The 564,115-nt window shown below is 37.4% G+C and overlaps 6 protein-coding genes, 1 long non-coding RNA gene and 3 pseudogenes across 14 annotated transcripts; 6 read left to right on the top strand and 4 right to left on the bottom strand.

Moving 5' to 3' along the window:
- Positions 1-2,371: 2,371 nt before the first annotated feature.
- DSE (dermatan sulfate epimerase) lies at positions 2,372-73,235 on the bottom strand. 4 transcript variants are annotated; one of them, XM_016956197.4, is made up of 7 exons: positions 73,027-73,235; positions 70,316-70,418; positions 40,500-40,968; positions 13,498-13,751; positions 9,456-9,695; positions 7,105-7,312; positions 2,372-5,069 (listed from the first exon to the last, which is right to left on the bottom strand). In XM_016956197.4, the coding sequence occupies exons 2-7, from the start codon at positions 70,317-70,319 to the stop codon at positions 3,311-3,313; spliced, it is 2,934 nt and encodes a 977-aa protein (XP_016811686.1). In that variant the 5' UTR covers positions 70,320-70,418; positions 73,027-73,235; the 3' UTR covers positions 2,372-3,310. The 4 variants fall into 4 exon arrangements, with proteins under 4 accessions (XP_016811686.1, XP_009450150.1, XP_016811687.1 ...); XM_009451875.4 differs by lacking the exons at positions 70,316-70,418; positions 73,027-73,235 and adding an exon at positions 69,103-69,234; XM_016956198.4 differs by lacking the exons at positions 70,316-70,418; positions 73,027-73,235 and adding an exon at positions 69,103-69,234 and having other exon boundaries at positions 40,504-40,968.
- An 83,949-nt stretch (positions 73,236-157,184) lies between these two features.
- Positions 157,185-163,552, top strand: TSPYL1 (TSPY like 1). The gene has a single exon (XM_527482.9). The coding sequence runs from the start codon at positions 160,447-160,449 to the stop codon at positions 161,761-161,763; it is 1,317 nt and encodes a 438-aa protein (XP_527482.4). The 5' UTR covers positions 157,185-160,446; the 3' UTR covers positions 161,764-163,552.
- A 14,499-nt stretch (positions 163,553-178,051) lies between these two features.
- LOC742733 (small ribosomal subunit protein uS7-like) lies at positions 178,052-178,908 on the top strand (annotated as a pseudogene).
- A 1,153-nt stretch (positions 178,909-180,061) lies between these two features.
- LOC134810360 (uncharacterized) lies at positions 180,062-183,101 on the bottom strand. The gene is made up of 3 exons (XR_010158153.1): positions 183,014-183,101; positions 182,394-182,556; positions 180,062-180,183 (listed from the first exon to the last, which is right to left on the bottom strand). It is a non-coding gene; the product is annotated as an uncharacterized LOC134810360 (long non-coding RNA).
- On the top strand, positions 181,268-187,443 carry TSPYL4 (TSPY like 4). The gene is made up of 2 exons (XM_009451874.5): positions 181,268-185,348; positions 186,990-187,443. Exon 1 carries the CDS (start codon positions 183,239-183,241, stop codon positions 184,631-184,633), a length of 1,395 nt encoding a protein of 464 aa, XP_009450149.3. The 5' UTR covers positions 181,268-183,238; the 3' UTR covers positions 184,634-185,348; positions 186,990-187,443.
- A 5,744-nt stretch (positions 187,444-193,187) lies between these two features.
- NT5DC1 (5'-nucleotidase domain containing 1) lies at positions 193,188-336,591 on the bottom strand. Of its 2 annotated transcripts, XM_016956196.3 has the most exons (13): positions 336,222-336,484; positions 330,881-330,972; positions 328,782-328,853; positions 326,261-326,367; positions 321,452-321,531; positions 319,278-319,362; positions 216,087-216,261; positions 214,184-214,281; positions 200,289-200,407; positions 199,025-199,186; positions 198,250-198,418; positions 196,076-196,141; positions 193,188-193,500 (listed from the first exon to the last, which is right to left on the bottom strand). In XM_016956196.3, coding segments are annotated over exons 1-13 (1,320 nt in total). In that variant the 5' UTR covers positions 336,315-336,484; the 3' UTR covers positions 193,188-193,498. The 2 variants fall into 2 exon arrangements, with proteins under 2 accessions (XP_016811685.1, XP_518703.2); XM_518703.7 differs by lacking the exon at positions 196,076-196,141 and having other exon boundaries at positions 336,222-336,591.
- Positions 299,592-300,193, top strand: LOC104006959 (60S ribosome subunit biogenesis protein NIP7 homolog; annotated as a pseudogene).
- Positions 311,079-318,193, top strand: COL10A1 (collagen type X alpha 1 chain). Its single transcript, XM_001161595.7, has 3 exons — positions 311,079-311,163; positions 311,708-311,876; positions 315,257-318,193. Exons 2-3 carry the CDS (start codon positions 311,723-311,725, stop codon positions 317,143-317,145), a joined length of 2,043 nt encoding a protein of 680 aa, XP_001161595.1. The 5' UTR covers positions 311,079-311,163; positions 311,708-311,722; the 3' UTR covers positions 317,146-318,193.
- On the top strand, positions 336,489-499,684 carry FRK (fyn related Src family tyrosine kinase). 4 transcript variants are annotated; one of them, XM_063813368.1, is made up of 9 exons: positions 336,489-336,753; positions 376,562-377,188; positions 435,408-435,529; positions 470,609-470,772; positions 471,630-471,798; positions 476,542-476,700; positions 488,407-488,588; positions 489,642-489,807; positions 490,203-491,303. In XM_063813368.1, exons 2-9 carry the CDS (start codon positions 376,845-376,847, stop codon positions 490,412-490,414), a joined length of 1,518 nt encoding a protein of 505 aa, XP_063669438.1. In that variant the 5' UTR covers positions 336,489-336,753; positions 376,562-376,844; the 3' UTR covers positions 490,415-491,303. The 4 variants fall into 4 exon arrangements, with proteins under 4 accessions (XP_063669438.1, XP_063669439.1, XP_063669440.1 ...); XM_063813369.1 differs by having other exon boundaries at positions 336,509-336,753; positions 376,559-377,188; XM_063813370.1 differs by lacking the exon at positions 336,489-336,753 and adding an exon at positions 338,686-338,905 and having other exon boundaries at positions 376,559-377,188.
- Positions 397,662-398,520, bottom strand: LOC101058186 (triosephosphate isomerase-like; annotated as a pseudogene).
- Positions 499,685-564,115: the final 64,431 nt, after the last annotated feature.

The raw sequence follows: 564,115 nt of genomic DNA, 5'->3' as shown, positions 1-564,115 counted from the left end.
GATAAATTAAATGCCCCTCATAGCTATGACTATATTCATTTTAATCTTGTTTTATATTTTTAAGAAAACACACTAATTTACTTTTAAGCTTACAAATATAGCATTTCATAGCTTGCTTTCTCTTAACACTTGGAGAAATTTCAGATTCTTTTGTGAGTGGTTTGTGAACTATCAAAAATTTTTTTAACTTGGCCGGGCATGATGGCCTATGCCTCTAATCTCAGTACTTTGGAAGACTGAGGCAGAAGAATCACTTAAGATGGGAAGTTTGCGGCTGCAGTGAGCTATGATCACGCCACTACACTTCAGCCTGGGTGATGCAGAAAGGACCGTGTCTCTAGAAATAAAAATAATTTTTTAAAAACTGAGTAAGTCAAATGTAAATTTTCCTTTTCAAAAACAAATGATTCAGTATGCAAAACATTCTGTTAAGACATATTTTCTGATAACCTTAGAATACGTGGTACTTAAAAACTATGACTAAAATATTTGTGGAAGAATTCATTATCTTAGGTGATACATTTTAACAATTAAAATAGTTCCAGAACATGGTCTTCCACCTGACTTTGACAATTAAAACAATGTTGTCAAAAGAATGTTCTCTCTGAAGATTCTGGGTCTCATCCACCACCATAGGTCTCATCTACCATCAACTGAAATAAGCTAATCAGTTATAAACAAGGGAATATACTTAAAAAAAAAAAAAAGAGAAACACGGTCTCACTCTGTCTCCAAGGCTGGAGTGCAGCGGCACAGTCATAGCTCACTGCAGCACAGAACTCCTAAGCTCAGGCAATACTCCCACCTCAGCTTCCCAGGAATATACCACTTTTACTGCACTGACAAGCTCTGTATGCTAGTGATTCTCAAATTCTCTTTAAGGCTAGGACCAAGAGTCCTGCCAATCCCCTGAACAACAGCTCACATATTATCAAATGAACTTGAAACATTCCTGTCATAGTGAGCAGCATTGAAACAGATTCCATAATTGATTACTCAGTTTCAAGGGAGATTTAACATTGCTTTGTTTTCAAGTTACAAAAAGTTCCCTAGTTTTACTCAAATATGCACTATCCCTGATAAAAAAAACATGTTTCATTATGAAGAGGGGTGATTTGTTTCAGCATTTTTTTTTTTCACTTAACCACTTAAGTCACTGCCTGAGGAAGTTTCTTTTTAAGGAAATAAATACCAGGTTCATTAGAAGAAAAAAAAAACCACATAATTTTAATTCTTTTTGTTTTAAAGATGCATATTTTAAAAAGACTACTTTAAAATGAACTAATATGTTACACCGGATCATGCTGTGGTGACTAACGTATTGTCAAGCCTTAACCTAATGAAAACAAAAGAAAAGCGAGTTTGGCACTCACTTGCACTTTTCATCTCTGTTAGAAAGTATGTCTCAGTTTGGATCTGAGATCAGGTTTGCTTGGTAACCTCAAAGAATAATTTTCCTTTTTTTTTTCTTTCAAAATTTCCTTTTGATCATTTCAGACAGTTCATCCTTTTGAGTGAGAAAGAGTAAAAGAGAGGAATGTTGAGTGAGGTTAAGTAAACAGAGAATCTGTCACATAAAGCAAGTTTAAATCCTAGTAAGAGCATCCATGCAGGACAAACGGAAGCATTATTCTTTTGAAAACATTATTCTTTTAAACAGTGTGTAATGACATCCTCCCTAGAGACTTTCCATGAGAGGGGAAAAAAATTACTTCCTCAGAAGTCGTTTTCTAGATTCCAAGCATAATAAGTGAAGCACAGTTAAAAGTCAAACTTGTGTTTTCTTTATGCAAGAAGGTTCAAATTAGAACTGCAGAAAGGTACTTAAAAGTTTCTCCAACTTGTCTTTTGGTTACATACTGGTATTGCTGTGAACTAAAAGAGCAAGTAAGAGGAAAGGTTACTGTTGTTACTTTACACCTATAAATCAGTGAGTGTGTCCTTACTGTAAAATTTGAGCTGAACATATTTTCTGTTTCAAAGGAGAAATATATGACTCAAATATGCTGAATGTATGATAATTTATTAAGTTCCTTTTAAGTATATCATTTTCTTATGCTCAAGTAGAAACTATGGATTATTTTTGTAGTATTCTATGCTGCTGTTACCTTCTGAGGAGTTGATTGAAAATTTTATGCTTTTAAAAGTTGGGTGCTACTTAAATATCAGAATTGGCTATTGTTTTAAATATTTAAAATATGCTTAAACAACAATTAAGGTTAATAAGTAGAGAAAATACTTCTTTTGATTCAAACACTACTTTATATATTTAATGAATACACGTCCAAATAAAGATCTCTCTTCAAAAATTTTGGAAAATGTTAATGCATTTTGAATATAATGGAACAAAGAAGAAGAATACTAGAGAAAATTCACAATTATGATGTTTATTTAGGAAAATAAACTTGAAGGAGGTTTTCTATTAAAAAAACATAAGAATCATATCCAAATTTTAGACTCTCCATCTTCTTTGGTATGAAAATCAACATTCATAATAGAAAATATTTTCTTTTGAAAGGTTTAGTTGTTATTGGGTCTATAACGGTTTTCCATATAAGGAAAATACAGTATTAAGTTATCTGTAATCATCTCACTTATTGAACAACCAATGAATGCATGCAAGTAACCAAGCATATGTGTGCAGAGACCAGCATCAAAGGAAATATTCATTCATAGATATATGTTTTCTAATAAAATATATTTTAAGTTTTTAATGATCTTCTGCTATCATTTTTTGCCATGTTATCTGAATAGCCATCCAGATCTGCAGTAAAAGATCCTGTTAGTTACATAACTCAAGAAGTACTTCCCCAAGGAAGCTGACACCATCATACCAGGACTTAGCAACATTTATCTTTCAACATGACTATACCATTAAAATTTTTTTATATTTCTCAGAATTGTATTCTTCAGTCTTTTCCACAATATAGTATATGGAAATTGCTAATAGCATTAAATTAATATTAATAAAACCCAATTCTATCTAAACCTTTTTCTCATAAGAAAAAACATTACTTTAAAAAACAGACTTTTTGTTTCTTCTAAAAGTAGTACTATATGGACTGCTCAATTAGCAATGCCAAATACTTCCAAAAACACCATAGGACCACCAAGCTATTTCTACTGCTTTGATAAATTCTTTTCCTGCTCCAATTTCTCCACGTTCCTGCTTTCTTGTGTCAAAATATCTTCCCTTAATTTGTTAAAATGAATCTGAGGGAAAAAAATCTGATAATCTGGGGTAAAGAAATGTTTTTTTTGCATAGACTCTTGTGATCACAAAATGACCAGGTAATTTATAGCTTCAGTGCTAACACTGTGATTGGGAACAAGAAGAGTACAACCATAATAAAATACAGCTATCTATGAGAAGAACTGCATAAAGACATCTTTGGCCGTGTAGGCTCTGGGACCTCTGGAAATAAGTCAGTTGCATTGCCAACATGACAAAGAAAATAGCAATGTTCAGAATCAGGAACAACCTGGTATAGGAAGCAGACAGTGATGGGGCCCTGCTGTGTGTAGCTGTCACCATCCGTGCCTGTCCAAACCGGCCTTTAATCAAGCCCCCATTTTTATGTTTCTCGTATGTTACATCTGCAAAATCTAAAAGGTCTTTCATTTCTTCATCTTCATCTATGGGTAGTTCTTTCTGTGCCAAAATCTGAGCTTTCTGTCTAATCTTTTTCTCATTGACTTCAATCTGTGCAAAAATATCAGGGACAGCATCCACAAATTTATAGCGTTTGCCTGCCCTTCGGTTTTTCTTTGACTTGCTTTGCTGCTGCTGTTGCTGTGATATGGCAAAAATCCTGTCAATGGCCTCCTCAGTCTGTCTCTTATCTGAAAATCTCAGCAGGCGTTCAGCAGTCTTCCTAAAGCTAGCTGTGTTCCGGACTCGGGACAGTATCTGCTTCTCCAGCAGCTGAAACACTGGTTTAAAATGCTGCAAGTTCTGTTCCACAATAGCAGCATAGTCCTTCACCTCAGGGACAATGCTGCTCTTGATGACTGAATTCCGGTCAAACAGAATTTTGTGATGATCAGCAATGACCTGTGCAAAGGCGGACTGTCCTGTGGCCTCACCTGTCCACAGGTATGTGGCGTAGGCATGTTTGCTGGTGGCTATGAACACATCCAGTTGCTGAGAGTCTCCGTGGACAGTGAAGCTCTGAACATCTATAGATGGCCCTATGAAGAGGTAAGCTGCCCTGGTGATGGGACTTCGGAGGTGCATGGTGACATTCACATAGTTTGTCCCGTTGTAGGGATAGCCCCGAGGATATGTCACTGAGGCAAAGGTTGCTTTCTTGCTGTAGCCAGTATCGTCCATCCAGTACATTTTATAGAGACCATCTCTCTGCCTGATGAAAGCCCCATGGACACCATCTACCACAGTCTCCTCAAAAGGAACATCCACATTATGGAAGAAGCTCGCTGCTGTCTCCAAGGGACTCTCCTCTCCCAGGTGTATTTGGTCTACAAGGAGAAGCAGCTGTGGATGTAGGAGGATGAGATTCCTCTGAACATTCTTCAGGTTGAGCTGGGGGTTATAAGCTCCCACACCTTCTCCTCGGATGAAAACCACCCCATTTTTCTCCTCTGCTGCAACCACCCTCCCCTGACAACTAGCTGCCAGGTCATGCTTGTATTTAGACCATTTTGATGAGCAGTCTTCTGTGACCTGACCCACCCAGGGAGAAAAGCAGCTCTTTGAAACAGCTGGGGAAAACATCAAAACATTGTTGAAGAAGGTGTACTTCGGCCCATACAGAGCCTCAGTAATGAAAGGCACACCATTGGGAGCAAAAGTAAATGAGTTTTGATCAGGATGTTCATGCCCTGCATTAAAATTTCTCCATCCTTTGATCCAATCTTTGTATTTGTTTCTGTGGACAATGTCATATATTGCACGTCCCCCCAGTTTTCCAGACTTGAAGGAAAGGAAAGATCTATTGATTTCTGCAGGTAGTGCACTTCCATAAGTCACGACACCCCAGTCTTCAAAATAATGCAGTGTAGGGGTGCCAAAGTCTGGAGGAGGAACCGATTTCAAGCTGGCATCATACCTGAAATTAATTTTGAAAAATTAAATGGTTTTCTGATGGCAGTGAAAATAACACATAACATGGTAATGTGGAAGATGCGACACACAAATGCTACCCAGAGCACTGGCAGTGCAGAGTGTATTAGGGACAATTCTAAAAATATCCAAGGACAACCAGTATGCACAAAGGGAAACCCTTGGTGACTGGAAGAGGAATATTTCTTTATCATTTGTGATCCTTGGGTTTGGGCCCGAAATGATTTCTGCTCTAATCTCTACATGGACCATCTTCACTTGATGATGTCAGAGTGACCATTCAAACTACTGGGCCTCATGGATTTAAGCACTTCATCCAAATTTCTGGTTGAGGGGCTCCTCTTCTAGAAATGCCATGTTAGAATCTGGACTCTAACAAGCCTTGAGTTGTAATAAAGTATAGTTCTGCAGTAACTGATATTATTGAATGTTTGGTATTGAAAAGAGTTCTCCCTCAAGATTTTTTTCCTTGAAAAAATAAACTGAAATAGAGGAGAACTTCACATATTAGATAAAATGTATGACCAACACCACATCTCAGAATATAAATGGATGAAGTTTCAGCAAACTGTCTTATATTGAGGGATTTATAATTGTGCCTACTACTGACCAGCCAGGTCCAAAGGTTTGGTTTTGTTTTAATCTGCAGATGATGCCATGCTTCTTGGACAATAAATGACTTCTTATTTTCATTTATGATAAATGTTTATTATTAGCACTATGTACTTTTCCCTAAAGTAAATCAATCACCTAGAGTTAATCTTATTGGTGTTTGATATTGACTGTTTCATCTGTTGTTCTAGAGTCTCAGTTTCAAGACATCAGAAATTATATCTCTACTTAGGTCTAGTATAATGTTGGCTTAATTAATGTGATTTAACAAGTGTAGATGTAAGCTGAATTGGCCATCTTACTCTCAGTTTTTGGTCAGTTTGCATATTGCCATAAAGGCAGATTTTTAAGTTAGACTTAGCATTAATCTGACCTATTAATCCTGTAGTTAGCTTTATAGAACTCTCTTCATTGAATATTTATGAGTAACTTATTTATGGGTTACACTATTAAGTAATTATGTCATACTCCTGAGAGAACTCAAGGATGGTTGCATCTTAATATGTTTAGTTTATCTATGAAAATAATCTTAAATTGTTGGTTAAACTATAGACACCATTTTACTAATATTTTTTCCTCCTTAATTTTTTTGTATTTTGAAAAAAAAGAATAAAGAGAAGCAAACCACAAGAAAGCTTGTTTTGGAGTTGAATGCAAATTTCAACAGCTTGAAAAGACATCAGGGATTAATGATTAATCAGTTCCCTGTAATTTTGATTTTAACTTATTGGATGCCAACAACATATTTGGCAATACTTTAAAAAGGAGACCCAAGCTTCTCTTTCTGGGCTTAAAAGATTAAGGCAAAAAAATTTACACGGTCCTTTTATTATCAAAGTGAAGCTGTCAAATACTGTCAAACACTTTTAAACACTTTTGAAAATTTAGTAACAGCTTTGCTATTAGAAGATTATAATGCTCCATTTACCAAAACAAAATATTTTACTACCTTTTTTTGGTGTGATTATCAGAATAACCTAGTCTAAATTTTGTGTTTTGTTTTATATGCTTTCAAAAAATGATGTAAAATCAAAACATGCTTATTTATGAAATAGTGCAAGTGTAGGACAGCTCTAATATGAGAACCAAAAACTGAAGACAGTAATTAGATGTTAAACATAAAGAAATGTTTCTAACACTACCTATTAGGTACTATGCTCACTACCTGGGTATACTGCACATGTACCCCTGTATCTAAAAGTTGAAATTTTTTTTTAAAAAAGAAAAGTTTCTAAGAGTTTCAAAAACAGTGATATGAGTTGAATTGAAACTTCATATACTCAGGTGGCATGGAGAAAAGATTTAAAAAGTGTTTTAGTTTTTCTTTTTAAATGCAAAAAAACAAGTGCATAGCATGAATAGTACCCTTGGGTACCATTTCTCTTTAAAGCTAGCCCAATGTGTCATACCAGAGAAATTCCGTGTGCAGAGTGCACCAGCGCTGCCCTTTGGATGGTGTTCCTGGACCTTCCACCACACGGTTCCTTCTGATTTGGTCAGCTAGCCAGTTAGCACTGCCATTACGCATGACAAATTTATCAAGGAACACTAATTGGCTTTCTGGACCATAAAACCAGTTGTAATTTGAGTCCGCAATAGCCACAGTCCTTTGAAACCCTAGGGAAATAAGTTGGAAAGAATTAAGATACTTTGAAAACTTCATACTCCTATATAGGTCTAAACAATGACTTTTCAAATCTAGTTGCAAATTAGAATTGTGTAATGGAAGGGATAAAATAAAAGAAAAATCACAATCCTCACATTTTATTCCAGACGAGTTAGTCAGAATCCCTCAAAAGGTCTTCCACATATGTTGTGTGCAAGCTTGTATTTATTATGTGGTAACCTGTCCTTGGTAACATTAGTGCTACACCTATTCCCTGCCTTCCTCATTTTCCAATGTTCATGCTATACGTGATTATATGTGCATATATACATGGGACATCCTCTTGTGCAGTTTGGGTTTCTGAACCTGGAATGAACACTAGCTCTCCCACAACTCAACATGCATTCTAGGCCAAGATAATAAAATAACATGCTTCAATTTGGCTTCAATAAAGTGTAAGTTATACTATATATAAAGTTCAGGGGAGAGACTGAGTTTCTACAGGAAGAAAATTTAATTCCCGGAGTAGCTCCTGCCAGTATGTACTGCTGGAAGTTAGACGACAGAAAATGCAAGGATCATAAAGCCATATATCATTTTTGGAATAGGGAAGAAAAATAAAAGCAGGTAAGACTGGATATGCTCCACGTGTTCATGAAAAAAGAAGCATCATGGTAGAAAACTCAGCCAGACAAAAAAATTGCTACTAGAGTATCAACTGTAGAAAAAAAAAAAAGAGAAATGAAGTTGAAAACAGATTGCTTTAACATAGAACCTCTTCTAAAATGTTACCACAATTATATTTATGTAATTTACAGCTCATGTTTTTGTTCCTAATAATTTAGTAAATGATCTTGTAAGTATACCTTATTTTAAAATGATATTTTCTGAATCTTCTACTAGTCTGTGAATTCCTTGAAAGCAGGAGATGTGTTTTATTCCTCTTTGAATCCTCTGCCTACTACAGTGCCTGGCACACAGATGTTCAATAAAAGTTTAATTAACACAAACATATAAATGCTGCTCTTAGACATGTTCATACTGTCTTTTCCACTTTAGGAAGTAGCCACAGACACAGCTCACAGCAAACACAATTCCTGATGTAGTTAGCCTTTAGATCTCAGTTTAAATTACAAAGCACTGAAACCTCTTAAAGGTCCCTTGCTTCAGGTAGCCTTTGTTTACTAGGATGAATCGCAAAACAGGCCTCTCCTGCATGTCTAAGAAAAAGCAACAAAGCAGTATTTTTTTGAATGTAAGTCTAAACTAAATCTTAAAATGGTTCTTATGCTCTGCAATATTTTTGAATTAGTCCAATAATGGAGATTCTATTAATCTGTATGTATACTACCAGAGCCAAAAGATTTAAATACTGAATTATTTGTCGTAGGTCTAGAATCACCATCTAAAAATTGCATTTCCTTGGGGAAGGGGGGGAATCTATCCTGATAAAATTTTCCTTTATAACTTGTTCTAACATCTTAGTCCTGTTTTAGAAATAAAAAAAAGGTTACAAAGTTCTCTGGAAATGAATACATTATTAAATCATGTATATATTTTTTTTAGAGCTAGTTCTCTTAGAAGGCTAAATGACACAGCAATAAAGAAATTACAAGTTTTACAGCACTTTTTTGTTTACTTTTCTACACTATACTATTTACTTCAATAAAATATTAAAATACTAAAGCTCCAACTTAAATGTGTAGGTGTAATCTTTCATTTTGAATCATGTCTGTATAGTTTGAAAGAAAAAACTGAAAACCAAAAATTAAAATAGGATTGATCAGGGATCACATATAAAGGAAAACTGACAGGTAATCACAAATGTTTATATTTTGCTTGCAATGATGAAGATGAGTTCGTATATTACTCAAGTTTGGATATATAAAAAAAAAGTATTGAGGGGCCTAGAAATTGTATTTAATGCATAACCCTCCAAACTTTATAATACCTAAATCATAAATACATTAGCCTCCAAAATGTTCTGGCTATATGCAACTCTTGAATTCAATTTTTCTTTGATTAAAAAAATCTATTTAATTTCAATATGACAAACTCTAAGGACCTAATTTCTCTGCCTAGTCTAGCTCATTTTCATAATCAGAAAAAATTACAATAGTTTAATGTTTTCACACTTCTGACTCCTCACTATACCTGGCAGGATGGTTCTATACATAAATGCAAAGTGTTGTTTAAGCCACGGATGGCCAAAGTGGTTGATGTTGAAGTGCCTCTGGACGAGAAACATGTACTGGAAGAGTGATCTAGTGGTGTAGCTGCCATACGCAACTCCTTCATAGAGGGAGCCATCCGTCACCTCCCTGAGCAAGACCAGAGATTTCTCCATGATGGTCAGAACTTGTTTGGTCCATAAGTACGCTTCTTGAAGATATCCTGAAGGATGAAAACACATGGAAGCAATGACTAAAGCCTGTGACAAAGCATAAACAAAAATATGGCCAATAAAACCCTCTGAGTTATCTAACTAGTTTATATTACAAATCGCGTTTTGTAAAACTCCAACTTGTCAGTGTATAAATAACATCTTGTAATCCAGGTTTGTGACAGTCCATGATGTAAGTTAGGAAGTTCTTCCTGGCTAATATGGTGAAACACTGTCTCCACTAAAATTACAAAAAATTAGCCGGGTGTGGTGGCAGATGCCTGTAGTCCCAGCTACTTGGGGGCTGAGGAAGGAGAATGGTGTGAACCCGGGAGGTGGAGCTTGCAGTGAGCGGAGATCGCGCCACTGCACTCCAGCCAGGGCGACAAAGCGAGACTCCGTCTCAAAAAAAAAAAAAGTTATTGACTCTATAAATGAAGAGAAACCCTTAAATGAGTATCAGTCACTTTCCAGTCTTTAATAAACTGTATCACATGTAAGATCACAAATGCATATAACTTTATGTTGGCAAGAGAGGATTTGTATATTAAGATTTTTATTCAGTGTTCCTAAAAATATAATACTTGAAAATATTTTTAAAAGTTTATCTCTTCGTGAAACTTGCATCATTATTTTATAGAATTTGTAATAGGCTGCACATATTATAAATGTTAAACGGACAGTCTTCAATTTGTATTGTCATTAGAAGGTAACCTCTTATCCTTTATGTGCTTTTCCACAGGATCTGAAAAGGCAGCACAGTGGGGCTGAGAAACCACTGGAAAGGCAAACTAATAATGAAAAATCAACTAGGAATCCTGAATCTGCCAAAAAATGAGCTACATGATTTTGTCCAAGCAATTCTTCCATCTGTCACATTTTAATCTCCCCACTGAAAATTAAGTCTATAACAAGTTATAAAACCTTTTAACTCAGAAATGCTAGCTTTCTAGAACTGTTGCATTTAGTTGACAATAACAACTCCTCATATTTCTATAACATTTATAACTTACACAGCACTGAACAGAATCTTAATTAATCCCTTTAACAACCCAATTATGTATTATTGCCCCAAAACAGAAAGGCTGACTTGTTCAAGACCTCTGGCACATGACTAAAAATGAACACAACTTTAATCTCAACCTAGGTCTTTAGATTTAAGGTTTCGCTTTAAAACACGCGACCCTTAAGAATAAAATTAACCCCAATGCCTCCTGGTGTGGGTGTAGCCACATTGCTTTACTTCCACAAACATGTTGACCACGCTACCATGGCCTACTATGTGGCAGGTGTGGGGCTTCCAGAGGCCCAGGTCCAACCAGCTCTGGGCCTAAATATAGGTCCCAGGCTAAGACTTGGCTCCTGACTAATGGGGGCAACTCAGCTGTCAGGCTTGGGTATGCAGAGGTGATTGTTCATCATACCCTGGCCTCTTCTGCCACCCAGCATCATACCTGATATGTCAATATTCTGGATAGTTTTCAATTTCCATTCTCTACCATTCTGGTTTAAAATTCTAATTATCTTCATCCTTTTCCTTTGTGTCTTCCATCTCCCACCAGATACCAATGTGACTGATGCCTAAAATCAGATCACTGTTCCCAAGGTACCACATTACCTAAATTTCCTTATTTGTTCCTTACAACAACCCTCTTCAGAAGATATGAGGCAATGTCTACCAAAATACTTTGTAAACTGCAACTCTCTGTGAATACAAGGTACTGATACTGTTAATTGAAGCTATACCCTGTATTTTTTTTCTGCCACCCGGAATACCTTGCCTGGAATGTTCTTTAATTTCCCCTTAAGTTCTCCTATCCGTCTTCAAAGTTACATGAAGAAAATTACTGAAAGAACACTGCTCTCTTGAATTCCAAGTCAATATACTCATTTTATATTTAACCATAACGCTTTTCATGGTATCTTTTATTTCACTCTCTGGGGTTCCTGTAACTACGCTGTAATCATTTAAACATTTCACACCTGTCTTCTTTCCAACTGATTTCTACCTTCTTCTGTCCAGTCTTGTCATAATTGTGTGTACTTATGTGGGGGCTCTGGAAGAGTGTCTGCCAGGGCCACCATAACTTTAATCAGAAAATAAATGCATAGGAAAATTCCTGCCAGGGCAAAATGACATATTTTGATTCAATCCAAACCAGTATTTTGGGTCACTGCTTATTATTTGGAATAATGTTATTTACAAAGACTGAAGAAATAAACTCTACTCCTTCCCTTAAATAAATAAAAATTTATTTAAGGAAATAAAACTATAGTAGCTTAAATTTAAGACCTGAAGCAGAAATTTGGCTCACCTAAGGGATCCTTTCACCATTTCATGATGGTGTCTTTTCACAGGCCTGGGGCTTTATAAATGGTTAGTGGATTCTCACATTGTTTGCATTTTGATGTTTTAATTTTCTTTTCCTTTCTATTTTATTTATTTATTTATTTAAGACTGAGTCTCACTCTGTTGCCAAGGCTAGAGTGCAGTGGTGGGATCTCGGCTCACTGCAACCTCTGCCTCCCAGGTTCAAGTGATTCTCCTGCCTCAGCCTCCTGAGTAGCTGGGATTACAGGCACACGCCACAACGCCCAGCTAATTTTTGTATTTTTAATAGAGACGGGATTTCCCCATGTTGGCCAGGCTGGCCTCAAACTCCTGTCCTCAAGTGATCCGCCCGCTTTGGCCTTCCAAAGTGCTGGGATTACAGGTGTGAGCCACCACGCCTGACCTGATGTTTTAATTTTCTTTAGGTTTTAGTGAGAGTAGGGGACAAGGGGAGCTAGCATGAAAATTCACTCTCATAATTAAATTTTGCTTAAGTTATTATAAATGGAATTCCCCTTCTGACAGAGATAACAAAATACAGCAGAAAGAGATTGAACTTTATGGATGGCCAGAAGTGGGTCCAAATCCCAGCTGCCTTATATGGTTGATGTGAGAATTGAATAAAATATGGAGAAAGACTAGCACATGTCATATGCTCAGTTAATGTTAGTTTCTTTTCCTCTAAGACCTAATTAAAATGACGGTTGGTTGATGTGACAAGGGAGAAAGCTAGGTTTGGGTAAAATCTGATGTTGGATAATCAACAAAATGCTTAATAATTCTTATGGGGAATATAATCGAGTTAAATTCTGTTAGATTTCCAATCTCCAATTATATATTTAATATTCTGATAATTCCCTGTGATCTCAGAGCTGCTTTTCTTAAACACAATCTTAATCAGTCATTTATAGATTTCTACAGAAGTTGTAATTTAGAGTTAAAAGAACAAAGAAAATGTATTATTGGCAATTATGCAATATGTTAAAGCAAAGTAGCTACACAATCCACAAAAATTGCTTCCAATTTGGATGTAAATAATCCAGTTTGGTTGTTTTAAATATTAAGAGGAAAAAATAGTAGTGGTGTTATGATTCACATCTGTGTGCTGGAAATCTTCATTTCAAATAACCAACCATCTGTTTAGCTTTTTAAAATTTCACTTATTCCAGGATGGCTGTCTTCACTGTCAAAATTCTCTGGAAAAATGAATATTTATCACCGACCCCGAGCTGTGAGGATTTGTTCTGGGATCATCATAAGCCATAATTAGATAACATGCCGGATAATATACTAGCAGAAAATAAGGAGGAGATGTCCCTCAATTAACTAAGTGATACTGTAGGGACTACTTCATTTCATGGGTTTAGTTAGGATCCAAGTATGAACATGTACTAAGAATGGTTATAAAAATGCTTTGCTCACAACATGGCAACTATGACTTCTGTCAGCTCAGGCATCACCTTGGCTGTGTCCACACCCACCTTGATTCATCAGGACTAGGCTTCCTGTGAGCAAAGCCATACAGTTGGTGGGCTGATGATTGTGCAGGTATTGAAATCCCCATCCTCTCCTGTATGAAGTTTCATACATATACCCTGAGGCATTGGCAATCACTTCAAGAAACTTCTCCTGTTGTGTCTTGCTCAGGTAGTTGTACAAGAAGTCATAAGCAGTGGCAAAACCAACCAGGGAGTGAGCAAGCGGGACCTCATCCCAAGGAGCATCTTTCACCAACCTGTAAAGGAAAATAAATCATGGAAATGAGTTCATCAGACTCACAGCTTTCATCACACTTCTAAAGTGTCTATTTCTCAGAACTAAAGGGCACAATTGAAGATGTAATCCAAGGGCTTAATGACACACAACTGACTTCCCTCCACATTAGAAACAAGCGTAAAGTTTGTCTAAAATGTGAAAATTATACAGTAAACAGTTTTATCTCTCAGGATTCTGGCAACATCAAGATGTCGAGAATTTTTACTTTTTTTTATTCATGACAAGTAGTAGTAGAATATATTCAAAGAGATCTAAAGCACAGAACATGTGTTGGCAGGGCAAAATTCTCTGGAATACCCATTTAACCAGTGCTCACCCTACTCCTCCTTTTCACTTGAATAAGATGCTCTCAGTTCTATTCTTATGGCCACCTTGCTAAGACAGTTGAACATATGTATTGCCTCTTATTTCCCATAGCTGGTCAATGCGAAGGTATTGTGGTCCATAATCCATGACCTCTCAATCTGCACAGACCCACTTGGTCATCACCATGGCGGGAAGCGTGGCAAACGTGAGTGGGAGCTGATTCTAACTCAGAATTTTTACATCCCTCTTTCCCATAAACTGAACTGCACTGCCTTAAAGGTCCTTCAAATATCTTTCTAAGAAGTCTAAAACTTGATCTTCTGTTAAGAATTACATTGTCATTTTCCAGGAAGCCAAGTTTCTGTTTGACTAGCTATATTATTCTGCAAATTAGTGTGTGGCTTGCATTAAGCAGGAAGCAAACAAAGGATCTTTCACAATCAGAATTCTAAGGAATTATCCAGAAAACCCTTCCCATCTGTTCAGGATGTATTTGAGTAATCTCCAAGTGAGGGAAACAAATCAAAAGTGTGCTGTACCTGTGGGAGGTAGAAGAAAGCAATTAGGGATGAAGCTAAAGCTTAACATTTCTATGCCATGAACCTCTTTTGGCAATCTAGTGAAGCCTTGACCTCTTTCTCAAAATGTTTTAAAATTCGTAAGACATAATACGTAAGGATACATGGAAATCTATTATTTTGAAATATAATTATCAATACACATATTTAAAAAATAATAATACAGGCTTTTTAAAATTAAGGCATGAAATACCAACATTTAATAGCAGGGATAATAACTACTATAATTTGTAAGTGGTAATAAGCATAATTTTTGAGATGTCTATAACAACTGTAATGTGGTAATGAAAATATCTGTGATACCTACCTGTAACTTTGTTACAGATCCTCCCAATACCATCAAGATTGGTTATCTCTACTCATGATTGGAAGAAATGTTGGATTTCAGTTAAAGTTAGTAAAAGTTAAGATGTATTAGTTCTCTCAAACAAACCTTATAGACCTCAGTTTACAAATACTTTAAAATGTTCTGAGGGACTACCTCTTCCAGATTATGTTTTTCCTCTAGAAGTTTATGCTAAAGAAATGGCCTAGGTGAGGCCTTCCCTGGTCACCCTATCAGAATTTCATCATCCTCCCAAAATAATATTTAATTCCCCTTTTCTTTTTTCCCTTTAGTAAATATATGTATGAATATGTCTATGTATATGTTTCCCCTCCTAGAATTTAAGTTCTACAAGGGCAGGACTTTTTTCTTCACTATTGTATTCGCAATTGGATCCCCAATCATAGAACAGTGTGGCACACAGCAGATGCTCAATAAATATTTTCAGAAAGAAGGAAAAAGTGAAGGAACAAACCTGTAACTCACTGTCAGCCACACTGCTGGCAGTGATTATGTGATCATTATGGAATCAGGAATTTGGAGAGATCCCTTTATATTTAGTAATAATTTCAGCGTTTGGTTACCATTCGGTGTTTGGTGCTAAAAAGACTGGTGCTAAAAAGATTGATGAGTTTCTTAGCAATTTAGTAACAGACAAAGCTCCCTTGCTCTAGCCAGTCAGCTTGCCAGTGTGTGCACTGTTTGTAAACAGACTATGAGAGTGTGAATGAATTCTCTACTTCTAGGAGAAAAACAATTCATACTGCACACTCATTGCCAGGGAGTTGGGACTATCATCTTCACTGACTCATGGTGACTGGTGGGCCAGGCAGGGAAGCCAGGTCATTTGTTTCCCAACTTGTGTCATTGTACCATGTCATGATGCATCTATAAATGGCACTATATACACCGACCCATGATAAAGCTGATGTCAGTGAATTGCTACCAGCCAGTAAACCCTCACATGTGTGATTAACCAATAAGCTTATTTTTATAGATAACCAGAACATTTGATATAATTCTCATCCTTCATGAAATGTTATGCAAATTTCTGTGAAAATGTCCAAGCCCCGACCTGCAGTTTGTTTATTTCAAACAGTTTCCAATTCAATGTAACACTGGCGCCCCAAAAGAAAAAAGTTTATGGCACCTTCAGGTCTGTCCCTATATCATTAGAAAAGCTGACCTGTAATAGCTGTATTTCTAAAAAGTTATCTAAATCTTTCACCAACACGATCTTACCCAGCCTTAGATACAAAGTGAAATAATGGAAGAGACTATATTTTACAGTCATAAAAACCAATGGAAATTTGCTCTTAGTTCATGGATGGCAGCTGAGAAACTATCGTATTCAATGTGATCCTGACCAGTAATAAATCAGTTCACTGGGAATGGTGGTTAAGTGGGAAATTATTTTTTAAAAAACCAGACAGACATTAATTTATGAATTGTGCTTCAACTTAAAATATATCCATGTGTACACAGATTCACCAATCTTTTGAAGGTGAGCCAAAACCTATTCTCTGAATATGGGTCTACAGATGGAGTTTCATTGTTCTTTCCTGCAAAGAACACACGTAACACATCACTACAATTTCCAGCTTTGTTGTCTTTATTATATAGGAAGAAATTAAAGACACCTGTGAGGGAACGCAGAAGCCTTCTAGATTTTTATGAGTTTTTCCCTAATCTTCTACAAATCTCAATCACACTATATCATGACAGCAATTTTTTACAGTAAGTTATTCCAAAGCTTTTAGGTTGGTTCTAGAAATATTAGCTTTTTCTTTTTGAACTCACACTTTATCTATTTATATTATTAAAACTGTCTCATTACAGGTATTAGGGAAACTGTATTACCTGGTTTGAGAACAAATACAGCTGACACTTGCTCAGCTGGTAGCTCTACTGGGGGGAAAAGAAATAAATGTAAAGTAAAGGGCAACCTACAAGTCCTGACATTCAGCTACTGTGTTACACAAGGAATGGAAGCTGGGTTCACTGGCAAGTTAGTTAAGAGGAGGTTAACTGAGGAAATATTTACACTATTCCTCTTTTGTAAACTACAGTTTCACCCCTTAGAGCAGCTGTTCTCAAAGTAAGGCCCAGGGAGGGGCTTCCGAGACGATTACATTTTAGAGAATTCACAAATAAGAATCATTTTCATAATAACGTAAAGATGTTATATGTTGATATTTGCACTGATGGTACAAAAGCAGTATTAAGTAAAACTGCTGTAACCTTAGCAAGAATCCAAGCAGGGGCACTAAACTGCCCTAGTAGTCCTTGTATGATTTTGCACTGCCATGCACTCAGGTTTTTGTTGTTGTTGTTGTTGTTGTTGTTTAATTTTTAAAGCCAATTTTATTTAAAAATGTCCTTGATGAAGTGGTAAAAGTGATTAATCTTTATAAAATCTCAACTCTTTGAGTATACATCTTTCTAATATCCTATGTGATTAAACGGAGTACCAAAGTACAAGAACGTTACAAACAAAAGAAGTCATGCACTGAGTTGAGAGCTGAGCTAGCTCGGTTTTTTCATGAAACATTTTTACATGACAGAATGATCAACTGACAAATTATAGTTATCTCGATTTGGGTGTTAGCATAGAAATATTCTTGAAAATAAACAAGGAAGGCCTGCCAGTTCAAGGAAAGCTGAAAGCCTTTGTTGCCAAGGACAAACTTGGAGCTTTCAACTGGAAATAAGAATTTTGGAAAATTTGCATCCACTACCAAGAGCTTAAGAGCTTACCAATACTTAAAGATTTTTCTGATGAAATCAGTAAGAACATCAACAAACATGATTTTTATATTGTATAATTAAATGTGTCAACATTCGGTAGACTGAAATAACTCAGTGAACAAACATGCAAAATAACAAAGGCATGATGTTATAAAACCATGCACCGATAAGACAGCCACTCCTAAGTGTAAAATATGCCAATGGATTTTAATGTAAAAGAGTATGAAGAGTTCATTAACATGGCTTCAGATTCTATACTGAAATTAATTTTTATGGAACCACTACCAGTCAAGTTTTAGTGTAGCGTCAAAGAAGAATATTCACAATTATTTGAAAAGATTATTAAAATACTCCTCCCTTGTCAGTCACATATTCCTGTGAGGCTGGATTTTCTTCATATACTTCAACCAAAAAAACACATAGAAACAAATCAAGTGCAGAAGCAGACACATAAGATTTGCAAAGATGTAAAACAACATCTTCCTTCTATTTTTTGTTTTAAAAAAATATAGTTTGGCTGGGTACAGTGGCTTATGCCTGTAACCCTAGTGCTTTAGGAGGCCAAGGTAGGAGGATTGCCTGAGCCCAGGAGTTCCACATAGCAAAACTGTCTCTACACAAAATAATTTTTTAAAAATTAGCTGGGCCTGGTGGCATGCACCTGAAGTCCCAGCTTAGGAGGCTGAGGCAGCAAGATTGCTGGAGCCCGGGAGTTCAAAGCTGCGGTGAGCTATGACTGCACCACTGCACTCTAGGCTGGGTGACACAGTGAGACCCTGTACCTAAAAAAAAAAAAAAATATATATATATATATAGTTATTTTTTCCTAAAAATATGTTTATGTTAATATGAAATGAGCTTTGACAATATATAAATATGAGTAAATGAACAAATAAATGTTTCAAACTTCTCAGTTTTAATTTCTAATATGGTAAACTTTGATAGATACAGCCCAAATAAACAAAGCTGTTTGATGTCCTCATTAATTTTTAAGAGTACAAAGTGCTTCCAAGTCCAAAAAGTTTAAAAACTGATGCTTTGAATATTTTCAAAGGTGAATTTATATGAAATAAATTAATCTGAACACAGGAAAGAGCTATTGATTTTCTGAGTGTAAGGGTGGAATGTTGGTGGGGAAAGGCATAGAGTTTGGTCATGATGTGCTGTGTCTATGAATTAAGTTGTGATTCTGAAAGGAGGAATGAGCCATAACTATTTTTCCAAAGTTGAGCAGTCTCATTAATCCAAATTTTTGTACCAATTTTAAATGGATAGACTGCTTCTATTATCATAAATGCTTTTTAAAATATTATGTATGGAGTATAATAGTTGGCAATCGAAGAAGTCTGTATCACTAAAAAGGTGACAGTTTATTTGATTAAATAACCATTAAAAGGAACCCTAAAAACAATGTTGCTATCTATTTTTATTGGTATAGATTTGAACTACAAGTGATTAAATGCTTCTATTTTTTAAATTTTCATATAGTTTTGATATAGACAGTCTATAGAAAATAACTGCCTGTGAAAAGATTAAAATTTAACATTGCAAGGTTCACAGAATATTATTTAAATTTGTATACTGTTGTCTTAGCCCAGGCTGCCATAACAAAATGCCATAGACTGGGTAGCTTAAACAACAGAAATTTATTTTTTACAAGTTCTGGAAGCTGAAGGTCTGACATCAGGGTGCCCGCATGGTCAGGTTTTGGTGAGAGCTCTGTTCCTGGCTTTTAGAAGGCCGCCGCCATCTTACTGTGTGCTCACCTGGCCTGTCCTAGATGTATGGTGTGGGGATAAGGCAAGCGTGAGAGAGAGTGCACAAGAGTACAAGCTCTCTGGCACCGCTTCTTATCAGGGCACTTATCCTATCATGAGAGCCCCACCTTTAGGACCTCCATCTAAATCTAATTCTCTCCTATAGGCCCTTTTCTCTAAATACTTCCACATAAGGGGTTAGGGCTTCAATATGAATTTTGAGGAGGGTCCCATTCAGTTCATAGCAACTGTCTATTTAATTTACACAAATACTGCTAAAATAAACACTTAGAATAAAAAGAAATTAGGTCTTTGAAAACAAAGATGTGCCAAGAGATCACTCATACTTATTTAAATTAATCAACAGTATACAAGAAATACTAGAAACAATAGAACTCATAATTCCCTTTATAATTAATCCTATTTCCTAGTACTTTTCAGAACCTAACAACTTTATAGCAGGCTTTTCCATATGTAGCTATGCTCCACAGATCACAATTTGATCCACAGTATAGGCAAATCTACATATTTTTTTAAGTGTATTTAAATGAGACTTTATGATTTGTCAGACCTTTCCAACAAAGGAGGATAACTCCAATAAAATGATCCATCTTCTTTTTCTCATTTTCAGAATAACTATAGTTTTACCAACCTATAAAATATTTACTTCGTAAATTCATAAAGTAGAAGATTTGCGTTTAAAATCTGATTTTATACAGTAGATAGTTATGGAACTACAAATTTAAGTTAAAATGAAACAAGCTTTACAAAAATTATAAATTTACATTCAGAACACAACAGTGAACTCCTTAGAAATTGCAAACTCTAAAAGTACCAGGGTAGTGCACCACCAGCTTCCCATTTGCCAGCTTTGCTGCAGCTGTGTCTACTGTACATATGCCACACCTCTGTCCACGTGCACTTGGGCACACCATTAAAATAGGCCAGAATTAGGTCAACTCTATTTTAAAAATGTAAATTATTCTATTCATTCTAAAAGTCTCCTGAACACAGTAACTTGATAGAAAACCATTTAACTTTCAACCAAACACCTTTGTGTGTTTGGAAACAAACTCCAATAAGTTAAGACAGTCATGTATTACCACTCCTTTTAAAAACATGACTAATGCAGTAGTGATTCATCTTTTTTCCCTCCATTTTAAATGTGAAAACTAACCATGAATGTTAAATGTTAGTAATATGTTAAATTTGGTATGGAATTCCTATAAATGTAGCTAAAGGGAAATGGATTTCTCACCTCTGAGGCCTCATCTGTAAAGCACATTGGGTCTTGGCAGACATTTGCCAAGAGGACCAGATTAAGTCTGAAAGATAGAGACTTGATCTAGGAGGTTCTGAGTGGGTAGTCAGCAATCCAAGGGGAATGTTCAGCTAATCTCTGGCCTGGCTTGGCGTCCATATTCCAAGTGTTTGATCAGGTGGCTAAAGGTTAGCACTGGCATTGTGAAGCAAAATGCACAGGGAGGGAAAGGAGAGGGGAGTGTACTTCATATTAATTAAGCACATGTTATGTGCCCAAGCCTCTACGTACATTGTGTCATTTCATCTTCTCAACTCAACATTAGGTATTCCATCCCCATTTTATAGGTTGTGAAAAAGCAATTTGGATAGGAGATTACTTGTTCAGGGCCACACAGTTAAACAGTGAAGCTGAGAATGGAATCCAGAATTATCTGAATTATCTGAATCTAGAATGGTTTTTACTTCTTAGTGAGGGGAAGAACGGTGCTTTCAAAGAAAGTCACCAAGTTTGCAATAAGAACTGAGCCAGAACATGCCAGAGTCAGTAGCTCTACCAAAAGCTAGGCAGAAGGGTCCAAGGGTTCTAAGCCTTGCCATTTTCATGACATCAAGACAGAGCAAGGCATGAGATCTGAGAAAAGGGGCACACATTAGAAGAAGAGATACTGCCATTCTGTGCTCACGTGGTTTCTCAGGGCCCACCCAAAGAACATGAGACACCAATCATGTAGATTTCCTGAACAACTCTTTCCCTCCCTGATGAGCCTGCACACCTAATGTACTACTCTAAGGTAGAGTTGGTCGAGGGGATGGTGGTTCTGGTTTGCATCTTCAGAACCTTGGGCCCCTTAAGGTAGTAACAAACACTCTCTTCGTGATCAAACCCTAGCCAGGCTCCTCTGTGCCTTCTTGGCTAGGCCTCAACCTCATTCCATGAAGAGTAAACACTAACAAGTTTCCAATACCTCAAGGTCATATCCCTGAGATGACCCTCTCCCCGTTGAAAGTGTCTGCCTAAGAAACTCAAGGCTTCCAAAAAAATTTGTCTGTTCCTGTCAACATTTGAGGATAGGGTCTCTGTCTTTCAGTCTCTGTGGGAGGATAGAATTCTACCCTTGATAATTGCCACTTAGCAGATGTGTGATTAGCTGGCCTAATCACATGTACATTGACTACCCTTTGTAATTTTTCTCTTTCCTGGCTCTACTAAGCCCCTGCTTGCCCTCCTCCCTTTAAAATGCCTATTCACCTCTGTACAAATTGACGTTCAGTTCAGTTTATGCTGAACTCTTTTCCTACTGAAATACTACTGATTAAAACTTATCCTTGCCACTTTAGTGTCCGGTATTGTTTACCTTTGACACTGGCCAGGGCTAGAGTACACAGAAATGGACAATGAGCTTTCCTTTTTCAATATCTACTTTGGGAACAAAACTACTTTCCCTTTCTGGAAACAATTGCTAGAAGGATGAACGGTATGACAGAATGGGAACTCATTGTATATTAAGACTTTTTCAGGGAAAATAACTTATTAGCTCTGAAATGTAAAAAACCATTTCCTCTTACAATCTATATTTCTATATTAATTAAATCACTGGATTTAATATAGCAGTATATTACCACTTAATTTCATTTTAATGCTGTGAATTCAATATCCCAAATATTAAATTCTAAAATATATAAAATTTAAGTCAACTTGGCCCCACTCAAGCAGAATACTGAGGAGTCAATTATGCCAAAGCAGACATTAAAAGAAACACATTTTACTCAAATGAAAAGTATTCTAGATGATTTGTAAATAAAAAGAATCGAAGTGTCGGAATATACCAAGTTAATTAAAATAAAATGTAGAGTAGTACTGTTAAATGGGAAAAGGCATTTCCATGTCATTATCTCAATGTTTACTTCCATGACATGAAGTATTATTACCCAAATATCCAAGCGTGCCACCCAAACATAATCTATTTAAATGGAATCAAACAACATTTATAATTGTAATCCCTTTTAACTGAGTAAGTATACTTTGCCCTAATATTCAACCTACAAAAGGTGAGAGGAAGAAACATGATAAGTAAAAATTATTCAAATTTAGGAACAAGACCTCTATTTTGGTAGAACGGCATAGCTTAGAGACTACGGTTAAAAATACACTTACATATCAAATTCTAATGACAAATTCTTAAAGAATCTATTATAATGGAGAAATTTTAAAACCTGGAAAGGCAATAGGAGGGAATAACCAGGTCTGCCTATATTGTTCATGAAAATTATAATTTAATGATATTTACCCATTTTAAAAAGGAGCTTGATATTTTAAATGCCTAACATGTTTTACAACTGTATGTGTAAAATATGTTTCAAAAAGTTCAGCTGGACAACTTTTTGATGTTATCACTCAGTCAACGTCTATGAAAGCATCCAGTGATCATGTGAGAAGCCATACAGACAACTGCCAGTTAGCAATTGTCAGTAGTCAGTATGATTTTAAGAAAAAAAGAATAAACATGCAAGAACAGCCAGGATGATGGACAGTGGCCAGTCCTGTCAGAGAAGAAAATATAATATATAAATGTTGGCTTGGGCGAGAACTGAGCAGTTATAATAACTGTATGTAGTTGACACATTTATTTATCTTATAAAAATTTAATATAAATTTTATAACACACAACATCAAAAATATACCATCTATTTTAAATATAACATGACTCCGGAGGACAAGAAGTCTATAATGAAGAAAAAAAATCTAAAGATTCTGAACACCAAGTATTTCCCAATGAAAAAGATTTAATCAAACTATCAACCTTATAGTGCAGTCAAAAAGCTACACACACACACACACACACACACAGTGGCAATTAGCTGTTTAGAACCTGTGACAGGCAAAATAACAGTCCCCCAAGAATCTGTGCATACATTACCTTCCACTGGGGCAAAGGGACTTTGTAGATATGATTTAAAACCTTGTGATGGGAGATTATTCTAGATTACTCAGGCGGTCCCAATCTAGTCACACGGGTCCTTAAAAGCAAAGAACCTTTCTTGGCTGTAGTCGGAGAGAGATGTGACCATGGAGGAAGAATCAAAGAGATGCAAGGTTGCTAGCTTTGAAGGTGGAGGCAGGGAGCCACAAGCAAAGGAATATATGTGAACTCCAAAAGCTAGAAAAAGGCAAAGAAAAGTATTCTGCCCTAGAGCTTCCAGAATAAAATGTAGCCCTGCTAACACCTTGATTTTAGCCCTGTGTTACACTTCTACAAAACTGTAAGATCACTCTGTGCTGTTTTAGGCCACTGAGTATGTGGTAATTTGTTACAGCATTTGTATGCATTTTTAGGCAGTCAAGGACTACCAGAGATTTGTGGAAATCCCATAATAGGACAAAAGAGACCCAAATGAACAAAGTCATTAATGCAGCTTGGGAGAAATTGAACCATGCAGGCAGAAAGAAATTTCAAGACAAAAGAAGCTCTTGAAATGGAAAACAAAATAGCAGGAAGGTAAGTGCAATAAAAGGGCTGGGGGGAAAAGTTGAAGAAACCTTGAAAATGCAAAAAAAGTAAGAAAATAAAATAGAAAACAGCAGAGGAAAAAAAAAAAGAGGACTGGCCCAAGAGGTTAAACATGTGAAAAAGAAGAGAGGAAAAAAAAAAGAAAGAAAAAAGAAAAAAGGGGAAAGAAAAGGAGATCCAAATATATCAAGGAAAATTGCTAGAACTAAAGGGATAAGTTTCCATATTGAAAGAATCCATGAAGTGCACAGTACACAGACTCATCTCAAAACAAGATACATCATCCCGTAATTTCAAAACACTAGTAACATAAAAAAGATCCTAAATGCTTCAGAGTGGAATATCAGGTTTCATTCAAAGCATCAGGAAGAGTGGGGTCAGACATCTCAACAGCAACACTAGACACTAGTATACAATAAAACAATGACTCCAAAACTCAGAGAGACAATTTCCAGACTATAATTTCATATCCAGCCAAGCTACCCTTTAAACTTGAGGGAAGAAAAAACATATACAGACATCCAAGGTCTCAAAATTTACCTCTCATAAATGCTTTCTCTGGAAGCCAGTGGAAAATATCTCCACCTAAATTAGGATGTATATCAAAAAGAAGACATGGCACAAGGAATCCAATTCAAGAGAAAAAGGAACAAAGATGGTTGTACAGCAGACCTGGCTGCAAGCAATCCACATCCTAGCATGTCAAAAAGATGCAGCATTACTTCTTCAAAAAGATGAATTATTTTTAAAAAATGTCTTATTAAGAATGTCTTGTTTGAATAGATAGAAAACTTACACAACTGAGTGAGAGTCTGGCTGGTCACTAGAGATAACCATATAAAAAACTTACCAAATAAAACAAAAAGCTATTATGAATCCAAGAGAAAACAAAGAGTTGTACACACATTGAAAGGTCATTACAGTATACAATATAGTTCAGTTGTCAATAACTTTTGCCTTGTTAAAATATGCAAACAGGCTGGGCGTGGTGGCTCACACCTGTAATCCCAGCACTTTGGGAGGCCGAGGCAGGCGGATCACCTGAGGTCGGGAGGTCGACACCAGCCTGACCAACATGCAGAAACCCCATCTCTACTAAAAATACAACATTAGCTGGGCGTGGTGGCACATGCCTGTAATCCCAGCTACTAGGGAGGCTGAGGCAGGAGAATCGCTTGAACCCAGGAGGTGGAGGTTGCGGTGAGCTGAGATCGGGCCATTGCACTCCATCCTGGGCAACAAGAGCGAAACTCCGCCTAAAAAAAAAAATGAGCAAACACTTGATATTCCTCTCATTAAAATTATGGCATATTTATAAAATAAAACAGATCTATATTGTAATGAAATAACTTATCTGTGTCAGAGTGAGAGACAGATGATGCATTTGCAAGCCAAGAACACCAAAGATTGCCTACAACCACCAGAAGCTAGGAGAGCAGCTTAGGATGGTCTCTCCTTCAGAGAGCCTCCAGAAGGAATGAAGCCTATTGATATCTTGATTTCAGACTTCTAGCTTCCAGAACTGAGAGAGAATAAATTTCTGTTGGTTTAAGCCACCTAGTCTATGGTATTTTGTTACAGCAGCCCTAGCAACAAATACACCGACACTAAAAAACCTGATCGGCCATTGCTGCCACCTCGTACACTCCCCATCATCTTCCTGTCGCTGCCTGAACACTCAGTTACTCCCATTTACTTGAAAGAGCACTTGCCTAATATTCTGAGAACACGGCAGGCAAAAGGGCAAAGAATTACTTGAGGAATGAAGTTTCAAAATAATGAGGGACACTTTTTCACAATGGCAAAAACCGTAGTCAAATCGCCAATTTTTGCTGCCCTCATGGTGGGAAAACATCAAATCCAAAGTGAGGTAGGCCTGGAGGAGCTAGCATACGTGAAATGATATTTTGCTGTCTCTTAGAGTAAGGTTAATATATTTACCCACTATGTCTGCTTTTAATGTTTTATGAATAATTTTCTTTGATAATTTGCTTTTTAAAGGTTTTGCTGAAATTATGCAGAGCATCATAAAATCCAGAGGCCTTTTTAAAACAGTGAATGAACTGTGGCTGATTTTACTCTGGGTGCAGTAGGAAATAATGCTCTGCACAGTTTATTCCATTCAGCCCCGGAAACCTGACATATAATCATTAATCACAGGCCTGTACTGTTTCTTAATGAAATAAAGATGCTTCCCAATACATTTTGAGAATACGCATTCTAAACACTAGAATTATAGAATAAAGAGGGCATCTTAAAGAGTGGAATGGTCTCCACAGTGGAGATGTCCAAGAAAGGATATTGGGTAGGGGTTCTCTGGAAAAAATTTTGTATTTATCAGAATGCTAGGCAGGGCTTTCAAACTATAAATATACTGTGAAATGAATATAATGGGTTGCAATCAGCATATTTTTAACAGAATGAAATAGAAAATGAGGACAAGGCATAATTTAAATGCAGGGGCTATCTTATGAAACATTTATTTATATATTTATATATGTAAAGTTGAAGTTATGTGTGCATCAGCTTGTGCGTCCACTGCACTACTATTTACAACAGCAAAAACACAGAATCAACCTAGGTGCCCATCAATGGTGGATAAAGAAAATGTGGTACATATACATTATGGAATACTAGGCAGGCATAGAAAAGAATGAAATCACATCCGTCGCAGCAACATGGAGCTAGAGGCCATTATCCTAAGCAAAGTAATGCAGACACAGAAAACCAAATACCACAATACCGCATGTTCTCACTAGTAAGTGGGAGCTAAACATTGGGTACACATGGACATACAGGAACAAAAGACAGTGGGGACTACTAGATGGGGGAGGGAGGGAGGGAAACAAGGGTTGAGAAACTTCCTATTGAGTATTATGCTTACTACCTGGGTGTCAGGATAAATTGAATCCCAAATTCCACAATACCGCATGTTCTCACTAGTAAGTGGGAGCTAAACATTGGGTACACATGGACATACAGGAACAAAAGACAGTGGGGACTACTAGATGGGGGAGGGAGGGAGGGAAACAAGGGTTGAGAAACTTCCTATTGAGTATTATGCTTACTACCTGGGTGTCAGGATAAATTGAATCCCAAATTGCAGCATCACACAATATACATACTATGAAACTGCACATGTACCCCCTAAATCTAAAAGTTGAAATAAAAATAAAGAGTGTAATAAAATTAGAAACAAAAATAAAATTAAAAACTAGAAACAAATAAAAAAAGTTATGTCCGTACTGGGTTGTTTGTTACTGTAGGTCATAGTGAAAAAGTTTCAAAGCCACTGTCTTAGAGGGTAAATGTGATCCAAAATAAGCCACCCATCAGAGGCATGCTGCTGGCATGGAGGGCTGCTTCAGTGGGAGGAGCTGTGTTGAAATCCAGGCTGCCCAGGCACTTCCCAGCAGAGGGTCTGGAGCCAGGACTAAGACAAAATTCTCACTGTGAGATCATCAGGAGGAACCCAGGAGACCAGAGAAGTTCAGAATGTTCAAAGTAGAGGGCAGATGGTGTTGTATGAAGGGGGCAGGCATGAAGACACTAAATGGGCTCAGTCAATTCAGGAAGGAAAGCATAATTTGTCATGGTGTGGAAAAAAAAAAAACAAGAAAAACATCCCTTGACCTCCAAAACAATTTTGTTTGGCTTTGAAGCCACTTACATTCAAGAGAAATAATGAAATAATGCCTGTGACAACACCCTGAACCCATAATATTTATTTTTTGTCCTGGGAATACAGTTGCAAAGAATATGTCTTTAAAAAGTAATTTGGCAGTACAGTGGATAAAAGTTAATTTAGAACTTTTCTTTGTGAATCATAAAAAATGTTGTGGGGTATAGTTATCTCCTATGTTGCCAAAAAAACAGAATAAATAAATTAAAATTATGAGCCAAACTTGTGAGCTAACTTCAATATGCCCCAGGCATTAAACACATTCCCCAGTTTTAGATCTAGAGTTACTGCTATGCTGAAAACAAAAGTTGACCCCAAATGCTGAATGTAATCATATTGTCCCAACTTCTCTGACCAAGTTACAGGTTATAGTAGAAAAGCAGAAGGCAAAAGATTCAAACTGGTTTCAGTAATACTTTAAAATATTTCTCATATCAACAGGCTCTTGGAAGAAGGTAAAATAGTAAACTTCATGTGGTTTCTAGAAATTATGATTTAGAATGGGAAGATGCTGAAGTTAATATAAAATGTTAGCAATACATACAGATTTTATTTATTCTTATCTCTTCATTTCCCAATTTTTTTCTTGTAATAGTGAACTCACTGTAAATGAATCACAGATATGAACTAAAAATTGCTCACTAAGTTGTTACAAGCCCTAATAGCTATCTACACTTCATCAGGAACCTTTTTTCTTTTTCAACTTGAGAAGCAGCAGCACGACTCACTCAAGCTGATGCCCTCCTCCCAGAGCGCAGCCTGCACAATGTTTCTTTGGCTTCAGCTCCAGAAAGTGATTTGAGGACACCCACGTGGCTGCAGTGCTGTATCAGCACCTCGACTTCTCATTCTTCCAGCTATTCTTCATTTATTTATTGTAGCAGGATAATTTGAACTAAATACGATCTCCTTTGGACTTTCTGCATTTTTCTATCATCAACAGAAAGGATATATATTGTACCTGAAAGCATATTTCATATTGGATATTTTTTTTATGACTGAGACACACACACACACAACACACACACACATACACACACCCATTCTTAAGTTACAGTGTACCACTGGCAAACAGGAAGCAGCTAAAAATAAAGCTTGAGAGATAGAAATTGGATATCTCCTCTTGGGCCCACAGGCACTTCAATTCTGTATATCCAAATCCAAACCTTTATTATTTATAGCATTCCTCAATAGCTCCAAGTGTTAGAAGCCCATTGAGAGATCCCACCATCCCATAAAGAAAATTCTTTGTCTCCTTTGGCCCTCAAATACAATTGTCAAGTCTTATGAATGCTAATTATTTATTACTGGAACTTATCAATTATTTCCTATTCTAGGTTTTCATTTAGATAAACACCAAAGGCCTACTTGACTTCCTGGTTTGACATCGGCAATCTACTCCCACAACGAGATTCTTCTTCTTCTTTTTTTTTTTTTTTTTTTGAGACAGAGTCTCGCTCTGTCGCCCAGGCTGGAGTGCAGTGGAGCGATCTCGGCTCACTGCAAGCTCTGCCTCCTGGGTTCACGCCATTCTCCTGCCTCAGCCTCCCCAGTAGCTGAGACTACAGGCGTGTGTCACCACACCCAGCTAATTTTTTTGTATTTTTAGTAGAGACAGGGTTTCACCGTGTTAGCCATGATGGTCTCGATCTCCTGACCTTGTGATCCGCCTGCCTCTGCCTACCAAAGTGCTGAGATTACAGGCGTGAGCCACCACGCTCGGCCTGTAGATTTTTTTTAAAGCCTTAAAAGACATTTAAAAAATGAGCAAGATTAAATGATAATGCCTAGAGATGCACATTTGGATGAACTATAAGGGAACGCAAGGACATGACGACTGTAGGCATTGGGGCATCAGGGTAGTCTTTGTGGGAAGGGAGGGAACTGGGACTGGGATGTGGCCCATGAAGGGGCTTCAGGGAGTGACTGGCAAAGTTCTATTTCTTGACCTGTGTTGTACTTACCAGGGTGTTTGCGTCAAAATACTTTATCAGCTACACATTTATTCATATAATATTCTACTTTTATTTTTCAATGAAAAGGTTAACGTACATACATAAATCTGATCATGTCACTGCCCTGTTACACCTTTCAGTGGCTTCACAGTACTTGTAAAAAAAAGTCCAAGCTCCTTTATATAGTAGACAAGGCCTGGCAGCATCTGGCTCTCTACCCAAAGCCTCAACACTTGCTAGTTTCCTCCCTACACTAAATTTTCAGTTCCTCAAAAGCACTCTGCTTTCTTTTATCTCCAGGCCTTTGTACAGCAGCTACTTGTGCTTGAACAGTCAAGCACGGCTCCTTTTTCCCCTTCACGTGGCTGGTTCCTATCTGTCCTTCAGGCCTCAGCAGGAAAGCCTTCCCTGACACTCCAATGTTGGGCAAAGTATTCCTAGATCTTCCCATTACACACTGTAGTTTCCTAGTCACAGCACTTATCCCACTACTAGTATTAATATGCTAATAGTATTAGTATTTATATCTTCCATAGACCAACAACTCCAGGCAAAAGAGATACATAACATGTCTTGAAATTTTTGTATCTCCAATGCCTAATAAAATACCTAGAACAGAGCAAGTATACAATAAACTTATATTGGCCGGGCGTGTTGGCTCACGCCTGTAATCCCAGCACTTTGGGAAGCCAAGGTGGGCAGATCATGAGGTCAGGAGATCGAGACCATCCTGGCTAACATGGTGAAACCCCGTCTCTACTAAAAAAATACAAAAAATTAGCCAGGCGTGGTGGTGGGCACCTGTAGTCCCAGCCTACTCGGGAGGCTGAGGCAGGAGAATGGCATGAACCCAGGAGGCGGAGCTTGCAGTGAGCCAAGATCGCACCACTGCACTCCAGCCTGGGCGACAGAGCGAGACTCTGTCTCCAAAAAACAAAAAAACAAAAAAACAAATACAATAAACTTATATAAAGTGAATATGTGCATACATTTATCGATAAATGAAAATTGCCTTTGGCATCAATTTATAAGAACACAAAATATAAGCGAAGTAATAAAGATAACAATAATAGTTAACACATTATGCTATGTACTGTTTCATTAACTAATCCTCCATAGTATGAAGTATATATCATATATATCCCCAAATTACAAATGAGGAAACTCATGTGTAATGAGCCACAGAGAAGTCAAGTAACATTCTCAAGGTCACACAGCTCATAAATGTAATTGGAACACTGGCAGACTGGCTCCACAGTCCTTGCTCTTAATTCCAACAAACTATCGCCTCCCCTTGCTTAACAGCACCGCCATTCATTTCAAAGACTGAAGCAGGTGGCTTTAAAGTGAATAAAAACAAAACTCTGTTGTAGTTACCTGATAAGGAGCACACATGGACATTACATGCATGTAAGAAGACGAACACCAAAATTCAAGGGATCAGGGAGGAGAGAAGGCCAGGTGCAGGAGGAATACTTCAAAGACCAGGTAATCTGAGATTCTCTGCTGAGCTATGCACCAAGATGTCAAATCCTGACATTCTTCCTACTGGCCTCCAAGTAGGTCAAAGGTACAGTGTCTCTGTGATTATAGGCTGACAGACAAACGGCTGATGACAGGCACGTCTTCAGAGTGAAAGTGAGACCAGATAAGTAGGAGCAGCCACAGTACGCAGGGCACCAAATCAGTTTCAAAGTTGTATACAGATCCAGGACTTCTGCTCTCAGTAAGCTTAGACTCTCAATAAAAATAAGACAGATTATTCATTCATTCATCCATCCATTCATTCAATATAATTAATTAGTGTCTTTGTGGCAGGTATACCATATGTGGCTCTTAGAACCCCAAAAAATGCTGGGGCTACCCTCAATAAGCTTATGTGCCAGTAGAGGAGACAAATAAACCAAGAATTGCAGTGCAGGCAAAACAACCTATAACAGTTTTGCATGGGTTCCTTGGAACATATGAATCACACTGGAGGGTGGGTATAGAAGATGGAATCTGGAAATTTTCTAGAAAGAAGTTTCTTTGGAGCCGAATCTAGAAGATGTACACTCCTGGTCAGAAAACCAGGCAACCCAGTTATGACTGCAAACCAATGAATTAAATAAAAAGTAACTATAGGAATTGGGTTGGATGAGGGGCTAGAGAACATGTAATGGTGGAAGAAGTTAAGGTGGATCATACAGTCTGGATAGGGTTGGAGAGAAAGGTGGAAGACAAGGTATAAATCAGTCTGTAGGCAGAAAGGCCAGCTCAGGGCTGATCTGCAAACTCATTACTGCCCAAACTGAAGGCAGAGTTGAAAATACCAGTGCCACATGGTCCAACTGGACCACTGGGAAGACCACACATAAATACCTATCAGTGAAAAGCTTTAAAACAATAAAAATCACAAAATTCTAGAAAAAATGTAAAAAATCTCTAAGCTCTGGATGGGTGAAAATAGATTGATCTTTTTTATTTATCAAGGGTACTTTTTCCTGAAGAGCTCACTTACATTCAAAAATGACAGAATCACCAATAGCAAAATGCATTCGTAGAGTGGCAAGAGTGAAGAACAGAGCAAGTGGAGGGAAGAGAAAAATGACTATGGGTAAATAATGAGCATAGTAGCAGCAGTGAAGCCACAGAACAAGAAGAAGTGGAAGACAGTGAATTTGTAAGAATGAGCAGATATGGCCAAGAGGTCCTAAAAGTTACAGTAATAACTATACACCAAGATACCTGCTAAGGGTATCTATGAGCCCTTCCAATGTAATAGGGACAGAGAACTTTGAAAGTCATCTGTCCATACAGTTGGCAGTATCAACAAAGTGAGACAAATAAAGTAGATAGAAGAAATAGAGTGACACAAAAAGACATGTAAAAAAGTGAACCATCTTTTCTCTCCCACAAACCACTCTCTCCTCCCCATATTCTCCATCTCATTTGAGTATCAATATGCAACCAGTCCGCCAGGGCCATCATTTATGCCTCCCTCTCCCTTACAATTTAAGTTTTAGTACATCTAAGAATCATATAGAGGACTTGTTAAAAATGCAGGTTCTGTGGCCTACTCCAAGAAGATATGATTCAGTGAGTCTGGGCGAAACCCAGGAATCTGTCTTTTTAAGGATACCCAATATGGTGAAAGACTCACACTTTAAGAAAGAGTGTCCTATATCTGATCAATCTCTGTGTAGATTTTCAGTCTTACATGTCTCTTAAATTTATATTTTCTTCTCCCCACCCTCACTGTTTTAACTGTGGTCTTCATTTCCCTCCTACACTAATATTATAAGCTTCTAACTATTTCTTTTTTCCTGAGTCATCCCTTCCAAGCCATCCTAAACACAAAGCTTTCTAAACCACAGGCTTATGTGGGATAAGCAATGATCTGGCCCCCGACTATGGTATCTCCTCCTGTGCTGTCCAGAACTCGCATGTTGACACTGGAAAGGAAAAGGAAAGATGGATGAGAGAGACTGTGGTAAGCGTGGCTGAAATGTGTTCCCTTAATGGACATGGCAGAAGGAGACGAAGAAGTAAAAAAGCCATTCTTAAGATACCTAAGGTAAAAGGAACTACCCAGCTTTATAAAGGACTCCATGAGCATACTCATGTCATTATTACTCTCAAGTTATCATTAGCATGAACTTAATGTCAGCAAGACCCTACATCTTAAGTGGTGTTAGGCGTGAATATTTCATCCAAAAAATAAAGCCAACTTTTAAAAAGTGATTATGAAGTATCAATGAAAGAGAATACAGACATACATGCGGCACTTGCCAACTAACATTTTCCCTTATGATAATGAGGCAAGACATCCACAAAATTCAAACATCATGCTTGCCAGATTTTTATGTTAGAAAAATTTAAGACCCAGATTGTAAAGACTACATGAAACTTAATATATTCATGTTGCCTTTGTTCATATGGGGTGAGGGGCACTGATTTATACCCCAATTAAAGAGGGATGAGAACTCCTCTGGCCTTGAGCACAGTTCCCTCTGACAACTCTGAAAGCCCGCCCATGTTGCATTTAAAAAGGTATCAAATGACACTGAAAGGGCGGGAGGTAGGCGAGCAAGTGAGTCACTCATCGCAGAGATGACTTGAGGGTCATACCAATACTGAATCTTAGAGTCAATAAACATATCTTACAAAGAAAATTAACTTCGGATTTCCTTTCAATCATGTATGATTTATAACTGTCATAACATTTTTAAAGTTATTGTTAGAAAGAAGCATTATTAGAATAACTTTATCTTCACCTGCATTTGAAATAGATGGGGAAGAGTTTAAATTAGTTGAGTCCTAACAATTTAGGTGAGCAGAACATCCTATTTAGGGTGTGACTGTGCACCACACAACTGTCCAATGGCACTGTAACTGGGCTGCTCAACTAATCTGTACACCTGCCTATGCCTCTCCCTCGGGTCCTCTTCATCTGCTTCCTCCCACCACAGGGCACCTGACCTTGATTCCTGCCCAAGAATCCATTTGTAACACTGATGGCAACAACCTGCTTAATAAATGGCATTCAAGAAGTGAATTCCCAATGGCTGTGTGTTTCTGTAAATTTTAAAGAATTTGATCGTTGTAAAAAGCCTCATAAGTTATTTTACCCTTCTATAATATTTTTAAGTCTCTGCAGCAGCATAAAAGGGAATAGCTTCCCTTAGGTCACAGAATGAAAAGAACAGAGAAAAAGAGAGGCAGAAAGAGTGAGGGGGACGGGTAAGAGAAAGGAAAAAACATGAATGAGAAAAAGCCAGGGGAATTAGAGGCTGGGTTTTCTGACAGCCCAGCATTTGTCTCCACGAGTCCACTTTAATGGATTCCAGGTGCATTCTGGGCTAAGCCGCCCAGCCTTCCTCACTGTAAGGTCATGAGAAGAAAACCTGATCTTTTTACTCACAGGGCTGTGGCTCCACATGTTTGAGGCCCAGCTACATCCTCCCGGCTTTTGATTCTCAGTCTTAACTTGCAATTTTGAGAAGTAAAAAACCCGAGAAACAGCTGCAGAGAACTGCATTTGAAGCCCAGCAGGCAATGCTGAGCAAGGCAGGCACACTCCTCATTTTCATACGTACAGCAATGAAACTGGTTCATTTCAATATGCTAGAGACCTTTTTTCTCTCTTTATATTTTATAATTATATTTTATTTTTGCAAATACACCCTCGGATGACACCATCCAGAAGTTTGCAATCACAGGCAAGAATTTAATACTCAGTCTGTTGTAAAAAAAAAAAAAAAAAACACAATTACTTCTCTGTCCAAAAGTTCAACTTTCTTTGTTTCCCTCACCAGTTCTCCTGATTTCCTGTAGCTAACTGGCTCCAATGCAAGATGAAGTAATTTCTTTCCTCTGTGATTTATTTTCTGTCTGATGATAAGTAAGGAAAAATACTATAAAGAGAGAACTAATGAGTCACAACAAATACTTTTCAAAAACACAACTCCAGAGTGACAACATAGCTAAAATGGAGTACTGTGTACCAAGAAACCTAGCGAGAATAAAGTTATATATTCGTACCTATTTCTGTGTAATAATAACAAACTTTTTAGTAAAACTATGTGCCAGGCACATAATGCTAAGAGCTTTATATGCATTACTTCATTCAATCCTTGGGATGACCTTGTGTGGGAGGAATAATCCATATTTTACAGATGAAGAACCAAGTTTACAGAGTGTAAGGAACCTGTCAAAGGACATGTGGCTAACACAATGGCAGAGCCAAGATGCAAGGACAGATCCAAAGACCACTGGGCCAGACCTATTCCTCAGGGTTTACAAATTAAGACAAGGAGCCACGAAAAGCCTGCTGCTTGGAAATGGATGCTGTATAATTCTATGTTATCAACCAGGGCTTGAACAATAAGTGATCTCAGTTACAATCCTATCCTAAATCTCTTTTAAATGCATTCATCTTCCCATATTATTAAGTGAAATATGGTAAACTTAACTGCACCTTTCTTAAGTGATTCAGGATCTGTAATGTTTTCCAATAATTATTTGAGTACATTTTGTTTGTTTGTTTTTAGCTCCGGAAAATCACTAAGAATTTGCTGAGGAGTGTAATGTTAAGCTCATGGCAACCCATCTACCAAGGGTTTGGCTAAGATTCATAATGTATAGGGAGGCTGCCTGGTGGACAGGCAGTCATTTCATTTTTCTACACATGCAAAATTCTACCAAAGGATTAAGCTAGATTAGGAAAAAAGTAGCCTGGGCTACCCCATATATCCATCCTTTTCACCACCCCCACTCCCTCCCTGATCAAGGTTTTAGTAAACTTTGCTTTGGAGATCCTCCATCGAGGGATACACATATGAGCAAAAGAGGCATGGTCCCGCTCTCAGGTCAGTCTGGTGTAAAGAAATAACACTGTGCAATTCATCATACGTACACTGCAAGGATGAGAAGGCTGCGAGGGTTCTTCATAAAAGCCCTATGGGAAACTTCCTTCTGATCCTTGGGCCAAGAGAGTAGTCAGTTCTACAGAGTAACTGATCCCATAGTCACTGTAAACTTCAATATTGACTAAGCCTACTTTCTTTGCTACGAAAACCAACCAACCAACCAACCAACCAACCAACCAAACCCCTCAGTGTCCACCTGTGGCCCACTCATGGTGCGTTTTAGATGCCTTTTAGCAACTGTCACATTCCTTGTCCAGTCAATGTCTCCAGTCTTTCCCCCCTCTTTTCTTTCTCAGCTACTTCTAATTTGAAGCACAATATTTTATGCTTCCTTAATCTTCTAGGGGAAAAGTTACAGTAGAACTTTATTGCTGATATTTTTTATTAAATTAAAATTATTAAATTTTATTAATTTAATAAAATTTATTAAATTAAAATTATTATTGCTGATATCTTTGCCATTGTAATTTTTAATAAAGAATATTTTGCCATTATATATTGGATTAAAATAATACCTTTTTAATTTTACTTTTAAAACGAAGTTCAGCACAAGCTTAAATTACTCTGTTACTTTTACTGTAATGAAGAATGTGTGTTCCTTAGCAAAAGGGAGAGAAACGGGGGAGAGCTTCTGAGATAGGATGCGAGCACCTCTGAAAAAGTAGATAAAGCACATAGATTAGTCTCATCATTCTGCGGTGCCCAATCGTCTGGATACTCAGAGACACACACAATAAAAATGCATGCTGTTATTTTTCAATCACCATTATAATTATAAATCTATGAGATTCCCGTTCTACTTTGTAGGCTATTAGATGGACAAAGTACAATTGAATATTTTCCCTTTAACGTTTCTGCTTCAGAATTCTTAAGTGAATCTATAGAGGTGAACTTTAACCTCTTTATTTACTATTCAAATGAAATGAACCCCATTAATAAATTTGTATGCATGTATATCTCATAGGCACTTCTTTTTAATACCAGACAAATGACACATCATTGTTACTTTCCACTAAACCTTCTTCATTGGTGTTAACATTAGATTCTTGTATACATTTTAAAAAGGGCCCAGGGGAGCATCAATGAACGTTTTAATGGAAAAAGCCAAGGGGAAAATTTTATGAGTTAAACAGATGTTCTAGTTTTGAGAGCAATTAAGATTAGTAAAATCCTAAATGGATACTATTTCCTTGGAGCCTACATATACCAAATTATAAACCAAACAGGGTCTAATTACTAGGTAGGTAAAAGAACAGCATCAATAATTACCATTATTGTCATTATTCTCATTTACTGAGGGCTTACTATAAGACAAGAACTGTGCTAAGTACTTTACATTGATTATTGCACTTAATCTTCCTAGCAACCCTATAAGGTAGATAGGGTTGTTACTGCCACATTATACATCAGGACACTAATGCTCACGCAAATTAAGAAAATTAATCTGGAAAGTTAATTAAGAAAATTAACATAGCTGAAGAGTGAGGGAGCTGGGATTCAAAGGCAGTGTGACTCCAGAGTTGGTGCTTTTCTACCACACTAGGGTGCAGCATGATACAGATGTTTAAGTCATGAATGAAAACTAAGGAAACTCCTTATGAAATGATCCACACACTCAATTCTGAGCAGAGAAAATATCCTTAGCTTAGGCTTTAAGAACCCAATGTTTGCACCCTTTGCCATAGGTAAAAATTATAAAATTACTGGGCTATTTCTTCAACTTTGAATCCCCAGCACCCTAGCACAGTGCATGATACACAATAGATGCTCAATAAACGTTTGTTGATCAAATGAATCAGTGAATGAACATAAGTTAGTAACTGGCTTTCAAAAGAGTAAAAATGCTCTTCAAAGAAAATGGCAAATGCATTCAGCCTGATGAAGCTATTGTAGAAAGTTTTTTTTTTTTTACTTTCATAATATCAATTATTGATCTCTTTTGTAAGTAACAGCTAGTTTTTTGTTTTTGTTTTTTCTGAAATCAAATATAGGTGAATTATATCCTAAGTCAATGACAACACTCATTGTGTACTTCTTGGTACATAGTGAGAATATGATTTAATGGAGCAATTGAAACAGAGGTAGTTGAACTGTAAAATCACTGAACATTGTTTTAAATTATTACAGCACATAATTGTGTTGTAATTGTGTTCAACCACAAATCTAAATGAAAGTTTAAAAGTCTAAGGGTTGGGTGTGGTAGTTTTTAAGAAGTTAAAATTTCTGTGAAGTTATTAAACAACACAACTTAATAATAGTACCTGCCAAAACAAAATGTTCGAGTAGCTCAACTTTCTAAGCCAAGTTCACTTTTGCAACTAGAAACCAGATGTAAAGGTAAATTCTCAAGATTTTACCTTGAAGGTCAAGAGAAAGAAGTCAACTGTTCAGCTCTATTAAGTCAAAAATTGGCTTTTAGTTTACTAGATAATGGCCTAGAGTTATACCTATTTCTATCAATATTGCCATGAATAAAGTACTAGACCCCTAGTAAGTTTCTATACACCTCCAGTGATCAATAAATCTGGACTTGTGGAAACTATGTAAAAATTATAATATTTCTTTCAAGTTATTTATTTCTCTTTTCATAGAAGGAGTCTCATCCTAATGGCAGCATTCATTCATTCATTGGTATTTATATACCCAAATATTTTACATTATAATGAGAAAACTGTACTAGTCTTGTACAATTCTCATGTTACTGTATTGTGCTAAACAATCTCCATCAAAAATGGTATTTCACAGTCCATTACTTTCTTGTGAGATTAAATACACGGTTCTCTACAGGCACCATCTCTGGAACATTTACATCAATTTCTTAATTTGCCAAAATCCACTTATCTAAAACAAAAAGGACTTTAAAGTACCCTTCTAGATGACAAAGGTTTCTTTCTAAATAATGTAAATATGGTTGCTATTTTAAACTAACTAATTGAACAAATCAATCAGTGAGTTACTGTAGCATTTGATAATGTAATCTGGTAATTCAAATATCAGATAAGTTTTCATACATTTTTTCTTTCTTGGTGTCAAGAATAGAATAAGATCAGTTAATGTCAGTCAAAGTCAGAAACAACTACATACATGGCTAAGCTTTGAAATAAATCAAATAAAAATTCTTTTCAACCTACAATATTATAAACTTCAAAATGACTACATGTACTTAGCAACAGGCCTAAAATATCAGCTCTGATATGGATTTAATGCCAACTCTTGCATAATACTTTTCATTACAAAATTCCAGAAATTTATCGGAAAGCTTGCAAACCACCATCCTTCACCCCTGTGATATGTTAAGATGTAATTCATCATAGCATTAGGTGCATTCACTGTTTTTTTTCTAAGCATTTAAAATGAGCTCTCTCTAGCCCTATGACAAGAGGCAGCTTATGTAATTTTTAAAAAAAATTTCATCAATCTGTAAATTCTTTTATTGCAATTGAACCATAAATGTGTATTTAAAAATTGCATGAGTAAAAACATCTGTAGAATCCCTTGTTTAATCAACTCATCCCATATCTGTTTGGAAGCATATGAAGCATTAATTATAAATTAATCAAATAAATTTAAGCTAATCAAAAAGACAGGAATTTGTTCTCAAATCTTAAACTTCGAAACTAAATTATTATGTAATTAGAATTCCTCACACAATTACACAATAATGTTGGTTTTCCTACAGGTCTCAGAAATCTGCTGGTTATTGGAGGGGATGTGTTTATAAATTGCCAGTCAGTCCCATCCCATTCACATTTAGTTCCTTACAATCATAAAATGCAAGTAAGTCTTAATTACTTGAAATGTCTTGCTGCAAAATGTTTTAACCACTTGGGATCAATCAAACCTAACACCAGATGATAGTAATATATGCATGTTGAATATGGAAGAAAGAATTCTCAGCAATCACGATGATACTCTTTACTCAATTCAGCAAATTATTTTTTCTTTAGATTAGGCTGCATCTAAATATTTTCCTTCTAACTTTAAACATGGAAGTTACTACATCTCTTGAAACTAAGGGCCATTCATAAGACTGGCAACACAAATAACAAATAACACCTCCCCCCACACACATACACAAAGAGGTACATGAAGATCTGGCCACTGAGATATCATATGGATTTGTTTCTTTCTAATGCAGAGTTACCACAGTAAGAAGAACAAGACAAAAATCTACCAACTAGGCTGCGCTGCCATCCTCTCCATGTAGTCTTTGGCCATGTCTCGGGCTTCAATGTTCTCAGGATACAGCACACAGAACATTGCCAAGGCACCCAAGTTGTTTCCAAAAATTTCATTCCAGCGGGCACTGTAGTCCTTGGGATCCCAGGGAGGGAGGTATTCCAAGGGGCTGGACAGCATCGTGTGCACAGCCTCCGTGAGGCGGGCTGCAATGTGCTCGTGCGAGCTGGCAGCCCTGCGCTGCAGCTCCGCCACTTCTGCCCTGGAGAAGTACAGCATGGGATGGCTGTCGTAGTTGGCATTGGTGAAGGGAATCATAACTTCTGGGTTCTCGTCGGTGATGTAGGCTGACACAAAGCAAAGCAAATATATGAAAAACACACTGGGAGCCCCCCGTGTGTGAGTCCTCATCGTGGCATCAGATCTCCAAATCTCCAAGGCAGCCAAACCATCTTCGAAAGATCCTACGTGAGATAAAAAGGAAAAAAAGCGTCTGTCAGCCAAGGAAACATGGCACAGGTGTGGAAACATATGAGAGGTAGAAACCATATGTGAAAATAAAGCTTCTAAATTTAGATTTTTAAAAATACAACAAAAAAATTTAATTAGGAAGAAAATTACTAAAGTTCTGATTTTATAGAGTTAAACATACTACATCAGAATTGTATTCATTATGGAAAACAGAATTTTGGACTTAGGGAAAATGTATAATATTTGTTCAAGTAAGGAAAAAAATATTCTTGGTATTCTTCTCACATAGTATCATGCAAAAAACATCACATGGTATTTTTTTTAGACATTAATACATAAACCACAATAACCAAAAGCTGGTAATGAACAATCATCTGGGAATCTGAGTAGACATTACAAAAAACCAGAAAATCCTGTATTTCTTACTACAGCCTCTTTCACTGTAACTTATCTCCTTTTCCTAACATTTCTGAACCAGGGATTAGGATCAATACATCTGTAAGCAGACAAAATATTATGAATAAGGTTAAATATCCTCTTTATGTGAGCAGAAGGTGGAAAGAGAGAAGACAAAGGCCATGTAAACATCTGCCAAGCCCGTGTATTTCCTGGGCTGACATCAGCAAGCATGTAGTGAAGACCAAACACAGTGCCACTGGGACCAGAAACTGACATGCCTTCATTCAGAGAATAAAATCCCAGAATTAAAAGGCTGAAATAACACGGGTGCATTTTCCCCTTATTATCTGAAACTACTGTCTACTTTTTCATTTGGCATATGGGATTTTGGTGCCATTCAGTAAGTGAGAAATGTAAACAAAGTTCACATATTTTCTTAACTACTTGATTTTTCTTCAAAGCCCCTTTTTTCAGTGGCAGATTTGTGCACTGGTTAAAAGAACGTCTTTCAAATGTAGAAACACTAAAAAAAAAAAAAAAAAAATCCCCAAAACCTCAGCCTAGTCAATGTCCCACATCTGGGATAAAGCAGGCAGAAAATCCCTCAGAGGAAAGTCAGGGAATTCTTAAAATTCTTAAGAGGGGAAAGGTTATAGAAAGCAGACCAGAAAAAGACAGTTTTATGTAAATAACGAACAGTGGTTTTCAATTATTAAAGGGAGAAACTGATGGTGGAAAATCAACCTCCCAAGCTGAACACAAACTGTTTTTCTAAGGAAAAACTGCCTCATCATATTTAGAAGAAGAAAAACTAATAATTTAACAGATATGGCAGATCAATCCACATTTTCAACTTGCTGTGTGTGTTTCCAAGAAAAAGGCAATGAGACATCATTTGAGGGTGCTACCTTATTCTGGAGTTTTTTATATTTCTACCTATATATGAAACTCGATGGCAGTGGTTTTGGTTTTGTAAAACATTTTACATTTATTTCAAGAGCAGAACTTCTGATGAATAAAAAATTAATATAGCCATACTAAATAAAACATATGAAATAGAAATAACTCTTGGACTCTGCCAGTATTATGTCTAGCACCCAAAGTCTCAAGGCAGCTGGCAGGCTGGATCCTTCAAGGTCAGAGACCCAGCCAAAAGAAATAGTCTTCTGTGGTTATGCCTGAGGAGGGGTGTGGTCTCTGGCAGCACACAGAAATGGCTGGGTCTGAGGTAATGCTCAGTCGCCCCAGGGGCTTATTCCTTGCTCCATTTAGAGAACAATATACCGGCCAGGCACGGTGGCTCATGCCTGTAATCCCAGGACTTTGGGAGGCGGAGGCGGGCAGGCCACTTGAGGTCAGGAGTTGAAGACCATCCTGGCCAAAATGGCGAAACCCCATCTCTACTAAAAATACAAAAATTAGCCAGGTGTGGTGGGGGGTGCCTGTATTCCCATCTACTCGGGAGGTTGAGGCAGGAATCGCTTGAACCCGGGAGGCGGAGGTTGCAGTGAGCCAAGATCCACCACTGCACTCCAGGCTGGGTGACAGAGAGAAACTCTATCTCAAAAAAAAAAAAAAAAAAAAAAAAAAAAAAAAAAAAAAGAAAGAGAATAATATACCGCTAACGATTAAAAAAAAAATCCTGTATATATTGAGTCCCTAAAAGTCTAAGTCTGAATGCTCTCATCAATGCAATCAGCATTGTGGGGGTTTTAGACACTTTCTCCTTTAACTGAACCCCCATACACACACCCAACGTACATGCAGTGAAAGATCCCTCAACTACCAGCTTTTGAATGTGTGGGAGCTCAGGTGGATAGGGGAGTGGCTCCAGCTATGAGCATATGGGTAAGAAGGCATTAATACATGGAAACTAGAATTTTTCCATCTCACATTCTGTACAAACTTCCCCAAACGTGGGTAAGGTTAATTCATCATGTTCTTTGTCCTCCCCTACGCAACCACACTCCCACCCAGGCACAGAATCACTGTATATTCAGGACTGCTCCGAAGAGTCCCTCACACTGTGGGGCCTACATGCCTAACTCAGCAAAACTCACAATATGACCCCTGCCACTTCTGCCACATTGCTTCCAGTTACGTAGGATATGTCTGAATATATTTAAACCAGAAAAGCTGATCCTGAAGCATAGAACCTCATTAAGATGTTGTTTTGGGAAGGATGCCATCTCAACATGCCAACTGTTATTGAAGGTTCTCTAGCTATTACTTTGAATTCGTGCAAGGGAGTCAGAGCAGCAAGGTTGTGCATTACTGTACATTTAAAATATTAATTTCCATCAGAACACCACGTTAGCCAATGCAGAACCCATAGAGATTCTGCAGAACAATCATCTATGAAGACTAAGGAGAAAGAACCGTGGCATTCTCAATACCACAAATGGTGTACTACCTTCCCCATGCCCCACTCAGTGTGCTCAGCCCCCAGTGCTCTCCCAGCTATTAAGGCTTTTGTTGATTCACCCAAAGAGTTGATCTCTCTTGTATCTGGCACATACCTATATCACACCAGACTGTTTCGGTTGTTTACATGCAATGCCTCACAGAAGGTGAGAACCTTCTTCCTCTATGTATCATGGAGCTTAGCACTGAATCTGGCTTTTAAAAGGCAGCATGCTGGCTGCGCTGAACTAAATCCCTGGGCTTAGCTGTTGGTAGAGCAGACCTCATCAATAAAATAAGCATGGAGAAACTTTGTTCCCCCTTATTTGAAGCCAAGGAAAGTGTGGAACTTTCCAGAAAAAAAGTCCCTCTAGGAAACTAATGGGAGAAAACACGTATGAAGCCTAGAAACTTATGTAGCCTAAAAACTATCCACTAGTTTAAAAAGAAAAGAAATTAAATCTAACTAAAGTCTAAACCAAACTTGTTTTAGGCTGATAACCTAAAAGAGGAAGTAATACCCATCCATCATTTTAAATCTGTCTAGAAAATTTCACTGAAAAATCTCTATTTCCAGTCATTGAGTTTTCTCTTTGACCTTCCACTCTAGACATTGTGTGTGCTCACTGTACAAAGAGAAGAGCCAAAATTAAATGAAAAGAGTGTTTCAAGATAATTTTAGGTGGACCAAAAATGGACAGGCTTTACGTTAATTTTACGTACTTATTTTAATGTGCATTATGAAAAACTATACCACATCAAACCTGAGATTTCTACAGATATGCAAAACTCCTGTTTAAAATATATTTAAATTTAAAAGTAAAAAAAAGTAAATGGATATGGCAAAAATTGTTGAAGGTGGTACCTGAATAACTATAGTTTGAGAGATGCCAAAAATGCTTACCGAAACAAAGGGCATTAAAAGCTAATGAGTTTATGGGAATGGTCAGCCCCAACCCTCCCACTTTCTTTTTTTTTTTTTTTTTTTAGACGGAGTCTCGCTCTGTCGCCCAGGCTGGAGTGCAGTGGCCCGATCTCGGCTCACTGCAAGCTCTGCCTCCTGGGTTCACGCCATTCTCCTGCCTCAGCCTCCTGAGTAGCTGGGACTACAGGCACCCACCACCATGCCCAGCTAATATTTTGTATTTTTAGTAGAGATGGGGTTTCACCCTGTTAGCCAGGATGGTCTCGCTCTCTTGACCTCGTGATCCACCCGCCTCGGCCTCCCAAAGTGCTGGGATTACAGGCGTGAGCCACCGCGCCCAGCCAACCCTCCCACTTTCAACACTATGAAACAAACACAAACACACACACTATCTCAAAATGTGCCTTCTGTCCTGGAGAAATAAGTCTGAACTTCAAGATGTTTGTGCATGATCTCTCAAGCTATTCACCCCCTACTTCATTGTGTTTCAGAAACAGCAGAGCACTCCCAGGCCCTTTAAATCTTTAAGTTGCACTTGGCCCAGTTCAAGAGCATAGCATTTTCAACATGGCAAAATTACCAGCGACTCTCAGCAGCTGATGCTACTAATAAGTAGTTTATCTACAACTCAATTCTCAGGCTGTTTGTGAATGATTCCATTGAGCATCATGTCCCCTGAAATTCTCTTTTTCCTCTTCTAACTCTACAACTTTCATGATCCACTTTTTCTTCCCATTCATTTGTCTTATGTCACACAACTTGGATAGTAAAACATTCTTAAATCTATGAGGTAGGAGGATCAGTTGAGGTCAGGAGTTTGAGACCAGCCTGGTCAACATAGTGAGACTCCATATCCACAAAAATAAAATAAAATAAAATAATAAAAAAATTAGCCAGATGTGGTGGCATGTGCCTGTAGTTCCAGCTACTCGGGAGGCTGAGGCAGGAGGATTGCTTGAGCTCAGGAGTTCGAGGCTGCAGTGAGCTATAATTGTGCCACTGCACTCTAGCCTGGGTGACACAGTGAGACCTTGTCTTTAAAAAAAAAAAAAAATCACGCTGTTACTGCTATAATTCAGATAGCAATTTGATCATCTCTCTGCCTGTATATATTCAGCAGTCCAAGTTTAGCATTACGTGTAGGCCAAGCCACGTGAATTATGAATTACAATTACCTTAAGCAGATCTTTATAAAGCAAAGATAGGCCCCAAATTATTTTGCTGTAATTCTGGTTCCAACAATCCACTGCAGCTATTATGATTCAGCAGTCACACAGAAAAACTTCGTTTCTGTGATCCTAAATGCTTTTCACATATTTGATCTTTTACTCTTCAATAACTTAATATAGCAAAATAGTATTATTTGTTCCACAATAAATTTCAGAGAAAGAACTAGAACTTGCACCTCCTAAATCCTAAGCCAAGATTCTTTCCTTTAACCAAACTAATTTGTGAGAATGTTCAATAACATTAAAAGTTCCATTTTTTTGCCATCCTTACACAAAGAAAGCACAGAAGAATATGCTGAGAAGAAAAAACTGAACAGTAAACTAGTACATCAAGTTTCAAAAAAGATTTGGGTTTCAAATGATCTGGGACTGTTTATAGAATGAAACAAATGGTAGTACAAAAGTTCTTTCAATTCCACAGGCTTCAGAAAACAGAGAAAGTATAAGTATGGAAGAAAGAAATCACCCTGTAGAGAGTAAAACATGCCCCAAATTAAGATGGATTAAAAAACCCTCTTATAATATGTGCCAAATTTGAGGAACACAACATAATGATTAACAGTATGGGGCATGGAGTTGGGCAGACAAGAGCATAAATCTCAGCTCTGCTGCCTCCTAGCTTTGATCAACTGACGTCCACTCTCAAAACCTCCCTTCTGTCATCCACAAAATGAAATATGCTTCATGGGGTGATTAGACATGTGTGATGCACTTAGCATAGAACATGACATGAAGAGCTCAATAATATTTATAAAAAGGAAGATGTTTCAGACCTGCAAGATTATACTAACCTATTGATAAAATATTTTATTTGAAAGAAACTAAATCTTCATACTTTACAGGTAAAAATATAAGAACTACAGATGTTAACTGACTAGGGCCAGATCATACTGCTTATTAGAGACTTAGTTGAAATTGGAACACAATGCTTCTCACTCTTCAACACATCACTCATAGTAAGCTCATCACTCACTGGAAAGGAAAGTATACGACCCTTTAAATTTTTCAAGTGTTTGTTAGAGGTTTTGCCCCAAAGAAAAGAATAATAGATTAAATGAGCTATTAACTAAATTTTCTTCCTAGGGTCAGTAATTTAATTCTTCATATACAAAAGGCGACCACTTCTTACTTTATTCTGTCAGGAGAAAGGCCTGCCGATCTAACAGCGACTGGGAAACAGTCTCTGGCTGGAAAGCTGTTTCTTAGTAACACATTTATATTACGGAAGGAGTACATTAAAATTTAGGGGACACCTGCTGCCACTGCAAGGCGGATAGGTTAACCTCAGTCCAGGATCTGGTCCTGGCTCCATCACTGCCATCAGTATCTCAGCTGATCATCCTGGAGATGAGATGCTACTTAATGTTAGGCTTCCCTACCTCTCACATATGAAAAACCAGAATGTCAGCATATTCGTTTACCGTCAAGCAGATTGGGAAATATTTTCTGACTTCACAGGAAACCAACACAGGAAGTGAATTATTAGATAATTGTCTGGTGAACAAGTAAAGAATCAGAACAAAGGCAATGGGAAAGGCCCTGAACTTGGGGCAACTTGACCAGTTAAGATCGCTACCATAACTTCATTTGAAGGAGGCTGCTGAAATTGCCAGCAGCTGTCACAGATGTCCTTGGGGGTATCATTAAAGACAAAATTTTAAAAACTGAGTTGTAATCATATTTAGAAAACAAGAGTGAAATGTACATCCCCTATAGCTCCTGCCACCACACCCGCCAAGCTCAGCCTAAGAGCAGCTGCTCCAGTTTGCTCAACTTAATGGATGGGCCCCATAGTTAGTTACATGATTAGGAATAATCCCCCACACTAGAACCAGTGTGCCCATATCCATGGCAAGATTGAACAGGCAGACCCGACAAATGAATGTTCCTGACGTTGCACCCTCTCCCGTGGAAAACAGACAGATGTTGCCGAGGTTAGGCACTGTGACTCGCTTGCTCATGCTTCCATTTAAGTCCAAGTTCCCTCCTCCTTCAGGCCTCCAGTGAAGTTTTAGGAAAACCCTGATTGCCTGAGAGCATTAGGATATACTAGACAGGGCTGCATTGCCTTCTCTGATCCATTTTAGCATTTAACTCTCAGAGAAACCTTCCAAGTGCCTTGGGGAATACCTTGCTGTGGTCTCACGTACTATTTCACTGTTGCTACATATTTTAACTATAGTAATAAAATGCATATATTTTAAAAGGTCTCCTCACCATTCTATTTCAGTTTTATTAAATGCATAATTAAAATAATTTTTTGAAGAATGTTTCCTCAATACCAAAGTAAAACCTTACATGTCCTTGGTAAATTTTTGTAGTGAAATAAATCTAACCTTATTCTTAAATATGTCAAATCCTAAGAAAACCTATGGCTTTGGTACTGCAGAATCATTCCCTAAAATTATACTCCCTGATGTGTAAAGCCTGTGGACTCAGACAAAAAGGAAAATCTTAAAACTGAGAGCTCCTTTTTTTTTTTTTTTTTTTTTTTGAGACGGAGTCTCTCTCTGTTGCCCAGGCTGGAGTGCAGTGGAGCAATCTCGGCTCACTGCAAGCTCCACCTCCTAGGTTCATGCCATTCTCCTGCCTCAGCCTCCCAAGCAGCTGGGACTACAGGCACCCGCCACCACGCCCAGCTAATTTTTTGTATTTTTCGTAGAGACGGGGTTTCACCATGTTAGCCAGGATGGTCTCGATCTCCTGACCTCGTGATCCGCCCGCCTCAGCCTCCCTAAGTGCTGGGATTACAGGCGTGAGCCACCGCGCCTGGCCAAAACCGAGAGCTCTTAATAAAAATCAAGAATACTTTTGCTCCCTAAAAGGTAATTTCCAAACAAAAATCCACAATATGAAATGATGGTATATGGAACCTCCAAGAATTTGCACACGCTGCTGAAGGAGTAATTAGAAACCTGAGGCCACACAGCAAAACCACACCACGTATAATAACGGTGTTCACCACCTTAAAATACAACATTAAAAAAAAACTTTAGGTCAGGCTTTTATTAACTGCAGCTCTGTACAGTCAAAGAACATTTCTATCATTGTCCCCTGAAAGGTTTTCATGAAGATAGTACATTTTTTCATTATATAATGTGAAGCCCACTTTCTTTGTTATACCAGTGATGATAATTGTATAACTTCCTTATATTAGAATAATTCATGTAAAATATGTTTAAAGTGCTCACAAACATTTTCTGATGTCAAGTCTGAAGGCTTCCTCCCCCATCCACCAGAGACCACCTGAGTGAGAAATGTAGTGGCTATCTAACTAAATTCATAATTTAGTGGTAGAGGTTAGCCTGGTGCATGTTACTACTAAACTACAAACCATTAGTATCCAGCTTTTCAGAGATTGGTTATCATTTCATATGTAGAAAAAAAGTAAAATCTGTATTATTTTCATGGAGGCAAAGGGAAACGAGGGTAGAGATACGAGTGTACAAAAGTCACTTATGAGAGTACTGGGGCATCTAATTTTGCTTACAGAAGGCCAAAAGAGAAAATGAAATGGTTACACTTTCTAAGATAAGCTATAAATAAATTCTAGCTTATCTAGCAGTCTAACAATTGAAGATCTTCTGATTAGTATTTCTTTATTACAATTTTAGTTGATTTTCTTAATGATGGTTTTAGAACACACTATTCTAAATTATTTTCAGAATTTTTTATTTTAATATTATTTTCAGAAGTTAATATTGAGCATAATTAAGTGTATTTTTTATGCTGAATCACTTAAAAAGTAGTAATTTTTGCCTGTTATGCTTTGCAGTGCATTGTGATCCAGTATTGGAATATCAATTCCTTACCCAAGTTGGGGATAAGAATTTCTTATAAATACCAATAAATTCTACTATGTATTGAAAAAGTATTAAATCCAGGAATTATGGGCCAGGCACAGTGGCTCATGCCTGTTATCCCAGCAGTTGGGAGGCTGAGGCAGTTGCAGCACTTGAGCCCAGGAGTTGGAGACCAGACTGGGCAACATGGTGAAACCCTGTCTCTACAAAAAAATACAAAAATTATTTGGGTGTTGTGGCATGTACCTGGGGTCCCAGCTACTTGGGAGGCTGAGGTGGGAGGATCGCTTGAAGCTGGGTGGCAGAAGTTGCAGTGAGCCAAGATCGCCCCACTGCACTCCAGTCTGGGTGACAGTCTCAAAAAAAATAATAATAAAATAAAATAAAATCCCGGAACTATGTTAGGCATTGAAAATACAAAGTGGGCAAGAAAATCTATACCTTCCCTAAATAACTATAAACAAAAATATAAGAAAATGATGTCTCTGAGGTTTTTTTTTTTAAAAAAACTGTAGTACTGTATTACTCTGCCTGAAAATAAAGATGAATAGTCAGTCTCCCTTAGTCCAAAGCAATTTATTTAACCTATTGAACTTGGCCACTAAAGAAAATTTGCAATATATTTTTAAAAACTTTCTCTAAAGAGTAAAAGATTTTCTGTAATGGTCTGAAGGACAAGCTATGGCTCTCTCAGCAATAGCTTTAACCATGAAAACACTTTTGTGGCATTACTGACTAAAAAATAAAGTATAGAAAAGAGGATGAATAAAAATAATGAAGCCAACAGCTAAATCTCAACCCTATACAGTTTCAAATAACAGTTAAACTAAACCACAAAATGCTCCTGAAAACCAAAGTAAAATTTTTCTTCCTGCAATACATTCCTGAAGGCAGACTGGTGAGATGGTTAAGAGGGCTGGCATGGGGTCACAGTTGTTTGTCACTGTATGACTTTGGACAAGCTATCTAAACCTATTTCTTCATTTAAAATAAAATGCTATTTGTCTCACTGACTGGTTGGGAGATTAAATGAGGTAGCACCTTTAAAACCCTCACTTCATAGTAAGTGTTTAAAAAAAAAAAAAAGCTAGTTATCATTCACCTCAAAACACTATCAGTGTTTGAGGGTGCAAGCTGGAGCCACACTTCCTGGGTTTGAATCCTAGCATCATCACATCCTTACCTACGTTCCTGTTTCCTCCTCTGTAAAATGGATAAAATAATAGTACCTCCCTCATAGGGTTTCTGTGAAGCTTAAATTAGCTGATACACTTAAAGCATTAAAATGGTGCCTAGGATTTAGAAAGTGCTCAATAAATACTAGCAGCCATCATCATCTTCTCAATGAGAACATCGAGGTCAGTCCAACTGAGGGGAAGTGCACCATGACCCCAGGAGGAAACGCTCACAAAACTATCACTCAGAGAATGCTATTTTTAAAATATGTACAATGCATTGTTTATTTTCAACCTTGCAGTCTCTTCAGGAGACTAAAAATATCAAGTATTTTGAGAAATATAGAATATTTGATGCCAAAAGTTTTCTTCTTCTTCCTGCTCAACTGCACATTTATAACTTTCAGCTAAATATTCCAAGTAACCAAACAGATCTGAGGAAAAAAGCAATTACCAATCTACTTCTTCATCAACCAAAGTCTATATACAGATAAAGCTAACTGATTCACCATACTAATAAAAACATGCTTACACAGTCACAAAAAATCCTAAATGCAGAAATATAAGTCCTGATGAAATGCAACAGATGAAAAAAATTACTTATAAACTTAAATATAATTTTTTAAAATTTTGATGTTTAATCAAAATACATTTTCCACTTTCCACAAATGCCAATGTATATTATCTTTCAACTGGCAATGTAACTCCTTGAATCTGTAAATTAAATATATTTAATTCTGTATCACCAATTCTCCCCCTTTGATGTTTACATATGTGACTTCTTTTCTTACCAGTTGTGATAGTTTTGTGTCAACTTGACAGAATCACAGGGTACACAAGTATTTGGTCAAACATCATTTCTGGATGTGTCTATGAGGGTGTTTCCAGAAGAGACTAAACTGAGTAAAGCAGACTGTCCTCCCAATGTGGGTGGGCCCAAACAGAACAAAAAGAGAGGGAAGATTTTCTCTCGGCCTAACTGCTTGGGCTGGAACATTGGTCTTCTCCTGTCCTTTGCCTGGGATTTACACCAACAGTGGTCCTAGTTCTCAGGCCTTTATATTCAGGCTGGACCTATTCCACCTGTTTTCCTGGGTCTCCAGAGTGCAAATGGCAGATTGTGGGACCTCTCAGCCTCCAAATTGCAAAAGCCCATTCCCATAATGGCCAATTCCCATAATCTAGCCAATTCTAGATATAGATAGATAAACAAATGTAGGTGTAGACATGGATCTACTGGTTCTGTTTCTCTGGAGAACCCTAATATACTAATTAAAGCTGCTCAGGCCAAGCCCTTTTTCAAATTCCCATTAGAAAAACCCAGTATCGCTTTCCTAGTACTCACTCTCCAGAATCTCACCACCTAGGATAATACATCACACTCTTCCTCTTCCCTGACACTTTGGGAAATTAGTTTCTGGGATACCGTATTCTCCTGCTTCTCTTAATACCTCTGTGGAAAATCCTTCTTATGCTTTTTTCCCAGAAAATTTTTACTGCTTTTACTGTGCAAAGAATGTGTATTTCACTATCATATTTAATCCCCAAAATTATTTTATGGGTAATTTTGTTGGAAATAGATGAGGAAAGTGAGATTTAGAATGGTGAAATAACCTACCCAGCGTTGTTCAGTGAGTGGTCAGGTTTATTTTTGACTTCAGGTGTGTCTGAGTCACAGTCAAGATTTTAGCCATTATGCCTCACTTCCTTTCTCCCTGCGAGCTGCCTGCAGTGTCTCAATCCTGGGACTTCCCACAAGAATATGGCTGCATGGCTGCACGTGGTCATTTGCTCGCTCCCACCTCCTTCCTCATAACCTGCCGTCTAAGGTGCTCATTTATACATCTAAAACTAAATTCTTCCAATCAGAACTTTCTTAACTTCTTCACTACATTTTCTCAAACCAATTATTTGGAAATCATCTTCATTTCTTCCCTATCCTTTTTCTTTCATTCCAATTTTCTCACCAAAGTCATGCTTTTTTTTCCTAAGTACTGTTTCATTACTCTGCAGTTTTTCAACAGATTCCCGAGACTATTCCAGAATTCAACATCAACCTCCAGGGTAACTTTCCTCCTTTTGACCTTTTTCCTGAACCCAATAAATATCACATATACTTGTGGGTTAGTTTCTCTGTTCCTCTAGCCCTTTGTCTGCAAACTCCTATGGGTGAGTCATGACACTGATTACAGATTTTCAGGGGAAGTGCCCCACAAAAAAAGTACTACTAACCTCACTTATGCAATCTAATCTGGTTCACTCATTTATGAATTTAGCTAAACCGTTCTTGACATTATGTGTATTTTTGGTATGTCCTTATATCATATCTTCTAGGATAAGATACTATAAGTTTACTCTCTAATAGTAATAATGCCTCTAAGAAGCACTAATACAATGTTCAAGGATCTACTATGTTAAATGGGAAAGGGTTATATTAGCAGACCTGAGTTGCTCAAACCATACACATTCCCAAGAGAAGTCTTCAGGACTGGCCCTTTACCAGCTCATGAGAGACGAGCCCTTGGAATATTCTGCCTGATAAAGAGGTTTTTATACACTCGAGGCCTTGGGTTACATGGCAGTAACAGTTTAGTTAACTAGGTGATTCATGATAAACTCCTATCTTTGCTCTGGAGAGGCTGGAGTCTGAGTAGCTGAAGTCAGTCACATCTAACTACAGTAAAAGCCCAGGACACCAAGGCTCAGGTGAGCCTCCCTGGCTAGCAACGCTTTACATGTGTTGGCACACATTGTTGTTTTGAGTACAACTTCAGTAGGAGTGGACACCTAGAAGCTTATGCCTGTTTTCTCCTGGGCTTTGCCCCATGTGCCTTTGCCCTTTGCTAAGTTTAATCTGTATCCTTTGGCTGTGTTAAATAAAGCATAACTAGATGATAACAAATGTTGTAAGTCCTTCTAGTGAATTGCCAAGGCTGATGGTGGTCTTGGGGACTGCTTCCCCATCCATATGCCCTTTATCTTCTTTTTAGTTAAATCATCTAAGTTCCTGTTAGAATTATGAGTAGCTTGCCATAATACTTTGTCCCATTATAAAAGAAAATGTGATACTTTCACCACATCTTTCTCTTTAGTCAACTTTTGCTATTTTTCTCTGACTTACACCCAGAAAAATGACTAAGAATGTTGCTGTTGAAGCAAAGGACAAAGCAGAATACACTGGACTGACACATTTTTAAAAAGGCTTTGGGAATATTCCAAAAATGAAATATACAGATGGTAAGCAAAGGGCTAAAAGGAAGTTCATTGGAAAGTAATTTATGGGCATTAAACCTGTAACTGCAGTACATCTGATTGAAATAAAAATTGTATATATTGGATGAGTATATATGGAGTGGTGCTTTTATTACTGCACATGAAGTTCTTTTACATTCTTTACTTATATACAAGCATTCCTCATTTTTCCAGACTTCAAGTACTCATCAGTGATAAAATTTACTTTTTTTTTTTTGCTGTCTTTAACATTTCCAAACATTTTTATATGTACTTATTTTGATTCTCACTTTTGTCTCACAGATGAAAACCTTTGAGTTCTTTCGCATTAAAATCCCAGCATACTTTTCAAATGTCCTCCTGTGAATCATAATCAACTCAGAATACCACAGACTTGGTTTGTAAAACAATGATACATAGATGTAGTTAACCCAAAGACGTAGGCACTGCCTTCTTAGACTTCCCCATCTCAGTTACTGGCAACTAATCCTGCCAGTAATTGGACTCAACCCCACCCCCTCCTTTTCTCCCTTCCCTATTTCACTCTCCATATCCAAACTATCAGCATATTCTGTTGGCTCTACTCCAAATCCGTCCAGAATCCAGCCACTTTTACCACCACCATACAGCCATACCATGTCTTGCCTGCGACAGCCTCCAAATTTGTCTACCTGCCTTCACTCTTACCTCCCTAAGATCATTCTCCACATAGGAGCCAGAGTGATCCTGTTCAATCCTAATTCAGAGTATGTCACCACTCTATTTAAAACACTCTAATGGCTTCCCACCTCATTCAGATGAGCATCAAACTCCTAAGCATTGCTCTCAAGGGGCTAAGCAGCCTGGCCATACTGCCTCTCTGCCTTCATGTCCGACTGTCCAGTCTCTCTCTGCTCCAGCCATGTTGGCCTCTTTATTATTCCTGTACACATGAGGTGAGCTCCCTCCTCAGCGCCTGCACATTTGTTCCCTCTGCCTCAAATGCTTACCCTAGGATATCCATGTGGCTTGCTCCCTCATCCCCTTTAAGTTTTTGCTCAAATGTCACTCTCTCAGTGAGGTCTGCAATGACTACCTTATTTAAATGACATCATTACCAAGTCCAACCATCACCACTCTCTAATTCCCTCCTGGGTTTTATTTGTCTTCATGGCACTTATGACCTTCTAATCTACTATATAATTTACTTATTTATTTTGTGTGCTTGGCTCTCCCATCTAGAATGTAAGCTTCAGGAGGGCACTTTGCTTTCTGCTATATCTCCAGCACATAAAAGTGTACCTAGCACTTAGTAAACACTTAAAAAATATATATTAGTTGGATAAATTTAACTGTGTCAAGAGGTAAACTTTTAAATCCTCAGAGATAACTAAACATATAGTTATACAGCTACATAAATATAATTACATTAAAAGAAACAATAAAAATTTGTGTAGGAAGACAAATCATATGGAGATAAAATGTACTACAATGTTTGAACTCTGAAGGTTACTCTGAGTGATTATCACAGAGTTTACTGAGAGCCGTGATCACGGCCAGTGCCTTCCCAGCCTCCCCCAAGGCACAAAGCTCCCACTAAGTCCACCTCAGGCTGCTAGGTCTAGGTGACTTGCTTTACCCCCAACTTTCGCCATCCCATTATTAGCATGCCTAACTAACATGCCTCTAATCGCAGACCACTGCCTGAATGTCTCTCATTATTTCCTGACATTCCAAGGATAGATTTCATGAGTCCTCTATGGGTCTTTTTCTAAATGCCACCTCAAAATTTTCGGCCCATCTTGCATGGGATTAGGCACCTCACACTCTCCCTAGTCTATCCATGTCCAGACCAGCCAAGCCTTCCTTTCTGCTGAATGACTGTTTCTGTGCTGACTTTTATTTAGGTTGCTCTGTTTTGAAATTTAAAGTGATTCCCTCATGTCCCCATGTCTAATCACATGCCCAAGGATTGTAATTATTATTTAATGATTTGGTATAAGGACTTGATTAGTGTTACTATTTGTAAATTTAAACAATCTTTCTGTACTATTAACTTTTATCTAGAGAATTCAAAAGAATACTCTGTAATTATTATTTCTTCTACATCTATACAATTGCTAGTATTTTCTGCTAAAAAAAACTTAATATGGTGTATATTTAAGTCTATGAAATGTTACCAGTCAGGAAATAATTTTTGAGGAAAAGTAAAGCTCTAGTAGACTGCTGGAGACTACATATATTATGTAGAACAAGAGAATAATTTCTGAATTGCTGGCCATGGATACACAGGACAAATAACATGCTCCTGCAGAAATATTCCAACTCAGTTCCACATCTGTAAATTGGGGATAGAAATATCTATCTCCCAGGACTGTAAGGAAGATGAATGATAATATGAGCAAGGTGCCCAGAGCAATGACTGGCATATGAAAGGTGCTTAATAGGTATGATTATTTAAAAAAATTAAAAACTCCGAGGGCCTGAAATATGGCCAGATATTTAATGCCCATGTCTGTGTGCATGCACAAGTTCATGAATGTTTAATGCGGAGTCTATATCCTTATCTAGGTGAATAAGTTGTCCTTATTTCATTCTGTCTTAGCAAACTGCTCTCATAGTGTTAGCCCCATTCTTGGCATCTCCCAATCTAGGCATATACTTCTCTCTTGCTTGTATACTTCTCCACCCAAACTTTCATACCCACCCTACCCATTTTTACCCCATGTCTATTCACAGCCAGATTCCCCCTAGCTACTTCTCTTTTGATCAAACCTAATGGAATTCCTCTTTGTCTATGCTGGAAAAAAAACTCCCTTTTGTACTAAACTTATTTTTCAAACTCTCTTCTTATGTCTAGCCCTAAATGAATGCAGAAACTAGATGATCACCTGTCAGGTGATTCAGAATTTAAATAAGGTGGGGTTGGGGAACACTTAAGATCCTTCCAAATTACAGATTTTATGAAACAACTGAGTCTTTCAATAACAACTTGTCTCCAGTTGTGCTCTCCCATGCAGGCCAAATCTCACATCCTACCAATTCACAAGCAACATGGAGGCAGCCTCTTCAATTCCTGAGACAGCCTAGTTCTCTAAATGACTCTAGGTGTGACTCTCCTGGCACTTTTATCATTTGAAATCACCATTTGTCCATATACTCTTTTAAACCTTCACTGGTAATTTCTATCACTCTAGGGATATTTCTAACTTTCTCAGTGACTTAAGGAAACTTGATCCTATTTGTTCACTTACCTCAATTCCCACCATAAGCCTGGGGGTAGGGCGGGGAAAAATTTCTCTCTTGCCACACAGCTGCATACCTACTCACTTATCATCTCCAACTGACTCCTCAGTAAAATCCTTACCATTGACACTTCAAGAGTTTTTGCCCCTTTCCACAAGCATTCATTTCTTCCTTTGTCACCTATACATTTGGACAGTGACATATCATCCAAATTTAGAGAAGACAGAAACTATGTGGTATAAGTATAATGTCTCATTTATCTTAATATCCTTATCTCTAATCCTAGACAGAAATAAGTCACAGGGAATGTCATGCTGGAAAGAAGGAAGAAAACAAAGTATCTTTCCAGGAAACAGGGGGCACAGCAAAATCCCAAAGCCCTTTATGGCAATGTCCATTAATGTGGCTACGTAGGGGAATGGTGTAGGCCCAGGCAGAAAGGAGACAGAAGAGACAACAAGCTCATTAACTGATTATCATATAAACCTATAGATTCCTCCTCTTTTCTACAATCCTTTTGGCATATCATGGCCATGTTATGGTAGGCTCGAAATATCTGACTTACAGTCTGTTAAAGGTTAAATTTTGTTCCACAAAAATTCATATGTTGAAGTCCTAACCCCCAAACCTCTAAATGGGACCTTATTTGGAAAGAGGGTCATGCAGATTTAATTAGTTGAGATGAGGTCATATTGGAATAGGGCAGACCCCTACTCCAATACGACCAGTGTCTTTATAAAGAGTGGAAATTTGGAGACACACACACACACACACACACACACACATACACACACACACAGAATGCCATGTGAAGATGAAAATAGAGATTGGAGTGAAGCATCTACAAGATGAGCATGCCAAAGATTGGTAGAAGCCACCAGAAACTTGGTAAAAGGCTTGGTACAGGTTCTCCTTCATAGCCTCAAAAGGAAACAGTCTGCTGACAGATTTTTAGATTTTAGACTTCTAGCCTCCACCACTGTAAGACAATAAACTCCTATTGTTTAAGCCACCTTGTCTGCAGTACTTTGTTACAGCAGATAACTAATAGAGTCCTAGCTCTAGAATTTTCTCATTTCTAAAGTAAGCATTCTAATTCTTACAGTATCTACACCAATGAACAATAAAGTGCCTTTATTGTGCTTGCCAAGTGCCAAGAACTATGCTACATATTTCACGTAGATTGACTTATTTAATCCTTACCACAGCCCCATAATGCAGTTACTTGTATAATTTGTATCTTCACCTTTTGAGGTGATAGAACCTGAGGCACAGAACAATTAAGCTACCCAAGGTCCCATAGAATGTGAAGAAGCCAAGACATAAATGCAGGCAGTCTGATCAAATTACCCAGGAAATAACTATCTTTACAAATCATAAAGTCACCATTTTCATATCATTTCCCTACTCAAGAGCCTGTATTTCCCTCAGCAAAATGAGCAACAGTCTTGTCCAAGAGCTTTCATAATCTAGCTCTGGCCTATCTTCTCAATCTCATCCCTCATTTCCTCTCTACATAAACTCCCCCTTCAGACTTACCTGCCCATCATTGCTTGAGCATGACTCACATTTCATTCCTTTATTCCCTATGTTACTCTCTCTTATCTGCTCCACATCCAACGTGGTACTTTCCTCATTCAAAGAACACAACACTCTTTAATGAAGCCTTCTTGGCAACTCCATCCATAAGCAATCTCCCCTGGGAACCCATGTATGCATTGCTCAATATTCTTTGAGAATTCAGGGACGGTGCCAGCCATGAAGGTGCTTATATCATCTTATAAAATGATAGAATAAATATTTATACAAACACTAAAATAAAATGAAGTTTGCATAAGAATGACAAAGTACAACTGAAATTTACAGAAGAGCTGACACTTCTGGCTAAGGTGAAGAAGGATGCACTGAGGAGGTAGTATCTGAATTGGGCATTAAAAAAGGGTCGGTAAGAATGTGTACAGATTTCACTGTCTCTGCTACACACTTAGTACTAACTATGTGCATACTGAGTTATGTGAATATACATGTTATCTTCCTGTCTCACATTTATTATTTCAGTCCTCTCTGGATCCAAAAGGGATTTGATCACCAACTCAGGTATAAACTGCTGGGAGGCAGGGTCTGAGACTTCTTTGTCTTTCTTGTAGTGTCAAACACCCTTGTGGAAAATAATAAAGAATATACAAAGAAAGGAAGGAGAAAAAGAGAATGTCATCAATGGAGATAAGTGAATTCCCATGACTTTTCCCTGAAGTTCTCCTTGACCTGGCAGCTGCTCCATATCTGCTTGCTCCTCTTCTTGTGCCTTTGCTCTGCTGGCTGATCTGCTTGTAGTGCTTTCTCCTTTCCTCTTTTTTGTATAAAATCCTCTGAGACCCAATTCATTCCCCCTCTTCTGCCCTTGGAACCTCTTCCTTCCTGCAATCCTACTGCATTTATGTCCATTCGGCACCTAATTGTTCTCACAAAGTTTCCTATTCAGTTATTCTTCTCCAACCAGATTTTATAGCTCCTCAAGGCTGGAAACTATGTTATATTTATTTTGCATGCCTTCCCCTCTTCCCTCCACCTAGACATCCCCTCAAACACAGAAGTACCTGGCAAATACTTACTCAATGACTAAATCCTTTCAGTATGTCTATCACTAAAGTAAAATATCCTTTCATCTGACTCTCCAAGTTCAAAAGTACATTGGGAAAAGTTATATATTAAAACATTCATTCCCAAGTAACACAGATTTATCTTTTCTAAAACTTGCAATCACTGAACCAAACATCAGTAGCTTCACCAACAAGAAAAAAAGGTGTAAGCACATAAAGAAGGATCTGTAATATAACCACCCTAGGATCTGTAATATAACCACCCTAACACCACTGACTCCACTTCCTTATGTGCAGGGTTTATGATTTTATGGCAATTTGTAGTCTAAATACTGCCATACATAACCTTTCTTAAGAAAGAGATATTGGAAGTGGTCCAACAATCTGAAATTTGCAAGATGAAATTTAACAAGTTGAGATGAAATTCAACTTTTAAAGTTACCACAGCAGACATTCAAATGCCATTTCTTAATTTAAATTTTACACAGAATAATTCTATGCAAGCCACATGAAGTCTAAAAATTTTAATGGTGAATATCTTGGGACTGTAACAAAGCATATAGATAATGGGATGAATCCACCCTGAACAATACTTGTTTCCTTAGAAAAAAAGGTGGATCTTAAATTTTCACAAAATAGTTTAAGAAGGAATAAACTGAACTTGCATAACAGCAACAGATCAATTCCTATTTTGCTCCCTATTTCTCTTGGGTTCTCATTAAAACCAAAAGCTCTAACTTACGGAAGAATTAAAGTAAAGATAGAGGAGGAAGAGAACTAGGAGTAATCTGGAAACTAAAGGGGCCAGCAAAAGACATTCTTACCTAAGATAACTTTGGAGGTTTTCAATGTTCCCAAGAATCAGTTTCTTTTGAGAAAGGTAATTTTGAAAAGTATTTTGAAATTGCTTTAAAACTATAGTCTATAAGACTAACCTGAAACAGAACTCGAAATGCCTAAGACATTAACTTTGCTGAGCTCCATTTCTTGGCATCCTTCAAGCCCACTGACCCATTATCAGCTCAGAGTGCATTTTCCAACACCTTATGCTGCATCAAAATGATCTTGCTTTTAAGATACTTCTATCTCAATTTCAATAAGCCTAATCTTGATATTGAGAAAAAAACCGAACCACAGGCCTAAAACCATGGGATCAATTCTGCTGGAGATTGCATCTTCTTAACAAAATAACATAAAGTTAGCATTCTATTTATAAAAACACCATTATTGTTTTTAACCATAAACACTGCAATAAGAAGCATGGTATGACAGAAGTTTCCAGGTTCTTTCCGACATGGGCAACACCCATATTTTAATCACATGACTGATGAATGCCCCCTACATTCATGCAACCACTGAGATCCTTTCCCTCTCACTACCAGTCTGGTTCTACCATAGAAAATGATGTAGAGAATGGTAAAAGACAAGACTTAAAAAAAACAAGGTTATCTAGAATAAAAAAGAAATGTGGGTGGGGACTTAAGGTACAGTAAGGTGGTGATGGATGTGCTAATTAATTTGATTGTGACAATCACTACATGATGCATATGAATATCAAATAATTAGGTTGTATACCTGGAATATAGATAATATTTATTGTTAATTAAATGTTTCTTCAAAATTTTTAAAAATAAAAAAGAGAAATATGGAGGAAAAATGACCTGTTTGGGAGAAAACAGATGAAGCAGGGGATGGAGGAGTTTTGCAATGTTTACCTCAATGAAAGATTGATCTTATATATGATCAATATTTAACCAGTCAATAAATACTTTGTTCTTATAAAAATACCAAGTAGAAAATGTAAAGGCATCTTTTATGTAAAACATTAAAATATTTTCTTCTATATTCACATATTTAAATCATTTCTAATTTCTAAGATTTTCAACTTCAAATAAGCAGAAGTCATAAATTAGAGCCCCAGAGGATAAATTTAACATCCCTTCAAGGCAACCCCATTTAAACCTTTCTAAACAGAAAAGAATTCAAAGGCCTTTTTCAGAAATCCATCCTAAAGGATAAAAGCATTCAGAAAAACTTCCCTGTATTTACCATAAATCCTTCTTGATGCTTGCTTTAAGTTAATTTCCCCCTTCTTTTCTTCAGGGAAGATGGAAAACAGCTGTTCAACGTTCCCTTTCAGGCTACTTTTTTCCTTCCTGACAGGTCCCTACCCTCCTTGGGAGAAATGTAAACACTGCAGGTGATTCCAAAATCCAGTTGGCCCAAGTCTGATTACCCATGGGGTTGGTGAGCCTGCCCCCATTCATACCACCTGGAATGATATCATCAAACTGCAAAGGTCCCAGGAAAAGATTTTTCCCCAGAATTTGTGAAATTCTAGAAATTCATCGGATATAGTCTGTCCTCACACATATTAAAATGACAAAAATAGCACAGCTTCAAGAATAAAAGTTTAGTCAGAACTGTCTAGAAGGTAAACAAGGTTGTATTACAGCCGGGTACCTTGGTCTTCACTACTGCTCTACACCGTGTTGGATATTGAGTGCACCTTGGCGTAAAGTATTTTTAAATGACTTACTGATTTTTATCATGAAATTCCTGAGTATTTGTCACTGAGGCAATTTTCTCAGTGACAGAAACCGTCATTTCTCATTTCTAAAACTGAAAAATTCTAGAAATCCCTTTCAGTACCCCAGTCTAAAGGACTACTCTATAAACAAGTGTCCATTTCTAGTCAGTTATTTCTTTAAATGAGCAATGTATACGGATTCATGACATCATCTGCAGTTTACTGCATTTTACAAAAAAAAACTTAACACAACACTAATGTTGCTACCTACTTCAGGAACTGCTAACAAACATCATTTTTCTTGCAACAGCCATTTGACAGCAACAATAAGGCTGATATATTGCCTTCGTACTTCATCAATAAAAACATTACAGACCCACAAGCTTGGTGAGCCTATTTCCTTTACAAATTCCTTTTTAAGAGTTAGGAAATGCTGATTCAACTTTGTTGCGGTATAATGTTTGTATGCATTAAATGCCTATTATTTAATAGCTAAGTTTGTTATTGTTATACATGATAAAAAATGCAAAAGCCCTGACTTAAGCAACAAACACAACTTTAAAACTCTACGAATATTTCAAATGGACAGATTTAAAGGACAGCTTCTTAAACTGACTGTATACCTATTCAATTTCTACTAAAAGAGCATGAATGCTAATTTATACACACACTGGGGATTTCTATATGATTATTCTGCTATCGTTCGCACTGAGAGGAGAGAAACTATTAAGTCTAGAAATAAAAGTCAAAAGGTGGGGGTTGGCATGCAGACACATACATTCAGTTGCAAACTCTTTCTGACTCTGTCTTGGACAAAGCAGATGAACATAAATAATCTACAATGGATATGTCACATATATGTAATTGAAAGCCAACTGCCTATATGTCTTTTGTTATATTTTCTCTAACAAGACTACACTTACCTAATAGGTATAACTATTCCCAAATATAAAATGCCAAAGCAAATAATGCTTATTTGTCAGTATTGTTCATAGCTTCTACATATTACTGAAAGGCAAATTCTGTTCTTTCAGGACTTATTTACTAACATTTAATGATAACACTACCAAAATCATGTTTACGAAATATTCCAAGGGAGCTGAAGCAAACAGAAGGAAATCCAGTGGTAATCAGTACACATTAAATTTCATATGTTATTCTGAATTAAAGACTGAACAAACTACTCCATTCAAGAAATAAACAGATTGCCTCAATAATCTTTTCTTCTCTTTCCAAATTAAAATCATTCCCTTCTTCTTTGTGATCTCTAACAGGCTCTCTGAACACTTTTCCTCCAGCAGGTTTATACTCTTCTAGGCATCTGAAAGAGGATCTGGAATCCACACCCTCAACAGGCTGGAACTTGCCTACACATGGCAGAAGTAAGGAACACAATCAGTAAAGGTAAAAATCCTGAAGCCAGCTAATGAGAACTGAGCAATCGGCCCAGGGCTTTGCAGGAATTAGAAGTGGCCCCACAATGGAATCCTCAGAAGGCATGAGAAGAGATAGAGAGAAGTGGAAGAGGAGGGGGCTGCGGAAAGGGGGTCTGTAAATAGCCAGTTACATTAGTCTAGGAAGCACATAAGCATTTTAGGGAGCTGACGGTTCACGGGGAGTAGTGAGTAGTAAAAGGGATAATAAAGTAGACAACAGGAAAATAAAATGTTAGAGTCTTTAATAATATGAATTTGGAGTCACAAGGGATAAAAGTAGGATTAAATGTGTAATTTAAGTTAATCTTCTATTTAAGGTATACCACTAATGACTTGAAAATGAAAGACAAGTCTTTTACCTTTAGTATTTCCATTTCCATACCCCTAAAATGAGGGTAAGACACTAGCTCTATATCACTGTCCATTTCTACTACACTAAAATATTAAAATATTTGAATTCTTTGAAAAAAAAGTTAAAAGTACTGGGCAATTTCAAAATGCAAGTATTTATGTAGATGTATGTTCAGGGATTTTCCTTTACAGCAATTCTCTAAATGCATATGAATTTATAAGTGAGAGTTTATTAATAGTAATGGTCCCTCTATCCTATGCACAATACCTTGTATTTCTCTTTCTAGTTTGATTCTTTTCTGCAAGACTTCAGCATCAACTAATCAAGCCACTCTTCTATACATAACTAGAAGTTGTGAAACACTGAAGTGAGATGATAGAAATTTGGGATACATTTATTTACCATACACATAAAAAAGACTTTGAGGCAGGATCTTGCTCTGTCGCCCAGGCTGGAGTGCAGTGGTGTGACCATAGCTCACTGCAGCCTCGAACTCCTGGGCTCAAGTGATCCTCCCATCTCAGCCTCCCAAGTAGCTAGGAAGAAAGATTTTTCTTTAAAGAAAAATTATTTCAATTAAACATACTATCCAATTAATGAACAGTTTAATTTTTAAAAGCATATTTCCTATTAGAATGGGGCATTAGAGTTGAGAAGACTTTGTGAAACATACATTCTTCATTATTGTTATCATCAAATGGTACATCGATCAGTACACCTCAAGAGTTTGGGATTTTAATCTCTACTTCCCATTCTAATTCACCATATGAATTTCATAGGAAAATAATTTTCCTTTTCAGTACTCTGGGCTTATATATAACTTGCCTCATTGCCATGTTGGGCACCAACTTGAGGTATAAAGAATTTTGCTGTGTCACCCAAACATTTGCTGGTAATTTGGTGCTCCCAGAGAGTTTTATTCTAGCAATCACTATAGGGGAAGATAACATAATCCCATGAGAAAACCTTAACATATTTGCTATGGTTTGAATAATTGCCACCTCTAAAACTCATGTTGAAACTTTACCTCCAATGTGGATGTGGCAGTATTGAAAGGTAGGACCTAGAGGCGATTGGGTCATGAGCCTCTACCCTCATGAATGATTAATCCATTCATGGATTAATAGGTTAATGGATTCATGGGTAATCACGGGAATGAGACTGATAGTTTCACAGGAAGAGAAACCTGAGCTAGCATGAACAACTCCCTCACCATGTGAGGTCCTGGATCACCTCGGAGCTCTGTAGAGTCCCCACCGGCAAGAAAGCCCTCCCCAGATGCAGCCCCTCAACCTCGGACTTGGGCTCCATAACTGTAAAAAATAAATTCCTTTTCTTCTTAAGCTATCCAGATTCAAGTATTCTGTTATAAACAATAGGAAATAGAGTAAGCATTTAAGAACTGTCCTATCCTCTTCTCAGGCACATTCTTTTAGTAGGGTTATGTCACTGAATCTCTTCAGGTGCCCTACCCACTCCTTCAAAATAGTAAAGATCCAGCCCCCTCAGAAAACAGAATAATAGTATCCACTATAATGAAGTTCCCTCTACCACAGATTCTGGCTCTCCTCAAAGGCCTGCCACAAACACATCCTAAGTCAATAACAGTATTTCTCTTTTTTTATTTGGGGAAGGGGCAGTGGGGTGGTGAAAAAGGATAATATTTACTATATTTATGATTCAAGTATGCTAATGGTTATGTAATATTTAATATATGCTACAACCACAAAATGCTAGTCTTTTGGGAGTTTCTTCTGAAAGAGGATCTGGAATCCACACCCTCAACAGGTTGGAGCTTGCCTACACATGGCAGAAGTAAGCAACACAATCGGTAAAGGTAAAAATCCTTTGACAGTTTCAGGTTATGTAATATTTAATATATGCTACAACCACAAAATGCTAGTCTTTTGGGAATTCCTTTTTGAAAACAAAGATTACCAATATACTAAAACTCAAATTTAAATATTTTTTCTTTTTTTCTCTACAATTATTTATTGAAATCATACTATTGAGTGAAAATCATGCAATTTCTTTCATGCAACACAGTGTGATCCAAGGCAAGTATAAATAAATACCAAAATATTGTATCACAAATAACATTAAGAAATGTATAAATATTTTATTGTTTAATCGCAAAATGCACTTTCATCAGTGATCTTAAAGCACTTTTTCAGAAATTAAAAAGAGACTATAACGAGGCACTGGGAAGCATCTGCGAAGTTAAGAGCTTCATCTCATGGATGACCACCAGGTCCTCTCAGGGCAGCACTGCGAGATATTGAACCGGACAGCCCATAAAATCTCATTGAAAGGAACTGTATTAGCTTGTTTCTGAACTAATTTCGTAAATACTAAAGCAGATGTACACACAAACATTGGTCACTAAGATGGTCCTGATCTCACATAGCAAACCTAGTTGATGTCTCACCCAGTGCTTTTTCAACAGGTCCTCAAGATCAGGAAGGACAGCCTCTATCTAGCAGGATCGAGAATGGAACCTAATAACCCCATCATGGCAACTGCCTGTACTGTTATCAAAGTATCTCTTGGTCAAAGTTTCTTTTCAGATGGAGTCTTCTTCTGTCGCTCAGGCTGGAATGCAGTGGCACGATCTCGGCTCACTGCAACCTCCGCTTCCTGGGTTCAAAAGATTCTTCTGCCGCAGCCTCCCAAGTAGCTGGGACTACAGGCGCGCGACACCACGCCCAGCTAATTTATTTTTTGTTTTGTATTTTTACTAGAGACAGGGTTTCACCATATTGGCCAGGCTGGTCTCGAACTCCTGACCTGGTGATCCACCTGCCTCGGCCTACCAAAGTGCTGGGATTACAGGCGTGAGCCACCGCACCTGGCCCTTTTTTTTTTTTTTTTTAATTCCCCTTCACTTGGTGACTGTACTTTCAGTATTTTTTAAACTGTCAAAATGTACTTTTTACGCCAGTGTTTTTAACTAAAACTTCATAAAAACTGATACTGATGTCATATACTAGTCAATGAAAAATAACTCTTCCCAAGCTCAAACTTGGGAAGTGCTGCTTATTGATGTTTCTCAGGTTCTACATTAGCAGCTCCAAGAGAGCTAAGGCTGATCTCATATACCTGTGTATGTAACCTAGGTAACCAGCACTATATTGCACTTTCTGCTGAACCCACACAGACGGGTCACTAGGTGATGGAGATATCAAATTCAATCTGTTATCTTCTCCATTTTTACTAGAACAGACCTTACCTACATACTTCAGAAAAGAACTTATATCTGTATCGTGACCGTCAAAGGAAGAGGTCACAATACAGAAATCTAACTATTTGCATGAAACAAATACTCAGATAATCCTATATTTTATTTTCTTCCATGCACATTAGGTTTTTTGTGATCCCATTTAGTAATATAGTTAGAATACTCTATACAATATTGTTTATCACTATTTCACATAGAGATTATCATTGAGAATTTTATTTTGTTTTGTTTTGAGATGGAGTCTCGCTCTGTCGCCCAGGCTGGAGAGCAGTGGCGCAATCTCGGCTCACTGCAAGCTCCGCCTCCTGGGTTCACGCCATTCTCCTGCCTCAGCCTCCCGAGTAGCTGGGACTACAGGCGCCCGCCACCACGCCCGGCTAATTTTTTGTATTTTTAGTAGAGACGGGGTTTCACCGTGTTAGCCAGGATGGTCTCGATCTCCTGACCTCGTGATCCGCCTGCCTCGGCCTCCCAAAGTGCTGGGATTACAGGCGTGAGCCACTGCGTCCGGCCGAGAAATTTTTTAAAAACTTGAGGGAATTACTGAAAGTTTAAATTCTATAATGTGAAAAATACTAAAAATATGTATAAGTGAGAAGATCTTTCATGCATTTAATTAACAGTGCTAAACCATGACTTTCTAAACCATGACCAACGAAAAAATTTTTAAAAAGAACTTTATTACACGAAGATTCCTAGAACTAAAAGCGTCATTGCCTGACCTAAAGAATTTCAGGTAAGTGAGGTTCACCTCCTGATTTTAACCAAAGGCTTCGGTTTCCATCTGAATGCCAGCCGGCTTAAGAGGAGGCTGCTGCTTTAAAGGAGCGATATAAACGAAAAAGTTCTCAGGTCACAAACCTAGCTCAGATTCCAGCCCCGACAGATCTTGAGCCCATGTGGCATCGCTTTCAGAGCTTCCCAGTCTGTGAGTCAAGCCCCCGCCCCCTCCCCTCCCCGGGACTGCCTCGGGGATGAGGTTTACTAACAATTTCTCCGAGTGCCGGCGGAGCCCAGGAGCGCTGGAATCCAGCGTCTGGGAGAGGCTTGGGGAGCTCTTCCTCGGCTTCCGCAGCCGCAAAGTAGGGTTGCCAGCGCCAGGATCTGCACACAAGCCGCCGCCACCTCCCCTGCCCCCAAATGGCTGGGGTACGGAGGGAAAGGAGGACGCGAGGGTGTGCCACCCAACCCCGCAGAGTGAAGCCGAGGCCCCAAGGACCGTCGAGGAAATCGCGGCTGGGCCGGCCAGATCCGATGCACGGAATGCGATCTCCAGGTTCTCATCATGTTCCCGGCTCGGTGCTCGGCGTTCAAGGGGGTGGGGAGGGGCGAAAAGCTGCCCCTCGAGGCTGCTCCGCCGCCGGGGAAGCCCGTGGCTCAGGCTTTACGCGTCAGGCGCTCTCTCGGAGTCCAGCCGAGCCGGGCCCGGGCGCGCAGCCCGCGGCGCTCCGCTCTCAGCCGGAGACGTGGCTCTCCGTCTCCCGCCCGCGCCAGGACAGCCCCGAAGGCTACCCGCCCGAAACTCCCGAAGAAAGTTGCGCCACGCGCCCCAGCTCGTCCCTTGCGCGCCCCTCCACTTACCGCTCCCAGCCGAGGCTTCGTTCTCTCCGGCGTCGCCTCCGCAGCCTCCAGAGCCAGCTCCCGGTCCTCCTCACTCCAGGGCGCCCGGGCTCCCGGCCCCCTCCGAACCGAGCCCTCCGCGCCCCCGCCGCGCCATGGGTGCTGGTGGGCGCCGCGCCGCGCCCCGGGATGCGCTGCTGCAGCCTCGGGCGGCGCTACTAAGAGCCGGGCCGGCGCGGGCGGGTAGGTGTGGGCGAAAGGGGCGGAGGGAGGGACGCGGCGGGCGCTGAGGCTCCGCTGGAGGCGGGAGGAAACCGCAACGTCACCAGAGCCAGAGGAGGCGAGGATGAGGAGAGGGAAACGGGGACCCCCTCCCCCGGCCGAACCCCGACCGCAGGCCCTCCCCGCTTTCTCCCGCTCCCCCTTTCCCGGGACTCGCCGCTCGCAGCTGTGCTCGGCCTTCCACGCCACCCGGCCCGGACTCCACCCGCACCCCCGCCCGCCAGGCCTCTTTGGCTCTAACTTGTTCTAGTTTCTTAGGACTCAAACGCTTCGGGTTCGAGAATCACACCCAAAGGAAAGGTAACTTTTGGAGGCCCAGGGGGAGGAGCTGATGCTTCCATACTACTCTGCGAGAGGAAAGCGAGGAAGACGTTAAGACTCTTACTACCGGGGCTGGTGCCCACTCCAGTCTGCCTCCTCCCGAATAGTTACTGCCTCTTTTCTCTCGAATTCGGTTTTACTCTCTTCTCAAAGAGTAGTGGGAGGGGGGACTTTGGGGCGGGGGTCACCTATAGAGAAGCAGTTCTCTTTTTTACTGTACCAACAAAATACACTAAATCCAAGCGCACCGAACCCTGCAAACGGAACAGATTTTAATCATAGAAGGTCAGGAGCAAAGCATTTAACGTAGGCAGCTCACAAACAGAAATTTATATTACGCGGTGGGGGGTGTGTGTGTGTGAGAGAGAGAGATCCCTCATGCACCCAAGTTCAGGTGGAGCATTTGCAACCTTGGTAGTCACAGCCTCCTGGAGAAGAGTTCTCCTGTTTTCCAAAAATCAGCCACTGCTCAAACACGCTCAGCCAGGTCCAACCAGGCCCCAAGGAGATGTGAGGTAGGATCAGGGCCATCACCTCAGGAATACTTTGCCCCTTCCACCTCCACCCAGTGTGTGCAAGTAACCTACCAGACCTAGATTGTACAGAAGTGAAAGATTTGTAGGATACTTACCCATTCATTAGAATGAGAGATATTTTACTGGGAGCAGTGCTTTTCTCCATGAGTTCTGAAGGGCACCTCCATCCAATTCCTCTATCCTCAGAGGTTCTCACTTCTATTTGGCCAAATAAGGAAAAAATGTGGATGTCTCAGTTTAGGCTTCTCTTTTTCAGAAATTGCATTTAAGAGGAACTCCTTACAAACAGGTCAAGAGGAAGTGGTACTATTAAATTTTTTAAATGTTCACTCAGGTAAACCACTAATTTGCATAAACTTCTTGATGCTTTAGGGAAGGCCTGTCGAGGAGAGAAGAGGGCTCTGGAAACTGGAACTAATTTTTGGTTCAAATCCAAACTTTGCTTTTACTACTGTGGGCCTTGGAAAACTAACATCAGAACCTCAGTTTCCTCATCTATAGTGTAACAATATAATACCTTGTTTGAACAGTTATGGAGAGGATATAATAAAAATAGCTAATGTTTATTGAGAGTTTACTACACCATATCAGACGGTCACTGTGCTAAGAGATTTACATATACTAATTCAATTATTAGAATAAATTGTGAAAGTGTCTAGCTGTATTATATAATCCGTAAGTGTTAATTTCCATTTATCTTCTCAAATTTGAAAGAGACTTTAGAAAAAACATCTGGTTTAATTTACGTAACCTCTCAGCAAGTAGTAGTCTAGTTCAGTGATTCTCCAACCTAGAACTTTAGAATCAGCAGGGGAGCTATAATAAATTCTTTCCAATGGGGACCCCCACACAAGAACAACAAATCAGAATCTCTGAGGTTAGGGTCTAAGCATCAGCATCTGCATTTTAAAATCTCTTCCTAGATGATCACAATGTACAACCAGGATTGAGAATTCTTCAAAGGAGGTAGTACTGACTGTCATTTGCTCCCCTTTACCCTCACACCCCCTACAATTTTGCTTTTGAGTGACCTGCGAATTGGCCTCTGGATGACATTCACTTTGTGCAAAGCACCCCCGTCCCCCCGGCCCCGCCCACCCCATTACAGTAAGTCTCAACAGATCTGCTATTCTGCTCTCTGGAATCTACAGGATACACCTAGCCTTGATTCCACAGGAGAATACTTCAATTTACCTGGGTACATATTAACTCCATCAGCTTTTCTTCATCCATTAGGAAAGCTCTCAGGAGGAGATTTACTTTGCCAACATCTCTCTCAAACCCTGATGCCAAGAATTGAATTCAAGGTTTCACCCAAGTGACAAACTAGAAAGATGTTTAATGGCTTTGTTGTAATTACTGTATTTCCCTAAGTATATCCTTGGAGCTTCCATGGCAGCAATATTACCCAGCTGACTCCATATTACAATCTACCAAATAAAACCTTAAAGTGTTAAAAGTTTAGTTGGAGAATCACTGAACTAGACAACTACACTCAATGCAGTGTTCAGCACTTTACCTGTGATTCTACTGAATTTTATTGTGTTAAATTAGGCGTCTTAGCTTGTTGACATATTGGGTATCATTGATATAACTGAGTAATTCTACCTCTCAATTTCATGACCTCTGTAAATCCGGTCTGTATGCCATGCCATCATTTAAGTTCTCATTCTCAGGTACCTTCCTCTGCCAACCGACACTGGATTTGAATGCTACTGATGAACATTCGTATCAGTTGAGGACCCACATGTTACCTTGTCCTATTTTTGTCTGTTGTCCCAGGGTAGCAGCCTGTGTACATGGGTACGTGGCACTTTTGTAAGAATTAGAAAAAGGTATCCCCACTCTCACCTTAGCTGAAGGATTAGGAAAAAGTGACCCCTTACTCCTAGATGCAGCTCCAAACAGACAGCAGATGAGCTTTGTCTATTGGATGTCTTTGCTCTACTGTAATATTGTCAAAAAACAAAGGAAATGACTACTTAGTGAATTGTGGTTCATGTCTACAAAATTGTGTCTTCCTTTTCTAAGTATCCAGATGTCATTTTAATAATAGGTTTATTCATTTTGTTCAGTATCTGTGAAAAGTTTCTTGCCTTGGTTTCAGACTAAGGCAAAAACTGGAACTCCATCTGTCCACCTCCAGTTTTTTAGTGTTCATCTCCCTCTATGCTTATTCTAGCTGAGAGTCCTTATTGGTAAACTCTCCTTGCTGAGATGGAAATTTACTAGGCAAGGAGAAGTTAAGCTTTAGACAGCTACGACATATTTTCTTACAAGCTTCTTCACCTATCTTTTCAGTTAACTCTTTGAAAGCTTATTTTATCCCTTACATTTAATGGTTTATTTTTACATAATAGAGAAGACAAAAAAAAGGGAATTAGTTTTGTTTAGTCATCCATTTTATCTCAAGCAGAGGCATCCCTTCCATGTTCTTCTTGTCTGAACAAAACAAAATGTTATTTTTTGTTGTTGTCGTCCTTAGTTTATTCTTGGCTTTAGCCTAAAATAACAGAGTAACAATATTACAGGGCTGTTACAGGTATGCGGCTTCTGTTCTCCTCTTGAGTTTAATTCATTAAACTAAATTTTAATCTGCCTTTTATGTTTTACTAATCAGTCTGGTCCATGACTATACATCTGCTTCCATTCTTGAAATGCTTTTTGTTTTTCTTCCTCAGGCCAAAATTATTCTATTTGTAAAACTGCCTTACCCTGCACCTATAGATTCTCTCATCTTCAGATCACAGAAGAAGTAAGATCATTTTGGTTTGCTCAAGCCATACTGCCCTGTACTTGTACTTACTGATTCAGTGATAATCTCCTGAGCTTTCCCTTCCATTTCTGAGCATTCAGCCCTGGCCAGGCATCCTCCAGAGGCTTCTCCAAGCTTCCTTGCTCAGGCCTCCCTCCCTGCCTTTCTCAGCGGTGACATGATCTTCTCCATTACCAAGACTGCTCTGCTGCGACTGCTTCATCTCCAGATGACTCAAGCTTCGTGGGCTTAGTTTTCATCTTTAAAAAAAATGAAACATTGACCTACATTCTTAATAATAATTGAATTCCACCTCCACTGCAAGTCACAATTTGAGATTTCTGCAGGTACATACTTCCTGGCCTCACAATCTTCTAATAGGTCATGAAATGTACCAGGCACGTCCATACATGTCTCCTTTTATCCTCACAGGCACTGACTGATGAGGAAACAGAGGCTCTGAAAGTTAAAGTGAATTTCCCAAACCATAAATGGTTCAGACCACATAACGATTATGTTTTCTGATATACAATCTAGGATCCTTCCACTAAACCACTTGGCCTAGACTAACTTTTTGTGTCTAAAGCCTCATTTACAGTTTGCGTATCCTGGCCTCAGTTGAAAGCTATTCTCCATTCATTGACAATTGACTTTTGAAATGGATGATTTTATATCACCTCTTATTATAAACTACCTAAGGTGTCCTAAACACCTTCCAAATTATAATATTGTTCTCTGAAATTACAAAAATTACTGATATTTGTTACATGAATGAATGAAATTAGATGTTTATTCTTTTCCTCAGACTTAATAGACCAAAAGGAGTGTAACATTTAGTATTATAAGCTCCTTCATGGTAGAGACTCTTCTTCATTTCTATAGCCATTCCTCATATTTCCTGGCAGAGGGCACGTTTATTAAATTAGAATTCAATTTTCAGATTGTGGCTGTGTCCCAGTCTAGATACCATGGTGGATAATTTAATGTGTCCATCAAATAAGAGCAAGGACTTTGAAGTTGAACAAAACTAGGCTGAAATCTAGACTCTGTCACTAACTGTGTGACCTTAGGCAGGCAAGTCATTTAACATTGTTGAGTTCCACTTTCTCATCAGTAGGATTTTGATATGCAAACTTTTCTCATACAGTTTCTGGAAGGAGCAAACCAAACGTTGTATATAAAATACCTGCCAAGGAATGAGAACTCAGTAGGTGTTTATTGTCATAACTTAGAATGGTTCTAGGGGCTGTCAATGAGAGATACACCCTTTGGAATCAGTCTTGTGTGGACTGGAACATGCCTGGGCATTTTTCAGGCAGGATCTGAACCAATTAAGGTGAGTGATACCCTACCTCTCAGAACCCTGCTAAAAGTAGTTGAGGTCATGCCAGTTTTTGCAATAGTTTGGAAATCAAGCCTTCTGTGCTCTTCAGGAGGAGATAAGGATTGTCGTGGCAGTATTCTATAATAGTAATTCTAACCCCTGGGTGCATATTAGCATCACTTGGGAGAACCCAAAACACACCAATGCCTAGTTGTACTCTTAGAAATTCTGATTTAATTCCTTCTAGGATGAAGTCCAGATACCCTATATGCTTTTAAAGGTATGAGATAGTTCCAATGTGCAGCCAGAGTTAGAACCAATGCTACATAGTGGTGCTTCCCAAACTTTGCTGCACATTAGAACCATTTGGAGAGCTTTAAGAACTTCCGGCCACGCGCGGTGGCTCACGGCTGTGATCCCAGCACTTTGGGAGGCCGAGATGGGCAGATCACGAGGTCAGGAAATCGAGACCATCCTGGCTAACACGGTGAAACCCCGTCTCTACTAAATATACAAAAAATTAGCCAGGCGTGGTGGTGGGTGCTTGTAGTCCCAGCTACTCGGGAGGCTGAGGCAGGAGAATGGCGTGAACCCAGGAGGCGGAGCTTGCAGTGAGCCAATTGCACCACTGCACTCCAGCCTGGGCAATAGAGCAAGACTCCATCCCCCTCACAAAAAAAGAACTTCTGATGCCCCAGTTATAGTCTGTGCCAACCAAATTAGAAAGTTTGAGGTGTTTAAAACTCTGTGATTCCAATGTACCAAAAGTTTGGAACCACTGTTTTATAGAGTGTTACTAAATAGGCTGGGTGAGGTGGCTCACACCTGTAATCCCAGCACTTTGGGAGGCCAATGCAGGCAAATTGCTTGAGCCCAGGAGTTCGAGATCAGCCTGGGCAACATGGCAAAACCCCATCTCTACTAAAAACACACACACAAAATTAGCCGGGCATGGTGGCGCACACTGTAATCCCAGTTACTCAGGAGGCTGAGGCACGAGAATTGCTTGAACCCAAGAGGCAGAGGTTGCAGTGAGCCGAGATCACACCACTGCACTCCAGCCTGGGCAACAAGAGTGAAACTCGGTGTCAAAAAAAAAAAAAAAAAAAAAAGTGTTACTAAACAGGTACTTGAACCAAATGAAGTATTAATTAGAGAATATGTTTATTTGCCACATTTCTTCTGGTTTATTATATAAAATATTGTGAAGATTAGTTTTTATTAACTCAAGCTCACTAATGTATTTCTTTCTAAATACTTTTGTTGGATATGCAGTTTGGGAAAAATAATATTTGATGTCAATACTGGCGGAACTAGTGAAGTTGACTTCATATTGCAGTTAATGTTTCACTTCAAGTTTCTGCTGCCTGAGTATTACACATAGTGAATTCCAGTAAAACATTTAACAGCCAGGCCATTCAGACTTCTCCTTCTGCTCAGGCCTTTTCTTCTGCTGATGAGATTACCTGTGTCAGGCAAAGAAAATCTTGGCTATTTTGCATTTATAGTATCTTTTAGATGGGAAATAGTCGACAGTTTGCTGATGTTAAACTTAAGTATGTAGTCTAGTGACATGTTTCTATGTCCTTTCTCACCAAACTCCAAAGAATACACACTGGTTCTTTTTCCATGTTTTCTTTCATTTTTGATTTTTTAATAGTGACATTTTGATTTTGCCATTTTTACTCATCTTGGCCAAATGGAAACACTGCCATTTTTAAAAAATGTTAAAATAACAAAATAAAAACCCAACAACAGTTTAACAAACAAACAAACAAACAAAAAACACAGCATTCCTTAGAAGTATTTGTCATCTAAGTGAGAAAAGTATAAGGAAACTTGGAATAATTATATTCTAACCATTTTGTTTTACAAAGAAACCAAGGTTAACATAGATGGGGACTGTTACCAGTTTTTGCTGCTAATTAGTTAGAAGTGGAAGGAGAAGTCAAGCCTCCTGATTCCTAGCCAGATTTTCTTTTTCTCACTTCTTGCTGAATCATTGGCCAAAAATGTACAACTAACTTCTCCTTTTGGGAAGTGCATATTTCATATTAACTCTGGCAATTTATGAAAAAATGTAGATTCATTTGCTCCATTAACAAAATATCAGTGCCTAAGAAGAAATAAGGTTGATTTTTGAAAGAAATCAAGTGCCTACTCAGAATGTGCAGGGGATGGCACCTTTCATTTAGCAGCGTTAAGCTTAATGTGTTGTATTACTTATGATGTAATCTCTCCCCGATATATGAACAATGTAAGTTCACATCACTACATATGTAAAATCACTATCTAACTAAATGCCTGTCCTTGAGGTGAAATCTTTAATAAACTTTCACCCATCTTGAGTTATTTTTCCTCTGATTATACCTGGGAATTAAGGTATTTAAAAGTTCTAATAAATTTCCATCTTTTTATTGCATGAATCAATTTTCTGAATTTCCTGTTATACAAGAAGGCTGATACTTGAAGCAGAAGCAGTGCTTCTGTTCATGGTGGGCAGATTAATGTTGTGGTGTGAAGATCAGCTAAGTATCTATCATATATATATACACACACACACACAAAGTGCACACATATGTGTGTATATATATGTATATTTTAAAATCTCACTTTCTGATCAGTCATTAAACATGTGGCAAGTATCTATCATATAGACACACACACACAAGCACACACATATATGCATATATGTGTGTGTGTATATATATATTTAAATATCTCACTTTCTGATCAGTCATTAAACATGTGGCAAAAAAAAGCAACTGTTACAAAGTAGAAATAGATATAGGATACAACAATCTTGGATTGTAGTATAATGGAAAAGTTACTTTAAATGAATCTGCCTGAAATTGACAAATTTTAATGTTGTCTAGGGGGAAATTAATGGGTTAATTCTGGAAACTGAAAGTTCTAGGTTCTAGGACTAAATTGACCCTAGAAGAAATTCTGTTTTTACTTCCCCTGTACCTTTGGAAACATCAGCAGTAGCATAAACCATGATAACTTGGGAAAATCACTTAACTTCTTTTGAGTCTTAGTGTCCTTAGCTATAAATAGAAGAAACCATTCTACTTCATTTGTTCTCAAGTATGGTTATACTTTAGGACCACCCAGGAAACTTTGGGAAAATAAATGATGCCCTGTACTACCTCCAGACAAATTAAAGCGAAATTTCTGGGGGATGTGGCCTAGGCTAGAGGTGCTCAAAAATATGGTCCATGGACCACTGCTATTAGCATCACTGATTCATTAGTCAGCCTGGGATGCCATGACAAAATACCATAGACTGGATGGCTAAAACAATAGAAATTTATTTCTCACAGTGCTGGAGGCTAGGAAGTTCAAGATCAAGGTGCTAACCAATTCTGTTTCTGATGAGGGTTCTCTTCCTTGCTTGCAGACAGTAGCGTATGTTCTCACGTGGCCTGCACATGGAGACAGAGTGATCTCTCTTTCTCCCTCTTATAAGGCACCACCCTTATGACCTCATTTTGCCTTTCTTTAATCCTAAAAGCTCTATTTCCAAATATGGTCACATTGGAGGTTGGGGCTTACATATGAATTTTGGGGAACAAAATTCAGTCCATAGCACTTGAGATCTTGAAAATTTTCAGACCAATCCCAGATCTACTTAATTAGATTCTCTAGGGGTGAGGGCCAGGAATCCATGTTTTAAAAAACTCTGCAGGTGATTCTTATGTACCTTTGAGTTTGAAGACCACTGGCCTAAGCCAATAGTTCTTAACACTTAGACTGTATATTGGAATCACTTAGGGAATTTATAAACCTTTGATACCTGGGGCCCTATCACAGAGATTCCAGTTTACCTGTTGCAGGATGCATAGTCTAAACAAGTTTTACAGCTTCTGAAAGTGAATCCCGTCTGAGAACCACTGGTGCAGAATATCTCTGAGGGTCTTTACAGTCTAAAACGGTATATATTTTAATATAATGACATACACAAAATATGTATATAATACAATACATAGTCTAGATAATTTTCATCAGAAGGAGGATGATAGAATAGCTCTATTTTGTAGCTTCAGATACGACTCACGTTTGTTGTCAGTCCCTTTTCATTAATCAGTTGATGACATAATGCATTAAACAGGAACTTTTTGAGAAGTACTATTGTGATAGTACATTTGCTAAATATAAGCTTATTTATTTTTCAGTAAAAATCAAGGATTTATTTGATGGTTAATGTGTTTCTACTGGATAAGACTAAATAAGAGTTTGGAGAGCAGCCAGAGGCTTATGAGATACACACACACACAAATTTTTTTTTCCAGAGATGGGGTCTTGCTCTGTTGCCCAGGCTGGAGTACAGTGGCAGGATCATAGCTCACTACAACCTCAAACTCCTGGGCTCAAGTGATACTCTCACCTTAGCCTCCTGAGCAGCTGGGACGGTAGATGTGCACCATCACACCCAGCTCTCTTGAGATATTTTAAAAGAATCTTACAAATTGTGAGTCCAGGAATAATTCTGGAAAACAATCTGATTATTTTGTAAATCTCAAAAAAGCTCATTAAGCCATATAAACTAAGAAGCTATGGGTATTTCTTGATGTTAAAACTTATATTCGGCCGGGTGCAGTGGCTCACACCTGTAATCCCAGCACTTTGGGAGGCTGAGGCAGGCAGATCACAAGGTCAGGAGTTTGACACCAGCCTGCCCAACATGGTGAAACCCCACCCCTACTAAAAGTAGAAAAAGTTACCCAGGCGTGGTGGCGTACACCTGTAATCACAGCTACTGGGGAGGCTAAGGCAGAAGAATCGCCTGAACCCAGGAAGCGGAGGTTGTGGTCAGCCGAGATCACGCCACTCCAGCCTGGGCAACAGAGCGAGACTCCATCTCAAAAAAAACAAAAACAAAACAAAAAAACTTCAGTTATATAATTTTAAAATCTCTTTCAATATTAGAATATAAATGGCTCTATGATAAAAATTATAGATGTCATTTTCCTCAAATTTTACAATAATAGCTGTAAAAAATGGCATCTTAAAAAATGTATCCCAAATCATCAGAACTCTGACCAGTGAATTTAATTGTCATGCAGTCAGCACAAATATTAGCACATAAAAGCAGAAAACTCAACTCATAGTTTTTCTTTTCTCCCCAAGGCACGCAAGGCATTAAAAAAAATTAAAAATGTCAAATTCATCACAGAGGAATAAGTAACTGAAGAATCAAAATTAACTATCATCTTTAAAGTGCTGGGGCTTAATAGGAAAGTTATTAAAAGTGGTATTTGAGCATTTGACTTTATTAGAATTATCTTATGATGCGGCCAACGTGGCGACCTTTTCCAAATTTATGTACATATTAAGTATCCACACTAATGTTACAAAGGGACTGAGAGAGTTAACACTAAATTGGTAAATTCATTGAAATATTCATGCTCTATTTAAAGAGGGATAATGTTGTCACCTTTATTTTCAAGTCTTTTAAAAACTAGCTTTTGAATATTTTCCCCATGTTTCAATAAGTAAAATTACCAGGAAATTACAAATGAAATATTAAAATACATGTCAAGATATGACTATTTTTCCAGATGCAGATGCAGATAAATATTCCTTACCTTTTTCAAAATTTTTAAAAATTTTAAGTTCCAGGGTACATGTGCAGGATGTGTTTTGTGACATAGGTAAATGTGTGCCATGGTGGTTTGCTGCACCTATCAACCCATCACCTAAGTATTAAGCCCAGCATCCATTAGCTGTGTTTCCTGATGCTCTCCCTCCCCTGTCACCCACAGGCCCCAGTGTGTGTTGTTCTCCTCCCTGTGTTCTTATCATTCAGCTCCTACTTATAAGTGAGAACATGCGGTGTTTGGTTTTCTGTTCCTGCGTTAGTTTGCTGAGGATAATGACTCCATCCATGACTCTGCAAAGGACATGATCTTGTTCCTTTTTATAGCTGCATAGTATTCCATGGTGTAATATACCTTCTCTTTAAGCAAGTTTTTAAGTAAAACATAATTTTGTGGGGAATCATTTGAAAATAATGTTGCCATATGAACTGTGCTTTCTTTGGATGCCACTAAGAATGACTATGGCTTAACAAACTAACCTAAGAGATCTTGCCTCACAAGTCAATAGATGCCATTTGGTGAGTAAAATGAGCTACATCAACACTCAGAACGATAGATGAGCTAGCATATGCTTGAAAAGTAATGGAAGTATTATAGATTCCTAATTTGTAATAATATTGCAAAGCCTATCTGTTTCCACTTAACCATATCACCTGTCCTATACTCTGTACTGAAATTAATGATCTGTATTACAGTTTTTATTCTGAGTGTGAAAGACTAATACTAACTTTTATTTATCCCTGATCTATCAGCTGTCGTTCTCTGAAATTTAAACCTAGACAAGAAGCTTCTGAATTTTACTAATATTAAAACAGTATTTGCTATATATAGGAAACAAAAGCTATATAACTACAGTAGCTGAACTAAAATTATAAATAGGAAGAAAAGTATATTTAAATTTGATCATAGATGGTTGACAACAATTACTAAAATCCTTAAGACTTATGATTACCCCCTTTTCTAATCTCTCTACCGTTAAAAAAATAATAATATGGAGGTTTAGAAGGAGGAAGTTGTGAAAGATATCATAGATGCAAACCTACAAATGCTTGTATAGTAAATGTTCCCTATTTAGTCTAGCATGAAATCATAAGAATTGTTATGTACTCTAATAATCTATTTCTGAGAGTTCCCTTAAGGCAGGTTTTCTTCAAACCTTTTCTTTAAACTAAAACTAATATGGATAGGCAGATGATAAATAGAAGATAGACAATAAAGATATAGAAATATATATATATTAAAGTTTCAGAAGTCAATGTTTCTATTTTTTATTTTAGTCTTTCATTAAAAAAGAAAGAGAATTTGATCAACCAAATAGATTTCAAGATCCACTAATAGATTGCAACTTGAAGCTTAAAAACATTGCACTGAGGTTACTGTGTATGTGTAGAGAGATACTGTTCATGTTTACTTTCAAAGTTTAAGGGTATAGACCTCTAAGAACTATGAAACTGAAATAATGACTTCTGAATGCTTTCTAACCTACATAAATCTGACTGATAAACACAATAAAGCATCAAGAAGATGGCTTGATGCTTTAGCCAAACAAAAGGCAAAAGTAGAGCCAACTTTGATTAAATTCAAACACCTTGTGGCATTTAGAGGCATGCTCATATTGGCAGGAGAAGGAAACTGTAGCAAATAGATAAGGTTTAAAGCAATACACTATCTTTGTTTGTCCAAGGACCACGTAGCTCTTCCAATAGGAAGATCATTTGTTTATGAGGCACAACAAGAAATTCTGCAGTAGTTGGAGTTGTAAGGCACCAGAGGTTCCCCACAGCCTAGAAGCTATCAGCTCATCAATGAAAAGGTCCACCTGGTTGATCTGGAGTCTTCAGTTCCTGCCACTGGGAAGGATACTTCCAAGAACTGCATTTTCTACCCTACACCTGGCATATTCCATCACCACCTTGTCTTAGATTTTTATTAATTAAAGAATAACTCTTCCCCTCAACAAAGCTCCATTTATAAATAATTGTATGGCACTAGTATTTATGCCAATGTAGGCTGCAGTCTGCTATTACAGATGGTAGTGATATTATATCTCCAAACATGACATTTTCATTTATTACTATTCACAAAGTGAATGTCATTGCCCTAGATCTCTATGATCAGAAACAGTCAGTAGCAGAAAAAACAAACAAACAAAAAAATCACCTACAAGTCATGTAGGAAAGAGACTCATGATCAGGAATTTTTGCTGCATTGGATACCAGGCTTTGAAGAAAGGCAAAGAAGACTTGCCTGCCTTCTTCCAGCAGCAAGGATTCAACTAGACAGTAAAGGACTGAAATTGAAAGTATTTTTGTGACCTGTTCTAAGAAATCATTAAAAAATCAGATTTATTCACATACTCTTATTTGCCTAGGGACATTTTAATTTATCAGTGACTTGGGTTAATTACTCCCTATAAATTCTATACTTGACAGATCAGCTTAAACTTGAGGCATTCAGAAGGAAATACATCAAAATGAAACAGACATGGGCTGGGCATTTCTATGCATCTGCACTGACTGAAAAATACGCACACACGTGCGCACGCGGATTTTAATACATTTTGGGACATATATGCATGAATCTCAACTGGCTTGGAATCATTGGGGAAAGTAGATCCTTTGCACCCTTCAGAGCAGCAAATATTTCTGTGGCAGGGGAAGTAGTTTCTAAATATTTTGGATGCTTACCAATAACACTATTAAAGTTCTTACATATTTTATTAAAAGATGAGAAAGAAGAAAAACAATTTTTTGGCTTAAAATAACTGTTATATAAGCAAGGCTCTGCTGATGCCATGCAAAAAGATAACTTTTTTTTTTTTTTTGAGATGGAGTCTCGCTCTGTCACCCAGGCTGGAGTGCAGTGGCGCGGTGTCGGCTCACTGCAAGCTCTGCCTCCTCGGTTCGTGCCTTTCTCCTGCCTCAGCCTCCTGTGTAGCTGGGACCACAGGCGCCCACTACCATGCCCGGCTAATTTTTTGTATTTTTAGTAGAGACGGGGTTTCACCGTGTTAGCCAGGATGGTCTCGATCTCCTGACCTCGTCATCCACCCGCCTTGGCCTCCCAAAGTGCTGGGATTACAGGCTTGAGCCACCGCGCCCGGCTGATAACTTGTTTTTGTGGCTAAAGGGCAGGAGCCAGGGAGGGGCTCACCACCCATCAGCACTTGATCCTTCTAACTAGTACTGGAGAAGAAGAAACATTGTTCTCTGGATGCCAGAGAAAACCAGAATGTTAGTAAACATGCGGGTGGGAGAAATATTATTAGTGAATGTCACACTACTCAAATAAGTAGAATTTGTTTTTTGGAACCATATTTTGCAAAGATACTAAGGCCTCACTTAAACCATAGCTCCGTGTGGAGGCAAAACTAATAATGTGAGATGGTGAAAAGAGGAGGCATCTGCTTAAGGGCATGACTATGGTTCTGTAGTAATGAATTTGAACGCATTAGTTATGCAAACAGAATCTGGTGAGCAGAGACTACAGCAGGGGCTATGAGTGGTGAGGGTTTCTATGCCTCAGAATTCTAGGAATCCTAAAACACTCAGTGTGGCTACTGTCGCCAAAGACAAGCAGCACGGGAGGGAGAAGCTAGCATTGGATGGAAATCCAGAGTTGTGGGATTCGGGAATACCCTGGCTCTACCAACAACTCAGGTTACCAGAATAAGTCACTTTACCAATGGGGTACCTGTTTCCTCATTCGCAAAGTGAGATAATTGTTTCATCTACAAGATTCCTATAACTTTAAAATTTTATGACTCAAAGTTCCTGAGCTATGGAACCTATGCCTTCTAGATCAAAATTGTCCAGTAGAAATATAATGTAAGCCACTTATGTAACTTTAAATGCTTTATTGCCACATTAAAATATGTTTTTAAAAAGATGAAATTAGGTCTTATAATACTTTTATGTAACCCCCTATGTCCAAAACATTATGATTTTAGTGTAAGTCTTTGAAATCTTGACTAGCTATGCATACTTCAAGTGGCCAATAGCCACATGTGCCTAGTGGCTACTGTCTACCATATTAGATATCATAGCTTTAGGCAGTTGTGTAAAGTTCACAGGATGGGAGCAGGAGCTACATTTCTCTTTGATGCTCTGAGCCATAGTTCCAAAAACTAGAACTATTTACCAAAATTACTGGAGGAACTTAAAAATGTCTGAGCCCACCCCATTACCTTGGCCATGGATCATGTCTTATATCTCTCTAGATAAATCGGAAGTGCAGCCTGTCCATACCAGTCTACAGGACAGCGTTTAAAAGCCTCTTCACTCTGAGCTAACAGCCTTGATGCCATTCAGGGGTGGGTTGAATAAGGGAAGCAATAGTCATGTGGTTAGCATCCTCTTCAGGGATCCTCCAGATAGTTATTGGGCGAACTATGTTTTGTCTAGTATGTGAGCTGGAAGATTTCAACACTAATTCTATGACAGTGTAATTGTCTTGTTATTGAAGGCTATTTAACTTTTTCAAGTTAAAATGTGTTAAAGAACAATGAGCAAATGTAAAACAAAGGAGGTCAGATTGTACTTTGCCAGGATGTGTCCACTTGTTGCCTTGATGGAGCTGCAGCTGTAGTTATAGATCTACTTTTGAGCCTGCTTAGTATTTGCATTGTAGACTGGTTGCTCACAATCTTCCTAGGACTGATTCTCACCTTTGAGTGTCTGCAATTTAGTATTAACAGATTAGTTGAGATAACATATCAAATTGAGCAGTCCCATAATGCTTTTATTTTACTGACATGAAAGAAGCGGGTATATGTATTGGAAAATTCGCTTTTAGACTTCTGAAATCATTTAAGCATGGACAAAGGAAGCTACTCTACTAGGGCACAAAACAGAAATTAGGCTAAATGAGCCCTAGCCAGCATTATCCTAAAAGGAAAGGAAATAGGAGTCTGTGGCCTAATTGGAGTAGAAGGCTTAAAAGTATCAGCTGAAAAACAATTGGTAAATAAGCAGTAACCTGAGGCTCTACAGTCTGGTCATACCTGAAGTGCTCAAATTAGAAGAATGTGAAGGTTTGAGGAAGGTACACAGAAATTGTAAGTCTCATACAATGCTGGGGGAAGTATAAATTGGTACAATACTTTGAGAGAGGATTTGGAGGACAAATATGTAACAAGTCTTTAAAAGGTATGTAAATTTGCATCCAGCAATTCCACTCCTTAGAATATATGCACGTATGTGTGAAACTGTATGTATGCAAAGTTGTTCAACATGGTGTTGTTTAAATTAGCAAAACACTGAAAACAACTCAAGTGTCCAATAATAAAAATGCTTAAATGAATTATGCATATAGGTATGTGTGCCTTTATATATGTATGTGTCTATGTAAAAATGTGTAGTGTGTATTATATATGTGAATGAGTACAATGAAGTTGACACCAGTGTCAAATTTGGCGTATTTCCATGGAAAGCACATTTCATTAAAAAGCCAATTACAGATTGGCTTTTTATAAAACCTGTCACTATTTTATTATAAAACCTGTCACTATTTTATTATAAAAAGTAATGTAAAACCTGTCACTATTTTATTATAAAAAGTAATGTAACCAAAAAATATAATTACAGGAAAAACTGTGGGAAAATAAACAGAAAATTATAATTTTTATATAGATGTTATAAGAATGCAAGTAATTTTCATTTCATTTACATAATTATGAACATGGATTTCATGTTTCTGCCCAGTGGGGTCTGTTTTCAGATTAGACCCATTCTGAAGATAAATCACCTCACCAAAAGCCAGAAAATACCATCCTTTCCTTAGATGGGAAAAGCAAGTTTCTTGAGCCCCTTCCCATTTTGACAGAGTTGTAACTGAAGTGTTTGTAAGGCCAGATTGTATGACAATTCCATGAGCTTCCTGGTTCCCTTACTGTACAAACCCTCCACCCACTCTCCCTTAAAATAACTCATGCCTTTTGAGACAGCATGAGGGGGTGACTCTGTTTCTTATACCAGAAAAAAAAGCCCGACTCAAGAACAATGACTGACCTCCAGAGCAGTTGTAAGGTCCACATGAGGTTATGTTGTCTAAGCTCCTAGTAGCACATAACACACAACAGGCTTTCAATAAATATTACTTACTGTTATCCCATCTCCTTAAAAATTTTTAAAGGGATTTTGCTCATTAGAGTTATATAGTCTGGGTCAACATTTACTTAACAAATCTCTAATCCTTGCCTCATATCTCAAGGACCTGAACTAATATTATTCTTCTTTTCTTTAAGAGAAAGACTATATTTCAGGAAATACTATATCCAAGTATTGCTGTAGATATAGGTGTACATTTGGAAGCCATCTGAAGTCTAGATTTTTGAAAGTGGTGTCATATCACTCTTTAAAAGTAGATAGGCATTATAATTCACTATCTGAAGACTGCTTGCCTCTACTCTAAAATATTTTCTAAGAGTCTCAGTATATGACATAGGAGTATGTTTAGATTGATTATAAGATTTTTTTAATTTAAAATAATTACCAAATTGTTTTACATCAGCCATTAAAGCTCACAAAAACCAAACATCTTTATAGACAATCTCTCACCAAATGAGAACAGTTATAAAATAAGCTAGATATCTGTCTGAATCCCCTTATGTGACAACAGTAAGTGTCCAATGGTTGGAGACAGTCAGATCTATGATCAAGTAACAGCTGTGCAATGTATTTGTTCCATAACCTTAGGCAAATTTACTTAGCCTCCCCAAATCTCAGTTTTCTGGGAATATCAATGCCTCATCTTTTGAGAGTATAAGGATGAGAGATAAAGAATGTAAAGTGTTGGACACAATGCTAGGAAGTGTAAATGCTCAATGGTAGCTAGTATTATTATGATTGAAACAAAGTTTATTTAAAGAACCTTACTGAGAAACCTTTATAAGATTTTTCTGGAAATTAAGAAGGCACTCATGAAGAAAGATATTTATTCCAAGTAACTATCTATGACATAAACAGATTTATTTGGAATACTACAAAGGAAAATATCCCTTAATTTTCCACCCAATATTACCTAACACACACATGCACAATTCCATCATGACTACTCCCCCTTAGCAGTCTTTTCATTTTTCCAGAGCAAAAGTAGGACATAAAGTTCCTTCTCCTGAACCAGAAGTTAGAGGTCATCATCAGTTCATTTGGAAAAATATCCATCAGTGTTTATACACACACAGACCCACACACACAAACACACATTTACTCCTATGTATATTTTAACTATAAATTAGTAAAGACCTAGATTTTAATAGTTAGCTAACATAAATGAATGAGGTAGTGGGGAAGCCCAACCACTTATGACCACAAGACTCATATCTCTCTCTTACCCTATTAAGGGACTGTTATAAGTCCCTGATGGACTTGTCTGACAAACACATTCCACAGTCATACAAATCATTCATTCTGGAAGAGAGAAAGAGAGAGAGGAAGGAGGAGGGGGGAAGGAGAAAGAAAGGAGGAAAGAAAGGAAGACTTCACGTGTGGGGCATGTATGTGGGGTGGGCTGGAAAGCTAGGTGAGTTTTGGAAAGCCTATTTTTTGCCCACCCAGAGCTTGCCCAGACTTGCCCTAAGGCTGTGTTGCAAAATGGGTAATGATTTCTCTGCCAGGTCTGTTATTGGAATGAGTAAACTCTCAGACCTAACATTTTTTTTTCTTGGCCATCTTACTCCTTCAACACAAACATCTGAGGCTGTGGTGGTTTTAAGTATGCTCCTCAAAGCATCCCAAAGTTCCTGTTTCTTATTTCTCAATTTCTTGATGTTTACTATCCAGTTCAAGAGCTACTGACCTCTGCCTCACCCAGCACTAACCCTGTGGATTTTAAGTCCTTATGCATTTCAGAACCACTGCTCCAAGCACAACTAGCCTCCATTCAGAGTCTAGAAATTAGGATCAATAACCTATGCAAATTCAGCACCATATTGAGAGATTCTTCTGGAGCAGGTATTTTATCATTTGAGGAATCCTTGTGTTTGGAGAACCCTTGTGATCAAGAGAAAAAATGGTTCTGACCAGCCATTTCAGTTGAATTGATTCTTGGATGCAGGAACAGGATAAGTTAAGGTCTGAAAGGATTGGTTGTACCAAGGAGGCTATGAATAGATAGATAATAGTTGACTAGCTCACACAAATATATGGAGAGTGGTGATTCTAAAAAAGTATAAACACTTAAAATCAAGAAATGTTATAGCTAGACATCTAATTGGTTCCTTTCATTTTACATATTTACAGGCAGAATTGAGGTTCAGAGATATTAACTAACTTTTCCAAGGGTTTGAGCAGAGACTGAAATGAGCTTTGTTTACAGGCCAGTGTAACCAAGGAGGTTACACAAATTAATAAAGATTTAATATCGGGATTTAAATTTCCCATAAACTAAAGAGTACCACTGTGGGATAGAAGAACTGCAGTTACTAGAAAGGTGCATGATAAAATGTAAAAGACAACTCTCCAGGTTCTACCAAAGTTGGGATAAATATTCCTTAAGGCCTTTGTCACTATTCATAGTTCACCAGGGAGCTTTCTGATTATAAACTGAAATTCCTAAATTCTCTGAGTTTAGAATTGGAATACTCTGATGACAGAAAAGACCATTTTAATCAGCAAAGACTGCTTATTTGAACTAAGTTGATAAAGTTGAGTTTCTAAAATCACTTACTGAGGACTTTGAATTCATGAAAAACTATCCAAGATGGTCAATATCCCTTATTCTATTTTTTCCTCTTTGCAGAACATTACTAAACATTTCCTATTATGTAGCTATTTTATAATGAGGTAAAAATAATAGTTATTAATAAATAACAAACATCACTATAATAGAGTGGAATAGAATGTAGTTGTGATATATTTAGCCAATAAAAATATATTATAATCAACTATAAAGATGGTTCCTAGGGATTTAAATGTTAATGTTACAACTTATTAGCATACTTCTTAAATAAAAAAATAAAAGTTTTAAGATGTGAAGAAGTATCAAGTTCATTTTTTACCTTCTACTATACTCAAAACAGACCCTTTGTTTTCTCTCACAGGTACCAGCAAGGGTTACTCTGTTGCTGCCAAGAGATCTTGGTATGAGACAGCCAAACCGAGTCAGATGACTGTTCTGTTAAAATAAGGGTTTCAAGACTGTAGATTCATGAGATGGGGATTCAGTGAAGGAAAACATTCCCATCTCTGTTACAGGAAAGTTATAATGGCGTTGAACTATTTGGAAGAAAAGAGAAAAGAAGACAAAGAAGCAATCTTGCTTAATCACAACAAATGTTCTATTAAACACTATGTAAAAACAAACTATAATAGCAATAATATTAGTCAATTTGGGAGCTTTTTAACAAATGAACATTCTTTTTTAAGACTGTAAGTTCTATGTAAAATAATATAATGCAGAACAGAGACTAGAATATTTCATAAAACAGAAGGACTTTCAGGACTTTTTTTTTTTCCAAAAGGAAGATATGCCAGGAAAATCTTTATACAATTAAATAGTCTATGTTCGTCATGTCTAAAGGCATGGAAAAGACCCAAAAGCTATTTTTTTTTTATTACTTGGAGTCAGAGTATTTGGTACCATACACGTTTAGTGAATATACTTGCATGGAACATAACTCATCTTTGAGAATATCATCATAGTGGTACGGACTTGCCTGACCTTTAGAGAGTCATATACTTTTCTGTCCAAGGAATAGTCTTAAATATCAAAATTACCAAATGAGTACAAAACAATGTCTGCCTGACTGGGTTTTTTGCTCCCTCAAAGAATAGACAATTGTGTCAGTTGGACTTTTTTATGATTAATGGGGTAATGATGGTCCTGTTTAATACCTTTTCCTGAGATAATCTGGGTAAAGGCTCATGACCCTGCAAATTCTAAATTTAATTTTCAGTTTGGGTTACCCAGAATTCACTAGAGTAAGCTTTTGTGATATGAAAAGAAGAGATAGAAGTTCTTTTCTCTGAAGAGTTCTCATATAATCGTGCTTTTAAAAAAAGAATTTATTGCCACAGAAGTTAGAAGTAGAAGATTTCCACTCTATAGGGAAATAAGTCAGTCCTAGAATAATGTAGGCCCATACCCATTGATCTTCATACTCTTCCTCAACCATACCATCTTGGGAAGTTTTTATTAAGGCATACGAAATGGCCTGATCACTTTTCAGTTTTCTTACTATCCTGTTCTCTTATGAGATAAATCATTTTGACATAGAAAAAAAGCAAGATATAAAATTTAAAAATGAAACTGGATTTGAGCTAATTAGCCTCTTAAAATTATAAGTTCATATTCCTAAACACTATAAAAGGGAGTAGTACATTTAGGTATTTTTTTAAAAAGACTATGCATGTAAACATGAAATAATTAATATGTAAGTGATTCTTTTAAAGGTAATAAGTGGTGAGCTTTTGGTTATGGCCAAGTGAGGAGACAAATTCTCTCTGTAAAAAGTAACTATAAAGCTGGATAAAATTGACAAAAACAATCATTTTAGCACTCTGAAAATCAACCAAAGGCATACAACCTGAGAAGTGTTTAGGCTTGAAAAACTGCTGAATATAAGAATAATGAGAACCTGTGGCATTCTAGCCTGAAGCTACTCACATATCTGCCCTCCCTTCCTCCTCACTTCAGTAAGGACAGAGGTTTTATAGAAGGAGGCCAGGCCATGAGGACAGGCAGCTTCTCTGTCACGATCCATGAGAGCTCACTCAATCTGGAGTGATGAGAAATGACCACTCCCAGCAGCATATTTGGTAAAAGTGCTGATCTCTGAGGTGGGTAAACAGGGAAAGCCAACTGCTCTACTAGTCTGAGGCTGTAGTCACAGTTGGAGAATACTTCTTTGGCTGTGTATATTTCCTGGAGAAGGCCCGAGCTAGTCACTCAATCCTGGCTACCCCTGAATTTGTTTGCATAAAAGAGATAAGAAAAGGTCCAGTGGTCAGTAAAAGCTGGAGCTTGAGTCAGCTTGAAAGCACCTGAACTCTGAGTGAGCTCCCCTACCACACAGAGATCCTTTGGCAAAAGACAGAAACTTCATTGGCTCAAGTGTTTCAGCACAACCTCTATCCAATCACTAAGCCATACTGGCATGGGAAAACCTTTAGGAATCCAGGTTTAGAGGTGTGTATGTATGTATATGGGTGTGTGTGTGTAGATATACATATATATGTATACATATCCATTTTATATTAGTGTATATAAATATTGATATATATGTATATTTATGTGTATATATATATTTTTGTTATACTTTATGTTCTAGGGTACATGAGAACAACGTGCAGGTTTGTTACATATGTATACATGTGCCATGTTGGTGTGCTGCACCTGTTAACTCATCATTTACATTAGGTATATCTCCTAATGCTATCCCTCCCCCCTCCACCCACCCCACCCTGGTGTGTGATGTTCCCCACCCTGTGTCCAAGTGTTCTCATTGTTCAATTCCCACCTATGAGTGAGAACATGTGGTGTTTGTTTTCTGTCCTTGAGACAGTTTGCTCAGAATGATGGTTTCCAGCTTCATCCATGTCCCTACAAAGGACATGAACTCATCCTTTTTTATGGCTGCATAGTATTCCATGGTGTATATGTGCCACATGTTCTTAATCCAGTCTATCATTGATGGACATTTGGGTTGGTTCCAAGTCTTTGCTATCGTGAAGAATGCCACAATAAACATACGTGTGCATGTGTCTTTATAGCAGCATGATTTATAATCCTTTGGGTATATACCCAGTAATGGGATGGCTGGGTCAAATGGTATTTCTAGTTCTAGATCCTTGAGGAATCGCCACACTGTCTTCCACAATGGTTGAACTACTTTACAGTCCCACTAACAGTGTAAAAGTATTCCTATTTCTCCACATCCTCTCCAGCACCTGTTGTTTCCTGACTTTTGGTTTGTTTTTTGTTTTTGTTTTTGTTTTTGAGACGGAGTCTCACTCTGTCGCCCAGGCTAGAGTGCAGTGGCACGATCTTGGCTCACTTCAAGCTCCGTCTCCCAGGTTCACGCCATTCTCTTTCCTCAGCCTCCCGAGTAGCTGGGACTACAGGCGCCAGCCACCATGCCTGGCTAATTTTTTTAATTTTTAGTAGACACGGGGTTTCACCATGTTAGCCAGGATGGTCTTGATCTCCTGAACTCACAATCCACCCGCTTTGGCCTCCCAAAGTGCTGGGATTACAGGCGTGAGCCACCGTGCCCAGCCTGTTTCCTGACTTTTTAATGATTGCCATTCTAACTGGTGTGAGATGGTATCTCATTGTGGTTTTGATTTGCATTTCTCTGATGGCCAGTGATGATGACCATTTTTTAATGTGTCCGTTGGCTGCAAAAATGTCTTCTTTTGAGAAGTGTCTGTTCACATCCTTCACCCACTTTTTGATGGGGTTGTTTGATTTATTTCTCATAAATTTGTTTAAGTTCTTTGTAGATTCTGGATATTAGCCCTTTGTCACATGGGTAGATTGTAAAAATTTTCTCCCATTGTGTAGGTTGCCTGTTCACTCTGATGGTAGTTTCTTTTGCTGTGCAGAAGCTCTTTAGTTTAATTAGATTCCATTTGTCAATTTTGGCTTTTGTTGCCATTGCTTTTGGTGTTTTAGTCATGAAGTCCTTGCCCATGCCTATGTCCTGAATGGTATTGCCTAGGTTTTCTTCTAGGGTTTTTATGGTTTTAGGTCTAACATTTAAGTCTTTAATCCATCTTGAATTAATTTTTGTATAAGGTGTAAGGAAGGGATCCAGTTTCAGCTTTCTACATTTGGCTAGCCAGTTTTCCCAGAACCATTTATGAAACAGGGAATCTTTTCTCCATTTCTTGTTTTTGTCAGGTTTGTCAAAGATCAGATGGTTGTAGATGTGTGGTATTATTTCTGAGGGCTCTGTTCTGTTCCATTGGTCTAGATCTCTGTTTTGGTACCAGTACCATGCTGTTTTGGTTACTGTAGCCTTGTAGTATAGTTTGAAGTCAGGTAGCATGATGCCTCCAGCTTTGTTCTTTTTGCTTAGGATTGTCTTGGCAATGCAGGCTCTTTTTTTGGTTCCATATGAACTTTAGAGGAGTTTTCTCCAATTCTGTGAAGAAAGTCATTGGTAGCTTGATGGGGATGGCACTGAATCTATAAATTACCTTGGACAGTATGGCCATTTTCAGGATATTGGTTCCTCCTATCCATGAGCATGGAATGTTCTTCCATTTGTTTGTGTCCTCTTTTATTTAATTGAGCAGTGGTTTGTAGTTCTCCATAAGAAGTCCTTCACATCCCTTGTAAGTTGGATTCCTAGGTATTTTATTCTCTTTGAAGCAATTGTGAATGGGAGTTCACTCATGATTTGGCTCTCTGTTTGTCTGTTATTGGTGTATATGAATGCTTGTGATTTTTGCATATTGATTTTGTATCCTGAGACTCTGCTGAAGTTGCTTATCAGCTTAGGGAGATTTTGGGCTGAGATGATGGGGTTTTCTAGATATACAACCATGTCATCTGCAAACAGGGACAATTTGACTTCCTCTTTTCCTAATCCAATACCCTTTATTTCTTTCTCCTGCCTGATTGCCCTGGCCAGAACTTCCAACACTATTTTGAATAGGAGTGGTAAAAGAGAGGGCGTCTCTCTCTTGTGCTAGTTTTCAAATGGAATGCTTCCAGTTTTTGCCCATTCAGTATGATATTGGCTGTGGGTTTGTCATAAATAGCTCTTATTATTTTGACATACGTCCCATCAATACCTAGTTTATTGAAAGTTTTTAGCATGAAGCGCTGTTGAATTTTGTCAAAGGCCTTTTCTGCATCTATTGAGATAATCATGTGGTTTTTGTCTTTGGTTCTGTTTATATGCTGGATTACGTTTATTGATTTGTGTATGTTGAACCAGCCTTGTATCCCAGGGATGAAGCCCACTTGATCATGGTGGATAAGCTTTTTGATGTGCTGCTGGATTCGGTTTGCCAGTATTTTATTGAGGATTTTTGCATCGATGTTCATCAGGGATATTGGTCTAAAATTCTCTTTTTTTGTTGTGCCTCTGCCAGGCTTTGGTATCAGGATGATGCTGGCCTCATAAAATGATTTAGGGAGGACTCCCACTTTTTCTATTGATTGGAATAGTTTCAGAAGGAATGGTACCAGCTCCTCCTTGTACCTCTGGTAGAATTCGGCTGTGAATCTGTCTGGTCCTGGACTTTTTTTGGTTGGTAGGCTATTAATTATTCCCTCAATTTCAGAGCCTGTTATTGATCTATTCAGGGATTCAACTTCTTCCTAGTTTAGTCTTGGGAGGGTGTATGTGTCCAGGAATTTATCCATTTCTTCTAGATTTTCTAGTTTATTTGCGTAGAGGTGTTTATAGTATTCTCTGATGGTAGTTTGTATTTCTGTGGGATCGATGGTGATATCCCCTTTATCATTTTTTATTCCATCTATTTGATTCTTCTCTATTTTCTTCTTTATTAGTCTTGCTAGCGGTCTATCAATTTTGTTGATCTTTTCGAAAAACCTGCTCCTGGATTAATTGATTTTTTGAAGGGTTTTCTGTGTCTCTATCTCCTTCAGTTCTGCTCTGATCTTAGTTATTTCCTGCCTTGTACTAGCTTTTGAATGTGTTTGCTCTTGCTTCTCTAGTTCTTTTAATTGTGATCTTAGGGTGTCAATTTTAGATCTTTCCTGCTTTCTCTTGTGGGCATTTAGTGCTATAAATTTCCCTCTACACACTGCTTTAAATGTGTCCCAGAGATTCTGGTATGTTGTGTCTTTGTTCTCATTGGTTTCAAAGAACATCTTTATTTCTGCCTTCATTTTGTTATGTACCCAGTATTCATTCAGGAGCAGGTTATTCAGTTTCCATGTAGTTGAGCAGTTTTAAGTGAGTTTCTTAATCCTGAGTTCTAGTTTGATTGCACTGTGGTCTGAGAGACAGTTTGTTATAATTTCCATTCTTTTACATTTGCTGAGGAGTGCTTTACTTCCAACTATGTGGTCAATTTTGGAATAAGTGTGATATGGTGCTGAGAAGAATGTATATTCTGTTGATTTGGGGTGAAGAGCTCTGTAGATGTCTATTAGGTCTGCTTGGTGCAGAGCTGAGTTCAATTCCTGGATATCCTTGTTAACTTTCTATCTCATTGATCTGTCGAATGTTGACAGTGGGGTGTTAAAGTCTCCCATTATTATTGTGTGGGAGTCTAAGTCTCTTTGTAGGTCTCTAAGGGCTTGCTTTATGAATCTGGGTGCTCCTGTATTGGGTGCATATATATTTAGGTTAGCTCTTCTTGTTGAATTGATCCATTTACCATTATGTAATGGTCTTGTCTCTTTTGATTTTGTTGGTTTAAAGTCTGTTTTATCAGAGACTAGGATTGCAAACCCTGCTTTTCTGTCTTCCTTTTGCTTGGTAGATCTTCCTCCATCCCTTTATTTTGAGCCTATGTGTGTCTCTGCACGTGAGATGGGTCTCCTGAATACAGCACACTGATGGGTCTTGACTCTTTATCCAATTTGCCAGTCTATGTCTTTTTATTGGAGCATTTAGCCCATTTACATTTAAGGTCAATATTGTTATGTGTGAATTTGATCCTGTCATTATGATGTTAGCTGGTTATTTTGCTCATTAGTTGATGCAGTTTCTTCCTAGCATTGATGATCTTTACAATTTGGCATGTGGCTGATATTGGTTGTTCCTTTCCATGTTTAGTGCCTCCTTCAGGAGCTCTTGTAAGGCAGGCCTGATGGTGACAAAATCTCTCAGCATTTGCTTGTCTGAAAAGGATTTTATTTATCCTTCACTTATGAAGCTTAGTTTGGCTGGATATGAAATTCTGGGTTGAAAATTCTTTTCTTTAAGAATGTTGAATATTGGCCCCCACTGTCTTCTGGCTTGTAGAGTTTCTGCCGAGAGATCAGCTGTTAGTCTGATGGGCTTCTCTTCGTAGGTAACCCAACCTTTCTCTCTGGCTGCCCTTAACATTTTTTCCTTCATTTCAACTTTGGTGAATTTGACAATTATGTGTCTTGGAGTTGCTCTTCACGAGGAGTATCTTTGTGGCATTCTCCGTATTGCCTGAATTTGAATGTTGGTCTGCCTTGCTAGGTTGGGGAAGTTCTCCTGGATAATATCCTGAAGAGTGTTTTCTAACTTGGTTCCATTCTCCCTGTCACTTTCAGGTATGCCAATCAGATGTAGATTTGGTCTTTCCACATAGTCCCATATTTCTTGGAGGCTTTGTTCGTTTCTTTTTACTCTTTTTTCTCTAAACTTTTCTCACTTCATTTAATTCATTTGATCTTCAATCACTGATACCCTTTCTTCCACTTGATCAAATCGCCTACTGAAGCTTGTGCATGCATCACGTAGTTCTCATGCCATGGCTTTCAGCTCCATCAGGTCATTTAAGGTCTTCTCTACACTGTTTATTCTAGTTAGCCATTCATCTAATCTTTTTTCAAGGTTTTTAGCTTCTTTGTGATGGGTTCAAACACCCTCCTTTAGCTTGGAGAAGTTTGTTATTACCAATCGTCTGAAGCCTTCTTTTCTCAACTCATCAAAGTCACTCTCCATCCAGCTTTGTTCTGTTGCTGGCGAGGAGCTGCATTCCTTTGGAGGAGAAGAGGCACTCTGATTTTTAGAATTTTCAGCTTTTCTGCTCTGGTTTCTCCCCATCTTTGTGGTTTTATCTACCCTTGGTCTTTGATGATGGTGATAGTGTGGATGTCCTTTCTGTTTGTTAGTTTTCCTTCTAACAGTCAGGACCCTCAGCTGCAGGTCTGTTGGAGTTTGCTAGAGGTCCACTCCAGACCCTGTTTGCCTGGGTATCACCAGTGGATGCTGCAGAACAGCAAATATTGCAGAATGGCCAATGTTGCTGCCTGATGCTTCCTCTGGAAGCTTTGTCGCAGAGGGGGACCTGGCTGTATGAGGTGTCAGTCAGCCACTACTGTGAGGTGTCTCCCATTTAGGCTACTCGGGGGTCAGGGACCCACTTGAGGAGGCAGTCTGTTCATTCTCAGATCACAAACTCCATGCTGGGAGAACCACTACTGTCTTCAGAGCTTTTGGACAGGGATGTTTAAGTCTGCAGAAGTTTCTGCTGCCTTTTGTTCAGCTATGCCCTGCCCACAGAGGTGGAGTCTACAGAGGCAGGTAGGCCTCCTTGACCTGCAGTGGGCTCTGCCCAGTTTGAGCTTCCTGGTGGCTTTGTTTACCTACTCAAGACTCAGCAATGGCAGATGCCCCTCCCGCAGCCTCACTGCCACCTTGCAGTTCAATCTCAGACTGCTGTGCTAGCAGTGGGTGAGGCTCCGTGGGCGTGGGACCCTCGGAGCCAGGCACAGGATATAATCTCCAGGAGTGCCATTTGCTAAGACCATTGGAAAAGCGCAGTATTAGGGTGGAAGTGTCCCGATTTTCCAGGTACCATCTGTCATGGCTTTCCTTGGCTAGGAAAGGGAATTCCCTGACCCCTTGCGCTTCCCAGGTAAGGCAATGCCCCGCCCTGCTCCGTGGGCTGCATCCACTGTCCGACAAGCCCCAGTGAGATGAACCTGGTACCTCAGTTGGAAATGCAGGAATCACCCGTCTTCTGCGTCACTCATGCTGGGAGCTGTAGACTGGAGCTGTTCCTATTTGGCCATCTTGGAACCTCTCCCGTATGTATATATTTTAACTGAGCAGAAATATCAGCATGTGCAAATGGCAGAGAAAAAGGTTTTTACAAATTTTGCCCAGGCAAGTTACTTAAAGAAACAAAAAATAGGCCAGGTGCGGTGGCTCATGCCTGTAATCCCAGCACTTTGGGAGGCTGAGGCGGGTACATTACGAGGTCAGGAGTTTAAGACCAGCCTGGCCAACATGGTGAAACTCCATCTCTACTAAACATACAAAAATTAGCCAGGCGTGGTGGCATGTGCCTGTAATCTCAGCTACTCAGGAGACTGAGGCAGGAGAATTACCTGAACCTGGGAGGCAGAGGCTTGCAGTGAGCCAAGACCGCGCCATTGCACTCCGGCTCTGGGCAACAGAGCAAGACTCCATCTCGAAAAAAAAAAAAAACAGCAACAATAATAGCCTTCATAAAGTTAAAAAAAATTAGAATCCAAACTTACTACAATATATTATCTAATATATCCACTTTCCAACAAAATAATTATAATATGTGCAAAAACCAAGATTATGTGACCCATATTCAGGAAAAAAAAAATAATTGAACAAAAATAGTCTCTGGTTGTCCCCAAATGCTAAACTTGTAGACAAAAAAATATTAAGCAGCTATTTTTAAAAGCAGCTATTTCATTCTATTTCATTCAAATAACTAAAATAAACCATGTTTTAAAAATTAACATATTGGAACCAAAAAAGAGCCCGCATTGCCAAGACAATCCTAAGCAAAAAGAACAAAGCTGGAGGCATCACACTATCTGACTTCAAACTATACTACAAGGCTACAGTAACCAAAACAGCATGGTACTGATACCAAAACAGATATATAGACCAATGGTACAGGCAGAAGCCTCAGAAATAATAGCACACATCTACAACCATCTGATCTTTGACAAACCTGACAAAAATAAGAAATGGGGAAAAGATTCCCTGTTTCATAAATGGTTCTGGGAAAACTGGCTAGCCAAATGTAGAAAGCTGAAACTGGATCCCTTCCTTACACCTTATACAAAAATTAATTCAAGATGGATTAAAGACTTAAATGTTAGACCTGAAACCATAAATACCCTAGAAGAAAACCTAGGCAATACCATTCAGGACACAGGCATGGACAAGGACTTTATGACTAAAACACCAAAATGCAATGGCAATGGCATTTTGCAACAAAATTTTGTTGCAAATGGCAACAAAAGCCAAAATTGACAAATGGAATCTAATTAAACTATAGAGCTTCTGCGCAGCAAAAGAAACTACCATCAGAGTGAACAGGCAACCTACAGAATGGGAGAAAATTTTTGCAATCTACCCATCTGACAAGGGCTAATATCCAGAATCTACAAGAACTCAAACAAATTTACACGAAAAAAATTATCCCATCGAAAAGTGGGTGAAGGATATGAACAGACACTTCTCAAAAGAAGACATTTATGCAGCTGACACATTAAAAAATGGTCATCATCACTGGCCATCAGAGAAATGCAAATCAAATTCACAATGAGATACCATCTCATGTCAGTTAGAATGGCAATCATTAAAAAGTCAGGAAACAACAGATGCTGGAGAGGATGTGGAGAAACACGAACACTTTTACACTGTTGGGAGTGTAAATTAGTTCAACCATTGTGGAAGACAGTGTGGTGATTCCTCAAGGATCTAGAACTAGAAATACCATTTGACCAAGCAATCCCATTACTGGGTATATATGCAGAGGATTATAAATCATGCTACTATAAAGACACGTGCACACATATGTTTACTGCAGCACTATTCACGGTAGCAAAGCCTTGGAACCAACCCAAATGTGCATCAATGATAGACTGGATTAAGAAAATATGGCACATATACACCACGGAATACTATGCAGCCATAAAAAAGGATGAGTTCATGTCCTTTGTAGTGACATGGATGATGCTGGAAACCATCATTCTGAGCAAACTATCGCAAGGACAGAAAACCAAACACCACATGTTCTCACTCATAGGTGGGAATTGAACAATGAGAACCCTTGGACACAGGGCGGGGAACATCACACACCAGGGCCTGTCAGGGGGTGGGGGCTAGGGGAGGGATAGCATTAGGAGAAATGCCTAATGTAAATGACAAGTTGATGGGTGCAGCAAACCAACATGACACATGTATACCTATGTATCAAACCTACACGTTGTGCTCATATACCCTAGAACTTAAAGTAGAATAATAATAATAAAAAAAATGACAGCAATGAATCAATAAACAGAAACTCTCAGGTGATAGAAATTAGAAAAAGGAACCAAATGCATATTCTGGATTTGAAAACTGAAGTGAAGAATTCACTAGACGCCCTCAATAGCATATTCAAAATGGCAGAAGAAAGAATCAATGAACTTGACAGATGAGCAGAAATTATCCCAGCTGAAGAAAAGAGACCTGTGGGACATCAAGTATACCAATATACATATAATGAGAGCTCCAGAAGGAAACAAGAGAGAGAAGGAGACAGAAAAATATTTTTAAAAAGAATGACTGAAAACATACTAAATTTGACGAAAAACATTAATCTGCAGGTTCAAGAAGCTCAACAAACCACAAGCAGATAAACCTTCTGCCTGAAACTCTTCTCTCTGGCTCTCTGTGATTCTGTACTCTCATGAGTCCCCTCACACTACTTAACTGTTTCTTTACTTTGTTCCTTCCTTGATCCTTTTTCTCAGTGACTTTTAAAATCCCATGCAATTCATATCTTTGTATACTCCACACTCTCATATAGAAATTCCATCTATTTTCATAGTCCATCAGTAAAGAGACATTCAAAACTTATAATAGGGTTTCTATATTTCTATTGCCTGGTTAATAACCTCTTTGTGGATGTTTCACTAACATCCTAAATGCAGAATGGAGATTCTTCTTCTGTTCCATATTTCTATAATTTTATTAGCACCAAGAATGGGCAATAGACATCTCAAAACCTGTTACCTTTGACATTTCCTTCTTCCTCAACTATAAACTCAATTGCCAAGTCATACGAATTCCACTGACCATTGTCTCCCTCCTCTTCATTCCCACTGCTGCTTCACTAGTTCAGGCTTCCATTACTTGCTCACCCAGATTGATCCTACAGCAGTAACTGGATTTCATGACTCTGTTTTCTCCTCTTTTTAATTCATTCAAAACATAGTAGTCAGATTAATATTCCTAAAGCACAGCTCTGATCATTTCACATTAAAACAACAAAAAGATATGATGGTTTTCCTTGGCGCATAAAATCTGAATTTCTTAGCAGAACATTGCTTTCCAAACTGTATTTACCAGTTCCCTTCATCAACCCCAAATTCCAATTGTGAAAAAAATTGGCTACTTTTTTCAATTCCACTGAAATAAACCATGAGATTTAAAAAAAAAAGAAAGGAAGAAAAGTAGGGGGAATGTTATTACTTTTGGGTGGGTACATGTTCCCTGACAACTTGTAAATGTTCTAAGATTTAACATTATGTAAGTTTTTGGAAGCATAGAGTAGCCACATCAGCTATGGGAGATGAAAAGATCAGGACACATGGTCATGGAATATGATGAACAGATGGACAGGACTGGGGTGGAGGAGATCTCACCCTGCACTTTTTCAGCCAGTTACAGACAAGAAGACCAACTCATTTATCTGCTGAACAGGAGCATGTTACCAGTAAATGGATACAGATGAACAGAGCTTCTAGCACAGGGCGCATGAGACAAATAAGAGAAAGATTGGAGCAAACATTTCTGGGACACTGTTTGGCTATTTGGAGGCATAGAGGAACTTGTAGTTCCATATGGACCTGGGCAAAAATGTCTGGGCAAGCCCTCAGAGGTCCAGAGATTCTTGACAATGGAAAGCTGGAGAATTTTGATTAACTGTCATGAAGTTGCTTTGTTTTAATAAACATGCTGCTGACACCCTGTACAACACTTGGCTGGAAAATGGAAAAAGCTTTCTATCACTTTACAACTTTGTAAATAGAATAAGCTGTGTAGATTTTGCACATTAGGTAACAAAAACTGCAGTTGCTGGTTGGGTGTGAGTCAAATTGCTTAGCTGAGCCTGCCACTCTCTCTGCGCCTAAGCCAAAGGTAATCTTTGGTTCTGTCTGTGAATTATAATGAATTCTAAATTCATGAGATCCACATTTAAAAAATTTCACTGTGAAAGGATGCATAGTAGGCTGGGCACAGTGGCTCACACCTGTAATCCCAGCACTTTGGGAGGCTGAGGCGGGTGGATCGCCTGATGTCAGGAGTTTGAGACCAGCCTAGGCAACATAGTGAAACCCCGTCTCTACTAAAAATACAAAAAATTATCTTGGCTTGGTGGCAGGCACCTGTATTCCCAGCTACTAGGGAGGCTGAGGCAGGATAATTGCTTGAACCCAGGAGGCAGAGGTTGCAGTGAGCCGAGATTGCACCACTGCACTCCAGCCTGGGCAACAAGAGCAAACCTCCGTCAAAAAAAAAAAAAAAAAGAAAGAAGAAAGAAGGAAAGAAAAAAGAAAGAAAGAAAGAAAGAAAGAGAAAGAGACAGAAAGGAAGGCACAAAGAAAGGATGCAAAATGAAGGTTATTCGGAATATCAAACATAGACATGAAGAATAACAAAGCTCCTGTTAGAGCAAAGAACTGATGAAGTTTATTCTCTGTGGTTGTTGTTCTTTCTCTTACCTGACAAAATCAAGGTAACTGCAAATTTCTTCTAGTTTCTGAAGTTATAGTCTTCATAATCATACCAAATTTCATAATGCCCCTCAAAACTGCTAAGGGTGTTACTGAATGCAGGAATAAAAAGTCTAAATAAATTAGAATAGAATGAACTTATAGTCAATGTCATCAGTGCCATTTTTTAAAAACAAAATTACACATTTTTGCTTACTAATAATGGTCATAAGAAGTATGTAAACCCATTTTACTGTAACATATCTGAACTCTGTCTTCATCAAAACATAATTTTTCTAAATCTTTTATTTGACCTCAAGACTCTTTGTAATCATCAGTAATATCAATGCTTTTCAATTTATCTGGATTAATGCCACAATTAGAGTGTTTCTAGTTTTATTTATTCATTTATTTATTTTTTGAGATGGAGTCTTGCTCTGTCACCCAGGCTGGAGTGCAATGGCGTGATCTCGGCTCACTGCAAACTCTGCCTCCTGGATTAAAAAGCAACTCTCCTGCCACAGCCTCCTGAGTAGCTGGGATTACAGGCATCCACCACCACACCCGGCTAATTTTTGTAGTTTTAGTAGAGACGGTGTTTCACCATGTTGGTCAGGCTGGTCTCGAAATCCTGACCTCATGATCCACCCGCCTCGGCCTCCCAAAGTGCTGGGATTATAGGCATGAGCCACCAGGCCCAGCTATTTCTAATTTTAAATGACAAATAATGATACTGTAGTAAAAGTTAGCTAAAGCAAATCTCACACAAAGCAACTTTTCTTATATATATTTTCCTCATATATATGAGGTACTGTAGTATGGCAGTGAGGAGCCAGGGTTCTGGAGTCAGCTCTATATACGAGCTCTACCACTTATCAGCTATGTGATATTCAGCTAATATTCAATACTCTCTGTGCTTTGGGTTTCTTATGTGTAAAATAGGGATAATGATAGTAAAATGTACTTACAGCTCATGGGATTATTGCATTAAAAGAGATAAAATGTAAACACTGGCATTATTAATAAATCACTATGATTAACTATTCTCATTATAGTCATGCTGTTTTGTTGCTTTGAATCTATAGTCATGAAATGTAGCCTTACATATAGTGCTGACAATAAAATTATTATTTAATGATTCTTGAAAGCTGAATTTAGTAAGATTAATATTTTTTGCTACAAAGACTATGAACCTAGCCTAAAATACATAGTCAGATATTTTGAGCACAATATAATTGTACTAATAGAATTTGATGTTACCTTTTTTTTTTGAGATGGAGTTTTGCTCTTGTTGCCCAGGCTGGAGTGCAATGGCATGATCTCGGCTCATTGCAACCTCCGCCTCCCAGGTTCAAGCAATTCTCCTGCCTCAGCCTCCCGAGTAGCTGGGACTACAAGCATGCGCTACCATGCCTGGCTAATTTTGTATTTTCAGTAGAGACGGGTTTTCTGCATGTTGGTCAGGCTGGTCTTGAACTCCCAACCTTGGCTGATCCGCCTGCCTCGGCCTCCCAAAGTGCTGGGATTACAGGCGTGAGCCACTGCGCCCGGCCTACTTTTTTCTTTAAAACATGCAAGCAAATACATTAGACCATGTATCACTCAGGTAGGTGGCATTATAGTACTAATTTTTAAATAATACTGCTTTATCTTTAACACGACTCTTAGAAATTATAACTGTTACATTCAGATGAGCAAGACTTTGGCTAAAATTAACTATATCACATTATCTAGCATTCTGTAGGCTTGCAGACTAAATGCTAGATAACTATTTAGATTCTGTCTATGTCATCAAGAACTTATTCAATAGGAGTGTATTTTCTGTTCATATACTGCAAGATATATATTTTAAATTCTTCTGTAAAACAGATTTACATTAAATATAGTCAAAATAAAATTCTTCCTGGATTCCAAAGGAGTTGATATCTGACTACAAATGGACATCAGGGACATTCACATGCTGAACATAATTCTGAAAGAGATGTTTATGACTAAGTGCTGTTACAGTTTATGGGAATCCATTGTTTTGGACCAGCCTTCTGCACCAGACTCCCACAGACCAGACCAGACCAAAATAGTGTCACTCATGCAAAGCGCCTCATAATCAAACTGAACTTTAAGGAAGCTGACAGAGCCCCAAACAGAGCAGTTTTTCCTGAAAACAGGAGATTCACAGCAACTAGTCAAAGAGCTCAATCTTCCTAAGTCAGCATAATAAAGAGGTCTTCTCTGTTTTAACTCTTACAAGAAAAGTGACTTGTAGTAACTTATGCTATCAATGCACTTTTATTTATCGTTCTGTTGTCTTATTCCCACCTTACAAAAACCAACCATTCTATCATATCCAGTGGATCACTACTTCTGTTTCATAGAATGAAGTGTTGCCTGATTCTAGAATCACAAATAAAAGCCAATTAGATCTTCAAACTAAATTTGTTGTATTTTGTCTTTAACAGTACAATCAAACAAAGGAGAAGAAAATATCTTTTTTTAAAATTTAACTTTTAAGTTTAGGGGTACAAGTACAGTTTTGTTACATAGGTAAACATGTCATGGGGGTTTGTTGTACAGATTTTTTTGTCACCCAGGTATTAAGCCTAGTACTCATGAGTTATTTTTCCTAACACTCTCTCTCTTCCCACCCTCCACCCTTGCATAGACTCCAGTGTGTGTTGTTCCCCTCTTTGTGTCTATATGGTTTCATCATTTAGCTCTCACTTACAAGTGAGAACATGTGGTATTTAGCTTTCTCTTTCTGTGTTAGTTTGATAAGGATAATGGCCTCTAGCTCCATCCATGTCCCTGCAAAGGACATGATCTTGTCCCTTTTTATGGCTGCATAGTATTCCATGTTGTATATATACCACATTTTCTTTATCAAATCTATCACTGATGGGCATTTAGGTTGATTCCATGTCGTTGCTATTGTGAATAGTGCTGCAATGAACATACATGTGCATGTGTCTTTGTAACAGAGTGATTTACATTCCTTTGAGTATATATACAGTAATGAGGTCAATGGTATTTCTGTCTTTAGGTCTTTGAGGAATTGCCACACTGTCTTCCACAATGGTTGAACTAATTTACACTTCCACCAACAGTGGGAGGTTCCTTCTTTGCAACTTTGTCAGCATCTGTTATATTTTGACTTTTTTATAGCCATTCTGACTGGTGTGAGATGGTATTTCCTGTGGTTTTGATTTGCATTTCTGTAATGATCATTGATGTTGAGCTTTTTTTCATCATTGTTGGCTGCACTCATGTCTCTTGAAAAGTCTGTTCATATCCTTTGCCAACTTTTTAATGGTTTCTTTTTTCTTGTAAATTTGTTTAAGTTCCTTAAGATGGAGTAAAGACTTAAATGGAAAACTCAAAGCTATAAAAACTCTGGAAGATAACCTAGGCAATACCATTCTGGACGTAGGAATGGGCAAAGATTTCATGATGAAGATGCCAAAAGCAATTGCAACGAAGGCAAAAAAAATAAATAAATAACAAATGGGATCTAGCAAGGAAACTATTAAGAGTGAGCAGACAACCTACAGAATGGGCGAAAATTTTCGAATACAGTATTTTTGGCAAAGAGAGCCTAATTCTCTGGATATAGTTTGTGAAATGTGGGCTTTGCGTGAATTAAGAGACCAACAGGGAGTAGAATTATTTGGGAATCACTTCAAATGGAAAAGTAAGGTAGAATCCTTTATCTTTCAGAATATGATTTGACCTTAACTCTGCTAGAAGGTAGCAGAGTGATTTCAAGCTTTCTTTAAAAGGGTTGAAATGGGGACTTGCCTACTCTGAGTCAAAGCCTTGAGAATAAAATCTCATCTAGTCATTCAACAGACAATTGTGTGATATGCTGAAGATACAGAGACACAAAGATAAGAACTTGTCCTCAAGAATATTATAATCTAATGGTGGGAAACAAATGTGTAAATAGATTAGTACGACAATGTTCACTAAGTACAATACATTAAAATAAAGCAGCTAGGAGAGAGATCAGTATAGCAAAGAGTCAAACTTCTTTCACATATTGCAATATTTTGGAGGGTTGTTTTTGAGAGGGGTTCTTGCTCTGTCACCCAGGCTGGAGTGGAGTGGTGCATTCATGGCTCACTGCAGCCTCGATCTCCTGGACTCAAGAATTGCAATATTTTGTAAACTGCATTGTCTTACCTCTGAGTAGGGAGCAAAAGGCATCAAGTAATGTAATTAAAGTGATATTTTTAAATTTAAAGAGAAATTTATAAATGTATAAGGAAAAACAGGATATATTTTTAAAGGATGCTTTTATAAACATGGTGAAAGAATATGTGGTTGAGAATGAGAAAGAGCTTGTTTAGATGGTGACTCTTCCACTTAGTAGATTCATGGATTTATTAAAAATCTCTCTCTTTCTGAAGCCTCACTTTTCTCATCTGTAAAGTAGATATGTACATGCCATAAAGATCAGTTGAGACATGCTATGGTTTGAAAATCCCCTCTAAAACTCATGTTGAAAATTAATTGCCAATGTAACGGTATTGGGAGATGGGGAGTTTACAAAGTGATTAAGTCATGGGGGCACTTTCCTCATGGATTGTCATTATCACAGAAGTGAGTTATCTCAGGAGTTTGGCCCTCTTTTTCTCTGTCTCATGCTCTCACTCTCTCTCACATTGTCTCACCATGTGATGCCTTCCATCATGTTATGATACAACAAGAATGCCCTCACCAAATATGGTCCCTCAACCTTGGACTTCCCAGCCTCCAGAACCATGAGCCAAATAAATCTCTTTTCTTTATAAATCACCAAGTCTATGGTACTCTGTTATGCAGCAGAAAATGGACTAAGACAAGACACAAAATAGGTCAGTGCTTTCCACTGGGATGCATGAATTTATGTGAATATATGTAAATTCTATTCCCTTTTCATTGAAAATTTTATCCTGAGGAAGTACATTTACCAATTTTCACATTAGCAGTGAATAAGAATTCCTAGTGCTCTATATTTTCTCCCACAGTTGAGATTATCAGGATTCTTAAGTTTAGCTATTCTAAAGGAAGTCTGATGGTATATAACTGTGGTTTTAATTTGCATTTCCCTGATTACTAAAGAAATCAAAGACCTTTTCTTATACTTGTTGGCAATTGGGGTATCTATTTTTGTGAAATGCCTGAAGTCTTTTTGTCCATTTTTCATTGGATTTTCTCATATATTGATTTACTTTGTAGATGTACTTTATACCAGGCACAAGACTTGCATATGTAATATATTCTACCATGTAGCTTGACTTTTTACCAATTAAAGGTGTCTTTTCATAAACTGAGGCTCTTAATTTTAACTCTAAGTATCAGTCTTTTCCTTTACTGTAAGTACTTTTTTGTGTGTGTCCTGCTTAATATATAAACACTTAATTTATTTCAAATATGTCTTTTTTCTAAACTCCAATTTATTCCACTGATTTTTGTCTATTCTTACCCCAATACTGTACTATTCTAATTATCACAGACATAAGTATTAATATCCAGTAGAGCAACTCCTCTTACCTTTTCCCTCCTATTCAAGAGTGTCTTGTCTACACCTGTTTCTCTTAATTTTTTTTTCATATTTTAAAGAATTAAGTTTCAAACTCCTTTTCTCCCTGTGTCTCTCTCTTACACACACAGACACACACACACAAACCAACTGGGATTTTGATTTGAATTTCTTTGGATCTAAAGCTCAGTTTCAGGAAAATTAACATTTTAAAAATGCTGAGTCTTCCAATATATAAATGTAGTACAAGTATTCATTGATTTGTCTTTTTAAATGTCTCTTAGGAATGTTTTATGTTTCTTTTACAACTGCTAAAATATTTATTTTTAGGTTTTAAATATTTTTGATCCTATTATGATTATTTTCAGTTTTATTTTCTGTTGTTGCTCATCATAGAAATGAAATTTTTAAAATCTACAAGTCAAGATTAGAATTGGGTTTAACAAGGTTGCTGGGATACAATTTTATTAAACTCAATTCTAAGAACTATCTGTAGAGTCTTTGAGTTTTTTTATATATATAGTCTTAGCAAATAATGGCAGTTTTACTTGTTCTTTTTCTTTTAGATGGAGTCTCACTCTGTTGCCAGGCTGGAGTGCAGTGATACCATCTTGGCCCACTGCAACCTCCGCCTCCCGGGTTCAAACAATTCTACTGCCTCAGCCTCCCAAGTAGGTGGGACTACAGGTGCGTGCCACCATGCCCAGCTAATTTTTGTATTTTTAGTAGAGACAGGGTTTCACCATGTTGGCCATGATGGTCTCGATTCCCTGACTTCGTGATCTGCTTGCCTCTGCCTCCCAAAGTGCTGGGACTACAGGCGTGAGCCACTGTGCCCGGCCTACTTGTTCTTTTCAATTCTTCTTCCTTACCACACTAATTAGGACTTTCAGTGGCAGGTAGCCTAGAAATGTTGATAACTATTGATATGGTTTGGCTGTGTCCCCGCCCAGAACCTCATCTTGAATTGTAATCCGAATTGTAATCCCCATATATTGGGGGGTTACCTCATGGGAGGTGATTAGATCATAGGGGCATTTCCCCCATGCTGTTCTCATGATAGTGAGTGACTTCTCATGAGATCTGATGGTTTTATAAGGGGCTTTTCCCCACTTCGCAGTGCACTTCTCCTTGCTGTCACCATGTGAAGAAGGATGTGTTTGCTTTCTCTTCCACCATGATTGTAAGTTTCATGAGGTCTCCCCAGCCCTGCAGAACTGTGAGTCAATTAAATCTCTTTCCTTTATAAATTACCCAGTCTTGGGTATTTCATCATAGCAGCAAGAGAATGAACTAATACAACTATTATCTTATTCCTGATCACAGAAAGAAAGTTTTCAGTATTTCTATGGTGTTTATTATTGGTGTTTTGTAGATACCCTGTATTTGATTAAAGAAGCTCTCTTCTATTCTTTGTTTGCCCAAAGATGTATTTTAATCATAAATAGATGCTTACTTTAACCAACTGCTTTTCTGCATCTAGTACAATTATCATATAATTTTTTCCTTTATTCTGTTAATGTCATAAATTCTCAGTTTTCTAATATTAAACTAACATTGCATAATTGCAACAAACTCAACTTGTGACATTTCATATATACATGTTGTATGGTTATCTAATATTAAGAATTTAAGCATATCTGTTCATGATTGAGGTTGCCTGCAATTTTTCCTCATCATTTAATGTTCATGTTCTTATATCAAAGTTGTGTTGACTTTATAAGCTAGGTTGGAGAACATCTTTGTTTTTCTGTTTTCTGAAAAGGCATAAAATCAGGGTATTTGCTAGACTGGAAGGTTTAAAATGGGTGATTCAGCTTTTTTGAGTCATAAGGAGATAGTCATAATTTCTATTTCATCATGTTGAGATTTATGCAGTTGTATTTTTTGTATTTTTCTTATCCTACTAAGCTTATAATAAAATAATCAAAACATCAAATATATTGACTAGAAATAGTTATTACCAAAATCGGTGGTAGTTGAGAGTTGTATTTAAGGGTAGCTCTTTCTATTTCTTGATTATTAAGAGTTTCCCTTATTAAAATAAATTGCTTTTTGGCATAATTGTCAAAAACATATGTAATACCAAAAAGATTAAAAATGCATTTTGTTTTGAGTTAAAATGAATAGACGCATGCAGTGGCATAGCTAGTGTACTTGATGCCTGAAAGGGACCATTTTTAATACCCCTTCCTCTGTATGATAAAAGTATTTTCAGTAATAATTTTGAAATGAAACAAATAATAATTATGTCCAGAAAAGAAATGCAGGCAGTGAAAGTTTTCATTTATTCAATTTTGACTATGTAATCATGCTAATAATAAATTAATAAAGTATATATTTTAGCTGAAAATGCAAAAAGTTAAGGTTTAATACTTTTTAAGTACATTAGTATGGGCCAGGCGCAGTGGCTCACACCTGTAATCCCAGCACTTTGGGAGGCCGAGGCAGGTGGATCACCTGAGGTTGGGAGTTCGAGGCCAGCCTGGCCAATATGATGAAACCCCATCTCTACTAAAAATACAAAAAATCAGCTGGGCGTGATGGTAGGCGCCTGTAATCCCAGCTACCCGGGAGGCTGAGGCAGGACAATCACTTGAATCCGGAAGGTGGAGGTTGCAGTGAGCTGAGATCGCGTCATTGCACTCCAGCCTGGGGACAGAGCAAGACTCCATCTCAAAGAAAAGAAAAGAAAAATATTTATACCTATATACTGGTTTGCCTCAGTGAAGAATAATCACTTTATGTTTTCTGACTTTGAGCATTAACTTTTGCAAATTTGTCAATGCTTTGTCAAATTAATCTTTATATAGTCATGGTCAGTAAAATCAGTGCGGTCAGATGTGTTGACATCACTCATAGTTGATTGAAGAACATTTTTTATTTTAATTTCAAAAAGTTTCACGTGAAATAACAGATATGGAAATAGTGATGAAATCTTTAAAATAAGAATACATTCATCAGATTCATACAAATCCCATTTCACAATAAATTCCAGAAATTATAGTACTACCCATATCCTTTTTTCTTTGGGATCAGTTCCAGCAGTTTTCAAATATTTCTGCTGTTGAAAAATTTCCACTAAAATAACTTCACCAGAAAATTCATCATAAATTTCTATCATATTTGGTAAAATTCTCCAAAGCTTGTAATGATTGTGAATTATTTGAGCTTGCTTCAGGCTCAGGTCACATTTCCAGTCCCTGTGGTACTATGTAAGCCTGTATTTAAACATAGACTAAAAATAAACAATTACAGCAGAGTGATTATAAAAATGAAACAGAACTTGACTGCTTATTCTTGAAATAAACAAGTATAGCTGAGTCCATGTGCATTTGAGAGTTAGAATTACTTCCACATAGAATGCAATGTTTATTAAATAATAAGTAATAATAAAAATGTAATATTCAGCTTACATTTGTTTTGTTAAATTTCAGCAACTGCAGCAGTTGTTTAGAACTTAGACCAACAAAAGTTTTTTTATTTTTCAAAGAGGAGTAGTATTGTTGATATTGCTTGGAACTGCCAGGCATAGTAAGCGGAACTGCCAGGCATAGTAAGCAGAACTGGCTTTTATTATTATTTTATTTTTATTTCTTTTCAATTTTCTACACACAAAGCAGCCCTTATTGCCTGTACTAGGGGTGAACTACTCTCCTTATCCCATCCTTGGTATCCCATACCACTGACTGGATGAGAAAAATAGTGAAGCAAGCTGAAAGGGAACACTCACTTCCTTTTAAACAGCAGGCCAAATAGTCTTCCGGAATTAAGAGATTCCAAGTAATTATAAGAAGAATAAAGTGGTTTGTTGATTTATTTCTGGAAACTTTCACAAAAATAGATATTACATTCCTTCTTGCTCCTTTAATGGGCTTGCTTGAATCATTACAATGTGCGTCATTTTTTATTATCTGCTGATACTGGCAGTGGAGTACTAGAACTTACTTCGATGTAATGGAATGGATATACCAAGATTTTAAATTTTGGTCAGTCTTACAGACCTCTGCAGTGCCATTTGAGGTATTTCCTGGCTGTATCTGAAACTCTTTGCACCCCATCACAAACTGAAGGGAGGCAAAATTGTTCTGCTCAGTATGTGCACAGTCTCCTCGGTCCAGAAAGGAAACGTATGAGAAATTTGATTAAAATCTAAGTGACTCATAATGTGAATCTCAAAAGAGTGTAACAAATGTTAATTAGTTTTAAATTCCAACACCCTGAGAACTTATTGTATAAATTGTAGTAAGTGAAATAACTGGAAAAAACAGCATTGAATCCTTTCACAATCAGACTTTCCCCTAACCAAAATGACTGTACCTTGTATGTTTTCTATGTTTCATTGACAAATTTGGTTGAAGGAACTAAACTACGTCTTTCTTAATAATCACAAAATAAACAGAAGAAATGCCCATTTGGTGCTTCCTGTTTGGTTCTGTTGATGGACTAATGTTCCCTCCTGCTGTAGCAATTGAAGATGTTTATATTCTTGACCCCTCTGCAGGGAAGCAGAAAAGAATCTGAACTCCGATGACTTGCTGTGCTTTTGGCTTTGATGTGCTCCTCTGGCCTCTGTGGCGGAAGCTCCATGTTAAGTAACAGACCTGAATTTACACTAAAAGTAGTGAAAATACCACAACAGCTAAAAGAAACACTTTTAGCTGTTGTGTCTCTAAATTTACTTGTGTAAGAACACAGTTTTTGTAGTAACACACATAATGGTTTCAACTGCCCTCAAAATTAGGCAGGTAAAATATATCATAGAACATTTTCTAGAAAATATGTAGAATGGCCAATGAGGCAGAAAGCATAAACAAATAATGGGCTCACCGAAAACAAACAGAAATATTTACCAAGAGCAGTTTGGATTCAAGTATTATGGATAATACTTTAAAGTTTTGACCTCCAAATATCCTGTAATACCAGTGACTTCTACGTAATCCCTGGACTCCAGCTGTGGTTCTTTCAGCATATCATTTGCCCAAGATCTTGACAAGAAAATCCATCCTCCTCCAATTCTACCTTTTCTGAAACCCCAACATCATAGGTGGTGGAAAGGCAGTTGAGGGTTAAAGTTATGATTATCCGGGTCACATGTAGGAGCTCAGAAGTTTTTCCTAACGCTGTCCCTTAAACTCTCCGCTTCCTTTACTTACTGTTCACCTTATGATGGAAGAGATGGAGAAAACAGTGAGATTTTATTTTAATTTTCTGCTAGGAAATAATCTCGTAAAGTCTTTGGCTCACTTCTTTTCTGTACCTCAAGGGTCAATAGTTTAGTCTCTCTGATGTGCTGTGTAACTAAGTAACTGAATAAAACAGAGTTTGTTCTGGAGCAGAATGGAGCTCTATAAGCTGGAGATTCCAATCCTCGACTTTTTCCTGTTTTTTCTCTCTTTACTGTATGCACTGTTAAGTATCTTTAGACCCCTTAATTTCCCTCTAGGAGAAAGCCATCCATTTCCCCTTGAGTTAGAAGGCTTCTACAGAAGGCCTGAATATTTGAAGATCATACAAATGACCCCAACAACAGCCTAATGGGTGAAGGTTAATAAATGTGAAGCAACATGAAAATCTAACTGCCTGCCTAATCATTTTGAAGAGTCTACTTACAGTTATATTTTTAACTTAGGCATTCCCTCTTTATAGATTGTTCTACTAGAATGAAGTAAGAAAAATATTTTACATTCTCATCTCTCTAGTAATTTTTCTGCTTCATTTTGCCCTTACATACTATTTCACCTATTTAGAGATTTTGATATATTTTGCTGTTCTTTCCATTAAGTCTTCACCTAAATTCATGCTTTGTACCTCAGCAGTTAAGTTTCAGGGAGTGCCTAATATCCTTACATTTGACAGATGAAGAGAGAACCTAACAGTTTTCTCGGCCAAGCAAGAGACACACAGTGTAGGACTGTAGTGAGTCAGGATTTGGCTGCCTCAGTATCCATTCAGAAGACGCCGGTGGTGCCGCAGCATGGGATAAATGCACAAAACAGTGAAAAGAGACAGATGGTCCAACAGCATTATGTTGGCATCATTTAAATCTTATCAGCAAGATACCCTAAGGAGGTGAACTGGCACAAAGATCACACTAACTGCCAAAAAATTTCATCACTCTTGGCATAAGCAGCTCCTAAGATATTTGAAAGTTTTTTGGTGGGGGGTGGGGGAGTTAAAGAAAAAGCTGAAAAGAACCCTTGCCTCAGATTTTCCTTTCGTCTCTAGAGGCTATGACTCCTTAGGACTCCCGCCCTCCTCCCCTCTGAGCTCCTCTAGGATGAGGCCTGTCTTCTGGTTACTATAATTAAGGGAGGAGACCACCCCTCATATTGTCTTACACCCAATTTCTGCCTCCAAAGAAAGAAAAAGATAAAACTAAAAGGCAGAAATGAAATCCACAAGCAGACAGCCCGGCGCCACACCCTGGGCCTGGTAGTTAAAGATCGACCCCTGACCTAATCAGTTATGTTATCTATAGATTACAGACATTGTATAGAAAAGCACTGTGAAAATCCCTGTCCTGTTTTGTTCCAATCTAATTACTGGTGCGTGCAGCCCCAGTCACATACCCCCTGCTTGCTCACTCCATCACGATCCTCTCATGTGCACCCCCTTAGAGTTGTGAGCCCTTAAAAGGGAGGAGAATTGCTCACTCAGGGAGCTCGGCTCTTGAGACAGGAGTCTTGCCGATGCCCCCGGCTGAACAAACCCCTTCCTTCTTTAACTCGGTGTCTGAGGAGTTTTGTCTGTGGCTCGTCCTGCTACATAGTGATAGGCCAGGAAAATATCTGAATGCTTGCTATAAGTCAGATAGCAAACTATACATGGGTTATGTATTTGAGAAGGTAGAAGTGGTCCTTACATGGAGGGCAGAAGACAATTCCACAGCATGCATTAGTATGGCAAACAGACGTTGTATAAACATCTTAATTTGGCAGGAGAACACCTACCTACTACTCCAGTTGCAACACATGACATTAGGTTTTATTTTAAAAATGATGAAAGTTGCAAGAAATCTGGGGATGAAGGCAAGATAGAAGATAAAAACAAATCATTTTGTACAATTTCTCTAATCCAAAAGGGAAGGAGCTCATATGTTTCTGATGATACCTACCTCAAGAACTAAAGAGCTGATGGAACTTTGGAGATTATGTATCATGCAGTACTCATCCTGGAGTGCACATCACAACTTGTGGTGGACATTTTTCAAAAATCATGCATGGTTTCACCCCAGACATGGGGAAGAAACATCTGAAAGTGAGGTCTTGGGACTTAGAAAATTTAGGCAACCATAAGTCTCACTCGCCAGGGTTTTTCTCTTGCAGAAAATCCACCTTTTCCCAGTGACTTGTGGGTTTGGAGGCTTTGGTGTCTGAAGGACTCCTATGATGCCACCAGACATGATTCGGGGTTAGCAGCCACCTGGTTCCAGCCTTTCCAAGGAGGATTGTTTCCACCCTGGGTGAACCAGTTAAACTCTGCTGCTTCCCAAAACACACCTAACCCCAGAGTGGGTGGTATGTGTCCCTAGCTAATCTCCAACTGTTATGCAAAGGAGTCATTAGCACTCCTTATCAGTGCCTCATAGTACAAATATAAAATGGGATAAATTGAGAGAAAACTTAAAAGCACAGACATAGGAGAGTGCACACAGGCAGAAATGGACTGCATGCATCCCCAAAAGGGTGAAACTCTCCCCCTATAATATTCTACTCATTATAAGGAACAGAGAAGTGCAGTGAACATCAATGCAATGGAAAGAAGTAGTTGAAATGGAAGCCTGTTCTTTCCTTAAGCTAACTCAGGCTCCTCGAGCTACCAATGAGAGGGGATAATGAACTTCCGGGTCACCTGGGTTGTTCTACCATTGCTGTTTAACAAAGCCAGCTCTCTTTGTATTTTACATATACCCCTGCACACAACCCTCAGAATCTCATGTAGGTTCCAAAGCTACGTATGCTGCAACTATCCTATTCTAAAGCAATTGTGCTTTCCCTGTCCTTTGTGTTGATGAAGATCTAAAACTCATGGAGTCAATTCAAACAGCTACAAGGGGGTGGAGTTGGGATTTCACCTGTGACTATTTGACTTCCAAACTCATATTCTTGTCAATAATCTAAACTGCTGCCTTCCAGCAGGTTACTTGTCCTAAGCTATTAAAGCAAACTGGGAAAAATAGTCAAAATACCTTTGCTTCCCTGGATCTTGCCTGCTGTTGTATATATCTTGGAGTTAGGCCAAAAACTGAGGAAAATCTGCCCACCTGCCAATGGCAAGCTGATGAAGTAAGATATAAGTGAAGTCTAATAAAATGATGGTGAAATTAGCAGGAAAGCCTACTAGCAGACATAGCTTTGGGACTTGTGTTTCCCACATGTTAATATGAAGAAAGCCCCTTTGGAGCCTGGGGTGAGGGGTAAGAGGGGGACCTATTAACTGCTGAATTCAGATCTCACAGGTGGGCACTTCCTTTTCTCTTTTGTCCTCTTGCCTTGCCTCTGAGGGTTGTTAATGAGTTGTGGTTTGACTATGTGGGGCAGGTTTGACTAGGGGGCCCAGAAAAAAAGAGAAGAGTTGGATAAATCAGCCATTAAAAATATATCCTGGCTGAAGAAGGATGGTAGAGGTGGAGGGAAGATAAAGGAAGAGGGAATGAGAAGAAAGGTATCAGGAAAGATGCACACGATCAGACTAATGACCTGTTTTCCCCTTATAGAAACCATATACAAAATTAACTATAACTTATTGCCAACTTAATTTTTTCTCTTGGTGTATATTTTATACCTGAAATGCTATTAAACATATTTCTTACTTTTCTGTTAGATTTAAATTTTCAAAACTTTCTTCAGAATATTTAAAAATCTTTGTGTTCTTCATTACAAATCAAATGACATGAAATTCCATTACCCTTAGAACTAAAATGAGTAAAATAGATCATAATAATATAAAGGTTTTTCCTGGACACACTTTTCGATAAGAACATTTAAAAGCACATTTGTAGACAAAGCACACTATAGCACCTGGCTGCTAAACGAATGTCCAAGAAGTAATTATTATCTGCATTGCTGCCATTGAAAAGTTTTTTATTTTTCTGGCAAGTCAAATGTGAATCTCACTACTCAATAAAAAATAGAAATCCAAATTAATTATTAGCTTAACAGTAGAAGAATCTAATAAGATTGAGTACAGTCGTGAAGAAACACAGTGAAAGATGTTCAGCTCTTATATTTCTCAGTATAGGATTTCTTACAAGGTAAATGACATGACATTGCTACAACTGAAAAAAAATACATATTTTAAAGAAATCTGTTTAAAAGCTGGCTTACGACTGATGTGTAATTTTCACTTTACAAGGGAACTGGGAGAGAAATGTTTCCACTGACAACTTAAAGAATAACATTAACAAAACCAGACTTCAATTGTTGCAAATCTGGGATTCCATAATCACAGACCAGTAAAGTGCAAAATACTGTGAACCACTATCAGCTCTCTTTTCTGGAAGACCCTTATGCTCCCTGCATAGATAATTTTCTGCAGGTGGTTAGGGGAGGACTTCCCACAGCCAGGAAGCAAAAAAAATGCTCTCTACACTAACACTCCAACTTGCTCTACATGGAGTGCAGTGTCAAATCTGGGAAGTTACCCTTCTGAAACATTATTCTGCAGTCTCTTCTCCCCTGCCACTTCTCTCTCTTCTCTCCATATTTAAACAGGAAATCTTGGTTGAGAGTCATTTACACATGCACACGGGCTGATTACATTTCAACAAATTGAAATCTCAGCTTCAATCACAGGTTTGCATTTAAATCTTATCACTGGTTGAGGAATGAAATACTTTTTCTTTATTTACTTCAAGCATCAACGAAATGATATATTTTAGGAAGAAGGCAATCAGAAACCTAAAAAATCACTCCAGGTTTATTCAACAGGTCCCAAAGGTAAATCTTATTTAATTGGGGTGGGGGGCAGAAGTAATTTTGGGGATGGTGGGGAAGGAAAGGTTTGTCTAAAGACCCAGTGGCAGAGGCTCTGCTCCCTCTGGGAGGCTGGCTGAGGCCTATAGACCTTTGGGAACATCCAGGTCTTCATCTCTTTTATTTAACATCATATTCCACTTATTCTATTAAGGGAGGAGACCACCCCTCATATTGTCTTATGCCCAATTTCTGCCTCCAAAGAAAGAAAAAGTAAAAACTAAAAGGCAGAAATGAAATCCACAAGCAGACAGCCCGGCGCCACACCCTGGGCCTGGTAGTTAAAGATCGACCCCTGACCTAATCAGTTATGTTATCTATAGATTACAGACATTGTATAGAAATGCACTGTGAAAATCCCTATCCTGTTTTGTTCTGATCTAATTACCAGTACATGTAGCTCCCAGTCACGTACCCCCTGCTTGCTCAATCAATCACGTCCCTCTCACACGCACCCCCTTAGAGTTGTGAGCCTTTAAAAGGGACAGGAATTGCTCACTTGGGGAGCTCGGCTCTTGAGACAGGAGTCTTGCTGATGCCCCTGGCCGAATAAACCCCTTCCTTCTTTAACTCGGTGTCTGAGGAGTTTTGTCTGTGGCTCATCCTGCTACACTATCATGTGAAAAAATTGTGGCATGTTGATTGTCAGGTACTAGACTTACAGTAGTGAACAAAAAAGACAAAGTTCCTGCCCTTATGACACAGTATAGGGGAGAAGGCAGACACTACTTAAAGAACTGTAAATATTTGTTTGTTTATTTATTTTGAGATGGAGTCTCACACTGTCCACCCGGGCTGGAGTGCGGTGGCGCGATCTTGGCTCACTGCAACTTCCACCTCCCGGGTTCAATCGATTCTCCTGCCTCAGCCTCCCGAGTAGCTGGGATTACAGGCGCCGGCTAATTTTTTCTATTTTTAGTAGAGACGGGGTTTCACTATGTTTGCTGGGCTGGTCTCCAACGCCTGAACTTGTGATTCACCTGCTCGGCCTCCCAAAGTGCTGGGATTACAGGCATGAGCCACTGTGCCTGGCCAGGAACTGTAAATATAAGAAGAGTTTTTGTGGGCTGGGTGCAGTAGCTCATGCTTGTCAAATCTCGGTGCTTTGGGAGGCTGAGGCAAGAGGACTGCATGAGGCCAGGAGTTTTAGAACAGCCTGGCCAAGACAGCAAGACCCCCATCCCTACCAAAAAAAAAAAAAATGAAAAATTAGCTACACATGGTGGCACATACCTTTAGTCCCAGCTACTCACAAGGAGGATCACACCCAGGTAGCACACACCTTTAGTCCCAGCTACTCAAGAGGGGGATCACTTGAGCACAGGTGTTCAAGACTGCAGTGAGCTATGCTTACACGACTGCACTCCAGCCTGGGCAACAGGGTGAGACCTTGTCTCTAAAATAAATAAATAAACAAATAAGTAAATAAATAAGTAGGTTTTTTTAAAATGAGTATTTGAAAGTGTGACCTGGGAAGCAATACCAGGAAGATGGAGCAGAGACAGAAGAGTTGCAGAACTGCTTTTCTAAGGAAGTCATGTTTCAGTGACCCATTCAACAATCTCACATAGCACAAGCAAGCCTGCTGACATGTGCAGCATGTCAGCTCTATCTCAATCTCTCCATCGCCTTAGTACACTCCTTCTTTGCCTTCTGTTAGGAGCTCAGTTGTGTATTCCTTAAAATACATATATTGAAATGCTAAGCCCTAGTACCTTAGAATGTTTAAGTGTAGTTGGATATAGGGCCTCTAAAGAGGTAATTAAGTTAAAATTAGGTCGTTAGGGTGGACCCTAATCCAATATCACTGGTGTCCTTATAAGAACAGAAAATTGGAACACAGGAAAGAGACATCAGGGATGTGCATGCACAGAGAAAAGGCCATGTGAAGAGGCAGCAATAGAGTGGCCATCTCAAGCAAAGGAGAGGAAACCAATGCTGCTGGTACCTTGATCTTGACTTCCAGCCTCCAGATGTGAGAAAATAAATTTTTGTTGTTTAATTCACTCAGTCTATGGTATTTTGTTATGGCAGCGCAAGCAAACTAATACACCTCCTTCCCCAAAGGAGGACTCCTTCACCTGCCCCAACCTGCACTGTTCTCTCCTTTGTTTTGTTCTCTCCAAAGCATAGTTTATATTTTCTGACGTATCTAGTATCTAATAAGTTCTTTATCTAGAAATACATCCTAGACTCTTGAAGGAGGATAAAAAAAAATTGACATATTCTTGCTAGAAAATCTCATTTTTACCAAAGGGGAAAACAAGATTCAGAAAGTCCCACAAGTGGAACTAAGCAGGAACACATTCTGATGTTGAGAGTAACCTTTGCAATAAAATATATACCTAGGAGGCATCTGGCTACGCATCCTCTTATATAAGCAATCCTGGTATCGGTCCCTTTCCTAACAGCTCTGCTGGTAAAGCTGTCTATTCTTTCTGTGAAATCTGGTAATGTAATCTTTGGGCACTAATCTAAAACCCATATTTGGCCAACAAACATTTCAGTGTTTGATTATGTGCTGGGTATTGTGCTGTGGTTGGTGAGTTAAACAGACACAGCTTATATCCTGAGAAAATGCATCAGGTGCTATGAGAACACATAAAAGGGGATCTTTTCCTAGAAAGTCAGGGACAGTTACCAAGAGTTAGTCCTGTTTAAACTGAGTTGTGAAGGTGGGGTTAGGATTCAGCTTATAGAATAGTGGGTAGACTGAACAGAAGTGCAAAGATGTGTAAACAGGAGGGAGAAGAACATATTTATGAAAACAACATGTTGGATGAGTTGACCAACATGACTGCAGTGAAGAAAGCGAAAAGGGAAGAATCAAAAGATGAAGTTTTGAAGGTGAGTGTCAGATCAACAGAGCCTCAAGGGCCATGTCAAAGATACATATTTACCCCAAAGGCCATAATAAGGCACTATAGTGTAGGATTTTAAGTAAGACCAGGATATGACCAGATTCTCATTTCACATTGTATTAGTTTTATGACATCCATTAGGGTTTTTCAACAAATACGTTCACTTCAGACCTCTTCTAAGTTGTACTTCCCTGCCTCTTCTTTCCATGTGAGATGTGACCATGTGATTTGCTTTGGTCAATGGAATGTAAACAGAGGCTTCAAGGGCCAGTGTTAGATTCACCATATTTCCTCATTCCCTATAGCACAATAATTGGTAAACTTGAATAGCTTGGCTATATACACTTGTTAGCATGTGTCCCTGAATAACTACAAAAAGAGTTCCCGTGCTTACAGTAAATATGTATAATTAGCTAAAAATAAGCTTTGGTTGTCTTATATCACTGAGCATTAAAGGTTGGTTTGTTACTACAGCATAACCTATCTACTCTGACAAATACAAGGGTGTATGTTAACTAATCTGTGAGAAATCCTCTAAGTAATTAGCCATGTTTATTCATCTATTCCCTATAATATTTATTTTTCAATGAACATCTTGAGAATAAATGGATAGTACTATGTCAAAGTGCTTAGAAAAAGTAAAGAAAGAATAAAGAATCTTAGAACTGAAGAGAGTTTAGAGATGACCTAGCCTATTCCCCTCAATTTCTAGAAGAGACTACTGAAGCATTTTTTTCAATGGTTTCATCCTAAACAGAAAAAGAGCATTTTGGGCATTCTGTCCTCTATTTTAGTCATCTTTAAATCATATGTAAACATGTTAATACATATTTACTAGGTACACAGTTTTCTTAGACATTTCTGCTATGTGCTTTGTAGGATACGTTAGCATTATTATTGTTATTAATAAGCAAGTAGAAAAGAAGCTGATTTAATTCACTTTACTCTTTGGGTATTTCCTTCCAAAAAATATTTTTAAATTTCTCATTTTCTATTTACTTTTAACCCTTCATTTCTAAATTAGCCAGGTAATTTGATGCTGAAATTTAATTTCCTTCATTTTTAAAAAGACACATATAGCTGAGAAACACAAACTGGAGCTTTGATATCAGTCAGATAGTTGTAAAGTTGCTAGTTTTGCCACTTACTAGTTGAGAGCCATGGGGCAAGTTAGTTTTAGTTTTGCTTTTTCAGTCTCCTTCTCTACCTTTCTTTTTTTTTTTTTCTTTTGAGATGGAATCTCACTCTGTTGCCCAGCCTGGAGTGCAGTGGCGCAATCTCGGCTCACCGCAAGCTTGGCCCGGGTTCATGCCATTCTCCTGCCTCAGCCTCCCAAGTAGCTGGGACTACAGGCACCCACCACTATGCCCGGTTAATTTTTTGTATTTTTAGTAGAGACGGGGTTTCACTGTGTTAGCCAGGATGGTCTCGATCTCTTGACCTTGTGATCTGCCCGCCTTGGCCTCCCAAAGTGTTGGGATTACAGGGGTGAGCCACCACGACTGGCCCCTACTTTTCAAATGTGCATAATGACACCTAGCCCACTGGCTTGTTGTGAAGCATAATAATTATAATGCTACAAGAAATGAAATCATGAATGTCGAATGCCTCAGCATGTCATACAGCAAGTGCTCAATATATATTTGTCTACTCCTTGTTCGATCATAGAAAAACACTGAATAAAACTTGCTTTGATTAGGATAAAATGCTATTTTTATACTATTTGAGGTTTAAAAAACCCTCAAGTAGTTGTTCTGATTGTGTATAATTTCCAAGGAAATAATAAAGAACCAAACTGACCAATAATAGTAAATGACAATTATTCTTGTTTTCCTGATATCTGCTACCAGTTTCTACCACCTCTAAGCTTTGAGTGAACAACTATTATTTCAAGAGGTAGAAATAAAAAAGGACTTGTTCTGAGGTGAAAGCCCAAGTGACAAATTCACAACACTCATAAGCACAGAGTACATAAACCCAAACAATTGCACACTTTGTTTAGATACGGCAATACAATTCCTTTCATGGTCTATAATAACCGGTTGAATAAATTTATGTTTCTCAATACTATGTGTGTGTGTGTATTTGTATGTACATATACATGATACAAACAACACACACACCCCTTTTGTTTAGCATTAAACTTTTCGTAGAAGATTTAGAGACTAGCAGCATGGATTTTATGTTTTTAAATTACTAAGCATCCTTACTAAAAATTATCCACATGGGTTAGAGAGTTCAGCACAAGACTGATAATAACCAGGTTAAAGAATGTGTAAAGAGAAATTATTCTGGAAAGGACACATCTTGGACACATATCCAAGAGTAACTTCCCGGAATCTCTAGAACATCATGTCTAAATATGAGAATATTGGCCATAACAATATGCCTCCTAGATTTTGACTGCAGGGGGCAGAATTGGCTGAAAGCCCCAGCTGCTCTGCTCTGAAATCCACTGAGGTCCACATTCTCCCACAGGCTGCTCCCGGTCAATGACTGTACAACAGAAATACAAAGGCAGGCCCAATCCCATGAGACGAGCGACTCCTCTAATAGTTGGCTTTGGCTTGAGGATTCCCCAACAGCCTTGCTAAGTTTTCATGGAACTGAACAGCAGTCTGAAATGCTTACACCATTCTTCCCTTTCTCTTTCTATCTTTTCCTCAGGGTCAGACTTGCATTAAGGGCTCTTCCAGCCTCTCTGGGATCCCTTCACATTTTTTTTCTCACAGGAATTTACCCTAATAAATTTCTTGCACATTTAATGCTGAATCAGCATCTGCTTCTTGGATAATCCAGGCTAACATAAGCTCACAAAATTTCTAGTAGTAAATGAGTTAAGGTACCTGCACAGCACATTAAAAGTAGTAGTAGTAGCAGTAGTAGTAGTAGCAGTAATAATAATAATAATAGTAGTAGTAGTAGTAGAAGAAGAAATAAGCAAAAAGAAGAAGAAGCTTAATCAATTTCCAAGGCATTTGTTAAATATCTTCCTTTCTGTAATTAGTTTCAGGATAAGGAAGTCATCTACAGCACAACCAAATACCAATCTTTCTGGACTAGCTGTCATTTCAGGTCATTCCGCACCAAGTCCCATTATTGTCCTAGTAAAGATTATTTCATGACTTGAGGGGATAACGCTTTGACAAAATTATTTAAATCTTATTCATCTAGTATAATGTGGTTCATTAATTGAAAACTGGAACTAGCTCCCAAGGTCCAGCCCCAGGGTAGGTTTAGACTATCCACTTGTTAAATACCAATGTCTGAAAGGGAAGTATAGTCTTGAAATTATACTGTGGTTAAACAACTGATTTTAAATCATATAGATTATTATGAGTTTACTGCCAGTCTATAGTAAGGTCTGTAGATATCAGTCACAGGCCAGTCCTACTTAACATTTAGAATCAGCTGGAAAATCATTATAGAAAGATCCATGAACTCAACCACAAACCCAACCATGAATCAATGTCAGAAGGAAGCTCTGCTCCTACTATCTTCCATCTGCCCCTTTAAACAAAAGGTTCAATCTGAACTCCTTTTAGAATACATTTTAAAGATTTATAAAATTAAGGGTGTTATTGAGATAAACTTAAGCTATGTTTTTGAAGTTTATCTCAGTTTAGATGCAAACTAAGTTCACTTGGGAATTTTAGGACAAAATATTGTGACTCCAAACTCACTAAATTCCTTCAGAGTATGTAATGGGGAAGAGTAAGAAGCAGCAGGCATCTGTAGTTTTTTTTTAGACAGAATCTTGTTCTGTCACCCAGGCTGGAGTGCAGTGGTGCGATCTTTGCTGACTGCAACCTCTGCCTCCCGGGTACAAGCAATTCTACTGCCTCAGCTTCCTGAGTAGCTGGGATTACAGGCATGCATCACTAATTTTTGTATTTTTAGTATAGATGGGGTTTCACCATGTTGGTCAGGCTGGTCTCGAACTCCTGACCTCGTCATCTGCCTGCCTTGTCCTCCCAAAGTGCTGGGATTACAGGCGTGAGCCACCGTGCCCAGCCCGCATTTGTAGCTTTTAAAACATCACATACGATTTTGATGTGAAACAAGCATGATGAACCATGGCTTGGAAGCCATTGGTTGCCTAATTTTAGTCAGTATAACACGGTGCTTTAGAGTATGGGATCTGGAGATAAACAACCTGGGACCAATTCCCAACTCTGCCCCACTACTATCTTGGTGAACATTAATAAATTACTTAATCTATGTACTTCATTCATTCAACATCGATTTTGTAATTATCGCTTGCCAGGCTCTGTTTTAGAGGTATACCCTAGTAAATGAAACAAATGGAAATTCCTGCCCTTATGACATTTACATTCTAAAGCAAGGAGACTGACAAAATAACAAAAATATAAAGCATACAAAAGAATATATATATAAAATATATATATATAATATATATTATATATATATAAAAAAATATATATAATATATATATTATATATATCTCAGAAGGTGATGAGACAATAGGAGGGAAAAGCAGGACAGAGAGAATTGAGAGAGTATGTGTGTATTGATTTTTCACCCTCACAGAGTTCTGAAGATTTAACAAATTTTACATGCAAAGTACTTGGAGCAGTGCCTGGCACATAATGTTCAGTAAGTGTTAGTGGCTATTCCTTCATTGTACTGATGAAGAAACTGATTTCTAGAGAGATGGAGGAAGCTGCCCAAGCAACCCTAAGAGTTAGGAGGTGAATCAGGCCCAGGACTTCCCCCATTTCTCCCCACTCAACTTCCTCCTACAAGAATTTCACTCTGGGGCTGGAAGACAGATGGTAAAACAATGGGTTCAGAGCCTACCTCTGGACACAGATTCCTGTACCTGAATGTAGCTCTTGCTGGTGCCACACATCAGAAGCAAATATTGCTAAATGGAGCTTTTATTTAGCATCCCTGAGAGCGTGGATAAGTTAAAAGGCTAAAGAAACTCACTTTGCTTGTAGCTCCAGCCAACTCCTTAAACACCTTTCTAGAATGTTCACATAATGGGTTATCTACTGGTCTCCACTTATATCATGAATAAGTAAGCAATGGCTAAGGAAAAATGTAAAAGAAACTATAAAATAAATCTTTGACATAATTTAATATGTAATAATTTCCCTCAAAATAACACTATCTGATGAATAAAGCAAATCTGACCATTTCCCCAAATATATTTAGTCCAGAGCATTATTTTAAAGCATTTTAGAGCCAGATGAAACTTAGAAAACTTACAGGAGACCAGAAGTCAGGAAAGCAAAAATGAAGACATTTTCTTGAGAAAATATATTAATGGAATAACTTATCTGAGCCAAAGTCCTATGAGATGTCCAAACTATTCTTCTAACCCTTTATCAGAATGACTAATGTTTGTTTGGGTTATAAAATAACTATAAAGGTTAAAACCCATATGATGTGACTAACCTCAAACTTGTTCCCATGACCCTCAAGTAGAAGAAAAAAGAAAAACAGTTAATTAAGTCTGAGGCTGAGTAAAGGAAGGGGAAGCAATCAATTTAAACATGTTGCAAACCATACTAGAAATGATTTTGAAAAATATGATTTTCTCTATTTATAGTCCTGCCATATGATAACAAAGCAAAATCTCTTATCCTTATTGTGAAAGCACATGGACCAGAAAAGAAAAAGACAAAATATTAGATATTGGTTTAATATAAGAGACAGCACTGACAGAAAAAAAAAATAGGGGAAAGGAAGCCATCAAGGCAGTGGCTGAGAGGCTTGAAAACAAAGATAAGTAAAATGTAAACCTGATGTAAGTTGGTTTTCTCTCTGAAAACAACAGAAAACAGCTATCTGCCTAGGTGGTTTAAGTTTACATATAATTCATTTCTCTATGAATTTTCTTTCTGATTCAGGACATAAGTTAGCAAGATTATTGGCATAGTGAGTCCTAAATCTCTTGTTACATTTAAATAGGCATAATAAATGACAATATGATAGGCATGTTCATGAACTTAAAACCAAAAAAGTTAAAATCTGTTCTTTATTCTTATATGAACCGATTCACCCAATGATTGTTAATCATGTGATTAAATATACATAGGAATTAATGCTGTAACTAAAATAAGAGAAAAAGAATGCCTATTGAAGACTGAGCTTTTAAGATACAAAAATGAAAACAAAAGATCTATGTGTGACTCTACTGGTGATTCACTTAGTTTGTGGCTGGAGTTACTCCAGCTATGCTTGCAATTAATTTATAAAGGACTTATGCACAAAGAATTTAATGATGCTTGCATTTATAGGTATTATGTAACCAATCATTATTACTAAATCAACAAAAACAAAGTTCTAATCAAATTTACCAAATGTTCCATAAACCCAGTTACAAAGCAAGTGATGGTTTTTTTCTGTTTGGCTTCATTTCAAAATTGTGTTGTAAAAGCTGAGTTTCTGTATTAGTTTCCTAAGGCTGCCATAATAAAATATCATAAACTGCATGGCTTAAAATAACAGGAATTTATTGTCTCACAGTTCTGGAAGCTAAAAGTTAGAATTCAAGGTATTGGCAGGGCCATGCTCCTTCTGAAGCCTACAGGGGATGTTCCTTCCTTGCCTCTTTCAGCTTCTGATAGACCCAGGCATTCCTTGGCTTAAGGAGCATAACTCCAATAGCAGCCTGAATCTTTACATGGCGTTCTTCCTGTTTAGCTCTGTCTTTACATGGGATCTTCTTATAAGGATACCAGTCATATTGGATTAGAGGCCCATCTCTCCAGTGTGACTTCATCTTAAGTAATTATATCTGCAGTGACTGTATCACCAACTAAGATCACATTCTGAGGTACTAGAGAAGACTTCTATATACATATATATTTGTATCCCTCACTCATTAATCTCTTGCCTTGCTCTATTTTTCTGCATGGTAGTTATCACCATCCCAAATTACATTTACTGATATGTAAATGTAAGGCAGGGACTTGGCAGTCTTATCTCCTACTGCATTCCCAGGGTCTACATATTTATATATAGAAATAAAAATAAAAATATATATATTTTACACAACTCAATCCATAACAGTGTGTAACTACTGTTTCACTTATATTATCTGTCTATAGAGAAAATAATAATATCTTTAAAACAATATTTTTTAAGAAAATAAGTCTTTCCATTACAGGCCCTAAGGATTTACAGACTGATGTTCCAGTTCCTGTTTCCAGAGCTAAGTATATTATGGGTAACCATTAATTTCTTCTTAAGCCCTTATAGGTTTCTCTTTCAAGGTCTCCCTCCTATACCTGGACCTCTTCCACCAACTGCTCACTGCTGCAATGCTTTCCTGAAATGCTCCTTATGCTTCCTCACCATTAAATCCCTTCTGTTCTTCAAGGGCCAGCTGATGTCCTCCTTCAGGAAGCCTGCTCTGATCAATGACTGTGTCCACAGTGACTTAAAAGTAACTTATCTTCCTCTAAACCCTTGAATGCTTGTGTCTGAATTATTTAACTGGCCACCATCTCACTGATATTTTTCAAAATATATTTATGGAGGTTATTTTTAAATTAAGTAGCACATTACATAACTCAAAGCTCAAAAAGCATAAAAAGTCATCCTGTCACCGCTGACTTCCATATTCACTGGACCTCCACACATCACCTAACACCCTTCTCAATCCACTCTTTTGCAAAATCATAGCTTGGACTAGATGACCTCTAAGGTCCCTATCTGCCTAAAAACACAAAGGTCCTAACACTGAGTTTTTAAAGATGAGGGGTAGCATATGGTGGTACTTCTACTCTCTTATACAAAAGAACCTAATTGGAAAACCAGATATATCTCTCTCTTTATTTCTCATTGTTTTTTTCAATCTTACTCCAGGCACTGTTGGAGGCCCTGGGAATGCAGCGGCAAATAAGACTGTCAAGTCCCTGCCTTACATTTACATATAAGTAAATGTAATTTTGGATGGTGATAACTATCATGCAGAAGAACAGAGCAAGCCAAGAGATTAGTGAATGAAAAGGGTAAAAGATACTTTAAACATTTGGAACATTCTCTGGGAGGTGCTATTTGAGAGAGACCTGAAAGATCTGGAGAAGAGCATTCCATACACAAGGAATCGCAAGTGCAAAGGCCCAGAGCAGGAAAGCAGAGGTTGGAGCACAATGTTCTGCAACAGGCCTTTTCACTTTATTTCAGAGCTAGTACATCTTGACCCTCTTCATTCTTTTTTATTGGTGCATTTTATTCTATTATATGTAGGCTTCATGATTTATTAATAGTCCTCTATTGAAGACATGTAGGTTGCTGCCAATTTTTTGTTGTTACAAGCAAAACGTTACACACAATGAAGAGTCAGCATAGCCTGGTGGAATCAAACAGAATCAGAACTGGAAACAACTCATTTTCTTTCTTTCCTTGTGTTATTCTTTATTTCTACTATATTTCACTGATTGTTTTGGGCATTAGAGATACAGAAGTGAAATAGGTGGTTCATCTTCCTGCCCTCAGGATGCTTATATTCTGGTGGGAGAGAAAGGCGATATGAAAACAAACATGTATATAAAGAGGATATAGCTTTGGATTGTGACAAATGCTTTAAAAAAAACTAAAGAAGGACAAGGTGTTCCTAGGACCTTGGGCAAAGCTGTGGGTGCTGTTTTAGATATGTTGGTCAAAGACAGCCTTTGAAGAGTTGGCATTTGAGCAAAATATGAATGATGTGAGAGCAAGCCATACAAAAGTCTGAGGAAGTGCATTTCAGACAGAAGTGCAGCATGTTTGAAGAGCTGAGATGAGGAGCATGGCACACTGGAAGCGCAGCAAGAAGGCAGAATGGTCAGAGCACATCTAGCCAGATATTAGGAAACAAGTTGAGGCTGGACACACAGGCAAGGCAGGGCCCAGAGACCCTGTGGCCACACAAGACATTCTGATTCATTTTAAGTGTAATGGGAAACCATTAGGAAGGGCCTTTGAAAAAGAAAATTACATGTTCTCATTTTATGTTTAGAAAGCTTGCTCTGTCTGTATGCAGAGAGGAGACTATGAGGAGGATCAGTGGAACCAGGGATATGAGTCTTGCTGTAGCCCAGGTGAGATTTGATGGTGGCATATACTAGGGTGGACATGATAAATATGCTGAAAAGTGTGTAGATTTGGGATATATTTTGAAGACAGAGCCAAAAGGAGTTGTTGGTAGACTGAACATAGAAAAAAAGGAAAAAGAGGGAAATGAAGGATGACTCCTTGGTTTTTTTCCTGAACTGAATGAATTGTGGAGCCGTGGACCAAGATGAGGAAAACTGGAGTAGGAGTACAGTGAGTGGTTACAGGGGAAGATGTCAAGAAGGACATAGTAAGAGTTGAAAACCTGTTAGGCATCTGGATGGAGATTATCGTGAATGGCTGGATAAGCAGAAGATATCACCAGCAATTGAAAAAAAAAAGAATTATTTTGCCTACCCATGATTTATCAGTATATTTAAAAATCAATTGATTAGGTTCAACAACCTAAGGAGGGAGCATACACAGAGAAAAGGAGAGGACCATGGCCACACCCTTCCACATGTAGAGACTGAGAAAAAAAGGACTAAGTAAAAGAGATGAGAAATAGGGGGAACAAATAAAGAATGTAGGGTTCCAAAGTTACCTACAAGTCATAGGATCCAGACTTTGACCTCTGGCTTCCTCAACTGTAAAACAGTAATTTCCTGTAAGAATTTGTAGGGATTAAATAAGATTATATATGTGAGGTGCCTAGCAGAAAACCTGGCCACAATAAATATTCAGTAAACTCTAATAGTTGGCAAAATTTTGAATGTTCCTTATGTGCATGACTGCTATGGTTTAAATGCTTCTTTTTTTTTTCTTTCCAAAATTTATATGGAAACTTAATCCTCAATACAACAGTACTGGAAGATGAGGGCTTTGAGAAGTGATTGAGTCATGAGGACTTTGCCCTCATGAATTGGATTAGGTGCCCTTATAAAAGGGCTTGATAGAGGGATTTTGCTCCCTTTTTGTCCTTCTGCCTTCTGCCATATGAAGACACAGCATTCCTCCCTTCAGGAGAACATGGTGTTCAAGGCACCATCTTGAACCATCTTGCGGTTCAAGGCCACATCTTCACTGGACAATCAACCTGCTAGTGCCTTGATCTTGGACTTCCCAGCCTTCAGAACTGTGAGAAATAAGTATCTGCTCTTTATAAATTACCTAGTCTCAGATATTTTGTTGTAGCAGCACAAACAGACAATAACTATTGTGTTATTTTTATATTTGGGTTAATATAAGCAAAGATGAATAATTCATGTATAACTAAAAACAGATATATCTACTAATACATAAATACTATCCTCATCCATATATGAACAAAAGTTAATACCATCAAAGTTAAACATGTAAAGGAGCAATAATAGAACCCATGCTAGACAATAGATAATAGGCAATTGACCTTCTTCATTTTAGAGTGGTGTGTATGTATGTATGTATGTATGTATGTGTATTCCAAATATATAATGACTAAGTTTTAAAAAATTATTTTCTAGACCATCTTGGAAGAAATCCACCTAAAAAGTAGAGTTGTGTGTATACAGGATGAGGGGGGAATAAAATGAGCACATTGAGTGCTATGTGTCATCTAGCACAACAGATGATTCTAATTTTATTTAATTTGCTCCTCATAAAAACATCATGAGATAATATTAATAAGTTCAATTTACTAATGGCTGTTCTAAACAAAATAAAAACTTTTAGTAAAAGTAATAATCAATTAGAAATTTTAATTGATCTTATTTGTCCTCTTGATTTAAAAAACATTAACCATAAGAGCCACTATTTATTAGAATATCTATTATGAGTATCTATTATGCTCAAGGCACTGTAACTCATAATTTATATACCGTTTTTATTCATTTTCAAAAGAATGCAACAAGGCCGGGCACTGTGGCTCACGCCTGTAATCCCAGCACAAAAAATTAGCTGGGCATGGTGGTGGGCGCCTGTAGTCCCAGCTACTTGGGAGGCTGAGGCAGGAGAATGGCATGAACCCGGGAGGCGGAGCTTGCAGTGAGCCGAGATCATGCCACTGCACTCCAGCCTGGGTGACAGAGTGAGACTCCATCTCAAAAAAAACCCAAAAAAACAAAAAAATGCAAAAAAAGATGGGTGTTATTATCACCATTTTATAGAAGGTATACTTGAGGCTCGAGAGTTTATGTAAATTGCTTTAAAAATATAGCTAGTAAGTCACAAAACAAGAATGTGGGCACTGATCTTTCTCATTAAAAAGCCCTCATTCCACCTACTATGCCAGGCCATTGTCATAATACTTTGACATTTAGCCTCCTGTTCAATATTCCTTATGTTTTCATTCATATTTATCAACAAATATTTTCTGTCTAAACAGCTCATATCAAAATATCTAAGAGTAAACAAGGTCACATCAAGTTCTATGTTACCTTATACATTTACGAGATTTACAAATCTCTTGCAAGATTGAAGCCGAGCTTAAAAACAAAACAAAAACACTCCCAGAATTTCTGAGTCTAATGCTTACCAGGAAACAACTTGCCTCCAACTCTTACAACATACAATATAACAGGCAGTATTAGTTGAATAAATAGTAAGTGGAAGCAACCAGGTTGTCTAATAGTCAACAGGAGAAATAAATCCACTCCGTGACATAGTTAACACAGAGCTATAGTAATATGTGGTTCAGGACATTCAAAATTAGGCCAGCTGGTTATCCAAAGAACACAGGATGGTGATGGTATACTCTGCAGTTACCATAAATTGTCACTGAATGTTCAAGGCCCTGTACAGAATGAAATAAAAAACAAAAGAAAACAAGCAAAAGCAATCTCTGAGTTGATAGAGATGGCTATTGAAAGAATTAGAACTAAGGAATATATTCACTGTTCACGCTTTTCCAGTAATTCCTCCTAATTTTACCTGAACTTGACTAAACAGTTCATATTTACATAACCCTCCAATTTTTAACTAGAAACATGTATTGCCCTTTGGAATTATCTTGTACACACTTCTTTCCTTGTGCAGCATGGGCTGCACAGTGTTTTGTTTTGTTTTCAATAAAATATCTGCTGAAATGCCTCTGTGTAAGAGGGTAGAGAAGGGACTGTATAAAAAAATTATTTGTAATGAAAGATGAGTTGGAGTAAGGATAATAAACAGAGACCAAGATTCCTACCATTGTTTAACTTCGTACTACCTCTAGAGAAAGAATTAATCATAATTTATTAGTAACAGCATCTCATTTTTAAAAACTTCTCAATTATTATAAGCATACATTATTGTCTAGTTCATATCCATATAAAATGTATGAAGAAAAGGTTCTTTTCAGAATGTTTTCAACCAAATGCATTCAAAATTCTTTATTAAGATACTCTCTTCAGGTCACTGAATCCATCACTGAAGACATAGGAACAGGCAAGTAGGATACAATGCATCTGCTTGACTAGAAACTAGCTGTCTGTCAACTGCTGAAATTATCTTGTCACAAATTCAAGAAAAGTAATGATCAATCCACACCCAAACAGTAAGGTTAATGAATGATTGGAGTGGTCAGGTTCAGATTATGCCATATTCATTCAGCAAGCCTGGACTTAAGGTCTCCATGGGTCAGGCAGTGTGTTAGGGACAGAAAGATGAAACACATAGCTGCTGTCCTCAGGACTCACATGCCTGTGTGAAAGATTCATCAACAACCCAATATAAGATAGAGTTCTAACTGCTATATTTTACCTCTGTGTAAAGTTGTATGAATACACAGAGGAGGTATATTAGTCTGCTCGTGCTGCCCTAACAAAATAACATAGACTGAATAGATTAAAAAACAGAAATGTTTTTTGTATTTTCTCACAGTTCTGGATGCTGGGAAGTCCAAGATCAAGGTGCTAGTCAATTTGGCTCCTGGGGAGGGCTCCCTTTCTGGCTTGTAGATGGCAGCCTTCTTGTTGTATCTTCCCAAGGCAAAGAGAGCTCTTAGGGCACAAATCCCATCATTAGGGTCCTGCCCCCATAACTTCATCTAACCCTAATTCCTCCCAAAGGCCCCATCTCTAAAGAGTATCACATTGAGAGTTATGGCTTCAACATATAAATTTTGGGGGAACACAACATTCAGTTCACAAAAAGAGGGAAGAGTTGTATCTGCCTAGTGCTGTAGAGAAGGGTATTATAGAAGCAACATTTGAACTTGGTCTCAAAGCAGGCATAGGAGGTAACCAGTGGAAGAGCTGGGAGGGCTTACCTTATAGAGCAAACAGCAGGAACAAAAACACAGAAGGAGAAACAAACATAATCATTTCAGCATATATAGAGTAAGGAGTGCCTTAGAGAAAGCAAAAAGTGAGGCAGGAAAATTAGGATGAGACCTGATTGTAGAAACTCCCTGAGCATAATGTTTATGAGCTTAAAATTTCTTTATATGGGCAGTGGGAAGTTTATGAAATTGTATGTGTATGTACCTGTGTGTGTATGTATGTTATAATAAAGTCTGTTGTTTGGATAACAGTTACATAAGTTCAATATCTAAAAATTGAATTTTTAAAAGTTTCTATGTTGAAATAATTTTAAACTTATAGAAAGGTTGCAAGAATAGTACAAAGAACTTCTGTGTAGTTTTTATCCAGATTTACCAATCATTACTCTCTTGCCATATTTATTGTTCTCTTTTTACATATATATGCATATATCATTTATATATAGATATGGATGTGTATGTGTATCTATACACACATACACATACTCACATGTACATACATACATTTTTTTCTAAACTAGTTGAGAATGGGTTCACACATTAATCCCTTTATCTCTTAATAATTCAGTGTATATGTTACAGAAATAAAGATACTCTATGCCAGGCACGGTGGCTCACACTTGTAATCCCAGCACTTTGGGAGGCTGAAGTGGGTGGATCACCTGAGGTCAGGAGTTCAAGACCAGCCTGACCAACATAGTGAAACGCTGTCTCTACTAAAAATACAAAAATTAGCTGGCTGTGGTGGCACATGCTACACTGTAATCCCAGCTACTCAGGGGGCTAAAGCAGAAGAATCGCTTGAACCTGGGAGGCAGAGATTTCAGTGAGCCAAGATTATGCCATTGCACTCCAGCCTGGGCAACAAGAGCGAAACTCCATCTCAAAAAAACAAAAACAAAAAAAAGGATACTCTATAGCTACGGTATAATTATCAAACTCAGGACATTAACACTGATGTAATAATTTTATCTATTCCAATTTTGTCAATTGCCTTAATAGTGATCTGTATACTATGTCAATTGTTTTTCTTGTATAGGACCTAATCCAGGACCATGTATTGCATTTCACTTTCTTGCTTCTTTTGTCTCCTTCAATCTGGAACAGTTCCTGAGTCTTTATTTTATTTTTTGTTTCAGGAAACTAACCTTTTTTTAAATAGTGAGAACTTTTAAAGCAACAATATGTTTTAAAATCTTTATTACTGAAAAATAACTAAGGTCTTCAAGAAAGAAATGGATAGATGACAGAGAGTATTAAATAAGCGGCAGGGAGGAGCCTTGGGAGATCAAACCAGCTAAGATGCTACTGGGATGGGAGAGGATGGGAGAGGAGGGAGGACACTTATGTGGGAGACCCAACAGGATTTAGTGCAGGTTATGTGCAAAAAGAAAAAAAAAAAAGGAAAGTTTGATTCTAATTTGGACCATTTAGTGGAGTGACAAGGATTACAGGATAAACAGCAGATTTTGTTTTTGTTTGATTCTAGGTTGAAGGAGATGACCAGTTTTGATTTTGAATGTTAAGTGGATCTGTGTACTAGGCAGCTGGAAAAAAGACATGGAGCTCAAGTGAGATATCTAGGATAGAGATGGATTACCTAAAGGAGGATAAACCTGAACAGCTCAGCTTCTGCTTATCTTTGTATTTCCCAACTGAACACAGCAAATATTTAATAAAGATAGTAGAATGACAACCATCTCACAGTAGCCTAAGGAAAAGGCAAGGGGTGGCAGAGTTTCATTCTAGGCAGATGAGGGCTGGGGGGACTCTGGGGATTTCCCTGAAGAACTGAGGAACCCCTGAGTCAGTCAACCAGGGCAGCTCCTCCTCTGTGCTGGGAATCAGTCAAACAAGAATTAACAGGGCACCAGAAGCACACAGTGCTTTGTACCAGTGCCACAATCCCCCAACCAGAATTTCCAAACCCCAAAAGCTCTTCTAAGCAAAAAGCATTTTGGTATCTCATTTGGCAGCAAAACCTGACCTGAAATGCTGTGAGGCTATTGATAGTTTACGCATCCCACATACTGTAAATATTCAATGTTTCACTACATGGCTACTAATGTGTTTGATAATAAATGCTGCCTCAGAACCCACTGGGGATGGTAGTTTATTCACGGTAAATGCATTCTGGGATGGCACTCTATCTCCTGTCTAAAATCCAAAAAAATCTGAATTTCAAACTCACGTGACTAAAAATTTCAGATATGGAAAGGTATTTGAAAAGTGGGCTAAATACTTTGCAACCTAGACTGATTCCTTTAAATGAATATTTTGCTCATGAAAATGTGAGTGGCGCTCAAAAAAGCTTCCCCAGTCTTTGACACTTTGTATCTGGAACTACTAAGGAGACCTTCGTTTCCCCTCCTCTGACCCACTGTTTCTGTTTTTTTCTTTCTTTTTTTTTTTTTTTTGAGACGGAGTCTTGCTCTGTCGCCCAGGCTGGAGTGCAGTGGTGCAACCTCGGTTCACTGCAGGCTCCACCTCATTCTCCTGCCTCAGCCTCCTGAGTAGCTGGGACTACAGGCGCCTGCCACCATGCCCAGCTAGTTTTTTTGTATTTTTAGTACAGACGGGGTTTCACCATATTAGCCAGGATGGTCTCGATCTCCTGACCTCGTGATCCGCCCACCTTGGCCTCCCAAAGTGCTGGGATTACAGGCATGAGCCACCGCACCGGGCCCCCACTGTTTCTTATTGCAGGATATTTGGCTCTTTGTTTCTGTCCCTAGGCAATCATTACAGGACTGGCTCACCATTCTGATCCAAAGTCTTCATTCTTCAGGATATGGTTTTTGCTATTTTATCTATGGCCCTTCTGAATTGTAACTGCTTTTAAGAATAGGGCCTACCAGCATCCTTCCCCAACCAGCCCTCCCCTACCCCTATTGTCACCTGTCTCTTGCTTTCCTGCCCTGAGTTGTTGGGGGAAGGGGAAGTGGAAAAAGAAATCATGTTAGCCATTCAGACATCCAGTTGGTCATTTGCTTGCTTCATTTATTCATTGAAGAAATATATATACCGATCATCTACAACATGCCAGATGTTGTAGATGCCTTTTCCTCAACTACACTAGGTACTTGACATACAGTAATTAACAGACATATTTAGTGTCATCATTGAGCTTACAATCTAACCAGGGGAAAGGGTATTAAATATCTACAATTGTATTAAGTGCTGCAAATGGGGATTGCAGAGTGCAAGAAGAGTGTGTAAGGGGGCAGAAGGGGCCTAACTTTGTGTAAAAATTCAAGAAGTCTTCCTGAAGGAAGTGACTTTTGAGTTGAAAAAGAGAATGACGAGAAGGAGGTAGCGAGATAAAGAGGGTAAAGTTGAGGGGAGGGGTGGAGGTAAAGAGAAATTCAAGCAAAGCAAATAGCATAAAAAGAAGCCAAGGCAGGAAGGAACTTGTACTAAAGGCAGAAAAGAAAGATGTAACTGTGGCCAGAGAAGAGAAAGAGAGAGCACATTGGATGAATTGGATGAGATAAAAGAATGCTGATTTTGCATGGTACAGGTACCAAAACAGATATATATAGACCAGTGGAACAGAACAGAGGCCTCAGAAATAATACCACACATCTACAATCATCTGATCTTTGACAAACCTGACAAAAACAAGAAATGGAGAAAGGATTCCCTATTTAATAAATGGTCTTGGGTAAACTGGCTAGCCATATGCAGAAAACTGCAACTGGACCCCTTCCTTACACCTTATACAAAAATTAATTCAAGATGGATTAAAGACTTAAACATAAGACCTAAAACCATAAAAACCCTAGAAGAAAACCTAGGCAATACCATTCAGGACATAGGCATGGGCAAAGACTTCATGACTAAAACACCAAAAGCAATTGCAACAAAAGCTAAAATAGACAAATAGGATCTAATTAAACTAAAGAACTATGCACAGCCAAAGAAACTATCATCAGAGTGAACAGGCAACCTACAAAATGAGAGAAAATGTTTGCAATCTATCCATCTGACAAAGGGCTAATATCCAGCATCTACAAGGAACTTAAACAAATTCACAAGAAAAAAACAAACAACCCCATCAAAAAGGATATGAACAGACACTTCTCAAAAGAAGACATTTATGCAGCCAACAAACATATGAAAAAAAGCTCATCATCACTGGTCATTAGAGAAATGCAAATCAAAACCACAATGAGATACCACCTCACGCCAGCTAGAATGGCGATCATTAAAAAGTCAGGAAACAACAGATGCTGGAGAGGATGTGGAGAAATAGGAATACTTTTATACTGTTGGTGGAAGTGTAAATTAGTTCTACCATTGTGGAAGACAGTGTGGCGATTCCTCAAGGATCAAGAACCAGAAATACCATTTGACCCAGCAATCCCATTATTGGGTATATACCCAAAGGATTATAAATCATTCTACTATAAAGACACATGGACTCGTATGTTTATTGCAGCACTATTCTCAATAGCAAAGACTTGGAACCAACTCAAATGCACATCAATGATAGACTGGATTAAGAAAATGTGGCACATATACATCATGGAATAATATGCAGCCATAAAAAAGGATGGCTTCATGTCCTTTGCAGGGACACGGATGAAGCTGGAAACCACCATTCTCCGCAAACTAACACAGGAATAGAAAACCAAACACCGCATGTTCTCACTCATAAGTGGGAGTTGAACAGTGATAACACATGGACACAGGGAGGGGAACATCACACACTGGGGCCTGCCAGAAGGTGGGGAGCTAGCGGAGGGAGAGCATTAGGAGAAATACCTAAAGCAGATGACGGGTTGATGGGTGTAGCAAACCACCATGGCATGTGTATACCTATGTAACAAACCTGCACGTTCTGTACACGTACCCCAGAACTTAAAGTATTAAAAAAAATGCTGATTTTTATCCTAAGAGTACTACTCAGCCATTGAGGCGGTTTAAGTAAGGATGTGACATAATCAGATACTACTCAGCAGATCACTCTGGCTGTAGTGTGGAGAAGGCATTGGAAGATGAAGAGTTAGTGTAGGAAGAATCAATAAAATATAAAATGGTTCTTCCCTCTTAAGACACATACACATCTAATAGAAGAGATAATACAGAAGCATACCCAAGGAGCATGACTCTGAGCAGACGGAACCTCCCTGCTGTAGGGAGGATCATACAGCCTAGTTGCACATGGGTAAGGCCAAGGCTTCCAGGAAGTCCCCATCATCTCCGAGGAAGAGAAACAAAACTCTCTCCAGATGGGTCCTCAGCACTGCCCTTCACCTCTGAGGGAGAAGCCCCGAGGGAGGTTGTACAGTTGCATGTGCATGAATGCCTATGTTTGTGTGCTCTCTGGATCTCTCTCTCTCTCCCTCCCTCCCTCCCTCCCTCCCTCACTGCTCTGTCCATATAACCACTCTAAAATCTTTCACCCTGACCACCTCAGAAGTCCAACCACTGTGCTACAACCAAAGAACTCTCTATCTCTTAGGACCTTCTTCCATGTTTTGTATATGAATAATATCTTATTGGGATAAAAAACACAGTAAGATGATTTCACCCCTAAGTTTGCTGTCTATAAATACTGATCATTTAAGCTCTTAAGATGGCCATGAAGTTTGCATTAAGAATCATAATCATATGTTATCATATATAAATGACTTCACTCAAATTGAGAAGAATTTATTCTGGCTTACTTCCACACTCCGAAACCTTTATGCTGCCTGCTGGCATTAGGAACACTGCTGGAATTCATTCTTGAACAGAACTTTCCCTGAACTGAAACTTTACACTAAAAAGCAGTGAAGAGAACTTGTTACCATTCATTTATTTTGGACTCAGATTCAAAGGGTGAAAGAAAGGGGGGAGGGACAATAGTTCTTTGACACTAGCACTGGTAACTTAGCAAAAGGCCAAAAATGTCCCCATTAGACTTGATTGCCTGAGGCAGAAGTCAGGAAAATAATTACGCCAAGTAGATCTTGAGCAGAAGGAGAAATATAATATATGTCATGAAGCACATCAAGCCATTACCAAATATTATGCATAGTCCCTGTGAATTCTAAAAATTCCCAGCTCTTCAATACTGTGGAATTTTATCAACAAGCAGGATAAAATGATATATTCAGAAATTTAAGGAACTTGTGCATTTGAAGCGAGGCTTTTCTTCTTTCATTTTTGCATTTGTATGAAAATAATACTCAAATATGGAAGGAAATGAGTATTGTACTCATCAGAACTATTTAGTATTCCAAGAAATAGTAACAATCACCTAAAATGTACTATTTGAAACTTACTATTCGGATATGACTCTGTTAGTTCCTATTATTCCTCTAATTATAACTTTGGGTTCTAAAGTACTATGGCAAACTCTGGAAATACAAATTCAGTAGGTTGAGGCAAAAATAAAATCTCTTTCTGGAATATGTGAAGGTCTGTCTTTTCTTTATTCTGTTACTACTATATACATCTTCCTAAGAAAAGTTGACAGTTTTTCTGGACTGAGATTTATGAATAACTACCAAATTTAAAAATGGTTTGAATAAAAGCAAATAATTGGCAGACCAACAGTTTATTAAAATTCCACAACTATATTTCCATCTAATGTTGCATGTTATCCTTGCCCACAGCCAGTCACTGCCAAAACATCAGCAATCTCAGAAAATAGTTAGGTAACATTCTTTTGGACCATATTGATTTTACTTTCTCAGTTTCAATTCACAGTACACTGTAGAATTAACCATTTCAACATTAATAACTGTTAAAGATGTGCCCTAAAAAGTTATCTTGGCCTCTTAGGTGACAAAATAAAAAGTTGTGAATAGTATTGTTCAAACTTTAGAGATGCTATGTGGTACAAGTTGAGTGCAGAGGAATGTCCATCATCTATCTCTATCTCTTTATCTATACCTATACCTACCTACATACATACATATACACACACATATACATACATATATATGTATGTGTGTGTGTGTGTATATATATATATAAATAATTCAAGAAGCCTTTCAGGATGAGAATTTATTTACATTTCTAGTTCACCATACCTTTGGGGCACTTTCTTCCCTTATAGCTTTCTAAACTCATAATTAATTATAGATAACTTCTAATTGGCTCAAATTATTCTTAAAACCATTAAACAGAGAAAGTGCTCATTGTTCTTCAACATTCAGTCCTCTCTTTTTTCCCAAAATTTTAGGTAAGCACAAAACTACATTAACTAGAGACAAATTTCCCTCTGTTTCTCTTGCAAACCAAGTTTTGCCAGTGGCATGAGAGTGGACACAACTGTGCAATTTCTAGGTCACATCAGAAAACTGCTTGCTTTCACTTCCTCTTTTCCCATACTTATTACTTAATAATATTTAATGTACATTGGCTACTTTATGCAAATTGATAACATCCTGAGAATAGAAAAGTTAGTAAAAATTGTTTTCATGTTCAACTTGTTTCTAAACTAAGAGAGTTAAGTAAAATCACAAATAGCTAGAAACAAGGTAAAACAAGTATCATCATAGATATGCACACAATGCCTACGGGTTCAAAAGAACAACATAATGTATCTAGCCTGAGGTATCCAAAACAATTTTTTATTTAGGAGTTAATTATTAAGAAGTGTGTTCATGAATGGCTAGTGTAGAAGAGGATGGCTCCGTTTTCCATGTCCCACCTATCAGAATGCAGAAAAGTCAAAGGCTTTGTGTGAGTTTCAACACTGGAGCTGAGTTAGCTAACAGTATTACATGAACACTATATGTCAGATAATGTGTTTAATGCTTTATATGTTGAGTTTTCTATAGCTGCTGTAAAACATTATCACACACGTAGTGACTTTAAAGGGCACAAATTTATTATCTTACAGTTCTGGAAATGAGAAGTCTAAAATGCGTTTCATGGGGTTAAACTGAAGGTATCAGAAGGGCTACATTTCTTTCTGGAACCTCTAGAGGGTAATCTATTTCCTTGACCTTTCTAGCTTCTAGATGCTGCCCACATGCCTTGGCTAGTGGCCCCGTCCTCTGTCTTCAAAACTAACAATGGCTGGTTGAGTTCTTCACACACTGTGTCACTCTGATCTCTTCTGCCTCCCTTTTTTACTTTAAAGAACACTTGTGATTACATTGGGCTCACTTGACTAATCTAGGACAATATCCCTATCTCAAGGTCAGCTGATGAGAAACCGTAATTCCACCTGCAACCTTAATTCCCCCTTGCTATGTAACAGCATATTCACAGGTTATGAAGACTAGAACATGGACATCTTTCCTAGGGGGAGGGCATTATTCTGCCTACCACATGTGGATAGCCTCATTTAATCTTCACAACAGATTTATAGATTTGGTACTGGCATTAACTCTACAGATAAGCAATGAGGACACAGAAATGTTAATCAATTCGACTATAATCACCAAGTCAATAAATGACAATTCAGGAATTAAAATTCAAATATTTCTTACCCCAGGGCCTAAACTCTGACAGGGTGACCAACAATCCTGGTTTGCTTGAGACTAGCCAGTTTTAACAATGAATTTCCAAGCCAGGAAAACACTAGTCCCAGGCAAACCATGATGGTTAGTCATTATGTCTGAACCTTTAACCCAAATCCTGGTAACAATAGTTTAACAAGATTTTATTAAGAGCCTAGTGATCATAGATCACAACTAAACTCCAGAGAGCTCTACTGCCATGGCAGACATCCCCTAACATGGCAAAGAGATGCTAGAGAAATGCCACCTCTTTCTAGAAATCACTTTTTCCTGGTTTGACAAAAGTGAATTTGCTGAAAATGGTCAAGATAATTTATCCTAAGAAGATTCGTAAGCAGAACCTTGGAAGTAGATAAAAGAATGAATTTGAAGTGGAAATGCAGTTTTGTCTTCTTGTAGTATGTCTAACAAATCAAATAATCCCAAACCACTAACTATTATAGGTCCTCATTTTAGCCCCTGCTAATTAATTACTTAGAATTCACTAAAATTAGTGTCTCAGATTGCATTTCCCTAGAAGCTGATGTTGGGTCAGGAATTAGAGTGTAAGTTTCTTCTTTAGTAGGTGATCCTAGGAGGCACTCGTGTGGAGGTAAGAAAAGGAGAAAGGAAGGAAGGAAACCAAGTATAAAGTGTGAGGATGAGCAGGTTACTGATGGGGGCCCGCTGGGACCTTTGAGAGATGGTGTAGAACATGAATTGGAGTTGTTCTCCACCCAAGAGGAGAGGAAGCTGGAATGTTCCTCCTCCAACTCCCATCTGACTTTAGCTAAGGACGGCTCCTAGGGTTGACTTTGGCTAAGGATGGCTCCTAGGGTATCAATTCCCTAGCATTCTGGCCTGGCAGTAGGAAGCCGTCAGCACACACTGAAATAGTGCATGCAAAGGGATATGGACAGAGCACCAACATCTCCACTATACTTTGCCTACCCAAATCATATTCTGAGTCTTACCACTTCTCACAGTGTCTACAGCTACACCCCTAGTTTAAGCCACTTTCCCTGGACCACTGCAGCAACTACTTCAGCAGCTTTCCTGCCTCAACTCTTCCTCCCTACCCAATCCCCACAAAACAGCGCAAATGATTTTTCCAAAGCATGAATTCAATGACGTCGAATCCACCCTACCAAAAATTCAAACAGATTCTCACTCTACCAAAAATTCACCCTACCCTCACCCTACCAAAAATCCAAACAGATTCTCATTGTAACTAGAATAAAATCCAGCTTCCTTATAGCCTTTAAAGCCTCACATGATCTGACCATCTTCATCTTTCTGACCTCATTTCCAAAATAAGGATGTTCACTACTCAGCCACACTACTCTTCTTTTTTGTTAACTAAACCTGTCTCAGGGTCTTTGCTCCTTTGTTCATTCCACTTATAATGCAATTCCTAGTGGATCTTTACATCTGACACCTTCTCACCACTCAGGTCTAACTTAAATATCACCTCCACACAAAACCTTAGCCCCAGTCACACTTTTAAATTACTTTATTTAGAGCATTTCTTGGGTCCTTCAAATTATCTTTTTATGTTTTCATATTTATTATCTTTCTCCTCGCATCAAAATATAAACTCCTAATAGGCAGGGATTTAGCATGTCTTGTTCAACCCCACAGTCCACCCTTCATATCCAAGGGTTCTACATCTGCAGATTTAACCAACCATGAATTGAAAATATTTCAAGAAAATACGTAACAGTAAACAATAATACAAATTAAAAAATAATACAGTATAACATTGTTTACATATCATTTACATTGTATTAGATATGATGAATAATGTAGAGATGATTTGAAGTATAGGGTAGGATGTGTGTAGGTTATACACAAATACTACATCATTTTCTATCAAGGACTTCAGCATCCATGGATTTTGGTATCTGAGGGGGTACTGGAACCAATTCCCCTGGATACCAAGGGACAGCTATATATCCCCAGTATGTAGAATGTCGCCAGGCACATTTTAGGGATTTCAGAAATATTTATTTAATGAAAAAATAGGTTTCCAAGATTGATGAGGTTGAATGAAAAGTGCTGTCTTTCATATTGTAAATATAATTCCAATATGCCTAGTTTATTATTGGTTTATGATAATCATAAAATGATGGTTTGCTAAGCAAAGGCAAAACTGATGAGATTATGGAAAAATTTTCCTCAGTGGAGTCCCAATTAATGAAGTTCTACTTTCAAAGAGGCTTCTATGATAATGTTATGCTTATTTTTGGAATGGAAATAAAATGACATCTTGCAATTTTCTTTTTCCCCTTAAATAAACCTACTTAAACTATAAATTAAGACTGTTCTCTTCCAGGGTTTAGTGATGCCTTGAAAAATAACTGAAAATAACAGTGTCAAAAAACATATCAGTCAATTTCCAGGAGACACATTATTGCTTTCTGAAAATCTAGACAGCTCTACTTTAAATATTTAAATTAAGGCTGTTTTATTTTATTTTCTGTATTGTGGTTTCTGCCTTGTCATTTCACATGTGGGCTACTATAGTTGTTGGATCACATCTCATCTTACATAAAGACCTTGAAATTAAAAAATGTTTGGAAGGAAATATTTTAAATAGGAAATTTTAAATAGGAAAAAAAATCAATGGATGTAGTCAGGGTTTAATAGGATGATCACAGCAGAACATAATACTCCACAGCGAGTCTCAAAGTCCTTCAAATATAAGCCAAGCCACATTCAAGCCTTCCTTCCTCATCCACTCTCCCGCTCTCTCCCCACAACCCTCCACACCTTTGCCTAGGCTGTTCCCCAAACCTATCTCCTCCCATCTTCTCCTCTCCCACCTTTCTTCTGCCTTCAAGTCCTAGCACAAGTGTCCCTTCTTCTTCTAGGAAGCTCCTCCAACCGCCACAGCAATCAGTAGGTCTTTTTTTCTGTGTTCAGCTTGTACTTGGTAGAATATACCTAATATTCCTGTTTTCACACTGCAGTATGATTTATTTCCAAATCACCCTCCACCCCACCGTGGGCAGTCTCTCGAGGGCATGAACAGTGTCTTTTATCGTTAAATCCTCATCACTTATCATACTTACTATAGGAAGTGCTCAGTAAGGAGTTGGTGAGTAGTCTACTCATTTAACCACCTTTAGGGCTTTGAGATGGGGTGTTCTGCATATATCATTTTGCTTTCCACTGGTAATTGGTAATAAAGATGGGGTGAGAGGAAATTGGAGGAGAGACTTGTTATTCACATCTCCTCTTTTTCCTTATGTTCTTTCTGGCTTCGGGATGGGACCAGAGACTAGATGGTGAAACTCTGGGCTGAGGTTCTGATATGCTAAACCACTGGTAATGCCATGATTCAGGTACCCACTTGCAGGACTTTCCTGACATCTTCTCACTTCCCTTTACAAATACTTCCCCTATCTACCTTCATTCCAAGAGTTCTTGTGCCCACAAGCTTTAAGAACCCTATTTATGGCTTTCCTATCTTCCCTGACCCTTCTATTAACCTGGCTTGACCTCAGAATTCAATCTAAGAAAGTTGGTTTACAGATTATTTAACTTACTTAAACTAATGTATGAATATAGGAGCATTTCTATTTTACAATGAATCTGTTACTGTCAATACAATTCTGATTACTAAACTACGTTTAACTTGAAAACTGTTTTTTGCTAATTCCAGCACCCTGCTTCTAAGTGTTCCATATAAAATCATTTTGGCCAGGCACAGTGGCTCACTCCTATAATCCCAACACTTTGGGAGGCTGAACCAAAAGGATCCCTTGAGCCCAGGAGTTCAAGACCAGCCTGGGCAGCATAGCAAGACCTCATCTCTACAAAAAATTAAAAAATTAACTGGCATGGTGGCACATGCCTGTAGTCCTAGCTACTTGGGAAGCTGAGGTGGGAGGATTGCTTGAGCCCAGGAGGTCGAGGCTGCAGAGAACTGTGATCATGCCACTGCACTCCAGCCTGGGTGACAGAGTGAGACCTTGTCTCAAAAATAGAAAATAAAATAATAAATTTTTCTAAAAATAGACATATTTATTAACTATTAGCTAGTTACTAATTGTATATATATGTTAAAAACATACTTTAGACAAAAGAAATATTACCAAATAGATCACCAAGGTCACTTCTAGCTCTTTTTATTTCTTTTTGAGGCAACGTCTCATTCTGTCACCCAGGCTGGAGTGCAGTGGCGTGACCATAGCTCACTGCAGCCTTGATCTCCCTGGCTCAGGTGATCCTCCCAGTTCAGCCTCCAGACACCACCATGCCTGACTAATTTTTCTACTGTTAGTACAGCCAAAGTCTCACTATGTTTCCTAGGCTGATCTTGAACTCCTGAGCTCAAGCAATCTTGTTGCCTTCGTCTCCGAAAGTGTTAAGATTATAGATGTGAGCTACCATGTCTGGCCTCTAGCTCATTTTAAAAGCAACCAATACTTCATAATAAAGAGGTACAACCCAGTAAATTAAGTTTTTGACTGAATTTCAGCTATTTTAAATCACTCTTCAAACAAATATTGGCCTCATCTTCCAGAATTAAGAAAAACAAACCTTCATGGTGAAACCCTGTCTCTCCCAAAAGTACAAAAATTAGCTGGGCATGGTGGAGCACACCTGTAGTCCCAATTACTTGGGAGTCTGAGGCAGGAGAATAGCTTGAACCTGGGAGGCAGAGGTTGTAGTGAGCTGAGATCACGCCACTGCACTCGAGTCTGGTGACAGAGCAAGACTCCGTCTCAAAAAAAAAGAAAAAAAGAAAAGGAAAAACCTTTAATTCACCTTGAACTCAATATCACATCTGAGCAAATGTTTTTGCTTCAGCTTTAAATACAAGCCCAATAACTTATTAAAGCAAATGTGTTCATTTATGTTATTTTCTTCTTTGAACTCTGTAGTTAATTATATAAAGTTAAATTATCTCATCATTGTATGAGAGGGTTTTCTTTAATGTTTGTCTGAAAAATATTTTAAATCCAATGTGTAAAAGTCATTCCTAATGTCACCACCTCTCTTTAAAATTCTAAGAAGCAATAAGCTAAAGTCCCCTTCCCATCCTCATCCCCCAGAGATCACCACTGTTGGCAACTGGGTACACATCCTTTCTTAATATTTCTTGCATTTATATAGATACATGGGTGTCAGCTAATATTTATTAAAATATAATTAGCCTATACTTATTGGTCTGCAATGTTCTTTTACATCTTTCTAATTAACATGGATGCTTTTCCAGGTCACTACTTTGGATCCAATTTATTCCTTTTAAAGGTTACGTAATATTCAGTTGTATAAACATGCCATAATTTATCCAACCTTTCTTCTACTTACTTACATTCAGTTTGTTTTCTTTTTTTTTGTTTGTTTGCTTCCTCAACACTTCAGTGTAATAATCAGATCCTTACTCTGCTCCCAACAATGCTGCTCCCTACAAACATTCTTCCCTCAACCCTGCATCTCCTTGAACTTGTCATCCAGTCTTTCCCCTTTTCTATACTGACAATTATGAAAGAACTGGCCTCACACACTATCTATATGTTCATTTATCATTCATTTTTTCAACTCTGCAATTTTTCTGTCTTGCTACTCTTCTGAAATTGCTCTCACTAAAGACACCCATGCTGTATAGCTGCCGCCCAATTCGGAAACTTTTCTTCCCAGTCTTCATCTCACTCAATATGGCTGCATCCCTTGAACCTTAGCTTCCTGAAGTCCATTCTTCCCTTGCATACTGAAACAACAGTCTTCTGGTTCTTTCCCTACCTCTAATGGCTATTTCTCAGTTTCCTCTACTTGTGCCACCTCACCTGTTTCTTTCATGTCAGTGTTCCTCAGAGCTCTACTTTTGGCCTTCCTTTCTTCTTCCTCTACTTGTCTTCCTGGTGTTCTCGTCCACTCTGATGATGTCAACTATCACCTAAACACTCAAGATTTCCAAGTCTAACTGTAAACCCCACTCTTCTCCTGCTCTACAAATACCCAAATCTATCTGATCTACAAATACCCAACATCTCCCTAGAGTCACATGAAACTCTCCTTGTCTGTAGCTGAACTGTTGATCTCTCCTCCCACTACAACCCGATCTTCTTCCTGTATTCCATAACTCAATCACATTTCCACCCATCCTTGTTACCCAAACTAAACAAATCAGTCTTCCTTAACTTCTTGTCTACTTTCATATCTAGTTTTTCAATTGGTTCTACAATTTATCTGACATATTCTGTTGTCACTTACTACATTCCTAAAGATATCCTCATCTACCCTTGCCTGCATTTTTATAATACTTCACAACTGATATCCCAGCCTTTAATCATATAACCTTCACATCATTTTTCATATGGCAATTAATATTATTTTCTGACACTGTCCATGTCAATCCCCTGTTTAAAAGCCTCCAATATCCTCTAATACCCATAGGATTAACAAATATGTATATATATAATTATATTTAATATATCATAAACATATAATAATGTATAATAAAAAGCCTTTAACTATCAGATTCCATTTTACCTAACCATCACCCCCAACTAATCTCCCTATCTTTCAGTCATTTCCTCAAGCTGGCTGGACTTCTACTTGTATTTGAGTCTTTGTTCAGGGTATTTTAGTCAACCTGGAATTTTCACCCCCTCTCTCTTATTATAATTTTATTTTTCTTATTAGGACTCATCTCAAAATTATCACCTCTGAATTCTTACCCAGCTCTCTTATCAATATAGGAATACAAATTTCCTATTCTGTGCATCCAAAGCCCTTTGTCCACATCTCTCTTGCTGGAACAACACTCTCCTAGTATTATAATTATTGGTATCATCTGGTATTATAATTGTTTGTTTCATCTGGTATTATAATTATGTGTTTCTGTGTCTATCTTCTCCACAACACTGTGGTCCCTAATGAACAAAGTCCATGACTTTCAGATTTTTGTATGCCATCCCACAACTCTTGTGTCCTGCATAAACCTCAACAAATGTTTTGAATTTAGAGAGTTTGGAAAGAACAGACGAAGTGGTCTGGTCTCAAGTCTACGCCTCCAATCTTCTGTGCTACAGATGACGTTGCAGAGCACAGTGGTGGCCAGAAAATTGAGCAAACTTAGAATGGATGCTTTGTTTACTTTTTTGCATTCATAATGCAGTTCTAGGATCAGCATTCAATCAACAATTTCACTGAGGTTGGCTGGAAAAAGTTTCTCCCTTTGGGAGAGAAGTTAGCAGTTAAGAGGATTCCTTTCTGCTTTTGGAATTAGGGAAATATTTCCAATTATGAGGGACCACAAATGGGTAGATGATATACTAAGTGGGAAGGACGCAGATTGTCTCTCCTCAGGATGAGTTTTAAGGAATTATTTCCAAATAAGACTTCATGTATTTCCTGATAACAAACCTTGATTTTCAATAATTGCTCCTGAGTGTAGAACAGTACAAATTAATATAATATTATTTGCTAGAGCTCTTATATCCTTGAATTAATTAATCAGCAAGTGAAATCTCTGAACCCCAAGTCTGAGAATCTAGAAATACTGTTAATTTAGAAATATCAGCAGTAGCAGGAGATATTACTTTTAAAATGTGCCCATTTAGTAAATGCTTCCCCTGAGGGCACTTAACTCCTAAAAACCATATGTCCTGTTTAGATTAATATATTATAATTAAAGTTTCCATGGCTGTTTAAGCTAGCCATCAGTGTGGAATCATTCAATCAATGCAGCCAACACTGCCTAAGAATCTTCTAGGTGCTAGGCACTAATGATACAGATCCAAGAAAACGAAGTTATTAGAAAATAGGTGGCAGTAACCCTTGAGTTCCCCGGTTACTGTCAAAGATTTCAAGAAATCAGAAAAGCAACATGGCATAGTACAAAGAGCTTTGAAGCCAATAAACTGGGTTTATATCCATACTCCATTACTTATTAGTCATGTAACTTTAGGCAAGTCACCTGATATCTCTGGGATTTCTTAATCTTCACAACAGGGTGAATACTACCTATGTAATGGAGGGGTGAGGCAATTAAATAATATATGAAAAGCATTTAACACAGTATCTATTATGTAGTAAATATTCAATAAATATAAATATTTCTATTTATGATGATGAATGAAATATGGTATTTTTCAAATCAACCTGTCACATTTTTAAAACAGATGTGCATAGAATGGCTTGCTTACAAACCCAGTGAAGTTATAATATAGTCTCAGAGCCAAAGAACTCACAAGGCAGAGTTCTCAGCTAATGGATGAAGTGTTATGACAACCAAAGTATTAAGCTGGATACCATAATATGAACTTTTCATATTGAATCAATTTGTATGTGGAAAGTAGTAAATGACCTTGATGAATTTTGTTTTAAAACAAAAGGGCTGGTTTTCTTTATTTTTTATTATTTTTATTTTTTTTATCATGAAGGTCTAGTTGTTCTGAAAAGGTTCTTTGACCCTAGGACTATATTTCCATTTAAAAAAGAAATTTCTGATATTTTTGTATGATACATGAGCTCTGGAATTTTAAATGAATGGCAACTAACAAAATGTTTAAAGGGTTTTAGCTGCAGATCTAAATACTACCTAAAAAATACACAGAAATATTTCCTTTGCATGAAATTGCTTAATCTTAGGATATTGAGATGCTTTCACATATAACAGTCATGTTTATTAAATGGCTTGACTGTGAATTTTTGGTATAGTAACAAATCACTATGATTCATAGTGACTTTAAAAAATCTTTGCAAGTATTTTCATTGTTTCATGTACATTATTTTTAAATTTTCTTTTAAATTATTATACCTTACCATTTTACCTTACTAAAAATACAGTAGGGGTTTGTCCCACCAAGTACACATTTTATTGGTTATTTAAATAACTAATTTAATTACACATATTTTTCAACTAACACTTCCTGAATTTGACCCATTTAGCTTCATTCCTCTCTCTGAAGGGTAATGGCTCAGATTTTTGTAACTTATTTTAAATATGTAAGTTTTATAGTGAAGGAACATAATATTTGGATTATCCTTTTTATGTTATGTGAGCCAGTGGATAAGTACTTCTACTTATATACTCCCAATTATAAACACACAAAATTTTTGCTCAAAAAATGCTGCTAGTATGAATTTCAAAAGGTGTTTTTTTCCCTTAAGACTCTTATAAAGTGTGTGCCTGCTACCTCTGTGGTATGGCATTTTAGTTCCAGCAACTACACCTTTTTCCACCACTTGAAGATGCTGTATGTCTAGAATAATGTTGTCCAACAAACTTCTTGCCATGATGAAATGTTGCATGAGATCCAATATAGCAGCCACTAGTCAGATGTTGCTAATAAGTACTTGAAATGTAATTAGTGTGACTGATGAACCGAATTTTTTACTTTACTTCATTTTAATTAATTTAAATCAAAATAGACACATATGGCTAGTGCTATAGTATTGGACAGTGCAGGTCTTGAATGCATGTTGAAATAGCTGGAGCAGTGGACAAGTATGGTGACTATGTCCTCACGCCCCACTTCTTTCTCAAGCTATTCAATGCTCACCCATAGCAGAATATAAGTCAAGGCTCATTTCTTCCACTGACCACTCTAATCCACAGGGATTATATTCTTCTCTGAAATTCTATATAGTTAGCTGTGTACAGGAAATTGAAAATTTAGTGCCAGATTATACCTTGCACAATAGTCTAACTTTAATATGCCTAAGTTTTAGCATAATACAAATAATATTACCATCTTCTATTCATTGAAAGCTTATAGTACACTTTATATATATCTTATTTCATTTTCATAATAGGCTTGTGAAATATGTATTATAATCTCCACTTTACCTATGAGGAAATTGTGGCTCAGAAAGATGACTAGCTCCAGTCAAACAGCTAGTGAGTAGGAGAGCTGTAACTTGAAATCAGATTCATGACTGGGTAGGGACTTTGTAGGCAGGCTCCTATGAGATACGTAAACAATTTGAGTATTGGAGTCATCATAATAAACCTAAACCTGTCTGAGAAAAATACATTGTAACAATTACAGCTTAGTGGGAATAAAAGTTTGTGATTCAATTTAAATAAAAAAGTATTTATAGTGAAAGACCATCCCATAGTTCTTCCATCATAGACTAGATACATCACTTTCTTAAAGACCAGTTGCTCCCTCTAGTGAGCATCAATAGGAATGACATGCCTAGCTGTATTTAAAAGTGACAATCTCAGCAGGAGCTGCACCTTCCTTAAGGATGTCTTGGAAGTTTGTAGATGTGAATTTTATGTGAATTTTAGTAATTACAAAAAATGAGAGTTGCTACTTTTATTAGGTGGTGTCATGGATGCTAGATATCATACTATCCAAGGGAAGTCTCCCTCAACAAAAAATGCTCTCCTTCCCAGAGGGAAAACCTATTTATATTTATCTGAGCCTCGAATTTAACATTTTACATATAAACACTAAACATGTTTACACTGATTTAATGTGCAATAAACTTTCCAGGAAGGAAATTATGGTATTTCATCTAATTTGAGACATCAATTGTAAAACAAAGTATTATTTAAGTATCACCAAGAAAGGAAGACAAGGAGAAAAAACACTGCCAATTAAACTATGACATGATGCATTCTTATACATAATTCTTTTATGTTTTTAAAAAGAACTCTTTTAGGCTTTAGACAGAAATAAAATATCATACTTGGAAATAAATGAAAGGAAAGGGAAAAGCAAAATAAATTGTTAAGGTATTCATAAAACTTCATATTCACAAAATTTACTGAAAGTTTGGCTCAGAGGTGTCAATATCCATATTTTTTCCCAAACAATACTATCCTCTCTGCTATCAAGTGTTTTGATGATGCAATATTTCCTAGAACAGTGCTCAACTCTTCTGTCTAGAAGAGTTTTAATTCAAGCCAGGCATAAATTATGTAAGTTTTGATGTCAGTACTTTTTTGAGTCTTTCAAAGAGATTAACGGAAAGTTTTAAGGCAACAAACAGCACATATTCTTTCTTCAGATGATCTTTAGTTGGTCCAGAAATTGGTAACAATAACCGGGTACACACATGCTCAGGCAGTGATGATGGCAATGATGCAATGACTGACACATGGCTGACAGTGCTTGTAAGACACATCCTGATTTAAGAAATGTGAAATGTATTTCCTATAATGGAAGAAATACAGTAACATGTACCAAGGGGAGCTTTTCCTTTTTCTTTTATAGAACTTAACAAAGATTGGGTCACCATTTCAGAAAACCTCATCACCATGGTATTTGAATCACAGGTAAAACATACCCATATCAGTCTCCATCCATGGTGATTATATCAACAAGTATAACTTTCTAATGACTTTGCTATTTCTTACAGTGTAGGCAATGTTAATGTCCTTACATATCAAAATAGACACTATTATAAATTACTTTTATTTCTCTTTTATGATGTGATTATATTGATGTTTTTCTATTTACATGTGTAGGCAGGTTATATTATCTATAAATTTCATTTAAGGAAAGTAAAGACTCTTTTAGAAGATATCTGTTATAAAAAGATGGCATTCAGTCTGATAGAGTTGAGAAAATACTGAATTTGGGGATCATCAATAACTGCTTCTCCTCTGAAAAGAAAGAAAATAATTGGGTACTTTCCTTACAAATATTATATTAATATGCTTGTGGATAGGGGAAAGAGGGAAGAGAGAAGAAAATTGTGTATCAAGTTAACATCAATGATGGTTACTCATTTTAAGAAAGTGAGTTCACCTCCCATTCACAATTGCTTCAAAGAGAATAAAATACCTAGGAATCCAGCTTACAAGGGATGTGAAGGACCTCTTCAAGGAGAACTACAAACCACTGCTCAATGAAATAAAAGAGGACACAAACAAATGGAAGAACATTCCATGCTCATAGATAGAAAGAATCAATATCCTGAAAATGGCCATACTGCCCAAGGTAATTTATAGATTCAATGCCATCCCCATCAAGCTACCAATGACTTTCTTCACAGAATTGGAGAAAACTCCTCTAAAGTTCATATGGAACCAAAAAAGAGCCCGCATTTCCAAGACAATCCTAAGCAAAAAGAACAAAGCTGGAGGCATCACACTTCCTGATTTCAAACTATACTACAAGGCTACAGTAACCAAAACAGCATGGTACTGGTACCAAAACAGAGATATAGACCAATGGAACAGAACAGAGCCCTCAGAAATAATACCACACATCTACAACCATCTGATCTTTGACAAAGCTGAGAAAAACAAGAAATGGGAAAAGGATTCCCTATTGAATAACTGGTGTTGGGAAAACTGGCTAGCCATGTGTAGAAAGCTGAAATTGGATCCCTTCCTTACACCGCATACAAAAATTAATTCAAGATGGATTAAAGACTTAAATGTTAGACCTAAACCCATAAAAACCCTAGAAGAAAACCTAGGCAATACCATTCAGGACATAGGCATGGGCAAGGATTTCATGACTAAAACACCAAAAGCAATGGCAACAGAAGCCAAAACTGACAAATGGGATCTAATTAAACTAAAGAGCTTCTACACAGCAAAAGAAACTACCATCAGAGTGAACAGGCAACCTACAGAATGGGAGAAAATTTTTACAATCTACCCATGTGACAAAGGGCTAGTATCCAGAATCTACAAAGAACTTAAACAAATTTACAAGAAAAAATCAAACAACCCCATCAAAAAGTGGGTGAGGGATATGAACAGACACTTCTCAAAAGAAGACATTTATGCAGCCTACAGATACATGAAGAAATGGTCATCACCACTGGCCATCAGAGAAATGCAAATCAAAACCACAATGAGATACCATCTCATACCAGTTAGAATGGTGATCATTAAAAAGTCAGGAAACAACAGGTGCTGGAGACGATGTGGAGAAATAGGAACACTTTTACACTGTTGGTGGGACTCTAAAGTAGTTCAACCATTGTGGAAGACAGTGTGGCGATTCCTCAAGGATCGAGAACTAGAAATATCATTTGACCCAGCCATCCCATTACTGGGTATATACCCAAAGGATTATAAATCATGCTGCTATAAAGACACATGCACATGTATGTTTATTGCGGCATTATTCACAATAGCAAAGACTAGGAACCAACCCAAATGTCCATCAATGATAGACTGGATTAAGAAAATGTGGCACATATACACCATGGAATACTGTGCAGCCATAAAAAAGGATGAGGTCATGTCCTTTGTAGTGACATGGATGAAGCTGGAAATCATCATTCTGAGCAAACTATTGCAAGGACAGAAAACCAAACACTGCATATTATCACTCATAGGTGGGAATTGAACAATGAGAACACTTGGACACAGGGTGGGGAACATCACACACCGGGGCCTATCATGAGGTTGGGGGAGGGGGGAGGGGGGAGGGATAGCATTAGGAGATATACCTAATGTAAATGACGAGTTAATGGGTGCAGCACACCAACATGGCACAAGTATACATATATAACTAACCTGCACATTGTGCACATGTACCCTAGAACTTAAAGTATAATAATAATAATAATAATAAAGAAAGTGAGTTCACACTTGTTCAGAGAGTACAGGCTTTTGAGACAAACTTTCTGGGTTCGAATCATGGGTCTATTACTTTCTGTATCATTTTGGCCAAGTGACAGTCTCTCTTTGCCTCAGTTTCCTATTGAGTAAAATGAAGGTCATAAATGCATTACCTCATGGGGTTCTTATGACAACTAAAAGATGTGACACACTGGATGTTGTTTATAAAAGTGGCTGGTACATCAGGAGCAGTAAATAAGTGAAAGCTATCATTAATTATAATGATAAAACCTACCTTTCTGCAAAACAAAAATGTCTGAACTTCTGCTAAACTCCTTGCTACCTGAGAAATCATTCCCAAAGAATCTATGATTCCTTGATATTATGGAGAAAAACCTCAGGGTTTTTTGCAGATGTTTTCCCATAGAACTGTATTAGAAAAGATTCAACTATCTTTGGGGGTAGTGAAGTTTATTGTCAATTACAGAAATGCTCTGTCATGGACCAATTTATCCTATATTTTAAAGTGCAAAAAAGGTGATATATGAAGCATAGCCAAAATGTATTTCCTCTGCAAATAAAATATGCCAGTACAGATACACTGTTGTTTTTGTAAGATAATTTGAGGTTTATTTTATTCAAATGAACAAATATTGTTAAGAACCTACCCAAATCTAGCCGGGCGCAGTGGCTCATGCCTGTAATCCCAGCACTTTGGGAGGCTGAGGCGGGCGGATCACCTGAGGTCGGGAATTCGAGACCAGCCTGACCAACGTGGGGAAACCCCTTCTCTACTAAAAATACAAAAATTAGCCGTGCGTGGTGGCCAGTGTCTGTAGTCCCAGCTACACGGGAGGCTGAGGCAGGAGAATTGCTTGAACCTGGGAGGCAGAGGTTGCAGCGAGCCAAGATCACGCCACTGCACTCCAGCCTGGGCGACAGAGTGAGACTCCATAACAACAACAACAACAACAACAACAACAAAGAATCTACCCAAACCTGAGCCCCATGCTATGATGAATAAATGCAAAAGAAGCTGCAACTATGCTCCCATCCCATGAGATGATGCTGGAATGCTGGGATGATGAGACTGACACATATAAATCAACTAGTCACTAAGAGGAAAAGCACAATTAAGTGCTAAACTGCATGGTGCAGCTCATAAAAGAGTTGCAGGAATTCAGGTGAGGAAGATTAAGGAGCCATAGGCTACTTAGGAAAGATGCACTCAGGAGAAGGGAGAAAGAATTTACCAGTTACTTTATGTATGACTTTGGTAAAGTTAGTTAGCCTCTCAGTGTTACTGTTTCCTCTTTTATGAAATTTGACACTTTAATGCATGTAAAATGCCTAGCACATTTTAAAGCAAGACAGGTTTTTGGTAAGTCTTAGAGAATGTGTAACATCTACCCAGAAAGAGAATTCTCAGATAGCAGGATAACCTGTGTCATGTAAAAGAAACAGGTATCCTTTTTAAGCCTTTTTAGATACAAAAAGGTGAACAAAAAATCCACAAGTAATAGTCCTACTATAATAAGTACAATATTCTGTGTTGAATAGCAACCACAGCTTTGCCTGTATGGCAAAATAACTCCCTGAGCACGTGAGCCTTGGTGCATGTTGACATTCCTAGAGAGTTCCTCCTTCCAAGCAAAGATTCTTTCTTTAAAAAAAATAGGACATAAAGTATGCATATTTGCTTTTCCCCTCTAAAATCCTTGCCCGTTACTGACCCTTCTCCTGAGCACTTGTCCGAAAGCAATCATAACCTGAGCTTTCTATCACCTACAAGGAATAGTTATAATCACAATCACTTCTCTAATGTAATTTTCTTCTAATACACAGAGAACATGAGATACATTACTTCTAATTTTAAATCACGTTCTCTATATATTCAAATATTCCTTATCACAGCTTTATACATGTTCGACAAGAAGAGAAGGAAGAGTTCCTTTAAAGAGTCTCAACGTTATTTGGGGGAAATTACATTCAGCAGAGTCCTGATTATACTTACATGATCCTAATTAGAGTTTTCCTAGCATTACTGGTAAGAGTGTTAATTACATTAATTACATAATGGCTTCTTTGACAAATAAAGCCATATATTCTAAGATTGGTCCAAGCCTGACACTCCTTTCTGCTTAAAAAAAAATAGGAGACATATTGGAATAATAGAAGTTTCCACTTTAGGCCGAATGAAATTATACCAGTTCAAGATAGAAGATGATTTCATGGCAATTAGAAACAGTCTTTGTGGAAAGTTCCAATATTCCTTTTTATTTACACCAAAAGTAATTCCAGCCATGCATCACAGGCTCCATCACTTGTAGAGAGAAATGCATTATATATTTCTGTAGACAGAAACGAAGTAAAGCCTGAAATGATTACCTTGACTTTTTCAGAAAGGAGAGAATTGGAAATACAGTGCTGGTAGTCCGAGGCTTTGATATGTAAACTCACCTAAATATGCTGGTCTTTTCAGAGTTCGTTTGTCATACAGTGTGACCACACAAACTTAAATTATTTGTAAAATAAAATTGTTTTCTCTGTGTTTTTCCTATCCTTTTAGAGCCTTTGAAACATATGTAGAAATTCATTCTCCTGAGTAGGAATCTGTTACTATATAGAATAGAGCAGCCCTCTGGTTTGCCAGTGGCAGATAGGAAGGAGAGCAGAGTGACAACCCATATGCCCCTTACTTCTCTTCCGCAAGGAGCAAGTTGCAAGCAAGAGAAACTGTTTTCTGCTCATTTGCTCCTTTATTTAACATTTAATAATCTATGGGATACTGTGTAAGGTAGTGTGCTAGGCACTCGATAAACAGAGGGAAACGAAACCATGATCATGTCCTCTTGCAGTTTACAGTCTCCTCAGATATCGTTTGTGGTATGTTTAGGCTTTAATTTTGTCTTTCTGTGCATTTGCCTAAGTATATTTTTGGTCTTGATATTGAAAGACAGATTCAAGCTGTAATACATCACAGCTGTTGGGCAGGAACTCACGGGAAGCAATGAGCAAGGTAGAAGGGGCTGCTATTAGAAACAACTTGAGGCACCCATAGATGCAACCAAACCTTAATCCAAGGTGTATTCATTTCATATTGCTTCTGTAACAAATTACCACAAATTTAATAGCTTAAAATGCACAAATTTATTTTCTTATAGTGCTGGAGTTTAGAGGTAATAACCTCAAAACTGTAGGATTCCTTTGGAGGCTCTAGGATTGAATCTATTTCCTTACCTTTCAAGCTTCTAGAGGCTGCCTTTATTCCTACGATCCTGGCTCCTTCCTCCATCTTCAAAGCCAGAAACATAGCGATTTCCCTTTCCTCCCTCCCACACCTATTCTCCACCATTCCTTCCCTCTCTCTGTGCTTTCGTCCTCTTCTCTGACTGACCCTCCTGCCTCCTTCTTATAAGAAATGTTGTAATTCCATAGGGCCCACCTGTATAATCCAGAATCATCTTCTCATCTCCAAATCTTTAACTTAATCATATCTGCGAAGTCCCTTTGGCCGCATAACTAAGACAGGTACATCTTTGAGGGCCATCAGCCTACTACCACACAAAGCAAATTAAGTAGAAAATAACGTTTGCCTCTTTTACACCTTGAGTCCACCAGCTGCATGTTGCCCTTTGCAAGTTTGTTTTCTACTTCAAGGCCATCTTAGTTGTCCATTTTAACTAGCCTTTCCTCACAAAATGGTGGTATGTGGCTCCCCCCACTGATATTTCTCTGAGGCCTTGTAGCTCTCTAAGACAGCACCAGTTTAACTCACAAGTCAACAAACTGGAACACTTCAACCAGAGACATTGACATCCCCCTCTAATGAACTCAGCTGATTGCTAAAGACAGATGCTTCGTTAGAGCCAAACATTCCTATCTTACATAACTAAATATGATAATAAATTAAGTTCTTGGGGCTGGAAATAGTTATAATTTCCTCTTTCTTGCAGTGAAAAGGCATGGAACATTTAGCAAACTGATCCTGGCTTAATTTCTACCGATACTATGCAGCACAAACTCTTATTTGATGCAGATTATAAATCGAAAATTAGCAATGAATACTATGCATCGCTTTGGTGGTAAGAGGCTGCTGAGTAGCTTTTTTTCCCCAGTAACCGTAGAGGCAAGACTTGATATTTTTATGTCACTTTTACTAAGAAGGGGGGAAACATTTTGCTATTAATCTTAAAGAGAAGTCTTTTGCTGCTAGTTACGTGGAGTAACAGGGAATAGATTTACCTTCCTGCCTCAAAAAAGTGAAGACCAGAAAAACATTTGTTTTCAGACACTGGAGAGCAGGCACTGTTACGGCTGTGATTTTACAACTGCTCCTACATGCTGGGAGCAGTCGCTAGATGCATCTCAAGGTGGGTCGTCAGCGCTTCCAGACTCAGCACAAACGACATTTATTTACGTAGGTAAAATTACTGTTGCTATGGGTAAATTCACAGAAATAAAGCCCAGAGAATCCGGTTGGCTGGCAGGGAGCGGCGGATCCAATCCCGGGCTCAGCAAGTTCTCGCGATACCGTGAGATCTGCAGTCCTGACGACACCGCCGCTGAAATGTTAGTGAGACTGTAGGGTGGGCGGTGCGAGCGGCGGTTAGCTCCCAGCTCGGCCTCTCTGAGGAAAACGGGCGTTCGCCTGCGGTTGGTCCGACTGTTAGCAACATGAGCGGCCTGGATGGGGTCAAGAGGACCCCTCCCCTCCAAACCCACAGCATCATTATTTCTGACCAAGTCCCGAGCGACCAGGACGCACACCAGTACCTGAGGCTCCGCGACCAAAGCGAGGCGACACAGGTGATGGCGGAGCCGGGTGAGGGAGGCTCGGAGACCGTCGCGCTCCCACCTCCACCGCCTTCAGAGGAGGGGGGCGTACCCCAGGATCCCGCGGGCCGTGGCGGTACTCCCCAGATCCGAGTTGTTGGGGGTCGCGGTCATGTGGCGATCAAAGCCGGGCAGGAAGAGGGCCAGCCTCCCGCCGAGGGCCTGGCAGCCGCTTCTGTGGTGATGGCAGCCGACCGCAGCCTGAAAAAGGGCGTTCAGGGTGGAGAGAAGGCCCTAGAAATCTGTGGCGCCGAGAGATCCGCGTCTGAGCTGAGGGCGGGGGCGGAGGCCGAGGCGGAGGAGGTGAAGACAGGAAAGTGCGCCACCGTCTCAGCAGCCGTGGCTGAGAGGGAGAGCGCTGAGGTGGTGGTGAAGGAAGGCCTGGCGGAGAAGGAGGTAATGGAGGAGCAGATGGAGGTAGAGGAGCAGCCGCCAGAAGGTGAAGAAATAGAAGTGGCGGAGGAGGATAGATTGGAGGAGGAGGCGAGGGAGGAAGAAGGGCCCTGGCCTTTGCATGAGGCTCTCCGCATGGACCCTCTGGAGGCCATCCAGCTGGAACTGGACACTGTGAATGCTCAGGCCGACAGGGCCTTCCAACAGCTGGAGCACAAGTTTGGGCGGATGCGTCGACACTACCTGGAGCGGAGGAACTACATCATTCAGAATATCCCGGGCTTCTGGATGACTGCTTTTCGAAACCACCCCCAGTTGTCCGCCATGATTAGGGGCCAAGATGCAGAGATGTTAAGGTACATAACCAATTTAGAGGTGAAGGAACTCAGACACCCTAGAACCGGCTGCAAGTTCAAGTTCTTCTTTAGAAGAAACCCCTACTTCAGAAACAAGCTGATTGTCAAGGAATATGAGGTAAGATCCTCCGGCCGAGTGGTGTCTCTTTCTACTCCAATTATATGGCGCAGGGGGCATGAACCCCAGTCCTTCATTCGCAGAAACCAAGACCTCATCTGCAGCTTCTTCACTTGGTTTTCAGACCACAGCCTTCCAGAGTCCGACAAAATTGCTGAGATTATTAAAGAGGATCTGTGGCCAAATCCACTGCAATACTACCTGTTGCGTGAAGGAGTCCGTAGAGCCCGACGTCGCCCGCTAAGGGAGCCTGTAGAGATCCCCAGGCCCTTTGGGTTCCAGTCTGGTTAACATTTGCCCTTGGGAATACTCCTGCACAGGGTCTCCTACCACCTTCTGCTGGACCTGTGCTTGGGCATCAGCAATGGGTATGCCTTCTATTGTGCTTTGTTTTTGCTGACTTTTCTGCACCCTGTTTCCTTTGGATATTCAGTTCTCTCAACCTCAAGATTGAGACGGTGGTGGGTATGCTTCTCCACTTCCATATGACCTTCATGCTGTTCTGGAATATCACATGCTACGAGGCCATCCTTCACACTACTTGTAAGCCAAGCAAATGACACTGTAGATTGTACTGCCTTTATCTGCACTGCTTGGACCCTGTTTATTCCCAGGGCCTCTGAACTGGTTGCTGTCACTTGGATTTCTAGCTTTGGGAGCCTGTTCCATCTACTCAGCTCTGCATTGAGCAGTATGGGCACATGCCCTGTGGACAGTTACTGGACGTTAATGAACTCAGAGGAGAAAAGCAGTGAGCCACTTGTTCTGTGTGATTTATGCTACTTCATTGCTCTTCCTTCACCTCTAGTCATTTTCTATTGCTACCTGCCCTACATTGGCTCCTGCCAAGGTCCCTCTCTCTCCCTGTTTTCCTTTTTTTTTTTTGAGACGGAGGACGGAGTCTTGCTCTGTCGCCCAGGTTGGAGTGCAGTGGCGCGATCTCGGCTCACTGCAACCTCCACCTCCCGGGTTCAAGCGATTCTCCTGCCTCAGACTCCCGAGTAGCTGGGACTACAGGCGCGCGTCGCCACGCCCGGCTAATTTTTATATTTTTAGTAGAGACGGGGTTTCACCATGCTGGCCAGGCTGGTCTCGAACCCCGACCTCGTGATCCGCCCTCCTTAGCTTCCCAGTCCTCTTAAAAAAGTGATAGCTCAGAAACATTTGTAAAAGCAAGGTTTTTATTTCATTTTGGCTCTGTCATTTTCAGAGGCAAAGAAGTTGGCCTGTAAAATAGAGTGGTAGAGCTCTTACGCCCCTCCCCTTCTTCCCAACTTCCTACTTCCTAGCCCTTTTATCAACTCCTAGAATAGTTAAAGAGAGACACATCTAGATGGGATGAAAGGTGCCCTAAGCAGGAGAAACTGAACAAAAGGCTAGAGGCATGGGCCAGGTAAAAATTGGGCCTAGAGTGAAGACTGTGCTGACGTTAAGAGCTTTCGAGGAAGGAGTACTTACTCCCCAATGATGATGAATGGAGAAATACTTTTCAGGATTGCTAAAGGAGAATTGAAGGGGTTAAAGTGTTAAATATGTTGCCTAGACAAGGGTTCTTTAAAGAAAGACAGCGCAACTTTGAATGCTTTCTTACTTGTTTTGTGACCTAATTTATGTGGAAGATTGTTATTTCATTAGGATTTAGTAAAATCTTTTTTTTTTTTCTGGTTCTAAACTTATTGTGAAAATTGAGCTGTACAGATATTCTTTTGATTTCAATTGGGAACATTTGGAAGAACAACAGTCTTACTTGCCTGTACAATATAGAGACATATGAATAGTCATACAGTTTTCAACTTGTTCTTGTTTCTGTTAAACTATATTCCTAGAAACATAGTTTGAACAACTTGGTCTTTGTTAGGCTTGTCAAATTGCCTTCATGGAAAAATAATCTACAAAAGTGTGGTTTAATTGATTGTCTTACATGATAATTTTCCCTGGTAACAACTTAGTAAGTGATGTATCTTTTTTCCTAAATTGCTTAAATATTGTGAAATTGCTCTGACAAATTGGAAGTGTACCATTGGCATATTTGTCTTCCTTTTTATGCATGATGGAAAAATAAAAGCATGTTGTTCTGCTAGATTTCTTGTTTTTCACCTTACCCATAAATGTAATGCTTGAATGAAGTTGTTCATATTAATTAAAAATTATGGAATCATTAAAGTCCTTTAATCCATTAAAGTTCTTAATGGATTAAAATCATTAAAGTTCTTAATGGATTAAAATAATTAAAGTCCTTAAACTCATGTTAACTAAAAATTACAGAATCATTAAAGTCCTTAAATGGACACAATAGACATTATCCCAAAGAGAATAAAGCAGGGCACGGTATGTTTGGTACCTTCCAAGGTAGTTTGCCTTAAAACGTTAGCAGTTGCAACTGCTTACTCAATCACTTTTTTCCATGTAGTTTGTGCAGCACAACCTCCCCTTCAGTTGCTCAAATCCTCCATTTCTGTCTCCATAAATTATATTCTCAGGTTATTCAGGCTCTTCTTTTTATTAACTTGTATGCAGGGAGTACCTATCATATGTGATGTACTCCTCTATTTTCATACTTTCTCATCTGTAAAAACTTCCTTCTTTTCTTTAAACTTCCTCACTGTTCTCTTCTGTCAAATCCTTCAAGGCCTGCCCTTGGTAATTCCTCTGCCAAAGTCTTTCTGTTCCCCATAGAGGAGATAAATGTTTCTTTATGCACTTAGTGTACTTTGGAGGGACCTCTGTTCTAGAAAATTAACATAATTATTCATTACAGTGAATTCCACAAATAGAGAAAAAGAGTAAGAAGATAAAGTCCATTCCCTTCTTTGGGGAACTGGGGAAATAAACTACTCTGAATCTTGGTTTCCTTATCCATAATGTAGGGATGATAAAACTTGCAGTATAAGCTAATGTTTTAGGATGCATTTGGAGACTGCATTATAAGGTTACAGAGAAGATAACAACAGAAACATTTGAGAGCTTACTTTGCGCCTGACACTGTGCTAAGAGATTTCAAGTATTAATATAGTTATAATATAGAGCTTAGACAGCAAGCATCATGTCTAGCATATAATATGCAATCAATTAAAATTTCCATTTGTCTTCCTCTCAATTTTAATTTCTCATTTAATTTACATTCAGACAAATAGTCATCTAGCTTCATGGTTCTCAAACCTGGCTGATCATTATATATAGCTTTGAGCTTTCAAAAAATACTGATGCCAAGACTCTACCCCGAACCAATTAAATTACAGCCTAAGGTGCAGCTGAGTTTGAGAATCATGGCTTACCTTTTCTTGAACTCCTTAAGTTAGGGAATACATACTCCCTTCCCAGTTTTGTCAAATTGATTCAAATTTGCCACCTTATAAACATCCAGCTATTGCAAAGAGCCTGGTATATCGTAGAGTTTCAGTATATCTATTTCATAGTTTCCCCCCTGTGGTCTTGCAGAATGGAATTAACCTGAATTCAACAAAAGAGCTCTTTAAAATTCATAACAGCAGGTGTCGTCTGTCTTTGAAATTCCCTTGCCAAAAAAGGAAATGATTTCTTAGTGATATGCTTTACTTCTGTTGATCACTATTTGCTCTTTTAAAGTGTCCAAAGATGTTTTAATAGATACTTGGTATTTGTTGTTTTCTTTAATAAAGTATAATTTACATGTAGCACAGGAATGGTCATAGCAGTTTTATTTATAACAGCCCCAAACTAGAAACAGCCCAAATGTTCACCAACAAGTGAGTGAATGAAAAAATTATGGTATATTCATACAATGGAACACCACTCAACAATAAAGAGGGACAACCTATTGATCATCAACATGGATGAATCTCAGAGACATGTTAAGTGAAAGATGTCAAAGGAGTATATATTATATGATTCCATGTATATGAAATTCACTAGCATAGAAAACTTTTTTATGGTGATAGAAATCCCAGGAATGGTAGCCTCAAGGTTGAGGGGAGTAACGGTAAAGTTTGAGGACATTTGCAGGGGTAATAGTGCTCCATATCTTGAGTTGGGTGATAACACAGGTGTATCCACTTTTCAAAACTTGTCCAAGTATATATTTAAGATTTATGCATTTTAGTGTAAGTAAATTATACCTCAATAAATAGATTTTAAAATATTATTGATAATTTAAAAAACAGAACTTCATTTGCCCATCTCCAGTCTTTTGGCTTCTCTTCCTTGGTGGTAAAAATTGCTGACTCTACTTACAAGATCTTATTTATGAGTTCTTACTGTTGCATGATTTTATTTATAATTCTAATAATGAAATTCCTTTTTAAAAACTTATTTCTCTTTCAATGCCAGGCCAAAATTGACCTTTCTCAAGATTCTCTTAGTTTACAAACTGAGGTCTGTCATCCTCTGGTCATTGAAGTGAAGTCTGCTTAGGACATATTGTCCTGTAAATAGGATTGACATTCCCTGGGGCCCTCTCAAGAATCTCTCTGAGCTTCCTTTTCCATTTCTGACCATTTAGATGCTTACAAGATGCTTTTCTCTGACTTCTTCAGCTCCAACTGCTCCTTTCCATTACCCTAAAGCTGTGGATCATAAAGAGTGTTCTCCAGACCAGCAGTATCTGCACCACCTGGATCTTGTTAGAAATGCAGATTTTCGAACTCCACCCATGAGCTACTGAAACAGAACTCTGAAGGTGAGGCCTAGAAACCGGTTTTAACCAATGTGCCAAGTGATTCTAATGCCTGCTATCAATCATTTGGGAACCATTGTCCTAAACTCAGCTGCTGCTTCTGCTTCATCTCCAGTTGATTCAGTTTCCTTAATTGTTACCATTATAAAAACAAAATAAAGCAAAACAAGACATTTACCTATATTATTAATCACAAATAAGTTCCCTACCCTGTGGGGTCACAATTTGGGCTTTGGATATCTAATTCTGCATCAAGTACATATCTCTGTCTTCATAATCTCAACAAATTATTAGATATATCAGTAACTTCCATATATGCTCTCATTTTGTAGTTGCAGTGTCACTATCTCCATTTAATGGATAGGGAAATAGGGGCTCAGGAAAGAGAAGTGTATTATCCAAGACGAAAGTAACATGGGCTGCATTCAATTAGGGTTTCTCATTTCCAGCTAAGACACTTTGCACCATATTGAAGCAGCTTGTAACTAAATTTGCCATAAAAATATATCTAAAATCCTAATTAAGTTTGAATAGCTTAGTCTTAGTTGAAAGTTATTCCTAATTCATTCACAAGTAGCTTTTAAAAGGGATATGTTTATGTTAAACAATAGAAGGTCTCCAAATCCTATCAGATAACTGTATCCTGTCTTTAAAAATGTAATTTTTTATATCTACTGCCTGAATTAAATTGCTTAGTTGTACTTTCCAGAGAAATAGAATGGACCAAAGCAGTTCAAATATTTTAATATTCTTCTGGAGTTTGGCTGCTGAGATGTAAAGAACTATTGATATCACTAATAAATAAATAATGTATATTTATTGAGGTTTAGTCAATAGAGCGATTACTTATAAGAGGCATGTAGTACTTAATTATCATCCTCTTCACCAAACTCCAACTTAACCTTGGACAATACAATTAAGAGTTGTGTTCAGATGGCTTTAAAAACAGGTGCATGGTACAACATGCTCTTGTTGTTAACCATTTTGCTTAATGGCCAAACTTCTCTTGGGTCAGTTTTGATAACTCCTCTGCAATTTCATCAACAATGAGGGAAATGTAATTTCAAGGTGAGCATTGAGCACTGAGTATATTAGGCAAGAGTAGGGCTTGCTTATTTTTGGCCTTGCAGCTCCCAGAAATAGAATGTTTACAAGGTGTAATCATCTTATATTTCAGTACCTTGTTTTTCCAGAATTGTTTTCTTTTCCCAGAAATTTTTTACTCTCTATTTATTTGTATTTAGCTCTTCTTTACTAAAGTATAACTCTATCAGAGCAGAAGATTGTGTCTTCTTCATCTTTATATCTTACATTCTTAGCATGGTAGATGTTTAATTGGAATGTGATTTCAGAGAGTGGCTGTGTTCCAGTCTTGATCCAATATTGATGAACTGAATGTGTTAGTCTATTATAAGCAAAGATTTTCAGGTCAAACTTGGTTTGAAATACAGACTGTATGTTCCTCACAGAAAATGTGACTTTGAGCAACCAAGTCTGCTTAAAGTCAGCTATTAAAAGTATGTATTTCATGCATCTAGTTTTTTCTTAATATATTTTATAAAGTCTTTAAAGTGGTATGTGGAAGAATGTGGTAAAGCACTTTAGTTAGAGCAAAAAGGGTTGTTTTCCCTATCAGCCCAAAATACCATATGTCTAGAATCATTAGGAATTAACTGTAACATAGTGGACAAGCATTATTACTATGTGCTAGTGTTTCATGACTTCCTCAGATTATTCAAATGGTATCCAATCTACTTGGTCCAATTCAACTCTTCTTTTCTTCCACAAACCTTTCACTTATTTTACATGGATGACTTTTGTTTCTCAACTTTTATACAATTACAGTTTCATAATAGAATTTGACATTGATTTTATACTGCCTACAATATTGTTTATTTAATGTAATTCTTAGCATAAAAATAATAAAAATGAGCAAGTCAGCTTCTATTTATTGAAAGCATATTGTGAAAAACACTTCACAGATATCTCATTTCACCTTCATGATAATTCTGTAAGTTGTTTTATTATATTCATTTTGTATATGAGTAAATTGTGGCTTAGAGAGCTGAAGTGACTTGCCTAAATTAAACAGCTAGTAAGTAACAGAACTGGGACTTGACGTCAGATCTGTTTGATTTCAAAGGGTGCATCTTTAACCAGCATACAAAGGTGTGGGGTCATTCAGGTCAGAGCCTTTGTCTCTGGTTTCTCTTAAGACTGGTGAAAGCAGGAGCATATGAGGTTTTTTTTTTTTAAAGTATTATCACAGGCAGTGATCATAACTAGATAATTAGCCTGAGAAAATATTACTTTTGTAACAGTGATAGCCTAAATAAAATAGAAATGTGATTCCATTGTAATAATAGACAGAGTACCAAACATATGTGAGAAACTATGCCACAGTTATTTTACTGAAATATGATCTATTTTTGCCAAGCTGATCTATATCAGCTTAAACTTGAACTTTGAGGGCAGACAAAACAGAATCGTACTATCATCCTAAAGACTACTTCCTCCCTCTAGTGACCAGGAATGGGAATATCACAGCTACAGGCATTTAGAAAACTTGATTCTCAATGTATATGCATACCTCCCTCTAGGGGATATTTGGGAAATTTTCAGTAGTAATTTTGGTTATTACGATGAACAGGGCTGCAGCTGGTATTCATTAAGGGCATTAGGGATGCTAGACATCGTGAATGTGAGGGATAGTGCCCTAAATAATTTTCCAGCTCAAAACATTCATGTAGATGAAAAATTCATTATTTTTTAAGTCTAGAACATAGCAGTTCAGTCATGTTTCACTTAACAATGAGACATTCTGAGAAATGTGTCGTTAGGCAATTTCATCATTGTGCAAACATCATACAATATACTTACACAAACCTAAATGCTATAGCCTACTACACTTGCAGGCTCTATGGTATAGTCTATTGCTCCTAGGCTACAAGCCTGTGCAGCATATTACTGTACTGAATTCTATAAGCAATAGGAACACAATGGCAAGTATTTGTGTAACTAAACATATCTAACTAACATATGTTGTGTAACTAACATATCTACATAGAAAAACTACTGTAAAAAGATGGCATAAAATATTTTAAAATGGTATACCTGTATAGGACACTTACCATTAATGGAGCCTGCAGGACTGGAAGTTGATCTGGGTGAGTCAGTGAGTGAGTGGTAAGCGCATGTGAAGGTCTAGGACATTACTGTACACTACTTGATACGGTTTGGCTCTGTGTCCCCACCCAAATCTCATCTCAAATTGTAATCCTTACATGTCAGAGGGGCCTGGTGGGAGGTGACTGAATCATGGGGGCAGACTTCCTCCTTACTGTTCTTTTTATAGTGAGCTCTCATGAGATCTGGGGGTTTAAAAGTATGTGGCTTGCTCTCTCTCTCTCTCTCTCTCAAGCTTTGTCATGGTTAGATGTGCCTTGCTTCCCCTTCACCTTCTGTCATGATTGTAAGTTTCCTGAGGGCTCCTCAGGCATACGGAACTGTCAGTCAATTAAACCTCTTTTCTTTATAAATTACTCAGTCTCAGGTAGTTCTTTATAGCAGTGAGAAAATGGACTAATATGCTATTGTACATTTTATAAACATTGTACACTTTGGGACACTAAGTTTATAAAAAAATTTTTCTTTCTCCAATAATAAATTAACCTTAGCTTACTGTAACTTTTTTACTTTATGTTTTAACTTTTTAAAACTTTTTGAGTCTTTTATAATGACACTTAGCTTAGAACACAAATATTGTACAGCTGTACAAAAATATTTATATCTTTATAAGCTTTTTTCTAATATTTTTTCTTTTTTTTTAAACTTTTTAAACTTTTTTGTTAAAAATGAAGACACAAACACACACATTAGCCTAGGCATAGCCATGCTCCCAATTATCAATATCACTGTCTTCTACCTCAACATCTTGTCCCAATAGAAGGTCTTCAGAGGCAGTAACACATACTGAGTTGTCATCTTCTGTGATAAAAATGCCTTCTTCTGGAATACCACCTGAAGGATCTGCCTGAGGCTATTTTACAGTTAAGTTTTCTTTTTAATAAGTAGAAAGGGTATACTCTACAATCACATATAGTATAGTAAATACATAAGCCAGTAACATAGTCATTTATGTTTTATCAAGTATTATGTACTGTACCTAATTGTATGTGCTATACTTTTATATGATTAGCAGTGTAGTAGGTTTGTTTATACCAGCATTACCACCAATACATGAGTAATGAGTTATACTATGACCTTATGAGGGCTACAGCATTACTCAGGCTGTGATGACACTAAGCCATAGGAAATTTTCAGCTCCATCATAAGTTTACTGTTGGATATGTGATCCATCATTTGCTGAAACATCATTATGTGGCACATGAGTATTTCACATATGAAAACAAAAAATTTGCACTTTTTAGATATGTGCTGTATTTTTACAAGGATTTATTTCATCTGCTCTAAAAGTATTGATTGTAAAATAAGCCATTAGTTAACACTAAGAAAGAAAGTAAGAAAAAGAAAGAAAATAACTTTCAATTAAACTCTGACACAAAGCTTTCTAATTCTTAGGATTTTTATTGTATACATATTGAAAGACCTTTTGATTTTAAAAATGTAGTTTTATCATATATCACTCATAGGTATATATACAAAGTAAACTATGAGTGAAATAAACTAGTTTCACTATTCTAATTATTTTCCCATTTATAATAGTAATCTTAATTACTATTCAAAATTCTTGAATAATTTTGATGATGACAACATATCTTAGTAGAATGTTCTACTACTAATAACAGTATGCTTCTGAGATTTTTTCCCCTAAGCCTCCAGTACTCATTCTGCAAGTTTTGGTGCTGGCACTTTCTTGACTTTACCAGAAGATACCAACAGAATATTTTCAGGGAACAAATAAGGCTTATTTTCCTTCCTCAAATGGCTCTTAAAGAGTTTACTGATTGAAACGTCAAGAGGTTGCAGTTGTCCAATAATGTCGGCAAGACTAACAGCCAAATTCACACCTCCTGGATGACTAGTATACCATGACTGCTGTTCTGCTGGTAGCAGTTGTAAGATGCCATTGATTATATCATGGATAGTCATTTCAGAGATGTTAAAGTGTGGAAAAAGAAACTGGGTTAAAAGGGAAGAAAGCTGGGAACCTGCATGGGGCTACTGCACACCAGGACTCATTCCTGGCTTCCACTGGCTCCAAGGGAATGGGTGAGTTGAACTGGCAAGGAGCAACCTACTCTCACGCGGCCTCTGGAACCCTGGCAGAAGGGAACCCCTTGACCACCATGGACACTCAAGGTGGCAGAGAGAGCTATTTAGAGAAGGGGTAGGGGCAGCAAGCCAGCTGATGCAGAACCCAGAGGGTTTGATGTGGGAGCATCTGTAGCAGAGCACAACTAGGGATGGCTGTCCCCTCTAGGCTTGACTTGCTCACATAGGAGATGTTAACCCTTGGGGAACTGTCAGATCTGAACTCTGCAGAGTGGTCTTGCCCATCAGACTGGGCAGGTCTGACTTGAGCACCCCTTGATTTGCTGGCCTCTCCTGGGGCCCCAGCCTGGCCACTCCTGCTTGCAGGGTGGTCTCGGGTTCCCTGGGGGCCCACACCATACCTTCTGTGCTGGTGGACCATGCTTAACCAGCAGGGAGCTCCAGTGGGGTGGCCACTACAGCCATGTGCCAGCCTGCATGCTCTCTCCTCATAATGCAGCTTCCCCTGGGCTCACACCAACTCCCCACATCACTTTGCTAGCACGTCTGTATGGGCAGATTCTGCTTTCATTGCCCCACCAGCATGTGGGAGTGCTGTCTACTCCACTCCCCCTGCTGACTGCCATTGTAGACAGAGCCTTGGTGGGCACAGAGCCAGCCAGCCCAGTCCCTGCCAGCACCCCACCCTTGCACTAACACTACACAGAGAACAGCAGATCCTTCCCTGCCCTGAGCAATCACTCCTGCTTGCAGGGCACAGAAAAGGCACCCAGACCTGTGCCCATCAGTGACCCACCCCTGAGTCAACACCACCTCCAGCATGACTGTGCACACAGTCACCATCTGGGGCCACTCCTTCCACTCCCCACCCCTGCAGCTGCATTTCCTCTGCCACTGTGGTGAATGCCTGCTAGCATGGCGCCTGCTAGCATGGCACCTGCTAGCACTCTGCTGCAGCTGTTACTACCACTGCTGCTGGCACATGTGAACGAAGACAGATCCCCCTGTTGCTGCAATATGAAACACTTTGGCTGATACCACCCATCAAAGTGTAGTGAACAGTGGTCCGGGAGCACCTCAGTTCCCCCAACACAGTGAATTCCTAACCTTGAGGAGCCAGAAAACAAAGTCAGGGCCTAATATAAGTTCCCCCAGAATTACAGCTTGAAGTGTAGGACTTGGGAGCTGAGTGCTGGCCCCATAAAAATCTTCCAGAAACACAGCCAGTTGGCTGAGTCCACCTTACACCACAAATGCTCAAGTTCATCAAATATAATAGGATAAAAGAAAAACCATCCAAAGGTCAGCAACCTCAAAGATTGAAGGAACACAAGACCACAAAGATGAGAAAAAAATCAGCACAAGAACCCTGACAACTCAAAAAGCCAAAGTGCCTTATTTCCTCTAAAGGATGGGCTCACATCTCCAGTAAGGGTTCTGGACTGGGCTGAGATGGCTTAAATGACATTCAGAATATGGATAGGAATGAAGACCATTCAGCTACCAGAGTACATTGAAACCCAATCCAAGGAAGCTGAAAATAATGATAAAACAATGCAAGAGCTGACAGACAAAATAGCCAGTATAGAAAAGACTGTAGCCGACCTGATAGAGCTGAAAAACACACTACAAGAATTTCATAATGCAATCATGGGTATTAATAGTAGAATAGACCAAGCAGAGGAAACACTCTCAGAGATTGAAGACTGGCTAGTCAGACAAGAATAGAGAAAAAAGAATGAAAAGGAATGAGCAAAACCTCTGAGAAATATGGGATTATGTAAAGAGACCAAATCTACAACTCATTGGTGTCCCTTAAAGAGATGAGGAGAATGGAACCAACTGGGAAAACATATTTCAGGATATTATCCATGAGAACTTCCACAACCTAGTGAGAGAGGCCAACATTCAAATACAGGAAATAAAGGGAACCCCAGTAAGATACTTCACAAGATCATCCCCAAGACACATAATCATCATATTCTCCAAGGCTGAAATGAAAGAAAAATGTCAAAGGTGGCTAGAGAGAAAGGGCAGATTGCCTACAAAGGGAAGCCCCTCAGACTTACGGTGGACTTCTTAGTGGAAATCCTACAAGCCAGAAGACATTGAGGGCCAATGTTCAACATTCTTAAAAGAATTTCCCACCCAGAATTTCATATCCAGCCAAACTAAGCATCATAAGCAAAGGATAAATAAGATCCTTTTCAGACAAGCAAATGCCAAATTTGTTACCACCTGATCTGCTTTACAAGAGCCCCTGAAGGAAGCACTAAATGTGGAAAGGAAAGATCATTACTGACCACTACAAAAACACACTGAAGTACACAGATTAGGGACATTATAAAGCAACCACATAAACAAGTCTGCAAAATGACCAGCCAGCTTCATGATGACAGGATCAAATCCACACATGTCATTACTAACCTTGAATGTAAATGGCCTAAATGCCCCAATTAAAAGACACAGAATGGCAAGCTGGATAAAGAATCAAGACTTATTGGTATGCTATCTTCAAGAGACCCATCTCACATGCAATGACATATATAGGCTCAAAATAAAGGGATGGAGAAAATTCACCAAGCAAATGGAAAACAGAAAAAAGCAGGGGTTGCAATCCTAGCTTCTGACAAAATAGGCTTTAAACCAACAAAGATTAAAAAAAAAAAAAAAGACACAGAAGGGCATTACATAATGGCAAAACAGTATTCAGTTCAATAAGAAGACCTAACTATGCACCCAACACAGGAGCACCCAGATTCATAAAGCAAGTTCTTAGATCCCTTCAAAGAGACATAGACTCCTACACATTAATAGCGGGAGACTTTAACACACCACTGACAATATTAGATTGTTGAGGCAGAAAATTAACAAAGATATTTAGGACCTGAACTCAGCACTGAATCAAATGAACCTGATAGACATCTACAGAACTCTCCACCCCAAAATAGCAGAATATACATTCTTCGCATTCCCACATGGCATATACTCTAAAATTGATCACATAATTGGAAGTAAAACACTCATCAGCAAATGCCAAAGAACTGAAATTATAACAAAAAATCTCTTGAACCACAGCAAAATCAAATTAGAAATCAAGACAAAGAAATTCACTCAAAACCATACAATTACATGGAAATTGAATAACCTGCTCCTGAATGACTTTTGAGTAAATAATGAAATTAAGGCAAAAATCAAGACGTTCTTTGAAACTAATCAGAATAAAGAGACAACATACCAGAATCTCTGGGACACAGCTAAGGCAGTGTTAAGAAGGAAATTTATAGCACTAAATTCCCACATCAAAAAGTTAGAAAGATCTTAAGTTAAAAACCTAATATCACAACTAGAAAAAATAGAGAACCAGGAGCAAACAAATCCTAAAGCATGCAAAAGACATGAAATAACCAAATCAGGGCTGAACTGAAGGAGATTTAGACACAAAAAAAATTTCAAAGATCAATGAATCCAGGAGCTGGTTTTCTGAAAACATTAATAAAACAGACCATTAGCTAGACTAATAAAGATAAAAAGAGAGAAGATTCAAATAAACACAATCAGAAGTGACAAGGAGGATATTACCACTGATCCTACAGAAATACAAACAACCATCAGAGAATATTATGAACACCTCTATGCTCATAAAGTAGAAAATCTGGAAGAAATGGATAAATTCCTGGATACATACAACCTCCTAAGACTTAACTAGGAAGAAACTGAATCCAGGAACAGACCAATATTGAGTTCTGAAATGTAATCAGTAATAAAAAGCCTACCAACCAAAACAACAACAACAACAACAGAAACCCCAGGACCAGACAGATTTACAGCTGAATTCTACCAGATGTACAAAGAAGAACTAGTATCATTCCTACTGAAATTATTCCAAAAAAAATGAAAAGGAGGGAATCCTCCCTAACTTATTCTATGAGGCCAACATCATCCTGATGCCAAAACCTGGCAGAGATACAACAGAAAGAGAAAATTTCAGGCCAATATCTTTGCTGAACATCAATGCAAAAGTCCTCCACAAACTACTAGCAAACCAAATCCAGCCGCACATCAAAAAGCTTATCCACCATGATCAAGCAGGCTTTATCCTTGGGATGTAAGGTTGGTTCAACAAACACAAATTAATGATGTGATTCATCACATAAACAGAACTAAGGACAAAAACCATATGATTATATCAATAGATGCAGAAAAGGCCTTCAATAAAATTCAACACTCCTTCATGTTAAAAACTCTCAAAGTAGGTATTGAAAGAACATACCTCAAAATAACAAGAGCCATCTATGACAAACCCACAGCCAACATCATAATGAATAGGCAAAAGCTGGACACATTCTTCTGGAAAAGCAGCACAACACAAGGATGCCTGCTCTTTCCACTCCTATTCAACACAGTATTGGAAGTCCTGGCCAGGGCAATCAGGCAAGAGAAAGAAAGAAAGTGCATCCAAAGAGAGGAAGTCAAACTATCCCGCTTTGCAGACTACATGATCCTGTATCTAGAAAACCCCATAGTCTCAGCCCTTAAGCTGATAACATCAGCAAAGTCTCAGGATACAAAATCAATGTGCAAATATCACTAGCATTCCTACACACCAAAAACAGTCAAGCTGAGGGCCAAATCAGGAAGGCAATCCCATTCACAATAGCCACGCAAAAAAATAAAGTACCTCGGGAGGCTGAGGCAGGAAAGTGGCGTGAACCTGGGAGGCAGAGCTTGCGGTGAACTGATATCGCACCACTGCACTCCAGCCTAGGTGACAGAGTGAGACTCTGTCCCAACAAATAAATAAATAAATAAATAAAGTACCTAGGAATACATCTAACCACAGAGATTAAAGTTCTCTACAAGGATAACGACAAAACACTGCTCAAAGAAATCGGAGATGCATAAAGGAAAAACATTACACACTCATGAACAGGAAGAATCAATATTGTTATAATGGTCCTACTGCCCAAAGCAATTTATAGATTCAGTGCTATTCCTATTAAACTACCATTGACATTCTTCACAGAACTAGAAAAACTATTTTAAAACTCAAATGGAAGCCAAAAAGAGCCCAAATACCCAAGGCAATCCTAAACAAAAAGAACAAATCTTGAGGCATCACACTACCCAACTTCAAACAATAATACAGGGCTACAATAACCAAAACAGTATGGTACTGATACAAATACAGACACGTAGACCAATGGAACAGAATACAGAACCCAGAAATAAGACTGCACACCTACAGGTATCTGATCTTCAACAAACCTGACAAAAACAAACAATGAGGAAAGGATTCCCTATTCAATAGATGGTACTGGGATAATTGGCTAATCATATGCAAAAGAGTGAAACTGGACCCCTTCCTTATACCATACACAAAAATTAAATCAAGATGAATTAAAGACTTAAATGTAAAACCCAAAACTATAAAAACCCTGGAAGACAACCTAGGAAATACCATTCTGGACATAGGAATGGACAAAGATTTCATGACAGAGACACCAAAAACAATTGCAACAAAAGCAAAAATTGACAAATGGTATCTAATTAAACTAAAGAGCTTCTGCACAGCAAAGAAAACCATCAGCAGAGTGAAAGGACAATCTACAGAATGGGAGAAAATTTTTTCAAACTATGCATGTGACAAAAGTCTAATATCCAGCATCTATAAGGAACTTAAATTCACAAGAAAAAACAAAGAACTCTATTAAAAAGTGGGCAAAGGACATGGACAGATATTTTTCTAAGAAAGACATACATGCAGCCAATATTCATGTGAAAAAAAAGCTCAACATCACTGATTATTAGAGAAATGCAAACAAAACCACAATGAGATACTATCTCATACCAGTCAGAATGGCTATTATTAAAAAGTAAAAAACAGATGCTGGCGAGGTTGTGGAGAAAAAGGAATGCTTATACACTGTTGGTGGGAGTAGAAATTAGTGCATCCATTGTGGAAGATAGTGTGGTGATTCTTCAGAGACCTCAAAACAGACAGATTGTTTGGCCAAGCAATCCCATTAATAGGTATTTACCCAAAGGAATATAAGTCATTCTATCATAAAGACACATGCATGTCTATATTCACTGCAGTGTTATTCACATAGCAAAGCCATGGAATCAACCTAAATGCCCATCAATGATAGGCTAGATAAAGAAAATGTGGTACATATACACCACAGAATACTATGCAGCCATAAAAAAGAATGAGATCATGTCCTTTGCAGGAACATGGATGGAGCTGTAGGCCATTATCTTTAGCAAACTAAAGCAGGAACAGGAAACCAAATACCACGTATTCTCTTATAGGTGGGAGCTAAATGATGAGAACACATGGACGAACAACACACACTGGGTTTTATCTAAGGATGGAGGGTTGGGAGAGGGAGAAGATAATGAAAAATAACTCATAGGTACTAAGTTTAATATCTGGGTGATGAAATAATCTATACAACAAACCCCAGTGACACGTTTACCTATATATCCTGCACATATACCCCTGAACTTAAATAAAATGTGGGGAAAAAAGGTGTGTCTTATAATCAAAGAGATATAAATGTGAATTGAAGAAATTTTGTCCTTTTCCTCCAGAACTTTATCATAAAGCTGCTCAAAATTTCAGAAAATCTATCTCAGAAGAGCATTGCTGCTTATGTCTCTAGTACCATACACCTATATCGAGTTGCATCAGTAGTTTCATACACTGGTAAGTCTACAGGTATAACCATTTAACTAATTTATCATGCTGTAAAGTGTTGGCATGTCAAAGCATTTATATTTTAAAATAGATATTTTAAAAATTACTTTCCTTTTATTTTTCCTTTAAATTACAAGTAAGTTTGCTCTTCCTGTCTGTGCCAGGGTGGCGCATGGTCTACGTCGAGCAACAGGGACACTCAGGCTGTGTTCTCATGATGACTGAGTGGGAGACAGCAGCACCAGCAGTGGCAGAGACCCCAGACATCAAGCTCTTTGGGAAGTGGAGCACTGATGATGTGCACATCAGTGACATTTCCCTGCAGGATTACATTGCAGTGAAGGAGAAAGTACCTACCTCACAGTGCAGGGTGGTATGCCGCCAAATGCTTCCACAAAGCTCAGTGTCCCATTGTGGAGCGCCTTACTAACTCCATGATGATGCACGGCTGCAACAACGGCAAGAAGCTCATGACTGTGTGCATCGTCAAGCATGCCTTCGAGGTCATACACCTGCTCACAGGCGAGAACCCTCTGCAGGTCCTGGTGAACGCCATCATCAACAGTGGTCCTCGGGAGGACTCCACACGCATTGGGTGCGCCGGGACTGTGAGACGACAGGCTGTGGACGTGTCCCCACTTCGCCGTGTGAATCAGGCCATCTGGCTGCTGTGCACAGGTGCTCGTGAGGCTGCCTTCCGGAACATTAAGACCATTGCTGAGTGCCTGGCAGAGGAGCTCATCAATGCTGCCAAGGGCTCCTCCAACTCCTATGCCATTAAGAAGAAGGACGTGTGGCCTTCTTGGAGCATGTGGCCAAGTCCAACCGCTGATTTTCCCAGCTGTTGCCCAATAAACCTGTCTGCCCTTCAGGGCAGCCCTACCAAAAAAACAAAAAAATTACAACTAAGTTATTATAATGACTTTAAAAAATGTGCACGTTGATATACAATATGAATTTCAAGAAAGGAAAAGGGAGTTATAAAACATGTTATAAAAAGAAATATCTGGCCAGGTCCGGTGGCTCACACCTGTAATCCCAGCTCTTTGAGAGGCCAAGGCGGGCAGATCACCTGAGGTTGGGAGTTTGAGGCCAGCCTGGCCAATATGGTGAAACCCTGTATCTACTTAAAAAACAAACAAACAAAAAAAATTAGCCGGGCATGGTGGCAGGCGCCTGTAATCCCAGCTACTTGGGAGACTGAGGTAGGAGAACTGCTTGAACCCAGGAGGTGGAGGTTGCAGTGAGCCAAGATCTTGCCACTGCACTCCAGCCTGGCTGTGACAGAGCGAGACTCCATCTAAAAATAAAATAAAAGTAAAAAATAAATGTTATATCTGATGAGTTGAGAACTGTTAAGGCATTGAAACAGAGAATCATGAATTCTTGTTTCTCTTTAGTAATTGGGCACTTCCTCAACAATTGTCACTAATTTTATGGATGGGAGCAGGCTATAGACTGAGTGTTTTTGTCCCCTCTAATATATTGAAACCTAATCCCCAATGTGAGTGTATTTGGAGCTGGGGTCCTCTGGGGAGCAATCGGTGCCCTATAAAAGAGACCTCTGGTTAGAGCCCTAATGAGATTAGTGCCACTATAAAAGAAACCCCAGAGAGATCCCTCACTCCTTTTTGCATGTGAGGACACAGCAAAACAAAACAAAACAAAACACAAAAAAACAACAAACTACAGTCTAAGAACCAGGATGCAGGCCCTCACCAGACACCAAATCTGTTGGTGCCTTGATCTTGGAATTCCCAGCCTTCAGAACTGTGAGAAGTAAGTTACTGTTTACAAGCCACCCACTCTATGGTATTTTGTTACAACAGCCTGAATGGACTAAGACAGGTAAAGGAAAAGAAGATAAAGAAGAAAGTTCAACATTAAATTGGGATGGTCATGTAGTCTTATTTCTAAGAAGGTGGCTTTTCATTTTATGGGTTGTGTAAGGTTGCAGAATACTATGGTGAATGAGTGCACAGGCTCTCCAGTCAGATTACCTCGTTCAGATTGTGGCTCTACCACTTGCTGTGTGATCTTGGATAAACCACTTTATTTCTCATTGCCTCAATTTCTTCTGAGGCATAGGGAAGGAGAGGTCATAATATCACCTCACAGGGTCCTTGTAAAAATTAAATGAGATACACATTTAAGCACATAAAAGTATATGGTATATAGAAAACACTAAATAATGAACCAGAAACTATATCATTCTGAAAAAGAAACTGCTGGTCAAAGATGTAACAATAGGGGATATTTCACAAATTTTCCAATCTTTATACTTTAGTAAAGTCATTCCTGTTTGACTGTATTAATTTATGTTTGAACTTCCATTAAATATCTTTTCTCCTTGCAAATAAAAATTACCTCATAGATTTTCATGGCATTTTCTATCGATATTTTCCCATAGAATCATAAGTCACTGATGTAGTTTTTTCTGCGTAGTAAGGTTTATTGCCAGTTTCCAGTAGAATAGACTTTACTGTGTACAAAATATATATTATTCTAATGTGCAAAAAATGTAAAATATAACTCATAGCTACTATTATATATCCACCCACCTCAAAATGAAACACAAGAATAGTCATACTATTCATTTTGGTAAAATTTTTTAAAATTTTTATTTAAATTTAAATTTTCACTTAAATAATCAAGATTCATTAAAACATTCTATGAGTTAGTAACTGGCCTATACTGTCGTAGATGCTACAGAAGCTGCTATGCAGTCATTATCTAGCTGGGATAAAACTGACCTTAATGAAACAACCAATAAAGTTAAAAAGTAGAGGATAAATAAGTACGGTCATTTGCTGCATAACATTTTGGTCAAAGATGAACTGCATATACAAGTGTGGGACCATACAATTATAATACTCTATTTTTACTGTATCATTCTTATGTTTAGATACAAAAATGCTTACCATTATGTTACAAGTGCCTACAGTATTCAGTACAGCAACATGCTGTTCAGGTTTGTAGCCTAGGAGCAATATGATATACTATTTAGCTTAGGTGTATAGTAGGCTATTGCAGCTAGGTTTGATAGATGTACTATATGATGTTTCCATAATGACAAAATCCCTGTCATTCAGTGAAATGTAACTGTACTAAGTTGGATAGTAAAAGTCATAAGGGCTATACAGAAATCAGAAGACTGTCAAAATGGCAAGTAATTAAGGAAGGAGGTAAAGTAATTAAGGTGGGAGGAGGCAATTTGCCAATTAATACATATGTGACCATGGGCATGTTAACTGCTCTGTGCTCACTGGGTCTTTGTTTATAAAATCTAATGTATTTATACTGCTTAGTACAATCTACATGAACTGAGTGTTAAAGAATGGCCAGGTGGTTATGAGTGAAAAATGATTCAGGTGACAGAACTAATACAAGCTAGAGATGGGAATGCTTTCAGTAGTAGAGATATAAATCTTTAAAAAACTTTGGCACACACAAAAAGAAAAAGAAGTTCACATGTAATTTTATACTTTTCTATAAATTTGTATAGTAGCAAACTTGTTTTTTCCTGCTGCATGGAAAAGTAACTTTCATTCAGTATTCCCTGCTTCTCTTCATCTTGGCTCAGGTTATAATGGAAAAGTTACTCTTTCAACAGTGCAAAGGTTCTTTGGAAAAGAAACAGAGCAGTGTCAATAATTCAAAGTCACAAAGTCAATTATAGCACGCTGTTTATTTGTTTACAAAGACGATACCTCAATAGATTGATTTCACCCCACAAAAAAAGAGCGTTTATTAAGACAAAGAGGAAAGAGGGAGAGAAAAATAATTGCTCTCTGCTGTGTGAATCTTGTTTGCATATTTCTTATGGGATAACTGATTAGCTGGCAGGCAGTAAAGAGGTCATTCTGGACACATTGTCCTTGGGTAGGCTGACTAGGCATACAAAAAATCCTGCAAGGCAGGCTGTTTCTCCGTATTGTCTGCCAGTGACCTTTCATCAGTACTTTATCTTAGTTGAACCAGAACTACACTCCTTCCCTCGCTAGAAGTCTCAGTACATATGATGTATTCCTCTAAGAGGAATCCTTTTTCTCTAAATCTGTACTTCTGAGCCTGTATTTGAAAGTGATCATAATCTGGGGGGCTTAAAATGGAGTTTCTTTTACAAAGAGTTATAATCATAACCGTTTATTTGAATATAAATTTGACATTAAACATAAATATGCAAAATTTAAATTTCCCTTTGGTCTTGCATTTTTCTAAGGATTAACACCATTATTCTCACACTCCAACAAACTAATATATTGTACTGATAATCACTATCAAATGAATTGTAAGAGCTAACTGACTCGAATAGACAATAACTAACCTTACTTTTAAAGTATTTTAAGAGACAGTAGCATAGATGCCTGCACATAGCTGATTATTGCTCCTGTGCTGCAGTGAATTACCATATGAACACATTTTGAAAAGATTTGTTAGCTTCATGTCCACAGGCATTACGAAGCAGGAACCACTTTTAGATTAAGATTGTAACCTGAGGAAAAGAACATATGCGTCAGTTTAGAAATTAAAATCCCCTGAGATATTTCTTTCAGTAATGCTTAAAAGCCTAAATTTGTGCTCGTGTGCCAGTCACCTCTACGTAAGGAAAAACATTTTGCTACTCTTTGTTAAAAGTGAAGAGGAAATATTGTCCACTTGTTTTGTAGATGTTGGCCAAATTATATAAACTTTAAAATCTGTAAGACAAATTGAAATATTCCTTTATTATGTCTTGTTAGGATGAGAGAAGTTTGCCTTTCAGCTGCTCCTTAATTTTAAAAATAACAACACAGCAACACTTCTCTTTAAAAATCAAACTCTGCTCATTTAAATTCTTTGGTAATAGCCATGAATCCACACCTTAAAAGAAGTAAGGCCGGTGAGTTCGTGAATCCACTTTCCTACTCATGAGAAGCCCTATGAACTGACTTGAATAGACAGTAACTCACCTTAAAGTAAATATTTTCAGAAACAATAGGTTAGGTGCCTTAGAAATTCATTCAGAGGCTTAGAAATCCACATTAACACAGTTCTTACATGCTTGAGTCTGGTCTACATCCATTTACGTAAGTAAAACTCCCCTTCCAGACTGACGAAATTCTTTTTGTGACAAGAAGACAAAGGAATACGATGGATTGATAAGCGTAGTCACCCGCGCAGAGAGTTCTCGCGCGATGTTACGACGCTACCGCCCTGACATCACCAGTTGCCATGGTAGCACCGCCGAGAGTAAAGGAGGGGTGGTGCTAGACGTTTCGGGCAGAGCTCGGCCGCTGCGGAGGACAAGGAACTCTCCCTCTCCCACTAGTCTGACTTCTTCCAAAATGAGCGGCCTGGATGGGGGCAACAAGCTCCCTCTCGCCCAAACCGGCGGCCTGGCTGCTCCCGACCGTGCCTCAGGAGATCCGGACCTAGACCAGTGCCAAGGGCTCCGTGAAGAAACCGAGGCGACACAGGTGATGGCGAACACAGGTGGGGGCAGCCTGGAGACCGTTGCGGAGGGGGGTGCATCCCAGGATCCTGTCGACTGTGGCCCCGCGCTCCGCGTCCCAGTTGCCGGGAGTCGCGGCGGTGCAGCGACCAAAGCCGGGCAGGAGGATGCTCCACCTTCTACGAAAGGTCTGGAAGCAGCCTCTGCCGCCGAGGCTGCTGACAGCAGCCAGAAAAATGGCTGTCAGCTTGGAGAGCCCCGTGGCCCTGCTGGGCAGAAGGCTCTAGAAGCCTGTGGCGCAGGGGGCTTGGGGTCTCAGATGATACCCGGGAAGAAGGCCAAGGAAGTGACGACTAAAAAATGCGCCATCTCGGCAGCAGTGGAAAAGGAGGGAGAAGCAGGGGCGGCGATGGAGGAAAAGAAGGTAGTGCAGAAGGAAAAAAAGGTGGCAGGAGGGGTGAAAGAGGAGACACGGCCCAGGGCCCCGAAGATCAATAACTGCATGGACTCACTGGAGGCCATCGATCAAGAGTTGTCAAACGTAAATGCCCAGGCTGACAGGGCCTTCCTTCAGCTTGAGCGCAAGTTTGGCCGCATGCGAAGGCTCCACATGCAGCGCAGAAGTTTCATTATCCAGAATATCCCAGGTTTCTGGGTTACTGCCTTTCGAAACCACCCCCAGCTGTCACCTATGATCAGTGGCCAAGATGAAGACATGCTGAGGTACATGATCAATTTGGAGGTGGAGGAGCTTAAACACCCCAGAGCAGGCTGCAAATTCAAGTTCATCTTTCAGGGCAACCCCTACTTCCGAAATGAGGGGCTCGTCAAGGAATATGAACGCAGATCCTCTGGCCGAGTGGTGTCTCTTTCCACTCCAATCCGCTGGCACCGAGGCCAAGACCCCCAGGCTCATATCCACAGAAACCGGGAAGGGAACACTATCCCTAGTTTCTTCAACTGGTTTTCAGACCACAGCCTTCTAGAATTCGACAGAATTGCAGAGATTATCAAAGGAGAACTGTGGCCCAATCCCCTACAATACTACCTGATGGGTGAAGGGCCCCGTAGAGGAATTCGAGGCCCACCAAGGCAGCCAGTGGAGAGCGCCAGATCCTTCAGGTTCCAGTCTGGCTAATCTCTGTCCTGTGAGAAGCTTCTGCACAAGTTTCCTTACCACCTCCCCTTGGACCTATGCTTGGCCAACAGCATGCAGTCTTCCATCTGCTTTCTCTTCATACTGTGGATTATCTTTTCCTTTGGTTCTTCTAAATCTTCAGTAATCGGTTGCAAGATTGTTGGCTTACCTGCCTGTGCCATTCTTCCTCTGGGCCTTCATGCTTTTCTGCATTGTGTTAACATGTTTCAAGTGCATGGCCTTCTACGGCTTCTATGCCAAGCGTATGATACTATAGATATAGTGTACCATACTGCCTTTCTTTGCATGGCTTGGACCCTGTCTGTGACCATGCTCTTCTCCCAATTTAAGTGGTTCTGTACCACAAAGAATCTTGATACATCTTCACAAATAACTGATTGGGCTTCATACTTTATGCTGGCTGTGTCCTGATACCCATGTACTTATGGTAAGCTATTTGGGTATTACCACTGCAAGACAAAACTGATATCTTAACCCGGCCATCAACCCAAATTGGACATTCCAGACTACCACCAACTGGATCCCAGCTGCCTTCCTGGGCTTGTGCCATCCACCCTACTGGTTATCTGATAGAACAAGCTGGTGGCTGATGGGTGACTGCTAGGCGTGACTGAGGTAATAGACGAAAAGTGTTCTATGTTATCACATTGGTTTTCCTGTACCTTTGGTTACTCTACATCATGACCAGCTACTGGTGAGTATGAAGCCTGTGCTATAGCCCACCCCTACTTGCTCTCACCTTCTGGTTGAACTTTGCTTAGGCCACCATTGTCTGCCTCATCAGGAACTATCTGTAGACGTAGCTCCCAGGGAGCTCACAGCAACACCCCCTACCACCAGGATGGGCAGTCATATGTGACAGTGCCCAAAGCAGGGCTGGAACGCAGTCCCTTCCAGCTTAGTCTTTCTGACTCCTAGCCAACAAACCATCCTTAATCTGAGCAACTTCTTTAGGCATTTCCTCTTTTCCCCGCCTGCACCCACTCTGAACATGACAAAAGTTGCCAGAGTTGGGGCATTGAGGAAGAGATATTTCTGGAATGTGAGACTTGTTATGCCTCTCTCTGTCTCTTTCTCTCCCTCCCCCTCCCCTCTCCCTCCCCCTCTCCCTCCCATCCCTTTTCTTCCCTTTCACTCTGAAGCAGTTTTAGCTTACTAACAGAAAACAAAACTGGCAAAGCAGGCTTTTTGTTTAATTTGCTCTTTCCCTGATTGTGTTCAGAAAGGTTATGATTAAATGGGCTCCAGATCTCTTATTGCCCTTATTCCTCCACCCCACTTCTTTTAGCAAGGTCTGAAAGTTTCAAAGGGAGACCTATAGGTTAATTGTTTAGTTATAGGCAGTGTTAAATTAGGCAGATTTTGACATCTTTATCTTTTTACCCCATCCATTCTACCAAAACCTGTGTATTTCTTGAGTTTTTAGTTTGAGAAGCTGGAAAGAGAGAGAAGGGCCTCACAGTGATGGGTTCAGGACGGGTTAAAGGCAAAGGCCTTCGTGATGTGAGCAAAGGCAACCAAAACTTAGCTTCACTCCACTTTTCTAAAGATGGAAATTCTTTTTTGGGCCTTGGACTGCTTGGAAATGACCCTAGGGTAGCATTTTGTAGGTCACTCTTCTCCTTTGTACTATTTTGTTTCTGCCCTGATGTCCCTTGGGTCTCCATCCTACTGCCTGGCTTTCTTGGCCCTCATTTCTCAGCTTCTTCATTTCCTTCCCTGCTCCTAACAAACGAAGAAGCAGGCTGCAGCCTGCATTGTGGATCTCCAGCCTCCTTGTTAGGGGATAAGGGGATGTGTAGCATCTGTGTGGATTTTCACGGACAAGTTCCAGTAGGTGGGACAGTGATGCCGTCAAGGCTTAGTTATGATCATGTGTGGTGATAAAGACCATCCACCATCACCCTTTTCCCCTTTGGTTTTGAAGGCCTTGCCCTAAGCTACCTGAGGGTTTAGGAGGTCTGAACACACACAGTGGAGAGGTTAATCTAGGTTGGGAAACTGAGTAAAAGTCCAGAGCAGGAATGAGCCTGCTGTGGAGTGGGTTTGGAAAGGCTCACAGGAAAGACCCTGCAGGATCAGGGGTGGGAGGGGAGGCCCCTGAGGTGCTCTCCAGGGAAGAGGGGCTGGGGTTTAAATAGCATGCTTGGAGGAAGATTTTCCTTCAATTTTTCCTAAGTCCTTGAATTCACCAGTAGATTTTTGTAAACAAAATGTAAGTCGATGTTTTCTCTCAATTATCCTAGGAGTGACCTTTATATATGTGGAAGATTAATGGTATATGCTCCTTATGTCACTGTTTTTGAGTAAAATCCATTTCCTTTCTCTGTTTCAGCCTATGACAAAATTGATGTTTACAGGCCTGCTTTTTGCTTATAATTGACAACATGTGCAAAAATACCAAATTTGTGTCCTGTGCAGTATGAAGAATTCAGTGAACATTAATGTATTAGCTTGTTTTGCTCTCTGTTCATATATGGCTCTATTCTTAGAAATATAATTTGAATGTGATCTTTCAATAGTCTGAATATTTTACAAATTATAGCTATGTCTTGTGAAAATAACCTCAAAAAGAAAAATATGACTCTGTTGTCTTACTTGATATTTCTTGCCCTAGTAATGTACTTGACATTTATGTTCCTAAGCAGTGTAAGTACTAGTAGAATTTCTCTGTCAAACTCAATGATCATTTAGTACTTTTGTCTTCTCCCATGTGCTTGAAGGAAAAATAAAGTGTCACTACCGTATTTCTTGTTTTCATCAAAAAATAAAAATAATTTTAAAAATTCTGTGTTGTCTAGGTTAATTTAAGGTTGGGAAATCATTAAAGTTATCAAATGATACCAGTAACTATCATCCTGAAAGTTAAAAAAAAAAAAAAAGGCAACAGCCACCAAACCTTCCAAGATTTTTCACCTGAAAAATGGTAAATGGGAGCCCAACTGCAACTGCATACTCATGAGCATTATTTTTTCTACATAACCAGTGCAGTTTTTGGTGGTAATTGAAGCACCATATAGTATCACTTAAAATACTGTTTTCAGTGGAAAACTTGTCTATGCAGCATCCTTGTTCATTACATTTATTATTAACTGTGCCTTCCGAGATCTAATAAGCTTAAGATAGACTTTTGGAAGAATTAATTATTGTGTATTCTGTCAGTGCTACTTAACATTCTTTTCTTACACCAATGTGTGGCTTTAAAAAGAATACCAAGAAAATATGAAATAAAATGTCTAGAGACAAATGATATCAGGTATCACAACTTTAATTACCGGTAATGATAGTTTTGCTGTATAGCAGCAATTACATGAAGGTTTATTGGATAAATACCTCTGCATTCTCTGCAGTAAGGAGGGCTTTGTGGATGCTGCAAAATCTATGAAAATGAATTGCCAAGTATTTGTAGCCATCTAAGCAAAAATTTGACAAAAATGGCCCAAAATTTCTCATTTGAGTTAGAAACTTAATTAAACATACAGTTAAAATAGATGCTGACTCTTGGTGCAATTATTACTTGCAATTTCTTGCTGAGGTATTTTTTTCTAGGGCTGGAGAACTTGAAGTATTAGAGAGCTAGGTTTTCTTTTGCAAGCTCTACATCCATCTTAATCCTAAATTCCTCTAACAATGTTCATTTTACCTTTTCAGTTCAGTGATTGATTTCTGCATTGTCAGCCACCTGTTTCAAGCTTTATTATACCTTTTCTATGCCTGTTCTGGATGTAATCACAAAATGTCATTTTTCCTACACTTGGTTTATTATCTGCTTTAGTCTAACCAATAGCATTCACTGTAATAGGCTGGCGCCACTTATTTGTTACAGATTAGCATGGTTTCTGTTCTGTTTAGCCTAATAAAATTAGTCATTAAATTACTCAATTAGGCATCTTACAGGTTTCACTTACCAACCAATTGGTTCACTGCTATAGCCCTGCTCCATTTCTTTGTATTGCTTTTCCTTCCTTAATTCTAGACCCCAATTATTCTTTATGTGGACCTCCAAACCAGTTAAGAAGTTCTCCCATCCTCTGGTCACCTAAGAAGTATCATTTTAGTTTCTCAGGCCATAATCCCTGTGAGTAGTGGTGACACTGCATAATTACCCTGGTCCTCACACAACACTTTCCTTGCGCTTCCATTTCTGGGCATTCAGTGCAAGCCAGACACTTATAAAAGGCTTCTCTGACCTTCTCAGGCCCTTCTCCCCATTACTCCTCGTGCTGCTGCTTTATCTCCAGTTAACTCAACGTCCTTAAATGTTTTCATCATTAACAAACAAACAAAAACCAAAACAAACCCTTGCCTATATTTTTAATTACTGAGTCCCTGTCCTAGAGAATCACAATTTAAGACATGGATATTTGATCTTGTTTCAGTTACTTATTCCCTGGCTTCACAATCTCCTCAAAAGATCTGAGATATGTCAGGCACTTCGAAGTGCACATATTACTTTGATAATCCTTGTAACACAAGTTTTATTATTTCCATTTAAATAGTTGAGAAAACAGAGGTCCAGAAAGTAGAAGTAAACTGCCTAAGATGCAAGTCTCACTGTTGAGTTTTCTGATTTCAAGCTAGCATAACTTCTACTCTATCACAGCTATCGTAATAAATTTGGCATACAAATGTTAACAAAAACCCTACTGACACATGACTATTCAGGCCTCAGTTGAAGGTTATGCTTATTCATGAATAGCCTTTGAGAAGGGTACATTTTATCACTTGATTTAATACAGGACTCCATACAGTTACAGATTGACACATTTGAATTTACTTATGTAACCTTGATGTTTGCTGCACATGAATGAAATTATCAGTTTGTTCCCTTCATCAAAGGCACTGAATATTTAATGTACCAAAAAGACATTAAACGTTATACTCATGGAATTTAGCTGCTAAGCATTGTAAGTAACCGCTGACATTTCTGTTAAGAGAATATTTATTTTTTAAGTGATTAAACTTGGTGATTGCTTTTAACACATTTAGATAGTAATGTATTCCTTTTCTTTATTAAACTTTGTTAAGCTTTATTCAACTTTGATCTTTACCAAGGAAACAACATGACCAAAGTACCAAAAAAAGTAAAATAAACTTGTTTTTTGAAAAGAGTCTGTGAACAGGTACATGGTACAACAAACTGATTGGCAAGCAGTCTATGTACTTTTCTAGTTGTCATTCTAAGTAATGACCCAACTTCTCTATAGGCCCAGATATACTATTTCCCACTAAGCTTACTCAAAGATGAGTTTTCATCACTCCTTCCCCATTTTGGTTACTTCAGCACCAGTGAGGGAAATTTACCAAGCAGTCAAGGTGAACATTAACCCAGAATATGAAGAAAGAGTAGGCCTGCTTACTGATGACCTTGACATGTGTGGCTTCCAAGAGGAACAGACTCATTTTATGCTTTAGGACTCCTGATTCTTGGATCTCTATTTTACTTTCCTAGGTAAGTTTTATATTACAGATATTTAATATATTTGGCTAAATTATGAATTACTTAAAGATAGAGGCTGTGTCTTCAATTTTAATCCCTCTCATGTCCTAGCACGACATTATTGCTAAATTGAAGTGTGGTTTTGGGCTGAGAATTTGCCCTAGTCTAGATTCAATATTGGAAGACATTATGTATCAAGTAATTAAAAGTGTGATTTTGAGGATCAAACTTGGGTTCACGTATTGCTCTCTTAGTAACAGTGTAACACAGAGCAAGCATTGTATTTAATCTCTCTGAATTTCAATTTTCCCATCTGTACAATTTAATAATTATATACATCTCATATGGTTGCTATAGAGAGTAAACAAGATAATGTACATGAAGTAGCCTAGTGAGGCTACTCATGACCACTGTTTTACTATTATTTCTGAGGATAGTTCTAGAGACCAACAAGAGACACCTTTCTGAATTCATTCTATGTGGACTGGACCATGCCCAGGGATTTTCAAGGGTGGCAATAAGACCATACTGGGTGAATTACTTGGTATGCCCTCATGGCTTTAATAAAAGCAGTCAAGTGTATTGCAGTCTTGCACCAATCTGGAACTAACTCTTATGATAGTCTTCTTGTACTCAAGAGGCTGAAAAGATGTAAGGGAGTGTTACTCCAACACTGAAGATTTTAAAAAGCTATCCATGTATTTCCAACAGTCAGTGAAGGTTATTATATCTAGAGAGGCAGTTTGATTTTCCATTTTATGCTGATTTGTTATATAAAATAATTATATAAATTTATTTTCATTCAAACCAGTTCACTAAAAGTGTGTGTGTGTGTGTGTGTGTGTGTGTGTGTGTATTTAAAGTTATTTTTGGATATGAATATTGGTGGGGAAATAATACTTGATTTCAGTTTAGAGTTTAACAAACTCAGAAGTTGATTTTAGATTGTAATTCATGGTTCAGATAAAGTTTTTACTACCTCAGTATTCCAAATACCAGATTCTGACAAAACATTTGGTCACTGAGTCATTCAGATCTTTCCTCTGCTGATGCGATAAACAGTGGCCAGCAAGGAAAACCTCCGCTCGCTTACATCTATTTTTAGGTGTCCTTTAGATTATGAATGTTTGCCTGTATGCGAATATTACATGTCTTCTGTCCATTTATACAATTTTTTTGCTTCATATAACTTAATATTTTCTTTTTAATTTTTATGGATTTGGATTATTTTTAATCTTCATATCCATTGGCACTCTTTACAAAGAATGAAAATACAAATTTAAAAAGCCTAATTATAGTCTTTCTAATTACAGAAAAAAATCATTCATTAGAAGAAATACTGACTGCTAGAAAGGAAGGAAATTTAGAAATAAACTAAGCTTTTCCTTTCGTAAGATGGAAAAAACTGAAGCCAAATTTGGTGGTAACTTGTTCAGGGTCTTTAGGTGGAATGATAAAGGGAATACTAGAACTTCTGACAACTGAATTCTGCCTCCTGAACCCCCGCCACTACTCAGTGGCCCAAAAAGTGCAATTATTTCTTATTTTGGAGTTCTCATTTTTCATATTAACAGTAGTTCATAAGCATTTAAAGATGTATTATTTGCCATTTACAGAGTAAACATGGATAAGGAAAAATAGCTTTATTTTTAAAAGAAATAAATTCTCTATTTAAAGCATACATGAGATAGTATCTTTCATTTAGTCCTAAGCTTGATTATTTATGCTCATTGTAATATTCCAGTGACATTCTGGACATAAATTTCAAGTATATCACCATATACTTATTGTTAAATATCAAACAAAGCTACTGACTGTGAGGGAAAAATTTCAGTGATTTTTTTTGTTTGTTTTTTTTTACTTACCCTGAGATCCCACAGTATATCTGAGATTTAGCTGAACATTTACAAATTTTAACAAATTTTTTTTCTTTCCATTGCATGCATCGATATGCCAAATTCTGCACTTCAATCCAGGTAAAATAATGATAGTGTTTGTAAACCAGATAGTGAAAACCAGTGTGTTTTCTAATACTGCCCATGATAGACAGAGTGAAATCACAGCATAAACAGTAGCCAGGAACCTATACTGCAAACATTTGGCTTCAAGTATCTTGCAACAAATAGCTACGAATATGACCATACACGGCACATAGAACACCACAGTCCTGGATTGTAGCATGCCTGTAAAACCCATTAAAGCATTTTTTTCTCAAACTTTTTGTTCATTATTACCCTCCTTCCCAATTACAGAAATTAAATTCAAATTACATTAAATAGTTTTAACTACAAATTTCTTCCCAATGAGATAAGTTAATACTAAGGAATAAGATTTTGTTGGATAGGATGATATTGGAAGTCCACAAGCCATATCTAATATTTTTTCACCCCAAGAACCAATTTTTGTCCCCAATTGAGAATGTAATGCTTAAAGTTGATTAAATAAATTAAATAGCCTTTAACATTATTAGAAAAAAACCTAGTGGGTAACAATGGAGGTTGAGATAGTTGACTTCTAGATCATCTTTGTTCCATACTTGCTGTATGAACAGAGAATAAATCATGTCTTTTTATTTTCTTGTTTTGGAGAACACAGGAATAGCATAAAACCTCATAGCCTGCAAAAATCACTTAATCTCACTGGACTCAATGTTCTTGACTATTAATTGAAAGAACTGGTATAGATCAGTTGGTTTTCAATTCTGGCTGCACTTTCCTAGGGCATATAAAAGATAACAAAAGATAACAACGCTCAGCCATATTTACCCAGACCAATTAAGCCAAGTCTCTGGAGGATATGTTCTAGCCAGTGGGTCTCAAACTGTACTGTAAATCAGAATCACCTGATGGGCTTGTTAAACCACAGATTGGTAGGCCTTACTCTCAGAGCTTCTGATTCAGCAGGTTTTGCGTGGGGCCTGCAAATATGCATTATCAAGTTCTCAGGTAATGCTATGCTATTAGTCTATGGATCACACTTTGAGAACCACTGGACTAGGCATATGTGTAAGAGTGACTGTGCGTGTGAGTGTGTGTCCCCAGGTGAATTCTAATCACAAAACTACTGTATAGAAAATATCAATAAGGTTCTAAGTTTTAGGATACTGAGATTTTAATATAATAAGAGTTGTTAAACATCAAGATGATTTATAGAAAGGAGACCTATGGACAAATATCAACTTATTGGTCAATAAAACTCGTTCCTTAAAGTCTTTTACAGTATTTTTTGAAAATTAACTTTTTTTTAAACTGCATATATGGGTCTTCACTTCATTTTTCAGTAAAGACAACTTATTTGGATATCAGTGTCTCATCACTTGATAAGACCAGTGGAGGATTTGGATAGTAGCCAGCTGTTTTTGAATTGCTTGAAGAGAATCTTGTAAATTTGTAGTCCAGAGGTAATTCTGGGGAGGAAAAAAAAATTTAATTATTGCACAGGTCTCTGAATGCCTTTCATAAACAAATCAAAACTTGATATTCACTAATAAAACTTATTTTTTAGACTTGTAAAATTTTAATATTTCTTTTGCTCCTTCAGTAGGTCTGTGTGTAGCTATTATTATAAGGTTAAAAATGTGTATAAACCAACCACCATTGTAATACATATGGCTAATAAACACAAACTTTTACAACAGCTATAAAAAAAGCTTCTAGGCATTTAAATGTGAATGAGATAACCATGTCTAACAGAATATCCACAAGTATAGAAACATTACTTGAATATAAAAAGGTTTTAAGAGGCAAAAGGGATGTACCAGGTTATTTTTCACTTCCTATCTCATTTAAAACAATTTAATTTTATTCTTTCTCCCATATTACAGAAAAGGTCTATCAAAGGTCACTTAGGATGAAGAGTTAGATATCTTTCCCTATGCAATTTATAATAATGTTTAAGTCAAATCACATTTAGAGATATCTCAAATCATCCCGAGCTCTATGTGAGTTTAATTTTAATACTCTGCACAGAAGTTAATACAAAAATATGAAAGCTTATCTGAATAAAAATTAAAAAAAAAAACTCCCAGGCCCTCCTCAGAGGATCATGTAACTGGTGAATGAGACCTAATAATCTTCTTCATAGTCACAGGAAGAGGGTTACTAAGAATAATCTTCAAATGCTTAGCTAAATAAGAATTTTAATACACACAACATGGCAACTTTCTTCAATTTAAGGAAGAAGAATCGGAAGTTCAAAAAAATTAACTAGAATTCTAACTTCAACTGGAAAATCTGGATAAAATATAAACACGAGACTGAAGGGTCACCAGAGAGCTAAAGAGGCAACCAAGACTTGAGGCACAATTCTTGGGAAGGAGGAACCAGCGGCGAGAGGAGCTAACGCTAAGCCTCAGCTTTTCTCCTCTGGTGCTGGAATTCTGGCTGGTGGTAAGGGCTACTACAAGCAGCAGAAAAACCAGTAGAGATTTTGACAGTCTTGCAGGGCCGCAGAGACAAAAATTGAGGGGCTAGGACCACTGTAAAGGAAGGGTCAGAGAACTGGACTCTGCTGGTTGTCTCCTCAAACCCTTTGCCAAATGCTGAAGGAAATTTGGAAACTAAGAATCCAAGCGGAAAGCATATGCCTCTATAAAGGAGAGTGGATGTTTTCTTTTTTAGGCATTTTCTTGGTATTGTGAAAATGGAAAGATTAAGTTCTGACCTGAGAGAGGAGAGGGGACTTTGTGAGTATCTTAGACTGGCAGTTATATATTTCTGAGAACTAGGAGTTTATAATTATGAAGTGATCTCTCTCATGCTAATCACTTTTCCCCTTAATATCTACTTTGTTTCATATTAATGCAGCCACTCTCTCTCTCTCTTTTTTTTTTGGTTACTGTTAGCATGGTATTATTTCGTCCATCTTTTGATATTTAAACTTTCAAACTTTCTGAATCCTTATGTCTCAGATATATCTCTTATAAACAACCTATAATTGGGTATTGTTATTTTTATTTTTTTTATTTTTATTTTGAGACAAGAGTCTTGCTCTGTTGCCCAGGCTGGAGTGCAGTGGCGCAATCTCCGCCTCCCGGGTTCACGCCATTCTCCTACCTCAGCCTCCCACAGGCGCCCGCCACCATACCCGGCTAATTTTTTGTATTTTTTAGTAGAGATGGGGTTTCACCGTGTTAGCCAAGATGGTCTCGATCTCCTGACCTCGTGATCCGCCCGCCTCGGCCTCCCAAAGTGCAAGGATTACAAGGCGTGAGCCACCGTGCCCTGCCGGGTATTGTTATTTTTTTAAAATTGGCTATTAATTGGAGTATTTGGTCACATACATTTAATGTAATTACTTCAGGTTTAAATTAAACATTTTCCTAAATGCTTTCCATTTGTCTTGCTGATTCTTTGTTTTTTTTTTTTTTTGAGACGGAGTCTTGCTCTGTCACCCAGGCTGGAGTGCAGTGGCGCGATCTCGGCTCACTGCAAGCTCCGCCCCCCGGGTTCATGCCATTCTCCTGCCTCAGCCTCCTGAGTAGCTGGGACTACAGGCGCCCGCCATCACGCCTGGCTAATTTTTTGTATTTTTGGTAGAGACGGGGTTTCACCGTGTTAGCCAGGATGGTCTTGATCTCCTGACCTGGTGATCCTCCCGCCTCGGCCTCCCAAAGTGCTGGGATTACAGGCGTGAGCCACCGCACCCGGCCGTCTTGCTGATTCTTAATATTCTCTCATCTCCTTTGTTTTCTTTTAGATTCTTAAATTATTTTACATATTAGCTTGGTATATGTATATCATCACAATTCTCTTGACAGTTATTTTTGAGATTACAACATGCATTTCTGACATCAATACTGAACATAGTCTTATCCTTAATTGTTTAATTCTAGCATGTTAGAACATGTTAATTTTTGCTGCCCCACTCTGGCATATATATGCCATTACTGTCAAGCATTTTAATTCTCTATGTAAATCCCATGGGACTTTAATTTTTATTGTTTCAAACAGTAAGCATTCATTTTTTATTCATATACTTACACCATATACTTATATACATTCTTCTTGCATCTCCAGTCTTCCGACATGAATTATTTTTAATTGTACCTGGAGAATAATAATCTTTATTTCCTTTACTGCAGGTTTCTGGACATACATTTTCTCTATTATTCTCTGTCTAAAAATTTTTTTTTTTTTTTTTTGAGACAGTCTTGCTCTGTTACCCAGGCTGGAGTGCAGTGGTGTGATCTCAGCTCACTGCAACCTCTGCCTCCCAGGTTCAAGCAATTCTCCTGCCTCAACCCCCAGAGTAGCTGGGATTACAGGCACCTGCCACCACACCCGGCTAATTTTTGTACTTTTAGTAGAGACGGGGTTTCACCACGTTGGCCAGACTGGTCTCAAACTCCTGACTTCAGGTGACCCGCCCACCTCGGCCTCCCAAAGTGCTGGGATTACAGGCGTGAGCCACCACATCCGGCCAATATTTTACTTTTATTCTTTACAATGTTTAACTGGGTATATAATTCCATCAAGATTCACATCATTTTCTTTCAGCAATTTAAAGCTATCATTCTATTGTCTTTGGCTCTCCTCTGTTTCTGATAAGTCAGATGTCAATCTGTTATTTAATCTACATTTATGCTCTTGATTGCTTTTAATATTTATCTTTGGCATTTAGCAGTTAACTCTGAATTTATTTTTTATTCATTTTGTTTCATTTCTTTGGGCTTCTTAAACCTTTGGCTTATTTTTTTCCCCATCATTTTCTCTCATCTCACTTATTCTCTCATCTCCTGGGACTCCAATCACAGATGCCCCTCAGTAACTGCAGGGGACCCCTGTGGATACCAAAGCCTGTGCATGCTCAAGTCAAAAAATGGCATAATATTTGCATTAAACCTACATACATCTTCCTGTATACTTTAATTCATCACTAGATTACTTAATATCCAATACAATGTAAATGCTATGTAAATAGTTATTATATTTTTAAAAATTTGTAACATTTTAAATTGTTGTATTGTTTTATTGTTTTTTTCCTCTGAATAATTTTTATCCACAATTGGTTGAATCCAAAAATGTGAAACCCAAGAATACAGAAGGAAGATAGCATCATTCTAGGACTCAAATTATTTCTAAAAACAATTCACATAAAATTCAGTGCATATCTTACCTGAAATCTTACTCCTTCTCACTGTATCTTTTATGTCTCAGCCTCTCTTCTGTATCTTTTATGATTTTTCTCTTACTGCTTCATTCCAAATATGTTCTTTTGACCTAATTTCCAGTGCACTAAGTGACTTTTCATCTGTGTCTAATTCGCTGTTAAATCCATCTGTTAAGTTCTTAATTTCATTTTTTAAATATTTAAATTCTACAATCTCCATTCTTTTTATACCACAGTTTATACAATAGTTTTTGTCTCTACCAAATTTCTCATTCCTTCCTTTTCTGTATTTGACTATAATTAACATGGTTATTTCTGTTAGTGTGGTCTCATATCTTTATGTGCCCGGCTATTTTTCATTATGCACTGAATTTTATATGAATTGTTTTTAGAAATAATTTGAGTCCTAGAATGATGTTATCTTCCTCAAAAGAGAATCTATATTTGTTTCTACCAGGTGTGCAGGGGCACTAATAATCTGAAATCTCCTCAATCCAATTTTAGGTATTTAGCTGATTTCAAGCTGAGTTTTAGTCCCTGTGAAAATGGAGATTTCTTCTCAATTCATCCTTATTCTAAAGTAAAGCCCTTCAAGGCCTCAACATAGATTGAGGGAGTTCACCAGACCCACCCCTCCTTAGGCAGGCCCTCTCCTCCAGTTCCTATTCCTGTAGATTCATGAAGTTACTGAAAGGCCCACTCACCCTCTGTGGTGCCCCCTCCGGAATCAGCAAATACCCAGGGGAAAAGCAGCCTCAAATGCCAGGTTCACCTTACTGGGCCTCCTCAGCAGCTTGTCCTGGTAACTCTTTCCCTAATTTTATAATATGCCTCCAAGCTGACTTAAAAAAAAAATTGTTGAGCTTTTGTAGTTACCTCCCACAGAAGTGCTGGTCCTAATTACCTAGGTTCCATATCTAGAAGATTTTTCCCCAAAGATAAATCAATGTTGTGGCAACATTTCTTTTTCTTAAAGACAAGAATTCTAGTACTGGTCATTATTGTCTAGTAACAGGTGAAGCTTTATAGGTATTTTCCCCCTTACCTGCGATTGCTTCAATACTTGGAATTGCAATAGTGCTGTAAGTACTGATTCTCTTACAAGACCATGTATAAACCAAGGAGTCTTCTGTATTTTCCAGTCCCAAAACTGAATCAATAAAAAAAGAGCCCCATTTTTTAGATGAAGTATTTAAAGGTTTTGCTTTTGGTCCCTGAAACAAGAGAACAGAATAATTAAAATGGTGATTAACTAATGTTCAATCTCATAATTTTTTTGTCTATTAAGTAAATAAAAACTTTGAAACCCTGTAGGAATCTACAAATAGGCTTTGGGCCCACATTAAATTTTTGGAACAGGAATACTATTTCCTCCTTATTATGAAGTATCCTTTATTTTAAACACAAACTAGCTTTTTATATGGTCAATTGGTTATTATCTGAAAACTAGCCCAAACAAAGCAACCTAGAAAACATAATTTTTTCCCTATAATAAAAATAACTCTCTATTCTATTATGATGATGATGATGTCTAAAGGGTAGTTAAAAAACAACTTGGTCTAATTTTCTTATTTAGTATTTATTTTTTAGAAAGGAATGAGGATGGAATTATTATTTATTGCTTTCAATACAAATGGAACATGAAGTCAATAAAATTAATACAAAGTTTCAAATTATTAGTCTCTTTTTTTTTTTTTTTTTTTTAACATGATGGTATTCAGCCTGACCAGGACAATTTTGGAGTCAAGTAGTATAAAGATACTTTAGCTTTCAAACATAAATATTTGTCTTTCAAGGAAAGAGCTGCAGGGAACCCTTACCTCATATTTTCCTTTCTTCTCTAGAGGCTCTGACTCCTCAGGCCTCTGACTCCTCGTGCCTTCATCCCCTCTGAGTTCTTCCAGGATGAGGACTGTCTCCCAATTACTATAGTGACGAGCTGGGAAAATATCTGAATGCATGCTGTCACCAAAATAAACAACCTGTAAGACAGATAGCAGATGCTGTTTGAGGCACAGAATTGTGAAAGTGGCATTTATTTCATATAAGGAAGAAGAAAATTTCTCAACAGGCATCAGAGTATGACAATCAAAAATTGCATAAACATCTTCACTTATTTGAATAATCTCACAGGTGACCATCAACTTGTCTCATTTGATTCACAGGGTGCCAGATTTGTCTTAAGAAGTTATACAACACATTCACAGGTGGAAGACAGCATAAGGTGAAATAAGTGATTTTATTCAATTTTCCTAAAGAAGTGAACCTATATGTTTACATAGATGTTTACAATTATTAATAAAATGGCCCCTGCAGTTGAAGAGCTGGTGAGGTATTAGAGACAACTTGTTATAGTGGATTAGAGATTATTAAAAGTGCAAATCACAACCACTTTTCAAGTTTCTGGGCCCAACCCCAGACTGGTTGAAACAGAATCTGTGAGAGTGGGGCTGGGCATGTTGAATCTGGAAAGTTCCCTAGGTAGTCTGAGGCAATGGAGTCTGAGGACTCCATTGATTGAGTCCATACCTCTCAATTTTCAGATGTGAAAACAGAGTTAAGGGATATGAGAATCAGCATCTGCAAGTCAGACTGCTCCAACCATTAACCCTCAGGAGTCCCCAGGAGACTGTGGCATGGTGACAGCCAATGGAGCAGGGCTCTGTTACCCCACGATCTCTCAGCTCACAGAAATTCTGGTAAATATTTTCTTAGAAGAAAGGGTTCTGCTGTTAGAAATGCACCAATGTCCAACATCAACAATGTGATCATTCTGTCAAAAACAAGTGTATCTTTAAGCTAGTCTGTAGCATAATTTCAGTTGTTTGTTTTATATATGGAAACTTTTTGGATAGATTGTTATCAGGATAACATTCCACAGGCATCCTACACACTCATACACCCCCTAAATCTGTGGTGCCCTGCTTGGAATCCTTGCTCCTCTCTATCACAGATAGACAGCCTGTCTACATTGACAAAGGAAAGGCTTATTTAAGCAGAAGAATTAAGAGGAGAGATTTGGCAGTTCACAACTGCTTATGTCTGCAAGTGGGCACTGAGGACTTCTCCTCAACTGGGAAATACCTTGGGTTCAGGTTTGCCAGTCATTTTCTTCAGAAGTTCATAGAGGTGGACAGCATTCCCTTGGGAGTACCAGCCAGGTTTATCCAGAGATGGCAGCGCCTCCTGCTCCTCATCATTCTCTGAAAATACAGTTTGACAATCATATACTTTTTAATCAAGTGAGAGTAGCCAGTTGGGCAGACCATACTTAGGGCATGGCTACAGGACATGTACAAACAAGAACCTTGTGGGGAAAGGAGCTGACATTCAGTGGTACCTACATATTATAAGGCCCTTATAGGTATATATTTTTTAATCCCGTGGCCTTCTTAATTGGGGAAAATAAGGTTCAAGGAAGTTATTTTGCCCAGGATCTCAATGCTGGTAAGTGATTTATTCAGTGATTAGACAGACATCTGCTTGACATCATGCCTCTGCTTGACATCATGCCCCTACTGCTACAAAACGGTTTACCAAATAAATAACACAATGAAAGTCATTAGGTGTTAATTTTTTAGAATTGAGGGTGAGGAAAGTAAGTTTTTAATTAGTAGTCTATCAGATTCAGATGTAAATTTTGCACCCTTGGTGCCTCAAATGCTTTACTCTAGTACCGGCTTGGGGTGGGTGGGGAATGAAAGGACTATCTGATGCCAAAGCACAAGTTTGTGGACCATTCCAAGTTGTCCTCTCCCAGCACATTACCTTCCTACTCCTGTTAAAGCAGGGCTAGTGAAAGAGGTAAATGTCTTTGCCTCTCTGAATTTTGCCGGCTATTCTATTACTTGTACATGAGCTGAAAAGCTGAAGAGAATCTGCCTACCAGCATGATGATTAAGGAAGATTGAGTAAGATTTTATGAAATACATGATATATCTATCAGCAGAGACTTTGGTAGCTGTTGATACAGCTTTGCAAATTGTATGGAGAAAAATAACCTCTTTTTTCTCACATCAACTGTATGATTTCTGATTTTAAAAAGGTTTATTCCCCCCACTTTTTTGGTCCTCTTTGCTGTGCCACTAAGAAGAATCTTATGAGATACAATCCTATGCTGGATACAGAGGTTGTGTATACAGAAGCTTATATAATTAGAAGGGTCCTCTTTAAGAGAACAAATACAGAATTAATACAAAATTACCATAGTCCCTGCTAGGATTTGGAAGAGATAAATGAGGGGGTGTTAAAGCTTAAGCTTCATTGGCTTTATTGTAAATCAACCCTGGAGTAGGACAGGCAGAAAACAAAGGGTTTAGAAAGGAGGCAAAGATGGTTATGTCAGTCATTAAAAATACATCTCTGGCAATGTTAGTACCTTTAACTAAGATCTAATTTTCCCTAAAGAAACTATATGTAAAAGTCACAGACAACAACATTAAATCTCTGCTTAGTTTATAACAAAAAACATCTTGAATCTGGTACTAGAGAATTTAAGATTTACAAATTAAAGTTTGATCATTATAACTGAAATGAAATATAATTTATTCATTCTACTACAAAAATGAGTCAAATAATGTCACAATAATAAGGTGCATTTCTGCATAACCTCAGATATTTTAAACAAAATTCTAAAACTACATTTATAGATAATTACAGCCAAATCACAGCAGCTAGCAGCTTATATTCAATAAATATTTATGCCTATCTAGCTGCCATTTCAGCGTCATTTAAAAATTCTTCTGCAAAATCAAATGAAAATCCCACTGTTCTTTAAAGAAAGAATAGATAGGAAGCCAAAATCATGTACTAGCCTAATATTAAAAGCGTCTAAGAAGATTCAGCATATTCCTGGAGAAACACAGTAAAAAGTGATCACTTCTCATGTCTGTTATTTACTGAAATGTCTTACTACGCAAATAATGTGGATTTGATGGCAATTGGAAATGAATAATTTACAGAAATACTTCTGAAAAGACTCACAGTTGATATGTAGATATCTACTTTGCAAGGATAACGGGAAGAGAATCTTTCTACTACTTATGAAAAATTTAAAAAAATCCATAGTATTATAATTTCTTAAATGTTGAGACTCAGTAATCTAATAGGAAGCAAAAAAAAAAAAAAAAAAAAAAAAAACACCCAAATCAAGTCAAAACAAAAAATTCACTTTATACAAACATTACCTCCCCTCCCTGTTTCCAGCCCCTATACTGGAGGCTGCCTTAAGGAATAATTAATTTACAAGGGCAGCTGAGGCTGCGGGTTTTGGCAGAGCCTCCACAGCTAGGAAGCTGCAAGACTCAGAGAATTATTAATTCCTGCAGTAGAGAGCCTGTTCGGACTGTGAAAGCCGCAGAACTGAGGTGGAAGTTGTACAGTACAGAGGAACAAACTCAGGAAAGTTTCAAGCACAGTGTTTATAAACCCAAATAAACACTTTTTACATTATTTAGATAGTGCACTGTACTTCTTTGTAAGGTCAATCAAAAATAGTTACATAAATCTCTATTTTTACATAATATTTAAAAATGTAGGCTGGGTGTGGTGGCTCACACCTGTAATCCCAACACTTTGGGAGTCTGAGGCAGGCAGACTGCTTGAGTCCAGGAGTTCAAGACCAGCCTGGTCAGCATGGTGAAACCACAGTCTCTTCAAAAACTACACAAATTCACTGGGTATGGGGTTGCACACCTGTAGTCCCAGCTACTTGAGAGGCTGAGGTGGGAGGATAGCTTCAGCCGGGAGAAAGAGGTTTCAGTGAGCCGAGATCATGTCACCACGCTCCCCACTGGGTGACAGAAGTAGACCCTGTCTAAAAACAAACAACCCCCACCCCAACCCAAAAAACAGTGTCCTGCAAAGAGTACAATGAGGATATTCATTTTAAAAAGTATAATTAAAAATATGTTAGAAGGGCCAGGCATGGTGGCTCACACCTGTAATCTCAGCACTTTGGGAGGCTGAGGCAGGTGGATCACGAGGTCAGGAGTTCAAGACCAGCCTGGCCAGAATGGTGAAACCCTGTGCCTACCAAAAATACAAAAAATTAGCCGGGCATGGTGGTGCGTGCCTCTAGTCCCAGCTACTCGGGAGGCTGAAGCAGGAGAATTGCTTGAACCCAGGAGGTGGCGATTGCAGACTGGACTTCAGCCTGGATGACAGAATGAGATTCCATCTCAAAAAAAAAAAAAAAAAAAACAGTTATTAAGATATAGAAAGATAAAGAAAACGTTAGAAGATATAGAAAAAAATAAAGAAGACAAAGGGGATAGATGGTGATGATAATTTGCTTCCACAGTTTTAAAATGGGGATAATAACAATGCTTACCTCACAGAGTGGTTGTGTAAATAAATTAATACAGATAAAAATGTAGCACATGGAAAAGTGTCTGCCACAAAGTAAGTGTTTAAGAAGTCTTAGCTATAATCCCTTCAATTTACAGGTGAATAAACTGATACCTGAAAAAGTTAAGGAATCTGCCCAAAGTCACTGAAATGTTATAATAAGAGCCAGGACAAGAATGCACTTTGCCTCCTTATTCCAAAGGATTTCAAATTGGGGCTAGAAGACAAAGTAAGATGATACTCCCAGAGAGCATTTCCGAATTTGGATTCCTGGACCTGAATGTGTCCCACGGTATTGCCACAAACAGGAAACAACTAAAGCACAGAATAAACCTTTATCTGGCATCCCTGAGGACACCCGCAAACTAACAGTTCTCACTTAGGATGGAGCCTCAGCCAACCTCCTATGGCATCTTTATATAAGGCTCAAATTTAGTGCTGTTACAATCTTCCATATGTATTGAAAACAGGTCAGCAAAGAATGAAGAAAAGAAGGAGGGCTTTAGAATGCCCTTTGAACTGAATTTTATAGTTTATTATTTTCACAATGTCCCTCAAATTCACTGATAAAAAGCTTTATTTGATAAAACAGCAAACCTGTATTACTTTCCTAAAATTCCACTGTCCCAGCTTTAATTAAAGCAATCTTAACAGTTAGGTAAAATGTATTAATTGAAAACATTTTTCTATACAAATATATTATTAGGACAATTTTCTATACCAAAGTTCTACAAGATATACAAATTATTCCTCAAACCCTTTAACTTAATCACTAATAGATGTTTGGGTTAGAAAATAACTATAAAGGAGAAAACTCATAGGAGAACAAAGCTCAAATCTTTTCTTTTAGCCTACAAACTACCAAAAAACTGACCTAATGAAGTTAAGAAACAAATGAAGGTTGGATAAAGAGATGGAGGAGCCATCAATTTAGGCAAATAAATAAAACTAAAGCTGTCTTGGAAACTGTAATTTATTCCTAAATATAGCTATGTCTTACTACAATGAAGTAAATCTTTTTATTTTCTTATTGTAAGAACATATGGACAAGACGAGTTTAAAAAACAGTAAAGTTTTTGACAGTATAATAGTTACAAAGTAGATATGGGACAATGATACAGTCAAGGCTAGACTGACAGCCTTGAATAAAGCTAAGCAAAACTTACCACAGAGAGCAGAACCTGTGAGAAGTTTTGTAGGCCAGAAGCACTAACCTCAACTCACAGAGACTGCTGCCTCCCCTAAACTCCCCAAGTGCTTGGTGTCACTACTTTATTAATGTTTAAAAATATGCATTTATGAGATTTTTTCTGAATCAGTAATATATTTACATGTTTTTTAAGTCTTATTTTTGAACTCTATCTGGTATGCACTCACCTCTTCTCCTCTTTTATGCATATAAAAGCAAATACGAATATGAGTATATTCTTTTCCTCCATGTTTTTACACATTTGTTGAGACATAATCAACATACAATAAATGGAATATATTTAAAGCATACAATTTGATGAGTTTCAGCATATGTATATACTTGTTATGGCCTGAATTATGTTTCTCCCCAAATCATAAGTTAAAATAATAACCCCTAGTATATCAGAATGTGACTGTTTAGAGATGGAGCCTTTAAAGGCTGGATTAAATTAAAATGAGACTCTCAGGGTGGACCTAATCCAATACAGTCTCCTTTTAAGAAGATGAGATTAGGACACAGATAGACACAGAGGAAAGACTATGTGAAGACACAGGCAGAAAACAACCATCTACAAACCAAGAAGAGAGAGGCCTTAGAAGAAACCAATCCTGCTACAACCTGGTTTCAGACTTCACAGCCTGCAGAACTGCAAAGAAATAAAATACATCGTTCAAGCTATCTAGTTTGTGGTATTTTGTTATGGCAGCCCTAGCAAACTAATATAATACTAATAATTTTAAAACGCTTTTAAATGCTATTATTAGAATAATCTGCATGAGGCTCTGCAACTTGCTATTTTAAAACTATTTTGTAGCTAGCACAGTGTAATCTACCTCCTTTTAAAATATGTGCCTTTCATTCTATTTTACACATGTTCTATTATTTATTTATTAATAATAGTCCTCTATAGATAGACATGTGGGTTGTTGCCAATGTTTTTCTGTTACAAGTAAAAAGTTACAAACATGAGAGGATCTGCACAGCCTGGTGGAGTCAAACAGAATCTGAGCTAGAAATACAATTCATTTTCTTTCTCGTCTCATTCTTCATTTTTACTATATTTCACAGACTGTTTTAGTCAGTAGGGATATAGCAGTGAATGAGATGGCTCAAGTCTCTGCCCTAAACATCTCTTCCCTAAGGATGCTTATATTCTGGTGGTAATCTCTGACTTGTTAGAGGTTACTAAATAATGAATTATGATTAAAAATATATTTACAATTTTTATTTCTAGGATTCCTTTCTGTATATATGTAAATTTGACCAAACAGTTCATATTTACTTTTATAAATCCCTTCCTCAATTCTGGGCTAGACTTTTTTTTCTCCAGTTGTTCATTTTCATACATACTTTCTCTGTTTCTTGGCATGGGCAGGTAAGACATTTTTCAAGTAAAATGTCTAGTAAAATGCTTGTGTTGAGGGCTATAACAGGACAATTATACTATTAAAGAAAAAGTGTGATTCTTACTCTTATCTACTTTGGTTTGGGGGGGGGGGATTTACCATTCATTCATAGTTCTTTTTTTTTTTTTTTTTTGAGACGGAGTTTCGCTCTTATTGCCCAGGCTGGAGTGCAATGGCGCTATCTAGGCTCACTGCAACCTCTGCCTCCTGGGTTCAAGCGATTTTCCTGCCTCAGCCTCTGAGTAGCTGGAATTACAGGCACCTGCCACCACGCCCAGCTAATTTTTTGTACTTTTAGTAGAGATGGGGTTGACTAGTTCGCTGATGGATTCAGCCTCCTTCATTCGGGGAGCTGTTAATGTTGTTGGAATTGTGCTAAAGACAGAAAGATTCCTGCACACAGCTGCACCCCTCAGCACTAACATCCGCTGACAAAGTTCAGCAGACAATTTCCCAACTGTAGCCAAGTGAAAGCACTAAACAATACAGAGAAGGAAACAGCTCTGACTGGAGCTGCAGAAGGAAGGTATCGCTAAGGAGGTGTGATTTGTATGTCTGACCTTAAATAAGAGGTAGGAAGTCACCAGAGAGGAAAGGGAGAAGGCATTTTACATATATCTATGCCACTCAAAGTGTGATCTTCCAACCAGTAGCATCTGCTTCACCAGACAAGTTATTTAGAAATGCAGAATCTAAGGTTTCACCAGGGCCTCTGAATGAGAATCTCCATTTTAACAAGATCTCTAGGTGATTCACGTGTACATTAAAGTCTGAGAAACACTGATGTTGACAGAATAGCGAGAACAAAAACTTGATATAAGAATAAAAGGCAATCATTTCAGTAGGAGTAAAGGGTACTTTTATGGAGATAGAGTTAAGGAAGATGGAAAGGTAATTTAGGAACCAGACTGTACAATTAGCCTTAGGATGCTATATGGAATGGAAGCCAATGAGATATTGTGTGCATGTGATTAAATATATTTGTGCCTAAGTAAATAATAAAAAAAGATGTGGGAAATTTTAAAGAACTCAAAAATAGAAGTCTGTGCTAATGAAAAGTGAAGAGAGGTTGGGGAGGGGTTAGATGGCCTAGTGGAAAGGGAGAGGAGGACAAAGATGAGAGATTTCCCAGGTATATTAAGCAGGATTTAATGCATAGCATACTGGAGGTAAAAGGGTGAAGACAACGGAGGTTATTAGCTGGAGAATTCTAATGGATGGTTAAGTAAAGAATACACACAAGGTGACCAGCATGTTTGGTTGTTTTTGGTTTCTAGGCGGAACTGCGTATGAGACTCAGGAAAACAGGTCTCAGGGAAAGATTTGGGAGTCAGAGTCAGTGTACTGGTGACAGCTAAGGCCAAGGGACGAGACAGAGAGAGAGAGAGGAGAGACAGAGAGAGTTGGCTCATGATTCTCCCAATGGCGGGCAGGGGCAGGAACTGAGCTAGCAGCATTGGCGACACTGCGGTGAACAAGGCTGACACGTTCCCTCTCCAATGATAATTTAATCTTGCAAGTCAGAGATTCCCCCGTGTCCCCACCCTCAGCACTGGCGAGGATCTGGTGACGCAGTGCATGTGATAGAGAACAGAGGATGAAGATTTTGCTTGGAAGACGCTTCTCCCCTCCATACATCCTTAAGCACTGGCAGGAATCAGACTGGAGGGAGGAGCTCAGTCCTGACTGACACTGGCATCAGCATCTTTGCCCCTGTTACCATGACAACCGCTGACGTCAAACCTGTGCGACTCGCTAAGGCCATGCTGTGTTTCGTGATTGGCTCGCTGTGCCTTCCATCCCAGCAAGCTCAGTTGCATTAACTTTACTTTAACCATTTGGAGCAATGACTTAAATATTGTGCCATTTCACACAAGGGATGATGCGGGCAGTGGTGGGAATGTAGTGAGGACAAACCTGAGAAAACAGAAGGACAACTTAAAAGGGAGGGAAGAAATGAGGATGACTGATTTTTTAGGTTAGTGCAAAAGTAATTGTGGTTTTTGCTTACTAGCTTGGTTAAAGTCTGTGCTTGGAAAAGTAACTAAAATGTAATTATGGAATATGGGAAGAGGGGCATGCTAAAATGGAATGGGGATTTAATGAGCTGTTGCAAGCACATCAACTTTCCTGCCACCCTGGGGCTGTGGGATGTGAAGATTTTAGAAGACAGATAGAAATAGGCTTCTGAAGGTCAGAGAAATGTGAAGCCCAGAGACAAGGAAATGTCAACCATCAGTATATAGATGATAGTTAAAAGCTTCCCAGTGGTAGAGAGCTGAAGGACAACAGGAGAAGAAAGGAGAGCCAAATACAGAATGTTAGGGAATATCAACATTAAAAGAGAAAGGTAGCAGAAATGGAGGTAAAGCAGTTAGAGGTAGCTGAAGAATCAGAATCAGAATCAGCAGCAGAATAGACACATAATAGAGAATGTAATGAAGTAGGGATTTTAAAGTATGTGCAGTATAATCCTGTAATTAGTAATAGTTCTCGCAATCTTTTTTGCATTCTAAATAGAATAAAGTATTTTGGTTTAATTCTAAAAAATATTTCTTCCACTGAAATATTTTAAATCAGAGGCCTAGAAAACAAAGGCTGGAAAGAACCTTAGACATCTAGCCCTCCTGGATGTGATAAAAATGAGCTAAACTTTTCTTCTTTTTTTTTTGAGTCGGAGTTTCACTCTTGTTGCCCAGGCTGGAGTGCAATGGTGCGATCTTGGCTCACCGCAACCTCTGCCTCCCAGGTTCAAGCGATTCTCCTGCCTCAGCCTCTCTAGTAGCTGGGATTACAGGCATGTGCCACCATGCCCGGCTGATTTTATATTTTTAGTAGAGACGAGGTTTCTCCATGTTGGTCAGGCTGGTCTTGAACTCCTGACCTCAGGTGATTCGTCCACCTCAGCCTCCCAAAGTGGTGGGATTACAGGCGTGAGCCACCGCTCCCGGCCAAAATGAGGTAAATTTTTCTAAATATCTGTACAAAAAGCATGAAATCCTATATACGCTGAGATTGCTAAGCACTTTACAGTCTTCATTACAGAGACTGGTAGGACTTTGGGTCCTGCTTCATCAATCCAGATTTTTCATCTCTAAAACCACAGAAGAGAATGAAACACAGTAGACTGCTAGTTAAAATGAAATTTTTATCAGACTTTCTGGCTATATCCCGAAATGCACAGACAACAAAAGCAAAAATAGATAAATGAGATTACATAATACTAAAAAGCTACGCAACCACAGAGAAAACAGTCAACAAAGTGAAAACAATCTGTAGAATGGTAGAAAATATTTGCAAACCATACATCTGATAAGGGGTTAATATCCAAACTATAAAAGGAACTCATCTCAGTAGTAAGGAAACAAATAACCCAATTAAAAAAATGAGCAAAGGACATTTCTCAAAAAGATATACAAATGTCTAGCAGTTATACGAAAAAGTGCTCAACTTCACTAAGCATTGGGGAAATACAAATTAAAACCATAATGAGATATCACCTCATACCTATTAGAATGGCTGTTATCAAAAAGACAAAAGATAAGTGTTAAAGAGCATGTGGAGAAAAGGGAATCCTTATACATTCTTGGTGGGATTGTAAATTAGTTTAGCCATTACGGAAAAAAGTGTGGAGGTTCTTCAAAATAATTAAAAATAGAACTACCATATGATCCAGCAACTCCAATACTGAGTATATATGCAAAATGTATGAAATTGGTATGTTGAGCTATCTGCACTCCCATGTTCATTACCGCATTATTCAGAAAAGATATGAAATCAACCGAAATGTCCATTAGCAGATTAAAGGATAAAGAAAATATGGTATATATACATAATGGAATACTATTTGACCTTAACAAGAAAGAAATCCTGTCATTTGTGACAACATGGATGAACCTGGAGGACACAATGTTAAGCAAAATAAGCCAGGCACAGAAAGACAAATACCATATGATCTCACTTACATTTGGAATGTAAAAAAGCCAAACTCATAGAATCAGAAAGTAAAATGGTGGTTATGTGAGGCTAGGGGTAGGGGTATTAGGAGATGTTGGTCAAAGGACACAAAATTTCAGGTAGGAGGAATAAATCCATAAATCCAAGAAATATATTGTACAAAATGCAGAGTTAAATATATTGTATATTTGAAATTTACTAAGAGAATAGATTTTAAGTGTTCTTACCACACACACAAAAAATGATAATGTGAGGTAATACCTATTTAAATAGTATCATTTAGCCATTCTACAATGTATATATATATCAAAATACCATGTTGTACAACATAAATATATAATTTTTACTTGTCAATTAAAAAATAAATGAAATACAAATTAGAGAAAGTAGAAATTAAAAAACTAAGTGTTTATACAACCCAAAATGTAAAACAATTTTTTAAAATGGTATATTTATTATCAGGATGTGCTTATTTTTAAAGTTTAGATTCCTAATATTTCCATATCATAAATTCAATCAAAAAGACTTTCAAGTCTTTTGATGAGTATAATATTTAAAAATATATAGTTTGGATAAACATCATTATTATGTCAGCCCTCAAATCCAATTGTACTATACAACTAACAGAAAATACTGCACAGAAGTCTTAAGATAGGTACTTCTAAAATAATCGTTTTTTAAAAACTCCACCCTTTTTCTCAGGATACTCTCAATTAAATACAGAAAAACTACATAAAATGCTGTAAATTGTCAGCATAGTTAATGCATTTATAATTTCCAATATGTTAAAAAAACTTGGTATATTTTTAACGTGCAGTTTTCCATTAATTGTATCTTTGTGTGAAATTTTAATAAAAATATTATGGAATGGCATAAATACTACTATGGGTATAAAAGGGGTATAGATTTTCTTGGAACAAAATATGCAAACCCCACAAAAATAAAAATAAAAACAAATATTTATTGGGTACTTACTTATATATTTAAATGTAAGTTTGTAAAGTAGGGAAAAACATTTAAATTTTTTTCTGGTTTAATTATAAGAATATTATTAGAATCCTTGATAACAGATTATTTCTTAATATCAAGGATTTTATTATATAAGACTTTAAACCAATATATAAAAGCAACATCAACCTATTTCTTTATACTAGACTAGGGTTTCTTAGCCTTGGCACTACTGAGATTTGGGGCTAGATAATTCTTTGTCGTTGGGGGGGTGCTGTCCTGTGTGTTGTAGGCTGCTTAGCAGCACACCCAGCCTCCACCCCCCTCCAAAGTTGCGACAACCAAAAACGTCTCCAGACAATGCCAAATTTGCACTGAAGGGCAAAACTGCCACCGTTGAAAACCACTGCAGCAGATCATTCTCATCAGCACATATACATATTCCAGTATCTTCGATCTTAAAAAAATAAAATATGCCCTTAATCCTACACTGTCTTCCAGCTAAAACCTCAATTCTTTGGCTGCCTTTAGAGCTAAAATTCTAGAAAGAGCTGCACATATACCCTGGTTCCATACCTCCAATGAACTACTCAAGATACTGCAATTTAGTTTCTATCCCACCACTCTATGGCAACTGTTCACTGAGGCACTAGTGATCTCCATCTTGTCCACCCCAGTGAAGATTTCTCTTTCCTCATTTCAGTGGACTTTTTCTGTAGCATTTGGACTAGCTGGCTACCCTTTCCTCTTTCCTCTGGCTTCTGAACACGTATTCTACTGTTTTCCCTACTATAATCTATCTGCTGCCACACTGCACTCTTTCTTCTCTATCTTTAATATTAGAGAATGTCAGGGCTTGGTCCAGGCCTTTTGCCTATCTACATTCTCTCAATATTTGGTTTCATATAATCCCCTGGCTTCAAATACCTATCTATGAGCTGATTACTCCCAATACATATCTTGAGCCTAGACTTGTTCCCTTGGACTCCAGGCATATTTATACAATTTCCTAATTGATAGTGACAGTTACATAACTCATAGGCATCTCAAAATTAACATGTTGAAAAATGAGTTCTTAACAGATGTAACCCCTACTCCACACAACTTTATCCTCTGTATTTTTCCCCAAGTCTGTAAATGGTACCACCATCTACTCACTTGCTCATTTGAGGAAAAAGAAAAATCAACCACCTGGAAGTTATTTTTTATTACTCCTTTCTTTTTGTCTGCTGTTTCTTTAAGTATCACCGAGCCCTCTGTGTTTTCCAACTCCATAATGTATTTAAATATATCTACCTCTCTCCATTTCCAGTACTGTTGCTCTGGACCAAACCACGACAGTTATCTTACTAGGGACACTGCAGTTGCCAGGTCTTCTTCTTTCCATCCTTCCCCACACTCAAACCATTCCCCACCCAGCAGCCAAAGTAGTCTCTTATATCACTCTTCTGCCTCAAACAATGGAACAGCTTCAGGTTACTTGTGGAATAAAATTTAAACCCCTTTCCGCTGTTTATGCGGGTGCCTGCCTCCCTAACTTCACCCCCTTCCACCCCATGACCATGTGCCAGAATGGCAGGTCTCTTCTCTGTTACTAGAATGTGACAAAACTACTCTCCTACTGGGCCTTGGCATTCATTTGATCCACTGCCAGGAACACTCTTCCTCTGCTCTTCTGATCACTTGTCCCTTAGGGCTCGCCTTGCAAGTCACCTTACCTAACCTTTTTGGACAGAGCTTCCCTGGCCAGCCACTCTAAGGAGGCCTGCCCCATATACTGTACCTCATAAGGTGGTTATTAGCTTCATGACATGTGCTACAATCCATAAGCATCCCTTGCACTTGCTGATGTGCTCACATGTTCACACATCTGTCTGGTGCACAGAAAATGCCTTGGTGCTTGACACGTGCTACCATGAACCTCACTTAGATTTCACTGTTCATAAGCCCACCACTGAGTACTGAGCTACTATCAAATGCCTAGAACTGAATCAGGCTTTTGAATAGCAAAGTTCAAAGTAAATAATACTGTATTACCATATTAAATAAATGTATTAAATCCATCTGACTCACATGAACACTTTTTTGGGAAATTTTAAATTTTATTCCAAAGCAGGGTAGTGTGTGGCCATGGGAAAGTAGAGAAATGTATATTAAATATCAGTCCAACCTGGCCCAGGTTGTTATATAATGCCAAGCATATGAATCAAAAGTAAAATTATAAATCATATATTATGGTGGACACTTATATATATTTTGCATATAATATGCATGTATGTTAATTTTATCATTCTGTTTAAAATACAGCTAGATTTCTAGGTAGATCTATAAATTTTATTTGTTAATAATCTTTTATACATTTATGTGCATTTGCAACCATTAAGTGTGTTTCAATTTCCAACCATCCTGGATTTATTTTAGATGTTCATCTCCTAAGAGAACTTCTGAATGGTCCTCAAATGTTAATATATCATTGAGCTTATTTGAAACTACTTAAATAGAAATAAAAGACACAACAGATATCAAAACACTGTCTTTCACTCCCCAAAAACTATAACTTCTCTATTCCGGATCAGGTTCTTCTTTTTATTCATTTATGTATTTATTCAAGAAGCTTTCAAGAACACCTACTATGAGTACCTCACTCTATTATCATTCTTTTTCATCTGCAAATCCCTTTCATTCCACCTCTCTCCCTATCAGTCTCTTCTACATGAATGACAATTCTAAATAACCTTTCAGGAAGGCCTTGCCTGTTCCCCAGAGAGAGGAATGTTTCATTTGTTATGATCCTCATGTGTTCCGCAGGCGCTTTTGTTCTAGAAGATAACTTGACTGATTTATCACAAGTAATCCATCCTTCAAATATTTATCGAGGCATTTATTTAGGCCCTAAAAACTAAGGTGAAGTTCATGCCCTTCATTTTTAAAGTTGGGGAGAGACTGACATGCAAAGAAATAATTGTGATACAAAGTGGTAGCATAAAATTTAATACAAACATAGGTTTATTATCTTTTTTCTTCCCCATGAGAGGAAAGAAGACATGGCATTGCATGCAACACAGTGTTCTGCACAAGGTTGTTAGCCAACTGTATACAGGAAAAGAAAGAAACCAAATGTAACTTACCGAGTGTCCGGAAAGGTCTCTGACTTGGTAAGTGGGAGAAGAAACCAGGCTTCAATGCATTTGTAATCACAATGTCAAAAAGGTCTGTAAAATCATTCCTAAAAGCAACACAATTTTTCATAAGTTTATTTTAAGAATTAGAAAAGGTCCATATAAAACAGAACTTGATCTTTGCTTATCTATTTTACCACAGCATCATTTATCTTTTGACTAACTTTTACATGCTTTATATTTTTCTCACACACTTTAAGGTGAACATTCCACTGGAAATAGAAGGTGGGTGAGTACTAGTCTTCCTGACAACTCTTTGAAGTATAAACATAATCAGGAAAAAAAAGAGAGTAGCACATAGACTCTAGGTACCAAGCTGGCTTTGGTAGTGAACTCAATAGTTTCTAACAGCTGGAAATATTTGGAAAATCTATCTTCAAATTTGGGGGCCTGAAATTGGCTGGCTTTGTTAGCTTGAAGAGTTAACAATTTTGTGTGTTACATGGGTCCCACAGAAAGCAGCATTATAGCAAGTCATGGTTATCTTTCAGAGAGTGCTTCAAATGTGAAGAAGACACTTTATTTGACAATCAGTGTAGTCTTATAATGTGGTAACTTTTGTATGACAATAATTAATGATTTTAAATCTGTAGTTAGCATTATATTAAGGATTACTTTTGATGGCAAAGGCAAGGTAGCCCTTCTCCTGAAGGACTCACTATTACAATGGGGGAAACAGTATTTACCCAACATTCTAGAATACTTTTACAAATCCAAACAGCAATACATAGAAATTAAGATGAAGAAAGACTATGGTTATCTATGCTAATAAAAAAGGAATTAAAATCCAGATTGTTCATTTTAAAGCATGGGCCCACTACTAGGATAGCAAATGTCTCTATGAGAGGCACCTTCTAAGACATCCAGGACTTTAGTCTTAATTCACCCAAAGGATGCATTATTATGTATCAGCCTGTATATTATTCAGAAAGCAGGAATTCTACTCACAGATTCTAAGCATATCATAGAAGAAACTAAAGCCACACATGCTAAGGAACATGGAAATCATGATGCTAAAAGGGCTGGTGAAGGTAGATTTTAAGGCTCAAACTTGCTCCATACTCATGGCAATTCGGTATTTGATGGAATTTGAGGAAACATTAGGGGAGACCTAATGACTCATGTAGAATCTTGCTTTGACCATAGACATTTCCTGGTATTTCCCACAAGAATAAGTATTTACACACTGAAGTCTATCAACTATTCCTGTCTAATTCTCTACCTGTATTATGCTATTTAAATATCCCCTCATACCCACAAGGAATTACTGTACCATTTTTATGATGACAAAATTGAAGCTTAAAGAGGTTATAAAACCTGCCCCAGGTAATACAGTAAACTGCAGAGCGGGGCTTGAAATCAAGTCTGTCTTACTTTAAAGTCTATGCAATTATACTGCCTTCATTCTCATGAATTCAATCCCATCATGGCTGTGTTAAACAGTAAAATACATGGCTCCGCACGGAAATGACTAAAGAGTGGCTGTACTCCAGGTATCTGTGGAGGAGTATAACCTACAACTCAGAGTCCCTCAATCATCGTCCAAAGATGAGAAACCAAATTCATGGAAAACTGAAGGATATACAGTTTACCACCTTCCAGAAAACCTAAAACCTGGACATTCGGTGAGCTATGAGCATACTGGTCCCCAATAACATTGCTTTGCTAAAATGTACTTGGTTGGGCTGCTGTCAGCAGAGATTGAGGTATGTCATGAGAAAAAAAATCAACTTGTCACTCAGCATTGTTTAAAATAATGATATGGTCATGGCTGACACTTTTAAAAAAGCCCTGGTCTAATTTGCTATCTGTATTTCATAAGACAATGAAAACTGAATGACTCATCACTCACCCAAGGATATATTCGCAGAGAAGTCTACAGTAATCACTGTGAGAACTGGTAATTAACAGAAGAATTTTCCCAGCATTCTTTAGCTGTCGAAGCCATTTTTTCACAGATTCAGGACAACTGTGTAAATATCTGCCTGGATCTCTTTTTATTTCTGGAAAATATATTCCACAGTTTTCTGAAAAATAAAAATATCAATGAGGTTTCTCTTTTTAAACATTTTTTGACTAAATATATTCTCTAACAAGTTAATCTCTTTCAAATCTATAGATAAAACTAAAAGGATAAGAACAAGGTTTGACCGACCTAGCAATTATGCCAATACTACTTGCTTTTTAAGAATAGTTCTTTACTTGAAAACACAATATTGTTTGAAAATGTTAGTTGATAATATTCGCTGGCTATTTGACAAGAACTGATAAACTGTTAAAACAGGTAACACAAGAAACACAATATGATCAGCATTTTCAAATGCTGTAAGAGAAAACCTTACATTTGAAATATCAATTGTTACAAATACTCTTTTAATTATTCAATGAATATTTGCTGAATACAGACAAGAAACAAATCAACACTCAGATATTGCACCAGGATCACATCTTTTGCATAAATAGCCAAGAAGGGCGATGAGTTCCTCAGAGTCACAGTTTGCTATTTCAGATGGAATCTATACTAGGGGAGCCATTCTATAGCCTCTGAGAAGTGCTGAGATATCAAAATGGAAAAATCGGTGCAAAATAGGCCAGAACAGGCCAAAAGGCACTGTATTTGACAGGGAACAATGAATGACTCGCATCACTGAAGCGGGGTTGCTTGCTCTGCCCCTTTAGAGTGGCCACGGGGTCTGGCTGAGCTCCAGGGCAGATGGTGGCAGTGTTTCCAGATGTCCTGGCCAGACTTACCCATAGTGCTTGACCCAATGCCTTTAAAGTTGTGGGTACTTAGCAGGCAATTGCAGATTTAGTTGAAATGTTACTAGATTCATAACACATACTGTTCTCAGAGCATGATAGAACTAATAAGCAGATAAAAAGGATCCAAGATTTTACTTTCTCTAATTGTTAGGAAAAGGACACATGCATAGACAAAAAAAAAAAAAAAAAAGGTTAAACAGCTTGTACTGAATGATAGAGTCTGCAATAGCTAGATATGGGATACATCCGTGACTCTCTCCGGTGTGAAACACTTGAAATACTTGGCAGTTATATTTCAAGAATATCAGGACATCAGGAAGAAGAGTTTTTTGTTTTTTTTTTTTTGAGACAGAGTCTCACTCTGTCACCAAGCTGGAGTGCAGTGGCATGATCTCTGGCTAACTGCAACCTCCGCCTCCCGGGTTCAAGTGATTCTCCTGCCTTAGCCCTCCTAGTAGCTGGGACTACAGGCGCGTGCCACCACGCCCAGCTAACTTCTGTATTTTTAGTAGAGATGGGGTTTCACCATGTTTGCCAGAATGGTCTAATGGTCTTGATCTCTTGACCTCACAATCCGCCCGCTCTGCCTCCCAAAGTGCTGGGATTACAGGCATGAGCCACCATGCCCGGCCAGGAAGAAGAGTCTTTAAGTGAAACAAAAACGAACAAATAAAAACAAAAAATGGTAGCAAATATTGTGGTCTGCCTCCCCACATCCATCTCCCTCTTTGCTGGGGAGTGCTCTGATATTGTTTCGGGTTTCATCTTCCTCTGAGGGGGTCTGTGATGCTAGGAAGGGCAAGGGTCTCTATCAGTCTACACCTATCACAGTTATTCCCTCCTCCTGTCATTGAATTGTTTAGGAAGTGCTGGGGACCCAGGCATGGCAAATGAGACCTGAGGAGAACTTTGCTGCAGGATCCTGAAGTAATGTATACCACTGATAAAAATAAACCTATAAAGGGGGGAATATCCCCTCTTCTACTACTGGACTTTCCCATGATTATAAATTCTATGTAGAACTGCAGCGGTTATCATCAACACAAAGCACAAGTCTGATATACCAGAGATGGCAGAGTGGACATATGAAAGGAAACAAACCTGGGTCCCTGATGACATCACTGGGTTTCTGCTTTTGTTTCTGTTTTTGAGACAGGGTCTCGCTCTGTTGGCCAGACTGGAGTGCAGTGTGGCACGATCATGACTTACTGCAGCCTTAAACTCCTGGGCCCAAGTGATCCTCCCACCTCGGGCCTCTGAAAGTGCTGTGATTACAGGCATGAGCCACTGTGCCTGGCCACCACTGGATTTCTGATTAAGTCACTGACTAACTCTAACCACCACTGGAAGTACCATTCAACTTCTGGACAACCTCTGGTTGTGTAAAATAACTCAATTTAGTAATAGCTTAAACATGAAGGTTATTTATTATTTGCAACTTAAAGCATCATGATTCAGAAAATATATTGCATGAATATCATAACCAGACCAAAACTAACAAAAGAAATAATATTTTGCAATATGAGAATAATATTTAGAAGACCAAAAACAAAAACAAAGTTTTTGCTCTTTTTATATTTTGCCCTACAGGAACTTCTGTGTGTGAATCTCTAGGATCTATTTTTAACATGCCAGAGGCTATATAATAGCCCTTTAAAAAAATTAAAATATATTCTCTGTTTCCCAGGGAAGAGGAAGTACTAGTAAGAAAAGGTCAGTTTAAGAAACAGATGATAATAATAAATCTAAATGGCTAAGAATAGAGAAGTCTGATGAGTGGATGACTGCTAATTTCAGAGGCTGTGTCTCTCTCGTAACTTACTATACCTAAGGGAGTCAGATGTGAGATTATTTCACTTAGAAAAACAAAGCTTTTGTAGCAAGAAGAATTTTATGGGCTACATAAGAAAAAAATTTATAGTGTGTAATGCTGAAAACATAGACTTGCTTTCAGAAAACTTGAGAAAAAAGTTATTTTTTCTTAGCTATATGTGCTTAGTGCCATCTAGTGATCAAAATATAAATTACCATTAAAAAGCTACTGTTAACATTTCCAAAGGAATAAAAATACAAGGCATACGCATTTAAATACAATATTTTAAATTTCTTACCTAGGTTAATTGCATTAGTATCTCTTAATTAATAATGTCTGATTCAAAAGAGTACCAATATAATAATTTAATCAGATAAAATTATTCTCTGAAGTCATAACAGAGATGTCCTTGTTTTGTTCATAAGCCAGACTGAAATGAACAAACTAAAAAAGACAAGCCCTGTACAAACACATACCCAATGGTAGATTATGAGTTGCTCTTACTACAAAAGATCACTGTCATGGAGAAAATATTTTTGCCCCCTTGTAACCTCCAATTATTAAAGGAATAGGAGACATAATTATACAAATAGAAACATCTTTTTATTGAAATAAGTCAAGGTATTAAATCAAATGAAGAGTTATGTTAAACATACTACAATGGATTATAATTGTCTATTAAATTATATCCCCAAAGAAACTATAAACTTCTAAAGGCAAGAAATATATCTTTCTGCTTGGCATGGAGCAAGTATTCAACATATGAATACCTAAATTAGTGCAGGAGCAGACACAGGAACATTTATGTTTCCTTACATTCAAGGCAAGAGTATGATTAGTACCATATAGCCAAACTGAAGTGATAAAAATAATATTATTCATGTATGATTAAGGCAGCCTATGAAAAAAGTCATGTTTAATTATGATACTAATTAACACTGATTGAACAGAAATGGAATTTAGACCTAAGATGGAAAGGAGTGGTATTGTTTGTTCTTAACTCACAAAGAAGCCTGTGTTTTCACTTAACCTCCAAAGGAATTCTATTTCACTGCCACTTTATGTAACTTATTTTCCTGGTTTTTCCACCACTCTTATATCCTTTGATGCTGGTATTTTCTAAGTCCAGATGAGATTTAAAGGAAATTCTTTTAATAAGCTGATTCTAAGGAATAAAAGTTTAGCTCTCCTATGTTAAAAAAACTGGTTAATGTAGAGTGACAGAAATAATACCAAAGTGTTGCAACAGTCTGATATGCACATCAAATGGCCTGAATACACCAAACAGGATATAGGGACCTCTCGTGGTAAAAAAATATAGTACAACCTGAATATTAAAAACAGTTTTTTTCAGTTTAACAGACAATTGTGCCACATCACTATTTCTATCATCACTGAATAAGCATTTTCTTGTTAACTGTATCACTACTGTTTGCATGATTTTTGGCCAGAATTTTCAAAGCTGCTGTCCGAGGGGACTAGAGATGCCAGGATGCTAACACTTCCATGGTCAGCCTCCAAATAAGGTCTGTTGTTTCCATTGCAGAATATAATTTAGAAGAGATTTAAATATTTACAACCTTTACAAGTTATATAAGAGCACGCTAGTGAACAGCTAAAATGCCTAGCAATGAACTGTTTAAATGTACTTGCTGTAGAGATGATATAATTAATTTCCTTAAAAGAAGAAACTTCTTTGCTAAGAGACACTGAAATATTTGTTGGAGGATAAAAGAGATAAATTTATTTTGTTTATTTATAGGTGGCAAAAAATAAAATTAAAATGTATTAAAACAGATTTCCTGTTTATATAACAAAATATATGGTTTATATCTAATATTTTATAATTAAATAAATAAATCTAGAATATCTAGATTGTGTAAAGTGAAAATCTATATGCTAAACATAATACTTGGAAAGTCTCTCAAATAAAAGCTGGGAAATGAAGTACAGAATATGAGAGAAAAACATAATATACAAAATTTACATTTTAACAGTATCTGATTTCCAGATCTGTAATTTAATTTGCATATCCCGGCCCTACTCCAAAAATTCTGATTTAATTGGTTTGGGGTAGGGCCACAACATTGGTTTTTTTTTTTTTTTTAAGCTTCCCAGGTAGTCCTAATGTGCTACCAGGATTAAGACTTGTTGACCTAAAATATAAAATATAAAATATAAAAACTAGAATTCTTACTATTATTTTCTGTGTATTTTGCCTGCTTCATTGGAAATCACAGGCTCTCAGAGGGCAGGGACTTTTGAATTTTATAGTATCTTTATTACCTAACATATAGCCTTGTACATGTTAGGTAATCAACAAATAATAACTGTTGCCAATTATCTTAAATGTCATTGTGGTTGATGATCTTTAAAGTGTTTACTCTTACACTATACCAATTAAGCATGGTACTCTAGATTTAGTTAAGTATTGTGAATACAGAATGATGGATTTCATTCCTCCTTTGAAAGGAGGATTCCTGGAAAAAGTGTATATTATGGAATTCTTTGAAAGAAAAATTATTCGAACAGTTTAAATGAGTATAGACAAGCCAAACAGACTCCTTTATCTCTCCAAAGCCATCAAACTGCCTGACTCTGTGCTGAATACAGTCTATAAATATGATTTTGGGTCGGCAGTATTTTAAAATTTTTGGATGTTAATGTCCTTGGACAGTATTACATATGTATTGTAATAGTTTACCCACAATCCCACCACGCCATATTGTCTGCACTTGGCCTAGTCAACTCCCCTGTTGCCATCAGTTTACAACCTATTTTTTCTCCTATGATATCAGAATGAATCATTCTAAAAGAACCTAGTTTCCTCTTTCCGACATGGTTACTGGACAGACAACGTAAATGTGGAGAGAGGTTTTTGAAGGTCTGCCTGGTTTTATTCAAAATATAACAAATCCTTTAATGAGGACGCTGACAGCTGGGAGGGTCAGCAGATGGATCTGATGACAGAATCACATACAATAATATCTGGACAGGCTGTAAAATCGACAAGGTGACTCAGTGAGGTACAATTTCATAGGGAGAGATGTAATCTTACCAGGTTGAAAGCTCAGCCATACAGGCATAACATTGGAGGAGCTGTTGTTTGTCAGCAACTTCAAAATACAGAGCTTACAGTCAGCTTAGGCTCCACAGTATAGACAAAGTAAAATAAAAAGTTTGGAGACAATGTTTTGCAATTTATTTAGTTACTACTATGTACTTTTGATATCATGTTTCTGGAAAAATATTTCTGCTCCAGAAAGCTGGGTAAGAAGCATGTGTCCTCCTTTATAACCCTAGGCATCTTACCTTCATGTGCTCCGTATTATCCAATTAGGTGATTAGATTGTAGAGCTACATTAATATCAGTACAATGTTCAGAACCAGGAAAGCAATAATTTCCACTCTTTTAATCATTTTCAGACTAAACCTTGATAACTGGGTTCTATTCTGGATGACACTTTTCACAAGAAAGTGTGTCCAGAGAATGATGATGTTAACAATTCCTATGCCCCCCACCCTAGAGACCTCTGGTGGAGCCCCAGAGATACACACTTGGCCAATCAGACATTTGCAAACCTGTGAAAAAGACAGCTTCAAAGGACCGTTTAATCTTAGAGTTGCTTGAGTCTATGCCTCCATGGTGATGTCCAGCCAGATAACTCTTTTTTTTTTTTATTATACTTTAAGTTTTAGGGTACATGTGCACAACGCAGATAACTCTTTAGCCACAATGAACACCCATTTCCACAGTGTTTCTCCTCCTCTAAAATGTCTTTGCATTTTGAATATGATATTTCAAAAACAGACTTTCGGTAGAGTAGTGGGTCTCAAAATGAAGGTAAATTAGAATTATCCAGAATGCTTTCAAAAATACTCCTAGAGTTTCTGATTCAGTAGGTTTGGGGTGGGGCCTGAAGATGTGCATTTCTAACAATTTCTCAGGTCAACTGACAGTCCAAGAACCACACTTTGAGAATTACTTCAGTAGAATACCCCTATAAAACCAGACAGCTTTTTGAAAGCCTTTTTTCTCCTAGCAGAACATGGTCCTCACTATTTCGGCTAGAAGTGCAAAACCACATTATGCATATTTAACGTTATCTGATAAAAATGCTCAAATCTGTGTCTGTGTTTAAAAACATTTTAAGTAAAAATCTTTTTAAGTAAAATAGAATTTATTTTTATTTCCTTTATAAGAAGGATATATATGAGAATAAAGACCTGATGAACTGTTTTATGTTTTTTCAGTGTACTATTTCACATTCACTTTCATTTCTCAGCCTTGAGAGCAATACTCTTGCATGTAAATTAGAAAAAGCACACACTTTGGAGTCAAATGGCCTAAGTTTGAATCCTAAGTTTGTAAGTGGTTTGCCACTTACAGTATCAGGATTTTTGAGAAATTTACTTAAAAATTTTAATTTTAATTCTTAATTTCTTCACCTATAAAATCTCATTAAATTATGGAGAAGAAAGCCAGGCACAGTGATGTGTGCCTATAGTCCCAGCTACTTGGGAAGGTGAGGCGGGAGGATCACTTGAGCCTAGCCTAGGCAACACAGAGATATCCCATCTCTTAAAAAACAAAAAAAAGTAGTGTGGGTAAAGTATCCATCTCATAGTGCTTGGCACAAAATCCCCAATAAGAATTCCCTTCCACCCCTTCTACTTACCTAGACACAACTCTTTCTGATCCTTTTGCAGGGAGCCTATCACTAGAGGTGAAATAGCCAGGATCCTGTGCCTGTTACTGCACTTCTCAAAGTAGCATTAGTTTTTAGTAGCTCATTATAATTGAAGGGGCATTTTCATGTTCTCCTACATGTGATCTACACATAGAACAGATGTTAAATTTATTGAATATAAAACATTATAGAAGATGTGAAGTGGATTGAATTTCCAAGATGGACACAACAATATCTCCCACCTCATATGTCTAGAGTTGGAGTTAATTGTTCCATTCTTTTATATCTGGAGAGGTTATTTTACTGCTTTGACCAATAGAATGCAGTGCGAATGACCCTGTGTTAGTTCCAGGTGTAGCCCTTAAATGGCCTGGCAGCTTCGACTCCTTACCTGTTGGAAGTCATGTGCCATGTTAGATGTGCAACCAATCTGAGGCTACCTGAGATGCTGTGAGGAATAGGTTAGATGAAGAATTTGTGTTGTAGGTGCTCCAACTGCCAGCCCCAGCTGAGTGTTGAGCTAAAAGCTTCAACTGCAAGACATAGTGAGCCCCTTGGACATCCAGCCCAGTCATGCCTTCAGAAGACTACTGTCCCCACTGACATCTGACTGCAACCACAGGAGAGACCCCACGTTTAGAAGCACCCAACTAAGCCCAGAATCCATAAGTGACATAATACTGAGTTTTGCGTGTTGGTATCCTATGGAGCAATAGATAATCTAAACAAGATGCTTTGGAATAAAGTCCCAATTTTAATTATTATCTCTATGCAATTCAAGATAAAATATTCACAAATCCTTTTAGAAACAGATGAAATAAAAGTAAACAGGCTCTAAATTGTTTTTCTTCACCTCCAAAAAATAACTCAAAGGTTTCTACTGCATATAAATTTACAAAATGTAAATACATGAAAAGCTTTTGTCAGCATAAATGTTTTAAACAGTTTAAAGAAATCCAAAATTAACAAGTATTTAAAGCAAATTCTACATACTTATCACTTCTCATCTAGTTCAAATATGAAATGCTTAGAAACTGAAAATAATAATCAATTGCTGAAATACAGAGTGATTATAGCAGTAAAAAATGAATATCCTGGGATGTTTGTTCCCCTGCCTCCCTGCCACCCATTAAATCTCAACTCAAAAACTTTGGATTTTTCTTAAAAAACTAGATTGTTATTCAAAGGAATATGCATTTTAAAGATCAAATTTTATCACAAGAGTGCACTGTTTCCTTAATTAATTTAGTTCAGATATCCTCAGTTTCTTCAGAAATATCTTTTCTTACTAATAAAGCCAAAAGTATGCAGAGTTGTATTTCACTTAGAAGCAATCCATTTCAGAACACACATAAAGATTATAATCACAAAGGATTACTTGTTCAATGTCCAGACAGTGTATTATATAAACAGGAAAGCCCTCTCTAGCCTCCTAGGTCTGTGCCACATCTATACCTTGCATAGACAGAGTAGTTAAGCAGCTATTTTAATGAGGCACTACTCTGTTTTTCACTATACTTTTCCACCTGTATTTGTATCAGTCATATCTTCTATATGCTTTCATAAAATATCACCTGGCTAGTTACTCCATGGTAACAAAAGAAAAAGGAAAAAAAGAACATACTAAAGTTTCAAATCAGTGAGATTTTAACTCTGATAATTGTTTTGACAGAGTTATTAACTTTTTAATAAAAAATTTGAAAAAGAATTGATAAAATAGTATTAGAATAATGAAATAATTTCTTTGATATAACAAATATAAATATATAGGATAGTCTATGTGTAATACTCTGCAACATTGCTTGAGGAGTAATAATGCCCTAAGCCTGGGTTCTTATCCTAAAATCCATACACAGGCCTCAGTGCGTGAATGAAATCCCAATACTCTTTGCAACATTTTGTTCATCAGTGTGTTGTGTGTGTTGGGGGATCAGAGCAGGTGTAGGCTCTCTAGCTTTAATTAGATTCCTGAGGCTAGGGACATGAAGAACCACAGACTTAGATTCTCTTAGATTTGCACAGTACAACAAAGCAAACATTCCAATATCCCTCCTTTTGTTATAGTCGAGAAAAATCTTATAAAAATGTCTTATAAAAAGGAAATTCTCTGTAATAGGTAGTACAGAATTTGTACACAGTTTGTCCAGGAATAAATATACTTCGTGGACTCTATATTTTTTACATGTAAATTATTCTAAGTCCAATACATTTATACTTATTTAGCATGGCTAATGAATGGCTGTTCTAGTTAAATTAATTTGTAGGTTAATTAAGAATAACCAAATATACAATATAAAAACATACATAAAATACAGTCAACTCTTACTGTTGAACCTATATGGAAAAAAGAACTATTTAAAGAGATTAAATTATTGCTTTTCTTATATATGATACACTTTTGCTAGAGAAAATCCATTGTATTGGGTTTTTTATTGCTGCACAACAAACCACCTCAAACATGATGGCTTAAAATAACAATGTATTATCATCTCCTGATTCTGAGGGTTGACTGAACTCAGCCAGGCATTTCTCACTTGGAGTTGTGCCCGGGGGTATGGAATCATCTAAGGGTTTCTTCACTCACTGTCTGGCACCTGGGCTGCGCTGGCTGGAACGGTGAGAGCTGGTGAAACAAACATCTCTCCACTTAGCTAGCTTGAGCTTTCTCTCTGCATTTGGGTCTCACGGTAGTTGGACTTCTTAAGTGGCGGTGGGTTTCCCCCAGAGCAAGTGTTTTAAGACAAGCAAAAGCTGCAAGGCTCCTTATGACCTAGTTTTAGGAATTTTACAGTAGCACTTCTGCTGAATTTTACTGATGATAGAGGTCCAGCTCATTTTCAAGGAGAAGAAAACAGAAAGGTGTGACTTCTGGGGGGCATGATTCATTAGAGAGCTATCTTTGTAGACTAGCTGCCAAACATACTAATACTTCTATGTGATTCCTGCCAGTATATTTTCTGTTCATATCTAACTCTGTGGGAATTTTAAGCATACCATATATAGTTTTTTTTACCTGTGTTTCTGTTCAGCATTGTATCTGAGGAATTTCCTATGGCATTAACATTTATTTTAAAACATTTCCATGGTTTTAACTTAATATCACTTTTAAAATAGATTATTTTTAATAATTATCCTCAAAATAACTGACATAATCTGAGTGCTTATTTTTGCCAAACAGAGTTCCAAGACCTTTATAACTATTAATGGATTTAATCCTCATAATGACCCCAGGAACAGGTCCTATATGATTCCCGTTTTGCAACTGAAAATCCGAGATACAGAGAGGCTAAGGAACTTGCCCAAAGTCACACAGCTACCATGTGGCAGAATCGGAATTTGAATGCAGGCGGTCTGCTTTCGGAGCTTGTGCAATACTGCCCCTCCAGTTACAAGGCATTTGGGGACTCTATGGTAACTACAGGGTCACCACAAATCTTTACTCTTTTTTTTTTTTCACATGGTACATTATTACATTTCAGGGGTTTGAGGTTGTTCAGAATTTTAATAAGTGAGAGTTCAGAATTTGGATAAATTTTGACAAATCAAATTAGCTTCTTTTTGAACCTTACATATAAATTTATTTAAAATCTTGCAATGTGGAAAGTCTTTTAAGCATGGCACTGAACTCAAAAGCCATAAAGGAAAATTGAAACACCAAATTAGATTTCTGCAGAAGAAAAAAGTATCCATCAATATGCATTCTAATTATATCTAGAATTAAAAGGAGCCTTAGAAATCACACCCTTCAACCTTGTCATATTAAAGATGATTAAGTAGCCACCACATATTTTGCTCAAAATTACGGTTAGTAACAAACTTGGGTATGGAATAGAGTCCTCAAGAATCCTAATCCACTAAACCTCATCATTTATGTGTCTAAATCTATATGTTTGAGATCTAACTTATTTGATGACCATTATCTGTTAAAGAAAAATAACTTGCGTTCAGAAGCAGAAATCAAATGCTTTAAATGGTATGCCTGTTTAGCTATATAATTATTGGATAATAATTATAAAATTCAATTCTGCTTTTCCTCAGGATTTCTGCAGAAGTTCTTTGTCACTGAACTGATATTGTCTCTGCTATTATCTGGAAACTCAGACCTTCCACTGAGATAGGAAAAAAAAACCCAAATAAACGTCTAAAATTAAGGCATAAATATTATCTCCCTTCCTGGAATACTCTGCCTCCCCTCTGCCGCCTGGTGAACCTTGGAGGCTTGTCACAAGGTTACCTTCTATGAGGAGCCCTCCCCAATACCCACTCTGCACATCAATGATGGCATTCATCATGTTACACTATAATCAACAATTGTAATATGCATATTTATGTATTTTTCTTTCTTCTGAGACTCTGAGATCTTTTAAGAAAAGAACCATCTTAACATTCATGTTTATACTCCTAATATCAGGCAAGTACCAGAGGATTCCTAACTACAGAAGTAAGTGTGTGTGGGAAAAAGCTACCAGGCAAGACTTACCAGGTGACCATAAAGACCAGTGGTTGGCAAACCACAGCCCACAAGCTAAGAAAGGTGCTTACATCTTAAAATGGTAATGTAAGTATCAATATAATAGCCTTGATTTTGTCTCTTGGTGCCCAAAGCCTATAATATTTACTATCTGGCCCTTTAAGAAAAGGTTTGCTGAATCCTGATATGTAGTATTTAATAACTACAGGACAGTAACGTAATAAAAATACAATTAGTTATATATAATGCACTATTATTAGAAAGTACCAAAAGAATAATAAAATCATCAATTTAAGAGACTTTGTTTAAAGGCTATGCAGTCTCTGAGCAGAGTGAATATTACAAAATGATTTGTGATCAAACTAATGAAAGACAACATAAATACCTTTATGTATCTTTTAATCACAGTGGATCCCCAGCCATGATGTAACTGCCCTTCAATTACTCTCTGGCCTGGGTTCTCTATTAGTATATTCTATGAGCCAGATGATGGGTCTCTTTACTCTGCCATTTCTTTAAAACCTATCTATATGTGCCTTTGCTATTGCTTTTATGATTTTAGCACACTTTATTTTTAGTCTCTGAATAAGATGTTTTCAGGCTCACTTGGTCTGCTTGTTAAAAGAGCAATCGCAGGGTCACAGAAAGACACTACAAGCCTAGGGCTGAAAGCCACCACTGGTAATATTTTTCCTCATGAATGTCAAAGGAAGTTGAAAGATCCCAAAAATGCACATGATGACATGATGACATGATCAGAAAGAACTAAAGAGCTTGTAGCTTGAGATGAATGAATAAAGGCACTACTGCCTAAGTACAGCCTTACAAATTAACTGTGCAAGAAATAGGAATGTTTTCCTTGGTACAGCAAAACAAAGATGCCTCCAGGTAAAACCTGGGACAGGTTTTAGGGGCTAGCTTCAAAGAGATACACTGTAGCTTTCATTTCAAACGGTTTTAAAATGTATTTGTGAAGCATAAAACCATTTTGGGAGGGTTTTGTTTTCAACAGAAGTCAGCCCACTGACATTATCCTTACTTGAAATCTTCCACCTCCTTCAGAAGAGAAGCTGGAAAAAATTAGGAGAACTAAAATGGGATGCCTCAGGGCAAAGCAGACTCAGAAATGTGGCAATGCTTATTCCTTTGAAAAAAGTTACAGTTGACTTCTCTAGCTTTGAGGCACAAAGAGATCAGAAAAAATAACAGGAACATAGAAATCATAAGCTAGATATTAGGGGTCATTAACTATCAATGTCTTAAGGAAATCTGCCCCACACTGAGGACTGAAGTGCTCAATTATTTAACAAACGAAAGACCTGGAATAGAACTTTCACTGTGTTTCTTCTAACCTGGTTTTTCTTCTGTAGTAGGTAGCCTAACAGAATGCCAAGACAGCATTTCAGTATGTATACACTATGCTAAACTCAGCTCCCAAATCAATATAAATAACAAAAATAATCTGTGATGGGAACCCAGTCCTCATTCCATAATGATCAGTAATGAGGCACAGAGTAAAGAAAGCCTGGGGCAGCTCTTTATAGCCTCTGCAAGGAGTGGGCAGAGACTCAGGTAGAAATACAGTGGGAACCTGGGCACGAGGGGTTCACAGTTGAGTAATGGCTGGGTTCCCAGAATATTCTACTCTAAGCAGGGCTTTTAACCATCTAAATTCCTCTTTTTTCTTCTTTGGTCTTATTTTTGCCTTTTTCACACTGCCTGCTTCCAATCTAATGCAACAAGTTTATATATTTTGGGTATTTTTTAGAATTAACATATAATCATAATAAAATACAATCATATATACTTTTCAAACATAAAGATGAAAGACTTTTTAAACCAAAAATTAAGTAACTCTTTACCCGGTTAGCATGAAAAAAAATCTGAAAAATAAGGTTATAAACTTAGTCTTTACCTATATAATATGGACATATGTATCTATCATCTATCTAATTAAAGATTGTAAAGGATTTTTTTTTGCTTTCTCTCTTTAGAACACATTAAGTCCACAATAAAAAAGAAAACATTTACTTCTATAGCTATAGACTCTATTGATCTTAAAAGGAAATGCAGGTACAGAAATATTTTTTCCCATGATTTCTTAAGACATATGATCCATTTATTGAGTGCATACCTTCAATCTTTCAGAATAAAGTGGAAGAAATCTGCTGTAGGCAGGGAATAGGTATAGTTATTAATGCAGAGATATCAGCTCCCAGAGGATCTGAATAAAACAATATTGTAATAATGAAACTATTTTCTAATAAAAAATTACATTCTTTTGACCTAGGAAAAAGTTTGTTAAGAAAGCATATGACATAAGTGATCAGACTATTTATTTTTAAAAGGAAAGATGTCAATATAAATCCAGAGAACTTTAAATTCTAGAATTACTCAATAAACAAGAAGAAAACATTCAAAATCCAATTTAAATGAGACAAATATTTTGCACACAATTATTTGGCAAATGTTAGCAATAAACACTAAATGCCCTATGTGTATTCAATGAAGAAAAATGTGAGTAAAGAGGAAACTGCACTAGACTTCGACCAATTAACAGTTTATCTAAAAACTGTGGCAAAGAAAAGGTTTTGCCCTCCAGATATAAAATCCATTTAAAACATCAAAAGGAACTTTATCTAAATGTCTCATGCCAGCAAATTAAATCATTATGGAGCAGGGTAGGAGGGATGGCAGAAAGAAATTCATAATTTGCAGGTGACTTCATTAAGAAACAGCTGTTGCTGTTGATGTAAGGAGAGTTGCTATTCCATTTCTACTGAAAAGCTTCAGAGGACAAAGTTCTGTACCAGAGTAGACACACAGATAAAAGTATATTACAGGATATGGTCTCCAGTGTTCCTGGGTGGTATGGACCCAAATCAGACAGTCTTGAGTCAAGTCTTAGTTGTGCAATTTCCTTGGGTAAGTGCTTTAGTCATTCAGAGACTGTTGGCTTATCTATAAAATGATCACAGTTATAACACTCACCCCATTAGGTAATTGTGTGAATTATATGCAATGATATATGTGAAACATTTAGCACAATGCTTTACACATAGTAAAAATTTTGTGTTAGAGCTATTTTTACTGTAACAAGTTCCTCTGGCTTAAGTACAGGCAGTTGATTAACCACGAAATGCTATGGGCCACACTGCATCATGGAATTGCCCTGCATGGGCCCAAAATGCAAGATTTCCCTTATCAAAATGCTACTTACCTTCAAAACATATTTTGAAACATACGCTATGAAAAAACCCTAAAAGTCCTACTGAGCAGGAGGCAGGGTGGTTCTACTTTTTGTTATTTCCAGGAAAAAACACTGGGCTAGATGGTCCAATGGTCTATTAGATCATTCTCAAAGGACTGAGCAGAGAAACTTGGGATAGCTACTAGAACCTTGGGGACCACAAAACCTAATCTCATTGTGCAGATATGAAAATGAGGCCTAGAGAGGCTGACTTGCCTATCATCATGACATAATGAGGAAAATAGCAGGATGGAATGAAAATCTTGGTCTCTTTGATTTTTTCATTACACATTCCTTACTGTCATATCTACTAATCTTATTGTTTTATCCCCTTTATTAAGACATTTTACAGCCTTGTTGTAAAGATGTAAATACAATTAGTGAAAAATTTAAAATGTACCCTTTTAATACAAAATCAGAATAAAGACGGAAACTACACAAACAGCTGGTTTATTCTTAAAGAAATGTATAAAATATCTGAACAGCCTTTTTTCCCCCCCCCAATTTATTCCACACATTTAAGGAATTTCCTTTGGGAAGACTAGGTCTAGCAAGATCAGATGCTCTGTATATCTGTGTAGAGACTGTGGGGCTCCAGAGGGAGAAGCTCCTGACTCAGTGAGTTCCAACCTACCAGATAACACGGAAATTATCTTTCTAAGGTTAAATGTTATTTTAAAATTATCTCGTAATTACTCAAGTAAGATATGTGAACACTTCCAAATTTCCAAATATATGTTCTAAATTTTGAAACATAAAAAAAAAAGTCTGAAGTCTTCTCTAAATAGTACTCTCAATTTCTGGTCCCTAGTATCATTCTTGTCATTTTAGTGTCACACCAAGCTTGTCCAACCCGGCTTATTTTGTTGTTGTTCTATTTTGTTTTGTTTTAGGCTTTTAGCAGCCTGAAGACATGGTTTTTAGTTTCTGTCTGTAATGATAAGCAGAAAAGTGGGATGAGGAAGGGGTTTTACCGGCCTAACCAGAAACAGAAACTAAGAACCCATGAATGTATTATTTGCTTGGACACTTCTGCACTGTATACTTTTCAGATAAATTTCTACAGACTTGCATACACACATATGTAGTTCACATTTTGGTGTGTATCTTTCCAATAAGGTGTTATGGACTTACACACACATATACATGTATTTTCTAATACACATTTTGTGCAATTTGCTTTCCTCACCCAACAAAATGACTTCAAAATCTAGCCATGTACTTAAATCTAGCCATGTAATTATAACAAATAATTACTGAGCACTTACTACACACTATTCATTGTTCTACTTGTTGAAAACATGGACAAAGTTTTTTCTCTCATAGACCTTACATTCTAGAAACCCTTCATTCTTTTTAACCACAACATTGCAATCCAGCATATGAATACAACAGTACTTTGGTGATTTTTTTCATTATAAATTCTGGAGTAAACAACATTGTATCTGAGTCCGTGTACACATATGAGTACTTCTTTAGGGCTTATAAATGTTAAACGGCTGGCTCATTGCATATCTGCGTTTCTAATCTTAATATTTACACTGAGTTTGCTTTCAGAATTGTTGGGGACAATAGTTTTTAACATTGTTAGCAGCATATATGTGTGTACACTTACCCCACACTCTCATCAGGTCATACTGTCAGATCTTAATTTTTGCTAATATACTAAGTGAAAGTGGACATCTCATTGTTTTACCTTGCATTCCCCTGATTACTAATTAGGTAGTGCATCTTTTTGAATCTTTCTCAGTCACTACCTCTCATCCCTTTTACATTTCTACATTCAAGGCTGAGAATGAAGTAATTACCAAAAAGCAATTTGTTGTATTCAACTGAGTAAATTGAGGGCTATTTATGAAGTTACTTTATTATAAAAATTCAACAAACACACTCTGAGAGCACTTGACAAACTCGGTGGTATTAACTCCTGAAGTGTTTCTTACCCCACCAAAAGCCTTCAGGCTCACAGCAGTGCATCACCCTCTCCCTTACCCAAGTGTTTCACTGCAGGACCAAATTCCAAATTATACTGCCCAAAGTGAGCTGGGTCAGAGGCCACAGCCTTCGAGGGTTTTTTTTCAGCGGGTCTATGGAGAGCTGGGAATAGGTATATTTGATGATCACCGTGTGTGTGTCAGGGCATCTGTGGTCTAAAACTACTGGTGTTCTCTAAAAGGTAAATTATGATAATAATTATAGATATCAAGTGGCAAAAAATATTTCTGACAACATCAAGTACTGGTGAGGATATTGAGAGTATAAAGTATCTGGAACTCACACTGTGCAAGTACTTTGAAAAATTATTTGGCAGTTCCTACTAAAACTGAACTCACAAATACACCCTATAATGTGGCAATTCTAATTCTAGGTGTAGATCTAAGGGTAACATGTAAATAGGCATGAAAATCACATGTAAATGATGTTCATGAGGCATTATTTATAACAGTCCCCAATTAAATTAACCCACGTCTACCAAGGGTAGGATGAATAAATAAAATGTGGTGTAGTTATATTAATATAATGGCATATTGTACAGCAATGAAAACTAATGAATTACTGTGACATTCAGTAACAGGGAGACATTATAGGAGCATAATGTTGAGGAAGAGCCACTAGATGCAGGAAAATACATACTGCATAATTACATATTTAAAATAAAAAATGAGACAAAATTAATCTGTGGTGTTAGGTGTCTCTCCAGGAAAGGGATGTTGGCTAGAAGGGAGCATGAAGAGAGCTTCTGGGGGACTGCAGGGCTCTATTAGCTGAAAATATGTTCACATTTAATAACAATGTATAGTAAATAATAAAGAACTGACATAATAGTTTCATGACCATGAAAATGAATCCAAGAAATAGAATAAAAACAAGTGTTAAATCAGAAATGAAAGACTCACATTAAATGACAATCTAATACAATACTGTAAAACTGTTTAGTATAGAAAAGCAACCACTTGGTAATTTGGTTTGTTCAAATTTGCATTAAGTGACATTTTACATTAACTTCACTATCTCCTGTATCCTACCATAAAAATGTTTTTTTAATATAATCTGTGGGAAAAAATTTGTGTATTAAATTAAATTTAAAAAACCACTTGTATTAAGTGAAAAACCATGTTTGGAAAAGAAAAGCTTATTATGAGACAGCCCCTCCCTCCCTTTTTGCATTACTACACTACCCCTAGTAATATTTGTTGCCTTTGTACTTTCCTCACTCCTTAAGATTTTCTAGTTAAGGAAATGTGAGGTAATTAAGAACTGTCACTTTTTCTGATTCCTTCCATAGAGCTTCTGAATTTACTCGCTCAAGTTAACAATAATAAAAATAGCTGTCATTGTCTTAATATTTTAATGTTTATCTGCAATGCATTTATGAAACTGTACACTGCAGTTCCCCCTTTCCTAGACTATAATCTCAGAATGCCATTCTTAACCTAACAAACATCATGTGACTGGATTTTCATATGACTCTGTAAATATCACTCAATCTAAACTTAAAGTGTCACTGAACTTTGCAGGCATCAAATTAACAGATTTGCATCTGTAAAAGAAAATAGCCTTTGTTTTTAGAATTAAAGAAATAAACCTATTGCCAATAATAATTTTCTAAAGGTTCAAACTCTTAAAGGTGGAATCAAGAACATATGGGATCATTGTTTCCTCATTTCCCCTAAAAAAGAGTACGGTGAACAAAACAGTGAATTTTACTTTTTAGTGATGAGCTTAAGAACTTACAGCTTTAGATTTAAGTGGGCCAAAATTGAGAAGGAACTTTGTTCTGCTACTGATCTATGTATTCCAACCATGCTAAGCATAAGAAAAAAAGGTACTACAGAAATGTTTTCTCGAAAAGAATAGCCAAGTGTGTGCAAGGAAGGCCCAGAGCTAAGGTAGCAGGGGAGCCTGCATCACATGGAGGATTCCTACACTGTCTAGACTGGTGCTCTAGCAGGTATGGGCCACACGTGGCTACTTCAAGTTAAATTAAGTAAAATTTAAGTCAGTTCCTGCAACTCCCTGCCACATTTCAAGTGCTCAGTAGCCACATGTGGTTAGTGGCTACCACATTGGACAGCCTGGATATAGACTATTTCTTCACTCCAGGAAGTTCTATTGGTCAGCACTCCTCCAGGTGTAAATTAACTTTAGTTCACGGTTCCTAAAATTATCAGCTGTAGGTGCATAAATCTACCAGTGTGGCATTTGGATCCAAATAATAAGCAAACATGATTTGGTCCAGAAATAGAGCATTTAAAAAAGTAGAGGCAATAATTATAATCATGAAACCATGCCAAGGCTTCAGTGCAGGCTAGAAGGGGAAATACTCTGCCCAGAATCAAGTGGCTTAGGCTGTACACCTGTGTTTCTTTCGGCTGCATGTCCTTGCCCATGACCTCACGTCAGAAGTGGCCATATATTACCTTCCCGACTTCATGGGTGGGAAGGGATGTCAAACAAGCCTAAATAATAGTAAGCACATGTTGTTTGCCCTATTATCTTTATATTAACCAATACTTTTAATATCATCAGTAAACCCGACTCTGGCAAATGCTCACCTCACTGAAGTTCTCAGAACTGAAAAGCATTACCGAGGCAGTCCCATAAGTCACTGGTCTCATTAGGGAAATTTGATTGGTCAATTCTTCTTCACCAACGGATTACAGAACACTACTCTATATACTGGAGTGATTCTAAATTCAATTTCTATAACAAACTATGTTCAAATACATACCTTTATACAGTGCAATACGCCCAGAATGAATAAACAATACTCTTCACTGAAATAAAGGTGGTGGGAATGACTTCCAATTACACAGTTAGTTATAATGGCTACAGCCAAAAAGGCAAGAGTATCATAGAGGTAACTAATTGTAGTTACCTATATTAAACTTTTTTATCTGCTCATGTATCGTCCCTCCAAGATTTTACATGTGGTGACTCATTCTGAAGGATCCCCTTATCTCACCTTCTTATTCTGTACACATCTAGGTGCAGTACCTCTCGGGCAAGTTGGTACTTCACTCCTATTGGGCAAGTTAGTACTTCACTCCTACTGGGCAAGTTGGTGCTGTGGGGTGCTACCATAGTACCTTCCCGCTTTTTTCCATTCCTCTTGAGAACAAAGAAACTAAACAGAGAACCTTTCAGACCTTAGTTAGAAAAAAGCACTGGTAAGTTGTAAGGCAGCTGTATTTCTGAGTGGGTGGGGGAAGAAGAAGGGAGCATATGTGGATTTCCTCATAAGAAAAAGTAAACATGGTCTGCCACAGGATTTATGCCAAGAAGGTGAAGAACTGTTATGTGATATCCTTCAGCTTCTTTAGCTGGGAACCTGAAACTGCTCCAAGCTAGTGGGAGAAGAGATGAAGTACGATCCATAAGGACATTAAACATCACCCAGAGAGAGAAGTTGAGGAATGACTTCATGAACAGACTTTTAAAACTAAGGGAATTATATACCAGAGCTCGATAATATCCTTCTGGATAAAATAACCATTACTTATAATAGTGTCTTACCTTTATTTAGCTATGCTTTTTAAAATAAAATTTTAATTTTAGTACAGTTTTAGATGGACAGAAAAATTACAAAGATAGTCCAGAGTTCCCATACACCTCACACTCAATTTCCCTATCAATATCTTTCAATATTATGGTACATTTGTCACAATTAGTGAAGCAATACCAATACATTATTATTAACTAAAGTCCTCACTTCATTTAGATTTCCTTAATTTTTACCTAATGTCTCTTTTCTGTGCCAGGATCCCATCCAGGATACCATATTACGTTTACTGGTTATGTCTCCTTAGGTTACTCTTGACTGTGACATAGTTTCAGACCTCCCCTGTTTTTGGTAACTTTGACAGTTTTATGGAGTACTAGTTAGATATTTTGTAGAATGTCCTTCAATTGGGATTTGTCTGACTTTTTCATTAGACGGGGTTATGTGTTATTGGGTGGAAGACCATGGAGATAAAGTGCCACTCTCATGTTATATTAAGGGTATATACTATTAAGGGTCACTGTTGATGTTGACCTGGATGATTTGGCCAGGACAGTATTTGTCAGGTTGCCCCACTGCAAAGTTACTCTTCCCCCCCCTTTCCATACTGTACTCTTTGTAAGGAAGTACAATGCACAGGCTACCCTTAAGGAGTAAAAATTCATGCTCTACCTTCTTGAAGGTAAAATGTGTGCATAAACTATTTTGGAAATATTTTGCGTGGTAGATTAGTCTCTTCTCCCCATTTATTTACTTGTTAATCACTTATTTATATCAGACTCATTGATGGTTATTTTATACTCTGGGTTATAATTCCATACTACTTTATTAATTTTGTTCTCAAATTGTTCCAGCATTAGCCATTGGGAGCTCTATCCTTTAATTCCTGTGTCCCTTTTACACACCTCCATCATTGTAATTTTTAAAAAGCATTTATTTACTTCTGGCACTACAAGATGCTCTAGGTCATCTTGTATATTTCCTGCCCCAGGCCTAAAGTCAGAGATTTCTCCAAGGAGCCCTGGCTTCTAATACTGGAGAATGGCGTTAGAAACTAAGATCTGAGTGCTAGGTGACTTCTTTGTTTTTTAAAGATGCTTTTGTACATACACATTTCTCTTTCCACAACCTTGATGACAGATAGGTAAACTAAGGCTTAGAGTAGTTAAAGGATTTGCTCAGTGCCAAGGCTAATAATAGCAGTGTTGGAATAAAACTCAGTCTTCTAATGGTAGTTCCCTGTCCTTTGACTATCTAATGTCTTCTGGATGAGAACACAGCATCAAAGACCAGATTAACAACCTATAAGAAAAGGAAAAAGGCACTTCCAGAAGATAGTCCTTTCAGGAGGTAAAATTTAATAGGCGTAACTGACAAACTCTCTTGTCTATCTAGAAGAAACAACTGGAGATTTTGTCTTTCATGGAAAGATATTTTTATACATTACGGCTTTTGACTGAGGGTGATTTAGCTCCCCTCACCCCCAGGGACATTTGGCAATTTCTGGTGGGTGGAGGGTGCTGCTACTAGCATCTAGTGGATGGAGGCCAGTGATCTTGCTAAACATTATATAATGCACAGAACAGCTCCTCCAACAAAGAATTACCCAGTTCAAGATGACAATAGTGCTAAGGTAGCTAAAGAAATAAATACTAGAAGATTCTTCATATAATTTACACTGTTTATATTCTAACTGAATTAGTTTTCTATTGGTGGCTATGAGGGATCACCATGGAAGACTTTGTCTCATTCTGTGACCTCATGAGTTAGCCTATCAGAAGAAAAAGTCCCCACTTTGGTTAAGAAACATGGCTCTCAAATCAGATAAGAGACTCCTGTAGTCCTTTTCTTAAAAAAATATTGTTTAGAGACAGGATCTTCCCCTGTTGCCCAGGCTGGAGTGCAGTGGTGTGATCGTAGCTCATAGGTAACTTTGAACTCCTGGGCTCAAGCAATCCTGCCTCAGCCTCCCAAGCAGGTAGGACTGCAGGTGCACACCACCAGATCTGGCTATTTTTAAATTTTTTTTCTAGGGATGAGGTCTCATTATGCTGTCCAGGCTAGTCTTGAACTCCTGGCCTCAAGTGATTCTTCTGCCTCAGCCTCCCAAACTGCTGGGATTATAAGCATGAGTCACTATACTCAGCCACCTGTAGTTCTTATGTATGGGACGAATAGAAGAAGGCATGCTCTTTAAACAAGCTGCTTGAGTCAAGCAGGGCATGAGCACAGTTACATATAATGGTCCTGAAAAGGAAAGGCCTATCTCCATATAAGCCATCATTTACTGGCCACGTTGACTGTTTTCTGTTTCAGGATCAAGCTGTGTGGAATAGTTACGTGGCTTTGACTGAATGGGTGAACCTTACCAAGTAGATGGCTGTTACCCAGAAACTGTTGTTCACTACTCAGTGACCTCAATTTGGAGAGGAAGTGAGTGACTGAATCCCTATTTGTTGATGTGGTGACCACCCAGCACTTTGACAGGAGAAATAACCCTTTTATTTACCAGGATCTCTCTTGGAAGATTTAGAAAAAGCTTGCTCACTCTTGGCACTAACAAGCTGATGAAGGACATTTTCTGAGCAAAGCTAGGTGCCCTGGGGCCATAAATTGCCACTGCTCTCTATGACAAAATTTGGAGAGCTTTGGTGGCAGCCCTATCTGGGGTGAAGCTATTTGTGGAGCTCCTAATGAAGTAGACATGTGTATATAAAGTAGTCAATGCACTGGCATGTCTGGTACATGTAAACGCTTCTCAATGGTAGCAAACATAAAGAAGAAATGTTTACCTAGCGCTTTCAATCCATCATTCCTTGTGCTAAGTTCTTTATACATTATCTCACTGAATCTGCATAACATCCTATGAGATAAATACCATTATCAAGTTTATTTTCATATGTGGAACTTAAAAGTAATTGTGTCAATTGGCCAATGCTAAACAATCAAAAAGTAGAGATGGTATTTGAATCTCTAACAGTCTAACTCCGACATTTGGGTGCTTTCATTACTGTATTATACTGTCTTCTATCTGCACTACAGCAACTAAAATTATTGTTATTAACCGCTGTACCTGGCTGTTTGTTCTTAAAACTTGGGTGGCAGAGGTAAAAGGTGGTGAAGGTCAAGAATGTTGATTCTTGACCGGGAAGATTCTTCCCAGTATCTTCCAATGATTCAATTCTGCTTAGCATTTTAAATCAGACAAGATGATAATCAGAGACCTAGCAGAGAATCAAGGACTTTTTGTGGATTTTGTAAAATGTTCAGTTATAAGTCTCAGTTGGCCACCAGTAAAGGGAATGGTGTCTACAAACTATGGATGGTATGTGGTTGAGGACAAAGCTGACATCGACATCATTAACCAGGCAAAGCAGATCCGTGGCCAGATGCCTATGAAGATTCATGCCTCTTCAGACCCTAGGTAGAGAGCAGAAGATAGTAGAGGTGAGGAGGGCAGTTGGCCCACCACAAATGGAGAAAGGAGGTGGGGGTGGACAGGAGATCCTGCTTCCCGTGACCCTCTGGCTCTGAGGCAATGGCTCTGATGGACACACACAGCTGTAGAAAAATGAGGAGCCCTCAGACACCAGGTCTGCCAGAAATGAAAGGAAAAAGAGCTGGTCAGATGCAACTAGATAGAACTCTGGAGAAAACATGGCTACTCCATTTGAGGATATCTCCAACATCAGAGTAGAAGAGGGGAGGAAAAGGAAGTATCTGCTTTCCTTGTCTAATGAAGAACAGTGCCTGGCTCATGGTAAGCACTATGTGAGTGTTAAAAACAGCATACACAAGGCTGCACAAGTAGAAGAGGAAAAGGTGGAGAGAGTGAGCCAGCATTCCCAACACCGCAGAGTTAAGAAGCAGCAAACACAACCCAGAAAAAGTCAGCAATGCTGGTGAAATGCTCACAAAATGTCATAGCAGACACAAAGAAACACTATTTTGTTTAGTGTAATGAAGCTACTCCTCCTGTTCCCCTGACCTCAACTTTCTATATACTATATATAATTTGATAAAATAACATCCAAATAGTTTGAGTATTTTTCTAATTGATATAATTTCTTTGTGCTATTAAAAACCAAATGGCAAAGAGAAAACTTTTTTTTCCCTAGATCAAACTAATCACTAATAATGGTTGATTTATAGTTTGGGGGAAAATTTAGAAAAGATTTAAATGCTATTAGGTAAAACTGGTTTAAATTTTGATTAACTGAACTCTTTCCCATTGCGTATATTTTGTTGCTGTAGTTAGAGCAATGCAAAAATTCAAAAACATTTAAGGATTTAAATGTACTTTTAGGAAATAACAAATGTGATATCGAAAATATAACTAATCTATCAGTTAAAAAATGGAACTCCTGAAGGTCATTGCTGGGTGATTTGAGGTTTAAGTCATCAAGGAAGTTAGATGCTTATGGAGTATGAGTAATAAGGAAAGGACGACTGTCCTTTTGAGATACAATCTCACCCTTGTGGATAGCATGATGTCAGGAAATAACAGAATGTCAGGGATAACAATGTCAAGTTTAGCCCCTTAACAACCCGACAACACCAACCAATGAGTGTTACAGTAGGTACTCAAACAAGTACTAGACAGATGGATGGAAGAATGAATAACTGACCAAAATGCTCATCATCAAATATGGTCAGAGGCAGGAATCTCTCTCCATCTCCACCTTCCCCCTTTCCAACTTGCGGCTTAAAATAGCTTTTTGGTCTCTTCTAAAGTTACTGTTAGAAAATAGCATCTCTTTGGTCTTCAGTCCCCACCCACAATCCCACCATCTGTTCTGTGCACATTAAATTTGCTTAATTGCTACTAGTTGCTATTGTTGATCTAAATCTGCCTACACTTCAATCTTAATGAATATATTTAGCTAACAAGAGAGTCTACCATATTCTAAAGATGTGCCTTTTCCAACCAAAAATTTAAAAGCTGTTCTGATAGCCAGCCATCTTTCTAACCCCTGATTATGTACATTTGAGGGAGGGAGCAGATAAATGATATGAAAGTAATCATTTCAAATACGATCATATATAAAGCAGAATATTTGGATTATCATTGGAATCCCTGTATTGAACTATTCTTAAAAATGAATATTTTAGTAATGATTTGGTCACAATTTGGCCATGACCAACCTAATCTGGTAAACTACTATGACCTCTTGAATAAAAAAAAAGTTAATAAAAAAGTTAAGGTAAACTTAATAGAAAAATACAGAAAATGGTGTTTCCAAAAAAATTTCCAATGTTTGAGTCAATTAATATTCTCCTCTGTATAATTTTAATAGCGAAATTGTGATATAAAATATTGGTATCATGCAAGTTATTTTCTAAGCAGTAGATACACTGTTTCTCTTACTATCATATGCCTATATTATAACTTCAGTATGTTTTATTTTATAGAAATTAACCAGATTGACATTTCAGTGAACAAGAGAACTAACAATGAGATGATATAAAATATAATGTGACATAGGCTGATCCTAGGCTGGCAAGCAAAAACAATTCATGCTACCTAGAAGTCAAAGCAGAATATAGAGAGAGCAGTAGAGTATGGATGGCAGGAAGGTGAAGGTGAGGTAACTTTAGGTTTGAATAATCACTGTATATCTTCCAGATTTGGGGATGGCAAATATGCCACAGTATCCAACTATGACTTTTGGTTATCAGTACTTAGAAAAATATGCTTGTATCAAACTAATAATGTAAACCATAAAAATATTACAACAGTATGTAGAGTGTCTTATAATGGAAAAGAATAGGTTCTAGCTCCATACCTGCCCCACTTCAGCATTGTACCCAAAAGCCACTACCTTTAGTCATTTGTTTCTAACTCTTCTGATAATTTACATTCAAAACTCTAAATAATATAATTATACTTGTAGTTCTTAGTTCATAAGCCATAAACAACATCTACTGACTTCCCATTAAGAAATAAAGAAAATTCACATTATCCTTTATTATTCTTACCCCTCCCTCACAGTTGTTATAGTTTTATTCTTTTACTGGCCACTGCTAACTTTAAACAATATACTTCAGGTTCTATCTGTTCAATCAGTTTTTAACTCCCCACAACATAAAATAGGCTATTAGTGATTCTCCCCTTCTCACCAATTCCCAGTCCCCTTCCACATCTTAGCCTCTGACTGCCATTTTTTTCCCGAAATTGTCAACTACCCTTTCTAGGCTTTGTCTCTAAGTTGTTCCTAAAAATTAAAGGTAAATAATCTGTTTACTCTGTTATGAATATAAATATTACTTGTTGTGAAAACAAGTAATGTGCTAGAATTGCATTTCTATTTTTAGAGTTCCATTTTTATAAACTCCGTCATTTGAAAGAACATGTTACTAGAATAAAGATCAAATAGATTTCCTTTTCTTAATTTTCACAACTGCTCAAAATCATGTCACATTTTTTGTACATTCTGATTGGACCATGACATCATTCTACAATTTCTTACTTTACCTGGAGTTCCTAATTGCTTTTACTTTATTTATTGTTGACCAAATACTCTTTTTTGTTGTTGTTGTTGAGACAGGGTTTCACTCTGTTGCCCAGGCTGGAGTACAGTGGGGTGATCATGGATCTTGGGCTTAGGTGGTCCTCCCACCTCAGCCAACCTAGTAGCTGGGACCACAGATACATGCCACCACATCTGACTACTTTCTGTATTTTTTGTATTTTTTGCCATGCTGCCTAGGCTGGTTTCGAACAACTGGGCTCAAGTGATCTGCCTGTTTCGGCCTCCCAAAGTGCTAGGATTATAGGTGTGAGCCATTGTGCCTGGCCCAACTCCTCTTTTTTTATTTTTAACAGTGTAATTATATGTTTAAGTCCAACAACAAAGATGAAAGATTCAAGGTTTATTACAGCAGAGTTAAAATTAAAGCACGCTTTGAAAATACTCTTGTTTGTAAATGCTTACACAAAGACAACCATTTGCTCATATTGTCCCTTAGCACAGAGATGAGACATATTCTGTGTATATTAGTGACTTTCAGTTTATGAAACATTGCTTGCATATATTATTTTATTCTCTCAATCCATAAATTAGGAAATATCTTCTCCATTTCACAAAGTAACTTAAAGTTAGAGAAACAGAGATTTAGCCAAGATCACACAGCAAGCAAGTTGCAAGTTCCAGATTTGAAATCAAGTTTTCATTTTTCAAAGGTCAGTGTTCTTTGCTTCCACCACAGCTTTCTAACACATGGGCTCTTCCTTCCTTTTGTTTAAAAGTAAAACATCCTAATTTTTTATTTATAGGTTTTGTTATCACAGCACTCCTATAAGGAAAGCACAATATCTCCACTTCTTATTTATTACTGGATACTATGGGGCAAGATTTTAAAAAATAAACAGTGAAAAACTGGCAGAACTAAGAGTAAAACACAAATAAACTAAAAGGCCATTACACAAAGAGTTGCTAATAACAAACTGAATAGTCAAGAAAGGCCAAAAGTTCATAAGCATATTCTCAGGTAATACATGAAAGTCTGTAAGGCACGGAGCTATTCTGTACAGCTTTAGTAATGCTGCATTTATATAAAAAGGAAAAGTGATCCCAACAATACTCTGACAAACTAAGTATATCTCATACAAATAGCTTCTTGGCAACAATCCTGGCTTTTGACTTTAAGGTCAAGCCCAACCAGAGACCAGTCAGGACAACTGGGGTCTGCTGAAGATGCAACGTGAGGAAGCAGGGGAAGTTGAGACTAGAAAAGACACACCTTCCCATAGTAGGAGGCCAAAGAAGCAGGTTTCAGCTTAATACCAGGAGGAATTCGTAATAGAGGAAATGTGCACACAGAAATAAAGACAAAATATTAGTACTCAGACCAGATAGATTCTGGTTAGTTGAGGTTTTACACTCTCTATATAGGTATAAGGCAAAACCTCAAAATTCAGTTACAAAGTTTTGAACTTCATATTGACTTTTTATAATATACAAAGTAAACATTCCTTAATGTACTTTAAGATTTGATTTTTGACTTTACATCAAAAGAAAATAGTTTAGGAAGTTTTGCTTTTTAAAAACAATACCTACTTAACGGAAACATAGAATCCAATTTGAGCAACATAAAATGTCCATTTCAAGTCTTTCATCTGTATATAGTTAAACCCTAGTACTAATTTTCTCTTTTTAAAATAATGGAGGGGAATATGTATAACCCTTTAAAGTAGAAATGGCATCTTAAAAGAATATTCGGTATACCCAAAACGGAAATAATGCCTTTTCATTAGTAATATTATCTGCTGATATTTATTGAGAGCTCCTCACTATGTATTAGGCACTGTGCTTAACATAACACATATATTATCTCACTCATAATACAACTTATCCCAATTTTAAGAGCAAACAGAGACTTACAGAGGTTAATTAACTGGCAAAATCACACAGTTAACTCTGAACTCACACCATTTCTTAAACATCACACAGACTACCACTCTCTCTAACCACCTAATTAAGTCCACACGACAAATTCTTAATCATGATATTAATGATTACCAAGTTTCACCTAAGTAATGGGCTAACGGGAGATTAACTGGATGAGTTTCATAAGCCTGCATCCTCATCCTCATGTTTGCTCGTAATTTCTACCTCATCTTTGTTCTGTCCAAAAAATCATGGCAATCAATGTAGCTTACAGGAAGCAGCAAAACTGATTTGATTTATCACCGATAATGCCTCCTGTTCCCTTGTTGGTGGGGACATTAATGAGCAATGAGAACCAGGCAGCCTTAAGGTTTGGGGAATACAAATATATAAATACTGTACATCAATATACACACTTTAAGGATTGAAGTATTAGGAGAAACACCTCATTAGATAGTAATCCTAGAAACTTATATAAACTACATTATTACACAAAAATGTTAGACAATGTTATTGACTCTTTTTAGCAATGGATTTTCTTTACAGTTAGTTTAGACAGACTGTATTTTCCTACTGCACTACATTTCATATAATTGGTGGTATCACGTACCTTGAAGAGAAAAGATGTGGCTATTTTAAGGTATAATTTATTACATAAAAAGCTTTTTTGAGTTAGACAGTGATTGTTGAAGGCTATTTCATCTATCAGTAAATATTTATGAAGCACTTACTAAGTAGAAACCTCTTACACTGTAAAACATTTTTCCCTCCTCTTCTTTCCCGTGAAATCTCCTCTCCTTCCCCTTCCAGAGAGAAATGGGGGCCATCACACAGTAAGTACAGTAGGGTTTCTTTTGTTTGTTTGTTTACTATGGTTAACATTTTTTAAAGACCTCAGATGCTCTTCCTTGTTTTGCATCTTGAAGCAACTTGTCCTTGGAGTTTGGGTCAGAGGTACAAATTCTTGCTAAACTACAAAGGAAGGGTAGGAGTTGTTTATTTCTCTTTCTTTATTTAGGATATCGACTTCCAGAGCTGAATAAGGTTACATGAGTAGAATCACACCCTACATTAAAAAAATTGGTTTCCACAGATATTTGCATTTAACTCAGGAGTTCAGAGACTCGGGTGTTGGCTGTAGTTCTAACAACAACTCACTGTGCAACTTCGGGGAAGTCACTTGAGGCCTCTGAGCCTCAGTTTCCTCACTTAAAATAAAGAGCTGGAGTTAATTTCTCAAGTCTTTTCCAGTTCTGGAATACCAGGATTTCCTTGTATTCATCCTTATAAACAGGGGTAACCACTAATGAGAGCCATGTAGAAGCACCACACAGAACCCATCCCAACGAAACTGAGAACTTGTCTCTGGCACCTTCTTGGATTACTGAAATCCAGCAGACCTGTCACTTGCCCCCTCAGCAGAACGATTCTTTCCAGACGTTTTACTTACCACATGACTCTCACAGTTCAGTTGTCAAGAATCCAGAGACCACTACATTTTTGGCAGCTTTGCAGGTCTGAAGTCTTTCCTGTTTGATTTTATTGACGATCCAATAAAGCAGAGTTGTGTAAAAGTAGAGGCTTTCTGCATGGGGTGTTTACCCCCACAACCACTGTCATCTTTTCCCTCTCAATTTAATTTTAGCTGTGTAAAAAAGGGCAACTAATGTGATGGGAGGTGGGGGGATGCTTGTTTTGTTTTCTCCAGATACCACTGCCGCTAACTTCTGTAACCTATCTACTGTCTTCCTCACCTCTCATCCCTCATCCAAGTAACTATCCACATTTCCCCTCTGTTTCTAAGTCTACTAACAAAACAACTTATTTTGCTCTTTCAAAATAAGAAATATAAAAAATTGCTTCCTTTTATCATATGGTAATAATTTCATTTTTTAAGGAAAAAGACAGTATTTCATATATTGATAAAAGAAAAAATACATAGATAATTTAAAAAATACTGTTTTGGCTCAGGGAATGCTGACTTTCTAAGGTTGAGAAGTGTGGTGATGGGAAGAGGAGAAAATGAACATATGTTGACCAGCCACTATGTAACAGGTATGATATAGATATCACATCTTATGTAATATCCACTACAAGCTCTGTGATAGATATTGCTATTCCCATAAAGCTGAAAAAAGTATTGACAGTGATTCAGAGAGATGAAATAATCTGCCCACATTAAACTGAGCCACTGTACTTTCCATTATATCATTATTGTGCCACTACCTGAAAACTAGTAAAAGAACAACAAACATTTCACTTCTTTATTGAAATCAGTTAAAAATCTTAAAAGGCAAAAACATACATATAGCATAGTATACAATAAGAGAATTACGTGCTTCCCCTGAACGGAAGCATTTAGCTGTAACTAAGTAACTGCTGTCTACCATTACTTCATTCTTTTCTAGTTCCTGCATATGAATGGATTTTTGTATCCATCTTCTATTAAGGATGCAGTTCTATTAAAATCATTTTTTTTTTCATCCTCAGAACATTTCACCATGGCCAACTATAAATATTTACTCTCATTTGACAGGCAAGGGCCTTTTAAAAATAGAAAAACAGTCTGCATAACTGGTTTAAACTTTTGAACTTTATTTAATACACAAGAACTATAGAGAACCAATAGTCTCAAGCACAACTTAATGTCATCCAATACTCATTCGTTTGTATGTTCATTTGTGTCTTCTCCTCCTAAATATAAAAAGGTTCTAAATTGCTTGCAAAATATAGTTAGAAATGAGAGAGAGGTATATAAAGAATAAGTATCCCAAGCCAAAGAAAATCAGAATAAAATGTCAAGACTAGGAAGACAAAAAATAAATGTAAATATACTGCAATACTGGAACTATATGTAAGTCTCAAATCGGGTTGTGAGCTTACTAGCCCTCAAAATGAGGGAAAAAATATATACATGCACAATCAATTACACAATTCTAAAGGTTTACAAGAGAAAAAAGTACCAGTTAATAAATAGAAGTAAAACTTTTATTACAATTTGTACCTAAAATAAATTTCTCAAGAGTGGTCAACTAAAAAAAAGAACAAAATTCAAGTAGGAAAGGTATTACTACTAAACAACTCATTTCAACTTGATTAAAATAATTATTAAAAAATCAATTGTAATGAGAAAACTGATAATGACTTTAACAGTGAATATACAAGGATACAACTTCTAGAATTTATAAAATCTGTTTTAAATACAGTGAAGTTCTAATGTGGGGCCAATGATAATGTTTTATTTATCCATTCCAATTATAAATTAAACTCCATTCTGCAAAATGGTAGTGAAGCTTAATTATAAATAAACAGATCAAAATTAAAAAACAGAGTATCAGCTATGAAATAGGCCTTCTCTCCTTAAATCAGAAGTTATACATAATCTTAAAAATTATAAAACATACACACACATAGAAAAGACAAAAAACATAAATCTGTACTTTGGTTGAAATGTTATAAACATTCATGTAATTGCTAATCAGGTAAAAAAAAAAAAAAAAGTAGAAAATTTCCAGGATACCAGAAGTCCTCTGATACCACCCTTGAAAGGTAATTGCTATCCTCATATCTATGGTACATCTTTACTTTTCTGGCTTTACTACCTAATTATGCTCTAGTGTAACCCATTTTAATATCTATTTTATAAATGCAACCATAGAATATATATATCCTGTATTACTGGCTTTTTCTCTCTCATTTTCTGTTTTTAAGATTCATTCATGTTGTTCATAAAGCTTCATTTTCATTGATGAATAGAATGTCACTGTATGACACACTGCATAGCAACTGCACTACTGAGGGATATTTGGGCTGTCTCTAATTTGGTGTAATAGTGAATGCCACTAAGAACATTCTGGATGGTATATATTGCAGCCTAATATGGCTGTGTCATAAGGAATGCTCACTTTCAACTTTATAGGATAATACTCAACAATTTTCAAAACCAGCTCAACAATTTACACTCCCACCAGCAGTTTAAGGGTTCTCTTTGCTTCACATCCTCACCAACCACTGAAATCACTAGATTCTTTAATTCCAACTATTCTGATGGATATCTAGTGGTACCTCATTGAACTTTAATTAGCACTCTCATGACTGTTAATAAGCATAAGCACATTTTCATGTTTATTGGCCATTTAGAGTTCCCTATTTGTAAACTGCCTGTCAAGACTTTTGTTCATTTTCTACTGGGTTGCTGTCTTCCTGTTACTGATTTATAGGTCTTTTTTACACTAGATAAAAGTCTTTTTATGATTATATGTATTCCAAATATCTTCTCTTCTATAACTTGCCCTTTCGTTCTTAGTAATTTTTTATGAAGAGAGACGTTTAATGTTTGTCAAATTTATTCACTTTTCCTTTACAATCAATCAATACTGTTTCTATCCTATTTAAGAAATATTTCATTATCTTTAAGCTATGAAGCTATTTTTCTCAGATTTTCTTCTGATAGCTTTACTGATTTGCCTTTCATATTTGTTTCTATAATCCATGTGAAATTGATTTTTGTCTAATATGTGAGTGGGGATCAAGTTTTATGAATTTCTACATAGGTTTCCAACTCTCCAGGCACCCTTTATGACAGTCCTTTCCCCACTGCTCTGCTGTACCCGTTCTGTCATCAAGCATGTGTCTACAACTGCAAAGGTCTTTTCTGGGATCTCCGGTTCAGTGATCTTCTAGTTGTCAGTTTTTATACCAAAAGCACTCTGACCAAATTACTGTAACTTTAAAATAAGCCATGAATTATTTGCTAGTGTCTTGTAGAACAGACCCTCTTGCCCTGTTCTTCATGAGTGTCTTGGCTCTTCATGGCCCTTTTCATTTCCATATAAATTGTGGCATGAGCTTCAGTTTTCTATAAAGAAACTTGTTAAAATTTTGGTTGGACTTAACAAAAATACAACTAATGACCCTCACAGAGTCCACTTCGCTCCCCTGCTACCTTTCCTGGAGCAGGTGCTGGTAGCCACAGCTAAGAGACCTGAATACAGATCACATCACAGGACTCTGTGCAGACACTTCCCAGTACCAGATCAAAGCCCAGTAGCTCTGCTGGGTGGCTAGATTCAGAAGAGAAATAGCATCACTGCAGTCTGGCTCTCAGGGAGCCATTTCTAGGGGAAAGGGGAGAACACCACAACAAGGGAGCACCCTGTGGGACAAAAGAATCTGAACGGTAGCCCTTGAGTCCCGGATCTACCATCTGAAATAGTTTACCCAAATGAGAAGGAACCAGAAAAACAATTCTGGTAATATGACAAACATGGTTAACACCCCCAAAAGATAACACCAGCTCACCAGCAATGGATCCAAACTAAGACTAAATCTCTGAATTGCCAGAAAAAGAATTTAGAAGATCAACTATTAAGTCAATCAAGGAGGCACAAGTCCAACTTAAAGAAATCAAAAAAATGATACAGGATACGAATGAAAAAATCTCCAATGAAATACATGGCATAAATAAAAAAGCAATCACAATTTCTGGAAGTCAAGGACACACTTAGAGAAACGCAAAATGCACTGGAAACTTGCAGCAACAGAATCAAACAAGTAGAAGAAAACGTCAGAGCTCGAAGACAAGGCTTTCAAATTAACTCAATCCAACAAAGACAAAGAAAAAAGAATTAAATAAAAATGAACAAAGCCTCCAATAAGTTTGGGATTTTGTTAAATGACCAAACCTAAGAACAACTGGTGTTCCTGAGGAAGAAGAGAAATCTAAAAGTCTGGGAAACATGTTTGAGGGAATAATCGAGGACAACTTCCCCAGCCTTGCTAGAGATCTAGGCATCCAAATACAAGCAGCTCTGGGAAGAACACCTGGGAAATTCATCGCAAAAAGATCACCACCTAGGCACACAGTCACCAGGTTATCTAAAGTCAAGATGAAAAAAAAAAAAAATCTTAAGAGCTATGAGACAAAAGCATCAGGTAACTTATAAAGGAAAACCTATCAGATTAACAGCAGATTTCTCAGCAGAAACCCTACAAGCTAGACAGCATTGGGGTCCTACCTTTGTTCTCCTTAAACAAAATAATTATCATATAAGAATTTTGTATCCAGTGAAACTAAGCTTCATAAATGAAGGGAAGACACAGTCTTTTTTAGACAAACAAATGCTGCGAGAATTTGCCATTACCAAGAGAGAACTACAAGAACTACCATAAGAAGCTCTAAATCTTGAAAGAAATCCTTGAAATACACCAAAATAGAACCTCCTTAAAGCATAAATCTCACAGGATCTATAAAACAACAATACAATGAAAAAAATCCAAGGTTTTCAGGAAACAACTTGCAGGATGAATAGAATAGTATGTTACATCTCAATACTAACGTTGAATGTAAAGGGCCTAAATGCTGCACTTAAAAGATACAGAATGACAGAATGGCTAAGAATTCACCAACCAAGTATCTGCTGTCTTCCAGAGACTCACCTGACACATAAGGACTCACACAAACTAAAGGTAAAGGGGTAGAAAAAAATATTCCATGCAAATGTATACCAAAAGCAAGCAGGCGTAGCTATTCTTACATCAGACAAAACAAACTTTAAAGCAACGACAGTTAGAAAAGACAAAGTGGGACATTATATAAGGATAAAAGGACTAGTCCAACAGAAAAACATCACAATCTTAACTATATACGCACCCAACAGTAGAGCTCCCAAATTTATAAAACAGTTACTACTAGACTTAAGAAAAATGAGATCAACAGCAACACAATAATAGTGGGGGACTTCAATACTCCACTGACAGCACTAGACAGGCCATCAAGACAGAAAGACAACAAAGAAACAATGGACTTAAACTATACCCTAGAACAAATGGACTTAACAGATATTTTCAGAACTTTCTACCCAACAACTGCAGAATAGACATTCTTTTCATCAGCACATGGAACATTCTCCAAGACAGACCATATGATAGGCCACAAAGCAAGTCTTAACAAATTTAAGAAGACTGAAATTATATCAAGTACTCTCTTAGACCATAGTGGAATAAAATTGGAAATCAACTCCAAAAGGAACCCTCAAAATCATGCAAATACATGGAAATTAAATAACTTGCTCCTGAATGATCTTTGGATCAACAATGAACTCAAGACGGAAATTTAAAAATTCTTTAAACTTAATGATAATAGTGACACAACCTATCAAAACCTCCAGAATACAGCAAAGGCAGTGCTAAGAGGGAAGTTCACAGCATCAAAAAGTCTGAAAGAGCACAAATAGACAATCTAAGGTCACACTCAAGGAGCTAGAGAAATAAGAACAAACCAAACCCAAACTCAGCAGAAGAAGAGAAATAATCAAGATCAGAGCAAAGCTAAAAATTGAAACAAAAAAAATTACAAAACATAATATAACAAAAAGCTGGTTTTTTGAAAAGATAAATTAGATTGATAGACCATTAGTGAGAATAACTAAGAAGAGAGAACCAAATAAGCTCAATTAGAAATGAAACAGAAGATATTACAACTGATACTACATAAATATGAAAGATCATCCAAGGCTACTATGAACACCTCTATGGGCATAAACTAGAAAACCTAGAGGAGATGGATAAATTCCTGGAAATATACAACCCTCCTAGTTTAAACCAGGAAGAAACAGACACTCTGAACAGACCAATAACAAGCAGTGAGACTGAAATGGTAATTAAAAAGTTACCAACAAAAAAAGGCCAGGATCAGACGGATTCATAGCTGAATGCTATCAGACATTCAAAGAATTGGTACCAATCCAACTGACACTATTTCAAAAGATGGAATCTTCTCTAAATCATTCTATGAAGCCAGTATCACCCTAATACCAAAATCAGGAAAGGATATAACAAATAAAGAAAACTACAGGCTAGTATCCCTGATGAACATAAATGCAAAATCCTCAACAAAATATTAGCTAACTGAATCCAACAGCATGTCAAAAAGATTATCAATCATGATCAAGTGGGTTTCATATGAGGGACGCAGGGATAGTTTGACATATGCAAGTCAATAAATGTGATACACCACATAAACCGAATTAGAAACAAAAATCACATGATCATCTCAATAGATGCAGAAAAGGCAGCTGATAAGATCCAGCATCTCTTTATGATTAAAACCCTCAGCAAAACTGCCATAGAAGGGACATACCTTAAGGTAATAAAAACCATCTATGACAAACCCACAGTCAACATTAAACTGAACAGGGAAAAGTTGAAAACAATCCTCCTGAGAACTGGAAAAAGACAAAGATGCCCACTTTCACCACTTCTATTCAACATAATACTGGAAGTCCTAGCCAGAGCAATCAGGCAAGAGAAAGAACTAAAGGGTATCCAAATTGGCAAAGAGGAAGTCAAACTGTTGCTTCTGCTGATGACATGATCATATACCTAGAAAACTCTAAAGACTCCTCAAAAAAGCTCCTAGAAATGGTAAATGAATTCAGCAAAGTTTCAGGATACAAAATTAATGTACAAAAATGAGTAGCCCTGCTATACACTAACAGTGACCAAGCTGAGAACAAATTAAGAACTCAACTCCTTTTATAAAAGCTGCAAAAAAATAATAATAAAATAAAATACTTAGGAGTATACTTAACCAAGGAGGTGAAAGACTTCTATAAGGAAAACTACAAAACATTGCTGAAAGAAATCACAGATGACACAAACAGAAACACATCCCATGCTCCATATAACATGGGATATTATAAAAATCCCACAAAATATCCATATTTAAAAAATGACCATACTGCCAAAAGCAATATACAAATTCAATGCCATTCCCATCAAAATACTACTACCATTCTTCACAGAACTAGAAAAAAGTCCTAAAATTCATATGGCACCAAAAAAGAGCCTGCATAGCCAAAGTAAGACTAAGCAAAAAGAACAAATCTGGAGGCATCACATTACCCAACTTTGAACTATACTATAAGGCCATAATCACCAAAACAGCACAGTAATGGTATAAAAACGGGCACACAGACCAATGGAACAGAATAGAGAACCCAGAAATAAAGCCAAATACTTACAGCCTACTGATCTTCGACAAAGCAAACAAAAACATAAAGTGGAGAAAGGATACCCTATTCAACAAATGGTGCAGGGACAACTGACAAGCCACATGTAGAAGAACGAAATGGATCCTCATCTCTCATCTTATATAAAAATCAACTTAAGATGGATGAAAAACTTAAATCTAAGACCCAAAACCATAACAATTCTAGAAGAGCACAGTGGAAAAACCCTTCTAGACACTGGCTTAGGCAAAGACTTCATGATCAAGAACTCAAAAGCAAATTCAACAAAAGCAAAGATAAATAGATGGGACTTAATTATATACAGCAAAAAATACAATCAGCAGAGTAAACAGACAACCCACAGAGTGGGGAAAAAAATCTTTACAATCTATACATCCAACAAAGGAGTAATATCTAGACTCTACAAGGAACTCAAACACATCAGCAAGAAAAAAACAAACAATCACATCAAAAAGTGGGCTAAGGACATGAAGAGACAATTCTAAAAAGAAGATATACAAATGAACAACAAACATGTAACAAAATGCTCAACATCACTAGTGATCAGGGAAATGCAAACCAAAACCATAATGTGATACCACCTTACTCCTGCGACAATGGCCATAATCAAAAAATAAAAAAAATAGGTGTTGGCGTGGATGTGGTGAAAAGGGAACACTTTTCCACTGTTGGTGGGTATGTAAACTAGTACAACCACTATGGAAAACAGTGTGGAGATTCCTTAAAAAATTAAAAGTAGATCTACCATTTGATCCAGCAATCCTGCTCCTGAGTATCTACCCAGAGGAAAAGAAGTCATTATACAAAAAAGATACTTACACACACATTTATAGCAGCACAATTTGCAATTGCTAAAATGTGGAACCAGCCCAAATGTTCATCAATCAAAGAGTGGATAAAGAAAAAGAAAATGTGATACACACACACACACACACACACACACACACACACTCCATGGAATACTACTCAGCCATAAAAAGAAATGAAATAATGGCATTTGTAGCAACCTGGATGAAATTGGAGGTTCTATGTGAAGTAACTCAGGAATGGAAAACCAATGTTCTCACTCATAAGTGGTATCTAAGCTATGAAGACACAAAGGCATAAGAATAATACACTGGACTTTGGGGACGCGGAGGAAAGGGTGGGAGCGGGTGAGGGATAAAAGACTACACACTGGGTATAGTGTACACTGCTCAGGTGATGGGTGCACCAAAATCTCAGAAATCACCACCAAAGAACTTATTCATGTAACCACCATCAACTGTTTCCCAAAAACCTATTGAAATAGAAAAATGAATAAATAAAATTCTGGTTGGAATTGCACTGAATTTATATAATTAATTTGAAGAGATGGCACCTTTAAAATACTGTCTTCCACCAGGAACATAATATAGCTCCCATTTATTTAGGTCTTCAGTTATTTCTCTCAATCTTGTGCACTTTTTTTTTGCACAGAAAGCTTGCAATAGGTTTTGTTAACTTATCCCTAGGTACTTGTATTTTGTAATACTATTGCAAATGGCATTTCTTTAACATTTAGTTTCCAATTGATTGTGTTGGGATCTGGATATACAACTGATTTTTATGTAATGAAAAAAAGTGGTGACAATAAGCCTCCTTGTCTTATTCTCAGTGTCAAAGAGAATACTTTAGCCACGAGTGTGAAGCTTTGGAGATATCCTATAATGGGATTAAAGAAGTTCTTTTCTATTCCTAGTTTCCTATGGTTTTTATTATGAACAGATGCTGGGTTTTATTAATTGGGTTTTTCTGCATCCACTGAAATAATCATAAATTATTTGCTAATATCATAAATTAAACTGATAATTCCAATGTTAGTTTTGCAACTTTTTATATATTCTGAATTTGCTAATATTTCTGTAAGATTTCTGTAAGATCCTTTTGTATCTATATTACATTGTATTCTTATTATAGTAATTTACCTAATGTTTACTATATTTATTTATCTGATATTCCTAAGTTTAGTTTTTCATTCTTATGGAAATTTTCAGACACATGTAACAGTAGAGAGGTGAGTATAACAAACTGCTATACTCATCACTCGACTTCAATAATTATTAATCTTTTCATCTATATATGTATCTCCTGTACCTCTGTTAGGTTGTCTTAAAGTAAATTCAAGATACCATATGATTTCATCCCAAAATACCTTTAAGTATGTATATCTAAGTGATAAGAATTCTTATTAAGCTACATGACACCTGAAAAATATAACAATAATTCTTTACTATCATCATATATCAGTTAGTGTTGAAAATGTCACCAGCATCTCCCAAATAGTTTTTTAAAAATTGGTTTGGTTGACTGAAAATACACGACTCACAAATTGCATTTGGTTGATACATCACTTAAATGTCCTTTAACCTACAGTTCTCCTTCATTCTTTTTTCTTTCCATTTATTCATTGATGAAATTGGGTCATTTCCCCCATAGCACTTTCCTCATTCTGGATTCTGCTTATTGCCTTTCTACAGTGTCAACTAACTTGGTACTCTAGTTCCTATGAACTGGTAATTACAGAGGTTTAATACAATCTGGGTTTGATATTTTGGCAAGACAGTTTTATAGAGAATGTATTTCTTATTGCATCACATCATGAGGCACAAAATGGCTGAGTGTTTCTTTCTTTGTGATAAGATTAAGCAATAAGTTCAGGTGTTATCAGTCTTCTCCATTCATGAAGTTTCACTTAAGTTTTAGCAGTTTTAGCAGTCATTAATGATCACTACCTAGGTCCATTATTTCATTAGGGATTATAAAGTGTGACATATCAATTCTATCATTCCATTTTCATTTTTTAAAAGCTGGAATTCTTCTATAAAGAGAAACTGTCCTGCACCAACGAGTTACCTTGCGTTAGAATTTGTAAAAGAGAAATAAGATAATTGTTTCATTCTTTCCTTTTATGATTTTCAGAGTTGGTTCTCTTGCATCCTCTAAACGTTGAAAAATGAGACATAACACACTTTTAAGAAAACATTTAAATAAAATGAATCTTTTACTTATATACTATCTCTGTAATTAAAATAATATATGCCCTTAATAATTTAAAATAAAAAATGTAAACACTTATCCTTTGGGGATAAATTCCTCTCAATTAGATCATTATAAATTCAACACAGTTATAGAGAACACCACGGTATTCTGCAATAAAAAACAAGATTTAATTGTAATAATAAACTTCTGGGTATTTTATGCAGCTAGAACTAAAATTATCCACATTATCTACACTGTTCTGAAATTCTAATAAATGTGAACTTGCTTCAGAGGGATCACTGGCTAACAAATCCTTTAGGATGAGAGTGATTTTCATGACATCAAGAATCTTTGGAGCATTATGTATATTCTTGTGCCTTTCCAAAAGAAATAAGATTACTCTAAGTTATCCTCAGTATGCCTGAACCAAACCAGGACATCAAAGATAGGTGTATGTCTCAATCAAACCAGAATCTTATAATTTATTGAGTTCATCACTGAAGCTGATTTAGATTCCTGTCATCAAAGTGCCAAATGCTTGTTCAAAACCCATTATTCTTTTTGATAACACTGGGAATGATGAAAACAATTTAATTTCAGTAGGTTAATTTTTAAAAAGGTCTTTGTGGTTTTGATTTGCGTTTCCCTGATCATTAGTGACGTTGAGCATTTTGTCATATGTTTGTCGGGCATTTGCGTATCTTCTTTAGAGAACTGTCTATTCGGGTTCTTAGCCCACTTTTTGATAGGATTGTTTTTTTTCTGCTGATTTGTTTGAATTCCTTGTAGATTCTAGATATTAGTCCTTTGTCAGATGCATGAAAAGGAATGAATGCTAAAACCCCAATTCTCTGAAGAAAGTATTAACATCTGATCAGTATAAGAATGTAAATCCTCCTGCCATTATGCAGTTTTCAGAATTCTTCATTTTAATGTAATATTAATAAGATAAGGAGTATTTTCACATTAATAGTGAAAAATACACTGGAAGAATATCTACTATATGTTATTTAATATTTTTAAGCTAGAATTCTTCTATAAAGAGAAACAAATAAATTGGTATCCCCACCCTTACAATGACACTTCCTGAAGCTAAATATCTCTACTTATGTTAAATAAATAAGAAGAAAAAACAGCATGAACATATCTAATTTTACAAACTTACTTTGACTATTTTAGGGCCAAGAAATTACCATTTGTATAACTATGAAGATGAGGATAGAATAATCTTTTCTTTCTACTGTTCACTGTCTTTGTGCCTTCAAACTCATAAGGAAAGAAAAATTAGAGGGCTGGAAATGCATATCGAGTAAAAGAAATTTTGCTTAAAGCAAGAAGATTTTTATAAGGCAAACACTGAAATTGCAAATTTACTGGGAGTTGGGGGCTTTTTCTGGTTCTCACCTGTCAATTAATCCATGAGTTCCCCTCCCCTTCTGAGATGCTCACATTTTGGGGGGCATCAATCAAGAGGTTTTATTATTATAGGGAAACTGCTCTATATTTCTGGAAGTACAATAACATTTTGGACTATTCAGTAAAATTGCCTTTACCAAAACTATAGTTCTTTGCACTGACTTTGAAAAGTTCATTCTTCAGAGTAAAAGGTGGGAACACTTGGTAATTTGGCTTTCACATACCAGCTGACACTAGTTATGACTTCTTTAACAACAAATGACTGGAAGTCGGTTAGTCTTCTGCTTCATTGCAGTAATCTCTTTTAATAAACTGGTCCAGGTTTTGACCACTCAATTTAGGATTCTTATACCTGACCATAAAACATAGAGATGTTTACAGATTCTTTCTATCGCCTTTATGAATCAAGAAAGGCTGACTTCAAGTTAAAGAGTTCAGAAAGGTGTCCTAGGGCTTATGGCCATACCACCCTGAACGCGCCCAATCTCACCTGATCTCAGAAGTGAAGCAGGGTCGGGCCTGGTTAGTACTCGGATGGGAGAGAGGTCCCCTAGGTATGATCCTCAGCTTGTGGGTTTCAAGCAAACAAGAAGGGTTTCAAGCAAATTAACTTTCACTTAGATCACATAAATTTAGACCCAGTCCCACTAGTACACACACACACACACGCACACACACACACACACACACACACACACACACACACTTTCCTCTTTGTAAAGTTATGAAAGCTAGACATACAGGATAAAACAATTCCACAAAGTAAACTCCTTGATGCTGCAGTGAAAGGTAGTGGTATTTTTATACTATGAAACTAATCTCCAATCTCTAAGGAGTTAAATGTATTCTAGCAAAAGTACAGCAAAAAGTCCATTTCCTTTCCAACCTCCCTGCCCTTCCAGTAGGCATTTCAGAGCTGTTACCTAAAGCTTATCAGCAGAAAATAAACAAATGGGATGCTTTAATGCCCTTTCACGTGGTTATAATTTAGAATGTCAGAAAACATTTTAGAATATTATTATTTAATTAGATTATTTAGTAATAAACTTTAAGAGAGCTGATGGTATTTTGATACATTATCTCTTATTTCCACGAATTTTTAGATAAATTCCTTTAAGTAAAAAGTATAAGAGCACTGGAAAACACAGGGCTTGAATGCAACTGTTAATATTTTACTTCTAAATACATTTTATCATGTAATTTTATTTACTTAAACTATATTTTACATTTAGTACTTAGTGGCTTACATTTAAGTAGAAAATTTATATCATTAAAGAGAAGAAAGCTCATGAATATAGTTTTACCCATTTTGCAATGAAACAGATGGAAGCCATTTCTAATATTTAGAGTGGTGAGTTTCAATCACAAAAATAATAAAGTCTAGATTTTATAGTGGTGCCTGCCTTTGGATATATTCTATCAAGTTTTTTCTTTAAAGTCTATAACGCCCATGAATAAAAACACAGTTAATTGAAAAGTATGTCATGAATGTTATAAACAGTCAAGGGAAATAGCAAAGAAACATAATCTATGAGACTAAACTTAATTATTTGTATTGAGAATTTGTTGGAAACGAAAAGCTCAAGTAACAAAAGACTTAATTTTTATAGTCGTATGCATCAATTCACTCTATGAGACACTAGTATTTATACTGAAACCGGTCCACATATTATAACAGAAACTATACTATAAATCAAAACTTCAGATTTTAGTTGTAGTTCTCTGGACATTTTGTAGCATATATGTGCCCTAGTATTCAATTCAGTAAGATAAAGAACTGTATTAAAATTATATCTAAAGTTCTTATAAACTTTCTAAAATTACACGGGGCAAAAAAAGGGCCCCTTTCATATCTTGGTCCAGATGCTGCACTTGGAGAAGTGAGAAGATCACAGGACAGTCAGCCAGGCAAGAGGAAAATAGACTTGGGATATATCTGTCCCTCTAGGGGGAACAACAAATCCTCCTAGCCCACAGTGCTTCGGTGCTACCTGCTTCCTCAGACTCTTCATGCTAATGAAACAAAAGGCTTAAGCAGCTGGAGGAAGGGCAGCAAGTCCAACAGGCACCATAAAGGACAATATGTGGTTGGGAAAAAGGTGGAAGAAAAACTCTATTATGGGCACAAGACTGCTTTGGGCCTAAGATCCTATACCAATACGAAGTAGATGGTACTGTGTTTGATATCTTTCATTATTTTTTGGAGAATTTCTACTGCTCTAAGAGGGGCAGAAAACTTCTGCTAATGTCAGTTGCAAGTAAAGGCAGTATTCAACTGTCACAGGGAGGAGAACCAGTAAAGCAGAAAATATCCCCAAGACCCTGGTGTACATGGCTTCTCTAAGGCTGAGACTGAGCCAGAACAGAGAACTATACCCTGCCTCCAGGCCCAACAGAAGCAAACCACATAATGCTAAGCAACAGCAGTCTTCTGCTAGGGGAAGAGCAAGAGTGTGGTGCTATACCCTCTCTGTGGTACATGCATGCAGGGACAGCTGAAACATTAGCTGGAGCAGTAATCCTGAGGAAAACTTAGCCAGCACAGCATCCCTAAGCACTAGGCAACAACACTCTAGCACTAGAAGAATTTGAAGCCTATGGTCTACCATAGGTAGCAAAACCCAAATCCAGCTAAGCTGCTGACTAGACTGATTCAACCTCACACAATTACAGCGTAGTAGAAGAGGCAAGTCCATTTTGAGGTGTAAATACTGTTTGCCTCAGTGCCTAATGTTCACACAATGTCCAGCATTCAATCAAAAATTATAAATCTCATATACAAAACAAACAAACAAGAAGCCCCCAAACAACCCAGCGCTAAAAGACAAGTTAATCAATAGACACAGACTCACAGATGATTCATACATTGGAATTATCAGACAGGGACTTAAAAATGACTAAGATTGAACTGTTAAAGGATCTAGTGAAAAGGATAAACAACATTAATGGGTAGATAGGATATTTCAGTAGATCAATTAAAACTATGGAAATATTAAAAGTTTTAAAAGACAGTATCTGAGATGAGGAAGATTACTTTGGTGTGTTCATCAGCTTCTGACATAACTAAGGAAATATCAGTGAACTTGAACAGTAGTCAATAGAATTTACCTAAACTGAAACACAAAGAGAAAAAAACTGTGTCGGGGGAGAAGGAACAGCGCATCCACAAACTGTAAGACATTATCAAATGGTCCAACATACTCATAATTGGGGTCCCAGAGAAAGAGGAGAGACAATGGAGCAGAAGAAATATTTGAAGAGATAATGACCAATAATTTTTCAAAAAATAATGAAGGATATCAAACACAGATCCAATAAGTTCAGTGAGATAAATACTCCCCCTACTTCAAAATCTACCACATCATAGTCAAACTATTAAAAAGCAAATATAAAAGGGAAATCATGAAGGTAGCTATGGAGAAAAAATGTGAGTAATATAAAATAACTGCCTTTCTAAAACTAACCTATAGTGTCAGAAATCAGATCATTAGTTTTCTTGGGTGGGAGGTAGAGATGGGGAGGACTGCCTCCAAAGAAACTTTCTGGAAATGCTCTGTATCCTGATTGGAATGGCAATTATACAAATGTATATATGAGTCAGAATGCATCAAACTCTATACAAAATATACATATTTTATTGTATATAAATTATATCTCAAGAAAATTAAATTTCTGAAGTTAATAAGCCTAATTCCTTAATTTTTAAAACAATGAGTAGATAATCCTGTTCATGGAAATATTCTATATCCCTTACTAATGATTATTATGGTCATTCAATAACCTAATCCTTAAGAAAAGGAGACAAAATGGTTTATTATAAAACATGACTTTTTAGATGTATCTTTAATACTACAAGAAACCCTTGCTATCCTAAAATGGCTTATGTAGTGTTTGTAGGGAACTATTAATAATCCCATTAGGTTGAATTAGCCATGCTTTATGGTACCAGCAGATTGCAAAGCAAGTGGTAGAATTGCAGACTGAGTCCTTCAAAATGGAGTATGATGAAAGCAAAATACAAATTCAAAAAAGTTATGAGAGCTAGAAAGGAGAGAAAACAAGTACCTGTATAAAAATCGAAGATGTCTTTAAAAAATCTTATTGAAGATAGTAAAGGGAAAATGCCTGAATTCTCTATTCTACCTAATCTTCACACAAGTTTTTCTTTTTCATTACTTTTATCATGAAACAAAACGAGAATAGGAAATATTTTATTCACTTAACATTGGCACTCTAAATTTTATATTCAGTGGTGAAAAATACATTTAATCTAGTTATGAGCATAATTTAAGTTGGTTATTTCATTAAACATGCATATCGTCTTTTCCTTCAGGAGTGAGGGGAAGAATTAACACTGCTGAACAGACCTATTAGTAGGGTCAAAATGGTATGTCTATGATATTTCTTACGGAAGATTTCCAAATAAGTATATTTTTTTCTACTTCAGGCAGGGGAATTTAACACCTACCCCCCACTCTTGAGAGTGGGCTGGACTTAGTGACTTGCTTTCAAAAAATGGAGTATGCAAAGGGGAATAAGAGTAACTTTACAGTAGAGAAACATGGCAAATGCTATGTTGGTCAGGTAATCAAGGTTAATATTAGCAGTGATGTCATGTTGACAGCATGTACCCCTCATATGATGTGATAAAACTAGTTCTTCACTTCTGTGAAGTGAACCACAACTGCAGTCTAGTCATGGAAAACCATCAGACAAAAGCCAAATGGAGGGACATTTTATAAAATACGTGGCTAGCACTCCAAGTGAGAAATTGTCACAGACCAGAAAAGACTAATTGAATGTGATGATTAAATGCAATGTGGTATCCTGAATGGGATTATGGGACAGGAAAAGGACATTAGTATAAAAACTGGTAGAAGCTAAATGAAGTCTTGTGGTTAGTTAATAGGAATGTGCCAATGTTGGTTTCTTAGATGTGACAAAGGTACCATAATAATGTAAGATGTGAACATCAGGGTGATATTCAGGATCACTCTATATTGTCTTTATCATTTTTCTATACATTTAGGGATTATTCCAAAACAAAGTGTACAAGACAACCAAAAAAATAAATAAATAAATTACAAAAATAATATGTGCAGGAAAAGAGGAGCCCAAGGAAATTTTCTGAGCTGGGTCTGATTTTTACCACAGTCCACAGCTCCTCATACCCTGAGGAGCACACTCGCCCTCACTCAGCTTTAGTGTTGCTGTTGCTCAAAGCGGGAACCCTCTACATGAAGTGAATGAAGCTCTCTGCTCTAAAGGGACTGACAGGCTGCCTACCTCTCTCATTACACCATTGGAGGATTCTGTTCTGCTGTCCAAAAATCACACAGCTGGAAGGAACCGTCAGTGTTTTCCCACCCCAGATGGGAGAAGGTATTTCAACTTCAGATTGTTAAAGAGTAAATGTTCTAATTTATTTTTTAATCATATTTTTCTAACTTTTAAATTTTGCAACTCTTAAAAATAAAACGTGGAGCAGCTCCATGTGTATTTCAAGTTGAGTGGTAAGGAGTAGCCACTGACACAGTTATAGTTTACACCTTAGATGAACACTGCCAGGGGCTGTGGTTTAGACACATACAATGTTTTTAGCTATCATTTTTAGTATATTGTGTTTAATTTATCTCCATAATGGATCACCACAAATTTTGAACTTTAAAAGTTATAGAAGAACATAAAAATGACAATTCCATAGGTTCTCTCCAAAATAACATCTGTGAATTGTATTCCTCTGATCAAATTTCTTACGTAAAAAAATTAAGATATCTCAAGATATAAATATAATTTTATCCTAATTGGTTATCCACACCTGCAATGTGAAACTGTAGAAAAGTGCCTGCAAAAAGAATCCTGAAACATCCTATCTTATCTCATCATTTGGAAACCAAATAAAAACAAGGAGAGTAGATTTTCCTAAAGGTCAAATTTCAAGAATTCCAAACATCCAGATGTGAAAACAGTTTTGACTATTTTTGATGCCTGAGTACATAAAGAAATATAATAAATACTTTAAAATTTCTCAGGAAATAATATTTTCTTATGTAATTAAATAATATATGTTATCTGCTATACAGAGAAAACATAAACAATTTCCTTACAAAGTATATATGTTACTAAGGTGTGGCCTGGCGCGGTGGCTCACACCTGTAATCCCAGCACTTTGGGAGGCTGAAGCGGGTGGATCAGGGAGTCAGGAGATCGAGGCCATCCTGGCCAACATGGTGAAACCCTGTCTCTACTCAAAATAGAAAAATTGGCTGGGCGTGGTGGAGTGCGCCTGTAGTCCCACCTACTCAGCAAGCTGAGGCAGGAGAATTGCCTGAACCCGGGAGGTAGAGGTTGCAGTGAGCCAAGATTGTGGCACTGCACTGCACTCCAGCCTGGGCAACAGAGCGAGACTCTATCTCAAAAAAAAAAAAAAAAAGTTACTAAGGGGTTATACTAAAATGAACTTGACAATCCAATCTTTAATAATATACTTATCTAATATAACCTTAAACTTAAAACCACTTATTATATACTATGTAAAAGTGAAAAAAATAATTTTCAATCTTTCTATGAGGAAATCATGAGATTGTATCACTTAGGAAAGGGTTTACAAATTTACAACAGGTTAGGAAATGCTCAACTACTTCAGTCATCTTGACTTACATATGGAAAAAACACTGAAACCAAAGATGTGTGGATGGAAGTGACAGTGTTTTCTCTACCCTCCTCTTAATCTTTCTACAACATAATTTCTCTTTTAAGATGTGGCGGCTGTCATACAGCTGGCTATCCATCAATAAAATCCTATCCACTAAGCAAAGCAGGTCAGAAAACTCTCTCACTCTCGGACTTAAACTTCCCTGTATATAGAAAACAAATTTAAAGACAACTGTTTAAGTATCTCTTTAATATCAAAACATTAAATTTACAAATTGCACATTTATGCAAATGGTTGTACCAAGGCTTCTCTCTGTACCCCAATTGCTCAACACAGCTCCACTGTTCTTACCATGGGAGAAAACCGTAAAAACTCAGCATTCTGGAATAATCTTTAAATTCAAAAGTAGAACAGAAACAGCAGAGAAAAGTATAGGGGATACCAAAGAGAGAATTCAGCCAAATCAAATATAGAATACACTGTCTTCCTGCTTTTCCTACCTAAACCACATTATTGCCCTATTCTTAGTCCCCCCAAAAAGGTAGGCTCTCAAGTTATATGACATATGGTTTAAACAAGTCTTTTGTAAGTACCAGTCTGAAATCTGATTATTATTACGATGATAATAATCATCTTTACCACCACTAACACTTGCACAGCCTGGCTTGTTTTATAAAGTATATTCCAAATTTCTGACAAATAGATTACAAATGGCCTTTTAGAACAGTGTCTATTTATAATTCCTGGTCTCAAAATCCACAAAATAACGCTTTTCCAGTCAAAGCAAAAACCACATATTTATTTGATTTTATAATGTGTATTCTTCGTAAAATAATAATCTTGGCAATTAAAAAATAAGTTAAGTGATTAAAACATTAAAATATGTAAAAGGTAGTGGTGACAATAATATAAGTGGGTCATTTAACCTTACATATATTCATTTATTCAACAATCACTTATGGAACACCTACTATGGATCAAGTGCTATGTTGGGGATTTAAAAAAAAAAGATGACTTCTAAGGATATTACAGGCCAGTAAAAACAGAGAGATGTGTGAATCATCAAGTCCAATGAAGAGGCGTGGTAGGGTGGTAACAGGCTAAATAAAATGAGACCACAGAGGAGGAATGGGCAGGTCAAATACAGAATGAGGTTTGACAGGCTAGATGTCAGGAAAAGCCTTAAGGGAGGAGGTGACCTTAAGCTGCAGTTTGAAAGATAAGTTGGCCCTGACAGATAATGAGGATAGGCTACACGGCAGGTGGGAGTGAGAACTGCAAGATCTTCTAAGGTGATCAACTGAAGGTACTATGCAGTATTTTCAGTTGATTTCAGAGGTACTTCCTAGTACCAGCAAGCAAGCAGTTTGCTAAGGCTGAATTTTGGGGTAGGGAGGTACAGCAACAGCCAGGGCTATGTATGCTATGCTAAGAAACATGGCTTTATCCACAAACAGTTCTTAATAGTTTCTGAACATATACCCTATTTAGAATTTAAAAGTGACTAAAACAAACCCAACAGCTAAGGTGCACTGATTACTTATTATGAGTCAGGTACTTTACGTACACTTCTGATTTAGTTATATATCCACAAAAGCCCTTAAACAGGAACTATTTCTATGAGAAAATGGTGGCTATGAACCTGGTACTTTCCCTGTTGGAAAAAATAAATGGTGGCTAGATAATCTGCCTACAAGCACACCAACTACGTGGCAGAATAGACTTCGAATTCAGTTTAACTTAAGTCTGTACTCTATGAACCCTTTCTTTTGAATTAAAAAAAAAAGTATACATATACACACCACAATTATCTTCTTAATCAGGTCACACCCCCCAATCACTGGTGGGGACACAAGATAATCTCCTTTCATTCCATATCATCCCCTAGCTATGACTCCTTTTGTCTCTCCACTTCACAGCAAAACCGACAGAATGTTTATATATAAAGACACTGGCCATATCCACTTCCTAATTTCCCCTTATCCTTCTAAACTTGTCTTCCTACTGAAGAAAAGAGGGATTAGCTATGGACAATGTCGCTTGTGGCTCCATATTGCTAATCCCATGGCCAATTAACTGTCTTTCTATTACCCAATGGCTCAACAGGTGACTAATTCTCTTTGTTAGTTCTAGGAAACCCCTCTCCCCTATTTCTGTTGTTTTCCTTTCTTCCTTATCTACCTTTCTTCTCAACTCCTCTTCTGCCCTAAGAACTATAAATGCTGGATTATCACTTGCTCAATCTGAGTTTTTCTTCCTTTCATAAATACCATCTATACGCACTTTCAATCAATAGGTTTTTATTGATAATCCTCTGAACTCCAAATGTCTGTCCAATTGTCCACACATCTCCTCTAGGACATCACATGGGTATCTCAAACCCAAGAGGTCCAAAATAGAACTCTTCATTCCTCATGTTTTATCCATTTGTTAAAATTTCTCAATAAAAAATAAAGCTTAGCAGATAGCAGGTACTACAGGCTACCCCATAGCTAAAGAGCTCATGCAATGCTGCATATAGTTGATCAGTATGCAAAATGAATAGCTAAAATCCTCAAAAGGCTTGTTAAGATATATATTTTCCTACCATATAGTCTTTCACACAGAACTTACGGCACCTATCATGATATTCTGGCTAATCACTATGCTTACTGAACTTACAGAAGTGGCAATATAGTAAGCATAGACACAAAATATTGTAACAGTCATAAACTGGAAACTATAACATGTTTTCATTTTTTAAATGTTGTGGAAATTGGTCTCTTGCTTCTGACAGTGGAGAACTATGCCATTTGAACAAATTGTCTAACTGAGGATAACTAGAAAAGTTAAACAAACTTTAAAAAATATCTGCTTAACAGCACTGAAGAACCAAAATGTCAATGAAGATTTAAGAGGTCAAGTTGAGAAGCTGAGGAAAAGAGAAACCCAGAAAGCTGAGCCTGGAATCTGGGGCTTCTGCCTGGAATTAGCAGTAACACCAACTTCAAGAAAAGTAAAGGAGAGCCTAAGAAGTCACAATCTTCAAGAGGCTTGGAGGACAAAAAATGGAGGCCAGTGCCTGCCAAGGTTAGGTAGAGGCTAATAAACTCTCCAGGGTTTATTAGAAGTTAATGAGCTCTCCAGGTTGACCCAAAAGGCTATACTACAGAAAGAAGTACGAACCAGATATAATACAGCTCTCAATGGCCTGAAGCACAACTTCACATCACCTCAATCTCTAAAAATTGATGACAGGTGATCCAGGAGTGCTAGAGCCCTAGCTGCCTGCCAGAAGCAAACATAAGTTCTCCCTGTAGAAAGTTATCCTAGACCTCAACATTTTTCTCTGTAGAAAAGTACTCTCTGTAGAAAGTAATCCAGACCTCAACATTTTTCTATAAAATTAAAAAAAACAATAGCTGGTATCAATAAAAAATTATCAGATACTCAAGGAGACAATATAATATAAAAACAAAACAAACAAACAAAAAAAGGGGGAAAATACACGACAGAACCAGATCCACAGCAGCTCCTATGGCATGAAGACAGACTGAACCAGATCCACAGAAGCTCCTATGGTATAAAGACAGACTTGAAAACTATAAATAATAAATTCAGGAAGCTCTAAAATAAAATCAAGATTTTGTCAGAGAATTGAAAAATAGAAAAAGAACTAAATGGAATTCTAGAACTGAAAAATACAGTAATCAAAATTAAAAGCTTAATGGATAGGTTTATAAGCAGATTAGATGCAACTGAAGAGAGAATTAGAAAAATGGTTAGAAATGAGATTAAAAGAAAACAGAACAAAAGGCAGACAAGAAAAGAGAAGAGAGAAGGTGAAAGATCATAAATGATAGTAAAAATATCTTCTAAAATATGAATAACTGAAATCCCAGAAAGAGAGAAAAGAGAAAAGGAGCAGAACAATATTTTTAGAGATAATGGCTCAGAATTTTCCAAAACAAACCAATGGTGTTAAGTGAACATCTGAGAAGCCCTCCAAGGAGAATTAAAAAAAAAAAAAAAAAAAGACACCAGGTACATCATAAATCGAAGATGAAAAACCAAAGACAAAGAGAAATTAGTAATCTCAGCAAAACAGATTATCCTTTAAAGAACAATTATACTGATAACTGAATTTTCAACATAAACAATAGAAACTAGACTATAGTGCAGAAAATAACCATTAACCTAGACCTCCATTAAAAATATTCTCTAAGAATGAAAGTGAAATAAAAAAATTTTCAGAAAATCAACATCCAATACACAGATATGATTGTTTAGCTCTGATGTTATACTTCATTTGAGCTAAACAATCATATCTATTCATAACAACTTGAGGGCTATGCAACGTAATTATCCAACAACGGCCATGGGCATTGACTTTTCTAGGAAAGCTCTACTTCCCAAGTCACTGAGCCGAAACATTGCCTATGAACAATTCAAACAAATTAAAAACTAACGGAGGGTAGAAGGGTAAGAAAAGAAGGAAGTAAAAAATGCCTGTCAATTTATAAAATATTGCAATTTTATCAAATGAAATCAGTACAAATAACTGGTATCAAAATGATGCATATTTTTTGCCTTAGAAAGTTCTATTTGGGCTGGGCACGGTGGCTGACACCTGTAATCCCAGCACTTTGGGAGGCCAAGGCAAGTGGATCACAAGGCCAGGAGATTGAGACCATCCTGGCTAACATGGTGAAACACTGTATCTACTAAAAATACAAAAAATTAGCTGGCAGTGGTGGTGCACGCCTGTAGTCCCAATTACTTGGGAGGCTGAGGCAGGAGAATCGCTGGAACCTGGGAGGCGGTAGTTGCAGTGAGCTGAGATTGTGCCACTGCCTTCCAGCCTGGCGACAGAACAAGATTCTGTCTCAAAAAAAAAAAAAAAAAAAAAAAAAATCTTCTATTTGAACTAATTTTACAAACACCTTTTAAGTACAAAGTATGTCACTTTTATATCTGATGCATTTGGTTGAACATATACAAATCATCAGTGATAAAAGATAATTCTAAGGATATCACATGCTCTGAATAGTTTTAAGTGTGATTTAATTTTCTTGGGGGCAAAAATTTATAAACCATCTTTATAAGTCCTATAGTAGGCCTAATATGCAACTCTGTACAGAGTAGGCTCCCCAAAACAATTAATAAAGACAAGAAAGGAAGGCAAGATACTTCCTTGGCTCAATTCTTTGGCTCAATTCTGAATAACAAAAAATTATTCTCATTTCAAGGTCAGATTCCAGACATTTCAGAATTTCAGTCCTTTCGTCTTGAAATAGAAACCACTGTGATGAAGTTTACATCAGGGAACCATTTTTATCTCTTACATAATTTAAGTAACTACTAGATAAAAGATGAAAAGTCTCTGAAACTTTAGTAGAAATTTCTCATGGATTTAGATAAATAACTGAATTAACTTTTGAAATACACTACTGACTTGGTTTTAAGAGTGTTTTTTATCAGCATGTAGAAAAGGATGTCAGCAGTGAAAACCTCAAGGGAAATATCTGGGAAACTGGATAAATGGAGATCGATGCCAGGAGTTTCTCACTCTCTGATGGCCCAACACTCAGCCTCTAGCAATTCATCACAATTACTAGTCAAATATCCACTATTCCCAATACCATTTACAGAAGACAAAATCCTTCTTCCATTGTGATTTCTTAGCACCTTTGTTGAAGATTGATTGATCCATTCCTTTATGTTTTTAATTAGAACTGAATATCCAACCACCATGTATCAAAATTGTTGGTTAGGAGGAATCTGGATGGCTAACTAGGGATTTTGGATGTCAGTTATCCTCAGAGAGAAGATCAAAGACATAGATGAATGGTCATGATCTGAATGGAAAGCTTAGGGAAGATAGCCAGGATTTGTTGAAGACCCCACTGGTTGATGTGGGGTTGCAGAAAAGGAAAGCAGCAAGAGTCTCACAGAGATTGACTCCCGAGAACCTCTGAATCCCGCATGAAGGGTAGGTTGGGGTGCTTCTCTTCTCCCTTCACCCCTGCAATAAGCTGCTGACTGCCAAATTGTCAGGGAGCCTTTCTACCTTCATGACCCTAGGCAATGCTGTCAGTGCGGATTTAGGATCTTCCTGGGGACAGAGCACAGAGTGGCTAGTTTGTGCAGGTATCCCCTCACTCCCCTCAAGCCTGAGCTGAGAGGGCAGACACCATACTGGTTGTGCATTCATTGTGGGCTACTACCCTGCATGGGGAATCTCAGCCCGAGTTGTTGCAATCACCAGTACCCTGCAAACATAGCCCAGAACCTGCTCTGACTTGACAACCACAGGGGACCAGCAGGTCCCTGGGGAGCTGTGGGATTTCCAGACATTCAGCCCTAAGCACAGGCTGCCCCTAGAAGAGGGGGAAGTGCGGCCCACTAAGAACCCCCGTGGGACAAAGGAAATGCAGGTACAAACTGATCACTGAATGGGGTGGTACTGGTGGTTGGTAACAGATGTAGAGGGGGGTCATCTCCTGCTCCCTCAGTCCACTGTTGTGGATGTAGGAGAGGCATTTTTCGAATTAACCCAGTCAGACAAAAATAGAAAAGAGAATTTTAAAAAATGAACAAATCCTTTTAAAAATACAGGACTATGTGAAGTCACCAAATCTATAATTTATAGGTATTCCTGAGAAAGAAGAAGAAAAAGTAAGCAATTTGGAAAATATATTGGTAGAAAGAATTCAGGAAAATTTCCCTGATCTTGTTAGAGATATAGAAATCCATGTAGAAGAAATCCAGAACACCAGTGAGATATGATATAAGGTGAACATCACCAAGGTATATAGTTATCAGACTATCCAAGGTCAATGCTAAAGAAAAAATCTTAAACGCCGCTAGAAAAAAGGATCAAATCACCTATAAAGGAAATCCTATCAGACTAACAGCAGATTTCTTAGCAGAAACTGACAAGCCAGAAGAGACAGGGATCTAGTTTTAGACTTCTTAAAGAAAAATAATGCCAGCCAAGAATTTTTTTTTTTTTTTTCTGAGACGGAGTCTCGCTCTGTCACCTAGACTGAAGCGCAGTGGTGCAATCTCAGCTCACTGCAAGCTCCGCCTCCCAGGTTCACGCCATTCTCCTGCCCCAGCCTCTCAAGTAGCTGGGACCACAGGCACCCACCACCATGTCCACTAATTTTTTGTATTTTATTTATTTATTTTTTTAGTAGAGACAGGGTTTCACCATGTTAGCCAGGATGGTCTCGATCTCCTGACCTTATGATCTGCCTGCCTCGGCCTCCCAAAGTGTGTATCTTTTTAAACTAAGCTTCATAAATGAAGCAGAAATAAAGTATTTCCCAAACAAACAAATGCTAAGGAAATTTGTCACCACTAGACCAGTACACCAAAAATGCTAAAAGGAAACAGAAAGATGATACTTGCTACCACAAAAGCACACGTAAGTACAAAGTTCACACATCCTATAAAATAATTACATAATTGAGGCTACAAAGCAACTAGCTAACAATATTAGGCAAGGAACAAAACCTCACATATGCATATTAACCTTGAACATAAATACTTAAAAGAGATAGATTAGCAAATTGGGTAAGAAAAACAAGATTCAACCATCTGCTGCCTAAAAGAGACCCACATAATGTATAAAGACATACACAAGCTCAAAGTAAAGGGGTGGAGAAAGATATATCATGCAAATGGGGAACAAAAAAGACCAGGGGTTGCTATTCTTATGTCAGATAAAATAGACTTTAAACCAACAAGAGTAAAAAAAGACAAAGAAGGGTATGATACATGATAAAGACTTCAACTCAATAAGAAGATTTAACTATCCTAAATATATACATTACCCAACACCAGAGCACCCAGATTTATAAAAGTACTACTACACCTAAGAAAATAAAATAAAAAGCCATACAATAATAGTGGGAAACTTCGACATCCCAGAGAAAACACCAAACAGATCACTGAAGGAGAAAACTATCAAAGAAACTTGACTTAAAACGGGCTCTGCCAAATGGATAGACACCTAAAGAACATTCCACCCAACAACCAAAGAATATACATTTTTCTCATCTGTGCATGGAACTTTCTTTAAAATTGACAATATGCTTGGTCACAAAGCACATTTCAATAGATTTTTAAAAATCAAAATAATATCAGGTATCTTCTCAGACTATAGCAGAATAAAATTAGAAATGAATGCTGAAAGGAACTCTCAAAACCACATACATACATGGAAACCAAACAACTTGCTCTTGAATGACTTTAACAAAATTGAGGCCGAAATAAAAAAGAATTGGAAATGAATATAGACATGTAACATATCAAATCTAGGATACAGCAAAAGCAGTGTTAAGAGGAAAGTTCATAGTACTAAATTCATAAATCAAAAAGATAGATCTCAAATTCGCAACCAAATGATGTACCTAACAAACTAGAAAAACAAGAACGAACCAAACCCAAAACTAGCAGAAGTAAAGAAATAAAGATCAGAGCAGAACCAAATGCAATTGAGACTAAAATATCACACGAGGGATCAACAAAGCCAAAAGTTGGTTGTTTAAGAAGATAAACAAAAATTGATAGACTACTAACTAGATTAAACAAGAAAGAGAGGACTCAAATAAGCACAATCAGAAATGATAAAGATAACATTAAAATTGATACCACAGAAATACGAAAGATCATCAGAAACTACTATGAACATCTCTATGCATACAAACTAGAAAACTTAGAGGAAACAAATAAATTTCCAGAAACATACAACCTCCCAGATTGAACCAGGGGGAAATTAAAATCCTGAACAGACCAATAACAACAAATTATAAAATTGAATCAGTAATAAAAGATCTACCAACCAAAACAAACAAACAACAACAACAAAAAACCCAGGACCAGGGGAATTCACAGCAAAATTGCACCATATATACAAAGAAGAGCTGGTATCAATATTACTAATATATATATATATATATATATTTTTTTTTTTTTTTTTTGAGACGGAGTCTCGCTGTGTCTCCCAGGCTGGAGTGCAGTGGCATGATCTCGGCTCACTGCAAGCTCCACCTCCCGGGTTCACGCCATTCTCCTGCCTCAGCTTCCTGAGTAGCTGGGACTATGAGTGCCTGCCGCCACGCCTGGCTAATTTTTTGTATATTTAGTAGAGACGGGGTTTCACCATGTTAGCTAGGATGGTCTCGATCTCCTGACCTCGTGATCTGCCCGCCTTGGCCTCCCAAAGTGCTGGGATTACAGGCACTCTGAGCCACTGTGCCCGGCCTAAAAATACGTATTTTTTAAATTGAGGAGGAGGAATTCCTCCTAAACTCATTCTATGAAACTAGTATCACGCTAATAACAAGATCTGGCAAGGATAACACAAAAACAGAAAACTATGGGCCAATATCCCTGATGAACATAGATGCAAAAGTCCTCAACAAAATACTAGCAAACTGAATCCAACAGCACATCAAAAAGATAATTCATCACGATCAAGTGGGTTTTATTCTGGGAACACAAGGATGGTTCAACATATGCAAATCAATAAATGTGATTCACCACATAAACAGAATTAAAAACAAAAATCACATGATCATCTCAATATGCAGAAAAAACATGCAATAAAATCCAACATCTCTTCATGATAAAAATTCTAAATAAACTAGGCATTAAAGGAACATAACTGAAAATACTAAGAACCATATTTGACAAACCCACAGCCAACATCATACTTACAGGGAAAAATTGAAAGCATTTCCTTTAAGAACTGGACCAAGACAAGGATGTGCACTTTCACCACTCCTATTCAACATAGTAATGGAAGTTCTAGCCAGAGCAATCAGGCAGGAGAAAGAAATTAAAGGCATCCAAATCGGAAAAGTGGAAGTCAAATTATCTCTATTCACTGAGGACATAATCTTACATTTAAAAAACCCAAATGATTCCTCCAAAAGACTCCTGGACCTGATCAATAACTTCGCTAAAGTCTCAGGATACAAAATTAACACACCATAATCAGTTGCATTTCTATACACCAACAATGGTCAAGCAGAAAACCAAATAAAAAACTCAATCTCATTTACAATAGCCATAAAAAAACATAGACTATCTAGGAATACATTTAAGATGGTGAAAATCCCATTTACAATAGCCATACAAAAACATAAACTATCTAGGAATACATTTAAGATGGTGAAATACAAAGGAGAATTATAAAACAATGAAACTGTAGATGACACAAACAGATGGAAAAACATCCCTTGCTGATGGGCAGGAAGAATCAATGTCATTAAAATGACTATACTGCCCAAAGCAATCTAGAAAGTCAATGCAACTTCCTATCAAATTACCAATGTTATATTTCACAGAATTAGAAAAAACAATTATAAAATTCATATGGAACCCAAAAGAGCCTAAATAGCCAAAGCAATCCTAAGCAAAAAGAATAAACTTGCAAGCATTACATAACCTGACTTCAAACTACACTACAAGTCTAATGTAACCAAAACAGCATGCTACTGGTACAAAAATAGACACATAGATCAATGGAGCAGAATAGAGAACCCAGAAATAAAGCCACACACCTGATCTTCAACAAAGTCAACAAAAATAAACAATGGGGAAAGGATACCCTACTCAATAAATACTGCTGGGAAAGCTGGCTATCTATATACAGAAGAATAAAACTGGACCCCTATTTCTTTTTTTTTATCTGCTTTATATAATTTTATTTTTATCTACATTGTTATATCAATGCATCTTTATTATTATTTTTTATTATTATTATACTTTAAGTTTTAGGGTACATGTGCACATTGTGCAGGTTAGTTACATATGTATACATGTGCCATGCTGGTGCACTGCACCCACTAACTCGTCATCTAGCATTAGGTATATCTCCCAATGCTATCCCTCCTCCCTCCCCCCACCCCACAACAGTCCCCAGATTGTGATGTTCCCCTTCCTGTGTCCATGTGTTCTCATATTTCAATTCCCACCTATGAGTGAGAACATGTGGTGTTTGGTTTTTTGTTCTTGCGATAGTTTACTGAGAATGATGATTTCCAATTTCATCCATGTCCCTACAAAGGACATGAACTCATCATTTTTTATGGCTGCATAGTATTCCATGGTGTATATGTGCCACATTTTCTTAATCCAGTCTATCATTGTTGGACATTTGGGTTGGTTCCAAGTCTTTGCTATTGTGAATAATGCCGCAATAAACATACGTGTGCATGTGTCTTTATAGCAGCATGATTTATAGTCCTTTGGGTATATACCCAGTAACGGGATGGCTGGTGGACCCCTATTTCTTACCATATACAAAAATTAACTGAAGATAGATTAAAGGCTTCAATGTAAGACCTCAAACTATAAATATTATACTAGAAGAAAATCTAGGGGAAACTCTTCTGGACACTGGCCTAGGCAAAGAATTTATGACGAAGACCTCAACAACAAATGCAACAAAACCAAAAGTAGACAAATGGGACTTAATTAAACTAAAGAGTTTTTCTGCACAGGAAAAGAAATAACAGAGCAAATAGACAATATACAGAATGAGAGAAAATATTTGCAAACTATGCATCTGACAAAGGACTAATATCCAGAATCTGTAAAGAAGTTAAACAAATCAAAAAGAAAAAAAACCACAAAAATTCCATTAAAAAGTAGACAAACGGATATGAACAGACACTTCTCAAAATAAGACATACAAGTGACCAACAAATATATGGAAAATGCTCAACATCACTAATCATCAGAGAAATGCAAATTAAAACCACAGTGAGATGCCATCTCATACTAGTCAGAATAGCTATTATGAAAAAAGCCAATAGATAACAGATGTTGGAGAGGATGTGGAGAAAAGGAAATGTATACACACTGTTGGTGGAAATGTAAATTAGTTAAACACTTTTGGAAAACATTATGGGCATTTCTCAAATAACTAAAAGTAGAACTACCCTTTGATCCAGCAACCCCACAACTATGTATATACATAAAGGAAAATAAATCATTTTATCAAAAAGATACCTGTACTTATATGTTTATTGAGCACTATTCACAATAGCAAAGTCATGGAATTGACCTAAGTGTCCATCAAAAGTTGACTGGAATAAAAAAAATGTGGTATGTATACACTGTGGAATACTACACGGCCATAAAAAGTAATGAAATTGTGTCCTTTGCAACAACATGGATAGAGCTGGAGGCCATGATCTTAAGTGAAACAACTCAGAAACAAAAAAACAAATATCGCATGTTCTCACATATAAGTGAAGTACACATGGACATAAAGATGGAAATAATAGATATTGGGGACTCCAAAAGGTGGGGGCTGGGGGAAAGCACATGTTGAAAAGTTACTTACTTGGTACGGTGTTCACTATTTGGGTAATGGGTTCACTAGAAACCCAAAACTCACAATTATGCAATATACCCACGTTAACAAACCTGCACATATATCCCTTGAATTTAACAGAAAAGGGGAAAAAGATGACAGCAGTGTTGTGTGTGCTGCAGGGAGCATAAAGAAAATTACAGGCTATAGCTACATCATATAGATTCAGCAAGTTGGCAAATTATTCACATGACATCCAGAATACCCGACAGATATAATGGTGAAAAAAGTCTGCAACATTTAAGACATTGTATAATGCATGGTATACTTTAACTCAGAGGCAATAAAGAACAAAGGAATGGGTAGAAAATGAATAATCACACGTGTAAATTCTCAAATAATTAGGATAAAGCATGTGAATTAAAAAACAGAAATAATGACTTGAAAGTGTCTTTTTTCTCTTTATGGAAAAAGAAAGTTATGCTTCTCTGGTTTTTGATAAGAATAAACCTCATATGGTGAAATCAATTTTTAAAAGGAGTAATGCAGAATAAAAATCCATAAAACTACCAAAAAAAGTCACATAATTGTATACTTAAAAAAACCAAAACCAAAAACAAAACATTGATCCCAGAGCAATGGCATAAGAAGATATCCTTCTGTGGAATTCCATAACATTGCTAGTTAGTAAGTAGACAGGAAGTAATTTCCCTAATAAAATGTACATATCATTTAGATTTATTAATTAAAACTACTGAAGAATTTGTATTTGAGCTATTCTAATGCAAGCATTCATGCCAAGGTGTCATTCCATTCTTGCATTTACACATGGGATCAAATAAATGAAATTCCCCAATCCCCATCTGCGTCTCAAAAAAGTCACTGATTGCTGGAAAACAACAGATATTCTCTCCTGGAAATGAATCAGAAGGCAAACCATCATTCGGTAGCCAGCATATGATTCAGCAGAGCTTTGTATAAAAGTATAAAGTTCAAAAGCAACCCCCAAAAAGCTCGGGAAGTAGTGGACTGTTTTTACCCCTCCTGGGATCACCACTGACAGCATCCATGAAGTTCTGACAGAAGAACACACCAGGATGACAAAGTAGTGACTTTTAAAGAGCAGCCGACAACAAGCATATAGGGAATCTCTCAGCAAATACAGGTAGGAGAAATTCAAACGTGTGACAATAGGTTTATGTAACCAATAATGTGACTAGATGAAAAACAGGGCAAAAATACTGGCTGTGACTATTTAAATAATTTCTCTGAAGAGATAAAATGTATTTAAAGAAAATGATACTTCCTTCTGTGTCTCATAAGATTGCTAAGTTTTTATCTTCTTGTCTTCACTAAGCAAAGGTTAAATAAAAAGTAAATCATTTATAAACTCAATACTTTTTTTTTTTCTGGATTTGAAGAGAAGCTTGAGTAGGAGATTTAAACAGAAGGTGGAAAGCATCCATGTAGATGCACAGGACTAACAAGAAAGCTATTGTTTGAAATGCCATGTATCTTCACCGAGGTAGCACACTAAACTACTCCCAGATCTACACTCACTTGTAATACTAAACATCTCCCAACAATGACAGATAACCAGTATTGTCAATGTAGATTTATTTGTAATAAAAACTGTAGTAATTTGAACTCATTATATTAATAGCTATTGAAACTAGAAAGTTCTTGTAGTTCAGAGAAATTGACTTTTTGAGAGCTGAAGCTGCCAATATGTGATGCTTTTTCTTTTTAAGAAGTGGAAATGTCAAATGATGAGAGGAAAAAACTGGAAAGAGAAGTACTGAAAGATTTAATTGGAAAATATGCTGTTCATTTTTCTGGATGTTCCTGTAACACGTTTGAGACATTTTATTTCTGTACTTCAATGATATTATTACTAGCCTAAAAGACGTACAATACAAGGGATGAGAGGCTTTCAGAAGGATCCTGAATAGGTGAGTCAGGTCAGCTGGGTGGTCTTATTATCAGTTTTTGATTTCCCCATTAGAGTCTGTTTGAAGTGAAGTACCTTTCTTCTTTCCACCCACTCTCACCATTTCAACATTCTAATTTAGTTCAACTGTTTTTATTCTGTTTTGTTAAAAAATGAGCCCAAATTTGGGGAAGGAAGGGAGACACCCTCTCTTGTGGTTTCATGTAATTTTTTGTTATGGTCTACTGGAAAAGAACAACTTTAAAAAATGCAATTTCACATACACTTGATCCCCCATTGGACTCAAATCTCTTCAACAATTCATGTTAATATTTTTCTAATTTAAAAAACTATTTAGTTTTAAGACTTCACTGATTTTTGGCAGGCAGCTTTTTCAACATAGTTTCAACTCTTTGAACCTGTCCCCATAGCTCTTTTCCCACTGCCTGAGCTTCCAAGATAGCAGTGGCCAAAGACTGTAATAAGGTGGAAGTCCATACAGTTACTTGTCTAGGGTTCCACTAACCAAGTTACGTTGACAACTGACTGGTGCCACACAATCTGACATTTTTACAGAAACTCAGAGCACTGTAATTAACTCAAGAGATATGGGGGGAATCCTCATTTTTAAACCAAATTAATAATGAAAACATGAGGTAGAGGGAAAAGGGGCAAATATCTGAGATACACATATTACCAAAGGTTAGTTTTGCTTTGTTTTCCATATTCTCATACCCAAATAATCCATGTAATTGCAGCCCAAGACCTGGTCTCCTCCCCTCCATGTCTATTTGGTGGAAGGGAGGCAGTGCTATGAAGTGAACACACTTAGGCAAAGAGAAAAAAATATCCAAATAAACAAGCTATGATGAGGAAAATGCAGCAGGCCTTCTTGCCAGGGAGTGAGTGGCTGGTCAATGCACCAGGGGCTACTTACACAAGCTGGGCTCCTGAGGAGAACAAAAGGGGTTGTGGCAAGAGTTGTGATGTAATGGGGCCATGGGGTGGCCTGGGGAGAGGACGTGAAGCACAAAATTATTGCTATCTGATCTCTACTTTCTTCATATCCATAGATATCTTGGATATTACTCTTAAGTGTACTTCTTATTCAAGATATGCTGAAATTTAAAAGCAAATATTATGAAAGTACAATAAGAATATCTGCAGTGTCATTCCATCTGACTTCTCTCCCCTATCTCTACATGACCAAAGTCATCTTTCAAGGAAACTCTAAATTACCATTGCCTCCATGAAGACTTCCTTATGCTTTCTTTCATATGTCTGCAATTAGCACATGTAATCGGTCTCCTCTTCCCTTACTTTGCCCATGTCTTCTTTAAGACGCATTCCTTTTTACTTTGCACTATACACAGCATAGTAATCCCTTATGAGGCAGACTATAATAAGCTAAGTGAAAGCAAAGATAATGGAACACATTTTTTTCAACCTCAAAGTGCCTACATAGTATTAAACCAGCAAACTAACTAATAAACAAAACACAACTAGTTGAATGAGATCTACAACCTAAAAAAAATTTTTTTTAACTCCAAAAACAAAGTTCATTAGTTTTGCCGGAAAATTAGAGAAATGGGTTGCAGAGGAGGAAAAAACTACAGAAAGTGAAGAGCAAACACAAGAAAACAGGAGACAAATGGCAAATATTTTACTTATTCCTCCCCAAAATAAAAGATGATGGGGAACAGGAGACTGAAGATATGCTTTCAAAGAAAATATATATTATTGACCTTTACATAACTTCAAGATTTTTAAGTGATGGCATGATTAGGAAAGTGTATTTGTCACTATCATAATGTTTTATTACAGGAGATAAAAGCTACTCTTGAACTTGATTCAAGTCAATGTAATTTTTTTCTAGCCCATTCCCAACCCTAAAGCCTTTAGGTAACTGAATACATTTGTCTCTTGTAAATTCTCCCATTGTTTTTTTGTATAAACACTTACCTATCTACCTCCACCTCCATTTATATAAAAGATAGCATAAAATGTATAAGCTCTGTATCTGCTCTTTAAAAAACATATACCCTGGAAATGTTTCCATTTCAGCACACACAGAACTTCCTCCCTCTTTTTTTTTTTTTTTTTTAAGGAGAAGTACATTATTTCTTTGTGTAGATGCAGTGTTGTTTATTCACCCAGTGCCCTTTAGATGGATACCAGCCTTGCTTCTAATCTTTTGCTTTTACAACCTATGTTGTAATGGAGTAACCTCACTCATATGTAATTTCATTGACCTGCAGAATACTGATAGGTAAATACACATGTGATTTTGGATGGATTCAAAGTCATTTTAAATTGTTTAGATTGTTTGCTTTAGTCAAACTTCTTAAACTGGATTCAGTACGTATTACATGATATTCTTAAAATACGATTTTAGGCCATGTTTATTCACAATGGTCCTCTAGAGCACCCAGAAAGTGGCCACTGAATTCCAAAAGAGATGTTTGTGTTGGCGAGTGACAAAAACCAAAAAATAAAAACCACTACTATAAAGTGCTAAATGAATTGGTCATTAATAATAAGAAAGATTATTATTTTTCTCAGATTATCCCAGATATCTGGAGCAGTCTGGAGACATTAGGAAACTATATAACATGTAACCATCATGACAGTTGTCTAACAATGCTTATAAGCACTAAACCCATGCAAACTACTTGTAACCTTAACTAATCCAAATGTAGAAATACTTCAAGGCCATATCATACTCAGCCACATACTTTGCCATTGAAAGTAATGGCAAAAACCGCAATTACTTTTGCACCAGCCTAATATTAAAGTCTGTATACTCCCTGTCAAACCAAAGTTCTATTCTGTTATACCAGCCTCATTTCAAATCAGCACAGGGAGTAAAAGTTAAACAGAAAGAACAATGTGGTTGTATATGGTTATTTATGGTTTGTTTTTTAAACTCCTAAATGATGTTTTTTATTTTTATCTTATGAATAAAAATGATATTAAAACAATTCATTATTTTTGCTTACCTACAAGGCATCATAGGCAAGTCAAAGAAAGTAACAAGATGCCTCTGCTAAGAGTTATTAATCCTGAGGCGTAAACAAATCAAACGGTGCTTTGTTTTTAGTTTGATGAGTGAAATAAAATAGAATGAATGAGAAATTATTTAATTCCATCATCAAAACCATCCAAATATTTCTCAGGGAGAACCTCTCCCTTTCATAATTAAATTAATCTGTAAGTTTACCAAATAAACACCATGAACTGTGTACTTTCAAACTGTTTTAAACACCACCTCACTGTTCTAGCATTTTTTAAAAAAGCAAATACAAAGTTTTGTGTATTTTCTTTTCATCAGCATTTGTTGGAAGACTTAAAATAAGGTTAACATAAAAATCACAGAGCAGGAACATTATCACCTGTAGCAAGGAGTATAATGTGTTTGGGTGAATCTGTTGTCAGGGGCCAGGTAAGAAAACAAGTAATAACCATGTCTCCTTCTGAGGGGAAACTGGGTGACCACGGACGGTGTTAGGATACAGGAACAGAAAGAAATCCCGGCCTCAGTGACAACATCTTTTAAGCTAGACGAAACCTACTCCAGCTATGTTGATGTTTTGTTAAAATATTGAATACATTTATCAACTATTTTTAAATTTCACACATTTTAATTAAGTGTTTACACTACAATTAAATAGCCAAAAGTAAAATCAATAGACTCTTATTGCTATTCTGAGGGGGAAAAAGTACACTACAAATCAATGCTGATTTGAGAGCCATGTTTTAACATCTGTTTGGTCAATCACTTCAATTAGCCCATCACCAGACTCTGTCTCAAAAAAAAAAAAAAAAAAAAGAAATCTTCCCTTTAGGCATGTATTGTACATTCTATTTTCAAAGATGAACCATGCATTTTCCAAATGCAATACATACAGCTTTACACTGCAATGGTACTTGAAAAATCTTTTGGCACGTAGTAAGATTTACTTTTCCTTTTGATGCTTATTTTGCCAAATTGCATTTCTGTACATGTATCTTCAATAAAATCCACAGAGAAGGTAAGGAAACAATACTCAGTTTATCAAAACTTAGTCCCACAAGACTATTCATATCATTGCATAAAACATAAAAATGAATATGACTAAACCAGTAAGAAAGTTACTAGACTGAACTCCAACTGTCTGTTGCCAGTGAAACTGCCAATATTTGACTGTTTTTGACAACAATAGCAATTTTATATGTAACTTTTCTATTTCTGAAGCCTAACTAGGTACCTAATAGAGGTAACTATATTCCTGAAGCCTAAGTACCTAATAGAGGTACTTATGACCAATCCTCGACTCAAGGAGACTTAAAAATTAGAAAATGTTTATAACTAAAAATTAAATGAATAAATGGCATATTATCTTCTATTACTTTGAACTCCAGTGGAATAGAGACTCTATAAAACACTATGCTTAAAGATAACTGAATGTATCATCTGACAACAGATATTAGATCTAAAATCGAGCTAAATTCACCCTCAAGATGTTTGTGAAACTTTTAGAGCTGATGTTTATGGGCAGTCTGTGTAAGAACATGATGTGAAAATACTCTGATCTTTTATGTGTCTTATATAACATATCTTATAAATAGAGCTAAAATCAGACAAGGTTATAAGTTTTATGATTTAAAAAAATTCTTAATTCTAATAACCCTACTCAAAAATTATGTTGTATATTTGTAGTGTGTGTGAATATGTATGTATATACATATATTTGTGTGTATATATTTTTATATTAATATATCAGGGATTTTATTAAATGTTATATATTAGCCTACCTCAAGTGATTAAGATTTTACTTCTTTTCAAAAAACAATGTAGTTCAGCCATTTAGTGGTAAAGTATAAAGCAATCATTCCTCTGTATTTCATTATACTATAAAAATAAGACAGCAGTATGGAGAAGGATTATAGGTTATTTAAATTTACTTTTCCTTTTCTCTGGTGACATCATAGAGCACAATCAAGAACTCGGAGGCAATATAACTACAGAAAATAAATAACTGGATTTAGCAATTTGGAGTTTCTGGTTGACCTTATCAAGAAAAATGGAATGGTGCCAAGAACTGTATTAGAGTTGTAAAAGGAAACCTAAGTATGGAACATTCTAACCAAGAAGTATGGCTGTAAAAAGATGGAGGAAAAAAGAAGAGAAGATACAGTAGGGCTGAAGAAGGATTCTCTTTTTGTTTTATAGCATTCAAAGTCTTCATTATGTTAAGGGGTTAAATAAAGACCTGGTAAAGAAAGCACAGAGGATGAAAGTCCCATGTGAGATAGAGGGGAATAAATCCAGTACACAGGAGTCAGACTGCCTTGGAGACCCCATCGTGCCTCATTCTGTGGCACGGTGGGGTAGATAATCACCACAATAGATGAGTTTAAAGCTAGAGGACACAGGAGTTCAAAAGTTGTTTTCTAATTTTTTTTTCTTATTTTTGAAACAAGAGGCAAGGGAATCTACCTCATGGTGAAAAGCAGAGGCCAGAAAGAAAGGAATAGGAGTTAAATGGTACGATAAGTTGAAGAATCAACTGTTGTGTGCACCTTTAAGGTGTTAAAACCTTAATCATTATTAAATGAAAAAAATTAAATGCACAGCTCCTGTATTTTCTAATCATATATTCTCATTTCAAATTCTAAATCTTCAAACTAGTTTAAGAAGTCAACCATACTGAAAGTATAATGAAAACGAAGGCACTGCATCCTGTGAAAATAGATTGTGACATACAAATCTCACTCCACCTCCTCCAAAATTTCCATTTCACCTTCTGCTTTGTAAGGAAGAATGTAGCGAAATCAACCAGGTTACTATAATCCTGCATCTTAGTCAACAGAATTAGCTTAGTAAAATAAGTGTTTTCAATAAAGTTGGCATCAATACTCCCCAAATAACATGTTCTTATAAAAACTTCAGAAGCCAAAATAAATGCATCAGTGTTTCAGAACAAAAGAATATTTGATGAGACAAAACTATCAGTTTATTAATATCTCAATAAACCAAGAAAAGAGTACAGTGAAGTATTTTGTTGTTGCTGCTTTTTTAAAAAAAGTTTATTTGCTGTGGTAGACTAAGCTGGTATTTATTATAGAAAAGCTAAAATGAACATACTTAATTCCCATTATAAGTGGGAAAGAGAAATATAAAATTATGGTTTCTAACATATTATCTATAAATGTAACCCTAAATCCAATATCACATGTGCCATTATTTGCATGTACTGCATTCTCGAGATAACACTGTGAATTTTAAAAGCATACCAACAGGCCACATATATACATTACTTAATAGTCTTATATTAACGAATTTAAACAAGGAGCAGCATGTAAGTGCTCAATGTATTTCAAGTAAATAAATAAATGGATAGATAAAATTTTACTCTATAAATGCCCTTTAACTATACAATCACTTAGAGGGTAGAAACCAAAAACAGTATGAGTTGAAAACATAAAGAATCTTTCTTCCTGTATAATTTTGAGAAAAAATTAGTTAAGAAAAATATGTGGAGTAAAAATGCACTTGCATGTATGAATGTTATCAAAGATGGCTGATATGCTCATCACAGGCCCACATATTCTGATCTCAGAGTCTTTCAAATGTGGGGGTTTGGAAGATGGGATTTTATAAGTGATGGTGCAGGCACTGAAGTTGGCAGGAATATGGGCTAGATAGCTGCCCAGAAGCAAAAAGAAGGCTGAGCAGGTGATACAAATTGCAATTAGGAGCTGCAAATTCTAATCCCTGAGCAAATTCACAAAAATATAAAAACTCAGAGATGTCAAGATTTCTATCAATGAGATAACATTTTAAATGCCACAAAGAGTTGTTAATGTCATCTTATTCACTCACCTGTCAAAAAATCATAAAATATACAATCTGCCATGTTTTACTTACAAAATTTAAATGTCATAGTACCTAAAATCAACCTATGTAATAGTTAAATATGAACAATGTATTTATTACACAAAATTTGATGTGACATTCTCAAATTCACATTTGATATTCACTAGATATATAAGACTCCAAGGTTCTCCAGCTTCCTTACCTTCAGATATTTTATTAGATTACGACCTTATATGACAGATAGCAATAATAGCAAACAACATCAAATAAAAACTAGCTTACAAAAATACTGCTAGACTAATGCTCCAATCTCTGAAAGTTAGGTAAAGTACCTAAAACTCACTCTTGTCCAGGGACTTCTATTTCCACTGCCCCATTCTAATTTAAAACACCATTTTCAAGGCCAGGTGCAGTGACTCACGCCTGTAATCCCAGTGTTTTGGGAGGCCGAGGCAGGTGGATCACTTGAGGTCACACATTCAAGACCAGCTTGGCCAACATGGTGAAACCCTCTCTCTATTAAAAATAGAAAAATTAGTTGGGTGTGGTGGCCAGCACCTGTAGCCCCAGCTACTTGGGAGGTTGAGGCAGGAGAATTGCTTGAACCTGGGAGGTGGAGGTTGCAGTGAGCCAAGACAGTGCTACTGCATTCCTTCCTGGGTGACAGAGCAAGACTTTGTCTGAAAAAATAATAATTAAAAATTTAAAATAAAAAAAAAACCATTTTCTCAACTGATCTCTCAGTGGCCATGGGCTCCCTCAGCATGCTCTCCATGTGACAGCCATAGTAATGTTTTAAAAACACACATCTAATTGGTCACTCTTCTGTAAAAATTCCTTCAAGACTTGGCCTCTCATTGCCCTTGTCAAAGACTCGACTTTTTATCAGGGCCTACAAAACAACATGATCTAGCTCCTATTCTCTAAACTTCAACACTTATGGCCCACAAGCCTTCTCTCAGCTCCTCAACAGTACTTTGGGGGGCAGATGTCAAAGGGAGACATCATAGGGAATAAAGGTACACCAATGTAGCAACACTTTCAACCTTACCTACCTGTGAGTGGGGGAACACTATGCTTTAGATAAAAAGCCGTTAAGTCCTAATGCTGGTTCGTTGTGCAAATCAAATTCCTTATCTCAATTTCCTCACCTCTAAAGAAGGGAGACTCATTAGAAAGATTTCTATTTGAATCTTCAAGCTGTCTGATTTCATAACTCTTTCACCACTTATTTTACATGGAGATCCCAGATTAAAAAGTTCTACCCCAATCTCTAAACTGATTTGGTGCATCAACACTAAGTTCAAATATTGCCTTTTTAATTCAGTGTCTCCACCAGGCATTTGGGCTTTTTTGGAAAAACAATTTCTCCAATAAAGTCTAGATACCCTTTCGACAGTCATCCTTTGGTTCACCTTTGTTAAAAGCATTATGTATTTCACTATTCAAATACCATTCTGTTTTGAAAGCTCTGTCTCAGACTCAAGTTATTTATCCTACTAAAGTAGCCTTTGAATAGGTTAGTGTTCTCTTAGTACTGGCAGGGAAATAATTTAGAAGATCATAATCCTAAAAATGCAGAGCCAGTCTGGTAAAGACACACTGTCTATTTGATTTCCTGTCATACGTACTGGAAGAATAAGTTAGTATATAGAAATGGCTTATAATATTCTGAAATTTTGCAGTGATGAAAACATATACTTAAGCTATTATTTTAAAAATTCTTAATTTAAAATTTTGGAAGTCACCTAGTAACTTAAATTGTGTCAAACAGCTAATAATATCATCCACACCTTCAAATTCTGAACCAAATGTATAATTACTCCAAAATGTCCTGCCAGGCAAAATATATTCTGAGAACTTTGTTGACTTACTGTCCACTTGAATTTATCCATGGATTATGCACCTGTCTTATAGTAAAGAAAGAAAATTTAAAAAACACATGGAATGGGCTAAAAATCCAAACATCAAGGAAAGTCTACAAAGAATTGTCAATTCTCATCACTTAAATGTTTAGTATATTTCTAGAGATTAAAAACAAAAGACTGGCTTCTTGGAATAAGCTGTAATTTATAAATTGGTATCATGTAATACATATATTTTAAAAACGTTTCTTTGGTTAGACCCTTATTTTCCCTGTTATGCTTTACTTTTGACTTATAGAAATGACTACCTGTAATCCACTCAAAATATGGGTTTAAAAAGTCAGTACACTCACATATATCTGAATAATAAACAGTATTTTGCTCAATTACTTATCTCTCATAGAGAAAGACAAAAAATTTCTCAAAAAACCATTTTAATTATTAATGACGTTGTTATATAAACCATCCAACTTTTAGTCATATCTTAACCAAAAAAACCCTGATGTTCTAAAAAAATACATATAATAAACCGTTATCATAGTAATACTTCTATTAATTAACACGTTCACATTCTGAGTACAATGAAAAACAACATCCACAATGATGATCCTAAGGCACTGCAAGATTGGCTAGTACCAGCAAAGGAATATAAATTAACTATAATTTTAGGATCACAGTTGTCTATCACTGTATTCAAACGCTCCAAAAAGTAGACAATCTTTGGATGGCATGTATGGTAAATTGCAATGAAAACAAATGCTACAATACTTTCTATTTTGCTTTTTGTCTTTTTGTAAGGATTTTTAAAAATATGATGTGTTTTGGAATAGATAATGCTTGGTACAACATTCAAAATGTAAAGGCTGGCATACAATGAAAAATAATTCTCCCTCCGACCCCTGTCCCCAGCTTACTCAATTTGTCTCTCAAGATGCAAGCACTATTACTAGTTTGTCTATCCTTATACAAGGAATATGAGATATTCTGTGTTACATACATATCAATTATGTATCTTACACAAATGCTGTATACCATCTACTCTATTCTATACACTTCTTTTTCTACTAAATATATTCTGGATGTCTTTTCATAGTCCACAACAAGGTGCCTCCACCCCCGCTTTTTTTTTTTTTTTTTTTTGAGACAGAGTCTCGCTCTGTCGCCAGGCTGGAGTGCAGTGGCGCGATCTCAGCTCCCTGCAACCTCCGCCTCCCAGGTTCAAGCGATCCCATGCCTGCCTCCACCTTTTTAATGACTGCTAATGTAGCTAGTTCTTATGAATGAATATTTGAGCAGTTCCTTCTTCTGCTATTACAAACAATGGTATAATCAATAACCCTGTATATACATCATTTGCACACATGCAACTGTATCTGTAATATAAATTCTTAGATATATAATTCTTGGGTGAATGTGCATTTAACATTTTTAAAGTTTATATAAAGTCTTGTAACAGTTTCTATTTGCAATTTCTCATTACAAATAAAACTAAATCTTTGCATAGGTTTAAGGCCATTTATAATTCTTTATGCATTATTCAACTGGGTTATTGTTTTGCTTTAAATACTTTTTAAAATGAACTTTTTATAACTTTTTATATATTAGGACTATTAGCTCCATTACATGAGTTGGAAATTTTTCTCCCAGTTTGTCATTTATCTTTTTATTTATTTTTTTCTTTTTTGAGATGTAGTCTCGCTCTGTTGCCCAGGTTGGAGTGCAATGGCAGGATCTCAGTTCACTGCAACCTCTGCCTCCCAGGTTCAAGCAATTTCCCTGCCTCAGACTCCCAAGTAGCTGGGATTACAGGTACATGCCACCACGCCCAGCTAATTTTTGTATTTTTGGTAGAGTCGGGATTTCACCATGTTGGCCAGGCTGATCTCAAACACCTGACCTCAAGGTGATCTGCCCACCTTGGCCTCCCAAAGTGCTAGGATTACAGGTGTGAGCCACCATGCCTGGTCCCAGTTTGTCATTTATCTTTAACTTTACTTGTATTTTTCTTTATGTGCAGTTTTTTTTTTAATATTGTCAGATTCATACATCTTTTCTTTTATAGTTCTGGGTTTGAGGTCGTACTTCAAAGGCTTTCTGACTACATGATTAAAAATATATATATATTTTATATTATTTTATACATATATAAAATATTCCCCTACCTTTTCCACTGGTAGTTTTATAATTTATTTTTTAATCCATAGACCTTTGATCTCTGTGGAATTTATTTAGGTATTAGGTGTGAGGTAGGGCACAACTGTATTTTTTCAGATGGCTATCCATAGGCCAAACACCACTTATTGAATAATCTGTCTTCCACTGATCTGAAATGCTATCTTTTTCATACATTAAATTTCCCAGTCTTTTTGGGTCTATTTCTGAACTTTCTATTCAGTTTGGATACCATGACACTTAAACAATGTAGATCAAAAAGATTTATAGCATACTTAAGTTTAAGAAACATAAGTTATATCATAACTATAGGAAACTGTAAGATACAGATAAAGTAAGTATTTCCCCTAGATTTATTCCTATTTAATTCATTTAACAATAATTTATTTAACCTTCTCTTCCCCCTGGCACATACTTTCTTTTGTTAAGGCGAAAGTTCCAAGTGGCCAGCTAAGAGTTTCTCTGGCTTTAATCCAAAGGGATTTCTTTCCCTCATTTTGAGTAAAGCAACTCCAGTTATTTACTCATTGTCATGGAGCTTCTGAGAAATTCCTTCTTACCCCTTTTATCTGAAGTTGGGAGGTCAAAGTATGATAAAGTCTATTTAGCAAGCTGTCTAAAAATCACAGGTTGACGCCACCTACTCAAAAAGTACATAGCCACCTTTGTTCTGAAGCCTAGATAACTTTTTATTTACTTGATTCCCTTTTAACCACACACTGGACTTAAATCTCAGGTTATCTATATTCCTTTATCATATCCCCAGAGACTCTCCCTGCCTCAAACTGCCCACCACACCCACCACACAAAGCATGAAAGTATTTTTTCATTACTATTAACTGTAACCATAATCAACAAGTTAGGCTGTGGGACACATGGCTGGTAACCGTGCATATGTTAACTGTGATAGGAAAATGAGGAGGACATCCTTTTACTTCTGTGGTGCTTTCCAGAAGTAAGTAAGGAAAGATTTCTGCCTGGCACAGTGCTCTGTACAAACACTAGACTGCATACCAAATTGAAATAGTTACCAAAGACAAAATGGGTGTTTGCTGCTCTCAAATACCATCACATAAATGTTAAAACAAGTTCAGAAAGTATCAAAAATTTGGTTTCATTAGTTTACAATTTTGAGCTACATTACTGCTAAAAATAAAATAGTAAGTAAAAACTAAATAAAAAATGAATTGGTAAGTATCTGGAAATGAAAAATAAATTCAAAAAATGAAACAAACTATTTTTTATTTTATAGGATGGAAGATACAAATTTGATTTTCAGATCACTGGGGATACTTTAAAGAAAACTCTAAAACGTTAGAGTAGATTATGTAACATTAGTAAAAAAACAAATATTAGGTAAGAGGTGAAGAGAAAACAATCTCAAGAATAATCAATAAGATGACAATAGCAGGACAGGACTTCTAATGAAATAATATAGGACCCATTTTAATCTCTTAAATAAGTATAAAACTTGTAGATATATCCTGAAGCAAGGATGTGGCCAATCTTCTTACTAAGAGATAATAAAGAACAGAAAAAGTTTTGCATTTTGAAAATCAGCATTTCTTCTTACCATCAATTTAATGTTGATTTTTTTTTAGCATTTCATAGAGTTACTGAACTCAGATCTTATGCTCTGACAAAACGTATGATAAGGGAAACACTGTTGCCCATTCTTTTTATCATATCACACCTTTCTAAACAAATTCTTTTGGGGACATTTAATAGTAAGCCGTTATCAGTTGTCCTCTGTTGAGGACAACTGTCCAACTTTTCACTGCAGAGTGAGGAGGAGAGTTTAAAGAAGCTTTCAATCTATTATAATGCTTCAAGACAGAAACTAGAAGTTCTTATGTCTTATAACTTTTCTGATATATTAGATTTAAGAGGCATTCCATTTCTCATGTATCAATCTGATGTACGAATCAAATCTATAATTGGTACATAATACATTCTCTAATTGAACCCTTTTCCCTCAGATCACTTCTTCACTGCTGGCAACTAGCACATTTTAGAACAAATCCAGTAACTTTCAACGCCTCAGCCTAAGATCCCTTGTTTGAAAACGTCTGTTTTTGAACTATGTGCCAAACAGAGCTCTCATTCTCCTATCATGCATATTTGTGGCTGGGATGTGGTGAACTAACTCAAAGTTGTCAGGGACAAATACCATTGGCTCACCACTCCTGGTTTACTTCCTGCTATCCCACCCAGTCCCCTTAGGGAACATGTTACTGGTGTGAAGTCTAACAAACAGTTGTCCCAAAGTCTGGTGTGGATTACAAATAAACTCTAAGAGTCCGTTTACTAACTCATTAAAAATCAAGGTTAATTTAAATACACCCAAATATTTGAATTCTAAACTTAGAGTCATATATTTAAAGTAATATAGAAAATCAGGAGAAACTCATGAAAGTTGGTGTTCTCCTTTTACACTTTTTTTTTTTTTTTGAGACGGAGTCTCGATCTGTCATCAGGCTGGAGTGCAGTGGCACAATATCAGCTCACTGCAACCTCTGCCTCCTGGGTTCAAGAGATTCCCCTGCCTCAGTCTCCCAAGTAGCTGGGACTACAGGCGTGCACCACCACACCCAGCTAATTTTTTGTATTTTAGTAGAGACGGGGTTTCACCATGTTGGCCAGGATGGTCTTGATCTCCTGACTTCATGATCCACCCGCCTCGGCCTCCCAAAGTGCTGGGATACAGGCGTGAGCCACTGCGCCTGGCCTCCTTTTACACTTTAATGTTGTAAGAAGAATACGTTTGTTTTCATACTGTCTGTTATAAAAAGGATTCCAATTACATAAATCCCCAGGATATCCAAATATCTGACTGCAGAATACCCGACATCACCAATATATGAACTGAATATCCTCATTATAAAAATATAAAAATGATTGTATTTATTTGGCAATGTGTGTGAAAAATCATAATGATAAAGCTCCTAATCTTTCTAAGTTTTTTCTCAAGTTATAAAAAGGTTTAAGACATTCTACTCACATCAGTTCTTTATTATAAAGCATTACAAATATTTTGCTAATTGTTACAGATTAAAATCTAACAGAGAAAACACAACACAACCAAACACTACTACAAACTTGACAATGTTGCAATAAATGACAGTCCTAATTTTTCTTGATTTGATTATAATAAAATGAATTACTATAGCTAATTTTGTTGACTGAATAACTTACTTCCCAGGCTTATCCATAAAACAATCACTTATCTTTAAAATTATATATCAAACACCCAAAATGCAAAACAAAAAAGTAATGCAACAAAATATTAAATTAACAGCAATAAAAAATAGCACATTCTCATTCCTTAACTATAGCTAACAAGGACAGTGTGACTTGGAAATTTTCATAGGATTAAAAAAATTTTTAAGTAGTAGAACGAATTCAACCTGAACAAAAACAATTAAAGAGATGGGAAAGGCCGGGCGCAGTGGCTGAAGCCTGTAATCCCAGCAATTTGGGAGGCCCAGGAGGGTGGATTACAAGGTTAAGAGATCAAGACCATCCTGGCCAACATGGTGAAATGCCGTCTCTACTAAAGATACAAAAAAAATTAGCTGGGTATGGTGGTGCATGCCTATAATCCCAGCTACTTGAGAGGTTGAGGCAGGAGAATTGCTTGAACCTGGGAGCTGGAGGTTGCAATGAGCCGAAATCGCGCCACTGCACTCCAGTCTGGCGACAGAGCAAGACTCTGAATCAAAAATAAAAACAAAAGAGGTGAGAAAATGTAGTACTATCTCTTTTAATATTATCTATGTTTCTAAAAATTCCTTTAGTTTTTATCTATGCCAGAGGCAAATTTATCAGGCATTTTAATATTATTTCTAAATATTATTCAAAATAACAAAATCCTGTCTCCAGGAATTTCCTAGTAAGAGCAAAAGGACAGAACCATAGTCTTCTTCGAAATAAGACACAAACCATAATGTCTATAATTTTATCCATCAAATTTTCCCACCATGAAACACAGAGAATAGTTAATCCAGATTTTTGGATTTTGCTTTGGAATTTGTTTGATTTCCATGTATTCAGACTGACATATATGTGAAGAAACTGGGACAGATGTAATGAAGGCATCAGAACACGAAAATAACTTTTAGAACTGATAAATACAGAACCTTACATCTTCAGTCTGAGCCAGACAGTTCACAAGAAACAAAAATAAACAAGAAAAGCAGTCCCAAATTCTATTTTTCAAGGTTGGAAGAACACTATTAATATATTTCACTGCTTCCTGCTTATCTCAGCCACTGCCATCGACTGCTTTAAGCTATCATTCTATCAAGATGCCCAGCTCGCTGAAGACATTCCTGACTCTTAAGGAAAAAATACAGTTTTTACCACACACTATAAATTAAGTATCTTATTTTCCTGTATATGTTTATTTTCAGATGCTAACAAATTTCAACCAAATAATCAGAAGTTTATAAATTCATTTAACATGTTTTAGGAGTGAAACATGAGTTTAAGAGTAGAACTAGCATTGATGATATATAAAATAATTAAATGTAAAAAATGAAACCTGAAAGAGGTGCTTTCAAGTTTGAGTATATGTGGTTTTTATGTTATTAATTTTTTTTTACAACTTGAAATCTCTACTACCTTTTCCTAAGTATATGCCAAATAAGTTAAAAAAAAAAGCAAAAATAGAATTTAATCAAATAGTTTATGGTGTTTTGTCTTTTACAATTAAATTACTAAATTTGGTCCCACAACTTCTGAAAAATAAAATGGAACAACTGTGAACTATACTAATATTAGTTTCATATTTTAAAAAGAGTATCCATTTAGTTCCTACAAAAAAGTAGTTTTTTTAAATATCAAAGGAATAAGATCCTAATATCAATTCCATTTGTTACCACGTACAAATCAGCTATTAAATGAAACTGAGAAGTAACAAATCTTTTTTTTGAATTTTCATCTAAGTAACTTTGTCAAAATTTTCCTGAAACAGGAATTCCTATATATTTTCTAGACTAGGAACATCTCACATTTACTGTGTTGTGTGTGTGTGTGTGTGTGTGTGTGTGTTTTCTTTTTGGCAGAAAATCTTTTACTGAAATAAGACTCTATGTAAGGATTTTCAGTAATTAAATGCTTATCATAATCCTCAACTGGAAACATTCTCTATCACATAAGAAGCAAAGTAACTTTTTCTTGAATTCAAATGTTGAATATAAACTTCTGTTAATGATTTACACAGAATCTTTGCAAGTAAACCTAGAATCAGAAATTCTATTAAAAGAATGGTCAACTAATTCCATTAGAAAAAGGAAGGTCATCAAAAAAAAATTAATGAAACATTCTCTACCATCATTCACAAGGGTGCCACGTTTTTTCTTGAATATACAAAGACTTGGAGTCCCACTGGAAAGTTGGGAAAAGAACAATGTAAGTAATTTATTGAATCTCAATGAATTATTTTAAACAATGGAGTCTTTCTTAGATAGGTGATAACTGCAGATAACACATAAGATGCCCTAGAGAGAGTGAACATGTCACAAACTGAAAGAAAATATCTGCAACACATATAACTAATGAAAATAAATATCAAAAATATGTAAGAATACTAAAAAAACCACCACCACCAAAAAAAAAAAAAAAATCTGATAAAAAGTAGGCAAAGGTACAATCAGGTATTTGAGAGAGGAGTAAACACAAATGGACAATCAACATATAAAAATAATGCTCACCACCATTCGAATCAGTATCATACAAATACAATAAAATGAGACAGCATTTTACAACTACTGGTTGGCAAACCTTGAAGTTTAAATGATACCAAGTGGGTGTACCCTTATACCCTGCTGGTAAAAACATGAAACAATTTAGAAAATAATTTGGAATTAGCCAGTGAAGCAGAAAAATATACATAGTTAATATACCACTCCTAGGTATACTTCCTAGAAAGATTCTTTTGCATGCAGCCAGGAAACATGTACAAGAAGGTTCAGAGCAGTATTATTTTGGATAGCTAAATATCCATCACAGATAAAAAAATTCTGATAAACTCACACCATTGTAAACTACAGAGCAGAGAAAAATGAATAAACAGCCCCACACATCAGTATGGACAAATCTCAAAAACACAATGTTACATCAAAAAAGTAAGTTGCAGAAGCAGATACATACAGTGTAATTCCTTTTAAATATATAATTTTAAAACATGCAAGAAAAACATTATTGTGGATGGGATGTGGAGTGGTATACTTTCTAGAAGGACAGAGGGAATAAGACTCAGCATAATTAACAACATGAGGAAACACAGGGAATGCCATCAGGGAGATGGCATAGGGGTTTCAAAAAGAATGCTAATGTTAAGTTTCTTTTGCTGGGTAGCAGATACACATACATGTGTTCATTGAATTAATATCCCTCACCTTTAGCATAAAAGAATGATATCTACTATACACATATCCAAGTTTTCCCAATTTTAAATATTGAAAAAAATGGGTACCTGTTCTTGAAAATTGTGGAAACCAGCAATGTAAGGCAGAAAAGAGAGGTGTGATATGCCCAGAAGAGCAAAGGTGGTGCTCCCACTCTGAGAAAGTATATTAGCTAAGTGATGTGTAACTGCTACCACAGCATTTCAGCTAGTTTATAAGGGATGGAACATAAGCATAAGTTGATGGCTTTAGGTAACAATGAAAGGAAATTAAACAAAAGAGGAATACTTGAAAATACCTGAGAGCATGCACTGGTGGAAAAATGCCAAAGTAGCCTTTGAAATTGGTGTCCATAGGAGGGCGGCATTCAACTCTCCGCTCTGCCACCTACTGGCTTTATGAACCTGTGGAATTCCTCAACCTCTTGGGCTTCAGTTTCCTTACAAAATAACAGTGGTAATATCTACCACGTAAGTCTCTTCTGGATCAAATAAGAAAAGCAAAACACCTGACACAGGGAAGACTCTCAATAAACACAAGTCCAATCTGAAGACAAAGTTGAATCAGACCTAACTATCATGAGAATCATGGAATGTTATTTTTAAAATGTGGGACAGAAGACTCAAGTGCTGTACTAGGTCTCAAAGACACAACTTTTATACAAATGGCCCTCACATTGAAGATGTCTTAATATTAATATTTATAATGCCTTTTAAGCAAAAAAACTGTCAAATTCCTATTTCTCTCCTTACTCCCATGACAAGAAAGATCTAAAGAACCATAGCTCATAACATGACCCACATGTGTAATTTGCAAACCAAAAAACTAGATCGTAAAGTGCCGTAAAGTAAAACAAACAAATTTTAAAAACTGGAAGGGCTCTTTACTGTCTTATAAAATGTTTTTTAAAATTCCAATAAACTTATTAACACTGCAAGTAAAATGCATTTTAAATGCAGTTCAATATCATTACACTGTAGTATACAATGTGTATTAAAATGTACAAGAATTTTGTGGTATCGACACTGAAAGTTAAAAAAAGTATACAAATAGGTGGATTTCAAATACAATTGTTCTCAATATTGCTTTGGAGTCAGCTTTAGACTGTATTATTCAAAATATAGTAATTGTATTATCCAAATTCTACACAAGAGTTTAATCATCATTTGTACCAAATAACACAGAATTTATTCTTTAAGTTAATTACCCACAAATTGTTACTAGTAGACCGAGGACTTCTTTCCCCCCAAAAAATCCACACTTTGATAAGGTCAGTTACTTCCCATGGGCTCCAAAACTCTTAACATTTTCCCCCAATATTCTTCTATTAGAATTTTTGCCAAATAACTCTTTATCCTTTTTTCTGTATTTTTAATAGTTGTGCTATAAATCATAAGAATACATCTTTTTTTGTAGTTGCACTATTTTATCAGTTATTTCCTAAATCATGTATGATCAAAATATCATTTACTAAATTAATCTAAAAAAGTTTTACTCTGCTGCAATTATACAAATCCTACTGGTCACAAAACTAATAATGCAATTATAAACTAACACTTACCAAAGTGAGAAATCAAGATTTATGGGGAAATCAAACCAAAAGCAAGACTGAAAAAATATTCACTATCTATTCTTACTCTCTCAATATCATAGTTGTAATCAAGAGCATTCCCCTGCCATATTTAACTCAAGCTAAATATACAATTCTATACAAATATAAATACTACAAAATGAAGTTCTACATGTACCCCATTAGTAAGGATTCATATATTAGTAATAATTCAAAAGTCTCCCAAAATATTGAGAAGTTTTTAGTCATACTATTATGCCTTTTAATCATTATAACAAGCCATGATGTCCTAAAAAATAAGCATGTTTGACACTTCTTCGAAATAAAAACAAATATATCGACATTCGCACTATTTGCTTTTCAATTAGCTTCGTTTTTAATGAGCAAATTCTGAACTAGCCCATTTTAGAACTGAAACAACATAGCTCTTTCAATTGTAAAGAATTAAAAACAGTGTTCACCAATTTGAGATGGTTTGGAAAGCAGACGTAGTGGGATTACACTTTCACACAAATCTTAACAAGGAATAGCCAACACAGTAGTTCCTAGTCAAGTAGTGCTATTCTTGGAATTATACTGTTTCTCATAAATCCTAAAGAAATATATCCATAGAAAACAGTCGCTTTACCATGGTGATCTTGGCTAGGATGCTTAACCTCTAGGCCTCAAATTCTTTATCTCTAAAGATGAGAATAATAATAGTACCTACTTCACGGGGCTGCTATGAGAAGTAAATGAAATAATATATGCAAAGTTGTTAGAATTAGATCTAGCACATAAGATCTTAAAATGTCAGCTATTGAGCTGGACATTTTCTTTCTTTTCTTTTTTTTTGAGCAGAGTCTCACTCTGTCACCCAGGCGGGAGTGCAGTGGTGTGATCTCGGCTCACTGCAACCTCTGCCTCCCAAGTTCAAGCGATTCTCCTGCCAAGCCTCCTGTGTAGCTTGGATTACAGACGCACACCACCACGCCCGGCTAATTTTGTATTTTTGGTAGAGATGGGGTTTCACCATGTTGGTCAGGCTGGTCTCGAACTCTTGACCTTGTGATTCGCCTGCCTCGGCCTCCCAAAATGCTGGGATTACAGGCATAAGCCAGTGCGTCCGGCCAAGCTGGGCATTTTCTAATAGATTCTCACAACTCTAAAAGATAACTGGTTTTCCATATAAACAGGTATGTATTGCACACATGCATTTTATAAAAGATGTCTTGGTTCAGTAAATAATAGAATTTGTCTAGGTGTCTGTTGATGGCTGAAGGGATAAAGAAAATGTGGGACTTTTGTTTCCCACTACTGAGGCACGGGGATCCAGTGTTCCAACCCAGTGGGAAAACGCAGCCTTTGACTGAAGAGGAGACCCATGTAATGTTTGAGAAGACTGTGAAATACATTAGGGAGAATCTCTAGCTGCCAGCTGAGAGGCTCAATGGCACCTACTGTTCTCGGCTGCACAAAGACCAGGTGTACTACGTGAGTGAGAAGATTCTGAAGCTGGCACTGATATCTGATTTCCCTGTGACCTCCTTCAGAAAATTCACCAAGACCTACAAGTTTCAGTTGAACATCACAGCTCTGGATTACCCTGCATCCTATGCCAAGTATAAAGTGTGGATAAAACCTGGAGCACAGTAGTCCTTTCTATATGGGGACAATATGTTGAAATCTGGTCTGAGTCAAATCACGAAAAATACTTCTCCTGGCCAGGAAGTGGTGGTGGCAGACATCCCTTTGGGTTTTGGGGTGGCAGCCACATCTACGCAAGACTGCAGAAAAGGAGACCCCATCGATTTGTGGTATTTCATCAAGCAAACACTGGTGAATATGTGCGGCATGAAGAGACGGTGACTTAAAATGAAGTCACTGCAAGGACTTAACAGTGGTGTGGAAAGGCCCAGCTTTGTTTCCTGTGTTTGCGTGTATTCCACCATCGGGTTGAATTTTGTCAACACTATGATCTCTTCAGGTCTTCTTAGTTTATATACTATCCATCACTGACAAACACAGGCTGGATTCTTCTTGTACAGAAATGGCTCAAAATTGGGGTTTCAGATCTTTGCATTTGTGACTAAATATTCTGTTTCGTATCTGAATCTGAGGGCTTCTTGTTCTGAGTAACAGATTCCAAACCGTTGGAACTAAGGACAAGAATAGCTTATTGTTATCTGTGATAACACTTTGTTTTCCAAACTCATGATAACAGCACATGGATTTTTCTCTGTTTATTAATATGCAAGATAGATACTGCCATATCAGAACAGTAAGTCACATCTGAGATTTCACAAATGAAATTTGACTGAAATAATAACAGCAATTTATAGTAAGTGTTATGTGGTGTGGAAGAAAAACTTGGGTTCAAACCCCAGTTCTGCCGCCTACCAGCTAAATGACCTTGGATGAGTCATTCCACTTAATAAGCTTCATTTTCTTCTTTTAAAAAAAACCCCACAAAACTTAAAAAAAATAGCTATAACCGTCTACCTAAGAATGGTTTTTAGAATTAGAAGAATCATGATTATAAAGCATGTAACACAGTGCCTGGGAAATGACAGGTGTCAGCCCCCTTGTCCTTTAAAAAAAAAAGTGTGCATATTACATACATACACACAAACACATAATATTATTCAGCCTTAAAAAAGAAGAAAATCCTGCTATTTTTGACAACATGGATGAACCTAGAAGACAATATGCTAAGTGAAATAAACCAGACACAGAAGGACAAATACTGCATGATCTCACTCATACGTGTAATCTAAAAAAGTCAAAATTCATAGAAGCAGGGAGTAGAATGGTGGCTGCCAAGGGCTGCAGAGTGGAGGGTCACAGGGAGATGTTTTTCAAGTGGCACAAAGTTTCAGTTATGTAGGATGAATAAGTTCATGAAATCTAATGTACAGCATGGTGACTATAGTTCGAGATACTGTATCATATACTTAAAATACGCTAAAAGAGTAGGTATTTAAGTGTTCTCACCAATGTGATGGATATGTTAATTAGCTTGATTGTGGTAACCATTTAGCAATGTGTGTGTATGTGTATATATATATATCTGAAAATATATTGTATACCATAAATATATATACTTTTAATTTATCACTTATAACTCAATAAAGCCAGAAAAAAAATTTTTTAACCTGAGTATTTGTGAAACTATGACCAGGGATGGGTATGTTGATCCACAGTTTAAAGTACTGCCAGCAGCATATATATCAGGAAAAAAAAAAAATGTTTGTTAGTCGAATTAAAGTCCAATGAGTCTAGAGTAAATATTAAATATAGCTCGTGCAAAATGCTTTTGGTAATAGAAGTTATATTGTTCATCAAGTAATGAAATGGAATACTACCTAAGATTTTAATGAGAAAAAAGTTAATTTTGTCCAAGCATAACTTTGCTGAATAACAAGCAGAACTGAGGGCTCTACCAATATTATCTAGAGAACTCACATGGAGTTGTTAAATAAAAAGGGGGGGGGGCGGTTATGGATGCTACAGAAAAAAAATGAAATATTTTCTAGTACTTACTTGGATTAGTATCTCTTTCAGCTCTAATATTCATATTTTAATGGTATTGATGCAATTCTCCAATTTTCATTTTATAAACTTGAATGTTCTAAAATATTTATCTAATACTCACAACCCAAATGATAACATCTTCCCCCTTTAAGGGTCATATATGTATTTCCATTCAAGAGAAGATGCTAACAGGTAGGTTGAGCAGGGAAAGAATTAATAAATGATATCAGTAGTCTGTGAGCCCATTTTTATTTCCCGGCATATAATATTTTTAATACATTGAAGAGTTGAATAAATCAATCTATCAATAAGTAAATGGGGTACGGATGAGTAAAAGATAATGGGAAAGTGAAGCATAGCTATGTCTAAAAAGTTATTTGTTGCTCTGAAACTTCATAGTTCAGGTTTCTGAGATATTTAAAGAAATCTCCCTAAACTCCCAAGATTCTGGGCTCTTCTCCTTTTTCTTTCCATCTCAGGCCCAACCTGAACCTACCCTCTTACATCTATATCCTCCTACCATGCCTACTTTCAGAAAAACTGTCTTTGAAAAATCTCTGAAATTCTAACTTATTAGCCAGCCAGTAGAACAATTTAAGGTACACACTTACTAGAACAGCAACCACGGTTATTTTCTTTTGTGAAAACTACTTTGGGAAGAAGTTGTTAATACTAGGACCTCTACAAGAATTCCAAGTTATTATTTTAAGGTAAGGAAAGGTTTGGAAAGACTCAGGTCCAAACCAGCACCATGCAAATGGCCCTATCCCTGGGAATTCACAAGCATGAGGCAAACCATCCACCTCAATAAACATGGAAATCTGGTGTCCTGACGCTCTTAATTCCTTCATTCAGGAACATTTATAAGGCCTATGCCTTATAACAGGCACTACTTGTATAGAGTGGAATTTCAATAATAAATAACCCATAGTCCTTGAATTACATTCAGGAAAGAGTATAAAGTATGAGAAAACACCATTTCATGATTTGGAAGATAGATTCACACAGACACTAAAGAAGCCAGAGGCCATAAGAGGCTTTGGTGTCTGGCGTTTATCTCCATGAGTCTACAGCAGGAAGTAGCTCCTGCTCCAGATTCCTAGAACCCAACCTGGCAACTGGTACACATAGAGGGTCAGAAAAAGTCTGACAATCATTTGAGAAGACTGTCTAATATCAGAGATATTTACCTCTTTGACACCAGAATGGTCATCATCACCAATCACAATTGTGGAGCATTCCCAAGCACTGTTTTGCCACTTATGTGTCATTTCACTTTCCAAAGATCCTAACATATAAAATTAAGAGAAAGTAGGGGAAGATGACAGCATGTCTAAACTTCCGCCTGATTAGCATCATAAGTGGCAACAGTTATTTTTGACTCATAAGTTATTAAAGATAGTAAGAATTTCAGCACTAATAAGATCACTGGGGGAAAAAAACCACTATTAATGGTTATTATATCTCTATAGCACATACATTTTATTTTCTATTTGTTACATTTTTCCCAAATAGCAATTACCTTTAAAATATGAAAGAAAGCAGGCAAAGAGGAAACCAGGGTGCAAAAAGGCCAGGTGATCTGGTCAGCATTACTGGTAGGCAAGAGGCAGGAACCAGGGATGGCAGGAAGACTCACTTAGCATCTTTGCACTGTTAGGGAAGAGGTCTGTGGGTGAGGTAACACAATTATTTGATCAATGGCTAAACAGACAAGGGCCCAGCATTACTGGGATGTATTTTCATTGTTAGTATGATTAAGTTAAATAGCTGCATAAGTATCCGTTTTGATGATGGGTTTCTTGGTGGTCTGTGTTGCCACACAGACCCTACAGGTACTCAGGCGCCCTATAGGTACTTAATATTCTACAGGTACTCATGTACCCTACAAGTACTTTACTTTGTACACTATAGATGGTGACTGTGGAGTTGTTCTCAAGTATGATGGCAAACAGAGGAATAAAGAGATCTAAATAAAAAGTGTTACCCTGTGACTTCTCTAATTAACACTTTAATTTGCTATAATTTCTCCTTCCAACTTAGCAGAAACTGCATGTGAAAGCTGAAGTTGTAAACAGAGTAGGAACTAACATGTGTGAATGGTTGAGAACCCATTGGGTGGCCAAGATCCCTGAAGATCTTAGGTCAAGGGGCCAAGACATTCTATATTTTTAACTCAGCTGGGTTACTATGGAAAGCAGGTGATGTCATTAAGCACTTGGCGCACGAAACTATGAGCTCTTCAAGTAATGTAGCAATTTGTGTATAACGGAAAACAGAATATAAAGCCCTTGTTAAAACTTTGTAAATGACTCTCAGTTTTTCTTGACCTGACCTGACGTTTCAGGGGTTTTTCATAAACACCTGTTTTTATGCATGAATTTCTCTTTTCAAACTCTCAGCAGGTATCTAACCACTAAAGCACATTAGACTATTTACACAAATAGATCATTTTTAGCTTCTGGGCTCTATAATGGCACCTAAGAATGTTCTTTTAAAATTTTTTCAAGAGGAATGAGGTACAGCAAGGTGGTGGTGGAAGGTGCCCTGACTAAACTTCTCGGCACTTTTCCCATTTCTACCCTAAAAGGATGAAGGATTAGAAGAACAGGAAAGTCACTATCCTGCCAGAACAGGGGGTGAACACATTAGCCCAGTCGCTGGTGTTTTCCCTCAGTGGGCTCTCTCGCCAACAGCTTGTCACATCAGAAATGTAACTCAGTTAAACATTAGGCCAGGGGATGTGCATAATAAACTAGTTTCCTTGTCTGAAAAATAAAATGATTGATGTGGATGAATTTTCCTGCCCCTTACAGCTGAGTCTATGAAAGAACAATAATATTCTGAATAAAGACATATGTACCTTAAAAGAAAGTTTTACATGAAAAAAAAAACTCATAAGCAAATTAAAAAGACAAATAAACTGGGAAAAATATGTGAAAACTATATCACAGAACAGAGGTTTAAGTTATAGAACATGTACAGGAAAAGTAGGCTAGAGAAATGGTCTAAGCTATATGAAAAGATACTCAACCATGCTTTCAGTAAGAAGAAAGAAAATTACAACTAGACTGAGATTCCAATTTTCACCTCTAAGGTGGACAAAAATTAAAAAGTTCAACAAAATCTAAACAACATATCCTGTTGGTGATGCTGAGGGGAAACAAGGCCATGAATCCCCATTCTATGACTCTCTCCCAAAGACATTCAGGCTACATATACACCCACACACAAAGTTATTCACTATAAAGTATTTGTGTTAAAGACATGGAATCAACCTAAATACCCATCAATGATAGACTGGATAAAGAAAATGTGGTACATATACCCCATGGAATACTATGCAGCCATAAAAAACAATAAGATAATGTCCTTTGCAGAAACACATGTGGTGCTGGAGGCCATTATCCTTAGCAAACTAATACAGGAACAGAACACCAAATACTGCATGTTCTCACTTATAAGTAGGAGCTAAATGATAAGAAACCATGGACACATAGAGAGGAACAACACACACTGGGGTCTTTCAGAGGGTGGAGGGTAGAAGGAGGAAGAGGATTAGGAAAAATAACTAATGGATACTAGGGTTAATACCTGGGTGATGAAATAAACTGTACAATAAAGCCCCATGACACAAGTTTACCTATGTAACACACCTGCACTTGTACCCCTGAATTAAAAGTTAAAAAAAAGTATTTGTATTGGCAAAAGACAGGAAATAACACAGATGTCCATCTATAGGGCAATGGTTGAAAAAACTATGGTGCATCTATACAATGGAGTACCATGAAGCTGTAAAAAGGAATGCAGACCATCTTTACACAATGTTCTGCAATGATCTCCAATATAAACTGTTATCTATAATAAAGCTTCAGTTCAGGTCAAGAAAAACTGAGTCATTTACAAAATGAAGTATGTACACTGTGATGCCATTTACTTAAGAAGCTGGGAGGGATATAAATGAATAATACATTTTTAAATAAAAAGGATAAATCAAAACAATGTTTTAAAAATAGTTACATATAGAAGGAAGGTGAAACACAGGGTGGATAGGTCAGTAACAGAGGCTACCCTTCTCTGAATATTCCTTGTTTTATAAATTTGACTTCAGAAATATACAATGTTTGCTGGAGCTGGCTTATACCGGCTCTTGGTGAATGTTCAGGTATTTTGTGATCGGGTTTTCTGGAAACTGACCATACCACGGAGATCAGCAAACACATCTCCTTCACCCTCAGGTTGGTTGTTAAACATATATCCGAACACCAGATAAAACATATGTACTTTATGAAAGTATAAAACAAATTAAATTTAAAAAGAGCATTCCTAAAAATTGAAAGCAAAATGAAACAAACCTAACAGTGAATTGAGTGGGTAGTATTACCACATTGAATCAACTGTGTCATGTGACTTTACAGCACAGTAATGCAGCTCTAGTGAAAATACCAAAAGAATTGCAAACATAATCAAACGGCTTATATTTTTTTTCAATATTCTGGTACAAATATTGGTATTTTTATTTTGAGAAATTGTGAGTATCATGGAATAAACAAATGAATAACTATATTACTGGCATGAGTACTAGGGTTTTTAGCATGGGACCAAGCAGCTACAGATACAAGATTGAGGTCATTAAGTAAACACCTGTGGTCCTGAATGTGCATTGGCTACATCAGTAAAATGTTATCATATATCTTATATTTAATGAACACCCTGTGCATACGTTTCTTAGCTGTTCACTAGATAGAATGACCAACCCAGAAGCAATGTGCATCCCTAGGACCCAGACATCCAGGCACTCAGACTGTGGTTTCTATTTCCCACAAAAGAAACTAAGAGTCTGTGGAGAAATGTCTTATTGTAGATCTGGGCCACGAAAGGTACAAAACATTAGAAGGAAAGAAGCTATAAAAAAAGCTACTGGGATCATGGTCAAAAGAACTCAGGAGCCAACTGGTAGAGGAGAGGCTCTCACTGGCCAAAAATGGGGAAAAAATTCTGAACAATAGTAAGATTAATAAGTGCCATGGACTGAAACACATACAATACATTATAAACTGAATGTTTATAATGATAAACACACACACCTTCCTCACTACACCTGTGGAGGATGCTGGGAGCAGCTTATTGTTCTAAATGCTGGTAAAGGCATTTCTCCTGCTTTTTCTATACACACTGTACTTCAGGGTAATCAAATAGTTGATGAAGGGGTGTTTTTCTTTATAGAGAATATCCTAGCTAATAAATAAAATACAAATGATAAAATCAGAATATCATCATTTTATAACCTATAATAAAATATTGACTGTAGGCAATTACCAATGTCCAGTAACACCAAAGAGACACCAGCAATTAAGGGCTTCCTAACAGAAGTATATCATACCACTCTCTGTAAAGGGTTCTTGCCAAAAAATGTATTTGTGTGTGCTGTATCTGTGTGTGAGTGAGTGTGTGTATCTCAAACCTGAAATCAGATGAAAACTCTAGATTTAACTACCAATCTCCACAGTAGCAAGTTAAGTGACAACAAATTCTAGATCACAGGAAATTGCATGAGACAGATGACACAGTTTTTCAACAAATAAACTGCAAGGGAGTAAAAAGTGACACAAGACACCTAGAGTAACAGGTTTAGTCCATTTTACACTACTATAACAGAATGCCACAGACGGGGTAATTTATGATGAACAGAGCTTTATTCGGCACACAGTTCTGAAGGCTAGGAAGTCCAAGAGGATGGCACCGGTATCTGGAGAGAGCGTTCATGCTGTAGTATCGCATGGCAGAAGGCAGAAGGGCAAAAGAGGGCAAAAGTGTGCAAGAGAGCAAAAGGGGGCCAAGCTTGCTTCTATATAAAGCCCACTCTCACAACAACTAACCCATTCCCACAATAACATTAATCCATTTATGAGGGCATAGTCCTCGCAACCTCATCACCTCTTAAAGATCCCACTTGCCAAAACTGTTACATTAAGAATTAAGTTTCCAACACATGAACTTTGGGGGATACATTCAAACCATGACAACAGGGATATATGAATCAACCTAGTTTCAACAAACAATTTATCAATCAATAAAAAATATATGTGGATATGTATGTGTTTCTATATAATATAGACATGTGTATACATATGTTTGTGTATATACATGTCTATATATGTATGTGAACTACAGGATTTGATGATATTAAGAAATGGCTGATTTTTTAATACGATGATGACATTGTTTTAAAGAAAAAAGACTCCTTTTCTTCTGGAAAAATATACCAAAATATTCACAGGTAAATTGGTACAATATATGGGATTTACTTCAAAATTTGGAGGAGTAGTGAATGAAAAGAGAATTGAGTGACAGCGAGTTGAGATCAGTTTGAATGACAGGCATATAGGCATTTATTGTAACTATTCTCACTACTATAAAAGACAAGTTTTCTGTAAAAAAGTTTAAAAAGCATATGAACACAAATAACAAAAACCAATGTAACTAATATTAACAAGGTGGTAATAGAACACTGATATCAGACTATACATTCTAACTTAGGAGGCCATCATGATCACCTGAGGAGCTTCATGAAAATATAGTCTTTGAATCACCACCATTTTAATGAACCTCAAAGGCTGAAGGAATTGTGCATTTCCCTCAGGACAGCAGGAGTGGGGAAAAGAGGCTGAGAACCACTGTGTAAACACTTTAAGGGTATAGAATATATATTATTCACCCAGTATTTATCTTAATGTCTAACACTTAAGAAGCACTTAAGAAACATAAGGTGAATTAATTAACGATCCACAGATGTGCAAATGAATAGGCAAGCTTAATAGTAGCTAACTGCCAGATGTGAAAAAAATCATTATTCATATTTGATATTTAAAAAAATTACTCAGGTTATAGAGTTTAAAGAGTATGGCTCTCTGTTTTGAGTGGAATGGGTTTCCTTCATAAAGCCACAGACTAGTCACTTCAAACAGCTACAAGTAAACACCCAGAGTAAAAATAGTTTTAAATACACAATTGGGTGGGGTGTGGCTAGAAAATATTCTGATTCTACAATCTGTTTTGGACAAGACAGTGCTTCTTATGTGACTAACAAAGCAAACAGCAGTCAGATTCCTTGTGCTGAAATAAGTATACTATTTGCAAAAAGGGTTGAATGTCCAAGGCTTATTCAATAAGGACACCACATTTTCCAAAACTAAAGGGGAGTATAGAATGACAAATACCCACATATATTTACATATCCCTAAAAGAAGACACACAGCCTCCTGGTATGGATTTTTTTGTGTCTCTAATAAGTACTAACTGGAGCCAAGTCTACCATCTGACCATGGAGAACAGCAGAATACCTCAAGCACAGGAATAATCTAATTTTAAAACTGGGAGGAGCTTAGAAACCACCTAGTCCAAACTTTTCATTGTGTTGATAAAAAACAGATGCCCAGAGAGGTTAAAGTGAAAGGCTCTGAAAATTGTTGCAATAGCCACAGATGAACAAATGGTATACACCGGGGCATAGCACTATGTATTAAGAGCTGAGAATTAGTCTTCTGAACGTTCACGAGTGATAACTAACAGGGTATCAGTCTCAATTATAAGCAAATAGCAGTATGTGTGTGCATGTGTATCACCATATATACACACAAAATATTAAAATATATATTTTAATAATTCCTTTCAAAACAAATTCAACCTAGCATTCAAAAGCATCCATAAAGTTACCTCACCTACTTTTTCAAAATTGTGTCCAAATGGGCCATAAGCCAAAAGGCAGGTGTTTTCTCTCACTTATCTTTTGTAGTCTCCTACAGATGTAGCAGAGTACATATTATAATTACAAAAGCTATTCCATATATAATTTCCAAATGATGAAAGAATTATAAACTTTCCTATTTTGTTATTCTAAACTGCTATAAGAAACATATTTTATATGTATCTATGAGTATTATACAGAGATATATATAACAATGTAAATTTTTTTAATATGGCAATCAACAAAATGCTTACAAGCAAGAGGAGAGAGGCAATGAGATGCCTTATCCATTTACATTTCCATAAAGGGCTATACAAGGCTTTGTTTAAAATACAGAAAATTGCTTGAAGGGGAGAGAAAGGGAAAAGAAAAAGGATAAATCTTTAGTTCATTCACTGGTCAAACTTTCAATTATTTCAATTATTGATTAGTCCTGAATCCATACTACTTTAATTCTGTGGAGGTAGCAAAATGATGTGTCTATGCCTGTGTATGGAATAGTCCTCCTCAACCAGTTCACCTGCATAGTCAATTTGATTTTGATTCAAAACGATGAAATTAAATAAGATGAAAAATTTGGACTCTCAACTTCCCACCTTTATTAGATTTTTTAGGATCCTAAAAACTGATTTTAAAGGCTTCCTAATATTGTTAAACAGAGTCTAACTACCGAAATTGACAACAATAGTGTTTACTTCCACCTTTGAGGAAAAGTATTTCTAACTGGGATGACTCCTAACTGCAAGTTAAGCCAATAATATTTTTTTTAAGCTGAAAGCAAAGTTTGAGAATTTTTTTCTCCTGAAATAAACACAGCAATCTTATGTAAATTAACATAATATGAGATTATCAAATTAAGGGGTTTTTGCAAACTCTACTGCAACTCTAAAGTAAACCCAAATTTAAGCAAGAAAATCTGAAGTCATTTACTGAATATAGCGTAGTGTTGTGAATAAGGGATCTAAATCCTAAAAGCCTAAAAGTAATTAAGAATTGGGGTCAGCTATTTTCACAAAAATTTATGAATATTAATAGACACATTGATAACTTTATGTAATAACTCAATAATTTAGATGATGGTCTAAATCCAGTACCCCCTTCAAGGAATTTTATCCGCTTTTATGTACTACCACATATTATATAATATCAACCAATTAACATAAGAATGTGCTTTTCAAAAATAAAAAGGGGGTATCATCATTCCACCATGAACCAGCCTGAACACTAGAGTATTAACTAATAAAATAGAATCACAAAGATAGTCCTTGGTTAAAACTATTAATATATATTTAAGACAATGGGTTTATTTTTAAATAAGAAAACAAGGAAAAGGAGAGCCCAGCCCGATCTTGTGTGCCTACCCAATAGAACTTTCCACCATAATTAGTGCTTACCACCTTTGAGGAGAGGAGCTTAAGCTCAGGGTAACCTCATGTAGTAAGGGAAAAACAGTATAAATAACACTGAACAGCTCTCGAGAGGCACCTTCTGCACTGCTCATCTGGGCAGAGGAAGCTTCAGAAAGCTGCCAAGGCACCATCTCCAGGAACTCCCAGCACGCAGGTAAGCGTACGCTTACTGGTGGACTTCCATGTTAACTTGCTTGGAAAGAAACTTTAAAGATTTAAATACTTGAGTTTTCTCAAGTATTAGAAGTATTAAAGTGATTTAAAAAATGGGTTTCTACTAAAATGCACTCCAAAAGTTCTTTTTGCATCAGTCTGTGGATGATAGTCCCAATAAAACCATATTGTAAAAATTTGCCCTAATCCGAATTTCAGTGTATTTTGAAACTATTAGATATTTCAGGCTATGTCAAAGATCCTAGATTATTTAATACAGACATCCAATCCTAATTTCTGTTTCTTTTCCTTTAGGTAAATCATTTTATTTTCACTTGATTACCTGAGTATAGCTTCCAAAAATAACTAAGACATATATTCACATAACTAAAAAATGATCTCTCATTTATTTATGGCACATATTAAAAATATATAGGATAGGTTAAAAAAGTAGATAACTGTATAAAGAACTCATCTGTGAAACATGAGAATAAAAAATAGGTTAATAACAATGCTGTATAAAGTTATTCTTTTCTGTTTTTCAGAATCCATCTGAGAATATGCTGCCACAAATACCCTTTTTGCTGCTAGTATCCTTGAACTTGGTTCATGGAGTGTTTTACGCTGAACGATACCAAACGCCCACAGGCATAAAAGGCCCACTACCCAACACCAAGACACAGTTCTTCATTCCCTACACCATAAAGAGTAAAGGTAAACTGAATTGTATATTTTGTTCTATTAACAAGTTGGTTGTTGCTTTCTATAATCTTAATAATCTCTTTAACAAAATGCATTTAACTTTGGTGTTACTTTCAAACTTCTGAATTAGCCCAAATTATTACAACAAAGTGATCTGTGAAAAAAGTAGAACAAGAATATCCAATAAGTGTAGTAGAAAGGATATACTTGAAAATATAGTTGAAAGATATACCTGCAAAAAATCAGAACTTTTGTGTGTACAAATTTTTTTCTCAGATGCTGCTTTTGCACAAATAACTGCATGTAATCCAGAAATCTTGATCTAATCAAAACTAATCAAGTTTAAAATTTTTAAGCTAAAAATAACTGCCAATTGTACAAAGAAGGTAGCTGGTTTATTTAGCTAAATACTTAAACATTTACTTTTAAAACTAATTCAACTAGCCCACAAACAGATATAAAACTGAGTCTTATCAAAAAAATCTGATGGCCTCCCCCACAACAATGAACAAATGTAATTATGAGAATTGCCAAGCAGGCAAATGAAACTGCAATTCTCATAATTACTTATACATTTTGAATATAGTTTAGTGGTAAAATGCAGAGACTTAACTGTAATGCATAAGCTGTGTGACCTGAGGTAAGTTACTTGTCCTCCCATGCCTTAGTTTCCTCATTTGTAAAATAAGGAGCAGCTATCTCAAGGGCTGCTGCGAAGTTTAAATGAATTAATACCTGTAAAGTGCTTTAAGTGTTGCTATTACTTCTACTACTACTTCTGTTACTCCTAGTTTTATTTCTACTACTTTTAGCTACTAATATAGCCTTCAATAAGTTAACTTTCTTCTTGAATCTGTTGCTTACCTGTCCAGTTTTCTTGGTTACTCTTTGAAGATTACTGAGATAATATATGTAAAGCACTAAGGTTCTCAAAGGAGGGCAACTTCTAGGCCTCATATTCACTAATTTTATTTAACAGCAACTGACACGACCACCTATAAAATATCTACAGAATAATATAAACTGACTGTAGGCTTCAAACTCCCTTTCCATAATTTTTTAATTATATATTTTATACTGTAAATAAAGCTAAGGATATTTGTTATAAAGTTTAAATATTATGCTTTTGGGAACAACCATTTTGAGCAATGAAACTTATAGAATTGTCTTTTTAAGAAGAAAGATGGAATTTAAAATATTTCACAAAAGGAAACTTAATATTTGAAAATAAATGCACAGGTATACAACAGATACTTTTGAATGTCTCAAAATATAAATAAAAATTTTAAAATTTAAAAGCTAGTAAAGAAAAAAATAAAAGACAAAGCAACCTTCCGCTTTACTTGAAGCAACAAACACAATTTGAAATGCTATGACAAACAGCACTGGATTCAATAGTTTCCATGATCACAAAAATCAGACTTTTTAATACCTTAATAAGAGCATAACAAAGTCTTGAATTAAAAAGAAAATGCACTATTTTAGAAGGTTAAAAATACTTTGATCTTCTCTTAATATACACCATTATCTTGGCTACTTTTGCAGAACAAATGAAAATATCTTAACAAATGAAAAGTTCAGAAGCTGTATTTAAACTACTAAATCCACCTTAGTCTCTTTTTAGATAGACACTCAACTACACTATCATCCATTGGCAGACATTAATGCACCATAACAAACACAAAAGCCCACAGTCTATACAAGTAAGACATTAAGTTGAAACAGGAATTCAAAGAGTTATTACATAATTCCTAGGCATATCCATCCAACACAGGTTAAAAAAGAGTTCTGTCAAAACATACTAAATTATGCTGCAGAGGATTCCACAGCTGGTGGGCAGATGCACGTGCCACATTCTGACACAACCAATCACGATTTCAGTTTGTGGCATTTAAAAAACTTAGTAGTAGGAAGTAGTCGTTTTACCTTGAGGATTGTGCCACCCTAATCTTGAATGAAGAAAATTTTTTCAGATGACAACCTACAAACAGGGGCTGTCCCCCAAGCATTCAATAGAAGCCAAATTCTTTCTTGCACTGAGAAGTTGAGGACCCATTAGGACAACATTCCAAGTGACAAAGTTCGCCCTGTCACTGGAGTTCCAGTCTCGGATGACGCCCAATGCACTCATTTCCATTGACTTGTTTCTCCTCTTTAATAGTAAAACAGATTTCCAATCAGACTAAGACAATTATTTTTAGTGTGAACATGACCCTTATAATCAGATTCTAAAGCAAAGCTCAATCTAACATAGTTGGCATTTTAAAAAATCCACTATTTGATTCCTCCAACCCATTAAAAAATTCCTTATTTATTCCTCTATTTGCAACATATCAATATCCACTTATACATAATATAATCATGTATGTACACTACAATCAATGAAATATTTAATATACGGAAATCTTTTACATAAATTTTTCTCACAGTCTTTTTCCTGATGTCATTTTCTGAAAATCCATGGGGAAAGCTCTATGTATTTATATTAATCAATGTTTTCAAATTGAAATATAACTCTAATTAGTAAAAAAAAATCTAAATCTGAAACAATTATTTTCCTATTTCGGCATATCTATTTTAATGATTCGCTCTGCATTTATATACACCAAATGTTTTCCAAATCTCAGAAACATCTCTACCCTGTGCTTTCCCCATACTTGTGGCCCAGCCGCATTTTTCACATCACAGGCACTATGATTTTTAGTTTAAGTTTAGTTTATCAGGTCAAGTGAACTCACAGCTCTATGAAATCAAACACTATATATTTGTATTTAGGTAAGTACTTTAATACTATTTTATGTACCTCACCTATTATGTCTAATTCTCTAGTTCTTTGTTTCAATTTTAAGTCAATAATGGAGAGTATAAGAGCTCAGAGTATATTCTGAGGTAAAAGTAAATCAACCAAAATCTAACCTGTGTTCAGCAGAGGCATGGCAAATGTAAATCAGAATTAATTCTGTTTCTCTTTTATGTCTGACAGGGTAGCTTTGGGAGGGAAAATTTTTTATAGTTCTTAAACATTTTCTCACTTATTCTGCACTGTCTTTTTCTGCCTTTTCTGTACATGATTTTCCCAAAATAAATGTACTAAATTTACCTCCACTGCACTTATTCTAGAGGAATTCTTCAATCCTAGCTCATTTTCATGAATCACTGTCATGGGATAAAAGTATTATGGTAGCCATGGTTTTGTGAAACCATCTTCTCCAGCAGAGTTTTTTAAAACAGTATAAAACATATAATCTAAAACCATTTCAGACTGTTCTGTCTACATGGAATAAATGATGCTGAAATATTGTGTCCCAATTCATAGTTTGAAAGGCAATGATTCTCTTTAATGTCACTAACCATCCCCTTCTATGGGTGGGTGTGTTGGGTGTGTCTTTTAGGTATAGCAGTAAGAGGAGAGCAAGGTATTCCTGGTCCACCAGGCCCTGCTGGACCTCGAGGGCACCCAGGTCCTTCCGGACCACCAGGAAAACCAGGCTACGGAAGTCCTGGACTCCAAGGAGAGCCAGGGTTGCCAGGACCACCGGGACCATCAGCTGTAGGGAAACCAGGTGTGCCAGGACTCCCAGGAAAACCAGGAGAGAGAGGACCATATGGACCAAAAGGAGATGTTGGACCAGCTGGCCTACCAGGACCCCGGGGCCCACCAGGACCACCTGGAATCCCTGGACCGGCTGGAATTTCTGTGTCAGGAAAACCTGGACAACAGGGACCCACAGGAGCCCCAGGACCCAGGGGCTTTCCTGGAGAAAAGGGTGCACCAGGAGTCCCTGGTATGAATGGACAGAAAGGGGAAATGGGATATGGTGCTCCTGGTCGTCCAGGTGAGAGGGGTCTTCCAGGCCCTCAGGGTCCCACGGGACCACCTGGCCCTCCTGGAGTGGGAAAAAGAGGTGAAAATGGGGTTCCAGGACAGCCAGGCATCAAAGGTGATAGAGGTTTTCCGGGAGAAATAGGACCAATTGGCCCACCAGGTCCCCAAGGCCCTCCTGGGGAACGAGGGCCAGAAGGCATTGGAAAGCCAGGAGCTGCTGGAGCCCCAGGCCAGCCAGGGATTCCAGGAACAAAAGGTCTCCCTGGGGCTGCAGGAATAGCTGGGCCCCCAGGGCCTCCTGGCTTTGGGAAACCAGGCTTGCCAGGCCTGAAGGGAGAAAGAGGACCTGCTGGCCTTCCTGGGGGTCCAGGTGCCAAAGGGGAACAAGGGCCAGCAGGTCTTCCTGGGAAGCCAGGTCTGACTGGACCCCCTGGGAATATGGGACCCCAAGGACCAAAAGGCATCCCGGGTAACCATGGTCTCCCAGGCCCTGAAGGTGAGACAGGGCCAGCTGGGCCTGCAGGATACCCTGGGGCTAAGGGTGAAAGGGGTTCCCCTGGGTCAGATGGAAAACCAGGGTACCCAGGAGAACCAGGTCTCGATGGTCCTAAGGGTAACCCAGGGTTACCAGGCCCAAAAGGTGATCCTGGAGTTGGAGGACCTCCTGGTCTCCCAGGCCCTGTGGGCCCAGCAGGAGCAAAGGGAATGCCCGGACACAATGGAGAGGCTGGCCCCAGAGGTGCCCCTGGAATACCAGGTACTAGAGGCCCTATTGGGCCACCAGGCATTCCAGGATTCCCTGGGTCTAAAGGGGATCCAGGAAGTCCCGGTCCTCCTGGCCCAGCTGGCATAGCAACTAAGGGCCTCAATGGACCCACTGGGCCACCAGGGCCTCCAGGTCCAAGAGGCCACTCTGGAGAGCCTGGTCTTCCGGGGCCCCCTGGGCCTCCAGGCCCACCAGGTCAAGCAGTCATGCCTGAGGGTTTTATAAAGGCAGGCCAAAGGCCCAGTCTTTCTGGGACCCCTCTTGTTAGTGCCAACCAGGGGGTAACAGGAATGCCTGTGTCTGCTTTTACTGTTATTCTCTCCAAAGCTTACCCAGCAATAGGAACTCCCATACCATTTGATAAAATTTTGTATAACAGGCAACAGCATTATGACCCAAGGACTGGAATCTTTACTTGTCGGATACCAGGAATATACTATTTTTCATACCACGTGCATGTGAAAGGGACTCATGTTTGGGTAGGCCTGTATAAGAATGGCACCCCTGTAATGTACACCTATGATGAATACACCAAAGGCTACCTGGATCAGGCTTCAGGGAGTGCCATCATCGATCTCACAGAAAATGACCAGGTGTGGCTCCAGCTTCCCAATGCCGAGTCAAATGGCCTATACTCCTCTGAGTATGTCCACTCCTCTTTCTCAGGATTCCTAGTGGCTCCAATGTGAGTACACCCCACAGAGCTAATCTAAATCTTGTGCTAGAAAAAGCATTCTCTAGCTCTACCCCACCCTACCAAATGCATATGGAGGTAGGCTGAAAAGAATGTAATTTTTATTTTCTGAAGTACAGATTTGAGCTATCAGACCAACAAACCTTCCCCCTGAAAAGTGAGCAGCAACGTAAAAACGTATGTGAAGCCTCTCTTGAATTTCTAGTTAGCAATCTTAAGGCTCTTTAAGGTTTTCTCCAATATTAAAAAATATCACCAAAGAAGTCCTGCTATGTTAAAAACAAACAACAAAAAACAAACAACAAAAAAAAAATTAAAAAAAAAAACAGAAATAGAGCTCTAAGTTATGTGAAATTTGATTTGAGAAACTCAGCATTTCCTTTTTAAAAAAGCCTGTTTCTAACTATGAATATGAGAACTTCTAGGAAACATCCAGGAGGTATCATATAACTTTGTAGAACTTAAATACTTGAATATTCAAATTTAAAAGACACTGTATCCCCTAAAATATTTCTGATGGTGCATTACTCTGAGGCCTGTATAGCCCCTTTCATCAATATCTATTCAAATATACAGGTGCATATATACTTGTTAAAGCTCTTATATAAAAAAGCCCCAAAATATTGAAGTTCATCTGAAATGCAAGGTGCTTTCATCAATGAACCTTTTCAAACTTTTCTATGATTGCAGAGAAGCTTTTTATATACCCAGCATAACTTGGAAACAGGTATCTGACCTATTCTTATTTATTTAACACAAGTGTGATTAATTTGATTTCTTTAATTCCTTATTGAATCTTATGTGATATGATTTTCTGGATTTACAGAACATTAGCACATGTACCTTGTGCCTCCCATTCAAGTGAAGTTATAATTAACACTGAGGGTTTCAAAATTCGACTAGAAGTGGAGATATATTATTTATTTATGCTCTGTACTGTATTTTTATATTGCTGTTTAAAACTTTTAAGCTGTGCCTCACTTATTAAAGCACAAAATGTTTTACCTACTCCTTATTTACGATGCAATAAAATAACATCAATAGATTTTTAGGCTGAATTAATTTGAAAGCAGCAATTTGCTGTTCTCAACCATTCTTTCAAGGCTTTTCATTGTTCAAAGTTAATAAAAAAGTAGGACAATAAAGTGATGGGTGGCTTTTACAGTTGTCATGGATATGTCCCTATATTGGTGATGCATCTTTATTCCCACAGACCCAACCACTCAGTGTTGACTGTGAAGAGGTACCCACAAAACCACATGCAATCTGAGTCAGGGTCAAGGGCTGATGACTAGGGATAGAAAAATGACAAAATCACCCCAAAGTTGTAATTTTCTCCTGGGAGGGAAAGAAGCAGGTGACAGAGAAATATGCAGTTTGAACAAATATTCTGCAGTTACCATTTATTGTCTTGACATGTTTTTAGTTATAATATTTAAAATTGTTTTGATGGCTTGAATTACATTTTAAAAAGGCAAGCAATTTTTTTATGTCAATCAAAAGGCAACATTTTTTCCAAGCTGAAAAATACTACTCTTAAGAATCCATCATCCTATTAGTTTAATCAGGACAATGTGGCTCAAGTCACTGAGGTAACATACTATAAAGGCATCTATTTATTCCTTAGAAGCAATCTTGTGTAATCCAAGCAAAGCTGTGATTGGAAAGGTAAAACTCTGGGCTCAAGATTGGTGATATCTCTGCCCTCACTCTGGGTCAGCCAGTTTTGTTCCTTAAGCAACAAGAACAAAATTTCTGCCGGCAGACATTTTGCCCACCTGTCTATAACTACTACACTAATGGTTACAAGTCACCAACCCTTATGCCCAGGCCGTGAAAAAGCAAAACTGGACTTCAATTCTAGGGAACTCACAGAATGACCCTCGTGGCAGGCATGGTAAAGGAGAGTGTAACAGCACAGCTTGGAATATGGGCAATTATAGCCATGAAAGAAGCACAAATAAAAGGACCTCTGAAAATGTAGTCAGAACCAACTTTATAATAATATTTAAGCTCAAATTAAATCCTAAGTAAGATACACAGCAAAGTACCTACTTTTCAGCTAATTCACTAGACAAACATAGCTTAACAAACACGTATTAGAAGGCCCCTCTTCACAATACTTACCCTTAAAAGCTGACATTTTATAATTGTGTTGTATAGCAGCAACTATATCCTTCCAAAAATCAAATGTTTTTTGACCATTGTTCAGCTGAAAAAATAATTCCAAATGAAACAAACATAATAATTCAGTTTTTAAGCATAGTGAAAAATGCTGGCAAACAATTACAATGCAGACAGTCACTGACTTAAGATGGTTAGACTTACAATTTTTTTATTTTATAATGGTACAAAAGTGATGAAGATTCAGTAGAAACTTAACTTCAAGTACCCATACAACCATTGTTTTTCACTTTCAGTACAGTATTCAATAAATTACGTGAGCTATTCAATACTTTATTATAAAATAGGCTTTCTTTTGATGACTTTGCCCAACAGTAGGATAATGGAAGTGTTCTGAGTATGTTTAAGATAAGCTAGGCTAAGCTATGATGTTCAGTAAACTAGGTGTATTAAATGGATTTATAGTATTTTTGACTTAACGATGGGTTTATCAGGAAAAAACCCCATCATAAGTTAGGGAGCATCTGTATTACTATATTCTGATATAAGTTTATATTTTACAAAACATAATAAAGTTATCATTCTTCTAAATGTGATTTTAAAAAGAAATCTTCCACGAAAATCACTGCTACATATACACATACATATCACTAAATTTTAATATAGCTCATATAGCCCAAATAAAATAAAAATTTCCACTCGTTATAAAGTCTAAAAATTATAGAATATTTTTAAACACAGCAAATTCACAGTGTTATATAATTTCTGGGATATCAGAATGTGTTATATAACATACTATGGCATCAATGGGACTAAGAAGACTGACGCCCTAAAACCCCAAAAGCTAGTTACTTTAGAATTCAGTGCACACTTAACCTGAATTTCGATATGAAAGAGCTGCAAGTCTCAATAGAAGAGATGAATAAGGTTCCAAATCTGAACTGTAAATTGTTTTCATTAAGTTTTTTTAAATCAGAAAGCAAATAAACATTACATTAAAATATATAACCCTATGATCCTTTGCTTCCTTGAAAATGTTAACCAGTGACCTATCTAAACAAAGACAGACTACTAGATATTTATATCTAATTATACAAACTCCAAAATATTTAAAGACTGATACACTTTCCTTGTAGTAACTACCGAATGAGAAACTGACTCCATCTTGTGTTATTAAGATTTCTACAAACATACCCAAACTATTGCTCAATGGAAACTTTCACAACACATAAATGTAATTCTGATTCACAAATAAAGCATTACCTGGGTTCTATTATCAAAATGATAGTAATTATTATGATTATTTTGAGACGCAGTCTTGCTATGTCGCCCAGGCTAGAGTGCAGTGGCGTGATCTCGGCTCACTGCAACATCTGCCTCCCGGGTTTAAGCAATTCTCCTGCCTCAGCCTCCCTAGTAGCTGGGACTACAGGTGCATGCCACCACACCCAGCTAATTTTTGTATTTTTATTAGAGACAAGGTTTCACCATATTGGCCAGGCTGGTCTCGAACTCCTGACCTCGTGATCCGCCTGTTTTGGCCTCCTAAGGTGCTGGGATTACAGGCGTAAAGCCACTGCACCTGGCCCCAAAAGTAGTTATTTTTAAAAGGCATGCATAAAGGAAAGTGATTCTGACATATAAATCTGTTTGATGTTCATATGTCTTAAGTCCTAAGGGATAAACTAGTATAACCAGAGATCTATTTAATCTTGATATACAGTACAAAAGAAAAAATTTATATTCATTAAATGATGTTCAAAATGGTGAATTTTTAAATTTCATCCAATTTTTCTATTTTATGTTATTTAGAATGCTTAAAGACACGCTGAATTTTCTTAATCACCTCTAACTTTTTAATTTTGCTAATGAAACTATTTATTTTGCTAAAAAAAATGTTTTGTCCAGATCCAAGTTCTGTATTTCTTTTCTTTTTCTAAACTTTTGCCCCCTCTGCTGGAGAATAGGTTTATTTTTCCTGAGAGAAAAAAAAAAGGTCACTGCTATTTAATTTTCCAAAAATATTTGAACCAAATTCACCATGTTTTTCTTTCCCAGTCAGCTCTGAAACCACAAAGAAACTAAGCAAAATCACAACTCAGAAGCAATATATAATTAGGTCCTCCAATTTATGACTGACTACATATCATAGTTTTAAAAAATGAGTCCCCACTTACTTTTGTTAAATAGTCCACCACCCTGGCACACAGAAGAGCTCCTGGCAGGTCAAAGTAGTTGTCGTAAAAGTAATACTTTCCTAAAAAAGAACAAAATTTTAAACTGGGAACAACATAATGCTGCATGCATGTGAAATACACAGGAATATGGCTGAAGAGACACTAGATTTTGTTTAATTATCTGAAGAAGCCTCCATTCCAATTCAAAGTGGCACCATTATTGGCTGTCATTGTCTTTTAAGAACGATTTAAGCTCTGAGGGCACCACAAGAAAGTTAAAAGATGATATCTAGAAGTTAAGCATTGTATTCGAAGATATTTTAGTCATCTTAAAGAATGTAAAAACTAAAAAGAGTATATGCAAAAAATTAGAATATGAAAAAGCCATATGATGTTATCTATGTCACTGAATTTCAAAACAATCAATTTACCTAACCCTGGAGTACCATGAAGCGCTCTATACAATAGTGCTTTTCACATTGGTTGGCTGACCCCTCCTAGAGTACTGCATTCTATTTTTATGCCATTTAAGACAAATTTCAGTATAATGTGAAAAAAACTGGGGTGATAAGTAGAATATAATCATGCCATGTGAAGACACAGTGTGCTTAAAAACTGTAGAGTATGGGACAGGTACATTCCAAGATTTCGTGGAAGAGAGGGATTTGGTTTATTCTGTATGACTTTAGGGTAGAATTACATTTGAGCCCTTCTTTGGCACATGTGACTTTTGGATCTGCTGTCCCTGAACAGACACTTTTGATGACCCATGTCACATCCCCTTGGCCTGCGTCTGATTGCAGCCACTGCTATGCTAATAGCACCATCCCACCTTGGCAAAACTGTGTCGATTCTCTTTCTCCCAAAGGCTCTGGAGCCCATGTGGCAAACTTCACATTTAGAACAGGTTCAGGAACCAGTAAAAGAATGCCCTGCTTCCTGTTCCATGGACAGACAACTCTACGAGGTATTCTCTGCGCTTCTCCTTGGAAGTCCCAGTGGAGTCCAGCAACCATTGTTCCTTCCATGTCTTATCCTCTCATTCCTTCACTCCTGACTACTGGGATCAGGAGTAACCACTCTGCTTTTGAGGGAACCCAACCTCATACAGTTCCCTAGAGAACGCTTGATACAAAGAAGAGTCAAACAGAACCAATAGGTAAAGCCAGATTTTACATTAATAATAAGGTGCTTGAATACATCATTATAATCACCTGATTTTGATTCCCCCCCTCCCCCAATTTGTAAGCTATGTATATGAGGTTATGGAACACACTTGTCTTGTTCTTTAGCGTTGACTGGGCACAGTGTTCAGCATATTCTAAGCACTCAATAGATGTTTGCTGAATGAATGAATGAGTAATCCAATAAGCAAATAGATTACTTTGGAATGCAGAAGTATTATAAGGAAATTAGAAGAAAACCATATGCAGAAGCCAGGGTTCTGTTCCTCTGAATATTGTTTTCTGCCTCTTACTTCTTCCTGTAAATTTATTTTAAAATGTATAAAAAAAAAATCAAAGTTTTCTTTCTGTTAGTTCACAAAATGGCTGTGCCAGTTTGTGTCCATTCTCTCAGTTAAAAATATTTTGGTTGATATAGTCTCCCTGTTTTTCATTTTTTCACAGCTTGAATTGTTAGGGGAACCTCTCAGGCTGTTTTTAATTCCTAAGAAAGGTTAGGATGGCTTTGCCAGTGTGAAGAACCAGTGATCTGGAAAAAAAGGAAGATGATATGCCATGTGCTTTTCTGCCTCTGCTTTGCTATGCTGTAGGACTGTATGACACTCCAGGACTCCCAAGACTTAGGACAGTGGGCAAAGCTTCCCAAGGTTCATTAATCTGCACTTTGTCATATCGCTTGGCCTGACACTAGACTGACCCAACTTCATGGTCAGCTGTCTCAGGCACTGTTGGAGCAGGAAGCATCCCGGCATTGCCAGTTACATACCCTTGCTTTTCTCCTCCCATTCTTCTTCCTTTGTGGGTACTAATAGATGAAATTCAGTCTAAGAGTTGAACTATTGATTTTGAGTAAGGGCTGAGTTCTAATTAAATAATTCAGGGGGAACCTAATGAGAAGAGCTCATTGGTTTTCACCCACAATGCAAGAGGCTAAGGTCATTTGACTGTTGAACTTGGGCTGAATGTCCGCTGTGTGGACACAAGGGCTTGTTCAGCCTTGAGCTATTAACTGGGCCAGGCTGCTTGCAATGCCTCACCCAACACCCAAACTCTGACTCTATACCATATGAAAGCTTCAACGTCCACCTCTGTATAGAAGAGACAGCTCATTGCTAATGAAGTGGTTAGTGGGCCCAGTTCAACAAAACAAGCCTCTGAATCAAGATCAAGTCCTATAACCATTAAGTTTTACAGAGAAAAACTGCTCCCCAAGAAACTACTACCAACCCTACTCCCTTTGTCTTAGTGGCCATGGTAGAATGGCAAATGAAGGACTGAGGGGAAAGGAACAATTTATGTTAACAAAGGTTCTCACTTCTGCAAAGGTGGTAGTATCTCCACTCAAAGATGAGAAAACTGATGCTAAGAGTGACTTAGTACCAGAGACACTTTATCCAGCAAATAACAGAGCTAATATGATCCAGGACTGTTTGGCACTAAGCCCCTTGTGATTTCCACTAGACCAAGCTATTTCTGCATAATCTATCATTTGGGGAAGATAAGTTCAAAGGGATTTGCTCTCTGGAGATCAGCTGGCAAGGAACACTGTTCTTATGTTAGGTCAACAACCTGAAAAGAGATTATCAAACAAGTTGTCATTAAACATCTCTACATCCCTCAGTGCTTTAAATTTCCTAAATGTACTGATAGGGAATGTACTTTACAACTCTGTTCTTAACTCTGAGGATTAATATACTTAAAGGTAGAAGAAAGCTACAAATATAAAATCAACTGGAGTTCCTGAAAATAAAGGACTTATTTGGCAATATTTACCAAAATTTTAAACCTGTATATCTTTAGAGCAAGTATACTTCTAGGAGTTTATCCTAGATATATGTATGAAAGTGCAAAATATACATTCATGAAAACATCACCACAGGCTTGTTTGTAATGGTGAAACACCAGATATAACATAAATGTCCATTGCTAGGAGCTTGATTAAATATATCACGATACAGGCACTGAATTGCAGAGCACCCCAGCATTTAGAAGAACTAAGTGTACCTAGTGTGTGTGTGCTGATGCCAGAATCTCTAAGATGTAAATTGAAAAGAGCAAGGTAAATACATAATTCCTTTTGTATACCTTTAAAAAATAGGACAGGAGTTGAAGACAATTACTCTTCCTTCTATTCATTTCTATAATATTTAAATTTTCTAACCATGTGCTGAGATTAATATTTAACGTAAACAAACTTTAATTGGGCTGTGGTATCACAGGCCATTTTTTTCCTTTTTCTATACTACATTTAAAAAAACTCATATTATTTTTTAAAGGCATTAGCTCTCCCTCATTTTGCAAAAACAATGGGCCTCTATTATGTGTCACAACCTGACCACTGGGTACCTGGATGGGAAACACTTCCCTAACTAACTCAAGTAGGAACAGATAAACTCCCGGGACCATTCTCAGAAGGCTCCTGACCAAGTAAGTGCCAGATGAAGCTACTGATTCCAAGAGGTAGCGCTCTCTAGTGGGCGAAACAGTGGGTAAACAGATGTGTCTTACTGAGTGAATGCTCTTTTAGCAGCTGGGTACTTTATTCTTTAAAATACTCTGGATTCTTAATGAATTTCAGAGTGAAACACTCAGCTATGTGCCTGGCTTTTCCAGGAGAAAGGAAGAGCCTGTTTACACCTGCCAACATCTGGAGAGACAACAGCAGTTCTCGACCATCATTTGAGTAAGAGGCTTTCCTCCCATCTGACTTGATAGGTATACAAAGGCATTCTATATCTAACCCCAGTGTGAAATCTTAGTTTCTCCTATCAACTAATTTTATCAAGAGCACTCATACTTCCTGACATTTTCAGCTCGCTATAAAAACAAACAAGCAAACAAAACAGAACTCTCAAAAGATAGCAAATATAACAAAGCAAACACAATAGGAACAAGGAGTAATTGCAACTATTTTCAGGTTACTATATTCTCTGAAAGAGAAAAGGTGCAATTCAATACTGTAGTGTGGGAGAAAACTGCAAAATGGTCAAAAAAATTGGAACAAATAAAAAAACTAATAATTAGGATTTTTAATAAGGTCTGTTTATAAAAACATTTAACTATTCCCTATTAATTATGCACATCTATGTCTATAAATCATTTCTGAAAAATCATTTCATGTTTACCCATGGTGAAACTCTTTAAAGGCAGTAGAAAATAAAAATAGTTAAAATCATCTGGAAAACAGGAAAATAAGAGACAAAGGCAGATGATACTAAACTGGCAGTAAGGAAGATAATCATAGAAAATAGGAGTGGTAGGTAATGTGAATGCCTGGAGGAATCAGAGATGGAGAAAGAAAAGTAAGGATTGAGGACAAAACAAAACTGATAAATACAGGACAACTAAGGATTGTATTATTCCTAAGTGCTAATCTTTAAACCAGAACAAGTACAGGTAAAAGGAGTGCCAATAAAATCTTCTGTGAACAGTATTTTGAACCATCTGCCAAACAGAAGTCAAATACACTTGGAAAAAATACATCCTATTGCTATAAAGCTGAAGCTGCTCCCTTTGGCATCCTGCCCAGCAGGGGAAAGGGGGGTCTTCTTTGTCCTGACATCAAAGGTTTAGGGTACAAAACAAACAGGGAGCGGATGGTGGAGCTGCCTCATTTGAGTCATACCTGAGCGGCAAGCCATTCCAGTGTCCGACAAGAAGTGCTTCCACTCTTTCTTGCCATATGCCTCTGCCAGCACCTCTGGAGTCATCATCTTGGTGCCATGGCTTGCCCTGATTTTGAGAGAGGAGGCACATTGCTCATTAATGGTTCCTTGAATGCCCCTTCCTCTATCATTGTGACTGTTGATCCCTGTTGCCACTGGAGCTAACAAAAACATATGTATTTTTTCTGTTTTCAACTGGGTGCCTCCCTGTTTAGGATTCTGTAAAGCATTTCTGTGGGCAGCTGTAGCACTTCCCCACTTTAATCCATCAAGTAGCAGGTGATTAGGAGATACTCACTCTGAGGTCAACACTGGATAAGATACCACCCTTTTTTAGAGAAGTTGTCATTTAACTACACAAATAAGATGAACATACCTGGAGCAATTAGAAAACAACTGTGTGGATTAGTGGGAAGCTGGTTCTGGCAGCACTGGAGAAAGAGCAGTAGGTACCAGAGTCAAAGCATGAGTCCATTGAGCCCATAGGAGGCACAGGAAGCACCTGGCACCCACAGGTGGATCATTGTGAGCACGCAGGACTGTGAAGACAAGATGAGGAGCAACCTGCCCACTCAGGAAAACAGCATGGCTAAAACCAAATAGGGAAATCAAAGAGAAATGTGGAAAAACAGAGCAACATGACAAGAAAGTAGGTATTTTCTGTGCTCGAAATACTGCTTTTGTCCAGTTAAGAGAATCCTATGCTATAGAGAAATATGGTAGTTCCCCCTTATCCAGTTTTGCTCTCCCACAGTTTCAGTTACCTGTGGTCAACCTGGGTTGAAAAATACTAAGGGCATAATTCCAGAAACAAACAATTCGTAAGTTTTAAACTGCATAGCATTCTGAGTTCTACTGTTATATTTTATATTTTCTTACTATATCTATTAAACCTTATCATTGGAAAAGACATAGTACACATAGGGATATGTACTATCCATGATTTCAAGGAACCACTGGGGGTTTTGGAAGCTAATCTCCGAGAATAAGGAGGGACTACTGTAGTTGAAATGTTAATGTAGTTCATTATAGGAACTAGTTGAAATGTTAATGTAGTTTATTATGAGAAATTATAATGATTGAGAGTATTATTCTCTTGGTATTATAATGTGGCAACAAAATAATATGAAGGAAAAAAGAAATAAAATAAGAAAAGCAAATGGGGGAAAATCACAAATGGGCTCCTTTTTATAAAGGGGTTAACATTTTAGAAAGCTATATGTAAAGATCAAAGAATCCTGAATGGGAAATATGATCAGAGAAGGAATCTACTACATTGGTTGAAAGAAAGCATCAAGGAGGTATGCTAATAAATTCAGGAGAAACTAAAGGTTAGCCAGGACTTGGATGGAGAGAGAGAGACCTTGTAGGAGGGGTACTGGGACAGGGACAGACAGATAGAACAAAGAGAGAAAGAAACAAAATTGTAGAAAGCTTTTCATTCTTTTAACTGTGGTTGAAGATAGCCAAGAACACTGTGAGAATCTGACAGAAGAGTTAAAGGTCATAGACAAAGCTGCATTTACACATACCCTATCTCTCAATGCCTGAGAAATAAACATGGAAACAAACTACAAAATACCAAAGGTGGGGCTACACCTGCTCTAGTTAGATGCACCTTAGGGGAAGGTCGGGGGAAAGTGTGAAGGGAGTTTGCATCATGCAAAAAGAATGATGCATCAAAAGAGAGTACATATTAGGGGTCTGGGAGTTCTCTCCTTTGATTCTGATCCTGTTTGTGTATGTAATAAATGGTATAGCTTCATAGCCATGTTGACTTGCCTGTACTATTAGTACTGGAGAAAAAACAGATGCTCCCTCCCTGGTGCCCTGTGAGAGACAGAGCAGTGACAGCAGCTGCTTCTGGACTGCTTATCATACCCTTAGCAACCGTTGAGAGGCTGGGCCCACTCAGAGAGGAGAGAAGTAAAGAAAGTCAGCCTGGAGTGTGGGAGGAGGAAGAGGTTGATGAGACTTGGAACAGTCCAGAAAAACTTCCAAAAGGAGCTAGGACACAACATGATCCCTGCATGACGGGGCCAAATTTGGATAAATGAAGAAAGAGAGGGTGGTGGGTATAGACCACCAACCCCTACCCAATATCCATTCTTTCTTCCTTAACAAAAAGAATCCCAATTTTATTTTAGGCAGCCACACAGTCAGCTAAAACAGTAAAATTCCTGGGCTCTTTTGCCAGAAGGGGTGGTCAATGAGACGTAGCAGGTTATAAACTTTCTATTGTATGTCCTACAAATATTTCTAATGATGTAAACTTAAAGGAACTAGACCTTTAAATCTAATGCTCACAAATTCATATTTAAATGGCTTAAACAATTCATGCAAAGACATGTAGACAGACAATCTGTCATCTGATTAATTAAAATAATCATATTTAACCCATACTGTAAGGGTCATATGCCACTCAGTAATAAAGTGTCTCAGAGAAGGTAAAGTTTTGACTTCACAACTAAGTTTTATTACCTGAGAACAGTGCCATTATTTGCAAGTTTAAGGAAGTTCCCATCTTCTAGATCCAATGCCAAACCTTTGCAACTGAAATAGGAAAGTTTGATTATTAATCAATTCATATATTTAGCTAACCTAAGAAATAACAACCTATATTTTCCAAACATCATAATGCTAAAAAGGGATTCTGCCACCCAGGGGAATGATATGTTAATCACACAATTAAGAATATCTAAGAACTGTAAAATTAAATATCTATCACTGAGCAGGTATAAAAGGAAAATTGTTATATAGGTAAACAAGGACAGCATATTTAGTTTGTAAAATCTTTAGGCTTTTCAAAAGATAAATCTAAAACTCAAAAGAGAAAAAAAGAACCTGAACATCATCCCATGACTTTGTTAAAATGTACAAATGTTTTCCACTAAATAAAACACACATACACACACACACACATTTATATTCTACAAGTTAAGCACTTAGCCAGTCTTTCCTACACTCTAGAATTCGTCTCAATTTAGGTCAGGTTACAAGAACTTGCCATCTGGACAAGGCATATCATTGAAAACCACTATGGCCAGGCGCGGTGGCTCATGCCTGTAATCCCAGCACTTTGGGAGGCCGAGACGGGCGGATCACGAGGTCAGGAGATCGAGACCATCCTGGCTAACACGGTGAAACCCCATCTCTATTAAAAATACAAAAAATTAGCAGGGCGTAGTGGCAGGCGCCTGTAGTCCCAGCTACTCAGGAGGCTGAGGCAGGAGAATGGCGTGAACCCGGGAGGCAGAGCTTGCAGTGAGCCGAGATCGCGCCACTGCACTCCAGCCTGGGTGACAGAGCCAGACTCTGTCTCAAAAATAAAATAAAATAAAATAAAAAGAAAACCACTAAAAGAAAGTCAAATACTGTTTTAGCTCCTTTACTGTAAAAGACTTGTGGGATTTGGGGAGAAAGGTGAGTACAGATTCATTATTATGAATAATAAAAGCAAAGTGGTATAATGGCTACCAAATACCAAGGGAATTAAACAAAAAATGATAGGGTACTTTAGAAGGATTATTTACTTTTGTTCAGGGTAAAATTTCCAGAGTCAGTAATTTCATATAGTAACATGTTACTGTTTCTTCCTTTTACAAAAATTTTACATCAAAAAAGACTAACAAAATATCAAAAGAATGCATACTAGATCAACATAATGTAGGTATTTTTCATGTGGTTTAGTATTGTTATTGATTTTATTTATTTATATTTTTTGGAGACAGGATCTCACTCTGTAGCCCAGGCTGGAATGCAGTGGCATGATCAGCGGCTCACAGCAGCCTGGACCTCCTGGGTTCAGGCAATCCTCCCACCTTAGTCTCTCCAGTAGCTGGAAATACAAGCACGTGCCACCTCACCTGGCTAATTATTTTTTATTTTTTGCAGAGTTGGGGTTTCGTCATGTTGCCCAGGCTGGTCTCCAACTCCTAGACTCAAGCAATCTGCCCACCTCAGCCTCCCAAAGTGCTGGGATTACAGAATTGCCACCACGCCTGCCTGGCCTGATTTTAAAGTGAACAATTTAAAGTGGCTTAGGATATTTGTTTGTTTTGTTATCTAAATGAGGAAGACAAACGAAGCTTTGGGAAGTTGAGAGTCCTAACCCAGGAAGGGAATTCCCAGTAAGAGTCTTAGGAATGTCGAACTAAATGACAGAAAACCAATTGTTCTAATTCAGACTTACTCAAAACGTGATGATTCCTCCTTTTCTCTTATAGTTCTTAAAAGATAGTAAACCAAACCTTTTTCTTAAAGATGTAAATTTTAGAAACAGTTCTTACTAACCTCTGAAACTATTATGACAAACTTAAACTGTATGAAAATATCCAAATTAGTCACATAAGCTCTTAGCTTATTTTCACATTTAATTAGGCAAGTCTAAACTTGTTTAAAGTAGAAAACACTTTAATTCATTAAATACAAAACTTTTAATATAGAAGGCATTTGTCCTTTGACTCAATCTCACATTTCACATTCCATCTTCTTAGAAGAGAAAGCATTATAGTTTTATCAGTAACAATTAGAACCACAGGAAATGTACAGACTTAAAAAAAAAAAAAAAAAGAACTTACCAGAAATCCCAATCCTCTGGGGTCACATTGAGCAATTCCTTATTGTACCCTTTCTCCTTAACTAGGAACTGGGCAAAGCTATTATAAATGAGCTGCAAATAAGGGGAAGAAAAACAGATTAAATATAACACCCACTATTCATTCTTAATGTCACAGACCTAAAACCCTAATGGAATTGCTGATGGGGGCAGGTAGGAGGAAGGAAATATCTGTAATTGTGAAGTTCTGCAGTATAATTCTCCTTCACAAGCAATTTATCATCCCCTGCATGCCCCAGGTAGCTGTCCCATTCAAAATTATACTGTCAGCATACAATTATACAACCAAAGACAATTATTAACCCTACTCCTGAATTCTAATGGGTTGGAGATCATAATTTAAGACTTGACAAAGCTTTTTAAATTTATTTAATACATCACTAAGATGATAAAGATGATGACCACTCTATCCATCCATCCTTGGTCCATTCTGGCCAGAAAGGCCCCATGTCAGGGAAATACATATGGGGACCAGGAAGGTGATCTAAACAAGTCATGATGCCTCTATAAGATACAGGTAATTACTCTTGTTTCTCCACACACACATACACAAAAACCATTAAAAAAAAAAATTTAAAGACAAAGGACAAAGAAAGCCTCTGGAAGCAAGTACAATAATTATAATAATAAATACTCTGTTGACTGCTGACAGATCTTATTTCTCAACAACAAAAAATGCTAGGTTTTTGAGTAAAATATCTGGTTTTTAAGTGCTGGCTAACTTTAAAAGAACTGTACATACCAAACAAAAAGTGCACAAAAGGTAGATGGTCCAACCTTATTCTACCTCGAAGTGTTCTTTGGCCAGTGTTGGGTACACTTGAGCCTGAGCAGAACAGTGGTCTGAGTCAACCTGCACAGTGTCCAAAAGGACACACTGAACAATCTGACCCTTCTTCTACAGATATTAACCCACAACAGGTTTCGATAACATGTCATACTTTTAGGGAGAAGAGGGAGGCAGAGGAGTGGGGGAAATCTCTCCTGGGTAGTGAGGTTTACACTGATACTTAGATGCAGCAGTTCGCTGGGTGAATGCAGAGGGAATGGGGGGCAACTCAGGTTCAGAAACTGAGGGGCCTGCACACAGCTGGAGTAGGGGTGTCGGGGTCTGAGTGTCAGGATATGAGCATGGAGAAAGCAAAGGCTCCTTGTGAAATGTCAAATCGAGTTGCTCCCTGTCATAAAGCTAATTAAAATCACTACACATGTACTTCCATCCAGTGCAACGTGACCTTATCCAGGTCAACTGTTAATTGAACCACATTATGTTAACACTATATATCAACAGTTCTTAACCCTGGTGGTGATTCAGAACCATAGGTGACACTTCTTAAAACTACCCAGAGCTTCCAAGGATACAGGGTACAGAGGGCCCTCTCTGAAGCACAGAGAACACTGAAAATCACTGACCTGCATGTTCTACAGATTTTTATTCAATCATTAAAAGGAAAAAAGCAACAAAAAATACACTGAGTCACCCTGTGGTACAAAGTACTATGGACAATAAAAAGTCCACATCACGATCCTGCTTATAAGAAACCAGTGCTGCAGGGCTAACAGATGTAAAATGCTTAGAGCAGAGCCTGGCACACCAGCAAATCCAATTTAAGTATTTGCTATTATTATGTTGTATGCTGCTAAAAACAAAACAAAACAAAACAAAAAAACAGAAAACAAAAACACTTCCCTGACAGGTAGCGCTTGCCCATCTCCACGGTGTAAATATTCCCACCATGGCCTGTTTCAAGTCACCAACAGCAGTTTACCTGCTTGCACAATTCCTGAATAGTTAACAATTGGCTTTCACAAGCCCCTAAGAGCCAGCTATTGTACACCTTAGATTTGCCTCTCGTTGAGGCACTTTTGAGTTTCTCCAGTTATTCAAGTGATTAGTCTAAGATATGAGCATGTAATTCTAAAACACTTGAATTCTCCTGGAAGAAAGGAGCCCTTTCCATCAGAGATGCCAACAGGGACAGCAACAGCTGTGTTCCTTACCTTGTGGAGGAGATTTTTCTGTAACAGGAGAGAAGGGGGCCAATGGACAAGGAAAAGAAGCAGAGAAAAGCAGTGTGAAGAAAAGCAGGGGCATCTGTACTCTGAAACCCCTGGTCTAGGCAGAAGGCTTCTTGCAGTTTGTCCTTAGAGTACGCTGAGTCTCTCTAGAAGCCTTCATGGCACAGGGCTCTCCATGACATTCCTCCCCCAGCCTTAGCTGTCACCACCTCACAGTCTCTCAGGAGTAATAATAATACATGTTCTACAGCGGTTGCCAATTGGTACCCTGTGGTCCATATGCAGCCTACAAATTATGTTTGGTTCCCACTTAAGGTTGCCAGATAAAATTTAAAAATGCCTAGGTAAATGTGACTTTCAAATAAAAAACAAATAATTTTTTTTTAGTATAAGCATGCAATATTTGGGACCCCACTCTCCCACTCACACATCTACGTTAACTGACTGGTATCAGACTTCTGAGTCTGCAACCTTAGAGAGGAGAAATCACTTGTCATCCTCTCTTCTAGAATGCCTTTCCTGAGGCCTCAAGTGAGGGGGACACACTCAGTTCTGTGTTTGCACAACTCTGTGCAGTTGTTAAATGCCTACAAAACTGAAAGGAGACGCACTCACAGCTCTCCATGATGCAGCCCCCACTGACTTCTCCACCATCTTCTCCTGCAACTTGCCACCTTTTGCTTGCACCCAGCAGTTCCCGGTGCTGTTGCTCACCTCGAGGTTCTGGCCTTTACTCTAACTCCTCTGGGTGAAGCACTCCTCTCCACCTCCTCACCTGCCAGCTCCCGGCCTTTCCTCTGTGTTTTCGGGCACCATACAGACAGCAAGGTGGGAAGAAGCAGAAATCCACAGCCGGACTACCTCGCTTAGTTGCCCTGGATACACTTTCCTTCTGTGCCCCGTTGCTTGATGCTCTCTTAACAGTGACTAAATCACTGTTAAGTGATTAAACAGTGACTAAATCACTGTTAAGTGATTAAACAGTGGTGATAATATCTACCTCACAGGGACGTTGTAAGGATTAAATCCATTCATATAAGCAGCATGCTTATTAGAATCATGGCTGTATCATATTCTGTTATTAAAATACCTATTATTTATTCAGTCTATTTATTGAGCCCAGTATGTGCCCAGCACTAAGCTCGCCACACAGAACACACAAGAAACTGTCACAGATACTGATGGAGTCATCACGCTGGGCTCTAGGGGAAGTCCAACAAGTAAACAGGAAGTGTTAATATCATGCGGCATGTGCTATGAGGAATGAAGGGTTTTCTGGAAAACTGAAGGTGGGCTTAGAATGGAAGGGCAAACTTTAAGGGCCAAAAAGACTTCCTAAGGGGAACGATGTTTAAGATGAGGCCTGATGGGATGAAGAGCTTCTGTGCAGAGCAAAGAGGCCCTCCAGGCACTGTTGGCAGTGTGAAGCAAGACCCAGGTCATACTACCCACCACAAGGGACCAAGACTAACTCTTCAGCATTTTTGCCTACTGTGTAAGGCTGCCTGGAGGCCTGCGTGTTCACCTCTGTATCCTCAGCTCTAGCATGGTGCTCAGCACACTGTGGGACTTAAAATAAAAAAGATTTCCACACCAAACATGATCCGAAACTCAATAGGTTACTGTTTTCAAGCTTTAAACATCACTTATTCTCCAGGTTTGCAGTAAAAAAACCTCTTGTCTTTGAGAATCTTATATTCTGAAATTTTATGATCACCTATGGACAACACTAGCTCTAACATGACAGTGGTTTAACAATATTACCTCCAAATGAAGGTAAATAAAGAGGAGACACACAAAACTGTGAACCAGGAAGGATTCGAAAGACACAGAGGGAAGGAAAACATGTATCAAAGACCTAGAGGAAGCAGTGGCCAAAGAATCAAGCAGTAAAAAAGCCTTCTTAATTCTCAATGTGACTAAGGAAACCAGACCTGTAAGGTAAGAAAGCAGGAAAGTATAACAGCAGAAAAAGGACATTTAAAAAAAAAATTAGCATCTGGGCATAGAAAACACACAAGAAATTCGGGCAGCCCCTCTTTTTTGACCTTTAACGTGTACCTGAACTGGCGGGTGCAGGAACTGGCGGGTGCCCATAATGGGGCACAGCCCTGGCTGATGTCTGCACCAGTGATCTAGAGTTCTACCCATAAACTGTGAGGTTTCCAAATGGTTTGGGTGGTAACCATAAAAGCAAACACTTGTCTTTGCCAAGGTACTATTCTAAGCATTATACATCTCTTACTCATTTAATCCTTGCAACAATCTTGTGAGGTAAATCCAATTATTAGCTCCATTTTACAGATGGGGAAACTGAGAAGCAGCACAGGTTAAGTAACTTCCTCGAAGTCACAGAGCTAGTAACAGTGGAGCTGGTGTCCTAAGCTAGGCAGTCTGGCTGAGGAGTCCTCGCTTTCACCACTGTACTCATAACCAGCTCTTTTTCTGTCTGGATGCTTAGATCTTGGACTAAAAAAATCTGGTAACTTTTCAAAATTAGTTTCCTTGGGAATTGGGAAACCAAAGGAATAGTGGAGGGAGGGCAATTAATTTGAGTGTACAGGTCTGGAAGCATGCATACTCCATGTCCCCCTCCCTCAGGGCACAGTGAGGACCCAAACTTTGCAGACTGTTGGTAGGACTGGAATGTATTCAAAGTGCACGGAGCACGTAGTCGATGCGCAATAAATATTTATTTTCTTCTCTTGATAGAAGGTAAAACTAGGGCTAAGATCTTAATGACTTTTCAACTAGTGTTCCTTTCAATACACTACACTATATACTACGCATCTCTCCCAGATTGCAGTTTAAACACTGATGGGTGGTTGATCGTGCAAACAGAAAAATGCAGCCAAAAAAAATGCAAGTACCAAATCAAGTGGCTGTGTCCACAATCAGCTGGTGTCCAGAAAGACATGCAGAGAAAGTTCCACGACGTGAGATCTTCAAGGACAGCCCCAGTCCCCCTGACCCCGCCCCTCCTCGGCCCTAGAAATCACCGATTCCCCAGCCCAGTCTTGCGCAGTTTGCCCCTCCTTCGTTCTTCCCTACCCCTCTCAACGTTAGCTAATGGCTGAGGTAAATGTGCCGGTCCCCACGGCACCGGCGCGGAGCGGAGGCTGCACACTTCCGCCCCTTCTCGCCGCTGGAGGCCGCGCTCTGCGGCAAGACTCGGCCGCCGCAGGCCCCCGGCAGCGTCCGCCGTTGCCCAAACCTGGAGGAAACTCAAGCCCCAGCCGCCATGGAGGTTGAGCGCAGTGCGCCCCGGAGCCCGCGCCACTCACCGGGGCGCTCTCGGGCAGGTTGTAGCGACACAGAGTGTGGTCCAGGTCGAATCCGACCACGTCGCAGGCGGCCAGGGAGAAGTGCTGAGCCATGGCTGCGCGGGGAGCACCAGGGAGCGCCTCGGCCGCGAACGGTGCAAGGAGCTGGCTGGCGGGACGCTGCGGGACAGGACCGGGCCGGACGCGGCGGGGCGGGGCTGCGGCTGCCAGGGCACACGGCGCGGCAGCCTCTCCCGCCTCCCGCGCCCTCGAGCACCGCCCCTCGATACGCTTAGCCCCCGCCCCTCGCGCGGCGGGCGTCCTGCGCCGCCCGGAGTCAGGTAGTCAGCTCGCGTCCTCCTGGTACCCCAATGCCGGCGACTCCTGATCTGTTCCGCAAGCCTAGGAGCCCAGAAGGCAGTAGGGGTCCAGGAGCGGTGCCGCTGCTGCACAACTGAGACCTGTAGGCACGTAGCCTTTCCCGAGGGCTACCACAAAATTAACCGGGACACTCCATCGCCTCAGGGCGCCTCGGAAACCAGGAGATCATGAGGTTAGACCTGACCTTATACCCCTGTGTGAGGAATAGTAAGATCATAGAAAAAATTCATCCGCTAATATCCCTCTGACCCAGTTAGCCTACAATTTGGAAGGTCTTTTCACCCACGTGATCTTTGATAGTGGTTTAAACCAAAAACTTTATATTCCTTGGTTTCCTAAGTGGTTAAGTGGAAGACAGACCTTTCACCATTTCATACCCTGGAGTGCGTTAGAAAATAAATGTATCAGACATCGTGAAGAACCATTTTGCAAGATGATACTGGTTATGGAAACCAATATTGGTTATTACTTGATAATCCTATTTTGTTATTGTAATGAATTTTTCTATGAAAGGGCATCAGAAACTTCATAGAAATATATAGAGCATACTACAAAAAAAAACTTGCAAACCGGGTTTAAGGTTTATAGAGCACAAAATGTTTTGAGTGACATTTGCTTAATTCTCTCAAGAACTGTATAACTACTACCATTTTAGATGCAGAGAAAGTTAATCCATTACATACAATGTATGCCTTAGGGCATTTAATTCTCTTCCTGATTTCCGGATGTGAAGGACTAGCACTTTGAGATCTTTATTACATAGTACCTCATTTTAAAAAGAAAATACAAATCTATTATGTTTATACTGCTTCAGTTTTCAATTTAAAGGAACAATGTGTCTAATGGGACAAATCAATAGTCGTGACATAATGAAAATATAATTGATTGAGAACTGCATTTAACCCTTTCAAATACTAATCCTTCTGAGGCTAATAGACCAATCAGAGGATTAATTTAGTGCAATGGATAGTGCAATTGAGTAGGAGGACACTTATACCTAGTAGACCCATTTGAATAAAATTGATAACTTGTTCCATTATAACACTTAAAAGCCCCAAACAAATCTCTCTGGAATAGGAAAAGTAAAGAATCTTCAAGAAGATTAAGCTGTTCACTGATGAGTCCAACAACCATGTTTTCAATGTCTGTGAACCAAAAGAGAAAAGGCTGGATTGTTGGAGAGGCTGGAAAAAGCTTGTTGGCCCTGGAGCATTGACCTTGGCATTCTTCTCTGCACCTTGCAATAGAATGCTACCAAAGTCAAACTTCCAGGTGCATGCCACATTGAAGGGCACATGTTTCCTTGGGGAATATCTTGTTTCATGTGGGAGTAGGTGCTTTAGGTACTTTAGGGACTTCCCTTAGTAATACAAATGTACTAGTACATTCATTGTAAGAGGGAAGAGTATAAAAGGATTGTTTTTTGTTGACTTAGCAAAAACTTCTCCTTACAAAACCTCTTGAGTGTGCTGAATTGTGAACAGGAAATTGACTGGGGGTAAGGGGAGAGAGGGAACCAGGGCACTCTTAAAGAGAAAAAGACCCCTGGGTCGATAATCAAGTGGTCCTGGGACTGGATCTGGCTATTACATGCACATCAACAATCTTATGTACTTGCTGATTAACAAATTATATATATTCTGCATGTTTACACAAACAGTTCTTGTGCTAGAGAGTCCACATCATTTAAACTCTGTGGGAGAATTTTGCAAATGATCCAATCCTAGAGGCTTGTACTCTTTCTTGAGCCCCACTCACCTTTCCTTTGTACCTCAAACCTCAGTCTGACTCTTCCAAAAATATAGGGAATGGTTCCCTGCTCTTCTCCCATTCCCTACATAACCCTGAGTTTAAATACAAACACTCAGTTTAGTTGTTTCATAAGGCTTATTTTTGGATAAAGATATTTCATTTTCCCTGCACATTAAACTTTTATCACACTTACTGATAAAATGCCACAGCTCTTGTATTATCAACTACAAGTTCAGTCTTCTACTCAGATACCAATTAATTTCTGTTTCTTTGAGTATCATGGACTGAATTTTGTCCCCCACTCATTCATGTGTTGAAGACCTAACCCACAATGTGTTTATATTTGACATAGGGCCTTTAAGGAAGTAATTAATGTTAAATAAGGCCATAAGGGTGGAGCCCTAATCCAACAGGATTAGCATTCTTGTAAGAAGAGGAAGGGGCACCAGAGTTTTCAAGCACACAAGAAAGGCCATGTGAGGAGCCACAAAACCACGGCTGTCTGCCTGGCGTCGTGGCACACACCTGTAATCCCAGCACTTTGGGATGCCAAAGTAGGCAGATCGCTTGAGGTAAGGAGTGCAAGACCAGCTTGGGCAACATAGCGAGACCCATCTCTAGGAAAAATACAAAAATTAGCAGGGTGTGGTGGCAGGCACCTATAGTCCTAGCTATTCTAGGGGCTGGGGTGGGAGGATCGCTTGAACCTGGGAGGCAGAGGTTGCAGTGGGCTGGAATCAGGCCATCGCACTCCAGCCTGGGTGACAGAGTGAGACCCTGTCTTTAAAAAAAAAAAAAAAAAAAAAAAAAGCTGTCTGTAAGCCAAGGAGAGTGGCTTCACCAGAAACCAACCCTGACAGCGCCTTGATCTTGGACTTTGAGCCTCCAGAACTGTGAGAAAATAATTTTTTGTTGTCTAAACCACCCATTGTGTGGTATTCTGTTAAGGCACGCTGAGCCAACTAAGGCAGTTAATAAGGATAATTGACTCAAATCAGTGTTGTGTTAAATGTAGGAAATATTTGCCATTTGAAAGGTCTGTAAAGGACATGAACTTGGGTTTATGTTATTTGTTGACTTCTTGAAGTTGGGTACTTTTGCTTATGTGTAACATTAATACCATGCTGTGAAGTTTTAGAGTTTTTTTGTTTTTAGTATTTCATGTACTGTTTTTTCTTATACTTATGAGTTATGTAATAATTTAGAAATATTCAGAAACAGGAAGTTATATTACAGCTGATTTTCTAGAATTAAATTTCATTATTACAATTGATCTGCTTTTAATTGAGGTGGTACTATAATTTAGCAATTTTAACCTTAGGTGTGACTTGTGATTAGCTAGCTTAAGCTTTAGACTCTATAATATCTCAATAACTGATCTTTTGTGAATTTATAATACTGTATTTTAACATCTATATTGTAAATATGATTTGCCGTACATTTTGGGGAAGGAGGGAAATGGCCTGTTTCTTTTTTCATTAGTTTAAAATATGCTTTTCTAAATATTCCTAATTAAACATTGTATGTTCAACTTTTTGTATAACCTAAGCCAATCTACATATCTTCTGTGGCACATATAATTTCTTTAAGGGGTAAGAAAAAAGTTCATTTACTAAATTGGAAAAAAATAGGAAAAATATGAATTTCTAAAAATAAAACTCTATGGCACTTAAATATTAGACATTTAGCTACATAGAACCAAATACTTATTTGTAATATTATGCTGAGGCCTTTAGATGGCAGTAGTCCTGCATGAGGAATATTTTTTATTTTTTTTTAGTAATCTTAAAATCTTTACATTTCTTAATAAAAAATACTTCATTTTCTACTCTCTTGATTTTCTACTCTGTTCTTACCACAAGAAGAAGAAGTCTACTTAGAAATTTCACTGTGGTTTTTTGGTGTGTGAATTTATTTTTGATGATGGAGAGGGAGGACGTAATGGGACAAAGTCCTTTTGTGTCCGTAGTTGGTTCCTTCCAGGGGGTTCTTGGTCTCACTGACTTTAAGAATGAAGCCATGGACCTTTGTGGTGAGTGTTACAGCTCTTAAAGGTGGCATGGACCCAAAGAGTGAGCAGAAGCAAGATTTATTGTGAAGAGCGAAAGAACAAAGCTTCCACAGCATGGAAGAGGACCTGAATGGGTTGCCGCTGCTGGCTGGAGTGGACAGCTTTTATTCCCTTATTTGTCCCTGCACACGTCCTGCTGATTGGTCCATTTTACAGAGCGCTGATTGGTCCATTTTATAGAGTGCTGATTGGTCCATTTTACAGAGTGCTGATTGGTGCATTTACAATCCTTTAGCTAGACACAGTGCTTATTGGTGCATTTTTGCAGAGTGCTGATTGGCACATTTACAATCCTTTAGGTAGACACAGAGTGCTGATTGGTGCGTTTTTACAGAGGGCTGATTGGCGTGTTTACAGTCTTTTAGCCAGACACAGAGCGCTGATTGGTGTGTTTTTACAGAGTGCTGATTAGTGCATTTACAATCCTTTCGTTAGACACAGAGTATTGATTGGTACATTTACAATCCTTTAGCTAGACACAAAAAATCCCCACTCGACCCACAGAGTACAGCTGGCTTCACCTCTCAATCTCTCCTCTAAACAGGACACCCCAACTGCTGTTGGGAATTGGGCGATGACCGTTCTAGCTACTTCCTGTGGGATAGGGGCAAAGAAGGGGCCCTACAGTTGTACTGTCCTCTAGAGGGGAACTCTTTAGGCCAGTCAAAGGGCCAGTGGGTTTGTCCAGGGGTCCTCGGTAGAAGTTGTTAGTTGAGCTCATTTGTGGTTCCATTTGTAAGACCATCTGTAGCTTGATGGCCGTGATCCTAGAGGAAACAAATTTGACAAGGAGGTTAAAAATAAAGGGCCTGAAGGTGAGTAATGGCAAGATGGCTGTCATGGGACCTAGAAAGGGGAGAAGTCATGTCACCCAATTCCAGAGGTTGGTATAAGAGTTTGAAAGGCATTGTCTGATATCAGAAGCCTTTTCCTATAAATGCTGGGCGGCATCTCATACTGTCCCTGACTGGTTAGTGTAAAAGCAACACTCTTCCCCTAAGAAGCTGCAAAGTCTTCCTTTCTCAGCAGTGAAGAGGTCTAGGCCTTGGCAGTTTTGGAGAGTCACTGCTGCCAAAGAGTCTATTTGGGATTGTAGTTACTATCCTTACTGGATAGATTTTGTTATTTCTTGCAAACTGTTTGAGAAATCCTTCGAGAGTGTGTGGTAGTAGGATCATGAAGTAGATAAACCTGCTATTCTGCTTCCTGTAGCAGTGGCCATTTCTAACCCTATAAGTAGGGGTATTAGTTGCATGACCTTGCGCTGATGGACTTGAGCTTTGAGGGGCACTGATAGGGTCTGATGTCCATAAGATTAGAAGTTAGGATAATACATGTTACACTGTTAACTTTTAGCAAACTTTACTTTTGTTGAAAACCTTGTAAGTTTGGGATTTTAATTTTTCTTTGCTATTAATAAAACCTCTTTCAGTCCATATTAACTTAGAATTGATATAGATGGCTCCTTCCTGATTCTGTAAATACTTTAAGGTTTGGCTGAGTGCAAGCAACTCCCATGTTTGAGCAGACCAATTATTAGGCAATTTTCCTAACTCTGCTTCTATAAAGAGTTCCCTTATCACTTACTGAATACCCATGGTGTCGTTTTCCCTTAATCACCTAGGAGGAACCATCTATTGTCCTGTCCTGAAGGGAGTTCTTCCTAGGTCTGGTTGGACCTTTGGATGGTAATTAATTAAGATTTAGATCCCCTGTTAGGAAACCTGCTGGGTTAAGGATTTTTGATAGAAAGGCTACGGGTTGTCAGTGGCCTCAGTATTTTCGGCCTATGCCCTTGTTTACACTGACAACAAGGTAGTATTGGAGTGTTATAGGGTTATAGAGAAGACCTTCAATTATCAATTATAGGTTTTAAATTTACCCTGGCTTTTAAAGGAATATGGTACACTGTTTTTTCTTTACTACTTCCATCTCTCTTTCTTTCTCTTTGACTTCTTTGTCTCTCTCTTTCTCTCTTTCTTACTCCCTGTCTGTCTCTTCCTCTCTGTCTTTGACTTTCTGTCTCTCTTTCTCTCTGACTCCCTCTTTGTCTCTGTCTCTTCCCCTCTCTTCCTCTCTTTCTCTGACTTTCTGTCTCTTTCTCTCTTTCCTTTCTGCTGGTCTTTCCCTGTCTCTGCCAGATGCTTATGCTGCTGTTCTCCCCTCTCCTTCCCCTTTTGATGGCTTTGGCAGTGTAAGACTGCCACCTCTTTGGGTTTTTGCACTGCGTGCAATAACTCCATGGTTTCCTTGTGATATTTAATGGAAGTTCCCCTAAAGGTTAGGAACTCCCTTTTTTTCCATATTGCAGTGTGAGCATGTAGGATTAGATAAGCATACTTACTATCTGTAGCAAAGTCTACCAATTACAACTGAGAAGGTGGGAGAAATACCTGGTTACAGGCCGTCCCAGGATTCCTTGGATGGTAACGGACCTTGAGGCAGCTGTCCGGGACAGGACACTGAGAAAGCCATGCCAGTGTCCAGGAGGAAGTCAATTTTCTGGCCCTTAATGGTTAAATGTACCCGGGGCTCAGTGAGGGTTATGACATGAGCTGACGCTTGCCCCGGGCACCCTCAGTCCTGTTGTTGGATCATCTTGTTGGGGGATTCTGGTCCAGAGAACCTTTGTCCCCTGGGGCAGTGCACCTTCCAGTGATTGCCTCGGCATAGTGGACATGAGCGAGGGGGCAGCTTGTTTCTTGTTGGACAGTATTTTTAAGGTGTCCTTGAAAACCACACTTGTAACAAGCCCTACTGGGTGACTGGCCTGCTTCATTTTCTGTCCTTTCTGAACCACCAAGGTTTGTTTGTCTGAGGGCCATGACTAAGGCTGCGGCCTTTCTCTTATCTTGCTTTTCCTTTTCAGCCTGTTCCTTTTGGTCCCTATTATAGAACACCGAGGTTGCCAGGTTTAATAATGCCTCCAGATTTTGTTCAGGGCCCAGGGCTCACTTTAGCTTTCTCCTGATATCTGCGGCTGATTGGGTAATAAACTTATTTTTTAGGATCAATTGAACCTCAAGTGAGTCAGGTGACAGGGGAGTATATTTTCTTAAGGCCTCCCATAGCCACTTGAGGAAGGCAGGATTTTCTTCCTTTCCCTGAGTTATGGTGGACATCATTGCATAATTCATTTTTCCTAATTCTCCTTAGTCCTTCTAGAACACAGGTCAACAAATGTTTGCAACTCCAGTCCCCATGATCTGAGTCAAGGTCCCAGTGGGGATCCATACTGGGGATGGCTTGCTGACCTGTAGGGAATTTGTCCCTTTCTTCAGCTGTCATTCTATCATTTACTTGACTAAGATACCAGGTATCTCCAAACTCTCAGACTGCATCTAAAGCATTCTTTTCATTAAAGGCCAGGGTTTGGTCTAACAATAGCATGACATCTTTCCAAGTGAGATCAAAGGTTTGCCCTAGACCCTGTAGGACATCTATGTACCTATCAGGATCATCTGAAAACTTCCCCAGGTCTACCTTGATCTGCTTTAAATCAGAGAGGGAGAAGGGGACATGTACCTGGGTTGGGCCAAATTCCCCTCCCCCTACAGCTTGAAGGGGACATAACTGATAGCCTGGGGGGTTTTGTGGTCTCTTGGAGATTTCTTTGCTTATTTCCTTCTGGGCAGGGGAGATTGGAAGAGGCTTATCATTAATAGGAAGGGGAGCTATAGGGAGGCTAGGCTATGGGGGTAAGCTGAGAGGTCCTCCTGTGGGATGTAAATTGCAAGCTTTGCATAGTTGTGGATTCACCTTCAATGAAAAGAAAGCTTGGACATAAGGTATTTCACTCCATTTACCTTCCCTCTTACAGCAAAGGTCAAGCTGCAGGATAGTATTGTTATTTATACCTCCCTCAGGTGGCCATTTTTCCCTATCAGAGAGAGAATATTGGGACCAGGCAATAGTGCAGAAAAAAATGAGCTGCCTCTTTTTCAGGGTTTGTGGGTCAAATTGGTCCCAATGGCTTAGGATGCATTTCAAGGATGAGCCTGTTGATGACTGAGTGTTTCCCATGTGAAAGAAAAATCTGCCCATGATTTTGGTTTGTTTGTTTTCCCACTGCTACCCAAGAACTCGCAACGGTCCCCAGACCCTGCTGATCGGAATAGTTGCACTCATCGACGCAGCAGCAGAAACCCCTCTTGCTCAAGAACCCGCAACGGTCCCTGGACCCTGTTGATCAGAATAGTTGTGCTCAGTGACGCAGCAGCAGAAACACTAGTTTTCCTCCTACACCACAGGGAGGACCGAGGAAGGTCGGATTTAGTGGCCCTTACTGATGCATTCTTGAAAACCTGCACCTTTGCCTGTCCTCCTAGACCACAAAGAGGACCGAGAAAAATTGGATTTAGTGGCTCTTACCGATGCATTCTCAAAAACCTGTTAGAGTCCTAAGCATTCTCCTGTTAGTATTGGGACCTTACCACTGTCCTATAAAGATGTTATGCCCCAAAAATGAAGTGGAGGGCCATACCCTGAGGGAGGGAAGGGATCTCCAGGGTTGGAAGAGTGACGCCTTTTGTCCTACTTCTCATCATATGGATAGGAAGGATATCATTTCTGAGACTCCCCATATCCTAGCTTCAGGAATAGCTTTTGTTAGGCCTTCTAGTCTGAGGAGAGATCCTAAAATTCCAGATAGTCCCCACCCGACAGGGCTTTGGGCAAAAATTATGTCTCTGATTGGTAAGCCCAGGTGCCTAAAGAAAGTAACAGAGTCCTGAAGTTTATACTAGAAATCATTCTTATAGGAGAAACTAGAAAAGCACCAGAGACAGGGAGTGGTTTTTAGAAGTGGGACTAGCCTCGGAGAAGAGAGGTAAGAGGAAGCTTTTCTGACTGGCTTTAGGACCCAAGAGGCGAGGGTCAGGCTAGATAGGATAGATGGGCAAGTTTCGCTTGGGTGACATGACTTTGAAAGTTCCACACATGGCTACAGGGTCAACCAACTTTTTGTCTGGACCCCAGAGCTGAATGGCTTTCCTCTCTGTCGACTCTCGGCTCAGCCCAGAAGTACAGGAAAAGTGGAAGCTGGTTCCAGGCAAACCAATGCTCCCAACTCCAAAGAGCCGGGGGTTGTCAGAGAGCCCTTTCCCAGAAACCCTGACACCCCTGTCTTCAGTCTGACGGCCACGCTAGTCTCTTTTAACTGGCCAACAGTTGCCTGGTGTTTAGCCCCCGAATTCTAAGGAAAAATAGGACAGAATAGCAAGCGAAAGGGGTCTGATGGTACTCACTGCTTGGTGATAGGCAATAGTCCCTTCATGGTTGCCAAAATGTGTCTGGAGTTGGTTCCTTCCGGTGGGTTCTTGGTCTCACTGACTTCAAGAATGAAGCCTCGGACCTTCGCGGTGAGTGTTAGAGCTCTTAAAGGTGGCGCAGACCCAAAGAGCGAGCAGAAGCAAGATTTATTGTGAAGAGCGAAAGAACAAAGCTTCCACAGCGTGGAAGGGGACCCAAGCAGGCTGCCGCTGCTGGCTGGGGTGGCCAGCTTTTATTCCCTTATTTGTCCCTGCCCATGTCCTGCTGATTGGTCCATTTTACAGAGTGCTGATTAGTGCATTTACAGTCCTTTAGCTAGACACAGAGCTCTGATTGCTGTGTTTTTACAGAGTGCTGATTGGTGCATTTACAATCCTTTAGCTAGACACAGAGTGCTGATTGGTACATTTACAATCCTTTAGCTAGACACAAAAAAATCTCCAAGTCCCCACATGACCCAGGAAGTCCAACTGGCTTCACCTCTCACTTTTGTAGGAAACTTCTTACAAAGATTGTGTCTAGATTTTTAAAAATGTTTAGAATATGAAATGAATTCCTCTTGGATAGATATTAAGTGGCAGGATTACAATTTTTAAAAAATCTCAAATGGTAGAGCAATGAAATGAAATTTACTTAAATGTTAAGTTTTGCTTTAAGGTTCAAATAATCAACTTTAATGATATATGATAGGGAATGTTGATTTGCCAGCAGCTGAGATGGAAATACAATATGGATAAACTCAAGGTAAGCTCAGCTAGTTCCAGGTTAAACTTAATGTCTCTTTGACTGTCACTTTATAATACCTCTCTTTGACTTTGGCTGTTCTTTTGGGGGTGTGGGGCTTCTAAATTGCAGAAGGGCTAACATACTATTGAGAGGTCTGGGGAGAGAATTTTGATCCTTGGTTAATGGCATCCATATGCGTGGCTTTTCCTGGACTAGACCATCCCTGGTGATTTTAGGTTGCCTCTAGACACATTGTCTGTAACCACCACTGCTGTATAAACTTTAAAACACTTCAGTTACAGTGTTGTCTAAAACATGTTTAGTTTTGACTCAAACCATGCGGCCATTTCAGGCCTGCCTCTCCACACTCAGCCAACCTCTGTACTTATCTTGCAATCACAGGAAACCTTTGGTTTTGGAACCACAGAAAAAGAAGATGTATGTACTATGATGGGGGAAGGTGAGGTCACCACCTCAGACCCTGTCTCTAGATGTGACCCACTGTTCCTATTCTAATCACTGTCCCGTATCATCACAGGACACCCTGCAAAGCTGTTTTCTCTCAGAATTCTAAATGCAAATCAGGACCTAGTTTTCTCTGCTTTGGGACCCCCAAACTCATGTTGGGGGTGCTGTTGTTTCCTGTGCAAGGGATTTAACCTTGCAGTGGAACAGAGTGTAGGACCCATGACATGACTCATTATCATGCTCTTCATCCTGTTTACCTGAGACTAACATTCACAGATAAAATACAAAATGCCCAATTAAATTTGAATGCCCCAAATTTTGTGGAACTTCTTAATGCTAAAAAATTATTTGTTTATCTGAAATTCAAATTTATCTGAAATTCAAATTTAAATTGATATTCTATATTTTTATTTGCTAAATCTGGCATTGTGAGACAGGGACTCAATATCCTTTTGCAACAAACTTTTTGGAAACATTTTTGTAATTAGTATTTTTTTTTTCCTTCAGAAGGAAAGTCAGATGTGCCTTGGGGTTTGTTATAGGCGGAAATGTGTCCGTCCAAAAGTCATATTTTAAAGCTCTAACCCTCAGTATTTCAGAATGTGATGATACTTGGTGATAGGGCCTTTGAAGAGGTGATTAAGTTAACATGAGGCTTTAAGGTGGGCCCAGATCCAATCTGTCTGTTGTCCTTATAAGAAGAGAAAATTAGACACATAAAGATACAGCAGGGATGCACAAAGAGTGTGTGAGGACACAGTGACAAAGAAAAGTCATGTGAAGCCACAGTGAGAAGGCAGCCGTCTACAAGACAAAATAGGCCTCAGAAGAAACCAAGCCTGCTGACACCTTGATCTTGGACTTCCAGCCTCCAGAACTGTAAGAAATACATGTCCGTTATTCAAGCCACCCAATCTGTGGCATATTGTTATGGCAGCCCTAGCAAACTAATACAGCGTTCAAGACTATTTATTTACTATTAGAGTCTAGAGTTCATTTTGGGAAACAAAACTAAGAATTGTCTCTCTTTTCTGCTCTAGAAGATCTTCCTTTTAGGGCTGGGCTGAGAAAACTATTGCTGCTTTCTGAGTGGGGGGAAATTTGAAGCAAAGATATCTCAGTCAATATCTTAATGTTATGCAGCATGAGCAAAGTCTATAAAGAAAGATATAATGGAAGCATTTAAGCCAAGCCTTTTTATCTAGGGATTGATGTCTCTGAGGGATTATGGGAAATTTGTGAGATAGTTTTGGAGTGTGGTCAGCATTTTGATGGTAATAGCAGTATAAATAATATGTAAGAAGACTGAAATGGTTCTTACACTCATGTCTGTCCTTTCCTCTTTTGCCTCATGTATTGATTCCAATTTTTCAAATATCTAGGTGAGTTAAATTTTTGATTATTTAAGGGTATGCCAAATATGAACATATTTCAGGAATCCCTTATAAACTGTGATCCAGTCAATGTGGGGCTCCCCATGGCTCAGTCTTAAGTGCATAACTTCTTTGTCTTCAGACCTCTTGGGCACCTTTCAGTCAGTTAACTCAGGAAGTGTTTACTTTCATGACTTAACTGACTGAAAGCATCCAAGGAGAGCTAATCATATTAAAAAAACCAATCAATCATTCATTCATAAATTATTATTGAATTTGTCAGACATTGTCCCTGGCTTTGCTTGCTCTGAGCACCAGAATCGCATCTGCAATATTAGCTAGACTTGAGAAATTGAACTACGACCATACATAAGAAGAAACCTTGAACCAGGGATGTTAGCAAGGTGCTAAATATTTTAGCTGAAAATGACATAGTACATATCACATACTCTGTAGTGTACAATTATATGTGTGTACATATGCAACAAAATATAAATGTTATTTGGTGAGATTATGACATTTGTTTTCAACTTCCTTGCCCTTAAGAAATCAGAGGAAATGTTTTTGGGGTAAGAGAATGCTCTTAGGTCAGGCTTTCTCTTCTTCCAGGGTTAGCTTGTTTTATAGTTCTTGTCCTATACCATTGTGCACTGAGGTATTGAGTTCTCATGTCTGTTTTTTTATTACTATTTGCAGAAAATTTATAATTTCTCAAAAGTTACTTTACTGCATCTTTCTCATGGATGGGTTGCCCTAAAAGCAGAGCCTGTGACAAGGACTTGGCTGCAGGTGGTATGTTAGGAGATGATCCCAGGAATAAACAGTAAAGTAATGGAGAGAGAGTAAGCCAGTAACAATACCAAAAAGCAACATCAAGATCACTGTTGTAGGCAACGGTGGTTCAATTCTGCTGGCATGTCCCATGAAACACAGAGGATACTTCCTGGAATTGTCCACTGGAAGGAGGAGAGGCTAAGTGTTTACCCGCTGGCTCCTGTTGTCATGATTGAGGGTTATCCACTCACCAACTTTCAGGCTGTGCTTGTGCTTGGGCTCCTATGGCCTCAGAGAAGGCCCTTGGGCACAAAGGAGAAAGACCTTGCAGAGCTCTGTTGAGGTGGGTCATTGCTAGTGTGCCGTAAGTCTGTACTTACATGAAAATGAGCATGTATGAGCTGTGGTTGAAATCAAAAGTGGGCTAAGGGGATGTGAAACAGAGTACCAGTGCCATCTGCTCCAGTGGCCATTCTTGTAAAAGCTCATTCACTTCAGTATAGTCCACAAAATTTATTCCAGTCTATAAGAATTAGGCTGGGAATGGTGTCTTCATCTGTTGGCCAGTCTGTCTCTAACCCCCTGTTCCTTCTGTATCTTCTCTTTCTGTTCCATCTGTGGGCTACTCTGTATTCTCTGCCCCAAGGCAAAGTAATACAACTCAGTGGAAATTACCATAAATAGTTTAGTGCTTTCCAAACGTGTTCGTGTCATGACTCACATAGAAAATGGTGAAGTTTACTTAGCATGCTGGAACACACAGAAAAAGCTGGTCCAGTTAGGTGGGGCAACTTAGGCTTTGGGGTTACTCTAGGGTGCAGAGGGCAGGGCTGATCAATATTGTAGCATAAATATAACCTGGTATGTGTTGGGTACATTGGTTGAAATATTTTATTGAATAAACCTATTTTTTTCTTTTTAAATGCTAGTAAACTCTTGGCTTCTTACTTCTCAGTTCAGTTTAGCAAATGTTTATTGAGAATGTACTGCGTGCCAGGCACTATGGTAGCTACAATAAAAATATAGACAAAGTAAGTACCTTGCCTAGAGGGCCCTGCGGTTTAGAGAAAGAGATGGCACATAATCTGATAACTACAATAAAACACTGTGTATAAAATAAAGAGGAGACGTTATTTTGGCAATGCTTCTTTCATTCATGCTGCGCGCTCTGCTCAAAATATTTTTTCTCCCTTGATTTCCTGACTTCCATTCCCATGCAGGATATCTCCCACATTACCTTTAGAAACGACATCAAGTATTTTGTCTAGCTGCAGGAACCTGAAGTTATCTTTACATCTTTTTGTTGTATTATAACCTGTTTTCATGTCAGTCTTCTCCTCCAGCTCTAAGTTATTTCAGATGGGGACTTCGTCTTGTTCACTTTTGTGTCTCAGTGCCTAGCACACAACCTGGCACATAATATCCATTGAATGAATGAATGAATTCCCATTTATTCATTTTCATCTTTTCAGTTGTGAAGTTATCAATGGCTGCAAAGAAGCTTTTATTCAGAGGCCATAGGCACCCATATTTCACTGAAACTCTGAATCCCATGTCCTTAGTAATCAATTAATCACAGATTTAGAATAAAGATTTCAGTTGCTTGGAGCCAATTTCAGGAAATGTTCTGACAACCATTAATTTTTCGTTCTGTCAAATACTAGTATCAGTGCATGAGCTACTACTTTTAATTTGACCTTTGGTAGACCATTTCCCACACCAAGAACTGATGGGCAGACTATATAAAGAATTACAGCATAAAGACAGCCTAAGCTAACATTTTAGGAAACTGAGAATGAGCTTACCCGGCAGCACTTACTTTTTAAATAGTACATCACATAGAAAAATACTTATTTTAGGAACTTAGGTTTATGGATTTTATCATGAGATTCACAGTGTTCCCTTAGTTCCTATTAATAGATTTTTATCTATATTGAGATAATACTACCTACTAAATTCTCTTCATTGTGACTTTTGACTGTTGGAAAATAGTACTTTTTGTCCCCTGCAACTTGTTTTTAAAGCTGTATTTTTAAAATGTCATTTGGAAATACAAAAAATTAGCCGGGCATGGTGGTGGGTACCTGTAGTCCAAGCTACTCGGGAGGCTGAGGCAGGAGAATGGCGTGAACTCGGGAGGCGGAGCTTACAGTGAGCAGAGATCATGCCACTGCACTCCAGCCTGGGCGACAGTGTGAGACTCTGTCTCAAAAAAAAAAAAAAGTCATTTGGACATTCAAACGGTAATGAGAATGGTTGAATAAATGCTGCTTACAGCTTACAATGGAAGTGTCAATGTATGTGTAATTTATTGTTACTACTATTCTCTTCTGGAAATTAGCCAGGTAATTGTTATATAAACAAAAACATGTCCATTTTCTTTCTTCCTTTTCATCTCAAAATCTGAGAGTACTCCAAGGAGAATACAAAAGTGCTACAGAATCTCCGTGTTCATATGTAACCTTCTCTGTACCATCTCTCCCTCTCTCTCTGTGGCATGCACACACACACACACACACCCACACACACACGGCCTGTGCATGTGGTGCATGTGGTGATGGGGGGATTTGTCAGTGGGTAGAGAAATAGAAAACATTCTTGAGCTCCTTCTAATATGCCAGACATTGTATTAAGAACAGTAGATAATTACCTCACTCATCGTAACAGCATGGAAATAGGTAAATGCACACTCATTTTACAAATATAATTCAAATTCCAATGTTTGTGACAAGTTCAACACTTTTGCTTTCTTACTTGAACCTTTTCTTTAGACTAAGTCATTTATGCATAATACATATGTGTTATGAAACAACAAAAAAGAGAAGCAAATAGATTTAAAATGAAAATCCCCTTTCACTACTTCACACATTTATCATCATTATTATTCCCAGAAGTAACTGCTGATAGCAGTTGAGTGAATGTCCTTAAAGATCTATTCCAACACAAAAAATACAGATATGTATGCGGTATGTACCAACCTATCCTAGTCATCCCTCAACTCCCCACACTTCCCATTTCTTTAAAATTTTAGCTCCTACTTCATTGTATTTTTTCCATCCTACTTATTTCTTAATTTTTAATGATTCTAATACTCCAGGCTCTCAATTCCTTTAACTTCTGTGATGTTCTTGTCACCCACACAACCTCAGCCACGCTTTCACACATCCTTCATAATCTCAAAGCAGGCATACCACTCTCTTAACTGCCCCCTTCTATCTTTCCCACTCATGTTCTCAAGTATCCTACCCCAACAATCCTTAGAGGCCACTGGTATCTAAAATCTAATGAACCCCACTTCCTTTTCACTGTGTCCTTCGCTGCCATTATCTTATCACTTCTTTTTGCAAAGCTATGAATATTCATAGAGAATCATTATAATCACTTCATTGATATATCCTAATTTGATATTCCTCTCTCACCTCTTTGTATTCCTAGAAAAAACCACAATCAAAAATAGGCATAATTATTCCTTTCCCTGTATCCATGCCCCTTACAATACAACTTTGCAACACTTCTCATCAAGGCAAAGAATCTGTTTCTCTCCATCTTAAATATGATCTAGCTTTGTGACCTGTTTTGGCCAATAACATCAAGTGGAAAGTGACATCTTGCCAGTTCTGAGTCTGAGTCACAAGAGGCCATGAGGAATTCCACAGTATTTTGGGAATTCTGCTACAGCTATTTGAATAAGGCTGAACTAGACTGCTAGGAGATGATTATTACAGTCACCCCAGTCATCACAGCCTGTAATCACTGATCTGCCAGACATGTGAGCAAAGCCATCTGAAAACAGTCAGTCCCCAGCTGAACTGTGAACCGACTACAGACCATGAATGAGTCCAGCCATGATCATCCAAGCCTGGTCCAGATCAACATGACTACCAACTGACCTTAGACTCCTGAGTAATAATAAATACTATTTTAAACCACCGAGTTTTGGGGTTACTTGTGTAGCAATACTTATACACATTGGTTATCTTCTTTTGGTTAACAGATGTATAAGTTTGACTCTTTTTATTGTCTGCATTCACACTTGAGCAACTGATCCTGCCTAAAGAAAATATATATAACCATTCAATGAGTACTTAATGCTAGTGGGTAATCATATTTTATTGCCTTGGTGCATTTGCTTTGCTGGTATCCTAGCAATTATTTCATATTTTTCCTTTCATCAAACTGCTACCACCTTCACCCTCATCTTCACTCTCAGATATTGACCGAACTTTTATTTTTCTGTGAATATATAAGCAGTCAAAAAAGCTTCCTTAGGGCTAAGCACTGTGGCTCATGCCTGTAATCCCAGTGCTTTGGGAGGCCAAGGTGGGACAATCACTTGACTCTAGGAATTTGAGACCAGCCTGGGCAACATAATGAGGCCTCATCTATCCAAAAAAAAAAAAAAAAAATTAGCTGGGCATGGTGGCTCCCACATACTCAGGAGGCTGATGTGGGAGGATCACTCCAGCCCAGTAGTTTGAGTTTGCAGTAAACTGTGATTGTTACTATAGGCAGTGGTTCTTATCTTGTGGTTCCTAGCAGTAGTACCTGGGAACTTGTTAGAAACAAATTTTTGGGTCCCACTTGAGAAATACTGAACCAGAAACTCTGGAGGTTGGGCCCAGCAATCTGTACTTTAATAAAACCTCTAGGTGATTCCGATGTATATTAGAATTTGAGAATCATTCCTATAAATTATCTGCATTTTTAGGTAAAGCTAACCCTTCGCTTAGGCACTAGACTTATGCATCCTCTCAAAAATACTGCTTCCCCCCTCCTCTGATGATATTTTTTATTTCCGCTAAATCATTCTCACCATCATACAAACATGCTGTTAATTTTCTCATCTTAAAACAAAACAAAGCTTTTTTTTTTCCATGCAAACTTGCTTCTCTGCTCCCCTTTGATGAAAACTGATTGAAATAGTTGTTTGTCTCACTGTTTGCAATCTGTTTTCGCTCCCATTCTCTCTTAAGCACATGAAGGTGAACTTTGCCCTTCAATATTCCACAAAAACTGTAGAGTCACTGACGTTATTTATTTGCTAAACCCAATGGTCAATCCTCAGTATTATTTTATTTTATTTTATCCATGACCGTCATTTGACAGAGTTGATCTCTCCCTCCTTGGTAAACGCCTTTGGGCTTATAGGAACCCTACTCCTTCTTCATTGACTGATCCTTCTCAGTCTCCTTTGCTGGTTCTTCCTCATCTTCTTGATGTCTAAACTTCTGCGTTCCTTGAACTTCCTCATCTTCTTGATGTCTTGATGGTTCCTCGTCTTCTTGATGTCTAAACATCTCTGTTCCTTTCCCTCCCCTTCCTTCTGCCTCCTATTTTCTCTTCTTTAAATCTGATCTGATGACTTAAAAGATATATCTATACTTTGAAAACTCCAACATTTTTATTCCTTGCCTTGACCTCTCTTCTGAATTTAGGTTTATAGATCTAGTTGTCCACTTGACATCTCCATTTGGAGATCTAATAGACCTCTTAAGCTCTACTGTCTAAAAGTGACCTCCTAATTTTTCCTCCAAAACCTGCTGTATCCATAGTCTTTCCTGAGCTAGTTAATAGAAACTCTATGTTTTCCAGCTTGTCAGACAAAAATGCTTGGAGCCATTCTTTATTCCTTTCTTGCTCTTACATCTCACATCTAATTCATGATCAAATGCTGCACCTCCACTTTAAACATATATCCAGAATCTAGCCATTTCTAACCGCCTTCACTGCTACCACCTGGATCCAAGTCACCACCATTTCCAGCCTGGAATATTGCAATAGCCCCTAATTGGTCCTCCTACTTCTATCCTCATCCCTCTCCATCCCAATTCTGTCCTCAGCCCAAGGCAGAGAGCTTCTTTAAGCATAAAATAGATTTTGCCTTCTGTTTATATCCTTCCAGTGGCTTTTAGCCTCACTCAGAATCGAGTCTAAGGTAATCATGGTGCAACAAGGTGTACACTGTCAGGTCTCTGTTACCCTTTCTTATCTCTTACTATATCTTTTCTCTCACTCTGCTACAATCAAACCAGCCTTCTTTCTATTCCTCAAATATGCGGTACAAGCTCCCCCTTCAGAGATCTTTCAGCGGTTTATCACTCTGCCTAGAATGCTCTTTTCCTAGATATCTGTGTAACTTCTTTATATTTTTGCTTAAATTATACCCTCTTGGGTGATTAGATTTCAAATTTCCCACACACCATTTATCTTTCCTGTGCTCTCCCTTAGTACTTAACCATCTTCTAATAGAGCATGTTATTGATTTATTATGATTATTGTTTATTATTATTCTCTCTCCTCCCACTATAATGTAAATCTCCATGAGGACAGAAATTTTTCTTTTTGGTGTGTGCCTATGCTGAAGTTCCAGCATCTAGAACAGCATATGATGCATAATAGGGATTCAATTAAAACACTTGATTAATGTGTAGATATTTGCTGTTTTCTCTTAATAATATCAGTTGACCCATAACAAGTGCTCAGTAAGTGTAACCATTATTATTATTATTGTTATCTTTTATGTCTATGGAATATATATATATATATATATTTATATGGAGTTGCACTCTGCTGCCTAGGTTGGAGTGCAGTGGCATGGTTTCGGGTCACGGCAACCTCCGCCCCCCAGGCTCAAGCAATTCTCCTGCCTCAGCCTCCTGAGTAGCTAGGATTACAGGCACCCACCACCACACCCGGCTAATTTTTGTATTTTTATTAGAGACAGGGTTTTCACCATGTTGGCCAGGCTGGTCTGAAACTCCTGACCTCAGGTGATCCGCCCACCTTGGCCTCCCAAAGTGCTGGGATTACAGGCGTGAGCCACTGCACCTGGCCTATAGAATCGTTTTTTACAAGTGGAATTATAGGATCAAACAGAATGTATATCATAAATAGTGACAAATTGCTCTCCAAAACGATGGTACTGATTTGCACCTCCACAAAAAGTATTTGAAGATATCTGGTATGGTTTGGCTGTGTCTCCACCGAAATCTCATCTTGAACTGTTGCTCCCATAATCCCTGCATGTTGTGGGAGGCACCCAGTGGAAGGTAATTGAATCATGGGGGCAGGTTTTTCCTATGCTGTTCTCGAGATAGTGAATAAGTCTCTTGAGATCTGATGGTTTTATAAAAGGGCAGTTTCCCTGCAATGCTGTCTTGTCTGCCACCATGTAGGACATGACTTTGCTCCTCCTTTGCCTTCCACCTTGATTGTGAGGCCTCCCCAGCCATGCTGAACAGTGAGTCAATTAAACCTCTTTCCTTTATAAATTACCCAGTCTTGGGTATGTCTTTATTAGCAGCATGAGAACAGACTAATACAACATCTATTTTCTCACATCCATATCAAAATGGATATTATCAATATTTATATTTTTTGTCAATCAAGGGCAAACAATAGATCTCATTGTAGTGTTAATTTGCATTTCTCTCATTGTTAATGACTGAGCATATGCTATATGCTTAGAAGTCCTTCTATGTTTCTTTGCCTATGAATTGTCTGTTCATATCTCTTGCTCATTTTCTTATGGGTTATTTCTTTTTTCTCTAACGTGTGGAAAGTTTTCATATGGTATAAATATTAATCCATTGTCTATTTTCTAGACTGCAATTATTTTCAACTTTGTGTTGTAGCTTTCCTTGTGGTATTATATAAATGTGGTATGTTATAGAAGTTTAACATTTTTGCATAGGCAAATCTGCCAGATGTTGGGTTCAAGGCTTCTGGGTTTCATACTTAAAAAGGCTCTTTTGGCCCGGTGCAATGGCTCACGCCTGTAATCCTAGCACTTTGGGAGTCTGAGGTGGGTGGATCATGAGGTCAGGAGATTGAGACCATCCTGGCTAACATGGTGAAACCCCATCTCTACTGAAAATACAAAAATTAGCCAGGTGTGGTGGCAGGTGCCTGTAGTCCCAGCTACTCAGGAGGTTGAGGCAGGATAATTGCTTGAACCTGGGAGGCGGAGGTTGCAGTGAGCCGCAATCATGCCACTGTACTCCAACCTGGTGACCATCTCAAAAACAAACAAACAAACAAAAAGGCTTTTTCTCTACCTAGATTTTAAAAACATTTTTCTTATATTTTCTTCTAATGTTTTATGCTATCGTTGCATTATACTTTTAATCTAACTCAAATACTTTTATTATAAAAAAAGTACATATTCACATTACTATTTTTAACGGATAGTCAATTGGGTCAATACCCTTTATTTAATAGGTCTTCTTTTTCTCATTGATTACATTTTAATTATTCATTTTGAGCTGAGGTAGGGTAAAGGTAACATAGGATACTATTTTCATGATCTTCGAATAAGAAGAGAGTTATTATGGCCAAGGATAGTGGCTCACACCTGTAATCCCAGCAGTTTGGAAGGCTGAGGCAGGAGAATTGTTTGAACTCAGGAGTTTGAGACCAGCCTGGGCAACATAGTGAGACCCTGTCTCTACAAAAAATTAAAAAATTAGCATGTGTCTGTAGTCCCATCTGCTCAGGGCACACAGTGGGAGGGTCATTTTAGCCCAGAAGGTCAAGGCTGCAGTGAGCCATGACCATGCCACTGCACTCCAGCTTGGGTGACAGAGCAAGATCCTGTCTCAAAAAAGAAGAGATTTATTAAACAATATAATAAATATTATCCATAAAAAACATTTTAAATGTACCTACAATGAAATTAAGTTTTCTTTTTATTAAAAGACACAACTAAGATAGTGAAGAAGTAAGCCTCAAAGAAGAAATGTGTGTTTTCAACATGCATAACTGATAAAGAGCCCTTATCCAGAAAGAACTCTGAAAAAAAAAAAAAAACCCAATGCAGAAATAGGCAAAAGACCTGAATCAAAGAAGAGGACATATAAATAGAATACAAATTAAGATGCCCAATATCACTGGAAACCAGAAAAATGAAGATTAAGATCTTCAGGGAACTATTACTATAATCCATCAGATTGGCAAAAATTAAAAGTCTGATAATTCAAGTCAGGCAAAGATGTGGAGCAAGAGGAACTCTTATGAATAATCTCTTTGGTAATATCTAGTATAGATGCCTATAATCTACTACTGAGCAATTTCACCGCTAGAGAGAGAAATGTGCACATTGCGCACCAGAAAATGTGTGCATGTAGATTTATAGCATTGTTCAAAATGGCCCCAAACCGCAAATAACCCAAAAGTGCATCCCAACAGAATACACAGTTATAGAATATCCACACAAAGTTACAATACACAGCAATGAAAAGGAATGGACTTTTGATATGTTACAAACTAGATGAATCTTAATGTCATGATGCTAAGCAAAAGGGGCCAGAGACAACAGAACGGTAACTGTATGAACAAAAATGTAGGCAAAATTAAACTATGCTTTTAGGGATGGTTAATTCTGTTGTGAAACAATAAAAAAATGAAAGGAAGTTGAATTCTGTAAAAGTCAGGGAAGTTTTTGGCACTGGGAGAGGTAGACAGAGCTATGATCCAGACGGTCCTGCAGGGGGCTTTTAGTGTGTCAATAATGTTTTGTTTCTTTATCTGTGTTATAATACATGAGCACGCATCTGACAACTTGTTAAGCTATACGTTTAAGTTTATGCACTCTTCTGTATGTTAGCTCTATCTCACAATTTTGAAAATTTAACAAAACAAGGTATTTATTTCACATGGGGTGTTTTGAGAATTAAAACAACTAACACTACCCCTGACCCCATTAAAACAAACAAACCAACCCCTTAACATACATTAGCTATTTGGAGTCTATGTGTCCATCCCAAGCTCTTTAGGGACCTCAGATATCTAATAACTGGACACTAGGCTAGTTAGACTCATTTTCCCAGATTGGTCAAGGGACATTAGAAGAAAAACAGGACGGTTCCCAGGAGACTATTGTATTGTCTTTAGTCCTAGTAATAAAAAACAATATTATCCAACAAGTTAAACACCTCTAACAAATCCTCCCACGTTCATAACTGCTGTCCAGAAGTTGGGACACTACTCCTGAGTAAAGAAGTCATTTTGCTCATTTTCATTTTCAAATGTTTATTTATTTATTTATGAAATGGAGTTTTGCTCTTGTTGCCCAGGCTGGAGTGCAATGGTGCGATCTCAGCTTACTGCAACCTTCGCCTCCCAGGTTCAAGCAATTCTCCTGCCTCAGCCTCCAGAGTAGCTGGGATTACAGCCACCTGCTACCATGCCCTGCTAATTTTTGTGTTTTTAGTAGAGATGGGGTTTCACCATGTTGGCCAGGCTGGTCTCGAACTTCTGACCTCACGTGATCTGCCTGCCTTGGCCTCCCAAAGTGCTGGAATTACAGGCATGAGCCACTGCACCTGGCCAATTTTCAGATGTTTAGACTGTCTTGTAAGACATGTCAACATCCAGTTGTATAACTGCTGTATAGTATTAGTTGATCTGGCAGGGTTGGAACAAATAAAGGAGTCTGGTCATAGGCATGATGACATCGAGATCTATAATAAAGCAAAGGAGAGTCTCCATTTTCTCTGAAAGAAAGAAGCACAAGCTTTCTCCAGTACTTAGATAGTCCCTGGAATTTAGGAAATATTCAAAAAACTGTTCAATGAGTAAGGTAATGTACACATGAATATGTGATCAAGAAAGAAATTAAGGGTAATTACAGTTTAAATAAATCAGAGGAGAGAAGCCATATTTTAGAGAAAGATCACACTGAATTAGCACCGTGCGTGTATCTGCAAGGATCAGATTACAAATTTGAATGAGTTGGGTGGGGAGCTATAGGATTTAAAGTCCACTTTACCTGAGGAGCCGCTGAAGTCAACTGTAATTTTTGTGAAAGGAAAAGCAACCCTGGGCCCATCAAGGTGGGGAAGGGCTGGTGTCCTAGGGTGCATTTTCACAGGCACAGCTAAGCCCTATGCGAAATATTCCTTCCACAACATCATAAAGGAATGAAGCCTTCGGCATTGGATGCGTTGGGAACTAATTCCTGCTTGGTTCTTGATGTGTGACTTCAGTAAATAACCTAAAGCCTCTGTTTTTCTATTTTGTTATAAAGCTAACTGACAGTAACTACATTACAGGTAAAAACATGTAAAATGGAGTTTGTAATGTACCTCTATTTCTATATGAATTACTTCATTAATCTAAATGTGGTAGGAACTTACAACTTTTTGATTTTCATTTCTTTCATCTTTTGAATAGTCAATCTGATATATGAATACTTCGGAATTATCTTTGGGTAACTGAAAATGTTTATGAATTGGGAGATGGATTTTTCAAGATAATGCAGATAGAGTACAATAAAAATAATCTATAACGTTATCACCCTTCTTTCCTTGATCTGGTAAACACCTTTCTTGGACAAGTTCAGATTCAAACTGATAGCAAAGTGAAAGGCATTGTTACTATTATTATTTTAACTTAGAGAATCAGTGCATAGGGCACTCATGGAACAACAGAAGTATAAACACCGCCTGGGTCTGCATGGCCATTTGTGCAGCCAGCTCACTGCACCACCTTAGTCAAAGAAAAACACATGAGAATTGGTTGGAAATGTGTGACCCTTGAGCAGTTAAGCTCACTTATCAGCTTTCATCCTCAAAATAAGTGCAACAAAGATATTAGACATGTCTGTCATTGACCAATCAGGAACGATTCAGCAAGGTGTTTATAAGCTATTTCATACCCTTTGCTTCCTTATCATTGCTATACTTTTACAAGGGCTGAAATGGATGAAAAAAATAATAATTTCTCATTTGTTATAAAAAGATAGCAAAAATCTAATGGTGAAATCATTTTTAAAATCAAGAAAATGACACAATAGTTGAAATTAAAATATGTGAAATACAAAAGGAAGTGTGGTCCAATAGAAAAGGATACTTTCAAATACTTTAAAGAAAATAAATCATTTTGAACTTTGCTGTTTAGTATTTTATATTTGCATAAATAAATTTGATATACGTTGCATATATATGACATCCGTCATAACATACTGTAAGAAAAAAATGAATAATTTCCTTTAAATAATTTCAGAAAAATCTTTTATCATCTGGCAATCATCATATAAACTTTTGGTGAGAGTTTTCATACAGAAACAGATATGCAAGACACTTAGAAAATGGACATTTATAAACGAAGTGACTCAATTTAAAATACTTAAAACAAGAAGAGCACTAAGAAAACAATAATGAAGATGAGAAATTCTGTGTTGCAGAAGGAATTTCCAGGAAGAAGTCAATGTCAAGTTATGCAAGGAATCAATGTTAAGGGAAGAGTTGATATGTGCCAAAATTTTACATTTATCATCTCATTAAATTTTTGCGTTCTACAGTCTACAGGCCCTGCAGATCTCATCCCTCTATCTTTCATTGTCACCTCTTGTCACTCTCCTCACTTTGTTCAGTCCAGCCTTAACAGCCTTCTTTGAGCACCTGTAAAGTGTAGGGCTCAGAATTTATGCCACTTGCCAAGGTCACACAGCTAGCAAAGGACCGTAATATCATCCTGGTATTATTTCATCCCTTTACTCCTTAATTGTGGGTGGTGGGGGGGGCACTTTTTTATTGTTAAAAACAGAGCCAAAGACTGAGGTCTAGGTCTCTAGGGAAAGGAGGGCACAAAAGAACCCCAATGAAGAGCGTTAATTTCTCACCTGAGTTTAAAAGTGGGCCTTTGATCCTTTGACTGAAACAATCATCTTAAAATGTACCAACTTCTGGGAGGAAAAAAAGTTCCAGGTTTTTTTTTTCCCCCCCCAGCTCTTAAGCTTACATTTGAATAATCACACCAAAATCAAAAATACTATTAGCTTTTTTGGGGGCTTACTTTGTGTCAAAATTTTCGTAAGCCTTTTATACCTATTAACTCATATAATCTTCACAATGATCCATATGGTGTAGATACTATAATTATCCCTATTTTTGCAGATGAGGACTTGGGCATAAGAAGATTAAAAAGAAATACTTACTCACAGTCACATAAATAGAAAGTAATTATAGAGAAGCCAAAGCCTGGGACCTAGCATAGAATCTGTTCATGATTCACAGTGGAGAAAGAGTGGATGGTGACATGTAAGAACTGGTTTCTCTTCCAAAAGGAGAGAAGAGTTCAACAAGCAAGTGGGAAAAAGAGAATCAGAGGGGCCTTGGTGAGAGCTGAAAACCCCCTTGGATGATTGAAATGACCCTAATCTCTGCCCTTCTCCTTCTCTCTGAGCACTCACAAGGGAGGGGGAATCGGATAGGTCCCAGAGCAGTATATATTGCTGCCTGGCTTCCCAGATTGTAACCCTAGGAGGCCATAATGTCAAGGCGTAAAGTCAAAGGGAACACAGCATGGCACAACAGAGGGACAGGCATGACATAGAAAACTAAGGGCAGCCCCTCAGATTCTCTTGTGCCCTGGTATGGTACTGGAGAGCATTAGGAAGTTTTTTACATCCCTTCATAGGCCTGTGATGTAGGTTGGCTGAGGGCCACAGATGAGAAGTGGACCTGGGATGGTACAAAGGGAATTAGACTCCTCCCGTCTGACTTCTATGCAAAGAAATAATCTCAAGACAAGTTTTTGGTATAGGCTTTGATATATATGGATGGTCCTACCTCATGGCAGTTTCAATATTGTTAGTGAAATTTTGCTATCTATGAAAATGTAGCCATAACTCACTAAAATATATTTTTAAATAATTTAAAAGTGTTTGCTCAAATTTAATTTTGCCCCATGTATATCTGATTACTCGAAGAAATAAGACAACTGGTTACGTTAGTTTCATCAGTTACATAAAATGAAGAAGCATGGCATATTTCATTACCCAGAAGAAGGGTGACCAACCATTTGGGTTTGCCTGGGACTTCCTCAGTTTTAAAACTGAAAGTCCAGCAGAGCTGGAGACCCTCAGTCCCTGGTAACCAGTATGCCATGTACAAATCTCAAGCTTCCTAACATTAAAAGCATGAAAACAAAGGTGTTAGTCATTATGAAGACAGATGAGTCACCCCCAGTCTCCTGGTTTTAGCTTTAGGATATAACAGTATTATTTCTTAAGCTCTAAGTCAGACCTGTGGAGGACTTCTTGACCCAGGTCATTGAACTATGGATTTGAAGATTTTCTTAATCTTTTCTAAGTGAAATACCTAACTCTGTGAGACACCAAGAGCTAAGATAGAAAGAGCGTCTGCAGTAGCTTTGCTGATCATGCAGGGGTAATTTAGAAGCAGGTGCTCTTGGCTCCTTTGTGTCAATGTGGTGGGCAGAGGACAGGATAAGTTAACTTGCTCACAGCTTCCTTCACCCTGGCAGCAGCCAGGAGCCAGAATTTGGAACTCTCGTGTCAGCTCTTATTAATTCCCCCAGCAGTCTTTGGCATTATAGTCAAACATCATTTCAAGCTCTCAGTCTGTCAACTCTGGATAATTCTTAGCTATCTCTTTGCTGTTATGGGAATTGATTAATACTTATGAGCACATTTTAATGGAAAAATGGAGTGTAAGTATTATTGCATGAACTGAAAAATAGTTTCCTACATAATATGTACAAGGAAAATAAGTCATGGGCTGTAGTGGCTTCTTGCGAGAGTTTTAAGTGGCGATCACTTACCTGCTGCTTCCCTATTCATTTTTAATACGTTTAGTGCTTTTGTTATTTAATGTTCTCAACAATAATTTCTGCTAAATTAATTTTATTATTGTTGTTACATATTGATGCATTTTGTTTGCTGTTAAGTTCAATACATTTCTTTGTTTCCAGTTAGAATTTGTAAATCACTGACTGATTTTCTCCACTGAAATTTTTCTGGTGTACTAGGGAGATGTTTAATTACTTAATAATTGCTGAAACTCATCACTTAAGAAAATAAATATTTCTCTAGTCAAGGTCATTGCACATCAAATTTCTGTTACATGAATTAGTGCTCCATTCTTGAATTTCTAAGTATAAAATTAGAAGTATTCTTGGCAGAGCTGATAAGACACATTTCGAAGTCCAAGACAGAGAAAATAAAGTTACTTAGAGCATAGAGAATCTGAATAAAGAAATTGAGTGTATCAAGCAGATCATCTCCTCACCTTGATATACCAGTGTGACGCTTTCTTCTTCTTACCAAAATTCTGCAATACTAACTCATAATTAAAATCAGGGTACAGTGGAGACATACTGATACATTCTTCTGGTGCCAGTCTTCTCTTTCAATATTTTAAATGTCACACATACACATAAGAAATTTTTTAAATTACATAACAAACTTCCTCATGGCAAACACATTACATTTTCTAGCATCCATTTCAGAGGGATATTTTATTTTCCAGGGAGCACCCTAAGCCTTTTGCTAATCTTACCAGCAGTTTACTTACTATTTCTTTGGATGTTTTTCTTCCCTGTTATACTTTCCACAGATATCTCACCTTATCTAGGTTATCAGTTAGTATGGGTTAGGTTAAACTCCTACAGGATAACAACCCTTAATTCTCTGAGGCCTAAAACAACAAAGGTTATTTTTCAATTAGGTTATATGTACCTATCAGGTCAGTGGAAGCTCTTCCATGTTTTGCTTAGCCAACAATGCAGGCTAATAGATCACCCCTCATCTGGAACATTGTCATCATGGTAGGGGAAGGAAACACGTGTAACTGCACATTTCCTCTGAAAGGTATCTTGTGTGTGTGTGTGTGTTTATTTAACCTGGAAGTGATGTAATCAGTTCTAACATTTCATCACTCAAAGCAAATCATATGTCTTTGCTTATCTTCAAAGGGTTAGGAAAGTACAATTCTGCCATATTTTAGAAGATGAGAACTGGAAATATCTTTGAACAGCAATAATGAATACCACATCAAGTCATTTTGATTAATATTTTTATTTAGAAAGAATGACATTTTTTACCCCATCCTCAGATTCAGGACTCAATCACTCAACATATATTTATTTAAGAATCAATTTTTTCAATGTTCTTTTCCAAGCTCTGTGGATGATACAAAGATGAAACAAGTATAGATCTAAAGACTCTTGTGTATAATAGAGTGCAATAGTCCTCTTATAGTACCTGATACTTCTGCTTCCTAGCTTTAGCAGGATGGTTATAATTATTTCTACAACTATTTGTCTAATGCTATCTAATGCTCTAGTAGTTTCACAAATTCTATTTAGGTTACAGGCTGTACCTCTTTTCATGACTACATCCTCAACAGCAAATACCCTGCCTGATATCTAGCAGGGGATGTTCAACAATTATGTGTTGAGTAAATTATAAAAGAAGAAAACTACTATGGTAGTCAGAGAGGGAGACAATCTTTCCAAACAAATGTATGCTTCTTTAGATTTGTACCTCCTTTTGCACTGACAATATTTATCTGGTCACATTTTTGTTTGCAATGTGAGAGACTCTCCTTGTATAGGAGAGACTATGCTTATTTTATTTAATTTTATATCCCCAAGCACTAGCCTAGTGCCTGACACACAGGAGCTCAATAAATATTTGTTGAATCAGTGAAGCAAAGGAGGTAAGCCTCAAGGACTACTGAAATAAATAATTTTTAATAGGCAGGCACACCAGAGTGTGCTTCCTTTAATTGGTCTATTAATGACATGTGGTTTAATCTTTTTTTAAAGCACTGACAGACTAGCTGATAAGTGTTTTTGTCATCAAACAAATTCTGATTGCATCTGATACGAACTGGGCAATGAAGTTTCAGCAGATGACCTCCAGTGGCTGAAGATGGCACATTTGCTGGAGGCAAAAGTGGAGAATGATAAAGTTTTTCACATTCTGTAAATGTAGGGCTAGGTTTGTTGAGTGGATTTATAACTCAATTCATATATTTTCTTTGATATTCTGAAATTTCTATTGACTGTGAAGGTGTGAAAATGTGTACAGTCAACCAGTAGCGAATACCTTCCTTTGTGAAGATGAGTAGAGCACATATTACAGACTTTCTGTGCTAAAGTGAACCAAATGCATACATATCATTATGTACATAGGCAACAAGGTATGACTTGTGGTTTAACTTTGAGGAAAAGCAAACTGCCTTGTAATAGGCTTTTATTATATACTGACCATGTTTACTTTGATGATTCACCAGGAAATAATAAGCCCCTAAGACTCAGTTACTTTTCCAAAATGAGCTACTCTTATCTTCCAAGGCCCAGGGCACCAATTACTTGTGTGCCATAGATGACAATATGCATTATAAGTTTAACAGATTTTCAATAAAAACATTGCTAAAACATCATTATTATGAACTTAGTTATTAAAATACCAGGTACTTAAAAATGTCCAATATCAAAATAAAAAATGCCAAGTATACTTCTTATGTATCAAGAGACAAAAAAAGGCCTAGCAGGACAAGAGATTCTTGAAGCTCTATCCAATTTCTTGGCATAGACATAGGAAAAATCTAAATCTGGAAACTTTGTCATAAGAATTTTTTTCTTTGTTTCTATAAAAGACCATGTATATATAAGTAAGAAACGGTACATTTGTTGTTGCTAATGACTAAAAGTTTTACAACATGGGTGATAGAAATTAACCTATTACATATGTCTTTTAACTGGAAAATACTGATTGGATATATGACTTTTTTTTCTTCTTCTTGCATTAGGATTTTGTTAATACTATTGAGATTTTGCAAAAGCTGCATCATAAATGCAGCATTCCGAGAAAGGAAAGCCCATGGTTCAGGTTATATGATTTGTGGACATCATAATTCAAAGGATGCAAAATACATTGTTGTTAGCACAAGATAAACCTAGACTGAGAATCAGGAGCCTGGGATCCCAGTCCTGGAATCTTGTATGGGTCACATTCTATGTAAAAATATTCTTTGGCCACATACTTTTCTTCTTCCACTCACTGAGTTCTTTACCCATGCAGCCCCCTAACCCTGCCACCTATGCTAGCCAAGAATTGTCCAGAATCTGCTTTTGACTGGAGTTTTTGAGAAGAAGCAGCTGTGTGGTAAAGAGAAGATTCTCTTGTACAGGGTTGGTTATTTCTGATTTTATCTTCACTAATAGCTGTGACCTAAAGCAAGTCACTTTAGCAGGTTGTTTTTTTTTTTTTTAAATAATGGGCTGTTTTCTTCATTCTAAAATGAGATAATTAGATAAGTTGGTCTTTAAAATATTTTTTCAAAGTGAAAAATCCAAGGGATTAGATGATCATGCTTTCAAACGTGGGTGATAGTGAGGATTTGCTGATGTCTCTCACTCAGAGAACCAAGCTATAAATTGAGTCACTAAATTCCTGCCGCACAAACTGTGGTCCTAAGATCAGCAGTATGGACATCACCTGGGAGCTTGTTAAAAAGGCAGACTGTCAGACTTCACTCCAGATCTACTGAATTAGAATCCAAGTTTTTACAGGATCCCTGGGTGGTTTGTGATGCTTTGTGTCAAAGGTGAGAGAGACAGGAGGAAGCCCAAATCCCCAAGGAATTTCCCCTGACCATCTGCAGGTCTCACCAGCCTGAATCCTTTTTGTTTTCCCCTGCTCTAGTGCAGAATGACATTCATATTCATCCTTTTTTGTTTGATCTACGAAACTAAGCAGAATTAATCCACTTTTATGCCTGGATAAGACCTTCTAGGAAAACCAAGTGAGATTGATTTTTAGTTTTTAAACTGGTTAGAACTCTTAGCCTCAAGTGATCTTCCCACCTCAGCCCCCTCAAGTATTGGGATTGCAGGTGTGAGCCACCATGCCTGGACAAATGAAAGTTTAAAAAATTTTTTTTTCACAGTAATATTGAATAATGTAAATATTTTCATAGGAGTTAACTGCAAGAGAGGCATGACTCTGCTCATCTTACTTTGCACATAGAGTTTGGAATTAGCCAAGAAACTTGAAGATGAACAGTAAGAACTATGCCGTCATACTACATATCCTCATGTTCAGTCAGCCCAGCCACAAATTTTGTATCCCAAACTTGGTGAAATATCAAAAGAGAAATTCTTGAGAAAAAAGTCCTCAGAGACTTCAGGTGCTTCTATTTTCTGTTATTTTGGGGAAATTTGATAGTGTCTAACAGATTAGAGAGGCTCTGTGGCATTGCTAAAATAATGTTGCTGCTAGGTAGATGTGAATCTTGATTGATGAATTGTCTGCTTAATAGGCAAGAACAAATCACCTGGGTAAACCATGGATAACTATATTTTAGGAAAGGCTTATCAGCTGCTTCTGGGAGATTGCATATACAAGAATATTCAGTCTTTTTGGAAAGCAAGTTCTCTAATCCCATTTGCGGATATTGCTAGATCATTTTTTTCAGTATCTTACTGAAATCTAGATATACTGTGCCTATTTTGTGTCTTTGACAGTGCCAAAGAATGAAACAAAAAGCTTTAAAAAGTTTTTTTTTTTTAAACCTGAATTGATATACTTGCAAGTAAGGGAACTCAGATCAGTAAAGAAATTCACTGAGTAGCTGTAGTTTATTGAGGGTAAAATTCATGGGTTTTCAAATATAGAAATAGGGTTTCATGATTATGCTCTGTAAGTATTGAAAACACACCTTCTGTGTAGGAGAGAATGAGTCCAGCATCCCATGTTGGCTGGATGTTTAATGTAGTCCGTCATGATTGGTCAGGAAAACTGCTACAGTTATGGATATTAAGGACATGGCATGCCAACACACCTCAAAATTCATGTTCTTCAACGGTTTCAGCTGGTTAGATAGAACCAGTTGTAAAATACAGCATTTGGTTTTGATGTCTTCTAAGTTCTGAAGTAATTAAACAATTTTTATTTACAATAGTAATTCTATATGAAAAAGGAAATTGAGGTTAATTCGGCATCTTTTTTTTTTTTCTTTTTAAGCCCATATTGGCTTCTAATAGTCATTGCTTTTCTTTAAATTCCAAGACTCACTCACATATGTCTGGTCTTCTTTTTCCAGTCTGAGGATTATATTCTTTGGCCAAGAAAACTGGAATAAATTTAGAATTAAGTTGTTACCATCTGCTGCAAATATTGAAGGCCATCTTTTCATCATCATCATGATCATCATCATTGTTTTCCTCTGATTATAACTAAAGAGCTCCATATTTCATTTCCTTTCATTTTAACAGATTCTTGTCATTTCCCCTAGTGTCAGGCTAGTGTTTGGTCCTACAAGAGATGACTAAAAGAGGAATTGGTGAAGGTTAAGATGAAAGAGATGGAGAATCCCAAGGTACCAAGCTGTATTATAGCCAAAGGAAGTATCTAAATTTTGTCTGGAAGAGAATAAAAGATTAAGCTGATGCCAAGACTCAAGTCCAAGGGATAAGATGAAATTGTTTGCGGTCTGCTTATTTAATGGCATCATGGAAGACAGATGAAGCCTGAAAAAGTTTCCATTAAACCTCAGAAAAACATAAATCCCATCATCAGCCTCTCAGCAGTAGTAGCCAGACATTATCATTCAGCCTTTGGTATAAAATAATCTTTAGAGATATTTCACTTTGTTCTATTATAGAAAACAATGACAACAACAACAAGACTCTTACAATTAGTATAAGTGGCCCCAACTTTCCTTCTAGAAATAGGAATTTTCCACTGAAATAGCAGTGTCTTTGTATCTACTGCATTTGTAGTGATATTATTTTATCAATAAAAATGTTTTTTGTTATTTTTACCATTATGTAATGATTATTGGTTGATTGCCTATAACAGGTTAAGCTCTAGGGACATAGCAGTGAAGAGGGTAGATGAAGCCGCCATCTCACTGGAACATTTTCTAGTAGAGGAGACTGTACTCAGTAGGCAAATAAATAGAAGACATAAGTACAGAGTGTGATGAGTGCTGGAAAAAATAAATAAATAAATAAATAAAAATAAAAATAAAAATAGTGACATGCTGTAATAGTTCCTTTGGGCTGCTGTAATAAAGTACCAAAGACTGAGTGGCCTAAAACAACAGCACTCTATTCTTCCATAGTTCTGAAGGCTAGAAGTCTGAAATCAAGTTGTCAGCAGTGCCATGCTCTATAGCTAGCCTCTTTTAGCTGCTGGTGTTTGCTGGTATTCCTTGGCCTGCAGATGCATTACTCTGTTCACATGGCTGGGCTTCTCTCTGTGTATCTTTGCTTGGTGTTGTTTCTGTGCCTGTCTGTGTCCAAATTTTCCCTTTTTATGAGGACACCTGTCATACTGGATTAGGGCTCACCCTGATGAATTCATTTTAACTTGATTACTTCTGTAAAGACCGTATTTCCAAATAAAGTCACGTTCTGAAGTGCTGAGGGTTAGGATTTCAACATATCCTTTTGGAGGACACAATTCAACCCATGAGACATGCTAAGAGAGAAGCTAGGTTGGGTAGTTTTGCTACTTTAGACAGAGTGGTTAGGGGTAACCTTTTTAATGATACATTATTTAGGTTGAGAACAGAAAGATCCATCCAAATGAAGAATCTGGACAAGAATGTTGTTGATTAGAAGAATAGTGAGAAAGAATCCATGGTCAGAAAAAAGGGCTTGGCTGTTGCCGTGGTGAACAGAAAGGTGGCCACTGTGGCTGGCCCATAGAGAGCCAGAAGAGTGGTGCCAGATGGAGGGAAGGGACAGGCTGGAGACAGCCCCAGCAGAGCCTTATTTCTGAAGATAAGGAATTTGGAATTCATAAGTGCAATGGGAAGCTATTGAAAAACACAGATCTGATTGATATTATACAAAGATTATTTTGGCTGCCATTTGGAGAATAAGTTGCTGTATTAGGGTTCTCTAGAGGGACAGAACTAATAGGATACACACACACATACACACACACACACACATATATATATAAAGGGGAGTTTATTAAGTATTAACTTACATGATCACAAGTTCCCACAATAGGCTGCCTGCAAGCTTGAGGATCAAGGAGAGCCAGTCCGAGTCTCAAAACTGAAGAATCTGGAGTCTGATGTTCGAGGCAGGAAGCATCCAGCACAGGAGAAAGATGTAGGCTGGGAGGCTAGGCCAGTCTCGCTTTTTCATGTTTTTCTGCCTGCTTTTTATTTGCTGGCAGCCGATTAGGTGATGCCCAACAGATTAAGGGTGGGTCTGCCTTCCCCAGCCCACTGATTCAAATGTTGATCTCCTTTGGCAACACCCTCATAGACACACCCAGGATCAATACTTTGCATCCTTCAATCCAATCAAGTTGACACTCAATATTAAACATCACAATTGCAATCGAACAAGAGTGAAAGTAGGGAGACTTCCTATGCATAGGACAGATTCTAGATTTTCCTTGTGATACAGAGAAATATAAGACATAAACTTGTCTTCAAAGACAGGGCAATATGCTTGGGGAAACAACACAATTACATATAAGCAGATATTAGACTACATAAGATATAATAAACTGTGTTCTAGGAGAATGACATTCATTAGATTTCACTCAACATATATTTATTGAGTGTCCATTAAGTGTTAGGCATTGTGTCAATATAGGAACAAAAGAACACTACATTAAGTACATAAAGAGTTCAGAATCACACATGGAATAAATGACAAAAATGGGTATAGGTTATGCTGGGAGGGCACAAATGAGAGAGTGGTCAATTCTGTCTAATGAAGTAGTTGGGAAAGAATTAATAAAGACAGAGATATTTTATTCGATTCTTAAAAGATAGACAAGAACCCATATTTATCTGGCAAATAAGTTGGAAGATGGTTAATGTAGGAAAAGGGAGAGAAGTTGGGGTCATCACATCAGGCAAAAGAAGGGGATTGAGCAAAGGTCAACAGGTATGCAGAAGAAGTGCACATTTGCAGATTATGTGGGTTCACAGCAAGAGTTTGGAGGAAGACTATGTGGTGGAGAGTTTTGTTTTTATTTTTTATGGCTCCCTAGGCCATAATCCTCTTTTCTATGTGTGGGGGAATATGTTACTGTGTGAGTTGGGGAGACAGAGTCCAATTTTCCTTTATGATAACTCTCTCTAAGCCCTAGTGCTGAGGCCTAGCAGGGTTTGGGGATCATTAATTCATCCTGGTATAAAACTGAATAGCTGTTGGATTTTCTGTAGCAGTATTCAGCATACCAGGTATAGGAGCATGGTTCAATTCATTTAATATTGTGTATATTAGGAGTGGGGATTGTGGGAGCTAGAAAATTCAAGGAAGACAGAAGTGATTTTTGGATGGAATGGTTAAGGAAGGTCTAAGGAGGTGAGGGATTTTTATTCAGACCTTGAAATGCAGGCAGGAGTAAGTAGACTTACTGGGAGGGGAAGTTAGCAGTGGAAGGAATACTGAGTAAAAGAATGGCAAAGGATACAGGATCAGATGTGGGAACAGATGAGGCATATGGGAGATCTAATAAACCAGTTTGGCTAACATAAAGCCATAATGGAGGGGGTGTTGAAAGGGTACATCTGATAAAGTTTGGATAAAGTACAAATTCCTTAGCCTTGAATTCCAAGTCATATCTTCCAGGCAATGAGGATCTGTTGAAGGTTATTGTGTAGGAGAGTGATTAAGATTAATATGGTGGCAATTTGCTATAAGGATGAGAAGAAAATTGACTCCAGGCAGGAAAACTGGGTTAGGAGGCTGGCAAAGGAATCTAACATTCAGGGAACAATAAGAGAGGAAAGGAAGGGACTGAGAAACAATAGACAGAATGTATTCTCTCCTCTGTGCTCCTGGCTCTTTTCACACTATAGAACTTTCACTCTCAATCATGAATATTCACATAAATGTTTATCTCTCCCCAATTGTTTCTTCCTGCCTCCATTTCCTCCCCATTTTTATCTCTGTCTCTCCCACACTGTTTCTTTTTCTTTATTTCTGTGTTAATTATTTAATTCATCAAATATTTATTATTTACATAATGGACATTGTACAAGACACTAAAGGTTCAGAGAAGGGAATTCAGTTCTCCTTGGAAAACCAAAGAGGGGCTCAACCACAAACCAAGTAGAAGTTTCTGCCAGAATTTAGGGGTGCATAGAGGCCTTTCATGTATATTCATGCATCGCCTGAACCCAACCTAGAAAAATGACAAGGAAGTCATCAGGGGAGCAGGTAGAGGAGGATGCAGAGGTGCAGCAGGGAACTGCTGGTCATTTGGCGAACTATGTCACAGGACCTGTGTGCAGGAGTGATGAACCATGATTGGAGAAGTTAGCAGGGCCTTGTGTATCATGCTGAAGAACTAAGGTTTATTCCAAATGTGTTGGAGGTTCTTCCAGAATTTTACATAGAAGAATAATATCAGATATTTTTAGAGTCAGCAAAACTGAGGATTTATACTCTCAGGCTCTGGAGTCAGATTGAGAACAGAGTGTTACTCAGGGTTAGCCACTTGGTGGCCGTGTGACCTTGGACAAATTACCTAGCCTTTCAGCCTCAGTTTCTTCTCTAAAATACTTTAAAAAAAAAAAATACTACCTTCTTTGTAGGCATTGTTTTTTATTTGGTGAGAATTAAATGATATGTTATTTGTAACATTCTCTTATTTTTACCTGATATTGACAAATTATTATTGTATATTTTATGGGGTACAAAGTAATGCTGTGATACATGTATACAGTGTAGAATTATTGACTCAAGCTAATTAACATATCCACAGTCTCGAATGGAATACTTATCATTTATTCCTCCTGTCTAACTGAAACATTGTACCCCTCAACCAACATCTCCCCATTCCCCTGATTCCCCAGCTTCCGGTAACCACCATTCTGCACTCTGCTTCTATGTGTTGGATTTTTTTTTTTTTTAGCTTCCACATATAAGTCAGAACATGCAGTATTTGCCTCCATGTCTGGTTTATTTCATTAGCATAAAGTCCTTCAGGTTCATTCATGTCGTCACAAATGACAAGATTTCCTGCTTCTTTGAGGCTGAATAGGATTCTAATGTGTATATATACCATATTTTCTTGTCCATTCATCAATTGATGAACACTCAGATTGATTCCATAACTTGACTGTTTTGAATAGTGCTGCAATAAACATAGGAGTTCAATATCTCTCAGACTTCCTGATTTCAAATCTTTTGGATACATACCCTGGAGTAGAATTCCTGGATGTTATTTCTAACATTCTTAGTACAGTGCCTGGCACATAGAAAGCTTTCCAAACAGATAGCTACTCTTACTAGTAATGACTGGGAATGACTTATCACCTCAGTCATTGTTACTATTATAAAAACTACTCTATAAACTATTATGAACACCACTCATCTTGGTGTGCAAGATGAGCCAGAGATGGGAATAAGCTGGAGGAAGGGAGATCAGTTAGGAGGCCTCTGGAATAATCTAGGAAAGAATATTCTGTTTTCTGTCTGGTGCCCAGCTGTCGCTCAGAAGGAGCTTAAAAAAAAGTTTGTGGAATAAATGAAAAGGAAGACTGAGCAGAATTCAGTGACTGATTAGCTCAAAGAAACCAGGGAGCAAACGAAAGATGACTGCAAGACTTTGAGATTGAGTGACTGGAGAATTCTGGTACTATGGACACAAAGAAACCTTCTGTGTTTCCACCCCTCAGCTCTGCGTTCTCAGGCCATTGCTCACCTGACATCTTTGGATGGTTGGCTGCTTTTTGAATTTCACTCACTTGCTCAATGACTGTGGTGTGCAGGTCTGCTGCTTTGTCTTTTTCCAGAATGCCTTGTCATAACTATAGTAAAGGTATATCTGAATTTAGAACCCCGACAATTCAAAAATCTAAAACCCCACTTACAAATTGGGTTTGAATACATCTCTCAGGTTGCTTCCAAATCTTTCTTTCTTTTCTTTTCTTTTTTTTTTTTTCATTTTTAGATCATGTAGATGTCTCAGGGAAGACTTCAGCATCTGTGCCTCTGTTGGGGCATTAATAGAATCCTATGCTTTTACATCCATTATTGTATTTGGAACAAAATATCCTTTATGGTCATTTGGTATTATATATTTTCTGTTTTGTATATAATATGAAATTACATATACAGTCTATTTTAGGTCTCATATAATTATAAAACAAAACAACAACAGCAACAACAAAAATTTGGCTCAGCTTTTGGCTTTTCTACTTCTGTCAACTTGTTATGTGTACTCTGACTCCAAAGACAATTGGAGAAACTTGGGAGCATAACACAAGATTTTATTTTAACCAATTGATCTGTCCACTGCTATGGACTGATTTTTGCACAAAATAATAGCAGGTTGGGCTGATGCCATGGTTCTCTGATTTTCTTTTTCTTTTCTTTTTCTTTCTTTCTTTCTTTCTTTCTTTCCTTCTTTCTTTCTTTTCTTTCTTTTCCTTTCTTTTCTTTCTTTCTTCCTTTCTTTCTTCCTTTTTCTTGAGTTTGATTATTCTGATTACTAAATGCCTTGCAATTTGAAAAAGAACAGAAGTTATGAGCTTGTACTAGGAATAGGTTAGCCAGGTTCAAGGGTCTCACAACATTTAGAAAGATTGTTTTTAAGAAAGAAATTTAAAAAAAGTCTTATAGAGAGATCAGTGACACATCATAAACAAGTTTGCAATGCTGTCTACTAGTATAAATGACCGTACGTTGATCTGCCAGACTCATTGCCCGGCTGTTTTTGCCAGGGCACATATTTGTGAGACAGCTGCTCTGAACTAGGGAAGGTCAAGCAAAAACCACTGCCTGTCTAGAGATGGCTGTCCTGATGTCAGTCTCATTAGTTCCTGAGTTCTTTGCAAGTTAGTTAGTAAGAACTAGCATAGATCTGGAGGTCAAAGTTTAGCAGAAAGAGCCCCCACAGCAGTGTGCAAAGAGCTCTTTTTCTGTTCTACTCTTTTTTTCTCTACTGGTCACCTAGTTGGTGTGTAGCGTGTGTGTGTGTGTGTGTGTGTGTGTGTGTGTTTCCCAAATAGTACTTGAAGGATAGGAAATTAAATGTCTATGGGAAAAAGCAACATTTTGGGTTCTCAGCATTTTAGTCAGCTGCTTTCTTACTTTTCCAGACTGTGACTATTCTTTGAAGCTATTAAAATCTATTCTTGGTAATGAGAAAAGGGAGTGACTTGATGGTTCTTTTCCAATTGCTCTGTGTCTGACAAGAAATACCTAAATACTTTAATTTGCCTTTTTAAATTTCCCTTAGTGGTGGCAAAACAATTCTACTCCTATTTGTCAGGGAAAAAAATCTCTGCCGTGAATTTCAGTGCTGGGAACATAGCAAGACAAAAAGCTACCTGGGCTAGCCTGTTTCTCCAGGATGAAACAAAAGGAATATAGATTTTAGCGGCTGCTTTAACAGTTTGGTAAAGGATCTGGTCTATCTTGGGTGTGGGAGATGGGAGGGGTAAAGAGGTCAGAATCCCATTTAGATCACAGACAGAAAGAAACCAGGAAGTAAGGGGAAATTATTACAGTCTGTTCATAGCTCAGAATGTTAAAGGCAACAGCCTCTGCTGGTTGGTTATTCATTAGCAAAAAGGAGAGAGCCGTCCAGATCCGGACTGGTCGAAAGACAGGAACAGACTTGAAACGGGGAGAGCTCCTGGCGAAAGCAAGACGTGGAGGTTTTACCAGGGGTTAGTAGCTTCCTCTTGCTAACTTTTTATTGGGACAAAAGGCAAGATGGCACCATTCTGTTCTCAGATATTTGTCTAAATAAAGCCCTTTTAATTTTATTTTATTTTTGTTGTGGGATTCTTAAGCAGATAAGAAGAAAAGACACCTTCCTAGTGAGCAGCTGCCCAGCTCCTGCTCAGTTTTGCCTCGGGGTAGCACCTCCAGCCACAGAAAGCAAGCCGGTAAGTCTCTCCAGGTAGGACTTGCTGCAACCCAGCTGCTGGACTGATCTGAAACGGGACTTTGCATACTCTCCGAAGTATGGTGAGTTGGTGCTGACTTCAAAGTTGCCTGGTGAAGGAAGAGAAGGTGGATCGCAGAGACTAAGGGGAGAGGGAGAAGCCCTGCTCCTCTTCTCCCCACCAAGGCACAATGAGCAACATCTGTCAGAGGCTCTGGGAGTACCTAGAACCCTATCTCCCCTGTTTGTCCACGGAGGCAGACAAGTCAACCGTGATTGAAAATCCAGGGGCCCATTGCTCTCCCCAGTCACAGAGGCATGGCCACTACTTTGTGGCTTTGTTTGATTACCAGGCTCGGACTGCTGAGGACTTGAGCTTCCGAGCAGGTGACAAACTTCAAGTTCTGGACACTTTGCATGAGGGCTGGTGGTTTGCCAGACACTTGGAGAAAAGACAAGATGGCTCCAGTCAGCAACTACAAGGCTATATTCCTTCTAACTACGTGGCTGAGGACAGAAGCCTACAGGCAGAGCCGTGAGTAGTACAAACTTATACTTAATTTCTGAACTCTCTGAGGGCTGGGTAATGAGTTTTCCTTTCTACTTCTCTACAACCCCCTAATGTCCAAAGAGTTGCCTAAAAAGTATGAGGAAGTACTGGCAAGAAACCACTAATTGAAACACACCTCCCCCGCTAAGTGAGTGTGAAACTGGCCAGTAATTGTTGTTGAGATGACTTCAATTACAGTATGTACACCCACAGGTCCAGGGTGTATTTTCAAAATAAACAAAGGATGTGTTTAATACTGTACCTTCTCTTTGGCTGTAAAATAACTCATGCCTCACTTTAACAATAAAATTGCATTTTGTTTGAAGGTAAATTATAAGACTTCCCTTAATGATATTCTCAAATCTAAACTTCAGATCCTTTTTTTTAAAAAAAACTTTTGAAACATTCCAGGGTAATATATCAACTCTAGCCCTAGCTCTAATCCTAATCCCTTTCATTCTGATGGGAATATACAGGGCTAATGTAGAAGACAACACTTAGAAGATACTAATGTTCTCAGTGACATCATGATATAGATTTTTTTTTAATTCCCAGATCCTGAGATATGCTACCCAAATTATGATATCTTTTGGTTTTTATTATGATTAGAAACTGGCCAGCTACAGACATTTGGTAAATTTTGATAGGAAAAAGGACAACAACTCCTTGAAGAGGAGACAAAGACTTTATCCTGGTATTTGAATGAAATATGAATTATAGTGCAACAAAAGAGGAAAGTTTTTATGTACTTATTCACCCATCCATCCATCCATCCATCCATCCACCCACCTACCACCCCTCCAAGTGCCAGGCATAGACAGTAGTGGGCCTGGTGAGTTGGGGAGGGTAAAGGAGATTATTCTAGTAGTGACTGAATACAAAGTGGATAAAACATAGTCTTGACAATGGATACTTGGGGTCTGGTGGGTTGGGAAGCAAATGGAGACTGTCATTGGCCCTGATCTCATTGCTTCCTGAATCCAGTGAAACCTTAGACTGGGAATGTCTTTCAAAAAATGGACTCATTTTATAGAATGGTTTCTTTTTTTTTTTTTTTTTTTTTATATGAAGGGAGGTTTGACGATTTTTGAGTTTTGAGATTCTTTTCAACACCAAGAACCTATAAATGTTTAGAAGGGTCTTAATTTATGCTTAAATAGAAATGAATTGAAATATACTTTTAATGAATGGAATTGATCAGTTATCAAGTGGGAAAATCACCTGTGTGAACATTTGCTTTCTGTGATAATCTACAGGAAATATCTTTATATATTGGATACACTTATGTGCATTTATCTGTTTTCACTACTTTATGATTTCTATGTCCTGTATGGCATTATGCATATTTTATATTTGGCATAACATGTATATTATAATAATAATATATTAATGTTTCATGCCTTGAATTCATAATCTGTTAGTTTTAAATATATTCAACTCATATAACTACTTAGGACCTCAATTTCCTCATCTGCAACTCTCTGGGGTTGCCATGACCAATGGATTTCCTGACTATCTGGGAACAGGAGCTCTTATGTTCATATGTAGTGGTTCAGTTACATTCATGCTTGACTATATTAGAAATGCTGAAGAAAGCAAATTGACTGAAACAAGTCAAGCAATCTGAAGGTATCATATTCTGGGTAAAAGGCTTGAGAGCAGTGTTCTTATTAATTTAGATTTTCTTCGCCTACAAACACAAAATAAGGCAACTAAATTATTATGGCTATTTTTGATTCTCAGAGTCATTTGTAGCCAATAATATTTTTTCCCTCTGCACATTACCTTGACCTTTCTTCTTGGAATTGGTTCTCAGCAGCATTCCTACCTGTCAGTACCATTCTAGATCTCTGTAGTTAGCTTTCCTTGGGATCTTCACATCCACTGGAATAAAAAACATGATGCCCAGAAAATGCTGCCACTCTGCCTCCTGGCTGGAACAGGCTACTTGTTTTCTTTTAAGTGCACACCATGGTCTTCACCTGTGAACCTGGCTTACTTCTGAAGTTTCTTGTCACCGTAAGGCAAAATTGCTTCAATACTCTTAGTGCAAGTAGCTGTAGCTTCTAGAATTCCCCTCCATCTCAAATAGAAGCGATTTTTACTGAACAGCCTTCCGCCTGAGTGTGTCCAAGTGGCTCACACAGTACTTTAACACTTGAAGAATTATATAAAAACAACTTATTTTAATATTTTTTCTTCAGTGAGTTTTTTCAAAAGTCTATTTTTTTCTCCTGAATGCTGTGAAAATTAACGTAATTTTTTAAAATCATGAGCTCAGTAGGTAGACTTAAGGAAAGATTATTGTTTATATCCACATGTATGGGTTGAGTAGGCAATGGGAAACCAATGAAAGCTGTCATCTAATTCCTAATTAGACCAGTTTAATGCAATGTATGTTAGTATTTGTGTTTTTATGTCTTCACTTTTGATGTGCATCTGTAAGAAGAAACTGCAAATACTTCTGGAGTTATTGGTGCCAGGGAAAATTAGTTTAAGGCTTTAGTTTGCAGTTTGTTTTCTTTTATACTTGGAAGTAGAGATGTTGAAAAACAAACTATCGTTTAAAAAGCCCAATTTACTAATTCTTATCCCACTTAGAAATGCTTTTCACCTTTACTGAATATCTTCCACTAAGTGATATAATAAACCAATTCTTGAAGATTTATTTTGTCTTTATGAAGAATCATTAGATTTATCTTATCTTCGACTTGAATTTATTCCTAGCTCATTTTAGAGATGAGTCTTTTTCTTCAACATCTTCAATGTGAAATCCCTCGAAAACCTTGCCCTTAGGGTCTTATTAATCAGAACTTTCTTTAATATTTTATTTATGGTGTTTTTAAAGATATAAAGTTCACATAAAAAATAATGATGTGGAAATAACATATAAATATTAGAACCAAAAGTAATGGCTTTAAATTTCATTGCTTTAATTGTAAAAAATTCAAGTATTGCAAAATATTGATTAAAAAGCAATATGATCAGCAATAATATTAGACGTAGCATCATTTATCTGCGAAGAGTTTAAAAAGTTTTTTTGCTTAGGGAGGATCACCTGTGTCCAGGAGTTCAAGAACAGGCTGAGTAACATAGTGAGACCCAGTCGCTACAAAAAAATTAAAAAATTAGCTAGGCGTGGTGGCACAAACCTGTAGTCCCAGCTACTCGAGAGAGTGAGGCTGGGGCAGGAAGACTGCTTGAACCTGGGAGGTTGAGGCTGCAGCAAGCTATGGTTGTGCCACTGCACTCCAGGCTGGGTGACAGAGCCAGACCCTATCTCGAATCCCCACCAACCAAAAAAAAACAAAAACCAAATGAACAATTGTTTGCTTAATTGTTAAAGTGTACCTTAGGTGTTGTCTAACATACTTTTGTGTTAAATTGAACTAGGGTCAGAGATGAGATCAGTTTAATCTCCCAGAAAGGGGATTGGTAGGAGGGGAATGGGGTGGACATAATCACATAAGCCAGCCACTGATGATTTCTGCTTCGCCAACTTGACCATGCAAGCCAAGGGCAGCAGTTGAGATAGCTGATTTGACTCCCCTTTGCATGTTAAGTTTAAGTTATGATAACAACAATGAAATGTGATGCTGAACTTCTGACTCCATACACTTCTCAAAGACATAAATGAAGATTCTATTAAGAAAATTAGATCACTACAATCATCTCTAAAGTTTATTGTTTATTAAGCTCCACATTTTTCTAGGTCATATTCTTGTGTATCTTCTTACTTGTGAATCAATAATTTTGTCTTAAGTCCATTCTATAGGCCTGGTATGGTGCTAAGTGAATGACTCAGCAAAGGCAGAGGAATTAGTATTTGCTTTGTTATATATATATAATTTGGCTTTATGTTAAGAAATATTTCCACACTTATGTGTGAAACAATAAAGGCCATAAAGTTTATTTCTATCTCCTAAATTTGAGCATGGCATACCTTTGTGGGTAGGAGGGCTAGAGGAGCCACCCATACTGACCTACGATGGTGTCTTTGTATCTCTTGTTAGCACTTTAGCAGGGGAAGAAGCAAAGTACTGGATTTTGTAGAAAGTTTTTCTTCTCCTCTTATTACTGTGAAAGGTAGGTAATTTCCAATTCCTCATCTATTCATCATTTCAGTGGCTTCCTTGAAAAAGAAAGCAAGAATAAATATTTGTAACTTGTAGTTTTGTTGGTAGTTTATGATTATGGTATAAAAATGTTAGAATGTTCTGAAGTATAAAAGTAATGGGATTTTTCTCCATGTATTTAGGCCATATTTTCCTGCTTGTGCTGCTCTTTAGTGTGTCAGACTAGAGTTCTTTGAAGATTTTATCTAACCTATGATGATTGCCATTGTCGAGCTTGAAGAAAGCAGCATGGTGAAACAAAGTGGTATATTCTTGGAAAGATTCTTATATCACCGTTTTAAAATAGAGTGAGGCTTTGCTATTTTGTCATTTGAATGCTGTGGAATTTAATAATTATTGAATACAAATTATACATAGTGTGCCTAATCATTTTCAACTTAAATGTCAGCAGATTTTTTTCTTAGCTGGGATATGAGACCAGCTTTTGCATCTTAATTATAGGTATAGAAACAATGTGGTTTAAAAATTAACATTACCCTTAATACATTTTAAAAGTCATCAGAATATTCATAATCCACTCTGACATAATAGATGTTATCTACTTTGAGAAGTTTGAATTATTAAAAGTCACCAGTGTGCGATCAGTTCCACAATTGTTCTTTATCTAGATCATTTATTTTGTTCCCTTTGTGTAAGTTGTCAGGGAAGACTAAATGCCCATGTGTCAAAATGAAAATAATACCTAGTAATAAATGCCTGAAAATAATGCCTGGCATTTCTGAGTTCTCTCCTCTAAGACAAAGTATACTTACTATAATTTTAGAAATGAAATAAAAAGGTATTTATATATATAAATAACACTATATTTATAAAATATAGTATTATAATATACTATATTATACTATATACTATATAATATTATATAGTATATTATAATGTATAATATACTATTATATATTATATAATATATAATATTATAGTATAATATAATATATAATATACTATATAAATAATACTATATTTATAAAAAATACACTATAAATATACATATGGTTGTTTATCAAGTGTTTTGGATTAATCAAGATAAAAATTTTAGCACAAATCATTTAAGTCAACCAAAAGCATATTTAAATGCCATGAGATTAATTAGTGTTACTGTCCCCATCCTTTATTTTTCACCATATGTTATTTATGATGATGTAAAATAAGAATATGACAAATACGTTTTTAAAATAATTTATCAAAAAATTTCATCTCAGGTATAACATTATATGACTTCATGTTAATATAATTGTACTGTTTATGTTAATATAACTAACTCAATTTGTTATATAATAAATTTTTACATAAATTGCCACTATTTTTAAGAAAAATAATTAACTACTAAATTAGAATATGTTTCATAAAAATAATAGCAAAATCATAGATGTGAAGAAAAGAGCAACCAATTCAACTATGTTAAAATCCCAGTTGAAGTTTAATTAATACCTGTGTTAAGTAATTAATAGCAGTAAAGCTTGATTACATGCATCTCAAAGTACCTTTGAGAACCAGTGAAGTGACATAGTATGGCATCATTAAAATGAGTTAGGAGTCTTTTCTAGGAAAAGTAGCAACATTGATAATACTTTAAAATTTCCAATTGCAATATGTCATTCAGAATCACTCTTTAGTAAAAGTATTGATTATTTTTGCTTTTCAGGTTTTCTACAAATTACTAACAATGGGAAAAATCTTATGTGAGTGAAATAAATCATTAACTACTGAGCTCCAGTCTTAAAGATTAGAACCCAAATTTTAACTTGATCAAATTTATTCTTTGAAAAGAAAATGTTCTGTTGGATTCAAATTGGTTTACTTTTGTTCAAATGAATTAATTTAATTCCATGGTTTGTCTCTGCAGATACATCCTAGTGTTGCTTTTTGATGAATAGAAGTCAAGAATCTCACCAAACTGAGATAGTCAAAGTAGACACAACCTTCTATACAGTAAAGCAGGACTAAATTCTTTTGGCAGCTACTATATGCTGTGCACTTTCATTGTTCTTGAGGTTACCAAAAGAGGAAAAACCAACAAAACTTTGCATCAATTAATTCTTGTTGCAGCTCAGAAAATTCCCTTCAGATTTTCTAACTACCAATACAATAGTGAGAATCTATGTGGACAATATAAATAAGAGCAGCCTTTGGGTTCTTCTGGTGAATGTTTCAACTAGATCCAAACATTAGTGTATAGAGTTTTACTGAAATATAATGCTGGTTACCCTTTTTGACCTAGCCTATGGTATGCCTAAGAACATAAAATATAGGCTCAGATGATCTAGATTTGAATTTGACTCTGTAATGTCTTAGCTGTGTGAGCCTGAGCAAATTACTTGACCCCTCTGCCTCAGTTTCTCATCTGTTAAATAGGAATCACAGTGACACCTATCTTATAGGATCATTATGTGACATAAATGAGACTGTGCAGAAAGGGTGCACTGCAGAGAACCTGACACATAGTAAGGTTTAATAAATATTATGTTTCATTTAGTTGGCAGCTCCTCTTTTACTTCTGTCTAAATGGATCATACTTTACACCCCCACTCTAGTCTGAGCTCACAATATTCTTTCCCTGTAACAGGTGTCCTGGACATTGAGTGTCTTTCAGTCTTCGACCGTCTGCACTCTCCCTCACCTGCAGCCTTGGTTTTCAGATGGGCTATTCTCTCTGCCTATAACCCTCTCCTTCCTCTTTTTTTTTCCTGACCAGCTTAACTTATCCTTCAAGTCTCACCCTATTTGTTCCTCCTTCCCCAAGCCTTTCCTGACATACTAGACTACATGAGGTGTTCCTGCCTAGAGTTGTTAGCACCCTTTGTCTTTACTGCTAATTTATTTTCTGCAGTGCTGTAAACTATGGATGTGGGTAGTGGAAAGGTGAGCCATTGCTCCTCCCAGAGCTTAGTATGATACCTATGAATAATAAGCACTGATTGGGTAGATGAATAACTAAATGAATGATTGCTTATCTACAAATCTCAGGTCTTTTAAAGAGCAGCCCACAGAGACACCTCTTCTTTAACTGTTCCTCTCTGAATTGCATTTTTACCTACCAGAAAATTCTACATTAAAGGCATAAGCTATTTTTTATTCATTTCTCAATGAAATTGCTCACGCCTTAATATTTGGTTAGACTCACAGTCATAAAAGCATAATTCCCAGGTTCTCAGAAATTAGTTGCTCTAATCCACCTCTGGGGAGAAAATACTTAAGAGTCGTAGACCAATTCAAATATTCTTTGTAATGTAGACTGAATATCAAGTCAGGAACAGACTGTAAATCTCATTGAAATGGCGTCTAAAAATCACATATACACATATTAAACCATACTATGGTTATATTTAAAGTAGAGGATTTACTGGCTAGAGCTTTTAAATGGAGAGCAAATGTAGATCCAATTTACAAAATTAATGTTGTGGAGCCAGACTTGTAATTTCAGTTTTTATGCTCAATATACATAATTTCTAATTATTATGTGTATGAAATATTTTTCAGCTTACATAAGCTGAAAGTCTGACTCTTTACTGAATATTAATAGATTTTTACTGTACATTCTAACATTACCAAAAAATAATTTTATCTTCTTTTTACTAGTTTTCTCACTAATTAACTACTAATTTCTCTGCAGCATTCTCTGACTCCCATTTTAAATATGGGTTCTTAGCTCTTCTTAGCATTGAAAGGATTGAGCCAGTTTCCCTAGGGAAGGTAGTTATATAGATTAATAGCAGTTTTAACGATATTGCAGGGTTCCTTACAGATATTTTCCTAAAGCCTGCAACTTTAGTATTAGTTTATATGGCTGTTCCCTTGAAGATTAATGTAACAGAAGAAATTTGCTAAAATGCGTAGATGCAAATGTAGATCATATACTCTGGATCACCTACTTTATTGCTTATTTGGATAAATTCAGATACTGTCATAGACTGTCCCTTGTGTAATATCTTTCTGTCATGATGCCATTTTTTTCTACAAAGTTTTTTAGTTGAATATTTTTCTATTTACCAATTGAGTCGATTGAATGTCAGATTCTTTCATGTTTTTATTAACATATTTTTAATATTCAGATGGTGCATTTTATAGTGCCTTTAAATTCAGACTAAATTCTCAATCAAATACTTTTTTCATGATTTCTGTGCCTTTTTATGGGTAAAATAAAAATGCAATTCAGTAAATTAATAGGAACTTTTGAACTTTATACTAGGTATCTTACTTGAAAGACATTTAGAATACTATTTCATAGTAAATATTCCTGTTAACACAAATGTTGTATACCACATTGGCAGCATGATTTGGATGATTCAGAAGATCCCACTTTAAGGTTCCTCTGAAAGGCCAGTATTGTTGATAGCTATAAGGTAATTGTAATGCTATTTTGATCTCACATATATCTTTTTACCATTTCTGAATAATAATTAATTCTGACATACCAAGACACCACCCTGCAACTTCCAGCATTGTGCTGCCTGCAAAGTCACTGCTAGAGAATAATTTCGGGATACTCCTAGTTGCACTTCTGAGAAGCAGGATTCAGGACACTTTCTCCAGTGTCTTTTCACCATTTCTGGTCATTGAAGAAAATAGTTTCTATGAGATTCAGTTATCCATTCAACAAACTTTTTGTATGTATTTACTCTATTAAAGACACTGTTTTTGTGTAGTGGGAGATATGAAAATTAATAAGACAATACTCTTCTCCAGAGAATTTTACAGTTTCAGGAGGTAAGATTAGTAAACCAAGAATGTTGTGACAATGCCCTTTGTCAAAAGCACATCAGGAACACATCTGTAGTGTTTTATTATTCATTGCAGGGAAGGAGAACACACATGGTGAAGAGTAGAGCACTTCAGTAAGAGGGTGTTAGATAGGGCCCACTATTAGATCTAGGGATGTGACTTTGGGGAGATTTTAAGGAAGCAGGCATTGCTCTGTTTTGGATATTGTTAAGAAATGGGAATAACTGTGTAATTAGGTATTTAATAAATCTTATTGAGAAAGATGGAAGATTAGTTTGGGAATAAAGCTAGAATTGGTTAAGAAACATCAGTCACTCAGGTTAGCCAAGATAAGTAGATGTTTGGTCATTTTTTAGGATGGACAATATCCATGTTTTTGTGGGTGTTGAGACTTGATTATGGAATGATCTGATCTTGTTTTTGTCTTGATCCATCATAGTCACAGTGTAGCCTCGTCTGAAGTTGATGTTTTGTGAGATTATTTATGTTCAACAGAAGACAGCAAGGTCTAGCCGTTAAGTGCCAGTCCAGGTCCAGGATGTCAAGAGTTAATTTTCATTTCCTCAGTTAGCATAGACAGATGCTGATAAATGCCATAAGCGTGTCACAAACTGTCTGCCATGTAGTGTGCATGTAAAAAACAATGTTCAACTCATGAATGAAGACACAAATAGTTGGAAGAATGAGTGCAGAGATAGAAGAGATCAGTCCTGATTTGGGGGAAATCATACCTTCCTTTCAGGGTTCAGCTCATATGACCCTTTTCCTAAAAGTTTTCTAACCTTCATAGAAAGAATTCTTAATTTATTTTGTTTTCCCATGATTTTGTATTTATTGTTAGTAGAGCAATGGTCAGGGATAACTGACATTTACTGAGAGCATACCATTATGTCACTTACCATACAAATAACTTAACTTGCATTGTCTTATATTATTATCCTATGAGACAGATGCTTTTATTACCCCCATTTGCAGATGAGGAGACTGAAGCTGAAAGAGTTTAAGTAAACTGCTTATGTCCACACAATTAGTAAATGATGGAAGTGAGATTTATCTGCCTCCAGCTTGCTCTCAGAGCCTGTACTTTTATCATATAACAGCTAGCTATAAAACTTTTGTCTTATGAGGCTGTAAAGTCTTTGATTGCCTGGAAAACTATGCAAGACTCTTTGTGCCCCAGAGAATTTATAATATCATAAAGTGAGACTATCTATTTTCTCCTGAGATTGTAAATTTCCTGGAGCAGAAAGACTGTCTTATTTAGTTTTACTCAATGCTTACCAAGCTGAATTTCTAAAAGCCTAGAGAGATGAACAATTTAGTACAATTCCTTGAATAATATACAGGAGGGAAAGTAAAAGTGTATTTGGGGAATGGCAAGTTGTAGAGTTTAGCTGAAGCATTCATGGAGAAGAGCAATGGGAAACAAATCTGGAAAAATAGCCAGGAACAAGTTTTGGAAAAGAGCATGTATGATAGTTTAAAGAGTGGGTTTTATCTAATGGGAAATAGAAATAGATAGAAGGCAGGGCTTTGAAAAGACTACGAGGAGGTAGGAATGGATTAGAGAAGAGATAAGCTAATTATAGAGAAGTATAGTGAAATTATATTTCAAAGGTCCATGGCTTGAGGTTATAAGGGCTTAATTTTAATTTGTGGTACTGTTAAAAAAAAAAAAAAGAAGTGCAGGGATGTGAACAATCCCAAGAATAAGAATCAAGAAGACTTAAGGGGAAGGAAAATAACATTTTTGAATACATTCAATGCGCTAAGCATACAAAACTAATTTAATCCATCTAATAGCTCTGCAAGGCAAATTTTCTTATCACTATTTTTAGGGCAAGGAAATTAAAGGTAAAATTTAAGTAAATTCATATATTCTTATTTGGTAAATGGTAGAAGTAAAACTACAAATTAGATGTAGAAGAGGAGAGGAGAAAGAGACTGACACAAAAAATATGTAATTTGGGGGCTCAGCATGGTGGCTCATGCCTGTGATCCCAGTACTTTTGGAGGTTGAGGTGGGAAGATCACTTGAGCCCAGGAGTTTGAGACCAGCCTGGGCAACATGGCGAGACCCCATCTCTAAAAAAAAATACAAAAATTACCTGGGCCTGGTGGTGCTTGCCTGTAATCCCAGCTACTCAGGAGGCTGAGGTGGGAGGATTGCTTTAGCTGGGAGGTCAAGGTTACCGTGAGCTGGCATCTCACCACTGCACTACAGCCTAGGTGAAAGGGCAAGACCCTGTCTCAAAACAACAAAAAATGTAACTTGGGACCAGGTGAAACATTAAGATAAATACATGTGTCATATGGTAATTTTTATTGAAGCAGACAAGGAAGGAATGGTTGAAACAGAGAGGAAGATAATACATTCAATTTTAGTTCATGTCGAAATTGAAGCCCCAGTAGAACATCTCAGTGAAAATGTCCAAAGGAAATTTAGAAACACAAAAGTCAAGGCAAAGAGCCAACTCTATTCTGTAAAAATGGATTTTGAAGCATTCACACCAAGGTATTATAGATGTCACAGTAATATAAGAACTGCAGAATATTTTAAACTTCACAAGGATTCTAAGAATCAATGAGAGTCTAACAGGAGCAATGAGGCAAAGATCAAGTCTTTAGATTTAAATAGCTGTAGTTTAGGTGAATAAGTGGTGTGTAAGTTGTAGTAACTGTCCCATCTTTTTGTGCTTCCTTGCATCTGCATTCTTGGGGTAGTCTCCTCCCACACTCATTCTTGGCTTTGCCAAATCACGTGCTTTGGCCAATGGGACAGTTGCAAATGTGACAAAAGTGGAGACTTAAAAAGCACTTGCACATTGGAGTTTTCTTTCTTAGTTCTCTTGGAGTCCTGCAACTGCCATAAAAATCCTAAGCTAACCTCCAGGAGGAAGTGAGACTATGTGAAGAGATGTCCTACTGGCCCAGCTGACTCATCAGCTGACTGAGCAAGCCCAGCTAAGATCAGCAGATACTATCCCAAAGTGGTAACCTTTAGACTCATGAGCTAATTAAATAGTTGTGATGGAACAAAGCCTAACTAATACAGGGAAGAAAAAGGGCCACTGAAGAAAACAATGATGAAAAATTCATCAAAGTGGAAGCAAATCAAAGCATCTTTTTCAAAGCAAGGAGATAGAATGTCAATAAAGAGGTTTTGAGTTAAATGCTAAAGAAAGGTCAAGGTACTGAGGAAGAGGGAAAGACCATTAGGTTTGCTGGATAATTATTTGGTGACACTAAAAGCAGTTTCATAAAGTAATGATGGGTGATAGCCTGTAGAAAAGAGAATTATAAAGGGCAACTGCCTGCTCTGTCTGGAAGTCTTCAGTGACACATTTAGGCTGGGTTGAACCATAGGAAAAGAATTGTATGGGAGGGCTTCACATGTGGAACTTAGGTCCATCCTGATAATCAAAGCTGAGAGAAAACAAAAGCAAAAGAGGCAGTGGATCCCAGCACTTTGGGAGGCTGAGGTGGGTGAATCACTTGAGGTCAGGAGTTCGAGACCAGCCCGGCCAACATGGTGAAACCCCATCTCTACTAAAAATTAGCTACAAAATTAGCCAGGCATGGTGTCACATGCTTGTAATCCCAGCTACTTGGGAGACTGAGGCAGAAGAATCACTTGAATCCGGAAGCTGGATTAGCCAGGCATGGTGGCACATGGTTGTAATCCCAGCTACTTGGGAGACTGAGGCAGGAGAATCACTTGAATCTGGAAGGTGGAGATTGAGCCACTGCACTCCAGCCTGGGCAACAGAGCAAGACTCCATCTCAATTAAAAAAAAAAAAAGAGGAAGTGGAACACAGCTGCCTCCATCTCTGGGTAGAGTCTGCAGTTTCCTAAAAAAACTACAGATGTCTGGTTGTGATTTATCAAAGGCTTGACCCTTTCTACGGCATCAGATTTGGTAGGTATTCAGTATCCCCTGGTGGGTTAGATATTTGGAGGTTGGAGTAGAGTGAGGCTAGTTTGAAGGTTCATCTTTAGCTCCATGGATTTGGCCTTCCCAAATTTATTAGAAAAATTCATCAGTTTTTGTCATGGGTGACCTCTCACATTTTGAGGTCATGTTGTGGGAAGAATGAGTTCAGTCCTAGGTCTTAAAGTAGAGGCAGCAAATATATATATATGTATATAAATATATATACATACATATATATATGTAACTCATGAAGAAGTTTGTGAAGGAAACTTCACAATACAGATACAGGTAGTAGATTATGGGGGCATCAGGACCACAACTTGGAAATGCTGAGTCAGGGGTACTTGAATATTTAATTATAAACCTTGAATCTACATTTTTAATACCTTTCCCTCCCTCTGGTATACTAGTAGTACTATTTTAAAAAAGAAAAAGAATGTGCTCAGATCTATCTATTCAAGGAATGTTTATTTTTCTTCTTATTATTATACTTTAAGTTCTGGGATACATGTGCAGAATGTGCAGGTTTGTTTCATAGGTATACACGTGCCATGGTTGTTTACTGCACCCATCAACCCATCACCTACCTTAGGTGTTTCTCTTAATGCTATCCCTCCCCTAGCCCCCTACCCCCCTGCAGGCCCTGGTGTGTGATGTTCCCCTCACTGTGTCCACATGTTCTCATTGTTCAATTCCCACTTATGAGTGAGAACATGCAGTGTTTGGTTTTCTGTTCTTGTGTTAGTTTGCTGAGAAAGATGGTTTCCAGCTTCATCCTTGTCCCTGCAAAGGATATTAACTCATCCTTTTTTATGGCTGCATAGTATTCCATGGTGTATATGTGCTACATTTTCTTTATCCAGTCTATCACTGATGGGCATTTGGGTTGGTTCCAAGTCTTTGCTGTTGTGAACAGTGCTGCAATAAACATATGTGTGCATGTGTCTTTATAGTAGAATGATTTATAATCCTTTGGGGATATACGAGTAATGGGATTGCTGGGTCAAATGCTATTTCTGGATCTAGATCCTTGAGGAATCACCACATTGTCCTCCACAATGGTTGAACTAATGTAGACTCCCACCAACGGTGTAAAGCATTCCTATTTCTCCAGCATCTATTGTTTCCTGACTTTTTAATGATCACCATTCTAACTGGCATGAGATGGTATCTCCTCATGGTTTTGATTTGCATTTCTCTAATGACCAGTGATGATGAGCTTTTTTTCATATGTTTGTTGGTTGCATAAATGTCTTCTTTTGAGAAGTGTCTGTTCATATCCTTCACCCACTTTTTGATGGGGTTGTTTGTTTTTTTCTTGTAAATTTGTTTAAGTTCCTTGTAGATTCTGGATATTAGCCCTTTGTCAGATGGATAGATTGCAAACATTTTCTCCCATTCTCTAGGTTGCCTGTTTACTCTGATGATAGTTTCTTTTGCTGTGCAGAAGCTCTTTAGTTTAATTAGATCCCATTTGTCAATTTTGACTTTTGTTGCCATTGCTTTTGGTGTTTTAGTCATGAAGTCTTTGCCCATGCCTATGTCCTGAATGATATTGCCTAGGTTTTCTTTTAGTCTTGAAGTCTTTGCCCATGCCTATGTCCTGAATGGTATTGAGTAGGTTTTCTTCTAGGGTTTTTATGATTTTAGGTCTTACGTTTAAGTCTTTAATGCATCTTGAGTTAATTTTTGTATAAGTTGTAAGGAAGGGGTCCAGTTTCAGTTTTCTGCATATGGCTAACCAGTTTTCCCAACACCATTTATTCAATAGGGAATCCTTTCCCCATTTCTTGTTTTTGTCAGGTTTGTTAAAGATCAGATGTTTGTAGATGTGTGGCATTATTTCTGAGGCCTCTGTTCTGTTCCATTGGTCTATATATCTGCATCGTAGCAGTACCATGCTGTTTTGGTTACTGTTGCCTTGTAGTATAGTTTGAAGTCAGGTGGCATGATGCCTCCAGCTTTGTTCTTTTTGCTTAGGATTGTCTTGGCTATGTGGGCTCTTTTTTGGTTCCATATGAAATTTAAATTAGTTTTTTTCTAATTCTGAGAAGAAAGTCAGTGGTAGCTTGATGGGGATAGCATTGAATCTATAAATTACTTTGGGCAGTATGGCCATTTTCACGATATTGATTCTTTCTATCCATAAGCATGGAATGTTTTTCCATTTGTTTGTGTCCTCTCTTATTTCCTTGAGCAGTGGTTTGTAGTTCTCCTTGAAGAGGTCCTTCACATCCCTTCTAAGTTGTATTCCTAGGTATTTTATTCTCTTTGTAGCAATTGTGAATGAGAGTTCACTCATGATTTGGCTCTCTGTTTGTCTGTTATTGGTGTATAGGAATGCTTGTGAATTTTGCACATTGATTTTGTATTGACACTTTGCTGAAGTTGCTTATCAGCTTAAGGAAATTTTGGGCTGAGACAATGGGGTTTTCTAAATACACAATCATGTCATCTGCAAACAGAGACAATTTGACTTCCTCTCTTCCTATTTGAATACTCTTTATTTCTTTCTCTTGCCTGATTGCCTTGGCCAGAACTTTCAATACCATGTTGAATAGGATTGGTGAGAGAGATCATCCTTGTCTTGTGCCAATTTTCAAAGGGAATGCTTCCAGCTTTTGCCCATTCAGTATGATATTGGCTGTGGGTTTGTAATAAATCGCTCTTATTATTTTGAGATACATTCCATCAATACCTAGTTTATTGAGATTTTTTAGCATGAAGGGGTGTTGAATTTTATTGAAGGCCTTTTCTGCATATATTGAGATAATCATGTAGTTTTTGTCATTGGTTCTGTTTATGTGATGGATTATGCTTATTGTTTTGCATATGTTGAGTAAGCCTTGCATCCGAAGGATGAAACCGACTTGATTATGATGGATAACTTTTTATATGTTGCTGGATTCAGTTTGCCAGTATTTTATTGAGGATTTTCGCATCAATGTTAATCAGGGATATTGGCCTGAAATTTTCTTTTTTTTATTGTGTCTCTGCCAGATTTTGGTCACAGGATGATGCTGGCCTCATAAAATGAGTTAGGGAGCAGTGCCTCTTTTTCTATTGTTTGGAATAGTTTCAGAAGGAATGGTACCAGCTTCTCTTTGTACCTCTGGTAGAATTCAGCTGTGAATCCGTCTGGTCCTGGGTTTTTTTTGGTTGGAAGGCTGTTAATTACTGCCACAATTTCGGAACTTGTTATTGGTCTATTCAGGCATTCAACTTCTTTCTGGTTTCGACTTGGGAGGGTGTATGTTTCCAGGAATTTATCCATTTCTTCTGGATTTTCTAGTTTATTTGTGTAGAGGTGTTTATAGTATTCTCTGAGGGCATTTTGTACTTCTGTGGGATCAGTGGTGATATCCCCTTTATCACTTTTCATGTCTATTTGATTCTTCTCTCTTTTCTTCTTTATTAGTCTGTCTAGCGGTCTATCTATTTTGTTAATCTTTTCAATAAACCACTTCCTGGATTCATTGATTTTTTGAAGGGTTTTTCATGTCTCTATCTCCTTCAGTTCTACTCAGATCTCAGTTATTTCTTGTCTTCTGCTAGCTTTTGAATTTGTTTGCTCTTGCATCTCTAATACTTTTAATTGCGATGTTAGGGTGTCAATTTTAGATCTTTCCCGCTTCCTTCTGTGGGCATTTAGTGCTATAAATTTCCCTCTAAACTCTGGGTTAGCTGTGTCCCAGAGATTCTGGTATGTTATGTCTTTGTTCTCGTTGGTTTCAAAGAACTTATTTATTTCTGCCTTAATTTCATTATTTACTCAGTAGTCATTCAGGAGCAGGTTGTTCAGTTTCCATGTAGTTGGGAGGTTTTGAGTAAGTTTCTTAATCCTGAGTTCTAATTTGATTGCACTGTGGTCTGATAGACTGTTTGTTATAATTTCCATTCTTTTGCATTTGTTAAGGAGTGTTTTACTTCCAATTATGTGATCACTTTTAGAATAAGTGCAATGTGGTGCTGAGAAGAATGTACATTCTATTGATTCAGGGTGGAGAGTTGTGTAGATGTTTATTAGGTCCGCTTGGTCAAGAGATGAGTTCAAGTCCTGAATACCCTTATTAATTTTCTGTCTCATTTTGGTCTGTCTAATATTAACAGTGGGTGTTAAAGTCTCCCACTATTATTGTGTGAGAGTCTAAGTCTGTTTGTAGGTCTCCAAGAACTTGCTTTATGAATCTGGGTGCTCTTATATTGGGTGCATACATATTTAGAATTGTTAGCTTTTCTTGTTGCATTGATCCCTTTCCCATTATGTAATGCCCTTCTTTGTCTTTTTTGATTTTTATTGGTTTAAAGTCTGTCTTATCAGAGACTAGGATTGCAACCCTGCTTTTTTTTTGCTTTCCATTTACTTGGTAAATATTCCCCCATTCCTTTGTTTTGAGCCTGTATGTGTCTTTGCACATGAGATGGATCTCCTGAATACAGCACATCAATGAGTCTTTACTCTTTATCTAATTTGCCAGTCTGTGTCTTTTAGTTGCAGCATTTAGCCCGTTTACATTTAAGGTTAATATTGTTGTGTGTGAATTTAATCCTGTCATTATGATGCTAGCTGGTTATTTTGCCCGTTAGTTGATGTAGTTTCTTCACAGTGTCGATGGTCTTTACAATTTGGTATGTTTTTGCAGTGTCTGAAACCCGTTTTTCCTGTCCATATTTAGTACTTCCTTCAGGAGCTCTTGTAAGGCAGGCCTGGTGGTGACAAAATCTCTCAGCATTTGCTTGTCTGTAAAGGATTTTATTTCTCCTTTGCTTGTGAAGCTTAGTTTGTCTGGATATAAAATTTTGGGTTTAAAATTATTTTCTTTAGGAATGTTGAATATTGTCCCCCACTCTATTCTGGCATGTGGGGTTTTTGCAGAGAGATCTGCTGCTAGTCTAGTGGGCCTCCCTTTGCTGGCAGGCAGGAATGTATAAGTCTGCTGAAGCTGCGCCCATACCTGCCCCTTCCCCCAGGTGTTCTGTCCTAGGGAGATGGGAATTTTATCTATAAGCCCCTGATTGGGGCTGCTGCCTTTGTTTCAGAGATGCCCTGCCCAGAGAGGAGGAAGCTACAGAGGCCATCTGGCTACAGCGGCTTTGCAGTGCTGTGGTGGGCTCTGCCTAGTTCGAACTTCCTGGTGGCTTTGTTTACACTGTGAGGGAAAAACCGCCTACTCAAGCCTCAGTAATGGTGGATGCCCCTTCCCTGACCAAGCTCTAGTGTCCCAGGTAGACTTCAGACGGCTGTGCTGGCAGTAAGAATTTCAAGTCAGTGGATCTTAGCTTGCTGGGCTCCGTGGGGGTGCGATCTGCTGAGCTAGACCACTGGGATCCCTGGCTTTCAGCCCCCTTTCCAGGGAAGTGAACGGTTCTGTCTCGCTGGTGATCCAGGCACCACTGGGGTATGAAAAAGACTCCTACAGCTAGCTTGGTGTCTGCCCAAACGGCTGCCCAGTTTTGTGCTTCAAACCCAGGGCCCTGGTGGCATTGGCACCCAAGGGAATCTCCTCGTCTGTGGGTTGCAAAGACTGTGGGAAAAGAGTAGTATCTGGGCTGGAGTGCACCGTTCCTCACGGCATAGTCCCTTACGGCTTCCCTTGGCTAGGGTAAGGAGTTCCCTGACCCCTTGAGCTTCCTGGGTGAGGTGACGCCTCATTCTTCTGCTTGCCCTCTGTGGGCTGCACCAACTGTCTAAACAGTCCCAATGAGATGATCTGGGTACCTCAGTTGGAAATGCAGAAATCACCCACCTTCTGTGTTGATCTTGCTGGGAGCTGCAGACCGGAGCTGTTCCTATTCAGCCATCTTGCGCACGACTTAATCCAAGATGCTTCAAGGAATCTTTTATACACAAGAACAACACACGATCCTCTTTGCACTTTCCTAGAAGACAGATAGGGAATGAATTAAGAAGCCCTGGTTTTCTTTTCTGGTATACAGTGGTTATAGACTATTCCTCTGTTTAGCCTTAGGCTGTTATAATCCAGAGAATACAGTGACATTTCAGATAAAAACAATAAAAAAGCAACTCAATACCTTGCATTTGTGTTATGCAATAGTTTATAGCAAAACAGACAGGTACTGGTTTTGATGATGAATCACTTTGAACTCTGTGCTATCTCTTATCAAAGTCTAACTCAGGGAAGCGATAGTTGAGGAAAATGGAAAGACATGCTATTGATTTAGTAGGTCCCGGGAAAATGATAGAAAACAAAATTATTACATAGTAATTAGTGGAGACCAAAGAATCCCAATAGATAATTTTTCACTTTTGAAAATTTTGGTGCTTAAAGAAATTTCTACCATCTTTTAAAGCATGAATCTCCATTATCCAAAATTTTTAGTATTATAAAATATTCTAGTTTATCAATTTTATCTTAAAATATATTTTATAAATACAAAATAATATATGTAACTTTCGGGTAGGTTCTAAAGCATAATAATTAATGAACATCCATATAACCAGCTAGCCCAAGACTTAGACTATTACTAGTAATGAGCCTATGAATTCTTCCCGTTTCCATTGTCAGAGTAAATCTTTTTTCCCAGAAGATGTTGATACCACCTAAATTTCTAATAGCAAATGCTGGAATCAATTCAAATATCTATTAATGGGTGAGGAATAATTTATGGCTTATTTATTGAATAAAATATGCAAGATTAAAGTAATGAATTGAGTGATGTATAATAACGGGTGCAATTTGGTAGCATAATATTGGGTGAAAAAAGTTTCAAGAGACTACATGTAACATAATTCTATTTTTATAAAGCCCACAAATAAGGAAAACCAAATAATATATTGTTTGCAAATGTATGTTAGTAAACTATAAAATATAGTAAGAGAATTATAAATGGATTGCTATTAGATTTACTTATTTGAGTATTATAGATTTTATACTTCCATAGGATATTATTAGAAGAAATTATTAGAAGTTATTTATGCCATGAAAAATAAAGGTAGCTAATATGCTGGCCATAAGGTCAAATATAGACATTGTGATTACACATATGTAGTTTTACCTTCTTTACATAAAGTCATTTACATATGACTTTCCCTTCTTTACACAATTATTTTCACTAAATTATCCCTTAATATTATGCTCTTAAATAAGAAAGACATTAAAACAGATTTTGCAGTTTCTGCTGTCATTATTCACTATGACTTTTAAGACTTCCCCCATGTCCATTCTAATGACAAGAATCCTTAATATGTAGATCATGGACTTCTAGAGGTTCCAAGGATAGGCTTGAAACAGTTCATGAATCTTTGAAAATGTCTATAAAATTTCTTTGATTTTCTTTTTCCTTTTTTTTTTTTTTTTTTTTTAGTGCCAGGTGTTTATTCCCTCACACGTGGGTGGTTCACATACACAGCACACACAGGCGCGGGCACCGTGGGAGAGGGCAGCACTCATGGCTTCCGAGGGGAGGATCTTGGCCTCAGGGTGTAAGAAGGAAGAGGATGGTTTCTCTCCTTCCCTCATTAGGGCCTAGGGGACCCAGCAGCAAATCCTGCCCCTTCCACCTCTCAGCCAAGGAGAAGCCACCTTGGTGACGTCTAGTTCCAACGATTATACTAAGTGGAGAAGGGAGTGGCCTGGTCCCAACCATTACAGGGTGAAGATATAAACAGTAAAGGAAGGTACAGTTTGGATGAGGCCGCAAGAGGGGGCAGATGACACCATCAGAAACATGTGCAGGGGAGGGGCAGTTACTGGGCTTCTGGGCTGCTTAGTCCCTGGCTTGGCAGGAAGGGTAGGGAAGATGGATGGGGCTCATTGTTTGGCATTGATGATGTTCACGAATTCGGGCTTGAGGGAAGCATCACCCAAGAGGAAGCCATCCACTTCAGGCTGGCTGGCCAGCTCCTTGCAGGTTGCCCCCGTCACAGAGCCTCCATAAATGGATACGGGTGCTCTGAGCCACCACATCAGAGATGTTGGACACCATTCTCAGAACTTCTCGTGTACTTCCTGGGCCTTCTGGGGTGTTGCAGTCTTGCTGGTACCAATGGCCCACACAGGCTCGCAGGCCAGGACGACCTTGCTCCAGTCCTTCACGTTATCTGCGATGACCTCTTTCTTCTCGAAAACAAACTTCTCAGTGATGCCACTTCCCTTTCAGCTAGCTTCTCCCCAGTACAAGCGATTACTCTGAGTCCCTGTGCCAGAGCATGGGCCACTTTCTGCCCAATCAGCTTATCTGACTCCCCAAAGACATGCCTACTCTCTGAGTGCCCCAGGACCCTCGATTGGCTTTGCAGTCTTTGATCATGCCAGGGCTGATCTCCCAAGTAAAGGCCCCGTTAGTTGCTTTGTAGCAGTTCTGCGCAGCCACAGCAATCTTGGGCTCTAGCTTCTGGGGCAAAGTCGATATAGGCAGTGGGGAGAGTGCAAACCACCTCAGTGTTGGCCGGCACCTTGGCCGCGTTCAGAGTGCGGATGAGCTCCCCCAGGCTCTTCTTCCGTCGGTTCATCTTCCAGTTCCCCCCAACGAACTTCCTGGAGGTCGCCATGGCGCTGGAGCTGAGGCACTGAAGGTCAGCGTCAGCCTTCTGTGATTTTCTAGGTTGGGGATTATAGGTTTTATGATATTCTAAAAGGTATCATGTTAAAAAAAATGTAAGAACCTGTGTTGTGAGATTAGTATGGGCAAAAGCTTAAGGTTCATTTCTCTTGAAAAGTTGAATTGCTTCCTCATAGCAGATACTAAAAATTTATTACACATCATGGTTTTCTTTATTTTTAGCCACTAGGAAGCTCACAGTCCAGCTAATGCTTATTCATAATAACCATATTTGTCTTTAAGTCTGGCTTATTTTCTTCCTTCTCACACTCTTTTTTGAATTCTTTTAAATTGTTATTCTATAGAACATATGTGGAGTTTTATAGGCATCTGCTATTTTAACCTACTCTAATACATGAATAATAATGATCAGTCTTGACATGTTTTACATTTTAGAACCTTAAATTATAAAGAAAAAATTTTTTATATCTTAATCTATATACTAATTAAAAAATACATTTTTAAATTGCCTTTCTGAGCTTGGTTGGAAGACTCATTGTAAACCAAACATGACAGGCTGTTTGACAGAATTGTAATTAATGAATGTTGGCCAGAAACCTCCTCTAGCTACTTCCTTACCTGGCTCCCATTTTGCTTCTGTGGCTCTCATGCTGGTTGGTGCTGTCTCCCCTGCCTCTTACCTTGTTTATCCCATTGCTTTTCAATTCTAACTGTGCACATCTTTGCTGGAGAATTTGACACAAGCTCCCTGTGCTTTCCCCTCATTTGCGGGTTTGTACACATGTGTAGGATTCATTCTGTTTTCCTCCAAATCTGCAAAGCAAGGCAGGAAAGTGCCTTCAGTTGGGCCTTTCTTCACTCTACCTGAATGAGACCCAGGTGCAGTAGAGGAGAAATATGAGGTGTAGAGAAAACAATCAAGACAAAGAAAAAGAGGAGACACATTAGTTTAAAATGTGGGTAAAAAAGGCAGGTGAATTTTTAATAAACATTAGAAAAGAAGATGTTTATTAAACAAATGACCCCAAAGGCAAAAATAAAAGAAATAAGCTAATGTTTAAGGAAAACAAGTAAAGTGAGAATGTGTGAGAAACGATAGAGAATAAGAAGGGATTTATGAGTAGACAGATAATAGTATGCAGTAGCTGAGGGAAGACTGGATGTGGATATTGTGCTCAGTATGGAAATAAGTCAGACAAATATGGGCATGCCAGAAAGTTCATGATTCTGTGCTTATATTATTTTAATTATATTTTTAAAGTCCCTGGAGCTTTTGCTCCTTTACCATTGGGTCTGTAGTGTAGAAAATGAAATTCTAATCATTGTCATTGAAAGTGAATTAAGCCCATTTCTTCCCTCATTCTACTTTCTTTATATCAACCAAATTATCTATTACACTTTGGTGTTGTTTATCTTTCTTAATGTAAAAAGAAAGCAATGCACAAAAATACGAACACCTGTTGTACAGGCAGTGGAACCAAGTAAGAGACTTCAGGGACCTAAAATTGAATTTGTTAAAGCAACTTAATAGTAATATAAAAAATCTTTTCTATTTGCTAATGGGAAATTGGCTGTACAGGCATTTTAAAGGTGGTAAAACCAAAGGCTTCTGTAGGGTATTAGAGTAAGTTAATAGCTTTGCTTGGCTGAGTGATTCAGAAAGTCTACAAAGAAAGCAGTGATACATTTGGGTGTGCCTGACATTCTCCATTAGGACAAACATGAAATATGTGTTATTTGCTGACTTAATATTCAAAGAAATACTATGTTAATAATACTAAAAGTAACTTTTTTTCTCTTGGCATGCTCACATGTAGAATATGAAATTGCTTTTTGAGGAGTTAAAGGAATACATAATTGAACTTGGATTAGAGAAGGTTCATATGTTTCTGCACAGTTCCAATGTTGACATAGGACAGTGCTCATTTAATTTGCTCAACATATCTGTACATTTAATTTACAGTTAAGTACATTGATATCTATGTTGTAATGTTATTTTACTTATTTAATGAATAAAGGATTATTTTTTTCCTTTTCAAAAGAATATTACCACCTTGTTTGACTTTGAAAGTCACTTCCCAGAAGCTAATTTTCTCAAAAGCAAGGGAAGACTATCTCTCAGGAATCTTTGCTCAACAGTTTTGGGATGATATAAAGGATTTTGTTTTACCATTTCTATTGCATCATTGTACACTGACAGGTCATTGAGCACACTTGGGTGATTCAATTTTGTACAGAGGGTATTATGAGAAAAATGATCCCAAATTATTTTTCAAACTGATGTTTTTTGTTATCAATGTAACATTATATTTTACCAACTTTTGTTTGCTGTAATTTTGTACCATGTATAGAAATAGGGGTATAAGTAATGAATGTTTTAGTTTGATCCAGCAGTAAGTAAGTATATTTGCTGAGGGCAACCCAAGTAATTGGCTCACTGCATTCCTGAAGCTTATCTTATCAAACAGATATCAGACACTGCTGAAAGATGGAGGTGGAGGGAACTATCCCTGTTACTCGAAGATTTGTCATAGAAAGAGGCTTTGTCTAAGCAAAGAAGGAAACTCTGTCATTTCTTCTTAAGTTGCTGATCTAGTTTAAGAAGCAAAGTATATTTGCTGAAACTTATTTTTAAAAAAAGTGCAGGCAGCTCTCCCACTGCTTGTTCCTTTTCTGTCCAGACATTTTTCCTAGAATGGAAAACTGAAATTAAATCACTTTTAATGGAACTTAGAGGTAATGGTGATTGAGAAAGAGAGCCAGATGAAGAGAAAGAAAATAGATAGCATTACAGGATGGAGGAAAAGAAGGATAAGAATAGGGAGAAGGCAATATTTAAATTTCTATTATAAAAGGAAAGTAGCAAGTGTCAAACAATCTCTCTCTACTGTAAATAGAAACCATAGAAACAGATATTCACCTGCTCGCTATTTATTTATGGGTAGTTGTTGCAACAACTGAGTACTTGTTAGCCAGCAATGTTGAAAAAAAAGTGAGTACAGTAGTGATTAAGGAAAACGTTTAAGAATTAATTCTACTAATAAGCCAATGAGTTGATAGTTTGATTTTAAGGAATAGCTACATACAGCGTATGACAGTTTTCCTTGCTTCTTCATTTTTTGATTTGGGCATTGGTTATATTTAATCCAAATTTACTAGCTGTCATGTGCTAATACTTTGCTAGTGAGTTATATTAGCAGATTATAACTTTGAAACAGAATTTTCATTCAATGTTATTATGTAGAGAGTTTCTGAATGTGTGTTTTTGATGGATATGTAGATGTGAGTAATGGTTGTAGTTATATTGGAAAAGAATAAGACTGTTAGAAATGTTATAATGTGGATGATCCTTAAGCATCCTGTGAGGTCAACTGAAATTGGATATTTGTGTACTGATTTCTTAGAACAATTTTTGACCTCTCTTGAGGTCACCACTATAACTTAAATTCTCATTAGTAAAGAATTAAATCATTTGTCAAAACTAAGTTCTTCTTGGAAGGCCAAGCAGCAGCAAACAAAATCAGTATTCTTAACTCTTAAAAACAACGCTTGACTCTACTTCCCCTCTGATTACTGCACACGAATCTCTACTATATAGCAAAACTCTGCAAAAGTTGCCTATACTCAGGGTCCTAATTTTTTCTTCTCTCTCTGATCCCCCACACCACAATTTTAAAATTTTTATTATAAAAAAGTTCAAACATATAAAAAGGATAGAGAACAGTACCACTAGGTACCATTACTCAACTTCAACAATTCTCAATATATGGCAATCTTATCTCATCCTTATATTAATATTTCTTCTTCCCACCCAATTTCCATCCACTATGGTGTTATTTCGAAGCAAATCCTAGGCATCATATAATTATATCTGTAAATCATTTTGTAAGTATATCTAAAATACATGAAATACTCTTAATAAACAAACATAATTATAAAATAATCTCTCCTAAAAAATAAAATAACCCTAATATTACCAAGTATCCAGGGTAAAACTTCTCACAGTTTTATAGTTTGTTTTTTATGGTTTATTTGAATCCAGATTTTTGTGGGTATGTCTTGTGGTTGCTTGTGAGTCCACATAAAGTCCATTTGTTATAATTGATTTGTCTCTTTTAATCTTGTTTAATATGGATCTTCTCTCTGCGTTAGTTTCCTTGCAGTTTATTTCCTTTGCCTGTGGAATTTCCCACAATCTGAATTTTGCTGACTCATTCTCTCTTGAACACACTGCAGTTAGACTATTCTTCTTACTACTCTGGGAAGCTGCTCTTATCAAAAGTCACCAAGGAAATTCCACATCGTAATACTTGTTGGTCAGATCTTAGTCCTCATTTTAGTTATCTACATTATTTTTGATACATAATAATTATACATATTTATGGTGTACATGTGATATTTTGATTCATGCATACAATATATAATGATCAAGTCGGGGTAATTGGGATATCCATCACCTCAAACACTGATCAATTCTCCGTGTTGGGAGCATTCCAAATTCTCTCTTCTAGGTATTTTGAAATATGCAATTACTGTTAAGTATAGACATCATGCTGTACTATTAAACATTATAACTTATTCCTTCTGTCTAACTGTATGTTTTTACCCAGTAAACAACCTCTGTTCATCCCATGAATGCAGGAGCATTCATCCCATGACCCGGCCACGCAAAGGTTACCCCAGCTCTGTCAACAGCAAATATCCTCCATTTGCTCAGGCCAAATACCTTGGAATCGTTCTGATTTCCATTTTCTTTTCACACCTCATTTCCAGACACATTGCTTTGCCTCTTCCTTCAGCAGTGTCCACAAATGAACCATCTCTCACCAGCTCCTGTCCCCATCTGGTCCAACCTACCTTGAACTTTCAATCTGGCTTAGAGTGATAGTTTCCTAACTGGCCTCTGTGATGTAACCCTTACCTTAAATACAGTCTATGCTCAACCTAGCAGGCAGAGTGACCCCATTAAAATGCCAAAAAATTAAAATTACTTCTCTGTTCAAAATCCTCCAGCAGTTTTCTCTCTGACTTAGAGTTGACTTCTGAGTCTCCTTGCAGGGCCTTTCAAGGCCCTAATTATCTCTCATTTACACCATCACTTCTCTGACTTAATTCCTCATTTCTTTTTCCTTGGCTTCTTCCACTTCTGCCACAGGACTTTTATGAGGCGGAAAAGTAGACACCTAGTTGAAAAATGATTTTATAAAATTTGTTTAGAGCCTAGATTTTAAAATTTATTGTTCAATAAATTTGTACAAAATAAAGAGAAAAATAACTGGCTCAATTAGAATTTAAAAGCTGAAGAACTGGTCTCATAGATATAATACCTTGCTCTATCCTGAACCACTGATCTATGGGCTTAGGACAAATTATCCCTAAGTAATTTATTTTTATATTAAAGGGAAAGTGTCTTTTTTGGTCCATGTATGTGTACATTTATCCTGAGGATATTGGTAAACATAGCCAGTTTTAAAGTCTATTGATATTGTGGTAATGACTATTATTCTTACTTAGATATTTGAATTGAAATGTAACCTTTTAATTAGCTTGTGCTGATGTTTCATCTCTGCCTGGCAGTTCAAATTGATCTTATTAATAACTGGCTGCCTGTGTTCCATCATAGAGTCTGGAGAACACAGTCTTTCTTGCTCAAGTATGCTGAGTGCAAGAAGGGACAATCTGAGAGGTGAAAATAGTCTCTAGTATTTCTAAAAATGACAACAAAAGGCTACGTTATTAATAAACAGATTTCTAGATTTCAGTCCTAGGCATTTCACAACCCTTGATTGCATTTGCTTTTCTCTTATTTCCATAATTTAAAATTTTTTATTCTTTTTTGCTTATCACAGGCATGAATTCCATTATTTATGTCTGCAAAGAAGAATTTTTTTAATGAATTGAATGCAATATATACACACCCCCAAAAAGCTGTAAACATGGAAAAACAATGTGAATCAATTCTGCGGTGCTATTACATAAAATTACTCTCTGCATCTCAAAGATGTTTCTCCCTCCCTCAAGAAATTAAACATGGCCATGAAATATAAATGAATATGTATTTGCAGTAATGCTACTTGACATTTTAGTTGAATTAACAGAACTTCCAATATTAACCAACATTAATTAACAATGTAAAGTGTTTAAACATGGATTGTAATAACAATGCTGAGTGGATTATGCACATTCATCAATACACCACATGTTTGTTAAAGATTTCTCTTCAAATTCTGTATTATTAAGCAAACTTATTAAACCTGCCATGTGAATCTTGATTTTTTTTTTCTATACTTATTCTGTAATGATCACTCCTTCCTTAGGATATCGTGGTGTTGGGGATAGGCTGCAAGTTTGCCTCTTTTTCTCTTAAATGTCAATCTTTTCTCATTTACATGTAAGAGAACATTGTAAGAAAAGCATCTCTTTTTTCTCATGTGTTGCAGATAATGTTTTTCAGTTTTAGCTTGCCTTTTGACTTTTATTATGTTTTTTTGCTACACAAAATTTTAAAAATATTTCTATAATATTGCCTATTAGTCTTTCACTTTATGATTTTTACCTGTGTTGATTTTCTCAGAAAAAATTTATTGTCTTCCATGTGCTCCATATGTGGATGAATCTGAGAAATGATACACAGTTCCTGACCCTGTAGGCCTTAGAATACAATGAGGGATTCATTTTATTAGGAAGGAACCTTATGTTGGAAATTTTTCTACAGCTTCCTCTTGTGTATATTTTGGATATGAATTTAATTATAATGTCAGAATTATGGTGACAGTCTGTTAGAATGAAGTAATGAGAAATAATTGTAAGTCTGGGAAAATCTTTTAGGAATTTAAAAATATCTGAGAGTTTGGGACAGTTTTCATGTGAATGATCATATTGTTTCTCAAAATAAATTTTATTCCTAATCTGCTGTTTCATATTTCATAGATAAATTGGTTAAAGATAACCAAGACATGGTGTATTTTTATAACACTTTCATCTTTTAAGAAACAAATTGAAAGAAACCTAACTGAATCTATTTCTAGCTGATCTTGATGTAATTTTGATGTCAGACTTGGGGGTCACATGGCTTTGTGGGAGTCCATGGACTCTAATTCTGATTGGCTTAGATGTACACAGATCCATTGAGTTGATTTCTTACTCCAAATTGGGGTGATGTGGAGTTTGGAACATAAATTAAAAGTATTGTTGTGAATGTGTACTCATTTCTCTGCCATCCAAATTGTTCAATATCCACTTTAAATCTAACTTCCTGCATTACATCTCTTCTCAACCATTAGAGCTAGATGTGATTTTCCTCCTCTCTGAAATTCACTGAAGTATTTTTGGCACAAAGTAATATGTTATGTTATAATGACATTTTTGAATGTTACTAAAATATATTTTTCAGGTGATATATGTATAACAAATTTATTATACAAAAGTAAAATATCTTAGTTTTCATGTGCTTATGTTTTCTGCATGAAAGTAATCAGTGTACATATTCCACTTTTTTACTTCTATGCATTTTAAGGTGCTACCCAGTCTTCAGCTTAATTTTTCTAATTTTCATATTTCTGTCAGTGAATTAATCATAATTTAACCCTCATCTTAACAGTTAGCATTTAGACTTTCTTACACTTTTTATTTTTCTAATGTTTGAATAGCATAGCAACAAATTTCTTCCCATATAAAGATTTTTCCATGTTTTGCACGATTTTTTTTAAGGATAGAGTCCAAGAATCTGAATTACTGAGCCAAACAATGAATGATTTAAGGCTCTTACTGCTTATTGCCAAATATGTTTGTAAAGGATCCTACTGACTGCACAGCTTAAGGGCTTAGTCCCACAGGAGTGTCCTCTACTGCGGATACCAGCTACAATCCCCAGGTTGTGACCTTTGCTTCTGACCAACTAGCTATAAATTGGGTGCTTCCCATGACCCACTCTTGGGGTTTGATTAGTTTGCTCGAATGGCTCACAGAACTCAGGGAAACACGTTTACCAATGTATTCCAAAGGATATTGTAAAGGATACAGATTAACAGCCTGATGAAAGAGATTCACAGGGTGAGGTATGGGGAAAGCAATGAAGGGTTTCCACACCCTCCCCAAATGCACTACCCTCCAGACACATCCACATGTTCAGGGCTTTTTTATGGAGGGTTTATCACGTGGGTATGATCAATTATTAGATCTCCAGCTCTTCCCTCCTCATGGCTTGTTCTTTCTGGTGACCAGCCCCAATTCAGAAGCCCACCATGTGTTACCCCATTAGAACAAAAGATGCTCCTATCACCCAGGAAATTCCAAAGGATTAGGAGCTTTGTGCCAGAGAGCTCCTAAAACTCTTATCATTTTCTGAGTGATAGGAGCGCTAGGTGCATATTTTATTTTAGTATTTGGGAAATGATTTTGGCTGAGTTCTCGGATTCCCCAAAGTAAGTTGGCAAAACCACGAGTGGTCAGGCACACTGGACCAAGGGAATTAGCATTTTATGGGACACCTGAGGGATCATCCTCTCTCCCTTACCTCTGTCCCTGACTATGGATCAAAAAGAAATTGAGAGGGTCTGAACTGTGGAGTGGCTGGCTCATTATAATCTCAAACTCTGTTCTACTATGAGGCCAGGAAAACACCTGTTTCAGATACCAACTCTGTACCACACAAATATGGATTATACCTTCGTCCGAGGGGTCTGTGGTTCATAAATAAAAACTGATCATTGTAGGCCATGAAGAAATTCAATTTCAAAGAGTAAGAATTTATACGGTACTTTCTGAGATGGCTAGAAAATAAATAGGATCTGGAATTAATAAAGTTAAACTAAAACAAACAAAAATACAAAATAATTGGAAAAAATTTTCCTTAAAAATCAGGTTAAAAAAGGGATTAAGGGCACAATATCAGAGTATTTTGATTTTTAGATAGATGATGATGAATGAAAGGACCTTCAGATGGAAAAGGGGTGACTGATAGATCTGGATTTGCATTCTAGCACTGTGGCTTGCTAATTTGACCTCAGAAAAGGCTTAAAACATCTCAGTTTCCTTGTGTAGGAAGTGATTGTAAAAGTGCTTCCCTTATAGGGTTGTTCTGTAGAATAGATGAATAGTTAATGTAAATAATTTGCACGGTGCCTGGCCCTTACTTTATGCAATAGAACAATACTGAATTAAATTGATGATTTAGGAAGCTTTTATTCTGAAGAGCAAAGAGAGAATAAACAATGAAAGTGAATTTGGTATGACTCACTACTACGCAAGCAGTACCTAAATAGGTAGGTGCTCAATAAATATGTGTAAAATAAATAAGAGATTATTGAACTTAAACCTTAAGGCTGTAGTATCTCTCATAGCACTTAATCCATTGCATCATCATTATCTGAGCATGATTTTAGGCCCTGGGGTTACAGCAGTGTACAAAACAGACAAAAATCCCTATTCTCAAGTTGTTTAATTCTAGTGGGGAGGCAGAAAATAAACAAAACAAAGAAGTAAGTTATAGACTATATTAGAAGATGAGAAGCATTTTTGAGAAAATTAGAAGGAGAAATAAGCAGTGTGAGATGAGTGGTGTCACTATTTTAAATGGGATAGTTAGGGAAGATCTCACAGAGGTGGTGAATTGAAGGATCTAGTGAAGAGCGTTCCAGGCAGAGGAAAGAGAAGGTGAAAAGTCCCTGAGGAAGGAGCTTGCTAATTGTGCCCAGGAACATGGAGGAGCTTGATGTGGCTGGAGCAGAGTGAGCAAAACAGAATGGCAGGTCCCACATCTCAACTGTCTGCTCAGTGAGGGCAGGAACTGGAAGTTTCCTCTTTCCTTCCAATGACAACATAAGGCTAAGCATTGTAGGATTCAGGACATAAATGTTCTCTGCCTAAATATATTGATAAGTGAATTACTGAATGCTATGAGTTGAAGTATGTCCCCCCAAAGTCTTTATGTGGAAGTCCCCAACCGCCTTTACCCTCAGAATGTGACCTGATTTGGAATAGAGACATTGCAGATCTAGTTAGTTAGGAGGAGACCATACGGGCATAGGATGGAGCCCTAATATGTACTTATATAAAGGGGAAATTTGGAGACTCAGACATACACACAGGAAGAATGCTATGTGAATGTGAGGCAGAGATTGGAGTGATGTATCTACAAATTAAGGGATGCCAAAGACTGCCAACAAAACACCAGAAGCTAGGAGAGAGCCATGGAACAGATTTTCCCTCACTGACCGCAGAAGGAGCTAACATGCTGACATGTTGGCCTCAGACTTGTAACCTTGAGAGCTGTAGGAAGAAGATACATTCCTGCTAAGCTAACCCATTTGTAGTGCTTTGTTACAGCAGTGCTAGCTAACTAACACACTGAATGAATGTTTTCTTTTGATAGAGTCCACACCCTATGTTAAGAAAAAAACATCCAGTTTTTAAATAATCAAAAGACTGAAATTTTATTAGATAAAAATGCAATTAGTCAAGGAACATATGTAGAAAATTTAAATTTGTTAGTATAGGAAATTTTTAAAAATAAATTGTGATTTCCTGTCAGAAAAAATACTGATGGTACTGAGTAGTGATAAGGGTTTTGTGACAGTATAACCAGTTAACATCAAAACTGAGTTAAATTGCAGAAAACCCAGTTGGTGTCTGCTGGTGAAATGCTTGGTGTGTGGGGAAAACCTCCTACACATCTGGTATCAGAAGTGGTGTATTTTATTGAGTGTTGACTGTGCAGTAAAAGGAGTCAGTTTCTACCTACCATATAGGCACTTATTATAAGCATTTTAATGACTCAGTTTCCTTTTCCTGTAGATACTGGATAGCTTCTCCTCTGAACCCTGACTTTGTCTCTGAACAGTTCCTCACTTCCCTTTGGCCAGCATCTCTAACTGTCCTGTCCACTCCTATATATCAGCCTTTTTTTTTTTTAAACTCAAAGCTCATGTTTCATTTTGCATTTTTCTTTTAATGTCTTTTATCATGATTTTTCTAATCATATTATTTTTTCTTCTTTAAGCCCTTTTATAATTTTTGTTTATTGAATCTGTTGTAGACCTATAGGACTGGATTACAAATGTTCTGCTTTCCCTTTTACTTTTGAATAGTTCTTACTTTATGCTATTTTTATTTATCCTATTTTGTGCATATTAACATATTTGTGAATTATGAATTATCAGTTATAATGACCTTTTATAATTTGATGATTTTAGAAAAACTCCAAACTCCAATTTTTCTAAATTTACATTGTTGTGCCTAGTTTTTAAAAAATTAAATTGAAAAAAATTTATCTGACACTGTACTTTGATAATTTCTGTATCTTTTCACCTTTGGTGACTTGATAAGAAATATACACTCAGATTCGATTTTTTAAACCAGTCTTAAATTCTATGACTTGATGGGAGCATTTAGGCCACTTATATTCACTATTATAAGTATTTTCTTCTGTCAACCTATTTGACAGTTTAAAAAATTATGCTGTCTTGTCTCTTTTCTGTTAAGGCTGTTTATTTGCGACTATGTTTTTGTTTTGTTCTAGTAGTATGATGGGAGGAAGTTATTTCATGTTAAAGAATAGCAGTTTGAACATTGTTGGATGATTTAAATATGCTCTCTCATTAGCCCTCAAAATCACTTTGTGAAGTAATTAGTAACAATTACTTTGAATTCATCTAACAGTTTTCCAACACATCTAACACATCGTTCCTAATGCATTTAACAGTTTAGGATGGCCCACAGGCAACTCTTTAAGACCTGATCCTATTCCTGCAGGAACATGACAAGTTATACATAAAGCAATAGCCAATACTTCAGAGATTTATTATAAATTCCTTATCATCTCTTCCCTACTTTGTACCTTATTCCATGCCCAGTTTTGACACGTCTTTCTCCACTATTCAGTTTGCCCCGTTTTGGTATTCAGCTGATGATTTCTTCAGGTGTTGGTTACTGGCATCATTCACTGATGCTACATTTCCTTCCTTCTGGTAAATTCTTTGTAGAATTAGTAAGTCACCTTTTGGCTTCTCAAAGCCTTTTGTTGTGGACAAAGCAACCAGCTCTCTCTAACTTGGATCCCAAAGAATTTGGCTCCTTGAAAGACATCTTATCCACATCCCTGACATTTTATCATCAGTTAAAAAAAAAACAAAACCTAATGGTGGGTGGGCAGGTGGGTGTGTTACACGTGTCTTTCCTTCCTTCCTTCCTTCCTTCTTTCCTCCCTTCCCCCCTCCCTCCCTCCCTCCCTCCTTCCTTCCTTCCTTCCTTCCTTCCTGGTTTAACTTATGTTTTTCTATTATGAATCATACTTTTGGTGTCACGTCTAGGAACTCTTTGCCTAGCCGGAGATCCTGAAGGGTTTTGCCTTGCTTTTTACATTAGTACAATTTGATTAGAGAATTATTTGCTGCACACTTCTCAACTGAAATCAGAAGTCTTGATTCTAAAGTTCAAAACTATGTAAATGAATAAATGGATGACAGACTTAGCCATAGTGTATATAGCTAGAGTCTTTCCTTTTAAAAAATATTTTTATGGCTTTTAGCATTATAGAAACACAAAGTTCCTCTTCTATGGGTACTGTCATGAAGGAGGGAGGAGCATGGAAAGATAAGGCCCCTGTTCTCTGTGCTTTATTGAGTTATTGGTAGATTACTCTAGAGTTATTGGTAGATTACTTTTATAGAGTTATTGGTAGACTCCAATTGAAATGTCAAGGAGATATTAAGGTGCTGAATTTTTTTCCATTCAATTCTACTTTACTCTTTGCAATAACCCTGTGAGGAATGTACTATTATTACCCCCTTTTTAACTCAGATGAGTTTCCTCATCTCAGTTTAACTCAGATGAGGAAACTGAGGCCAGAGGCCATGCAACATATGGAATATACTCCTTTACAGTGAGTAAATGGCAAACTTTGGATTCAACATAAACAGAGAACTATAGCTTGTTTTCCCAACAGTATTTATTATTCTGTATTGTGGAACCAATGACAGATAACTCATATTATTAACAGAGGATTATAACACACAAATATTAGTAATAGGAAGGACATTGGTAAGAAGTAGGCTATAACAAATAAAGATATAACCACGTATGTTGGGTGCTTTTAGGTCTTCTAATAAGTCTAGTTTTGTAAAAGGTCAAAATGACAAGAATGTGGTTTCAAGCTTTATCATATCTGGAAAAGAGTTGTTTAATTTGAAAACATATTTATGGTCTAGGTATAAGTTCATGATGATTTCACCATCAGTGGCAGGAATTTCCTTTTACTGCTGAAATTCAATAGAATATTTCATAGTCAAATACAGAGTAGATTCCATATATAGATTTTAAGATAAAGTTTTAGTCATTTTTTGAATAAAGTGAAAGCAAACAATACATTTTTGTTTACTTTTCAATCTGAATATATCTTTTCCAAAAACCTCAGCTAATTGGGAGCATAACTTTTCATAACAAATATTGCCAATTAGATATTTACTTTCTTGATTCCAGAATTAGAGCTTCATCCAGCTGGTCCTCTGCAATGTGTGGCTATGTCTACACCTTTCTAAACAAAGAAGCAATGGCGGTCTATGTGATATCTTTTGACAGATCTTCTGGGGCCTCACTAATTCTAATTTCTTCCTTTCATGGGGCCTGCAATTCTTTCTATTCTTTGCTTTAAAGCCCTCTCTCCAGAAGACCTTTTTTAAAAAGGTAAGACATTTATGCAGCCAAAAAACACATGAAAAAATGCTCACCATCACTGGCCATCAGAGAAATGCAAATCAAAACCACAATGAGATATCGTCTCACACCAGTTAGAATGGCAATCATTAAAAAGTCAGGAAACAACAGGTGCTGGAGAGGATGTGGAGCAATAGGAACACTTTTACACTGTTGGTGGGACTGTAAACTAGTTCAACCATTGTGGAAGTCAGTGTGGTGATTCCTCAGGGATCTAGAACTAGAAATACCATTTGACCCAGCCATCCCATTACTGGGTATATACCCAAAGGACTATAAATCATGCTGCTATAAAGACACATGCACACGTATGTTTATTGTGTCATTGTTCACAATAGCAAAGACTTGGAACCGACCCAAATGTCCAACAATGATAGACTGGATTAAGAAAATGTGGCACATATACACCATGGAATACTATGCAGCCATAAAAAATGATGAGTTCATGTCCTTTGTAGGGACATGGATGAAGTTGGAAATCATCATTCTCAGTAAACTATCGCAAGAACAAAAAACCAAACACCGCATATTCTCACTCATAGGTGGGAATTGAACAATGAGAACACATGGACACAAGAAGGGGAACATCACATTCTGGGGACTGTTGTGGGGTGTGGGGAGGGGGGAGGGATAGCATTGGGAGATATACCTAATGCTAGATGATGAGTTAGTGGGTGCAGCGCACCAGCATGTCACGTGTATACATATGTAACTAACCTGCACATTGTGCACATGTACCCTAAAACTTAAAGTATAATAATAATAATTAAAAAAATGAAAGAAAAAGGAAAAAATAAGTAAATAAATACATAAAAACGTAAATATCTTATCAGGAAAGCAGATATTCTCCCCAAGTAACTCACGTCATTTCCATACCCTCCTTGATGGTAAGGAAGCAGGAGCCAGGAAAGTTATATTCACATGGGTCAGTCTAATGTGTGTGTGTGTGTGTGTGTGTGTGTGTGTGTGTGTGTGTGTGTGTAGGTTCTCAGGATTCTATAGCAGCAGACATAAACTGTATGAAAAGATTTCTGTGATCAAACTTTTCAGTGGAATTTTTTTTTTCAAAAGCCAACCTAGTTATTTTCAAGTGTAACTAAGAAAATGTTAGGGCTATAAAATTAAATGTAGCTTTGAAAAATTATTCTTTCTTACGTACAGTTTACACACAGTAAAATAACAGATTTTAAGCTTACATTTCAATGGAATTTGATAAATGTATATCAAATAACACAACAATAATGATGTAGAACATTTCTTGGTTATATAGATGAGAGGTTTGTATGTTGCCCAGGCTGGCTTCGAACGCCTAAACCTCGCCTCCTTATGCACCAGGACAACAGGTCTGAGCCACCGCTGCTCCCAATGTAGAACATTTCTATTACCTCAGGAAATTCCATATCACTTTCCAGATACTCTCCCTTTCCCTGCCCTTGTAATTCCATCACCATAGCTTAGTTTTGCCTATGCTGGCACTTCATATAAATGCAATCATATATCTACTTTTCTGTGTCTTGCTTCTTTGGCTTGACATAATGGTTTTGAGGCTCAATCATATTGTTGCATGTATCATTAGTTTGCTGATTTTTGATTCTGAGTACCAGTTGACTATATTGTAATTTGTTTCTCCATTCTGTTGTTGATGAACATTTTGGCTGCTTCCCATTTTTGTCTATTACAAACAAAACTCATATTAACATTTTTGTGCAAGTCTACTTGTGGCCATATGCTTTCATTTTTCTTAAGTAAATACCCAAGAGTGAAATTGCTGCATCATAGAGTCAATGTATGTTTAACTTTATAAGATATTGCCAAATATTTCTCCAAAGGCCTTGTACTATTTTGACTTTACATATGAGAGATGCTCCACATCTTTGCCAATATTTGGTATTGTTAGTCTTTTTGTTAGCTATTCTATTTGTTATGAATTGCCATCTCACGTTGGTTTTAATTTGCATTTCCTTGATGACTAATGATGTTGAGCACATTTTCCTGTGCTTATTAGCCAACTTCATATTTCCTTTTGTGAAGTGTCTCTTTAAGTCTTCTGCCCATTTAAAAATTCAACATCTGGACATACTTGGAGTTCGTTTTTGTTGACTGCTTTTTTGCCTGAGTATGGGTTACTCTTCAGTTTCTTTGCTATGCTGCTATTTCTGTGATTGGATATAGGACATTGTTGTAGCTACTCTAGATTCTGTCACATTCTTTGAAAATTATTGTTTTTTTGTTTTATTAGATAATTAAGTTGCCTGAATCTAACTGCAGACTTTGTCTGCATCCGTGTATATAAAACTGCTTGTAGCTCTTGTCTGTTCTTAGTTTACCATTGAGTATGATGTTAGGTGAAGGGTTTATATTGTTGCCCCTTTTCAGAATGAGAAAGTTTTCTTCTATTTCAACTTTGCTAAGTGTTTTTGTTTTTAAATCATGAATAGATGTTGAATTTTTCAAAACGATTTTTCTGCATCTATTGAGCGGCTGATTATATAGTTTTTCTTTTTCAATTCATCAACATGGTCAATTACAACTGATTTTCAAATAACCTTCTAAATGGGATAAATCCCATTTGGTTGTGATATATTTTTGATGAATTTGATTTACCAGTATATTTTAAGGGGTTTCAAATCAGTGTTCATAAGAGATATTCATCTGTAGTTTCCTTTTCTTGGAAAAAGATGATTCTCTATGATTTTGGTATCAGGGTAACTTTGTGTCATAAAACAAATTGGAAAATATTTTTTATTTCTGTATTTTCTGAAAGAGTTTATGTGTAAAACTGACATTATTTCTTCCTTAAATTTTGGTAGAATTCACTTGTGAAGGCTTGAGGGCATGGAGTTTTCTCTGTGCGAAGGTTTTAAATTATGAATGTAATTTCTTTAAAAAATATAGGGTTATTAATATTTTCTGTTTCTTCTTGTGTTATTTTGGGTACTTTATATTTATTGGGGAACCTGTCGATTTCATCTTAGTTGTCAAATTTATTGTCATATGGTTGTTAACAATTTTTTTTATTAATTTAATATATGTGAGAATCTGTGATGGTCTCCTCTTTAATTGCTGATATTGATAAATTATTTTTGATTTTTTTCTTGAACAATCTTGTTAGAGCCTTATGACTTTTATTAATCTTCCCAAAAATATCAATTTTTGTCTTTGTGCATTCTTCCCATGGTTTGGTTTTCCTTTGACCATTTTTTACTGTTGTCTTTACTATTTCTTTCCTTCTATGTCTTCTAGATTTAATTTGTTCTTTTTTCAAAACATGAATTGAAAGGGAATATATGGCTTTGAAAAAGCAATAGAAAGATTTGCATTAGGGCATGCTAAGAAAATTTATGCAGATTTCTTAATCATCTTATTTTTGTTATTAAGAGATTTTAAAGTGACATGACCTTTGCTGTAAATTTAATTTTAGTTAATTACATACAATGGGCATGAAGACTGCAGTCAGCATAAAGAAATCATAAGGCAGAAAATCCTTGTTCTCTGCTTGTCAAGTCAAACTCCTACCAATAGCACTGTAATTTGAAGGTGGAAGTATAGTTATGTATTCCAGGCAATTATACTGTATCACTCTTTTTACTCATAACCTTTGAATGATCAGCCATTATAGGTGAAATTTTGTCTGCACCATTTGACATATTGATCATATATGTCAATTATGAAACGTTTCCTCATGATACATTTCTCTTAAAATATATTTCTCCAATTATCTGACATCAAAATGATGTATGGCGTGCTTAGGAAGCTTATATTTTGTGACCCTTCTTTTCTTTTTATACTGGTCTACGTTTGTGTTTTTCCAACTGTAATGTAAACTTGTAAGCAAGCATGGTCTTTTTTTTTTTATTCTTTCAGTGCATAATAGGCCTCCATAAATATTTATTTTTTCAATATATTTTTACAATGTGTCTCAGCATTTAAAACATTTATAATTCATCTTTTTAGTTTCTAAAGAACAGAAAGAACTTGATTTTAAAAGTTAATGGATCATAAAAATATTACATTTAAAAGCAAACATGAAACCACTGAAATTTTATTAGTCCTTTTTTTTACTTCAATTTCCCAACTGAGGTTTAGAAACCAACCACAGTTTAGAAATCTGTATTCATGTCAAAAGTAAACCACAAGAAATACAATTAGAAAAATTATAATTGTTGCAGCTGGATGTTGGGTAAAGTGGTTATACTATTGTCTCTACTTTGGAATATATTTGAAAAGTTTTATGAGGCAAAGTTAAAAAATGCCTATTATGAGCACATGTATGGAAACTCAAGGAGTTGGAAAAATTGTGTCTTGTCATTGTGATTTACTGTTTACAAAAATAGTTCTGAACACAGGTGAATCTAGAGAGCCTATAGAATATGTAATTTGGAGAGGTAGCTCTCTTAAGGAAAAATGATACAAAATGATGTTTGCAGAATTTGTTGAGAAAAGGAATATTGGCCCAGTGCAGTGGCTCACGTCTGTAATCCCAACACTTTGGGAAGCTGAGGTGGGTGGATCACCTGAGGTCAGGAGTTCAAACCAGCCTGGCCAACATGGTGAAACCCCATCTCTACTAAAAATACAAAATTAGCTGGATGTGGTGGCGTGTGCCTGTAATCCTAGCTACTCGGGAGGCTGAGGCAGGAGAATCACTTGAACCCAGGAGGTGGAGGTTGCAGTGAGCCAAGATCATGCCATTGCACTCAAGCCTGGGCGTCCGAGAAAAACTCCAAAAAAAAAAAACCAAAAAACAAAAAAAAAAGGAATATTGATCTGGGACAAAAGAAGAGATCACTTTAAATTATTTAGAGAATAATAAGATATTAATGAGCTGTCTTTTATAAATTTTTTTATGGTAGTCTTTGTCTTCATTCTCTTTGGCTCTTCATGTCACAATGATTTTGTAATACTGTTTTCTATAGATGGAATAAATAATAATTTGGTTTTACTTTTGAAATGTTTGATCAATTTTTTTGTTGTTGATAGTTTAGAAAAGTTTCTTTAAGATCATAATTTATTATTGGTAATAGCTGCACATTTAGGATTGCAAATAAATATTTATTTGAATCTCATTTTGCTTTCTGTTTTCAAATTTTAATCCTTATGCAACCAAGCCTACCTCTAAATAACAAATAGGAGTTAACGTTTAACTTCATAAACAGATATTCTGTTATTCTACAGGAACATTTTTAGAACCTGAAGTTTGGGTCTTAATAAGTCATAACTATTGGCTATTTCTGACCCACTCTGTAGAGTGGTATTATTATTTGAGGACAAGTCCATACTCCCCACTTTCTATTCTGCACAATTTTAGTGAAGTCACATGTAACTACTTTGCACATCTGCCAACACACTGGCTCTGCTTATTATTTCTGCATGACAAATCATGCAATTTCTCTCATTTCTAGTTCCCTTTTCCACAAAGTGGGGATTTTGAAGCACTTGCTCTGACTATCCCCAAGAGTTGCCTTGAGAATAAGTGCCATATTCTAGGTGATGGCACTCAATTATAAAGTGGAATCCAAATGTTATTCTTTTCATGATTGTTATAATTGTCATCGTCCTCATAGGATTGTGATCATCTGATTGGCTATGAGGTTATTCATTACTGGTAAAAGTGGACTTGTTCTTTTGCTCTCTGTACCAAATCTTCAGTATATTCTCTCTATATTCTTGTCCTACGTTTTGAAATTATTTGGTCAGCTTTTTAACTTTCAAGTGGAAGACTCACATCCTCAAATAATCATCTGTTTATTCATTCAACAGTATGAATGCAAGTTTATTTAATACCATGTGTTGTGCTAGGCTCTTGGAATTTCAGTGATAAGTAAAAGATAAGGTTTCCACTCTCTTGAGCTTACATGTGTAACGGGAAGTAGGAATTAATCAAATAATACCAAAAACAAAGTAAGCTAAGGAAAGAGCTATGAAGGAAAGGAACAAGGTGCTCAGACTCATTTGATCTGTAGAGGAAGGCTTTCCTACCACAAGCCCCTTGCCTTGCCATCCAAAGAATACACTGGAGATAAGTCAGAGGGGAGCTGGCTTGTGTAATGAATCTATTATCATTCACCTTCAGAGAAATATGCTCCTCAAGCTTACTTGAAGCTCTAATTCTAAGGCTTTAGGATGTTCCTTTACTGTGCCCTCTTTCCAACAGCAGGTCTCTTCAAATCTATAAGATTTTAAAACCCTTTCCTGGGTCACAGTGAACAGGTCAGAGTTTATTATGCTCTGAGTATTTCAATGATTGAAAAAAAATTATCCCAGGCAAAGAGCATGGTGGAAATGTCTTTGTATCACTAAAATTCTGGAATAAAATTTTATTTAATTGCAATATGCTTACTAGTAAGGCAGGGAATATTTCAGTTTCTCAAAACACATATTTGTATATAAATAGTTTACATGCTATTTACAAATAATATTTCCATTGTGTATTATTAGAGTATATCCTCTTATGAAAACACTTTGTAAGAGAGCAAACATTTTAGTCTACTTCAAGACACTTATAATTTTAATAAACTGAATTATTTAAAACACAAATATAACTGGAAGGACTCTGCCTTTCACCCTTACCCCAGGGTATAGGCTTGTTCTGGACAGCGAGAGGATGCATAATTCTGTTGCTACCATCTGCTATGGATAATGGTGTGAGAGGAGCTTTGCCTAAGGATTTGATGTGCTAAAGAAAATTCTGTTTTCAAAGCTCTGGCTGTTTGTGCTGCTGAGAATAAAGACATGGAATAGATGGGCCTTAATTGAGCAGAACAATTTAAGAAGTGCTGGGGTATACAGAGGGAGACCCAGAATCTAGTTTGGAGTAAGGGTTGGGTAGGAAATCAAACTGCTTTGCATACAGAAACATGGAGAATTTTGTTGTAAAATCCCTGGCACAGAGAAAGGAGGAAGAGGAGTGGTTCCTCAGCAACCTATTAGGGGGCCCTAGACATAAGGGAAAAAGTTTTGGGAAATTCCCTCTTCAGCGGAAAGGACATTAAATTTCAATGAACAGAAATTTCTGGTATCTGTTTGAACTTGTTTTCTGCTCTGTATTGTACTTAAAGCTTTGCTCTTCACAAATTTTATACAGCATTTGGATTGAATTTGTAATGTTTTGTAAGGGTTGAAAATAAAGAAGTGGGGTCCAGTGTGAGGCAGTGTGAGGCAGAGTGGACTGGAGAGAAAAAGGTGCAAGGTGGGCTATGGCAGGATGACTCAGGATTTAGGAGAAGATGTTAAGAGAAAGTCCCCCTCTTCTAAAAACAGCTGTGTTTTTCAAATTGTAGTACCTTGGTTACCTGCCTCTGAATTGCCTGTGGCACTTGGGAACCTACAGCAACCTGAGCTCTACCTCCGACCTTCTCAGACTATTTGCCTTGTACACACTTCCTGGGACAGTCTTCAGAAACTGGAGTTTGAGAACTGAGGCCCTAGAGAAGGTTAATCCTTAGGTAGTGATAAAAGAAAAACCTCGACAAATTAAACTTAGCAGAGTTTAACTGGGCAAAGAACTGTTGGCAAATCAGGCGGTCTCCTGAGCCAGAGTGTGCTCAGACAGAGTCCAGCTGGTGGAAAGGGACTTATGGAGAGAAAAAGAAAAGCGATGTAGAAAAATTGAAGAGAGGTACAGAAACAGCTGGATTGGTTACAGCTCGGTGTTTGCCTTATTTTGAACAGGGTTTGAACAGTTGGCCACCTTTGGTTGCTCAAAACTTGGTGATTGGCACAAGAGTAGGTTACAGTCTGTTTGCACATCCATTTAGGTTGCAGTTCACTGTGTACAGAGAAACCTTTAGGCTGAACTTAAAACGTGTAAGGAGACAGCTTTCTGCTTGATTTAACAGTAACACTGGTGTGTGTTGGGAGGTAGGGAGGTGGAGGCTCTTTCTTCTCTCAGTCTGCCTTTTTCCACAACAGTTCTGAGGAGTAAGCTTGTAATGTATTTGTGCAACTGCTTCTTTCTGTAATTCTAAGCAGGAGCAAGCAGTAAACTAATTTTCAGATTTCAGAAAAGTCCATCAGTGCAGGCAGAGCCTTCCTTTTGTTTCCTGACAAATAGTTTGTTGACACTGAAAACAAAAGATGTGTTTTCTGGCACTGTTTCAGGCTTTCTTTTTGAGAACAAGCTGCTCTGTGGATGTGTTCAGTTTCTACTATTTCAAAGTCCAGTGGGTGGCATTTACATGGGTTTTAAACTATCTTTAGTTATTAACGTTGGTGTTATTATTGGTAATTATTCATGATAGCAATGCTTAGTGAGTATCTGGGTATACAGGGCTAAATTATTAAAAAGAAAGAAAGAAAGAAAGAATGAAGGAAGAAAGAAAGAGAACGTGTGTGCTTGTTCTGACCTGTAGCAGACCAGGTCTCACACCTTGACTCCCTGGGGGCACCTGCTTCATTTTAATCCCCCCAAAGCAGTAAAACTAGTACCTATGTGTACATCCATGTTGGTATCTGCAGCTACACACACACACACACAAACACACACACACATCCATCCACTCATTCACATATATGTGTGTGTGTCTCTGTGTCATGTATGGATTAAGATTAGACAGTATAGTTTTTAAAATTATTTTTTATTGGTACATAAAAGATGTACATATTCTCTGGGTACATGTGATAATTTGATACATTAATATAATCTGAATTGGAATATCCATTACCTTAACTATTTCTCTTTTCTTCATGCTAGGAACATTCAAATAAGGAACAGTAGATTAATGTTAACTATAGTCAACCTACTATAGAGATTGTACTCTGCTGTACTTTGGCCTCCTTTAGCCACAGCTGGAGCTGGAGCAGCTGAGACATAGGGCACCAAGTCCAGAAGGTGCACAGAGCAGCAGGACCCTGTACCCAGCCCATGAGACCATTTTTCTCTTTTAGGCCTCTGGACCTGTGATGGGAGGGGCTGCCATGAAGATCTCTGGCATGCCTTGGAGACATTTTCTTCATTGTCTTGGCTATTAACATTTGGCCCCTGGTCACTTAAGCAAATTTCTGCAACTGGGTTGAATTGCTCCCCAGAAAATGGGCTTTTCTTTTCTACCACATGATCAGGCTGCAAATTTTCCAAACTTTTATGCTCTGCTTCCCTGATAAATAAAAGTTCCAGTTTCAGATAATCTCTTGGTGAATGCATATGACTGACTGCTTTCAGAATCAGCCAGGTCACATCTTGGATGCTTCACTGCTTAGAAATCTCTTCTGCTAGATACCCTAAATCATCTCTGTCAAGTTCACAATTCCACAGATCACTAGGGCAGGGACAAAATGCCACCGGTCTCTTTGCCAAAGCATAGCATGAGTGACCTTTACTCCAGTTCCCAATAACTTCCTCATTTCTATCTGAGACCAACTGAGCCTGGAATTCATTGTCCATATTACTATCAGCATTTTGATCAAAACTGTTCAACAAGTGTCTAGGAAGTTCCAAACTTTCCTACATATTCCTGTCTTCTTCTGAGCCCTCCAAACTGTCCAACATCTGCCTGTTACCTAGTTCCAAAGTTGCTTCCACATTTTCAGTTTTTCTTTATAGCAGTGCCCCACTCTACTGCTATCAATTTTCTGTATTAGTCCGTTCTCACACAGCTATAAAGATATTACCTGAGACTGGATAATTTATGAAGAAAAGAGGTTTAATTGTCTCACAGTTCTGGATGGCTGGGGAAGACTCAGGAAACTTACAATCATGGGGGAAGGGGAAGCAAGGCACATCTTACATGGTGGCAGGAGAGAGAGAGTTCGGAGAAACTGCCACTTTTAAACCATCAGCTCTTGTGAGAACTCACTACCATGAGAACGGCATGGGAGGAAACACCCTCATGATCCAGTCATCTCCCACCAGGTCCCTTCCCCAACACATGGGGATTATAATTAGAGAGAGATTTGGGTGGGGACACAGAGCCAAACCATATCAATAAGTAAATTTTGAATAAAAAATGAATAAGTGATTTTCAAGGTGGTAGGTTGTGGTTGTGGCCTTGGCACCAGCTCGTGTAAATACAGAAGAAACACTTGGCCTTATTGAAAGAGTTGGTTAGTTTCTTTCACAGGCATTTCTGAGAATTTAATAAAACAATGGATTATCTCCCCGGAAAAAAATGCATGTACTCATTAAAACACCTTTGCCTGTAGATCCTTATGAAAATTTCTTTTCACCTCTAAAGTTTGGACCAAGTCTCTTTTTTGTTTCTAGTCATGGAAGAATTCCTCTTTGCTTTCACCCTCCACATCTCCATTTCATATTTGTTTGTGAAACAATTTTTAAAGAACAAGTCACATTTTTTCCCTCATATTGCTGGTGAGCTCAGGGCTTAAAACTCCTTTTGTGTTAAATATTAAATGGAGTATCTTAAAACTCTCCTTTGTAGTTTTCAAATTTACCAAAGATCTACTTCTTCCATGGAGTTAGTTTCCACATGGAATTATCTGTAAACATCAAAGGCCCATATTTCTTGGTTTTTTTTTTTTTTTCCCTGACCACTGCTGTTCATTAAACCAATCTGCTCACAAATACCTTTTTGGTTTCTTCACTTGTGCACATACCCTTGTCTTTCATTTTTTTAGATTTCTGTATCTCTTTCAAATCCTTTCAAAGTATATTTTTTAAAAGAACACTTCCATCCTCCTTATAGCCTATGGTTAATTTTCTACTACACACTGTTGATGATTAAATGATTTTTAAATTCCTGTTTCATCGCTTTCTTTTTTGATTTGTTACTTAAAGTGGTCTTTTATCTCTCCCTTGATACTCTAAGATTTTCAAAGGAAAAGTTATATACCCTTCTTTTGCTTTTTCTCCATATTGTTAGTATAAAATTAATGTTTCTAATGTATTTCAGCACATAGAAAATGATATGATTAGTACCTTGTAGGTAATGAGGTTAAGATACCTTCAAGATGTTTACAATATTTTATTTGAGATAAGAGATTTAATGAATCTCAGTGACATCATAGTGCATCACTGAGTGTTAAAATGATAAGCCCCAGGGCTGAAGCTTAGACATAAGCCTCCAGTTTTGCTGGTGTCTTTTCTGATGGTGTGTGTGTGTGCTATATCAGTCATAAAATATTTTGAATATCACCTCTAGTATAGGAAAAGGGAAGAAAGATGCTCCCTCTTTTTTACTTTTTGGAAGAGAAACCTGGATCCAGGGAATACAGAGCAGGCTGCACTTGACATTATTGATCCTTCTTGAATGGTTTACACACAATGACTACTAGCTGACTAAACTCAAATTTGGTATTTGAGTTGGGACTTGAGTTTGGTCTTTGGTCTTTGGGACTGTCATTTCTGAAATTAGTGTCCTGTATAACCATATAGTGTCCCATGTAAGAAGTATAGTACTGCCCCAAAGCTTATTCGTATAGAGAATAGGAATGAACATTTGTGGTATTTTATAAAATAAGGCATTTTCCTAGGCATCATAAGATCAATTGCATTTACTTTCTTTGGATGTGACAAAGATAGAAATTAATGATTAAAGCTTTCAACTCTAACCCATCCATATTCTTCTAGTTTCTGGGACAAACATTGTCACAAATGTTGTACAAAATCAAAGCAGATGCGTTAAAATTTACATTTTTATTTCAGGCTTGATGATTGGAAATGTCATTATATAGGCACACATTTTGTTTTTTATTTTAAAAGAGAAATCAATATTACCTGTCTTTTCCTCTTCCCCAAATAGAGGATAGTTTTGAAACAAAAAAAGTGCCCTGAGATTGAATATTTATATGAACTTTGTTGTATTCTTTGTAAACTTCTTGTGAGGAATTGCATACTTTTGATTACCAGACTCAGGGAAGTGGATTCAGACTATAACAAGATTCTTTTATAAATAGTCGCCTCCCCCAGTGAAGAAAGCACAAATGAGTTCACCTGACTTCCCCTCTAAAGAAATTCCTTCAAAATTTCCCATTTATGATGACTATAAAGGTGAATAACAGCAACAAAAAAGCTTTATCAAATGACCCAAGCAAAGGATTTCTATGTGACTGCAAGTCCTACCTCTGATACTTAATTTGACATTGTCACTTTTTCACAAATTTTTTACATGTGTACAGCCCTGATATGCTTGTGTTTTAAAGGACAGAAAAATCAATTTAATTTTTGATCTTTACATTCACATGAAAGTGTTCTCTTTGGGGGAAAAGAGAGAGGTCAGATTGAAATCTGTGGTCTAAGGCCAATTAACATTAGAAACTGTGCTGCAACTGGTCCATAGCAGATAAGCCTTCTCCCATAAACACTTTATACTGCAAGCTATGTGGCAAGCTCAAATAAAAGATTACACAAAAACACAGGCATTATCTAAAGTTCAATGTTCAGTATAAACCAGAAGACTATATAAAATGCCCACATGGAAGTACAATGTATTAATGTTTCATCAACAAGTATTTATTTAACAGCTCCACAGGGCATGAGGCCAGTGCTTCATGCCACAGATATGTGAAGTTATCAGACTCTGTCCTTATGCTGGGGAGGTCTGTAGCTTCAAGTGTACACAAAGAATAATCTAAAAAAGAATTTAAAATGCATCACTAGCTTTTGTATGCTACATATCAAAACAGAGGAGTAGTCACTGAATACTGTAGGAATTCTGAGCAGTCAAGTTTTAGTATTGCCAGTATAAGTAGTGATAGGAGTGTGAATTTAGCTAGAACAGAGAGCTGATATAGGGAGGATAAAGTTGAAGAAGTGGCTTGTGTCCAGATGGTGGAAGGCCTGAATTTCCAGGTTAATAGAGGTTTTACTCTATAAGCAAAATACCCCTTATTTATGTGTATGTGGGGAGATGATAAATCTAGTGGTGGTGGTGTGAGCGAGGGGGAGAGTCTGAGATAAATCCATGTAAAGCTTGTAGCAACAGTGCCTGCCTCCTTTTATGTGATCAGTAAATATAAATTGTTAATGTTAAAGAGAACAGGCAGTAAAATATTTCCATAATCCAAGAGGCGATGTTGAATTAGACAAGGGTTATGGTGAGGGAAATGGAGAGGAAGGAATGAATAACAAAATAATTGTGAGCCTTATTTTTTTTCTTTGTCCTTATCATTCCATGTGAGTGGGAAAGAGTAGCAGGGCTAACTTCCTGGGAACTAAGGGGATACTGAGCCGAAGAAGGTTTTGTGGAAAGAGAGGGAAATAATTACCTTGACAGGAAGAACTCTCACAGAGATTTTCTTGATAGTGTTGTGGAAACACAGGTAGATGCAGGTGAGTCATACAGAACCATAATAGTTCAAGGGGCATGAATCAAGCCTTTCATTTAGATACCATAAATGACTAAATGTAGTTATGAGTGTGCCCTGCAAATTGAAGGTGTTTTGCCAATGTGGGTGACAGCGATGCCTGCCAAGTCACATTCATGAGGACAATAGGTGGTTTTACCCATTATAACATGTGTAACTGTGATGAAAACATGAAAGACACTGCTAACCCTGAGCTCCCACAGGGAAATCATCTTAGCTTACTTTCCCCACGATTGGTTTGGCCAAGTTGATCGACCCAGTTTCCTTTCTGCATTTTCTGGAAGGATGTTTTTTTTTTTTTCCTGGAACTAGTCTTAAGAGTTTATTTTTTTAGGATCTGTCTATAGTACTTGAAGGCTGACTGCCTTGGTCTTAAGGAGACATTATAAAAAGAAGTCATATGTTAACTTTTGTAAATCCTAGCCATCAGTTGCTGGGCGTGAGTTTTCTCTTTAAAAAGTGTAAGAGACAATTATCTTCATGTGAAAAGAATTATGAGTTACCTAGGAACCTAGTTTGTACACGTCAGTGAGGCACAATGAGATTCTATTAGATGAAATGACAAAACCTTAATTGAGGTAACACATCTATTTACATGTTGATTTCCCTAAATTTTGATCAATATTTAAGATATTTATCTTATGTAAATGTTGATATTCATTTATACTGCAATTTTTTTTATTTTAAGGCTCACTGCCTTTTTCATAAAATAAAGCATGTCCAGTTAATCACAGGACGGCTCTCCTTTCCTTTTTGGATTAGTAAAATGGCCTACTGCCACCTGGTGGCAGCATGTCCTAGTCAAGAACAGCAGGCAGGACAGAAGAGTCACTTGGGATGAAACTGTTAATACAAACAAAGAAAGAAGGTCATGCTCACATATTCACTCGTGTCCCAGCATGACCTCAAATCCAACATGCCTAAAACAAAATTGATAATATCTGCCTTCAATTAATTATCTTAAAATCTCTACTATTTATTAAGCATGAATGTGTCGAGACATAAAGCACTTTACATGCAGCATTCTTCTTAATCTTGAAACAAGGCTATAAGGAAATTATTATTATTCTCACTTACAAATGAGGAGATTGAGGCATAGAGAGGTTAAATAACTTCCTAATGAGATGCTGTCACTCTTAACTGTTATTATACTCTGCCTTCTAACATGTTGCAGGACATATTGTCCTTTAGTCATTCAGATTTGAAATCCTGGTGTCACATCGTCTCTTCCATCTGTTTCGCTGCTCATTCATAATCACTTGTTTCATATTCCTTTGGGATTTTTCCTGTATCTATCAATTCTAAGTGCCAAAGTTTCTAGTCCAGACCTTTACAACATGTAAATTTTTGTAGCATGTTCCTGATTGACCTCTTTTAATTTTTTATATTTAAATACATTTTAAAGTAATCTACAACTACATGTTATTATAAACATCCAAATTATAGAGAAGAATGCATAGTAAAAAGTGAAACTCCTCTGTCATTACTTTCATACTCTCTCACTAATCTCCAGGAAAGTAAGCACATATAATTTTTAGTTTGTGAATTTTTTTTTTTTTTTTCGAGACAGAGTCTCGCTCTGTTGCCCAGGCAATGGCGCGATCTTGGCTCACTGCAACCTCCGCCTCCTTGGTTCAAGCGATTCTCCTGCCTCAGCCTCCCGAGTAGCTGGGACTGCAGGTGCCCACTACGCCTGGCTATTTTTGTATTTTTAGTAGAGATGGGGTTTCACCATGTTAGCCAGGAGGTCTTGATCTCCTGACCTTGTGATCCACCCACCTTGGCCTCCCAAAGTGCTGGGATTATGGGAGTGAGCCACCATGCCCGGCCAGTTTGTTGATTTTTTAAAATATAAATAAACCTATAACACTCCTAATATTTGTAATTTACCCTTTTTTATACAACAATGTCCTGCAGATCTTTCTGTGTTAATGTTACAGAATTCACATACAGTAGACACTTGATAATTTACATAATTATAGACTTAAATTACATACTCTTTTCATCTAAAACAGAAATTATATTTTTTGTTTGTTTTTATCAAATTGAAGCATTTGTTTCTTCCAGGATTTCTTTTCATATCATGAGTTTAATCTTCTACTTGGTTATTGTTAATAAAGATATCTTTCATGGCATGGTATGTCAATAAAGATTATTTTTTAAAATATCAATAAACTGTGTGTGTATGAGTAGTTGTGGTATTATTTTACTGGATACTTTTTGCATGTAAGTGCCAAACTCAAACATTCTCAGCTGCCTTGTACAAATTTCTAATTGGTTTACTATTTTTATACATCAGTAGTTCTCAAACTTTAATGTGCATTAGATTCAGCTGGGGGACTTAATAAACCCCAGATTGTTGGGCCCACCCCCAGAGTTTATGATTTGGTGGGTATGAAGTGAAACCCAAGAATTTCCATTTCTAACAAGTATTAGCCTAAAGCTGTCTCCTTGCATATTTTAAGTTCAGCTTAAAGGTTTCTCCGTGCATAGTAAACTATAACCTTACTGGATGTATGAACAGACAGTAACCTACTCTTGTGCCAATCACTGAGTTTGGCCAATCAAAGGGGGCCAACTCTTCAAACCTTGTTCAAAATAAGGCAAACATCAAGCTGTAACCAGTCCGGCTGTTTCTGTCTCTCACTTCTGTTTTTTTTTTGTTAGTCACTTTCCTTTTGCTGTCCATAAATCTTCCACCAAGTGGCTGCACTGGACTCTCTGAGCATACTCTGGCTTGGGAGGCTGCCTAATTTGTGAATCATTCTTTGCTCAATTAAACTCTGTTACATTTGATTTGTCTAAGGTTTTTCTTTTAACACAAGTTTTCATGTGATGCGATGCTCCTGATCTAGGGACCACACTTGGAGGATCACTGATCCGTATGACTCTCTTGTGATGCTTTATACTCCTAGGATATCTTGATCCCTTCTCAGCACTCTCTGTCTACTGCACGTAAGAACTGTAGCTTAAAGAGAGAGCTGAAAATGGCTGTGGTGGACATCCGGGCCTGGAGTGTGTGCCCTTCCAGAATGGGGCCAGCAGAGGCTCTAAAAGGCAGACTTGACCAGAATGACAGTCCTGCCAATGGTTCAAACCTCAAATTAAGAAACAGTTTTCATACATGCAAAGGGTAGAACAAGCTATTGTTTATCCATCAGTCTCCACAGCAGCACTTGCCCTAGAGACTGCAGTCCACAGCAATTGCATCACCTTTGAGTATGAAGGACGATGTTATAAATGCCACTACATGCAGAAAACATTTTTAAACTTATATTCTTCACTTCCTGATCAGAGCTCAGCTAAGTAAAATTCTAGGAATTAAGTGAATTGATGCATTCAGTCAAATATTATATTTATTTCATTGTTACTATGGATTCAATTCTAGTGTGATTTGCCTTGTAAAGTAATTGTACCAATCTATTATACAAAAGTCCAAAATTGTTGAAACAAAGGAGGATTAAAAAAATTTGCTATAGGGTTTTTCTACAAATGTAGTAAAATTGCTTTATCTTTAACCATTTGATTTATAAAAACTGCCTGCTTATATATATATTGGACAGAGGAAACACATCATTTATAGACTTGATTAGCCAAAATACAAATGTAACATATGTACATAAAACTTATGTAATGGAGTATTTAGTTTTGAGAATGATATATAGGAGACATAATAATAATTCTGGAGAACTTAATCTGCTAGATACATTGTAATTCTTGTAAAGGCTTACATATTTATATTTTGTTTAAACCTTTTATTTTTATTTTTGCACCATCATCCCTTCATTTTTTTCAAATAAAAACATACTTAGAAGTAAATTATATATTTTCTAAATACATGCATTAAAATTTATGTGCCCCAACTTTCAAATGCTGTATTATGTTTCTGAACATATATGCATTACTGTCACCTCTAGAAAGTTATTGAAACCATTAAATTGCCTGGATGGTTGAAGATTAGAAACATTATAGTGTATTAATAGGACAATGCCATTCTGAGTGATCTTTGGAGTATGATACTTTATATACTAATTCAGCTTTACAACCTGAAGGTAGAAACCAATTATATGGGACAAAAACCGCTTTGGTGTATTATTTCTTATCTAAGACACTGTTAAAATGCTCAAATTTTACTAGTTTAAAATAAGAAATGAGGACCAAAATACATGGTGTTCTTTATCCTAAATTCCCTTTGCCTGGTGCAAAAATAATGGTTCATATTTTATCTGAGTGTTCCCAACCCATCCTCTTCACATTACACTTCAAGGTACTGTGGCGTGCAAAATAGAAGTTTGGCTCAATTTCAGACTCAACCATCACCTCTCCATGCGGTCTCAAGTTAATAAACTTCCCTGGGCCTGAGTTTCCTCATCTGTAAACTAAGAGCATGTGAGAGTGCTCATAAAACATTATTTGAAAAGACTGGAGAGCAAGCATGAGTGAGTAGTGTCCATTGAAGGGTTTGTCCCAATAACTCACTGGAGAGTGTTCATGCCTTTCAGTCTATGAGCTAGCAAAGATGGAGAGCAATGAACTAATGAAAGAGATATTTAGATGAATATGTTGCTTAAACATTTTAGTGTTGATGCATAATCAATGCACTTTGAATCAGGAAAATGCATTGAGTTGATTAAGATATTTCATCCATGCAGTTTTGGTTACTGTAGCCTTGTAGTATAGTTTGAAGTCAGGTAGTGTGATGCCTCCAGCTTTGTTCTTTTGGCTTAGGATTGACTTGGCGATGCGGGCTCTTTTTTGGTTCCATATGAACTTTAAAGTAGTTTTTTCCAATTCTGTGAAGAAAGTCATTGGTAGCTTGATGGGGATGGCATTGAATCTGTAAATTACCTTGGGCAGTATGGCCATTTTCACGATATTGATTCTTCCTACCCATGAGCATGGAATGTTCTTCCATTTGTTTGTATCCTCTTTTATTTCCTTGAGCAGTGGTTTGTAGTTCTCCTTGAAGAGGTCCTTCACATCCCTGTAAGTTGGATTCCTAGGTATTTTATTCTCTTTGAAGCAATTGTGAATGGGAGTTCACTCATGATTTGGCTCTCTGTTTGTCTGTTGTTGGTGTATAGGAATGCTTGTGATTTGTGCACATTGATTTTGTATCCTGAGACTTTGCTGAAGTTGCTTATCAGCTTAAGGAGATTTTGGGCTGAGACGATGGGGTTTTCTAGATAAACAATCATGTCGTCTGCAAACAGGGACAATTTGACTTCCTCTTTTCCTAATTGAATACCTTTTATTTCCTTCTCCTGCCTAATTGCCCTGGCCAGAACTTCCAACACTATGTTGAATAGGAGCGGTGAGAGAGGGCATCCCTGTCTTGTGCCAGTTTTCAAAGGGAATGCTTCCAGTTTTTGCCCATTCAGTATGATATTGGCTGTGGGTTTGTCATAAACAGCATGGTACTGGTACCAAAACAGAGATATAGATCAATGGAACAGAACAGAGCCCTCAGAAATAATGCCACATATCTACAACTATCTGATCTTTGACAAACCTGAGAAAAACAAGCAATGGGGAAAGGATTCCCTGTTTAATAAATGGTGCTGGGAAAACTGGCTAGCCATATGTAGAAAGCTGAAACTGGATCCCTTCCTTACACCTTATACAAAAATCAATTCAAGATGGATTAAAGATTTAAACGTTAGACCTAAAACCATAAAAACCCTAGAAGAAAACCTAGGCATTACCATTCAGGACATAGGCGTGGGCAAGGACTTCATGTCCAAAACACCAAAAGCAATGGCAACAAAAGCCAAAATTGACAAATGGGATCTAATTAAACTAAAGAGCTTCTGCACAGCAAAAGAAACTACCATCAGAGTGAATAGGCAACCTACAACATGGGAGAAAATTTTCACAACCTACTCATCTGACAAAGGGCTAATATCCAGAATCTACAATGAACTCAAACAAATTTACAAGAAAAAAACAAACAACCCCATCAAAAAGTGGGCGAGGGACATGAACAGACACTTCTCAAAAGAAGACATTTATGCAGCCAAAAAACACATGAAAAAATGCTCATCATCACTGGCCATCAGAGAAATGCAAATCAAAACCACTATGAGATATCATCTCACACCAGTTAGAATGGCAATCATTAAAAAGTCAGGAAACAACAGGTGCTGGAGAGGATGTGGAGAAATAGGAACACTTTTACACTGTTGGTGGGACTGTAAACTAGTTCAACCATTGTGGAAGTCAGTGTGGTGATTCCTCAGGGATCTAGAACTAGAAATACCATTTGACCCAGCCATCCCATTACTGGGTATATACCCAAATGACTATAAATCATGCTGCTATAAAGACACATGCACACGTATGTTTATTGCGGCATTATTCACAATAGCAAAGTCTTGGAACCAACCCAAATGTCCAACAATGATAGACTGGATTAAGAAAATGTGGCACATATACACCATGGAATACTATGCAGCCATAAAAAAAGATGAGTTCATGTCCTTTGTAGGGACATGGATGAAACTGGAAACCATCATTCTCAGTAAACTATCGCAAGAACAAAAAACCAAACACCGCATATTCTCACTCATAGGTGGGAATTGAACAATGAGATCACATGGACACAGGAAGGGGAATATCACACTCTGGGGCTGTGGTGGGGAGGGGGGAGAGGGGAGGGATAGCATTGGGAGATATACCTAATGCTAGATGATGAGTTAGTGGGTGCAGCGCACCAGCATGGCACATGTATACATATGTAACTAACCTGCACAATGTGCACATGTACCCTAAAACTTAAAGTAAAAAAAAAAAAAAAAAAAAGATATTTCATCCATATTGCTTCTTTGCTTGAAATATTTCTGTGAAAAAGTATTGCCAGTTCTGGAAATAGAGTTAAAAGAATGCTTGAGTACTTTATTAGCTTTCACTAAACATGCATGTATTCATAAAAATTATGTACAGTTTTCTAACGTGTTTTCTTAAACTTTATACAAATGCTACTACAATGGTATATATCATTCTTTTCATTCTTTAACTTACTCTAATCCTTGAACAATTTATTTTTAAAAATTTAATTTATTTTATGAGAGATGGAATCTTTCTATGTCACCCAGGCTGAAGTGCAGTGGCTATTCACAGGTGCGATCATAGTGCACTACAGCCTTGAACTCCTGGGCTCAAGTGATCCTCCTGCCTCAGTCTCCTGAGTTCCTGTGACTATAGGTGCATACCACCATGCCCAGTTATTGTTTTAATTTCTACATAGTATTTCATTTTATATCTACAACTGTTTGTTTATCTTTTCTCCTGTGATGGACATTTAGGTTGTTTCCAAATTTTCAATGCCAGGATTCTTTAGTGGATGTTCTTGTAGTGTATCTTCTTGAGCTCATACAGCATGTAGTCTAGAAGTGAAATTGAGTAGTACACAAATATTCAGCTTTACCAGATAGTGCCAAATTGCTCTTAAATTAGTTGTACCAAATCGTACTACCACTAGTACTGTATAAAAGCTCATTTCACATTTTCCTCAATACCTAATAATGTTAGCATTTTAAATTGTAATGTGAAAGTATAAAATAGTATTTCATTGTGGTTTTATATGTAATATTCCTAATACCAGCACATGTAGAGGCCATGTTCCTGTCATTTTTATTAATTATTTGGGGTTTCTTTTTATGTGAACTGCCCAATTATATCCAGGCATCATTATATCCTATGCCAATTTTTCTACTGTGTTGTCTTTCTCTTATCGATTATAGGTCTCAACATAATGTGAATACTAATCCTATTTTGGGTTATATACTTTGCAAATATTTTTTCCAGGTTTTTGGCTTATATTCAAATTTTATTTCATGGTGACCTTGTTGGTGTAGAAGATTTTAACTGTGATGTAATAAATATTATCAATCTTTTCCCTAAGGTTTGTATGTCTTTTTGTTTTTGTCTTGCTAAAGAAAACTTCCCTAGTCCAATGTCCTCAGGAAGTTTTGAAGTTTGCCTTTTACAGTAGGCCTTTAATCTATGTGAAATTATTATGTATGCTGTTGGTAGCATCAGTTTTTTTCCCATATGGATTATTAATGATAACAGTGTTATTTATTGAATCATCCATTCTTTCATCACTAATTTGTATATTTAGGTCTCAGTTTTTTACTGTGTTCAAGTATTCTATTGACTTGTTTCTGCAGTAATCAAAAACATGCATTTCTGTTTTTCTGTGAATTCATTACATGGCCACTTTGGAAGGTTTCCATGACTTCCATGGTTTCAGTTACATAAACAATAGTCCATGGACATCAATTTGCTCCTGATACTGACTCAATGCAGCAGTCATTAGTGTAGTCTACCAGATGTTTCCAATTTTCTACCTTCTGGGAAATGGTGGGATTGGCTGTTTCTACTCTCTTTTCATTTAGACATGACTATAAAACTTACTGCCAGTGGGTTCATTCCTGAGTAGAATCTTTAAATAGAAGCTCTAGGAACCAGCCTGCGATTCGCCACATTTTCCAATCCTGGCTCAGCAATCATGGAAGCATGGAGATAGAAACTCCCTGAGTGAGACTGACATCGAGCAGAGCTCCAGATGACCTTGAGTACCTTAATAGACCTGGAGCTGAGTGAAACCAGTTGTCTTAAACCACTGAGATTTTTGGAGTTGTTCATTACTCCAAGATGACCTGGCATATCCTGACAGATACAGTTAATGTACCTGTCAGGTACATTAATTGGGGAATGATAATTTGATAATTGGGGAAATGATAAACGAACACCCTGCATTTGTTAGAAGGTAATATTTATATGTTAATGTCTCTCTTTTCAATTCCTTCCCCCAACTGCCTTACAATTGTGTCATTGTTAGGGCACTCACATTCTCTGATACCCATTACCTGTCAATCAAATTCAAGTTAAATTTTGATAGCACACACATTTTTTTTTTCTCCCAGCCTGTATTTCTTCCCTTAAGCCTGCATTTCTTCTCTTGGAGTGTTTACATTTTTAAAGAAGTTACCTGAAAAGATCAATGTTTTACCTAAAATCTTTAATGATGATGACCATTTTTATGGCCCTACAGTGAGGGGTCATTTGTGAAAAGCAGGAATTCTCAGCCTCCTCTTATTAGAACACATTGGTTTCTACTAACATGATATACATTTGACAGTGGCTTTGATATTAATGATCCATAATTCCTTGTTGATGATGATTGCATTCATGAACTTGTGTGTTCAGTATCTGACTCTTATATTTCTGGAATGGTAAAGATAAGAGGGGAAAAGATAAGAAGTGGAGGTATTACTAAAAGGATATTTCCTGGGCAGATGTATCTTTTTCAGATAATCTCTCCACTGCTTAAATGTTCCTTTATATTAATAAATTCCTCCTAGATATGCAAAATAATCTCATCTTATGGCAGGGTTGGGCAGTGGTGGAGGTGGGAAAAGAAAGGAACTAATATCCAGAGAACTATATTTTTAATCCTTCGTACTTTAACATAAAGTACATGGATCCTTTGATTGGAATATTTGCCTCCTAACAGCTCGGAGGTGTTAGGGGAAGCAGTGGATGGTTGGATGGAGATGATGAGTCATTTTAGAGCCTGGGACATGGCAGATATACATGGCAGGCAGACACTGGGGCTTTGGCTTTGATAGAGGGAAGGCTCAGGACCTCTCAGACAGAACACAGCTGTGAGAAGTGATGTGGTAGTGGGCATAATCAAATTCCTGCTTTGTAGGTTAAAAAAAATAAATGTTGGTGTGGGTTACAGGCATTCTGAAAAATCATCTCAAGTGTCAGAAGCTACCGTTTATACCTGTAATAGTTTTACTAAAGAATACCAAACATTTTTGATATTAGAATACTATCTTGCCAGGCTTTTTCCTCCTTAAAAAATGAATGTTAATTGGTTAATTAACATTTACATATCTCTCTTTTTAGGTGGTTCTTTGGAGCAATCGGAAGATCAGATGCAGAGAAACAACTATTATATTCAGAAAACAAGACCGGTTCCTTTCTAATCAGAGAAAGTGAAAGCCAAAAAGGAGAATTCTCTCTTTCAGGTAAGGGTATTGTTTTGTGTCATTCAATATGAGCTTGAGAGTCTGCAGTCATGAGCTTTCTGTGTGAACATGGACACGATCATTTAAAATTTGCCTTATTTCTTATCTTTACAGTAGCACCAAAATTAATACTAAACTACTCAAGAGTAATATAAAAATTAGCCAAAAAGATACTGTCTATGGCTAGAAGTCTCTATAAACAGTTTCAAATATATATGCTCTAGATATGAAATGGAGAACATGGATCTGCTGACATTTTCTAACTTTTGCATTATCTAGGATTCTTTTAGGGAAATGATAAGGAAGAAACAAAAACTATACTGTTGTCAAAATTATCATGCTACAATATAATTTTTTTCTTCTTCTGGCATTTCAATTCTCTTTGCTGGTTAAACATAAAACGAATTGAAATACTTAATGCAAATATATGTGATTAACCCCATAATATGTAAAATTTGGTCAAATGTAGTTTTTCACTTAAGGATCAAGTACGTGTTTACACTGCCCCAGGAGAAAAGAAGCACAGGGGACCTGAAAATGTACTCAGTAGTTACAGGTACCTAAATATATGTCTTTGCTTTGAAAAAGCTATATTTTTAGGTATATTGCCAGGTAGCAGAATATCTTTTCTTGAAGACCCTACACTAAGTCATCTCTAAATATGAGGCTTTCTCTCTTCTTGTCCCGTTCTGTTCTCTGTGTTGTCAAGGTCTGTCATTTGTGTTATCATCCCCTTTAAATACGTATTATTCTGTTTCTCCAATTAGATGTGAACCTTGTGGAGGGAGAGGCTTTGCTTCCCTCTATTCCTGTTGCCCTGCAATAAATGCTGATTAAACATGATGCCCATTTGCCTCATTGTGTCTGCCTGACTCACTGAGCTGGAAATCAGGGCAGCCGTCATGATGCCGCATGAAAGCAGGCCATAATTCCACATATATTGGGAACTTTTATCTGACCTGAACTCTGGCCAGGCTGTCTGTATTTGGTACACATTATCCTTCTCCACACCTGGTAGTCCCAAATATCAGGGCAGATGGGTTGGAGCTGGAGAGAAGCAAGGGCAGTGGTTTTGAGGCAGGTGTTGCCGAGGGTCCGTACTTCAGGTCCTGACTATGCTGACACTGAGTCAATGTGGTACCCCAGAACCACATGGATTCAACTTCACTACTACCTAATCCATGGATAAGAGGTTAGAGTATGCTAGTTCTGACAGTTACTCTTGAAATGTGATTGTGTGTGATGTGTCAATTACCATTTTTTTGTTTTTTTGAGACGGAGTGTCGCTCTATGGCTAGGCTGGAGTGCAGTGGCTCACTGCAACTTCTGCCTCCCGGGTTTAAGCGATTCTCCTGCATCAGGCTACCAAGTAGCTGGGACTACAGGCGCGCGCCACTATGCCTGGCTAGTTTTTATATTTTCAGTTGGGACGGGATTTCACCATGTTGGCCAGGATGGTCTCGATCTCCTGGCCTCGTGATCCACCGCCCTTGGCCTCCCAAAGTGCTGGGATTACAGGCGTGAGTCAGCATGCCTGGCCTGTCACTTACCTTAAATGTTGTTTATACCCAAGGTGATAATCAAAATATCTAATGACTGATATGGGATGGGCATTAGCCACTCAGAAAAGATGCTCCACCAGGCTGGGACTTCACACCAGTCCACATCTGTATATCCAAGTGATATAAGTGAATATTTCATATAGCAATGTTTTTTTCTCATTATGAAAGAAACATAAAAAGCTTTTCTATAAGCAAACAGCTTAAAGAAGAAGAATCTAGAATAAGACTTTCTAAAGATGCATTTTAAATATCGAAATACTTTTCCTGTCAGGATTTTTAAAAATTCTTGACCTATACGTATATTTTTTATGCACATATACATATACATACATACTTATACCCCCATACACAGAAAACACAATTTTTTTTTTGAAAAATTCTGTTCTGAAAATGAATTTTCAGAAGAGATTATGCATCAAACATTAGCTTGTAAATAATGAATGAAATACTTGTGTGTGTGTGTATGTTTTGTAAACAAAATTCTCCAAAAAGGAATTCGAAAGAAGAGACTTTATTCCAGTGAAGTTTGCAGACCCAGAAGATGCAGCCTTCTGTGTAAAACAAAGATGCATTCCAGAGAACAAAGGGAGGGTTATGATTTCATAGAAAAGTTACTACCCAGGTTCCCAGTCAGTTTCATTTATGCAAATGAGGGATTCAAACTTGCTTAGTTCTGAGTGGTCAATACAGCTGAACCTTGATTGATTGTCAAAGTTGAGTCCTGATTGGTTGATACAGCTGAGTCATGATAGGCCAAGGCAAGTAAGTTCTGAAAGTCCCAAAGTTAAAGAGGTGTGGATTTTCAGGAAACTCAGAGTATGTGTGTGACCTCTATCAGCAAATGGACCCTTGGTTCTATTTTAAATTTAGGACCAGTTAGCCACTTGGGATCCATCTTGAAGACTGGCTCTTTCAGGTTAACTTTTGTTAATAGTGTATATATCTATAAATCTATCTATATCTAGATAAATATACACACATGTGTACAGACATATGTATATACATATGTGTGTGCATGCATGTATGCATGTATGTGTATAACATGGATCCAAGCTCCATTTTTCTTTTCTTTTTTTTTTTTTCAGACAGAGTCTCACTCTGTCGACCAGGCTGGAGTGCAGTGGCGCCATGTCGGCTCACTGCAACCTCTCCCTTCTGGGTTCAAGCAATTCTCCTCCCTCAGCCTCCCCAGTAGCTGGGAATACAGGCATGTGCCACCACATCTGGCTAATTTTTGTATTTTTAGTAGGGACGGGGTTTCACCGTGTTAGCCTGGATGGTCTCAATCTCCTGACCTCGTGATCCGTCCTCCCTGGCCTCCCAAAGTGCTGGGATTACAGGCGTGAACCACCACACCCGGCCCAAGCTCCATATTTCTTATTTCTGTCTTGCAGTATCTTGTGAACATTTTTGCACGCCCTTTAATATTCTTCTATTACTTTTAGAAGTTGCATGGGTATATCATCATTTATTTGACTTATTGTATATTTTGTACATTTTAATTATTTTGCTGCTATAAAATATGATACAGTGGACATCCTTACAGATAAATAGTTGAATATTTGAGTATTTTCATGGTAATATATTCAGAGGAAGAAAAATCTTTTTGAAATCTTTATGCTTAATAAGAAGAGTTATAAGAGAATTCCTTGTTTAAATACATCCCTGTTTGTTTATTTGTCTTTGGCAATAAGTATCAAATTAGGTGGCAGCTATTTAGTCAAAAGTGAGATCAAATGTTTTTAGATTAGCGTTAAAAATATAGAAGAATGAGGTAGGGTGTGGTGGCTCATGCCTGTAAGTAATCCCAGCACTCTGGGAGGCCGAGGTGGGTGGATCACTTGGGGCCAGAAGTTCAATACTAGCCTGGCCAACATGGCGAAACCCTGTCTCTACTAAAAATATAAAAATTAATGGGGCATGGTGGTGCACACCTGTAATTCCAGCTACTAGGGAGGCTGAGGCACGAGAATTGCTTGAACCTGGGAGGTGGAGATTGCAGTGAGCAGAGGTCACGCCATTGTACTCCATCCTGGGTGACAGAGTGAGATTCTGTCAAAAAAAAAAAAAAAAAAAGAAAGAATGATATTTTCATGAGGAAAACAAACTTAAAGTAGAATTACCTGAATTATATCTTTGAATAATGGCCAGGCTACAGTGACTGTTCAGAATACTCTCTAAGTAGAATGTTATGGAACAAAACAGCTTTACAGGCTTAGAAAAAAATTACAAGGATATTGGCTGTTATGTGCTGTGAATACTCTAGAGCTTGCTTATGGATTTAGGAAGCTCTGCAGGCCTTGCTTAGAGACCAGCATACCATTATGATTTCTTTTCAATGAAGTCAAACAATTTAGTCTTTTAAACAAATTATCTGATTGCTATGTATTCACTGGGGGACAAAGTAAATGCATACCATTATGTTCTACTGAAAGAAAATTTTTCCTATTAGCCAGAGGGAAGGCTATACAGGAGAAAAATGGAAAGAAAAAGGACTTTCAATATATCCACATTAAAACAAACAACCCAATTGCGGACTGTTGATTATTGCTAAGGATCTTCAGATATACCACTCATAGATTTATTTCTTAGTGCAGTTGTCTTCTTAATCAGTCTGAATTGATGGTCTTCAATTTTGCTGACTGCTGTGCTGCTAAAGGAAGGCAAAAAATATCCCTTTTCTATCTCTTTCTTTCCCACATGAGTTTCCTTAGAAGTATTGTCTTTATTCCTTGAGCAACAATGGCTTGGAGCTGTCAGAGAAGAGCTTCATGAGGGTGCATGATTTATTGATGCTGAGTGGGCTGAGAAGTAGCAGCCCAAGGTTGGGTGGGTGCTAATTGGGTTGTTGTGATCCCTGCACGGCTGTCTGCTCTTGTGAGGTCTGAGTAGATCTGAAAAGAGAGTTAGGGCCACGACACCTCTCATAATGGCAAGACACTAATTAGCTGTGAATTACAGCAGCGCTTTTGAATATTACATATTATATGTGGTAGCCAGAGAATCTGTCTTCATTAGATGCATGACAGATAGTTTTAGTGACCTTACTCTTATTTGTCGTTGGTAGTGAATTGTTTTTCTGATGAAAAATACCAAATTCTAACTGCATGTCAACTGGTTTGGCTATTTCTTGACTTCAATCAATTACTTTAAAGGAAACTATTATTGTTATTACCATTAATATTAATTTACTGGTTGGTATTCTATAAGCATTAGTATTATTTATTGTTTAAAGTACACTTAAAAAAATGCACTTTAGGGTCTAAAATTGAGCTGCAGCTGAGTTTTTCAGAGGAGATTCTGCATTGAATACTGTGATTTTACTTGAGACAACTCTGCACGTAAAAGCCTACAGAGTAGTAGAGCTTTCACATTTTTCGTCAGTGAAACCCGTTCAGCACCAAGCAATAATATATTGAAGATAATTGAAAAGTGACTACATTGAGGCCATAAGGCAAAAGAGCTCATCAATAATATTCAAGGTGATGCATCTAGGAGTTGACATATACTTATACCTTTGTTTATTTCTTCAACGGCATTCAGTATGCCCACTGTGTGCCAGGCCCTCTAGTAAGTGAAAGGCAGCCAAGACCAGCAAGGCACAGTCCCTGAACTCAGTCTAGAGAAGAATTACAATACAGTTATTTTGTTGTGAGACAAGAGAGGGCAGGGGCCAAATCTCTGAGGGGAGTCAGGGAAGGTATCAATTTGTGTTTTAAGGTGGCAGTGTGTAAATTATTATTTCTGGCAAAGACAAATGCACAGAGTTGTGAGTTTTTCTGGTGTTTTGTGGAGTGATTGGAAGGCGGGAGGATAGTGCAGGTGTGTGGGTGCATGTGGGAAGTGGATGAAGGCGAGGAGGGATGGTAGAAAATAAGTGTGGAAAGGAAAGTTGGAACTAGACTATTCACGACCTTGTATATCACACTGAGGAATTTGGACCTTGTTCTACAGAGCAAAGTTTTAGGCAGAAAGTAATTAGTGTAATCTGTCTGTTAGATGTTACCTTTGATGTTGAGAATGGATGAGAGATTTGTAGGCAATAGTCCGGGGGGATATGAGAGGAACACACACGGTGGAATCACTAGTTGCTGTTTGAAATTATAGGTGCAAGATGAGCAGAGTCCATCAGCATTCTGCAGACAGAAGCAACAGATCCCAAGCTCAGCTGGCTGCACTGTCTCTACTCTAGCAGAGGGCATCCCCAGAAGCATAGGGCCCCTCTGTTGCTCTTCTCTTTTATGAGCAAGTATGGGAGTCGCCCAAGGACTGGGGATAAAGACTGCTTTGGTGCTAAGCAGTCTGAGTTTAGTTATCAGTTATTTGCAAGGTTCTTTGGAAAGCCCAGCACCTATGAGCTTGAAGTGCTGTGGGAAATGGCAGCTTCTTTTGCTCAGAAGAGGAAATCACTTGGGCTGTGGGAAGCTGAGTTCAGATGCAGTCCCTATGGGGTGACAGTGGGACAGGCCTAGTGAACCCTTTGCTTTGCAATCCAGAAAGAGTTCCCAGGATTCTTTTCTACACAGTCTCCTTTCTCCATAAAGGAGAGCTTGAACCAGGACAGAGTTATGAGGAACAAAGAGAAAAGAATAGAGGTGACAAATATCTAGAAGATAAAACTGACAGGAACTGGTGACTAATCAGAAATGGGGCAAAATAAGGGAGAATGAGATTCTAGGATGGATGTCAGATCTCTGACATGAGGGATTGGGGGATAGTGGTAGCTTTGGCTAAATGAGGTATTAAGGAGGAGATGATTTACAGAGAGAGGGGAAGAAACCAAGGGAAATAATCTCAGAGGTGCTTGAGACACATACGAGTGAACATACAAATAGCCATTCTCCTTTTTTTTTTTTGGTCAGGGAGACTTGTTTGTGCTGATTTTGAGCAGAGTACTTTCTATGATAAAATTTCCTCACAGTCCCATGGAGTATGCAGGACTTTTATAATAGTAGTTTATGATCACTGTGAAGTCACTTCTTGAGAATATAATAGGCCTCTCTAGTGGCATAGTTTAATGGAAAAATAAGCATATTAGAATTTTCAGAACCAAATACATGTTTTGCTCTTCAAAGTAATTGACTATGATTGTACAAAGTATTGCACAAATGGTAGAATTGCCTTTTTAGAAAGAATACTACTTTATGTGATAATTATTTGATATCCCTTAGCTGGGGTAATTATGTGTTCATTAAGGGCAGCTTTGATACTTGGAAGTAGGCAGAATTATCCAAAGCAACTTTCTGAATAATATGGATGATTAACTTGAATGATACTCTGGATTTGTAACTTTGTAAATATTTCTGCATACCTTGTAATTAATTCTAAAGGCAATTCAAAAAGTAATGAGAACAGTAACAGCTTCCTTAGGAAAGTTGTGTCTCCTTTCTTGTTGACCTTGTGTGTATCCTTCATGTTGAACTTACAAATTAAAAGACTCATTTAAATTTGAGTGGCTTTTTCATTGTAGGTAAAAATATGCATCTCAAACTAGATTTTAAACTCCTTCAGTAGAAGAACATGTTTTTATTGCTTCTATTTCATGCTTCTTCTCTATCTTCATAGTTTACAGTAGAGTTTTGTAAAATCAGTAGCCACACAAACACCTCTTTACATTGTAGTCTACAAGGTGCAGAGATAATCAAGGACATTGTCACTGCCTTAAACCTTAGAAGTCTGGGCCATGTAGGATTACAAATAATCCTCCTATCTGCTGTGTTTCAGACTTATTTTAGAAAGACAATTTCACACCTTGACAGGTCAGTTTTTTCCAGGTAATAAGACTTTTGTAGAGGAAACACAATCAGAAAGACATATCACTTGTTAGTATGACCCTCTATGTCTCTGCCAGGCACAGAGTTCGTCCTAAACTCACTTTATACAGACCCTTCAGCTACCATGATTCTGTTCAAACTTTTGAGATCTTCAGAGTCATTCGAATGTGACTCAGTCCAATCACAAAATGTTCTAAGTTTCATCATCAGTCCCTTGAGCCATTCATTCATTCTTCATTTAAAATTAATGCGAACATTGTGGCCACTAGTGTTTGTCAGTAATTCTATTACCATTAACTACAGATGTATGTCCCAAGAAGAGACACATATTAAACGACTGGAAAAACAAAAAAAATATTGCTCCTTGAATTTATTATGCAATGAAACTTCTATGGATTCTGGGAGCATTTTGATATTGGTTAAAGATGTTTTGCTTTTTAAAAAGTGCACATGCTGCAGAAAGAGAATGTTATGTTAATAACTCCAGTATCTCATATAAAATGTATTAAATTTTAAACATGTTGGTGCCATCTTAGAAAATGCCTTTTAATTAAAGTCATAATTTAGTTGTGTTCAGCTAAATTGCAAATATCATTGCCTATAATTGCAAGTGACTTTTTCTGTGAGTTATGGTATGTACTGCCTTTTCTGAACATTACCAATGATAAGTTATATTTCAAATGTTTTAAATACTCTATAAAGTTAAATTAACATTTTATTATGTGCACATGTGTCTGTGTTTGCATCTGTACACACACATATACACGCAGATGCACAGGCAAAGAACCTTTTCCTCTAGGGCACTGGTTCATGAAGAAATCTTTTATCTTACTGAAAATTCATAACTAACATTTCTAGAAATATTCTTTACAAGGCTTGTTTTCTTTTTTTTCCCTCTTTTGTTTGTCTGTGAACCCCTCACATTGACTTGTCTTAATTTTCTTTTCTTCTTTTGCTTACCTTGGTTTGTTAAAAAGATTTTTTGTATTGATATTTTCAGCAATTTGGAGGAAAACATAACAAAGAAATAATGCCTATTATTACCCTTTGGATGCTGCTTTATAATAATCAATTTCAGATATTAAATAAATAAGTAGGAAGTTGATAAGTCATGTGAGAAATTGCTATATTTTTGTAATTCATGATATATTCTACCCCCTTGATTTTTTCATTTTATTAACAGCTGAAGTAAATTGATCCTTTATTTACATTTTGTACTTTCAGATTAAGATAGTGGCTGGAGTTAGCATCCTCCTACTTCCTATTCAACTATTCAAAACATACATAAGAGATGCAGAATCATAGTAGCTCTATAAACTAAGTCTATCAACCAATGATTTCTTAGAATCTGGGTAGATACTCTCACACCTTCAGTGTGAATGTAGGTTGAGATGTTGTTAAGTGGCTGGAATAGATTTTGACCTATGCATCAGATCAGTGCTAGTCAAGTTGAAGATAGGAGGATGCTTTCACTCATGCTGAGTGTGTGCCCCTGTTTTAGAGAGGCAAGATGTGCAGTTAGTGGAAAACCAGGCAGCTTCTGCTCTCCTAAGTGGAACGAACTCAGTGATCTGGCCCTTCCCTAGGCACCACATAGCTCCCTTCATTTCTATTTACAGATTTGTTGTCTGGTGTGGGCTTTCTTCCTGGTTTGCAGATGGCCACCTTCTTATTGTATCCTCACATGGGAGAGAAAGAGAGAGGGCTTTGGTCTCTTTTTCTTCTTATAAGGGCATTAATCCCATTATGGAGGCTCCACCCCTCATGATCTCATTTAAATTTAATCGCCTCCCAAAGGCTTCACCTCCAAACACCATCACATTGAGATTTAAGGCTTCAATATATAAATTTTGAGAAAGGGACACAATTGCAATTGCAGGTCATAACAATTTCAAAGTATTAAATTCTGTTTCTTATTGTCAGTGGCCATGCCAGTAAAGTAGGGGAAGATCCACTCTTTTTCTGGCAAAATCATAGGGATTGAATATTTGTTAGGCATTGCTAATATGTTTAGAGACTTAATGCATTTGCAGCCCTGCTGTGTATGAGTTAACAGAAGAAAGTGTAGACTCATCCAAATGCATAGCGAGGAGGACAGGCACATGTTTTTCTAAGTACCAGGTTTCTTTTCATTCAAAGATGAGTATAATGACAAAAAAAAAAAAAAAGGCGGGGGGGTTGTGAGATTCTGGATACCCAATAACAAAATTTCCCAACTTATCTTCTAGGACCCCAATTCTTTGATAAGCCAATAGTGTTTCACTGGAAAGGGGGGGTTCAGCAGTTACGTGCACTTGAAAGTACCCCATGTTACATTATCTCTGCCTTGACTTGACAAAGCATATTAAAGTCTCTGATAAGTCTTATGGCAAAGAAATAGAACTTTTTCAACCCTGAATATCTCAAACTACTTGGTCATAGAACCATTAAGTTTTCTATAAAACATAGTTTGGGAAAAAGAATACTATAAGAGATGACAATAACGTGAAGATAGAAAACTCCTACATTTGAGACATAATTCACTGAAAGGAACAGTAGATAAATTTTGAAATCATTTGATTTGAAATCTCAGAATACAAGAAAGCACAAATTCTATGAAATTAAGCATAAAAAACAGCATGAAAAGGCAATTGATGAGAGATATCACTTAGTGATATAAAGAGCATACTTGAGATGCTCTTTGGGGAGAAAGAATAATAGATTAAAGTTTGTGAGGACAAATGATGCACAAAGAGGAGACATTTCTTTGAAATTTATTAGAATAATTAAATGCAAGCAATAGTTAAATATGTAGCATAAGAAAGCTTTCCTCAGTTCTTTTTTATTTTTCAAGAAAGCATGCTTACATTTGCCCTTAATTTTTTTATTTGTATAAATTTATGGGGTATAAGTATAGTTTTGTTATATGAATATACTGTGTAGTGGTGAAGTCAGGCCAAGCCCTCTTTTATATTAATGTTTAAATTCATGTTGGCAGATTGACAATACAGTATTTCAAGCAAAATAAGTGAAAATATTTATACCTAGGGCATCTTTTCAAGATATTATAATATCAAGGAAAAATGAAAAAAAATTCTGTGAACATCCAGGGAAAAAATAAGTTAATCACAAAAGAATGAGAATTGAGTTGGCTTCAGAATTCTTCACAGCATTACATATCAAAACTCAATAAAAACATATAAAATCTTTCTTATTTTTCTCATAACTTATTTAAAAAGTTGATAAGTATACATTTTGCCTGACTGTTGATAAAGTTGATAACTGCATACTTCCACCTAAAATTACTAAATGTTAACACCTTGTGACATTTACTTTCTCCCTCTCTCTCGCCTTTATTTGTATATCTACATACATCCGTGTATAGGTTGTAGATATCATGTCACCTCAACTTTAAAAACTTTAGCATTAGTATTTATGTCTTATGAATAAGGACACTCTCCTACATTATTACATTTCCATTATTAAACCTAGAAAATTTCAGATGGATACAACAATATTATCTATTAGAGTTCATACTCGAATCTCTCCCAATGTCCTTTCTGGTTCTCTATTTATTTGCTTTTTGATAAAATAGATAGAAGTTTATGCATTGCTTTGGTATTGTATCTCATTCTCTTTTATTTAGAAGAGTCAAAAACCTTCAATAGCTCTCCTTTACAAACCTCATACATTCCTATTTACCTTGACATTTAAGCCCTTCATAGCCTTGCTAAAAGCCATTTCTTGTCTAATCGTTTGTATTACTTTAAGTTAAACTATGCTATGCTATGACATAAGCTATTGCACGATTAAGACTTGCACTTCCCATCTTCTAAACCTTTCTCTTTACTTTCTTTGAGCAAGGTACTCAAGACATAGCATGGTGTTTTGCATGTTGAAGTGTTTTCTTTATAACTGTTTTCTTATAAAGGTTGAATTGTTTTAATAAGAATGGTACTGTTTTTTTTTTCCTGGCCTCAATTTGTCTTTATATAGAAAAGAAATTTTCAAAACTATTTGGAGAAACACTTTGAACTATTTTTAACCATTCATTTAATCATTGATTCATACATTTACTCATTAACATAGCACTTTCATTTGTGTTTACTATGTGACATAATTATGTAAGCAAATAAATAGGTCACACTATGACAAGCATAATAATCAAGTTATATGCAAAGTGATTTAAGACCCAGAAAAGAGAGCAATTACTTCTTTTGAAGGGATTTATAAGGGAGGGCATTACAGGAGATGAGACAACAAACACCACTATGCTTAGTAGAGAGTAAAAGCAAATGGAAAATAGTGGCACAGAATTTGTTTTTCTGTTAAGACAATGTTTATTATTAAGAACCTTTCTTACTTTGAAAGAGCAAAGGATGAATGAAATGAAAAAGTTATTTCTTTGAAAGGATAAACAAAATAGACTATTAGCTAGGTTAACTAAAAGAAACAAAAAGAGAGAGAGAAGATTCAAAGAAGCACAGTCAGAAATGATAAAGTGACATTATGACTGGGAAATAAAATTTTTGGGAAATAAAATTCCCAAAATAGACCAATAATGAATACTGAAACTGAATCAGTAATAAAAAAATCTACCACCAACAACAAAAATCCCAGGACCAGACAGATTCACAGCTAAGTTATACTAGACATACAAAGAAGAGCTAGCATCAATCTTACTGCAGCTATTCAAAAAAATTGAGGAGGAGGGATTCCTCTCTAACTCATTCTACAAAATCATTATCATCCTGATACCAAAATCTGGCAAGGATAACAAAAAAATAAAACTGTAGGCTAATATCCCTGATGAAAATGGATACAAAAATACTCAACAAAATACTAGCAAACTGAATTCAACAGTATACCAAAAAGATAATTCATCATGATCAAGTGGGTTTTATTTCAGGAATAAATGGAGGATGATTCAACATATGCAAATTGATCAATGTAACTCACCACATAAACAGAATTAAAAACAAAAATTATGCAACCATCTCAATAGATGAAGCAAAAACATTCAATAAAATCCAACATCCCTTCATAATAAAAACTGAACAAACTATGCATCAAAGGAACATAACTCAAAATAATAAGAGCCTTAGATGATAAACCCACAGCCAACATCATACTGAATGGGAAAAAGTTGAAAGCATTCTTTCTAAGAACTGGAACAAAACAAGGATGTCCACTCTCACCACTCCTATTCAATATAGTACTGGAAATTGTAGCCAGAGCAATCAGACAAGAAAAAGAAATAAAAGTCATTTAAATTGGAAAAGTGGATTTCAAATTGTCTGTCTTCACCGATGACGTGATCTTACACCTAGAAAACCTGAAAGATTTCTCCAAAAGACTCCTAGACTTGATAAACAACTTCAGTAAAGTTTCCAGATACAAAATTAACATATAAAAATTAGTTGCATCTTTATACACAAACAGCAGTCAACCTGAGAACCAATCAAGAACTCAGTCTTATTTGCAATAGCCACAACAAAGGTAAAATACTTAGGAATGCATTTAGCCAAGATGGTGAAAGACCTCTACAAGGACAACTATAAAACACTGATGAAAGAAACTGTAGATGACACAAACAAATGGAAAAACATCCCATGCTCATGGATAGGAAGAATAATATCATTAAAATGACTATACTGCCCAAGGCAATCTACAAATTCAATGCAGTTTCTATCAAATTACCAATGTCATATTTCACAGAATTAGAAAAAAAATTCTAAAATTCACATGGCACCAAAAAAGAGCACAAATAGCCAAAGCAATCCTAAGCTAAAGGAACAAAGTTGGAGGCATCACATTACCCAACTTCACGCTATATTACAAGGCTATAATAAGTACAACAGAATGGTAATGGTACAAAAGTAGGCATACGGATCAATAGAACAGAATAGATAACCCAAGAATAAAGCCACATAGCCAAAACCAACTGATCTTCAACAAAAGTTGACAAATTCAACAATAACGAAAGGACACCCTATGCAATATATTGTGCTGGGAAAATTGTGTAGCCGTATGCAGAAGAATGAAACTGGACCCCTCTCTCTACATACAAAAATTAACCCAAGATGGATTAAAGACTTAAATGTGATGCTTGAACCTATAAAAGTCCTAGAGGAAAACCTAGGAAAATATCTTTCAGACATTGACCTAGGCAAATAATTTATGATTAAGATCTCAAAAGGAAATGCAACACAAACAAAAATAGACAAGTGGGACTTAATTAAACTAAAGAGCTTCTGCACAGCAAAAGAAACAATCAACAGAGTAAACAGGCAGCCTACAGAATGGGAGAAAATATTTACAAATTATGCATTCAGCAAAGGACTAATGTCCAGAGTCTATAAAGAACTCAAACCAATCAACAAGAAAATAACAACTCCATTAAAAAGTTGAGGACAGGAACAGACATTCCTCAAAAGACACAGAAGCAACCAACAAACATGAAATACTCAACGTTGCTAATCCTCAGAGAAATGAAAATTAAAACCATAATGAGATACCATCCCACACCATTCAGAATGGCTACTATTAAAACATCAAGAAATAACAGATATTGGTGAGGATGTGGAGAAAAGGGAATGCTTGTGCACTGGTAGTGGGAATGTAAATTAGTATAACTCCTATGGAAAACAGTGTGGACATTTCTCAAAGAACTGAAAATAGACCTACTATTTGACTGAGCAATCCCACTACTGGGTATTTACACAAAGTGAAAGAAATGGTTATCCCAAAAAGACACCTGCAACTGTATGTTTATTTGCAGCAGTATGCACAATAGCAAGGTCATGTGGTATCAACATAAGTGTCAATCAATGGTTGAATAAAGAAAATGTGGTATGTATATTCCATGGAATACTATACTAAGAAAGAATGAAATCATGTTCTCTGCAGCAACATGGATGGAACTGGAGGGCATTATCCTTACTGAAATAACTCAAAAACAGAAAACCAATTATCACATGTTCTCACTTACAAGTGGAAGTTAAACCATGGGTACATGAACATAAAAATGGAAATAATAGACACTGGGGACTCAACAAAGGGGTAGGATGGGAAGGGAGTGAGAGTTTAAAAATGTATCTATTTAGGTACAAAGCTTACTATTTGGGTGATGGGTTCACTAGGAGCCCAAACTTCACCATTATGCAATATATCAATATAACAAACCTGCATATGTACCCCCTGAATCTAAAATAAAATAGATAAATAAAAGAATTGGAAATTGTTTTCTGTGATGCACTTTTGAACCATTTAGCAAATAAAAAGATCTGTAAATTGTTAGTCTATTACCACCATTATGCTTGAATAACTAACAAAGGTACTGGATTGTATATATTATCAATTTGGCCATGATAAATCCAATATGGATAATATTTTTGGATAGCTAGAAAGTGCCAGAACTGAGATTGACTGGTCTCTCTGCTTCTCAGACCGAGATATCATGTAGACATAATGATCTCAAATTGAAAAAAAATGATCTCAAACATTTGAGAAGACCTGGTGCGGGTTTTGGATTGAACAGGAAATTAAAGCTCTTTGGCCCTGGTGATGAAAGTCAGTCAGAAAGAGGGCATCCAGTTCCTCTTTCTTTTCACTGGGCTTGAGAAATTAAGTTCAGTTTGTATTTCAGGTAAATAACAACTAAATAAATGTTTGAATCTTAAGGCTGCCTGATTCTTACATCAAATAAGATATGTAAGAAATTTACTTTTGTTATTCCAAGTGGCAAAAATATGTTATTGAAAAAATAATGTGAAATGAAGTCCAAGTAGTGTATCGCGTATACAAACAGGACACTATGATGTTGAGTGCTACTCAACTCTTCCCTCCATACTCTTAATTTACATCTGTGGGCCACTGGAGGGCTTTCACTCAAACATGTGCTCCTTCTTGTGGCATGTCAGAAATAACGCACCATCATGTAGACAAAACATAGAAGGTTTTTGTTAACTTTGTTTGTTTTTAGTTTTCATGACCCATTAATTCATAAAAAGAATATCTGATTTTAGTTGAAAACAAATGTACAATTTAAAAGCATTTTTAGTAATTTATGCTATATGAAACCACTTCCATACAGTAGCAGTTTTGCTTTATGAACGTCAAAAAATTGACCAAAGCTTAATTTTTCTTAATGGTTTAGGCATCTAGTTTTTATATGGTGATAGTTACACAAAATGTGTTCATGATATAAAAATGAATGAAATAAACACAATCCAATTTAATAAGTTATTGTTTCTAATTTTAAACCATGTATCTAAAATGATATATGCACATTAGCTGCTTTATAACTATTTATCAGCATCCTGTCAATCATGAAGTCATTTATAATGCATTTTAGAAACATGCCTTGCATTATATTATTAGAAAATATGGCACAGAAACTGCAATCTGAGAAACTATTTTGTTGTCTTAAAAGCCTATGCATTGCTGGAATTTTATTTTCCTATTTGTTTCAGCAGAGCAGGGACTTTCTTTCAATCCCCTCTCTCTGCAGAGCTATCTCTTTACCACCTGCAGATGTTTGTAAAAAAGGTTTTGTGAAAAGTAAAGTAAGTAGGAAGCACAAGCATAAAAGAAGGAAAAATAAGCAAAAATTATACTTTCATTTTTACGTAATTATAGTGAACAGCACTTTCTATATATCTGTTGTATGTATAGTCCCGAACAAAGAGATGATCCATGCCTTAAAGAACTTGTGATTCATTTACAAACCCATCCATTCATTCATCAAATTTTTATTTAATGCCTACTAAGTGCCAGTAAGTATTCAGAGGGCTGGACTAAATGGCAAGTGATACAGTTCCTGCATTGTGAAGCATATGTTCGAATTGGCAGTAGAGGGGTAATGCCAACTAAATGAAAAGAGACACCCGTATAGGAAAGATATTAATTTGTTGTGTTACTCTGGTTTTTATAAGATAAGCAAATGGTCAAAATAAAGGAAAACACTTAATTTTATGTGTATAATAATAACGAGTTAGAGTAGAAATGAGGATTGCTTTCTTATGTCTTCAATTTGTAAGAAATCTGAAAGCAGAATTTTATGCTAAGATTATCTTGATTGGAAGGATAAGGTCATCAGAGCTCCAAATGGGTTCTCCCATTAAGAGTATTGCAGTTTATGATAACGAACTCTGCAGCCAGGGTGCTTGGGTTTGGGTTCTTTCTATTACTAGAACTGTGGCTTTAGGCAAGTCACTTAGCCTCTCCATGCCTCAGCTTCCTTTTCAGTAAAATGGAGATAAAACATAGTACCTACCTCTTGGTGGTGGTGTTTGGATTAAATGAGTTAATGCATGAAAACTGCTTAGAACATAGCCTGGCACATAGCGAGCAAAATCAGTATTTGCTATTGCCATTAGCACTCAAGCCTGAGCAATAAAGAACCTTCATAGAGCTTGTCCCATGATTGTAGCTTGGCATCCATGGCCTATGAAGAGATTGAGATGCTATTATAATTGCCTGTGGGAAGGAAGAAAGAAGGTACTGGGTTTGTTCTTTTCTCTCTGGAATTTGTGATGTAGCTTCAGCATTTTGTTTTGTTTGTTTGGATAATTTAGTTTGCAAAAAAATAAGAATTAGGCAAATTAATGGAGCTGCTATCAGGGGTAGAAGGGATGCCCACAGAGCAGAATCCCAGTGTCAACACACATTGCTCGATGTATAACCCACCACATTTCCCTGGATGTGCCTTGTCACAATAATGAGTCTCTAGAATTTTCAGATTTCATCTAAATGTTTGTGGTTCAGTTTTCTCTTTCAGAAAGTAGAGATCATAATTTTTCTCCACCACGTTTGAATGTTATGATAACTTTATTTCTGTAAACCTTCTTGCTAGAATCTTAGAAGTAGAGAACTTGAACTGAAGAGATCACCTCTTTAAAACACTGTTTTCATAACTGAAGGAATTAAAGGCTAGATAGAGTGTTACTCATCCGTGCTAACATGACTAGATGTGAGCAGATAGCTCTAAAACAGGATCTGTTGATATTTTTTAAACATTATACAGAAGTCACAGTGCTTTCTTTGAAATGTCCTGTATTAATCACTTTTGCCCATAAATCTCAGTGGTTTAATCAAGCTATATAATGGCTGCTGGTTTGGTCATGGCTCGACTGGGCTCTGTCTAAGGTAGACAGGCCTCGGGTAATCTCCATGTACCTTTCATTCTGGAACTCAGGCTAAAGGACCTGCTGCTATGTGAGTCATGGGTTTCTCATGGCGGAGAGCAGAAGACTAAGAAGAAGCAAACCAAATTATTTAAAGCTTCTGTGAAGACAGCTGTTTGTCATGGTTGCCGCTACTCAATTCACCAAAGCAAGTCATTTGGCCACATCCTGAGTAAGCGGGATGGAGAAGAATGTTGCATCTAATTGAGAGTCATGGCAAAGGCTAGGAGAGAATGAATAATTAACCCCATGTTTCACATAAATAGTCCCAGACATAAATTTGTACACATATTAATGGTATAAAAATAGCCTCAAATAACTGTTCCCCCCCAACCAAAAGGCAACATCACTGTATTGAAAAGTTGTCTACTATAAAATATATGTATAATATAAGCACTCAGCATTCTAATCATAATGATTTTGCTGCTTGTTGGGAGAAAGTATTGATACTTTCCTCTTTATATTTTTTCTTTATCTCAAAATCACTCCAGATTGGAAATCAGAAGCTCTGGGCATCCATTGCGTGAGCCTCAGTTTCATCATCTGTAAAATAGTTGTAGCATCAGTCCCGTCTACGTTATTGGTTGATGAGAATAATATCTACAGAGTGCTTCCCTTGTGCTAGACACTGTCCTGAACATTTCTACATGTTTTAGCATATTTATTTGAAGTAGGTACTATTATTACCACCAATTTACAGTGGAAGTAACTGCATCATGGAGTAGCTGTCCAAGGTCACACAGCTAGAAAGTAAAGAATCTGAGGTTTATAGCCAGGCTATCTGACTCAGAACTTATGTGGACATCCACCCCATTGTACAATAAAAAAGAATATGTGAAAATTCTTTGCAAACTCTAGTACAGAAATATAAGATTGAGATCTCATTCATCATTCTTTTTAAAAATAAACATTGTAGCATTTAAATATTTAAACACATTACTAAAAATTGTAGTTGCAGTGTTTTGCCCTCACCGCTGTCTCTATCCTTGTCTTATATCCTAGTCCCTGAAAGGAAAAGTAACCACCCAAAGAGAGCTCATGAAAGGGCCGGGCTTAGTGATGCTATTTGTGTGGGGTTTTGGAAACAAGTAATAGTAGTTACTATGCATGGAACGCTCACCCTGATTTAGGTGTATTTATTATAATCTTCACCATGATCCTTCAGGGAGTGTTCTTTTTGGCTTTACAGTGAGGAAACTGAGGCTTAGAGAAGATGAATTAATTGATTTGCATGTAAGTAGCAGATCTCATTTCCAATCCAGCTCTCTGTGAGACCATGCTCAGGCTCTTCCCCACCATGCTGCCTTTCAAGTACAAGGCTCAGGATGATGTCATTGTAATTGTCAGATGGTATTCCACCCACAAGGATGTGCTTATTGAAGCTTTCTTGAATTGTGAAAGAAAAATGCTCCGTGAGCTCTCTAAATTAAGATCTCCAAATGAAGATCTCTAAATTATCACCAAATCGGCACATCGAAACAAATTTGTTTCAAAAGTTCACAACAGAAGTGGATACTGATCATGTGATTCAAAGTCTAATTCAGAAGCTATTGGAGTTTTTTTTTTTTTTTTTAATCTCCCCTTAGACTTTGTGTGAATGGCAGAGGGAAACAGGTATAGGATATTTCAACTGAGATTTCAGGAAAAAAAGAAAGAAAACAAAAAACAAGAGGAATAAACATCAAAACTCATGGAACAGGCCATGTTCTGCTTGGGACTTACTTCTGTAGATTCATTATTAGTGCATCCATTTGTTTATCTACATATCCATCAAACATGTGCTGAGAACTCTTATTGAGCCAATAGGTTGCAGAGCACAGACATCAAACTATTTGGATTTCAGTCTCAGCTCCGTCACTTAATAGTTGAGTGGTCTTGAACAGACTGTTTAAGCCATCTCAGCTTCACTTTCCCATATCAGGACTGATGTGAGAATTCACTGAGATAATGTGTGTGAAGGTCTTGGCACCATGTTTGACATACAATAAGAGCTCAATAAGTGTTAGTCATGATGATGATGATAATGATAATGCTGATTTGAAAATTTCGTGCTAAGTACTAGGATAATAAAGAAGACATGGTCTCTACAATCAAAGGGCTCAAAGTCCAGTAGGAGAAGTACAGGGTAAATATATAAGCAATGATGTGGAATGAATTCAATAACAGAGGTAGATACACAATGGATGCTAAGGACGAAGTGAGCTACTCTGCTCGCTTACACTGGGCGGTTTAATAAATGAGGAGATGCCTGAGCTGGGCCTTGAAAAATGAATTACCCTGTAATATGTAAATAGAATGATATTCTACCTTAACAGTTTGTGAAAATGCACACAGATAGAAAACACCATAGTACATTCAGGGAGCAACAAATAAGCATTTAAACCTTGAGGATAAGATGCAGTGGAGAATTCTGTTATGGGGTCTGAACTTTAGGCAGTAGGGAAACAGTTGAAGAGCTTTAAAGGGGACAGTAACAAGGTCAGATTTGCATTTTAGAAAGATGATGTTGGTGACTGGAAGATGGACAGTGAGGCTGGAGACATGGAAAACAGACTATGAGCTACTGAAACACTCTAGGCAGAGAAACAGCAAGGTGGTGGCAGTGCAGAGGACAAATTGATAGAGTATAATGCCCAGCCAGAATTAAGAAGGCAGGAAGAGAGGAATCCAGCTTTCATGTCTGGGTTTCAGAATAGCAGTGCCATTCATTGAGAGAGAGGAGTGAAGATGGGGAGGACACTTGGGGAATAAGATAATGTGAATTGAAATTTTGGTTTGTATCTGTAAGACTGAGGAAAATAGAGTCATGGTATTAGATGGAGAAAAATACTGTGTAAGAAGGTAATGCGCAACCTAGTATTTCCCTTTAAGAGGTGTCAGTCATAGAATAGACTTTATCCAAAGCATTATCATCTTGTTAAACAGTAGCTCCAAGGTTACTTGCTTTTGGAGCTGTGAGCAGTGCCTTGTGATAGCTGCCTAAAAGTGCTTGCTGGTTGACAATAGAGGGAGATATGTAGGGATTAAGAGTGTGGGCTTCAGAATCTCACTACCTGGTTTTGAACCATAGCACTCATAGATATTTGCTCTGTATCCTGGGACAAATTACTTGATCTCTTCATAAACTAGTTTTCTCCACTGTAAACCCCATCAGGTTGTTATGAGGATTAGACAAAATATTACATAAACAAGCACTTAGCACAGTGCTTGCTTAGGTCAGGTGCTCAATACAAATTCAATAGATTTTTTTTTTTTTTGAGATAGAGTCTCACTCTATTGCCCAGGCTGGAGTGCAGTGGTGCAATCCTGGCTCACTGCAACCTTGTCCTCCCATGTTCAAGCAATTCTTGTGCCTCAGCCTCCCTAGTAGCTGGGATTAGAGGTGTGTGCCACCATGCCTGGCTAAATTTTGTATTTTTAGTAGAGATGGGTTTTCACCATATTGGCTAGGCTGGTCTCAAACTCCTAACCTCAAGTGATCCACCCGCTTCAGCCTCCCAAAGTGCTGCGATTACAGGCATGAACCACCCCACCAAGCCTCAATAGCTTTTATTATTACTCATAAAGAATGCTATGTTTTGCACTGAAAGATGGAGCTGTTGGCCCACCTTTCATTGGAATGTGTACTTTGAGCTGTTTTTCTAGGAATGGTGATGGATAGGACTGAGTAATTCACAGTTGTTCACCTGGTTCACTCCTGAATGAGTAAGGGTCATTAGGAAGATGATTAGCCAGCCTTCAAAGTGCAGGCTGTAACTAAGGGGTGGTTTGTCTTTATGTGAAGTGTTTACTTGTATGTTACCTGACCTACATTTGCACCAAACAATGACAAATAAAAGTAAACATAGTCTACCCTCTTTAGTTGTATTAGTCAGGATTCTCTAGAGAAACAGAACTAGTAAAGTATATATATGTGGAAATTTATTATGGGAATTGGCTCACAAAATTGTGGAGGCTGAGAGGTCCCATCATCTGCCATCTACAAGGTAGAAACCCAGAAAGGCTGGCAATGGTATAATTATTCAGTTAGAGGCCTCTGAAGGCCTGAGAAGCGGGAGAGCTAATGGTGTGAGTCTTAGAACTCAAAGGCTTGAGAACCAGGAGCTCTGATGTACAAGTGCAGGAAAAGATGGACGTCCAGGAGAGAGAGTGAAGTTGCCCATCCTACCTTTTTTGTTCTATTCAGGGCCTCAGTGGATTGTAGGATGCTGGCCCACATTGATGAGGGAAGATCTTCTTTACTAATTCGAATGCTAATCTCTTCTGGAGACATCTTCACAGATACTCCCAGAAATAACACTTTACCAGCTATCAAGGCATTTCTTAGCTCAGTCAATTTGACACATAAAAGTAACCATCACAGTAACCTTTGTCTAATCCTTGTTTGAAATAAACAGCATGGGTCCTCATTAAATATGATGAAATTTCCAAGAAATAGAGCTATCTGCTTGTAGAAATGAGAATTAATAATTATCAAATTACCAATAGTTTTCTTGCATATGTAGAAACAAGGTGAAAAAATGAAATACAATAATCTGCTATGAAAATAAATTAGCTAATACAAAAAATACTCCTTTGTATTTCCAAAGGAGATAAAAATTGATTTCAAGGTATTTTAATTACCGTTTGTTACCTTTCTGTATGACTTTCATGTTTACCCTGTTCAACATGTCTACTAATTACTGAAATTGGGTGGGGAAAAAGAGAAGAGGAATTGAGTCCTGAGATTTTCCCTCATTATGGGGAAGGCTTTTTGAGAGTTTTAGGAGAGTTTTGAGAGAGAAGGGAAAGATTTCCCTCAGAAAGCTTTGGAACATATAACATCTTACTGAGAAAATAAGAAGTTCTTAACTTTTTTTCTTTGATCAAGAAATAGGAAATTAGTGGTTAAATATTTCTATTGTTTCTACTATCACTCATATGGCTAGACTTAGATTCCACCTCTGAAAACAACCAACGGTGTACTTCAGACCTCTAGATTTTGTTTTTCTCATCAGTAAAAGAAAAAAAATTAAACCATCTTTAAAATTTCTGATAGTTCACATATCATATTCTCTTTTCTCCATTTCTTTTCATTAATAGAATAAGAGAAGTTGTGAAGAATGTCTAGTCTACTACTGTATTGTCTTTGCTGAGGAATCTCTCATAATTCGAAGCTTCAAAGCTCCCATAAACAAAAATCCTGGAGAATCAGCCTATTTTATTGTTGGGCAGTTCAGTTCTTTAGTAATTCTTTCTTATGTTTAGTAAGTGTGCCGTGTCATTTGATTATCTTTTCATTTGTGCATGTATTTCCATATATCTCCAAAAGGTTTTAAGTCAGCATATAATGCTGAAACATAATATAAAATATAGCTAAACATAAAAAAGACAAAATCAACGAAAAAGAACAGAGATGTAGATCATGCTGAGTCTCTAACAGAAGATAATTATCACAGTTTAGAAATCAGTTTAGCCAGGGGTTCTCTGGCAGATAAGGCAAAAAGGGAAACACATTGTGCTTCTCACTGGCTTATGTATAAGAGGAGACACATTATAATTTTAAGCATTAAGTTCAAAGAGAAATGAGTTCATGAGGTCTTTATGGAAAGAATATCAAGTATCATACCAGACAGTGTCTTCAGCAAAATGTGCAGACATTGTCTTTAAGTTGTTAATTCTCATACTGCTTTTCTAAAAAAGCTGGAAGCATTATGTGTATGTTTTTATTTTAAAGGCAGTATAACTTTATTACAGTTGATTTGGAAAGCAGAGGGAGTAAAACATCCACAAATCTGCCAATCTAACACAATTATTTTCATGTTGGCAAATTTAATCATCTTTGCCCATATACAATTATGGTTTCCACAAGGAACCTCAGCTGGATTCCTTTAGTAGTACAGGGCTCTAGGACACGTGAGCTGCCAGATGTATCCTCATGTTTCCGTATGATATTCTCTTAATTTTGTATCCTACCATTTCACTTAATACATTTTACATATTTTTCTTGCTGCTAGATAATTTTTACAATTACATAATTTTAAAAAATGACTCTGAATTTTCAGATTTGCTACAATTTAACAGTCATTTAATCCTAGAAAAATGCTCTAGTGAACATTCTTGTGCAAATTGCTTTTCCTCTTCTGGGTGGTGAACTGTGTTGTTGTAGTTTCCCATACAAATACCTTTATTGAATTCCCTGTTGGTAACTGGTCCGTCTTAATGGACATTATAAGAGTCAGTTCTTTGCAATATATTGGTGTATTTACTATTAAGAATGTTAATGATGATATTGCTCATTGTATTTTCTGTGTTTTCCTTATGAGGACATAATGTGAGAAATTTCTCTCTCATTTTAATATCAGAAATATAGTCATGCATGACTTAACAACCAGGATATGTTCTGAGAAATGTGCCATTAGGTGAGTCCATTGTGTGGACATTACCAAGTGTACTCACACAAACCTAGGTGCTATAGCCTACTACACACTTAAGCTCTGTGGTATAGCCTATTGCTCCTAGGCTACAAACCTGTACAGCATGTCCCTAAACTGAATACTGTAAGCAACTGTAACACAATAGTATTTGTGTATTTATATCTAAACATATAAGCGACACAGTAACAACATGGTTTAAAATATTAGAAATGTTACACCTGTATAAGCAACTTACCATGAATGTAACTTGCAGGGCTCAAGTTGCAGGACCCTGGGTGGGTCAGTGAAGGCCTGTGATGTCAATGTGAAGGCCTGTGATGTTATTGTACTTTATGATAAATATTGTACAGTTAGACTACATCAGATTTATAAAAAATATTTTTCTTTTTTCAATGGTAAATGAACTTTAGCTTACTATAACTTTTTACATTATACATTTTTTAATTTTAAAAAATATTTTGACTCTTTTGTAATAACACAGTGTAAAACAAACACATTTTACAGCTCTACAAAAATATTCTCTTGTTGTGTGTTTATAAGCTTTTTTCTATTTAAAGTTCTTCTATTTTTTACTTTTTAAACTTTTTTTGTCAAAAACAAAGGCATAAACACACACACGACCTTTGGACTAGTCAGGGTCAGGATCATCAATATCACTATCTCCCACATCCACACCTTGTTCTACTGGAAGGTCTTTAGGGGCAATAACACCCATGGAGCTGTCATCTCCTATGATAAAAGTGCTTTCTTCTGGAATGCTCCTGAAGAACCTGCCTGAGGCTGTTTTATAGTTAAATATGTTTTTGTAAGTAGAAAGAGTATACTCTCTGTCTGTTTGTTTTGCATGTATTTTTTTTTTTTTTTGAGACAGAGTCTCACTCTGTTGTCCACGCTAGAGTACAGTGGTGTGATCATGGCTCACTGCAGCCTTGACCTCCCTGGGCTCAGATGATCCTTCCACTTCATCCTCCCGAGTAGCTGGGACTACAGGCATGTGCCACCACACTCAGATAATTTTGTTCATTTTTTGTAAAGATAAGGTCTCACTGTGTTGCCCAGGCTGGTAGAGTACACTCTCAAATAATAACAAAAAATATAGCATAGTAAATACATAAACCAGTAACATAGTCATTAATTATTGTTATCATATATTATGTATTGTACACAACAAACATGTAATAATGCATTGTGCTACAAGTGGTAGCACAATGAGGTCACTAGGCAATAGCATTTTTCAGCTCCACTATAATCTTATGGAACCACCATCACTTATGCAGGCTGTTGTTGACTGAAACATCTTTATTTGGCACATGACTGTAGTTGTGTGTGTGTATGTGTTTTTACTAATAGTTTTTTAATATTTTCTTCATGGAATTAGGTAACTGAATGTGTTTACTTCTTTACTGTGAGCGCTAGAAAGGCACAGTGCCAAATCTGGCTCATATCGCTTGAACGTGGATTGGCATCTGAAGATATCTATGTAAAGCATAATAGGCAAGTTCCTGGAGTCATCGTCCTTTTCTTTACCTTTTGTCTTATTTCCTTCATCTACTTATTTTAAATTTTATTATATTTTGAGGCATTTTATAATTTATGCAAACCTTCAGACATTTTTAGAACAAGGTAGGGATATAACTAAATAAATGGATGTAAATATTTAGATTATTTCCTTAGAGTAAGTTTTGAAAAGTAGATACACTGGGTCTCATGTCTCATTATATCTTTACCCAGTGTAAGATTTTCTGTAGGAAACTGGGATAATATAATCCAAGTATGTTCATTCCTGGTGATTTATTGCAGATATAATACCAAGTGAGGAGTTAGAGTCCCGAGAGGAATAAAGAATCAAGTTATTTCTTTGAGCATTTCTCTGCAATATGAGATGCTGTAAATGCTGTTTTCATGGGAAATTGTACTTTTCATGGGAAACTGTAATTTTCAATTAAATTAGCTGGCAAAATATTGAATGCTACAATTATTTATTGTTAATTAAAAAGATACTCATCTGCTTTACATACCGGATATATAAACAATAAAATTGACATACTGTACTGAACACCTAATAGCCAGTTTTGATAAGAAGTTGGTTTATTCCCATAAGGGATTGGACTATTGGGGTCTTTAGAATAAGACTAATTTTTCTCAAAAATGTGATCAGCATTTGAACCAATGTATGGTTCAGGCTCACAATTTCTATGCTATGCCATATGGAAGAGATAGTTAATTTTTGCCTACAAAAGTTGTTGATTATTGCCTCTAACTATAAAGTAACCTCAGCTGGGCTTCTTGACCAGTAACAACCCTGACAGACCCTAGGACTTGGCACCTATTAGATGTATCCTCAAAAAGCTCTTTTGGTAAGCTTTCTTGAGTCAACTAATATAGACACTTCCTTAATGGATCATGATCTAATTCAGTCTACAGTTTAACAGTAAAACTTACTGACCAATGTCCGCAGCACACAGAATTTTCATGGTTGGGAGCCAAGCGCCCTTTGAGACCCATAGGTTGAGTTGTATGCATAAAATGAATCAGCTGTGTTTGTTCTCTTTAGTCTTAGTGGACATTTTTCCCCAGGAAAGGAGAGAACAACTCTTCTACATGATGGCACTTTAATAATTTAGACAGATGTACTTTCTTCTCTCAAAATAATTCGTGCTGGAATCCTACTCTATTTGCTGTAGAAGAGAATTCAGTGTAACATTAGCATGTGTCTTGAACTGTGTTTTAATGGGAGATACAACATAACAAATCAATTAATGTTATTCACTTATTGGTGTAGAGCTATCTTAGCATGATTTCTGAGGCAGTGGTATAGGGAGAATCATCATGGTTGTCTTTGTAATGGTTTTGAAAAGTATAAACAAATCTAAAAACAAACCAAATAAACAGGAGTTTACAAGTGCAGGAGTTTTTGCACACAGAATTAATAGCAATTTCTTAGCTTAATATGCTTGGTAGCCACTATGTTAAGTTGCCATTACTCTGTAAGGAGTAGAAAATATTACTTTGGAACTGCCTCTCTTTTGTTGACAATGCTATTTGACAATACTGATATTGTGATACAGTATTCACACATTGTACATTAGAAATATCTATCATCCTTTGTGAACAATGACACTCAAACTATCCCTGTGGGAGTATATAGATAAGATCATTATTCTCATTTTCTAGATAAGGAAACTGAAATGAAATTCCTTGCCTAAGGTCAGAGAACAAATCACTGGCAGAATAAGATTAGGGGAGTGAGTTCTTGATTTTCATTCCTTTGCTCAATCAATGAAGTCATATTTTTTTACTCAGTATGGGAAGAGATTATTATCAGTCAGTAGGAATAAGGCTATGCCCAGATGATGCCAGAAGACCAGCTGAAAAACAAAAATCTGCACAATCAACCATTTGTTTTTCTGTAAAACACCAAACTAATTGTTATACCAATGTTTTTCACTGAGCCGACTTGACGTCTTTGTGTCTTGCAGACACAGCCTCTGACTTTATGTTTATGTTATATTCCAAACTTAGTTTCTGGAATTTCTGTCTTTTAAAAATCTAATTTTGGAATATCCTGAATTTCATAATTGTTTAATATGTTCTGAATAATATGTTACCTGTGTGGGGTAGAATTGGGGCAGAGTTCTTTGAAAGTGCTTTATGATAAAATCTCACAGTATTCTTTTATATAGTGGCAGAGAAACCCTTTTCTACCTCAAAGGCTCCAAGGTGAAAATTACTGAAGTTTTATGAAAGGACTGCAAAATAAGACCTTACCATGTTAGAAGAAAGCTGGGCTTCTATATCTGTCACCAACTATATATTACATAAATGCACTTGGGTTTGGCAAATAGGACGGAAATCATCAGACCCCAACTAGATCTCATAGATCCTCTCCCGAACCAGTTACTCTGGATGTGAGGGTTGCCAAATAATCAGGTGACCTGTGGTATAGTCCATATAGAAGTTAACATGCAGAATAGCTGAGTTCTTTCAACATGCAACCAACATTTATTGTATTCCTGATACATACTTACCCACGTCTCCACAATATGTCCTAATTCTTCGACATGTTCTGCTAGATTCATCAGTTGACAGGTGAAACATTTCTCCCTAGGTCAAACAACAAGTAAACTCAGGATCTTTGATCTTTTAGCTGAGTTCAATCATAATGCCAGCAACTTTATTGATGGATGATTCCAGTTTATTTTAGTTAATCTTATATATTTTTTGCAGCTGAACTACTAAAATACTTAACTAGTATGAACTCATAGTATTTCACAAAAAGAATGGCACAAAAGCATTCACTTATGGTCTGTAGGAAATGGAATAGGCTCAGTTCAATAATAAAGATCACAAGCCAGGAAAGGAATAGAAAATTCATTTCTCTCTGGTTCTGAGACACCTGAATTCAACCTTCATTAAGAACGACAATTTGCAAGCATATGAACTCACCACTAACAGATGAAAATACTTTTAAAAAACAGTTCGTATTCTGTATTTGATTATTTATGAATATATGCAATATTAAAAGTGCCTTCATCCTGGCTACAATGTATTGAATTTTCCTGATGTAGCTTTTGTTGTCTTATTTTTAAATAACATATATCTTCCAGTTTTGTTGAGATTGAAAACTTGAAGGAACCATATATAAATGCTCATGATGCCAGTAAGAGATGAAAAAAAAATTCTGCATTATATTTTAAAAATCAAGAAATTAGATATTGACTTGAATGACTATTCTCTAGTAGTGTTTATATCCTGAGGTTGGTTTTTTTTATTTTTGCCATTTTAAAATAAGATTGCAGGGAAGTCTTGTAAGTCCCGAAAGTATTGCTATAATTACCTATTTAATATTGCAGCAGACATCTCAGAAATTTATATTTCACTTAAAATACAAGAGTTAGTGATATCATTCATTCATTTAGTAGATGTTTATATTAGTGATTACTCTGAGCCAACCTCTAGTTATTGGATGAAGACAGCAGAGCCCCTGCCCTCACAGAGATAATTCTACTGTGATAAATAGTATCACAATTAAACAGGTTTATGTGATAGAAAGGAGGAGCTCGAGTGGATAGAGAAGGCTGGCTCTGAGGATTTAAATTGAGAGGAAAGGAAGGGGCCAGATTCTAGAAGATTCACAGGAAAAGCATTCAAATGGGGTTCAAAAGCTCCAAGGTAAGAATTACTAAAATTTTATGAAAGGACTACACAAACAGATCAGAATTTAGGGAGAGAAAGCAATGGTCTTCAGAAATCTTTGAATGCTAAGATGGAAACATTTGGAAATTTGGAGATTTTTTTAAAAGCCTACTCTTTTATTTTAATAATAAAGAAATCAAGGCCCATGAGACTGACATGTTTTTGGTTATATACTAATTAAATTTTAACCTGGGTCTGCCATTTCCTAGTCTGTTGCTTTTTCCGTTAAGCAAAATACCTCTCTTTGTGCTTGAAAACTCTAGGTGCTATTGCCAAGCATTGGGTTTTACAGTTGAAAATTTAAACCTGCATCATAAAGATCTGGCAAATATTTATTTAGGCTTTCTTTATATAATCGGTAGCAATCTCCAAAGCCATATTTATCACTGTGATTTGCATCTCTTATTAAGAAAATCACAAAGCACACTTTAACCCCTCTGCCATCTATTTACTTTAGTCTCTAGCTTGGAGACTATTAGATCTTTTGTGGTGCACTATGAAGGAATTTGTAAGTTTGTGTTTAATTTCCATGTAGTCCATTTCAATTTGGAACTAGTAGATAGTTCATCTTGTTTATATAAGGGAAATTCTTTTTATTGCTTCCCATCATTTCCAATTACAGACCTATTGGCTTGCTAGACATCTCAGCTTTAATTTATGGACTTCTCTTTTTGATAGATGTCAAGGCTTGAACATGTAGGCCAAGAATTTATGTAAATAGCAAGTATATTTTATATTTAGATATCCTTCTACTTCTTATATTTTTATAACTTTGTGGAGAAATGAATTGGGACTAACATGATATTGTTTACAGCTGTCTTTGACTTTTTGTTGGCTTTTTTTTTTTCTGAGACTGTGTCTCGCTCTGTTGCCCAGGCTGAATTGCAGTGGCACAATCTTGGCTCACTGCAACCTCTGCCTCCCGGGTTCAAGCAATTCTCCTGCCTCAGCTTCCTGAGTAGCTGGGATTACAGGCACATGCCAACACACCCGGCTAATTTTTTGTATTTTTAGTAGAGATGGGGTTTCGCCATATTGGCCAGGCTGGTCTTGAACTCCTGTCCTCAAGTGATCTGCCCACCTTGGCCTCCCAAAGTGCTGGGATTACAGGCATGAGCCACCATGCCCAGCCCTTTGTTGGCTTTTTTTTTTTTAATTTTTAAACATTATACTTTAAGTTCTGGGATACATGTGTAACATCTGCAGATTTGTTACATAAGTATACGCGTGCCATGGTGGTTTGCTGCACCCATCAACCATCATCTACATTCAGTATTTCTCCTAATGCTATCCCACCCTTAATCCTGCATCCCCCAACAGGCCCCAGTGTGTGATGCTCCCCTCCCTGTGTCCATGTGTTCTCATTGTTCAACTCCCATTTATGAGTGAGAACATGCGGTGTTTGGTTTTCTGTTCTTGTGTTATTTTGCTGAGAATGATGGTTTCCAGCTTCAGGAATATATTATGAGCTAAGCTCTATATCCTGATAAAAGTCCTCTATTTGATGATTATTATATAGGGCAATTAACACTGGCCTAAGAGTCATAGCCAGTAGGAATGGTAGCTTGACAAATCAGAGTGCAAGGATGTGTTCCAGATACACAAAAAAGTTTAAGAAAATGATATTGCTCTTGAAGGAACTAAATGGACTCTTGCCTTTTGTATTTTAATGTAAAGGAAAACATTAAAATTAATGAATGATATCACTGCTGAAAGTAAAACATTTTCCTGAACACAGATGACATAATATTATTGTCGTGAACTGGAGGTGTGTCTTCTTAGACATTTAGATCTGCTATGTGAAATCTGCTGGTTATAGAGCGTCTTAGAGTCACAAGGCCCCAAGTTGAATCCTGGCAGTGCCATCTACTGACTTTTATGAGTAGTAAAATGGACCTAATAACTACCTTATATAACTGTTATAAGATTACAACAAAATAATGTAAAATCATGCTTAGCATGGTGTTTGGGTCAATACATGTGAATATAACAATGTTAAAATGGAGTTTTTGATTGAGGTTATTAAGACACAATAGAAGTAGAAGTTCAAAGTCAGATCTCCATACTCACAGTTGACAAAGGAATTGGTCAAAGATAGGTATGGCTGTTCTTGGATCTCTCAGCTTGTTAATAATTTAGAAAGGATACAAGGAGTGGAATGGAGGAAGAATTTGCTGATGGCATTTTGCTTTTGAAGAAAGCTGTTGGCACACTATGGGACCCCCTTTATTCCTGGGCTAATGAATGGGACCCCAAACCTAGTGAGAGGGTGCTTCAGGAAGGCCACTCTGAGAGCTAACTCTCCACCCTCTGCAGTTGGGAGGATAGAACACAGGTGCCTGACTCAGGTTGAGAAGGTGAAAGCATCCTGTGGAAGTAGGATAGAGGTGACTTAGGGCACCAGCTTCTCTCTCCTCCTAGTAATTGTCAGGGCAAGGAATGTGTAAATATTATCTCAGGACCATAAGTGGGTCTCCTAATGAGCAAAAGTGCTACGGCACTGTAGATGGACAGTCTGGAGGAGTTTTGGGTTTTGCTCAAGAAAGCTTCTGCTGGAGGATAAGAGGAGACCTATAAGGGAGAATGTAGTGGGAGAACTGCCCAGGAAACAGAAGCTGAGAGGCAATTGGGTGCAGGCATCCTAGAAATGTCTGCATCTTAGCAGCTGCAGTGAGGGTTCCTTTAGAGATGGGGAAGCCCCAAAGGGCCTGCATGAGTGTCCCAGAGAGGAGTCAGCTTGAGTTTCTGCCAGCAGGCTCGGAGTGGGAAGTTGACTGAGTGTGGCCTTCTCCTTCTTTACTCCCTCTTCTCTCTGCTCTTAGTCTGGATGCTCAGAGCCCAGCTGGGAAGGAAAAGTGGAGGAGCAGCTATAGTAGAGAAACAGAGAGGAAGCCACCCATACCATGTTTCCACTGCTGCCTTTTGCCTGAAGCGGGCCAGACCGAGCTGGGGAAGGAGAGAAGATTCGACATCTGATCACGTAGCAGTAGAGTGTTTTGGTTATCATCTGGGACTGGGCATCTAGGCTTGAATTGAGACACTGTTTGTGATTTTAAGTGGAAGTAAGACTGTCTAATACCTAAAAGTGGGCAGAAAAACTTTGCTGGAGCTTTCATCTAGGGACAGGGGAGTGTTATTCTCACAGACTACAAATTAAAGACCACTGGGAAGAACATGAAAGGTGTAGGCTTTAATTATTAGTTGTGCTTTTCTGTGTATTGTTTGCATTATTGTGGTTGATGCTGTGTTAGAAAGGTTACCTTCAAATTCAGTGTTGTACACCTAAAGTCTTGATTTTTGTTTGATATTTCCCTGCATTTTTCTGGCTTATAGCAAATACTCCTATAGTGCAAGTCAACTCAGTTATTTAGGAGGTTTCTCACAGTGCTTACTAGAAAACTTATTTGGTTAAAGTTAATATTCTACGTGTATGTTACTGAGAATTTTTATACCCAGGGTGAAAATTATGTAACATTTACTTTAATAACCTTCCATACTGAAATAATACAGCATGAACTATAATATAGCAGTTTGGAGACTCGATTCACCATTTGTTCATAAAGAGAAGCAAAACACTGACATTTTAAAAGTATTCTTTTAAATTGAAGTGTGATACACATAATAAAAGTACACAATTCATAAAAATTTAGTTTGGTGAGTACAAAGTGAATTCATCCAGGTAATCAGCACCAAGTTAAGAAACAGAATAAGGTTAACGTCCCAGTCACTGACCCCTTGTATCAATAGTTTTGCTTGTTTTTGACATTTATTTATTTACTTATTTTAGAGACAGTCTTGTTCTGTTGCCCAGGCTGGACTCGAGTATAGTGGCACAATCGATCATAACTCTCTGCAGCCTTGACCTTCTGGGCTGAAGTGATCCTCCTGCCTCAGCTTCCCAAGTAGCTGTGACTACAGGTGTGTGCCACCAATCCTGGCTAATTTAAAAACAATTATTATTATTATTTTTTGTTGAGACAGGGTCTGCCACCATTGCCTAGACTGGCTTGCAGACCTGGCCTCAAGCAATTCTTCCATCTCAACCTCCCCAGATGCTGTGACTAAAGGCGTGAGCCACCACGCCCAGCTCAGCCTTGCTTTTTAATAATGAGACTATATATTTGAGTTTGCGAGATTCATTCACTTTGTTATGTGTAGCTGCAGTTTTTGTTTATTTACAAATTTGCATTCCACTAGATGACAATTTTTTAGCTAATTCAATTGTTTTTTAGTTGATAAACATTTGGATAGTTCTATTTATGTGTTGATGAACATTTGGATTGTTTCCAGGTTTGAACCCTTACAAATCAGGCAACTAAAAACATTCTTAAACACATGTTTTGGTGAATATATTGTGCACTTTTATTGATTTTATGCTTAGGAGTGGAATTACTGTATGACATGTATGACTGTGTTCAACTCTAGTAGATAAGGAAAAACAGTTTTCCAGAGTGGTGGTAAAAATTACTCTTCCATCAACTGTGTGTGGGAAGTCACTCCACTTCCTTGTTAATACTTTTTTCATTTTAGCTTTTCTGGTGTGTGCCAATTCCTGTTTTTGAAAAAAAAAATTTTCCTAGCTATTGGCATGCCCTCAGTAAACCTCCATATGGGAAGTGGGATGTCTTCTTTCCTTTCATAAGAGCATTGCACCAGCCTGACTAATCATTGAAGCATAAAGTTATATATTTAGCAAGGAATGCAGAATAGCATTCTGGTGATAAATGCTGCCCAATACTTATCAACAACTTTGCTAAGTGAAAGCATAGGTATAAAGTGCATTAGTCAATATTTTGAATGTAAGTGCAGAAATCCCTATTCAAAATAGTTTAACCAAAAAGGTAATTAATTGACTCTTGTAGCTGAAAAGCCAGGCTTGGCTGGCTCCTGGGATTAAGCTTCACTTTCCAAATCAAGACTGCCTCCCACTGGGCTGCTTCTCTTCTCAGGCAAGCTTGCTTCCTGTCTGGAGGCCAGGATTCTGTCAATAGCTCCAAACTCCCATCAGTAAACGAAAACCAAAACAACAGCCACAGCAACAAAACTCTTCCTGTCTTTCTAGAACTATTAAGTCCCGGAATTGGGGTTCCTTGGCTCTTATTGCACTAATTATGTCTTCTTCGGCTCCAGGTGGCTACCAGGTCCCTCTGGACCACATGCTTTCAGAGAAACAACAATTCTCTGAGGAAAACTGGGGGTGCTGTTAACAGAAGAAGGGTCAATGGTAGGTGGGCGGCAACAGTAACAAAATAGCCACTGCAAGCCAGACTAGGTCAAAATAACACAGTTTAGTTATTCCTGTAGGTCCTACAGGACTTACCCTTGGATGAAGCAATACTGCTAGAACGTTGCATGTGTGGACTGCATCATTTTAGGCTCTGTGGAATTGCTTTTATTGAACTGTGTTAGGGCATTCTGTTACCAGTCTGCATTGAGGTACAATATAATGAACAGTCCTGTGGAATTCCATGCATTATTGTAAGACAGTATTGAGCACACTGTTTATTTCCAAAGCCACATTATAGGATTTCATGGGAGAAATTTCTCCCTGGTCTCTGCACCAGGAAGAGTCAAACTGTTTCTAAAAACCTTTCATGATTTTATCTTATGGATACTGTGATTCCTCAAAATGGTAAGGTGTCCTTCTTTGCATTGCTAGAGTGATAGAGTCAATTTTATGGCTTGTTTTAATCAAGTATACTAGGCTTTGAAGCATGGATTCTTTTAGCGCTAGCCTCACCCCTTTATTTTTCTATTTCCTTCAGTATTGTTTCCCAGTTCTCACACTCTCTCTTTTGTTCTATATCCTTTGTAAACTTTCTTAAATCTTTTCTGAGACAAAGTTGAGAAATACATATAATTTTATATAGATTTCATTTTATGCATTGAAAATGTCACCACAAAGTAAATAAATCTGCTTGGTTTTAGCAAGAAGTTTATTAACAGGAATTATTTTGGGTTCCAGTTTTAGATGGAGCAGTTGTAAAACACTACAGAATTAAAAGACTGGATGAAGGGGGATTTTTTCTCACGCGAAGAAGAATCTTTTCAACACTGAACGAATTTGTGAGCCACTACACCAAGACAAGTGACGGCCTGTGTGTCAAGCTGGGGAAACCATGCTTAAAGGTGAAAATGCTTTCAAGCTGTGTTTTTTTATTGAAGTTAACTTTTTTCCTTCAGATATCTGAGTATTTTTCATGGAATATCAGTTCAGGAAAAAAATTGTCATTTTATTACCTGAGGCGGGTATAGGCAAACCATGGCCTATGAGCTCACACTGACGTATGCTTGTTTTTGTAAATAAGTTTTATTTGCACAGATGCTCATTCATATACGAGTTTTCTTTGGATTCTTTTGTGCCATAACAGCAGAGTTTAGAAGGTGCAACGGAGACCATAGGGCAGGTGGTAAACTAGAATATGAGTTCTAGGAAGGCAGGGGTCTTGCTTGTTTTGTTTATAGAAAAGAACCTAGTCAATTCTTAAAACAATTTTACTTACTAAATGAATGAGTAACTAAATGAATGAACAAATAAAGACATGAAAAAATGAGTTTGAAAAATATAAAACAATTAATTATGCAAAAATAGGTGATACATATAATAAAACTATAGCCAAAGAATTTGGGAAGGATTTGTGGGTGAGAGGGAACTTCAGCTGGGCCTTGAAACTGAGAGGATTTAGCTAGGCGAAGAGGTAGAGAGAAGTCATTCCAGACCTGAGTGAGGATGGCATTAGGTATGGGATCAGACAGGTGGACAACGAGGTGCCTGACTTCCCAAGATCTGGAAGATCAATTTGAAGAGTTAACAAATGCAGATTCTCCCACCATACTTTTTGTTTTTGAAGTAATTATAATACAGTTTACAATATTTTGTTTTAAGAAGTTTTATTTAAAAGTACCTAGACTATTATTTTCAACAAAATAATATTAAATCTACTTTTTTTCTTTTTAACAATTGCTCTTATTATTCTATGAAACAGATCCAGGTCCCAGCTCCATTTGATTTGTCGTATAAAACCGTGGACCAATGGGAGATAGACCGCAACTCCATACAGCTTCTGAAGCGATTGGGATCTGGTCAGTTTGGCGAAGTATGGGAAGGTCTGTGGAACAATACCACTCCAGTAGCAGTGAAAACATTAAAACCAGGTGCGAGAACAATAAAGGTTAAATGGCATATGTTGATTTTTATGAGCACAATTTAACACTGTAAATATCTAAGAGGTCATAGGGTGGCTAATACTGGCAGCAAGCAGGTGTTGTGGTCATTGTCTCTAGCCCAGGTGACCCCAACCTATGGATAAGGCATTAAAATTTAAAAACAAGAACACACTTCCTGGTTCAGCTGAGTCTTAAAATATCGCTGATTGAAGAGTCTGACAACTCATCTCTTCTCTGAGTTAGGATTCAGTCTTCCAATGTCCTTCCCATTTTGTTCCTAGCCTTAGTTAAAAGATACTGACTTAGCTGAAAATATTTTAAAAATCACAAGGAATCTTGATACTATTCAGGGAACAAATATTTTTAAAAGTATTAATTTTGTATGGTTAAAAGGCAAAATGGTCCATCTAAAGAAACTTGTATTTGAAAATGTAGGAACTTTTTTTCCCTTCCATCTTCCTTTTTCCTGTGATGGCAAGTAAAATTATACTGAAATCAGTATTTATTCAGCCAGGCTTTATTCCCTCCATTTTAAAGAGGGACTAAGTAACTTTCCAAATACTTTCTGGTCATATGATCTTGAGCAAATTTTTGAACTCTATGCTTCAGTTTTGTCATTTGTAAAATAGAGATAATAATAAGGCCAACCGAGAAGATAAATTAGGTCATTAGTGGACATGCTTTGTATAGTGCCTGGTTCACAGTAAGTGATGGATAAAAACTATTATTATAATAAGGAAAAAGTCAGTAAATGGCATAGCTGGGATTTGAACTCACATTTATTACTATTGCCTCACGCTCCATGGAAGTGACAGTCTATAAAAGTGCAACATTGCTATAGTAGCCTCATATATACCTTTATAACAGAGGTAAGAATAATCAACATAGGCTAGATTGTAGTTTTCTGGGAGACCTGCATTATTTACCTAGCCCAGAATTCTTAGAGGTTTGGTAAACCTCCTGGTGGCAGAACTTGAGCACTTGGGATTTGTTGGCTAGCAGCATAGGGTAACACCATGGTTCCCAAACTGTGTGCCAAGGCTCATGGGGGCACCACGGTGAATTCAAAAGAGTGCTGTGGAATACTTAAAAGTTTTGAAGTCAACATCCTGAATATTGTACAAGCTGCTACCTTGAAGTAGTTCATAGTTTCAACTTTAGAACAACATTCCTTTTGTTGACATCATATCTTTGTGAAGCTGGGTTTTTGATAGTTGCTATGGTCAAATGCAAAATCCACACAAAAATCAATATGGACCAGAAAATGGGGGTAGCAGTGCTTCATCTGATTCTAAGATTGGAGAAATTGTGCAGTGTCCCAGGGATGCATATATCACTTTAGTAAGCACTTGTAGTTAAGAATTAAGTGAAAATTATGTTTTCCTTTCAATTCACCTGTGTTACTTTTTCAAATGGCTATTAAATTGTTAAGATAAATACTTCTTAACTTGTTTGGATCTAACCCAGTAATCAAAATAACTGTTAGGTTTTTTTTTATTTTCACTTAGAGACATCATGAAAAAAGTTATGGAGACACTAAGGGTTCCATGAACTGAAAACATTGGGATCCTCTGGTGTAACAAGTGAATAGTGTCAAATTCGATATAAGATAAATCTGTGTTTAAACCTGGCTCTGCCCTCTGTGACTTCAGACAATTTTTAACCTTTTGGAATCTTCTCATCTGGAAGTGGGAATCATAATAGTTCCTAATTTCTAGGGTTTTATGAGGACAAATGGAGTCAATATATGTAAAGTATATGCAGCAAGTTCTTAATAAATGTTAGCCTCCATGGGGCTGCTGACAGATGTGTCCACTGAAGTGCAAATTTACTAGTGCAGGAATTCAGTTTCAGCATTTTCATCTGGCAGATGAAGCAAGAGACAGGCACTTTAAAGTGGCCAGATGCTATGTGAGTGCTCCAGGTGAGGACATTCTATTCTAGCACCTGAGATTTTCACAATCACTGTGTATATGCTTTTAAACCCTAATCTTGTTAATAAATGGTGGCTGAACTTTATTGTCCAACCTAATAATTCTTTTCTAAGAAGAGGCAGCTAGCTAGCCTGCCTAACGTTGTTCTCTAAGGAAGCCCTTTGGGAAGTCAAAAGACAACAAAAAAAGTCAGATTTCTCATGTTAAAAAAAAACCACGATAGTTTTCTCTCCAACAGGAATAATTATTATTGATTTACAGTGTAATAGCCACAAACAGCTTTAGTGATTGGTTAAATGTCTTCACTTCACTGGGGCCATTAATCAATCTGAGCGGCTATTTATTGCTGAGCAGGCTACTACGCAATAAAGATGAGCCTGAAATGAACTCCCACAGTAGCTTTGACAGGCAAAAATTAATATTTAATGTTACATTACTAGCTGAGTTGAGATTGGGTTTCCTTTACTCTGCAGCTGGGGAGCTATAACCAGCATGGCCATGAAGGAGTGCTCTGAAACAGTCTTCACCTGCAGAGGCTTCTGACCTACTGTGATTTCAGTTCTTGTGCATAGTCTGATTTGGGAATGAGTTTGAGTGTCCTGTATTGCTTGAATCTGATAGCCACACAACACAGAAATTTTATTAACATAAATATATATTGTATATATAATTTTCTTTTTCCTTTCTCTTTCTTTTTCTTTCTTTCTTTTTCTTTCTTTCTCTCTCTCTCTCTCTCTCTCTCTCCCCCCCCCCTTTCTTTCTTTCTTTCTTTCCTTTTTTGAGACAGATTCTCACTCTGTTTCCCAGGCTGGAGTGCAATGGTGTGATCTCAGCTTACTGTAACCTCCACCTCCTGGGTTCAAGTGATTCTTCTGCCTCAGCCTCCTGAGTAGCTGGGATTACAGGCACCTGACACCATGCCTGGCTAATTTTTATATTTTTAGTAGAGACATGGTTTCACCATGTTGGCCAGGCTGGTCTCTTAACTCCTGACCTCAAGTTATCCGCCTGCCTTGGCCTCCCAAAGTTCTGGGATCACAGGCTTGAGCCACCATGCCCAGCCTAATTTTCTGTATGGTTATCATAATTACTGCTATCATTGGAAGCTTGTTTTTTGGGGGGTGGTAGTGGGGGGAGTCCCCACTATATTATATTTGACCATAGGCCAAACTAGTTGTAACAATTAAGAACAAAGTCCCTTATTATGATTTAGGTGTCTCTTATTCTCAGCTCCATTTTGTGACTATGATTCCAAATTTTAATCCTATTTGACTGTGTGGAGTAAACCAGTGGTAGAGATGGAATTGATGGAGCTCAGAAACATGTAACAGAAAAGAGAATCGGCCATTTTCTCCTATTCTCTCTCTTTAAGTCCTTGTCCCTTTTCTTCCTTAGCCTATGAAATATACTTACAGCTGGTCTGTTTGGTTTTTCCAAGACTATGCATATCAATGATAATATAAATAATGATCAACAGTCACTGAATACATACGTGCAGGCATTGCTATTATCTTGGTAATGATCTTACAATGTCAGTAAAATTATTAGCCATGTTTTACAGATGAAGAAACTGAAGTTTAGAGAGGTTTGATAACTTGCTCAAGATCACACAGGGCACTAGTGGCAGAGAGTTGAGATTTGTCTAGAATGCAGAGTCTGATTAGTCCAGTTCTGAACTTCTGGGTTCTCAAAGGGGAGACTGCTCAAATGTTTTATGTGAAATGATGTGCAGGTCACATGTAACTAACTCAACTTCACATTAATAAACAAGTCATAGTTTTGCCTTAGAATGTCAAAGCTTATCCATGTCTGGGTTTAAATATCAGTTGTAAAGTCTTCAACATCGAGAGGATGATGAATGTAGTAGTCTCTTTGAGCATCAATGGAAACCATATTTGCATTATTCATAGTGAATACTAAGATGTGAAATGACAGTATTCCTTTAATTACAGTAATGCCTCTGAAACATCATATTCTAAAAGAAAAGATTTTAAAATTACTGATGAAATGTAAACTCCAGATAATCTTCCTCCTCTTAGATTTTATTTGATGTCAACTACTTGACATCTTGCACGATGAGTCAGAGTGGATCCATTAAAATATGATTTAATTGCAGACAAGTCTTCTAAATAGGCCTTAATATTGTCTCTCCTCCATTTGGCCATGCTATTAAGGCTCTGACTGTGGAAGCAGATAGTACAGGAGAAAATATTAAATATCAGTTTCGAGTTGAACATATAAAACATGTGAAAAAAAAACCCATTAACTTTTGGGGATGGTCTTGGATGTTTTCCACTTGGTCTACACACTATGTTCCTACAGAATTAAAGACAAAAGTATGGAAGAATGTCACTGTTTTAGGATTTTTGTCCAGCTGTTCCCACAGTGGGCACCAAGGACGGGGCAGGTATCAGTCTCTGGTTGCAGTAATTAAATATTCAGTGACCTTCAGCGCTCGTGTTCATAGAATGTTTTCCTTTTGTGTTAAGATGCCTTGTTTTATCAGTTAGATTGTCAGTCTCTCCTTTTTCCTTCATTTTTCATGTAGATCTGAATCAACCTCTCTTCACCTACAGGTCATAACATATAAACCGTATACTCCTGATGCACCAACACATCCAGTTACTAGGTTGCTCTGGCTGAACTGATTCTCTTTTTGATAACTCTGAAGATTTGTGATACTGAGGCTCTTACTCTACTGAGAAGCAGGAGGCAATCTTGATGATTCCCACCAGGCTGCTGTGAGGATAGGAATGCCTCAATAACATAAAGTGATTTCTCCCTCTTCTTGTTTCAGGTTCAATGGATCCAAATGACTTCCTGAGGGAGGCACAGATAATGAAGAACCTAAGACATCCAAAGCTTATCCAGCTTTATGCTGTTTGCACTTTAGAAGATCCAATTTATATTATTACAGAGTTGATGAGACATGGAAGTCTGCAAGAATATCTCCAAAGTAAGCTAAAGACTTAATACGAGGAAAAAAAGAGGAATTTAGTTTAGCTAGTCCCATAAGTGTCAATTTAGCAAGCCTTCTGTAACCGAAAGGATATTTACTATGTGTATGTCTGTGAGAATGAATGTCTTAACACTGAATGGCTCAACTACTATTTAATAGGTTATATATTGTATATTCAAAAGGTGGAAAATATTTATGTAGTGGAAGAGAAAATTATTCACAACAGATATATTAGGGTAATTGAATGTAACGTGGGAAATTAAAGAATGGATATTTAGCATGATGCTTTGCATGATGCTTTATTTCCTACACTAATTGAACATTATCAGTTATGGACCAATATTTTCTATGGCACAGAGAATTCAGGGACATGGAATACATTTGGGGAAAAAGGGAGGGAAGTATCCTATGTTTATTTTATTTGCTGGTATTTGACAACATTGTACTTATTGCTGTTTAAAATACTTCCACTGCTAGGCAACATAAGAATTGTCAGACAAAAAAGCAGAAATATACTATTACTTTATTTCTCTGTTTGCTTCCTGTAGTCAGAGAAGACTGAAGGGCATTATGAAATTTTGATGTTTATTACAAATGGATAATTTAGTAAACAACAATACAGTATAATGAGCATTAAAATGAGATGTTCAAAGAAGGTGAGATCAAGTATTGACAATAATTCGAGCTTGAAAAGGAGACTTCCATAATTTCTTGAAATGTCAGGATGGAATGATAGAATGTTTAGAGGTAAAGGGAGGTGAGAATGATGAAACAAAGATTTCAGAAAGATAAGAATATCCTCTGATTTCAGGATGACTTATGAAGCTGGTAACATTAAGCTACAAAACAAGATAAGAATAACAAAGAACATAATAAGGCCTGTTGAATGCTGTTAAAAACAGAAATATACTCAGCTTCCTTGCAGAAAAATATTGAATTTAACATCATCAGAATATGTTACCCACCATAGAAAGATTAAACTCAGCTATTAAATAACCCCTTTTGCCTTATTCCCAGGACAAAGTGCAAAAGTGGTCTTGGGTCATAGCTAACAAAAAATGCTTCATAAAGGTCCCTAATAATATTCACATAATTACATCTAATGGCCTATTCCCCATCCTCAGATCTATCGACAGCATTTAATTCAATAGATGCTTTCTTTTCCTGGAAACATTTCCTTCATTTGGCTTTCAGGACACTTCACTCAATGGCATTTCCTCCTTCCTTTCTTGCTGGTTCTTTTCAACCTATGGGATTTCCTTCATTCCCAGACCCTTCAATATCTTGGAGTTCTCCAAGACTGTTCACAACATCACTAGTTCCCTTATTAATTTCATCTAATCTCATTGTTTAATTTTTTATGTCCTGACAATTCTCCAAATTTTATTCCCCCTTTACTTGAGAATCATACCCAACTGCCTTCTTAACTTCTCCACTTGAATCTTGTATCAGTCTGCATAATGTAAATATGCTGCAATAACTAACAGTCTCCAAATCCCTGAGGGCTTAACACACATGTTTATTTCTTATCCATGCTACATTGCAAAATAGGTTGGCTGGTGGCTCAGTTCTTTTGATCACCCTGGCAGAGAAAGGGGATGAGACTAATCTCACCCTGATTCTTAAAGCTTCTGACCAGAAGTGACAGAAGTAATTCTGTTCCCTTTCCATTTGGACAAATCAAGTCAAAGAGGATAGGGAAGTACAATTCTCTAAAGTACTTGAAAGGAGGAAAAAAATCATTGTTTGTGAACAGCCCTAATTTCTACTATAGTAGAAATGTCTATTAGACATCTCAAGATGACATGCCCCAAACTGATCTCCCTGTATTCTCCCCAGTAATCTGCTACTCTTGCAGTCTTTCCTTCTTTGACCGTAGCAACTCAGGCCTAATACCTTGGCATCATCTCTACTTTTCATGTCCCATCTCTAACCTGCTAGCAAAATCTCATTGGCTGGCCTTCAAAATATATAGAGGATTTTACCTCTCCTCAATGCTCCTACCCTGATCCAGGCTGCCACCTGAATTCTGCAGTAGCTCCCGGCTGGTCTTCATCTTCTGCTTCTTGTCTCCTTCAGTTTCTTCTTAACATAACAGCTAGAGAGATACAGTTAAAATGTAAATCAGAGCATGTGTAACTCATGAAGTCCTGCATGGCCTGGCTCTCTATTCCCTCTCTGATCTCATCTTCTACAACTTCTCCTTGCTCAGTCTTCGTCAGCCACACTAGCCCTCTTTACTATTTTTCCTACCATCCAGGCATGCTTTTGCCTCACTCGTTATTTCCTCTGCCTGAATTTTTTTGTTGTTCTGACATTTATCCACATGCTCACTTCTCATTTCCTCAAAATCTCTACTTAGATGTTTCCATCTTGGTGAGTGTTTCACTGGTCACCCTCTGAATTTTAAAATTTAATCTCTTTCTACTGACTCTTAAAGTATTCCTCTTCCCTTGCTTTTTATTTTATCTTCTTGGCTGTTAAGCATCTTATACTGTGTATCTTATTTATTTGGCTTATTTTTAGTATCCTCTGAATATAACTCCACACAGGCAGATAGTGTTTTCTTTGTTTCAGAGTTAGAACAGTGTCTGGCACATAAGAAAGTATGGGCTAATTAGGTATTGAATAAATAGATTAAGTTGGGACCATCCTGAACCTAACAAGATTGGGACTTGGAGTCAAGCTTGTTTTGAGACTCTTGGTATTAGCTTGAAAAGATCAACTTGGTACATGGCTAACACCTTTGACATCGAGGATTTTTGTGGCTTGGTGATGTGGTTTACTCAGGGCTAAGTATGAACCCTATCAGCTTCAGGGTTAGGCCATTAGGGTCAAGTTTATCAGTGCCTTCATTTGTGAGGATGATGATTAGTAGCCAGAAGGAGTAATGAACAAATGCTCACTGCAGATAGCCCCTTCCCCAGTCAAGAGGGTTCACATTCAATAAAGTGGCCTTAAAATGGATGTACCACTCTTAAGCAGCCCATCATGATGAATATTATTAAGATGAAAGATTCTTTTTTTTTCTTTTTTTAAAAAAATTTTTATTTTATTATTATTGTACTTTAAGTTTTAGGGTACATGTGCACAATGTGCAGGTTAGTTACATATGTATACATGTGCCATGCTGGTGTTCTGCATCCATTAACTCGTCATTTAGCATTAGGTATATCTCCCAATGCTATCCCTCCCCCCTCCCCCCACCCCACAACAGTCCCCAGAGTGTGATGTTCCCCTTCTTGTGTCCATGTGTTCTCATTGTTCAATTCCCACCTATGAGTGAGAACATGCGGTGTTTGGTTTTTTGTCCTTGCGATAGTTTACTGAGAATGATGATTTCTAATTTCATCCATGTCCCTGCAAAGGACATGAACTCATCATTTTTTATGGCTGCATAGTATTCCATGGTGTATATGTGCCACATTTTCTTAATCCAGTCTATCATTGTTGGACATTTGGGTTGGTTCCAAGTCTTTGCTATTGTGAATAGTGCCGCAATAAACATACGTGTGCATGTGTCTTTATAGCAGCATGATTTATAGTCCTTTGGGTATATACCCAGTAATGGGATGGCTGGGTCAAATGGTATTTCTAGTTCTAGATCCCTGAGGAATCACCACACTGACTTCCACAATGGTTGAACTAGTTTACAGTCCCACCAACAGTGTAAAAGTGTTCCTATTTCTCCACATCCTCTCCAGCACCTGTTGTTTCCTGACTTTTTAATGATTGCCATTCTAACTGGTGTGAGATGGTATTTCATTGTGGTTTTGATTTGCATTTCTCTGACGGCCAGTGATGGTGCGCATTTTTTTAGACCTAAAACCATAAAAACCCTGGAAGAAAACCTAGGCATTACCATTCAGAACATAGGCATGGGCAAGGACTTCATGTCTAAAACACCAAAAGCAATGGCAACAAAAGACAAAATTGACAAATGGGATCTAATTAAACTAAAGAGCTTCTGCATAGCAAAAGAAACTACCATCAGAGTGAACAGGCAACCTACAAAATGGGAGAAAATTTTCGCAACCTACTCATCTGACAAAGGGCTAATATCCAGAATCTACAATGAACTCAAACAAATTTACAAGAAAAAAACAAACAACCCCACCGAAAAGTGGGCGAAGGACATGAACAGACACTTCTCAAAAGAAGACATTTATGCAGCCAAAAAACCTTGAGTAAAACATTACTCAAGATTCTTGAGTAATGGAATATATTTGAAAATATTTTCTTGCTGCAAATGTAAATCATCATAGGTTTGTGAACTTTTACATCGGTTTTGACCTCTGTTGGTTGTATTAAAAGTATGTGTTGATGTTTACTTAGGCAGTACTGAGGCTACTGCACCCTTCAAAGTAGGAAATGTGTGTCACTCAATTTCCTCCAGTATTATGCCTGTCAGTGCAAACCTTTTTCTATCCATTGTAATAGGATTAGATGTCATATGTGATAGTTGAGATAACATACATATTTTTTCTATATAACCTTTTTTGTAGTTTCTCAGCTTGGCTGGATAATTTTTGTAATACATTTCTCCAAAATGAGAAAGATCTGTAAAAAAAACTTTAGTATTGAGGGTAATTAATGACAGATAGATCTTATTACAATTTAAAGAGGATAAATATCTCCATTTTTAAAAAGTTTAGTTTGGCTTGTTTTTCCCCCAGTAAATACTTATAGAACATCTATTATAGGTCACACAACTTGTTACCTATTCCTTTGAGTAAAAGGAATTCCTATGAAATGGGGAAGAATAATTGCAATACTTACTTCATATAGTTGTTCAGAGTATTAAATTAGGTGATTGACTGGAAATAAACTATATGAGATAGTGATAGGAGAGGATCATGTATATACTTTTTTTCTTTAAAAAACACTGTAGTACCTTGTGACAGGCAATTTCTAAGTCTTTTATAAATATTAACTTCATTCATTTTTGTTTTCAATTTTTTTTATTTTTTAAGATTATACTTAAATTCTGGGATACAGGTGTAGAACATGCAGTTCTGTTACATAGGTATACACATGCCATGGTGGTTTGCTGCTCCCATCAACCTGTCATCTACATTAGGTATTTCTCCTAATGCTATCCCTCCCTTTGCTCAACACCCCCTGACAGGCCCTGGTGTGTGATGTTCCCCTCCCTGTGCCCATGTGTTCTTACTGTTCAACTCTCACTTATGAGTGAGAACATGCAGTGTTTGGTTTTCTGTTCTTGTGTTAGTTTGCTGAGAATGATGGTTTCCAGCTTCATCCATGTTCCTGCAAAGGACATGAACTCATTCTTTTTTATGGCTGCATAGTGTTCCATGGTGTATATGTGCCACATTTTCTTTATCCAGTCCAACATTGATGGGCATCTGGGTTGGTTCCAAGTCTTTGCTATTGTGAATAGTGCCGCAATAAACATGCGTGTGCATGTGTCTTTACAGTAGAATGATTTATAATCCTTTGGGTATATACCCAGCAATGGGATTGCTGGGTCAAATGGTATTTTCTAGTTCTAGATCCTTGAGGAATCACCACACTGTCCTCCACAATGGTTGAACTAATTTACACTCCCACCAACAGTGTAAAAGCATTCCTCTTTCTCCACATCCTCTCCAGCATCTGTTGTTTCCTGACTTTTTAATGATCCCATTCTAACTGATGTGACATGCTATCTCATTGTGGTTTTGGTTTGGATTTCTCTAGTGATGATGAGCTTTTTTTCATATATTTGTTGACTGCATGAATGTCTTCTTTTGAAAAGTGTCTGTTCATATCCTTTGCCCACTTTTTGATGGTTTTTATTTCTTGTAAATTTGTTTAAGTTCCCTGTAGATTCTTGGTATTAGCCCTTTGTCAGATGGATAGATAGCAAAAATTTTCTCCCATTCTGAAGGTTCCCTGTTCACTCCGATGATGGTTTCTTTTGCTGTGCAGGAGCTCTTTTGTTTAATTAGATCCCATTTCTCAATTTGGGCTTTTGTTGCCATTGCTTTTGGTGTTTTAGTCATGAGGTCTTTGCCCATGCCTATGTCCTGAATGGTATTGCCTAGGTTTTCTTCTAGGGTTTTTATGGTTTTAGGTCTTATGTTTAAATCTTTAATCCGTCTTGAGTTAATTTTTGTATAAGGTATAAGGAAGGGGTCCCATTTCAGTTTTCTGCATATGGCTAGCCAGTTTTCCCAACAACATTTATTTAATAGGGAATCCTTTCCCCATTGGTTGTTTTTGTAAGGTTTGTCAAAGATCAGATGGTTTTAGATGTGTGGTGTTATTTCTGAGGCCTCTGTTCTGTTCCGTTGGTCTAGATATCTGTTTTGGTACCACTACCATGCTGTTTTGTTTACTGTAGCATTGTAGTATAGTTTGAAGTCAGGTAGCATGATGCCTCCAGCTTTGTTCTTTTTGCTTAGGATTGTCTTGGCTATACGGGCTCTTTTTTGGTTCCATATGAAATTTAAAGAAGTTTTTTCTAAATCATGAAGAAAGTCAATGGTAGCTTGATGAGAATAGCATTGAATCTTTAAATTACTTTGGGCAGTATGGCCATTTTCACAATATTGATTCTTTCTATCTGTGAGCATGGAATATTTTTCCATTTGTCTGTGTCCTCTCTTATTTCCTTGAGCAGTGGTTTGTAGTTCTCTTTAAAGAGGTCCTTAACACTCAGTAAACTAGGTATGGACAGAACATATGTCAAAATAAAAAAAGCTATTTATGACAAACCCACAGCCAATATCATACTGACTGGACAAAAGCTGGAAGCATTCCCTTTGAAAACTGGCACAAGACAAGGATGCCCTCTCTCACCACTCCTATTCCACATAGTATTGGAAGTTCTGGCCAGGACAATCAGGCAAGAGAAAGAAATAAAGGGTATTCAAATAGGAAGAGAGGAAGTCATATTATCGCTATTTGTAGATGACATGATTGTATATTTAGAAAACCCCATTGTCTCAGCCCAAAAACTCCTTAAGCTAATAAACAACTTCAGCAAAGTTTCAGGATACAAAATCAATGTGCAAAAATCACAAGCATTCCTATACACCAATAATAGAAAAACAGAGAGCCAAATCATGAGCAAACTCCCTTTTGCAGTTGCTACAAAGTGAATAAAATACCTAGGAATACAACTTACAAGGAAACTTCCTTCATTTTTCTAACCACATTATGAGGTAAGTATTATTAGTCCTACTTCACAGTTGAAGAAACAGGTATGTAGAGATTAGGTAACTCATCCAAGGCAGAAGTTTGGCTTCATAGTTCATGTTTTTAACTATATTCATAGCACTGATGTTATCTTCCTAATATCAATCTGTATTAGTTGTCTATTGCTGCACAAAAGATTAAAAGATTATCATTGCTCCTATCTAATCAAGATAAAACATGGAACTTGCTAAGCTAGAGATACATATGAATTACCTACGTGGAAACGACTGAAGGAAGACAAGCTATGGGTCTGGAACTCAGGGGAGAATATGCAGCAAGAGATATAGATTTAACAATCATAAGTTATAAGTGGGAGTTAAAACAGTAAAAGTGGGTGAGATTGCTAGGAAATGACAGAGAAACACCAATATTGAGGGTGGGCAGAGGAAGATAAACCTACAAGAAAACTGAAGAATCAGCCAGAAGAATATGAGAAGAAAACCACTGGAGAAACTTGTAAAACTTAGTGGCTTAAAGCAGCAAATGTTTATTATCTCACAGTTTCTGTGGTTAGGAATCCAGGTGTAGCTTAGCTGGGTCTCCTGGTTCAGGTCCTCTTATAAGGCTGCAGTCAGGGTGTTGGCAAGTACCCAGTCATCTGAAGGCTCTGATGGAGGTAGATCCACTTTTAAACTCACTCATTTGACTCTTGGCAGGTGTCGCTTCCTCCTGGGCTGTTGGACTGAGGAAATCAGTTCCTTTCTGGTTGTTTGCTGCAAGATGCCCTTTGCTCCTTGCTAGAGGGACCTTTCCACTGGGCAGCTTGCAACATAGCAGCTTGCTTTATTAGAGTGAGCAAGCGAGAGAACAACAGGGTGGAGATTATCTTTAAGGCAAAGTCACAGCCTCTTATAATTTAATCTTGGAAGTGATATCCCACCTACTTCTGCCATATTCTGTTGTTAAACATGAGTCACTAGGTCCAGGCCACAATTAGTAGAAGAGGCTTTCACAAGGGCTTGAATATCAGGAGGTACTGGTAACTGGGAGCCATTTTAGAAGATACCACATAGCTCACGGTTAGTAACCACCTTGTCTTAATTTCCATACATTTCCTTTCTTATTGAGTGAATTTGATATCAAAAGGCCTAGCTATTTTGGCTATCATAGCAGCAATGTTTTGCCATTATGCTGCATACTATTTATTTTCATGCTTACATCTTGTTTTAGACTGAATAATGTCAGCTGCTATAATATAGAATTCAAAACTCTCTATGACTTAATACAAAACAATAGACTTTTTTTTTGATATGGGCCAGACTGCTCTGCTAGGTGGCTTTCTCTAAAGGGTAATACAGGGATTTAGACTCATGTGGCTCTACCATTTTGAAATGCATCCCTCTAGCCATAAAGATGTGGGAGATTTTAAGAGCCAGGCTTGTAAGTGATGTTCATCGTTTTTGCACACATTGCATTGCCCAGAACTAGTGACAGGGCTCAACTCTAAGGGAAGATGGAAAATGTAATCTTCTGTGCGTGCTCAGGGAAAAAAGAAAGGACAAAAGGATTGGTAAGGAGTTAATTTCACCTCACATCTTATTGAGATATGCTACTTGCCTTAAAAAAGTAAATATATATGTACACACACACACACACACACACACACACACTGTTTAAGTCTTTCCCTTAAAAAATTCTTTTGACTCTATTTATTTCATTTTTTTATTAAAAATATCATATATATAGAAAACACATAATTATACAATATTGTTTAACATGTAATTATAGAGCAAACAAATAAGCAACCATTCAGTCACTGCCCAGATCAAGCATTAGAATGTGGCCAGCACCCTAGAAACCCCCTGAATACTTTGTCAATTACAACCCCACACTATCCCAAATTTTATGATAACTGCTTTCCCATTACTTTATGTTTACCTCTACCAGAACCTTCTTGTCTTCCTTCTTGATTAGGATTTTGGAATTTGCCACCTCCTCCTTCTGTCCCCATGTCCTCCACTCATATTTAGCCCTCAAATCCTTATACCTGATCTCCAGTCAAACTGCTCTTCCTATCCCCAAGATCACCAGGGACTCCCTTATTATATTCGACAAATGTCTTAGTCCTTTTCTTCATGGACTTACTTGTAGAATTTGACTATGATGGCATTTTCTGTTTCTCAAAACCTTTGACTTGTTACAAGTTTCTCCAGTGGTTTTCTTCTCATATTCTTCTGGCTGATTCTTCACGGTTTTCTTGTAGGTTTATCTTCCTCTGCCCACCCTCAATATTGGTGTTTCTCTGTCATTTCCTAGCAATCTCACCCACTTTTACTGTTTTAACTCCCACTTGTAACTTATGATCGTTAAATCTATATCTCTTGCTGCATATTCTCCCCTGAGTTCCAGACCCATAGCTTGTCTTCCTTCAGTCATTTCCACATAGGTAATTCATGTGTATCTCTAGCTTAGCAAGTTCCATGTTTTATCTTGATTAGATAGGAGCAATGATAATAATAGATAGGATTTATTGAGTTCTTTCTAGGTGCCAGGCACTGCTTTAAGTGCTTTACATGAATTAATTCATTTTAATTCTCATTTTAACAACGAATACCATAAAGTAGTTACTATTATCATTGTACAGATGAGGAAACTGAGGCATAGGAATGTTAAGCTGCTTGCCCAAGGTCACAAAGAAATATCAGGCATATCCTTGATTTAAAGTCTGGCCCTCTAGCTTCAAACCAGGTTTCCTGGCCCCTGTAATGTATATAGCTGCCTGTCAAGTCAGGGCTTGTGTCTAAGCTTTTGACCATGAGTCTAATGGACTTTATGTAGTATTCAGCTTATTGAGACGGGGATATATAAGAGTAATATTAGTTTGAGTTGATGTGAGATTCTTTTAATTCTCCAGACATCTAAAAACATCTGTCAACAGTATGGCAGCTAAATCCTATCCAGGGATGACTCACCCCATTTCAAAGTAGAAGGAGTCAGTATTATTTTGTGTACAAATATAAAATAGGTAAGTCAAATACAAATACAAATGAATCAGTCACCACAAAATAATGCTGACCCCCGTCTACTAACAACAATCAAACTGATTGTACTATATAAATTTTTTATACTTAGTTATAAAGAATTAGCAGTAGGAGAAACTTTGCCTATTGAAGGTATGTGCATGTCTGGAGAGATGAGCAACCTATTCTAAGAATAACAGACTAAGTCAGAGAAATAAAATAATGTATCAAGCTTGGTGGTACAAATGTAATATTCATACTTTATAACTATGGATAGACCTTTCATTTGTGTTAGTGGGCTAGTTTTTAAAAACAACATGATGGAAGAATGAGAATTTTTCATTGGCTCAGCCATAAAAGTTAGTATTGTTTTATAGGCTCAATGACTAAAACAAATTATGCAGTGCTTGAAAGAAATTCAGTAGCAGTTGAGTAATAATTTCCATGAAGAAATTAGTCAGTGACATGTGGTATTGAAATCATGTGAACAAAAAGCTCAACAGCACTTATCATTAGACAAATGCAATCAAAACCACAACGAGATACCATCTCTTACCAGCCAGAATGGCCATTATTAAAAAGTAAAAAAATAACAGATGCTGGCAAGGTTGTGGAGAGAAAGGAACGCTTGTACACTGTTCGTAGGAGTGTACATTAGTTCAACCATTGTGGAAGACAGTGCAGCCATTCCTCAAATATCTCAAAACAGACCTACCATTTGACCAGCAATCCCATTACTGGATATATAACCAAAGGAATATAAATTATTATAAAGACACATGCACATGTATGTTTCTTGCAGCACCATTCACAATAGCAAAGACATGGAATTAACCTAAATGCCCATCAACAGTAGAATGGATAAAGAAAATGTGGTATGTATACACCATGGAATACTATGCAGCCATAAAAAATGAAATCATGTCCTTTGCAGCAACATGGATGGAGCTGGAGGCCATTATCCTTAGCAAACTAATGCAGGAACAGAAAAGCAAATACCACATGTTCTCACTTATAAGTGGGAGCTATGTTCACCCACATAGAGGGGAACAACACATACTGGGTCCTATGAGAGGGTGAAGGTAGGGAGGAAGGAAAGGATCAGGAAAAATAACTAATGGGTACTAGGCTTAATACCTAGGTGATGAAATAATCTGCGCAATAACCCCCCCATGACACAAGTTTACCTATATAACAAACCTGGAAATGTACCCCTGAACTTAAAATAAAAGATAAATAAATTTTTTAAAAAAGAAAAAAGGCAAAATAGCCAGACTCTCAGATAATTGCAGCCACGTTTGGATCATGTGATGACTTGTTACTTGTAATACTCATTCAAGGAAGAGAGGGCCTTGCCTTATTAACCTTTCACAGCAAATTAAGTTGTGTTAATGATAAATATATATATTTTGCTCAACAGATCAGTCCCATTGTACTTAATCTCACTGATAGCTCATACATTCAAAATTCTCAGAATTGACTTTCATAGTTCAAATGTTCTCTAAGGTAACTTTCTTACTTTTCTCTTATTACTTAGATGACACTGGATCAAAAATCCATCTGACTCAACAGGTAGACATGGCGGCACAGGTTGCCTCTGGAATGGCCTATCTGGAGTCTCGGAACTACATTCACAGAGATCTGGCTGCCAGAAATGTCCTCGTTGGTGAACATAATATCTACAAAGTAGCAGATTTTGGACTTGCCAGAGTTTTTAAGGTGGATTTAGTTTTGTTTTAATTAGTTTTTGTAATAGGTCAAAAGTCTAACAGTTAGTAGACCAATAGATATACTCTTATTCTTTCAAACAATGTTTCTCCAAGTTCTGTAGTCCATAAACTACTTCAGTAGTCCAAAGCCTTACAAACTACCTGCACCTTCCTATTTCTTAATCAAGGAGAAACAAAATAGAGAAAACAATGACCAACCAGATTGGAAAGTATGTACTTAAATTTATAGTTGAATTAATGATCTATTTTTCAGTTAGTACCAGTCACCTCTGTTTGCCTCTATTTCCTTTACAAAAGCAGTATACTTTGTGCAGTGTTAACCTAAACCACTATTACTCACTGTATGCCAGATTAATTTGCATGCTGCCAGAATTCTTCAGCAATCATTGGCTTTTTGATTTCCCCATTTTTACCTCAGTCTGAAAGATACTATATAGGAGATATAATATTAGGTGTTTTTCTCTTAAATTAATTTTACATTTCCACATTGTACCCTAAAAATATGGACATAGGGCATAAAACAACAAATAAATGATTCCCTTTTAATCTTCATGAATTCATCATTTTTTTCTTTTTGTAAATTAATTAGTACCCCAGTGAGTTTATATATTACTTTAAAACACTTGGATCCTACTTTTCATTATTAGCAAGTGGTTACATGGTAATTATCAAAGTCAGTGGCTTTTCAGTATCATCAGTAAATCAAACAATAGACTTTGCTTCCTTTTTTTTTTTTTTTTTGCTCAAGACCAGATGTGAAGCCAGAATCATCATGTATTAGTTCTCCAAATGTAGTAGAATGTTTCTTTCAGTGCTATTCTTGGCACATAGTAGGCTCTTAAATAATATTTTATTAATGACTTCCCACATATTTTTCAGTCTTGTATGCAAGATTCAGAATTTGCTACTGTAATTGTCAGTTGAACTAAGCTCATTTTGAATCTTTTCTCTCTAAATTTTGAAGTGAAGCAGATTATAGATGAAAGAGGTTAGCAAAAAAAAAATTGCTTTAACTCGGCCTGATTCCTTAATACATTAACAGGTAGATAATGAAGACATCTATGAATCTAGACACGAAATAAAGCTGCCGGTGAAGTGGACTGCGCCCGAAGCCATTCGTAGTAATAAATTCAGCATTAAGTCCGATGTATGGTCATTTGGAATCCTTCTTTATGAAATCATTACTTATGGCAAAATGCCTTACAGTGGTGAGTAATTAATTCTGAAGTGGACCTTTCTGCTGCATGTCACTTACTTAGGTGTGATTTTAACTGCTTTGCCCAGATTTAGAGGGCAGAGTTATGAGGCTGACCATACCATACCTGCGGGAGCTTGATAGATAAAATTTGATGATGATAATTTGCATTAATGAGGTGGTTTATTGCTTCCCTCTCCTTTGCTAGTGAATTGCAGTCTTATAGACATCACTTGCTGCAGGATTTAGTTTAATCTGTGTAACCTGAGAAGGGGATGGCAGACCTTAAATCTTTGCCAAGGAAATTGACTTACTTAGTAACCTAGAGTATAAATGGCTATAAGTTTAAGACTCTGACCTTTAACTTGTTTTTTTTTGTTGTTGTTGGTTTCGTTCTGTATTTTCAAGGTATGACAGGTGCCCAGGTAATCCAGATGTTGGCTCAAAACTATAGACTTCCGCAACCATCCAACTGTCCACAGCAATTTTACAACATCATGTTGGAGTGCTGGAATGCAGAGCCTAAGGAACGACCTACATTTGAGACACTGCGTTGGAAACTTGAAGACTATTTTGAAACAGACTCTTCATATTCAGATGCAAATAACTTCATAAGATGAACACTGGAGAAGAATATCAAATAATAAAGTAGCAAAACAAATTCAAATAATCCATTCCAAAATACAATGTTATCAACCAACTGCACAATCAGTTTATCCTGACATATTCAAGTGATAGGATAAAGTTGGCCATGTATTATGAAAAAGATTATTTGTGCATTTTATTGACTGGGCAACACTGCAGGACAGTCAAGGTGATATATAATTTCCTCACTGCCTGGTAAAATTAAGCACACTAAACCAAGTTATTTTTCTTTTTAAGAGATACTTACATTTCCATTTATTGTTTGAAATGCCGATCAAGAGAATCAACAGATGATAGTCCAATTTTTACTCAGTGACTGTTGTAGCATTTTCCTGTTTACTGATTAGAGTGGTTATTCATTATTCCTCAGATTGCTGAATCCCATCAGGCTGTTATTATGAAGGAATTTGATTGCTTTGCTGCACAGCAGGACCTGTGCTTTGAGATTTTTTTTTCTCTTTTAAAATATCCTGTAACTACAATGATGGTAAAGCCATGTTAAATGACTTGATTGTACTTGGAGTAATTGCACATTTTTTTCTATGCATAAAAAAATGATGCAGCTGTTGAGAAAACGAATTGAAGTCTTTTTCATTTTGCAGAAGGAAATGATGGAATTTTTCTGTACTTCAGTATGTGTCAACTGAGAGTCATATACATTAGTTTTAATCTCCTAATATTGAGAATCAGGTTGCTAAACGGTTGAGTTATTATCTATGGAAATGTGAGAAATGTCTAATAGCCCATAAAGTCTGAGAAATAGGTATCAAAATAGTTTAGGAAAATGAGAGGAGAACAGTAGGATTGCTGTGGCCTAGACTTCTGAGTAATTAATAAAGAAAAAGAAGTACCCTTTGGCCTACAGATCAGAGTTTTATTTATTTTTTATTTTTTACTTTTTATTATAGTTTAAGTTCTGGGGTGCATGTGCAGAATGTGCAGTTTTGTTACATAGGTGTACAAGTGCCATGGTGGTTTGCTGCACCCATCAACCCGTCGTCTACATTAGGCATTTCTCCTAGTGCTGTTCCTCCCCTAGCCCTCCATCCCCTGACAGGCCCCAGTGTGTGATGTTCCCCTCCTTGTGTCCATATGTTCTCATTGTTCAGCTCCCACTTATGAGTGAGAACGTGCTGTGTTTGGTTTTTTGTTCTTGTGTTAGTTTGTTGAGAATGATGGTTTCCAGCTTTATCCATGTCCCTGCAAAGGACATGAACTCATCCTTTTTTATGGCTGCATAGTATTCCATAGTGTCTATGTGCCACATTTTCTTTATCCAGTCTATCGTTGATGGGCATTTGGGTTGGTTCCAAGTCTTTGCTATTGTGAATAGTGCCACAATAAACATGCATGTGTCTTCATAGCAGAATGATTTATAAGCCTTTAGGTACATACCCAGTAATGGGATTGCTGAGTCAAATGGTATTTCTAGTTCTAGATCCTTGAGGAATTGCTACACTGTCCTCCACAATGGTTGAACTAATTTATACTCCCACCAACAGAGTAAAAGTGTAAATGTGTTCCTATTTCTCCACATCCTCTTTAGCATTCAAAACAGCATCCTGTTGTTTCCTGACTTTTTAATGATCACCATTCTAACTGGTGTGAGATGGTATCTCATTGTGGTTTTGATTTGGATTTCTCTAATGATCAGATGATGAGCTTTTTTTCATATGTCTGTTGGCTGCATAAATGTCTTCTTTTGAAATGTGTCTGTTCAAATCCTTCGCCCACTTTTTGATGGGGTTGTTTGTTTTTTTCTTTTAAATTTGTTTATGTTCCTTGTAGATTCTTGGTATTAGCCCTTTGTCAGATGGATAGCTTGCAAAAATTTTCTCCCATTCTGTAGGTTGCCTGTTCACTCTGATGATAGTTTCTTTTGCTGTCTAGAAGCTCTTTAGTTTAATTAGATCCCATTTCTCAATTTGGGCTTTTGTTGCCATTGGTTTTTGTGTTTTAGTCATGATGTCTTTTCCAATGCCTATGTCCTGAATGGTGTTGCCTAGGTTTTCTTCTAGGGTTTTTATGGTTTTAGGTCTTACGTTTAAGTCTTTAATCCATCTTGAGTTAATTTTTGTATAAGGTGTAAGGAAGGGGTCCAGTTTCAGTTTTCTGCATATGGCTAGCTAGTTTTCCCAACACCATTTATTAAATAGGGAATCCTTTCCCCATTGGTTGTTTTTGTAAGGTTTGTCAAAGATCAGATGGTTGTAGATGTGTGGTGTTATTTCTGAGGCCTCTGTTCTGTTCTGTTGGTCTAGATATCTGTTTTGGTACCACTACCATGCTATTTTGTTTACTGTAGCCTTGTAGTATAGTTTGAAGTCAGGTAGCATGATGCCTATAACTTTGTTCTTTTTGCTTAGAATTATCTTGGCTATGTGGGCTCTTTTTTGATTCCATATGAAGTTTAAAGTAGTTTTTTCCAATTCTGTGAAGAAAGTCAATGGTAGTTTGATGGGGATAGCACTGAATATATAAATTGCCTTGGGCAATATGGCCATTTTCACGATATTGATTCTTCCTATCCATGAGCATGGAATGTTTTTCCATTTATTTGTGTCCTCTCTTATTTCCTTGAGCAGTGGTTTGTAGTTCTCCTTGAAGAGGTCCTTTGCATCCCTTGTAAGTTGTAATCCTAGATATTTCATTCTCTTTGTAGCAATTGTGAATGGGAGTTCACTCATGATTTGGCTGTTTGTTATTGGTGTATAGGAATGGGTGTGATTTTTGCACATTGATTTTGTATCCTGAGACTTTGCTGAAGTTGCTTATCAGCTTAAGGAGATTTTGGGCTGAGATGGTGGGGTTCCCTATATATACAATCATATCATCTGCAAACAGAGACAATTTTACTTTCTGTTTTCCTATTTGAATACCCTTTATTTCTTTCTCTTGCCTGATTGCCCTGGCCAGAACTTTCAATACTATTTTGAACAGGAGTGGTGAGAGGGGGCATCCTTGTCTTGTGCCAGCTTTCAAAGGGAATGCTTCCAGCTTTTACCCATTCAGTATGATATTGGCTGTGGTTTTGTCTTAAATCTGTCATTTTTTTTGAGCTACGTTCCATCAATACCTAGTTTATTGAGAGTTTTTAGTATGAAGGGGTGTTGAATTTTATCAAATTTTCTGCATCTATTGAGATCATCATGTGGTTTTTGTCATTGGTTCTGTTTATGTGATGGATTGTGTTTATTGATTTGCGTATGTTGAACCAGCCTTGTGTCTCAGGGATGAAGCCAACTTGATCGTGGTGGATAAGCTTTTTGATGTGCTGCTGCACTCAGTTTGCCAGTATTTTATTGAGGATTTTTGCATGGATGTTCGTCAGGGATACTAGCCTGAAATTTTCTCTCTCTTTTTTTTTTTTGTTGTGTCTCTGCCAGGTTTTGGTTTCAGGATGATGCTGGCCTCATAAAATGAGTTAGGGAGGAGTCCCTCTTTTCCTATTGTTTGGAATAGTTTCAGAAAGAATAGTACTAGCTTTGTACCTCTTTGTACCTCTGGTAGAATTCGGCTGTGAATCTATCTGGTCCTGGACTTTTTTTGGTTGGTAGGCTATTAATTACTGCCTCAATTTCAGAACTTGTTATTGGTCTATTTAGGGATTCATCTTCTTCCTGGTTTAGACTTGGGAGGGTGTATGTTTGCAGGAATTTACCCATTTCTTCTAGATTTTCTAGTTTATTTGCTTAGAAGTATTTATTGTAATCTCTGATGGTATTTTGTATTTCTGTGGGATCGGTGGTGATCTCCGCTTTATCATTTTTTATTGTGTCTATTTGATTCTGCTCTCTTTTCTTCTTTATTAGTCTGGCTAGCATTCTATTTTGTTGATCTTTTCAAAAAATCAGATCCTGGATTCATTGATTTTTTGAAAGGTTTTTCATGTCTCTATCACCTTCAGTTCTGTTCTGATCTTAGTTATTTCTTGTCTTCTGCTAGCTTTTGAATTTGTTTGCTCTTGCTTCCCTAGTACTTTTAATTGTGATATTAGGGTATAGATTTTAGTTCTTTCCTGATTCCTCTTGTGGGCAGTTGGTGCTATAAATTCCCTCTACACACTGCTTTAAATGTGTCCCAGAGATTCTGGTATGTTGTGTTTTTGTTCTCATTGGTTTCAATGAACAACTTTATTTCTGCCTTAATTTTATTATTTACCCAGTAGCCATTCAGGAGCAGGTTGTTCAGTTTCCAAGTAGTTGTTAGGTTTTCTGTCAGTTTTAATCCTGAGTTCTAATTTGATTGCACTGTGGTCTTAGAGACTGTTTGTTATGACTTCCGTTCTTTTGCATTTGCTGAGGAGTGTTTTACTTCCAATTATGTGATCACTTTTAGAATAAGTGCGATGAGGTGCTGAGAAGAATGTATATTCTGTTGATTTGGGGTAGAGAATTCTGTAGATGTCTGTTAGGTCCACTTGGTCCAGAGCTGAGTTCAAGTTCTGAATATCTTTGTTAATTTTCTGTCTCATTTATCTGTCTAATATTGACAGCGGGCTGTTAAAATTTCCCACTATTATTGTGTGGGAGTCTAAGTCTCTTTGTAGTTCTCTAAGAACTTGCTTTATGAATCTGGGTGCTCCTGTATTGGGTGTATATATATTTAGGATAGTTAGCTATTCTTGTTGCTTTGATCTGTTTACCATTATGTAATGCCCTTCTTTGTCTCTTTTGATATTTGTTGATTTAAAGTCTGTTTTATCAGAGACTAGGATTGCAACCCCTGCTTTTTTTTTTTTCTGCTTTCCGTTTGCTTCGTAAATATTCCTCCATCCCTTTATCTTGAGCCTGTGTGTCTCTTTGCATGTGAGATGGGTCTCCTGAATACAGCACACTGATGGGTCTTGAGTCTTTATCCAATTTGCCATTCTGTCTTTTACTTGGGGCATTCAGCCTGTTTACATTTAAGGTTAGTATTGTTATGTGTGAATTTGATCCTGTCATATGATGCTAGCTGGTTATTTTGCCCGAAAGTTGATGCAGTTTCTTCGTATCCTCGATGATCTTTACAATTTGGTATGTTTTTGCAGTGGCTGGTATTGATTGTTCCTCTCTATGTTTAGTGCTTCCTTCAGGAGCTCTTTTAGGGCAGGCCTGGTGGTAACAAAATCTCTCAGCATTTGCTTGTCTGTAAAGGATTTTATTTCTCCTTTGCTTATGAAACTGAGTTTGGTTGGATATGAAATTCTGGGTTGAAAATTCTTTTCTTTAAGAATGTTGAATATTGGCCCCTACTCTATTCTGGCTTGTAAGGTGTCTGCAGAGAGATCCTCTGTTAGTCTGATGGGCTTCCCTTTGTGGGTAACCTGACCTTTCTCTCTGGCTGCCCTTAACATTTTTTCCTTCATTTCAACCTTGGTGAATATGACGATTATATGTCTTGGGGTTGCTCTGCTCGAGGAGTATCTTTGTGGTGTTCTCTGTATTTCCTTAATTTGAATGTTGGCCTGTCTTGCTAGGTTGGGGATGTTCTCCTGGATAATATCCTGAGGAGTGTTTTCCAACTTGGTTCCATTCTCCCCGTCACTTTCAGGTACACCAATCAAACGTAGACTTGGTGTTTTCACATAATCCCATATTTCTTGGAGGCTTTGTTAGTTCCTTTTCACTCTTTTTTCTCTAATCTTGTCTTCTCCTTTATTTCATTAAGTTGATCTTCAATCTTTGATATCCTTTCTTGTGCTTTATCGACTTGGCTATTGATAATTGTGTATGCTTCATGAAGTTCTCATGCTGTATTTTTCAGCTCCATCAGGTCATTTATGTGCTTCTCTATACTTGTTATTCTAGTTAGCAATTCCTCTAATCTTTTTACAATGTTCTTAACTTCCTTGCATTGGGTTAGAACATGCTCCTTTAGCTTGGAGGAGTTTGTTATTACCCACCTTCTGAGGCCTACTTCTATCCATCCATCAAACTCATTCTCCATCCAGTTTTATTCCCTTGCTGGCAAGGAGTTGTGATCCTTTGGAGGAGAAGAGGCATTCTGTTTTTTTGAATTTTCAGCTGTTTTGCACTGGTTTCTCCTCATCTTCCTTGATTTATCTACTTTTGGTCTTTGATCCTGCTAATGTTTGGATGGGGTCTCTGAGTGGACATACTATTCCTTTCTGTTGGTTAGTTTTCCTTCTAAGAGTTAGTGCCCTCTGCTGCAGGTCTGCTGGAGTTTGCTGGAGGTCCACTCCAGATGCTGTTTGCCTTGGTGTCACGAGTGGAGGCTGCAGAACAGCAAAGATTGCTGCCTGTTCTTTCCTCTGGAAGCTTCGTCCCAGAGGGGCACCCACCGGATGCCAGCCAGAGCTCTCCTGTATGAGGTGTCTGTTGGCCTCTACTGGGAGATATCTCCCAATCAGGATAAACGAGGGTCAGGGACCCACTTGAGGAGGCAGTCTGACTCTTACCAGAGCTCGAGCACTGTGCTGGGAAATCCACTACTCTCTTCAGAGCTGTCCGGCAGGGATATTTAAGTCTGCTGAAGCTGCTCCCATATCCACCCCTTCCCACAGGTGCTCTGTCCCAGGGAGATGGGGTTTTATCTATTAGTCCCTGACTGCCTTTTTTTTAGAGATGCCCTGCCCAGAGAGGAGGAATCTAGAGAGGCAGTCTGGCCAGAGTGGCCTTGCTGAGCTGAGGTGGTGGGCTCTACCCAATTCGAACTCCCAGGCAGCTTTGTTTAGACTGTGAGGGTAAAATGCCTACTCAAGCTTCAGCAATGGCAGACGGCCCTCCTCCCTCCAAGCTCGAGTGTCCCAGGTCGACCTCAGACTGCTGTGCTTGCAATGAGGATTTCAAGCCAGTGAATCTTAGCTTGCTGGGCTCCGTGGGGGTGGGACCCACCAAGCTAGACCACTTGGCTCCCTGGCTTCAGCCCCCCTTCCAGGGGAGTGAATGGTTCTGCCTTGCTGGCATTCCAGGCACCACTGGGGTATGGAAAATAAAACTCCTGCAGCTAGTTCAGTGTCTGCCCAAATGGCTGCCCAGTTTTGTGCTTGACACCCAGGGCCCCAGTGGCGTAGGCACCGGAGGGAATCTCCTGGTCTGCGGGTTTCAAAGACCATGGGTAAAGTGCAGTATCTGGGCCGGAGTGCACCGTTCCTCAGGTACAGTCCCTCATGGCTTCCCTTGGGTAGAGGAGGTAGTTCCCTGACCCCTTGTGCTTCCTGGGTGAGGTGACACCCCACCCTGTTTCAGCTGGCCCTCCATGGGCTGCACCCACTGTCCACCCAGTCCCACTGATATGAACTGGGTACCTCAGTTGGAAATGCAGAAATCACCCGCCTTCTGCGTTGATCTCACTGGGAGCTGCAGACCAGAGCTGTTCCTATTCGGCCATCTTGCCAGCAATCAGACCAGAGTTTTAAATGGACTACAAAATAGGTCAAACTCTATTTCAGAACTAGAGGCTGGGAATAATGTCCAAACTTGGTTATGAAAGTTTTTTTTTTTGGTCTGGTAGGATAAGAGGGTTTTTACTCATCTTAAGTTTGAATTAAACTTTGTAACAAAGTTATTGTTTTTTTAAACAATGCATGTATCAAATTATCTGTCTCATTAGATAACTAGGTAGACTTTTCCAAGATGGTTTCAAAATCAAATATATATTCAAAGATCTTCCAGTGTAAAGCAATAGGAATGAAACAAGCCATGAGAAAGCAGAATATTTTGAGTATATTCTCATGCCTTTCTTTAAAGGAGAAGCACCTATCTAAACAGTTACAGAAACCCAAATTCAAAGTAGATTAAACAAGAAGTAAATTTGTAAACTCTTTTAACTGGGAGACAGGAAGTAGGGAGGGCTCCAGGCACAATATCATTAGCAGTTCAATGTGAACGAAGACCCATGTCCTTTCCAAGCCTCCCTCTGCCATCAGCATTGCCCTCCTTCCCAGGGTCACAGATGGCTATCAATGGCAAAACTGGGGTTCCGCATTCTCTTCTCCTCATCTGGCAAGAGAAAATGGGAAATCTCTATTCCAAGCTTGGATTAAAAATTATTTTCATTTTTGTGTTCCAGCAAACTTGGGTCCTATGCCCAGCCATGGACCAAAAATAGGCTTAATGTGAATGTTATGTGCTGATTGGATTAAAATAAGTTCTGACTCTGAATCTGGGAATGTGGTCACCTTCCTCAGAGACAAGTTGAGAGGTTGGCTTATCTGAATAAAAGCAGAGAATATGAGATGCTGGAGAGGTGTTAATTAAGGAGAACATTCCCTGAGATGAATTAACGGTTAGAATTATCTATCTCTGTATCTATCTATCCACCCATCTATCATCATCATCACCTCATCTCCCTCCTTTCTCTCTCTCTAAATATATACATGCGGGTATGTGAGTGTGTATATATTTATTTTTTTGTGTGTTTATATGGTGTGTGTGTGTGTGTATTCCAGGCAGATGTGTGCATATATACCCAAACTTTCCTGATGACCTTGAAATTAAATGGGTCATGTGAAGCTAAAGATTATAGAACCCCTTGATTCCTTTATAAACAGAAAGTATTTCTAAGATAAGATCAACACTAATCTTTCAAATTAGTTGACTGTGTATAGAACAACTTGTTTATTTAAAGTCATCTAGTCTAATGCAATCAAGGAGTAAATTATAAATAACCAGTTAGCATAAATGGAAAGAAAATAGTTCCTTTTCTTTGAATTCATTTCATGTTTAATTTTTCTTGCGCACATATAGAAATGAATAGAAATATTCCCATTTCAATGTGCAAATTCAGCCACTATATAGTTTGTTTCTTTTTAGTAGCTAATAATAATAAATTTTTAAGTAAGATCTGATTTTGAAATATGAAAAGAAGTTTATCCTTTCCTGTTTTAATACCACCTGATACCCGTTTAACTTACTGTGTTTGATTCTTGGGGACATTTATGTTCAAGGTTCTGTCAAAGCAATCTGTTATTCTTGTTTTTACCTGATGGATCATGGAGAAAAATAATGGATTCAGTTATGAGAAACAGTAATAGATTTTTTTAACTGCCATAAATTTCTCTCCCTGTATTAAATAAAAGGATCAGGAAAAGATAAGTTGAATTTTCCTACAATGAGCCAGCTCTTCTTAAACTTACCTCCCATAAATTGTAGCAAAGCACTTTTCATATAATGTTTTATTTATGTAATTCAGTTATTTGGAGATGGTGGTGAGGGATGTGAGTACATCATTTCATGTTGTATTTCAAATCTCTTTTGACAGAAACCCTAAGAATTTGCAATAAAGGAAATTCAATGTTCCATTAAGTTTTTCTTTTTCTTTTTTTTTAAAAAGAGGGTAAGGAAGGAAATAAGGGAATAGATTTAAGTTACCTAAGGTCAAAAGAGGCACAGGGTAGACTCTGAATAGTTGTGGAACCTGAATATTTTGTCATCAAAAACAAAGTTAAAGTCAGAGTGACCAGGAATCTGCAAACTGGCTGTGGGAATGGGTTGACTTAAATGACAAAGAACTAGCCTGTGGGGTAACATCAGGCTAGGCTCACCCTCAGCTTCTACCCACAATATCTGTATGATGACCGTGTGGATCTAATGAACCAGGAGGGGCCCAAACCCTTCCGACTCTGTGGAGGCCTAAAGGAAACTGTTGCCATTGGAAGGATGCCATACCACTACCCAGCTGGAGCTTCCTGAAGGAAGCAGAGCCCAGCTGGTGTTCCATGGATTGTTAAGCATATGCCATACCTACAATCACTTTTTTCATGGTCTGGTTGAGCATATGATTTCTGAACCAAATAGCCTTTCGGGTATTGTGTCATTGGTGACTCATTATGATTCTTTACAAAGACACATTATGTGAGCTAGAATGGTGATGATTTGGGTACCTTATTCAAATTGCATCATCATTTAATTCAAGAGAAAGGCCATTCTTAAAGTAAAAGTAAATGAGGTTTGTACACCTGGGTATTGGAATTGCCAGTGGGCTGATCTGACAATGTTTGATTCTTGTTTTTTCTGGAATTATTATGTAGAAGATTCAGTCTATAATCTTCAACATGATGCAAATATTCAGTGTCATAGGATCAAAAAAATGCTGGAAAGTATCTAAAAATCTTTTAAATTCATATCTTAATTTTCAGTGTTATCCTCTTACTGCCTACATTCCCCCACTAAACTCTTTTAGATTTTTCTCTGCTTTTGTTAGGAAAGTGATGTTAGTAGGCCTCTCAAGTTATTTATGAAATTTAGAAATATACTGGAGAACAAAGTAGTATATAAACCCTGAATTTCAAAAGCCTTAACAAGTTTAGCTTCAATCTACATTCAGATGACACTATCTACAGAGATGTTATAAGATTAAATTACAAGAAAAGAGATGCCCAATTATTTCCATTTACTCTTCTTGCCTAGGTAGTTAATTTATCTATTATTCATTTGAAGCAACAGACATCAATGTAACATCTTTTTCATTTTCATGGAGAATAATCAGCTTTTCCAGAAAAGGGTGCTATATCTCAAACACACCTCAAGTGTCCAGTTGGAAGTATTACCATGCAGAGGATTCAAGTCATATTACCTAATAACCAGAAGTTGTATGTTGGGAAAAAGTGGTTAAAAGCAACTAAAACTGCCCTGTTTGGAAGAAACTAAATATTGCTTTATAATGATTTTCTGATATTTTAGAATAGAGGCTTCAATTATACTATTTGTGAAAAAGAAAACTGCTTGGTATTAACCAAGTTACATTTAATTTTTATGGTCCACAAAATTTCAGAGTAAAAATATATCATAGCTTTTAATCAATTTTCAAAATCTATATTTAATTATTGATTCAAAAAATAAGAAATAAAATCAATTAGCCAGATTTGTATACTTTAAAGCTACCACAGTGAGATTTTTCTCTTAAAAACATGCATGTTTTTATATTGTATTCTTTAATATTTATATTGTACAGTTACATGTGACACATATTACATATGACTAATTTATATGTAGCAACAGGGATTAAGGAAGACCTCTTTTAATTGTACCACTTGTTATAATGCTATTATTTACCCTGATTCAAATGTAACTACTTACAATTTTTAAACATTTTTATTTCTGTATTCTTTAAAATATTAAGGCAATGGTTTTTCTTGAAATTATATTTTGCCCTATGTATTCTATTTTTATTCACACTGGATTTGTTTATTATGATAATTATATCAAAGTGATTATTTTTACCTTGACTTTTAAAAGTCAACTGTTTCAGAAGTCAAGTTGATTGTGGATCTAAAATATAAATTCAATGTGTTCATAGCAAGTGAAATGTCTCCTCAGTTGACTATGTTAAGAGTTTGCATTTGTATGATGAAGAAAGTAAGTCTGTGAATCCAGGGGATATGATCTTGCTGATGCCATTTACTGCATATCATCTGCTTCATGTCACCTTTCTCAAAGTCCCAGGCTAATGGAGAAACCTCCAGCTTAGACGTTGTTGGTTGCTGTGGCAGTAGGAACGAAAGCTCTAGCGGATCTTATGTTGGCAGTTCCATCCTTGGACCCAAAAGATACACATGTCTCTTTTGCTCCCACTCATTGGCCACAATTACGTGGCTTCACCCAGACACAAGGAATGATGGATATACAATCTTACCATGTACCCAGACATAGAGCTCTCCAGAAATACTCACTAAGTAGCACTAAAGCCTGTTGCACTGTGATAAAACAAACTCTAAGTGAGGCTGAGTGGTGGAAGGTCACAAGTACTCAGTTATCCATTTCTTCTTCATTAATTATTATATTTATTCATTCAGCATATATTGATTGCTTACTAAGTAGAAGTATTGAACTAAATGTTTGGATATAATTGTTAACAGAGAAATACACCCTGTTTTTCTCTAAGCTTACTATCAGGGGAGACCAACTGGGCATGTGAATCTTAGCTCACAAACCTACATGCACACTTTTTACCTTCTTGTTTTCCTCCTAAGAATTAAATTATCGTCTAAGGATCCATTCTCACTTTCCTCCTTAGTAGCAGAACCAGCTGAAAGATCACACTGCCCTCCCTCTTTTGCAGCTAGAGGTTGCGAAAGATATGTAAGAGAAAGTTGGTTTGCAGGACTTCTAGGAAGACTTTGTATGGTAAACAGCTGGCATGGGCTGTTCTTTGTCTTTTTCTCCTTTGTTAAGTCTTAAGCCTTAACCCTGGCAGCCATCTTAGATCATGAGGAACACTTAGAGATGGAAGTCACTTCTTTTTTTTTTTTTTTTTTGAGACGAAGTCTCGCTCTGTCACCCAGGCTGGAGTGCAATAGCAGGATCTCAGCTCACTGCAACCTCTGCCTCCTGATTTCAAGTGATTCTCCTGCCTCAGCCTCCCAAGTAGTTGGGATTACAGGCGCACGCCACCACACCCCGCTAATTTTTTTGTATTTTAGTAGTGACGGGCTTTCACCATGTTGTCCAGGCTGATCTCGAACTCCTGAGCTCAGGCAATCCACCCGCCTTGGCCCCCCAAAGTGCTGGGATTACAGGCGTGAGACACTGTGCCCGGCCCGGAAGTCACTTCTAAGTAGGGTGTGGGTCATTGATGAAAGGGAAGTTGCCATGCCATCCTTGGATTGCTGACCTCAGGAATTCTAGTATTGGAGGGCTGAAATGCTATGCTATTTAAGAAACTGTGATGTCTAATCTCTATTTCTAGAGACTGGCACACCCAATTTCTGAATAACCATTATCTACTTAAAATCTTAATTCTGCCAGGTATTGGAAAATAAATGTTATTTCTAGCATTTTTCCCTAAGTGCTATGTGCCTTTAGCATGTTAAGGCTTTGGGGCAGGAGGAATTGTCTGGTGCCAGTATCATGTCATTACCTGTCTATGTGGCTATCTGCTGAGATGTCTTCTCTCCCAATTGAAGTGAATGTGGCCTCAACTCTTTCTAATCCATTTCTATATCCTTATGTAGTCCAAAGGAAGAATTCAACCCCTCTGCCTAAATGCTCCCACAACCAGGAGCTCTTCTCCCCTCTACCATGCCATATGTGAGAAAGTACTTGGAAGCTTTCCTCCTCTCAGTCTCTACTCGGGAATGAACATAGGTACCCTCTGCTCTCAGATTCCCCCACCTCACCCAGAAGTCCTCCCATTCTTCCTCTTCACATTGCAGAGCAGGGCTTACCAAACTGTGAATGTTCCTTTAACTCCATTCTTCCCTTTGCACTTGAATCTTTAGTCTTTTATGATGCTGAACTTAGGTGGGGTGGACCAGAAGACTGATAAATTCATTTCAAAAGCCTTGGATTTTAAAACTCTAACGACAAGAATTTGACTTGTGTTTTCCTATTTTTCAACCGTAATAATCCTCCCTTTAGATGATAGAGCCTCATAGTCTAGTAGTCCAAAGTGGGAGGACTAAAGCATAACAGAAAATACCTGGGAAAAACATTAGCTAATATCTTAAAATAGTATCCTGCAACATATGGAAGTTAAACAAAAGTCACACAGAAAGTACTTAAGTAGGTTATGCTGAGTATTATAGAGGAGAAATGTGGGATGCTGTGGGAGTGAATAACAAATACCCCTAACTGGTCCTGGGGGTTGGGGAAAAATGAAGAAAGTGGTGATTACCTGTGGTCTTACGGATGAAAAGCTTATTAAGTACCTCTAGTCCGAAGGTATGCATGGCAAAGACATAGACCCAGTTTGATGGGAGTGTGGGAGTGAGGGGGAAAGTACTCACATTAAGGCTGGCCAGGCATGTCCAGTCCCAATCATAGAGGTTGGTATAGTTGAGATTAATAATCAGAATCTTAATCCTACTGGGCAGTCACTGAAAACCTTGAAATTGTTAATATTGAGAGGTGACAGTGTGCTGGCAGCCCTCACAGCCCTTGCTTGCTCTCAGCGCCTCCTCGGCCTTGGCGCCCACTCTGGCTGTGCTTGAGGAGCCCTTCAGCCCGCCACTGCACTGTGGGAGCCCCTTCCTGGGCTGGCCGAGGCCAGCGCCGGCTCCCTCAGCTTGCGGGGAGGTGTGGAGGGAGAGGCACGGGCGGGAACTGGGGCTGCGCGCGGCACTTGCGGGCCAGCATGAGTTCCGGGTGGGCGTGGGCTCGGTGGGCCCCACACTCCGAGCTGCCAGCCGGCCCCGCCCACCCCGGGCAGTGAGGGGCTTAGCACCTGGGCCAGCAGCTGCTGTGCTCGACTTCTCGCTGGGCCTTAGCTGCCTCCCTGCGGGACAGGGCTGGGTACCTGCAGTCCGCCATGCTTGAGCCTCCCCTCCCTGCCGTGGGCTCCTGTGCTGCCGAAGCCTCCTAGAGGAGCGCCGCCCCCTGCTCCAGGGCGCCCAGTCCCATTGACCACCCAAGGGCTGAGGAGTGCGGGTGCAGGGCACAGGACTGGCAGGCAGCTCCACCTGCAGCCCTGGTGCGGGATCCGCATGGTGAAGCCAGCTGGGCTCCTGAGTCTGGGGGGGACTTGGAGAACCTTTATGTGTAGCAAAGGGATTGTAAATACACCAATTGGCACTCTGTATTTAGCTCAAGGTTTGTAAACACACCAATCAGCAACCTGTGTCTAGCTCAGGGTTTGTGAATGCACCAATGGACACTCTGTATCTAGCTACTCTGGTGGGGACTTGGAAAACCTTTATGTCTAGCTAAGGGATTGTAAATACACCAATCGGCACTCTGTATCTAGCTCAAGGTTTGTAAACACACCAATCAGCACCCTGTGTCTAGCTCAGGGTTTGTGAATGCACCAATGGACACTCTGTATCTAGCTACTCTGGTGGGGACTTGGAGAACCTTTGTGTGGACACTCTGTATCCAGCTTATCTAGTGGGGATGTGGAGAACTTTTGTGTCTAGCTCAGGGATTGTAAACGCACCAATCAGCACCCTGTCAAAACGGACCAATCAGCTCTGTAAAACAGACCAATCGGCTCTCTGTAAAATGGACCAGTCAGCAGGATGTGGGTGGGGCCAGATAAGAGAATAAAAGCAGGCTGCTGGAGCCAGCAGTGCCAACCCACTTGGGTCCCCTTCCACACTGTGGTGGCTTTGTTCTTTCGCTCTTTGCAATAAATCTTGCAGCTGCTTACTCTTTGGGTCCACACTGCCTTTATGAGCTGTAACACTCACCACGAAGGTCTGCAGCTTCACTCCTGAAGCCAGTGACACCACGAACCCACAGGGAGGAACGGACAACTCCAGACGCGCCACCTTAAGAGCTGTAACACACACCGCGAAGGTCCGCAGCTTCACTCCTGAGCCAGCGGGACCACGAACCCACCAGAAGGAAGAAACTCCGAACACATCCGAACATCAGAAGGAACAAACTCCGGACATGCGGACGTGCTGCCTTTAAGAACTGTAACACTCACCGCGGGGGTCCGTGGCTTCATTCTTGAAGTCAGTGAGACCAAGAACCCACCAATTCCGGACACAATATGACCTAATTTGGACCTTAAAATATTATTTTATTTAAAGTATGGCTTTGATGAGGATAAGAATGGATATGGAGAGATAATTTAGGAGGATGGATTGTCTGGGACAGAGGTAATAGTGGGTCAGCTTAGTGGAAGGCAGGAGATAATGAAAACAATGATGCACGTGAGACATTTGGAGGTGGAAATAGCAGAACTTGCCAACTGTTTGGCTATGTGGGCCAGGAAGAATTTTGTATCAAGGATGTCCTCCAGGAGTAATTAAAATATGGGACTACAGAAAGGAAGCTGGTGGGTAGTGGTGATCATAGGAGCTTGTTAGTTAATCAGTTTAAGATGTTATGAAACATTTAATTTGAGATGTTAACTAAAGACTGCTGTTAGCTTTTGGCAACGTGGAGGCCCTAAAGAAGAGCATCTTCACCTGAGAAGTGGGATCAACAGTAGACTGCAGTGGGTTGAGGCACAAGTGAGAGATATGAGGTTGGGGGCAACATTTATTGGACTGACAACTTTTTCCAACATGGAGCTGTGAAGGTGAGAGGAGACATAACTAACTGTGGATTTGAAATTCAGAGAGTGTGTGTGTGTGTGTGTGTGTGTGTGTGTGTGTTTGTGTTTCTAAAAATGGGAGAGACTAGGTCTCGTTTGAATGCTCTATAAATGATTGCCAGAGGTTATTTTGGCCAAAATAGAATACATAGAATAATGTAGGAACGATTAGCGACTCAAATCTGAAAGAATAACTAACTGCTATCTTGCTTATTGAATTTGTATGGATTGCATAATATAGGCCTTCTTTGTTAAACAAAATTTCTTTGCCTTAGGGGAATTTAAGCCTGGAATATAGTAAAAACGTATTTTGAACGAATACATCTCCTATTCCAGGACTAACCATATACTGTTGTAATAAGAGTTTCACGGTGACATTTTCTTACCTGTTCCCAAACATTAATCTAGTTTGCTAATATTCTGAGAGTAAGCAGTTTGCTTTTCTTTAGAAATATGTTTTATCTAGACTAGAGAAACAGGTAAAAAAAGAAAAATTTCAACTAAATCCAAGTAAAATATCTTTTCATTTTTCTTGAATGTGGATGTTAGGTCTAATTGAAACAATATGGCTTATTGCAGATGAAGTATGAAATCAATTGGAATATGTTAAAACAGTGTCAAAGAGGTAACAAGAAGCTGAAGTTTTAATGTGTCAGAGAGAAGATATTTGAATCATCCCAAATAATGTAATTATAAGAAAAAATAAAAGGGAAAAGGAAGGAAAAACAAAACAAAGAAAAGCAAGGCTATTTTAAGAAAACATATCATCAAAGTCTTTGGAGAAATGTTTCTTCTTTTATCTGGTTAATTGGCTTATGAATAATGCAGAAGTGTTCTTATTTGGCTTTAACATATCCTTAGTTCAAACCCTAAGTTTTGGGGGCTGAGTCAGACAGAAGTGATCTTGCAATAAAATCTTCCTTGGGCATTATCTTCATCAATCTATTTTCATAGAACTGCAGAATTTTAGAACTGATAGGAACCTTGGAGATCATGTAGTCAGGCTATCAGAAGCTCTTTCCTCTTATGGAATGAAACTCGGAAACAAAAATAATAACAAGCAAGGGATATTTAGTAATTCAAGGGACATTTTTCTTCAAATGAGTCTGCTTCATAGACTCTCTAAATCCTAAAGAAATGGCATAAATAAGGTTGTCTCGAGTTGTTTTTTCCCTGTATTTTAGAGAAACTTATGGTGCCTAATTTAGAGAATTGCAAAGATAAAATTCAAGATTTGATTTTATGGCTGCACATTACAAATATTGTAAAACATGTATGATGTGCAATGTTGTGCAAATGGGGATGGGTACCAACATCAAGTAATAGCAAAAATTAGAGCAACAGAGAAATTAATTTCAGGAGTTCTCAAGCTGACCAGCAGATGGGGGCCCAGATTGCTGCCAAACACTTTATGACTAGAAGAAAAAAGAAAAGGACTTTAGAAATAATCTAAAATTCTGATATCATATTCAGTGCATTAAAAAAATACTGAAAATGTGCTCCCTTAATTTTAAGTACCTATGCTCACATCTGCAATGAAGGCATTGATTATAGATTACAACACAGTGCCCTACATTTTAGAAAAAATCACCAAACTCTAATTATCAAAATAACTGAGTATTCCTCACCAAAACAGAGTTAATAGCATATAGCCCTCATGGATTTTCCTTTTTTACTATGGAGATTCTAATATTTCAGTTCTTATTTTTATATGTGTTTTTATGATGCATATTGAAGATCTTCCCACATGCCCAATTATATTTCAAATGCGTTGAAATGCTCTTTATATATCTTTGCTCTCTTTCTTTGCTTATTCACTCTTTTAACAAAGAAATATGAATAGACCTCTGTGAAATTAATTTTTTTTAATTACAGGCATTTGAATTATTATTAACACAAAAAGTAAAACATTTTTAATACTAACTCAAAACTGACAACTAATCATAGTTCAATTTTTTCAATCATAGGAGTCTTAAATTATTACACCAGTGAAAAACTGCACAATTTTTTTCCCACTGTGCTTTAGAACTTTTACATCAGGAAACAGTGAAAATGATATGTTGTTTGTGGCATTAACTCTACTTAATTTGGAACCTTAGAATAATTTTATTTTCTTCCATTAAACCCTTAATGCATTTCAGCATAAAATTTAAGTATATTAATATGTCAAATATTGATTTTGTGTTAACACTTTAAGACTGTCTAAATTCCATAGATACTTTTTGGTGGATCTGAAAACTAGTTGATCTGTACTTTATTATCTGCTCAATATTAGGATTATAAATCAATGTGTCCAATAAAGAAGAATTATGTCCTTCAGGTTCATTCTATCCTGATAAACAAATTTCTAATGAGATGAAGATGTAGAAAGATTTCTGTACTTTTTCTGCACAAATGATACAATTATATTTTCTCACATTTTTGACATTGCTTGGTTAAATTCTGGCAGTCTCATGTCCATGTGTCCTGATAGCAAGAAGATTTTAAGAAAGAAAAGTACTACTTGGTTAATGCTGGAAAAAATGTCAATGGAAAGTTGACTTCATATCTGGTTTGTCTTATTTTTTCTGGGGGTAAAAAAAGATGCAAATATGTGGAATGTTAGAATCCCAATATGGTTCTGAGACACTGCTGGGCAAAGAAAGTTTTGGTTTTGGGCCTATTTAGGAGAACATTTGATTTACCTACAGAGTAAGCTTTCAGTAACACTTTTATAACTACTAAGTAGTTGCAGGGGAATATGAAGGCAGCAGAAAAGGAAAGGGTGAATGTTCTCTGAGGAATTGAGGAATTTTCTGCTTTCTGACTTCTGCAGGGATTGTTCCATTTTCTCTACTTCATTCTTTCCTGTGTTTGGCATAGGGTAGAAATGGGATCCCATGAAAAAAAAGAAGAAAGGGAACCTGGAAGAAGAAAAAAACGTAGCTAAGCAGAGATGGTGAGGTCGTGGGAGAAAACTCATTCTTCCCTCTTGAGACTACATAGTTAGATTTACAGCATCTATTTCAGTCTTAGCCAAAGATTTACTGACAGGCCTTTGTCAAATCATATCACTTAATTTTATAAGCATTTTTTTCTCTTGGTAAAATATTGTTGTTAGTATTTATGAATTGCAATGAGGATTTCATGAATATAAAGCTATGAATATTTCATGAAGGTCTTGAGATATTTGGATCTAAGTATGTGTTATCAAATATAGCCAACTCTCAAATACCACTTAGTGGGTTATGTGTGAGGAACTTAGTTCTGCACTGATATTCCCTTGCCACATAGCATATTTTTGAGCTGTCTCCTTTCACAAGTTCGTCAGTGTGTAGTTAAGAAAAGCAATGTAATTTAATTTTAGTCTGGGCAGTATATCTCCTGCTGTGAAGGTTGAGATATAAGGAGGTGGGTGAGTGCTGGTGGTGGAAATGCTTTGGGCTTTCATTCACTCTTCAATCCAACACTTATTGAGCATCTGCTCTGTGCTAGGGACTGGGTAGCATTGGGAATAAAAATATGAATAACAGAGGAAGACAGTGTGGTTAAGTGGTTAAGCTTTGGAGCTAGATTTATTGGATTTAAATTCTAAGTTTGAATTAGGAGTTGTTGGTTTTGGTCAGGTTACCTAATCTTGTTTACTTGTTTTTTTTGTTTTGTTTTGTTTTAATCTGCAAAATGGGGATATTACCTAGACCACAGAACTGTTTTGAGAATTAAGTAAGAAACACACTTTGAGCAATGTCTGGCACAGGGCTATGTACTCAAAACATATTAGCTTTAAACATTCAGCTTCTGTCCTCCAAGACTATCATCTATGGGAACATGGATGAATAACCAATGACTACAATATAGTGTAAGTGCTATTACCCAGACATACATGGACCACTATCAGGGCTCAGGAGACACAGTGAAATCAGATTGGAGGGTTGGTCCAAGTTGGAAGAAGAAATCACCACCAGATTTTGAAGGGAATTGAATTTTAAGCCAAGGACTTGTATTCTATCTAGCCTGAAAAATAATTGGCACACACATATAGGCTTCCAGTTTGAGTTTCAAGTTTATGGGACTTATCCTAGAAACTTTAATTAGGGTTTTCAACCAGACCCCTCTTTTAGGACATGAAATAACTTGACCCTTTAAGTTCATCAGAGATTCTGTTTAGTTTGTAGGCATCTGTTTAAATTTAAAAAGTTAGTTTTCAGTTAAGTCTACTTTTAATCTATCTTCATTTGCCATATTTCTCAAAATACTGTAACCATTCTTTGCATTTTATTCCTATTTTAAAATTTTAGTCTCTAGAGAATTTTGAAATTTCTTGGTTCTCATAAAATAACATTTATTTGCCTCACATTTTTCTTCAAGTTTGGCATATATAATGGAAGAGAAACACCAGTGTAGGGAAGACAACTCCAAGGTAGTAAACATAGCACATAAAAGTGAGTTTTGGTAGAGAGAACTCAGTGTGTGAAGAAGGAGGCTTACTCCATGACTCTCTGATCTGGAGGTGACTAATCAGGCTCTCTCATTTTTAAAAATTTATAAAATATGGGTATCGCAGGGAATAATTAATATAGGAATGCCCAGCACACAGAAGGTTTCGGAACAATCTGAGTTGAATTCCAGTTCATGCTCATACACAGAACTCACTTGTAGTTTAAAACGATCTCTTTCTCCTAGAGGTAGTTGGCCTCACATCACGTAAGATCAACTCTTAGCAGAGTGCCTGGCATGAAGTAGGCAACCAGTACATATTATTTTCTTGAATAAATAAAAAAGAGGACAGTCCAAACCTTCACAACTAAAAACACAGTTTCTGGCTTCTTGGCAGATGGCAAGAGAAACATTTTCTTAAAGGGATACTGGAGATGGTGTGGTTTGCCTATATCCAGATCAGCTGGTGGCCAAGTGGCGAAACTTTCTGCCTCTGGAGAAGACATCCGTAGAACTGGTGCCATGAACGAATGTGATGAATGCAACTTGAGAGCCAAGTCAAAAGACATTCTCCATTAGTCATCTATTCACAACTCTGGTTCCATAGATAATCAAGTGGAGCTGAATCTTTCCTTGAAAGCTTTCTGCAGAGAAGCACATGAGAGAGCTCCCAATTCACTAATTAGAATACCTGTTTCCAGAATAAATAAAAACAAGTGGATTAAATTCATTTTCCTTTCGGGCTAAAGTTTATAAGGATTCTTTATCTTCACTTCTGTCTCTCAATGTGAAATCAAAGAAAAAATTACCTAGGGTCGGGATCATAAGAGACTGAATTTAGGATGAAGATGGGATCATCTCACTTACCTAACTAGATAAAAAAAGAACATTGTTGTCTCAATTTCCAATCATGCGAAGAACAAAAATTCACAAATTTTCCTAAAATATGCATGAAGCCTGATATAGTTAGTATCAGTTTTTAGGGCTTGTGACTTAAAAATGTGAGGAGGCTTGGATGTCAGGAAAGAATTGCTATGTTAAATCTTAAACTGAGCAGGTTCCATGTTATGGGAAGGTTCTATAAGGAGGGCTTCCTGAACCATAAAGGAAAATTTTAGGTCAAACAAATTTATTATTATAATCGAAATTCAGCTATACTCAGGCTGTCTTCACTCAAGGTTCCAGTATGATTCGCTATTTACTAATTTTCTCCATTCTCGAGATGAGTGTTTTAGATCAAGTTAAAGTGATTATTCATTCGTTCATTCATTCATTCATTCATTTTAATTCAGCAGCTATTTATTGAGTGCATATTATGTGCCAGATATTATCTAGCCCCTAGGGATAATGGGCCTAGAAAGATCGACTAAGTCTCGGCCCCACATTCTAAGGATGATTCACTCTGACCCAGTATTTCTGCCTGAATGCTGCAGTTTTTGTAACCAAAAGGGCAATATTATGGGGATATAAAGGTAAAATGGTGCTAAAGTTCTTCTCATTATGTCATTAATCTTCAGAGCACTAAAATACTCTCTAATTGTCTGCCAGCACTGCTGTATGGTTGAGGTTTTTCTTAAACCAAATTCCAAGGGCTTGATGATTCTTTGAAATCATTCTCAATTTCCCCGGACCTGGATAATAGAGAACTGACAAGCCTATTTCCTTGTTAAATAAAAATTATCAGATTTATTTTCATCCTAGAAAATTTCTAGAGACGTTTCAAATAGAACTCATATGAAATAATCTGAGTGCCTAAGTTTAGATAGTTTTATAAAAAATGAAATGTTTCGGGCTTTAGTTATCACAGTTTATGTTAGAGAGCTATGATGGGGCACTGTTGGCAATGTTAGGTCTTATAAAAGAGAAACTGTGAAAATATAAATCCTAGTAATGCCTGGACAAGCATTTCACTCAGTTCTGTGAGGGTCCACCTGATTTTTGTCAATTGCAGTGTTTCTGTATGTGTATCACAACCACCACCACCACCACCATTACCACCGCCACTAACAACAAAAACAACACAGTCTCTGTCCTCTTTGAAACATCTCATCAACAGACCACAGCTTCAAAGAGCCTAATGAGACCTGTTGTTTACCAAGAAACTTAGATCTTATCTTGGGTTGTAGATTGCCAAAGGTTTGCAAACATTCTGAGTAACTCTACATAGATATTATAGTTTCTGTAGGGAATGTTCTCTATAAGTAAAATTTGCTTAGAATGGCTCAGTGTGTAGCCTACTCCATCTCCAAATATGGAAACTATCTACTTAAAATCTGCAAGTTTGAAACTGACCTCCCTTTTTCATCTGTTATATTTTTCATGATTTTTCACTCTTCTGCTTTTCTGACTTATCTGAGAAGGCAGGACATTTTGACATCTGCTTAGTTCACTTTTTCTAAGTCTTATCTACTTCATCTTTTCTAAGTTTGTCTTAAAATTCCTGAGAGTAATTTGCTTAGAGATATGGTGACTGTAATCAATTGACAAATTTTATTTTAATTTTTAAAAGACAGTAGTAGAAATCAATTGACTTTTTCCTCTTTTTTATTATATTCATCTTTTTTTTTCCTACCAGTAGACTATCAAAGGCAGAACTCTACATTTTAAATAGGTCAAATGAACACCATAAGCCTCAAAAGGAATGGGAAATTTGTCTCAATCAAAATGTGGGAAAGGAAAATTGCTTATTAAAAATATTTACTATTAAAATTTTAGCCCATAGAAAATAGTGATGGAAAAGTGTAGTGACCCTCAACAAATGTCATATTTTTCTCTTAAACTTCCATTTTTTCTCATTCCCTAGATAAGGGCATTTAAAAATAGTTGCTTCTTGATTTCTTGTTCATATCTAATCACACTTTGGCTAGAGTTCTTGTCTATTCCTTCAGTGTTAACTCTCATGTATACATAGATTTAAAAACCACAAGTATTCATTGAGTGCTGTGCTGGTCATTCTCTGCTTGCTGCAAATCCTTCTTTGCCGTGCTTTGTGCCATGGGAGGATGACTTCTACAGCTGTATCACTCATCTCCCTTGTTCTCTGGTATTGGGTTAGACTTGGACAATAGAAGGATGGGAGGAAAGTGAGTTGGGGTGATTATTTCTCCTCTCATCTCCTCACTGTTGAACTGAGATCCTGGTTTCAGCTCTTGTCGTTGGCCCCTTTTCTCCCACTCCAGAGCTCAGGTAACATCACTTCCTCCTCCTGCTATTTTTACCTACAGTCAATGACACCTTCCATCTGTTGCTTCTGTGTGTGGCTTTCTATCCCTTTTAAGTCCCTTATTCCTGCACACCCTTCTGATTTTAACAGAGGCAACTTCTCGTTGGGTATCAGGAACCATATTAAGTGCCAGAGATTCAGTGGTGAACCAACTAGAGAAACTGTGAAAATATAAATCCTAGTAATGCCTGGACAAGCATTTCACTCAGTTCTGTGAGGGTCCACCTGAGTTTTTGACAATTGCAGTGTTTCTGTATGTGTATCACCACCACCACCACCACCATTAACACCACCACTAACAACAAAACTTTTTGTCTTTTGGTGCTCACATCCTAGTATGGTATCCCAGTTTGTGGGAATAGTAAACTAATAAACTAAAAACAACAATTACCATTGGGGCAAGATTTCTGATAACAATGGGGTGGTATAAAGACAAACCGATGTGGGAATTTTGAATCTGAGCTAATTTAGACATAGAAATGTTTCTGTTGGTGTAGCAAGGGAGATAAGGCCTGAATAATGAAAAATAATCTAGCCATTTGAAGGACAGGAGAAAAAAATTAGCAAATACAAAGGGCTTGATCCAGGAAAGAGATTGATGATACTCAAATCTATATTGTAGTTGAAAACCTCATATTTAAATTATCTTCTTACACCTGAAACTGTCTATGATAATGTATTTACACATTGGCAAAGACTTAGATGATGCTTAGGACATCCCAGATACTGTTCTTAGTACTTTATATTATCTCATTTAATCTTCGTTAAAATTTGAAAAACAGATGCTATTTTCTCCTCTCTATGGAGGAGGAAACTACGTACAAAGAAGATATGTCCTTCTGCCATCTAAGACCAGGCATATCCATGGACAATTTGTTTCTAATATTTCTATCAATGGAATCTTCATTATCTCAATCATACAAAGTAGAAACTTTGATATTGCACTTGATCATTTTTCTTGCATTCTGTCAGGCATGAATCCTTATTACTTGCTCCTTCAGAACATCTATGCTATGTGTCACTGTCTCCATTCTCACCAGTAATGCCCTAATGTAAACCCATTACCTCCCACCTGGATCATTGGATTACATAAGGTAGCACTGGTATGGTTTGGCTGTGTCACCACCAAAATCTCATCTTGAATTTCCACATGTTGTGGGAAGGACCTGGTGGGAGATAATGTAATCATGGGGGCAAGTCTTTCCCCTACTGTTCTCATGATAGTGAATAAGTCTCATGAGATCTAATGGTTTTAAAAAGAGGCATTCTCCTGCACAAGCTCTCTCATTTTTTGCCTGCTGCCATCCACGTAAGATGGGACTTGCTCCTCCTTGCCTTCTGCCATGATTGTGAGGTTTCCCCAGTCACGTGGAACTGTAAGTCCAGTTAAACCTCTTTCTTTTGTAAATAGCTCAGTCTCAGATGTGTCTTTATCAGCAGTGTGAAAATGGACTAATATAATTACATAAGGTAGCACCCTCCCATCATCTCTCGTACTTCAGAAGGGGAGAGTCTGAAGAAGCTGCCAAATTATTTTTATCTAGAAAATGAATTCATCACATTATTTCCCTTTGCAAAAATCACCAAAGTTTCACAATTCCAACAAAAGGAAGCATCATAAAAATGCTTTGTAATTTAGCTTTGAGTTCTCTTTATCCTTTATTTCTTGTTTTTTCAATGTGAGTCTTCTGTCCCTGATTTCTGATTACTCTACAATTTTCTGCACACGGATGAGTTAGAAATCCTGTGTGTACCTTTGCCTTCAAGTATGAATTAGGTGAACACAATTGTGGGGGAAAACATGTTAACTTAGGAGTCTATTAATACTTGGAAGATTTAATTAATAGGCTTTGCAAAGTAATTATGCACCTGTGACTGAGAACACATTTATAAGTTTGAGAATTGACTCCCTCTTCTCACCTTTGCCATGCTGATTAAATAACAGCAAGGTAGAGTGGTGTTTTAACTGGTGTGTGTGTGTATATGTGTGTGTGTGTGTGTAATTATCTATCAAAATTTTATTTTCTTTACTCAGTGGCCCCTCAGCTAACATGACTGTTGAATTTAACTATGAGAAACATATTTAAGGAAATTAAATTCATTCATTTAGTGTATATTTGTTGAGCCATTGTTATATGAAAATCCTACTTAAGAGCCATGGGGAGTAAAAGAATATAATATGCTTTTTTTGCCTAATGGAACTTTAGAACTTCGTTTTCCACCAGAGGGCAAAATGAAGCTTATATAAGTACCTGGGAGGTTACTGGTGAGTACTGGAAGGAAGTATTAGAGGATCCCAGGCATCTAGGTGGGTAGAAACCACTTGTTAATTTATTCAGCACTTGGATTTCACTACTTTTGTAATGGAATTTGAATTTATTTCTCTTTAGCCCAAAGTTGCTCTCTGGCTCAGCGCTTAATCTTCACTTATGCCTCTTAGCATTAAGGAACAGTCAATATTTGCCTGAAATTAAGGACTGAGAAATCAATGTTTTTAAAAGTGCTTAGTAACCAGTGTCCTTGGGTATTTACTCACTTTCAGAATCACTTCTATTCCAATCAATGCAAAAGCTCTAGAATTTATTGTTCTGCCTCAAGATCAAGCCCCCTTTCCCCAACACTACATGTTCCTGTGTCTGCATAATTCAGTCTAGAATAATGCCACAGGAGTTCCAGTAAGACAGTCTGTGGTGTCCTTTTGCCACTCTCTGCATCTCAGGGTAGCCAGGGGATAGGAAGAAGGGATCTTGGTATTTCAGATCCTTTAAAACTCATTAAGGTGGCTATGTGCACTTCGATTTCAGTTCCCCTTGAAGGACTCCCCATTATATAAGTTGTGTATATGTCTCTTCGTTTTTGTCTCAAAGATAATAACTATAGGAACACACACATATTTACACATGCACAAACCTCTCCAAGACCAACATCAACTCTAATTAACAATACAGCTTCAACTGGGAGATGCCGGATTCAGATGGTGCAGAGGCCAGTCAAGAAACTCAAGTGAGTGCAGGGCACAGTATCACAGAGCAGGGTGAGGACGGTGGCAACCTCTACCTTCTCCACCTTTTTGTTACTACATAGCAATGAGTCTCCCCTGCTGTAATATTTGAATTATGGCAAGAGGAGCCAGAAATCCATATTTTAAAAATGAAAATAAATGAATTTTAAAAGACTTAATGATTAATTTCATGTGTCAACTTGAGTGGGCCATGGAGTGCCCAGACATTTGGTCAAATATTATTCTGGGTGTGTCTTTGAGGGTATTTTTGGATGAGATTAGCATTTAAGTCAATAGACTGAGAAAAGCAGATCATCCACCTAATGTGGGTGGGCCTCATCCAATCAATTGAAGACTTGAACAAATAGGCTGAGTAAATGGAACTCCTCCAGCCTGACTACTTGAGCTGGAACATTAATCTTCTTTCATTATATATATGTATGTAATAAAAAATATATAAAACTATATATATATAGTTTTAATATTCTTTGTTTTGGAACATTAATCTTTTTCTGTCTTTGAAATCAAAGAAAAAATCCACTTTTGGGTTTTGAGCCTACTGGTTTTCAGACTGGAACTTATACCATCAGCTATTCTGACTCTCAGGCCTTCAGACCCATACTGAAACTATACCATTGGCTTTCCAGGGTCTCCTGCTTGCTGACTGCAGATCTTTGGACTTTTTAACCTTTATAACTGAGCAAGGAAATTCCTTATAATAAGTATATGGTCCATTACTAGATCATATACTTGTCAGTGACTGCTCTCCTCACAACATGAAGGCTTACTGGAGCTAGTAAATTCTTAGACCAGGGGCCTCTTCCTCCCTGGCCCCCACTGAAGGTGGTATTGGGGAAACTGGGAATGGTGGGGATGGTAGTCTCATTATTCCAGTTAGGTAAGTAAAGAGACTCTATTTTTAAACAAACCAAATCAAATACATTCAAAGGGATGTTCACTTTCAAGGTAGTCTCCTTAAAAAACTATACTTATTTTAATAAACATGCTGACATTATTCAGATAATATTTTTAATTTCTTTTTGCAGAATTGCCTTAAAACAGTTTCACAGGAAAATTAATCTACACTGCAAATTGCTCTCTGTTTTTTACTAAAAACATGATTAGTCAAATTAAACTTTTACTTTTTCAAATAACTTTTGGCCTAAATGTGAATTTAAATATACTCTTTAATGAAAAACTATTTTCTACCACTAAGATTACATAAAAGGATGCATTAGAGACAGATTTTTAAAATATTTTGAGCAATGGCCATACTCTGGAATAAATGCATATTATGCAAAGACAATTGCTTTGAAGGGGTCGTGTGGAGGTAGTTTTGGAGAATTTGTTTAGAACTCAGTCTTGTTTACCTTAAAGCAGGGGTCACAAAATCAAAAGCTCTCACTGAGTGTATTGGTTTGGGAGGAAGGCAACAGGAAGTATGCTAAGTCTGTCAAGATCAGGCATCCACTACTTAGCAACAATCAGAGGTTGTCTGCGAGGCATCTGGGCCTTGTGTTGCAAAATTGTTGATGTTTCAACATCCGTGGAGGAGCAGGGGAGACTTGTGAGTTGAGGGTGATTGGTACCATTGGTGGTCATGTGGTATCCGGAACAGGAGGGAAGGAAGTGGAAACCTTGAGTACAGACCTGCATTTGAGAAATTTTCCTGTGAAAGAAAGAAAATAAATTAAGAAGTTAGCAGAGTCCAGTGGAATTTAAGGTGGATGTAAAGGGAAAGGGAAGTATTCTGAGGATAGCCTATGAATGATATGAATAGAGAGGGAAAGTGGAGGTGTTGTGGAAAGCAGGACTAACTGAGGGAACATGCAACCAGCAAATGTTGAAGGGATGAAATCAAAGGTATAAGAAGAAGGATCTCCTCCTCTGGGAAAGAGATTTATTCTCGCAGAAAAAGAAGATCAATTATTTGGATAAAAATGGAAAACATACTTATCAAATTTGTATATGCCACCAATCTGTGAGGAGCAGCTAATATGATTGATAATAGAGTCAAGATTCAAGAAGTCATGTTGGAATGTGAGAATGATGAATTGAAACAAACAAAAATGAAGTTTAGTGGTGATACATGCAAAATTTCTCCTTTATACCAAAATCAATCATTTAAAGTAAAGAATGGAGGAGAAATAACTTCATTCTATTTCATGTGGAAAAGAGTAGCATTTTCTTATAAAAGCTTGCATATTAATGATGCCAGCAGGGTAACACGATTGCTTTAAAGCTAATGCAACCCTATGTTTAATTGGGAGACTATGGGGCTGCAGCAATAGCCGAAAATTGGGATACTAATTTAATAAACTATGATGCAACCTCATAATGAAATAACCTGCTGTTATTAAAGAATGAATGAGAAAGCTCTTTATGTGCTAATTGGGAAAGATTTTCAAGCTATATTGTTAAGCACACACAAAATGAAGGTGCACAATAGTATATACAGAAAGTTACCTTTCATTTATTTAAAATGGGGGAAATAAAATATATGCATTTGTTAATTCTTTATTTGCATAAAGAGATCCCAAAATAATAAAAATGAGTTTAAAATATTAGGTTATCCATAGCAGGCAGAGTGGAAATAATGTAGACAGGGTCAGGGATAGGAATAAGTTTTCTCAGTGCATCCTGTTTAATTTTATTTTGACTATTTGAATGTATTATCAAATTTAATAAATATTTGTTTAAATGGGATGGATGAGGTGAGGGGTTGGAATTTATAAGTGAGAAGGGAAAACCGAGGAAAACTATCCAAAAATATAAAATTTTCAATGGCAAGTTTTCTTCTTTATTTATTCTTTTCTATGGTATCTACAATTACACTTTTCATGTAGGAGACTATTAATCAAATATTTGCTAATCAAATGAACAAATGAATGAATTACTACATGAGATGATATTTGTCCTCAAATGTATGAATGACTTGCCAAAGAGGACGAGCCTTGTTTTTAGTTCTATGCGATCAAAGTTGTACCAATGAATGATAGTTACAGGAGGAAAAAAATGAGTTTGTTCTTTCAGCAAGCATTTTTGAGGGACTGTTTTGTAGCAGGCACTGCGAATGTCAAGTGGAATAAGACATGGCTTATGCTTTCAAGAAGGTTGCAGTTTAGAATCGGGGTGTCAGGTGCATAGATGATCACAACAAACTGAAATGGGAGAGTAAAACACTAGGGATAGGCACAGAAAGTTTGGGGAGTGCTGAGCAAACCTTAGATAAGGGTGTAGGAGTGGGTTTGGGGTGATGGGTTTGCTGGCTAATCTTTGATTAGGCTTCTGAACCTTCACCTATGCTTACCTGTGGACTTCCTTGTAAAATGCAGGTTTGGCAAGGAACTCTCCTAAAGTAGTTTACCAAGAACCTCCAACCCTTAATCAGCATCCATATCTGATTGAGTTCCTCATCCTCTACCATGCACCCGGTGATGTCTGACCACGCTGTCTTAGTTTTAGAATGTGGTTAAGTTGGTTTAGCCAGAATCCCCCTTACCCTTGGTGTTTCCTCTTAGTAATTTTCTATTACTGACCCCTCTCCTGTTCCTTGGCTATAAATTCCCACTTACCCAAGCTGTATTCGAAGTTGAGCCCAATCGCTCCCTCACTGCAAGACCCCTTTGCAGTGGTCTCTATACCTATAGCAGTGGTCCTGAGTAAAATCTTCCTTACTGTACTTTAACAAATACTATTGAACAATTTTTTGGGGGGTGGTCATGGTTGGCTTCCTGGAGAGTTCCATGCCTGAGACCAATCTTAAAATAAGCAAGGAAGGAAAGGGGAGACAGGAGGGATAAGCCAGAGGGAGGGACAGCAAGAGCAGAGTCTTGGGGAGAAAAGAGGAGAGTGGGTTGTGAGGGGCATCAGGAAATTTGTCTTGGTGGAGCATTAGCAGGATATGTGACAAGAAAGGCACAACACCAACCTTGAGCTCAGTATAAGGAAGAGTTTTATAGCTGTCTGCCTGAGCTAAAGAGGGAATGGTGCTTAGTGGAAGTTTGCATGTTCAAGCCCAGGCAGGCTACCTGACCACTTGTTAGTGCTGTGGAAAAGAGAGCATGCCCTCAGAATTTTAAACAGAAACTGTCTTTTATAAGAACCATATTGCAGGAAGAAAGGAGGATGAGACCCTTACACCTGAGTTGCCTGACAGATGGAAATTGCAGGTTTTCTCTCTTGCAAGTGCTACTTAAGATTACCTCCCCCATTGCCTAGTGGTTGGCAGGGGAGGAGAGGCATTGTGACATTCAGGGAAAGGAGAGGAGACCTCATGTACTGAGCAGTGGGGGAAGCACTGAAGTGAATAAACTTGAAAAAGACTATTTGAAAAGGGTGCTGATAACATATATTTGAAAAGGGCCTTATAACCAGCAATGCATTAAGCAGTAATCCTTTTGTGGAAGCTTGAAGTTTCTCTAAGGATGGTCATTTTGAGCTATCTTACTATAGAGGGGGTTGATATTTTTTTCCTTTGGTAAGGGCAGTAAAGAGAAGGAACCTAAACAGTATAAAGAATTGTACCAGATGGTCATTTATGATACTCTGTAGCCCTACACTTAGTAATTGTGAAAGATTGTTGTCAAAACCTGCCTTAGGACTGTATAGTTTCATATCACCCCTAGAGAAAGAATTTCTTTGGGAAGAAGAAAGGTTTTTTGTTTACCTTTTCTCCCTAGGATTAATACAGGGGCTTACTATCTAGTAGGAACATTAAATAAGTACTTTTTATGAATGAATGTGGTAGAGGAGCACTCAGTTCTCTGGTGTGTCTGATCTGTGCACTCAGAGTTCTATGATTCAAGTACCTTCCATGAATCTTAATACACAACACACACACACACACACACACACACACACACACTTTTACAAATGCAAAAGCAGAGGAACAGCAAAGTTAGGTAACTTGCCTGAGATCACAGAGCTAGTCAGTGGTGAAACACACAAGTCTTTCTAACTCACAAATTCATGGTTTTAGACTACTGCATTGAGAGATTTGTGTGGCTTGTTTTATTATTCGGTCTCTTTCCATATAAAATATAAAGATATATACATATAAATGAATTTAAATTTTTCATATATCTATATTATATATATGTATATATATATATATATATATGAATTTAAAAATTTCCGAAAGCTACCCAGAGAAAATAAGGTGGCATTTGTTTCTCTCCTTAAATTTAGCCGCTAGGTCCTGATGCTTGTTAAGAAGAAATTTCAGGGTAGCAGCCTACATTTCCCATGGGAAACCCATGTCTGCTTTAGAGAGTTGTTCTATAATTTGGAGAACCGGTAGAGGCTGACAGTGTAGCGAGAAGGGTACAATCAGCTTCCTGACATGGGAAGAAAGCCCGTGAACGGGTCATCTCCCTGGAGGCCCTAGGAGCCAACTATGACACAGAGCTAACAACTTCCAGAGGGAGTTGGGCCAGGCTTTCTTCTCCAGATGGCTCATTGCAGGATGGAAGGCCCCACAGTGGGGGGCCTGTGGAAGGGGCTGTCCTGGAGGCAGGAACAAGCGATAACAATGAGGAAGCCTTCTGATACCAACTGGGGCACGCTATCCCTGAAAAAGAAGGATCCAAACTACTGTCGCCTCACCATAGGGAGCTGCCTCTCACACTGCTCAGCTGGGTTCACCCTGGCACTCCTTTTGATATGAATAATTATAAACACACTATGTACGATCTTGCATATGTTCCATTCTTTGGCAAAAGCCATTATACTAATTACCAGCATTTTGAGGGTGTGTCAAACACTTGAAGTGAATTTTTTTTTAATCTCATAAGAGAAGCTGCAACACTGTACATATGATTCTGTATTAATGACTTACCAAGAATATAATTTAAAATTTTTGGCTGTTTTCCTCTTATGTATGATATTTCCTCCCTACTTACCTGAGCATTTATGCTTGCAAATTCTGCAGTAAATGTAACCTTGTACCCATGATTTCTTGAACTTCTCTTGCAAACAAGAAGCAAAAGCAAAGATAAGAACCACAAAGTTGATTTCCCATTACATAGCTATGATTTTCTTTTAAAATAATTATTTATCTATTTCAAATCAGTGTACTTGGATAAATCCATCACCTTATATATTTGTCTTTATGCTAGAAACATTTGAACTACTCTCTTCTAGCTATTTTGAGATACACAATAAATTATTGTGAACTATGGTCACCCTATTGGTCTTCAAACACTAGGTCTTATTTTTTCTATCAAACTGTATATTTGTACCCATTAATCAACCTTTCCACATAATTTTCTGTTTTTCTCTTATGTATCTTCCTTATACCAACAAAATGTATGAGAACATTACTTTTCAAGAACACTTATTGTAGTTTTTCTAAAATTGTGATATGACAGCATTCAGGCTTGTGTGTGTGTGTATGCCACTAACCTCAAAGGCCGTATGCAATTGCTAAGGCATTAAAGTTAACCACATTTGGAAACCGCTATTTGACTCATCATTTCATTATTGCTAATTTGTTAAATTGCTATAACATTGCATACTTTTAAAACAGCTTTTAACACAGAAGTTATTTGTTCATTAAAATAATTAGTCCCCTTTTATAGCTAAATTTTACTCGAGGAGGTTAAGTGACTTGCAAGTGGGCAGGTGGTGGGTTAAGGATTATTAGCTGGCCTCTGATGTTTAGTCTAGGGTTTTGGCTGTTGTGTTAATTTGCCTCTCTAAAGGAAAAAAAATTATCTCAGTTACTAGGAATCCCAGCACAAGCCACCTTCCTGTCTCTCTCCAGCTGCTTCATGTACTGCTGTTTAAAATAGCCAGGAGAAGAGCAATAGGTGCATCCAGTGGGGAGGAGGGGTACATGGGTATCTGGAGGGGTCAGTCCTTGACTGATATCTTTGCCCCCTAGTGTTTGGTCACTGCTGTTCAGTTGGAAGCATAATTTCCTTCAAATATTGTTCATTTGGTTATTGTAGAAGTGACAAGGATAAAGGGAAGCTGAAAGTTCAAACAGCCTACCTCCTAGATGAATTGGGGATGTGTCAAGACAAGTTTACTCAACCCTTCCGGAATTTTCTGGGCCTCATATACCATCTTCTCTTTTATAATCTCTGCCTCCTCTCCACATTCTCTTCTCTCTTTCTCTTTAGTTCTATATACCTTTCTCTCCTTCACCTGTTCAGTGAGTCTCTCACTTTTTCCCTTTCTTTCCAGTCTTTCTGTGGTACTCAAGGTATATGTCATTTGTTCTTGGTAGAACGAAGAATCTGGGTCCTTGTTTAAAATGTAGTGAAGTAGCCAATAGCTTAATGGCCACAATATGTCATGTCATATTTGTCTGTGTCAAATCACGATGACCATTAGTACCTCTTCCTTTTACCAACAGCCTGTTTAACTAGACTGGGCAATGGTAGTCAGCACTTATCTAACTCTGTCTGCACTGGCCTCTCCACTTCTATTTCTATATCTTCATCTCTGTGTCCATATACCCATGTTTCTCTCTTTTTTTCTCTTTCAAAATGGAAAAGAAAAAATTATCAGTTATATTTTGATTGTACACATCCAAATAAAAGTTATTTTCTTAATTCTCCTAAGAGCTTGTAAAATAAGAGTCACACATAATGACACCAATAAGCAATATGTAGAAATTCAAAACATAATATTTAATAAGAAAATTGGAAACTATTACAGCCAGACTGGGGAGGCTGAGAGATGTCTGATTCCCATTAAAGAAAATTCATCTCAGGAGATCCTAATTACAAACGTCCAGATACCTGGTAGTCACTGAACTGGAAAATTTGCCCCCTTTTAACAAATTTCCTGTTCAAGTTTCTAGAAATTTTTCATAAAATATAAGTGATACTTGTTATTAAAATCAGTTATAAATTCTATAGATAGTAATATGACTTTTTCTTTTTTCCTGTAGCACTGCTATGAACTAAATGTTTGTGTCCCCTCAAATTCATATGTAGAAGTTTAATCACCAGTGTGATGGTCCCACCCTCCCGTTAAGAGGTAATTAGGTCATGATGGTGGAGTATAAGTGGATTGAATAAGGACTTGAAAAGTGCAGCTAAAGTGTGAGAGAGCTGGATGGCAAGGAGAACCTTGAAAAAATTAGAGTTGCTTAGTTTTGTCAGCCAAGCTGGAGGGGAAATAGTTAAAGGAAACATAAAGGAAAGAAATAAGTGTCATTCATGAAATTCCAATCCCAAGTACAAGGGACTGTCTATTTTAACCTGTTAGAGGTAAGTTTCATGTAAATGTAAGGATGTAATATAAAGATGTCAGTGGCATCTATTTAGAACTTATTGCCCCAACAAGCACATGGGCGCTAACACCAAATCTCAGAAGTCTAGGACTGAACAGAGGAATCCTCTTGGCACAGCATTAGGGTGGGGTTCAGCAGGAGCTACGAGGTGAAATTATGTTATAGATGAATGAGTCTTACATTACCTCAAGGAGCTACTGGCAGAGACAATACAGAAAGAATTATGAGAACTAAGGTTGAGAAACAAGACTGTAGCCCCAAGACAGAACTGGGAAGGAGTGAGGGGAAAAATGGAGAGACAGAGAGGCAAGGAAAGGATGCTGGGAGGCCTATCCCAGGATCTTGGGCCTAAGGCAATTACCTAACTGCTGCTAGAATATGATGTAAGAATAAAAGAGAGGATTAGCTGTCAATTCAAATATTGGTTTAATAGATGATCATATTATTCCTGCACTGGAGTCAAATTATTCTTAAGGCTTGGACAAGGCTGAACACATAGGCATGCAGTATATGGCCCGAACTCTAGTTCTTGGAGTGCCATTGTATCAGGAAACCAAATCCTGGAAATGACATAGAAAACTGACTCCAGCGTGAAACACATAGCCTATCTGCATTTATAATTTGTGAACACTTCTGGTTATTTATGCTTATTAAAGCAGTGAGAAGATATGAAATATAAATAACTCCACAGAAAGTCTAAATAAGTCATTTTTTGAACCATAATAAGTAATTTAAGGAAGCTTAAGCTATTTGAAGTATATCAGTTACATTTTATTAGTTGATTTCTATGGAACAATCACATCTCCCATGAACCTATCTTGGTGTGACTCTCAGAAAAAGGTACAAAAATGGAGGAACCATGAATCTAATCTAGTTTATCGATTTTAGTTACATGCGCTTGTAAAAATTGCAAGAAAAAAATTTCACTGTAGGGTGTTAGCATTTAGAATCATAATAATTTCTAACCTACTTATTTGTAATTTGACTTTCTCCTTTGGCTTACTTTTTATATAAGGAGAATTTGAAGAATCGCATTGCCCTGCTGCCAATTTTTATACCAATGTGGCAGAACATTTGTCTACAAAATTATCTCACCACATCCTGCTGTTTATTTCAATGAATGCCCTGATTTTGCAAATTTTGTAGACAATATTCTAAAGAAAGATATTTTGACATTAATAAAACTTTTCTTTGAGAAATTATAACATGGCTGAGCTATATTTTAAAAATCCCAAATGCTGTGTATATATGTATAGATTGTTTGTATAGAAATGGGACTAGGGGCCAATGGATTCACACTCAGAGCATTATGGTATGTTTACTGCAACAAATGTGTTCTCATTAAAGATGAGGACTTCTTGGAACTTCAGTGCCTACATCCAAAAAATGATTCTGGTTTCTAGGGGTGATTATTTGGTGGAGGACACATTCTGTGGCAGGTGGTCTTTTGTCAATATCCTTCATGATGGTCTACATGAAATTAAGGCTGGCCCTGCCTATAAACCAGTACTGAGAGAAATCTTTTTTTTTTTTTTTTTTTGCTAGCTAAGGAAACTAACACTTTTTATCCTGTATCCTCTCTAGTCACAATGAATAAACACACTAATTCATTGTGTACAAAGGACATGCAGCTCAATTATTTTCTAGGGGCATAAATTAAATGCTGAGCACAGTTTAGGCAGCAGGGCATCTTTCTTGAAAGAGTAGAGAAAAGCTGTGGATGCTTCTAATCCTGCCTGTTAGTATAGTGAACAAATCAAGTTTAATCCGTTTCAGTGTTGGGCTTTAAATTTTCATGTTTTCTTCCTGTTTTTCAGTGGAAGCTGGCATGCAGACCAGCCATAGTGCTTGTTTGTTTTAATCTGAACAAATGTCTCTATTCCCACCAAAGGGCTTGTGTATTTTTTACCCTTTCTTTTCCAAACGACCTGTCAAAACTCAGAAATGTCATGTTAATGTTTTATGGACAGACCATCCCAGCTGCTTCGGGAAATGGCAGCACCACTTCAATAATTTACATTGCATTTCTGCTTCACTTTTTCTTGTATCTGTAAAGTTTCAGCAGTGAGAAACCAAACGGCAATAGAGTTTCTAGGCAGCGTATCTGTCTCTAGAGCTTTGTCCACTGCTAATCCTGTTCCCTGCCCTCCTCCCTAAATGAAAGAGTCAAACAATTTCCATCTTCAAGTGCTAGTGGGAGCCATCAATCTATTCTCACACGGGAGCTGTGTTTCATGTTGTGGTTGAACTTTCACATTTGTTTTTACCTATTGTATTTATTGATTGTACTCCATAATTAGCAACCTATTTTATATTTACTTATTCACTAAGAATTCTGTTTATAAATGTCTTGGCTTCTTACCTCAATGAAAATATTCTGGCTAAGAATTGAATTCATACTTCTTTTGTGTCACTTTAATATAATCATATGAAATCTGGCGCAGACTATAAAATCTGACAAGACTCTTAAGTTCTTGTCAAGTTTTAAAAATGTGATAATGAACAAAGTTTGCCTTTTGTTTAATATATGGTGTGGTGGGAAGAGAGGCTTGGCAGTCAGAAGGCCTAGAATTGAGGCTCAGTTTTCCCTTGGCCTTTTTTGGAATTATAGTCAAGGAATTCTTTTTTCTCATCTTGAGGCAGGATTTCTAGTACTTGTCTAGTACTTTATCTCACAGGGCCATTGTGAAGACAAAATGAGATATTGTATGTAGATGTTTCATCAATAGACAATCTTTAGCCTGATCCTCTTAGTCTGTAAAAGACTTTAACACATTTTGTTTGAGTTTTAACACATTTCGCCTCTACATCAACGTTTTGAGGCTTTCGTGCTCTGAATCAGCAAAGGTCCAAGTGGCAGTGCCTACTCGAAGCAACACAACCTCTTGTCTTCTGGAAGTGTTAAACAAAGGTGTTCAGCCAGGAAAAGTGCAGATTGGTGCAATCCTATGTCAGAGAATGTGAAAGGGGTTTGTGTAACAGAAAATCATTTCTGGGCCGGGCGCAGTGGCTCACGCATATAATCCTAGCAGATTGAGAGGCCAAGGCGGGTGGATTGCCTGAGCTCAAGTGTTCGAGACCAACTTGGGCAACTTGGTGAGACCCCATCTCTACTAAGATACAAAAAATTAGCCAGGCGTGGCAGTGTGTGCATGTAGTCCCAGCTACTCTGAGACGAGATCATGCTACTGCACTCCAACCTGGATGATAGAGCGAGACTCCGTCTCAAAAAAAAAAAAAAAAAAGATTATTTCTGTTGGTTCTCATCTAATAAAAAGGTGCCCTAAACAAAGGCCTGATCTTTTTCTAAACTCTCATTGTGAGAATGTAAAATATACATAATTTATCAAAGAACCTTAAGCTTACAGAGATTTTCATAAAAATGTTTTAAATAAAAGAGCATGTACTTTCTTTAGGGATCAATTTCTAGGACAAGTCCACTTTATGCATAATCTAGCACCTTGGAATTTATAAAACAATTATCCAGCACCCATCAAGAGGGGTATATTTTTCACCTTGAAAGTGGATATTTAGAATTTATGTGTAAATTATTTTTAGATATTGTACTAAGTCCCTGTAATGGAAATTGTTGAAGAATTTGAATGCAATATAATATATTGAGTCATGTTTAATTGACCTGAATCTAAATGGCTTGTATATAATAGAATCTCAGAGATTTCCCAAATTTATATCTCATATTCTATTGTTTCCCTTATCAGATGGGTTATTGCCTTGATATAAGAATGCTAAGTAGTGAGTTTTAACTTACATACATCTTGGGTTTATTGTCTGCCTTATATTATAGTTGTTTCTAGGCTTATCTCTCTTTTGATGCAAGGGACTCAATCATGTTTTCATAAGCCACATAATTACTTGAACATACTAGTTGCTCAAGAGATGCTAATAGAAGGAGTGAATAAGTAATTATATATTGTCTTGAGAGAACAATTTTTCCCAAATGATTTCATGAAGTTTTCATTTCAGCTATTGGCTATGACATAACTTAATGATCCAAAGTCTTTGGCCTGTTCAGTGTGACTTCATGGAGCAACTGATGTTATGTCTGTGGGCATCAGTTTATCACCTGTGGAAAGTGAAGATGCTGACATGAACAACTCCCAAATATCATAAGCTGATCTTTGTGCCTTCTCATCATGCAACTCAATCCAAGCTCTCTGATTCTATATGCTTTTACTCCCACCTGGAATCTCTCATGTGCATTAACAGACACATGCAATCATGTGAAATTAATGTGTCTAATTTCCCTAGAATTTCCTCTCTCTTTTGAAGCAGAAATTAGGTGGAAGCAAGTGTGTGTGTGTGTGTGTGTGTGTGTGTGTGTGTGTAAGTAGAAATGGAAAAAACATTTGTAAAAATAGACATTCTTTATCTGTATGTGGACTGATTTCTTCTTCTTTAACCAGAGAAAAGGAAATTTAGTTTATAGAACCAGAAATGGATGATTTGCAGAACTCAGGAGAATTCTCCTACTGCTTGCAAATTAGGACGTTGGGAGAGGGAGACTCAAAGCATCTTAGAGAAGAGAATAGAAGGGAAGCTATACACAATTTGGGGGAGGATATTCTTAAATACCACAGTCTTTATTCCAAGAAAATGACTTTTATCAGCCTAACCTAAATAATGTTAGTAAGTAGAAGCAAGTGCCATGACTTGACTTAACATGTTTGTGTGGAAACTGTAATTATATATGAAGTTTAATATTTTTCACTGATGGTTATTCTTTACCCATATAGCCCATGGTGATGTTTTGCAGCACCACCCTCCTTCCCACATTATGGTGGAGAGGGATGGATCCCTGGCAGGCAACACAAGGATGTTTACCCTACAGTGTGTGGGTGCCAAGCCTCTTGTGCTGCAGAGTTCCAACTGTTCACTATCAATTTTGATCTTGGCTTAAAGAAGGACCACCCTCTGTCTGCTACTTGCAGACAAAAATGAACCGCTTACCACTGCTGCCCGTCATCAGCCAGCAGATGCTAACACTCTCAGTAACAGGATAACAGGAATGCATCATAAAAATAATTTAATGTACTAACTAGCTTTGGAAAATAGCTGATTATTTGATTTTCTATATTGTGATTTATTAAAGAAACAAGCAAACAAGACAATTCTTCTTTCCAGAGGGAAGTAAAATGGATACAGTTACCACATTGAGTATCTGTTATACTTAAAAAAATCAAACCTGAAAGAATATTAATGGTCATGATTACATACAGTTGGACATAAATCTTAGGTATTGAGGGCTTCTTGAATGCTAAACTATGTGGTATGACATCCCTCTTTTGGAGGAAGCTGGGCACTAAGAAATGTGCTATGTTTTTGGCAGGAAGTCACTGGCTCCATCACTGAGTGGTTCTTTGGTCCCAGCTGCAGGTTGATTGATGGCATCACATCGAAGAACACTCTGGGGGGAGCTGTTTATCCCCATCTTCCATCTGGAGCTGCTGGGATAGAGTTCACTGTGATGATGGCTACTGAATGAGCTGCACTGGCAGGACCTCTGTGACAAGGAAGGATTGCGGCTAGGGAGCCAGGCCCGAATCAAAGGATGTCAAGGAAATGAATGGAGCTAAGCAGGAAACAGCCAACTCTTCTCAAACATGATGGGGCAGCAATTCAAAAAGAAAGATGGTGCACAGCTTTTAAAACTACAAAATGGGAGAATATTATGTTCCTTTGTTCTTTCACTTACAGAGGTTACTTTATAGATATGTGTTTCAGATCAAATAAACATGCTGCTAACAACTGAAATATAATGACTCTGTTGACTGCTATGTACCATTTAAAATATGTTTAACCACATTAGATTATAAGCCTCTTTTAGGGAAGGTATCCAATATTTATCTGGGCACATCAATAACCAGTACAAGAGAAGCATTCTTGATCCACAGGTCCTCTAGGAATCTGCAGTTACTATGTGTTTAGAAAATGGCAGAACAGAAAAGTCGTGCACACACGTGCAGACACACACACACACACACACACACACTCCCTTTTAATGGGGGATAGTATAGAAAAGTCCATAAACATAACACAGAAAAGCACCTGCAAAGAATGGACAAATGTAAGCATGCATCCCACCAACCACAGACATAGCTGGAATAAGTGCTAAGTACTGCAGGGGTAGGAGGCTTCATGAGAAGTGAGGGCATGTCTGGGATCACAGCCAGTGACAGAGTGTCTAGAAAACCTCTGTGGAAGAGAGTTGTAGGCAGATCTTGAAGGGACACATGTAATTTTCTGGGATTTTTTGTTTGTTTGTTTTTTGTTTTTACTCTGCTGCTTATGGTGATGAATTACCACTTTGGCAGTGTAGTTTTGTGCAATGTTATTGTAAAGCTTTTATTCTTTATAATAAAATCCATTTCAAAAACTACACTAATAGTTATACAGCATGGATGCAAAATATCCCAGAGATAAAAATGGAAGAGTTCTCTAAGAAGGGTGACTACTCAGGCTAGTTTCTGAGTTGGGTTAGAACTGGGGCCGTTCTGGCTGGTGGGTTAAAATTTGTGAGTATTGTTTGTAATTTGACAGAAAGGATAACTGCAGTGATGAGAAAAAAGGATCATTGAGGAAGGTGAAGTTAGCTGTTTTATTGCTTCAGGAGGTTTGACGGAGGGAAAAGTGAAATAGAGAGAACACACATGAGGCATCTGCACACCTTGTTTCTAACATAAGCAAGGAAAAGACCAACCTGAGAGAATATATTTATTAGTCAACATAATTCTTTCATGAACGTCTTGTTCATTTTGCTGTATGGAGTTCACAGATTGATTCTGTGACTCTCACTTTTCTGGTTATGGGTAGGTATTATTACTACACTACCCTGTTTTTACACACAGTTAATATAATGTTTTTATTTTTGGCAATAAAATCTATTTATTAAACTATGCTGACTAGATTAAAAAGGTGCTTTTTGGAATCAGAATTGCATTGTGTATTCTTTTGCTTTATAGACAATATTTATTTAAGGTCTGAGCTGACAGACACTGAGATTCTTATTAACTGAGGCAAACACCAAAGGCTTGGAATGATTAACACTTGGAATCAGGAGAAAGCACTAACTAGGCACCTAATTTGTGCCCACTGCTTTATATTTGCTTTTTCTTTAATGTCCCCACAACAATAGGGATTAAAATGATATAAGGATATAGGGACTAAAATAGATTAAACAACTTGCTCAAAGTTATGTAGTTAATGAAAGAATGAACAGGGATTTGAACTCAGCTCTAAGCGGGATCCCACTGTCTGAGTTCATTTAGCATTGCTATACAGAAATATCTGAGGCTGAGTAATTTATAAAGATAAGTGGTTTATGTGGCTCACGGTTCTGCAGGCTATACATGAAGCATGGTGCTGACATCTGCTCAACTTCTGGTGAGGACCTCAGGCGGCTTCTGCTCATGGGGGAAAGCAAAGGGTGTGTGAAGATCACACGGCAAAAGAGGAAGCGAGAGAGAAGTGAGGTGCCAGTCTTTTTTTTCACCAACTAGCTCTTGCAGCAACTAATAGAATGAAAGTCACTCTTGTGCCACACCCAGGGAGGACATTAATCTATTAATGAAGGATCTGCCTCCATGACCCAAACACTACCCACTAGGCCCCACCTCCAACATTAGGGATCCAATTTCAACATGAGATTTTGAAGGGACACACACCCAAACAGTATCACTCATCCTTTTTTCATTACTCAGTTTTGCTTGGATATTCATGGAGCTTGATTATCTAGATGTCAAGTTGCTCAATTTTTTGACGTCCTATCAGCTTTGTGTTAGCAACCCATCCCAGGGAAAATAAAAAAAACGTGAAGCATAAAATTTATCAATCTTGTTACTTAGTATAGCTCTTATAAAAAGTTTTGCTGAAGAGGAAATTGAATCAAATGCCAAAAATTAGAAGTCTCGTTAATAACTATGATTTTAATTTTTAAAATTCTCCCTCTGATGTAGAGCATTGGGACTCAAAAGCAGGTGTCATTGTGTAAAACCTGTGCATCAAAAGTCAACATATTAAGGGAATGGCATTTTAAAAATTCTGTCTTATGCTATTGTAAACTGTGATTGGCACAGTTTTATAAACCACATATATTAATTTATTAAATATTCTAAAGTATTTAGTTCACATTACAATGTTTTTTTAAAAAGAAATTTTCTTTATTAAATGAGCTGCTGTCCCAGTTAACAATTAACTTCTGGAAAATATTTTAAAATATCATTTTAAGTCGAGAAGACCACTGCCATTAATGGATAAGTTTAATTTGGGGTCTATGTAGTCTTTTGGGGGTCAGTTATTTTGGGCTGAATTTCACGCCTCAAAATACATGTTCATGTTCTCAGCCTTGGCACCTGCTCATGCCTTTATTTGGAAATAGGGTTTTTACACATGTAATCAAATTAAGATGAGGCCACACTGGATTAGGGTGGGCCTTAATCTAATGACTGATGTTCTTATCAGGAAAGGGAAATTTGGACAAAGACACACTTAGAGGAGAATGCCATATGAAGATGATGACAGAAATTAGATGATGGGTCTCCAGGCCAAGGGATGTCAAGAATTGCCAGCAACCACCAGAAGCTATAAGAGAAGCATGGAACAGATTCTCCCTGAAAGCTTCAAGTAGAACCCAATCCTGTTGACATCATGATTTAAGACTTCTAGCCCTAGAAGTGTGAGAGAATACATTTCTGTTATTTCATGCCACCCAGCATGTGGTACTTTGTTCTGGCAGCCCTAGGAAACAAATACCAATACAAAAAATAATCAACCACAGAAAGCACATCTTTCTCTTCTAGTGGGAATTTCTTTTCTTCCAGGTTACGCGTTTTCCCTGTGGATACTGATAGACTCCTAAGAGACAACAACTGAACAATATATGTATATTCCTTAAAAAATTTTTTTTGAAGGCAAACATTTTCAAGTATAAAGTCACATCCAATTTCATGGTTCTGAGTCTAACTGGAATACATTTTTATTTAGTAATGGAAAAGAAAGATTTCTGGTTCAAGATCAAAGGATTTGAACAATTCCTATAGATTCTTGGGCTTCCAATGACATCTTCACAATAATATGCAGCAGATGTGCTGCTGTTATGAACCAATGTGTCATCATCCTATCTCCGAGAAAAAAAAAAAAACGAAAAAAACACAGGACTGTGTTTGGGAAAGGGGGGATGGGCAAGGACTAGCAAGGAGACACACTCATCTTGAAAAGTTTCTGAGTGCCTGCACTAAACTAGCTTCATTCCCATTTTGTCACTAATAACTGGGAAAAATCCCTTTCACTTTAACATTTGTTAAAGAAAAAACTACTAGATAAAACTCAAGATACCTATTAAAAAGGAGAAACTCATCAAACATTAAAAAAAGTACTAATTGGGTACTACACACTTGGTGCTTTTGCATAAGTAAGTGATCTTGTAAATCCTTTAGTACACTCTGAGGTATAACAATCACGGATTATTTCCCCTATATTTTTCAGCCAAGGAAACAGCATCAAGGATGATTTATTTTACTCCATCAACGCCACACAACTTGTCATTTGCAGAGTTATGATCCAAACCTCTAAATCAAGTCTTCTGACTCAAGAGGAATAACCAGTTGCCTCTCATGCTAAACTGCACTAACAGAACCTCTGCCCACGAATCTGGAATATGAAATATATTATGAAACACATCCAGGTTAAAATAAAACTCAGTAAAAGGGATGCAAAAATTGTTTCCTTCTTGGGAACGAGAAAATTGATATTGAAGAGTCAAATCCGGTTTTGGTAATTCAGACATCTATTTGTATTAAGTTGACCAATTTACAAAAAAAATTTTTGAAATCCTGAACCTATATTCACTAAGAAAAGTAGAAATGACAACAGACATTTAAAATGAACAGACATGCAGTGGGTTTTGATATTAATCTGCAGTTTTTACTTAGGAAGGGGCTGCCGATAATGCTTCATTCATGCTGATAGCTTTGTAGCTGGTCCTGTGGGATCCTGCACAGTGTGCCCCAGAGAAATCTCGTTCTGAGAGTGTGGTCTGCGCTGCTCCAGAACGCTTTGCTAAATATCTGCGTTAAGTTTTTCAATGGCCCCAACTATAGACAATTAAGTTCTGGGTCTTAACCCATTGACTCCCACAATGATGGCATAATATTGGACTTGCTCATGGATCATGTCGCAAATTGTGTAGGAACATGTTCACAAATGGCCTTCAATCCTCTATCTGAGATAGAACTATTTATAGACCCTTATTTCTTTTTAGCTTGTTGGTGTATTCTCTAATCTACTGACAAAAGAAAACTCATCTGGAATTTTTGCTGTAGCAAAGATGTATTGACAAAGGAAAGATATCTTCCTTTTATTCTTTCTCTTTCTTATGCAGCCTTTTTGATTTAGCGGTGTTTATAACAAACTTTTCCTTGCTTTTACTTTAAATGTGTCTCTGCAGGAGGGATACTTCTGGTCATGGCAGTCAAGTTGTATTGTCAAAACCATCTCTGGGGACTCTGAGTGGGTCATTACAGCTGAGGAGGAGTCTTCTTTTGCCATTCTGAGGTCAGTTTGCTTTTGTATATTTTTTATGATTCTAAGTTCATCTTAGATACTCAATTTCTGCTTTTTAATTCAGTCTTCATTGAGAACATATTAACCATTAAGTTATGTTTTTCTTATGAAATGTGCAAATTCTCAAAATGCCGTATATTATAATTGAGGATAAAGTGGAAACTAAGAGCAATTTTTTCCTCCTCAAAATTACAGCATGGAGACTACCCACTAGAGGGTGTCATTGAGCTATTATGGTATGAAATGACCTGCTCCCACAGAGGGTTTGTTTCCTGGCAATTTTGCATCTTGAGTGGATAATGTGGATTGTCTAGTGGGTAAGGGAGAAAGCAGTGATGCTTCACAGATTCCTAAGGTTCTATGTGTCCAAATGGATAAAAAGAAAGAAAGAATATATATATGTATATAAATTTGATAAACACAACATAAATCGTTGCTCACAAACAGGCACACATAAGTACACCTTAAAACAAAACTCCACAATGACCTAAAGATTACTGCCTTTAGCAGAAATATTATTTTTTTCCAGCATTCAATAAAGTGAAGACCTATAGTGCTGCTTTTGGTCACACAGATTAGTGTGTTTTTTTAACCGGAAGATTCATGGGACAAAACATTTCCCTTAGCTTTACTGGGTTTTACTTGCCATTACCCCTGAATATGAGATTGGGCTAAACATTCCAATCTAGATGAACCACAGTGTAAAATCGGATCGACACCCACAGGACTCCAAGATACCTACAAGCATTACCATTTGCTCTTTAAATGTTCACATTTAAGATGCTGGTTTGTTATTCTTTTGATCTTTGGGGGTTGTTAACTTTATAATATTTCAGCGTGTCAATACAATTTTGTAGTTGCCAGCCTGAGGCCTTTTAAATATTTTAGCATGCATCCTTTCATTAGGTTTTCAAATAAAATCAAATCAGTGGTGTCCTTCTTAATGTTGAAAGACTGTCATTAAAAAATAATCCAAGTTCTTTTACCTTTGTTTATGAAGGTTATTTTCAAATTCTTTATCAATTAAATTTTCTAATGTTCCATTTCCGTATTGTCCATTTCTTGGCTTGAGCTGTCATAGCAAATTAATTAATGGCACAGTCTTTCTGATTGGTTATTGTACATTTTATTTAAGAAACTCAGAAGTATTTAATTGGCCTGGAATGTGGCCATTTGGATCAAGCTGTTCACGTGCATGCCTTTGCTTGTTCCTACTTTCACCATGAAGAGACATCTATTAAATACCAAGTTTGACCTTAGAGAAAATAGTGAAATTGATGTCCCTCAATTATCCCTTCAGTTAGTTTCAAGTGTTTAGAATTTTCCTATCTTCCCTGGCTTTCAAGGAACTCTCTTTTATAATTCCTTTCTCTTAAATCCTCTTAACTATTACCACTCACAGGTTAGTAATAGTTTTAATTAACTTCTTATTGAAGATTACTTAAAATAATGTTCTCTCTTGTCTATGGCTTTAGTTACCATATGTATTCTGATTAGTCTTATATATACCAGTTCAATATACCAGTTCAGTGATTCTCAAATTTTTTTTCTTAGTAACTCTTTACACTTCTAGAAACTATTGAGAACACATCAAGAGTTTTTAATTATGTGGTCATATCTATTGATACTTATTGCATTAAATATAGAAAGGTTCTAGAACATTTACTAATTAATTTAAAAGATCCACTATTTATCCATTAAAGTAATAGATCCATTACTTACCAATGTAAAAGTACTAATATTACCTACTAACATAAGTAATATGTTTTTAATGAAAAATAACTACGTTCCCAAACTAAAAAAATTAGTGACAAAAATGACACTGTTTTGCATTTTTGCAACTCTCTTATGCCTGGCTTTATAGAAGACAGGTAGATTCTCATCTGCCTCTGCATTCAATCTGTTGTGATATTCTGTTTTGGTTGAAGTATATAAAGACAATTTGGCCTCACACAGATATATAGTTGGTAAGAGAGGTGTATTAGTCTTTTCATGTGACTATGAATATTCTTCTTTGATACTATACGAAATATCAATGAGGAAGTTTCAAAAAAAGCAATTGCATGGTAGAATCCAAAACTGTAGTAAATAACTTCTCATACTTTATTGCATTAAAATCCACTGGTCTACCTTGCACTTTGAATGGATCTTTTACCCAGGCATGATATTACAACATCGCGTATTTGTTATTTGGAAAAATATTGATTTCTTGGGTTACACATTTTCCAAATGTTGATAGTTTTTATTATACAACATCAAAACAAACCAACCAATCACATTTGAAACATCATCGCCTATCTTCTCAGGAAAGCCTTAAAGTGTTTGAAAGCTGCCAGGCTCCCAGTAGTAGATGCTACTGCCTATACGTGTGCTAAGGCACCAGTAGTATTATCCACCATTGTTTTCACATCGTCAGTGCAAATACCAACAGAACAAAAAAAGGCAAATATGTTCACTTCTTAGTGATGTTATTTAAATAGTTTTGACCTCATGAGTTTCTCAAAAGGGTATCAGGGAATACCCCCGGTCTGTGCACCACACTTTAAAAAGTCCTGTACTAATTAAAAACCTTTCTTGAACCCTAGATCAATATATTCAGTGGTCTACTAGGTGTGCTATAGGCACTGTCAACTCAAGAATCTTGACTGGATAATAGTCACATTTCTTCCCTTCCTCCAAGCTGCTTCTCTTTCGTATTTCATCTCAGACACCTTCATTTTCTAAGCCACTCAAGTCAGAAACCTGTGAGTCACTCTTGAGTTTTATTTACCCTTGACCTCTTTTGACTAATTACTAAGTTCAATCTCTTAAATATACTTCTTCCTGCCCAGCTTTGTCAAGATTGAGTTCAAGTTTAGTATCTCCGACAACTGCCTGTAACTAGTCTTCCCCATCACTCCCTTGCCCAAATCTCCCTCTTTTATTCACAATGCACATGCCTTCTAGATTTAGTTTATAAAGAGCAATTCTAGATAATGCAAAAGTAGAATTAGAGTCTCTATGTCATACAGCCCTGGCCTCATTTCCTTCCTCTGTCACTTCTCCAGCTGAGTGACCTTGGCAAGTCGCTCAGGCTGTCTGTGCTAGAGTATCTTCATTGTAAAATAATTTTTAATTAAAAAATATTTACTGCATTTGGCTGTAAATATAGACGGATCACGCAGCCTGGCATTTAGCAAGTTATTAATATATGTTTATCATTTTTTTGGTCAATTACCTCCCTGCAAACCCTCACCATTTTATTATAAGCATTAGCTGATGTGTTAGAATTATTGTCTTTAACTTATTCTTCATTTTATTCTCAGGGCATATCAGAATATCTGAAACATAGTTAATACTTAATGAAACATAGTTGAATACAGAAAAGATATGAATTATCTATAAATGCAGACTTTCTTAGTTTTATTACTGTTCACATTTCTAAGTCATGTGTCTTAATTCTTGAAGATTCTACTAATTATCAGGCAAAAATATACCATAATAGTTTAACATATATTACCCTAAAAGAATTAGTTTGCGAACATGTTGCCCTCAGTTGGCAAGATATCTAAGACCATTAGAAAAAAACACGTTTCTTCTGATGTCCTAAAAGAGCAGCAGTTTTAACTTACCTGTGGGTAAAATTGATGAACAGTGAGAAAATTCCCCAAAATTCCTAAAAGTATTCACAATATTCTGTGAATGTCACCTATGCATTTTTTTGGGTGGTGGGGTTATGGAGAGGATCTATGTCTTTTATCAGATTCTCAAAAGAGGTCTGTGACCCAGACAAGCAACAACCACCGTTATAGAAGATGTCAGGGAATATAGGACCAGGTTCCAGATTGCCTAGGGAACATAGTACTATAATACCAGATTGTCAGTTTCCATGACAGACTCAGTCGGATGTATTTTCCAGTGGGGAAGATTTTTAGAACATGCCAAATCACACAATAAAGGCAATTGTCCCAGACTTAGGATTGAACTTTCAAAATAAATTATCTGAAGTCCATGACCTTAAACCCAAGTACCTGACCCCCTGCACAAGAGCCAATAAATAACATCATTAACTCACAGTGCCGACTATATTCATGTTTCTTCCATGTCCCTTTGGGCTTGTCACCCGCTCTGCTGTGGCTTACACAGAGCCTGTGATGATCACAGCCCTGGGTTTAGTTTCTTTGGTGTAAATCTCCTGAATTTTTCTTTCATTTTTTACATGTTCTCAATGTGGTGTCTTTTATTTTTTATTTTTAGAATAGAAATCCAAATAGCTCTAAAAACAGAACATCGTGACTTCTCTTTTTTAAAAAGCCCGAGCAGAGAAAAAAGCCATTCTTTGACCTTATGACATCTTTTGAAAACATGTTTGTTACTAGAATTTTTTATCACGCTCCCTTTGAACTTTAAATTGACTATATGGAGATTTTAACTAAAACTCAGTAAAATATTGGAAGATTCACTTGGATGAAGTATAGTGTCTAAATATAAGATCATAGCCAGACAGTACAGGAATAGGTAAAGGAACAGGTAAAGAAAGGAAGTGAGGGGAATGCCAGAACTATCCAGAATAGAAGTTTTAACTGGCTTTTTTTGATCTGAAATTCCGCATGTTATTTTTGTAAGTACGAGACAATGTTAGGGTCTGGGATTCAGTCCCCTCTTTATAGGCCACCATACATCCCCAACTGTCCAGGAAAATCTCATTTTACACCCATTGCCCAAGAATCTTACTAGTTCCTCTTTCACTCTCAGAAGTATCTCAGTTTGGGCAACAAATTATATGGACCTGCTCTTTGCCACTAACAATGTTATACGTGAGCCCATTAATGCCTCTGGAATTAGGTAAATATACAGTACTGATTAAAATCAAAGAAGCAAAGTGAGCTATTCAGATGGCCAGACATTATGCTCTTTTTATAGAAGGATAAACTCATAGCCTATGGGAAAAGGCCACATACTGTGTTGCTGGAAAGATTCAATATTATATCTGCAACATGAAGCATGCCTGTGTAGAATAATCTGACCTCATCATTCAGTGTATTCTTGGTGGACAGCCCGTAGCTCAGTGGTCTGTGCAGAGGATAATGATCAAGATCTTATCAGTAGAAAATGGAGAAATGCCTCAAAGGATACTACAGTCATTTTTTCACCCTGTGATTTTTTTTTTATTACTCCATGTGTGCAAGTTTGCCTAATTAACCCACAAGGGCTGAACCTGTGATAAGTGAGTGGGACCACAGATGACACCTGATGCTTGGGGCCATCTGATTGATAAGAAATGTGTTTTAATCTGAATTCCTGACTGATCATTTTTTCCATTTTTAGCTTTTGCAATAAAAAGTAGAACTCTCTTTTTAAATTTATCAAAATGGAAGTACAGCCAAACACTTTAAAGGTAATATGTCTTTGAATAATGCTGTGAAAGAAGTTAATGAAAACAGCAGTCTTTGTATAGTTTGATACCTTCTCTCCAACCCTTACTGGTCCTTAATAAATTCTGGTCCTCTCCCTCTTCTCCATTTATGGTTTCAAAGAGACACATGTTGGGCTTTTCTCTCTCTCAATTGCTTACTTATTAAAATCTTCTGGTGTATGTGTGACCTATATTTGTGAATGTCCTTAGATCATGTCTCACTGTGATGACACTCATCCTTCAGCCACATGAGTCAGGCATATGGGTGAGTAAGAAGGTTGTGGTTACTGCTTTGCTGGAAACACTTTCTTAGACTCACTTTATTTTTTTGCCATGAAACTAGAAACAAAATTGATACTTCATTTCAAAGAAACTCTACCTACCTCTCAGAATTTTCACTGCAAATTTTCTTTCTTTCTTCCTTTTTTGAAGAGAGAAATATCTTCCCACTCTTTGTTTTCTTTTTTTCCTTCACTGTCACTGGAGTTCACATACATTGAAATTTAAGTTCTTTGCAATAATCTTAGTCACTGACTGTTTTCAGAAACAAACTACTTTTTGACACAGAGCTTCTGGTTATAGGAACAAGATTTTTAAAATAAATAACTTTAAAAATTGCTTGACTTAAATGTGTTTTAAGCAGATTTCATACTGTTTTCATGATAGACACTTTGTTTTCTTGAGTTATTCTGTCCATACTTCACAGTCTATGAATAGCTAGAATATATTCCTTTCCTTTCTTCTGCTTTTGTTCCACTTATTCATCTTAGTCCGTAATGGCTATAAAACCTGTGATTTAGCATTTTTCACGTATCCAAAAGTGTTTCAGGAATAGAAGGAGTAGAAGAAAAGAATAAATAAACGTGGGAAATATGGAGTGATACTAATTAACATGTGTTGCTTTAATGAAGGGCTGGCTAATGCACACTGAGAAACTCTAAGAAGTGGGGATTATTGCACAGTATTCCCTAGTATATTTGCTCGTGGGAATAGTATCCACTGGACATTTCTTTGGCTTTAAATATTTCATGGGAGCAGTCGCCCATGGAAGAGATTTAAGGAAGTGCTATTCTTGTCCTATTGAATGAAGACAGGTGTGGTTGCACATGTATGAATACCTCTGCAAGTATCAACATGCGGCAATGTGTGTCCATGAATGTGTATGTCTATCTGCGATTAAGGCCTGGCTGCGGGAGGCACTATTCTATCAACACTCTATCTGTATGTATGGATTGATGCCTGCATGGGGGATGTGCTGTGTCCGGAATTCGTGGGTCGGTCTCACTGACTTCAAGAACGAAGCCGCAGACCCTCGCGGTGAGTGTTACAGTTCTTAAAGGCGGCGTGTCCAGTCCAGAGTTTGTTCCTTCTGATGCTCCAATGCGTTCGGAGTTTCTTCCTTCTGGTGGGTTCGTGGTCTCGCTGGCTCAGGAGTGAAGCTGCAGAGCTTCGCGGTGAGTGTTACAGCTGTTAAGGCAGCGCGTCTGGAGTTGTTTGTTCCTCCCGGTGGGTTCGTGGTCTCGCTGGTTTCAGGAGTGAAGCTGCAGACCTTCCCGGTGCGTGTTACAGCTCATAAAGGCAGTGTGGACCCAAGGAGTGAGCAGCAGCAAGATTTATTGCAAAGAGCGAAAGAACAAAGCTTGCACAGTATGGAAGGGGATGGACCGGGTTGCCACTGCTGGCTGGGGCAGCCTGCTTTTATTCTCTTATCTGGCCCCACCCACATCCTGCTGATTGGTCCATTTTACCGAGAACCCAGTGGTCTGTTTTGACAGGGCGCTGCTTGGTGCATTTACAATCCCTGAGCTAGACAGAAAAGTTCTCCACGTCCCCACTAGATTAGCTAGATACAGAGTGTGGACACAAAGGTTCTCCAAGTCCCCACCAGAGTAGCTAGATACAGTGTCCATTGGTGCATTCACAAACCCTGAGCTAGACGCAGGGTGCTGATTGGTGTGTTTACAAACCTTGAGCTAGATACAGAGTGCAGATTGGTGTATTTATAATCCCCTAGCTAGACGTAAAGAAGTCCCCACCAGAGTCAGGAACCCAGCTGGCTTCACTCAGTGGATCCTGCACTGGGGCCACAGGTGGAGCTGCCTGCCAGTCCTGTGCTGTGCGCCTGGACTCCTCAGCCCTTGGGTGGTCAATGGGACTGGGAGCAGGGGGCGGCGCTCGAAAGGGAGGCTCGGGCCGCACAGGAGCCCATGGATGGGGAGGCTCAGGCATGGTGGGCTGCAGGTCCCGAGCCCTGCCCCGCGGGAAGGCAGCTAAGGCCCGGCGAGAAATTGAGCACAGCAGCTGCTGACCCAGGTGCTAAGCTCCTCACTGCCCGGGCGGCGGGGCCTGCACGCCGCTGGGAGTGCGGGCCGGCCAAACCCACGCCCACCCGGAACTCCAGCTGGCCCGCAAGCGCTGCGCGCAGCCCCGGTTCCCACTCGCGCCTCTCCCTCCACACCTCTCTGCAAGCCGAGGGAGCCAGCTCCGGCCTTGGCCACCCCAGAAAGGGGCTCCCACAGTGCAGCGGTGGGCTGAAGGTCTCCTCAAGTGCCGCCAAAGTGGGAGCCCAGGCAGAGGAGGCGCCGAGAGCAAGCGACAGCTGCGAGGACGGCCAGCACGCTGTCACCAATCAGTGCCACTCCATGGATGAGTGTGCAGGTAGGTGTATATGAATATACTTTATGTCAGTAGTTCCTGTGTAAGACAAGGTGAGAATCAGTTTTCAGCATGATTGGTTTCAGGCTAGCACAAGATGGTGATTGGCTTTAAGCCAAGATTACTATTTCCTTACCAAATTACATACACAGATCTGCTGGTATAAAGAACTTACATTTTAAAAATTGTGAGAAAGTTAACTGTGAGCTTAAAGTAAAAATTGGAGCTGCTGATGAACGAACCATGAGTAATTGAGGTGCCAGGGGCTCCAGTATCATGGGTAATTGTAGCTTCATTGCTTAATGTATATGAAATTTGTGTGGAGTAGGACAGAATTATTTCTGTTTGTGTATTCTCTTTTGCTTGTATTGGGCAATGACACACCAATTATCATCGTTCAAATCACTTAGTGCTCCAATTACCATTTACTCCAAAGTGTGTGCTTTTGATTTCAGCACCTAAGATCAGAGAGGATAACTCGGAAAATTATGTCTGGCTAATGGCTAAGAGCTCCCCTACTCTCTTTTGATAACGATGCCGCCCTCATGGTATGCTTTTGTCCATGAATAAAAATACAGAATTTCTTCTAAGAGGGAAGCAAGGAAGTTATTTGATATAAGGGCTTCCAATGCCTTATCCCTGGTGAAATCTCAGTGTCCGCCTGTATTTATAACTCCTTCGGGTCTGTGACAGATTATATAATCACAACTGAATCTCAAGAGGACTGCTTCTTAGATTATCACCATTTTAAAAGCAGATCCGTGTCACAAAGGAAGCAGAGTTAAAGTGATCTGAGTGGAAGCTGACAGGTCGTGAAGGTGAATTAGCCACTCTGGTGTCAGTGGGTGCAAATCATTGCAGGGGGCGGTGACCGTTGGCAGGAAAGGTCTCTTCTGGGTTAGCTCTTGGGCCAATTAGATATTAATGGCGGCAGAGAACTATTCTTTTGGTGGCCTAAGAGTCCCGCTGAGGAGTGTCAGTAGAACTGCAAAGATGAGCATTTTGTCATGATATGGAAACAATAGTTACTTTATAAGCTTCTCCTTATACAGTACACTACAAAAGCACACATAAGCTAGCCCATTAGTGAAAGTTTTAGTTTCCTAAAGACTTTTGCCTTCATTAAATACAAAATGTTTCAGCTTTTTGTTGTATCTTTATATGTTTTCCTTCTTTTACCATTAGTCTATCCTGTAACATGCAATTCAGATATGCCGGTGAAAGAATGGCTTTATGGTAAGATTCTGGTTTTGAACTATATTTGTCCACTGAGCCACTCAGAAAATTGAAAATGCCTTCTAGAAAATGAAGTGTGCTCAAATCATAAAGAAATAATGTAAATGTGATTAAAATATACCTAATCCGCATAAAAATCATACATTATAAAGGGAAGATCAATTATTTTATTTTAGTAAATTAATGTTTTATGGTATTATCCAAATAAAATAATAATTATGATAGCATAACCAAATTCCACCACAAAATACTGTATTTAAATTAAAACTTGTGATGTTTGCCATTCAGTAACATCAGTTAGAAATCCTTGGAAGTTTGTTTGCAGGGACAGCAAGGGAGCAAATATTTTAATCTCTGATTTCTAATGAATATCTTTTACTTTTGCATCATCTTGGCACTAAGTGTCCAACAAAAGGAATATGACAAGCACATTAATCTGACAAGGAGTAAGTAGATCAATGTATAGAACTGAGATTATTTTGCATGTTAAATGGAACCATAAAGAGGACGATGCTTAGGCCAGAGGAATGAATCAACACAAACACTATTGGGTAAATATATTCAATCTTTTTAGTAAGCTTGGGATATATTGTTTAAAAGCCATCTCTAAATCTTTGAAATTAACTATCCATCAATATAGGCACTCTCTTCTAATACAACTCAATTGTAGTAGTCCCAGGAAAACTCAAGTTATTAAAAACTGCATTATAAAAAATAATTATTTCAATGAGAAAAAGAGGAAAAAGGCTAAGTTCTATAATGTGATAATATGAAGGTATTGTTTTCTGTTAGAAATGTCAATAAATTTCTAAAGCGTCTTTAAATAGTTGTAAGTGCAAAGCTTTGAGACTTAAACATCAAGGAGCAAATCCAGCTTTTGATCACATCAATTTCTGCTCAAGAGTTATAGGTAACTGCTATTCATTTTTAGTACTTGTATCACTCATTGTTGGGAGAAACAAAACATGTCACCTTAAATTCAGCAGCCCCATTGCAGCAGAACAATTTTTTAACTGGCCCCATTCTTAGTGGAATTGCATTCTAATATGTTGTGGTTAGCGTAATGCAAAACGTCCCTAATTAATATCTTCTGTTATAGTCAGTTCTTGTTAAGAAAATTTAAGCTGACAGAGACATTATTAATTTTTTTTTGAGGGAGAAGCGTTCATGATAGACAACATGTGGTAAGTCAGATCATTCCAGAAGGTACATCAGGACTTGGCAAAGACCATCAAAGAAATTCCCAGTTTAGGCTCAGAAAACTGAAAATTTATGTGTTCTGGAAGTGGGGTCGCAATTTGTGTAAATTATACGATTATATTTCCTTTCACCTAGAAGCAGGAAAGAGAACAACAAACCTCCTTTTGCGTCTTCTAGCAAATGTTCTCATTGTGTCTTGTGCACTCATCTTACTCATTTCTGCTCTGGTTTGGTCTTTACCTTTGAGGGGAGGGCATGTGAACATGTCTACAGCTTGGTAAGAGGCATCCACAGACCATGAAGAGAAACATGAAAGCAAATACAGGAGAACTGAGACATTGAGAAGAGAAATACAGAAGAATAGGTCTGGAAAGAGAGAAAACAAAAACAAAACACAACCAAGTTGTCATTTCCTTTACATATTGTGGTGAAGAAACTGGGGAACTCTTGTGTTCAATTCGTTACTTGCTATGTATGAGTAACTATTCCTTTTTTTGTATGTTTGACAATTTTATCCTGATCTTTCTGACTTATTTGTTGCTGGAGGCTGCCCAACTCACTCTGTGCTGGTCAGCACACAGCCTGCTGCTGCTGTCACTTGCTTGTCATCTTCATACACAGTGCCATGAGCATTCACATCTTGTCAGTCATGTCATTACTCTGTACCTGTCAGCATTAAAGGTGTCACCTTCTTGACAGACACTTTTAGAAATTGGTTAACATTTCACTTCTGCTTTAAACCAAATAAAAGCATCCCTTTGGACCAAGTAGAAAAAAATTAGCTAAGAGGAAACCGGGAAAATGAAGATGGCTGGAAACAAAATTTTGCTATTACATGTTTAGAGTTATTGAAACCAAACTGGATAGATAAAAAGTGACTCCAACATAATGGACCCAAATTAAGTCTCTGAGAAGTATTCAAATACATTTCCATAGAAATTACCATCTTGTGTATCTGTATTCTACTCCATACAATCAGGTCATATGTTCCCTTCGAAAGCATTTATATTTTTTATTTATCCAGAAGAAAAAGAATTAAGTATTAACAATGATTGCCTCGGGTTGGTAAAATTATGGGTAATTTTGTTGTTACTTTTATTTTCTTAAGTTTCGAATTTTCTACTCTATAAGCATTAAAAGAATACTGTTCTGTGATTATAGACGTAATCTTTGTAGTCATAGGAAATTTTACTAAGAAATGAAAGTGATATAGCAGCATATATACAGTCCACTGTCAATGTCACATTCTTGTCATCCGCACATGCAGTACCATGGGTGTTCATGTCTCCTCAGCAATGTCACTATCACTACTCTATGCTTTTGGCTAGGGTAGAGGGTGGCAGCAGTAAACTGTTTTGCAAATGGCTTGAATCTCTTACATCTTTTTGTCAAAGATCATGCATTATCCATCTCCATAATATTTGTAGAAGACTATCAGTTTTTCCACCTACATAATTTGCTATTCACTGGACTGTGATGTTCAGGCAATAATTATTTTATCTTTACTTTCAATACCCTCAGCATCTAAGATATATGGAAAAATAGTTAAATTATTGAATGAATGAATTTAATGTGCTTGAATTACTTTGTAATTACAGTATAGGATTTTGGCAGTCTGGTGTACTTTTACAGAAAGAATCTGTATTCTTGAACTAATAGAATTCACAGATTTTATAATATTGCCACAAAATGTATCACCTCCTGGATATTATATGTTTTTCTTACATATTTATTGTCTGTCTCTTTCTCTTCTACCCTCACTAGAAGTCAACTTCTAAGAAGGCAGAAACATAATCTGTTTATGTGATAATTCTGTAGTTCCTGTGCCTCAAATGAAATCTAGGCCAATGTAGGTACTCACTATATATATATATTTATTTTTTTTTGAGACAGAGTCTTGCTCTGTCGCCCAGGCCGGAGTGCAGTGGCGCAATCCCGGCTCACTGCAACCTCCACCTCCCGGGCCCAAGCAATTTTCATGCCTCAGCCTCCTGAGCAGCTGGAGCTACAGGCGCATGCTACCATGCCCAGCTAATTTTTTTTGTATTTTAATAGAGATAGGGTTTCACCGTGTTGCCCAGTCTGGTCATGAACTCCTGAGCTCAGGCAATCCACCTGCCTCAGACTCCCAAAGTGCTGGGATTACAGGCATCAGCCTAAATAATTGTTAGATGAATGAATATAATATCTTTTTATAAATTTATAAATGTAAGGAATGTTTATGTGAAAATAATTAGCAAATACAAATCACCTACAATTATTCAGAGATAATCATTGTTAAACATTTATTATATTTTCTCCCAAGATGTTTCTATGCATGCAATACAAAAATGCAATTATATGTATTTTAATGTAAGCTGATTTTCCCCATTTTTGGTGTGAGAAGAACATCATCAGTTGTAATGGCTTCTTAATATTTTTCTTTTTCTTTTTTTTTCAAAATTTGTGACATAAGCTTGTACTTTGTGGAGAGAGCAGAGACTTTGGAATCACCCTAGGTTTGAATTCTGGCTCTTCTGTTTATCACCTGTATAATCCTGGATATGTCCCCAACACGTCTGTGCTTTTGAAGCAGTGTAGGAGAAGAGATGAGAAAAGAATAGCAAAGAAACCAAGAAGGGAAAGAAGACAGAGTCCTAAAAAGGGGGCAGAAGGAACCCGCATGCCACCTGCTGGGTTCTGATGCTACACTCAGCTCTCTCAGTGCAGAATGTCTTCCTCCTTTGAATTGAGCTGCCAAAGGTACCATACCATCACAAGGGAGATGGGAATGTTTTATCCCGTCTCAAAACCTTTTCTGCCCTCAGCTCTCATGGCCAATAATAAACACATCACAGATAAAAATTTAAACACAATAATCTTTTTTGATGGAGTGGTGTGTGCAGAGGCTTCGGCATCAATATCTCACTACACGAGCCTCATGCTGAGATGAAGAAATGTCAGTGTCAGCCAAGAGTGATTTACAGTATCCTCCAAAATACCATTTCGTTTTACACCAGTTTGTTTTCTGCCTTAATTATTTAGGTTTTTAAAATACTTCATAAGGTTATTATAAGTTATTTCATTTGTCAAGGGCTTAATCACTTCCTACATATCTTCTCTTTTTCTCCTTTCTTTTATCATTTATGACCCCATATGTGTTTAGAATCTATTTTTCTGGGGCATTTTTAGTAGGTCATTTATTAAGAAACTTGTGCAAACTTCCTAGTAGCCATAGTTGATAGTGGTGACTTTCATGGTGATTTTTTTTTTTTTAGAAGTTCAACCCTTCACCCTTGCCCAATTCCCAAAATATCATTCACCTACCTTTGCCATTCTGATTTATAGTCCTCTCTGAATTTTCATTCTATGGGAAAAACATTATATTAATCAAATATTTGCCATTACCTACTTGGTGCCAGTATATATTTTAAGGCTAATATGTGCATGATTCATCAGGAAACAGGTTATTAAAGTGGGGCCTCACTGAGGTTCTTTTGTGATTAAGGTGTTAGCTGATGACAGGTTCTCAAAATATTTGGTACAGAGGATTTTAGAGTAAAATCTCACTTGCCAATGTTTCGGAGAGATTGAAAGTTTTTTCCTTGAGAGAACCCTGGCTTTTCCAGGAGAGGCCAGGTGCTTAGGCCCGAAGAGATCACTGTTTTATTTGAGAGAAAAAAGATGCAACTCTCAGACTTTCACAATGGAAACTTTCTCTCTCAGTCTCTTTGTTTTGGTTTTATTCTCAGGAAGGAAAGCTTCTTCCCAAGAGATGACCAAATGGCAAATGGCCACCAGTAGCTCCTGGTTTATATCCTACCAGCTTGGTGATCTCAGTGGAAAGAAGACTTTTTCTCCAAAAGCTCTGAAAACAGTTTTGAACTTGAGTCCTTTTGGTGCAGCCTGAGTTACATTTCTATGGCATGAGTGGTGTGATACACACACACACGCACACATGCACACTCCTTCTTACACACACACACACACACGCACGCAGAGAGAGAGAGAGAGAGAGAGAGAGGGATTTTCCCTGGTCAAAGAGAAGGCTCATGACTCAAACTGGGCCAACCAGTTTCTTTCCTGGGAATTTATATCTTCTGTGGGGACACACAACACAAATGTGCAAAATGATTGGGGATGATTCATCCTGGATAATGGTACCCTAAAAATGGCCCTTTTGTTTCTGTGTGCTAAGAGCCAAGGGCTGCTTGGTTACAGCCTTCTGCTATCCTCTGTGCAATTATACTAAGAGAAAACAGAGCATTTGCATATTTAGATACCTGGCAGCCTTCCTTCACAACAAAATAATTTGGACAAATCCAGCCATCATGCTTAAAGTAAGAGAGAAAAAGAGCTTCCTAAATTTCAGTAGACATGCTGACAGAATTTTTTCAAGCCTGATTGCTTTTAGTACTTCGGACCCAGACAGGATGGCTAGTATTACGTTTCGGGGTTGGATTTAGAACATTTGTATCAAATTCAAACCAATATTTATTTGATTAAAAATTATGTAATTATTAAGAATTGTGAGAAAAAGCTTTATATTGATAAATTTAAAATATTTTCTCTGAAACTGAATTAAACCAATTATGTAAAAATAATGTGATAATGTGATATAGTATAATTCATTGCAATATAATTGTATTTCTGAATCTCTCGTTTCAAACTGACTGATATGGAAGATAAATACCAACTCAGTTTGCTATCGTAATATTAACATACAACCAAACCCATCTGAGAGGTTCACTACAAAAAAGATGATGCATAAGAGAAAAATAGCCCTGAATGGGAGGTTGTTACATTCCCTGTTGCAGAAGAACAGTATGACACAAAATACAAAGTAAAAGTCAAGACAACCAGTTCTCTTGCAAAGGAAAGACCAAATTATTCTATGGCATTTCTAAATTTATTTTTCGGTCTGATTGCTTCTTTCTGGGTTATTAATGAACCATCAAACAGAGCACAGAAATCACTACATACTCAGGTGTCTTATATTCTATTGTCAGCTAAGGAGGAGGGTTTGATATGATTTCTCCAATGGCACTGGAAAAGATGAAGCCAATCCCATGACCTTTTTGTAGTCTCTTATGTCTGACACACACATATCTATTCAAACACTTTTATAAATTACTTCAATAACTTACAGCAAAAGTTACATATATAATAATATATTTATTATTCTGCTTATAAAGCAGGACTTTGTGTTTTATTTTTAGTTTAGTTTAACATTATTTGAGCATCTCCTATGGGCTAGGCATTGTGCTAAAAGCTGGGATGGCAAGATATAGAAGATGTCCCTGTATTTTGGTTCATAGTCTGGCAAGGAAGATAGATGAAGTAGGAGATAAATCTGGTGTAGTGGGATGAGGGTGGTAATGATAGTGGCAAAGTTTTTGAGTGCCTAATGCCGCCAAGCTGGTAGGTAATACGGCCAGGAGTCAAACACAGTGTGACCAATTCTGCAGTCCATTCTCTCAGCTACTGTGATAATCAAGCAGGGAAGGTGCTATGGATATGTATGGGAGAACAGAGGAGTGGCATCTACCCAGCCTGTAGGGTCTGGGAAGACTTTTTTGTTCAGTTCCCCAAACTTAGGATAATTAGGAATTAGCCAAGTACAAGTGAGAGAAAGGCTTTTTAAGGCAGGTGAAAGAGCCTAAGGAGATACAAAATATATGATGAGTCTGGTGTGAAGCACCAGCACAAATTTAGTAAATTAGAAACCTAATATGTAATGGCCCTGATTTCTGCAAAAACAAAAAGCAACACCCCCCAAACAAACCAAAGCCAAAACTTAAAATTTGTGGGAAACACTGTTATAGGTTAAGAGGAGTATTGATAGTTTTACAGCAAGGGGGTAATGCTTTCAGATGCCTATTTTAGAAGGTGTAGTGAGACAAATGGGTTTGAGGTAAATTTGAGGCAAATAAACCATTTAGAAAATTCCTGCAGTAGTCTAGATAGGAAGTGATGGTATAAAAATGTTGATGAGGGAATGGAAGAAGGAATCAAGAGATATTTCAGAGTTAGAACTGATAAGCTTTATAAAGGTGTCATATGATAGAGTCAGACAGGCTAGGTTTAAAAACTGATTCTGCCACTTGTTAGTAGGTGACCTTGGTCCAGTTGCTTAACCTCTCTGGTTTTCAGTATCTTAATCTGTCAAATGGGGGTAATAACAGAACCTACCTCATTGGGTTGCTGTGAGGATTAAATGCAAATGTGTGGAAAATATTTAGAAGGATGTCTGCCATGTATTATTATTTCTGATTAGATGTGAGTGATAGGCACTCATTGGAGATTTGGTATATGGTGCTACAACCATTTGAGATAGAGAATACAGAAAAAGGAGCTGGCTGGGGAGGAAAATTTATGATTTTAGTATTATATTTATTGGACTTGATGTGCTTGACTTGCGTTCTCAGGTTAAGATGTGTAGTAGGCAGTTGCAGGTATTGGTTGGGAACTCAGAAGTGGCTTGTGAGAAGCAGATGCAGATCTGGGAGTGGTTAGTATTTCTACACAGATGCCACTGGAAGCCATAGATATTGATGAGATTGTCCATAGAGAGCACTGAAGTCAGAAGAAAGGAGAATGAAGAGCAAGACCTAAGAAAATCAGCAATTAAACTGTAGGAAGAAAAGCTGATGGAAGAATGGAGGCAGGGCCAGGAGAGATTGGTGTCTTCGTGTGGAACTAGAGACACCTGATAACCCTTAGATCACCTAAATCTCACTTTTCTTCTAGAGGGAATGAGGGAAAAAAAGCGTAAATCTCTGAGCAGATGTGGCTGATAGGACAGAAACGTTTCATTTTCAGAAAGTTCTACAGACATGAGGGTGAGCAAAATTCCCATTTTTTTCATCTACCCCATGATTTAACCTCACTTTCTGTTTTCCATTCTCTGCCTCGCTTCTCTTCTTTCTGGTAGGTAGTTTCTAGTTTCACCATGTACTTTTTTCATAGCGGCATTAAGAACTAACAAAACTGTTGAGATATAGATGAATCGCAGCTTTGCGTGAATAAAGATAATATTTTCTGTTTATTTCCAATGTTCAAGACTCTGTCAACCTCATTTAATGCAAAGACACATGGTCATTCTGATTCTGTAAGAATCTAGCTTTCTGCAATGACTCATGATTTGTTTACTAGGTGGTAAAAAAGCTCCCACCTCTTTATTTTATATGCCCTTTGCAGCATAGATAAAAAACGGAAGCAACAAATTTCTCCACTGCCTCTCAGGATAAATTCTTTCTCTTACAGATCTTCCCTCCATGGTTTAGGATTGCAAACTTTCTTATCTATTTGAAAAGTTAGAACAATGACCAGTTTATCTCATCTTGATTTTTCATGTCTTGTGGATTACTTAGATAAATGAACAAATAGAAATGGTTTGGTCATGTGCTCCATGGCGCAAATTATACATAAAACATATAATGGAATGGGACATGTTCCTATTAGTAAATACTCTCTCTTCCATAGAGTTTGAGTTCATTGTTTTATTTGTGTCACTAAACTGAATCTTTTGACTTCAACTCAAAAACGTTTGATTTAGTTTTCATATTGATTGAAATGCTATGAAAGCTGTCTGCAATCTCTGTGAAAAGAGCATTTTAATATAAGGTAAATGTCATCTTTGAGTCTAAACTGTTTTTCTTCTTTGTTGGGTTTTATTTTTGAAAAGGAGTAAGCCATAAAACAAGAAAATATCTGGGAAAAACTGTAACAGCACTTTCAGAAAAAGGATTCTATTCACGATATAAAAACATTTTTCTTTTGTGAGAACTATTGAATCCCTGTGCTTTTCTCTTGATTATATATGCTTTCAACCTGTGATGTAAACTTCAAAATATAAGATTGTCAGATGCTCTTTCTTGTTTACCATCACTGAGCAACTACCACAAATACTGCTTGTCATCTTTGAGAGACTAGTGTGTGTACTTACACTATAATTACCGAGAATTTGGCTCCTGCAGTTTTTCTACAATTATGGTTTGTTTTTCCACAGTGAGAAAAATGAGCCCATAACAAAAGACTAAAGACTGAGCAGTATTAAAAGTAGCTTCTACTTGTAAAATGCTGAAGCTGTCTATAACTTCAGATTCCTGAATGTTATGAAAAATCCATTATCTCAGATATCTATTTTTACTTTATTTCTTTCACTTAATATAGTTCAATTATATGCTTTATTTGATATTATAAATAAATGTTTAAAAATATAAATAAGAGCTGTTTCCCCACAGCTTTTTAAAATTCAGAGTTTAGATTTTTTTGGGCTTATTTGGATAATTTCTTTCTTTGACAAAACAAATTTTTTGTGTTAGAAAAATAATTATAATACTGCCAAAGAAACCAGTTGGTAATCATATGATATCATTATAGTCAAATTATCAATAAAAAAGAACCATTTATATGTTCACATATAAATAGAGAAAATTATTAAAAATTACATGCTTATTTCTAGTTCAGTGGTAAAAGCAGGCAGGGAGAGTGGAATACGTTTTCTTCATAGACAATAAAAATCTTGCTACATCTTCTTTACATAAAAAGACAAGAGCAGCTTATTAACCAAATGCTAATTTAATTCTTTCGATAAATAAGATTCTTAAAATTTTTTGAGAACCAAAGTTTCTAAAAAAGAACGTTTTGTGGTCTGTTGAATTTAAAGTAACTTTGGTGATACTTGTAAATACAGTGAGTGCAAAAGGGCAAATGAAAGAGTTTCTGTCATTTTAAACCTTATTCTATCTGAATATGCTGTTTATTGCAAAGAAAGAGTTTGGTACTGCCATGTTTCGCCTGTAACAGTGAGTAAATGGATCATGCTGTAAATAAATTACCCATAGGACCCTTGGTCTAGGAATAGGAACTAATCAAGATGCTAAAATATTGTGAAAGCTAGGCACGCAGAAGACTTTGGCTGCCTTAACAACAATCAAAGGCACCATCAATTCCAAACATGAGTTCAATCGTATTATGCAAGTCTCATTAACAGCAACTGTCGTCCGATATTTCATCCAGGTTTCATCCTCAAATATACTACTATTAACTGTGGCATATTTCACTTTAATATTACCACTACCTACTCTCACTGTAGATGAAAAGTTATTCTTTCTTGAACATTCATTTAATACTATGATTTACCAGTTTTACTATTCTAAATTCATTTTTAAATGGTTATTTCACAAATATTTCTGTTGATTAAGGTCACTTTCCCCATGGATACATACTATACATCATAACTGGATAAGATCTGCATTATGAAATTCCCTCCACTTAACAGCTCTTCAAATTTATTGGCTAAATGTCATGACCATTTTTAGGGCTATAAAGTAATTTCAATTTAATGTTCCCCATCTTTGTGCACTATTTTTAGGGTTAGATATTATAGAGTTGCTCAGGAAAGAGCACAAGTTTAGAAGATGTAAAACAAATATATTTACCAATTCCTTCATCTGAATAGCTTGGCATTAAGATTTTTCCAAGATCTCGCTGGTAACAGCTCAATAATCATCACTGATGAATTGGGCAGTAATTCCACCCCAGGGTCTAGTTTCATCAGCTGTCATAGGTTAAACAGAATGGAACTGGCCACAGTCAATAAGGCTGGCAAACACCCTCAAGGTCCTAACTAAAATGCTGTTATTGATTCTGTAGGTGGCTCATCTTTCTACGGTTCAATATCTTTAACTAGCATTCCAGTTTAATAGTTTTAGATAACACATCTTTTCTTGGCTATTTTACTCGAGGTAAAAAGACAACCTATTAATGTTATAATTTAATATGGATGCATTGGTACAATTCTGAAACAATTAGATGTAAAAGGAAATATCCTAATGGTTTGCGTATGTGCTGTATGCTTGTTTGATTCCTTTCCTCTTTTTTATTCCCTTATAGTGTGACTATAACTGGCATGATTGTTTTCTTTTTGTTGACTTGACCATTTGATGGAATTCTCCTTCTCTTTGAATTTTGGCTGTACTTATGATCTCTAACATAAATGGAATTCTAGAGAAGGCAGGAAATTTTTAGTTCACTTAGTCTGCAACTCCACACCCTAAGCAAGAATTCCCTCTATAACATTTTGGAAAATGTTATTTGGGCTCTATTTAATCCTTTCAGTAAGGTGGTCTTCATTTCTTCACAGGGCAGCCAATTTTGTACGTATGCATTCTTTCTTATTATGAGCCAAGTTCCTCTCCTGTATTCTCCCCCTCTCCTACTGCCAGCCCATTGCTCCTTGTTTGGTGCTCTACCACACATGTGAAATGTGTTTACTTCTTCTCCCATGTGACAGCTGTTTCAGTGATTTGAGATTAGCTTTATTGAAGACTTTTTATAATCAAGACATCAACACAACAATTCTTTTAACCATTCTTCTCACTTTCTGGTTATCAATATTTAAGAATCCAGGTTATTTTCAAAATGATTACAGGGTAGCTCTCATACTTATTAATCTTGTCCATAAATAGTTTAAAAACACTCTACTTTTTAGTAAAGTTCTCAAGGGCAGTCTCCACGTCTTGTCTTTCTTGAAATTCGTCTGAGGGTCTAGCACAGTTTGTGTGTTTTACACAGAAGTAAGTTCAAAATAAATAATTTTTTAAAAAAGAAATGATGTAAACAATATTACTAAAATAGAATTGATAACTTTTAAAATCAATGAGTTGTCTAAAGCAGGGGTCCACACCTCCCAGGCCATGGACCGGTTAAGAACCAGGCTGCACCAGCAAAAGGTGAGCAGCAGGCAAGAGAGCAAAGCTTCATCTGTATTTACAGCTGCGCCCCATCACTCACCTTACAGCCTGAGTTCCACCTCCTGTCAGATCAGCGACAGCATTAGATTCTAATTGGAGTACAAACCCTATTGTGAACTGTGCATGCAAGGGATCTAGGTTGCATGCTTCTTATGAGAATCTAATGCCTGATCATCTTTCATTGTTTCCCATCACCTCAGATGGGACCATCTAGTTGCAGGAAAACAAGGTCAGGGCTCCCACTGATTCTACATTATGGTGAGTTGTATAGTAATTTCATTACATGTTACAATGTAATAATATTAGAAATAAAGTGCACAATAAATGTAATACACTAGAATCATCCCCAAACCACCACCACCACCCCAAGGAAAAGTTGTCTTTCACGAAATCAGTCCCTGATGCTAGAAAGGATGGGGACGGCTGGTCTAAAGCAACTGGTTGTTTTGACATCTACTCTGATATATCCTGACAGTATATTGATAGGCTTAGAGAGTTGGAAGAGAACTTGGAAATGTATCTAGTCCAGGTCTGTTATAACTGGAACCTGACATTCACTGGAAGCCTTGTTTTTATAGAGGACCATTGAATCCCTATGGATTTAAGTGGATCTTTCTCTTTGCCCTTCTTCACTGGGTTTATAATTTTAGAAGAACAAGGATCAAACTGCATTGAAGTTGTTATGATTCTGTGTCTTCTTACTGTTATTTTTATAGCTTGAAGTAATTTGTTTATATTATCATGCCTTATCCTCCTTTTCTGATGCAGAAACTGAGGCACATGCAGGGTTAGACTAAGTACCCAAGTTCAAACAACTATTAAGGGGCAAAGATGGGTCACTCAGGATTTATTATCTTTGCATTCCTAACATGACATAACACTTGTCTTTCAATATATGTTTGTTATCTCATAAGGTAGTCTCCCAATAATTGAAGAAAAAATAGTTTGTTTTTAAAGTGAATTAAAGTTGTAGTTATATTACAGTTATTTATGTACTGAGCCTAAAGGCCAAATAGTTCTATAAAACATATAATGTACAAGTAGTTTGTCACCTGTTCTTCTGTATCCTTAATCTATAATTTACAAGGACAACATGCTTATTTTGTTATATTTTAATTTTTGGTTTGACTTCTTATTATGGAAGATAAGGATTTAGCTTGCTTTCTTTTCACCACATATGTGTATTCACTTCCCCTACCTCATCTCCCTTGTATAGGTGTATCACAACTTTTATTAATTCATACTCAGTAGAATTATGTAATAAATTCATTACTGTATTATGGCAATATAAACTTTTTTTTTTTTTTTTACAACTGAGCCACATATTACACTAGGGTTACATTTACTATCCTACACAACACTTTTGTTTTTCCAGAAGTCAGTAATTTCCTTCCACATAAAAAATGCTCAGCTTGGTTTTCTGTGTACCACCATTTCATCCTCAAATTCTATGGTAGAACTGAAGGTCCCTACAAATACCACCAATTATCCAGATGATCATTTCTTTTTTTTCTAAGAAATATTCTGTCAGAATCTTGTTTACTCTTGTTCCAGTTTGGACTGGTTTCTATCGAGGCTTGCAACACGGATGCCATGTAGCAGTGTCCGTCTGTTATCATGTGGGACTCTCATATCTTCTCTCTTGTGTTGAAACTCCTGATTCTTGCATCCCATGTTTTATTTTTTTATTATTTTACTCTTTCCTTTTGTTGGAGCAGTTCTTCCACTAGATTCCTTAGAAAGGATGCATGGGAAGTACATTTTTCAAATTGATTATTTGAAAATATTTTGTTCTCCCGTTTTCTACTTGATGATAGGTTATATATTACATTTTAAATTGGAAGAAATTTTAGAAATTAGATTTTTGAAGGTATTCCTCTATTGCTTATTAGCTTCTACAATTGTCATTGAGAAACAGTATCCTTGTCTTGTAAACTAATTTCCTCCCCTCTGGAAGTATTTAGAAGCTTCTTTTTGTCCCCATTGCTATGAAATTTTAGGAAAATGTATTTTAGTGTTATCCCATTTCATCCATTATACTGGGAATTTGATAGGCATAGTACTCAATTCAGTAAAGTTAATTTTTTTGGATAATTTTCTTTATTAAGTTTTCTTTCATCTTTGTTTCTTGAACTCCTATTAATTGCGTGTTTGATTTCTTAACTTAATCCTCTAGTTTCTTATGTTTGTTCTTTCTTCTTTGTGAGATTTCCTTATCTTTAATTTGTGTAATTCATTTTTAAAAAATTGTTTTATTTTTAATTTTTAAGAGTTCTTTCGTGTTCTCTGAATGTTTATCTTTGATATACTTACATTTTTGTTTTATGAATGAAATATTTTCTATTATCTCTCTGAGGATATTCTTATAGTTTTAAAAATAGTTTTATTTTCTTCCTTGGAATTTCTCCTGTTTCTTTGAATTTTTTTCCTATTTTATTTATTTATTTTTTGAGATGGAGTCTTTCTCTTGTTGCCCAGACTCTGGAGTGCAATGGCATGATCTCGGCTCACCGCAACCTCTACCTCCCGCGTTCAAGCTATTCTCCTGCCTCAGCCTCCAGAATAGCTGGGATTATAGGCATGAGCCACCACACCCGGCTAATTCTGTACTTTTAGTAGAGAGGGGGTTTCTCCATGTTGGTCAGGCTGGTCTTGAACTCCCGACCTCAGGTGATCCACCCAACTCGGCCTCCCAAAGTGCTGGGATTACAGGCATGAGCCACCACACCTGGCCCTTATGTGTTTTTTTAAAACTTGTTCAACTTTAAATTTCTCCAAATTGCTGATGAGCTTGGCTATCGCTTTATTTTTAAGATTATAGTGCTGAGAAGCTGATTTGTACAATTATGTGGGTAGGGCTGCCCATTGGTAGACTTTCCTGTAAGATGAGTGATCCAAATGAGACTTTTTTTTTTTTTTTTGTGGTTTCCTAGAGGATCAGAATTTGTGTGGCTTTTTCTCCTGGGTTTGTTCTTTTCCTTAGAGAGAAATCCTCCACTCATCTGACAGGGTGTATGAGGCTTCTCACTGTTTGATGTCTCACTTTCCTTAATCCACCTGTGTTTAGTATAATATCTTCAGTATAGCTGAGGATGGTACCTTTAACACAAAAATCTCTTTCCAGAGAGAAAATGCAAATCATCAGGGAGGGTAGAAAGAGAGGTAGTCACATAAACATGAAAAGTGGAGGATTCTTGTGGTCTAATTGCTTCTTATTGTAGACTTCCAGTCAATTTGGTCTAGAACCCATTTTGCAACCACTGTCTGAGGTAACTGCTGCTTTTCACTTCATCCATTCTGCAGCTCTGTGGTGTGAATCAAGTGGCCAGGTCACAATGCTTGGAGTGAGGAAAAATGGGGAGGAGTCTGTTCTAGGCCCAGAGAATTGCTTCTGTAATACAACATCAAATATTCTTTTTATATATTTTATTGGCCTCATAATATTATTTCTCTATTATATCATTTAAGCAGACACTTGTTACTGAGTATTTACTTGGCTTCAAGTTTTTCTTCATTATAAACAGTACTGTAATAAACATCTTTTTACATATAACTTTGAGCATTGTTTGATGGTTTTTTGAGCATAAGTTCCTACAAGTGGAAAATCTAGGTTAATGGCTACGAAACATTTTAAAGCCTGTGGTAATGAAATGAATGGGATGAAGTGAGTTTTTCTTCCTTCTAGGTGCCCTTTCACTTCTTATCTTGAACAGGGATCTGAGTTGTTCAGAGAGGAGAGAGAAAGGGAAGTAGGTAAAATTATATTCATAAATATTTTAAAGGGGACTTTTGGAAAATGGGAGTCTTCTTGCTGCATCATTTCTTATGTTCCTCTAGAGAAGCTTTCAGGTGAGGCAAGAGTGAATTCTACTGAGGAATTTTGATACAACTAACGGTATCCTATTTTTTAATTGAAGTCTTTATTTGGAATTAGAAGCTCCGATAAACTTACTTCTTTCAAATAACACAGATGAACCAGCACCAAACTTTTTATTTCTTTAAAATTACTTGCTGATTTCAACTGAAAGTAGATGATAATTGTTGTTTATTGCCACAATTGGTATTCTCAACTAAACTGACTTTTATGAAGTGAAATATTATTTGAACAAGTTTAGTTTTAAAAACTATATGGAAAAATTGTCCCTAATTTAAAAATGTTTTTTTAGGTATAAGTACCTGGACAATTACTGTACCTGGCCAAGTAGTCTTGGTACTGTTTGTGGAGGTATGTTCGACTGATCAAGTCTTTGATATACAACATACCTGGAGCTTCTGCCTAGATTCAGAAATCACTTACTTTCATCAAGGAATATTTTAAAAATTCCCTAGGGTCAAAGGGCTTAGATTTAAACTTGTGAAAAAGGAAAAAAAATGAGTAGTTGCTGAGTTGGTAGAGATGGAGGTGTTTCATGTACATGAAAATATCATAACTGACTTACTTGGTGAGGTTGAATTCTTGGAGGCCTCTGGAAATTTACATCAAAAAAGATAACATGTGGTAAAAAATACAATTAAATAAAACAATAAATGTGGATTTAGTGTGTGTTGTATCATATCATGAAGTAATGCTGCAACTTAAGCAGAGTGATTGTAGCAGCATCGTTTGCTTAGAATAAACTTGTTTAAAAGTACATGTAGAGAATATGCTGGCATTTGTGATGCATAAATAGAATGTTCCCTACAACATCATAATATCACATATAAAAAATGTTCTTTATCAGATGGCCTTCACTATTACAGACTTTGCCTGTATTTTTCCCCCTTTTCATTCTAAATTGGTTTTGACATTCTGCCTCTCAGGGACAACTCTGGGTAGCTGTCAAAGTAGACAATTCCTTCTATGATAACCAAATCTAAATAGAGACAAAAACAAACCCTTCAATATCCTGATGGATTAATGCTTCTTGGAGATGGTTCCTTCAATAATTGATTATTTGCTACAGTTTGACCATATGTATTGGGGACAGCATGTCTGTTGCCATAACAAACTAATTGAGCAATTCAGTTGACGTGGCTTCTGGTTCCTGCAGGTTGGTGAACTTCAGGCATGTCTGCTGAGCACAACTGTCCTCTTAGAACAATACGTCTGGGAATTTTGAGACTTTTCCAATTCCCTTCACCTGTGACCCACTTTATGGATTTTAGACTTGGGTAAATGTGATCCCAGAAGGGACAGCTCACTTCAGTACCCTGTCCCGTAGGCAAAGGGAGTAGACCATCCATTATCCTCTCCTTCTCATTCTTAGGTTAATGACTACATTAAATATTAAACGGGTTTCCGTCTCTAGAGTGCCCATGTAAGTGATTTTACATTAGCTCATCCGCTTTTGGCACTGTCCTTTCTTTGATTTCTGATAAAGCATGTTGCTTCTGTGTAACATAACTCAGAGGAAATCATGATTGATTTGACAACCATTAATGTGATGCTTAATATTAACCTTCATCTTTAGAGATGGAGTAGGGTGGTGAAGGAGGAGCAGAGGGAAAAGAAAGAAGAGTCAGGGAGGAAAATGTGTCTTAGATGTTTCTAAGGCAACAGGGACCAAATTATCTCAATGACCTAGTACAAAAAATTTAACACTTTTCCTCTCTTTTTTTCCCTTTTATTTTCTTTGAATCATCTCATGATTTCTGATTGCTTAGATACTGGTTCTAACCTCCCTACCACAGCTCACAGAGCTGCACTGAGAGGGAAAGTTTCATTTTGAAGCACAAATATCTTGGGAATAAAATCTGCTACAACTTTTCAAAAAGGGTTAGAGTTTCACCTTTAACTAGTTTATAGTTTAACATTTAAGGAGAACAGGTAATGTAGTGGAGGCTGCAAGAAGAGCAGAATTCAGATATAATCTCTAGCCATTGAGATTGTTACCAGAGTAGACAGACAGACAAGACCCACAGAAGGCAGGGAGTGGAGGTGGAGGAAGCATCAAGGAAGGTGGTTCCCTATGCGACTGTAGCTGAGGGAGTTTGAGGCATCTGTCAGCAGCTGTTTTCAGAGGCTTCAGCCAGTAAAAGAAAGGTTTCTCTGAGACTTTTATTCCAAGAGAAAGCTAGTCTTAAAAAAAATCTAGCTCCTTTTTTATATGTATGCAAGCATAGTCACCCATACCTCTTTTGGCTATTCTTTTAGGAATAGGACTAGATTTATATATATTTTTTGTTTCCTCTAGTGGACAGAGAAGAAATCCCTGGGTAACTGTAGAAGTCTGTGTTTTTTTGCAGCTCATTCTCTGCAATGTGGCAAAAGTCCATTCTCACTCTAAGGTGTCAGAAAGAGAGTAACAGTGATTTGGGTCTTTATGACAAATTTATCCTTTCTCACTTCTCAGAGACAGTCTGATACATCTTTTAACAGTGTTGGGAAGATGCAGCATGGGTCCAACAACGTTCCATGCTATCCTTCTCTTTATTAGGGCTTGATTATTCAATGAACTAGGTGTGGATATAAACTTTTCTTGCATTTGTATAAATATTACTCCCTAAAGAGACAATATATTAAAAATGTTACTTAAGTATTGTATATATGTATATGTAATATACATATATCACATAGCTTTTAACTAACTCAACTTCCCCCATTTAGCCCATGAGGAAAGTGATATCTTTATTGGTAAAGTGATCATCAAAGGCTTCCCAGCTGGTAGTAGACAGTTGAGGAGGATCCAACCTCAAGACCCCAGTTATTGCAACACAGTCCTGGAGATGAACACAGGTGATTTAACATAGCAGGGAAGAGAAAATGCAGTCAAGGGCCAGCTAGCCAACTTCCAGCTTGTTAAGGAAAATGTTATAGATATTCTAGTAGAACATATAGAACCAGACTGCATTTTGTAAAAAACTATATTATGAAAAATCTAGCATTTGGTGCACGGGCTGGGAAAATCAAGCAATAGGATGTAAAAAGAAAACATTTGACACACAGATCCCTAGCTGAAAATTCAAGGTATCTAATTTACTTCCTTCTCTTCCCAGGAGTTTTAATTGTTTGTATATCAACAAATAAGTCTGTAGTGAAACTCAAGTTTATCCGAATGAATTAATTAGAATTGTGTACA

The sequence above is a fragment of the Pan troglodytes genome, chromosome 5 (genome assembly GCF_028858775.2).
Source record: "Pan troglodytes isolate AG18354 chromosome 5, NHGRI_mPanTro3-v2.0_pri, whole genome shotgun sequence".
NCBI classification, from domain to species: Eukaryota; Metazoa; Chordata; class Mammalia; order Primates; family Hominidae; genus Pan; species Pan troglodytes.
Note: the sequence above shows the minus strand (reverse complement) of the source record. Positions and strands in the feature narration are given on the sequence as shown.

Bases quoted from the DNA above. Each gene is read 5' to 3' on its own strand.
- FRK (XM_518702.8), top strand. From the start codon at position 376,845: ATGAGCAACATCTGTCAGAGGCTCTGGGAGTACCTAGAACCCTATCTC. The intron at 470,773-471,629 runs GTGAAAATGCTT...TCTATGAAACAG, and splicing joins TGGGGAAACCATGCTTAAAG to ATCCAGGTCCCAGCTCCATT. The intron at 488,589-489,641 runs GTGGATTTAGTT...ATACATTAACAG, and splicing joins GACTTGCCAGAGTTTTTAAG to GTAGATAATGAAGACATCTA.
- TSPYL4 (XM_009451874.5), top strand. From the start codon at position 183,239: ATGTTACGACGCTACCGCCCTGACATCACCAGTTGCCATGGTAGCACC.
- TSPYL1 (XM_527482.9), top strand. From the start codon at position 160,447: ATGAGCGGCCTGGATGGGGTCAAGAGGACCCCTCCCCTCCAAACCCAC.
- DSE (XM_016956197.4), bottom strand. The intron at 9,696-13,497 runs GTGGGTGTGGAC...TTCATCCTTCAG, and splicing joins CCTAGTCCTGATGAATCAAG to GATATCTTCAAGAAGCGTAC. The intron at 5,070-7,104 runs GTATGACACATT...AATTAATTTCAG, and splicing joins CTGCACACGGAATTTCTCTG to GTATGATGCCAGCTTGAAAT.
- NT5DC1 (XM_518703.7), bottom strand. From the start codon at position 336,314: ATGGCTCAGCACTTCTCCCTGGCCGCCTGCGACGTGGTCGGATTCGAC. The intron at 330,973-336,221 runs GTGAGTGGCGCG...CCTTATTTGCAG, and splicing joins ACCTGCCCGAGAGCGCCCCG to CTCATTTATAATAGCTTTGC. The intron at 198,419-199,024 runs GTAAGGGTTCCC...CTCTTGTTTCAG, and splicing joins AGAAGAAAGGAAAATATGAG to GGACCAAAAGCAAAACCTTT.
- COL10A1 (XM_001161595.7), top strand. From the start codon at position 311,723: ATGCTGCCACAAATACCCTTTTTGCTGCTAGTATCCTTGAACTTGGTT. The intron at 311,877-315,256 runs GTAAACTGAATT...TGTGTCTTTTAG, and splicing joins CTACACCATAAAGAGTAAAG to GTATAGCAGTAAGAGGAGAG.